Source organism: Melospiza georgiana, chromosome 7 (genome assembly GCF_028018845.1).
Source record: "Melospiza georgiana isolate bMelGeo1 chromosome 7, bMelGeo1.pri, whole genome shotgun sequence".
Classification (NCBI taxonomy): domain Eukaryota; kingdom Metazoa; phylum Chordata; class Aves; order Passeriformes; family Passerellidae; genus Melospiza; species Melospiza georgiana.
This window is the reverse complement of record NC_080436.1, coordinates 30,817,686-31,381,236: the sequence shown is the minus strand read 5'-3', so window position 1 is coordinate 31,381,236 and position 563,551 is coordinate 30,817,686. Positions and strand designations below refer to the sequence as shown.

The window sequence follows — 563,551 nt, the reverse complement described above, 5'->3', positions numbered from 1 at the left end:
GGTCACAATTAAACAGGAAAGAAACAGGGCTAAAAATAAGATCTGTACATTGCCTTGCCAAGGATGCTCTAGCTGCTGATAAAAGGCTCTTTAAATACACCAAAGCCACAAAGGCAGCTAGGAAATCAGTGGGAATGCTGACTACAAGGGTATAGAAGGGCAGATGGGGAGGATGATGATGAAGCAGAGAAAGCCAGTGATAACTTTGTGGCTGCTTTCACAGCTGAAGCTGTTGGGGAGCTCCCCATGTCTGCCAGTCTGCAGTGCTGGAGGAGCTGGAGCAACTGGAAGGAAAAGGAAAACACAGAGTAAAGAGGTAACAGGAGTAAAGGAAGGGTAAGTGAAACCACTGTCATTGAGGTAAGAGGAGGGATGAGGTCAAACAGGAAAAGTGTTTGTTAAAGTGGCTGGGACCAGGCCCTGATCCTGGGGAGCCAAAGGAGCAGCACATCCCGTGGTGCAGGTGTGGGGGCTGTGGCACCCAGCTGCATTGCCAGGCACACCCTGCAGGCTCACTGAGGTGCACAGCCATCATTAAAGAGTTTCCAAAGCCCTGACTCAGAGTGGCAGCCAAACACCCTCCAGAATCTGGGGTACACAATGCTAGAGAAGGTCAGTGTAAGGCAGACAGGAAAAAAACTACAAGCACAGTTGGTGAACCTGCTGTCACAGGATGCTGTGGGTGCTGTATCTGCAGGTTCAAAAGGAGATTAGACAAATTCAAGGATGCAAATGCATCCTTGAGAGATGCAGCCCCTAACAAAAGGATGAGAAAGTGGAGGTGCTGGAGAAAGGGTCTGCAAAAGAAGCTGGGGCCCCAAGACAGTCTGTCCTGTTGCACTTGCTGGACCAGTCTGGGATGGGATGGACATCCTGGACCAGGGGGACATTTCTCAGCTTCTGAATGCATTGAGCTGCTTTATTCAACAGCAGCATGGGCTGAAAGGTGATGCCTGTGACATTTGTACATAGTGGATTTTATATGGCCTAATTATGGCCAGGCTGTTCATAAAGAGAGGCAGGGTAAGGTGCTGAGCATGGGGCTCTGCTGGTTGTGTAAAAACGGCCTCATAAAAGAAACAAAGGGAAAATTTCACAAACAGACAACTGAAAAAATGCAAAATGCTTCTTTTGAGTCTGGAAGGTGCTGCCTTTCACACACAGGCTCCAAAGAGAAACCTCTGGAGAGCAAAGTCTGCTCCTCTCCAGGAGAAGCAAACTGAGACCAACAGCTCCCACTCTCCCTCTCCTGGTGGAAGTTAAACATCTTATAAAGGAGCTAAAGGAGCTGTGCCTCACCTGCTTCTCAGTGTTCCCAGTCCCCTGGACACTGTCTCCCAGCCCCAGGCAGTGTCCCCCAGAGCACCCACTGGTGTGGGTGACACCAAGGGGAGCAGAGAGAGAACATCTGCCCAGCTGCTGGCCCAAACATGGCAGAGACTCCTCCAGGGGAACTGGGACACTTGCAGGGTCAGACAAAGAAAAAGGAAAATAGGGTACTGAGAAAAATTAAAAATGAAAAAATGTTGCTCAGGACTCCAGAGGGGGCTGTGAAGGGATCCAACATTGCTTTAGGCAGGCATCTATGGCAGGCAAGCATTTTCTTTTTTTAGTTTGTTTGGGACGTTTTGGGTTTTTTTGGGAGGTTGGGGTTTTTTTGTTTTGTTTTGGTTTGGTTTTTTGTTTGGTTTTTGTTTGTTTGTTTGTTTGTTTGTTTGGGTTTTTTGTTTGGTTTTTTGGGGTTTTTTTTTTTTTTTTGCCTGTTCTGAAACTTTAATACCACTGGAGCCACTCTGAGGAAACCCAGCTAGTTTCCCTGTTTGGTCATTGTTTGGCAGCCAGTTTTCAAAGGTGATATTCACATCTTCCCACAGTCACATCCATCACAGCTTGGTGGGTGGGAGGGCAAGGAAGGCCCCCAGCCCTCCTGTGAGGGCTCCCCTTGACCCTCACTGGTGGCACTGCTGCCTGTTCCATACTACAAGACATGAGCCTGGGTAAGATTAGGGAATCTCTGCCTCCCCTCTAGTCCTAGGTGTCTGCATGTAGCTGGGGAAAGAAAGTCTGCTGCATAAATGAGACTTTGGGGGAAAAAAAGGCTTTCTCTCAAGTTTTTTTTTTTTTTTTTATCCACAGAGATCTTTTATAGGGTAAATCAGCCAAAAGTTAAAAGAAGAAATGTTTCATATCTGGAACAGTCAATGAATTCAAGAGGTCATTATAGTGCTAAGGTTCTTAATCCCCTCTCAAGCAGAGGAATGTTTAAATTGGTGAGAAACAGGGGTCAAGTCCAGGCAGGTATTTCAGTGCCTAACTTGTACTGACATTAATGGGAATAGGGGTCTCTGGGGAGGAATTGTGGGCCTGGGCCTGTTTATCATTCCTTTAGCTGAAGCAGGGCTGGTGCTGCACTTGTGCTACAACATGTGCATGTTATTATTCTTTTCAAAGCAAGGCCTTTCCTTGTAGGCTCTTCAGCATTTCTCGACTGTTTTGTCCTTCCAAGATTGGTGTGAACAGATTCTGCAGCAAGCTCATGCTGGGCAAAACCCACTTGCCAGAAAAATAAGCAAAAAACCGGAATCCAGTGATTGATTTCAGGTAGTGATCAAACAGCCAGGTGTCAGCTGTGATTTGAAAAGCTGCATGGGGCATTGTGAGCTCCAAACTGCACAGACCCAGGTGAATTCCTTGGAACCCCTTTTGTGCCTCCAGAGCACTGTGCTCATCAAGGTGCTTAAAACAGGAACTTTTAGTGCATTCAGTGGGAATTCTGCCAGAGATTTCAGTGGAGCCAAGCCTAGCTGGCTCTACCTGCTGACATTTTCAATCTGTTTAATGATGCTCCCCCTACATGAAATGCAGGAGAAACGGAAGGCATACAAAGAAATCTCTTTGGGCTCTCCATTTGCAGGACCCCCCTGCCAGATGCATCCAGCATCTTCTCCCGGAGTGCTAACCAAAGTGGGGCCAGTTTATGTGGGGCAGGAGGACAGAATGTTTTCCAGCTCGCCCTGCAGGGTGGTGGGGACGGACCCTGGGCTGCCCCAGCCTCCTGCCGCTCGTTCCCCTCCAACTCCGATCAGAACCCCCGGCCACAAGGTGGGGCTGGCTCTTCGCAGGATCAGGCACAGCAGAGCCAGAACCTTTCCATGAGCCGCCTTTCCTTGGGGCTAACCATTAATAGATACACACACAGCTTTCCATGGAGCTGCTAATTTTTAACCTTCTCCTGTGTCCCAGCCGAGCGCGTTCCTGCCCCTCTGATGGAGCATTACTGAACCCTGGCGATTGGGGCATATTTTTTGGGATGGCTCATGGCTGGAGATGCCCATCACCATTTTCAGTTCAGCACATCAGCGAGCCCCTCCTGCAGACAGGCAGCCAAGTGCCTCCCAGCCTGCTCCAGAGGATGTAGGCACACCAAAACTTGGCCAGGTTTGGCCAAGCTGGCTTCAAACTCCATCATCCCTGTCTCAGCTTTATGTACCACAGAGGAAAGTCTCCCCCTTGTACCTCCCTCACTTTCCAGCCCAGCAGCTTCAGGCATGGACTAGCTCAGAGATTTATTCTGAGCTCTGCCTTTTTTCATCTATTAGAGAGTCAAAATTTGGTAAAAAACCCCTTTGGGTGCTGCTCTCTGCTTCCCAGAAGTGTTGCAATGCTGCTCTTCAGCAGGTCAGGAGTTGTTTGAGAGTAGTGTTGCTCTTGAGTATCTGAGAACAGAGGTATTTTTACCATCTTTAGATGGTAAAAATATCTATTTTTATAGCAGGCAGCAGCAACATGTGCTGCATCTTTAGCCAGAGAATAGAAATAGGATTAAATTTATTATTGTAATTTTTGGCACGTGGTAGTTGCCTATTACTAACAAGCATTTTGTGTGAATTGTATTTTTTTTTACAGCTTCCTTGGAAAAAGAAAGAGACAAGCTTTTTCCATGGAAGTGAAAGCCCCAGCAGCCGGGTCTGTGCCTCACTTGTGCGAGGGGGCAACACGGGGATGGCAAAGCTGCACAGTGCCCACACCTTGTGTCTCTGTCCCCTCTTTCCCACCACGGCACAGCCAGGAGGAACAGCAAACAGCATGGTGAGGACCTGGAAAGGAAAATGAAGTGTTTTCCTAGCACAGGAACTGTTTGCAACACGGTGGGGGTTTCCAATGTTCAGGTGAGTTTGCCTTTTATTTCCCATCCCTGATCCTACACCCCAGTTTGCCCCTAGCTCTTCTAAAGCTCCTTTTCATTAAAACCATAAATCAGTCCACTTTTTTGCCATCTGAATTCCAGTTCGGCCATCCTTTGTTGCATGGAGGGTTGCTTGGACCAAAGGACTGAGGGGTGTTCAGGACCTGCTGTGCACCATGAAACCAGGCTGCTCCTGGATTCCTATCCAGCCATTTGACTCCTGGAAAGAGGCAATCTCAGATGTCTCAGCTGGTCTTTGCTGCACACTGGAGAGCTGTGCCTGGGATCCTGACCTTACTGCAGGTATGGTGGCTGAATGAGGTGTACCAATAATGGGGCTGTAAGGAGTCACATCCAGACAGGTGATGTTTCTTCCAGCTGGAGCTGCTAGGAAGCAGCAAACCTAAACTTGTGCCACAGAGTCTGGGAATGGGAGAAAGTCAGAGATGTCCCAGGATTTTGCTGCTGGAGAGTGGCTGTATTTTGTGAAACACTAAGGCAGAGATGGAGCTTCACCCTGCAGCAGGCTGTGGCTTTTGAAAGGGCCTGGGAGTGGCTCAGACTTGTGCAGAGAGAAGGAATCACCACTGAAAATCAGAACCTCTTTAGTGCCATGGCAGACATCTAGATGTGACTCAGATGCTTTCATCCACCCTTCCTGCCCCAAGGAAAATAGGACAATGAAAACCTATCTGTAGAACACTAGAAGTATCTTAGATAAAGGATTTTATATAACTGATCATAAAAGAGACAGAGAATCAACTTATAATTACATCACTTTAAAATCCATACCCAGGTCAGACACCCTGGGTTTATGTGCTGCTTTAACCACAGGTTAAAGTGTAAGTGATAAGAAAATGAACATAAAGATCAAGCCTTTCCAAATAGGGATTTTCCTCTCTCTGTTACAGAAAAACTGTGCAGTGATACTGAAAAGCCAAGTCCAAGGGCCTTGGCAAGTATTTATGGGCTGTGGCACGTAAACACTTGAAGGAGCCTGAGGGATCTCACGGACTTTGTGATCCTCAGGAATGGCATTTTGTAGACAGGATGGTCAAGAGAGAAAGGACCCAGGCTGTGGTGGTGGCTGTTCTGGAGATGAAGGGAGTCTTTGCTGTAGGTCTTCCTTTCATAATCCCCAGGAGACAGAGCCCTTTTTCTATTCTCTTCCCAAAACCTTGGTGCTGCCTCAAACTCATCTTCTACTGAGTCCATAATGATCCTGTTGAGACATGGGCACCAAAAGCTTTTTTCTCAATCCCTTATTCAGAACAAGGGAATCCCAGGAGGAAGATCAAGGGGTTATCTGGTTTCATACATGAAGGAAATCTTTTTTTGGGGCATCTACTGCCACCCCATGCTTGACTCCAGAAAAACAACCAGGGCACATTGCCACCTGCAAGCAGGAAGGTTTTATACCAAAACTTCTCTGTGGATCTCATCTCAGGCCACACATTACCCCTGCTCACGCCTCATTTCTTAGTTGGTGGCCAAGCTCAGGGACACAAGGCTGCCTTCTCTTTCTGGAACTGAGCTGCCCACCTCATGTTCACCATGAATTCCCCCTCTTGGTGTTACAGATGTTTCTTTGGCCATTTGTGCAGTTGCATCCTCTTTGCTGCTGCATGTGGGGCAGGAGCACAGCACCAGCTTCAGAGAAGGGTGTTAACATTCTTCTCATTAGGGAAGCCACAGCATTCCTCCCCTGTGGCTCCTGGGATCCTCCCTGTACACAGCACACAGTGATGCTGGTCACTGGTGCTATACTGGGATAGAATAAGCCACCTGTGACTCTGCAGGACCTTCAAAGGATCTGGCTTGAAAAACATGATGGCTGATAGCAGATGTTGAGCATCAACAATATCTTACTGCTCCAAAAGTGCACAGCAGCAGCTCCTGGCCTTCCCCCTTCTCTTGGGGTTCCTCAAGGGGGCTGTGGGACGAGGACAGCCTGGGCACAGCGAGCACCAGGTGCTTGTGCCAGCGCCTGCAGAAGGAGTGAGCCCAGCTAAAAATAACCAGGGACTGGGGAGCTCCTGTGTCTGGCCTGGCTCTGGTCCTGCTGCAGCACATTCCTTCTGAAAGTACTGCTTGCCTCCTCAAGCCCTCTTCTCTGCCCCTTGAGATGCCACAGCTGAGTCTCAGAAGGTGGTTCCCTTCCCTCCAAGGGGTTTCTTTACCCCATGGCCCTGCTTTTCCTTTCCCCCCTTGCTCATTTGCCACTTGCGCCTGGGCATCAGCTCCTCCAGCCACTGCTCCCAGGGCAGCATGGCAGGATGCAGGGATGAGGGATGAGTGTCTCCCTGCTCCTGCAGCCAGGAATAGTTTAAAGCTCTCAAACATGAGTCTATCCATGGATAGTCATAGTTGCAGTTGGGTCTTGGGGTATTTGGGCATGGCCAGAAGATCCAGGTTTGCACAAGGCTTCTCTGGGTAGTAATGCAATTACCCAGGAATTGGGTACTTTAACTCTTGCAAGTGCAGGATCTGCATTTCACTTTCTTTCCTTTTTTTTTTTTTTTTTTCCCCCACAGGAATATAAAATATTCCACAGAGGAACAGCCTGCTTCGAAGTCCTCACACACCACATCTTGCACGTCCAGGTCAGCCCCAACATGGCCAGTATTAATTTTATTATTAATAAAGGGTGACAGCACCTTATGTTTTTGGGACAACAGGGAGAGCTGATGCTGTCCCTTTCCCTAAGCACAGCCAAAAGCTTGAGGGCAGCTTGTGGGTTACTGCCTGTCCCACACACCACACTCCTGCCATGGCAGAGGTTTTGGTGAGGGAATTAGTGATATTTGTGCCCTGGTTGCAAGCAGTAGGGTTGTGACTCTCGCACAGCCAAACCAGGACTTGTTTTGATTTAGCGGCCCTGGTACAGTTAAAATGTAACAACTTTAGTAGGTGTGTATTTCCTAGAACAACAAATAGTCACTTTAAACCCAAACCTGGTTTCTCCCGGGGGTATGAGGAGGTTGAAGAAATCAGCAAGGTTTGTGAGAGGAGCTTTGGGAATCCATGCAAGTAAGGGGGAATTTTGGCAGGTGGTATTATAGTTAATCACTTCTGTCTGAGAACATGTGTTTTAAGCAAGATCTGATGGTGAGATCTAGCAGACATGAGGGTGTCATGAAGGTCTGCAGGTCATGAGTAAGTTACCTGTTACTATAAACTGCTTTTAAAACCAATGATCAGCTCTAGGGATGACTTATGATTTATTTTAAAAGCAGAAAACTACAGAAAGCTCTCCAGCAACCCAAACACGATCACAATCCGGGGCCTCCTCTCGATCCGAAGCGTTGATGTCCCAGCGCCGGGGGCGTGGACCGTGCCCAGAAGCCGCCGGACCGTGAGTGCAGCGGGTGCCGCGGCTCAGGGAGCCCTTCAGCAATGGACCCAGAAAGGGACACAGCCTGTTTGCACAGCGAAAATCCCTGCGGCGGCAAAAGCGCCACGTAAGAGCGGGCAGTGACCCGTGGGGAATGAGTGCGAGCCCGGCTGCGAGCGGAGAGGCGGGCGCGCATTCCTCGTGTGCCTGCGGGTGCATCTGCGCGGCTGCTCCCGTGTCCGTGTGTCTGCCCGTGCCCGGCCGGGCGGCTGCATGTGCATCAGCAGAGGCAGCCTGTCCGTGTCCGTGTGTCCGTGTCCCGTGTCCGTGGGCCCGGCCGTGCCCGCGGGTCCCGCTCCGGACGGGGCTACGCCTCCCTGCGCGGGGCGGGGAGGCGGCAGCGCACCCTCGCCAGCGGGACAGACACGCACAGACAGACCCACGGACAGCCGGACCGCGGCACCGCTCACCGCCCCGTGCCGTGCCGTGCCGTGCCGTGCCGTGCCGTGCCGTGCCGTGCCGTGCCGTGCCGTGCCGTGCCGTCCCGCCGCCCCCGGGCAGCTCCGCGGCGCCGCCCCCGCCTCCTCCTCCCGCCGCCGCCGCCGCGGCCGCACAAAAGGCGGCGGGGAGGGCCCGGCCGGGAAGGGCAGCCCGGCCGCCCCGGCCGCCGCACCATGCCCCGCCGAGGGGGGCTGCCGGCCCCCGCCGCCGCCCGCCGGCCCCCCCCGCTCCTCCTCCTGCGCCTCCTCCTCCTGGCCGCCCCGCTGCAGCCCGGCAGAGGTAAGGGCCGCTCGCTGCCGCCGCCCCGGGCCCCGCCAGCGCCGCTCCGGAAGGCGGCTTGGCCCCCAGACCCGCCTCGGTGCGCTCCGGTACCGTCCGTGCGCTGCGCTCCTCTCGCCCCCTTCCCGCTGCCTCCCCCGCCGTGCGCCCGCAGCCGGCGGGACGCGCTCCCCGCGCTCCCCGCTGTCCCCGCTGTCCCGCTGTCCCCGCTGTCCCCGCTGTCCCCGCTGTCCCCGCTGTCCCGCTGTCCCGCTGTCCCCGCTGTCCCCGCTGTCCCCTGCCCGCGGTGCCACTGCCGGGGCTCTCCGCGCATCCCCCCCGGCCCCGGCCCCGTCCCGCCTGGCTCCGGCAGCGCTGCGGGGCACGGACCGCATCCCCGGGGTGTTCGCCTTAAAAAGCACGGAACTGCTATTTATACCGCTCGCTCTATGTGTATTCCTAATGGGAGCGGCTGCAGCCACTTCTGTTCAGGGTGGGCACTTCCCGGGGTGTTTGCCCGGTGTGATGATCGATGGGATGAGGAGCAGCAGCAGAAAGCCGCACACGGCTGTGCCCTGCTGGACACCGGGATCCTCGCTCTCACCTTGCATCGTTCCTCCCTTGCACCCAGACAGAGGTCCCTGTCCCTCGTGGGGATGCCCTCGGTTTGCACACGCACACGTGAACTGCAGTGCAGTTTGTAACTCTGCTCCAGCACTACTGGAAATAGGGTTTCCCCCCTCTCTGAGCATTTGGGGAAATTTTTTTATAAGCAGGGACCCCACAAAATGCCTAAGTCCACCATTCCAGTACTTACTCTAAGTGCTTGATATTTTAATGAGTAATGTTAGGAAGAGGCTCATCTTGCTGAGTGCTGTGGCACATAATTGCAAAAGCTCAGGAGAAGTTTTCCTAATTTTATTTTTTTTTTTGTGTGCCTGATCCATGAAAGTGATGGTTCAGTATTGTAGCAGACCATCTCGGGTCTCTTAAAATGCTTATTGCAAGCACTGATAAAATGCTCCTTTTTAATGCTTAGCTGTATAAAGTGCATCACTTTTTTTTTTTTTTTTTTTTTTTTTTTTTAAAATCTGTCTTCCCTAAGCAAGCCAGTACATTCACCTCTGTTTGAGGAGCTGCCCAAACTAGGATTTCTTGCAGAACAGGTTTAAAATGAGGTCTGATTGCCTGGAGCATCTTTATGAGTAAATTTGATGAGTACCTTTCATCAGAGTTTCCTATCTTGCTCTGCATCTCTAGTTTGATGTATCAAAATCTCTGCTGTCTAGTGGGATACACTGTCGTCTTCTACTTTTTTGGGCTCTCCTGCAGCTCAGTCCAAGGCAAGGATGTAATTTGGAGATGTTCTTTGTGCTTGCTGGACACTACTGTGCAAAATAAGTAGGGTGCAGTGCTTAGGAATCAGTGGCATCAGTGTGAAGGACTGTATGTGGGCAGTGCAGGGAGTGGATTATTCACCTCCAGAGTAATCCCAGCTAAACCCTGGATGGAATTTTCCCCATTATGAGAAGTTCAGTTGATTTTTCAGGAGTGGTTTCATTAAATGTGCCACAGTCCAAAGAGCAGACTGAGTTCCTTCCAGTCTCAGTGGGTGACTTGCCCCAGCATCTGCAAGGGTCTGGACGGGCATGAGCATCATCAGGTCCTTCCTCTGCTGGATTTGGGAAAGACTGCACTGGACCAAGCACAGCAAAGACTTGCATCTGGAAAACCCTGCGTGTTTCTAACTCCAACTCAAAAAGCTCAGGTTTCAGTCTGAAATTGGAGGGCTTCACAAAGCTCTGTTTTCACAACAATGCTGGAAATGGTTTAGCGTTGCTGCAGAGTGGAAAGAAAAGCATACTTGGAGACTTCAAAAGCTGCCACCGGGAGGAATGTCACCCCATGGCTGGCCACAGGAGCGTGGGCTGCTTTGGTCATGGCACGCACTGCAAGGAGGAGACTTGGTTTTCATTCAGCTCTTACTGTGACTAAGTAAACTCTCAAAAACCAGCAGTCAGGAATGGAGGTAAATATTTCCATGCGGATGGGCGAGTGAAGCTGTGGGAGAGCCAGGCCTGGGTAGCCAGGGTAGGAATGCAAGTATTTGCTGTATAAAGCCCATTATTTCAGCTGGGTTACCCTGTGCACAGCTGCCAGAGCAGCAGCAGCTCTCAAGGACAGGCTTTGGGCCATGTTGTGGGGTTTGTAAATGCAAGTGTTAATTGCTGTCTAAATTTTAACTCAGCTGAACAAGTTACATTTTGCTTTATGCTACATATTTATGTTTTGAGCTCTTGTAGTGTCCAGGAGCTGGAATATCACTTCTGAATGCAAAAAAGGAATGAAATGCCTGGGGGTGTGGTAACAGCCAGAAGGAAAAAAAAAAAGCCCACACTCTTAAGAAGGCTCTTGTTTGGCATGAATGAGCCCAAGGAGCCTGTTTGAATGAGAGCCATAGGGGGAGTGCAGGGCTTGGCTCTCTGGGGTTAGAGCTAACCACCTTGTGGGCAGCAGGGACCCGCCAGTGCAGGGCTCTGGCACGGCCAGCCCTCTGCAGGGACTGACAGGACCTGCTTATCCTCTTTTTGTTTTTAGTCCAGGGCATGCCAGGTTTTCCTCCAGCTGTCCAGCTTGATTCACTGCTTCCTGTGCTCACAGCTCAGCCCCTTATGGAGCGACCCAGGCAGCCACTGCTTTCCATTTCTTGGCACAGTATTCACATGGGATGCAGCAAAAATTCTTCTTCCAAAGCTCTCGGGGCAGAAAGTTCTTGGGTCAGGAGAAAACTTCATGGGACTCTTCAGCAGCTGTTGGCAACTCTGTGGAATCTGCAGATTACACCCAGCAGCAGCGTGGTGCACTAGTTTCTGAAGATGCAACTGGCTGAAAATAGAGGCCTGACAATGCTTTTATTGACATTTGGATTGGAAAAAATAGCAGATTGGGAGTTCAAGCCTGAGGCATTTCATTTGGAGTGTGCAGCCTGTGTGCTGAAACCTCGGCTGAAGATTTCTTTAATCATTTATTGACAGTGGAAGTTAATAGCTGCACCCCGGGGAGCTGGGCCATCAGTGGCGTGGAAGGGCACATTCATAGCCACAGGCAAGCTTGAACAAGCTGCTGCATTCAGAGCCCATACCATTGATGTCTACTTTGGCTTTACTTGTGTGGTTCCACTTCATTTTTAAAGCCCAAAGTGCAAACTGTGGATTTTATAAGTGAAACCTGCTTGGACCCCTTGTGCTGCAGGACAGCAGCAACCCAGGAGCAAAGAGCATCAGCCTGGCTGGTGCTGGGATCACAGCAGGGAGAGCCCTTGGTGCCCTTCCACCCCTGCTGCCTTGGACATGTCCCAGTGCAAACACACTGCAAGGCTTAACCTGGATATCCTGTGGAAATGTCTCTTGTAGTAAAATAAAAGTAATGTACTGCAACGTGAGTCCACTGTGAGAATCAGCTGTGCGGGAAGGGGAGATGAGTATGTTGCAAGAGCGCTTTAATATGAAAATTATGGGGAGAGGTTTCCCCATATATTCAGCTAGAAAAAATGAGAAGATATGTCTAAAGATGTGTCTTTAAAAGTCAGCATCTTGGGCTTTTGGACAGCCAGCTCCACACTTCAGAGTGGTCAGACAGTTATTGAGTTCTGCCTACAGCAATGGGAGTGTTTGATTGGGCATATGAGCAGCTGGACTCTTTGATTAACCAGACACCATTGAAATGGAGTAAAGAAAAATCACCAGATTCAGTAATTTTTTTAGAGGTTCTCAGCACCCCAAAGGAAGTTTCTGTCCTTTTCATTTACCTTAGGGCGGGAAAAGAAAACAACACCTCCTTACAGGTGAAGAGAGATTTACAGCTTCTCCTGCCTTTTAGGCTCCTGGGAGATTATTTGCTCTTGTTTGGATTTACAGTGTGTTTAGCATTAAGAATGTCTCAGAACCCCCCCAAGCCCTGTTTTGGAGTGGAATAACCATTCAGCCCACACTGTTCTCTCTTGCTGCAGGTCTCAATCTGTGCACCAGTGGCAGCGCCACGTCCTGTGAAGAGTGTCTCCTCATCCATCCCAAGTGTGCCTGGTGCTCCAAGGAGGTAGGTGGGCACACCCTGTTTGACTTTCATGGTTTTTGTGGTGCTGGAAGGGAGCTCTTTTCCCACCTTGCCTATTCCTGACTTGCCACAAGGGCTGAGTGAGGCCAGAGGATGCTCCATGCCGAGTGTATTCGGGTGTGTGGGACTCCTCAGCTCTTTGACATCATAGGAAATAAGTCTCTGACCCCACTTTGACCCCCACACACCCTCACAGAGCAGCACTGTTCCCTCAGTCCTTCTGCCCCTTCAATTACCTTCTTGTTTCCAAGATGCTGGGTCCCTGCATGGGCTCTGTGTTTCAGGGAGCCTTGCTCCAAAGCTCTCTCCCCAAAAAGCCCCAAGCCCCTGGCTGGTGTCCTGCTACGTGTCCCTTGTCGTGTGGCCTGGCATGGGCTCTTTGTCCGTAACAAAGATAAATTCTCCTTTCTGAATCTATTGTGTCATTTTGGGGGGTGGCCCATACTTCTGGCATGGTGCCAAGAGTTTCACAGAGTAACTGAGCACTTCAGAGAGAGAAAATACATCCTTGTGCTGGTGCTGAAGCTGCTTATCCATAATTCAGCTGCACCTCCTGGTTTGTGAGCAATTGCAAATTCCTTCCCCTGTTCCCTAGGGGCTGCTCATGAGTTTAGGTCTATATATATATAATCCAATATATGTCTTATCAAGCAGACTTACAATTTCTAGAGAAAATGATGTGGTGAAAGCCCTAATAATGTTTGATGCATAGAAAGCAATTGTCTGTTTAGTGCCTGTCCTGGGTGTTCAGGAGAGAAGTATGGATGCTTTCAGATGCATGGAAAAATCTGAGAAACAGGCTGGCACAGCTGCTGTGTCAGGAATCAGCTTTGGGATGGGAGAATCCCAAAGAGCAGTAGGTGATCTTGAACCTCTGGATGGGCATGGCCAGTGGTGATGCTGTTCTGTTCCCTGCTGGCCCTAATTCCTCTAGTGTGGCCATCCCTGTCCCCTCCTGGGCCCTCACCTCACCTGGTGCTGCTGAGCTGAGGATGATGATGCTGAGCTCTGTCCCCTCTGCTGTTCCCCTCCCTGCCTGGGGTAAATGCCAGCTCCAGGGCGGAGGATGGGTGGGGATGGAGATGGATGTGGGGTGAAGGTGGCTTCCAGTCCCTGTGGTTTGGGTCCTGGGGGCTGCCCCAGGCACTGTGTGTGTTTCAGTGGATGTTTCACTGCCAAGCACAGATGCAGCTCTGCAGGGAAAACCCTGTAATGCTGCAAACACCAACAGTGTCACAGCTTTCCCGGGTTATTTTTTCCAGCCAGGCAATTGGTGTGCAGAAGGGAAAGGGTAAAGCAATAGATCTTGCTTCTGAGACATCTTGTAAACAGCTGTAAGAGCTCCTCTTCCAGCCAGCTAATCTGTGGTGGTGAGACTGGATCCAGGAACGCTGGCTATTAAGCTATGGGTACTCAATGGACTGTGCTTTTTTTGGGTTTTTTTCCTTTACTTGGCATCGAAAGACAACTTTCTGCAGAATGCTGCAAGTGGAAATGTTTATCTGGTGGTCACTGTGACCACTAATTGTACTAATGGGACTGGCAGCCTGACTCTTATCATGCAAACAGGATAGTTACTGATAAAAAAAGAAAATTCCTGACTGGAATGGAGGGGCCAAGGAGGAAGATGGGTGTTTACAGGGAAGTCCTGTAGTACTTCCTGACCTTTAGCCTGCAGAAGCTATTTAAAAATACACAGTTCAAGGTGTTTTGTGCCAAGAGCTATGTGATCAAAAGCTGCTGTTCCTATTACATGCTACATGCTAAAACTTAGCAAGTTCTTATCCTAATTCTGTATTTTTTGGTGTTTTTTTTTATTTTTATTTTTTTTACGAGTGTACTATTTGAAACTAATTATTTCTCTTTAGCTGAGATCATCAGGTGAGGTAATGGGATTTCCAAGATACCTGGAGTTTTTCAACTTCAGAAAGTTTTAAAGTAATATTATAAACTCTATAATATCCACCTTCGTTTCATAGTCATTTCACCACCTTATTCCCCTTCCCTCTGCTGCAGCCTAGTCAGGTTTATTAAATTTATTAGATAACTCTTAATGTGTTTTCCTTGGCTCTTTCCATTGGCTGCAGTTTGCTGTCTGTGTTTTCTGGATGCATACATGCCAGTCAAATCTTATAGTTCTGCTGCTCTTTAAATATCAGGGGTAAGATATTGGAGTGTGTTCCACAGATTGCAGCTGTGCTGTGGTAGAACCTCAGTCAGCTGATTTGTGTGTATTTTGTGCTCCCTTTGCATTTGCTTTACTGGTTTGTGAGCAAATTGAGCCAGCTTTTATCGACTTTGCAAGCAACAATTAATAATTTTGTCAGTAAATATAGATAGTAGAAGTCAATCAGTACATGTATAATTCTATATATAATGTATACAGTATGTTTAGAGATGTCTGTAATACAGTTTATATATATATAAAATTATATATAATATATAAATAATATATATTATATATATATAAATATATTATACACATTGTGTATAATAAATTTATTTCTATTTATAGCTGTATTTATAACTACATTGTATAGTTATATATAAATTGATCTTCATGTATATGTACACCTTCTTGTATTTCCTTTGGGGAAATATTTGGAAAATATCACTTGGTGGTACCATCATACCAGATTCTTTGGGAGCTCTCTCCCAATAGTTTCCCAGGAGGGATAAGGTTTCCTGAATTTACACTGCCCTGAATTGTGAGGGTAAGGGGATGTGTACAGATAGATCTTGCAGCAGAGCAGGCAAGGTGCTCTCGTTTTATGACTGCCACCTCCTAACCTCTTGGTACAGGGTGCATCTCATCCCCTGCCTTGGTGGGACTTCTTTCCACTCCTGCTTGTGCTCAGCATCCCTGTTCCCATCCAAAGGGATGATGATGGATGAGCTGAGGACAGCAGCTTCTGGTGTGCAGCAGCCCTAGAGCCTCCCGGGGCTGCTGAGCTAACCACAGGTCTCTGGGCTCTTGGAAATTTGGGAGCAGGCATCGATTCTGCCGGCTTGTGGAAGAATACCTTCAAAGGCAGGCCTCAAGGGTGGTGACTTCAGTGGCACTTAGAAGAGGAGGTGTGAATATGTGGCCCTAACCATCACCTGAGCATGCCTTGAAGCAGGGCTCTCTGAGGGAGGATGACTCCTGGTGTGATGGAGGCTGCTGCAGCCTGTCCATCCATGCTGGAACTGAGGAACTGCAGGGTCTAGGAGAGGCTGGAAATGATGAGAAATTGCTGGCATGGTGCTGGTGAAATATTCTGACTGGAAGCTGCACGCTGGCCTGTGGGGTTGCTGTATCTCTGTGGCAGCCTGGTTTCCATGTGTGGGACCAGAGGATGCTTGTGGAATTTTTTGCAGTGGCACCTGGTTCCCCAGGCTGAGCAGGATTTTTTGGGTTTGCTGGGGAGAACAGGGAGCTCAGGAAGTGGCTTCAGTGCTGTCCTCTGAGCTGCCAGGGCAGGTGTGAGAGACAGGTGGGAGTTTTAATTGTGATAAACCTTCCTGGGGTGATTGCAGGAGGTGAAGCTCTTCAAAAGAGCATTTGGGAGTACCAGTATGGGGGGGAAATGTCACCATTACATTTTCTTTTTTGCTGCTTTGGAGAGCAATGTACCAGTGTGCAGAGACTCCTCTTATTTGTTAGACAAAGTGGATGAGCTGTGTTCATCTGTCCATTACCTATGTGGATGCATTTATGTGTGTACCTGGAAACCAGAGATGCACATTAATTAAACTGAAATGTCCTTTTTGAGTAAGTGAATTGAAATTTCCCCAGTGGCACCCTCTGGTGTTTTTACCCCATCCTCTTCCATCTCAGAAATGTATGCCTAGAGAATGGGGAAAGAAAGTTAAGGATGTTCCTAAAGGGAGCATGTCAAGTTTTTGTTTGTTTGTTTTTTAATGGAGAAAGCAGGCATGTTTCAGATGGAATTAATGCAGAACTGGATTGATTAAAGTGAAAAGTGATTGAGATCTTCATCAAAAAGAACAGGATGGACTGAATGATAGGGACATGTCTAGTCAGGAATTAGGTATTAGATACAGTGAGTGCTATTCTCCATTTTTATAGCATGAACGGAGCAATTTGTCTTCAAACTGTCAAACTGATGAGCATGTAATTGTCCCACTGTTGTCTCCATTCATCCTGTCTGCCTGTGTGCATTCCCCTTTGTGAGCTTCTGAGCACCGACCAGGGGGCTGGAGCAGCCAGAGTGACTGACAGGGGCTGGGGATCCATCTTCCAGAGTGCTTCCAGAGTGGAGCTGGGTACTGGGAGAGCAGGAGAGCATCTCCTCCCTTGCTGCTTGGTGGATAGGCCCAGGGGAGCACCTGGACCCCACCAGGTCCTTGCTGATTCCAGGCAAAACCACATCTGGGAAAAACTCTTCTCCAAGGCTGCCTGAAATGTGCTGCTCTGAAAGGCTGGGCGTTGTTTTCAGTTTCATGAGAGATTCTGATTTTTATTTTGTCATGCTGGAGATGATTTAAATAGTCCCAGTCCTCCTTTTTTGGAAGTTCATCTGTTTACACGGCGCGTTCCAAGAAATTTGTGTTCGCATCCATCTGATGCGCCGTCGTCGGTTTCTTGGCTGGAGCCTGCTGCTGGATGCTGGAATGCAAACCTCTCATTTTTCAAATAGCATTGGGACCTTGCAGTGAGAAAAATGCAGCTGGAAGCCTCTGTCTGTGTCCCAGGGCCCCGTATCCAGGCTTGTCCTTGAGGGACCCCTGGAGATCACCCCATGAGCATCTGTCAGGAGCCTCTCCCTCCTTCATGTCTCTCCTGTCCTCTGCCATGCTGCAGTTTCAGCAATAAGTGAGGTTTATTCAGCCCCACACTGGTTTTGGCTGAGCAGCTGAAGGAGGGGCTGGCATGGCTGCAAGCATCTTCTCTGCATTATTTCATGTCATTTTAGTCCCTCAGCCCTGGAGCTGAAGAGTGTTGTCTCTATTGTTGTAGTGCAGAAGTAAGTAGGAATCGACTGTTGAAAACCCAGTCAATTTTGGGCATGTGACTTGTTCCCTTTGGCACTTTTGGGGGAGAAAAAAAAAAGGCATTCTAACAAACAGGCTCTTGCAAAAGGGTGCATTGTGTTCCCGGCTGTTCCTGAGCGCTGCCCTGCACAAGGCTGCTTTGTGCACCACGCACGGGGCTCGCAGCAAGGGCTGCAGCTCTGGGATGGGTGTTGGGAGGCTCCTGCCCATCCTTTGGGAGGGGGCCTCTGCCTGCACCTTGCTGCCGGTGCCTGACTCTCTGTGGTGGGCACAGTCTGCATTTTCACCAGCTCCTGGGAAGTTTCTCCCACCTCCCTTATTCCCCACACAGTGCTTGTGTAGGGATGCACCTCACCCAGGGAAGATGGAGCCACCCAGCCTGTCTTCAGCTTCACATCTTTACTTGGCCCTCTCTGGGTTGGTGGCTTGGTCCTGCTTCCCTCAGTGCCACCTCCTTGTTCTTTCTTCTGTCTTTTGCAAAGCTCCTTTGAGACGGTGCATGTGCATAAAACAATAGGGATGGCAATGGGCTGTCCCTGCAGCAAACCAAGTGCTTTGCCTTGCTCTCTTGTGGCCAGGGATGGGAACAGGTGCTGCTGCTGTGGCTGGGCTGAAAACACAGGCTCAAGTTTCTGTTTCAAAGCTCTGTGAGCAAACTCAGTGTTCAAATCCTCACAGAACTTCCTTTTTTGGTTGATCCTTTTGAAAGTCTCAAGGCTCAGTGTGGGCTCCTTCCAAGAACAGTCACCACAAAGAACACCAGCTTCTCCTTGTAATCACCTGGTTGTTAGATACCAGCATGTCAAAACAAAGCCCCTGCTGTGGGATCGATGCATTCCCCTCCAGTTCCTTTTTGTCCCTCTTCTCCCCGCAGGATTTCAGCAGCACGAAGTCCATCACGTCCCGCTGTGACTTCCTGCAGAACCTGCTTGCGAACGGCTGCGCCGGAGCCATCGAGAGCCCCAGCAGCAGCATCAGCGTGCTGAGGAACGTGCCCCTGAGCAGCAAGGGCTCTGGCCAGAGCCACCTGGATGTCACACAGATCACTCCTCAGAAAGTGGCCTTGAGTCTTCGTCCTGGTGAGTCCCCAGCGGCTCCGTGGGGTGTGAGGGGAGGGAGAGAGGGTGTGATGGTGTTCACAGGGGTTTTTGGATGAGGGAAGAGATGAGCATCTGACTCCATGTTTCAGAAGGCTTGATTTATTATTTTATGGTATATATTACATTAAAACTATACTAAAAGAATAGAAGAAAGGATTTCTTCAGAAGGCTGGCTGAGAATAGAATAAGAAGGAATGATAACAAAGGCTCAGACTCTCTGTCTGAGCCAGCTGACCATGACTGGCCATTAATTATAAACATCTAACATGGGCCAATCACAGATGCACCTGTTGCATTCCACAGATAACCATTTGTTTACATTTTGTTCCTGAGGCCTCTCAGCTTCTCAGGAGGAAAAATTCCAAGGGAAGGATTTTTCATAAAAGATGTCTGCATCAGGAAGGGTGGCCAGGGTTTGCCAAGAGCACTTGGTAGCTTGTGGCCTTGTAGCCCACTAAAGCAGGTGATTGCTGGCCCCTTCCATACCTTTGAACTTTGCTGGTGAGTCACAAACAGGTTTGGGGCTGGGGCACATGTCCTCCATGAGAGGACACTGCTGTTGGGCAAAGTCAGTCAAAGCCCACCCACAACTGCTACCAGAAATGGCTTTAACACCTGCATGTGTTTGGGAGGAACCTGCTCGGCTTCAGAATGGAATCACTGTGTGGAAGGGGTTAAAATAACTTTGGTTCCTTCTGCTAAGCTGACAGGGCATGACTCTAAACTGAGACAGATCCTTCTATAAATTGGAAACAAACCCACATATCTGTTTTCTGTCAGTATGCAAAAGAGCTTCGGGATCAAGGCAGAAGATGGAGATTTGAACTTGTGACTCAGGCCTTGGACTGTAGCCAGATCCCTGTTTCATTCTCCTGAGCCATCACTTTTCTTCAATCTCTTCCTTTTAATTAAAAATTAGAAGGGAACAGATCATCTGAGCTATGCGAGCATGCTTGTTATCAAAAGTTTTTGCATGGTGGGGGGAGGCTTTAATGTGGGTTTAGAATTCTTGAAAAAATTTGGCAGCTGACATTTCTGAAGAGGGAAAAAAGCTCTTTATTGCAAAGATAAGAAGCAAATATAAAAGCTTGATTCATTATAAGCTATTGGTGTGGGTTTCTTAGGCTTACAGTTTTGTGACAGCTCTCATGAGCATACAGAAAAGAGAAATATTGATGTTTTACTAAAGAAAAACAGAGGTTTGAGCTGGTGCTTATGCTATTAGTGCTCTCTCAGAGCCTACCAGCTGCTGCAAGAGTTTTTGTTTCAGCTGTATAAGTTAGAAATTGTCATGTTTTTCAATTAACTTCCTCAGCTGTCATTGCCAGACCCTCAAATCTAAAAAAAAAATGCTTCAAAGCCTTAAAATCAGATACCTGAGAGCAGTCACCACTGTTCATATATCTGAATGCATGGCTTCTGCCACTGAATGTTGTGTTAAAAAAGGGAGCAAAAGGGAGTTGTTGCTACTGCTGTTTCTTGAGGCAATTCCTGACAGAAAGGGCTGGCTCAGCTTCTGCATCTCATCTCCTGTGCATCCTCCACACACAGTGCACAGTGCTCAGCAAGTTCTGCCTTGCCAGTCCCCAGCAGTTTTGCCCATCCAGTGTCCACTGCTCCAGTCAGTGCCAGGGTGTGGGGATCCATCTCCTGGGGTCTGGCTTTTTGCAGCCTTGGGCTGCACAGGGCTGGTGTGCTGCTTCTGCCCACCCTTGTGGGGACCCCACTCATGGCCATGCTCAGTTCTCTGTGGTGAGAAGCCCTCCAGGTCTTGGCTGAGCTGCAGGAACCACCCTGAGGATCCCCACAGCAGTTCCCAGTCTGAGCCAGTGAACTCCTCTCCCTGTGCTGCTCTTGCTGAGCATCACAGTCATTGCAGGAGGAGGGACAAACCTTGATGTTTGTGATAGTATCTCCCATTTTTGTTCTCTTTTTGATGTTGGGCAACACTTCACCTTCAAGCTGATGACTTCCTAAACCCTTGGATTAGCAGGGCCAGTTTAAATTATCCATTAATCCTTGAGTTTGGGAGAACAGGTTTCACCCTGTGAACCCAAGACAAAAAGGAGACAACGTTGATTTAATTTTGGGCATGAGGGGTGTCCTGTTTCAGAGACAAATTCACACGGTGGCAGTCTGTGGCAATGGTGATCCTTTATTCTTAGACCACTAAGCAGAAGCAGAAGGGAGTGGATTGTCAATTGTTTGCTGTTCCCACCCAGGCAGTTTGATCTCATCATCCTGTGGCAGAAGTCACATCCCCAAATCTGTGTCCTCAGCTAAACTCCAAAGGCCTTAAATTGATGTTCTTACAGAGTAGCTTTTGGATTGAGCATTTAGTTTTTATAATATTGCTTTTTAATCTGGAGCCCAGCTATAAAGCAGCGTGTCCTAGTTAAAAGAAATAGTAATAGTGTAAACAGACTTAAAAATGAATAGATGCAGCTGTGTTGCTCATCAAGCCATAAGCCTCACCAAGCAGGAATAAGCTGGATAAGCATGATTGTTGAGTTTATGTTCTTAAATTGACCAAAATCAATTTTTCCAATTTCTGCACTGCTTCTGCATGATGGTATCCAAGAAAACTTTCTGAATTAAGCTCTAAATTTACAACTTTTCAGTAAAAGCCCTAAGGAGGGGATGGTGGCAACAGTATGTGAGGAAGGAGGGGGCTGGATTATCCCTAGAAGTAATACTGTCCATAGAGAATAGTAAATTCTTTTGCACTTACATACATTAGCAATATTTTCTCTGACATAATTGGTTTGTGCAGTTAGGAATGAAAGAAGAACCAGCCACAGGATCCTGTTGGTTTTGGTGCTTCTCAGGGACTAATAAATTCGTACTATTAAGAGAAGCACGTTTGATCACAGCATCCCAAATACCCTTTCTGGCAGGAAGAGCAGTGTTTTGGGAATGAAAACATTGCAAAATACAGAGGACACATCCTCTTTTTGAGTGGGAAAAATATGTAGGAATTAAAAATATGGGCATGGGAAATAATTTTCCCAGATTTAAACACATTTTTGCAGCACTGAATTAAAGTCAAGCTTGCAATCACAGTGTTTTACACTGCAATCAGTGCTAACAGTTTTTGTGCTACGTGAGTTGTGTTGTTCTTTGTTCCCCCACAAATGCATGCCAGGTATAATGTGAGGCCCACCTGGAGCACCTGCTGCACTCCACATCCCAGCCCTGTGCCCTGTCCTGCTCCTGCTGGACAAGAAAGATGGGAGAGGAAGGAGGAAGGAGGAACATTTAAGGCATGAGCTTCTTGCTTTCTACAGCTGGGCACTATCTACATGTGGTGTTTGCACATGGTGCCTCCTGCAGCCCTGCCTTTCCCAGGTGGGGCTGCAGCAGATTGCAGGGAAATGCTGAAGGAGAAAAGGAGAAGGAGGGTGTTGTTTGAGGAGATTTGGCTTGGTGCAGCCTGACCCCAGAGCCCCTTGTGCTGTGCACTGCCAGCATGGCAGTTTTGGGCTGCTGCTGCTGCTGTTGGGCTGGAAGTAAGTGGGAGCAGCTGTGCTGCTGTGCACAGGGAGGAGAACAATGAAGCAGTTAGGGAAATGTTTTCACAATACTAAAAAATGTGAGTTCCATTTCTGGGGTAGAAGAGGGGAAGCCACAAGTGTTTTGCAGAACCTGCCACTGCCCCAAGTTCAGCCTTGCTCTCAAAGGGCTGGGAGAGGGCAGAACTGGGAGCTTGGTTTCGAAATGATCCAATTCCCTGGGACTGAGACCCCAGTGAACTGGAAAAGGGGCTAATTTGGAAGCTGGGAGCATGGGATCTCCAAATCCTGGCTTGTGAGGTTGGGGTTTGTGGTTTTATTTAGCCCCCTCCCTCAGCAAAGTGAAAGGCAAGCTTTTGCCACCTGCTGTCTGGCTCCACCAAGGTCCACCTGTGTGAAGCTGAGTTCACTTTGGAGCCACCTCAGCCTTTCTGAGGAGTAGGTGTTGCCTGTGGTGGCCTTCCCTGGCACCCCTTCCAGAGGGTATCTCTGAAAACCAGTGTGGCAAAGGAGAAGGTCAAGGGCAAGCTTTCCTCTGCTTCTCTTCACATCTGCACACCCTGTGACTCAGCCCTGCCAGCTCCTTCCCTTGTGCTCATCACTTCAGGAGGTTTCACCTCTGCCTCAGTGCTTCCCTGGGTGACCCTAACAACTTTCTTTTCCACTTCCCTTTTGCTCTGGTTTCTCCAGCTCCATTTCTGGGGGCAGCTCCTTTTCAAAGGTGTTTCTTCTGTTTCTGCTTCACCTTGACTTCCCTGCACAGCTCAGAGTACATCTGGCATTCACTTCATGCTGGTTTTTTTTTTCTGATCCTCTTCCTTCTCCTGCTCTGCCTCCTACTCTCTTTTGTGCAGAACTTCTTGGACTGCTCCTGGTTTTCTTTGAGAATGTACTCAAGTGTGGGCAGGGTCCCTGTTGCAGTAGTCCATGAAACATCCATTTAAGGTTCACTCTGCTTTTCTTTCCTGTTTTCTAAGGAAACATCCCTGGACTGCACTCAGGGCAAAAGTGTTTTTCATGTGTCCCTCCCTTAGATGTTCTCTCAGATGAGATGGAAGGACCCTCTCTGATACCTCCAAAGAGCTAAAATAGAGACAAGCATTCCATGTCTTTTTCTTGCCAGCCAATATCCTACATAGCGGGACCCAAAGTCAATACCTGTTTTCCTGTTAGTCTCCTGAGGGATGTATTTGGAAAAGCTTATTGCCTTCACCCTCTTCTTTTGAAAAGTGATCTCTCTGCTCTGCAGGGGGAGAAATAAAAGCGTTGATCTGGATTTTTGTGTGTGCTGGGAGTTTGCTGCTCACCGTGCCCGCCGTTTGTGTGCGTGCAGGTGACCGGACCTCGTTCCGAGTGCAGGTGAGGCAGGTGGAGGATTACCCCGTGGACCTCTACTACCTGATGGACCTGTCCCTGTCCATGAACGACGACCTGGACAACATCCGCAACCTGGGCACCAAGCTGGCTGAGGAGATGAGGAAGCTCACCAGCAACTTCCGTCTGGGCTTTGGCTCCTTCGTGGACAAAAACATCTCTCCTTTCTCCTACACGGCGCCAAGATACCAAAACAATCCCTGCATTGGGTGAGTGGTGGCTGCACCTGGAGGGGCAGGGTCTGTGTTTGCACTCTTCATGTGCCTTTTTGCTGTAAATAATGAGCCACTCTTCAGCCCTGGCTTTTGGGGGTGATGATGATGAGCCTGGCTGTCACTGTGATGCTTGAGCAATTCAAGATAGGACAGCTTCTTATTTTGCTGTGGGGAGATCTCTGCATCTTGACATGTGAAACTGTTGTACCAGGGAGCCTGAAGCTATTTTTAAGTACCTGAAAAGGATGCAGACATAGCAGGCTTTTTTACAGCCTTTAAGGAAAAGGAGCCAAAGCCAGAAATTCCTGATTTCTGATCCTAGCTCTGAGTCATAGTTTGGCGTTGAGTAAATCAATTAAGCTTTTTGTCTGCATTTTACAGATAAGGAGACCAAGGCAATGTAACTTCTTCTCAACAAAAGTGTTTGGAGGAACTGAGATTTGCTATGCCTATAGTGCTGATTAATGAGTTTTTGTAGAGTGTTTTTATGGCTGCAGGAGGATTTTTTCATCTTTATTGCTGTGGAAGGAAAGCAAACTGGTAGTTACAAAAGACACAAATGACGTGGTTTACTTTGTGGTAATATCAGAGCCTTCATCCCTTTATTTCCTTTTTTCTTTTTGCTTGTGTCTTTGCAAGTGTCTTTTTGTTTGCCTTTTAACCACCAGAGCTGGGATCAAGTCCATTGAATTGACGATTATGCCAGAGTGAAATTGGGAGTGGGGAAGGGTGTCCAGGCTCAGATGGGTTTGGGTGTTGGCACTGAAGGATGGATACAGCAGCAAGTGTCCTCCTGGGAGAGTGTCACCACTGACACCTTTGTATTCCCCATCTTCACCCCATCCATCAGTGAGTGCTTCTCAGTCATGTAAGGGCAGCGAGGAGATCCTTTCATTTGAGCCATTTGTGGTTACTTACATTGTAAGATCACCTCATGCATGGATGCCAAGCTCTGTGCATGCTCTGAGAGGCAGATAAAGACAGCTTGCATCAGCTGTGAGTTTCTAGGCCAGCTTTTGGCTCTGACTAAGCATTGGCAGCTCACCGCACATTGCTTGTTGACCAGACAAAAATTGTCTGTTTTTGCTTTTCACCAGTTCTGTCCAAATTGGAAACTCAAATGGATTTTAACACTGAAAACTCTTGCTTTAATCCTGAGGCAAAAGTGACCACACTGAGCCAGGAGGGTGTCTCTGCCATGATGGCATTGCACACCACACTCTTCATACAAACCACGCTCTTCATAGTGCTTCTCCCAGAGATTTGGCATAGCCTCTGAGGGATCCTCTGTCATCTCTGTCCTCTCAGTCTCCAGCTGGAGAAATCTTGGAAACTTTGTTTGGCTGGTGTGTGATTTAATTGGTGTGACATGGCTTTTGCCAAGTGAAACAGAGTGAAACATGCAGGAGGAGATGGGTGCAGAGGATGGAACTGGACAACTCAGCAACAAAGGTGTACCTGCAACTTCCAATGACCTTTTATCAAGAACATCCAGAGCTGTCACCTCAGCTTTTCCCACCATGATCAGGCTATCTGTGTGTTCCTTTGGCTTTACTAAGGTGGTTGCTTTTCTTTCTGTGGGTTACTTTAAGCCAGCCTGGTCTTGGGAAAACATTTAGGAAGGATTGCCCACGGCAGCTCATCTGGTAGGTGCTCCCTTCCAGTTTCCATGTGTCTCCTCTTCATCCAAACCAGGGGTGCTGGCTCCTTGCTCTCTGATGGAATCTCCTTCCCCAGCCTGCTCTGTGTGGGGGCTCTGGCTGCTGCCATGTGTCCCTGGGGCAGCAGGGTGGGTTGTCAGGAGTGGTTTTGTTTGCAGCTATTCCTGGTGTCAAAACAAACCCTTCAGCATCTAAGAAAAGCTGCAAGTAAGCTCGAGCTGCAGTGGGTGTTTTTTGCCCCTGGTCCAGGCTCTCCCCACCTCTGCCTTGTGGTGGTGACTGACTTGCAGGTCTGGGTGGGGTGCAGCCCTGTTTCTCTTGTCTCCATCACCCCTGCTCCTGACTCAGCATCCTGGTGGGCTAAGGGCAGCTTGCTGAGACCCTGCAGTGAGGGGTTTCAGGCATGGCAGACTCCTTGCTTTGCCCTGGGTGCGAGCATGATGCAAGTCTGGATGTGGATCATGGATCAAAAGGGATGGCTGTAATTGCCAGCCAAGCCCAGGGCAATGAGACCTGCCCCACAGTTAGGGGTATGTGTGTGTATGTGCGTATGGAAATCCCTGCTTTGAGGTCCCTTGTGAGGAATTTGAGTTCTCAGTGATGGTAAATTTTAAATACTCCTTTGTGTAAAAAGCCTCTTGCAACTTACCCGTAGTGGGTCATGTGTCAGCAGAAGCTTTTAATTGTACTCTGCGTTATATGTTTAAAGATAAGAGTGAATTAGTGCCACGCCAACTCCTTTTTAAACACATTTCTTCTTAACCCTTCCTGTCCCTCTCTCCTGCACACACTCACTGATTTCCCATGCCACAGGAGCTGCTCTGCTGAGCTCTCCAGGTGAGCACCAAAACTGCCTTCTCATGGTTTTGTATGGGAAAAAAGGTTTCCTGGTAGCCTGCCAAGACATTTCTCTGCCTTAGGGTGCCCCTCCCACCCTTCTGCTCTGGTGGGAAGCAGAGATTGTGTTTGCTCACCAGCTTGCAGGGAGAGTGGGAGGAATCTTGAGCTGGTGTTGGTTATTACTCCATCTCATACTGGGCAATTGCCAGGTGCCTGGTGATGTGCAGTAGGTGTAGGGTGGTTCATACTGGCAAGAAAACTGGATGACACAGTGAAAATCTGTACTGCAGAAGAGGGGAGAGCTAGTTCTTGGCAGTGATGCTCCTGCCCTTTGACACAGCCCACAGGCTCTGCAGGTGTGGGACATGGCTCCCATGGCCCTCCTGGGCTGCTGGGGAGCGTGGATCTGCCAAAATGCAGCCTCCCTACCACTGGGTCTCATCCTTGGCTGCAGGTTCCCAGTGAAAACCACTTTGAGTGCAGAAAGTGCAGAGCTGCATGGCCAGGGTGGGCTGGTGCTCAGTGTCTCCATTCATATGGTATGTGGAGAGAGATGTTCAGTCCTGGTGGGATCTCTGGAAACTTCAGCTTCTGAAAGCCCTTGAGAGGAAAAAAAAATACGGGCTCTACTGCAGGGTTTTGTAGGGAAATAGCCAGAAGATGAAGTGCCCAAAATACAAAGCGCTGTGAAAGCATTCCAGCCCTCTGAACAAAACCTGGTAGAGCTGGGAGCTTCTGCAGTCCTTGGCTGCGGGTGTGGTTCCTCCCAGCTGACCACTCCTCTGTTCTTCCCGCAGTTACAAGCTGTTCCCCAGCTGTGTCCCCTCCTTTGGCTTCCGCCACCTGCTGTCCCTGACGGACAAAGTGGACCGTTTCAACGAGGAGGTGCGCAAACAGAAAGTGTCCCGCAACCGAGACGCTCCCGAGGGCGGCTTCGATGCCATTCTGCAGGCTGCTGTGTGCAAGGTGAGCTGCTCTCCTTTCTGGGGGTTTCTTCTGCTCTATTATTGAACCAATGGCAAAGTCGGCCATTTCATGGAAGGAACTACTAAATTTTTCTTGGAGAAACTGAAAATTGCTTTTAAAAGTAGAGGCTTTTGTTTTTATGTGCTTCCGTAGATAAACAGGCATGGGAAAAAAGGTTAATTCTTTTTCTAGTTTAAGGGGATAAAAATAGAGATTTTGGAAGCACAAATTTAGGGCTGAGATTTCATTACACACTTAGACCTTTGGTGCAGAGCACCTGGGGCAGAATCCTTCCAGAGTCACATACACTTGTGTGCAGCAGTACTGCACATCAGCTCAGTGTGTTTAAAAAGGGTGCATCAAACACATCTTGCAGCAGTAGACCCATGTTGAGGGTTGGAGCTGGTTCCTACTGCTCATATCTTCCCTCTTTGTGTGTGGGGGGATGATCTCACCTCTGGGTGCTGAGAGCCTTCTCTCCCTCTTTGTCAGCAGAACTGGAGCAGAGTTCATTAGCTTGGTGCCACGTTAGCCATGTCCTTAGGGTTTTTGGAGATGCTTGCTTGGAGATCTTTCTGGAACAAGTAGTTGTGTTGCTCCATATCCCTTTGTCATGAATGAAAGTGTTTGCTTCACTCTGACATGAGCCTGAGCTTCTCTGCTCATCAGGACTGGTTCTATTTGCCTTTTCCCCTATTGCTGCAATTTGCTTTGTGTTTGCTTCAGCCTTGCTTAGTCCTTTTGGTAGGGCATGTTTTCTGGGTCTGAATTATGGGAGCTGGGAGATAGGAAAAGATAGAAATGGTCTGTGGGAGTGATGGATTGCAGGCATGTGGGAAGCCAGATCTCTCCTTGCCTGGGTTGGCTTTGCTGTGCTTCATGGTCTTGGCAGGACTGAACCTGCCCCACTGGGGCATCTTCCCACAGATATTGTTGTTGGCACAGCTACAGTGCTGCTCCCAATAACTGTCTGGATATAAAGTGCTTCTCAGTTTTGGAGAGGTGGCTCCCATGGTTAGAGCAGGGATGGCTCAGGATGGTGACTCAGTTGTGCCATTCACCATGTGGGTTTTTGCACTCCCTTCCATGAAATTACTGCAAAAACAGGCAAATATTTCCCTGTGGTGCAGCAATACTTCAGTGTGCATCACAAGGGCTCATTTCTGCAGTGCTGGTGGAAGGCAGGAGACCTGAAAGATATTTTCTCTGAATTTGTGGCAGTCTCAGATTGTTGTTAAGGGCCAAAATCTTTAACTGTCCTTGTTGAATGCACAGCCTGGTCCCTTCTAAATTTAGAAGATGAATTTAGATGCTGGTACCATCTAAGTTCAGGAATGAGCGCCCTCAAGGAAGGGTGAGCAAAGGTGAGCATGTGTGCATGCGTGACTGTTGGCGTGATGTGGCAGGTCATGTCAGCAAATTTCTGCAGCCACAGCAGTTAATTAATTACTGGAGCTTGGGTGTGGGAAAGGAAGTCCATGGGCCTGGTGTGCAAGGCAGGAGAACTGGCTGTGCCATGACTCATGCTGCATTGGCAGTGCCTTGCACTGGGCAGAGCAGCTGCCTCTCATCACAGCCGTGAGCAGCAAAGATTCTGTCTGACCAGAATTAAAAAAGGCAAAATTTCAAGGCAGCTGATTGACATTAGGATGTTTGGTGCCATAGTCAAAATGGGAACTTATTGCTTAATTTCTCTTGTGGTCCCCAAGCAAAGGCCCAGACTGGTCAGTGGCTGTGGGCTGTGGTGAGACTCACCACCACTGACATGGGCGAGGGTTGCAGACATTTGGGGTGGCAGAGAAGTGCAGCTTGCTGACAGGGATGTTCTTGGCATGGAGTCTGTCATCCTGCAGTGACTAATGGAGTATCATGGGGATGAAAACCCCAGAAGCAGACAGTAATTTCTGTTAACTCAGGACCTATTCTCCCTCCCATGCAAGGAGAGCAGCAGACAGGTACCTTGGTGACTTCTGAGGTGGGTTTCCTCATCACTGCTGTGCACCCCATTGCATTTCACTGGCATGCTCCAGCTTTTTCCAGGGTGGTTATTCCCTTAGAAAGTGCCCTGCCTTGGGGACAGGCAGTGTGTTGCCCATGAAGCACTTTGTGCTGGCATCAAGGGGAGAGGGAGTCACAGCACAGCAGAGCCTCGTGGTCTCCAAGCCATGGTGTCTAAGCAAGGCCTTCTCCTCCCCTTCTGAGGTGTCAGAAACAATACCTCCTGTGTTGACTAGATGTTTTTACACTGGAATGCATAGCAGGCATTTCTTCTGCATGAGCTGCCTAAGGGCTCTGTAGCACTCAAGTAATGTTTTGGCCTGGTCTTCAACCCAAGTAATGGAGAAAGTTTGTACAGCTAACAGAGACTTAGGAGCAGGCCCAGGGTTTGGCTCCTTTCTGAAAGATGAAGATATGGTAAATGTTATTCTCAAGGCAATGAAAGAGCCAGAGACAATAAGCCTTTATTCTGATACTAAAATAGTATGCCAGGAATATTAATCAGCCTTCCATAATTACATTTTCCATTTGCAGTATTTTGGTTTTTTGCCATTCTCTAAGTGCAAGCCTCATATAGCTTGGTGGTATGGGTAAGTTTCAGATCTTATATGCTGAGATGAAGTGAGGAGATAATGATAGATTGGAAAATAAAGCATCTTTTGGAATGGTTTTGCTTGGTGCTTGCTAGACACTGGTAGGTGGAGGTAGCCAAGGCATCTGGGAGACACTGGGGTGCCTTTCAGAGCAATACCAAGTAAAGGAGGTTTTGGCTTTTGATCCCTAAGGCATACTTGCCTTGCACCTGTATCTGTTTCTTGCTTCCAAGAGGGTCTGCACCTGAAAAACTGGTGAGGTTTTAGACAAATTGATGAATCCTGGGGGTTCTCCTGGCAACTGCATCTTGACAATTGAAGGGCTTTTATTCAGTGCCCAAAGTATAAATGTAGGTATTTTTTAAGGCATGGAAATACAGGCTTTGCTGCTTTTCCAATAGTATTTGGAGAGCTGTGCTGAGGCAGCTGTGGCAGTTTTGCCAGTCACTATTGGCTGTATGGAGTGAGAAGTTGTTTTTTGGGGTACAGAAGGCACTGCAGCTGGTTGTAGCAGTAAGGGCAGGATCCATAGCACCCCAAGCCCTGTGGAAACATGTTACTCTGCTTTGGGTCCAGTCCCACCCGTGCTTTAAAAATCCTTCTTATCCCATAAGGATCAAAAACCAGATGACAGGGTAGGCATCAGTGCAGGGCTTTTTGTTCAGCAATCCCAGTCCAATAAAAATAAATGAAATTCTCCTTGGTTATTTGCTTTAAGCGGAGTGGAGTGCTGCTCTGGGTTTCTCAGTGGAAACTGCATGCTGAAGAGCTGTATTTTCCAGTGCCTTGAGGCTGCTGGCAGAGGCAGTGTGAGATGCTCCTTGGCATGCCAGCCTCCTTGGGGGGCTTTTTTTGGTGTGGGATCAGCACTGGCTCGGCCAGCCCATCCAAGGCACCCTGGTTTGTTGCTCTGAGGCATCACACACTTGCAGTGCCTGGATGTTGGGACTGAGACTGTGGGTGCTCGTTGCTTTTTGGGAGTGAGTTCCTGAGCTGAGCAGCCACAGCAGCTCTGGTATTGTTTATGTGGGAAATGGTGTCGGAGTCATGGAGAGTTTGTCTGCAGAGGAATTCTTAGCCCGTGATTTAAAGGTGGGCTTAGCAGGCAGGTGACCAGCACCAGCACCCCTGAAGTGACTTTGTGGCTGCTGCTTGAACGCAGCTCCTTTTCTTTGTGTGCAGCACAATGAAATGAAACTCAGATTAATCCTTCTAATCTCTTTGGGAGTTTCTTGGCCTTAATAGTTTAAAAAGAAATCAGCTTTGGATACTCAAAGAAAAGTGAATTGGATGAGCTTCTGTCTGGTGGCTGAGTAGACTGAAAACTGCCTCTTGCATTATTATAGCTGTAATCACTTTTGGGTTGAGTTCTTAAGAAGTTACATTTTGGCATGAGATTTTAGCCTTTTGTCCAGGGGGGTAACTTCAGAGGAATGAATCCTGCTTCCCAGAGCAAAAAGTATTCATTGCTTCCTGAGCTGGACTGTAACGTGCTGGTGCATGGTAAAGGATGTGTGTTGCCAAAAATTTCTTCCTATGGCCTTATATGCATCATGGGGGTCTTTAAAATGTCAATAAAGAAAATAAACCTTCTGTAATTGGGAGGAAAAAGGAATATACTCTAGAATAATGTCCCTGAAGCAAGAGTTATATTTATTGGAAAGATCAGCAGACTTTGGGCTATGACTCACATTTGGAGGTGAAAATTGCGCTGGCACATGTGATTCTACACCCTTTGCCTGCTCTGCCCTCCTGCCCTGCCCACGCCACTGCTTTCCATGGGAAGGGCCAGCACCTTCCTGTAAACAGGGCAGAGTTTGAGTTTTGCTAAATAAGCTGAGCAGTAACTCTGGAGGAGTTGGGTATTCCCATCCGTGACCCAGCTTTTCCCTTGTGCTTTCCCAGAGGATTTGGGTGGTGGTGCTCTGAGCCAGGCTCTGGAGGGAGGGGGGTGCTGGGAGTGTGTGGGCAGGGAAGGTGTGGGGCAGTGTCTGCTGGCAGATGGTCAGTGTGGCAGCCAAGGGGAAGCTCTGGACAGTGGGACTCTCTGCCTCCAGTCTGTGCCGTGGCAGGATCTCCCTGCTGTGGTCAGCAGCAAGACCCCTGCTCACCCAGCTTGGCAGTGACCTGGCAGCAGCAGCAGCCACTGAGGGCGTTTGCTGCAGCACAGTGCTTTGCAAAAACTTCCTTTGGGCACCAGTGTTTCCTTCCACTTCCATTTCAACAAAGTGTTTCAGTGTGCTGTTACAGGCACAGATCTGCTTCCTGGGCTGATGAAAATGTGGAAACCTGGGGAAGCTCCATGGGAGGGAAATGTTTGTCATCTGGACCTTATCCATTTACTTGAAAAAAATCTGTCCTTGCATCTCTCTTCATGCAAAGACAGTGTTAATGTCTGGTCCTTGCACAGAGGGACCGAGGAGGGGTCAGAGAACACTTCATGTACTGTGCTGGAAGCCTCAGTGCTTTTGTAGGAACCACTACAGCATGTCCTGACATTACCATGCTTTTAAATCAGCAGAAGTTTCTCAGAGCAGCACTGTGCAGAGTGGTTGTGTGGGATTAGTGGCAGCACCAATGCCGAAGGTCCCTGCTGTGCTCTGGCTGTGTGTGTAGCCCTGCTCTCCTGGGCTGTGGGGCAGGGGGACGGAGCTGCCTGGGGCGTGTGGAGAGTTGTACAATGAAACAGCAGAGGCACCATGGCTTCCAGGAGATGTGTGCAGGAGGGGATCAGGGCAGAGTGCCTGGGCATGAGTGTGGTTGCACCAAAGCCAGTCCCCTCAGGCAGGGACCTCACTTTGTCCATCACAGCTCAGAAACAGCCTTTATGAGCGGCAGCAATGAAAATGCTGAGCGGGGATATTGCAGCTCTCGCTGTTGTATTGGCCGCTCCACAGAGCTGAGGAAACAAGGTCAGATTAAATATGTGTGGAGGAAATTGGCAGGTCTCCTTTGGCTATAAAAGCAGCTGAAATTCTTACTCTTGGATCTGGGCAGAGAAGGTCTGGTGGACAGTCCACATACCTCCTCGTGCCTTTTAAATTAAGTGTGTTGGAAGGAGATGCTGGGAAATGCTGGATGGGCTCCTGACATTTTGTTTTCGTACCAGGGCTGGGTGGACAGCAGCATGGTACTCTCCTAATTAGTGCTAATGGGCCTGCTGCTGGCCAGGCACGTGGCTGGGACCATGTGTGGGGTGAAGGGCTTGGCAGGGGCTGGCTGCTGTCTCACAGGGTTTGCTTTCCCCAGGAGAAGATCGGCTGGCGTAAGGAGGCGTCTCACCTGCTGGTCTTCACCACGGATGATGTGCCCCACATAGCCCTGGATGGGAAGCTGGGGGGGCTGGTGCAGCCCCACGATGGGCAGTGCCACCTGAACGAAGCCAACGAGTACAGCGCGTCCAGCCAGCTGGTGAGTGGGGCACGGGGCCAGCCCTCAGAGACCTCAGGGGCTGGAGGAGCTCTCTGGAGATCGGCCAACCCCTGCTCCAGCAGCTTTTGGCAAATGCAGGGCCTGGTTTAACCCAGCTTCTGCAATTTGCAAATAAAATTTGCTCTTCCTTTGGGCATTCCCCCAAAGTGAATGCTTCTGTGATGGTCAAAAATGAGTTGGTGACTTAGTGAGTTCCTTCAGAGCTCATTACAAGGGATGGAAAAGTAACTTGGTGTCCTGAAGGGCATTACATTTTGCCTGCAATGTGTAGAAGGAATGTGTCATCCCTTTTCTAAAATATGTCTGAGGAGGATGGAGTCTGAGGACTGTGCAGAGGACTCCTCCTGAGGAGAGTGTATCTACCTTGATGTGACTACGCTAGCAAGTACAACAGAATGCTGCTCTTTTATTCACAGCCTTTGAGCACAACACTAACATAAGTCTTAGTAATAAACAGGCAAACTAGTCCTTTTTAAAAATTGAACTCAGTGGAGGAAACTTCTGGGATGAATGAGCACTTGCCTGCCCCTTCATTATCCCATCCTTCTGCAGAATGCTGCTTTATTCAGCAGATCACATGCACTAATTATGATTTTTGTTCCTGAATGTCACCCTGTGAGGGGAGGGGAATCTGGATGGCTGTGTTAAGGTCAGAATCTGGGCTCTACAGTGGAACCCCCTGTGCAGTCCTACCAAGTGGATGTATGTGTAAGGGAGCACAGTCCCCAAACTGGCTCCCTTATGTGGAGTAAATGCTGAGGAGATGGCATGGAGATGCTGCTTGGTGTTTCCATGTTTGAATCTCAGAGGGTTGCAATCAGTCCTCCAGTCTTCAGGTAAATGAGATGTTTTTTTCCAAGGGCAGCACTTCAGAAGCAGGCAGGAGTTTTGAACTCAAGCTGGTGTTGTGAAACTGAGCCCTGGGTCATTATTTTGTTGTTAGAGCAGCATCTCTCTGCCATCCTCTCTGCCTGGGAAATCTGCAAGAATTAAAGAGTTTATTGTAATCTCTTTATGGTCCCACTTTGCAGAAAGAACAGGCAATGGATGTTTCTGCTTTGGGAGAAAAAATTTGATACATTCCCACATTCTGTAGTCCTAGATCTCCCTGCCTCGCATCCCTTGAGGTAGCAGCCGTTTAGCACATGTGCATTTGCTGATGGCAAAATAGGAAGTGGAAAGAAATAACCCAGTGTTTTGGGTATTGCTGTGGCTAGTGGTGTTGTCAGTCAAGCATTTTAGTGAGCAGTGCTGTAGAAATATTTAACAGATTTCTACTATTTCAGTTAGAATTGTGCTCATACATCAGGGACTTCATCCCACAACAAAACGCGCCATGTGTCTGGAATGAATTTTGCTATTGGGAAGAGAAGAGCGATGAAATTACTTTGTTTCTGTGTTACTCACCAGTCATTCTGCCTGGCTTTTTCTCCCCTAGGATTATCCTTCCCTGGCACTTCTTGGGGAGAAACTTGCTGAAAACAACATCCACCTGATTTTCGCTGTTACAAAAAATCATTACATGCTCTACAAGGTAAGTGCTGCCGAGTTGCCTGGGCTGGGGGGAGAGTGAAATGCTTCTTGAGGCCCTGGGGAGTGGAGGCAGCTGCAAGCATGTGTGCAGTGGCAAACGTGTGTATGCAGTGATAAGAGTGCATGCATGTGGCCACAGGCTGCCCGGTGCAGGCAGACAAGGCTCAGCCCTGCTGGTCCTTTCAGCAGAAAGCCCTAAAGCTCCTTAGAGCGAACAGATATATGTGTGTTAGTGAGCATGTGAAGAGCTAAAATAGGCTCCATGTTAATCGGGGTGTTCGGACGGCTGCCAGCGTGCAGCGTGCCAGAGAGCAGAAACCTGCTCGGCCCATTCTGCAGTGACTTAATCCCATTACCTAATCCTGCACAGCCTTTCTGCCCAGCTGTGTTTTTCCATCACTGAGTCCAGGGCCCTGACGTGCCACACACAATTTGAACTCTCCTGCCGTTCCTGCTCTCCCCTTCAAAAGGAAAGTTGACCCAAGGCACAAAGACCAACCTGTGTCTAGAGCTGCCCTGCAGGGTTTGCTGCTCTGTGGGTGCAGGCGTGGTGTTTCAGGCGGGGTTGCTTTTGGAAACCACTGCTGAGGCCCTCGAGGCTCAAGCAGGAACAACAAGCAGCCCTGTTGCTATGGTGGGGATGCTGCTGTTCACCCATGGGGAGTGGGAGGGCTGAGTTGTTCTCCACCCCCTCTCCAGGGGATGCTCAGGGTTGGGAGGGAAGTGGGGACAGCCGCCCCTCCCTCCCTGCAGGGCCAGCTTTCCTGAGTGCACGGTGGCTGGTGTTCCCCCCGCAGCAGCAGAGCCCCAGGTATGTTTGTTGCTGACCCATGGCCATGAGCTTTGTTTAATATTTGACATGCTTCATTAGCAATGCTTTGCTTTTGAAAGCTCCCCATTAACTGGAGCCAAAATATACCATGTGCACCACTGGGTGATGGGGCAGTGTGTGTGGCCTGTGTCCCTGGCATGGGGTCAATCCCTTCTCATCCTCTGATTTCCACTCTGCACCTCAACATTTTAATTTTTCTTCTTTTTTTTTTTTTTTTTTTTTAAGAACTTTACCACTTTGATCCCTGGAACAACAGTGGAGATTTTGCACAAAGATTCCAAGAATATCATTGAGCTGATTGTCAAAGCCTACAACGTAAGTGCATTTTAATACCACAGCTGCTGAAGTGAGGAGGGCTAAGAGCTGGGCCAGCTCAGCTCACCCCAGTGAGCTCCACCCAGCTTGGCCTCCCCTGTCCTCTCCACACTGCTGGAGCTGGAATGTCCACCCTGGGGAGGGAGACAAGGTGTATGAGGAGGATGAGAAGCATGGATAGCCAAGAGAGCCCGTGGGACAGCAGAAATTTCACCTCATGTCTCTTGTGTGCAGAATTACCCACAAAACACAGCCCCATCTAAAACAGATCTCTCTCAGAGATCTTTTACCTTCCAGTAGGTAAAATAGATTATTTCTTTGTTATCTGATGTTCAGAGGCCTCTCAAGGATGGGACTATGTCCAGATAAGGTCACATTCTTGCCTTGCTCTCCGTGCAGCCCACATTGGTTTTCAACACCCTATGAGTATCACCATGCTCCCAAAGGAGCCCTGCCTGCGTGGCACTGCCAGTGCAGCCTGCCCTGGCACAGTGACAGCAAGGGACCTGGAGTCGTACTGCTGAGCTGATGGTGTCCATCTCCATGGAGATCAGGGGAGCAGATCAATTAGAAGTAGATAAATTGCATGTTCGTAGCATAGTTAGTGTCAACATTTGTGTTGACTTCTCCCTGAATTCCTATGACTCAGGTTTTCATGATCTGCAAGGATTTTGCTGGATGTTGAGCATGGAGATGTGACCCCATAAGAGGTGGACTTGTTCATGTATGGGACCTGTGGGCACAGCTTTCAATGGCTGCAGGCTCTTCTTGGTACTGTGTTCATTAGTGCAGGGAGTCAGTAAGAACTTCTTTGGAGGAGTTTACACATCCAGAATCCATGTGGGGTTGGGGTGTGCTTTGCATGATCTGTAAAATTCTTCCTTCTTGTCTCCCAGCTCCCTGCAGTTAAAGCAGCTTCTGGTTATGCCCTTGGGAAGAGTGCTTCCCAAACGTTCCCCCTCTGAGGAAGGCAGTGAACAATTAATGCTGCTAATGAGGCCCGTGAGATGCTGCTAATCAAAAGCCCAGTTGTCCCAGTTTGTCTCTTGAGGTAGGAAGGTCTTGTGGTGGAGATGCTTGGTTGGGGAGAAAGGACTTAATATTTATTCCACATTGACTTTGCATGTGGCCTCAGTGCCATCAGGTGGAAACCTCCCTTAGCCTTGTTTTTGCAGCTGTAAGATGCATCCAGGCCTCCATTTCACCACCCCTCAAGCCTTTGCAGATCAATACAATGAAAACCATTGGGAACCCTGTGGCTGCACCACTGCTCCCTCCTTCTCTTTCCTTGTGAGCTTTCCAGCACAGCTGCCTGGAAACCACTTGGGTGCTTGACCAAGGTGCCCCATGGAGTGAGCTCTGTGGGCTGGCAGAGTGCTGAGGCTGGGGTTAGTTTCTTGCCTGTTCAGCTGGTGATGGGTGTGGGTGGCACCCCCAGAGATGCAGTCAGGAGCCACAGTCAGCCCAGGGCCACCCAAACCTGGCACCTGCCCAGCCCATCTCCTCTTGGTAGCTTTGTTTTTTCCGAAGTGGTGGAGGAAATTCTCACTGAAGGAGATGGCTAAAATTCTGTTTCCCAAATGAGAGTGAACCTTTTTTTAGTCCCTGTGCAAAGGGAAGTCTGAGCCTGGAGAAATCCTTCATCTGCAAACAGGGACTGTCTTCTCCTGCGGGGTGGCAGTGGCTGATGTTCTGGGCCTGGCTCAGTCCCTCTCCCTCAGTGTTTTCTCCTTCTCTGGTCCTCTGTCATCTGCTTCCCCTCACTGATGCACACAGCAGACTTGCTCAGGGTTTATGTTACCCTCAAGATTCCTTTTCCTCATCTCTTCATCTTTCATCTGCCCAGCATGCTGTCCCCTCTCCCTCATCCCACCAGGTGTGAAGCAAAAGAGAACAGGGACTGCTTTCTTCCTGCCCTTCCCCCAAATCTTACAATGCCTGGGAGATGGAAAAGCTCATGGGAGGCTGTGCCCAGACACAGGGCTGGGCTTGGGCTGATGAGAGCAAATGGGATGCTGGTTTTAGAAGCACTTTCCTAAACCAAATCCAGGCAGGTCCTGGGAGTGTTTCTTGTTGCAGCCACCAGTTGCCCTCCGTGGTGGCTGTGGTATTGTCAGAAGACACTGGGGTGTAGCAGAGCCAAGGGGCTGATAACAATGGCACTGCATTTAGGGTAACAGCAGGACCATACAGGGCTGATAAGAGGATTTGTGTAGGAACATAGGATGAGCCTGTGCAAGGCCATACTGAGGCCTGGCCTGGTGTCCTGTTTTCTGCCGTGCTCCCAATATGATCCTCTGGGAAAGAAGAGAGAGGAGCACATCAGTGTAGCAGCTAATTTCTACAGGATGATTTGGCCACAACAGCATCCATAGATTAACTTGCAGTTGGCACACACAGCATTCAGCCCACAGGCAATGGATGCTCCATGTGGTCCCAGTTGTTACCCCATGAAAGCTTCTCTGTTACAGTAGAGAGATAGGAATTATTCCTTTCTTTCCTCAAGGACTGTTTAGATTCACCCGGCCAAAACTCATTTATTTCCTGTCCATTTCTACAAGCATTGGCTGTTTGCTGGCATGTGCACCCTGCTTTTGTCATCACATGTACTGGCAAGAGGTCTGAATTAGCACTTTTCCTTAATCTGGCCTCTTTGGTGAGGGCTGGGGACAAGGATGGAGCTGGAAGTTGGCTTTGGGTAATAAGCATATTTGTACAAAAAGCTCCATTTTGAAAAACTTTGTCGGTTTTGGACACCACTGGTATGAAAATCAGTTCCAGCCCTTGGAAGAATTAAACAAAACAATGTCATTCCGAATTAATATTTATAAACTTCATTTTGTTGTGACTTAAAAAGTCTGTGTATGCAGCAGGGCAGAGAGTTAAGAAGCAGAAGAAAGGGGTAGAAGCTCACCAAAACCTCACAGATGGAAAATGCTCTTCACTTTGAAAAGTTTTTTCAAAGAAAGAGATTTCTCATTAATTTTTTCCCATGGTAGTTTTTCCAGCTGACACTTATGAAAGGGTGCTTTTTGTTCAGCTTTTTCTTCTAAGAGGGAGAATACATTTTTCTGACCAGTTGGCTGGAATGAAGGAAGCAGGACAGAGTTAGTGCAGTTTCACATCTTCTCTGTGCTGCACAACAGACATTGTAGGACAACTGCCAGTGGAGAATCAGGCTTTGCACTTTGCTCAGGAGCTGGGTTATGGGGAGGAGAAGGTGCAGATGTGCACAGAAAGCTCTGACCTTCAATTCAGAGATATTCTGTTTCTGGTTGAGAAGGTTTTCTTCTTTGTCTTGTGCACCTGTATGTTTCCAGTGCTGGCTGCAGTGTCCATTGCACCCTGCAGGGGTGCCAGGCAGCTCCCTGTGAATCTAATTGAGATCATCAAAACTCTTCTGGGCTGGTTGAGTCAAACTCAACTCACAATGTCAATGTGTGTGCAGGGGTGATTTTTTTTTCATATAGGTGCAGAGATGTCCTACCCACCCTCTGGAAACAGCAGGAGAAGAGACTGAAGCAGAAGAAACCATTCTGTCTTTGGGAGCTTGATGGGTTTGCTTTCCCCTTGTGTTTCCAGAGTATTCGGTCCAAGGTGGAGCTCACAGTCTGGGACAGCCCTGAGGACATTGGCTTGACCTTCACGGCCACCTGCCAGGATGGATTGTCCTATCCTGGGCTCAGGAAGTGTGGGGACCTCAAAATTGGAGATACGGTGAGTCTGCCTTTTGATCTGTTCCCTGGAGAGGCTCTTTCACCTGCTTCCCTCCACTGATGAGTGGTTCTGGGCAATAAAACACAGTTTTGTTCATTTTCCTCTGCTGACCTCATGATGATACAGAAACCCACAGAGAGTGGCTCTGCTAGAATTAGTTCTGGGTGGTGCTGGTCAGTCCAAGGTGAGCGTGAGGAAAGAGGGAATACAGGCATCCTGTGTGCCATAGTGAGCTAAAGGTCCTGATCAGGCAGCAGGATGCAATAATCAAAAATGGGCCTTTTTCCCTCATTCACAGATATTCACATCACACTCTCACCTCTGAAATTCCATAGGCAGCAACCCTCCTCTCCTGTGTTCAGTTCCTAGATTGTAGGATGGCAGCACAGATTGAAATAAATATTAACGTGGCATAGTCCATCCTGTGCTTTTTAAAAAGAAGTGAAGCTAAGCTTTGCTTGTTTAAGTTGAGTGTTGATGCAGATAAATGAGTTGCTGGGCTGCAGGGCTAGGGCAGGGGGGCTCAGGCTGGTGGGGAATCTCCTCCCTTTCTTCAGACTTTTGCTGTCTGACGCCGTGGGTGTGGGTTCATTAGCAGCCTGACTGCCTTATTTGAGAAGAGTGACTCTGCCAACATACCTCAGGGCTCTCAGTGTTGTGACATATAAAAATAGTTTGAAAGAGTCAACAGTAGCTGGAGTTTTACCCCACCAAATAAGGATCATGTGAGATGTTAAACAGGGAAGTGGCCTTGCTTTTGCAACTGAATTTACTGGATCCTGGATAGGTAGGTGAAAGCAATCCCTGTAGCTCCTTGGATGGCTCCAGCTGCTGCAGCTTGTGCCATAAAGGGTCTGGCTGTGAGTGCAGCAGGGAGCTGGCACCGCTCCATTTTAGGGGCACCCTGAGTGTCATGATGTGTGCACAGGGAGAGACACCACAGGATGGTGAGGTCATGTACCTCCATCCCCTCTTTTCAGCTGCTTTCTGCCCCACTGCTTTCAGGAGATTTGACTCCTGCTAAGGAAGTTTCCCCAAAGAGGATCATGCTGGCACTGCACCCTAATCTGCCAGGGCTTAGTGCTGAGGCTGTGGGTGTCAGCGGGTGAAAGGGAGCAGGATTACCCTGATCCCCTTAGCTTGCTCTCTGATCTCCTCCTCTGTAATTTGAGCTTCTCTCCTAATTGCTTCAGGCCTTGGGAATGGGAGGGGGCCCAGGGAGATTTCTGGGGGTGCAGCTCTCCTGCCAGGGGTGGCTGCTGTGTCCTCATCTGCACATCCCCCCTTGCCCTGTGGGACAGTGAAGTCAGTGAGAGCTTGAGGTGACCCCCAAATGTCCCCAGAGGGAAAGCATTCCTTCCTGAGGCCTAGGAAGGGGTCTCATTTCCTTGGAACAAGGTTAATCCTCCTTGCTAACTGGCAGCTCTGGGCAGCGCTGACCAGCCCTAACAAAGAGCAGGATTAAATCAGGGGCTGAGCAAGCAACCAAAGTATGGTCTTGGTTTTCTCAAGGAGAAAATCCCTGACACTGGATTGTAGCAACATAAAACGAGTAGGGGTGTGATGTATAACCATTTAATGATGTGCAGAACCCTTCTGAAGCCAGGCTTGATAGAAGCATCCATTCAAAATGGCGTGTGAGCAGCATGCCAAAAGCTTGGGACTGTGGGGCTGATACACATTTCCACATGCAAATCAGGAGTCTCATAAAACCTTCTAAATCCATGGTCTTATAGGCACCTTGGGTTCTTTGCTGTGTTGGTTAGATCTTGTTTTGAGAGAGTTTTCTATTTTTAATAGCATGAAAACTGGGTTATTTGCTAGAGTTTTGCCCTGTTTGTTTAATGGGAATAGGCAGGTTCCTTCCCACTGCACAGAAACCAGTGGTCCCAATGGGGAAAATTGCTGTGAATGGCTGACAGCAGAGAGTTTTAAAATGTTTTGGATTCCCAGCCCCTCATAGGACAGACAGATATTGGTGCTCTGAGCTGCAGGTGCCCTTGCTGGATGTGCAATTGTTTGGGTTTTTTTTTTTTGCACACCTGGGAACCAAGCTCTGATGTGCTGAGTTCTGTGGAATTGCTCCATGGATTTTCCCCAGCACATTTGCTCTTCCCTGCCAGGGAACACCGCTGGCAGCTGCTTTGGTGAAAAATGTATATTTTATGATTGGCTTTTCACAAATATTAAAATTAATATTATATGTGTTGTGTTAGAAAGTAATGCTGTATTAATTCTTTTAAGTAGTGTGTTAAATATAGTTTTAGGTTATAAAGAAAGTTAAAATAGAAACTATACTATTGTGAAAAACGCCAATCGCTTGTTTTTAAAATTTTTAAAGTTTAATAGTAATAAAATGGTTATAAAAATAGTAATACAATTAGAGTAATAATAATTTGGACAATTTGAATTAGGACAATATAAGACAATAGAGACAAAGAGTTATGGATGGTCCAGGTACCTTTTTCTGGGCAGCACGAGCGTTAACAGAGGATTAATTAACCCTTAAAAACAATAACCTGTTGCATATTCATACATCTCATACATGATGCATGAATTCTATTCAAATACAGGATTCTGTCTGCTTCTTCTTCTGAATCCTAACAGCGCCTTCGAGGCGGGAAGAAGTTTGTTTCTTCTGATAAGAGGGCAAAAAATTCTGAAAGATTTAGGTGTCCTGTGGCTGCTATCTTGCTGCGAGTCCTTTCTTTAAAAAGTATCTTACATAGCACAGTTTCTATTTTAACATTTTTTATAACCTAAAACTATATTTAACACACTACTTTAGAGAATCAATACAGTATTACTTTCTAACACAACACATATATTCATTTTAATATCTGTGAAAAGCCAATCATAAAATACATGCATTTTTCACACTATGTAGGATATGTTTTTTAAAGAAAGGACTTGCAGAGAAATAGCAGCCACAGGGCACCTAAATCTTTCAGAGAAAAAGAATTTATTACTCTATTATCAGAAGAAATGAACTTCTTCCCGCCTCGCTCAGCCCTGATGACGCCGTTAGGATTAAGAGGAAGAAGTTGACACTGACCAGACAGAATCCTGTATTTGAATGGAATTTATGCATCATGTATGAGATGTATGAATATGCCACAGGCTATTGCTTTTAAGGGTTAATCCTTTGTTAACGGGTGTCCTTTTTTGGGCTCTTGCGGCCCAGAAAAAGGTACCCAGACGTCCGTAACTCTTTGTCTCTATTGTCTCATATTGTCCTAATTCAAATAATCCAAATTATTATTACTACTCTAATTGTATTACTATTTTTATAACCATTTTATTACTATTAAACTTTTAAAATTTTATAACTGATCCTGGGCTCCCAACTTCGGCCAAAGCGATCGGTGTTTTTCACAGCGCCCGTCCCCTTCCATCTCCCCTCAGGTTTCCTTCGAGGTGTCCGTGGAGGCGCGGAGCTGCCCGGCCGAGGCCGCGTCCCACAGCTTCACCATCAAGCCGGCCGGCTTCCGGGACACGCTGGAGGTGGCCGTGAGCTACCGCTGCCAGTGCGGCTGCACGGGCCGGGCCGCGCCCGCCAGCGCCAAGTGCAGCGGCAACGGCACCTACGCCTGCGGGCTGTGCGAGTGCGAGCCCGGCTACCTGGGCGCCCGCTGCGAGTGCCGTGAGGGCGCCATGGGCGAGCTGCACCACGCGCTGTGCCGCGAGGCCGACGGCAAGCCCCTGTGCAGCGGCCGCGGCGAGTGCAGCTGCAACCAGTGCCAGTGCTACGAGAGCGAGTTCGGCAACATCTACGGGCCCTTCTGCGAGTGCGACGACTTCTCCTGCGCCAGGTACAAGGGAGTCCTCTGCTCAGGTAGGAGCCTTTTCCCTCCCTTGGGCCCTTGGCGTCGTGGTCGTGAGGAAGCTGCCCCAGAATGGGGCTGGAGTGTGCAGGGAATCTGCCCTGTTTATGGAGGAGGCTGTGCTCCCTTTCTGTTCCTTATGGGAATGAAGAGAGAGAGGTTTAGAGGAATCCACAACTAAGAGCAAAAATTGCATTATTCTCTGTTGCGGTGCGATGTAATAGCCTGTTTCAGTCATCCCAGTTCGTGTGCCAATCACCTCTCCCGTCCCCTCCCTTGCCCCTGCAGAGTGCTGTCTGTCAATCTTGCCATTCCAGAAAGGGCAAAGTGATTGGCAAAGTTCAAAAGATTCCTCTCAGCCCTGGGGACATTGGGCCATCCAGATGTCATTTGTCCTCTGAGACTCCCCCACCCTTACCTGGTTGGTGGCACACCTACCCCTTCCCTCCGCCTCTCCCTGGGGTTCAAACACACAGCAACCACTTGGTTTGGGGTTCTGTTGGAGCTGTTGCTGGATTCAGAGGCCTGTGGGCCAGGCATAAAGCTCTGGATCCAAACCCTCCAGCAGAACTTGACTCCTTTCCTTCACCTTGCCTTGAAGCCTCTCCGTCAGAGGTAAACCTGAGCTTCTGCAGGCCTGGACTTGTCCCAAGCGCCCAGCTGGAATATCCAGCCAGCCAGAGGTGTCTCTGAGGTGAAACCACCACAGCTGCCACCTCTGGTCCAGCAGCAAGGGCCAGATGAACCCAAGCATGTTCCATCCAGCTATATTGGTATTAAATTCCAATACCCTCGGGCCCTCGGTGTCATGGTAGTGAGAAAGCTGCCCCGGAATGGGGCTGGAGTGTGCAGGGAATCTGCCCTGTTTATGGAGGAGTCTGTGCTCCCTTTCTGTTCCTTATGGGAATGAGGAGGGAGAGGTTTAGAGGCATCCACAGTTAAGAGCAAAAATGGCATTATCCTCATCAGAACTGGGTTTCCAGCATTGGAGTCAAAGGCTGCCTCCCTGCATGTCAGGATCTCTAGCTTGTCAGAGTGACCCCGAGAAAAGTTCGAAAGTCTCTTTTCTCAGCCTGGCACTCGAAGAAGGAGTCACAGCTCTTCATTTCTCGGTCTCAAGGTTGTTTATTGTATCTTATCTATAAAATTCTTTCTCCTGTCCTGCCGAGGTCCATCCAGCAGGACAGTTCCAGGCACTCTGCCTGCCCCTGGGACAGTGTTATGTCTTTATACTAAAAACTAGGTACACAATGTTTACAATTACTTTCCAACACCTATCACCTTTGTTAGACAGTGAGCTTCTACTCTAAACCAATCTAAAAGTGCCAACATCACAGCAGAAGATGGAGGCCAAGAAGGAGAAAGGCTGGACACACCCAGTTCCCTCTATCTTGCCTCCTGAACCCCCATACCAGCAACCCTAAAATCTACTTTTCCACCCCGTGATAACTTCACTATTATTCTACCTAAACTGTTGTGGCTTGCTGATCTTCATATATGGTTGGTAATTTGCTCCACAGGCCACAATCAAAGCCGCAGGTGTTTTGGGCTCCATGCCAGGGCTTCTGAGCCCCCTGGCAGGGGTCCTGGCCATCCTGGACAGCCAGAGGGATGTCCTGGGTTCCCACACCTGCATCCCACAGAGATGAGCAGAGTCTTGGCTTTGGTGTTGTTATTTTGATTAACCATGCATATCTCTTGCACACTGTTGTGCTTCCCCAGGAAAGAGTAAACCAGCACTGGCTTGAATCCCCCGAGGCTTTTTTGGTGTTGTCATAGGTTGGATTTTTCCTTTGTGTGCCATCCTTTCCTGCCTAGGCAGAAACAATCTTCTTTTAAAGATGAAGTATGTGGTGTAATCCCCTGGTGCGTCACAGGTGAAAGGAAAGATTGTGTTTCAGGCTGTTACTTATTAGAGAAAAGCTGTATTAAAGATTCCTAAAGCTGTTTTATGTATGGATTTTTCTCCCACTGGGAAAACAAGTCATTCACTGGGGAAGCTGTAGCCAGTCAGCTTTGCTCAAACAAAGGTAGACGAGTTATTTAGCTGTGTTTGCTAAAATGGTTTTAAAACCTCATCAGTCCAAGGTCAAATAATTTACCTTGAACATAATTGCCTGGATTAGCCCTCAGACATAATTCCCTCAGTTGGATCAGGGCAAAGGGCTGTTCTTTAAAATTTGCCTGCTTTGAAGCAAGTAAAATATTTCCGTAGCTGAAAACCTTGGACAAAAATTCCAAAGAAGTGTAAGCTTGGAAAAATTAGTTACTTTTTATGTTTTCTCCAGGGAAGTGATGTTTTTTCCACTGCTGTTTATCTTCCCCTGCATATTTCAGAGTGGGGCAATAAGCTGGTTGCAAGTTTCTGACTGTTTGAGGCGATTGTGTTGTTAGGTGGATAGAGGATGTTTGTGTTCATTTTCCTGCAGCCTGGCTAGTGGTTTTGTCAGTGCTGAAGATAAGGCAGGCAATGCTCTGGGTTTGGAATTGTTCTGGAGATTGGATCCCACTGGGATCCAGTGGGAAAGGCCAGTTCCACCCTGACAATGACTGCCCAGACTGGGGAGGTCTGTGGGGCTCTCCCTGCTGGTGCATGAGTGGAAAGATGGGTGAGCAAGCACAAAAAAAAGTGTTTGAAGGTAGAAAGGGGGAAAAGTTAAACTCAGCTGTGAAGTGGTTAGGAGCACTGCTGCCTGGGAGTTCTCCAGAAGACCACATTGTTTTGATAACTTCATCCCACCCATAAGGAGAATATTTAAAAGCAAGCAGGGCATCAGTGCTATAAAGAGAGGTTGTAATTTACTGGTGTAGCTGTTGCTGCAAAAGAAGGACTCACCTCTGCTCAAATTTCCTTTCCAGCAGGAGGGCTAGAGCTCTGCTGCTCCACAGGAAAGCAAGTTATGTACCTTCTGTTGCACCTGCTTGCCTCTGTCCCTGTGGAGGATGTCTGGTGCTGGGAAGCACATCATAGCTGGTTTGGGATTTGCTGAAGTTTTTAAAAGTAATTTAAAAGTCCTTTTTATAGCTATGAAAGAAAACAAAGGGTAGGCTGAGGCCAAGGAAGCTTTTTGCTTGAGGAGTAGGATGGAGTCTGGCATGGCTGCATGAGTTGTGATGCTAAATCTGAATTGTAGCAAGCACTGTGCCAGTGACAAAGCATTTTGAGGTGGTTTTGTCAGGCCAAGAGGTTTGGGATTTCCCAGCCCACCACAAGCTTGCATGGCAGGGCTGTGCCCAAGGCTGCCCCTAACAAACAGCCCTGTGCTGCACAAACACTGCTGGGGGCTTCCAGCACACCATGCTCTCTGCCCCCTACAAATGGGACCTTTTCAGAAGAGACCATGTGTTTAGCTCAGCACTGAACATCTGTGCTCCAGCACATGTAGACTTGGATGCCAGAAGGGTGTGGGTGATGCCTTGGGAGCAGGTTGATTCTCAGGGCAGTCTCTATGGCAGCTGGTTGCTGTTTTTGTTCCTGCTGGGGGTGAAATGACACCCTGCCCTCACTCTGTCATTTCCTGGGCACAGTGTCTGTCCCTGAAAGGCTCTGTCATCCCTGTGCCTGTCACTCTCTGGGGGGAGTGCAGGTTTTAGCTAAAGCACAAACCAAGAAAGCAGAGTGTAGGGAGATGTGATTTTCCAGCAGATTATTGTCCCTGTCCTTGCTTGGGAGTTTCTTGGCTTGGACCCATGAGGGAAACTCATCACTGCTGTCAAGAGTTTTGTTTATACTCGTTGAATCCTCTGGCTGCATAGAAGGCAGTCACTGCCTCTCAGTGCATTTCTGATGACTGCCTGTGCTTAGAACAGTGGAACCCAGCCTCACGTTTAGCACACAGGCTGTGGTGTCCCCCATCAAAGGCATTCACACCTGCCCCAGCTGTTGAACAAGGTGATGCCATGAACAGGAATGCCCATCCCACACAGAGCTGATGAGAGAACAGCCAGTCCAACCTGAGCTGAGGTTCTGGGGAGCACCAGGAGGAGAGCACAGATTTCTGAGCTCAGAGGTAAAAATGCACTCAGGCAAACTGCTTTGCACTTCCATGGCTGTGGCATGAGCCCATCACCCATCTGTGCAGGCATTTCTTCCTTTTATGAGGTGTATAAAGCTGTCCCCATTGAGTCACTGCCATGGCACAGGGATGGGTGGCATGTTATGCTCAGGCATCCTGTATTCCCAGCAGAAGCCAAGTGGGGTTGAAATACTCTGAAATGAACTTGTTTCTTGTCTCTTGGCATTTGGTCCTTTGGCTAGGAAAAAAAATTAATTCTTAAGTCCATTTATAAATATTGGAGCCTCATTTTTGTCAGCATTTGAGAGGAGAGATGCCTGCAGACAGTGCTGTCTATGCCTCCAGTCCTTTTGTAGCCCCCCTCATGAAGTGGAGAAGCAGATTTTGGGTGAGAAAGAATCTAAAGAACCAGCAAGATTTAATTCCTGTTAGTGGGAGGTTTAACATGCCTCCTGCATCTGTGAGGGAAGTGGGAAAAGGGAGTAATTTATAATGTGGAGTAAATGTTAATTCCAGTTGCATCCAACTCAGAATCAATGTCACTTAGTCACTAATAAGTGACATTTGTTCTGCTGCCCCCCAAGGCCAGGTAACCGCTCTGGAGCAGCTGTTTCAAGCCATTAATCCAGCTTCTGGAGGGGCCATAAGGGATGGGTTACACAAGTATTCTGTTCTTACAAAAGAAATTCAGCTGGGTTATCTGCATCACTGTGCTCTGACAAAGCAGGCAGAGGCTTCCCAAACCCTCAAATGCTTTACTCCCAGTTTTACTTTGGATGGAGAGGTTGCCTTTTTGCATTGAGATCTTCGACACATCCCTCTGTCCCCTCTACTCTGAAATGTGGGTGGCTGTGGGAGAGGGCAGAAAGCCCTCCTGCCTGCAGCTGGGCTGGGGAAGGGGCAGCTGGCAGCACAACCCACAGGCTTTTGAACTCCTTGGCTGCCTGCCAGGCACTTTGACAAAGGAGGAAACATCTCTGCCCTAATTGCATTCCTGAGGGTCCCATAAAACAAGGTGGCAGGAGGGAGGAGAGGCCCCAGTAAGGGCATCACACATTTGCCTCTAATGAAGAAAGACTGGCTTGTTGGAGACCAAGCTTCATTAGTTTCAGTTGCTCCAGACCTATTTTTTCTTGGATGGGGGGGACACAGAGTAATATGGCATCATATGGGTCTCTAAAGAAATTTCCCCTTACCCACCACCACTGTTCCCCAGCTCCCTGTGTGAGTGTCATTTGTGTGCTCTTCAGTGAGGACTCTGGCTGTGCACATCACTAATTACAGAGAGCACTTGTCATGCTGTAGCCCTTCCACCCCCTAAAACACAAAAGATCTCATCCCAAAAATCCATACTGCCTGAGCAACACAGCAGCTACTGATGGTGGTCCAGCTTTGGGGAATCAGGTCTTTTCTCAGGTGGTTTCTCTTCTTCTTTTTGTTTAGAATTGGACAATACATCAGATTTATGAACAGTTTTGCATCAGTAAATGAAGCTAGTCTCCCTAGCCTGTGAGCAGCTGTGAGCATCTGAGCTGGTTAAGGTGACTGAAGGTCGTGGCTGGCTGAAGCACAGCACGGTGGGGATGCCCTGGAGCACAGGAGCTGGGCTGGCCTCCCTTGCCAGCACAGGGCTTCCAGTGACACAGAAAACTCAGATCAGCAACAGAGCAGCGGGTGTCACATCTGCAATACATGCAAGTGTCAGAATCACTTCTGAGATGGGATGTGGGAAGGGACAGCTCATTGAAAATTGGGGGTTTATTTTGCAGAGAGTAGCCAAGCTGACGTGTGATGTGGCTCCAGCTGCCCTGCTGAAACCACTGCATAAACTGCTGAGCTCATTCAAGTCCTCAGTATTTACTTCTGAATGCTTCCTCTCTTGGTTTTAGTAAATAGGGAAGCTCAGGGAGGTTTCAGCCTGTACTAAGGCCCATGGAGATAAGCCTTTTTTGTTTTGTTTTGTTTTAACACGCCTCAAATTAGAAACCTCACTCATGCGTTTGCAATTTGTTTTCACTGTACCCTGTCCATAACACATTTTACAGCCAGTGGGGTGATGGCTCAGTGCCAGTGCCCTGGTTTCAGGTCCTGCATTAGAACTCCATGCTTTGAGAGTGGCACTTGGGTTTGATTCCCCTGCTGGTATCTCCACCCTGGGGATTTGGATGGGATCTGTTACTACACAAATCACTGTGCCCATGGACACATCATCTGGAAATAGACTTTGTTCCACATGTACTTTTGTAGTTACTATTCACCTACCCAGTGGTGAATAAAGCTACATCCTGGGTGGCAATAACAACTGCCTCTTGGATGGAGGATGCTGGTGTGCATCTGAAAGCTCAGATCTGAGAATAAAGGTGATCCACATCTTTCAGACACACAACAGCATTTTACTTTTGATCTTAATTACTTTCATTCCTAATACCTAAATTTTTACCTGAAGCAACTGTTAAGAAAGAAATGGGTAGTATTTGATTTGTTAACCTCTGAGGTGCAGGTGATGTTTGAGTGTGGTTTGGGGAGGAAGGAGATCTTCCTCTGTGCCCACTGCCTGTGGTTGTGCTGCAGGTGGGGTGGCTTTTGATGAATGTACCCCTGCTAGAAGGGAAGAGGGTGGCCTGTGGCAGAAAGAAGAGAGGGAACAGAGCCTAAACCACATCTGCAATGTTTCCTTTTAGTCACGTCAAGTCTTGTAATCTTGTAGGTTTTTCTGAGCACTGCTTGTAAAAGAGAACCTGAAGGGGAGAGACAAAAGGGCCATATAGATATGGAAGTTAAAAATAATCCTTTGGCTGTTGCTAAGTGCTAGTGCAGCTGTGAGCCGGGCAGCTGCAGGGGATGCAGCTCTGTCTCTGGGGCAGCTGCCCCGCAGGTCAATCCCTCTGTGCTTCCCCTGTGGGAGGAGGACGGGGAGCTCACATCTCCCAGCATATTTGAAGCTTATTTTGGTGACAGAGGATGCAGTGTCAGCTGGGGTCACTGTGCTGCAGCCTCACAGTACCAGTTGCTTTGTGAGCAGTCCCAGTCATTAGCGGCAGGTTGGGGGCTCAGGGGTCAGTGGCTGCGGGTGCTGTCGGGTGCAGGGCATGGGAGAGTGCTCGGGGGTGAGCAGAACCAAGTAAAGCCCTCTGAAACAAACCCCTGTGTCATTAGGGTGTTGTAGCACTGTGAATGCCCCTTTTCCCACCAAAGAGCAGGGTAGGAGGAGGAGTCCGGGCTGGAAGACACAGCAGTCTGTGTGTGTTGTCACACTGTGTAGGGCACAGGGTGCTCTTGGCAGCCCACAAACCTGGTTTCAGGCACCCTGAGGTCTCCTGTCTACAGTGCCCCTTGCAGAGCCCAGGGGACCTTATCCCCAGAACAGACCACAAGGAGATGGCACTGCTGTAGCATATCTCTTTTCCAATGTGGTCAAAACTCAGACTGCATGTTTATTTTCAAGCTTCCTAAAGACCTTTCTCCTTGGTCCATTCCCATTTGGCCTTTGCTTTTATCACCTGCAGGAGCTGCTCAGCCAAGGGTCCTGTCCTGAGATACCTGGGAGCCAGAGAATAAATGGATAAAACAAAATAATCCCCCTGAATAAGAAGGAAAAAGAAACCTCTGACTTGCTGTGTCCCATAGCTGTGAGGAACTGAGGCCAGAGCACCTGTGCTTGGTGTCACTCTTGGGTGGGCATCCCCTCTCCAGCTTACATCCCTCCTCCCCCTGGGAAACAGGTTGGCTCCAGTAAGAATAGACCACAAACATTTAATAAGGAAAAAATCTAATGGGGCACCTCTGCTGTCCTCTTCATTTTCTAGGGTTAAACTGCAAAGCTGTTCTGCTGACTCTCATCACATGGATTGCTGTAAAGAAATAGAAGGTTTAGGTCAGCTCCATTTATTCCAGTCCAGTGGGTCAGCTTAAAAAAAAAAAAGTAAGGACCAGGTCAGCTGGAGCAGGCAGGGCTGAGGACTGTGGTGGGGAAGAGCAGTCAACTGAATCCACCTTCATCCTGCTCACATTGATGCCACTGTTCCTGCTTACAAGCTCCCTGCAAATGCTGTTTGGCTGTGTGTCCAGCGTCATTTGGCTGCACAATGTCTAAGTCCCAAACCAAGAAAAAGGTTTGTTTTGTTTTCTTTAAATGTGTGTTTCTGTAAACCAGATCTTTTCTTAGGCCATCTGTTGAACTGTTGGTATTCCTGCTTGCCCTCCTGTAGAGTGTGGGGCTGCCATGCTGTTGCAACATTTTGGAGCAGCAGAATGTGATTGCTCAAGCAGTGATGTAGAAAACGTTTCCACAGGTGAGAAAGGAACTGTGGAGGCTCCTGCTGCTGCTGACACATGTGGGATGTTGGCTTTTAGGCCTTGTTCTGGCAACAAGAGCTGGTGTCTGAGCCCTGGGGTCATCCTGGGCTGCTTCCCGTGGGTCTGGCCATGCTCTGCCAGACAGCAGTGAGCTCTGAGAGCAGCGCTTGAACCCTCTCAGCCTTTAGTGTGGAGTGTCATTGAGAAAGTCTGCTCTTCACACAGTGTGAGGAGGAGCAGACACTGCAGGGACATGGCTGGGACACGCTCACCTGAGGCTGTGGGCAGCCTGCAGTGCTCTGTGTATCATGAGCTCCCTGTGCCAGGGTGGCGCCTTCTGTGCAGGGAAGGCTTATTTGAGGGCAGGGACACCCAGCCCTGAGCTCCCAGATGATTTGAAAGGCTGTAGAGAGATTCCACACTAGGCCTGTGTGAATGGCTGGCTGGTAGTAGCACTCCTCTGTAGAATTGTTTGATTTTAACTTGTAAGCAAAAGGTTCCTAAGCATTAGCCAGGACCAAATTCAGCAGGGTGTCCTGTGGTGGTCTGGGTGTGCTCATCTCCAGGAGCCCATGGTCCCAATGCACAGAGGGGCTGAGAGCCACGTGGGAGGTGTTTGCATTCCAGATTTCATCTTCATGAAGTCTGGCACACAGATCCTCAGTGGCCTTTTGGAGGAGCATGGGGCTGACTCAGTGCATGTGTTTACTCCCATCTCCAGTCCTTGGGCGGCTCCTGAAACCGCTTCTTCCCAGGGCATTATTTCCATCCTTCCCCAATCTCTCTCTTCTTCTTCTTCTTCCTCTCAGAATTTATTTTTTCCCCTTTAACCTGGTTTCTGTTCTCTTTTCAGTTTAATATTGAGTCATGTGCCCCTGTCCTCCGAGACTGTGTGTCTCCCCATCCTGCTCCATGCCTGTTCAAAAGGCTGAAGGTCCCAGAGTTCAAATGGCCTCTGGGACAAACAGCATGGGGTGACCCTTGTCTGCTGGCTGTGACCTGTGAAAGCATGGCCAGTGCTTGTGGCTGCAATGTAAAAATGCCTGGTCCCTTCTCTAATTGCACTGCTAAGGACCCCCGTGCTGTGCTTTGGGTCAGAGGTGGCTGCAGGTCAGTGCAGGTGGATGGTTCTTAGCTGGAATGCTTTGTGCCCCATGGATGTGCTCCTCTAGATTTCTTTCACAGCATTTAAATGCACTATTTGTTATTACACCACCAGGCATTAACATTACATTGTAACCTGGTAAATATTATTGATTATTGTGGAGTTGGACTCTCTGGTCCTAATGGGTCCCTTCCAGCTTGAGATATTTGATGATTTTTGCATGGATTTCTCACAGGAACACAAATGATGATTCCATTTGTGTTCGTGCTCAGTGCTGCGTTTATTCCTTTTGTTCCTCGGTGTTCCTGGCAGCAGGCATACCCTGCCTGCCCCACCTTGCTCACACCAGGGCTTTGTGCTGGCACTTCACTGAAACTGCAGCTAGGGTGGGCATTCTCTCCCCAGTGTATGGAGTGCTGCTCTCCCAGAGTCTCTATTCCTGGCACGATGGAGCAAAGCTGCCTTTGTTACCCCTCCTTTCTCCCTGCCCAGGCTCCTATTGCTGTCCAAGCCTTGCAGCTCTCCGCAGATCTGGCAGCAGCTCCTTGAGGGCCAACCCGCACAGAGCGCTGCTGTTCTGCCTCCTTTCACTGCACTTTCTCCTTGGCCCTGAGCAGACCTTTAGCAAGTGTGAATGCATGCTAATGAGCCATTAAATGCCCGGGCAGAATTAAAGAATACAGGAGTGATGGCTTTGACATCTTTATGGGAGCCAGAGCTCTGTCTTGGGGTCTCTGCTCTTAAAGTGGCACCACGTGTGGGCTGCAACCAAGAGGTGTCATCTGAAGATTCATGCACATACCCAAACCTCCTGTCCTGTGCAGCTGCCCTCTCCCAGGGCTAAAAACCCCATAGAAAGCTCCAAAAAAACCCCAAGATGAGCTCAGAAAATAAAGCTTAGATGGTCTTAGAACAAACTTGCTTTAAATGCTCTACTAGCCAGCATCTTGGTGAGTTTGGTGTCTGAATTTCGTGTCTCTGGTGATGGTCATTGACAGAAATGAACATTTGGAAATGAATTTTGTGTTTGGGACTTAAAGGCAGAAATCCTGAGACCAGCAGGTGAGTGGAATTCTGGGTCTCTGCATTTCTTGTTGACATGAATTTTGCTCAGTTTCATTTAAAAGATGGAGCTTACATAATTGACCTGAAAGGGAAGTGCAGCACAGCCTGTGTGTTCATTTTTTCTCCTTTTTTTTCTTTCCTTGTCTTACTTTGAGTGATATTCTGATTTTTTCCAGGTACTTTGTTGAGGGAGAAATCTATTACAAAACCACAGACCTTTGGTGACCTTGCACCATGGGAGAACAATGAACACCTGCATGTGACAGATGGAGGTTTATAGGAAGGGAAAGTGGCCCTTTTTGAGTTAGAGGTTTGGAGGGAGACCCAGTAGGGGTAAAAACCCCAGAGGATTCACACACACCAGCCCCTTCTGATCTGGCTTAAGGAATAATATGAATTATTGGCAGTTCTTGCAGTGCCTTCCATGTCAGGTACTTAAGGGGTAACAAAGCCAAGCATGAGCACGTGCTCAGAGTGGTGGGATGGTATTTGGGCCCATGGCTCTAAGGAGAACAGCACATCCATCCCAAGTACCCCCACTCAGGATAAAGCTCTGTGCCTCTGGGAGGGTCTGGCACCAGCCCTTGCCCCAAAGCTCTCCCTGCATCAGGAACAGAGTGGGCAGCAGGATCTGAAAGCTCCAGTTCCCAACTCTGGGTCTCCATCCAAAAGGCCACATGTGGCAGGCTTGGCTGAGGAGCTAATGTGAGTAGAAGTCAAGGATTTGTGGAGTGCTGAGCTTACTTGGAAAAAAAAAAAAAAAGAAGAGGAAGGCTTTATTTTAAGAAATGCAGCTTTAGATCTCTTTCAGGAAATGACTTCTCATTGCCCATTTTGGCTTTCTGGTGGATCATCAGCTGTATCTCGTGGTTGCATTTCAGCTTCACTTCTTAAGCAGAGAGAAGGAAAATGAGGAAAGGCTGGACAGGGCTGCCACAGGAAATCCTCCTGCCCCGGATAGCTTTCGGCTGCCTTCATGAAACAGCAGTTTCCAAAACCACGTCTTCCTTGTCCAGTTCTCACTGAACCCAGAAATTCCCAAGTGAGAAGAAACTGGAGTGCTGAGGGGGGTTTTGTCATGGCAGTGCTGCACTGTGGGATGCTGGCAGTAATGTCCAGCTGGTGATGGGACTTGTGGTACCCATGGCTGGATTAGCAGCTCAAGCCTGCATTTTTTCCTTCACCTTTGGTTTCATTAGTCTGCATCTCCAGTGCTGTTTTTGATGATAGGTGGGCCCAGTGCTGGGACTGAAATCTCGGTTAAACCCATATGCTTCAGGATGTGAACATCCATTGCGATGGGAAGGTGCACAGATCCATGGTGCCTGGTAAATAACATTCAGAAAAGCACTATTTACTTCTTACTAACCTCTCAGTGTTTCTTTTGCTGCTTCAGTATTGCATTGTGGATAAGTGAGTGTGGGCAAGCTGTCGCCTGGTGTGAGTGGAGGCAGTTGGATGAATTTCAGGTTACACAGAAACCTTGGACCCTTGACATTTGTCTGTCTGTGTTTATGTAGCAGCCTCCTTAGCACAAGGAGGTTGTTATGCTCAGTGGGCTCCAGGGCTTGGGGATGCTCCTGCCAACCTGCCACCCTTGTTTTCCCTGCTGGACTGGCATGACCCAGGGGTGGATCCTAAACCCATCCCCGCTGTTTAAAATTTCTGGAGCTGTCTCCAGGTCCCTGTGGGTGCTGACCATCTGGCAGTGCCCTGGGCCTGAGCTGTGCCCTGGGCAGGCTGCCTGGCCCGGCCTCTTGGTGTGCAGCACCACCTGCTTTGAGCCATGGAAAGAAATTATTGGGGAAGGTGGTGATTTATTTGCCTGGGCAGGCAGTGTTTTATCCTAGCCCTCTCCCAAATGAAAAGCCCTATGTTTCCTAAGTTTTCCAAGTCTTTTCTGCTGCCCTTCTTCTTCCCACTCAAAATGTGCTGTTCACAGAGCCTCTCCCCCAGACATGGAGCACTTTTGCTGAGAAATTGGCTGGTCTGGTACAAAACTGATGCTCAGGTGGTGCCCTGTGTCTGTAGGGTTTGACTTCTCTCATAAGCAGATGTTTTTGATCCATGGTTGTGGACCCCTTCTTCACTGGGGCTCTCTGGATGAAGAAGCAGCCAGGGCTTGTTAAAGGAATGACACTGGAGAATTTGGAAATTGCTTGCCATAACTTATTTCTCTTAGTTGTTTTTCCTGTGGGTTTTTTTCTGTTTCAGACTAGTTGTTCAAATAACCAAAAATGACAAAAGCACAGCCTTTCAGAGATTGTGACCCAAAGTCTGGATGTGAGCACAGAGGCACAAAAATAAATGGCTTGATTTAATGGGAGCAAAATACAGTATGATCTTTCTCCTCCTGAGTGCTCAGAAACCACTAAACTGGCTTAAATATCGTGACTTGTTTTTCTTGTATGCTAGGCATGTCAGTTTAATGTTCTAGAAGATGGGGAAAAAAGGAGTGTTGGAGGAGGCTTGTTTTCAAACCTTTGCCACCTCTCCATTAAAAACTAGAATAATGTTTTTTGTTTCAGAAGAAAGCTGGTAATTTTTGCATTACTTTGTCATGCCCAGAAGTAGGAGGCTTTAGGAGAGCCACCTTCCATGAAAAGCCCCAGTGACAGAGCTTTTAGTGCACTGAGTTTCAGATCTTGGTGCAGTTCCGAAAAGGCGCAGTTATCACAGAGGCCAGACGGGCTGTCCTGCCAAGCAGGGTCACAGCCTGCTGTCAGGAAGGCTGGGATGAAATCAGGGTCAGAGGCTGGAAGCTTCTGCCAGAAGCTGCTGTCCTGATTTGGGAATGACCCTGCTTGGGAACAAGGAGAACAGTGCTGCTGTGGGGGTGCCATGCTGAGGGCAGGGGGGATTTGGGCTGTAGCTGCCCATCCTGGGGGGCAGCTGGGGTGAATTGAGGATGGATGATGTCCTGGGAGAAGCTGCCTGAGTGACAGTGAGATGTGCAGCCCAGCCAGAGCACAGCAGTGGGATGGGGATGTGTTTTGGAATGGGGAGAGATGGAGGCACCAGCTGGGCTGTGAGTCTCAGCCCACTCTAGTGCTGTTCTTGGGAGCAGTGCCCCCCATGGCTCCTGCCCGGATGGATCCCAGACCAGTAAAGCTCAGTCTGGGGACTACTCTCCCCCCAAAGAAGCATTGCTTTCCTCTGCAGGTTTCTGCTGCCTCCTGACATGTGGTTTGTGTTAGCCCAGCCCTGAAGGTCAGGAGCTAACTGGAAAGAATGTTATCAAATTCAGGGGGAGCATTTAATTTCCTAGTTAGATCTGGATCTTTTAAACTTCTAAGCTTGTCTTATTTTGAATATGGGAACAGAAGAAAACATCTCTTATTATGTTTGGAGAACATAATTAATGTATTTTGGCTTCACAAACCAGCTTTAACAGAGAATGTATAAACTCAAAGGGTTCAAGGGGGTTAAAGTCCAGGGTGATGTTCTGCACCATGAGACTGCTGCTGGTGCAGAGGTGTCTTGAAACACACCCTCCTTGAGGACACATTGCTGTGGAAATGAAACTGGGAAGTGAAACTGGATGCATCATGGGCACAGTGGTGGAAGGTTTCCTGCAGGCATGATGGCACAGAGAGTGCTTAGCCACATCAGCACTGTGTGTGACCGTGGGAGAGAGAGCTGGGACTGGGAACGAGCAGCACAGGGTGCTGCAGCATGTGAGTATGGGTAACACTCTGCAAACCACAGCTCTGGGTCACTGTCACCAAAACCCTCGCTGCCACATTGCCTCGGGACTCCTCTCAGTTTGTGTCCCTAGCGAGAGGATGGAGTGTATTCTCACCTCTGGTGCTGTGGATGTTGAGATGTGGGACAACTCTTATTGTGCCCATATGAAAACCAAATGTTCCTCATTCACTGAGTTTCTCCAGTCTTCAGGCTGTGTGGGAGATGGTTGGCACCCCAAGTGTAGCTCATGGTGCTTGCAGCAGTGGCCACTCTTTCAAGGTGATGGAAGCAGTGAAGGCTGTGATGCCTTTGCCATTGAAGGTCAAGACGGAAATTCCTGCTCTTGGCACATTGACCATGATGAGCTTCAGCCAGTGACTTCTTGAACACTAAGCCAGTGTGGCCAAGGCAGGAAACACATGTCAACGTGTTTTGACATTTTAAGCTCACACCCCACACTTAGTCACCCTCATACAGAATGGCTTTTTCTTCATCCCTGTCAATAAACAAAACCACATCCTTTAAGATGCTGTTTCTTAAGTTTTCCAATCACAGTGGTTTAATAGGATGCATTATTTGCAAATGGCCATTTCCCTTCCCCAGGACAGTAATTTTAGGCTCTACCTCCAGTCTGCCAGGGGCTGGAAGGGATGTGCAGTCTTTCTAGCCTCCTGTGACCCAGCACTGATGCCTTTAAAAACAGAACCATTTAATGGTCCAGAGACAGATTTCCTCTGGACTCACATCTTGTGCTGCATTCTGTGGTGTCTTAGGAGAACTGAGGGGTGGTATGAATACCATCAGCTTGCTTCTCTTGGCTTCAAATTCAAGCCTTAGCACATTTACTAATTGCCAGCTGCTTTGGATTCCTTGAAATGTGCCATTTAACAAAACCATAGTTTATAGCTAATTTGGACACTTGCATTGCCATGCAAGTGGCACCAAACCTGCTGTGTGTGAGAGCCCAATCACCTGAATTAATTGTGACTAAAAGCCAGACACCCGATTTGGTTTGCTTGAGAAGTGATGGTCCTGGGAGTCCCCCACTCTGCAGCAGCTGTGGATGTAGCTGAGCCCATGGGCTCAAACCCAGAGCTTTCTGTCTGAGGAAAGGGCAAGGCTGTCATTGTGAAGGCAAGCAGAGCAAGGGATTTTAATCTCCATCAGATGTAGGCACAGAAGGAGGTCACCTCTAGAGATCTTGTAAACATAATCTCCTTTGTCCAGTAATGTTTGAATATGCAGGCTGGCTCCAAAGCAAACGGTGGGACTGCAGAGGAGGCTGTAGAAGGACAACCTGTGATTTGCTGGGATATATGAGATGCCTAGTAAAACAGAAGGTGCTCCTGTGACTTTTGGCAGGGGATATAGCTTGGCAATCCACAGCCTCTGATAATCTTGGCACGGTGGGAGAGGCAGGGAGATCCACGAGTTTGTGTCGATGAAAGGAGCGTGTGTATAATTTATCGTGTCTGGGGTGCTCGAGGCTCTTCCCAGTGGAAAAGCTGAGCTGTAATTAGGTTGCTGATGAGCCTTGTGTACAAACCCTTCAGCTCTATAAACTATGCCTGTAAAGGCATCCCTTCTCCTAGGGACTGGCCAGGGAAGAATTTGAGCAGTCTCCAGCAGATGGATGGCTCCCTGAAGCCAGCTGCTCAGTGGACAGCCACTCCACTTACTGTCACTGACAGCCTTGGAGCCTGTTTACTTTCTCAGCCCTTCACTAAGCCCCTTGGCTCCAAGGGGATGCTTCAGTGGAGAAGAGCCCTTGCTGGATTGGTTTCTTCATCCATTTCTGCTGTGAGCTGCCTTGAGCTGCTCCCTGGGGGGGACTCAGCTGGTCCCAGCAACCTTTGTGGCTCTGGTTGGGACACAGAGTTCTTGTTTGGACACAGGAAATAGTGCTTGTTGATATAATTTTTTTCAAGGTTTTAAGAGAACTTCTTAAGTAAGACTGTTAAGAAGAAAGAGAAGGAAATACTTTATGAGGTGGGCAACCTGCTGGGCTTTTTGCTGCTGAACTCTGAGCTCAAAACCAGCAAGGGAGCAGTATTCCATTCCCATCTTAATATCTCTTGATGTAGACAGAGAAAGATTATTTCATACAAAAGTAGGAAGGAGGAGGTGCCCATTCGTCTTAAGCAACCGTAGAGGGAAGCTGGAAGAGCAATGAGTAGGTAGTTTTTGCTGCTGAATGTTGATATTAATTTGATATTTAAGCGTTTCCCAACAGCATCTGTTTGTTGCCCTGCCAAGTAAGGTCTCTCTGGCAGCTCTTCCTGCTGGGCTGCTGGTCCCTGCCAACCACAGCACCCAGTGGTGGCCATTGGAATCCTGCTGACACCTGTCCCCACTGTCCCCCTCAGGTCACGGGGAGTGTCACTGCGGGGAGTGCAAGTGCCACGCGGGGTTCATCGGGGACAACTGCAACTGCTCCACGGAGACGGACAGCTGCGTGTCCAGCGACGGGCAGATGTGCAGCGGCCGCGGCGCCTGCGTCTGCGGGAGGTGCCAGTGCACGGAGCCCGGCGCATTCGGAGAGACCTGCGAGAAGTGTCCCACCTGCCCCGGTGTCTGCAGCACCAAAAGGTACCCACAGGAGTTCAGGAGGGACTTCTCGCTCCTGGTGGGAAGGGCAGCTCTTTGGTTCCTGGGAGACTTTTCAGCTAGGGAATTGCTTCTGCTTTGTTGAATGTGTGATCAGCCCCAAGCAAGCCTGCTGCTGCTAGGAGCCCACGCTAAGTACCCTGACAGTATTCCAGGTAGAGCAGCAACAAGTCTTCTTGCCCTAGTGCTCATGGAGTTTCATGTCCCTGCTCATTTCTGGTGCTGTCTCACTCTGCAGGAAGGGCTGGCAACCCCAGTTTTGCTGCACTCTGAGCTGCAGATGTCTGGGTGCAGAGAGCTGTGAGCTGCAGAGGAGGGGAGGACTGGAATCAGAATCACTGCCCCTGCCTCACAGCAATGAAGGTGGCCCAGGCATCAGCCTCAGACTAGCACAGAGCAGCAGGACTGCCTGCCTTGATCTCAGGCAGGATGGATTTTGCAGTAGCTGACGTGCAGCTCCTGACATCCAAAGGGCAAACAGACCCCAAACCTATAAGCTGCTCTGCACCTTCATGGAATCCTTTGCACTTTCACTGAATCCTACAAGCTGCTTTTCACTTTCATTGAATCCTAATAAATCCATCCTTGCGATGGAGATGCCTGGTCCTGAAGCTGCTCCTCCCTTGTGGTGCAGATGTGCAGCCTCCAGACCAGACCCAGGGAATCCCTTCCCAAGGGCTGAATCCCCGTGTTCATGCAATTTCTGACATGTGCTTAGTCTTCCCTCTATGTGTGTTCCTGCAGGGATTGTATTGAATGCAAGCTGTTTAACTCAGGAAGACTGGCTGATAACCAAACCTGCCAAAAGCACTGCAAGGATGAGATCATCACCACTGTGGATGTTCTTGGTAAGCTGGCAGCTGCAGGTGGTGGGACCTGGTGTCTGTGGCATTGAACTCTTCTTAATCAGGCTAAAACATATCTGTAAAGAAAGCTTCAGGGAGCACCTGGTATTTAGAAATGTGTGTATGTAGGTAGTTTGAATATGTGTATGTGTGGTATGTGTGATGCTCTCTCCAGGCTATAATCCATAGTGAAGTAAAAAACTCCTTGATTTTAAATGACATCTAACCACTACTGCCAGTGCAGGGAGCAAAGAGTGGGGTGAGGTCACATGAGACAGATGAGAGGAGTCGTGAGAGAGTGCAAAAGAACAGCCTATTACTCAAGAAAAGGCATTTTCTAATCATCTGAGGCTTCATCTTGGAAGAAGTGAACTGGTAAAAGAAAGCAAAGCTGCTTTGAAAATGAGTTCTGCTTTGGTGGAACTGACTGCTACAAGTTCCCCTGGCAATCTCCTGCCCTTTGTGTCCTCTTCTAGAGGTGACCCCACATGTGCATCCTCAGCAGATGACTTCCCCCCTCTCTTTTCAAGATCTGTTCTGGGAGTCCCTGGTTGCTGTTTAGGGGAGTAGAGGGGATCCAGGCTTGTAACAGATTTAATCACAATCCTGACCTTGGCCTTAGCAATATCTCTTGGAGGGAGGGATGGAGATCAAGCAGGGATAAGTTACTGTCTGCATCTGGCATTTCCTCCTCTTCCTTAATTTATAGAGGTGGGAGTCCCTCACGTTGCTCAGCTTTTCACTCACTTCCTCCTAAGCTGTCTGCAGGTGATGTTTTTCCCATTGACTCCTCTCACATCCAGTGCCCCACTTTTAAATTATGACCAGTGGAGTTTCCCACCCTTCCCTTTGGGACACTTGCTCTCATTCTCTCCATTCACTGTGCAGTTTAGCAGGGAGTGCACCTGCACCAGCACCCTGTGAGAGGTTTGCAAGTTCAAAACACACAAAGCTCCTTTCTAATGCCTGTCTGGCCAGCACATATTGAGAATCAAAGCTCATCCCTCCCGCCTGAAAAGCTCAGTGGAACCCTCACACCTCTCTCTGTTGACATGTTATCTCTGAAACCTAGTGAAGATAAACAGAAATCATTACTATTGAGACTTTAATCACTGTATCTTTTACTGAAATGATGGTGCAAGGATGGGAGTGAAAGCAGCTAGACCTACAGAAACTAAGATTTGCTGCCCAACTCAAAAGGACATTAGTCAAGAAGTATGGAAGTATTATCTATATTAATCTAATTAGTACTTTGCTTTTCAACAATCAGCACTTTTCCAGCCCATGCTTTGCTACCACTGTGTAGATAGAGGAGGTTTGCCTGTCCCAGGGTAGGAACAGCTGAGGTTTGTCCACACCAGGAACGTGTCAGAGGGGCAGCTGCATCTGAGCTCAGCTGTTGAAATGGAGGGTATTAATCTTTTAACTGGATGCAGGTCAAAGGCATTGAAAGGGAAAACAAACAGACAGAAGAGAGCTAAGGGGTTGGGGTAGCAGTGGCCATTAATGCAATCATTTTTCAGCATGACAGGCATGGATACAAGAACTGTGGAAAGCTATTTCCAGGTGCCTAAGACAAGGTCATGCATGTCTTTGCTAGCCGACAGCCCTGGGTCCCCAAATTCCTGTCCCATGCAACTCTCAGCCCTTGCAGGCTGGCAGAGCTGTGCTCCTGTAACAGCCAGAGATGATTCCCCACTCCCTCCAGTCACTGTCCCTGCAATGGGGGCATCAAAAGAGCTGTGGCTGTGCAGGGCAGTGGCTCTGCTGAAATCACCCCTTAAGCTAGATCTGCAGACCTCAGGTGATGGTTTTGCTCAATCTTAAATTGTTTCTTCCTCAGGCAGCACTGACAGTGACCAGGCTCTGTCTGGTGCTATGGTCCGTCAGACACCAACACACAGCGCTCGCATGGCTCTGGGAGTAAAGTCCTCTCATTTCCTTTAACTCCCACAGCTACACATCATCCTTGCAACCAACTCCTCCCTCCCTCCCTCCACCCCTTCCCATTTTCCTTTTCTATCTCTCTCTTTGAAAACAAACTTCTCGGCCGTTTCCGGAGCTGGAGCTATTCGGTACAGCTGGAGCACAAGCTGGCCATGGGCTGCTGCTGCTGCTGGCTCTGAGTCAGTGCTCCTTGTTTTCCCTTTTTCTTCCACTCTTCAAGAAATTTAGCAAATTAAGAAGAAAATGGCATTTATTACATAAGCAGACTTGCATGAAGGAAGAATGTGTGTGCGTGCGAGGTTGAGTGTGTTTGCTGTGTGATGTTTGCCAAGTGCCACATTTTCTCAAGCAGTGATTCTGGACACTGCTCAGTTACAATTTGTATGAGTTGTGATCAAACTGTGCTGCTTTCCAGGCTTACTCCCCATTCCTCTGCTCCCAGGCATCCATGGAAAGCTCTGCTTATCTTGCAGGGGAGAGCTGTGCTAATTCCTAATACTGAACCTGCCAGCTAAGTCAGCCAAGTGCTGTATTGCAGCTTTAGACACAGCCTGTTAGACAGGGTGACTAGCTCAGAATCAGGGAACCCACACCATTGCAGTTTTTAGGGGAGAATTATGTTAAAAAATAGAGGGTGTTGGAAGCATTTATTTGAAAAATTATGGTACAAAAGTTCTGCAGTGTTTAGGATTTTTTTTAATGTATAAATCTTTTACAAAATCCTGTGATTCTTGCATCTGGTTCCAGAAACAGACGACCCCAACGTGATCCTCTGTGCCTACCCAGTGAACAACTGTGTCATGAAGTTCACCTACATGGAGCTTCCCAGTGGGAAATCCAACCTCACCGTCCTCAAGGAGCCAGGTTGGCCCTCCCTTGGGTTTCTTTTCTGACAGCACTGGCAGCCTCAGGAGAGGTGATGGGCTGCTGGGGGACCTGGGGGGCTGCAGAAAGGCTGGCTGCATGTGTGAGCAGATAAACCAGGCTGATTTACACTGAAGTGTTTTACAGTGATGAAACCGAGCTCCAAATGCTCCCAACTTAGTAAAAAAGAATTGTGAGAGTAAACCTTGCACCTGAGCCATCAGCATTGCCAGCAAGGGCTGAAGAGCTTTGGGAGGCTGAGTTAACTGAAGCCTATTTAAGTAGCAAAAAGTATGCTTGATTTAGAGATAAAGCCCTTGTGAGCAAAAATATCGGAAGAGAACACCTGGTGCAGCTGCTGGTTAAGTTAGGATAATGGGAAAGCCCTGCACCACCTAAGGATTTCCACATTGCCAAGGAGTTGTGATCCAGGCAGTGTAAGGGCTGTGTGCCCCTACTCCCCTCCACAGGCTGTGCAGACAGCTGTGCTTCCCAGCAATATTTTAATCACATGCAATGCAGTTGCTCAAAGAAAACCCCTTGTGGTGTTGCAGGACAAGCTGGCGAGCATCCAGCAGTAGCTTCTTGTGATTTGTTCTGGTCCTCCAAGGCACGGGCCAATATGGGAAAGACTGAGATTCCTCATGTTTTATTTCAATTGTGCTGCAGCTTGCACTTAATTAAAAGACCAGCTGATTAGCTGACAGTTAATGTCCTTATATAAAGTCCTTAGTGATCACCTGTCTCTGTGTGGGAGCAGCTGAGCTGGCTTTTGCTAGAGGCACCTTAATGCTCTGTGTCCCACATGGGTCAGGTGGCATTAAAACCCTGCATTGCTGTTGGACAGTGGCACTGCTGCCCTACTATGTGACATCCCAGCTCTGGTGACATCCATGAGAGGTGGCCCTTTGACCTGCCTCTAGCCAGGAATTTAATTTAAAAAAAATGTAGTTCAGTTTCAGAGGGAACTGTTGCTTTTTCAGATTTAGCCACTGCTGCTGGCGCTGCCTGAGGTCACTTGCTCTGTGGCTGCAGTCCAAGTTATTACCTGACCCAGGATGCACTCACACCAGGGCTAATTAGCTTTTCTGCCTCTCTGCCAGCCTGCAGCTCAGCCCCCAGCGCTGTGACCATCGTGCTGGCAGTGATTGGCAGCGTGGTGCTGATTGGCATCATCCTGCTGGCGCTCTGGAAGCTGCTCGTCACCATCCACGACAGGCGGGAGTTCGACCGATTCCAGAGCGAGCGTTCCCGCGCCAGATACGAAATGGTGAGCCTGGGCTGGGGGTGCTACTGGGGGGGCTCTGGGGATGCACTGGCAGAAAACAGCTCAGCAGTGATGGAAAAGGGTGGCAGGAACAAGGGTGCAGGTGTCCATGCCTTGTGGTGCCTTCGGGGTCCAGCATCTTGCAGTTCCTTTGCCTAGGAGAAGGACTGTTGCCTTCTCCTAGGCAAGTTACAAGTGCTTTGCAAAACTATACCCAGCCTTTGGTCTCCTCATCTATTTCCAAGCAGAGCTGGAGGCTGAAGGAGGTAGGGGAGACTGTGGTGGCAGCTGCATTGGTCAGGTCTGTGAGGGAGCCCTTCTGGGAGGCTTTGAGGGGGGATGTTCAGCATTGGAGGGCAGTGCCTCTGCCTGCAGGCAGGATGGAAGGTGGGTCTGATGGACCAACTCTGGGTAAACAACACTGCCTCTGGATCTGAATGTTCAGTTCTCTCAAAGCCAAACACAGCACTGTCACCAAACTAATTGTTATGTTTTTACCATGGTACAGACTTTGTTCCTCATCTTTGTTCTTTCTGTCTGCTCCTCTCTCCAAAGGCATCCAATCCTCTCTACCGAAAGCCCATTTCCACGCATAACGTAGAGTTCACGTTCAACAAGCTCAACAAGTCTTACAACGGTACAGTTGACTGAAGGGGTCTCAGTGCCTGGCACTGCCATGGACAATTGCTTGAATGGCCGGGCTGCTTCCCCACTTGAAGATGGGATTCTCTTCAGGGGCGAGAATCCCTTACGATGGGACTGGTCGATGACCAAAGCCTGTTATTTGCACAGTAAGGAGAAAGGTCTGGTTCATTCTGGAGGCACAGATGTGAGGGCAGGGTCCCTGCCTGTGTTGATGGACTCTGAGCCGTGTGCATCTCCATACCCCAGCTTTCCAGATGTATTAAACCTGCCAACTAAGTGAACCAAGTGCCATATTGCAGCTTTAGACATATCCCGTTAGAAAAGGTGACTAGGTCAAAAATCAGGGGAACCCACTCCATCAAAAGTTGTTAGGGGGGGAATTAGCTTGAAAACAGGGTCTTGGAACCATATGTGTAAGAAATTAGGATAAAAAACTCTGCAGTCTTTAGGAATTTTTTTATATAAACCCCGAAATAAAACAGTTGTGCATATATGATGCTGTGAATAGAGTGGATTGTTTCTTTGCTGAGACCCCACCAAAACTGGGGCTGCTCCTCCTGCCAGCAGCAATGGTGCTGCCTGTTGGATTTATTAATAGAGCCTTATCAGTCAAAGCATGGCCATAAAACATGGAGCTGGAGCTGTAGGGGCTGCCACAGGAGTTGTGTTGATTTAATACACTGGTGTTGACCCAGGGCAGGGAGCTCCTGATCTGAGCCTATGGTGTTACATTGGAAACTGGTGGGAGCCCAAGGAAAAGGGAGTTCACTCTGAGGAAAATAATATAAACACCCATTCCTTATGGTGTGCAAGTAGGTGTCCAGCCTGGGGGGCTGCAGGAGGGCAGCTGAGAGCACTCAGCAGCTCCTCCAGACTTTTTACCAGAGGACTGTTGCTGTGGGGTCCCATGGAGTCCAGCTGGAAAATCAGGGGAGCCCTGAGCTTTTGGAAATAGAGCTGGATAAAGACCAATGTTGTTGCTTCGCGACATATATTTTGCTTTGGTTTTTTGCTTTTTTTTATTTTTTCCCCCCAAACTATTCCCCCAGCCCTGTCTGTTTTCCTCTGGAGCTGGGGTTTGGGTTACCCTGCTGACAGCTGCAGCTTTAAACCCACACAGACGGGGCTGCAGCCGCCGCAGGAGAGAGGAGCTGGAGCAATTGCTACTGCCTGGATTTTTTTTTTTCCTTCTTTTTTTAAATTTCTTTTTTTCTTGTCTCTTCACCCTCAACAGATCATGCAATAGTCAGCTGAAGGAAGCTTGCCAGGGAAAAGCAAAAACAAATGGTGTTCATTGTTTTGACTTGCTCTTCTCATTGGAAAAGAGCCATGGGCCCATCCTTCCGGATTTATTTTTTTTAATGTGTTTTTGCCTCTATAAACAGAAGCTCTTATTTGTTCAGTAAAAACAGCTCTCCTTCAAGAACTTTATGGCCCCCCCTCTGCCTACAAGCAGCACTCAAGAAATGCAGCAGACCACACTAAAAATATCTCAGAACTGGCATTTTTAGGAGGGCAGCAAGTGGCGCCTTGGCGGCATCGGGGCTGATCAGGTGGGGTAAAAAACTCAAAACCTTAAACAAATGAAATTTATGCTGTCTTCCCACTTCATTCCACTACAGCTGCCCTAGCAGGGGAGGAGGGTGCATAGATCCATCCTGAAAACAAGTGCAGGGGCAGGCTCTGGTTAAATGCTGCCTTAGTGTAACCCACCATGGGTGGGCTGGAGGCTGTGCTGCCTCCTCCCTGCAGCACCACCAGCAGCAGGACAGGCCTGAGTACTGCACAGGGGCAGCTCTTCAGAGCTCCACATCTTCTACACGATAATGAAGTCCAGGCTAAAGTTTACAGGCCAAGAAACAGCATTTTGAATAGCTGGGACTAACCCTGCCACCTAGGAAAGAGCATCCCTGGGATAAATTTGGGGTTTGTGATCATCCCACTGCCGTGTGCCAAGATGGCAAGACAGATTTCATCACTGACACAAAATAATAGAAAGTAGTCAGAAAATAATCATCACAAGGAGACAGAGCAAGTTTTAGCTTGGTTCACGTGGCTGCCTCACACAAGTCATACTGCCCCAGGCACAGAAAGGGGGAGCAGGAAGGAAAGCCCAGGGAAAGGAAGGGCAGGAATGCTTTAAACCAGCTTTGCCACCCAAAGCAGCAAACGCTCTGAATACACTTCTGCTTCAGTTAATTTGTGAGGGACCAAGCAGTTTAAAAACAAATCCACCCCTTTGCACTCTGAAAGGAGAGGCACAGGCAGTGCCCCCCTGCCACCCTTTCCCTTGCACCCTTGCAGATTACCTTTGTGCTGTGGCATTTCCCACAACACTGGGTTAGGGCTGAGAGACTGGGCAACCCAGGCAGTTGTAGGGAGCCAAGATTTGACTCATTGCTAAGGGGTTGTTTGGGCAGGGAGAGTGGAAAAAGCAGAGAAAAGGCTTGGGGACGGGACTGCAAGTGCCCTCCTTCCTCTGCCCAGGGACACAGCTCAGCTGTAAAGCAGACTGGTCTGCAGAGTAGGCAGGGAGCAATGTGGGCTCAAATAAGCAAGGGGAGGGTGCCACAAGCCAGGCTGCCAAGGCAGTGTACAAAAAGAAGTGAACAGGGTTGATGCTGTCAGTGCTGCCTGTGGTGCTGCACCGGGCAGTGCAGAGCAGCCCCCCAAATTCAGCCTTTCCACAAGGTTGCATTTTTATTAAAAGTAAGGAAGCACTGCTAAGGCTTTGTGTTACTGGGTAAGCAGATCTGCCTTTACCCTTGCAAGAGCAGTGCCAAGCACAGTCATGGGAGTGGTGTATTTCAGTCAGCAGCAGTTTATTTGTGTCTGTAAATACATGCAGCCTGACCACAGCTAGCATTCCTGAATGAAAGCTCCAGCAGAAGGCATCAACAGGTCAGACGTGATGGAAAAACGTCAGAGCTTGTCTGGCCAAGCTGGAATCCGGATGCCCTTGCAACATCATCTCCTCCTGTTTCCCCAGCCACAGCTGAGGGCTGCTGCTGCTGCAGGGTTGCTGGGGCTCACCAGTGCCTTTTCCCTGTGCTGCTGCTCTGGGGGAGGAGACAGCACCATTCCTTGGGAAAGGTCAAGGCCAATGGCAGCATGATTTGTTTTGTTAATTGTGGAGGTGCAGTGAAACTGTTCTCTGTTACCCAAGCCTGAGTGAGGCATGCCTGCCTGCATCCTCATTGCCCTTTACAGTGGAACAAGAAGGTGCTCAGCAGCTGAAGGCAAAGCCCAGGCTCTGGAAGATGAATGCTCCACACTCCTGAACTTATTTAACCTCGCGTTTCTCCAGCCAAGTGGCAAGCCAAGGAGCTCCAGTGTTGGGAAAAGGATCACTAAGCTGCCTGCAGGAAATGCCACAGTGAGGTAACTCCCTGCATCTGCAGCCCAGCAGCATATCCAGCACCATCTCCATACCTGAACACAGGAACTGGAATTGTTCTCCTCTGCACTGCCAGCCTGCAAAGGTCACAACTACACAGCAGAGACACAGGAGTTTATTTCATCCTGTCCCTTCCTGCATGCCCACTAGTTTCTGCTGGTGTCTACAGGATGCAGCCAGATCAGAAACTTGTCCATTCAGCTGCCATGACCCAGCATCACCCAGTCTGTGTGGGGGCAAAGGTTGCAACCATGGGCTTGCAGGACCCTGTGTGCACAAGGACCTGGAGGCTTTATTTCCTAATTTACTTCATTGCATTTTAATCCAAGTCACCACTATCAAGGCAAGCATACTGGTGATTAGCAAAACAAGTGTATCTATGCTATGAGTAATTACTGTAAGGCTGTGGTGGTTTAACCCCAGCTGACAACCCAGCCCCACACAGCCACTCTCTCACTCTGCCACAGTGGGATAGGGGAGAGAATCAGAAGAGTAAAAAAAGTGAGAAAACGTGGGTCAAGATAAAGACAGTTCCATAAGTAAAGCCTCAGCTGCATGCAAGCAAAGCAAAATAAGGAATTAATTCCTTCAGAGTCTGGCTGGCAGGTGTTCAGCCAGTCCCAGGAAAACTGAGCTCCTTCACGCCTGGCAGTGACTCAGGAAGACAAACACCATGACTGTGAAGGTACCTCCCTTCCTTCTTGTTCCCCCAGTTCTGTGTGCTGAGCATGATGCTCTGGGGCATCCCTGTGGTCAGTGGGGCTCACCTGTCCTGGCTGTGTCCCCTCCCAGCTCCTTGTGCACCCCCACCATCCTCACTGGGGGGGAGGAGCAGAAAAGGCCTTGAATCTGTGTAAGCTCTACTCAGCTGTAACTAAAACATCTCTGTATTATCAACACTGTTTCCAGCAAAAATCTGAATTGTGCTAGCTGCTCTGAAAAAAATTAACTCTATCCTAGCCAAAACCAGCTCAAGCAAATATATATTTCAACAGCAACAGAAATCAATATTAGCAGAAATGAATAGTAGTAGCAAGTCTATTTTCAATTTTACAAGTCACCATAAAATTACCACTAGTAAAGCAGCAAAAATACTTGTCAGTAATTATTATTTAGGACAAGAGGAAACACCTTCAAGTTGTACCAGGGGAGGCTTAGATTGGATATTAGGAATAATATCTTCACTGAAAGGGTTGACAAGCATTGTAACAGGATGCCCAGGGAAGTGGTGGAGTCAACAATCCTGGAGGTGTTTAAAAGGCAAGTAGATGCAGCACTTTGGGACATGGTTTACTGGTGGACTTGTCAGTGCTGGGGTGACACTGGGATTCAATGACCATAAGGGTTTTCTCTGACCTAAATGGTTCTATGGTTTTATGATCCTAATCTAACCCTTGCTTACTTGGAGTGAAGAGGTCATGGTTCACTTTGGAGGTATTTGAACAGCAGACAGTGTGCTCAGAAAGGCAGCAACCCTCCTTTTGTGTGTTCAGCTCCTGGGGTTACTGGATGGCAGCACAGACTAAAAATATATACTCAATGATTCTGAAGGTCTTTTCCAGCCTAAATGATTCTGTGATTATATGCATGCCTGTATATATATGTGTGTGCATATATATGTGTGTGTGTGTCTGTGCATGTGCACATACATATGTAAAATGTTATAAATACATACATACATATATGAAATGTTATATAAATTGTTGCTGGTGCCAAGTGCTTGTCAAACCCATCCCAGCAGTGGGGCCAGCTGACAATGGGCAAAGTCTCACTTGGACAGTGTATTGGGTCTGAGACTGAGATGGAGTTCATTTTCCCTTAGCAGCCCTCACAGTGCTGTGCTTTGCAGTGGAAAGGTGTTGATAACACACCAGTGCTTTGGATAATGCTGAGCAGACCTGTCCCTCCAACATCCCCCCCATCAAGGGGCTGGGAGTGGGCAAGGTCCTGGGAGGGCACACAAGCAGGCCAGCTGACCCAAATTAGCCAAAGGGATATTCCATACTGTATGATGTCAGCTCAGATATAAAAGCTAAGGGAGGGAGGAGGATGAGGGAGGCATTTGTTACTCTGCAGTGTTTGCCTTCTGGAGCCACCACCACGCGTGCTGCAGCCCTGCTTCCCGGGAAGTGCCTGAGCATCTCTTGCTGATGGGAAGTAGAGACTGACTTTTTCCTTTGCTTATGCTCATGCAAACTTTCAATTGTCTATTTTTATGCTTTAGTAAACTGCCTTATCTTAACCTACAAGCTGTTTTCCATCTTATTCCCTCCCGTGTCCTGTTGCAAAGAGGAGCAATAGAGAGGCTCAGTGGGCACCTGGGGCCTGGCCAAGGTCAGCACACTACAGTCCTTTTTGGTGCCCAGTAGTGGGGTGAGATAAAGGCAGTTTTATATATATATATATTTCTGTATTGCATGCTGTAGTAAAAAGTAAATCGTAGTTATGGAGTAGCAAGCTCTCGTGCAGGGCAAGGAGTTTGTGAGCTGCACTGCTTATCTCTTTATTTTGCTGAGTTTGGGAACATGTTAAAAAAAACAATGGCTCTGTGCTTTGCTCTTACACTGATGGCCTTGTTGTGTGTGGGGAGCTATGTTCTGTGCACGGTAATTGATGTGAATGCTTTTATAATGCAGGCTCCCATGGTCTTTGCTCATCCTTATGTAAGCCATTTAATACTCTTAATAATATTAGCTAATACTGTTGGCATTCTATGGAGTTCATGGAATCTGGCATCATCCTGGGGTAGGAAAAAACAAACTTTAGGTGAAGAGATATTGAAAGATGCCCCGAGGCATCCAGTTCCTGGGTGGCAAGGTGCATGGAAGGATTTGGGCAGGTTCCTAGGGCGGTTTTCACCTCCCATTGCCTGGGACTTTACACCTGAACAGGTAACCAAGCCTGACAAACTGACCCATGAGCTGATAGAAGGGTGCCTTGCCCACCCCACTGAACACCAGCAGCTTCTTGCCCTGTACTGGGGCCTGGCCTGTGCCTACCGAGCCACTGTTCAGTACTCTGAGAGGACTGTAGCTGAGGCAGGAACCCAGACTGCATTGGAGGACACTATGGCTGAGTCAGGGACTCAAACCACAGCAGCCACAGTAACTGCCCCAGAAGTGAAAGCAAAAAAATGGACAAGGCAAGTGACACACCCTTTCCATCGATTAGTAAGGGAGGAAGAAGAAGAGGAGGAAGAAGGGGAAGTAACAGTAGGAAAGGAGGGGTTGGATCAAGAGGCAGGTCCTTCAACAAGGAAATACAAAGGGATGAGGCAAATCAAACAGGAAACCGAAGTGACTCGGTCCCTGACCTCGTCAGAGCTCCGAGACCTGCGCAAAGATTACAGCCGGCAGCCAGGTGAGCCCATTTCTGCCTGGCTGCTTCGCTGCTGGGACAATGGGGCTGGCAGACAGCAGCTGGAAGGCCATGAAGCCCAGCAGCTGGGATCCCTTGCTAAAGATCGGGAAATTGAAAGAGGAATTGGAAAAGAAGGAGCAATTTGCAGCCTCTGGAGACGGCTCCTCTCAAGTGTGAGGGCAAGATACCCATTTAAGGAAGATCTGGTGAACTCCCCAGGGAAGTGGACCACTGCAGATGAAGGTATCCAGTACTTGAGAGAATTAGCCGTGCTGGAAATCGTCTATAGTGATCTAAAAATTGACAGAGTCCCTGAAGATCCAGAGGATGCCCCTTGCACAACGGCCATGTGGAGGAAGGTGGTTCAAAGTGCCCCTGCATCCTATTCCAGCAGCTTGGTATCCCTGTACCACCCACAAATGGATACACCAACTGTGGAGATTGCCTCCTCCTGGCTCCGAAACGTAGAAGAAACTCTGGGCACCTCCTCGTCCCTCCAAGCCAGCAGCCCAGCTTTTAGGGGCAGCCCACGGGATCGGTCCTCTCCTTCCCCGGTGCGAGGGAAGGGGAGCCCCAAGCGCCGGCCCCGTGGGGAGCTCTGGTTCTTCCTGCGGGACCAGGGGGAGGACATGAGGAAGTGGGTGGGTGAGCCCACCTTCAAGCTGGAAGCCCGTGTCCGTGAGCTGAGAGGGAAGAAGGCTGTTAAAGGGTCACCCAAGAAGAGTGCCAGTGTGGTTGCCACAGAGAGACAAGAAGGCAATCAGCGATTTCCCAGACATAAAAGAGCTAAAATCGCTTCCTTTCACCCCGATGAGGGGACTTCTGACCTGGCATCGCAAAGGTCAGACAGTGAATACTCTGACCAGGAACAGGAGTAGAGGGTCCCTGCCTCTGGCCAGGAGGAGGAAAGGGATGACCAGGCATACTGGACTGTCTGGGTTTGATGGCCTGGCACATCGCATCCACAGAAGTGCAAAGCTTTAGCAGATACATTGTACATTGATGCCATCAACACACAGGAGTGCAGAATCCATCTGGATCTTTGGAGTGACAGGGGCATGCCAGGAGTTTTCTGTGTTAGAGGCCAAGGTGAGCTTAGCAGGGAAGAAGTGGGAAGGATGCTGGCTCTGGCTGTGACTGCCTCCGAGGCCCCTTGTATCCCTGGCATCAGCTGGATACTGCAAGGATCCTAAAGGATGTCCATGGGCTTTTAGTGTAGCTACAGTGAATACAGAGAAGATCAAAGAGTTATCCACCCTGCCTGGCCTCTCAGAAGATCCCTCCATTGTAGGATTGCTGCAGGTTGAATGAAGACCAGCAAGTACCAATTACTACCAGGACTGTGCAGCAGCAGCAGTATCTTACCAACCAGGACTCTGCAACCTCCATCCATTAGTCCTTGGAGAGCCAAGGAGTGCTCAGCAGGACCTGCTTACCCTGTGTGAGTCTGGTGGGGAATGGAGGCTGACAGCAGTGGACTGTTGGGCCTGAATGATCCACCTGTGAGTGCTGCTGTGCCTGACAATGTTGGAAATTCAATATGAGCTGCAGTCAAAGGCAGCCAAGAGGTGCCACACAGGTTATACACGAATGTGAAACGTGCTGCAATCAAGTGAGCCACACAAGTGGAGTCTCCTTGGAAAAGAGGATGGTGGCTGGGGTTCCAGTAGGGTGAGGCCTAAAAAATTGGCTGTATTGGGCTGTTGCCATGAACACACCAAGGCCAGAGTTATTCTCACCATGACAGAAGCAACAGCTGGCTGGCTGGAAACATCCCCTGTAAAACATTGCCACTGCTTGAGAGACATTGAGATCCCAGGCCTTGAGGGACAGATTTTGTGGCAACATGGTACTACAGAGAGGATTGAGTCAGACAATGGGGTTCACTTTATAAATAAACTGATAAACTCTTGGGCAAAGAAACATGGCATTGAGTGGATATATCACATCCCTTATTAACCACAGGCCTCTGGGAAGATTGAAAGGTATAATGGACTGCTGAAAACCATGTAAAGAGTGTAAAGTAATGGGCCATGGAAGCACTGGGATGCAAATTTAGCAGAAGCCACTTGGCTAGTCAACCCTAGGGGATCTGGTAACCACCCTGGTCCTGCCCAAATGAAACCCCTACATACTGTGGGAGGAAATAAAGTCCCTGCCCACACAGGGAAGTGGGAAAGTCAGTGTGGATCTCTCCTCCTATGGGAAAAGGCAAGCCCATGCGTGGGATTGTCTTTGCCCAAGGACCTGTTTGTGCTTGGTGGGTGATGAAGAAGGATGGGGAGACCTGGTGTGTACCTCAAGGAGATTTAACCTTGGGGGGAAAATAATCTGTGGTGTGAGTTGTTTGTTGCAGGAAGTAGCAGAAATGACATTAACTGATGAAGAATGAATTTTGTGAGGAGCAAGAAGAATGCAACAACAACCAGAGCCAGGCTGGTGTCAATGTCCAACAATCAAGTGTGCTGCTTCTGTCCTGATCGCTTATCCTGATGGAATGAAACCCAAGTCATGGATCTGGAGGGATGAAAGAAGCCCATGAAATGGAAAAAGGATATCTATCATTGAAAGGACAGGGGATGAAATAATAGTGGTTAATGGAAATGTATATTTGATATAGAGATGGTTTAAGGATATAGTTTACGTTGTATGTATGGGCAAGAAGGAATCCCAATAATGAGAAATAAATACAGTGCAACAGTTGGAAGATATATAAATTATGTGGGATCTGAGTATGACACAAATGGTATGGAATGAGGGGTGGACAGTGCATGGAATAAGGGGTCTGAGACTGGACTGAGAGTACCTTTTCCCTTAGCAGCCCTCACAGTGCTGTGCTTTGCAGTGGGAGCTGGAAAGGTGTTGATAACACACCAGTGCTTTGGATAATGCTGAGCAGACCTGTCCCTCCAACATCCCCCCCATCAAGGGGCTGGGAGTGGGCAAGGTCCTGGGAGGGCACACAACCAGGCCAGCTGACCCAAATTAGCCAAAGGGATATTCCATACCATGTGATGTCAGCTCAGATATGAAAGCTAAGGGAGGGAGGAGGATGAGGGAGGCATTTGTTACTCTGCAGTGTTTGCCTTCTGGAGCCACCACCACGCGTGCTGCAGCCCTGCTTCCCGGGAAGTGCCTGAGCATCTCTTGCTGATGGGAAGTAGAGATTGACTTTTTCCCTTTGCTTATGCACATGCAAACTTTCAATTGTCTATTTTTATGCTTTAGTAAACTGCCTTGTCTCAACCTACAAGCTGTTTTCCATCTTATTCTCTCCATGTCCTGCTGGGAAGGGGAGAGATAGAGAGGCTCAGTGGGCACCCAGCCAAAGTCCACCAATACTGCATCACAGAACCTGGAGTCAGCCTGGCATCCCCAGTGAGGGTCTGCTCTGCCAAGGAAATACCACTGGGAACAAGGATTTGTGCACACTGGGATGCACCAGAGAAAGAGGCTCCATTTTGGGGTACAAAGTAAGTCCCTTTTATACCTCAGAGACATAACCAGGCATAGGACACCAGCACTTGGAGCAGCCAAGAGGTGCTGCTGACTTCTATTTTCATCTGGCACAGTCAATAAATGATGATGTAAATGGGACCGAACACAAGCTTGTATTGATTCTGCAAACCTCATGGACCTGTTAGTACAATGTAACCTTGATTACCTACAGGGTAATGGTTGTGTTGAAAGTGAAATGTCAGAACTTGAGATGGGAGTGCCTAAGGAGCAAGATGTGCTGTGTTACAAGTGTCTCTCCTCTGTGGTGGTAACCTCCTAGTGCCACAAAAACAGAACCATCCAGGGGTTAAAAAGTTGGCCACCAGCTTCACCCAGGGTCATTGTCATGTTTGTAGAATGAATTAGAAAAACATGGATTAGGAAAAAAATTCAATTTTGTTATAATCAGAGTGCTGAATAGAGGTTATGATCTATACAGTCTGTTGTGTTGCTTGGGTCATAGATGTCCCAATTATCATCAGTACTAAGCCAACTCTGATGACAGCAGCATGTAGAATTAGGACTGGTGAGATTGCAGTATCTTTGAGAATTCATGTTATTAACATTCCATGTAAGATGCCAGAGTCCATTAAAACCTCTTTTGTTTGCATTTGCTGATTCATTATTTCAGGTCTGTGAGGTTTCCAGAATCAATACAAGCCTGTACTCTGTCCCATTTACACCGAAACCATGCTTGGGTGTGATTGTAACACAAAGTGTAATTACAGTTGCTTGTCTTCCTCACCCAAAATGAATCTGTATCCTGGGGCATTATAATGGACTATGGGTGCTTTAAAGGTTGTTGTTATTGATAATTTGGTGTATTGGGGAGTTAAGTATGCCAAATTAGGTTGACACCAAGATGCTTCAGAGACAGGTTCTGCTGAAAATTTGGCATCTAATGATCAAGGATGGTATAAGGAATGCCAACAATCCAATTTGTTGCCTGCTTAAGAAATTATATTCATAAATTGTACAATGTGATCACTATTCCATCCTTGAAATAAGGAACATGCAATAATGTAGTGACAAAGCATAGTGTGCCTAATGTAAGTTATAAAAAAGCCAAATGCTCATGATGTTGTTTCAATTCATGCCAACTTGCCAAATCAGTATGACATCTGGAGGAGTGGAGACCTGAGAGTCGTAACTGTCTTTTAAAGGACAGGGGACAGTAGTTAATGAGAATGTACGAATTTCTGTGTTGTTATAAAGGTGATTTAACTGTGAAGTTTGAGTTGCAAGCCCTGGTAAGAAGGGATTTCAGTAATGAGGACTAAAAGCAATTGAATCATATACTGTGTAAATTGTGGGGCCCCACAATTTAAGAATGAGGCTAAGATCCTTGAAAGCATTCAGAAGACTCCAGGTTTATCTAGTTTAGAGAAAATGAGGCTGGGGAAAGACCTCATTGTGCTCAGCACCTTCCTGAGGAGGGGAAGTGGCTCCTTCCCTGCTGCAGTGTGCTGGTGCCACCCCCACCGTGCCCATCCCAGAGTCTGCAAGGTGACCGTGGGCATCTCCTGTAGCCAGCCTGCTCTTCCTTGCAGGAGATCCCCTCAATGTCTGCATCCCAGATCATGCTCCTGTTTGCAGGGGGCCACTTTGTGTCAGATCTATTGCATTTCAAGCATTTTGTCCCTTATTACTCTGAGCTCCTTTAAGCCTCTGGCTGACCCTGACCTGAGCTTCCCTTTGGGAGTTCTTCCCTGTCCTTGTTGCCTCCCCTAAGGACTGTCAATTTTCCAGCCCTTCCAGGCCACTGTGGTGTTTCAGTGCCACATTTCATGCTGTAACATTAAGGCCAGGCTTTTCTGGTCTGTCTGGATGCTGTATTTTGCAAGAATTTTAGTTTCCCTGCTGCTGTTGCTGGCACAACCATCGTGTCCCAGGGTGTTGCCTCTGTTCCTTAAGGAAATCCTGAGCATTGTCCAGCCCGAGCATCCGTCAAGACTACTGGAGGGAGGGGGAAGGAGACAGCCCCACGCTCCCAGAAAACATAACAAATATTTTCTAGAAACATTTATTATGGATAACAGGGAGAAGATTTTCACTCTGGCCTCTGCATCAGTGTTTAGGAGAAATATTCTCCCTGTCAGAAATATCTGTCCAGCTTCAGCCTGATGAAGAATCACTTCTTCAGCCCCCAGCTGGTACCACCCATCCACCCAGTCCTCAGGAGGCTTTTGGCTGTCCTGCATGAAAATTCCTAGAAGTTCTTGTGACCCTGGGTGGCAGAGGGGACCTTCCTGTCCAGCAGGAGCCAGGAGGAGCCCCCAGGGAAGTTTTAATGTCAGGGTACAAGGAGGCTGCATTATCTGGACAAAGCTTGGGCAATGAAGAGGGGGAGGAAGAGTCACTGCTGGAATCAAGGCCTCCTCCTCATTTTCCATTTTCAGTATATATCTTTTCAGTGATCTGCTCTGAGACCAGGCAGTAGGCTTCTGCTGTAGGTGCCATAGGTCCACATGGCTGAGGGTAGTTTTTAACTAATTGGTTTGCAACAAAGCCATGGGATTCAAAGGGAACTGCTGACACTTCTGCATCCTTAGCTTGCTGCAAAGCTGCCAGTTCCTGCCTAGCAGTGCTAAACAAAGCACCTACAGCTGACACCTCTGTGAGAAGCCCGATGAAGGGCCCCTTGCTATTCTCTGCTTTGCATTTGAGCGTTCTGTCACTTCTGAAACTCAGTTTGCAGCCTTTACAAATTCAACCAATTCTTAAACACTTTATCCCTGTCCCACAGAGGGGTTTTCTACAAGCATCTTGCAATTTTCACTGCTTTTCTACTGCCCTCTCCCAAGCATCACGTTTATCACAGATCCACACTTCTGACACCAATTAATGCCACAATCTGGAAGGATTACTTGGCTGGTGAGTCTGCAAAGATTGCAACTGTTTGTAGTATGCCTGACTCTGTTGTGCACAAAGACACAGAGGATTTATTACCTATTTTCTCTTAATCATTACAGTTTACTACTATCAAGGCAAGTATAGTTACAGTTGGCAAAACAAGTAGATCTACTCTACAGATGCTACAAATTACTACCAGAAAGCAAACAGGGATTTCCACAGCAGCTGCAATCAATACTAGCATCAAGTCTGTATTCCAGTTTACACAGCCTATGACACACCACCACCTCATGCACAGTTACAGCCTTGCTCAGGCTTCCCCCTGTCCTTTGTCCTGGCAGCCTCCACCTACAGCCCTGCACGTCCACAGCCAGGCTGTGGCTCACACAGCTTATGAGAGAGTGCTCAGAGGGCACATGGTCATGTAGGAACAGAGAACCAAGACTGAGGACAAAGCCAACCCAGTTTTAATTTCTTGCAGCACTCAGAGCAGTCCTTGTCACTGTGGTACAGACTGACCAAGATCCACCAGCATGGCTACAAACAAATAAACAAGCAAACAAACAAACAAACAAATCATCCAGCATGTCTAGCCCAATCACCAGTCTTCCAAAACAGACCATTCCTTGAGACAGTGACCTCCGAGAGTCGGATCTGAAAACAAACTTCCTCTGGGTGTTTCACATTCCTTTGGTGCTATTCTCTAAACGCAATGTTTGTGTCTCTTACTAAAAAAATCCACAGCAACAGGCTTTCCACATAAACTTAAAGGGAAGTGATTCAGTTATTTTTCTGGGATTAAGTTTCAAATAAATTTTCATAGACTAGGCTATGGAAACTATAATATGAGCTGTCAGTTAACCATTAATAAAGCAATGTTGATACTGTGACATATAAATAATACTTTTAAGGATGCTGCTGGTTTAACTTGACTGGTTTTAATTCAGCAGTGGGTTTATCAAGATTTTAAGTCTGAGTAAAGCACTGTATTTATACAGTTATTTATGATTATGATTTAAGTGCCCTGGCTGGGTTCTCTTGACACAGATACCCACAACCTCCAAGACACAGAGTGGACTTTGCACACAAATATCAACAGCTACGTAACAATGCCTTAGAGGTTCCAGCTTGTGCTGGTCTCACAATTCTCAGGAACTGTTGCTCATAAATAGCAGCAAGTCAGGCAGCTTTCTGCTGCAAGCACTTGGTCACAATCTTATTTCACTATGAAAAGAGTGATTTCCTTACATTCTGTTATAAACCATACACCAGAATGGGTAAGGATCACAATTTCATATAAATGCCTACTGCCAGTTAACATTAAATTGAGAAATTTAAATATAGCCTTATGCCTCTACCACAGGCTCAATCAGATCACAGAATGAACTGCAAGAGTTTCAGATTCATATATTATGATGCAAATGAGTTTTGTAAATTGTGACCTAGTTCCCATGTTAGGAACAGTTGGGACCAACAGCAGGGACTGTGTGATGAATGCAAGCAGCAGGAGCAAGCAAGGAAATTAACATTTGTTCTTAATTTGAAATGGATTTTTAATCACTTTCAGGTGCCTCAAAGGAAGTGCACACACTTGTTTACTATAATCATTCTGACAGAAGAATGCATATAGGAGGTAACACGTTTTTGTTTCACTAATTGAAATGTTTGCAGCAGTGGTGTCACACGAAGTGCCAGAACACAGCTCTTTCTGGAGGGCACAAAGAAGGGCTGTGAAATGAAGTTTCCCAATTGATCTGTTCCTCAGAACTTGCTTTGTAAAGAAAGGGAGCTGCACGTACCCTCTAAAAGTGACAGGATATTAGATCACATTCATCTTGCCAAATCCAGTTGCTATTTTTTAAGCAGGAGCCTGATAAACTCGCTCTCCAAAGAGCCTGCTCAGGGATTCAGCTCCACGGCTGTCAGCCACATGCTTAAACACGATTCAGCAGAGTTAGTGGAAAATACTGAACTCATGAAATTCTGCTTGTGCTGTAACAGTGAGCCCACAGCAACACACTGTGCTGAGCTTCAGCCTGAGGCAGCTTTCTGATAAACCATTGTTCTAAATGAGCTTTAGAACACTGCTTTAAATGTCAGAATGGCGTTTAAATGTTTTAAATACACCCAGCAGCAAGGGTGTAACTTGTTAAAAACCAGACAGATTTTCATTCTGAGGATTATCTAGAGTTGGAAATTATTGGAAGCTGTAAAAACGGCAGAACATTAACGCTCCCCAAAAATAGAGTCTCAGCTCCCTCTGGTGGAAAAAGTAATTTTCTGCAAAAAGGTCTAAGCGAGAAAGTCTTGTTCTGTTACAGGCCTCAGGGCCATGAGATAACAGCAAACAAAATCCTCTGCTCACTCTGAAGGACTGGAACTTCTTACAAGTTGATGAGAAATATCCTATCCCACTGACTGTTGCAGGGTGTCTGACCAGGATACCTCACAATCAACAAGTTCCATCTTCCACAGGGTGGCATTCTCCAGGTCTGAATTATGATACACAATCCTACTGAAGCAACTGGTAGCCCCAAGGAAAATAACACACACAATGTTCTAACATTCTCTCCACATCATAGGCCCCACAAGCAGCTGAATCATGAAAGAGCATTTAGTCACTAAAAGAGGAGGGATAAAGCAAAGCCCTCAGATGCCAACCTGTGTCCCTTGCTCTTAGACATCCTGCACAAGTTAAACCAATCAAAAAAAGCCTCCTCCAATCTCCTGTTTTCAAAGACCTGGTGAAGCACTAATGGCAAAAAACAGCACTAATGGCAAGAACCTCACTAAATAGTCGTTCCTAGTCCCAGAACAGAAGGACCCAGCTTTCTGTGTGCTCTGGAACAGCAACAGTCCAGAACTGCATCACCACAGGTTTTTGACTTCTTGCCCAAGAAAATTTTCATTGCTATTTGCACCACATACATGCTAGATATACTTTATCTAAACTTATCATATAAGGTATTTCTATTTCTTTTTATTTACCATGTACAGTGGAAAGTAAAGCCTGCAAGTATTAACAGCTACTGTCACAAGAAGTCTAATAAAGTATATTTTTATTGCATATTAATCAACAGCTCCACTGTAATTAAGCACACAACTAACTGCTCAGACAAATTCTGTAAACAGAATCATGAGCAATTCCTGCAGTCACAGACACACCAGAATGACTTTTTATTATACTTCTGCCACAGAACAAAGACATATAGAGCCAGTCAAAATGAAAATGGTAGCAAAAATATTTATTAAACAGAATTCATTTTCAATGTGGCATTAAAACCTGCACTTGCTCCTTGGAACCAGGAGAGCTGAATAAAACTGTGAAGGTGGGGCAGCACATCCAGTGTGCAGATGCAGTTTATTAAGAACATAGCAAAATATAATTTCCACAGCCAGAAAGAATTTGAGGTGGGGAAAAGAGACGAAGGCAACAACAGCCAAAAAATACCCTTGGAGTGTTTTGTGCAATGTTTTTCAAACAAGAAATCCCACTAAGGCTAAAAATTTGGCATGAAGTTCTGGGTTCTTACATTCAAATATCAAAAAACAACAATGCCAAGTACAATTTGACCTCTGCGTGTACAATTAAAACAACTCTGCAACAGATTTTTCTCCAAAAGGGCAGTTTTCTACAGGCTGAAGTGTCCACGTATTTAACTGGGCCCCTCATGAGGGCTGCAGCTCCATCAGCTTTGCTCACTGGCTAGGGCAGTGTGTGGTTTTGTGGTTTCAACCCTCTGCAGGAGCACCCAGCCTGCTCAGGTAGCTCTCCCACGCTGCCTTCCTGTACTTCTCTGCTTCCTGGACACGGTCTGAGGCTGCCAGGATGCCCCGTCCCACAATAATGACATCTGAGCCTTTCTCACCAACAACCTCCTTGGGGCTTAGGTACCTCTGTCCAAGGTTATCACCTGAAATACAGACACCATTTCTTTTTGTTTGTACAAAACTGTATGTGCTAAAATCCTTCAGGGAGGTGCTGGAACACAAAACAGGTCCCCCATCCCAGCTCTCACCCTAACAACCCACAAACAGAACCAGAAATTGCATGGCCAACCAAAAAACACAGAGCAAATTTGACCGCCAGCACTCTCCTTTCTCATGGTTTACCAGTTATTATAGATGGAACAGTTACTCAAAGAAGCACCAATCAGGATTACTAAAATAATCCTCAGCTTTCTTAAAGCAGGCAAAACCCCCAAACATTAATGTAAAAGCTTCTGATTTCAGTTTAGGTCTCATAAAAATAAAGTATTGCAGAGAAACATATCTCCTCTATCTGCTTCAATGATAACCTCTTCAGTCAGCACAAGCCTTTCCATTCACTGATACTGCATCTGTATCAACAGCAAGTGTTTCAGCTGGACTTCTCTGTTTGTTGTATGTTTTTTTACTACTACTGAATAGTTTTACATCTGATCTAACACCTATCTGAAGACATTTTACATGTTTTCAGGAATGTGCTTTACGGTATGCACAGACCTCAAAACAAGGAAAGAAGGTTGTATAGCCTGCTCACTGTCTTCCAGGAAAGGGATCAGCATATTAGAAATATGGGAGACAGCCCTTAGTGGGAAACAGACTCCTCCCAGCTGAGAACCAGCATCCAAACCCTCTTCAAAAGCTACTTTTTCACTGGAGACTAGACTGCTCCTGTACTTACAAACAGAAGTGATATTTCAGAAATAAAAATAATAATCTAAAAATATTTCAGAAAAAGTTACCTCCAGTTTGCAGCTGCACTCCTGGGGTTAAGTGGAGAAATTCTGGTTTATTACTAACTCTAGATCCACATATGAATCCAAAAACGAAATCTGAGTTGTCTTCAGCCATCTGTACCTGAAAAAGATCAGTGAACAATTAAAAATGATATACTTAAAACTCAGCTTGCCTAGCAATCTGTTTCTCATCCACCCTATGACACTTTAAGCTGTGTGAAGCAGGGGTATGAAACACCTCTTGTTTTTCCAATGTAAAGTCACTCCTTCCCTCTGGCAGAAAAGTGAATATTATGTTTCTTTCTATGTTATAAATAACACTGCAAATGGATTTAAAATAATTAGAAATGCACTGCTTAAAGAAAGAAATGAAAAAAGCTAAAGGGAGAGTGCTAATAGAAAATGCAACGTGTACTAAATTCCCAGTGTGAACTCTGACCACCTCACATCACTGACCTACAGCTGCAACCTTTAAACACCACACAATCATGTTCCCGAGTCTCCAAGGAAAAAACAAACACCTGCAATAGTTAAGAGCTGGAGGGACTTTTGGAAGTGCAAATATTAGAAACACATAAAACCTCCCTGTGACACTTTACAAGCTTTTAACCCGACACCAGACTGCCCACTTACTGCAGCTTTTATGTATTCACCCGTTGCAAGGGAGCCTTGGGAACTCATCTCTGCCACCAGGAGACAGCCACGCTGGAGAGGAAGACCCACTTCCTTCAGGCCTTTCACAACCCCAGAGCCGGGAACCACGTGGGCATTGACGATGTCTGCCCAGGACGCGATCCTGAACACGCCACCTGAGAACACAGGAAGGAACAGTCCTCAGAAATTGCTAAACAGGGAGACAAGTTAGACAGAAACAGCTGCACACCTTGTCACTGACATATTTAAAAGACAGTTTTACTGCTGAAGCTTGAGTGTTACAAGTTCAGTCTCATTAGACAGTTCTGACAGCTGCCTAACCGCCGAGTGTAATCTCGGAGTTTACTCTTCACAAACACTGGTTAGTGTCTCACCTTTAATATTTACTGAGACATTTATGGTAGCCCAGAAATCTGCTGTCACAGGTGCCATCTTTATCTTCCCTGATAGCACGCAGATCATAAGGATCAGGAAAAAGAACAGCAGTTCTACAGCTGCAGATGGAGTATCAAAAGAAAGCCATGCTGGGCACACAAGCAGTACAGTAACAGCAGGCAGCAGTTTCTCATAACTCAGAAGTACTTACTAAGCACAGTCACAGATTAATAAAAAAGTTGAGGCTGGAAGGGACCTCAGGAGGCCATGCCCTCTCAGCAGGGTTAACTTCAATGCTAGGTCAGATTGCTCAGGGTCTTATCCCCTTGAATATTTCCCAAGGTTGGAGATTCCACGCTCTCTCCTGGCAATCTGTGCTAGCACTGCAGTTACACACACCAGAGGCAAAGTTATAGTAAATCCAGCTTGATGATAATCACCTTCATACTGGTGTTTCACTGTGTTTCCAATATCTGCAAATTTCCTGTCTTCAAAAATCAAGAATTCATGTTGATCTGCGAGCGCTCTCAACTCCTTTACTACCTCCTGGGTGAAATCATTCAGGATGTCTATATGAGTCTTCAGGATGCAGATGCTGGGGCCCAGGGTGGCAGCTAGCTGCAGCAGCTCCTTGGGGCTGGTGACATCAGCAGAAAGGCACAGGTTGGTTTGCTTCCTTTCCATGAGCATGAGAAGCCTGGCTGCCATAGGATGCACCCCTGGCAGCTGGGCACGAGCACTGAAGCTCAGCTCCTTGCAGAGCCTCTTCCCAGGAGCAGCACCATTCTGAGCCTCAAACACATTTCCCTCTATGAATTTCTTCACCTTTTCAACCACCTCAGCAGCCACTTCTCCCTGCTGTTGGAGAATCTCCAGCACCCCAGACAGGGTGCACACAGAGTGCAGGCGAATTCCGTGTTCCTCTAGCCTGGCCTTCCCACCCTGCTCCCTGTCCAACAGCACCACGGCATCTGTGACTTTCAATCCTTCTTTCTGGAGAGCTTCTGCAGTTTCCAGTACACTGGATCCACTTGTTACCACATCCTCAATGATCAGACATGTCTCTCCTGGATTAATGGTGCCTTCTATCATCCTCTTAGTACCTGAAAAATAAAAACAAAACACTCCACCAAATTAGGAAAGGTTGGACAACCCAAGAAAAAACCTTAGTAGAATCAAAACTTTATTAGATGATACCACTTATCACAGTTCTTACCACAGCTCACTCACTGATCTCTAATTCAGTTCATAAAGACTGTTACTTCTCCAAGCTGATAAAATACTACTTTTATGTTTCTAGTAGTTATATTCCATTAAAAAAACTGATACACTGTTAACAGCACAAATTCCAATGTTTCAGTAAGATGACAAAAGTTTAGTATTGTCATGACTTGAAAGCTTAGACTTACAAAGTTATTCTCTTGTTATTTGAAACATCTTTAAGGCAGCCAAGTTATCGGCACTCTTCAGCATGTCCCGTTTTCCACAGGCAGCACTGAGTGTTTGATATGCCTGTTAGAACAACTAGAAGCAGTAAAGCCTCAAGTGCCTTTGTCCTAACTAACAACAGGCACGAATCCATGAAAGGCCTCCTGGGGGCAGCGACAAAGGGATGCCTGGCTTTCCCAGGAGCAGTTAATCGCTGTCACAACTGGCTTGTGCTTCACAAGAAGGAACAGCAAACGTTTCCATGGCTGTCCCACTGCCTGACACAGGAGCAGCTTTTAGCTTTGACAAGTGCACTTTCTAATTACACACTGTTGGAAGAGGATGCATAGAAATCCAGTTATATGGCAGGTCAATGCTTCAATCTGCTCTCCCACATCCTTTATCACAATCAAATAAATGGTTCATTGAGTAGAAAAGGGACTGCTGCTCACCTGGCTCACTGACTACAGGACCACAGCATAAGGAAAGAAAAAGGGGGTTGAGAAATAAATGAAGAAGAGACTAGAAAGGTTCCTTTTGGTGTCAATATGCAAAAAGCTCTGTTTGAGAGTGAAATGTGGCTCTGGCCTCAGCATGCTGGAGAATCTGAGTTATAAATCCTCATTTCTGGATGAGGCCACTAACTCAGAACCATAGCAAGGGTAACAGGGAAAAAAAAATACATTGGTACAGAAAAGAAACAAACTCTCACAAACAAAACCAAAGAATCAGAAAACACCCTTCAAGAGTCTCCAAATCTCCTACAGCAGGACTAAAGCTGCAGGCTTAACAGCAACCAGCTGGGAGAGGCTGATCAGGCTGGAATGCTGTGGGAGGTTTGCTTTAGGGGGCAAAGGGCCTGCTTAGTAAATTGCAAGGGTAACCTTAAACTGGGAGATGCTGTGCCTTACAAAAGAACCACAAATTACATAAAGTCATTTCCCAAACACGGTAAATTGAAAACTCTTGATTTGAAGGCTTTACCGTAGTCTTTTGCCTCCTTCCTCCGTATGAGCATGGGCACCTGATTTTCGGAGCAGATGATGGTGGCGAGCGGCAGCGCCGTGTACGGAACGCCGCACACACAGTCGTACTGCAGCCCCGCATCCTGGGCTGCCTGGAAAAGGAGTCCTGCAACCTGGAAAGGAAAACCAGACGCTTCTTAAGAGCCAGGCTGGAGCAAACGTGACTAAATCAATGAACACCCCTCTGCCTGACACGACCCGAGAGCCGACCGTGCGGGGGCCGCGGCAGCGCTGCCGATCCCGCTGCCCCCGGGCCGTGAGGGAGCCGCCACCCCGAGCACACGCGGGGCCCGGGCGGGTCCGGGACTCCCCGGGCCGCACCTGCCGCAGGAGCCGCGGGTGGGACACGAGGCCGCGCAGGTCGATGTACACGGGCGAGGAGCGGCCGCTCTTCAGCACGAAGTGCCCGAAGCGCAGCGCGCCCGCCCCGCTCAGCGCCGCCGCCACGGCCCCCACAGGCCCCGCCGCCATCGCCGGGCCCGGCGCACGGAGATGATGCGGAGCGGGAGGGGCGCGGGGCGGGCACACGTGTGACACACGGGAGGCGGTGTGGCCGTCCCGCGTCCCCTCCCTGAGGCGGGAACCCCAGCTCCGCCACCCCGGGGTCCGTGTGCCCCGTCCAGCGTCCCCTCCCTGCGGCGGGAACCCCAGCTGCGCCACCCCGGGGTCCCTGTGGCCGTCCCGGATCCCCTCCCTGAGGCGGCAGCCCCTGCGCCATCCCGGCCCTGCTCCCTGAGGCCCGCTGTCCCTCCACGATTCCCCGTTCTCTCGTCACCCCATTCCCCGGGAAGCAGAAGCCGCCGGTGCAGAGGGTTGGGTGTGACCCGAGGGTTTCTCGCCGTGCCGGCTCCCCGGGTGGTTCCCAAAGGCCGCTCGGTGGATGCAGCCAGGGTGACAGTCCCTTGGGCTGGGTCGCTGAGAGATCCCCCCGAAAACATGGGCTGAATAAAGCCCTCAGCCAGCCCCGAGTCTCCAAGGCCTTGCTCAGAAAAATGCCACATGTGTGAAATAAGATTGACCCGGTCTTCTCTGAATAATTTTATTTAATCAAAAAAGCCCAGAAACAGAGTCTTGAGTATACTCTGTTTATGGGAATGCAAGGACAGGAGATGTACAGGTTGAAGCTACATCTGTAGATGATCATATATACTGCAGAATAGTAACAACAACATGGGACAGCAAGTAGTCACCTCACAACAGCACACATGAGTGATTAGACTTACAAAGGAAATATTTACAAACCTGCCTTTACAAACCGACATTGTGTGCATACAAAATGAAATACGCAATAAAACTGAAGATACATTTAAGGCAGACCAGCAATACACTGAAATAATTAAGGCTGTGGAATTACTTTGCACCTTGAAAATGCTGAGCTGTTAGTAATACTGTTTCTTTTTTCCTCCTTCAGTGGATTGTTGCTAGGATTGAAAAGCATCAATACGTTCCAACTGTTTGCTCTTATCTCAGTGAATTAGTCTGAGATTGATTTTTTTTTTTTGCACTTGCTATTGCATTTGCTTTCCAAAAGTTATCAGCAAATTGACCTCAGTGGCAGAGCAGTGTTGAACAGTTTAGTAGAAAGAGAAGTAAAAGCACCAGCATCAGAAGTTGGACATGAAGGTGAAATATGGCTTGAGTAGAGAAGATGTTGGTTTTCACTAGCTCCATAATAAAGACTACAGTTACAGCAAACATTCAGCATCCTGACGCTATGGAAACACTCAGCACTACACAGATCCCAGAACGAGAGTACATCACTTGATGGCAGTGTGCAGTCAGCCTAGTAAAATGGGATTTGACTTTGTTTCTTGGGAAAGCACCATTTTGTGATGGGACATGAGTGAATGAGCTCAAAAAAAACCCCCAAGCCCTGTGTTAGAGGGGAATCCACCTCTGCTGGGAAAGGAACAAGAACAAAAAAAGGTAGTGAACCCCTGTGCATGTAAATTTTCTGCTAGATGTTTATGTGCACAGAGAAGCCTTTACATCTGTCTCTGAAGTTTATATTATCCTAGGTTACTTGACACAGTCCCCCCATGGCAAGGGCATTAAAATCGGGCTATATATAGTCAGGCTATAATGTGTGGTTCTGCATTCAGCTTTATGCACAGTATCTGTAGCACAGGCCTAAAGGCATTGTCAGAAATGCCAGTGAACTCCACTGAAGCCACAGCTTCAGGGTCAGCTGAGGGCACAGACTTTGTCTCAGCATTAACTTAGAAGATACATGTTTCTGGAAAAACCCAATCCATAGTCTTTTAAAAAGAAAAGGCAATAAGACTAAATGAAACTTGTAGGCATCACTGAGAAGAGAGAGACATATTGTAAATGTTAAAGCCTGGAGTGCTTTGAAATCCTGAAGTTACAGCCCTGGGCTGGCTGTGTGTCACCCCAGCAGTGCCATGCATGGGGGGGTTGGCAGCCTGGGGGTACCTGGGGCCTCCCCCAGGGCAGCCACACCTGAAGGGGGCTGGCAGTTTACACGGCCAGCAGAATTCCTGCCCTGGCCTGGCTGCTCCAAGTGGAGCAGAGAGAGAGGTGAGTTAACTTCTCATTAAATGAAGCCATCTTAAGTAAGAAGCCCCCCATGTCACCGTGTCCTCTGGGCTCTGTGGTGTCACCAGCCCCATTGCTGCTGCCCTTGTGTCACCCAGCACCTGGGGACACTGTGAGCCACACTTTGCTGTCAGAGCAGGGTAAGAGCACTGTGGAGGTGTCTGATGGCAGTGGCTGCGTGCACAGTGCCACTCCACACAGAGCTTGCGGTGCACTGCTGTCAGCATTCCTGCTGGTCATCCTGGATGGTTGGAAGCTGCTGGAGAAGTTAAAGGGGTGCAGCTACCACCACACTTTCAAGCCATCTTGGGAGCACCCTGAGTGGTACACAGCTGCAGGTGGAAATCTTCCCCTTGGGGTTTTATATTCTCTGGGGAGCTTCACTGAGAAACTGTGTTTGTTACAGACAGTATTTCATGCACCAAAAAACCCAGTCATTGGAGAATGCTACACAGGGGGTTGGCTGTGGGGCTCCTCACTCAGCAGGGGCACTCCAGGCCTACATACTCAGCTTCTGTAATCTCTTTGCAATGGAGTTACAGTTTTCAACAGAGTTACAGGACCTGTTGTATCTGCAGAGGCACCACAGGTTGGCTGAAAAATACTTGGAAAGAGCAAAGTCAGGATAGTTCTCTGCATTTATCAAATGGCAATACTGAATGTCAAATTGGTATTATTCAGGCAAAAGCAAGAAGGGTTGGTAATCACAAATGTTTTATGGAAGTTTTAACTGGTTCAAGTATTCCTGAATAGGCTGTAAGAAGAATGGTGTCCAGGAAGAGGTGTTCTAACATGAATATGGAAAAAGCAAAACCACAAAAGAAAGTAACTCCAGAACATTCAACATCATCAGAATTCAGCACCTCCAGCTCTCTCAACAAGGAGTCTTTTTGAATTTGAGCACCAGTACCTAAACATATATCATCTCTCTTTCAGCCTTTTGGGTTTTCTTTTCTGTTATTTGATAGCAATGAGAGGCTTAAATATTACCTTAAACAGTCCAGCTTTTTCCCTCTGTGCATTCAAAGGGTCTGCTGTTGTAGTTTGACATATGAATGCAGGATGTAGGAAAACAAAATGCTAAATAACTCCAAATTTCATGTGATACACGAGAATTTGTTTGTATTAATGCCAAGCAGAAAGCCTGTGGTTCAAACTGTACCCATGGGCCTAATAAAAACTGTGGGTTTTACAGACCACACTTCCACAAACATTTTTTTAAGGGCAGCACAATTACAGCACAAAGAGCCAGTTTTGACAAATAGGAAGAATTACAGACAGTCCTGTAGTGAGAAAGTACCTGAGGCTGGTGGTAATTAGAGACCCCCTTGACTGCTGTCTGTATTCAGTTGCTAAGAAATTGCATACTTTGCACTGTTGCTCAGGATGAGAGTCTGGTCTTTATCTAAGAGGTGCTGCTGGATTGCTTAGAAAATCAGCTGCTGCTCTAGCGAGGAACTGAGATAGGTTCTGGATGATTTTCAAAAAGCTTACCCTTCTGTGAACACTTGTCTCTTTCAAACCTTTCCACACTCCCTCCCTGCATTACATCTCTCACAGAACTGCTGCTGACTCTGCTGAGGCACCTGGGCTCACCCTTCTGCCCCTGGCTTCCCCACCTCAAGGGCTGTTCTTTGTTGCACACACTCAGCCTCGAGCACTGAGGGTTTTTGCTGTGCCTCTTCCCCACTAACAAAATACTGACCACTCTGGTGTAGTGACAGAGCAAGCACAAAGAGAAGGGCCAGGTCTCCTCCCTGCTGTGAAAGGGAGCTTGGAGGTGGATCAAAAAAGGGCTGTCAGAGCCCTGAGAATTTAACAGTACTTGCAGGGTATCTCCACCCATCACTGGCAGAGACAGCGCTTGCTCCTGCAGTCTCACAGTGCAGTTACTCAGATGGTAAATGAGTTTTGACTCTCTCCATTGCCAGAGAGTCTATATGAGCACACGTGGTCAGATCAAGCCCTTTTCCTTAGGAAAACCTTTGGTAACAACTGCCATTTCCCATTACAGACACACAAATGGTACTCAGCACCGAGACAAAGTCCCCACATGCCAGGGGAAAAAATCTCTTTGATTGTAACCCCACAAGGCTGTAGAGCTTTGTGGTGTGGCAGTAGGATGGGGAAGCCTCAGATGGTTTCCCCTTCCAGTCCCATTTCTAGAAAGGAAGAATTGGCCAACCTACAAACTGCTGATTTGTCACTGCAGACTCCCTATGTTGGTTATACTTAAGGCTGGCTCCGTCACTGTAACATCAATATGATGATGTTGCAACTTGGCTTGCAAGAGGGAAATGTTTTAATTGTGAATATTATTTTTTTATTACAAATTAGGCTTTGGACATAAAAATATCCTCATGAATGCTTTGGTTATGAGGTGCTAATGGTGGCTGAGCGATATTTACAAGTTTGGAAATGAAACAAATGACATGCTTTAAACACTGAAAACGATTTTCAAGCTGTAAGCACAAGAATGAACTCACCACTCCTACTGCACTCTGAAAGGCTTAGATGGACTTTGGGCCAAGCAATTCTGAAGCTAGAAATGGAACAGGATCCTTTATATTTATATATATTTATATCTATGATACAATATATGTATACTGAAAACCTGTGATAGAAAAAATTGTCTTCATCACCATCGTCATCTAGTTTACAGATACTGCAAAAATTGGACTCTGCCTTTTCTCAATGCACAGGTTTTGCAAAAGATTTCTGTACAATGTGTATAAAATGCTTTTAAAAAACCCACCATAGTCCCATTGTGCTTAATCAGAACCAGCTGTATGCTCCAGTGAATTCATTGCCTTAATTGTAGCTCTGAAAGGTGCTGCACGTTGACTTCACACAGCAGAAAGCCCAAGGAGGGGCTTCATGGAGGATTTTGGTCTGAGCACTATCATGCAACATGAATGTTCCTAAGCCACGCCACCATGGCAGCTGATCCAGCAGTGACTGGAGCCTGATCCTGCATGTCCTATGCAGGCAAAGTCCCCACTGAAATCATGGCAGACCTGGGCAGATGGGGCATGAGAAGTCTGACTGATAACCTGGAGCAGGCTTGCAATGATTTCAGCAAAAACTGACCGGTCCAGTTCTGCAGTACGTGCTAAGGTCAGCCTGGTCTCACTCCCCCCCACTATCCTACTTCTAGTCTTTTGTACATTTTGAATTCAGTTCAGCAAGATCAAGAGGATTTCTTGTAAGGCTGCCTCACAAAGATTAAGGCAACTGCAATTTTGGCTCTCATTCCCGGTTGGTGTTTGCTTCCTGCAGTCCTTTTTTGGCAGTGGATGCGTCCCTCACGTGCCCCGAGAGAGGGAGCGTGTCCCCGCTGCTGTCACCCCCTTGGCCTCGGTCCCATTGCCACGTCTGCAGTGATTCCCACCCTGCAGCTGGTGAAAGGCAGACACTGATATGGGATATGTACAGAGGGATCCGCGCGCTCCCGGCGGCGCTCCCGGCCCAGGCTCAGGGGCAGCAGCGGAGGGCCCGTGGATGGAGGCACTACGTGCCCGGGCTCATCCTGCTCAGCAGGAAGCTCTTGACGCTGGGCACCGGGAGCACGTCGTACTGGTGCCGGCGGCGCTCGATGAAGGACGCCAGGCGGGAGGTGTCCAGGGGGATCTTGGAATAGCTGCCATTGTGCGGCTGCAGCCACGGATGCTGTAAACAAGTGGCTGCTGTCGGCCTTCTCCTGAAGTCTTCCTGCAGGATAACGTTGATGAAATCCCTGGCGGCGTGGCTCACATCGGAGAAGTACTCGTGTGGGAAGCTGAAATCCACTCTACACACATTGATGCAAGTCTCTTCTTTGCTTTCATCCAGGAATGGAGAGACACCGCTTAACATGACGTAGGTGAGGACCCCAATGCTCCAGATATCCGTGCTCAGGGAGACAGGAAGGCCTTGGATAACCTCAGGGGCTGCAAACTCTGGGTTTCCAAGGAGGTGGTGGACATGGTAATGACCTGTGATCTGAACTGCATCTTCCAAATCAATGATCTTGACTCGAGGCACTGGGATTCTCAAATCGATGAGCAGATTTTCTGGCTGTTGAAAAGACAATAAAATAAACTTAACTGTAACTATATTTTGTCAAATAAAATGTGTAGGATTCATGTAGGCTTAATAGCTAATCAAAACTTGCATGTAATCACATGTGCAAGGGAGAGATCAGGAGAGTGAATGATAAGGAACCAGCTCAGCTGCTGCTGTTTGCTCTAAATTCAGAACAATGCTGCAGTTGCAATGACAAGATCCTCCTTTACACCAGGGCAACACACTGGGATTTTGCACTTTGTCCCAAATACTTACAGTTTATATTCCCAAACGAATCTCCGCAGATTAAGAGCACTGACGGATTTTTAAATTTTAATAAGACTTATATATATCTGATCAGTTTATTTAGATTCCATTTGTTCAGCTGACAGCTGGCTAAGTAAGTGTGCATAACTTGCAGCAGAAATGTTCTTCATGAAGTAAATGTTCAATTTTGCACCCACTACCCTGGGAGGGACTGGTGTGTGCCATTACTGCTGCTGTCAATTGACATGGAGTTCCCCTACATACACCAGGACACAGTCATGCTTTCCAAGACAGTAAAATTACATTTAATCCCAGTTGGTTTTCTCTCTGTTTTAGCAGCTCAGTATTTAAGGTCTCCCTCTCAGTGAGAGATACTAAGCATTACCTATACACACTCTTCTGGGGACTTAACATGGATTATCCTTCCTTTGTTGGCTCTGAAATGATGTCTGAATTTATTTCTTGCACCCTTCTAGATGCTTTTTTCTCTCCCTTAACCTCATGCATATTTTACTTCTGCCTTATGGCATATATATATATATATATATAAAGCAAAGTTAACTGGAACATGGCTGTTCCAGTCTCACTTGCTCATCCTGGGACAATACAATCCATGGACAGATCTGCTGTCACTACCAGTGCATCTCCTGCTTCCCACTTAGCAACAGAAGGTACTTTATTTAGCATCATCCCTCATTCAAGGGAACTGCAGAGAGGTCACAGAAAATTAGCTTCCCACCTGGTTTCTTTGTTTATGATCAAACAGAGAATTCTTTGCAGTTTCTTACCTCAGTAATACCTACTTTTTGACAGGTCATATAAATAAAGCAAAAAATACAAACAATTGCATAGAAAGAAACCAAGATGATTTAGCCTTTTGTGTCTAATTCTCATATAAGGTCCTGTACAAATGGAATTTTTTTGTAGGGGTAGAGGCAGCAGAAGAATGAAAGTATCATTTCATCTGACATGCCTGGGGCTTATAGAGATGAGAATAAATCTCCCTGAAGCTGGATTGTCCACTATATAAGAAAGTTAAATTTATCCCTCATTCCCTATTTTTAATTGTCATTTAAGTCTAGAAAGTGTTATAGATTATCTGATATCCCTGGCAACCAGAATCGATGTTGCAGATCACAAAACTTGAAACACTTGATCAAAATTTCAGTGGCTAATTCTCTGTCATCCAAGGTAACTGGGATGCTGGGGAGGACAGGAGAACAATGCCAAATCCAGGATAGTACAGTGCCTCCTGCCATGTGTGCTCACAAAAGCAGGTACAAGCTGCACTGGTCTGAGTGTGACGTTAGAGAATACCCCAATTTCTCCTCCACAGTGCAACTTGTCCTTTGTTCTTCTCTGAACACTTCCCTGGGTGTATTTCCCACCCAGTTCCCCTCTCAGGCTGTCCAGCACAATGTAGTGTGCTGCTTTCCTTTTCCTTTGCCCCTGGCAGCCTGGCACAAACCAGCTCTGCCCTGGAAGGTTGGTGGCTGAGTGTGAGCCCAAACCAAACTCCATAGAATTGTTCATAGTTTCCCTTCAGACAGGTGCTAGTGACATCTCACTCTTGTCTCTCTGACATCCTCCTTCCCCATCATTAAATCCAGAAAGCTCTTGGGGACAAACCAGGGAAAAGGTGCATTTCTTGTCTGAAGGCAGAGACCTGGTGCTGCAGGTCAGTAACTCCTTTCTCTGATCAGCAGCTTGTCCATTTAGTGATCATCTCCGTGGGGTACAGCCTGCACCTCCCTGTCTGTACAGCTGGGAACTCTCTGTTCCAGGGCACAGAACAGCATCATTCTCATTTGTTCCTACCTTTATGTCCAAGTGAGCCACTCTGCAGTTGTGGAGGTACTGCAAGGCTTCCATGGTGTCTCTTATATAGAAGGCCACCTTCTCCTCCATAAGCTCATCGTGGTTCATCAGATAATCCAAGAGACGGCCATCATCCATCCTGCAAACAAACCAAACCCCGTGCATGAAACATCACATGGCACCTCTAGGAACAGTTAATGTCTGAAAACAAAATTTTGTGACCTAAAAAAGGGAGGAAAATAAAATGCAAGATCTGATGAGTATTTAATGATATCTCAGGATACTGCAGGCCATGAAGTGGTAGAATGATTAATCCTCAATTGCTATCTCCAGTCCTTGACAAATTTAGCAACACTCTTAAAGTAAACTCATTTGCTTAAGGATGGATTCAATAGACAGAGACAATCCCTTTGGAAGCAGAACTTCTTAATTATTTGGATCCATCTATTTATTTACAGAGCTAGTTACATAATTGGAGAAAAAAATCATTGACATTTTCAGGTGGTAATATTTTCTGTGGGAAAACTAACCCAATAAAAGTTTTCCACCTAGTTTATTTATCTGTACAAAAAACCAATGAAATAGCCCAAATATACTTTGTTGGATATACCATAACAAAGCATTTTGGAGTTTGGTTGCTGTTTTTCTTACGGGACAAGCATGGCTGCTACACAGGTTTTTTCACCAAAAGGTATTAGAATGATGAAGGCTTTGACCTAGCTGAAACACTTTTACTCAAATGTAAAATGTGGACAAAACTGCCCAAGTTGGTCTGATACTTTTAAGGGGCACAAATTGCCCAAGTTCATCCAAGTAGAAAGCAGTTTTATTTGACCCTCTTAATCTTACTCCCTGTAAAGAAAAGGCAGTGCAAACTCTGCAGAAAATGGCTATTTCATTTGACATCTCAATCCATACAATCTTGTTCCTGCTGAACTCAGGGTGATCTTTATGCTTGGCTTTAATAGGATTCCTACCCAAATCTTAAATCCCAGCTCTGTGTACTTACAGCTCCAAAACTAAGATGTAAGAAGTAGGAGACTCGTAGGTATCGTGGATAGTGATGTACTGAGGATGCTGTAAGTGTTGTAACAAAGCTGCTTCATGTGCTGCCTGCTCTTTCTTTTTCATTTTTTTACTAATGAATTTTACAGCAACATCTTTCCGGGTGGCTTTGTGGACACATTTCTTTACTATGGAGAATCGACCCCTGAAATTATAAAGAAAACAAAATAATGAGGTGGCTTCATGAATAAATCATGCCTAGTTTTTAGCACAATAACACAGTGATTTTCCAAGTGTTTTTTTTTTTTTATTCATCACATTAATATTTCACAAAGCATCAGATTTAACAAGTTGTTCATAACCTTTTCCAACAAAGGCCCTCTGTCTCTTACCCTGGGTGTAGAGATTCTTTGGGGATTAGCAAACACTGAGAGCAAACGGTGTCACTTTGCTTTGTGCAGCCACACTGATCTCCTCTAACAACCTCCCCTGGGTTCAATTTGCTGCCACTTTTACAGGTTCTATCTCCTTTTATTTTAGCTGTGGGTCTCCCTTCTCCAGCTGTTTTACTAAAGAGACCAAACCTTCTCAAAAAACTAAAAGAAAAGTCATGTTAAATAATCACTGTCCTACCATTCTCTCTCATTTTTTCAGACACACAGTAAGAAATTAGGAAAAAAGCTATCAGGAAAGCATTTAGGAAACTCCTACAGACCATAGTACCATTCCTGAAAGTAAAACTACACAGTGAAACCATGAACTTGAGCTCTTAGTAATACATCCCAGTTTTTTACAGAACCAGAAGGACTCCTGCCCTTTCAGCCCCAGAATTGTCTCTGACATCTGAGCTGAAGAAATAATTGCATTAACCTGAATTATTTGCATGCCCCTTATCTGTTATCTGTGGAGAGGACAAAGGTCTGACAAAATGTGCAGCTCCTATTTAGGCTCTGTTCAACTCACCCTCCCAATCAGCAAAGGTATGTCAGTCATAGGCCCAAGTGTTTTGGCAAACTCAGTCTTCGGGGTTAAGCTTATCCAGAGCCAGTAAATCATCATGACTTCAAAACAGGACCTCAAATCAGGGATGACAGAGAAGATACCAACTGCCAGAGAGTTGGCTGCCTCATTGCTCACCAGTTTGCCAATCTGCAATTCTCAAATTAGAATTTATCTTGAAAAACATAATCTATCCAGTATTTTCATCAGTATCTGATATGCAATGCTCTTTGACAAGAGCAGCAGCTTTCAAGCTAACTACAAAAGTAACCTAAACTCCTCACCAAGGAAAAAGCTTCAAGCCATTGTTTGAGTGTTTTATTGCAGTGATAAGCAGGGTTAGCATTACCTCCCAATCTCATGCAGCTCTGCATAGGCAAGGTCAAAGTTTTCCTTCCATGAAATAGTGGCACCATCAGCAGCAGAGTCTTTGAGAGAACAAAGAACATTCAAGAAGGTATAAAGACAGTTTGCTGTGGACTATAAACAGCATATTTGAAAATTATGTGAGACTTTATTATTAAAACAGGAAACATTATCACTAAGAGTCCAGTTTCCTACTGCTCAGGCACAGCTCCTGTGTGCTGGACCACTAAATGCCAGAGCTCCCCAGGGGAAGGTATGGATAAAGGGGGCACAAAACTGTCCTTGCAGTTTTGGGCTGAAAAAGGCCTCAGAGATGGGGGTAGAGCTATGCTGTGTGAGCTCCTGCTCCTTGCAGCACCAGCTGTCCAAGCCAGTCACAGACCTAGCTCCACACCAGGGTTGCTAAAATATGGGAAAAGTGGGCTCTTCTCACAGCACTTGAGAGTGAGCTGTGCCCCAAATTCCTGCAGCACTGAGTGTTGGGCATTGCCTCCATCACAGCATTCCCATTCCAGCTGCATTGCTCAAGGGGGGATATTTACCATGTGGAACTGCAGCCCCCAGCTGGGGTGCCCACCAGAAGCTGCAGCTGTTGCTAACATTGCTGGAAAGGCAGGACAAACACCAGCCAGGACATGCAGCCCACTGGGCAGAGATAAAGACAAGAAATAGTTTGGGATAGAAAGCAGGATCCTGCTTGGAATCTGCAACAGCCTCTGTGGCAGAGACAGGCTCTGAGCCTGGATGGAGGTGAAGACATAAAAATCCTTTCTGGAGCCAAGAACTAGCTCTGAGCACCTCCCATGCTTTCTCTTACATCCTAGTTGGTCCAGGATCCCAGCTTTTATCAGGACCCATCCAAAAAGACCCCAGAGAGCCCAGGTGTGTTGCCTGTGCCTCAGTTTCCCCCGCAGCCGCACTCACCGTACTCCGGGAGCCGCACGAACTCGGAGGGCTCGCTGGGCAGGCTGATCCCCCAGGGGTTGCTGGCACTCACTCGGAACTGGTACTGGCAGCCTGGGGACAGGTCCTCGATGACCAGGTACGTGTCCAGAGTTGAGGCTACTGACTGCTGCCAGACCTGTGAGCCTGCGGGACACGGGGAGAGAGGGGGAGCTGAGGGGAGCGCTCACTGTGTGAGCTCAGGGCTGGGGCTTTCTCTGCCCAGCTTAGGCAGCACCCTGGGAGGGTAAAATCTACAGGGTTTTAAGGGTGTTACAGCAGACTGTTAAACCAGAAATGGATCACAAGAAGCTATTTTGTCTTGCAGCCACCTTCCCATCTGGCTAAATGAGAAAAGAAGGAAGTGGCCCTCAGTTGACTCAGGATAATGATGGGAAATGCTCAGCCCAGGGACAAGTTGATCTCTCCAACACTGTAGCTGTGGCTGTGAGCTACAAGTGATGTCTCAGGGCAGTGTGATAAGACAGAAGGGGAGGACTGGTTTATGACAGCTCTGTTATGAAAGAAACAGTAGCAGAAATACTGCAAAAACCCCAGGCAAGTGAGATAAAACTGAGACAGGGCATCAGTGCAGTCCAAATGCTTTTGCAGATGAAGATGTGGTGGCTACAGTGAAAGCTGCAGCTGCAGGAGGAGAACCAGCTTTATGACACTTAACACAGGAAGCTTGCAGGTGAGCAGAACTGCAGCAAAGAAATGTGTGACTCTGTCATGTGTTTCTGCTCCTGTCAAACCCAGCCACTGCCTAACCTGTGGCAACCAAAGGGCCAGTACTTACTCATCTGTACAGGATCAGAGAACAGAAAATGACCCCTGGAACACAGAGCCCTGTCACAGATGGAGATTTCTTCAAGAATACATAAAATTTTATCTTATTTTAGTAAGTTCAGGGCATTTTACCCCTATGGTATTTCACATGACCCAATTATTTTGTGTGTCCTGTGGAGAGATTCTGATTTCCAGGTTTCACAAGGTCATGGCTGGTTTTACAAGAGTCAGTTTTACCTTTGCAGTGGAAGGAATACGGAAAACACTGCTGGGTTTTTTTATTTTTTATTTTGGTGGTTGTTCTTAATAAAGAACTTTTATTCTTTTACAAAAATGCCAGTCACTGATGGCACAGTGAGGGTCAAGATAAAATATTCACTAGGAGAAGGCATTAATATGATGGAGTGATTAGGTTTGGACACTTACTAAAATGGGATAGGATTTTTTGAAGGATAAAGGGGGAAAAACAGAGGCCATATGCCTAAGGCAAGGTTTACTGCCAGGGACCCTCACACCTTTGCAGGAGGAATGCAAAAAGGGTTGTGAATCATTTCAAATGCCCTTTTCAAGAGCAAATGCCTGTGCAAATTGGGAAAACAGTGCATTTAATATCTACCTAATTCTTCAGGTGAAATGCATGGTTGGATTTAAGAAAAAATAGATTTCAGAGCTGAGCTTGAAAAGTATGCAGGGATCTGCAGCTTTATCCAGATCAAAAAAAAATGATGAGGCTGATTTGGTTTTGCATTTCTGGGAAGCATCCACCAGAAAGGATGGTGGTAAAATGCAGATGATAAAAAGATGCCTTAGTGATGGATATGTTTTAGCTTAGCACACTTTACTTGTTGTAAAGGACCAGAGGAAACAGAAAGATCTGTAATATATGAGAGGCTGGACTGGATGATGGAAGGGCTTCTTTCTGCCTTAGGCTTTGAGATCTGTAAGCTACAATTAGTGGCACACCAGTGGTGACATGAATACTTTTGGGACCTGTTGTGTCATAAAAGAAATTTACCTTGTTCTCAGTGTCACAGCCAGCAAGCCCAGCTCACACACTCACCTTCTTCTCTGTACTCCACAGTGTAGCCTGAAATGGTGCAATTGCCTGTACTGCTTGGGGGCAGCCAGCGCAGGATCACAGAGGTGCAGCTTCTCTCCTGAGCAATGGGGCGGTTTGGGGCAGCTGGCACACCTTGGGAAGAGAGAGGAAACAATACCAAATCCAGCATCACATCAGTAAGTGCTGGTGCTTTATTCTGAAGATCAGGTGTATCAGGTACAGCAGATCACTAGAGGACAGCTGCACCTTGTAGAGGGGCTTAACTAAGCAGCAGGTGAGGAGTCAGCTACCCCTGAATGCCCAAAGATGACACAAGCAAGGCATTCAGATTTTCTTCTGTGTGTAGGCTGCTTTGTGTGCTTGGGACCAGGCTGACAAATGACCAGCAATCCTTCTGTGCTTTGCTTAGGGCTCCCTTCAGCACAGGAGTAGTTAGTGCAGCCACTGACTTGCTTGGATAAATTGGGGAAATTGGATCTCCAGGGTGGTTTGTGAGACCAAATAAATCAACTTTTAAATGCTCATGACATTGCTGCATCTGTAACTCTCCAGTTAGACATTAATCTCTGGGCCATCCCCTTCAACACAGCTGGCACCTCATCTCTAGTGCTAACAAATCCCTTCTCAGAGCTGGAGGCAATGAGCATCAACTCATAATTTCATGTTCATTCCAATTAGATGGGTCACTAATTACAGTGCTGAGAATTCAGGCTTGGAGACATGTCACCAAGTTGAACCACTGAAGAACAATTTCACCCAGGCTAAATCTTACTCTCACCTCCTTTGTATCCTAAAGAGAAGGGGAGGTAGAACATCATTGTCACTGGATCCCAGTTCTTCCCACTCCAGGCAGATTCTGAAGCCCAGAGCTTCCTGCAGTCAGCTGGGGCATCATTCCCCAGGGACTCAGCTGCCCAAGGGAGCTGAGCTTCCCCTGGCTGACCTTGCTGAGCTCCTGGAAGCAGCACTAGGAGCAGGATGCAGGAGCTGAACCTGTGCCAGTGCATTTTCATTTCCCAAATGTGATGTTTAGGTCAGATGACTTAATCAAGCACAAGGAGTATGCAAAGCCTTCAGCCATCAGTGGCAGTTGTGGCTGAGGAATGGTGGTACAACTTTAACATCTCATTTCCCCTGGCACAGCTCCACATCTGGCTGCCTCTGCATGGGCTGCTCCTGTGTGCTGCCAGCCCCCAAGGGACCACACAGAGGGAAATCCCATCTGTTAAGGTCAGATGTGCTACCTTGGACTTTGATGGTTGCAGAGGTTGATGCAGTTCCGTGCTCATTGGTGGCCACACAGGTGTAGATGCCGCTGTCCTGAGGCATCAGGTTGCAGATCTTCAAGGTGAGCTCTCCTGAGTCACTGTGGATGCAGGAAGCCCAAGTTATAAAACACTGCTTTACTTGCTAATGGTTTTTATACAGTTCCTGCCCTGCCTCACTGCAAGCAGACGTGTACACAAGTCCTGTTAACTCATTTGAAGGAACATCACTCTCTCAATTTGATGTCCAAGTACAACCCCTTCATACATCAGGGTCTGGCTGTGAATGAAACCTTTCACCAAACCTTTGGTCCAAATTGCCTGCCAGGCAAATCCTCATGTCTGTTGTGGTCTAGGAGGAGATGTGAAGGATCACTGAAGCAGAAAGCAGTCCAGGAGTTAAACATTGCCTGTGCCTGTCCAGAGCTGGATGCTTAGGCTTGGTATATCTGGAAAGATTTACCCATGAAGATCTTTCCTGTCATGGAGATGGTGAGCTGCTGTGCCTCTGAAGTGAAGCCCAACACACACCACACAAACTGGGCTTCCCACAGATGCAGGGAGCAGTCACACAGCACAGGGTGACATTTCCAGGGAGCTTCAGGCCCCTGGAGCATGTGCCATTGATCTGACACTGCTGCCAGGGCCCCACTTGGAAGACTGGACATCTCATAGCAGCCAGGGATAAAGAGCACAGCACTGACTTTGTGAGACATGCTCAGTCTTTGGGCCAATCTGAGAAAATAAACAGCTCTGTGCAGCCTCATGAATTTACAGCATGTCTGTTCACAGTCACTGCTGTTTGCACACTTCAGTCTCCAATATGCAATTTGAGGGAGCTGGCCTGAATTAAAGGATTTTGCTTGTGTAACTGGAGACCCAGCTTAAAGCCAACAATGAGTTCCCTTGATGGCAAAACTAGGCTAGCTCTTGAATGCCTAATCTGTCAGGTACTGCAGAAGGACATGGTTGCTGGGATAACTGTCTGGACTCTGCAGCTTCTGCTGGCCTGACAGTGCTGGTTTAAAGCAGGACAGAAATATCCCCTCTCCCTGAAACCCACACACTCGTGCCAGCAGGATTTGTAAGAGCCACTGATCTGCTGGGCCTCTGCTTGGCAGGCAGTGTCCTCACTGGAAAGATTATTTGAGTAACAAGACAATGCAAGTGCTGATAGTGCACGGGGAGCCAACAGGAAGAGGACTGTGATGAAAACCAGAACCCTGTATGGAAATATCCCCCCATCCCAAGCCAGACAGAGGCTGAAGATAAGGCAATACTGAGCAATAGCTAAAGACTATTTTGGATGCTCTGGGGCAGCTGCACAAGCCAATGGTCTCTGAAAGAAGCTCTTGATCAGATGTAAGGGTTTTTTTTATTGACCATGTAAAATCCCTTCTCTCTTATTGTTCTTTTTTCACTTTCAGTGACTTTGTACTCCCTGGATTCATTTCAGCCTGTGCCAGAAGTGCTGAAAAGTTGAAATGAAAGATTGCCTCCTGGAGATTTCCACTGCAGCTTGGCCCAAATTTCTTATATAAGCTGCAGATGAGCATCCAGCAGCAGGCTGTTACCTGACCTGAATTCAACTCCAGATCTTTCTGAATCTTCCCAGTTGTAAAGATAGTTTTCCTCTCTGCTAGCCAAGCCAGGAACATTATGACAAGCATCTTTCTGTCCAAGCCAGATGTAGCCTTTCCAGAGCACATCTGGGCTTTTTTAGGAACAGCTGAGGAAAGGCTCAGGAAAACTGCAACCCCACCACTGCCAGTAAGATGAGAAAATGCCCAGTGATAGGGGTATTGCAAGCTAGTGAGGATATGGTCTGCTTGACTCCCACAGGAGATCAAGGCATCAAACTCAAGCAGAGAAGCCCCAGCAGAGGCAATTCTAGCCAAACTAATGGCTTGTAAACATTCTGGCTTCTGCCTTGCAGCTGGCTCGGGAAGTCAACGGGAGCAAGCCCACGTCTGCCAGCAGCACTTTGTGGATATACCCTACACCAGCTTGGGAAACAAACACTGCCACCCCAGCCCTAAAGCCTGACCCTTTCCAGCCAGTGTTTGCCACACTGATGTGCTGGCATGCCATGCCACATTTAATTAACTGCATCCTGATGAGTCTTGTGGCAGGCTGGTGCCATGTTTGAGGGTAACACAACCACCAGGACCAGCTATGCTGGGATCCACAGGCAGGACCTTACCAGGATGACACGGTGTAAGTGGCTGTGCTGTTGTCAGTGTCAAGAATGTTTTGGTCTGGTCCCTTCCAGGTTATAGTTGGTTTGGGTCGCCCACAGACTTTGCACTGCAGCATCACTGTGTCCCCAAGCAGGCAGGTGATGTCCACTAATGGCACAAGAAACTCTGGAGCCACTGTAAAAAAAAACATGGGGACACACAAACACCACTATTAATCTTCAGGTGAGGCTGTCTAGAGTCATACAAGGCTAGAGAATACATTATAGCATGAACTATGGGATCTGGGTCCCAAGCAGCTGGGAGTCCTGGGATTGTGTCCTTGAAACTGCTCTCCAGTCAAAGCCAGCTGCCTACAGCTCAGAGAAGGAGGCAGAGGGGAGCATCCATCGCCCAGCCCTGTGCTCTGGCAGGTGCACAAGGCTGTGAGAGGGCACGTTTGGGGATGTTACTGTTTGGGGGGTTCAGCAGCCAGCAGGGAGCCTGCTTTGCCTGGGGGCTGAGAGCACAGAGCTGCCTTAGCTGCAAATGCTGCTAGCTGCAGAGCATGCTGTGGCACCAAGGAAATCACAACTGCAGCACAGCTGTCCTCAACTCACCTTCTTGGATGAAATTGGGGTTGATTATCTGAAAAATACAAAGAGACACAAGCATTTATTTCCTAGACAGTGACAAAGAGGCATCTGTTTTCACAAGGTACCATGGTGACCAGAACTGCACAAGTGCTGCAGGGCTCACAAGTGGCACCTTCTAACCAGCAGCAGGTGCAGCAAGTGTAGTGATAACACACATGGGAAAGTAAATGAAGGCTCTGGCTTCTTGAACCCTGAAAAAGCATCAAAGGTAACAGGCACAGCACCAAGGCTGAGGAGGGTGGACCTGCCTCCTCTTTGCCTGTGTGATAATGATGAAGCCATTAACTCTTCCCAGAGGTGGTTTGTGCACCCCCTGTGCCTGGCTCCAGACCTGTGTCACCTGCAGTCACCACACACCTGGGGCACATCACCAGCACTCTGCCCACTAACCAGGTCTAAGGAAATGTCCTTTAACTTGCTGAGCTTCAGGAGAAAAAAGGTAAAGCACTAGACCATAAATACTTCATTTTGCCCACTGTCAAGCATCAGTCCTGCAACAGTTCTTGGTCTATTAACATGAGTGAAAATTCACTATTTCATTGGACTGCTGGAGACTTTCTAGCTTGAAACTAGGCTTGGACAGCTAGGAGTTATTTTATCTAACTAGTTAATTGACCAAGTTAGGAAAGACTTGAAAAGCTCCTGTTACCCTGTGGTCTCTATGTGCCAATGTAACTCTGGAAGCAAAGGTGGAAAAAGCAAAGACAACTCCACTGAGTTCTTACAGAACTGATCCTAACTACATTGTGGTGTACAATAGTATGGAGGTTTTAGCTGTTTAGCTCCATTAACTGTTTTAATAATCTCATAAGGCCTTGTTATTCAAATTCAATCTAATAATTTCATGTTCAAGCCATTTCATGTTCAACCAAAAACACCAATGTGGTTTATCTCGCCTTAAATATTTCTGTTGCTATTTATTTCAGAGCTATTTTGGAAGATGCCAATGAAGCAGTGACCTAATTCATGGCCTGCCAAAGCTGATAGGAGGTTTTTGCAGAGGCTCAGAAACCAGGCCACAAAACAGAAGCAATAACCCTTCAAAATAAAGTAGATACATCTTCAAGATTTATATTTACATTTTGGCTTTATATATAGTTTTCCAAGGTCGATGGCTCAGGGTGCCATTCAAGGACGCATTTGGGCACATTCAGGTTCATTTTGGATTCAGAGCCTTTCTTTGCAGCTCCAAGCAAAGCTCTGGTTCCAGCACTGAGACCTCAGGGTCTGCTTTCCCCTGGCACCACCAGAAAGCCCAAATGAACCAGGCATGACATGGAAAGCACAGAGTCCCTCTGAAGGGTGCAGCTGGGCACTGCCACAGCACATGGGGTGTGGGGAGCACTCCAGGACCCACACCCAGCCCCTGGACCCTCACACAGCCCCTGGACCCACACACAGCCCCTGGACCCTGCAGACAGGAAGAAATTGTGGCACAATGGAGTACTGGATGGAAAACATCCTCTGTCCTGTCTGTGCAGGTGAAAAAAAGAGAGATGGATCTTTGTGATTAAGTTGTATCTCTCACACAGCACAGCAAAGGAAGAAAAAGCTGTTTTGTGGGTAACCATTGCTTGCCACTTTCACTCACAGACACCATCTACTTTTCAGCTGAGTAGCCCCAGGCATTGGCTCATTTGCACATACATCTTCATTTTTGTTGTGTTTGGCTTAACTGAAATATCCTTTCTCCAAAGCTCTCCCCTTCCTTCCCTGCAGCATGCACTAAATTCCCTTATTATTCACTGATCTCCATCCCCGCAGGATTAGAGATCAGGAGAAAGAAACACTAGTTAACACTTTATATTAATTTTATTACTCTAAAGGATTCATTTGAAGATGCAACCACAATGATGAATGTAATAGATATCCCTATAAATAAATAATTCTACATTTCTAGCGACTTCCAAGGTACAATAATTTATAATAATTGCCTAACCAATTTTTTTTTTCATTGCCTCACCATGGGAATAGCAGAAAGAAAATTATCTCTGCAACGTACTATTGGAAGAGTCTGTGGGTAAAATTTACATTTTCTTTCCCAAAACTTCATCTGTTAAGTAATCAAATGGTACCTAACAACACCCCCCCAGCCACAGCACAGCTTTAGCCTGCTGTAAGCTTAGACAAAATAAAAGTCTGTCTGCATGACAGCATTTAAGTGATTTAATACAGCACCTTATTAGGGAATGGGATTTCTTCTGCTTTGAAGGAAGGTGTCAGATGCTGGGGTGAGAAGGGCAGAAATGGGAAAGCAAAGGTTCACAGATCTGCATCCAGGGGGTGGCTTGGTGGTTCACACATCTGCTCCCAGGCCCTGGGGTTCTGCTGCCTCTCCCTGCAGGCTGGCCAGGGTCCTGGGCTCTGGCTGGAGGGCAGGAGCTGGCAGCCTCCACAGAGCCCTTCCAGGTAAAGTGCAAGACCTTTGGAGACCATTCCTTCATTTTCCAAATAGGTTTGTAATCCCCGGGGGTGCAGAAGGGGAGCTCCAGAGCGTGTCCTCAGTGCCTCAGAGGATGGGAGCTCATGTGCTGCTTCTCACACAGCCTCCTGCTGCTGCCAGGGCTGGATCCCCTCATGGACACACCTGCCCACTCCTTCTGCAGCAGCCTGAATGAGGATCCCACAGCCCAGCCCTCAGCTGAGCACCTGTGGCCACGGTGGCCGTGAGCAGGGGAAGGTGGCCCAGGGCCTCATGCTGACAAGGGCAACCTGAAGGAATCCCAGCACAAACCTCTGCACCAGTGTGGCTGTGAGAGGACAAACTCTTGGGAATGGAACCACAAGAAGCTCTCACTCCAGTGTGAGTCCACACCATGCAAACAAAAACCCTAAGGAGATCAAACTCAGTTCGCACTGTATGTAAGAAACACAGATGTACTCTTTTTCCTTTTTTCCTTTTTTTTCTTTTTTTCCTCCATAATTTTAATTGAGATGAGGTAGATTTTTTTTAAATTGGATGAAATACCTGTTGCATGGCCCAGAGCAGGTTAAAATTTCTCCCCTCTGTGGCCAGCAGAGTTTGTTTCCCATACGGTGACAGCTGAAAATGGAAATCCTATGCAAGGTAACAAAAGGCAGAACATGAAATGGCCTCTGCTCAAGTAATGTGGGGTCTAACACTGACCAGGCAAAGCCAGGCAGCAGGAGGGAGGGGGCTGAGATAAAGGAATGGGAGGACAGGTTAGAGTTATTCAATAAAAAGCCAGAAATAGATGTTGCTTCTCCCTCCTCCAGCCTGCACCGTTTCAGGGCTCAGACCAAGCCAGGCACATAAGGCACACACTTGAATGCCTTTGGGGACCTGCAGGGATCTAAGTGACTTACAGCTAGGTCAATTAAGTGTAACCTAACAGTCAGGCTTTAGAAAAGTAGCATGGGGGCCTCTCCAGAAACTCAGTATTTTGCAGTATTTTTCCTGATCTGTTAAGCTTATGCTAAAAGGACAGAAAGGCATCTGCATCAGTAGCTGCAGAGCCCATTTGCAAAGTGACTCTAACTGCCCTAATTCTTAGCACAATCTTATCTTTCACTTGTGCACACATGCTTTATCTGGTGGGGAGGGAGAAGCCACCCTGCCACGCCAGTGGCCAGTCCCAAAGTGCTCTGCAAACACAGCTCAGCTGCCTGGGAGGGTGCTCACCTTGGCCAGGGTTTGGTTCTCCAGGGCAGGGGGGTCCTTGCCATGCCCACCCCACTTCCTTGGAGGGATTACACCCAGCCCACACACACCAGTGCACAGAAGGGCCCAGATTTTTCCTGTGCCATGTTTCAATCCCATTTTAAGGGAATATATCAAAACCAGGAGTGAGAATATTGCCTTTTCTCCAAAGCATAAGAATAGTCTGCAAACGAAGCCCTCTGTTAGAAGGTCGGTGCTTCACCTAAACAGCAGAGGGCATGTTTACTCCAAGACAAGGAGCTGAGCATTTTGTAAACCATTTCATGGCACTTCTTTGTCACTGAGTTAAAACACAATACTGACATATTTGCTCATAGTACTCTGTTAGATCTGCTCTGGAGGTGGACAACCTCAGGCAGGGGCTGAAGGCATAAAGCACTTGGGAATTCTTGGCCTGAGCTGAGTGGTGACTTGGAGCCAGTGCTGTATCCACCAAAACATTACTTACTCAACCACGTGGAGTGTGGGGTTGCTAACACAATATTTCTTCCACAGTGCCTGTTTCCTAGTGCTTATCTTGGTCTAGGTGTCTCTGAGTAATTCTTGACATGCTAAAATATCACAAGTGAAACAAACAGATCAGGAAGCTGAACGTACGTACCTTGGCAGCAGCCCAGCTCACTAATCTAAGGATGGCACTTCAGTGACTTGGCCTGGGCTTCATCTCTGCTCTGCACAGCAGAGACACTGGAGCAGACACCAGAGCTCAGTGACAGATGTGTGTCACCAACAGCACTTGTAACACTGCAGCTGGAGTTGTGCCAAGTGTCTGGAGCCATGTCAGAGCCCTGCACCTGAGGTCCACCCCAGAGAGGGAGGAGCTGCTGCTGGATTTAGCGGGGTTTAGCTCTTCTAACTGCTGGAAGGACAGTCCCTTACAAGAGAGGTATCTGATGGCATCTGCACAGCTGCCTTGTGACCCCTTCAGCAATACTGCAACCCCATGAGATGTTACAACACAGAACTGCAGGACAATTAGTTGTGTCATTGTCCAGGACCCCAGACTTGGGTGTGGATACTGATTCACAAGGGCATACAGTTCCCAGAAGTGGAGCTGCCTGTCCCTGTGCAGTTCCCACAGACATGTGGAAAGAGTCTCTGATGATCCTTAAGTGCAGGTTACTCCTGTCCCTCACGTGGCTACACGAGGCCCTTAAGTGCCTGCTCCTACACTCACACACTTAAAGGGTGAATTTGTGCCTTCTGTTTTATGAAACTACAGCACAAAGCAGAAAACCAGGGGGGGAAAAAAAATCAAACTTCATTTCCATCTTTATGCACTTTCATTAAATATTAATAAACAAAGAGGGAAAAAAACAGTCACCAAGAGATGCTATTTCTAGTCAAAGCTACAATGAATAGGAAATTCTCCAAGGCCTATGTGAACAAAAACCCACTTGAGGGATTTTAGCTCTTTTAAACAGTCACCCAGAATTTGTTTCCTGCTCTCACAATATATGTTTTCCACATTTCTTTCTTTGTGTTCCCTTGAAACAAAGGCAAAGTTCTTCCAGAAACCTGGAATCTACTGAATGGACACCACTGTGGTATTTCATAAATAGCAAACAAAGCCAGATCTGAAGGGCCACAGTAGCTGTGGGACTTCATGGGTACAGTGACCAGCTTACCGATCTCTCGTGCAGGAAGTGGGGTGGAGATAAATTGCACCCACATTTCCAGGTAATTAATATGTTAATATGCTGCTTTGCATGCAGAGACTGCTCTGTCTGCCCTAGCACTGGGTGCATGTTCTCGTGCACGATGGGAAGAGGAGGGATGTCAGGGGTGACAGTGCCACACCAGAAGCCAGGTCACTGGCCCTGATATTATTACCTGCCTGGAGTGATGACTCCACCTTAATGACACATGGCAGGCACCTCTGGGTGTTGCTGGCCAGGACACAGCTCTGCTGTCACCACTCCCAGCATCTGTAACACCCCTCATGAGCCACCTGTGAGGACAGCGTGTCCCCTCTCCTTGGGCTGTCACGTTGTCCCCAGCTGCCCTGGACATTCCACACAGAGCAGGGAAAGCAAAACCAGGTGAGATGCAGATGTTCACTGCATACACAGGTGGGCTGGAGGGGCAGCACAGCTGTCTAATTAATCTAAGTCCAGCACACAAGGCCTAGAAGGTCAATGAAGCCCTAAATCAGGTGTTGGATTTAGCTTGTTTTGCCTCTGATTTAATGAGAAAAGGCTTTGGCCTCCTGGGCTCTAATGCAGCCCATTTATTGTAACACGTTTGGAAAGGAGAATCAAAACGCTCATAATGAAGGGAAAGGGAGAGCAGTTGTGGTTTCCAGTGGGTGAATACCTCAGACCTTTACAGACCAGGCTTCCCCATGGCCTCTTCTAGGGTTTCACCAGCATTTTATGAGCCTGCCTTTGCTCTGCTCCCTCCAGATGATTTATTTAGTTTATACTGGGTATCAGCAATCCCTTCCCGCCAGTATTTCTTAGCCAGACCAACAAGATGACCACACTCAATCCTGGCCGCAGATGTACTAAAAGCAAGGGCTGTGCTGCTCCTTGCAGGGCAGTGTGACCTTAGAAAGTCACCCCACAATTGTTCTCTTATTTTCTCTTTCTCTGCTGTTTTAAATATTTGCTCAGCCCCAGAGAGTTTTGCCAGAAGCAAAGTTGAGCTTTCCAAGCCATGAGGAATAGTGTGGCTGCTGGGGACTGCAGTGCAGTGGCACTGCCACCTCCAGTAAGTGACCTGGGAGATGCAGGACTGGGCTTTCTGAGTGTAAACAGTCACACACAGGGCACACAGCTACTCCCCCAAGAGCAGACTGATACCACAGCTGAGACTTCACATTGCTGTCTTCTGGTTTAAGTAGAAAGGCTTTTTTTTCTCCTGAACTTCAGAACAGTAGACTGTACCATGGTAAAAACCCAAATCAAACCATCAGAAAGACTAGAAATGCTGACAAGGCAAGGATTCAGACACCTCCCACTGGAAATTCTAAACCATCTGGTTTTCCTCCTGTTGAACAAAGTCAAAACACAGAAATCCTCTGCAAAAGAACAGTGATTTTCATCCAGCTCTGCACAATCACCCTTGTTTCAGCCACCTGTTGGTCCACAGCACAATTTTCAGTGAATGAAAATTACACAGACTTCTGTGTAATAATGGGCACTGCCTTATAACAAATACACACTCTCTTTGAAAATGCAAACACACTCCTGAGAATAATGCAGCTTTTGAGGTGAGGACCATTCAATCTCCAGGATGTCAGCTGGGTCAAGAGCTTTCCTTTTGTACACAATTAATCCCAACACAATTAAAATAAAACTAATCTTTCTTAAATAAAAGCAGGTTAACTGCCTAGGTGGTGCACCTCAATAGACTTCTCTCTCTTTTTTATTTTCCCTTCAGGAGGAAGATCAGCTTTCTTTTGCAGGATGTTTATAGTGCAGCTTGGCTGACAGCATCCGGGAGATCTGCTAGGACACAGATATCTCTGTTCTCCAGTGATCAGTCCTGTCATCACCACAAAATCACCAGCTCTCTGCACCATGTCCTTGCCTGTTTCAGCAGGGATCTCTTTCAGCCTTGGAAAAATGTATAGAAATGCTTTGTGTGGTCACTTTAAACAGGATAAAAAAAACTCCAAGGATTCTGCTAGATCTTAATTGAGGAGAATCAGATCCATAGCTCTTCATGATTTAAGGTCTCTCAGGCTCTCTCAACAAGGCACTCCACTAGAACTGGTGGTTTCACAATGGAAAAATAGAGGCATAATGTAGCATAATTTGGGTCCACTGATCTGCATTGGCCTTCCCTGAGACACAGGTACATTCACACAACTGGTTTTACCACTCTCCTTCAGTACCCTGACAGAAATGCAATTCTCACTCTGCTAAGAGAAAAGGGAAACGTTGTATTTTCTGATTTTCTAGACAGAATGCTGGTTGTGGTACAACATTTGGCCTGACCGGCAGTTCAAGTGTATATTGCCAGGGCAAAGGGTGCTTTTAATATAGAAAGATGCTACATTTATCAGCAGTTGACACACTTGCTCTATTGTTGGAATGAAGTCTCAGGTGGGAAGCGGAGCCTGAGGGTGGCTGCATGAGCCTCCAGCTCAGTAGGAGCTTGTTACTGAGCTCCCTCCACTGCTCCCACTACAAAAGAAGGCCAAACTCCAGTTCAAGGCTTGGCAAAACCAGAATTGACACTTTTTGTGACTCACACTAAATTGGCACACATCTGCAAGCAATACAGACCCACCAACTCCCCTTGCAGCAGAGGCATTTCAAAACAGACACATGTTTTTGGGAAAAAATAATCACAAGGATGATTGTCTCTACCTCCATACTAGTATTGGGGTCAAGGTCATCACACTCTGATTCCTCTGAGCTGTTTGTCTCCTTGTTTGGCAGCATGAAGAGGAAGAAAGAGAACAAGAGATTAGAAAAGAGATTGGTTAGTCAGGGCAGAGCAGCACATTTGTGAGCAGCATGGAAATGGGTAACGGTAGGGAAAATGCTCCTGAAACACAAACAAAAAACAAACTGACAACAAAACAAGGGAAGCAAAGGCAAAGACATGCTTTTGCCAGAGAAGCAGCAGTGATTCTGCAATTCATTCAGGTAGTGGAAACAAGGAGGAAGCAAGAGGAGGAAGAACTGTGCCACCATGCTGGAGCAGCGCTTCCCTCGGACCCAGTGCTTCCTCATCCCGAGGGATGCAGTGCCAGGGCTCCTCCCTTTGCACATGCCAGGGCTATTGCACCAGGCTTGTTGGGCAGGAAGCCTCTGCAAAGGAAAACACTTCATCACGGACTCTCCTGGAGAGGGGTGGATCCAAAGGACATGCTCAAGTGCTTTCCTGCATCAAGGCTGGGCTTTGGTTGTGTCAAAATCACAACAAGTGTTTGCTTGCCTCTGTTGGGAGGGAAAGCCCCAGATTAGTCCTGAGCAGGCCTCATGGTCGGTTTATAGGGGTGGATCCTCTGAGTTGGAGCACAGTAGTCAGGCACCCAGAGCAGAAGATGGAGCTTAACCCCACAGTTCTCAAACTTTTCCATACTGGGAGATCTCAGAGAAAGAGAGAGAGACGCAGACACACAGACACACACAGATGCACACGCACACACACGAGACCTTCTCCTGGCAAGGCAGAGTCAGCATCTCTGCCCTGTCTGATAACATGGAAAGAAAAAGGTCATTGAGACCATCTCCCTAGACCAGAAACCTTAAGAATCCCATACTGGGAACCCCTTATCTTAACATCTGGTGAAATATTGACCTAAAGAAAACTCATCAGCAAGGCCACTGGTTCACCCAGTGGCCTTCTCACTGCTGCAGCTGCTCTGATGAAGCAGATCAGAGGTCAGTAAATCACTAGTGTCCCAATTTTAAGTTATTGAACCCTGTGTATAGTTGGGTTTCTTAATGAGGATTACTTACTTGCATGTGGGATGCCAGGAAAAAGAAAACAAAAAACAAAGACTGCATTTTATCTTGCATGCAAAAATCCTGCTAAAATGGATACTACAAAAAAGGACCAAAAAAAGATAACTGAAGTTGAAAAAAAAAAATCAAAACAAAACAACAAAAAACCAAAACCCAAACTCAAAATTGCCACCCCCTCCCTCTCTCAGGAGAGGATGCTACAGGGGGTGGAAAGGATGGGAAGCAGGAGAGCAGCACAGAGCTTTCAGATGGCCTTACTCACTTTAACAGAGACTTTGTTCCCCAGAATATCCTTGGATTTACGAGGCCCATTGGCTTCATTTTTGCCACTGCTCTCCTTTTCCGCCCGCTTTCTCATGCGCAGGGTATGCCATGAACATGACTTCCTGTTGTACCAAAAAACGCAGCAATCAAATGGCAAATCATAGCAGCAAGGAAGGTTTTGGAAAGGGGAACCAGCATCCACATTTGCAACTACTGCAATTCCCTAGAAGGTGAAAGCCACTGGCAGGCAATATGCCTGTCTCAATCTCAGCAATGAGAGCTGAAGTTAAAAACCAAACCAAAGAGTTCTGCAAAGCAGATGTTGTGCCACACTTGCTGTTTAAATGCATGGAGCAGGGAAAAAATGTCCATGATGGAAGCACAGGCAACTCAAACTTGGTCATCTGGTTTCAGGGACTTTGTCTTGCATTGCCACAAATAGAAATTTATTTTAATTTTGCTACATTTAAAAGACCAACCTGGTTCTTAGTCTCGTTGGTTGGAAGTAGTGTAACAAATATAAATATGTAAGGATGGCTTTAATAGATTAGTCAGTATAATAAACTTTAAAAATTTAAGAAATTCAAGTTGTTGCTAACTACATGTTTCTCAGAACACAATCAGCTCAATAAATAGGAACTGTATTATTAATTTTCCAAGAGATAAGTAATTTCCTAGAATGACAAGCTCTGCTGTGTCTCTCAAGACCAAGAACTTCCCATTTGACTTTGCCAATCCAGTTAAAGAGGACATCAATCGGCCATGGGTTTTGGCTAGCATTACAGCAGGCACCATTTCCAGTAAATTTTTCACCCTTTATTACTGCTCCTATGACCTTATTCTTGGAAAAAAATAAAAAAAGAACAATATCAACCATTGTAAGAGCAATGCTGTGTTGACAAGAGAATTGCATATCAAAGCAGACATAAGAAAAAATCAAACCAGTTCTTGATATGGGTTTCATTTGGTTAAAATAGTGGGAATTTGGGGAGGGGTATGTTGTCCAAAGCATAAAGCTCTCAAAACAGCAGTGTGATGAGCTGGGATCCAGGTTCAAAGCATCTGCCCACCTTTAAGTCATGCAAATTTGATTTGCATGTTTAAGCCCAATGTTTGGCACATGTCACGTCTACAGTACCTTGACACATTTTACAAAGGAAGTTGTATGAAATCCAGGGATCACCTGTGATGCCAATAAAACGCAGTATGTTAGCAAGGTAGGACCCACAGGACGCCCCACACAGCCGACGCTCCCCCATGAACACTGCGGCTGCCTCCTACGCGCCTCCTGCTCTTCCCTCAGCACCTGATGGGAGCTGTACAAGGGCTCAGGTGAAGAACAAGCAAACCCTGCCACGGCCACGAGACTCAGCTGGGGCATGACAACTGTTTCTGCAACCAGGATAGGAGTGTGCACTAACTCAGCCTGTGAGGGCAGTCGTGTACAGGGAGCACCAGAGCGCCCTGCACGGCTCAGACAGGCACTGAGTGCTGACTGGAATGTGGGTGTTTCTGGACAAGGTCCACATGTGAACTGCACAGCAGGGGAGGTTATCCAACACTTCAGGACTGGTATGTTTTCCTTTAGGATATATAAGAACATGGCAGATGGGTGTCCCTGATCTATATAATGAACATAGGTGAATAATTCATGGTGCCAACACTGCTGGATCGACCGTATATCTTGTGTACAGTATTTGTCACAGAAGAAACAGCTTTATTACTTAAACTAAGTAGTCACTGTGATCTGGCAGATAGGGTTGAAGATAGCACAGCTCCAGGTTGTTTTTCACTCATAGGATTCCTATTATTCAAGCATCTTTTTGTTTTCAGGGTTGTTTTAGCAGTTTGATTCTCAAAAACATCATTTAGGACTTTAAATCTCACTGCAGTGAGAAAGAAGTGCAATTCATGTGTCTTTCAATTTTGTTACACCTTCCTGGCCACAATTCATCTGCCTACAGAATTTGATGCAGAATTTTACTGTACAGCTGCAATGAAATCAGTCTTCACCAGGAGTCTGGTACCGTGGATGATTCTAAGGGCACGTGGTTGCAAACTGTGGCTAGAGAGGAACCCAGGAATGGCCGTGGCGGATGTGCAAGAGATGTGCCAAGCAATTCCTCTGGCTTAACATGCAATTCCAGGTAGCATTCATTACTGACTGACAGGTAAAGTCATCATTTCTCTTAACTGAAACGGCAGCAGAGATCAAGTTATTATTTTTAGTGAATCTGTCACAAAATCCTTCCTCTTGTTCAATTCTGCGCCTTGAGGTATTTGTGTGAGGTAACACAATTTGTAGCATACATCATGCATTACCATCTAGTCATTTTAGATGTTAAAAGAAATCAACAGGTATTACTGAAAAGAGGGTTGTACCTTCTGTATTTAATACCAAAAAACCACTTCCTTGCATTAGTCATTTCAGACTGACAAATTTCTAAAATCAGAAAAGAAAAATATATATCCACACATTTGTTAAATAAGCAACAAAATATTATAAACAAAATTAAAATCAAATCAAAACAAAAAAAAATCAAACAAAAAAAAGGGTCAAACTAATTCTTTTACCTCATTAAAACATGCTCATAGTGAAAATTTATTTTACATATTTAAAATAGTACATTTAAAATTAGTTACATTACAGGTACAATGATGAACATTGCGACTATTCATTATATTGCACAACCTGACTTCATCAATGTGAGTTTGTTTCTTTTTTTTTTTTAAATAGTGCAAAATACTTTTTACAGGAATGTACTTGGATGGGGGTCTTGCAAACCAAAAAATATATTACAAAAGTTACTGCAAACAGAAAAAAACCCAAAACAAATGAAAAAAAAAAAAAAAAAGAAAATACAAGCTGTACAAGGACATTGCCATAGACAACAAAATCTCTCCTTCTTGAGAAGCAAACCTCAGTCCAACACACAGCCTGGATTTTTGTGTTTGTTTTTTTGTTTTTTTTTTTTTTCCCTAGATATTATAACCAATATATAGATTAGTAACTTAATACAACATAAATATAAGTCCAGTCCAAGCAGGTCCATGTTGGTGTAAAATGGTGTCATGTAAAGCATATCTTTAACCGTCTATGGTTTTATTTCTCTCCAAAGTATAAACAAAATCCCACAAAATGAAAATAAGCAAAACCCGATCTATCCACCATGGCTGCCCGACGCTGCGGATTGACCACTCAGCTTGTTCCAATGGCACTGTAGATAAAAATCAGCAGGATTTCCCTACCATTTGGGTTTGTTTATTTTTATTCATTTATTTTATTTTCCTCAATAAATCCACATAGTGCTCCCAGCGAAGCCAACAGGGCACTTACTTGATGCTTCCATCGCTATTATCTGTAGTGGATTTAGGGAGGGGAGCCAAGATACTGCCAGGGATCCATCCTTCAGCAGCTGGAGAGTGGTCGCTTGCAGGCTGGTACACCAGGAACATGTTCTGCTGGTTGATAGCAAGGATCTGAACCACCTCTCCTTGATTCACACAGATCTCATCCTCCTTCAGTGCATAGTAATCTTTAATCACCACCATGGAAGAGGTCCCATTGCACCCTCCCAAATCAGTCTGCAAACGGACACAACACAAACCCGTGAGCGGCCGGCGCGGAGGAACCTGCCCTTTCTGGCAGCAGTCCCACTACTTCTTGTCCAGCCTAACCAGACCAGGGAAAAGGACACAAAACACTTGGAAGTTCACATTGGCAGAAAAGGATTTTAAAGATCTGAAAGGTGGCAGTAACCTAATACAAACCAGTCTCCTATTTCACATCACCCATGTGTCCCTGGGTGTTCTCATCTGCAGGGGTGTCACAGATGAATGGTCTGTGCTGAGCCAAATGGGGGGAAAGACAAATGAAGCTGAGTGAATACTCACAGATGGAAAGTGGCTTTGGTCAACCTCAGACAGCAGGAGGGTCCAGACACGGTTGGTGGCCACTGACTCTTTGGTGGTTTGTGTGCAGTGCACAGGTACCCCAATTATACCTTTAGCTGGCACCCTGCTGTTATGTGGGAAAAGGTCTAAGATCTTCCCTACCACAGACATTTTCAGGAATAGCTGGGTAATGGCTATCAGAGAAGCCTGAATATTACTTCTGCCAGTACTGGAAATGGATATCTAGTTCACAGATCTGCAAGCACAGTACCCTGAAAAACATCGAGATCAGTGCTTAAGGGTCAGGCTCTGTCTCTGTTTCCAGATGAAGTGTCATCCATGTGGATGCCAGGGCTTTTCGTGTTTAATCCCAAATCACATGTTACCCCATTGCTTCAGTATGTCAATTCCTGTTGACCTGGTTAGCTGCTAATGAAAGATAACATCATGGATCATCATCTGTGGCACAAGAAATGGGCTGTGAGATCATGTTTTATTAGATGAGCTCAGTACCTTGCTTTGTTCATACTTGTCTCCGGGCTGTGAGTGCTCATACCCTGTGCTGCCATTGGAGGTAGATATCTTCAGGGGTGGGAGAGATGGGTTACGGCTTGTAGCCTTCAGAGGCTTCTCAGAGCCTACTGGAATAGAGGAATGGGGCCTGGTGTTGGGCTGGGGGACCCTGCCGGCCTGGGGCCGCAGCACCGCCGAGCTGTTCTCCTTGCGCTGGTACTCGATGGGCGACTGCAGCGCTGCAAGAGAGGACAGGAGTCAGCCACCTGCTCCAGCAGCGCTGCCAGGGGCTGCAGAGGAGCTCCAGCAGGTGGGATGGCTCAAACACAACAGACTCATGTGCTGCAAACCAAACAGGAACAGGAGATGCCGCCCGTGGAAGCACACGGTGCATTCACGGCCAGACAGGACACAAGCACTTCACACTGTGCTGCGCATGGACTGAACACAGCACCCCATGCTGATGTGAAGAACAGCTTCTCTGACCTACACAGTGAGTAGGCTAAAATGTCTGCCATTTAAAGCATAAATGCATTCATTTTCTTTGAAATCGCACAAATTCATCACATCCTCTAGTCAAAATAAATGAAAGCCGGACTAAGAGACACACAGCACATTTGCAGTGAATTTTGCTAACATCAGAAAACACAGGTCAAGACCTCCAAGTCTCATTTGCATATTGCCAAGAAAGTGTGACTACTAAATACCCTTTGGACGTGATGCACTGCAACTTGGCTCTCAATGTGCTTTCTACATGAACTGCTCTGGTTCAAGGGAACTGCTGGAACTGGCCAGCAAGTCAGGAAGTATAGCTGGCACCAAGACATGAATCTCAGCAGTCCAAACCTCTCCAGAAAACACCCAACAGGCAACACTAAACAGCTTCATAAGCCATGAAAAATAAAGTCTGCTTGTGAGAGTAGATTTTATAGTCATGGAGAGAGCTTGCACTGGGAAGTGGTAGGACAAAAATTCCAGACCATAAAGAAATAAATAATCTGTTATGTTTGGAGGAAAAGGGATCAGGACTGGGACTCACAGTGAGCAGATTGCTGGGCTCAGGCTACCAGCCCCAGACCTATGGGCTTGGTATTTTGCATGTCATGTGGCTTTAACAGATGATTTATAGTCAGTTAATACTGTGTACATGCATCAGACTAAACCTACTGGAATGCAGAGAGACTAGTCTAGCAAGGGGCAGACAGAGGACATAATGTCACAGCATCAGCCCCACCAGGGAACCACAACAGAAGGAATGTCTTTCCCAACAAAATGAAAAGGAAAGAAAAACAGAAAAGCTCAGCACCATACAGCACACTCTCTAGCATTCCCCTTCCAGAGAAAGGCAGGACAACTCAAAAAATCACTAAAGAACAAATGACTGGAAAAAAATCAATCAAGGAGGATGCCAGATCACCATTATCTTCAAAAGGACACAGACACAGATCTGTAGCAATCTGGGAGATTACTTGTCTCTAAAACCTGACCCTTGTCACAAAAGCAGGCTGTATTTATGCCCCAGTGACTGCCAGTTTCACTTGCTTACCTCAGCTGCAGCTGAAAATGGTTTGGTCCTGCTGCAGACCAGCCACAGAGGGCAAGGAAGGCTGGGGAGAACTTTGACAATGATTTTGAGAGTGACATTTTTCTCCTGTATACAGTAAATAAGGCTGCAAGGTAGTTAGCAGCAAGATCTGAATGGATACTTCTCAATCTATCTTGAAACGACCTACTGTACTCAGTACTTTTAAAGGGTATTTAGCTGAGTGTTGATTTCTGACTGCTAATTCCACCATGAACTACCACAGGGATGCCTGGCTTCCAGCCTCCTGTTAAACAACTGTCAGTATTCTTAGAAGCTTCTGGCAAAAGTCAGGGTCCATCTACTTGCATGTTCTCTCTTTCTCTTTCAAATTTCCCCCACAAAACATGATTAAAAGAAGATACAGATGGATGGCATTTTCCTTATGAAACATGTCCAGCAGTGACAGACTTTCATTACAGCTTGCTTCTTAAAGAACAATGACAACAGCCCATCATTTGATGCACAGCCTGTTTCTCAAGTTTAGCAGCTTTTACTTTTCCATTGAAAAAAAAGAAAAACTTGAATTTAACATTTTTACTTTAATGAAGTTTGGATGCAAATCTCCTGCTTTGTACACAGCCCCTACTCTTTAGGACTTCCCTGGTGAAGAGAGAAAAATCAGAGACAGCTTGGGCAAGAACTCAAGGGGAATGTTTTGTTATTAAGTTCACACAGCATTGGCTCAGGGTGGATTTAATATGATTTTAAGGACAGAAAACATCTGCTTTAATGAAATGCAAAGCTAAAGAACATATTTAAAGATTAGTCAGCCCCAATAAGATTACATTCTAAAAGCCACTTAAAATATTCTGGACTGGACAGGCTTTACTGGATACAGTATCATTTTCTTGGATCTTATTTATAATTTTAAGGTAAATCCTTAAGCTTGTGTTTTAATAGAAATCTATTTTTACTTTTGCTTTAGAGATAGTGATGTTTATGTTCCTAACCCATCAAACTGCTTGCTGGCCTCAAAGAAGATAGGCTGAATAGGGGCTATGAAAATGTCTCAGTAGAAAAGAGGCTCATGGGGCAGTAAGTCCTGTGAAGATAAGATGGAATACTTAAAAAATAAAAAGAGCAAGCAAGAAAGAAATGGAAGGGACAGAAAAACCCTGCATTAGTGCCTGCAGAGCTCTCACAAGGCTTTTTAAAAAAAGTCTGCAGCTAACTGTTAGTGGAACTTATTTTTATTCCAGTAATTCCAAAGGAAATTGCACTGTCATAAACCCATCAAGTTTTGATACCAACTGGTCAAAATGGAGCACTTAGACTCTTCATCTCGCCAGTGTATTTAGGGAATCATTTTGCCATGGCTGTATGAGGCTGTTTCTATTCCAAGTCACAAAAACCCAGTATCAAGTTGTGGCATCATAGGTGAAATATATTTCCCTTCTCAGCTCAGCCAGAGATTCTGAACTGTCACAAACAACTTTTGCATGTAACCCCTTCCCAGTTGACTACTGAAAAGTAAAATTAAGCTGAATTAAAAATTTTAAAACCTCCACACTGAAGAAAAGGGGACCTTTGATGTGAACTGAAAGAACCTCTTTCTATTTTGCAGCAAAAAAAAATCCACAAAACCAAATAACAAACTCGCTCCCCTAAAAAAGCCACAAAACCTAACATATTGTGCCAAGCCCAAGCATCTTGATTCAAGCAAATATGTTTTATTATTGAACATGTATTAAGCTATTAAATATAGAACTCTAATATAAGCTCTATAAAATAAGCTGTTATGCAACGAATAGTGCAAAGCAATCTTGGAGGCATCCAGAGCTACTTTGTTGCTTCCAAACAAACAAAAGAGATACTATTTTTAGATTCTTGGTCTAGTCCTGTTCCCTTCTCTCACCCTTATCCACTCAGAAGCAGGAACAAGCTAAAATGTTAAAATGTTGTTAACTGAATCTGATTCCTCTGGATTTTCAAATGACACACTTTTGTTGGTTGTGTGTGCATCTCGGTTTTGAGAGTTTTTTTTTTTTTTTGAAACATAGCTTTAATTTGAAATATTGTTTCAGACCACCTCAGATCTATTTCTGCAGCAAAGCTGATACTTGATACTTTGGAAAGGCCCATTTCCATGCACAGCTCCCATGGTTCTTAGGAGAAACATGCCCTTGCCTTGTTTCCTTGCTCTTTCCTTTGTTTTTTGTTGTTTTTTTTTTTTTTTTTTTTTTTTTTTTTTGGTTTTTTTTTTTTTTTTGTTTTTGTTTTTTGTTTGTTTGTTTGGGGGTTTTTTTGTTAGGTTTTTTTTTCTTTTTTTTTTTTTTTTTCATTGAAAGCTGCAGCTGCCCTGCAGAGCTGGGACCTGTAGGGGGGTGCACGGTGGGGCAGCCTTCATCCCACCTCGCATCCTCAGCTGGCAGCACACAGGGATGGCTAACAGGAGGCTCCTGGGGATAAACCTTGCTCTGAGTAAATGAGAGATGCTGTGTAGACACAGTGGCAACCTGGCTTCAGAGTTAAAATCTCACTGTACAATGGAAAGCAACAGGTGGCAGAGCCCTGCAAACCCCAGCACAAAAGCACCACCCACGGAGGGACCTGAGGAACATGAGCCCAAGTGACACATGCAGAAGTGGCTCAATGATTTTCTCACAGAGGAAACAAGGACATGAAGATTCTAAATCCCATTAGCATTAAAGTTTGGGAAACAGAGCAAAGAGCATGTACGTACCGTTTAGGAAATCACGCTGTGTGTCCAGGACCTGGTTGATGTCCTGTACCCAAGCTTGTTTAATTTCTGGATTAGCTGCCTGCAAAATGACTCTCTCTGATGTTTCCCGGCTCATTAGAGCAAACTTGCAGGGATCATTGTCCACATTTTCTTCAATGATAAGGTAGTTCATCTGAAACAAGCCAAGGTAAGCATTTTACAGGGAGCACGAGCTAACATTACACAAGAATCAAACCTGTTGTGAAATGTTCCTGAAAATAATTAAGTGCAATAACAACCTGTTAGATCATAATAAGAAGAATTTGTCTCATCTAGATACACCCAGATAAATCTAAATCTTAAATACGGTGCTTAATAAAGTTCTGACAGATGTACCAGACATCCACCCGTCTTGTCTTGAATTACAACTTCTATTTTAAGTAACACAGAACCTGACTGATGTCCTTTAAATTTACTGAAACCCATAAATAGAACAAAAATGTTCCTATTAATATGTTAATAAAGTCTATCATTTCTTCAATTTAAAGAAGTGTTTATATTTCTTGTCCTCTGATAAGAAACTCTCAGTCATTAGAGCATTTTAAAAATGGAATAGGCTGTGCACAGGGATGTAATGAAACAAAGAGCAATTCTCCTGTGATGCTCCAACAGATCTTATTTCTAGCAGATTAGATCTGTGTGTAATCACTTCACTTGACTGTAGTCACAGATACTCTTTCTGGAAATCATATGGATGGGAATTTTGGCTGCTGTCCTGCCCTTGGGAGGCTTCTGTTTTAAGTGTAATCATAACTTTAGCTTTTCCTGAGATACTAAGAGTAGTAAACAAGAGTAAGTTGGCATAGCCTCCCAAAAAAACAAGAGAGGGAGAGTCTTCACAAGCAGACAGCTCTGAAGACTAAGGCAGTAATGTCCCCTAGAAGAAATCCATCTCTAATTGCTCTGAGTATCTGTCAAGGTATGGAAATCCACTCCACATCAGAATATTGTCCAGCATTCAAACTGGAAGATGGAATTAGCATCTTTCTTTGCTCCTGAGGGTCCCTGTGAAGTTCAGTGACAAGCAGGAACTCCCCTGACATGAGGACACGGAAAGGACAAGGACATAGACACACAGGTGGGCCTGGACAGTGCTCTTGCTCCTGATCTGAGCTGATTTTCCTCTGGTTGATAGCCAAACCAATTCTGGTATGACTCCAGGTAAAAGATGTGTAGAGTTCCTAATCCCCTCTTTGTGTCTCAGGGAGATGCATTCATCAAGGCTTCCACTTTGGTATTTTGAGAGCCTGAAAGGTATCCAACTGAGCAGCATCTGAGAAGGGATGTGCCATTTCTCAACACTAAGGACCTGATTGTGTAAAAAATAATTCTTTCTAATGCAGGACAAGATGCTGAAGCTTCTGTCACAGTTAGAGTGTGACAGAGCTCAGAGAACAATATCTGTGAGTCCCATCTCACTGACAGACCAGAACAGCTGCATTTGAAGTCAGGTGCACGCTTTGCTCTGTGGCTGTGACAGAGAAAGAAATGGGATCTGTGGTGCTGGCTCAGGTGGAGATGCTCAGAGCCCAGGGAGGCAGGGGATGCTCCTGCCCCACTGACAGCCACAGCTCTTCCCTCTGGGAAACAGATAAATGCAAAAGCACTGAGAAGCTCAAGTGGGGCTGGAAGGGAGGGTGTGAGAGCTGCTGGCACACTGACTCCATGCTGAGGTGGGGGAGACACACATGGAGCCACAGGGGATCCCACACTTGCAGGAGACACTCAACAGGAGAATGAGCTGTTTGCCAAGCAGAAGAACAGGGGCTGGAAAATTATCACACAAAAATTTTAAACTCAGGCAGTGGGACAGCATTCCTTTTGTAGGCTGTGTAACTAGAAAAGCAACTCATACCCTTGAGACAAGCTAATTTTATTAACATTAGGAGAGATTTATTTTTCTCTCTTTATCTACAATATTCAATTCAGGAATTGTTTCCTGCAGATAAAAGCCTCATTGTTATATATACAATAAACTGAAGTAAAAATGATTCATACTATTTCCATCTCCAATTTTAATAATGTTTTAAATCAGCAAAAAAGATAAAATCAAAGCTGATAATCTAAATGAAGATGATTGTTTATTTGTACACTTTGGGTTTTCCCTTTATGGCCTATTATTTGGTTAGAAACTATAAAATACACTGACTTGCAAATGGATATAGGCTTTTCAGTAAATGCTGCTGTTTCCATCAGCCAAGAAGACAACCTCATTTCAGTAAATATGCTGTTTACTGTAAATTTGTTTAGTTATATATGTTAATATGCATTATTTCAACTGATAGTGTTCTCTTCTATTTCATATTAATGCACCATTTAAGACTTAGAGCAAACACAATACGTTCCCCCATGTCTCTTAACCTGTATCTTTGAAAAGGAAATCAATGCCAGACTGGTTTCTCAGCTTTGAACGACCCAGAAATTCAAATGAATCAGTGATTTTGCTCTTTCTGCAGGCACAGCAAAGGCTGTTCTACCAGGAGATGTGCAGCACTCATTCACTTTCACTGACAGGTTAACTTTTTATTTGTTAAACAAAGAAGTATTTCCACTGGTTACTTTTAGCTTTTACTTTTAGCCCCAGCCCCATAATCTGGACAGATTATTTAAAACCAAAATTATTTTTTCAAAACTCTCTTTATAGTTTATCTGGTTTTGTAATTTCTCACAGCTGTATTTTTAGAATTATGTGTGGTTTTTTTTGTCTTTGAAACATTCTTGCAAAATCCAAATTTGTACTAAGAGCCCTCACCCAAATTAGGGAGAGTATTTCCAGAAATATTGTATTAAAGGCTTGGTACTGCCTTATAGTTTGGCCTAAAATGACTGTTTTGGATACTGTACCTTCGTTTACCTCTTATGATCATGCATAAAAGCAACTATTGTAAATGTCATTTGACTACTGTACCTACATTTACCTTTTATGATCATGCATAAGAGCAACTATTTTAAACGTCCTTTGATTACTGCAGGTTTTAGCAGTAGCAATATTTGCTAATTCAGAGCTATGAATGATAAAGGATCTGCTCTGGCTGTGTTCCTTGTAAAAATTACCCAATAAATTTAGACACCCAGTGGTCTAGAGATGGTCTTAAGCAGCTTCTGATCCACTGAAAGGTAAATGCATATGTTTTTTGCACACTGCTGTCCCCTATGACAGATTGAACCTTCCATGGCCACCAAACAGAATATGCTTCTCCCTCTGCATTTCTTACCTTTATGCTCTTCTTGAACATGTAGCCAGGAGTTAGAGATCCTTTTCTAAGGAGCTCACTGAAGATAACTATTTGCTCAAAGAGAAACACCCTGCGCTCCTTGGGCCGGGACTGCACCCCGGAATCCTGCTCCGTCACGTAGAAGGTGTCCTGCTGCAGCAGCTTGCCTTGAGCTGTCAGCTTGCCCTGGGAAGCAGACAAGGCACCAACATCACAAACCCTGACCCACTGTGATCCCACAAGGTGATATGCTCTATTTCATGCAGCCCAAGTTTTCCAGGCAGCCCTGCATTCACGAGACGCATCATATTCCCTCTGAGTTACCAAAGCAGCAATCCTGTAAATGGTGACCTCAGCTGAAGACAAACAACAGAGGTTTTCCTTGCTCTCATTGCAACTGAGTATATAAAACCAACAGCAAGCCTTTTTGTACACTTAATTCCAAATCCTGTCCCCATTAAGTTACTGTGGTGCTCCAGCCAAGAGCTCTCTGTTATGCCCTAAGCCAGCAGTCACTGACACAGCACCTCTGAATGTGCAAAGGCCAGGACCTACCTGTTTGCAGTGCATAAGACACTAAGACAAATCTTAATTAATTTTGGAGATAAGGCCTCTCCCCAAAGCCTATACTGGCTTATTTACCAGCCACAAGCTGCACCCTGTGGGGCTGTAACTCCCAAGTTCCCTCCTGGATGTTGCTGAAGCTGTTAACATGTTAATAATGCCAGGTGACCTTACTAATAGGCAGGGCAAGTTGCTTCATCACTTATTTTGCTGTAGTAATAGATATAATAAGTCTCATTAAGGCTTGCAGAAGCTTTTACAGACCTCACATTTTGAAGAAACAATATGAATTGTGACAAGTTTAGAGTGAGAGGTGTGTCAGTTCCCCACCTTTGAAACCTCACCAAAGCATGCAGCTCAGCACTGCAGAAGAACAAGCCCTAGATAAGTAGCTTGAGTAGCTTGTAGAGACAATCATATAAAGAGAAAGTGATTTTCCTTGCCTAGTTATTATTAGAAGGAGAATGCAAATGCATACCTCAAAGCCTTGCAGGCGACCCAGGTTCATCATGTCATTGCAACGTTTTGGTACAAGGCACATTAATTCCACTGCTTTCTGTTGAGGAAAAGGGATGCTGCATTATTACAAGGGAACCAGAGGGCTCCTGAAAGCACAGTGCCAAAGAATGAAGTTCAATAGCACGATTGCTGTGCTCATGGCAAGGCCCTCATAAATAGATGTCTAAAAGAGGATGGTGCAGGACGAAAATGCAGGACTGCGCCATCATCTTTTAGTTCTGATTTATCTAAGAGAAATACCACATTTAGAATACCAGCAGGATCTTCATCTATTGTTAAAGGAATACTGGGGTTTTCATTTCTCCACACAGAGTCCCGTTAGCCCTATTGTCCAGGGCATGAAAATGTACCTCTATCTCGGAGCACTCCAAACCAGCTTTTTCACTGTACCTCAGGAAGTCCTGGAGAAAGCAGAAAGGTTTGCATTAAGGCACTTCAGGAAAGAGAGAACAAAAGGCACCAGTTTGAAAAGGAAAAAAGCATATTCAGCATGTGATTTTCTGAGAAGAAACTTGCTAATATTAATAAATTCATCTTCAGAGATTGCTGAATGTCATAACCACTTTAGAAATATGGAAAAGGGGTGTGGATGGTTGTTGAGAAGATCACAGAAAAAAGGCAAAGCTGGGGTTAGACCTTGGGATTGCTTATTTGGTCCCTGTCTTAAGCCACAAGACCACACAAACACACACACATGAAGATTTTTCTTTTCCTTTTGGCATTTTGGGGAACACAATGCTGAGCCTTTGCTAGTGTGCAATTCCCAAACCTGGGCTGATGGCAGCCTGCTGGGGTACAGTCCAAAACAGAGGAGAAACCAGCTCAGAGCCCTGGTGCTGCTGGAGATTACAGGGTGGGTGCCTGATTTTAGATATTGGCCTCAGACCCCTCAGGAGGAATTTTCTAAAGTGCTGAGTAATTGCCACTATGGGTAAGTCAGCATAAATCAGAGTGGTCAGGCTCCTTGGGAAAAAATTGTGAGCTCCCCAAATTTTAAGACAACAGAATATTTTGAAAATAAGATTCTTCAGCTTATTTGAAGGCAGATATTCAGAAATGGAGGCTAGAGCATTTACTAGAAGCAGGCCATTCAGCACCTAAGACAGACTTTAGCAGTACACTTGTATCTTTGTATCTTTGTTCCAATTAAAAAAAAATTTAAGTTTGCTCTGAAACTTCAGAGGAAGAAAAGTCCTATTTGAAGTGTACTCTTCTATAAAAAAAATTCAAAAGAAAGTAAAAAAAAAAAATCTGTTTACTATTCTAAATTCTAAAAAAAATCTGTTTACTATCCATCACTCACACAGATGTGGCCTCCTGCTCTCTGGACACTTTCCACAGGCCTCTGTCACTGCATGCCCAGAGAGCAGACCTCTTTTCTCCTCGTTTGATGTATTTAGTCCCAGTTAAGTCTAAGGCTGATTTAAAATAACAGCATCTAGTGCAACATGCACACTAAAGTTAAATCCAAACTGTATTTTTTCACTCACCTTGAGAAGAAGCTGGTATTTAGTTATTCTTTGAATGGGTTTAATCAAAAAGTCACTGATGGTCAGCCGTTGGCTTATTTCCTGCTGAACCTCCTAAAAAAAGAGGATTAAAAACAGTTGCAAACAATCACAGAGTAAGACAGACAACATGATAAAACGTCTCAGCAGAGACTTATTTCTACTGCAAATTGGTTTGTTCTTAATCTTTTGTTTGCAAGAGGGAATTTCTGAGGATTTAAAAATCTGGCATACCCTATTTAGGCAAGGCCTGGGTAGAAGCTGTGACTGAGCTGGGAGGAGTTGGGAAGCTCAGGATCCCTCCTGCTCTGAGCTGGGCTGAGGGTCACCCTCCCCACTGCAGTGGGGATTAGCTCACCAGTGAGCCCTGCAGAACATCCTTCCCTTGTTAAACAAGCTGCTTTCACATTACTTTTGAAATGTGTCTAGTCCTGAAGGCCTCTTGAAACAGACAGAGTTACTGGGGATTTATGAGAGGCACCACCCAGCTCCAACAGCTTTCACCTCCCCTGTTGTTTGTACACTACTGATTTAAAAGTCTTGTTTTACTTGGAACAGAAATTAGTGCATTCCTGGTACTCTGAGGGCCACACACAGTTAGTGCTGAATTAAATATTTATTAGAAATTCACAATATGAGAATTTGAAAGCAGTTAAATAATAACACTTTCTCCGTACAGCAGAGACCTCAGCACCACGTGCAGCATCAAAATCTTCAGGAGTCTGCTTCAGGCAAACCCCACAGGTTACAGAACAGTCTCCTTGACCTGGACTCAGAGCAGTAAGTAGTAATAATGTACAATGAGCTGTGCTTACCTCAAAGTAGGTTTCATACTCAGCTACGATATACTCAGAGCGGGGCTTGTTTTGGCAATACACCACGTACATGTGCAATCGCCGCTCCTGTGAAGGCAAGAGGCACAGCACCCAGTGAGGTAATGGCTACCCTTCTGGTATTAAAAAGTGGCAGAAAGTTGCTAGGATATTCTCCTTGGTCTTCCTTATTTTTGGTTTAATCAAAGATTTAGTTTGCTAAAGCAGGAAATAAAATCGGTAACTGGTTCTGTTCTCCACATCTGCACTTAGGTAAGGGGAGCTTCCTGGATTGTGGCCAGTGGGAGATGTTATACCCACACTGACAGGTCTGAAATTTCCTCTAGAGTTAAGCTTTGGCTAACATCACAAGAACGTAAGAACATGTAAATTATAGCAGTTGGTAAGTACCTGCCATAATTGTATTTTGGCAGATGTCCTTGACCACATCAATTTTGCCCCCCAAGTAAGTTGTCTGCAAGAGACAATGATTAATGCCTTTGTGCAATCCAGATGCCCTCTGAAAATGTGTAACTATAGGGAAACTTTGTTTAAATTCAGTTTAGACACATAAAATTAGGGAGTCAACACAAACAGGTATTTTTGAAAAGAAGCCATCACACCCTAAAAGGCAATTGTAGGAGATAGAGGAAACAAAACAAAACTTACATGCTTAATAAAAAGCTGTGCTAAACGCTCAGGTTCTTGAAGACATTTTTCCAGTTCACCCAGGAAAAAGCTAAAAGAAAGGATATGAACACTTCAGAACACTTCTTCAGGTCATCCCAGCAGCAAACTAGTCATCCTTCAGATGTAACAGTGGCATTTTAACTCCAGCATTCAATAATAAATTAAAAGGTAAGCTTGGCTTCAGCCCTTAATGGTGGGATTTCTAAATCATGAGATGAGAGCTGTGAAATGTGGAGGTCTTGTTTTTCAAACTGTCTGCTCTTCTTTACTATGACAGTGGTTTCAATTTTCAGAAAGTGCTGATCACTATCTAATTCCAAGAGTTGCTTTCCTTCACTGAGAACCCCCAAAGTAAAACCCTCCCATATACCAAAATGCTTGTGAAAGCTCAGCTTATGAAAACTTCAGCTTTACCAGGAGTTCTCAGTTGCATGAGCAGATTTAGAGTACTGGTCAACATGAAAGAGATTGCTCTATGTTTCCACCTGAAAAAATGAATCAACATGATTTTCTGGTGGAGTTATGGTATGTTCTATTTCCCACCGGTTTTAATTTCATAATAAGTCACAATATCTAATTTATAATAGTCACAGTAATTTATAAACACCATCTCCATCTTGACATGCAGCTTCAGGGAGGCCACTCATTCTAGCTCAAATGCCCTTATCAAGAATATTCTGGGATTCCTCTAAGTGAGCTAAAAACTTCAGAAACACTGCTAGACTTTTCTATCTGGTAGGCAAATCCAGACAATCATCCTGTCCACGATCTTCATCATTTTCATTTCAGGATTTCAGTCTCAAATGCCTCCACAGATTTGCAACAGTAGTCAGATTTTGTGAGAGGACACGCTTTCTGATCCTAAGAAATCCCAGAACTTCAAAAAATGATGCAAATTGGACAGATGTCCCAATTAAAAATCTCCATTGCTACCATTAGATACAGCTGCTTCCATAACCCAATCCTCTATAAATGCTACATTCATCTGCATTTAAATAGACTTCTTGACCCAGATATACAGAGCTAAAAATAGGGAATCTTTCCATTTGTGTTACAGAAAACTCCTATCCTCACACTTAATCAAGGAATGGCACTGGTAAACACATTCCATTTTCTGGTATCAACATAAAGTGAAGCTTTCTCTGACATTTTTTAGTTTGTGCTCACAAGGTCATCTGTCAGAACATAAGGACAGGCCCAGGCCATGGGATGAGCACCTATGGGACACATGGCAGGAAGGACACTGTGCTTCCTGGGTGAGGGAAATGTCCAGAGCTGAAGGAAGGTCCAGCCCAATGCCCATTGTTCAAGTCTGTACATGCATGCTCAAAGTTTAGTTATTTGGAGCTGCAGAGAATTTCTGAGTGGCAGAATTGAAATGATGGCCCTACTGTCCATAAGCAAGACATGGTTCACAAAGTTACATGGGAAATGGCCCAGGGCTTGTGTTTCCATCAGCTTTTCAAAATCTACTTCTAAGGAATGTAGTTCCCAACTCAGCTAAAAGCATCAACATGGCCAAAGCCAGGGCTTTCAGGTGAGAAGGACCTAGAAGCAATTTGCATTTTATCACCTTTCTAGCCAAGCACCACTGGTATGGTCAGCCTTTGTGATCCCATCAGCTGCATGTGAAGATGTTGCTGAGACACATCTTAAAAGAGAAACTAAACCAAAAACTTACTCTTTGTGCCAGTCATAGATCTGGTGAATATTGCCAAATACAATCTTGTCTTTCCCTTTCATATCTTCAGAAACTCCTTTTTCTTCCATCCTCTTCATGAAGCCCTTTAGGATTAAGGATCACTGATTCAGTAAAGGACTCATTTGAAGGGGGAGCACAATTACATTCTTTTTCTTTTTTAAAGAAGCAAAAGTTTAATGCCAGGATTTTTTTACATTGAAAATGCTGAAAATATCTTTCATATAATTTCAAACCAGAAACCTAAGTAGATACTTTAAATTACACAGTTTGCTTAAAAGAAAACTTTAAATGATCTGTTTAGAATATCTGCAACACTTACACAAAACATTATTAGATGTAATTGAAGTGACGAGTGCAATTTTAAGATAAAAGTTAAACAAAGTAGTTTGTCAAGCTCTTGGCTTCTCTGGTAAGAGGAGGAAATCAGACTCTATAGAGTCTATAGACTGTACAGAGTTCTTCCATTCATCACCACAAGTATCTTGTGGGAGCACAAAGCCAAGCAGTAAGTTTAGAGTCACAAGAAGGATTCCTCACACCTCCTGAGAGTTTCTTTTGTAAGTCTTTGGAGCATGACAGCCCTGTCAGGTTTGCCAGTGGTGCATACATAACACAAATGTTTTCAAGTTTGGAAGCTGTTGAAAATCGCTGTTAGACAGACTGATAATTCTCTCTGGACTAGTGAGTGCCACTAGTGAATCACATGGCTCCAGTTCTGAGTTCTTGCTGGGGAAAAAACTGAACCCTGCACTGAGTTAGATGTGACAGGTGATCCCTAGGGATCAGCCAAATCTCTGCAAGTTGAAGCTTTAAAAAGAAAACTGTTTTTAATGCAAAACCCCCTCAAACTCTCTTTTATTTCAGGCTTTTTTTGCAAAACAATAATCTACAGGACACACATGCACCTCAGCACAGTTCCAGGCCCAGCTTCTGGAAAGGTACTCAGACACAGGACCTAATTCCAGGTGCAAATTCAAGGAAAGTATGTGTTACCATTACCCAATATGATGGGAAGAAAAACATGAAATAAGTGGTAGGGTCATAAGTTAATTTTCCACCAATGCCTCCAAAGCTGCATTACAGCAAAAAGAGTTTGTCACAAGTAGGGTAGCCAAGAAAAACCTTTGCACACTGGAATTGAACCTAAAATACAGCATTTGCTAGATGGAAACAAAAATAGTTTCCAAAGGCATTTCTTCTTGTTTCTGTCAACATGAGAAGGGGACCATGGAAGCAGACTGCAAAATAAAGCAGTTTGTTTCTCCTGCTGTATTTTTTGTTGTCACTTGTCAGCATGGTGCTTTTTAGTGGGAAAACATTTTGCATAGCAGGGTTTGCTTCAGCTCACCTCCACAACAATTCCCAAGTCTTTGACGTAGTCTTTTTCAGTCTGCACCAGCTCATTTAGGACAAACCTAAATTAAAACAGAACACACAAGTATTTGACCATATTCCTTGATGTTACCATTTGCTCCTTTACCACATACAGCCTCATCATAAAACCCCATCATCATCCAGATCACATAACACAAGTCACCCTTCACTCAGAGCTCAGTGGAATGTAACAGACAAAAACATCACATGCCAGCTCAGAGTAGTTTCAAATCTCTTAACCATTCTTCCCTGCTATCCCTCTTCCCCGCCATGTTCCAGGATGGAGCAAGAGCAGCAGCACAAACAGCTGCCAGTACCTTAAATTACTCCTCCCTGATCTCCTCTTCCCATCCTCTCTGCAGCTCCCCTGAGAATGATGGGCACGTGTCCTGACCCATTTTCCACCAAGTTTTGCCCAAGATTCATCAATTAAGTATCAGTTTGGAAGTTTCAAACACTTGGAAAAGAAATCCCTCTCCTGTCATAGCTAAGAGTTTAATCTTTTGGAGCAGGTAATCTATGTGTGGGTGTCAAATGTTTTAACTCTGATTTCAGAGCTAATAACCCCAGGTAGGGGAGTCATCTGATGAAGGCCTGATGCCTGCAAACAACAGCAAGCTAAAAAAAGCCCCTCCTTTGTAACTCAAATGGACTAATCACATTATGTTCTTTTGAGGATAATTAAAAAAAGTTACAGCTTGCTGCAGACAGTTTGTCTCTCAATTATGCCAATACATAGATTTGGCATATGACAAATAAACTCCATCTGTCCTCAAGTTTGGTATGGCAGTAGTAACAAGGCTAACAAGACAGAGGAGTGCTTTCATGTATGATATTGCTCTGTCCACATCAGTCACTAGACTGACCCACTTGAACTGATAGGGCTGAGGGCTAACAGTGCTAAGATAAAGTCTGGAGAGGAAAAAACCAATCAGACTGGCATTGCAAGGAGAGATTTAGTTAGGAGAGGCTACTGAGAAAATAAATCCTGCTCCTGCTACGCTTGCAACATGTCCCTTGCTCAGACAAAGCAGAGGCAACACTTTGGCCATGTGGCAGAAAAAAGTCAAACAGCTTCTTGTTGGTCTGAGAGTGAAATCCAGCCCCCTTGGCAGCAGGCAGGGCTGGCAGCAGCCACACCAGACCCTTGTGCTCTCTGGAGCACCGTGCCAAGTTGTGCCCGGGCAGCAAACACGTGTGAGGCAAGAGGCTGCTCTTTCCCAGAGCACATGGCCTGAGCAGCGTGTGCTGCACAGCCCCTCGGGCTGCCTGACCCACCGTGCCCTTGGGACAGGCTCCACAGTCCCCTCTGCCCCTGGGACAGGCTCCACAGTCCCCTCTGCCCCTGGGACAGGCTCCACAGTCCCCTCTGCCCCTGGGACAGGCTCCACAGTCCCCTCTGCCCTTGGGACAGGCTCCACAGTCCCCTCTGCCCAGAGAGGAAGGCCAGGAGGGGGCCTTCCAGCTGGCACCACCCCTGTTTGCACTGCTCCCAACAGGCACAGAGAGCTGCGGAGGGAATGGGATCCACCTACAAGGTTACTGCAAGGATCACCCTGCCAAGTTCTACTCTAAAAATGAAGCAGCAGGTACTTCTAGTATATAACACTGCAGGACATGCAGGCAGGTGTGTGTTTATTAAAAATGAGGTTTCTGGTGAACTGACAAAACCTGCCAATTATTCACACCTCTACTACCATTCAGGGTCTGCACCTCCACTGCTTACTTTAAATTCAGCACCAGGGCTCCCTCTGCTCCTCTATTCTTACCAAGCAAGAAAATCAGCCTTGACCATCTCTATTCATTCTCTGAAGCCTATCTGATGCAGCACCTTAGAGGTACTCCCAAATTTAAGGTTTCTAAGTTGCACGTAGGTAAAAATTCAAGTTCACTCATTTCCTGCTCTGATAGCAGGGGGCAAGGGCAGGGAGCTATTTGCAAAGTTCCCTGGTCACCAGCAGGCATTGAGTACACAGCTGTATTTAAACTGACATGAACAGGATTTCTGACTGAGTCTGGATAGCAGGATATCTTGGAAACTCTGTATTAGACCTATACTGAACAATGACACTCAATAAACCTATTGTCTCACAGAAATGCAGCAATCAGGCCTGGTGGAATAAGGAGCTTCCTCACACCAGGGCTAACTGCTGGCATGGATGTGCTGCCAGGAACATTGCTGCCCATCCCTGTGCAAGGGTTCAGCTGCTGTTTTGTGGGGATTGGAGGGTCACAGCTCGAGCTGGGAGATCAGCTGCCTCACATGACTATGGAATTAAACTCAGCAAGCTGCAGGGACACAGAACACAGACACAAAGGAGCTGGAGGGAGACAGATGTCTTGTGCTGAAAGCCACTAGCAGGTGCTCCTAAACATCCTGGTGGTTAGGAATTCTGGCAGCTACTAATTGCATGTAATAGGCTGCCAGTCCCCTGCCAGAAGCGTTCCTGTAGCTGAGCTTACAGTGGCAGAGGTCTCTTCACTAAAACTGCAACCCGCACTTAGCTGCCAGCCACCTCATTAATGAACTGCTACCAGAGGAACTCCAGATGATCCTGCAATACTGAGGAGCTTCTAGGGAACAGCCACGGGCAGAGGTTCCCTGCAGGAAGGTTGACAGCTGCCTTGTGGAAAACTTCTGCCATTTGAGACATATCCAGGACTGTCATGTCCTTGTCTGCTGCTGGGAGTTGCTGCAGTCCCTCACTGTATCCCTTCTCTGGCTTCCTGCAACAAACTGCAGGAGCAAATGATGGCTTTCACAGACCTGTGACACTTTGCTCCTACTTCATCTCCTACTCTTAACCACCTCCTTGCTCTCCCTGACTTGGCACCTCTCCCAAATGGGGTGCTCTTCTTCCACCTCTCACCACATTGCCATGAGAGCTGTATGGAACATCACTTTTCCCCTCAATCTACCATTTAATTAGATCATTGCAGTTACTGTTAGTGTAAGAGGTGATACAAAGAGAACAGCCACCTCAGCTTTCTTTCATATAATTGTTGATCCTGTTGCTCCAATTCTCTGTGTTCTTCAGCTGAACACACATTTAAGAAATGCTTTAATCATTATGGGCTTTGAAGGAAAAATCATTATTTTTCTTAAATTTAGGGGGTGTACAGCTAATTTTAAAAAACAACTTTCATGAGCTGTCACCACTTCTTTTTTCTCTCATTACCATGAACATGAGGGTTTCCCAAATGGAACTTTCTTTGCAGTGGCAGGTTTCTACCATAGATGCATCTGAATCCTGTCCCTTCCTTTCCTAATAAAGAGGGCAAAAATATCTCTTTCAAAAAGTCCTAGAGGGATTCTCTGTTCTTTTTCTCAAAGGTAGCTAATAAGGTCAACCTCATATCCCCCCTCTGAGAGCTGATTTCACCTCTGGCAATGCAGTAATTACCAATGCAAACATCTCAGTAATACCTGTTGAGCTCTTTGCAGACTTTTACATAAAAAGATATTTGCTATCTGGTGTAAAAGCCGTACATTTTAGAATGATGATGAACTTCCTGTGTGTGGAAGTGCTTTTATGAAGTGTTTTTACATGTTAAGAAAAACAGGAATGAAGCAGAACACGGTTTTACTCTCAGTTTCATGGTCCGTTACTGACTACAAAGTACTCCTGGAGTGCTGCTGTGTGTCCTCCTGGGGCACATATTTTGGAAAGAACCAGTAACACAACTTACATCCTGCCTCTCATAGCTTTGGCTTTTTGTTCCTCCTCAAGGTTTCGTGGGGGAGTTGAAGGCGTCATTCCTTCATTCAAGCAGCCAGTGGCATCTTTTAAGCCTCCTCGGTAAGATCCTCCTTCAAGGGTCTAAAAAAACCCCAAAGAACAATAGAATAAACATTCTCCTTGAACTTCAGCATCAGTATTCAAGTCAGTTCTGCAACCAACTCTACAAAGCATTCAGAAATAGTCTCCTGCAGAATTTCATAAAACACAACCAAACTAGTTTTAGGTTGATGTAGGACCCCACAAAAAAAAAAAAAGTGGAGTTGTCATCCTCTTGTTAGAAGGTGGAAAAAGATGTTCCAGTAGATCTGAGAAAAAAACTTCTTCCAAGTTATTTCAAATCAACCTGGAAATATCCTGATGTCTCAATCAGGACCATTGTTAGGCAACATGCGGCTAAAAGCTCCTCTGCCAAAAGCTGAATGGGAGATTCTTGTAACAAAATAAAATACGAAATAGAAATAGATGGAGACATAGTAAGGTTCTACAATAATTAATGTTTGCCCCAAATCCCTTGAAAGTAGTTGTAATAGTCTAATAGACTGCATGTGGGGGAGAGAAAATAAAATATCACAAAAAAAATATGTCTGACTGGATTAATGAAATACTTTTCAGTTTGTTAGTCTCTCAATGGAATAAAACTATTTTAAGTGAATTTTCTGGGAACAGTCTTCTTGGTTTCCCATGCCACAAAGAGCTCCTTTACCACTCACGCCTTATCAAGCACGCTGTAAACACTGACTCTTTCACGTACCAACATCTCAAACTGAGAAAATACCAAAGTCCTCTGGAATGATTCACTAGGTAAAGATTCTTGCTCAGAGCTGCAGTAATTTAATGATCACTGTGGGGATTTTTAGATTTTTTTTTACTCTCTTCATCATTCCAGTAGATGTAAGGAAATAAACCTTTGTAGGCTCATCATATCCCTGCTTGTTAATTATGTTGAACTTGTTCAGATAAAGTACTTAGCTAATTTTAGGGGTCCTGGGATATGTAGAAAAAGGTGTAGCTTTGATATTAACATTGTTGAACTGCACTGGGAAAACTTAAAAGGAGCCAAGATATGACAGAGGATTTACTCCTTGTCCACCAGACATGGGGATCAGACAGTGAGAACACGCGATATGAAATTTCTGAACAAATTAATCCCAGAGCATTTTTATTGCTTATTCCACTCCCTGCAAGAAAGAGTTGACAAGGCAGATTAAAAGTGACACATGAATCTTTGTAAAATTAAAGCACAGCTGTGATACTTCAAGCAGTTCTACTCTTTAGAGAGTCTTTTCATCGAAACCAGAACACCAAACAAATTCACATTGGGTAGTAAAACCCCTGTGCCTCAGAACACACTTAAAAACAAACAAAACATCCCACTGTGTAACATATTTGAATACTAACAAGACCCCAGAAATTGCACAGTACAGCAGCTTATGCTCTGCAAAGCCCAGTCCAGAAGTGACTTTTGACCATGCAGTGCAGAGCCTGTGTGAGATGCAGACTTCATCTCACGGGGGAATAAAATATTGGACACTACTGGGAAGCAGAGCACATAGGGTTAATAAAAGCAGAGCAGATGAAGGTAGAAAGCAAGGAAACCAGAACAAGAGGTAGCCTTTAAAGCCCTTCCTTGGAGTCACATTGGGCCTGTTGTGCACACAGTTTTCACAACACTAAACTTACCAGCTTAGTTTTGACCAACTTTTCTATTGCACTGACAAGATCCGCAGCAGTTGGGACATCAGAGGAACTCTGTCGAGCAGCTAGCAAAGAAGAGGACTGCAAGACAGCAGGTGGCAAAGGAAAAGCAAGTTAGCAGGATGAGAAGGGAGAAGGAAACCAGGTGGTCAGTGAAGAAGCTCCTGAGACAGGAGAAGGAACGTGGAAGGGGAGTGGAGGGCGAGAGGGACGCATGCAGGCCAGGTGAGCGAGTGCTGCTGTGTCAGACAAGCATGGAATTGCCATCCACTTCTGGCTGCACATCTCCCTGCAGCAGCTCCAAGGCTGGAGCCAGGGAATAGCATCAAAGAACTGAAGTTCATTTACAAACAGGTTACAATTCTCTTAAAGCTGGTTCCTCCTTCTAAGGCCATCTACGGTCTTACAGGCTCCAGAAAATTGATTTTCTTACTGCAAATATAAGAAATTACCCCCTCCCCCATACATGCATATTTGATAAAAGCAGTTAAGCACAAGATACACATGGCATTTCAGGCAGTAGGGGAGGGAGGCAGGGGGGAACAAATCATCCCCCATCCTTTCCTCACAGATCAATTGCAACTCCAAATGAACTTAAGATGACATCTCCCGCTCAAGCAACTTCAGTCATCTAAAACTTTTCTGTACCCTCTCTGCAACCACTGGAGACAAAACATCCCTACATGTCCCACCCCTCCTGGGTACCTGGCACAGGAGGGCAGAAAAACTCTGTTTTAGTTTAAGGTTTTTGCTGTATAATGCAAAATCACCCCTTTATTGCTGTCCTCAGAAACCTGTCTGAACACCCAACACTTGATAGCTACAGGAATTGGGATTTATCAGCTCACCTGCATACACATTTCTTCTGAAGGCAATGCAAGCTCTGACTAAAACTACAAGCCCTTGGACAACCTCCTTTTGTTGTCAGGCTGACACAGACTAAAGCATGGCTAAATTTTTATAAATTATGAAAAAGCTTATTCATCCCTCAGCTGCTTAATGAAAGCATTGTGGAGGGCAGCTATTTCAGTGAAGTCACTGTGCAGGTGCCAGCAAACACCCATCTGAGATTCAGCAGTGCTGGGGAGGGAGATGGGGGAATGGGATGGCAGGAATTAGGCAGCTGGCCACCCTTTTTCAGCAGCCCTTTGGGGAGGCTGCTCCTGTTGAGTGACACATGCCCAGTACAAGGAAAAAAAAAAGCAAAGGAGATTAATCCTAACCAGAAGCCTTGTGACAGAACAGAAACATGAACACACTGCTACTCATCAAGTTGTCTCACAAATGATACATCTAATCAACAGTTCTAATTGCAACAACAACAAAAACTACAGGTAATCAGGCTGGTAATTGAGGAATTAGGCTGGTAATGAAGGAATCTCATACTAATGTAAAAACTCAGCCTGCCTGTTTCACCTGCAATGCAGACAGATGTGTCTAGGGGAAAAAAAAGACTGAAAAGAAGGACTTTGAAAAGATACTGGACAAGTACATTGATGATAAGTGCCAAACAGCCATTCTAGCAGGAGGAGTCCAATATTTGGAGGCACTAAACAGCTGCTGCTGTCACTTATTTTAACTGAAATTGCTCAATATCTGAAAAGTAAATAACTACAGGATTCTGAAGGAAGCATGAAAATATTTGCTGCCTACAAGAATTCCAGGGTTAAATAAAACTTCTGTGATCGACAAGAGTCTCCTCTGAGTGGGGAAAATAGAAATACAGTATTTCTATTCTTCAGGAAGCAAATTATGAATTTCTAATATGAAAAGATCTTGCAATGTGTCTTTATGAGAGCCTCCAGGAGCAGTGAGGCACAATTGCTGCTGCCTGGCAGATGGACTCAGGGAAAAGTGTCACCTCCCATCCATGCAGATATCTCCTACCTACCACAGCCACAGCCCCACACTGCTGCTGCTGGTCCAGCCTAAGGCCATGCCTGTATGCACAGAGGGAGGACATGAGCAGGACACTGTGCTCAAATTAACACCATTAAAGAGCTTTCAGCTCCACCATGGCTCAAACTTTGTTAATATGGGCATCGTGTGCCAGGAAATTCGGGACCCTATGGGCTAAAGTTTTTTACCCCCTTGATAAAAGGTTGAATAGGGCAAGAAAAACAAGAGGGAAAAAAAGGGGTTTCAGATTCATCTTGGTCTATTTAATCTTCTGGTTTAGGAGTGGGTGAAGAAAAAGGATGCCAAAACACTCTGTAAAGCTCAGACATCTGAAGCAGAAAACAGCTTAGTTCCATGACATTTATGCTGTCAGAAACATATTGAAGAAATCCTGAAATCACATGGCATGTTGGACACCAAAAACAGTGACCCGAGCTGCAGCATTTCTGTTTTTCTTTTAAAAAAACCCACCAAAATAAAACCATCTCCCAAAAACCAAAATGCAAACGAAGCCCCAAACATTTAGCTAAACACCATGGGGAACAAGCCAGGAGCAATTGTGCTGGGCATGGATCCACCAGGGCTCTGCTCTGCCGACCTTTCCCCTCTGGCCCTCACCAGAGAGCCGTGAGCACACAGAGCGCTCCGAGGGCAGGAGTCCACAGCTCCAGCTGCTTCCTGCTGCTCCTGCTGCCACCACAGTGTCATAACATTTCCTGACAGATTAGCAGCAAGCCCCCAAATCCTTTACTCCATCACTCTGCTCCTTGAGTCCCAGAAATATTTACATCCTCCTCTCTCTGTATTTCCAAACTTCGGCTTGAACCTTCCCCAAGAACATTCTGGGTTGTTTTGGTTTTTCTTTCCTGACAATTTATTAATCTCCCCTATCCTTGCCTCTTTGCCTGCAGCAATTACAATCAGAGGACAGCAATACAGAAGTGGCAGTGCTAAAAACAGATGCCAGCAGGAAAGCAGGAAACTGAAAAACAGGAGGATGGTTTTCTACAAGGGAGATGACAGCACCAGGAAAGGGTGGGGGGACATGAACAGACAGAACTGGCTGTGAATGCAAACCACTGTCTCAGCCATATTCACAGGTTCTCACCCTGAGTCCAGCACAGGACTCTGCAAGCCACAGGGCCAGTTACCACAGCAAATCCTGACTTAATGTCAGAGAACTACCATGGTGCCACCAAACACCATTTCCAATGCTACAGGCAGACACCAGCAGCATTTTTCAAACAGACGTAGCAAACACACATTATCCCTCTGAAGGGAGTTTCTGCCCACACACAGCACAGCACACCATCCACCTGCCATGAAACCAGGGCTAAATTGCTTATCTAGCACTGTTTGTAAATTCACAAAAGGTATTAGATTATGATCTGTACACAGGAGATTCGTAACAACCACAAGTCTAGGCCCTTGATACCAGGAGACCACTAGGAAACCACTGTGATATAGCTATGCAAGAAATGCACTCAAACAGAATAATTGTATAGTAAGGGAGGCCTTACCATATCATCTTGGGTTGGATCATTGTCAAAAATCTTCATGGGAGGAGGAAGAGGAGTGTGAGACTCTTCATCTGCTTCGTCTTCTCCCCAACCTTTCTTGCTCTTCTGAAGAAAAGTTAAATGAAATTAGAAACAGGGACAGGATCCTTTGATAGTTTCAGTTCAATATCATGTTGTATGGAGGGAATTACAGGTAATGGAAGAGAGCAGTAAAGACATAAGGTTTTGCTGGTTAATCCTGGTGCATTCTAAGGCTTACAGAAATACAGTTTATAGGTCATTCATACAGCTAAGGCAACTACATCTGTCTGTGTTCTGACAGAATAGTAGTTTTTTCATTTAAATAAAAACTGTTTAATGTACATTTTTAAAAATGTGTTCCTCTTATTTAAGTTCAGTTAGTACCTTCTGAATTTTTGGCTTTTAATTCCTCATTTACCTTATCAGGAAAGAGCCATTCTGGTAGAGAACATGCCTGCAGAAAAACTGCAGGTACAGCTACACAGCAGATTTAAGAGAAACATGGCTATTTCTTGGAGTATTTTCCTTCAATAAGGAATTACACTGCCACGGTAGCATAAAGGTGATATGAACCTCAGCAAAAACTGATAACAGCAGCTCAAGAACGACTTCATTTCTGTCCACAGCAGCTTTCTAATAGGCTATTAAAAAACTTAATCAAAGGACAATAATATATGCAAACTTTGAAGCACTATTCCTTATATATTCCATTGCTCTTTGGATGATAAAGCTGTTTGCAGCAATGCAATTTTATGTATGACTTTATGTACGATTCGCTGTTCCCTGCAGACCCTAAGGGAACTGCATTTACTCCAGCATGACTCACAGCCCACGGAGGAGATGGTATTTCCCGTAACAAACACCAGCAAACACCAGCACACACCTCATCTGCGCTGTCTCCCTGAGGAGTGGTTTCGTCTCCAGGCTTTGGCGAGCCGAGGTCAAAGCTCTTCCTGCCATCCCGCACCTTCTTCTGCTTCTTGACGTGGCTCTCGGTCTTGCCGCTGTTCAGGCGGCGCACGGGGCTGGTCAACCATTTCTTCAGGGTGTTGGTCGAGCGCTTGGGGCCCGGAGAGCTCTGGATGGAGTTGAGGGATGGCTGAGGCTGTAGGTTGGCCACGGAGTCAGACTTGCCCCCGTTGTCGTTGGCAGAGACCGAGTACGCGTCTGGAAGGAGACGGCGCAGGTGAGACCTCATGCCAGCACCCCTCTGCTGCCCCAGCACCCAGCACCACAGCACTGCCTGCCTTGGGGAGAGGCTTCCTGACCTATGGACTTTATGCAAACTTTATTGCACACCAGAGAGAGGAATATGCCCTGCAATGGGCATTTCCCACAACCTCACACGCCTCTCTCATTTCCTACCACGCTATCTGTCCTTATGAAAGATCGCAGACAGCGGAAGTTTTTATATGTAGGTTTTTATTCAGGTTTTTTTATGGAAGCCTGATTTTCATGCTAAGCGCTGAATTTCTCAGCTTCTTCCCACAATTTCATTGTGAATTGCTAGGAAGAAAATAAGCACAAAAAAGGAGACCTACTACAGGAGACCTGACAGCCACCAACACATTGTCAGGTTCCATAATTGTTTCTCAGCTGTTTCCCGACCCCAATGACATGATTTAGTTAGACTACTTATTAACTTAGAAGCACCTTAAAATTATCTCCTTTGCCTTTGAAAGCAATCTGTCAGAAGAGTTCACAAATTCGCTAGAACTAAGAAACTGGAATGAACAATTACAAAAGATGACAAACTGTTCAAACCAAAGGAAACTCAATAAGGTTTAAAATTAAAAACTAGTTTCATTATACAGAAGCAGGAGGTTCTGCTGAACTGCATCCAACCTCAGTTACTGATACACATGTTCAGACTGGCACCTTAGAAGGGGCTGCAACCTTCCTTACTTCCCCCAAATGCAACAGACCAAAGATGTGCCAATGTCAGTAAGGCTTTAAAACCAAAACAAACAAGTTGCTCAAAGATTTCCCAATTGCCCTTCAGGAATAAGTGCCTTGCTTTCAACTTTCTGAAACCATGTTAAGGCAACTCCCTCCCCTCCCTATCAGGGTCTGAGATGTTTTATCCCACACAGCTTAAGATGAAGGTTTTTTTACTAAATTCAGATACTGTCACACTCCTATAAAAAACATCTCAGGCTGTACATCAGAAAAGAGCCAACAGATGTGATTAAACATTTTTACATTGTTATCTCTGAATCTTTTATCTGTCCCAGCAGAAACCAAAAACCTAAGTTACAACACATGAAGATAGACTGCTGCACCCAGATACTCTCAGTTCAGCAATAAACACCACTAGAGATGCTGGGTTGCACACATGATGAGAGAGAGCTACTCTTGCAGAGAATCACTGCCTCGACTGTTTTAGAAGCCAGTTCCTGCTACCTGCATGAGGAGATCACATCCCCTCTGGGCAGAGCTGCTGCTGGCAGCTGTCTGTGCACAGAGCAGAGATTGCATCCTGCCTTGCCTGCCATCTTGCACAATGCAGACCAGGAGAGTCAGAATGTTTTACAGCCATACACAGCATCAGTCAGAAGTTGAACCAGTAAGTTATTACATACCTGAGGTCAAAGGGTAAATTTTAGAACATATAGAAATAATTTTAACGAGCTAGAGAAAAATCAAAGTTCACTTCCCAGACAAGAAAATCTCAATCATCTGGTTTTTGACAAAAGGACTGAGTGCAAGAGGAACTGAGAGGAGGACAGGTTCCAGGTGGAGCTGGTCCCAGTTGGAGCTGCTGGGGATTTTCTGGCATTCCTCTGTAAGGGCAAAGTAGCAGTCTTATCTCCAAAAGGCCTGGGGTTTAGCCAGCTCCTGCTGATGTTATTTCATGTACACGAAGTAGCGCTAAATCAACGAGTGACAGATAATGTTTGTCAGGGGCCAGCTTATCTTCCACTCAATAGGCTCTGGATAGCTCTCCCTGCAGGCTCCACGTGATGCTCTGCGAGTTTATCAGTGCCCTTGCGTCAGCAAAATGCAGGGTTTCACCATGGTGGGTTTGATTTTCCAAGTGCCGTCGTGGCCCTCGCAGCACTGAAAGCCCCACAGGCAGTGGGGGAAGCTGGAGGGTTCTTGGCCAAGGGACTTTGCTTGGTGCCCCCAGGTGCCTGTGCTCCTACTGAAGCTTCAGGAGGATGAACTTTGGGAATTGCTGCAGCAAAGGGAGCTGGGCTGCAGCCAGAAGAAGAAACTCTGTAGGGCTGCTACTCCAGGGATGATTTGGGGGGAGCAGCTGTATCAGAGACTTGCTGCCTTTGCTGGGGACTGGGCTCAGCAGGAGGTAGAGGAAAACCAAGGATGAGCTGATCTCATCACACCTCAGCTGATGTAGAGAGGTTTTCACTACACCTTGTAAGTAACACAGTCCCACCCCCACCTCCAGTCCACAGCAACTGGACTTAAAGTTAGCTTCCCTTCTCTTACCAAAAGTTAAATTGGTAAATTTAACTTTTGGTAAGGGAAGGCTAATGAAGCCTGAGACAACCCCAAGGGTTTGTTACTGAGATGCCAATCTCAGCCCAGCGGGCTTAAGGCAGGGCCAAGTCCAGGAACCCTGATGCCTGTGAAGGGGCAGGGACCTCTCCTCCCAGAGGGAAACACTCCAGGTTTTACCAGCAGAGTCAGGCCCCAGCCTTGCTGCCTCCCTCTCCTTTGCCCAGCAGCACAGCCACAGCTGGGGCATGGACAGACACACAGCACCTCTCCTGCCATGGCACTCTGCTCAGTCCTGGGGAAGTGATGGTCAGTAATCCTGTCACTCCCAGGAAGGCAGCACGTGGGCAGAACCAGTCCCAGTCCCAAGCTGGCCCACAGCCCACCCTGCCTGCTTATAATAATTTTGACACCCAGAGCCACGAACCCTCTGCAGACTGAACATCAGAGCTTCAGAGCCACCAGCCACTACAAAAGTCAACCCACAGTTTTCCAGAGGGAGGCTGTTAACACTGTCCAATGATCCCACCTGAAAAGGCTCTGGATTTTCCTGCTCAAGGTTGCACCTTTGGTGATGAAAAAGGCTGTTTACCAAAGGGTTGCTGCATACTGGTCGTGCCATAAAACCCTGTCAGATGTGAAGTCCCCTTCTCTTTCTCCTTGTTTGCTGGACTGCCCTGGCTGAGCACAGTAAGGCATCTGGGACAGAGCCCACACTTTGCCTGGCCCATGCAACCCAAGACTGGAAACATGGCCTTATTTTGCCTGGTAAGGCAGTCTCTGCAGGCTGGGAAACAGGCAGGGAGGTGGGAGAGAAAGGCTGGCATGAATTCCCCTTCTCCCCAACCACCATGAGAGCCCTTCGATGTTGGGTGACTTATCCTTGTCCACACCCTACACTGGTACAAAGTACTTCCATCTCACCATCCCAATTCCCACTGCTACCAAACATGCCACGCCAAAAATCCACATACGATACTCATAACCTTTTTTTCCTTTTTCAAAGGAACTGCAAATTTGGGTACCTTTGTGAGCAAGTCACATTAGCAGTTTGCCAGCCCTGCTGAGAACGATCTCCTTTGCACATAAAGCAGGTCACATCAACATGGTTGCAGAGGCAGGACTGGCGCTGAAGAAAGAGCAGAGCTCACAAAATGAGAGAAAGAAAGAAGAAACACAAAAAAAAAAATCTTCCAGGAAAGACCTTGCAGACAACCTCCTGAGCCACGTGAGCTCTGCTCTGCGGCACACATGGCTACAAACACATTAATCATGACACTCGATACTGGCCCGAGACCCAGACACCAGGTGGATCGAGCGGAAGAGGAGGACACGTTACCGTGCTCCTCTTGCAAAGCACTAGCACACATGTGCTTTGCAAACTGCATTAGCAGAGCTCTTTGGAGACAGTTTGTTTAAGAAAAGCCAGAGAGCTTTTGGGAAAGATGCAGCAGCTCAGTGCATGATAGGCGAGCACCAGCGGAGCAGCGGCTGTCCCGCACTGCAGCAGGAGGAGCTGCCTCCCACCAATGTCCCAGGACACACGTCCAAAAAAAGGTATTTGGTGAAGCAAAAAGGGTGTAGGGAGGTCAGCAGACTCGTGTGGCTAGATTGATTTCCTGGCCAAACCATTCATTCAGACAGAAGAAATGATGGTTTCCAAAACACTCCAAGAAACTTCTGGCAAGAGGACTGTGAGAGATACTCAGCCAGACCAAAGGGCTTTAACATTCAGAGCTTCTGCACTGCTGCAGCCATGAGATGTTTGTTATTGTTGGTCAAATGAACAGACATCTGTAAAAGCACAGCTCTTATACTTGAAAAATAGAAGGTTCCAGTTCTGTGCAACCTCGGGTGAAAAGAAAAATAAAAATCTTGTAGACCTGGTTTTAGAGGCACGGTAATATTCTCATTTGAGTCAGTAGGAATTCCTGTTGGAACATAAATACAAGGCATTTTATTTTTACCTCCCTGTTCCCCAGAGCACACATGGGAGGGGAGGTTTGTCTGATCAGGCTCAGGCAGCACCAGACTCCTTTGCAGGACCTCAGATCTCTAACAGGGAAAGGAAAAGGCTTCTCAGAGCAACTCAGAAGAAAACATCAGTCTCCTCTATTTGATACATAATGATGACAGATCATAAAGGATAGGAAAGAAATATCCATAACCAGAAGATAATGCAGAATATAGCTATAAAAATAGGAGACTAGAGCACAGTCTTGCTTTAAGTGAGGTGAATCTTTTTCTGATTTATCTATGGCTCCATTTACATCCCAGAAAAACAGCCTGAGAGAAAAGGATTTTTCCACAAAAGTCAAAGAAAATGAGCCCGAATGGGAACTCTGAAGTCCTACTAGCATGGGCATTTAAATAAACAAATTTTATTTTACACAGTTAATGCCACTTGTGAATGAAAGCCAATAATGGCAACCTGATTGATGAACACATAAATCAGCTCTGCTGTGCTAAATAGAGCCCATTTTCTACATTCAGTTGTTCCTGTCACCACTTTTGACAAAGACAGAATTTAATCAGATGTGGGTAAAAGACTAACTCAGTCTATACTCAAGTAAATTTCCTAAAGAATGGGAATCTCTATCCCAAAATATCTTGGACAGCAGGAATCATCTAGACTCATCCTGTGCACAAAAAAAGCCTCTGTGTTAGTATTTCACACTACACAAAAAGAACCATCTAAACCATCAAAATTCACCTTCTCCTGCCCTTCCCAGGAGCACCTCCATTATCATCCAGGCTGCAGGCTCCAGTTCACAGTACTCAGCCCCCTGAAGCTTTATACTCTCCCTTGGGAAATGCTGCTTTGAGAGTGCCCTTGGATCTTCCCAAGGGATTTGGGACTAAAGCTCTACCTGATGGATGCAAAGATGGCAGAATGAGGTACGAACACTGCTCCTTTGGTCTCCTCTGTGCTTTTGTATTGAATGTCCAAAACACGCTCAGTGAAACATTTTTATTGGCACGAGTCAGGGTTACAAAACTTTGTGGCTTAGGCAGATGACAGTACGGTCCTGGTTTTAGTGTTAGAGCCCATTCTGCCTGTAAAACCTGGCATGGATTTGCAGAAGTTTGGGAGGCAACAGCATTCGGATAATATAAAGTCACTTTAGAGCTATTCCTTTCGTAAGAACACTAGGTGTTAACAGTGTAAATAATGTATCTTGCAACTTCTAATGTCAACAGATAAGTTGCCTCCTCAGACACATCCTCTGAAAAAGGCTCTAGTGAAGAATATAAGTGAACACAACCAAATTTTCAGTGGCCATGTCAGACAAAGACAGAGGACAAATGGCTTGAAAAGCCCTTTAGATTAGAAGTACATTAAACTTTCACAATGGAATTGCAAAACGTGCCCTGGAGACTTCCATCCTCTCCCAGCTCTGCTCAGCAGCTCCACATGTGTCCAACCACAGACCTGCCCTGTGCTCCAGCTCCAGCTAAAAATGAGATGGGACCATCCAGGAAAGAACTTCACACCAGAAGCTACAGACACGTTCAAACTACGCCACTGAAATCTAAATGCAGATTTTCTTCAGAGATTCAAATGCTGTCCCTAAATTCATAGCCTCCTGGAAATGAGCAAATTGAAAAGGCTCAATTGAATTTTCTGTTGATCATTTGAAGTTTCAAGCTGGAAGTAGCATCAAAAGGTACAAATCAATCTGGCAGGACTCTCACAACTCCACTTACATGGATGAAATTACTTCTGTCCAAACTCAAGAATAACGGTATGGAGTTAAATATTTTATAAAAAAAGTTTCTAGTCCAATAGAGGAAGCAGCAGACATATTGGAAAAAGTTTCTGATCACTGTAATGTAAAACCTCAAAATCTGACTTTCTGTTTCATTGCCAAACATGCAAGCATGACTAACTTCCAAAGAACAGGGGAAAAAAAGGACTAGAATGCAAATTATTCACACACACAGTTTTGCTATTGAATAGCTCTCGTTTCTTGGAAATATGTAAGAAAAGCTTTGAGATAGAGAATGACCTGCAGAATTCCCTTTAACCACACTGCAAAGCAGGGGATGCTCCAGAGGAATTTTGCATATGGGTTTTGTCTTTGGGAAACAGTCACCAACCTGTTGGCTTCAGTATTCAGCTTTCTGATCATTATTTCAGGTTGAAACCTAATGTGAGGAAAACAAGCACTCACCCAGCTGGGGTGAGTAAACACTGTCACTTGGAGCCACTCATTTCTGAGGCAGGCAGCAGCTTCATCTGCGGCTCTCGGCAGTCAAGGAGCTGTGCCGGCTGTGCCCAAGGGCGCTGCAGAGTGGGACACACCCCCCAGGAGCCTCTCTCTTTCCATTAACTACAGAGGGAGCCCGGGCAAATTATACCCTCAGCTAAATTTAGTTATTGTGAGTCCCCTTCCCACATCTGAGTACGTTTCATACCAGGCCGATCTCGCAGCAGGGAATGATTAGCTGAAGTTAAGCATCTGTCAATTCACTTTAATGAGCAATAACTCGTGGCAACCTGCCATTAGCTTCAGTTGAATAGCTTTTATTTTTAGCTGGTGTTGCTCAGATGCAGCTTCCATCCAACATGTGCTGGGAAAGCTGACATCCCAAAGTAGTCTCCAGGTCTTCGTTGTGCCAGTCGGAGTGTCAGGGCTCAAGAGCTGCAGTTCCTGGAGGTCAGAGAAAAGTCACTGCAGTTCTGGGAAAGTTTCAAAGAGTGAGATAAAACCAAAAGCCTGGAGAAACAGCACAGAGGCGCATGGTCCCCAGGGACCTTGCAAGAAAAGTTACTGAAATCCTGAGAGCGTGCTGAATGAGTGAGCTGGGTCTCCAGGGACAGAAACAGCACAAGGGGAAGGCACAGAGAGAGAGCCTGCTGAAATAAAACATGACTTCAGTACTGTCCAAGAGCGCCCAGTGAGAGGAACAAATGCACAAGTTCTCTATTGTATCTGCTGCTTCATGTGGATCTAGGCTTTTATCAGAGGTGCCCATAGGGAGGGCAAGGGAAAAGAGCAAGATGAATCCTCAGGTGAATATAGGGCAGGGTCTTGTTCTCTCTAGAAAGGAAACTCAGTTTAACTCAGGAGCTGCTGCTGAAGCAGAAGGCTAAACATGAAGGCAGAACATGTGTTTGTGCCTCCAAAGAGACCCTCAGGAAAGTGTTCAACTCAGCCCCATGGCACCAAGTGCTTGAAGAGCAGCTGGGACACCTGAGTTCCTTCCCTCTGAGCGCTCTGCTCTGGAATGGCATTCCACAGAACAGCTTAAAACTGTTATGGGCATCTACAACTTCTCTGGCTGCAGGTTTGAGCCTTTTTGTCTCCATGTACCAGCCTAATTCTTCCTGCTTCAGAGTCCCATCTGAGCCCCCACATAGGCTGCTGTGAATTCACAATAAAAATAAAAAGAGGACAAATATTCAGAGTGAATCCACCAACCTGTTGGTGAGATACTCCTAGCCAGCTCCTGTCCTAAACCATTGTGAGACATGAGGCAAGGCAGGGCAGTAACAGACCTTCAGGGGAACCTTGAAGCAACATCTTTTTAGAACACACTTTTACTGCACAAAAAGGTGTGGGAAAGCTCAGAAATAGAGCAGTTGCTCCACACAGCAGAGTTGGAGGCCAGATGCAGCATCTGCGTGCACTTGATTTCATTCACCCAATCCCCTGCCTCGAGTTTGTGCCCAGCACAGGACCCAGGCCAGCCCTGAGCACAGTGACAGCAAGTCCCACACATCTGCTGGGAGTGCACATCGGAGCAGCCTTCCTGTAATGCCTCACAGCTGGCTGAGCACATTGCTGAAGTCAAGAGGCACGCATTTCTTCAGCAAAGAGAGGAAATAAAAAGTCAAGACTAACAAGATCCAGAAAGGGCATGCTTTTTTTTTTTTTTTGAACAAATCAACATTTATTTCAATGTAGTGAAACAACTTGTTGAAGCACTTCTCTCGGTTCTATTTTACATTTTGTATTTACACTGTCCTCATTCTGTGACAAAAATAAAATCATCTCCAACCCTGAAGTTTCCAGAATAAGTGTCGCTAGCAGCAAAAATAACAAAGCCCCAAACACAAAGCAAAAATCCCCCTTGATATATTTTCATGGGAGATTTTTGCATGTTCCATAAAAAAAGTTTTAACCCTGAAACTTTACGAAAAGCTATATGGGATGACAAGGAGGAAAATGTAATGTGTTTGAAGCTGAACGAGAGCAGCATTTGCTGGCCTTTGCAAGTACACTGTTACTTTTAGCATAAGGAACTGTGAAATGCTTAGACACCCACATAGAAGCAGACTTTTAAACTTGGATCAAAGCAGTTCTGCTCTTCTGGGAGCGTAAGGGTACCAGAGTCAGCAAATGCCATCTTTTATCCTGGATGTTGGGCACAAAAACAAACTTTATTACACATGGTTTCCAAGCAGCTGTTAGTAAAACACAAGCCTTATTCTTTTGTCAAGTGTCAAGGGTCAGCTTCATTCAGCAGCTTCCAAATTGAGCTACTGTAAGAATTTTGAAGTAATTTCTCAGTTAAATGACATCATTGCTAAGGTCAACTCTGCCTTATACTTGAAGTCAGCAACCTCTGTGAAAGGTGGACCACTCTGTTAAATGGGGGGAGAGAAGACAATGATGTTTGAGTATCATATTTAGGCCTCCCTATCTCAAAGGAAGCTGTGGCTACGTACCCAAACAATTCTCCATGGAAACAACAGAAGAGTATCAGTGACAAACTTGGAATTGGAAAAAAAATTAAAAAAGCAAGAACGGAACCCAAAGCTTTTTGGGATAGGAAGAAAAACTGCATGTTGAGAAAGAAGGGATTGGTTATTAAACTTTCCAGGCACACAGAGGGCTCGGAAAGCACTGAAAACAAGCAGAACAAACAAACACAACTGTGTGCATCTTTGCATCAGCTTCTTTTGCCAAATGCAGTAGCTTCCAACATTCAGCAGCTGCCTCTTGCTTTCTAGTGCTGTGGAGTTCTCTTTGGTACTTGGAGGCTGTGAGGAGCTCCGGGCAAAGAGAAAGTCTTTGTCCATTTACCAACCAATTCCAAAGGCGCTGATCTTGAATAACTTTACTAAGCAAGAGTGACACAGATGTATAGGAAAGGGGACTTTTCTCTTAGTAAAGTTGTGGTAGGTGCAGTGGAAACCCAAGGCAATCTACAAGCTTGTCAATTTGTGCCTAGGTAAGAACAGAGTCCTCCATGAACGTCTCTCATTTGTTCACTCTTAAATTATTCAGGCTCTGACAGCCCCTGAAAAGAAAAGAAGGGAATAAGGATAAGTTGCAAGTGGCGCAGGGCAGGAGCGGACACCACGAAACCACCAAGAACAACGAGGTTGGGGTGTTTGACAACAGACACACTGCAGCTGCAGCCTCCAGGGCTGGTCCCAAAGCAGCTTCCTCCACGCCCTCGTCCTCCAGAAATGCCAGCAGGAAATACAAGCTCACAGCAAAGGTACTGATTGGGATGAATTAAAAGAAGGAATGAATGAAGTCAATGCAAACAGCGGTTTGGAAATAAAACACACAGAGAAGAACTGCTGGTGCTTGTGACACTTTGCTCTTTGAACACAGCACAGGGAGATGGCTAAGCAGCTCGGAGACTTTTAACTGCACACTCAAGACTATCAGTCAGGCTTGTGGGAAGCTTTAATTCATTCAGCTTAAGTAGCAAAACCAGAACACCACTCGCTGTCCCATATAACAGGCTCACACAATCTGCGTCTTGGTTTTGCGTTTGACAGCTCGGCAGGGAGCAGCTCTGTGAGGAAGCTTCCCTGTGATGCCAGTCAACAAGTTTATCAAATTTCAGGTGACAAAGTCACCACTACACTCTATCTGCGTCAGCAAGGAAGATGGACAGGAACTTGAAGTCTCAGAGAGCATCTGCTACATGGGAACAGGAGAGCTGGCTCCCTGCAGCACCCTGCCGAGGTCTCAGCCCTCTGAAGCTGTGCCGGTGCCTTGACCCAGACGCCAGCCTTCCCAGTGAGGCTAGTCCTAAGGAACTGATTGATTGTGACTTCTGAAGGGCCACACAGAGCCACCCACAGCTTTTATGGTGCTTACATCATTGCTCCTTACCAACAGCCTTCTTATGGAAAAAAAACAACTAATCCAGCTTTGCAGAGATGTGGAGAGGTGCCCTGCATAAAGTGCTTCATTCCCTTCTGCATCACTGAATTTCATCACAAACAGCTGTAAAAATGCTCTACCAAGCAACATGTCTAATAAACTTTCATTACAAAAGCCATCTTCGCTATTGCTGGGTGGTTACTTTCTTTTGGCTCCATCTTTCAAAGGAAGCAGGAAAAAGAAACCCTTAAACACAACAGCAAGGATTAGTAGCAGAGGCTCTTTGATTCTACAAAGGCTTTGTCGAATACAGGTGACCTGTTAGTGCATTTTAAGATGTCTGATCACAGACATTACCTGCCTGACAGTTTAGTATCTCCAGGACAAGTGACTGCAGGGAATATTCAGCAAACATCAGGCTTTCAATGTTTGCCTGGAGCTTGCCTTGCTGTAGGCTTGTCTTAGCCACACTGCCAGATCAAATTTTACAGCAACACAGCTCTGAGCAGCTACTGCCCTGCCATGAGCAGCCTGGAACGCTCAAGCCTGGGTAATTTCTCTGATACTAAGACAAAGTCAGCTAAGATGCTGCCCTCTGCTCAGCACCTGCACCCTGGCAGGAGCTGTGCTCTGCTAATGAGGAGATGAAGTTACTGCCAACATTCAAAGCATTTGACTCCTTCTTGCCTAAAGCTACAATTTTCCTTCTGCCATCCCAGAAAGAATCCCTGTCGATTAATATTTATTTCATTTCCTAAAGAAATCTATTCAGCCTCCACACGCTTCAGCTGAGAGCGATGTCTGAACATTGTGTTGATCCTCAGAGTTCAAACTGTAGAAGGTACAAAGAATACCAGACTTGAGGCACTTCAATGGTATTCACTGTGAATCATCATTTTACATTGTACCACTCAGACACATTTGGATCTAAAATACATTTGCATTTCTAATTAAAACAGATTACCATTAGTAACTAAAGAATGTCTTAAATCAGAATCCCTGGGCCATAAAAGCTAATTGCACGATGCTAAAACTGGATTTCAAAAATATACATATTATACCCCCTGCAGGATTAATTAAGCAACATCTCTTCAAAAGAGTCCTCCAAAGTGTATTTATTCAGCATGCGGTGAAATTATACCGGTTGTGCAACGCTTCCCATGGCCTGCCTTGGCTCAGGCTCCTGTGGCAGCAGAGAGCTGGAGCCTTGTTCATCAGGGGAGCTCAGCATGGACAGAGTGGGTTCAGGACTGCAGTCCCTGAGCAGAGACACACATTGCAGGAGCAGGATTGTGGCTCTGGCCACAATGAGCCAGCACCCTGGAACGAGGTGATCTGGGGTACGTGCGTGATGTGCTCCCCAGGACACGCAGGCCCACAAAGAGGCTGAAATCAACTGGTCAGTGTGAATCTGGAAGCTGTAACTGCTGATAAGCTGATGCTCAGTTCCTCACTGGTTTCCTACATGACCTCAAGGAAGGTTCTAAGTGCTGACTGAGCTGTAAAGTGCTTTCAGAGAGGCTATGGCTGTACCACATGAGGATGTGAGAAACCTCTGCTCACCAAAGCTGCATGTTCCTTCTGAAGGGATGGGGAAAACACCCAACAGAGTCTAAGAGGGTGCTACAGTCTGTAGCTGTAATTGTCAGCAAGCCTCAACTGCATGAAAAAGTGTCCTCAGAAGATTCAGCTATAACGGGATGTGCCACTCCCAGCTTTCTTCTGTGCTCTGAGCTGCTTCCTCCATGTGAAAAATGAACATGGAAAAATTCTCAGAAAATGATGGAGACACCTCCACAGTCACTAAATCCAGTCTCTTATTATCATGGTCCACCACTTTCCCAAATGTTTACTTCAATGTTTTCTTCTGCAAGTGAACACGAGACCTTTCCTCAAAGCTCACACCATAGACTGTACTTGTGCCTTCCTGTACACAGCAACTTTAAATTTCCATGTTTAACTTGCTTCCAATACAAAAGATAACAATCTCCAGAAGAAACCACCTACTGGTTCCTCAGGATGACGTTTGCTAATGGGCTCCCAGCAGCTCTGGCTCCCAGGCTTCACTCCCTTATGGAACTTCACAGCCTGGAATATCATTTTGCAGGGGATCCAAGATTTCAAAGCTGTTGAGCTGTCCCAGGACTTGCAATGGCTGTACCACATGGGACAACCAAGTGCACTGGGGGGCAATAAGGGCAACAGGATAGCAATTACTGATTCATCATGTGGCAACACACAAAACCTGAGACACACTTTTTCCATTTCCCAGAAGCAGCCACGGTTTCTGTACAGTAAACGAGCACCCACAACCATTGGGAAGTACTGGGAGGTCAGAGAAAAAAATCCAGTCAGAACCTTCTGCAACATAATCTTATGTGTGCTACATTATAAAAAAATAAATGACAAATATATAAACTGAAGTGTATATAATGGGTTTCTCCCCATCAAAGAGAAGAACCCCTATGGCTGTTCTGTTATTAACTGCTGAAATTTAGCTTGCAGGTTCTATTTTTCATCTCATTAGAACTTCACTGGAGACATTTTCATATTTTGCCCTAATTATATGAAGGGAGCCCAGGTGATGTGTGTGATTCCCAAGTTCTCAGCCTGCTCAGGAGAGCACTGTGGGGCTGGTCCAGGACAGAGGCTGAGGGAATGCAAGGCAAGTCAAACTCAGCAGGAGACCTAATAGGGTGCATTGACTACCTTTAATTCAAGGACTGGTTTGTGGTTCAGGATAAGCAGCCACATCAAACAACAGGAGCTAAGGGCAAACACATTAATTTTTGTTTTGTGGTTTTCCAATAGCAAAGAATGGTCAAGGGAGATGATTTCAAGCTTATCTCATAAGATATAATCTCACTGTTTTCTAATGATTCTGAAGTCCTACTTGTGATCTATGCATCTTTTTCAATAAAACATCCAGATGCGCTTCTACAGTTATATTAAAAAGTAACTTCACATGACACAGAATTGTGTGATGCAATATTAGCAATTGAACTCTTCTGCAATAGCAACTGATGCAGTGGCTAAACTGGCAGAAAATTGGATTTCCTTACTGAAATGAAAACCACAGGATCTGTAGATCCCTGCTGTAATCACTAACTGCCCAACCAATTCCTCTCTTTTGAAAAGAAATTGCAACTTTTGCCAAATATGAAAATGCTTTCATAAAGCCTGTTAACAGACAAGAATTAGACTGAAATGTAACAGTGCTCTGGTGTTCTTGAGAAGTATCTTGATGCTATTTTTAGAATGAAAACTTTGGAAATTTGGGAGGTTTTATGTTTGAAATGATAGATTAGTTTTCCTAATACACACACAAGTTTTAACAAGGTGTGTGCTGAAACATAACAGTTTGGGAAAAAACCCAGACAAAATCCTTCTGGGGTCATGTGAAATAACTGCCCTTTTTGTTTCACTTCAAAATGGAGAGATTTTATTCCAGCATCTGTGCATTGAATTCCTGAACAATACATCTATCCGGCACTTATTTTATAGGAAAACAGCATGTTTAATTACCCCACGTCTTCACACTGAGCAGGGAGAGTTACCCAAGCTATATTTTTCACAATTATCTGTTCTCTTTTCCTAATAATAAAGTCTCCTTTCTTCAGATTTTTGACAAGATGAATAAAGCCTTGTGGGTTCTTATATACTCCTTGGAGTAAAGGGGAAGTTTTGGAGCTTTGCCTGCATAAAAGCAAATCCCACGTTTCCTTAAAGCTGGACAAATTTATAAAAGTTGAAAACAACATAGCAATCTGAATAATAAGGATCCCCACCACGTATTCACACCCAGACCAGTAACTGGAAGCTGATGTTCACAGAAGCTCTTGCTACCTCTTTTTCACACATGAATTAATATCTGAAAGTGTATTTTCTGTACCACTTCTGTTGCATCTTGTATATAACCACAGGTAGAGAGGCTGCAAGATCAGTCACAACAGGGAGACATGCAGCCAGAGGCTGAGGAGCCACTCGTATAAGGAGTTAGAGCTGCCTAGCAATTCATGTAACTTTCAAGAGAGAAAATAACAACAAGGTTATTGCTTGAATCTTGGAAACTGAGAGAAAGTTGCTAAAGCATCCCAGCACTGGCACTGACATGATAAACATTCGATTTACAGAAAGTGGCTGGTGGCAGAGAGCAGTGAGCACAGTGCAGCAACCAGCACTTCTGAAAAGCTCGAACATTCTGTGCTCTTGGACAGTTTATTTTTGACAGTAATACAGACCCACTGAAAAGGTGACCTGCTGTATCTGTGAACAAGGTTCCTACCCTCAAGAAGCCCTCCTGCAAACAGGTAAGATTTAACAGCACTAAGTAATCCTACAAGGAACTCACTGTTACCCCAGCCTGCCAGCGGAGCAGTGGCCTTGCTTCTCCTCTGACTGTCCAAACTCAGAGGTTACTCATCAGTCCCAGAACTTCTCCTGAACTCCTCCCATGTGTCATTGCCACACAAATGCTAAGATGTTCAGAATATTTACCACAGAACACTGGCATGGGGACTGTCAGTCACGCTTTTGGGACATGCTTAACGGAGAACTGTGTGTCAGGAAGGTGTAGAGCAGGTGTGAGAAAGCAGTTTCACACCAACAAAAAGAGTGATTCTTTTTTTTTTTTTTTGCTAACAGTATTCACCTTGTCACGTTAATCCTGCTTGCTCAACTGAGCAGCATTTTCATCAACTCTTTTGTCCCTTCCAATAACTCTGTGCTGTGACCTATTCTGACTCCTGACTCAGCCTGCAGAGGTGGGAAAACACAGGATTTGGAAGAGATGTTCCTGTCATGGGCTAACCAGTTTTCTCTTAATAGAACTGGAAGGAAATAACAACAACTCTTGCAAACCTCTCCACAGCCATTTGCTCATGAATTTGCCAGGACAAAGAGCAGAGCTCAACTCTGGCATGAGAGGGAGGGAGACTGCCTACAGAGGACCAGAACACTTGATCCTCTTAACTTTGCTGAGATACAACTAATGAGCAACAGATGGACATCACCCAAGGAGTTTATTTGGGAAACCTAAGAGTTTCCTCATATTTCTCATTCAAGGAGGACCAGGAAGCTAAGCAAGCTTTGGTTGACACCCTTTATTTTACTATTGTTTTCTCCTCTGCCTCAATTTTGACAGAGCTGCTTTGGCCATGCATTCCATTATGCTTTACACAGTGCAACCAGGGCTCAGCCTGAAGCACTAAATAAAATATGTTCAAATTAGGAAATGTTATGGGCTTGAATATAATACTGCAGATCACTCTCTTGCTACCACTGAGCACAAAGGTACCAGTTCCCTTAGCAAAGCTCTGCAGCTCTCTGTAACAGTGTCAGCACCTTCTATAAAAAGCACCATCAGATCTCACTTTTTACCTAATGAAGAAATAACTTTTATTAATGTGCTGTTGACAGCCCTTGTGATGATGCTGGTTTTCTGAACTTCCAGTTAAGGCTCTGTTTCTGCCTAGCTAGGAAAGATGTACCAGGGTGGCTGGCTGAGCCCCCTTCACTGCACAGAAGTCATCACCACTCTGTCAGGACAAGCTTTCTTTGTTCATCTTACAGCAAAGATCCAGTAACAAACCAAAGATTCAGGCAAGAAGAGGAAAAGGAAGGAAGGGAAGGAAGGGAAGGAAGGGAAGGAAGGGAAGGAAGGGAAGGAAGGGAAGGAAGGGAAGGAAGGGAAGGAAGGGAAGGAAGGAAAGGAAGGAAAGGAAGGAAAGGAAGGAAAGGAAGGAAAGGAAGGAAAGGAAGACAGTAAACCAGAAAATTGCAGAAAGAAGACTGAAAGTGTAGGAGATAAGACCAGCTGGAGGGACAGGGAATTCAAAATAAGAACTTTACTAGGAGCTTAGCACAAACAGAAACCCACTCAACCCTTGAAAGGCTTAACACACTGAGATTTAAGGTTTGACTTTCTTTTGTTCTGAAATCAGCAGTTTGCATATAACCAACAGCCTGCTCAGAAGAGCAACTGATGGAGGAGGGAGAGGATGTGCTCTTTATCAAAGCCAACACTTATCAAAGCCATCCCTTTAAATCCATCCTCCCGGTTTCTGGCTACCCTCAAGTAGAAAGCTATTTGCTTACCTGAAGCCACACTGCAGCAAAATGTTACCCATCTGAACTCCAAAGTTACTCTTAAAATTGATTACTTTTAACCACAGACCCTTTTCTTTGTCTGTACCTGGTACACTCACAGCCAGCTCAAGTCCAGCAGATGGGAACTTCTGTCTCTTTGTGCTCAAAGAAAAGCATTTCCTACACCTTGTTTGTGCTTTCCACCCTCCTGGTGTCCCTTAGGGCAGTGAGATCCCAGCATGCTCCAGTTTGGGCTGGAATTGAATGAGCTGAACTACTGCAAAAAATGTCCTCTAAATAAGGCCCTGGGTTTAAGGCAGCACACAGAATTTAATTTCCAGGTTAAATCTGAGACACTGGTAATCTTTACAGCTCCCTGTGCATCAGAGCCTGGAATTTAGTCTCCAAGGCCCATGTTCCCACTCACTGATCAGCTCCAGAGTCTGTGCAGAAGGTAGGGCAGAGGAATGGCACTCACACACTGGACTTGGCTCTGTGCTTAAAGACAGCAAAGTTTTGATCTTCTCACACCCAAGGCATGCAGCTACCCATTTGCTTTGGAAAAGACATTTCACAAAGAGGGAATCCCTCCCATCTATTTTTCCCCTCTTTTCCCTTTTAAAACAATTTCTAATCTGAACCACACAGATAACTGAGGAGACAGACCTCACATAAAAAAAAAGTATATTCAATTGCAAATCCTAGGCTGATTTCTAAGCAGAGTTCAATGACTTTCTAGCTATGAGAAGACCATCAGAATTTGAACCCTCTTACCAGGGACAGTTTTGCAGCATTAAGAAGCATTCTGTTACACTAGGTCACTTTGCACTTCTGCATTTAGGAGATACAGCAAAAAGCCTTGCTTGCACACTCTTGGCTTAGTAAGGCCACTGTCCCAAAGGCTATGCAAGTGTGCTGCTCCTCACTTACCCCTTTTTATGGCTGAAAGCAAGTGACAAACTCTGGCTGGGAGGCACTCCTATATTAGGATTCATATCTCTCTATACTGCAGAACAGAGAAGTACTCCTTATTTAGTTCCTGCAGGCGACTATCAGAGTAAGAGCAAAACTGCAAATGCTATTGTCACTGGCTTGCTCTGGATGGATCCCAACAGCTCTGTAGATGGGCAAAGCCAACAACATCAGAAACTCACCAAGAGAAACAAGCAAAAACAAGCAGCAAAACAAGAAACAAGCAGCATCTCTACTGCTGCAATAGACAGTGGAATACTAATGCAAAAGAGTTTGAGTCATCTGTCAAAATCCTTCAGAGAAATGCCCAGTTACACAAAACTTACGTATTTCATGATACACAGGGGACCTTGGGCTTGGGTTTTTTTCAGCTCTGCATTATTGCTGCTATTTAGGAGCTCAAGCATCCACATCACTTCCAAGCTCCATGGAAAGCAATGATGCAGCTCATACCAACTATTTGAGCACAAAACCTGTGTTTGACACAGAATGCAGGCTCATCTTCCCTATTTCTCTCACTGGACAGTTCTTACTCACACACCAAAACCTACTGATCTGCTGCAAAAGATCAAGATACATCAGGCACTGGCACCAGGAAAAGGCAGAGTCAAATTTCCAAAGAAAAAGGTAAGGTCACCTACGGGGCAGCACTGAGAACAGCTCTGAGATGCTTCACACCCATCTTTAATACAAACTACATTCACCTATTTGCACTGCAAGACTGAGATCAGTGAGGAGCCCTCGGATGAACAGTGTGCCCCCAGGTGATCACTGACAACACAGAATACACGAAGTTAGAGCTTCAAAGCTCTGGTTGCCACATGAAAACATCTCCAAGCTCAGTGGGAGAAGCTGCCAACAAAGGCACACTGATGCTGTAATCTGGGGCACCTGAATCCCTTCTCAAATGTCAGGTTTGGTACTTGCTTAAATTCAGGGAGTATTTCCACCATCTCTGGTTTTCTATAATAAACACAGCACAACAGACAGCCTTTTAGAACTTTTTGCCTGAAGTTTACAACCAAGGATAAGAAAGAAGTAAATCAATCTGTATCACAAAACACCTTTTGTTACCAACCCAGTAAAGTAGAACTGCAAACACAGTTAACATTTCAACTGGAGAGAGAAGAGCCAGCTGTTTCCCCTTCCCCCTTCTACAGACCTCTGTAGGCAGGACAGGCAGCAGGGAGATTTTAATCCCTTAGAATCAACATTTTCAAGACCAGAGCTCTGTCAGAGAGCTTGAATACTGCTCCAGCCTGCTGCATGGGCCAACACATTAAAGCAGGGGCTGTCCAAGGGACTTGGCTTTCCCACTGGTTTAGTACCACGAGCTTTCTGCAGGCAGCCCTACCCCTAAACCAGATTGCATGTTCCTTCTTAAAGGCTGCAAAACAGCGGGGTGCTGTGCACTGACCTCAAGAATCACTTCCTTGCCGTGAGGTTGCGAGTCGTGAGTTCTCCCCGGCTAAAAGAGATCACATCTTAGAAGTAGTGGCAAACTCCATCACCAACTAGTTTGCTGCTGTCACCACACAAGTGTGACTAATTCAGTAACTGGGAAAAGAGAACTCCTGCACTGCAAATGTGTGCCTCAAGAAACCAGCAGGTCCACCCGTCCTCAATGTCATCTTTATCTGCTCTTTATTTGGGTTCCAGAGTTACCAAAAGACTGCATGTGAAAGCTTTAGTTATTAAAAAAAAAGGCACAAAACAAAAGCCAAGTTTTGTTCAAGATATTTTCCTTGGCCATTCAGAGAACAGGAAACATCGAGATACCACAAGTAGATCTTTGAAAAACCTCACATTATCCAGAACAAGTCCAAGAGCCATATCACAGCATAAAGACTGCAGGCTGAGAGACCTTCAGTCAATGCTTCTGAGCTGTGCTGCTCCACATAAAAGCCAGATTTTGATTTTATTTTTACAAGGCACTCCAGCTGCCCTGGCTTTCCCACATCTCTCTCAGCATTTCAGCTCAGCCAGCTTCCCCAGACCTTCCCCCATCACCATTCAGAGATTTGTGAACTGTGAGAAACAGATGTTCTCAAAGCATTTTGCTCGTACTGGAGCCCAAGAAAGACCAGAAAGGAAAAGGGAGGAAAAAAAAATAATTTAAGCAAATATTTCTCCCCGCCCTACTGACCCTAGAGTCGCAGAGAGTTTTCTACGAGCAATGCTAAAATGTACAACTATACTGTAAAACTATATATATATATATATATATATATAGTGTAAAACTGTATCAGTTCCTGCCCTCTCGCTCTCGGTGCCCGTTAGGCTCACCCGCCGCTGTCCCTGAGGCCAGGGCACCGCTGTCCCTCTGTGCCCGGGCCGGGGGCACCGCTGTCCCTCTGTGCCCGGGCCGGGGGCACCGCTGTCCCTCTGTGCCCGAGGCCGGGGGCACCGCTGTCCCCCGCTATCCCTCTGTGCCCGGGCCGAGGGCACCGCTGTCCCTCTCTGCCCGGGCCGGGGGCACCGCTGTCCCTCTGTGCCCGGGCCGGGGGCACCGCTGTCCCTCAGGCCGGGAGCACCGCTGTCCCTCTGTGCCCGGGCGGGGGGCACCGCTGTCCCCCGCTGTCCCTCTCTGTGCCCGGGCCGGGGGCACCGCTGTCCCTCTGTGCCCGAGGCCGGGGGCACCGCTGTCCCTCTGTGCCCGGGCGGGGGGCACCGCTGTCCCTCGCTGTCCCTGAGGCCGGGAGCACCGCTGTCCCCCGCTGTCCCTCTCTGTGCCCGGGCCCGGGGACACCGCTGTCCCCCGCTGTCCCCGGAGGGACGCTGCCCTGCCGAGGACCCCGCTGAGCCCCCGAGCCCCGCAGCCCCCCGGGCCAGGCTCGCTCCCCACACGCGGGCCCCACCGACCTGTGCAGGAGCAGCAGCAGCACTTCGCCAGGAGCAATCCTACACCGGAGCGGGCGGGATAGCCGCGCCTGCCCGCTTTCATGCTGCCTTCGGGCTGCTCATGGCAAGGAGCCACCGGCCCGCTCGCGAAAAACAACGAAACAAATAGCACTAACAATAAAAAAAAGGCTCTACAGAGCCAGAAGGCAGAGAGCTGCGTGCGGGCAGGAGCAGCGCGGCAGAGCCGCCGGCCGCGGCACCGCGCTCCCCCGGGCCGGGCGCTGCTCGGGGGCGGCGCCTGCGGCGGGGGCGGAGCGCGGCCGGGGAGGGCCGGGGGGCTGCGGCCGCACCGCGATCCGCCGCCGCTTGGAAGGGAAACAAAAAGAGTTTTGGGGAGGGAGAAATGCAGAACTGCGGTATCCGAGATGGGGAGCGAGAAATAAAAAGTGCCCCGGAGGAAGTTTGCTAAAGCTCTGATACGTTGCGGATGGGGGGTTCCACCAAAGGCTTTAAAAGGCAAAACTTGTATTGCCGTGGGGTTTTTTTAAACTTCACAATGTTCTTGGCTTCCCTCCCCGCCCCCAGTGCCATTCCTTAACTTAAGCATCTGACAGCTAAAACTCTTTACAACTGGCTGAAAATACTGCCCAGCCGGCGGTGATCCCAAGGGTTCTGCCTGCTTCCTGCAGCAGCAGAGCTGCCCGAAGCACTGCGGAGGGAATAATGCCTCCCCTTCTGACACACGGACCGAGACACCCGAGATCAGAGACACAGCTTGCTTTGGAAGGTGCCAGCCTGTTGTGTTAGGATTTCCCACCTAAAGCACAGAAAATTGGAGGTGCCAAAAACATCCCGAACCTTGCTGGAGGCAGCTGGTAGGAGAGGTCGGGCAGGATTCCAGAGCAACAGCATCATAGTTTTGCACTCTTGCATCAAAAGCTGAACAAACCCAACAAGCTCCTTCTCCCAGGCAGACACAGCTTTGAGAGGGATGAGCAGAGGGGAGATGTGCCATGCTCTGTGCCACTGTGTGCCAGGGCTTCAGCCCGAGCAGGCACAGCTCTACTGTGCTGCTGATCTGGCCTAAGGCTTTTGGCAATGGCTTTGGCGTAAGTGCCATTCCCAGGGGAGCAAAGGCCATTTCTGGACAGGAAGAGAAGGTTGGAGCCATGGCAGAGTGCTCGCAAACCCACCTCAGGGTGCTCTTATCCGGGGGCAGACCTGCACTCAGTAATTCCATGGGACCTTTGGGTGGGATCGTGCAGACCCCAAGGACTCCTGGCAGGAAGATCCCAGTACCTGGCGCCAGGAGAGCGACAGAGGAGAAACTGAGAAACTCCCTCCACCACGCTGACAAATATGAAACCTTCCTGCTTCGCTTCTGGCTGCTCTGCAGGAACTGTTCTTTGACTACAGCCACACTGGAAGGACTGACAACCTCGTCACACGCCTGAAGCATGCACATTTTCTTGCCAATGCCCTTGAGCACCAAGGTGTTTTCAGTACACGAGAACAAAGGGCTCTGTAACCGTTTCCCATTTGGTGTGTGTTGTGTCTTTCTTTGACTTGGGTCTTTGCCTATCTGGGAGCTGCAAGGGAATGTCTCGAGGGTGCACTCAGGGCTCTTGTGCCTGTAGTGGGGAGATAATATGTCACGCATGAAGCAGAAACCACAGCTGCAGCCAGAGAAGGAAAAGGTGGGCTGGGAACCAGCTGGGACACCCTCACCTTCTGCACCTCTTCTTTCTGTGTTAGTGCCTGCCATGGCTCTCCAGGCAGCAGCTCAACTCAGATCCTCTGGGTGATTCAGGAAACTTGCAGCAGGCCTCTTCTGAGCAGGCAGCTCCTCACTTCTCTGCTTTCTACTTTCAGCTGCATCTCTCTTTTCTAACCCCCCCTTGCACAACATGGGCTCTTGCCCCATGGGCTGGCTGCCCCCACCTGATCCCAGCCTGCTTGGTGCAAACAGAAGAGGGGTAAGGGCTTCACTGGCATTTCCCTGCTCATGTGGCATCTGCCCAGACCTGCAATACAGCACCTGAGGCAGGAGCAGGCCGTACACAGAGCCTGGTTTGCCAGATCCCAGCTCTTGGTTGGTTTTAAAAATGACCTTAAGAAAACCTTTAACACTCTTCACATTTAAGAAACCAAGAAACAGCCTAAGCTGTTCACCTCTAGCATTCCACCTCTAAATTCCCATAACTCCTGGAAGAGTACCCTAAGGAGCCGTGTGGATCTCTTCCAGCTCAGCGTGTTCTGTGATTCTGTGTGAGCCTGGCATGCTGGGGGGAGCTTGGGGAGCCAGGGGGGAACTGGGCTGATCAGAGCCATCAGCTGAGAGCCAGGGTGGTGGAAAAACATGGAGAGTGTGCCAGCAGAGACACCACAATAACCCTGCTAAGTTATGAACTTCACTAAACCACGGACATGGAGTCTGAGACTGTGAGAAGGGTTGGGAAGCAAGGTTGCAGCTCTTGTAATTGCAGCCAAACTTTAAAACATAATTAAGGTGCAATTTCAGGTCTTTAAAAAACCTCCTTCCCTAATTAAAACAGAATTGAAGTAATTATTGTGGGAGGAAGCAAGCTCTGCCCCTCCCCAGTCTACAGCTCCAGCAGTGTTGTGAAGATTATCTGTATAAAGTTGCTCTTTAGAAACACGAACATCCACACAAACTCACTGATGAATGATACATGGAATAAATATTTCACAAAACAAGGCTGAAAGCAATTTTCCTAATAACCACACCATATCAATTAGCTCCTATAAAGAAGAGGAGGAGACATGCTGTGGGCAGTCTAGTTCAGCTCCAGCCCTAGCTGGGAAAAACATCTGTCAGCAGCAGCAAATTGGCACTGTGCTGCCAACTGCACTGATTCTTTAGCTTCAAGTAGGGAATTCAGCCTTTGGGAAGTAGAAATATTGCAGACATCGTGTGGGGGATGGAAATCTGTACAGCCCACTTGCCTGAGGTGAAGGGCAAAGAGCTGCTTGTCTGGGACTAGAAGATTATTGGGCAGGATGAATCTATGTGTGACTGTGGTGAATGAATTATCAGTATGTCACCTGAGTAAGGAAAGATCCCTGCCCCTGCTCTAACCTATGCCTGAGTGAAAGAATAGAGTCATAGAATGGTTTGGGTTGGAAGGGACCTTAAAGGTCATCTTATTTCAACTTTGCTGCCATAGGGAGGGGCACCTTACACTTGATCAGGTTGCTCAAAGTCCCATCCAACCTGGCCTTGAACACTTGGCAGCCACAATGTCGCCAGGCAATGTTCCCATGCCTCACCACCATCACAGCAAAGAATTTCTTACCAACATCTAACTTAAATATCTCCTTTTTTACTTTATACCATTCCCCCTTGTCTTATCACTATCTGCCCGTGTAAAAAGGCACCCTCCCTCTTTGCTATAAACCCCCTTTACTGGAAGACTGAGTCACAGGAGTTCTTTAAGGAAACATCTCCTGGAAACACACTCTAAATGCTCCAATCATTACCTGCAGTGGAGTGAACAAGAGAATTTTATGGCCCTGGCTGGCTGCATCTGAAGCTAAGTCTATTAGCAGTGTGCCTGCACCGTGGGCTGTGCGTGCTGCCCTGCCCTACACCGATGATGAACGGGAAGTCATCTCAATCCAGTGTCAGGATGACAAGGAAAATGCTTCTGTCTACTCTTAAACACTCCTTTAGAAATTCCCCAGGCATATGAGTTACTTTCATATGAAATCTGAGATGGTCTGTAAAAAGTACTGTTGTTGTAGAGGGGAAATAAGTTCTAATAGTTTTACCCAGACTTCCTCAGAAAAATTTGGGGTAGAAGATGGAAAATAATTTTTTTCACTGCTCTCAGTGCTCCCTCACACCTTCAGCAGCAATTTTATTTTCTTAATTTATGAACTGAGGGACCTATCTGAAGGAAACAAAAGACAAAATAATGAGGGGATGTAAACTAGCATGGCTTCATTTTGGGTCAACACAAATGCAGAGAAACACGCCTGGCCCAGATTGCCCTGGAGGTCTGTAATGCAGAACAGCAGTGACAATATTTCTCCCATAGTAACAGGTGCTGTTTCCTTCTCCCCATCACATGCACAGGGAGATGAATAATGTAATAGCTGTCAGGAGCATCTGTTCATTACTTATGCAAGTCAATCCTACGTTGTGCTTTAGGGTGTAAAGTGATCTTTGCAGAAAATCCATCCCTATGGACATCACTATCACGGAATAAGATGTACTATGGTTGATTTATTTTTTTAATCCAATGAAGCTTAAGTATTAGCTACTCCTTTCTTAGGGAGAAATTGCAAAGCAACTATCTAACAGAAATAACTGATGGATGGCAAAAGGAAGATGGATTTGTACAGTTTTAAAAACATAATTTAAATATTTGGTGTGCCTTGCAGTGTCAAATTCAGATAGTGCAAATACATGCACGAAATTTAAGTTTTGTTAATAGGGACCTTTAGGTACCTCTACAGAGCAATTCAGAAGGTGCAGGCAGTGCATGGATATTCTGAAAACCAGTGCAAACCACCAGGATTTAGCAGAACTTGTTTTTGGATTATGGTCTTGCTTCAGTTCATGGAGAAATCAGGACTTACACTGCAGCTTCAGGAGCCCAGTAGATGCTGGTTTCATTACTCATTCTGTCACTTGCTTTCTGGGTGACTTTAGGGGAAAAAAATTACCATTTCATGCCTCAATTTTCCTATGTGAAATAAAAGGATATCAGCATTTCACATTCCCTTTCAAGTGGTCTGAAACACAGATTAGACATCCTACACTGAACAACAAGAAGAGCTGTCATTGTTAGCTGTGTCTTGAAATGAGTGTGACAAAATATGTCCCTGGCACTACTGGCCTTTGGAATCAGTATTAAAAAGCACCTTGATCAATATATCTTGCCTGCAAATGCTACTTGCAAAACCAGGTAAATCTGAACAACTGGAGGGAAACAGATTGGCAGAGTGAAGCAGTCCTTGCTCAACCAGCACATTTCAGTACATTATTCTTGGCTCTGACTCCAGCTATTTTCAACAGCACTAAACATTCATTAGATTAAATCAAATGAACCACATTCTTTAAAAATACCCAGAGCATTGTCGTGCCAGTTGGAAAAAACAACAAGTTTATTGGGTACTAAAACAGATAAAATAAATTAAAAATAAATAAATAAATGGAGTCATATTCCCTCCTGGTGCAAGAGAGCACAACTCCAAGGAGAGGTTCTTGGCTCCTCAGTTCAGCACAGTGGTAGGCAAAAAAGGAACATTCTCAACTAGCTAAACCAAACAAATTAAGAAGAAATATAGACAGTCCAGCACAACCTCCACGCTGAACTGCAATGTAGGCATATGTTCAGCAAATGTTAGGATATATCATCCTTATCTCTCTGCTGTGGATGTCAGCACGGGGTGGATTTATGGCAGCTTAGAAGAGTTGCCATGACCTAAGAGCATCCTGGCACACCAACTGTACTGTAAAGCAAAGGCCACAGCCAGACCCGTGTGCTCTGCTGTGATGGACCTCACCTTTACACACTGCTCACCCACCTCTCCCAAACATCACAAGCCCCCCACTGGCACCAGCCTTTCTTCCTTATTTACCATCCATCTTTTCTCTTGCTCTGCATTCTATGAAGAAGACAGACCTACAGAAGGAGAGAAGTTCCTTGGAGTCTTATCCATGAAAATATCTTATAAAGATCATCAAGTAAAGGTGGATGACTGTAGAGAAGACCACAGAATAAGATACACATATTTGCTTTCATGTGATTCAGTCTGTTTCAAGAGAATTTAGATTTCCCCCCCCAAATACTCAGGTAGGTACAGCCCTGGATAGTTTCACCTGCTTTTGGAGCAGAACACACCTGCAGAACACATTTGCCCCTTCAACCTCCAGCCTAACTCTGCATCTCAGAGATCTCAGAACAGATTCCTGCATTGTCCAGTTCCACAGGACCAATTCCCCTCGATATACAGCTCCTTCCTAAGCAGTAACTATTTGCTGACAGTGAGAAAACAGTTACAAGCTGGTGTAAGTACAGCCCCGTTACCGTCCTCCCTGACCTCACTGTAGGCTCACCTGCCCCTGGACTGGCTCTGTTGCTTCAGCAAGGTCTTGTGTGAGCAGAGAGGACTTCTCTGACCTGCCAGCAGCACCAGCAGATGAGTTATGCTGAGAAGAGGCTGCAGCAAAGAGCCTCACCTCACAAACCAGTCTGACCTGGGAGGCCCCATAAGCGAAACCACACACCACACTGTGTTGGTACAGTACCCATTGGCTGCTGGGGAGCTGTGCTGGATGGTGAGCACATCCTGAATGAGCTGCTGGTCAGAATAAAACCCCAGCCCTTCAGCAGAAAAGAGGGAAATAAAAATTTAAAGCAGGTTTGTGTTTGTTTCCTGAAGCACTTATCTCCATTAGAACAGAGACATATCTTTGGGAGTTACAGCAATACCCAATGACAGAAGACAAGAGGCATTAAAGTGCTGCCTTTTGGATGTTTTGGCTCCTGTTTTACTGTGCTGGGCCTCGGTGGGGAAATCAGGAGGCTATCTCAGCCCATCACAGTCTGCTTCCCAAGACAAACAGGAGCCTCGCCCACTGGGGCATGACAAAGGTGAGTTGTTCTAGCAACTACAAACTAACAGTGTAACAAAAATATTCCCAGCCTGCTTGTCCCAACTTGCATGAGGTTGTTCTGTTTGGATGGTAGAAGCCACAGCGGATTTTCCTTTAAATGCTATTTCTCTTTGTTTAGAGTAAGTTGTTACCTGTTTTGGTTTGTTTGTTTGTTTGTTTGTTTAATGGAAGGCTATTCAGACTATTTTCCTGGGATGCTCTGCAGCAAATTGCAAGTTCTGTTCATCAACTTTCCCCCACCCAGGACCCAACACAAACAGGGTTTAAATCAAGCTAAAAGAAAAATTTAAAAACTGGCACACAGTATTTGCTGCTTAGGGGGGAAATTTTCTCTGTTTGGCCCATCTGGAGGAACTGTACTCAAATTAAAATAAAATTCAATGTCACTATTGTAAAAGCTTATATTTATTTGGGCCAAATTACTGCATTTAGTGTATTTTCCACTTCCCTTTTATTCCAAGGTAAAAAGAATGCCGAGGAGTTCTTACCAGGCAATGTTTAAGATGGCAAAGCTTTCTGATTTACAACACCAGATCTAAGACAAGCATAAAAGAATCTGTAAAGCTGCTATTGAAACTTATGGTGGGTATAAATAACAAGGGCACACATAACAAGTAGCCTGCTGTGCAGAGAATTGAAAAAAAAAGTAGTTTTAAAGCTATTTTTATCATCTGGTGGAATGACTAGCTAGAAAACAACCCTTCTTTTTTCAGTGTGGAGCACCTCTGCCTGCTTTCATTCTTTGGTGTCCATTAACCAGTAGTTAGGATATTTTGAGGATGTTAGCTCTCTGACAGGATTTCTACTGATGTTCTGTTCTGAAATGTGCTCCTGGGAATGCCAGTCCAGCACTGAAAACTCTGGAAATCCCCCTTCTGCTTGGTACCATCAGACATTGCCAAAAGCTGCATTTCTACACACTGGAATTTCCAGTCACCACAAGACAGAAAACCCTCTAGGTCTTTCTGCAAGTGGGACAAGTACATGATGCCATGGAGTACTTTTTAATTCCTATATTCAGGCAATCTCTTGGTATGTAACAGTTCCACATTACATGATAGTTCCATGAGCACTTTGAGTTGTCAAGAGCCAACAGTCCTGCCAAATCCCTTTGGTGCCTTTTCTGTCTCTCCCAGGTGCCTGTTCCTTCCTGCTGCTTCCCCTGTGCCAACAGAAATGTTTGTGCAGCTTAACACCGAATCTGATCCGAAAGTGGATCCAGGTTAAAATTAACCTAGTGGGGAAAAAAGGTTTGTTTTAGCCCAGATTGTTTCCTTGAGCTGCCTTCGTTGTCCTTTCAGCATTGCTCAGATTTCACTGCAAAAGCCTCAAGCTCTGTGGCTCTTGCATTGCCTGTGCCGCTGTGCTGTCTCCTGGTCTGGGTGTTCCCACTGCTCTGCTAGATCCTGGCTGCTCAGGTAGGCACAGGACACATTCCTGATGCTCAGGGAGGTTCAGCCTCCTGCTGTGAGACAAAATGGGTTCTTCCAGCTGGCTGACAATCTTCTGCTGTGCCCCTAGCGCTGCTGAGCTCAGCCCTGTCTCTGTTGAGCCTGTGTGTCCCGTTTTATGATGGCAATCAGAAACTGATGGGAGAGGAATGAGCATTTTTGCATTTTTATGTGCAGAAAGGCACATCTTTGGAATAATGAAAGGCTGCAGCAGATTGAACATTGCAGAAGGTGTCGAGCTGCCAGGTGAAGGCTGTGTCCCAGCAGATATCCTGTGGAGCAGCACTGAGTGTGCACAGCACAACCACAATAGATCTGTCTGGACAGATGTGCAATGGCCATGAGGGTTACAGGGTGTAAAGCCTGAACTGCCTTCACCAGCCATCCATGCACAAAGCTTTTTTCAATAAGCTTTTTCACAGGTCACATTGGCACCAACAGCACCCCAGTTTCTTCACCCTGCATGAAACCTAATTTGACTTTTCTAGTCAGTGAAAGGAAGAATGTTCTTATTTCACTGAACAGGAGTCCTGCAGAGTTAATAAGTTCTTTGGGGCTTTTCTGAAGAATGCTATTTTGTTCTTAAAGCCAGAATCTGCTCCCTGGTAGCTAAATGCAATTCCCACAGATTTCCAAAGAAATTGGATGTATGTTCCTTGGCAAAATGCAGCTATTAACTTAAAATCCTGAAGATGCATGAAATCTAAAGAAAATAGTCTTCTTTGAGACTGTACCCAGCTCTTTATTTTCTCTAGAAAATAAAGAGCTGGGTACAGTCTCGAAGAAGTTAAACTGAACTGTACAAAGACCTAAAAATACCTTTTAGAAGTGTATCTTGAGTTCAAATATTTTGGTGTTCCTCCCCAGTCTAGGAAATAGAAAAATGCCCTTGAAATATGATCACTGGGTGCTACTGTTGAACTTGTAATCTTTTTGGCTTGCAAAAGCAAAGGGCAATAAAAAAACCTGTCATTTGGCATCAGGCAAATGTTATCAGTGAGAAGAATGGAACTTGAGGTTCACCTAATGAAAACGGGAATCACCAATAATCATGAGCTGCAAATTGTCTTGCTAAGGAGAAGTCAGGGCTGCTTTATCTGTGAAGTGTTGGATAGTGTATGACTACTGTTTTTCTTGGAAGGCACACATTCAGTGAGGCTGGAGGCCATCCCAATCTTTCCTGCAATATGCAAGCAATTATCTCTATGCTGTGTAAAATTTAATTTGTATCTTGCAAACTCTGCGAATAAAAAAAACAAACTTATTCAACTGCATTACAGTTCTGCAGAATCAATGAAGGTTCAATGCATATGAAGAATATATGATACAAATGTAAAGTAGCATCTTCTAATAAATGCTTAGGACATCTGAGGAAAAGAATGGTTTTCCTGGAATCTGTTTTCCTGTTCTAGATTGTGAGAGATTTATTTAAACAGATTTAAGGAAAATGCAGTCAAATATGGACTCTGCCTTCAAGAAAAGAAAAGTACAGTTCTGGACTTAAAGACAACATTTTTATAAAGAAATAATATTCTTTATGAGACCAGCTAATAGGAATTGGAAAAGATACACTGGCATTTATGTTCTAGACTTTTAGATCATCATAGTTGCAATAACATTAACTCTACTTTATAAAATTTGGGATTAATCTGAACTAAGCAAATTTGACATTGTTTCAGGCTCTTTTGCAAAATGTGTAACCTGGGAATAAGTGCTCTGGCAAAATGCTTGCATATTTGACAGGAAAATCAGGCTTCTTGTGTCAGGATCACTATATCAAACCTGTGCAGTGTGCTGAAGCAGATACACAGAAACATAATTTCTGTTACTGGAAATTCATTATTTAATACACATGTGCTTTGCATCACGGTTTTCCTGTTTCCAGCTCAGACCAGTCAGGGAAATGGGATTTTTAGCTGAACTAGTTCACTTCAAAACATGCTCATAAAATAGCTGTTTAAGATTAGCAACAGAAGGATCAGCCCAACATTACACAGGCCACATTTAGGATTAGTCCCTTTAACTGTCTGGGAGCTGAAAGAGTGGGGAGGCAACATTTTGGGGAACACAAAATCATCAGTCATTGGTATTTTTCTTACTGCAATTCTTGCAAGGACCAGTAGTTACAGGTTCAATCTTTGTGATGGTGCTGTTGAAAAGTACATCCACAGTTTGACATTAAGTAGGAGTGCCAGGCCTGAACCCAGAACCAGCAGTTTACTTTTCCTTCATGCTTAAACTTTTAAAATTTCAGGGAAAAGGATCAGGCAGTAAGTTACACAGTACTGAGCAAAGCAGAAAACCCTGAGGAACACAAGAAGTGGTGGTGCACTGAAGCTGGTTACACAGCAAAAAGCCCAGGCAAACAGCTCCCATCCTACTCTTCACCCTGCAGTCCTAGATGGATTATGGTTCAATGTCCATCTGTGAAAATGCTAAATTTAGTCTGTGCTCAGAGGAAACACAAGACGCAAGTCATGCACATGCTCCTGCTGATCTTTGAGGATGACCTTCCTGTCAGCTCCATGGGCCAAGTGCTGCACAGCCATCCCCCCCCTCACCACACTACTGTATTTTAAGACACTTGAATAAATACAGAGGAAATAGACTTTACCCAAGGAGCTGTTTTTATATCATTCCTCTGGGTGCTTGTTTTTCACTGCTGGGGCAGAGGTGTGGGGAGGCTCTGGCTGCTGCCTTTGGGTCAGAGCTGGTGTAAAACCTGGTGGTACAAACTGAACTGCTGAACTACTTGCTCTGGTGTTTCTGCACTGCACTGAGGCACTGCAGTTCCCACCAGGAGAAGAAACAGAAGGTTCCTTCGCAGTTAATAAAAAGAATATTCAGACCGTTTTCAGCAGGTGCCTCCCCTGGCTAACTGTGCAGAGCACTTTGGATAATGCCTGACCTGATCTCTTGACCCTGAGTACCACAGCAGGAGAGCTGAGTCCTTTCTCAGTACAATAACCACTGCTCAGCCTCTGTGAGCACCATTTGTGGTGCTTCACAGGCCCCTCTCTGCTGTGCTCCTGCTAACACAAGGGAAGGCTGAGCTCTGCCATTCCATGAACAGACACGTGCTGGGATCACTGAAGAGCTGGGGACTGGTTTAGAGTCAGAAGATGCCTCTGGTCTACCCCAGGCCAAATGGGATGCTGCATAGCCCACATTATTCTAGAAAACTATCTCAATTAATTACAAGTCTAATATTTACTCAGTAGAACAATCTTTGGTCTTTGTGGTTTCCCAACAGCTGGGACATCAATATGTGAGCAATAAAAATTAAAGTTTCCTTTTCCAGCATGTGTTTGAAGACAAGCTGGGGAAAAAAAAAGGATTGATGCAGTCTTGTTTGTCAGCATGTATGTTCAGCTGAAGCCCTCTCAGACGGCTGGTGGGGCCAGGAGAGGGCTGTGGCCACCCACTCACCCATCACCTGAGCAGCCAGGGGCCAGTTGGGACCTCCCCTTCATGAGCTGCAGCTGAGGAGAGAAGTTCTCACTTCTCTGCAGGGCAGCAAAAGGGATATATCTTGATTGGCTTAATCTGGCCCTGAAAAGCATTGCTGGCCCCAGCAAAAGAGATTGGGAAGGCAGGCAGGAGAACCAGGAGAGCATGGAGAATTTATGACCCTGGTCCTCCTCAGGGGCTGTGCAGGAACTGCACTCCTGAGCCCGACACAGAGTTTCTACTGAGTTTCTCTCCAGTAAAGAGAAAAAGTAAAGTAGTAAAACACTACTGAGTTTCTCTGCAGTTTCCTTGCCAGACCAAGTACTGAACCCTTTGGCACTCTTGGTGAATCCTGGTGGTCCACAGCATTTTAAATTCCCTCCATTTCTCTTTTATTCAGTGATAAAAACAGCATAGACACTGTACTGTGAAATCTGGGGTTAAGCTGACAGCGACTATGTGGATAAATTTTACCCACCCCCTGTCAGAAGGGGAAGCAAAGTAAACAAGAAAATTTGCAGGCCTTCTCTCTTTTAAACAAAGAATCCTGTGTTTAAAATAATAAAAATCCACTGTACAAGAGCAAAGCAACTTCCCCCAAAATAGCCTTTCCTGTTTTATCAAAGCATTCATCAAAATTGCCCTTTTCCATAAAAATAAAGTTCTAGGTAAAGTACTGGAGGCCTTTTGTTTTGACTAGATAACTGAAGCTGAAGGAAGTTGAAGCAATAAATACAAGTGACTTTTCTGGTACCTGGTATGTCCTCATGGCTGATTGTGTAGGTGTTACCATCTAGTGATGCCATACTGAAAATAAAAACAAATGAAACAGAAATACCACCTCAGTGAAATAGGGCTATTCACAAACCATGGAACAGCCTGCACACTATCTGCACCTTGAAAGCAGGGCTCCCACAGCCTGCACATGAGCTGTGTCTGTGACTTGTAGGAGAGGACACATATATCCCAAGGATTTGTCAGTTTGGTTTTCTTTTCTTGATGTACCTGACATGTAAAACCCCATGCAGAGCTATGGGCATTGTGATATGAATATTCATACATAGATGTGGCTCATCCTCTCAGCCTTGGCTTGGCTTACCCCTTAGACAACATGAAAATCACATCTCATCACCCATATTGCTACACATTTGCTCATTTTTTATTATTTTCAAGATAACTGTGCCCAGGAGAAGGCATAAGCATGGATAACTCCAAGGATGGACACTTTGCAGGTGCCTGAGTTCTTCTGCAGGGTGATTATGAAGCAGGAGAAGGCACAGAAGTGTGGGATCAAAGTACAGCAGTAGGGAGGGGAGTCAGCAGCTCTCCAGCACTGTGGCAGACACTGCCCACTGAGGTAGAAAGGAGCGAGATGATGGTGAGAACTGTGAAGGGCCATCAAAGTGAAGGCAGACTTTGTTTGATGACAGGAGGGAAAGCCAGCAGAGGGAAAGCCAGCAGAGAAAAAACAAGGGAAAGAGTGACGTGACCGAAATAGCAAAGTGGTTTTGAATTCTTTCATCTTTATTTTCCTGCTCCTTTTACAGCTGCATGGAGCCACACTTGGATACTGAGGCAGAGCAGCAGCCCTGAGCTGGGCTGTGGCAGAGCTTGGTGCCAGCCCAGGGAGCTGCCATGTCCCACCACACTCGTGACCAACTTACAGTGACTCTATTGTAACTGAAAAGGAGTGAAAATGAACATTTCCTGACATCATTTTTCTATGTAAGCCATGTCTTGAACTTGTAACAAGGATGCCACGAGGCACTTAATGCCAGCAGAAGGGGTCCATGTGACCTCTCTTGAAAGACAGCCTATACTATAAAATTTTGACTCTGAACACCCTTGTTGGATCAGGAACAGTATCAGGAACAGAAGTGAGGGTTTGTTTTTTTAAAAAATTTAAATATTGCATATTTATATTGACAATGGGAGCCTGAACATTGTTTGTTTAATAGGAACCCCATGACCAGCTAATATACCAGTTAAATCAACTGTGTTACCTAATGAAATGTTTCCTTTAGTTCAGAGCCTTACAAACATTTTAATCGACCACTCTTCATTAAGACTCTCAAAACCAAAAACAATTTCTCAGCCTCCACAAGGACAAATGAAGGTTTAATGCAGCACACTAAAACTTCTGAATTGTCCTCACACAGCTCCCCTGGGACATCAGCAGCCATTACCATGGAATATGTTTGCAACAGAGATTGTTTAAAACACAACCGAGAGAGTGCTTGAGCCAATGCAGATCACAATTTAAAGCTCAGCAGGAACAGGGATATAACAAAAGCAGCCTAGACTCTTTTCCTGCTCTAAAACCCAGGATGTTCTTAAAAAACAGAGATGTGGGAAGAAACAATTATGCTTTTCCCTACACAGCTGATTCTTCTGATATCAGGAACTGGAGGAAAGAGTCTTTCAAACACAAGAGCTGGATTAGCATCACCAGCTTTGCACACTAATGCATTAAATTACCTGCTCTTCCCACATGGAGAAACTACCAAAATGTGACCTCTTTCATTGACACCACTCTTCTCACCAGCCATATTAAATCCTTATTCTGCTTCCTGCTGTCCCAGCCCAGCCTGCCATGGCACCTGCCAGCCCCAGGCTCTCTCAGGCCATGGGTGACCCCCAAACATGTGAGCAGCAGTGACTGGTGCAGCACCAAAGCTCTCATCCCTCCTGCCCAAAGCCTGGTGCTCTGCCAGTGGCTCCTGGACAAAGTGACACACCTGGGAAGGACAGGCAAGATGGTCACCCTGCTAACGTGCACCTTGCAAGATCTGTGTTTCCTCTTCCTCTGGAAAAAAATATCCAAACATTTCTCAGTTTGGTCTGGTACAAGGACCAAGCACTGCCACTCTGCTGTTAAGTGGACTTCAGCCTGCACAGCAAGATGTTTGCACAGTGTCTTAAAAAAATATATTCCTCATCTCCTCCAGAGATATGCACCAGACACAAGTATCCTGTGGCCAGGATCTGCTTTGGGGTCCTGAACAGGATCTTCTTCCCATGTATCATCAATCCAAAACAAATGCCATGAAACCCTATCTATTTTTTAATGTCCTCTTTTTGTGATGGAGGTTGCTTAAAATTACTGCAAGAACTAACCTCTGTTACTCTTTGAGTTACCTAATGTGCTTGATGATACAAGAAAAACCCCGTGTGAAGGGTCATCAGACAATGGCTTCTAAGACCAAGATTTCATCTAATTCTTTTATGGGCCGAATTCAAATTTGAAATCACTCAAAGTTAACAGGTTGCCACCAGGAATATGCTTGCCTCAGTGGGCTTAATGAAGGTCATGAAATTGCTTTCTATCAAAGTGGATTTCTCTCTCAATTTGAAATTTATAGGTTAATACTTTAGAGCTCAGTTATGGGACAAAAGAGACAGAAATAAAAGTCACAGCTTTCCTGTATATATTCATGTGGGATAGTTCAAACAGAGCTTCATTTCTAGTAGCAGAGATCTTTCTTCCTTCCTAGGAATACTAGTCAGGAAAAGAACCCCATCCTGCAAATTCTGGAGCCCAGTAACAGAGACTGCAGACAAATTCCTTTTACTCAATCATCTGTATATCACTAGCAAAAGGTTAATCCCAGAAACCTGTTTGCCTTTTTACAGAGGGTAATTGCAAACACTGTCAGATCATCAGAAAGGAAGGACAGGCAGGAGGATATTGTGCTCTGAGCTGTAGTCAGGCCATGAAAAAATCAAATGTGTATCCTCCAAAGGAACACAGCCAGGAGCCAGACGGAAGGCTGGGAGACCAGTCCTGAAAGTCTTTGCACTCTTAATGATCAACAAGAGAGATCTGAGCAGATATTTCATCACAAAAGGTAGGAAGTGTTCTCTTCTGGGTGTGTTCTGATATATTCACACCATGTCTTTCCTTTTGCAATATTTTATGTTAATTCACCACCAATTTTCAAAGGAACAGTGTAAGACAGTGAGAGCCAGACAGAGCACATGTTCCTTTGTCAAGTTTGGTTTTGCATTTCCAGTGGCTTTCAGTTAGACTGTTCAGAAAGGCTTGATGAGGATTGCACTGATGTTTTACAAAATATTCTGGTGATCCCACCAAATCATTCAAGCCTTCATTTATTCAGATGTTGGCTGACATATTACTTTCTTTAATCTTTCATCTTAAGGCCAATAAGTAACTTCTATGAGCCATGAGTTACATTTATCCTCCAGCATTACTTATAATAGGACCAAACAGACTAATTTGCCATTTCTGCCTATGAAGCTGTAACTATGTTTTGAGACTTGGCAAAACTCTATATATTTCTAAAATAGATGGTAAATACTATTATTAGAAATGTTAAGTTCTGAGTACAGGTATTTTCTGTACTTAAAATTACTTGTGCTTGTAAAAGACAAGAACTATGTGCCTTGGTAATTGCAAGCAAAATTCAGCTGTTAACCTGCTTTTCTGCAACTGTGTATGTTTACATACTTGAAGCAGACCAGGAACATCATTAATGTTGATATAAAATGTGCTAGGTTTTGTTCTGGGTTGTAGAGAAAGGCAAGAAATTGTGGAAGCCTGAACCAAGGGATTCTGCACGCAACCAGTGCCTAAAGCTACTGGAAGTAGAGAAGGGCACAACTCTGAATAGTTAGAAACCATTTGTCATGCTAATCTTTCCAGCACCTCATGAGACCAGCAGGCTCTTTCAGCAGCTACTGCATTTTCCCCTTTAAGCTTACTCCTCTTTCTTTATTCCCAGCATCTGTTCTTTCAGTTTAAACAATTTCCTGTTTTCCTAATAGAGGGAGAACTGATTAGACACAGAGACTATTTGCTGTACACTGGCCAAAATTGTGGACTGAGTGGTTATTTTTATTATTTCTAGCTGCACTTCTGGAGATCCCATTAATTCTGAGGCTCCCCAATACAGCTTTGGTATGTGCAGGAAGAAAACTGAGGCCAAGGGGGACAGAGATATAAAGGAAATCAAGGCCATGAACACATGGCTGGAGCCAGCCTGCCCCAGACTCACTTGCTCAGAGCCGCTGGGCCAAGAGGCAGCTCCAGCCCCGGAACAGGGGCAGAGTGTTAGGTGAGAAATGCAGAGAAATCTGCCCACAGGCAGGCAGGGTGTGCCAGCAAAGCCCTGGTGCTCTGCTGACACAGCCTGGTGGCTCCCAGCTATCAGTGGGCACTGCTCCAGCAGCCACAGCCCAGCACTGCGCCCATCCCGCCCTACCTGTGGTGCCCTGAAGCTCACACAATCATGCCAAAAGCAGAGTCTCCATGTCCCCTGCCAGCCTTCAGCCCCTGCACCACCCTGTCTCCATCCCCAGAATTTCCTGCCTCCCTTTTCACAGCCTACTCTTGCAATGTTGAAGTTTTATTTCATTTAAGGAAAAGCTCTACAACCTGGCACTCTCAAATGAAGTTTGGCTGGTGTTTCACAGTGCCCTTGAGCACAGACACCAGCCCAGCTGCTGGACCAGGCACACAGCAGACACGTCCCAGCTTCCTGTGAGTCATGCCAGCCAGTGGCAGCTCTTATGCAGACCAGGCTGGTTTGCAGCTTTACCTTTCTGTTCATCATAGATAATTTGCATGGAAGCAACTGCAGCACTCCTCAGCTGAGGGCCAGGACAGGCTCCCGTGGCGGCAGCAGCAGCAGCAGCAGCAGCAGCAGCAGCAGGGCAGGGCCCTGGGAATGCTGCAGGGAGAAGAGGTGCCAGCGGGTCTGAGAAGTGCGTGAGGAGTTTGGAGCTCACACTGCTCACAGACAGAGCTGACAGCTGAGGGGGGTCAAATCTGAGAGAAGCTGAGCTCTTGTCCCCCAGGTTTGGATCAGATCCTCTTGCAGGGAAGGTCTGAAACTCTGGCCCTACAGCAGTGCTCTGTCCTGGGCGTGTGTCCCACTCCCAGCCTCCGCAGTGGGAGGGCAGGCAGGGAGTGAGCACAAACTACAGCTCAGTTTCAGTGCTTTTTCTCCAAACAAACAAAACCACCAAGCCTAACTTGCTCAAGCAACAATGGATCAAATTCTATTTCTCTTAATGCTGAGTGGAAAAAGAATTTAAAAAGACAGTTCAGGTTGCTGGCATCCAGTAGGGAGTGGGATGATAGGAACCTTTCCTCCCCAGACATTACTTGTGTTGTGCATGGCCAGAAGTGGGGCCATAGCCAAAGGAGAGCTGCTCTGGCCACACTGACCTGAACCAATCCTGGTCTATCAGTCTGGACCATCTCCAGAGCCTGGTTGCATGGATGCTGTATGTGGGACACACATTGCTCAGAACAGAACGTCAAGTAAAGAGGCCACAGACACCACAGAGACAAACATTATTCACCATTTGTTGTGAGTGAAGCCCAAGCTCTCAGGATAATACCAGAGATGTGTTTTGTTCCACATTGATTGTAAAGGATTCTTTCCCCATTGTACTGTGCCGTTACACACAATGTCTCCAGTTCACAAAGTAGCAGAGTGTACCAGTACTCACTGGTGGCCTCTTTGCATTTACAGACAAGGATATACTAAAAGAACATGAACTAGTGTGCACTATGGCAATCATAAAATAACATATCCACAATTTGGGGCATCCTGGGTGTATAGACAGCATGGCTTTCTCTCATTCTAGGCCTTTAGGCACTGAAAACAGTCCCTCTGTTGTTTAAAAGTCTTATTTTTATCCAGAATCTTGAGACAATGATTACTACATAGCAGAAGACGCACACGCACAAACATTGATTCACGGACATGGAGTCAGGCTGGTGCTGTGCCCGTTCACAGGGACCTGGGAGCAAAACTCACCAAGGACTGAACAGCCTTTACCCACTGACTGCAGGAGCAGCCCAAGCAGCTTTGCACTTACATGATACAAAAGGGAAAACCCAAAACAACCTTAAACCAGCGGGGCTGCTGCCTACCTTTTCCTGAAGGGAAGAAGCAATCCATCTCCACGCTGCTGCGGGAATGGGAGATGCAGAGAGCGCTGCTGGGCACCAGACCCTCCTGTGGTGGGCTCCTCTCCGTGGTCCTCACCAAGCACCAGCCTGGCCTCTCGCTGGGCCTCTCCAGCAGCTCCACTGTCTGCCCCACCTGAATGCTCAGCTCGCTGCTGTGGCCCGCTGTAAAGTCCTGGAGCACCACAGTTAGTTCACACCCTCCAGACAACTGCCCAGGTCCAACAGGAAAAACAGAAAAAAAAAAAAGAAAAGGAATAGATGTCAGCGAGGGTAGGATGAAAGCAATCATCTCTGCATCATATTTACACTGGCAAAGACAGGATTTGTGTTCCTTAGAAGCCAAGTTAATAATTTGTTCTGTCAAAGTTCAACACGTTGTGCCCCTGGTTTCCTTTACTTCTTATTGATTTTTCTGGGCTGAAGTGAGACACCACAGCTACCCACTCAGTAACCTTTTGTATGCCAGCTGTGGAGGAGTTTTTGAGTTGTGAATCTTCTAGCTGTGAGTGTCCATCAGAAACCCTGAGGGTTTTTTTGTTGCTTTAATTTCTGGGGTCACTTTCTAGCTTGGCAATAGCCCAGGATGTCTCAGGGCTGTGCTTCATGGTGTGACAAATTCCAGCTCATCCCTCTACAGCATAAGTGAGGCACATTCCCACTGGCCACCAGTGCAGTGAGGAAACAGCTTCTCTTTTCTTGGAAGACAAGAAATGCACCCTCATCTTCCCAAAGCTGCTCTAGGGACCTCTTGGGAGAGTAAAATCCTAATGGGGCAGATCAGAAAAGCTCCTCCCATGCTCTCTGATGGAACCCAGAGATGTAAATATATAAACACACAGTGATTGATTATATGCTGACTTTCAGGATTTGTACCTAGGAATAAATGTAACATTTTACTTCCGTACTGAGAGCTGGAACTGCTGCTTTCCTTCAGCCTCACACCCTGTAAGTCTCAAAGGACAACAGTGGTCTGTGTAATCACAGTCTCTGTATAGCCAGGGACTGGGAATATAAGCACCTGTGTGCACATAAATAAGTGATTGCACAGTTTTGTTTTTAACAAAGATTGGGGTTTCTTTAATGGAATCGGATCTCAGGGTTGGATCCTTGCATGTCTAAAAAGGTGTGAGAATGAATCTAAGCTTTTCTGGCCTGAGGAATCTTTCTTAATGTTCCTCTACAATCCATTGTGGAGGAGCATTAAGAAAGATTCTTAATGTGGATTTCTTGCTGCCTGCCTGTTGTTAGGGGCACTCTTTCTTTGTCCTGTGTGCTGCATGCTTCCCCGAGGTATGCAGGAATCTTTGGGGTCCTTTTTCCAGGGTCAAATTTGATGGAAATTAGTTCACTGATTCAAAAGTTATTGAGATGAGGATAGTAAACAAGCATAATACTATAAACTTTATTTTCTTAGGATATGAAGCTAAAACCAAGGATATTATACAATAATTTTAAGTGAATGACTTGTAAACCCAACTGAATTGGAAGAAACCTTGTCAGATGCAGAGTAACTGTGGAATCAGTAAAAACTGGGGTCTGCTTCTCAGCTTGAATGGGGGAGCCCTTGAGGAGAGCACACACATCTCTATAGACTTCACTCTTGAGCTGGTACAGTCTCAAACTCCCTTTTCTCAGCCCAAGCAGCCCCCAGTACACACTCCCATGGGAACAGCCTGTCTCCCCACTCAGTGGCACAGAGGTTTTTGTGTCATTGCAGGTGTGAAAGAAATCCCACTCACAGGGCTGATATTCACAATTACAGAAAGGGGTCAGTGGACAAGGACTGGTTCTCACCTGTCCTGTGTCTCTGCCGTAGACGAAATGCTAGATTTGGGGAAGAAGAAGGAAATATTTCTCTGAAAGATTATTTGTAAGTAAATAGAAACAAACAAACAAAACAAACCATGGCAGCTGTTTGAGGCTGTTCAGACAAAGTGCTGGCATTAATCCTGGCAGACAGAGCTCAGTGCACTGGTGGAAGTGCCCAGGAGGTCAGTGTAGCACCTAGCTGGGCAGCTTATCAGCAAACCCAGCACTCATCATGCTGACAATCTCCCCATAACTGGAGAACAGATATTAACAGGGATGGTAAGAATGAGATAGTGCTATAATATTTGCTGAGGTTTCTTTGCTATGGACTAATTTGAAGAGTAGAAAATCTTCTTGACCCAATATAGTACATGATTTGGCATGGTGTGGGATATTTAAGACAGGAAGAAATCAGAAAAAAACTGATTACTTCTTGCTAAATACACAGACAAATCTTACCAAAAGTGATGGATTTCTCCTAATTATTCCACCATTTCATGCTAAGTAAACTTTCTGTCCCAGAAATTATGCTATCTATGATATCTTCTCTGAAAATAATCAAATCTCTCCTTCTTTTAGGGGAAAATGTGAACAAATACTCGGCTCTACCAGCTTCTCTCCCACGGAGCTGTTTAGAGCATTCATGCCCTGTCCCGGTGCACCACTAGGTGTCCGTGTTCACCATCACACAGCAACTGAATTTGCCATAAAGAATTAACTCTTGCTTGTCTCAGAGGTGCTTATCTAAGAATGAGGTGAGGTGCAGTGCCTGGGCATGAAGGAGCTGGTTCAGACAGCATCCCCAGACTCATTGCTCTCAATGATATGGGCAGAGGATGTTCCAGAATATTAAAAAAAATTGTCTTCAGATAGTTCAGATTGGATTTTGAAAAAGAAGTCATTTTTATTGCTTAAGCAGGAAAGGTGAAACAGCCAGGGAATATTCCAGGGAAAAAGGACTGGTCAAGATGACACCTGGGAAAGTTTGGGACAAATGAGGCACTTCCCAGGGAGCATCAGCGTGGGAAGCACTGCCCTGAGCAGCTCCCTGCCCTCCTCTCTGGGGCTGAGGGGCAGCTGGCCTCACATCAGTTTATGGCAGGCCTTGTCACCCTTCCAAAAGAACTGAACATCTGGGACACAAACAGATGCTTCAATTTGGGCAACACCTGTAAATGTTGTCCCACACGACCCTCAGGTACCTTCCAGCTCCGTGTGCCTGTTTTCTTTGGTTCATTATAACAGCAATTTAATATAATTAAACAGGAAGTGATCGTCCCCTGGAGGAGCTCCTGGGCACCAGGTGTGATCAATTCTGCCTCAGCAGACAAGATTCCTGCCCCCTCCCTTCAGACCATACCTTTGATGGGTGAGGGAGGGAGCTTGCTTCCCTCAGCTCCCTGGAGGCCTGAATATCCCTGAAGGCAAATCAATTTATATCATCTGCTGCTCCAGGATCTGCTGCATGGAAATGTGGACCAGGGCTTCCACATGCTTCAGCTGACTGGCAGGAGCCAGTGCTAAAATAACACATTTCCAGGGAAAGAGCTCCCTTTGGCAGGTGGAATTAAGCAATTTCCCTTTTACAGGTAGGTGCAGGTGGTAGGTACAAGCAGTTTGCTCAGGGAGGGCCCATAGATCATGTTTAGGTGCCAGTTCCAAAGAACAGAAAAGGAACAGATCATTTTTAGGTGCCAGCTCCAAAGAACAGAACCCTTCCTGTTGCCCAAGGGCTTCCAAGTATTTCCCAGGCCTGTTCCATGTCTTACATACCACCACACCACAAAGAACATTTTCTTACTAAATTAACCCACAGCAAAGTAATCTCTCTGGAAAACTTATGATATACTAATATACATACAACTTGTAAGCCACTGAGGAATAATGCAAATACATCTGGTTCCCGATGACAGAAATTATTTCACCTACAAAGTGATCACTCAAGCTGTTAGTTACTTAATTTGTTTTTAGAGAACAATTTTCCAACTTCAGAGAAGTATATCATGCTTCCCTCTATGCTGGAGCATGGAAATAGGAATACAGATGGACTGCTGGTTTCTCACACATATTGCATTTGTTTTGGAAAGAAAATAGAGAATGCCCTTGGGGTTGAAATTCACAGGTAAATGGCTTCACATTTTAACATATAATGTTCACTTTTATTATTCCTGTGATTAAAACCACCATTAAAGCCACTGACTGGATACATTTAGAACCCAGACAGCACTCTAATCTGTATATTGCACAATGAGACACATTAAAATAAAAATAACAATGCAACACACCTTTGCAGAGCACAAGGCATAACTGAAAGATCTGACACAGGGACAGATCTAACAAATTACACAGCAAGCAACAGCCTCAAAATCAGGAAGAAAAGGAAATGGTAGAAGCAAATAGCAAAATATAATGAGGAAGCAAGAGGGCCCCAAGCTGTCTGGAGTGGCTGTATGTCCTGAGAGAAGCTGACAGGAGCCCCAGCCCATCGCCACAGTGCCTGCCATCAGCAAACCATCACCCATCCTCTGCCTCCACGAGTTCCTGGGCTAGAAAACATCACTGTGCATTCAGTGTGTAAATGTTTTCATCAGGATATTTTAACCTAGTGATCCAATCTGAGTTAGAGGGGAGCACTACCCATTCACTAGTGTGGACAGGGACCCAAGCACAGCCCTTGGGAGCTCCTCTCTGCTGCAGGACACTGCTCACAAACCTCAGAGCATCGATGTGAGCAGTTTATGGCAGACACTGACTCTGAGGAGTGAGCTCTGTCACTCACATGAGCCTTTCTGCTCCTGGGAACACCCACCCCAGTGCTGTCAGCTGCATGGTCACTGAGTGTGCACGGTCACTGTGTGGGCATGGTCACTGTGTGTGCACAGTCACTGAGTGTGCACGGTCACCGTGTGTGCATGGTCACTGAGTGTGCATGGTCACTGTGTGTGCACGGTCAGTGTGTGTGCAGGGTCACAGTGTGTGCACAGTCACCGTGTGTGCACAGTCACCGTGTGTGCATGGTCACTGTGTGTGCATGGACCATGGGATTGTCCTTCCTGAACCACAGTGTGTGTGCAGGGTCACTGAGTGTGCATGGTCACTGTGTGTGCATGGTCACCGTGTGTGCACGGTCACTGTGTGTGCACGGTCACTGTGTGTGCATGGTCACTGTGTGTGCATGGTCACTGAGTGTGCATGGTCACTGAGTGTGCACGGTCACTGTGTGTGCATGGTCACTGTGTGTGCATGGTCAGTGAGTGTGCACGGTCACTGTGTGTGCACGGTCACTGTGTGTGCATGGTCACTGAGTGTGCACGGTCACTGTGTGTGCACGGTCACTGTGTGTGCACGGTCACTGTGTGGGCATGGTCACTGTGTGTGCACGGTCACTGTGTGTGCAGGGTCACTGTGTGTGCACGGTCACCGTGTGTGCACCGTCACTGTGTGTGCACGGTCACTGTGTGTGCATGGTCAGTGAGTGTGCACCGTCACTGAGTGTGCACGGTCACTGTGTGTGCATGGTCAGTGAGTGTGCACGGTCACTGTGTGTGCACGGTCACTGAGTGTGCACGGTCACTGTGCACCTGTTTCATTTGCAGCCACAAAGCAGCAGCCAGAGGAAGCAAGGCTGAACACCAGAGGCAAATTCATCATCATAGTGCAGATGGAAAACACCTACCAGGTCACAGGCTGTCCTTCCTTCCCTCAGATAAATCCCTAAAATAGATCTTAAGTAGTACTAAATGCACTCCAGGTGAAAGTGAAGTGGGCATGGTTAGTTTCCAACAGGGGGAGCAGGTATTTGGAGGTGGGTGTCTGAAGTCTGTGTAAGTGTTTTGAAATATGCCAGCACTGCTGTGGAAACCCACACAAGCTGGTTATTTACATCTATTCAAGAGGACACAGAGCTTGGCTAGTTTAAACAAAGCATTTTGTGTGCTGCAGCACTATGGCCTAATATAAATTGCTAGTTTTCTGTTGCTTTTAGACTTTCTGCCTGTCTGCTTCTGGATGAAAGCCAGTTTTGAATAGATGCATTTAGTCACCATAAACAGCCTATTTCAAGAGGGTGAGAGAGGCAGTAGGAGCAAGAATGGGATTTGCATTCTTATCAAGAGATTAAAAAAGTGAATAAAACCACTTGGATGTTGGTTCTGTCTGCACTGAAATAAATCCAGGAGCTGTCAATTTAGCTGGGGGATGGACGTGAGAAATCTTATCCCCCGTGGAGTTCTTTGTGAAAATTTCTGTAATTTCATAGAGATTTTCTTTTTACTGGGAGGTTAGAGAGTGAGGGATCAAATTCAGAAAAAGCCTTTGAGGAATCTCAGTGCTAGAGAATTGCTTTAGTTTTTTTCCTCTGTAACAGGCTCTTTTTGGAGTGTGAACTCTGAATCACCCATGTTTGTCACTCTAAAGCCTCTCAGCTCTAAAGGATGCTGAGCTCTGGCAATGCTGGTGGATGTTTTGTTGCATCTAGCCTGATGCTAGGTGGTTCAGGGCTGTTTCTGTGGAGACAGGCTGTATTTCAGGAGCTGTGGGCTAACCAGGAATAACCTGCTGCAGTCAGTAGCATTGCTCTGACTCATCTGAGTTCTCCTCAGGCCCCACTACCCATCTTCCATGAAGATGGAGTTGGTGCTTCCCACTCTTTCTGCTTTGTCTGACTGAATAGAGAGGATCAGGGCTTCAGGGGAAGGTCTGTTTATATTTAGGCAATTCATCAGCCTTGTGGCTGGGATAATGGTTACATCCAATGGGCCAAATGTACCATCTTTGCTCCTCTCAACAAGGAGATAACAGAGGCACCTGGGTGTGCAGCATTATAAATATAAGCACAGCAAGTTGTTCCACAGCAGGAGGAAGTGGCATGTGGGACATATAAATATGCTAAAGGAAAGGCAATCTGGTGTTATGGTCTCAAGTAGCACATACCTTTCCAGCATCTCTTGCTGGAGCTCCTACTAGACGACCATATCCTGACTCTGCTGAATTTTGGACTCTGGCACATGCTGACATCTGCAGAACAGCTTGAATGGAGCTGTCTGAATTATTTCTGGAGCCTTTTTTCCAGAAAGTAAGACTAAAGTCGATCCAAATGAAACAGCATTTCTAGCTATAAAAATGCTTTTGAAGATAAAGACAACCAGATCCACTTTGTTTCATGCAACAAATTGAACCAGAGCATGCCTGTGTTTGATCTGAGGGTTTCCTCATGGCATTTGGCTCAAAGAGCTGGTACCCAAATTCCATTCTTTTCCCTTCCCTTGAGAAGCACAAAATGGAACAGATATCATCTGTGCTCCTCAGGGACACACAGCCAGCACATCTGGCTCCAAAACCCTTTGGCTTTGGAGGCTGAGCAAGGCAGATGGCTGAAACCCTCCAAGGTAAGCCCTACCTGCTGTCTTTTGCAGCCACAAGATGTTCTAAACCAACGCAGGGTTAATAAAAATGCAAGAATAGACTGAAATCAGGGAGCTGACTAGCTGTTTTCTTTCATGTTTGGCACCATTTTGCACCAGGGATCAAGAGTTCCAGTCACAGATGATTCATCAGACACCAATTCCTGGGACACTCCTAGCAAGTACACAAAACCTGATCATGTATTCTGGTCAGGAACTTTGTGAAACACCTCCAGGTTTAAGCAGCAGAGGCAAGTGTGCACAGTAAAGTCTTTTTTCACAGCTGATGAGTTTAAAATAGAAACCCAGCTGCTGGCATCACATACCTGGTACTGAGGGAAAAGGAGGATTTGAGTCTGATGGAAGCTTTAGAAACAAAAGGGATAAGAAAATGAGCCCTTGCAAAAGGGGGGTTATATGAACATCTGTCTTTATCTGATTGGGGCATTCTGCCCTGAGCAGAATTGTGAGAAGGGAGACCACAGAATCTTCCAGAAACCTCCCTCCTTCCACAGTGCTCCCAGCTAAGTATGAGCCCCATTATTTGTTTCTTTGCAAGGAACCTACAGATTCCCTGATATCAACATCAGGAAATAATTATGTCCTTAATTAACCACCTCAGCTTTTCAATTACACCAAAAGGAAACAGTTACCTAAAGAACTGTGAACAAGGGTTCACAATAACCAGAGGAGAAATCTCAGATGGCTCTCTTGGGAAGGAAACAAATGATACAACAGTAAATTAAAAAAGCACAATAAGGCCACCTAAGAATGCTTTAGAACCAAGTAAATCTCAGTTTGTACACTAGATCAGATTTGCTTAATGCACATATCCCTAGATTATATTTCCTTTATAATCTGGATGATTATTTTAAACAGATACATTGCTGTCTGCACAGTTAATGACCTTATGAAAAGTGATAGCATTTCAATCAATACACAAGAGATCTCCCTCCCCTTGTCAAGTAAAAAGTAGACATTTCCAAGACAAGAAGTTGTGGATTGCTTCAAAGCTATGTTTTTCCAGTCCTGCTATAAGAAGTGAGGGCTTGAAGGCAGAAAAGGGAAAATCTTATATTCTCTTCCTCACCTCTGCTGGTATGCAGAATAAGGATTTAGCAGCCAAGTATCTCTGTGGTTCAGACACAAATAAGACTGATCACATTAGATAGATCACCTCTCCAGTGACAGCCATGCCCAGCAGACCCTCTGCTGACCTTCACTGAGCTGCCCCAGGTGCTCTGGACTCTCCTAAAGCATCCCCCCTCCCCTGCAATGAATGCTGGATATCTGAAGGCAGCAGGGATGGGGAGCCCAGCACACAGAAACACCAAAGCCTGCCCTCCTGCCTGGTAGCATCATAGGAAACCACAGCACCCCTCCTTCAGGGATATCAACCCCCTCAAAATGGGTGGGGATCTGCACAGAGAAACCAAAACCACGATGAAGTACTTACAATATCCTCTGATGGTTTTTTTGCCTAAATTGATGCATTCACAGAACAGATGTTTGACATAAAAACTGGTTTTGTTTTTAATTGGAGGAGATTATTTAAACTATGTCTAAGCCATATGGTCCTGTAAGCCTGACTCCCCTCTGCCATTGCTGGAGAGACCAGCTTGGCATCCCTCTCTGTTTCTAAGTAATTTCCTCTTTATAGATTTAATAGCTGCTATTTTTTTTCCTTATTATTGGTCCCTAGGTCCCATTGCTATAAATCAGAGCCCCAGGCCCAACACTGATTCAAAGGTGGATTTGGACAAGCTGCTTTGCATGATTTTCAGTACTAGCTTGGTTTACTAGAACATAAATGGAAATGCAGATGTGAACACAGAAAATGCATTGGGGGGAATGGTGACAGTGAGTGGTGCTCATCTCTAAGCTACTAAAGGAAGACCTGGTTCTGGCTGGCATATTGTCCTGCCCCTTTTCCCCTTGCAAGTGTCACACTGAAGACAGTAAATTTTCAGAGAGATGTAGTACACACTAGAAAAACCACACGTTACCAAATGACTGATAGAAGATGCTGAGTGCCAGACAGGCTTCAGGCTGAAAGAATGTGTGATTGCTGAGGGCATCCTAATGATCTGCTTCAGCTCAATCTTCCCATTAATCATCACATAAAACCAGGCCATTGCTGCTGCAGATAGGCTGCAGGGCTGAACTCTGCTTGAAGCAAAGCCAGCTGTGAGTGGGAGAGTTTGCAAAACTGTTGTATACCAATACCCTCAGATGCTGTTTGGCACTGAGGAAAACAGAACTTGGGAGAGATGATCACTTGTGTTGCAGTCCTCCCTACTGCTTGCCTTGCCCACTGCACCCTCTGAGCCTTTCCAGCATTGCTGCAGGATCTTCAGCCCACGATGGGTTGCAGCTTGATTCCCAACAGTTAAACCCTGGGGTTTTCACTCCTTTTTCCATAATACTGCCATTTACTTGAGGTGACCTCATTTGCCAAGTGATGTAACAGTGTGCACCATCGAGCCTGGCACGTCGAAGCAGATGTTTCAGTGGACACAGAAACAGTATTATGAAATGAAAATATTGTCTAAAACCTGAGCAGCACCAGAGATTACAATGGCCTCTATGAAGATGAGCTTACCTAAAATAGCATTGAAAGGCCTTTGGCTGCAGTCATGTGCTTCCCTCCTAAAATGAAAGATTGTTGCTTGTACTACTGTAATGTGACTCCCAAAGGAACCAGCAGCTGCAGGTTTTGAATTTTATCATTTCTGGCCACTCTGTTTGACAGAGTTGACTGAAGCATGCTCAAAGGACACTCCTCCCATAAAATTTTCTTCTTTAACTCCAATAACAATAAATGGTTGAATACTTTTTTGTGTGTGTGTTTTGTTTTAGTTTCTAACAAGGTATTTCCTTGATATAACAAGGTATTTCAAATCCAAAGAGTTTGATAGTTGAGCTCACTTGCTTTGTTTCAACTGAATAGAAATGCTCATTGAGTCTGCCATGTCATATTATCAGGGAGGGCTAAATATGAATCAATGAAATTCAGCACAAACAAGTAGAATATTGAGAGGAGCCTGAAAGAATTTGCTAGGTTCATTTATCAAAGGTTGAGCAGAATAATAAGGTCTATTGATAAGCACATTCCCAGCCCCTGCTTAATTTCTTTCTCTGAAGACACTTCCAATAAAATTCTCTGGCTTGTGCAATCACTGTTACATGTAAATTGTTCCCGGATGAATACATTCATTTCTGTTCTTCCTACACTCAATTCAGCCAATATGGAAACCTCAATTTTCACAGAGAGAGATCTGTGCTTATCCACAACACTTATACATGTGCTCTTTTCTTCCCTAAAACCACATTTCTCTTTTTGTGCTCAATGCATGCAGAGGAAGGTGATATGACCTGAGCTTAAAACATCCTCAGGGTATTTGACAGGGTGTAATGCAAGGAGAAACAAAAGATTTTGGTAGCAGAGTGTAACATTTTCAGCCTGAGATCCAAGTACACTTAATGTTTGTCAATAGCACATCCAGGGTGTCCCAAACCATGGGGAGGACACATCCAGGGCAGCTCAGTCACAGAGCTGCTGCTGGGAAGGGACAGAGCCTGAAGTCAGTGAAATTCAATGTGAATTGGACACTGCTTCCTTTGGGTTTCTTTTGCAAATCCTCGACTAAATCTCCATCTTATCCTTACTTGGCAGATATAAAGATATGTGCTCGGAGGAACCACATTTAATTTTTTGCTAGCTACTGGGAAAAAAGATAAACTATTAGAAATTCTCTCTCGGAAAGACAGTGAATCCATTGCATTTGACAGCTCTGAGTTAGTTTATTTCAATTCCCCTACACAACTTTAATTCACTTTGAGATCAAGTTCTTGAGTTGAATACTGGGGAATCTTAAAATTAAGGATAAAAACCTATTAACCTTTGTTGCTCTTGCTTTAACTCCACTTCTTATCACTCTTACATTGACAGCCTGCCTGCCATGCTTGTACCTGTAGCAATTAACATGGCATTATCTCACCTACTTAACCTGAATATACAACAGGGCACTTCCTTGGCTGAATATTTCCTTTTTCAGTCACAGAATTACACTCCCTTAACAAATTCTGTTTTATGAATTCAGTATTACTTCATCTCTGCTAGAAGACTTTTGGCATAAACATCTGTTTCCTTTCATAAAATAAGAATGATAAATAATAAGTAAGCAATTTCCTCTATCACAGGCAATACAGTAGCAGAGCTGTGTGTTCAAACCTCATGAATCCCCACCCATTCCAAAGAAGAAACTGCTGAAATGCTCTGTTTGCCAGAATGAGTCCTACGTGGAGGGAAAACAGGCTTGAAGTAGAAGAGAATGAATTAGCCTTTACTGCATGAAATAGGAATTTATTGTTGCATTGCCACACCTAAAAATATGGTTATGAGGTGGTGGCTCTTTCAATGACAAATTTCTGCAAGAAAACAATGAAAACACAATATAAATCATCTTTCCTTCTCAGAATTCACAAGGCCTTAGTAAGCAGGGACCCTATTAAGGGCATGTGCTTATCACAGCCTGCACTGCTTCCTTCTCTTCTTTCTGGGTCCCCTTTCTGTCCCTCCAACCAAAAAGGGACCCTTTATCACACTGCTCTGTACTGTACCATAACTAATGCCTGGGTTGATCCAAGGTGCAGATAAATGAATTTGCCTCTCTCCTGTATCAAAGGCATTTTTGTCAGCAATATGCACCATTGAGGCATGGGAAAAAAAAAAACAAAGAGAGTTTGAAAAGATTCTGAAAAGGCCCTGCAGAAAACAGAGAGAAAACTCAGGGGACACAGTACTCAGAGGCAGGAGCACTCTTGGCAGGCAGTCAGAGGGTTTGGTCAGTGGCACATCAGTGCCCAGCAGCAGCAGCAATCTCCTTCCTCCCCTGCTGAGCTGAGGGGTCCTGGGCTGCCCAGGGACAGCCTTTCCCACTGCCCTGCTCCCCACACAGGGCACGGCCAGCGGGGACACCTGCAGCTGGCTGAGACATGTGCCAGTGTCTGAGAGTGGCCCCTTCCCTGGGGGTCAGGCAACCCATCAGCGGGATGAGAATTTAGGAAGATTCTTATTTCAAAATGTCTGTAATACGTTTTTCTAGCCTTCCAGTGAGAAAGTCACAAATAAAATTGAATGATACTACAGAGACTTTAGATCACACCAAATACCTTTCTGTCAGGCTGAAATCACCAGCAATGAGTGTAAAGAAAAAATATAGATGAATGTACAACATTTTCCAAACTGAAGCCAAAGAGAATTATAGTCCTTCACAGATATCTCCAGAGAATTTACACGTACCACAATGGCAACAATACTAATGTGGCTAAACCTTATTTCTTTCATATGAAGGACAATTTCATCTTCCACAGAAAGCACTGTTTATTGCCCAGTTTTAGTTTTTCTACCTCCTTGAAACTTGGCAGCCATTTGACATCATCTATCTCCATTAAGATACCATGGGTCATCAATATTGCCTATTTGGACAATTATAATCCCAGACAGTTCCTTTGCAAAAATTTCTACAACTCACTGGCACCATTATATACAGTTGGGTTCTAATTGTACAATAAATGTCATTTATATTGGATGACTGCATTTTCTTTTCTGATCACTTTATGTCATTTTATGCCACTCTTTTTCTCAGTCCTAATTCTACTTTGCAACCCGATATAATTTGACTCATCACCCCTGTAATAGATCTACTTCTCCTCTTTCAAGCTATATAATAGGAAATATTCTGTATCATCCATAGTGGTTAGCAACAACAAGGGCTCACTTTAAGGGAATTATCATGTGTTACCATAGACAAGAAATGCCACTAATGTAAATTCATGTTCTAGCCATAGTAACAAAGCCTGCATCACTGCTGACACAGTGCAACACTTTAACTGATTCAAAGTCTCCTGCAAACGAAATTTCTGTGGTTTTGTTGGTAAATGTGAATAGTGCAGAAAAGATGGACTGCTCTCCCTGTTTACATACTTTTCTCATTAAAAGAAGTAAGCTTATTTCTAAGAAATTGTTAGAGCATTTTTTGATTACTAAAACTGAGAAGGTGGTCACACAAGCAACACTGAAGGAAGCAAAAAAGTGATCTAATCTCTCTTTACAAAAGAAAAAGTAGTCAGTCAACAACACTAAACACAGAAGCAGGAGAATGGTCATTCCAAAAATGGGCTACAGTGTAATGCTATACATGTACAGCTATAGATCTGGCATAGTAAATTTGGGTTTCTCTTTTTATAGAAATGTTTCTAAAAAACTCCTTTGGTAAACACCAGCAGAGCCTTTACTCCCAAGCACAGCAAAAACACTGAAGGAATTTGGTGCTGTTCTTTTGAAGCACAAGTCTGCTCTCCTCACCCTCTAAAAGGATACCCAAAACAGAAGGGAATGAATGGCACTGCTTGAGCAAATGCCTTTTAGCAGGATTTCTCAGTGAGTGAAAGCTCCAGCACCACCTGCTCATGGTCAGAATCTGCTACAGCCCACGAAAATTGCCTTGGGACTTGAAAATAACACTTTTTAAACCTTCACCAAAGTCGTTTAGAGTCAGGGACAGAAAATGTAAGAGCCAACATACCTTCCCCTCAGCAGTTCAACAGGTGTGTGCTACATTAACTAACCCAGTCTCTGAGCACTGCCACCCTGACGTCATTGTTACTGGGTTGACAAAAGGTTTCCATGACAAACTAGAAAGCTGATCTGTTATCTCCTCTTTGGAGGAAATTGAAATGCCCTCTCTCCCATATTCTGCTAGACCCACCCATCTTGTTTTTGGCACGCAGCAGAGAGTGAGCTTCTGTGATTGATTTAGATTTCCCTCTGCTCTGAAACAGAGAAACCAACTTGTTTGTTGTTTTTCCCCTAACTTAAACTAGAGGGTGTCACCCTCATCCCATTGCAATCCCAACCACCTGACCCACAGCACAATCTTCTTTGTAGGCATGTTGACTACCATGCTCAAAAAGAGAACAGATAACACTGAAAGAGGAAAAACTTTAAAATAACGCACTAAAAACATTATTAAGACATTTGATTCTCTTCTTGGCTATAATTTATTGCCTCTACTAGCAGGCATGACCCATAATAGTTAGCAGATGTTTGAAACATCTCGTTTTGAACTTTGCCTAGGATTAAAAGAGATGTTGTAGAATTTAAACAGCAGCTGCAGAATAAAATAAGGTTGCCTTTCTTAATGTGACAGAAATGTTCATCCTAGCCTAAAACAAGGATGACTGGTTTATGTTCTGTAAATACTGAGGAAGCAAAATTTCTGTGCACAGACACCCACACATTATAAATTTTATAGGTGTCTAATTTGCAGCAGTTGACATGAAATAACCCCAGTGGAAAAGGCTGGCCCAGCTGCCTGAATGCCTCTTAGGTTTTTGCTACAAAACCTGCAGCTCTGCACAAACAGGAGAACAATGGACTATTTTGGCCACAAACATCAGGTTAGCAAATTTGGTGATACAAATTTATTTATTATCATCATTACTATTCTCACAGCATCAAGGGAGAAGCCAGCAATCCTCAAAGAGCATGTCCTGAATATGGAAATGAACCCAAACAATCTACAGGGAGCAATAAAATGCACTTCCCAACAGCTGTGCAATCCCATCAGCCTTTCTACCATGCTGGCCCAGCAGGGTTCCTACCCTGTGCAGCAATGCAAAGGCACCCTTTGTTTAAGTAGTGAGATTGATGCTAAATTCAACCTCGTGGAAATAGTCCCTGTGGATCCTCCAGGGCTACTGATTCCCCTGCCTCTTGTTCTTACATGATTAGACTTCAGGCAAAAGGTAACTAATTCACTGACACAGATGGCTAAGCTTCTGAACTGAGGAAGTTAACATACAAACAGCTAATTTAAAAACAAGTTTAGATTTCAAAATGAATTCTTGTTCCCTTTCAGACTGCATACATTTCTTCTTTGCTTGACACTTAAACATTTTTCATTAATTCCCATACTTGCAGGTTTCTCAATGTTTGCAAACAGAGATCTGGTATGGCAGACATAAGATCTGAAACAGGTTTTGAAAGACCTGCTGTAGTGAATAAAGATGTGCCTAGCCTTAATGCATCTGGTTTGAGTTAATATTTGTATCCCCTCAGAATACACAAGATTTTTCCTAAGCTAGGCTTTTCCTACTACACATGTTTTAGTAACATGAGGTTGTAATATACTGCTCTCAAACAGATGTGCTTCTGGAGGTTATCCCAAGGAGAACTGCTCACCTTTGGAGGGAGGCAAAGTCTAAACCAAGATTGTTCTATTGTTTTTGGGGAAGACAAAATGCCTTGATTCCCATTAAGATTACTTTAAATCCTGCTGCATGACAGCTGCTTACAACTAATGTGGCATGTAATATTAAAGATGTTATTGCTGAACATGAAAATAGCTAACACTTTTGCAAATCTAATTAACGTATTTAATTCATTGTCCCACTGTGGTTCACAACTCTAAAAGACCTTCAAACCAGTGCAGGACTTAAAAAAATATACTTAACCAAAATCTGTTCTTGTTGAGCAGAACTCAGCATATGCTTAACATCAAGGGCATGTGTTTAATGGGCTCATGAAACACGTCCTGGTTTATGGTTCTGCACAAGCAATTTGCAGCTCTGTTTTCATCTTCCTGACCATGGAATTACAACAGGCCAGCGGCAGGAACCAGAGCTTTGGCCTCCTCAAGGGCCCCACTGGGCTGAGGGAGCCCAGCACACAGCACCAGCCTGGGACATCCCAAACTGTGCCAGTCCCAGTGGGGAGCCCTGGTCAGGGTGTTGCATTTACAGCCAGAAAAACACCACAGCTAATTACACACCACTGCTATTTAGCATGAAGAAACTACCTGCTGGAAGAAGACCCTCAGGTGTTTTTACTGCAGATTTACTGTAACTCCACCACTCCCAGCAGGTGTCAACACTCCTGACTCGGAGAACACACCACCTGCATGTAGTTTTTATTTCATTACCATGATTTTCAGAAATATGCTCTATGGTGCTCAAAGCACAGTCATTAATCTTCAGTAATCTCTCTGAACAATTTCAACTTTTCTGAGCCTGAAGCCCTGTACAAAGCAGGGGCTGTATTGTCTGAGCATAGGATTTTATGCAAGGCAGTTGCCATGGCAATGTGACAGAAAGAGCATAACCCAAACAATATTTGAGCATCAAAGAATTCTAAGTGCAGGGAAAATTCAGAGCTAGATTCTATGTTAGAACTATAGGCTGTCCAAACTGCAGATTTTGAAGCTTAGGAAGACTGGATATTATGATAAGCTCTCTTGGGGATAGCTGTATTCCAGCAATGCATTATCACTGATCTGTTCCCATTATAATCCATCCATTTCACAGAAAACGACATGTTTTGTAGGGGAGTGGAAAAGCAATCTGAAAAGGAACAATTGCACATCTCAGCTTTGGGTAGAGAAAAGAGAAAAAGGGAAGAGGAAAAAAAAGGTTATAATCCAAGCTGTATTTCAATAGAAAGCCTGGCTGTTATAAAAATAATAATGGTCTTGGCTAGTCACTTGTTGTGAAATAATGAACCTTGTGCACCTTTATAATATTATTGCAGGCATTGTATAGAGCACCCTAATAAAAATGGATGGCTAACTAAATGAGAAAAGGCTGCTGCATTGTTTTATAAGGCAAGAATCCAATTCCAGAACACATAAATCGTAAACTCCACACCGAAGAGAGTTTATACCAAAAACACAACATAGCTTTATTGTTATTATTACCCTGTTGCTCTTGCATATGCTGCTACAAATGTGTTTTCAAAATAATTAAAATGCAAAAGCCTTAGCAACAGAGCAAACCATAATTGTGTCTCAGGAGTGCTGAGTGCCCCAAGCTGTTACAAACCTGCATCTAAGAAAGGTGCTGCTTTTATGTTCACGCGGATTGGTTTGCCACTTAAAAATGGGAACATACAGATATGGAAGGTGAAAAAACCTAGCAGAAGGCCTGGGACATAGATGATCTTTGTTCTAATTCTCTCTTTCTTGTCCAATGTTTAACTTGGATGACTCTACTCTGCTATATCTTCTGAGTCACAGAAACAGGGATAGTGCCAGTCATATTCTCATGAGACTGAGAACAAGCTTGCATTTAACTAATGGTTATTTTTTGAAAGAAGCATGCTTTTTGGATTAGCACATTTGTAGCAAGGGAAAAGCCACCTCAGTGCTGGGCTCTTCAACACCACTGCTGGCCCCTGAGCCTAAAGAGGATTGGTGTCCTTCCCTCCACGACAGTGAGATCTGCAGTTTTTAGGACTGGTCCTGTTTACCTATGGAAAGCCAGCCAAGTTATTTCTACCAGCAGCCTGTTCCTTTTGCTACTGACTGCACATCCAGCTGCAGGCATTAGTGACATACTTTTAATTTTTTTGGCTTCTCCTGCATAACTAGCAGTCCCTAAGGAGCAGACCCAGCCCAGGCCAGCTTCCCACAGAGCTGGGCTGTGTGGACAGACTCCAGCTACAGTGGAAGCTTCTCTTGAGGGTCAAGCATCCATGAGGTCTCTCAGCCATGTGTAGTGTCCAGTAATGTGTGTGTCCATAAATACATGTGTTCATACTACTGCATTTCTTCTAATCAGAGCAAATTATTGGTTGCTCTCCTGAGCCTTATGTGGATTTCCACAGCAAAGACTGTTGAGATCAGAAGCTTCTGCCAAGTTGCTTAAAATTTGTTCAACGGGTATAAAAGTTGTCAGAGGGCAGAGCACAAACAGATGTGGAAAACATGAAAGAAAATGTTGCTTTCTTATAAAACTAGGTTAAAAAATTTCTCCTATCATAAAGGTAAGGATAAGTCTCTCCAGGATTTCTCTACAAAATTGCCTGCCCTATAATAATTCTATTTTATATGTATCTGTCAACTAGCCAGGTTTCCATCGTTTAATACATCACATGTTTATTTTCTATTGTTCTCCTCAGTTAATAAAAATATCACATGGCCCAAATCAAATGCCTACAAAAGTCTATCACTATTTCCTCTATTAGCTGAATTATAAACTCATAAAAATATCAAGCTAGTTTAATTTTATTTTCTATAAACAGGTGCTAACTTGCATTACTTATACGAACAGGGTTTAATACATCATTAACTCTGCTCTTTATTTGTCATTTCACTGTTGTTCCTAGAGAAAATATACCAGGTTTGCAATTCAGTGGTATTAACTACAAATGAGGCAGCAGATTTTGAAAACTGCAATTTTTTCAGCTGACAGGTGAGGTGGAATATCTGACACGAATCCTCTCACTGTTTTTATTTTAGGTTAAATACAATTTCTGAAAGTTTCTCAGGATGTTTTGTATTATTTATATCTCATGTAGGAACACAGATAGCCATGTCACTAGAAACCATACCAGCTTTGCTGCTGTAGCTTAGACGTTCTTGTAGCATAAGAGACCCTGCTATGGAAACCTGAACAGATCTGGAAAGCAGCTCCCTAATGGACATGTTAATTAACATGAGCCCTTGTCCTGTTCCTCCTGGACAGAACCAAACTGTCCCATTTCATTTACAGCTTTAAAAGCTGTCTTGCAACAGAGATCAAGGATCACTTGTTCCTGAGAGCTGAACTGCACTTTAATGTTAGCCCTGAACCCCAGAGACTGGAAATGACTCAGGGTGGGTATAATCTGCAGTTGCTCAATGCCAGGACATTAAATCAGGTGTAGGTGTATGTCTGATTGCTTGCAGGCTGCAGTTGTGCTCCTTTTTCTGGGCCATGCTAGAAAACACCTGCAGAGCCCCAGGCTGCAGTGGTACCATCAGCATTGCTCAGCACAAACCATGTAGAGCTCTTTTCCTAGCTCCAGGATAAGCAACTTCCACTCACACACCACAGTAGTTCCTGAAGTGCCAATGAGGCAGGCCAGTCTATGGTATGATTGCTTATTTTATTGTATTAATTTCTGATTCACATTTATTTGGTTTTACTGTAACCAGTTCTCTGTGCATTTCAATGTTTAAAGCTGCTTCTTTCCCAATCCACTCCTGGCTGCCTCTGCAGTAATAACAAAGTGTGATCTTGGATAGTTTGGCATGTGATTAACAGCTGTTCAGATTGCCTTGGCAGTTTCAGAGTATACTAATTGGGTTAACAAGGTACTAAGTGCTCCAAGGTGTTATGAATATGTTGTAAAATCAAAAACTCTGCTGTCAAATGCATTCATTACTCACAGTCTGTAATTTGCTTGCAAGGAGCCTACTCCAAAAAGGCAATATTTCCAGCCATTTCTCCTACTCATCTGTGAAAGACATTAGCACACCAGCACCAAGAACACCTTTAACTGATACTGTCTCATTCCTAGAGAAGGAATCTCAGCCAACAGGCTCCTTGGTACCTTTGGAGAGTGTCAGATTCCTCCTCAGCTGCAGCCAACAACTGGGTCCCACCAGGCCCCTTGCCATGGGCTGCCCTCACCAGTCTCCTCCCAGAAAAGCAAAACCCAATAGGGCACCTGGACACAACCAGTCCCGATGGGGCATGGATCTGATCCCATCAGGTCCAAAGTCTGAAACACTGTCTGGGGCTGTTCCACATGCCTCACTTCCTGTTTTTTCCCCATCCCAGCCCCTAGGCTTTATTGCTGTTTCCATTCTCCCAGTCCCCACTATTTGCACCTGAGGCACCATGCCTCATTCCCACCTCCTGCTATCCAGGCACACTGCCTGACAGTGTTTCTGATTTTTGCAAAATAACAAGCTCAGCAATCAGAAAGGGCTTTCACAAGCACCCTGTGCTCTCCATTTCACAGGTAAGATCAGACCAATGACTCTACTGCTCAAGCCTACAGAACAGACAAGACAATCACAGTGTCATTTTTTCCCATTACCCCTTGTGCTGAAACATGCCCAATTTGTCCACTGACATAAGAGACAGGTTCATGTGATTCCTTGTCCTGCTAGTTCTTTCCTAGTAAAGGTCATACCTCCTGATTTCATTTCTTTGGAACTGAGCAACTCATTCTTTACTGTCTTCCCTTTTCCTGTTCCTTTCCCAGTCCATTAACATGAAAGCCTCACCCAGCAGTGACATTAATTTCTGCTGTATCTGAAGTCAATGTAACACGATAAAACTTCTATCTTTGCTTGTATTTCAAGTTGACATTAATTTCTGCTGTATTTGAAGTCAATGTAATAAGATAAAACTTCTGTCTTTGCCTGATACAACTGAGACATACTAACATGAATAACTGGGCCAGTTATCCAGCCAGAACACTGGCTGAAATTAAAACTAGATGGTGGGACAAAAACACCTCCTCAACTAACCAGCATCAGTGAACAAAGTTCCTAGCAACATTGAGGTTGGCTTTAGATGTATGGAAAAATGAAAGATAGGAAACCTCATTTTTTCTTTAAAAAAACTAAAGATGGAATAAACCACTGCACACTATGCAGCAGGCAGGGGAATAACACATGAATAAGAGGAACAGGTAAGGAAATTATCACCTAGTCAAGAGTTTGTTTGCAAGGAGTGAATCAGCCAAGAACGCACGTTAGCGGAAGCTGGAAAGGTGTGCACAGAGGATGGCTTGTTCCAAGGAACAGCTGACTGTAAATGGAGCAGCTCTTCATGCAGCCAGCACTCCTCAATGGAAACAGGTGTGACAGCAGGATGGAAATGTTTAATCTTTGGGTCTAAAAACATGACTCCTCCTTGCTTGACTAAAAGCATTGACTAGCGTGGGCTCAAAGCCAATAGGAGGCTCATAACATTCTCTTGTTTCAAAGCAATAATCTGCTTGAGAGAGGAGACAGATTCAGGCCCCACTAAAATCAGTTCTCATGTGCTTAAAAGAGACAGGGTTTGGCCTGGAATTGGTTACCAAAAGTGGAGGTGGGAATGCACAGGTGGGATAGGCAGCTGAATGCAGACAGCTCATATGTGCATTCTAACACAACATTTCTAACAGGAGAGAATTCTATATTTGTTATATGCGGTTGAAGAAAAGAGAAACTGTCTTTTTTCTGCACCAAAAAAATCACTGGGACCAGTCACACAATGGAAACATGCTGACCCTCAAACAGCTCCTGAAATAATCACTAGCACATTGCACCAGCTCATAATGATAGGCAAAGAAAAAAATGTAGTATAGCAATCACATCTAAGCACAAAAGGTTCAAATCTGACTGATTTCAAAGGACAGTAACTATATGCCCAGCATGGAGCTTATATTGTGCTAAATCAAGGCTGCCATTCCCTCCCTCTGCCTGCTGCTCATGAAAGAGTTTGGTCACCTACCCTGTGTGGTGAGTCAAGGCTGTGCAATCCAAGCTGCTTCCAGTGACTTCTTTCCTCCTACTCAGCCACCAGAACCCCTGTAACATATCACAAGGCTGTGCAGGGGGAATGACTGCAGCTGGGTAATCTAACACTCCTACACTCCTAACCCCTTTAGCTACAGCAATTTAAAAGGAATGCTCACAATTTATTTAATCCTAAAATCCATCTTGTCACAAGAGTTAATAGCCAGATAATGCTATGCATAACATTCTAAGCATGGCGCCAGAAATATGAAAGCATTTAAATAAAAGAGTTTGCAGCAAACCTTCAAATCCAAGGTTCACTCATTAAAAAGCAAACCAATGTATTAATCTCCATTGCTGCATATTTTAAAGACATGAAAACCAGATCTAAGATGGATACAGAATATGAGACAGACCTCCCATGCAATTGAAGTCAGTTGCTCTCTTACAGCTTGTCAGCATATTTGTTAGGACAGGATTTACCATCAAAATACAATAAACAGCAAGTGAAACCCCTTCTGTTAGTGATGATAATGTGAAAATTGCAAAAACTCCTCTTAATTCTGCCATCATTCAGGGCTCATTTAAAACTCACTGAACTGCTAATAGCTACCATGATTTTATTTCATTTTCCTCAATCATACAGATGCTGTCTTGGGAAACTCAGGAACCCTTACTGTGCCCCATTATGAGTTTATCTTTACAATTAAAGTTGTTTCTCTTTGCCAGATTTATTTTCTCCTCTAGAGCACAAAGAAATTTAGCAGGAGAGACGCAATCTGTTGTGACAAAAATGCAAAGCTAGAAAAGTGTTCTAGCTCTTGCAATGGTATTTTTTATTGTTTCCCATGAGGGGAATTATCCCCATTAATGGTGATTGCAAATCCCTGTATACTGGGACATTAGCCTCCCTTATACTTGTTACTGAAATGAAAAGAGACAACTAAAATATTACAGAGCTGTTTTATAAAGCACTTATCCTATTAAGCCACTTAGCCATAGTCTTTACATAGGGATGGGATGCCCAGAAGAGTTCTTTGGGGAATTAATCAGTTATAACATTAAGAAAAGCAGACGAATGGTCTCATTCATTAGGATCAATTTCAGCAGTTACTGTATTGCCCTTATCAGCAAAATGCCAGGTTTGTGGATGCAAGTGCCACCTTTCAGATCTGTACCTGGGGAGCACATCCTGTGTGTCCTGAAATGCAGCAGTGCTGCTCTTTGTCTCTCACAGCAAGCAAGGACTTGGGAACCAGCAGATGGAAAATAAGTTGTATATTTGTTTAAAAGACATCCGCTTCAGCCCAGCTCTTACTTAAATATCTTATTCTTTTATCTCCCCCCTGACAGGGAAAGTGATTTGTTCCAAGGCTGGAGGCAAATCCTGCTCCTACTGAAACAAAACCCTGAGCAGCTGATCCTGAAAGGCTGGATGTGATGTGGATCTATGAGAGGCCCAGAGCCAGATATTCACCTGGTGAACAGTGAGGTGCTTTCCTTGACTTGAAATTAAACTCATTTACATATCACCCTGTTTCCTTCGCATTTCTTCAAAAGACCTACCTTTTGTGCCTTGCATCTCTGACCTGAGCAGCTGCCTAACCCAGTACAACAGCACTCACCATCCCTTCTTGCCCTTTGCAGTGCCACATAACTAATTGCACTTCAGTCTCAACAATTTTTTTTTTTTTTTGTGTGGAAACGAGCAGCCAAGTGCTCATAAATAACACATGGGCATCACACAAAGAGAAGGTCATAAGGCAGGAACTCGATGAGCCTGAGAAAGTGTTGGTTTTAAAGTCCTTTCTCAGTCCTCAAATTTCTCTCCCAGAAGTCTGAAGGACAGAGGATTCATAAAGGAAAAAGGTACCAAAGGTTCAGTTCCCAGGGAGGGCAGCAGAACTTCAGAGTTGGAACGAGTTTCTGCAAAATAACTGCACCGCGGCCAGAAGCTAAAAAAGAATCTGAAACCTCTGAGATTTCAAAGGACAACCTGCAAAAACAACCCCTGGAGGCCTGGTTTACACCTCTGCTATATCTGAGAGGCAGAGGCATGGGGATGCTGCCATAGTCTGCTCAGCCATTGCAACAAAAGCCATTCAAGAACCCCAGTCCCCAGCCTGTCCCTGCAGACACAGCTGTTTAAGGCAGAACAGAGCTGGGCCAGGCTGGATCTGCTGCTGGGGAGGTTCAGGGGGCCATCAGCCTTTCAAGTGCCCCAGCTCACACTGGAAGCCTGCACAGTAGGAGACTGTCCAGGATGTGTCCAGGATGTGAAGGCAAAGACCAGTCAGCCGAATGCCATTCTGGCCATTTTATAGGTAGTGATGGATAGAGAACATGGCCCTGGCACTTCTAAGTACAAACAGTTAAATTCATACAAAAATCAGCTCTCACTGCATTATCTGCAACAAGCCAGAAGGCTGAAGTTTCTCTCTGTGCATTTCAATTTCCTTTCTTTTCTCTATATAAATGTCACACTTCTAACTGATGGTTTAATGAGTTGAGTGTTAAAGGAAAATCACGTGGCTTGGCTAAGTGCTCCTTCTGCTGGGTAGACCCCTGCTGTCCTTTCCTGTTGACTGCTCAGGATCATGCAGTAAATATCAACACTAGAGAACTTCTAGTTATAATGCCAGCTGAGGCCCAGGACCTGTGGGGCACAGCTGGCTCCCACCCTCAATTCTTCCTGCAAGCTGAGAAGGATCAGCACCTCGAGAGATGGTGCCCTAAAGACATAAAAACTGACTCTTGTGAAAATAAATAATCTGCAATCAACACACAGCTTTTCTCCATGCCAGTGGAAAACACGCATGTGTGGTCCAGCCTTGTGCTTTCAATAATTGTTTATTTGCAACCATGGTCAGGAAGTGATGTTGTAGTGTCAGGGAAAATTAACCCAGGCAGAAAAGGGCTTGTGGAGTTGTGCCATGTTTCACACTCCTCTGCTCCTTGCCTGCACACATTTTAGAAAGGAGAGTTTGATTTGGATTGTTAGTGGGTTTTAAATTATTGCAAGACACAAATAGAAAAATAAAGTTGATCTGGGCAATCACAGCACTTGAATCCTGGACACAGAGGCTTGGGGAAAGCTTTGGATTCCTCTCTCCCTTCTGTTAGCTGCCAGTAGCAAGGCATGCATGTGGTTTACAAGGTGGGGAGAATGCTGAACCCAAGGCAGGGAGGTGCCTCCTGGGGCAGCCTGCAGCAAAAATACTTGGCTGGAGAACAAATACTGCCTCAGATCACTGAAAAGGCCGTGAGTTTGCGGACAAGCAGAAGAAACCAGAATAGCCCTTCCCGTAACTCAAAGCCTTTTCCTAGCTACTTGTCCTAGAGGTGAGAAAAAAAAGAATCCCAAACTGGGATTTAAGGAGAAAGAGAAGACAAAATAATGTTTATCGAGTGGTGTGATCACTTTCTCCAGTCCTTTCACACAGAACATCCCAGTTCTCAGGAAAGCTTTCACCTCCCTCAGCTACTTTGCCAGCCCTGTGCTTCCCTGTGGCTTGCCCTCCATGTCCCATGCCTCCTTCTGTTGCCTCCCAGTCCAGCACCTGTGTGCCTCTGATACTTCATGGTCACAGCTGTGCTCAACCAGGCAACACACAAAGACTAAAGTTAAGAGTTAAAATCAGTTATCTCACTATCTGGCTGCTCCCTCTTGCCCATAATCAGGCATTCCACCTTGTACGAGGGCCATGCCACAGGAGAATGCATCAATGAATTTTATAAAGTTTTATCTACATGTTTGGATGGAGAAACATTTACCCGCAGACAGCAAGGTGAACAGAAGTATGAGCTGAGATGGTAGGCTGTGAGATTGTCTCAAGAACTGATGAGCTCTGGAGACACACAGTCTTGATGGCTCCCCAGGAAAGGATGAATTCAGCACACCAAGAGTCAGCCAAATCTGGCTAAGGCCACCAGCACACACTAACATCACTCAGAGGTGAGGCAATGTGGCAATGGGTGCTGCTGCAGATATACACTTAATGAAAGCAGAGACCCTTCAGCAGAATTTCTGAACACCCACCTAAAAGCTGCTACATGACTGAATTAAAGGTATATAAGTATTGTTTGTGAACTGTATTTTCCTGGCTTGGTTGCCTTGATATGAAGAAAAAAAGGAATTTGGAACTGTTTCCTTTAGTCCTCTACCTTCACATACAGTTTTTTTCCAATATCAAACCTCTTGCTAATATTAACTTCAAACTTGAATGATGTCCAGTGTCCTCTAATGTCCTTGATCAACGAAGTTTAGTGTTGCTCAAAGGTCAGCTCCTAACACTAAGTTCTGATCTCACTTAAACTTTTCTTCATTTCTAGACAGTTACTCTGTGTTATCCCTATGTGCCCTTTATAGCTGGAACCATCTTGTTCCAAGGTTTTCTAAGTTTCTTGAACAAACCTGGCATCTCTAGTAAGCATTAACCACACACAAACTATGAATGCTAAAATGAAAAAAAACCTATGCCAAAAAGAAAACATATTGTTCCTCCAGAGGGATATGTTTTATATTGTACATCCAAATTAAACAAACACACTGTAATCACCAGAATGAAACCCCAGAAACAACTCAAAACAACAGCACAGGAAAAATAAACATGAACTCAAGCTCTTTGATGAACAGGAGAACAATCAGATTTAGATGAGGAATAACTTCTCATTTAATGGCAACATAGAAAGTCGAACTTAAGATGAAATTAAAAAAAAAATAAAAATACCCTTTTTAAAAACAAGTTCTGAATACTGTTTGCTCCTTTCTTTTCATGCCAAGTCCTTTAGATGATATAGTGGCCCAAGAATGGATACAGAGACAACCCCAGAACACTGATTGATGATTCCTGTTCTATTTATGACCTCATTTGGAAGGGACCCCATAATCTATCCACTTTTAATTAACTATTTTTTTCCTTTAATCAACAGACTAATTTGGAACACCAGGACAAGGCTGAGGCAGGAGTGTCCATTTTTTGTCCTGAGCAGGCTGGTTCATGTTTAGTTCATGTTTATTTATTTTTGGGAAGGAGGTCTGGGCAGGTGCTGTGTACCCCTGTTAGAGGGGATGGTGCAGGTCAGTCCATGGCAGCCCAAGGTGAGGAATCACCTCAGCAGTGTCACTCCAGGACTGGCATCCTCTGCTGTGCACGAGGGGCAAGGACAAAGGTGAAAAGGAATTGCTCACGAGGAGGAAGGGAAGGAACACAGTGTTAGTTTTGATAAGCAATAATAGGAAATGGCCTTTAATGACTTACATTAGTGGATGTAGAGGAGGAAGGCACTCAATCACTTATCTCTTCAAATACATATGCTTTTGTCTAACCATTTTTGCTGGAAAAAATTCTAATTTTGACTAACATGAATCAATTTGAACTTTTCCCCAATCAAAGACCAGTTCAGAGATAGAAACTCCTCTCCCACCTGAAATCCAACTCAATTTCTAATGCAAGGTAATTGGCAACAAATCTTTGACATCTGATTCTTTGAAAATCACAGCACATTTATAAAAGTCAAACAACAGCTGGTGCCTCTGCAGAGCTGAAAAACAGAATATCCTTTAATTCTTCTGTACAAATCAATAATTTATCTTAATCCTTCTGTTTTAAAATAATTGAGATTGGCCATGCCTTTGAAATAAAACCAGGGATTTTCCTGTACTTCCTTTCTTCATAGTCTGATTGTATCAAACTCATTCACTTAAACATCCCCCTAACTTAAACATCCTCTTCCTTCACAGCAGGCATCAAAATATCTTTTTTTTGTTGTTTGCTTAGTAATATAGATTTATTGATATGGAGCTTATTTCCTGTCATGTAAGACCATAGTTTTGTCCACAGCTGAGTTTCCAACCATCTTTTAAAGGGCAGCACTCTCCACTATGTTCTGTATATTTTAAAATTACAGCCATCCTGCCTAAGCAGATTCACATGTGCTTCAGAAATGCCTTGAGATTGAGAAATATTATATTTGCAGTGGATTTAGGATACTCATCATATGAACTAAGATGATATGATTATACAAACTCTGACTGTGTGCCTTGCACCTCTCTGGGGAATGTGTCCATCAGTATAGAACCTGATTTTCACGCTGCTAGCAGGAACAGAAAGGAGAGATCAAGTGGGTGACCACAGAAATTACATTCAAATACCCTCAACAGGAATGTGTTGATGTTTATATCTACAATGTTCTCAGGAGACCTTCAGTTTGAAGGAGTTGTATACATTTGTTTTATCATAATGGGACTTATATTTTCAAGTGTTACTGATTTACTTATTTTCCACCAAAGGATGCATTAGGTCTAGAAGACCTAAGAATAAAACTGAAAGCATAATGAATGCTTATTGTTATGTCCTAAATGCAAAAGCATAACTTATTTAAGTCAATAGCAAATGTTCTTTATGAAATGGATAGCAATAGAAATGAAAATTTACAAAATTACACACTCTATAAAAGAAGTGGAGCATATTCTACCTGCCCTGGATGTAACTGCAAGTTCTGCATGGAGGAAAATGCTGAAAAGACATCTTTGAAGAACTCCTTTCTGTAGGACATCACTTTCAGGGACTTGCAGTTGAATTTGTTCTCAGCATCTGATCACCCCACTGAATTTGGATTCATATTTGCAGTTATTTATAGCCACAGAAAAACAACCAAACTTTGGAGAGGTGTTAAGAAAATATCTGCTGTTTCTTGCACAGGCCTGGAAATAAACTTGTGGGTGCTGAGCAGAGACCCTGCACTGACTATCACAGGAATTGCTTTCCTTTGGGGAAAGAATTGTGTCCAAGAATTTTGAGTGCAGAGATCCCACTAAAGTTCAATAGCACTTTGAGAAATCCCAGCTGAAATACTTAAAATACATGGCAAATTTCATGCCTGCCTTTTATGAAGCTATTTCCTGGAAATATTACCCAAAGAACAACGTGATTGCTATTTCCATGGGCACTACAGATGTTTTGGCTTTGCTGTTATTTTCACAGAGTGAAACATTCAAATCTCTGGGAAATTTCTTGGTAAAATTCAACTACTAGATAAAAAAAAAAGGCCTTGGGGAAATTCATCCATTGTCATCAACCCCTTGGTAGGTGTGTGGGAAATTGTCCAGCCATGCAGTACAAGAAAAGATGAACAAGGCTTCACTACATGATTAGGACTTTCTCTAAAGTCCCCATAATAATCACTATGAAGTTTGAAAGTGCTTCCAACAAGTGTTATATTTTAAGAGCAGCTGACCATGGTTTATTTTGTTTTCCAAAAGAACCTTTTTCAAGAAGGTTCTGTGAAACAAGACAGCCTGTGCCTGGTGCTGCCTCCACCCACAGCTGCAGCAAGAACTGGCTGGCAGCAGAAAGCAAATGTCCTTACACTCAGCAGCACCTGCACCCCTGACAGAGCTCTTTTCAGAGGTAAATCTCCTGATCACCTCCCTGGTACATTTAGAACTGGATGCCAGAAAAGACAGATAACATGTAACTCAAGCCAGGATGGAACCTGGCTGAAAATCAAGGTTGGTAAGAGTTACTTTTTGATTGTTTTGAAATCTGATTCCAATCCAGGGAAGACCAAAGTCCCTTTTTTCAAAACTCACAGGGAAAAAAAAAGTGCCAAAGGCCCCAGAATTGTCCTGAGAGATCTGTGCTGTAGGCAGAGCCAGTATTAATACCTGAGCTGGAGATTTCATGCTACATGCAGTATAAATCACTAAGAGCTGCTCTGGCTGCACATGGCAGGTGGGTAAATTCCTGTACTGCTCCAAGCCACAGTGCCTAGTGTACAGACAAATAAAGGCACTGTGAGACCTATCAGCCAAATCCCCAAAGCAGAGATAAGGTTACACCAAGGTAGAGCACAGGCCCAGCACTGAGCAAAGAGTGGTTGTAATTATTTGGGTCCCTCTGAGGTTCAGAGTTTTCTGTGAGTGCCCATAAAAGTTTGCACTTCATTGCACTTACAATTCAAAGTAGGTGCAGCACTTCAGTCCAGATTTCCTTCATTTGGAAATCTGAAAACGTACTTTATACCTTGCCTGTTTGAGTGTGTTATATTTCACTCCAAGAGCCTCAAGTTAATTTTCCAAAAGACTGAAAAGCATCAAATTTAGAGAGACGAGTAGAGCTCTGCAAATCAAAAGCTGGAACATTTCATGATGTTGGCACTGCTGCATTCCTGATAAGAAATACAGGAAGCAAAGGCAAAGTCCTTACTTATACTTAGGAAAGAGAGAAAAAAAAGAAAAGTGCCACAATAATATTACTGAACATCAACGATTAGAAAAGCAAGTTCATGCCAAATCAGGCATTGCCAGCAGAGATAAACCAGTCTCATTTTATCAACTCCAAATGTCACTTCAATGACTTCAGTTTCAGGGAACCATTCACAGTGAAAAAAGATACATACATTTGTATATTTTTCTCAGAGAAGAGCTGATTTTACAGGGGTCCTAACCAAGATTCTGAGGCAGAACTGAGAGGCAGCCTCCCAAAGCCTAAGGAAATGTTAAGAAATTATCATTAGAGAGACAGAGAGATGTCAGCTCCTGGCTGAACAATTTATTTCCTGGTAAAATAAACATTTTGCTGCTACATGACAGTATCTTCAAAAGAGTTAACCACCTATAGCTAGCGAGCCCTCAAGAAGGCTAATTAAAGTGCCAAAATGTTTTATGTCAGATTTTCCTTTGATCACTATCATGTTTTCTCTTTTCCACAGGTGAGGGCAGTAGGAACTCAGTGTGAGAAATGCTCTAATGCTAGGCAGCATCCAAGCAATAGAAATACATCCTCTGGGGCCATAATTCACTCCTCTTTATGATACCTTCACAGGAAAAATTCACTTAACAGTCAGCAGTCATTTTCTGTTACATAAATTTAGTTTTACTTGTGGTCCCATAAATCACCAGTCCCTGCAAGGAAGCAGCACTCCAGACAGTGCACTGAATTCTGGCATATTCTGCTGGGACAGTGGCACAATAACCACAACAGTGCTTACAAAAATGAGACCAAATCAATTCCTTCCTTTGCTCTTTAGAAACTCACAGTTGTTTAATCTAATCTAATTTACTGAGAGTAAAATATCTTGGTGGGAGGAAGAAACCTCTTCAGGTCAATGCCTGGCAGATAAATTGATGGCACCAATCACAGTGCTCCAGAAAACAGGAAGACTTCTAAATACTCCTGATTCTGTACTTAAGTGAGTCCCTGCTTCACCACCACTCCATATTCCCCTGATCCTGCTCTCTCTTGGCTCTGCCACAGAGTTTACACGGCACCTTCCAGCTTCCTTCCCACCAGCTGCAACTCACAGCACCCACTGACCACTGGCAGGTGTTTGCTGTTCAGGTCAGTCCCGCTGCTCAGGGACTCCAGGCCATGGTGCCACATGTTTTGGCCATACACAAGCACTGCTGGGGCCAACAGCCCCTGTCCCTTGATATTCCCCCAGCACTGCAGTAGAAATGTGTCCCCTGCACGTGATTCAACACAGAGCTCAGGGGCAGTGAGCGAGCGCTTCCCGTTTCAGCAACAACATCAAAGCTGTTCTACCTTGATTAGAAGCTTCTCAAGAAAAGAGAATTTGCCCCTAAGTGACTTGTTCTAATAAACCTTAATTCTAAAATCTCCCCTCTTGTACAAATTACCTTCAATTAGAAGAGAAGAGTGATTATTCCCAGATTTTATATAATGCCACCAATGTGGAAGAGGTCAAGATCTCAGTCTCATGGCTGCTGAAAGATGATCTGAGTATAGTATCTAATGGAAAAGATAAAAGTGTATAATGTGGATTTATTTTTAGAGAGTAAAACATTTTCAGTTCACATTTCAGAGCCTTTTTCCACATCCAAAAACAACAGAAGGAAATGAGAACTGCTCTCCTCAGTATTCTGCAAAAGCCAACAAAAAGGAGGCCATTGGAAGCTGGACCAGTATCACCAGAAACAGCTGTTTCACAAGCCAGCAGCTCAATGGGCTTAACAAATGAGAATGCCCTGCATGTAACATTTCCTTTATGCAATTCCCCACTGCTTTGAATCCAAACATAAAGACTGAAATCCTGTCTGCTGTGAATAGGGCAAGGATTTCTCTCTAAGGAGAGGATTTTAGATAGCAAGCTGAAGAGGGCTTACTGTATAGAACAAAAGCTGTCTCCTTTGCCTTTTGGAAAAGGATGAAGAAGTTTTGTGTAGTGGGTTACCTAGGACCTGACCTGCATGCTCAATGGGAATTGCAATTACTGTAATAGTATTCATTATCTATTGATTCTTTAGGACTGAGTCTGGGTCATCAACCCATTTCCCCCCTTCTGTATAAAACTTACACAATCCAAATGACAATTCAAATAATTATTTTCCTGTGTATGAGTTATTTTAGATTATAGATTGCATATAGAAGTAGTAATGGATTGCAAATGGAAAAAGAAACATATGTTCTCTCCTTCTTTCATTTTACAAAGGTGCAGAACTTACTTGAAGTCTGTGTTTCTACTACACAGTATTTAATGAAAATGAAATGTTTGAGCCTGCAGATAATTGATTTACATATTTTTGACAGAGAAAAGCCCAAGGAAAGTAAAGATATTAAATACTCATATCCAGATTTAAGAAGCTACTTAATCAGATATTTAAACAGACCAGGACATTATTATTTTTTTTTAAATCAGGAGAGTCTTTATATATAATCACCTGACCACTGCCTGCAGTCAGGAAAGTCTGAATACTTAAGGTCTTAAAGGCTTAAACATTTCTGGGGTCAGGCACATAACTGATATTTTCAAAGCAGTGTTTGCCACCATAAAGGTTACAAAAACAGGTCTGAATTCAGGCCTGCATGATGTGCTGGGAAAGTGGAGGACAATGCTGTAATTAATGTACAAATGTAATGTTTACATGAATTTTTGTCTCCCCCTGCAAATTTCTCATCCAAACAAGGGGAAAAAAGGAAAGGGTAATGTGCCATCAAATGTAACTTTGTGATGGCATCCAACATGTGAGTGACAGAGCAGAACCAGGACTCAGCCCCCAGTCAAAGTGCTCTATCCTCTGTGCCAAAGGATCCCCCGATAAATATTGTGGCCATATTCACATGTCTTGAGAGAAAACAAATCCTCACCGAATTTACAGTAAGGCTATTTCATTCCCACTTAACAACAAAAACCTTTTTTCTCTTTTTAGGAGTTTGAAATGCAAAAGTAAAGCTTAGCTCCAGGGCTGTGCCATGGTGAGAGAAAACAGAAATTACAACTCAGGAGGAGTTGACTCACAAATAAGTTGAAAGAAACACATGTGACTTGAGGCATGAGGAGTGTTGTTAAGCAGAAGTGCTACTTGAAATTGAGAATCTTTGAGAAGTTGTCATTTTCTTTGTCTAAAATGTTGTTTGACATTCTGTCTGAGCATTCAACTAATGTGTTAGGCAATTCTCAGGCATAATAGCAAGGTTTAGGGAAAGGACAAAGTGCGTCAGCTAAATCTTTGAATTCTTTTGGTTTCAGAGAGTAATATCATCTCCTACATGTTACTTGAGAATTGCTTCTGGCATGGAGTTAATACATAGATGGTCCCAAGGCAGGATGAATCTGCTGCCATCCTGGCATGCTGCTGGCAGTGCAAGGCTCTTGGCATGGGTCTGCAGATGAGGCTGCTGTGAACAGCCAGAGTTCCTAAAGGTAGGAGCTCTTTCCATTGGCTCCTCTGGATGGAAAACTCACTGGGGTACATAGAGAAGTCACCCATGGAGGCTACAGCTGCAAAAAGCTTCTAGTCTTGAATCTAAACTCATGGGAATAAGTCTGCTGGCTATGCTGGAGTTAAATAGGCAGGGAAACCCCTGATTGCCCTGATTGCTGAACTCTGAACCCACTGGAGCCCCACAGGAGTTAACTACAGCATGTATGCTACAGTGTGTGCCATGGACTGTCAGCTCTGCCAAGAAAACCTACCTGGAGAGCATGATATGGTCCTGCCTTCCAGTGCTGATAACTATGTGAGAATATAAAACCTCCCAGGCCAATCTCATTTCATTCTGACTCTTGTAGAAGAAAAGCTCAACTACACACTGAAGGAAAATATCCCATGTGTTAAGATGTCACCATTAGGAGTGCTTTCAGAGCTTTGGATCTGCTGACAGGACAGTCCCTGCACAGCAGGGGCCAGCAGGTGAGCACAATGTCTGAGTGAACATGGGTGTGACTCTGCCAGTTCAGCAGGAGGCAAGGCAGCTCAGCTTCATCTGCCACTAATCTGGGTAACACTGTGCAGAAAAAATGAGAACTATAAAGAGATGCGGGGAGTTGATTCTCCTTGGAGCAAAGACATGATAATGCAGCACTCTAGGAACTGAATTCTCCACAGTATTCTGGCATTAGCATCAGAGGCAATAAGGAAACTGTTCAGCAGGAGCTGCCTCTCTAGTTAAGGATGGTACACTCCTACCTCAGGTTCAACAAAGCACATACAAGCAACATTTAGCCTTAGCTGTACACTCCAATTGTATTCATTAAATGTACAACAGGACACAAAACCACACAGCCTTAAGTCAGCAAGTAAAAAAAAGTTAAAAGCATGACACAACCCTTTCCACAGTGGTAACAACTTTTTCCCTGTGCAATCTTTACCCAGTTTATCTCATACACATTTGCTGTTCAGTTGAAACAAGGTTCTGGATAGAAATTCCTATAAATGTTTCCAGTCTTGTATCCTTAAACCAACTCCTGCCACGCTGGGCTGTCTTTCAGAGTACACAGCCTGTGTTGGCACCATGGCCCTTGTATGCAGCTGCAGCATGCAACAGAGAGCATCTTACCTGGACGTGGCCAGAATTCATGCAACCAACACAACGGGCTGGGGAACGAGCAAAGCTTAGGTGAGGGCTTAAAATAAAGCATGGGCTCAAGTACTGCACTAAGTCAGGGCCTTTTAGCAGGAATGATAAATGTGAAAAACACAGAAAGTAAGACAGGTCCATGTGGATTGAAGACTTCTCAAACATCGGGCAAAGTATTTGCATACATTACAGTGGCCTTTGGATTGTGAGGCTTAGCACTTTTCTAAAGCACATTATTGGACAAAAAAGTTAAATCATGGGGACATGCATTCAAGATAAATAAAACAGATGGTAATTTATTTGCAATGATCATATTTCTGAGTCCAGCTTTACAAACAGTGTCTGCACTGAACCTTACCTGTGAACTTTACAACCAAAGCTTGGACTTTGATTTTGTGAAGACACCCTTCGACCTTGTCTGAGTGGCAGCATAATGAAAGCTCTGACAAATATGTATATCTATAAAGGCATGGGAGAATTCAGCTTTTTTCAAGTTACATGTGATTCCAAAACAATGTGTGAAGAGAATATTGGCATTCTCTCAGGGGATATGACAAACCCCATCAGTGTAGCTAAGGTAATTATTAACTGCCCATTTTCTCCTAAATCAACTGCTAATTCAGTAGAAGAGCACAGCTGGAGGTGTCAGGGTGACAAATTCAAGTGAGGCATCCTAGTGGAGCTGGGGATCTGGACTCAGACTGTCTGACAAGTAAAATGACAAGTATGTAAGTGCTGACAGCGTGCAGCATTCCAACAGAACCCAGCGTGTCTCAGGGCCATCCATATGCTTCAGCATATGTCTGTGAGGAGAGGGGTCCACAATCACAGTCTCTGCAAATGGGAGGTCTCCCAGGCTCTCAAGATAGCAGCCAGGATCCCAGTGTTGTTGCATTAATTGGTGGCTAAGTACCTGCATTCCCTCCAAAAAACAACTGCCTTCAGCTCAGAGGGAAATATGTAACATAAGCAGCTGTTTGCTCGTTCACAAGCTGGGTCTCACAGGACAAGATTTACTAGGCAAGAAAAGGTTGCTCTGGGCTCTTCCTTCAGAGCCAATTGAACCTCTGTGCATTACCCACAAACAGCAGCAGTAACAGAGATGTTACTGTGGAGAAGAGCAGTACTGACAAGCACACAGAAACAGACTGGGTTTTAATAACCTGGTGAAGGGGAATACCAGTTTCAGCTCACTCAGCAGAAGACAGGTTGCCTTCTTTTGCCCTCTATTCTATCTTCACTTACATTCTTCTGGGGACAATTACCTGCCAGGTATTTCCCCATTTCAGTCCTACCTTATCACTGTCCACTGTGTTCTGTGATGTCCTGGAGGCAATGGAAATGGTGTCAGGTTGACTGCTGCCATCCCCTTGGCTGTCTGCATCATCTATTCCATCTCTGCAAGGGAGGTGATTGGGAATCAATGACATTCCTTAACAGCACCAGCGAGCACAACGTGAGAGGTGGAGTTGAAAGTGCTGAGTCAGCAGGACAGAGCTGGATTGTGCTAAAATTACCCCTCTGAGGCAGCTCATGATGCTATAGAGCTCTTGCAATTCGGAATGATGTCACCCTCAGCCATGGGGTTTGGATTTACACATAATACCAACATTTGTTTAAATTTCTTCAGGAATTTAATACTAAGCCGTAAAGATGCTATCCAAATATAAATAAAGACAGTACAGAGCTCTACCTATTTACCTCACTGAGGTTGCTTAACACATTTTCTTCCCTTTGGCTGTACAGATACAATTATCTTAAATGCTTATTGGTCTTTCAAAGTAAATACTTAAATAATACAAATTCTATACTTAGGGACAAAGAAAAAAATATGTCGCCATTCTGTACAAGAAAACTTTTGTATTGGAGCATGTTCTTAGAGGAAATGTCTGGATCTCTACTTTGCTACAGGTCTCCTGGGTGACTTGCTTATTTATGCTTTGATGTGCCTGTGACACAGCCTGAAGTAAAAGAGGGATAAAATTTAATGAGGAAATGAAGATGCTCAAATTACAGGTGGCCTTTGGGAATGCCACAACAGAAAAACAATTCATTATCTATGATTTCTATTTGATCCAGGATTGAAAAAATTGACAAAAAATATTTAATATTACTTGAAAGGCTGAAACAAGTTTGTATTAGATGATGAAATGCAGATTATTCACTATGTATTCTTCAATGCATTGTTAGGATCAACTATGATTTTGATTGCCAAACAATTAAACGTACCAAACAAGGGAAAAAATCTGGTTTTACTCATATATGAAGAAGTAAAATCTACTTTAGGAAAGAACTATAACCTTGGACTCTGAAGAATTTTTACTGGTTTTCTCTATACTTTGGAGCATAAAATGAAAGCTCTTTGTACGTGTATCATAAAAAACATTTCTAGCTACTTTTGCCAAGACAACATAAAAAAAGCAGAGACCATGAAAACGGCTTTGACTACAGTAAAAACCAGTAAAAAGTCCACAGACACCACATTGCTGTGGATTGGGAACACACTCGTGATTTCATGTTGTGGGGAAGGACTGAAGTTACCTTCTGCTGTTGTTTCTCTGCTTTGCTGGTGTCTTGGGGAGCTGAATGGGCTCTTTCAGAGCTCCTTTCAGATGAATGATCCTTTCTTGAATAACTTCCCGGATATTTTTGATCCATTCCTGTTTTGTTTCAATGCTGGACGCCTAAAGTTTCACAAGGCAGAAGGACAGAGACTTTATCATGTTCTCCTGTGCAGAGGAGACATGGCCAGCTGATGAATGTCCTGATTAACTGTTTGTCCTCTCTGCTGCACTGCAGCAGCTGCTGGAGTCCCTGGTAACCCCAGGGAACTGAGAGCACTCTGACCAGACCTACTTGGCAAGCAACAGCAAAGCAGCCAAGCTCTGGATAAATCCATTTAATGCTAGCAATACAGCAGGCTCTGCAGAGGGGAAACAGGTTATCAGTGCACAGCTGGGAATTCCTTAGACAAAACAACTACAACATGGATTCTTCAGCAGAGACTCACTTGACAGAACAGGCTGTCAGCTCCGGAGGTGTGTGGAAGGGGTTGGTTGTTGATAAGCCCAGTGGCAAAGGACTAAGGGAATTACACCTCCAGCCAAACACCCTGAGACCTGCCCTGTGTCAGTGAGCAGCTGCTCAACCCAGGCTGCCAGAGGAGATGCAATTCCAGCAAGGCTGCAGGACTGTCCCAGGCGCTACTGAGGCCTTAGAGCTCAGCTGCTCCTGCTGCAGGCCTGACCCCACAGGCAGATGGGGAAGCCATGTGAATATGACCAGGGAAGAAACTGACCTTTCATTCAGAGCTCCCAAGACCTGAACTACAAGTGCTAAAGGCAAAGAAAACAAACAGAGAAGACTTACTTTCAGCACTGTTTTATTGTCTGAGGAAGGTGTTCGTCCAGACCACAAAGCAAATTTGCAGGGATCTCCTTCAACGTGTTCAGTCACTCCCAGTTCTGAGGTCTAATGTGGAGGAGAGATGATGAAAGATTTCATATAAATGAAGCTTCATGAGTCCAGAAAACTTTGGACTTGTAGGAAGAACTGGGGAGGCTGGGTTGGGTAGGGGAACAGGATCTTATCTCTGTTTGCTATACTCAGATGAAAGGAACAGAAAAGCTCTGGGGTGCCAGGGAAGGGAATGGCTGGAGTGATCCTGCTTGCATTTCCCCCCACCCTTCACATCTCACTACCTTAAACCTCTCCAGACTCACTGCAGGCTGACTTCCAGGTGGGTCCTGCAGGACTCAGGGCCAGCCCCTCAGGGGCAAAAGCATCCCCAACCCAGCAAGGGACACATGAGCCGCCAAAACACCCCTTCTACCTACAAGAAACACAACACCCAGAATATTTTCTTTGTGCCACACCTACCAGTAACTTGTTCTTGTAAACATATTTTGTGTGTCCTGAAGAATCTTTGATCTCTTTGCTAAACACCAAAGAGATTTCAAAGAGAAACAAATGCCTCTCACGGCCTTTCCGAATGAGAGACTTGGGATCCCACACTTGGAAGGAATCCTGAAGAATCAGCTCTCCCTGGACATCAAGGTTCTCATCAAACCCTAAAGCCACAGAATACAATCACTTGTATTTATTACTGAGAAAAGCAATTCACAGAAACACCAAAGTCAAGGCTTGAAATAAAAGGGTCTTTGCCCCAGTGATAATATTTTTCTATTTTTTTTCCTACTGCAGTAATGTAATTACTTCACTGGAGGTCAAATATATCATATGTGTTAAGTGAGGCTGCTGCTTTAAGTCTTGTAATAGTTACTCAAAAATAATATTATGAAGGTTTCAGTGATGGTTACTGTACACAGAACTGCATTGCAAGAAATCCTATGCACTTCATTACAAATTCAGTTTGCCCTCCTGCAATTTTAATCACCTGAGCTTATTGAACTGCCCAGCTACTGGCACTAGTTCTTTTTTTCACTTGTTTTAGTATTCTGCTTGTTTCTTGGTTTTCCTCAAGCCAGGCTGGAAATTTTATTTTCCAAGGCCAAGAAAATGTGTGAGACACAATAAAGCATCTCAGTCCAGAATAAAATTTTTACATTTCAGAAATACTGCACACAATAATAAGCCAATAAAAAGACTTCACTTTGTGCCAATCAAACTTTTTTTTCCCTGTAGTTTGAAAATATTTTTTTAATGCTTTTTAAAAAAATCGTTGGCATAACTATGCTAACATTTTTAAACACAAGCTGTTTTGTCTCAGAAAAGCAGAACTTTTGAAATGTTGAAACAGTATTATGAAATGTTTTCATCCAATAATTTTTACAGCTGTCAGCAGCTAAACTGATATTGCTTCACAATTTTTTTTGTTTAATGGAGAAGGAATGTTTTAGCTACATATATAGATACAAATACATTGCATATGTATATGCATACATACACATATGTACATATATATGTATACATATATATATATATGTACACACAAAAGATACAGATCAATACCTCCCCTCTCCCCCAAAATTCCTAGCCAGCTTTATTGTTTCAAGACTTTTGGAGAAATATCATAAAGGAGCCAGAAGGTAGCTAAAAATTATCATGAAATTACAGTATTGCTACAGTCAACCTCTATTAATTTCCACCCCAAGTTACCAACAAACTTCATTTCCCAGCAGTCCCTGCTCACCTTCCAGCATGCTGACGTGCATGGCATCGTTGGCCTTCTTTGGGACACTGAGCATCACTTCCAGACCATCCTTCAGCTCCCCTTTGCCCTCCTCACAGCAGGTCAGCAGTTCCTAAGGAGCAAAGCAGACACCATGAACAAATCTGATCCACGTGCTGCCCTCACACCCAGCTGTGCCACCTGGTCCCTGCAAGCTGCTTCAGAGGCAGGAGAAAGCTCAACTGCAGCAAACCCCACTGTGGATGCTCACAAATAGTGGGGGGTCAAATAGGAATAGCTATAAAGATAAAACAAGGTGCTCTCAAGGGAGATTGTGCCCTTGGAAGATTTCTGGGGACTTTGCTTACAGGTCATGAAGCTGCTCCCTTAAGCAGAAGGTAACTCATAGACCTGTGAGCTTGCTCTGCACGAGCTGCTCTGTGCAGCTCACTGAGGTACCTTCAGCAGGAGTTGGTATTTTGTGATCCTCTGGACAGGCTTGATTAAATAAGAAGAGATGGAGTTGGCCAGCCCATGTCTTTGCTGGATTTCCTAGAAGGGATAAAAACAGCAGTCAGCCATGGAAAACTGTTAACCCCCTGCCAGACAGAACCACCCCTGACTAAATTTAGTACTGCATCCCTGTATTCTATGTTTAGATTTTTAACCCTATTTAAGCTCACATTACATAAATGTGGTTTCAGTGAGGCAATACACAGCAGAGTCCCCCTAAGGCCACTTAAACTGCAGGGTCCCTCTGCAAGTCAAGCTAAAGCTCTGCTGAGTAAACAGGCCCTGATTTAAGTATGACTTACCTGTCATGTCATCTGGTTTCCCCTAGCTATAAAGGCTGAAAGCAGAGTCTTAACATTCAATTAAAATGAAGTGACATTAAATTAAATTGCATGAGCAGGGTGTAATTTAGCTGTCTAAACATAGGCATCGAGTCCCATTTGAGAGCCCTGCGGTAGCTGAAATACCCACATGGGAATAACAGGTCTGACACAGTGCTGACAGACCTGCTCTCCTCTGAGGTGGCACCTGGGGGCCAGGAGAGATATCCCCTCATGATACCTCCAACAGGACTGTTTCAGCACCTGAACCTCAGCCAAAATGTCTTGGCTGATCACTGTGATGTGCTCACAAATGTCTGGAGACATCACAGACCTGCTGAGGGCTGCAAAGGGCCCAGCTACCTCCCTCCAGCTCTTCCAGGGGGAGTTAGGAGCTCCTAAAAATCCTATAGGATTTTCCCTAGTGAACATATTCAGCCATCTAAAAGACTCCAAACTCATGCCCTACAGGGGCAGGTTCTCTGCTGAAATAGAAGAGATTGGAAACCCTTCTGTCTCTGCCAGGCCCTGGGCATGCCTTGCCTTGTTCCTGGCCACCAGGAAATCCTCGATTCCTAAAGAAGCAAATGGAAAAGGGGAATGGGAATTTTCTTCAGCTACTGAATTGTAAATTTGAGACTGTAAAGCGAAGAAGTTACGGAAGGTGAAGGGAGAAGAGCTTCCAAGAACAGAGATTTTACTTTTGTATACAATCTGATTTTCTGCTGAGTACTGGGGAGGTTATTGCTTCTTTTTAGCTCCAGTGTTTGTCTTAATGCTGGGATGCAAAAACATCCACTTTTCATGCAATGTGCCAACAGATTTTTGGTTTGTTGGTTTGGTTTCTTTTACTAGAAAAGTTTTTTTTTTGTTTGTTTGTTTTTTGTTTGTTTGTTTGTTTTTGTTTTTGTTTTTGTTTTTTTTTTTTTAATAGCTCTGGTGCCATGAAGAAGACTCAAAAGGGAAGGGGCTGTGTTTGGGGGTTAATGGAGTTTGCATGAAGCTGAGTCATAGCTGACTTCACAGAGGAACTGTGCCTGCAGAGCACATGGCTGAGACTCAATTCACAACTGCAGGAGCCAGCAAGACTTTGGCCGCGTCTGTGAACTTCCTGGAGCTGGCAAAGCACCCTTGTATTTGTAGGATCCAAGTAACAAAATTAGCCCTGCTCCTTCCCCCCAGCTCTCTGAACAGCAGGGCATGCTCTCAGCAAGATTCCTCCCCTTTGGGCACCCCTTGCCCTGCCAGGATGCTCCCTGGTCAGGCTGTGCAGAGACACAGCTGGTTGGGGGAGTGACATTTGACAAGTGCTGGGAAGGGACATTCTCCCTGCAGCTCCTCCCTCTGATCCCTGAAGTGTTGGAGTAAGATCCTGTTTCTGCCTCTGCTCATTTCCTAAGGGACATTCTGGCTCAGCAGAGAAACTGTCCAAGAACCCTCATCTATGCAGAAACACCATGCTCTGCAATGCTCCCAAAGTCACTGAGCTTTACCTTGTTCCATGCTGGTCATGCAAATCAAAAGTGCCCCGTGGCTTCCTGAATATAAAACCAGATATTTTCCAAGATTCAAAGCAAAAAAAGTATTCGAAACAGCAGAAGCACGTACATGTCTCAACCAAACTCTGTCCCAAAGATCAAAACTTGCTTAACTAAAGACACTAAAATCAACCTGATTACTTCAATAACATGCTGATTCTATCAATTGAAGTTGACAGCTAACATATGTTGGCAATCAAAAATATACCTTGCTAGCCTGAAGTATGTGGTATTACAAATACTAAAATTTGCTAAACATGGAAAGCATAATTTATCCTTCAAACTACTGAATAAAGAACACAGTTTTAAGTAATGATGAACAAGACAGACAGAAAAATGGAAAGAGTGAAAAATAATAAGTCTACTGTAATTAAGTCAGCATAAACACACTATTCTCATTCCCTGTGCAATTTCCAGCTAATATAACCATACCAACAACCTCTGAATTTTATAAAAAAAGCACCATCTGTAGAGAAGGAAGATGGTAACATTTATGCTTTATTAGAGCAATGCTGTAGGATAAACTGGGCACATTTCACAGTTGAGAGTTTGTGCATTGTTTTCCACCTGTCTCAACTGATTCCATAAAATACATTGCTTTTCTCTACATACATGGCTTCACTTGCATCCTGAGAACAGCCCAGCTCTCAGCATTGCTCAGAATTCTCTTCATGGTTTCAAATGAGATATGTCACCTGTCTTTGCTCCCTCTCCTAATCAGTTAACCCTTACAGTGAGCCCTGTAGATGCAGGTTTTCCATGGCCTTGAAGGGTTCAAAAAAATTACTGGGCCTGCTTGTCTTCATATCAAAGGTGGATTTCTATGAAAGCTTATTAAATTTGAAGAACACTTGTGATTTTCAAGCAGGCTTCTTACTAAGGGGTGTTATTCTAGATAATTCACTCTCATCATCAGGGTTTTGGGAAATTCCAGGTTCTGCCTGGAAAAAAAGAACCAGTTTTTTTCTCTGTATTCCTTGTGCCAGGCTGTCCTGCCCCTGAACTGCTGCCACTCCAAGATCAAGGTAAGAAGGATCCCCAGGTACTTTGCATTGCCTCAGTCACTCACACTGAGTGCCTCCTTGAGGATTTTTTGGGAGGAGAGTCAGCTATCTCTTTTTGCACAGGCATCGCTGGGGGATGGCCCAGCACCCACGGAAGGCAAACACCTCCCCTGGCAAAACAGCAGCTGCTGACACACGAATATTCACTGCTGAGCAAGGTCAGGCAGCTTTCCAGCCCGTGCAGAGAGCTGCAGTGGAAAAGCTTTTAACCTGCGCAAACAGCCGACCAGTATAAACCATTGTATATACCATTTATAAACCATTCCACAGGCTCAAGCGCCACCTCCTGGAAAACCCCTTCCAGCTCCACTCGACTTTCAGACCATTCAGTAACAAGGCAAAAGAAAAAGGCGTTCATCCCTTTTCCTGTGGCTCCTGTGAGACCTTTCATTGTCGAGTGAGACTGAAATGCTGTAACTATTGGCATGTACAAACTCCAGAGGAGCTGATTTCTGTCAGCTGCCAACTCCAGCACAGCTTGGATCCTGCTGATCTGTTGCATCTGCACTTCCAATGCTTTGGAAGGGAGGTCTTAGCACTTCTTTCTTTTATTAATTTTTTTTTTTAGCAAGATGACTAATTAAAGCTATAAGGTAGTAGAAAAGCATGGTAAAAAAGCTATAAGGTAGCAGACAAGCATGGATGGGGTTAAATAAGAGGAAGAGCTTGGTTTAAAGGTACTCAAAAACTTGATTTTTTCTCAGCCTACAAAATTGGAATTGGACCCTAAAAATATTTATCACTGGCTGCAGCACTTGTATGAGAAATAGTCTAATTGGAATCAATGGATTTCCTTATTAGCAAAATGAAATAAATGTGGAATAGGCTGGGTAGAATTTGCAGAACAGGAGGCTAGGAGCTTGTTTTAGATTTAGGGATTTCAGGTCATAATATATAATGAAATCTGAGACTTTCATTTTATCACTAACCCAGAAACAGTGATTACATCTAAACCAGATCTTTAGAAAGGATTAGGTCTGAAAAATGCCCCAAGGTTCTCATAGGAATGTGTCTCCACACCTCACCACAGCCCATCAGTTCTCACAGCATGTGATATTTGCAGTGGAATGAAAAACCCCAATGCCAAGGCACAGAAAGGAACCCATAGCTCGAGTGTAAAAAAGCACAGAACTGCACCAGGTGTGTGGAAGGAAAACAGCAATGCTGCTTACATCAAAGAAAGTCCCTGCATGTTCCAGGATGAGCTGGCTGGAGTCAGGCTTGTTTTTGCAGTAAGTGACATACATCTGAAATTTATCTGCCTGTGAAAACAAACATCAAGGGAAAAGCAAGATAAGCTATTTCTCTGCTCCCACAGGTTTTTATTGAGGCACACCAGGATAAATACAGGTGACAACTCTCTCCCACACACCCACCACCACCACCATCCCCACCCTGCCACCAAGCAGCACAGAAACTGTAAATTAAGAACAGAAGAATTTAAGGTTCATACCTTACTTGAGCAGTTCTGAGGGCTGTGGGAGGCTTTCTTTAACAAATATCACAGAGGGAAGGCCTAAACTTTTAATGCAGCTGTAAAATAATTTCTAACAGCTCTATTAATGTTACTCAAGAGTTTGAAGTCTCAAAACTCAGTCATGAAGTGTTGACTCTATCACCTACTTGAAGATAAAGGCAGTCTAGAAATGGGGCAAGTGACTCACATAGTCTAAACTGGCACAAGGCAACATTTTTTACTTGAAATTCGTGACACTTGGCCCAGACTTGCCTTTCCTACTTTGGTTCAAACTTCAGTGGCTTAAATTTTATGTTGCTTTACATTTTATTTCCTAATTTGTTTACTTGTAAGCAGAAATTAAAAGCATCTGTGCACTCCCACCTCTTAATAATGGACTCTGGTCTCAAGAAGAGGGAGGCAAATAAAAGAGGAGGATGTTTTCCTTTTATTGCTATTGTATTTTTTCCCCAGATATCTAAACAACAGGATCCTGCAATTGTGCAGGCAGCTTTGTATGTGCATCTATAACCACACACACAGCTCTGGATATGTACCTTTGTTGAGATGATGCAGTCAGTACCTTAAAGTACCAGGAAGATTTTGCAGAGAATGATACATAAATGCATTCATCTTTCCTAAACAGGTAACCTGTTCTTTGTAAACAATATTTCTGAGTCCATTTCATCAAGAGTTGTGACATGTTTTTAAATTAAAAACCCATCTGAAATCATCTAAACATGATCAGTTTTTGGGTAAGTGAAAATATTCCATCTTTACTCTTAAAATACTAATTCCTAGCTTTGATATATGAATAAAACAATCAGACAAATCACAAAGATGGCTGACTTGACTGGAAAATATTTTGAAATGAGAACAGCTTTCATACAGATGAATTACTGTAGCCAATTCCCAGAGCCTCCTACACTCACAAAGACTCTCCGCACCAAGATTTCAAAGTCCTGTTGGAAATTATCCTGGCATTGCATAATGAAATGAGTGAGCACAGTGGCTCAGAAATTTGACACTAATTTCTGGAGGAAAAAAGTCGATAAAATATTCTTTATGCCTTTGTGGAGCTCTCATGGCATGACTAAAATTCTTTAAGGAAGGTATATTAAGATTTTAAATGTCTGTCCTCCCAGGGCCTTTCACAGGGAAATGAATGTCACATAAAACCAGGTTTGGTTTGATGAAGTTGTGCTAAACAGAAGCCAGCAGAGGTAAATAAAAGCTGTATGGTCAGTACAGGACAAGGAGAGAGGCTCTGGAAAACCTTCACACTATTGCTGAGGAGAAGGGTGGAAACTTTGACCCTGGGCAGGTGAAGGACAAAGCAGTTTTAGTTCCAGACTAGCTCCTAATCTCATTTATCACTAGGGACATAACCCTTGCACCTATTCCCAGCTTGTTCCCATCTGTACTGGAGGAATTAATTTGAATAAATAATGAGAAGCAGCAGCCTCATTACCCAGGTGACAAAGCAGTGGCCCACATCCTCAGGCAGTTGTTCATATTTCTCCAGCTCCTTTAGAAAAATGCTGAAAAAAGAAAACACCAATGTAATTAGTTCCAGTCAAATACCCAGGAGATGCAGGATAACCAATAAGTTAATCAGAGCTAATGATCAATACTTGTATCTTGATTACGGGACTACCCAAGTGTCCAGCCAGCAGGAAGAGTGTCCCTTGCCAAGATGTGCTTTGTTTTCTGAGTACAGTCATGCCTAACTCCACCAGAAAGGAAAAAGAGGCAATCCCTAGCAGGGAGTCAGTGTGCTCAGGACTGTTCCATCTGAACACAGATCTTCAAAGGGTCCTTGTTTAGTGGTTCACACAAAGAGCAGCAAGGGAAGCCCAAAGCTGCCAGGTTCCCAACACCCAGCTCAGCAGACTGGACAAAGGACAACAAACTTAAATAAGCTCAGCATTTCATAGGTAAGTAGTAAACTTTCAAAATACAGATTTTTTTTTTTTAATTAGCTCTCTCTGAACAGCTTGTACAACAAGCAACACTTGTTTGCAGATAGAGCCCTGTACAATGCCTGGGCGGAAAGAATATGAAACAGTTTCTTCAGCTAGAACACGTTCTGTGTTCTCCTGGAACATGTTTTCTGGACCATTCACCAGCTTTGCTGCCCTCCCTTGCACATGGATTCTGAATCAGGCTGGAGGATGCCTTAACATCACCAGCCAAAGCAGGAGGCTGTGGAGGACCCTGGTGGAGGGGACAGGGGAAATTTATTTTAGCATTTCTAGGAAGAAGTTTTAGAGGAAAAAAGATTATGTAGAAGCAGCAGGCTGCAGGAGGAGGGGTCAGAGAAAGGATAAATGACAGCAGTGAGAAGCCGTGGGACATGACTGAGGGCTGGAGGGATGGAGCTGGAACAGTGGGAACTGAAAGAGGAGGGTGATCAGATGGCATCAGCCAGGGTCACCAGAACAAAAATATAGCACCACAGAGAAAGGGCAGGTGGGAGGGCAATCAGGCTGCTGTCCTGATGTGCTGTGAAGCTGCTGGCACAAAAGCATGCATATGGCATGCTCTGCTGGGCCTTATTTATGTGATTTATCTGACTGAATTTATGTGATTTATCTGGCTGTATTTATGTGATTTATCTGACTGGGCACATTTATCTGACTGAAGCACTTGAAATGTCCCAGAACTCAAATGAGAAAGGATTCTCTGATTTGTTTTGTAGTGTAACCTGAAGACAGATTTGGAATTCAGACTGAACTTGCTGGATTAATGTCCCCTAAATGTTAAGTTTATAACTGTTTTTGCATTCACATTATACCATGGAAACAATGCCCTCTAAGCTGATCAGGTACACAGTCTTATCATAATGAGATGGAGTACTGTTAGTTACAGACTAAATACAGAAAGTCTCCAAGAAGTGGCAGAAAGCTACTTATTAACCCAGCTCATGCCAGCAGTTCCACTTTCGCCCCTTTGTGTTTTCCAAGATCATATTTTTGACAGGCAAGTGTCCAGACTAGATCTTGTGCTATGAGATGGAAAGCATGCATCAGACTGCAAAGCATTGGTATAACATGACTTTAACATTGTTAATCAGCTGAAGTTTTGAACTATGTTCCAACTCATTTTTGTAAGAGAAACAAAACAGAAATCAAAAACTATTTTGCAAAATCAATTACTTTACACTCAGGTGTGCACTGTACTGTAGGGGCTCTCTGCAGACACCACAGAGATGCACAAGTGCCTAAACATTAACAGAAATGGTAAGAAAACCTACTTGTTATGGAAGTCATATATCTCCTGAATATTGCCAAAGATGATGTGTTCTTTATTAAGGATCCCAGCTGGTATTTCTTCTACTCCACTTGTCATTTCCCAAAGGTAAGTCTGGAAAACACCAGAAACTCTTAATTTTGTGAATAAATGCAATAGAAAAGAATAGATCTCCCTGTTTTATTGCCAAAGGCACAGGCTGACCAGGAACTATGTATTTTGAGATTAAATAAACAAGCTAAAAAATAAGATTTTCAGTATTACAGAAAGCTCTCTAGAAAAATTCAAAGTGCTGATGCATTGGTGCTTTGAAGTTGTCTGAGGAAAAAGCAGAAATGTGCCAACAACACCTGTCTTTGCTGTCCATCTGATGGTGTCCAAAAGCTTCAGGCAAAACCAGCTGGAAGATAAGCCAGATTTGCCACTTCAGTAGCATTAGATACATAAAAATCTCTGTCAGACTGAGGAATGTGAAAGCTGACAGATTTCACTGAATTACACTCTGGTTTTGTCTTGAATATCACCATCCACTTTAGGAACACCCTGCTGTACAGCAAAGCAAGGTATTGGACTGTGCAAATCCAGAAGTTTCTCTAGTATAAAATGATTCAAATGAATAGATTTGAATCTTTAAGGAAAGGCTCAATGAATCAATGTGCACAGCCTGTGCTTTAAAGTGAACATCCTCACTGCAGAGGACAACGTGTGCTTCCAGGAATACTGGAGAGCTCCTGGGCCATAACTTACCTCTAAACATTCATGTAAATCCCTGACATAAGCTTTCTCTGTCTGCAGCAGCTCAGCCATAATGAATCTGAAAAAAAAAAGAGTATTTTAGGTGGTTTGGACGTTATAAGCATTTCTACAATGAACAGAAAACAAAACATCCTCCTGTTCTCTTAAAGAATAAAGGTATTTCCACCCTAGACATTCAGCTACCTTACTTTGCACCTTTCAGGTCCATGATCAAAATAGCACTTCATACTCCAGTCCTTTGTAGAGTTATATTCTAAATATCTTTTCTGCACAAAACCCTATTAAGTTGTATTCCTGCAACCCTGTGTCCATGGGATTTACCACCTACATGCCCATCCTTAACTATCAGCTGGTTCTCAGAAATTTTTCCCTTCAGGGTTAAGGAATTGTGATTCACAATTATTTTCACCTTTGCTGACAGTCAGTGGGAAGTCACCCTAAAATTTTACCTTCAGAAGCAACACAGATGGATTTGGGAGACACCACTACTTTGAAGAGACTTCAACAGCTTGGTATCTGACCAGAAAAAATGCAGATGCTGTGAAATGCAATAATGATTTTTCTATAGCCCAAGGCTGGGCCCCTCAAAGTTGAAATTCCTGAAATTTACCATAGGCAGAGCAAGTGTAATATTTTCTCAAGTATAAGTGGTTTCTTATCAATCATGATCTATGACAATTTCAGAGGTCTGAGAAATACTTTCCCAATATTCTTACACAAAAATAAGACAGAATACTGTGAAAATAGACTGTTCATGGATTTAAGTGCAACAAGTACCTCTCAACTATTTCCTCTAGTATAAACTATTTCCAGTTCTCTCAGTCCTACATTTGCTGAAATTTAAACCTACAAGTGAACTCTTGGGTCACTGATGTTTAGATAATATTTAGACACCTAAAGATGCTCTGTATTTTTTCCTGCTCATGTTACTTTTTACATACAAGCCGAAAGAAATTAGCAACTCCACAACATCAGGGCTAATCCAAGTGCCTGACTCACTGCTTTCCCTTTCTAACTTCTGATGAAAACCGAAAGAAATTCAACCTTTATGTTCTGAAATTCTCTAACCTACAAGTAACAACTACCCTACAACTGCAGACTTATCTCAACAGCTCTGCAGCTGGAATGAGTTACAGGACTGTCAGTCAGTTCAGGTCATGCTAATATCACAGAATTATTCTTTAGCAGATAATGTGCCATGCAGACAGAGTGCTTGGGAACATACTCTTTCTTTCTGGCTGACTTCCTTTTTTCTTCATTGACTTCATGATTTGCATCTCGCAGCTTTACCTCCCGGTCTGAAAGACTTGCTGGAATGATATCTAGCTCTAGGTCTTTGTTATCCTAGGGAAAAAACAAAAGTACAGAGTTTAACTTCATTGTAATACTACTGTTGTGCAAAGTGCAGCATGTTCATGAGATCAAAGAGGTAAAAAAGGACACAAGATAATAATATCAAAAAGGAGGAAATTTAGACAGAAGCAGAAGGACTGTGAGAAGAGATAAAAACCTGAGAGAGAAATCTTAAAAACACAGAAATTATACTCAGTGTAATCTTCACCATTTCTCCTAATTAGGAACCAATACTGATAAAAAAGTCTAAATTACCTTACTCTTTCATATCTAAATTAGTTGTTTAGTATGGGACTTTCTAAAAACCAGTCTGATAAAGTAGAGCACCATGCAGAGACTACTTTCAGTGGCCATTTACCATGGAATACCTTTCCAAGCTGTAGTTAGAGCTCTGTGTAAACCAGAGGCCCTAAAAGGACCAGTGCACTTAAAGTATCATGAGAGTGTGAGGGAATTTATTCCTTATTCTTGATATTTAATTCCAAAGAGTCATTGACTGAAAGGTTCTAACTGTTTCTGCTTCTGGCACTCCCCCTTAATACTATGGCCAGGGAATAGCAGGAAATCCTAATTTTTGCTTCTTCTGATGCTCTACTTCACCTAAAAGAATTCAGACATGAGGTTGGGGATCAATTGTTTATGTTATTTAAAGGATGAGAGAATAAAAACTTAGAGTCAAAGTTTGAATTGGATGCAAAATAATGGTGTGGGAACAGGATTTATGGTTTATACCAAAATGAACATAGACTTTTATTCAATTAAAGTGTTTTCCCCTCTTTCCTCCTGAAAGCTGTATGGCCTCCTGAAAAATGGTGCAAACATTTGTTTAGAAAATCTTTCTGATCTTCATCTGCCTCTCCTCACATCACTGACCAACACAGCAAAACCCTTTAACCCTTTTTCTGCAGAAGCAGTTCTGAGCATGGCCAGGTGGGCTGGCTGAGCTTTCAGTGTTTCTAATGGGCACACAAAAACCAACAGCATTCATTCCACAGGCTTCCCCTTCCTCTGTGACTCAGCTATAAAACCCCCAACAGGACAGGGTCTAGCAGTACCTCTGGGTTGATTCCAAGGGCTTTTTCCAGGGAGTAACGGTATTTCCCCATCCTGAGAGAGAAGTCCCGGTAGCGCTTGTCTACGGTGGTGACCCACTTCCTGATTTCTGTGGCGTGTATGTGTCCTTTTTCTACAAAGCTGTCAGCCAGCTGGATGAGGAGCTTCACTTTCTCCTTTGTTTGCTGCCCAAAATATGGTCCTTGGTTATGTTTTATTATTATGATTTCCTTTGCTTTTAACTCACAAAGCAGTCAAAAGAAGTTCACAATTTTTATACATCATTAAGGAGTGTCTGCATTTCTTCTTATACAGAATCAGACACTTCAAACTTTCAGTAAAACATGAAAGGAATGACATTTTTATAAGGACACTTATGAAGCTGAAGAAGATAGAAAGTCAAGTTTTTGAAACCCTGCAGACACAAACACATAAAACATGTTGGAAGTTACACATGCCTTCTTCTCATAAGCAAAAGCTTATTTTTGGTGCACCCTGGAGTAGAAGACAAGATTTTAAAATCACACCTCATACAGTACACCAAGTTACTCTGACTCTATATCTGGTGGATCTGCAGACCTGTGTAGGAGGGTCATTAATACACATATCAGTCCAGGAAGTGATTTTGAGTCATTACTTGTCTGTTTCACAAACAAACAGAATTTAAATCCAAATTCATGACCTGCTTATTATAAAATCCTCCATTGGTATTTTAGGTCCAGTTAGGACACTACCAGCTAAAAGATGCCTGAACTCCAAAGCACACACTGAGCTCCCCAGACCTTCCAGAGGTCTTTTCTCTTCTACTTAGTGTCTAACTGCCCCATAGTCAAAACTGCACAAAGGACCTAGTTATGAACTCTAGCTCTGATTCCAAACCTATCCCAGGAAATGAGGCACTGGCAAGCATGTAGTCAAACACAGAGAGGATGTTCCCCCACACCTGAAGCAAGGCACACTGTCAGGTACTTGACATTATTATCAGTGATCTGACCACAAATGGACAAATCCATGTCAGACCAGAAAACATCCAGCAGATTTCAAACACAAAACTAAATTCAAGAAATCTCACCACTGTAATAGATTGACAACTGAATCAGACATCATTCTAACAAATTAAATGAGTAGCTAAGCAAGGCTAGGTATGAAGATGTAAAAATCTAACTTCCTGTCATATTTAAAGGGTGATTAATTCCCAAAAGCTACTGCTGATTTTGCATTTCAATCAATTGGTTTGGCCAGAAAGTTACTGGGATCAGGAAGGCTTTCAGCTACAGCTTAATTTGAGAATAACATCAGTCTGGGAATGACATGCATTTACCAGATTGCACATGGCAGTGAAAATATTCTACATCAGCAGTAGGAGCAGTAGGACAGCCTGAGGGAGCAAGACTTAGATGTGTCAGTGTAAGAAACAGACAGTAATAGCTGATAATGAACAATGTCTAAAATTCAATCCAAGGCTAAGTAAAGAGTCAAAATTGTTTGGAAACTCTGTTATGAATTTGGATTATTCTGAAAAAAATAAATTATGAACCAGAATGTAATTTCAGGTGGACTAATTATGGGTGGTTAGAATTCAGAAGTAGTTAAAAGAATTTCTTATGTGTCCTGTCTGAAGAAATTACCTTCCATCCACTGCTAGCTATCTCACATTTTCAGAAACATGCAAGCTAACCTAAAAGATGGGCACAAGAACACCACAAAGGCTGTGAATCAAACCCATACAAGCATAGGCAGACTAAGGAGGAATTTAAGGATTACAGAAGATCAATTTCAGGACACAGTGAAATGCAGCTACATAATACCAAAGCCATAGTCTTCCTGCACTCCAACTCTGCAATTTACATCCTTATCAGAGACTCCTAATACCCCTGTGGATTCACTGCCTATGAATTACCTATGGTTTGAATTAATTTGTCTGAAGCAGATCCAATCACCATTCCTGTGTAAACCTCACCAGATTTCCCAGAATTGCTCCCTATAAATTAATATATTCTTGGTAATGCGGTTTTGTATTCAAAAATGTTCACCCCAGAGTTTAAAGACTCATCTATTTAAAGTACTTTGTTGGGATCAGCAGATTATTTCTAACGAGATAAATGATCATCTGTGATCAACCAGCTGGAATTAGTGACACAAATTGTGGTTTTAAAGACAGAAGAAAGAGACCAGGAGTCCATGGTGACCTTGGATGTATTCAGATCAATTAGTCACCCTATGCCATTCTGGAATGATTGCTTGAGAATGGAATGTCTATTAGATTGCTGTGAACTCTGTATGCAAATGGACTTTTTCTCTTCCTTCTGATCAGAACAGAAATTTTCTATAACCAGTACTAACCAAAGTGGAGAAAACCTCCTTTTCGTGCCTATGTCCTGCTAAAAGTTCTCAAAAATCATTTATCTTCAGGGCTAGGATTTTTAGAGGGCAACTATAAAATCAAGGGAATATTGTTACAGAGATTTGAGGCTTTGAAACAAGACCATAAATACAGACTAAAGCAGATGGCATAATTAGATTAAAGTCACTGTTTACTTTGGCAGGTACTCTGAATTCCCCATATTCCTTCAGGAGTTCCTGAGTTTCTTCGGCTGATTCCCCTGTGGAGTTGTGAGTAGAGAGGTAATATTCTCCTGTTTCTTGGATCCAGTCTAAGGCCTGTCAATGTCAAAAACACCAAAGGAAAAAACAAAACAAACAGCTTTTGTATTTCAAGAATTAATTCTCTGACAAAAAAAAAAAAACAAAACCCTGCCAAACAAAGAATATCAAATACATTGGGATTAATACCCTGTATTCTTAAACACTTTCTAGGAACACATAAAAAGAATAAAATAATGAAAGCAGGTGGGAAAGGATACAAAAGGGTACTCTGTGTTTCCTAGGACAAAAAAGAGTGTAGGGAATTCCACCTATATATAGATGGATCTGCAGGGAAAGCAGTTTTCTCATTCAGAAATAGCTCAATAAAACTAGTTTGCTCCTATATTTATTTTCAAACAAATGAAGAAATAGAGAACTTAATCTGAGGTGACAAAAATAGTGAATCTTCTCAGGTTTTGGAATTGTCTTTAATTGTTTTAAATCTATATTTGCCATGTATTCAGAAGTTACAGTGTTTAAACACAACTTGAGATTGCAAGAGGAGCCCCACACAGAGGCACTACATGGATACAGGAGATTTTACACGCTGCCAAGACAGAGGCACAAGGAGGGGTTTTCACATTACCTGCTTGGCACTGCGCTCAAAGACAACATACTGCTGGCACTGATCTAATCTCCTCTTCTTCAGGGTCCAGAAGTGAAGGACCCGATTCTCCCTCTGCAACAACTCACTCAGAATGGCTGCAGGGCAAAGGAAAACATCTGCATGAGTAGGGATTCCTTGGGTGCACACAGAAATAAGCTATGAAATGATGAATTTAATCACTTTGCCTGGACCTTGTTCCCAAAAGCAGAGAGCCCAAAATCACACTTCCTAAAAACAGACATTGATTCAAAGGGGCTGCTAAAAAAACCCCAAAACCATGCACAAGAAACCACTACAAAGCGAGCGTAGTTGCAGAGTGATCTGGTAAAGGAAATGATGCCAGAACAGACTTTGCAGACTTTAGGAGGACCCCCCTGCATAGGGGGAGGCAAACCAGACCTTCAGTGGTGTCACTCCACCAACCTTTGACCTGCTGCTCGGGCCCTCTGGTGTGGCTGGCCACTCCAGGCATGCTGACGTTGTTCCTGTGGATGTACTTGAGGAACACCTCGGCGTTCCTCCGCGCCAGGGTGCAGGCCTAGGAAGAACAGCCCCCACCAAAAGAGTCAGCAAAGATGAGCAAAGAAAGCAAGAAGTTCTCTTTCTGGGAAGATGAGAACTTCAGCTAAGAGTCAATAAACTCAGCTAATAAACGAACAGTCTCACAGACCTATTAAAACATGAGTAATATAGTGGCTCATTTTATATATGATGGCAAATTAATGACAGTAATTAAACAACTGCTTGTTAAGAACTGGTACCTCACACATTTTCTGTCTAACACATCTCCCAAGAAAAGGAATCATTGTTTCAAAAAATGTCCAAATCTAGAGGCATAATTTCTTAAGCCTTGACTGCAACTGTACTTTTATATTGTGTATCAGTTTTAGTGGCAGGTGGGAGGCTGGCTGACAATTCACTTGTCAGCCTGGGAGATCCCTGTTTCTTCCAAAGCAGCACCTGGAAGGCCGGAAGAAATTTCTGTCTCCATCTTGGTTCTGCCTTGCAGAGACAAAATTGCTTGAGTTATTATTAGTTCTTCAGTTATTGGCTTGGAGGACAAAATCTGAAATGCTGGTTTGTGCAAGCCAACACCAAAATGATGTGTAATACCTGTCATTTATAGTACAATTTTAACTTTGAACCAGCGCAACAACTAACATCCTCCAGGTACAAACACCACCTAATTGGTCTTGATGACCTCTCTCTGAGATATGTATTGATAATAATGCTCAATACCCCTGCTACAACAAAGTAAAACTGGCCTAGGGTTTATACAGACAGCTAGTAGCTGAACTGGAATTACACATCAGAGCATCCTCTCAAACTTACCAACACTGCTCTAAATTGTCTACTTAATGGAAATTTTTCCTAATTTAATAGAGAACAAAAATTAGACCTTGAGAAAAGCCTCCTTCTGTTCCAGATGTTTGCTGATCAGAGGGATGACATGGTCTATCTCAGCTGCTGGCCCAAGTTTATCTCTGCCTCCACACCAGTCTTCATCCCGTCTGTATTCCTGCTCCAGGCTCTCTAAAACACTGCACACCTGAAACATGCCCACAGCACAGCTCAGTTATCCACAATCATAACCAGGGCAACATTCAGTAAAAATCTGTGAGCAGTGACATGTCATTTTTGTACTATGGGCCACAGCATGGGGGTAACTGGGTATAAAGCAGGCCCTAGACAGAATGATCTAGGTGTTTTTCTTACCCCTAGGGATCTTTACTGTTTGGGATGCAATTTATTTAAGGCTGATAAATCATTCTGCTCTTCTAATGAATAATGAGAGGAAGCACAAAAGGTTGAATGAAGGCAGAGGTCAGCTCAGCCCCAGTTGATCATTCAGGAAACAATCCCTATTCTAGAACGTGTTTTAATCCTATTGAAGTCAAGGGACTTAACACATACTTAAAGAAAAGCACATGCTTAAATACTTTCCTGAAAAAAAGTCTGAAGCTGGAATTAATTCTCTTCAGCTATATTTTAGTTGCTCCCTATACAGCTTTTTTAAAAGCTGATGGAAACCAATAGACTTAATCAGGGTCACAATCTAGGTGGATGCAGGTGCTCCACTGCACAGAGCTCACACACACACATATATTCTATCTTAGTAGAATAGTGGAACAGTGGAATTGAGGTAAATAAACCAACACAGCCTGGAAATTAGGCAGTTGCTCAGACAAGGCTGAGTCTTTTATGTTGCAGATCCTGAGAATATTCTCAGAGGCCTGTGCAGACACAGCAAAAGTTTTCCAGGACATTTGGAACTTTCTTTTTCTTTCCCAAAGGGCTCTTCCTACAGACTCCACTGTTGAGATGACCCAGTCAGTTATTGCTGGGATCCAGGTAGAAATGTCCATCCTTTTCTTGCTCACTCTTGCAAGCTTTAATATGAACACAGTTATAATTCAGGAGAAGCCACATTATTAAGAGCACAGTCTGGAGGAGACTCCAGAATTACCCCCTCATCACTCTCACTATCACAGGCCATTTTCATGTAAATCTGACAAAGAGCACACTGAAGTCCACTTTAAAACTGGTGAGTTAAGGTAAACTGATAACTCATCCTGCTGCCAGGCCTATGCAATATGCATTATGCAAAGGGCCTTGTGCACTTGGAAATCTAAAATTATCTTCTTGCCTGGATGCAAACCAGCAGTCACCCTCAAATATTTAGTGGAGAGCAAGTGCTTCATGTGTCATGTAGGCACAGAAAAGCATTTCCATTTCACTTCTTGAAAACCTTGACATCCTGTTGAACTTCTGTGATTTAAAGAATGAAAATAAATGGACTGATTGAGATTCACGTATCTCCAGGAAGAATTGTCCCTGCACATGCAAGGAGTGTCTTTCTGTTAAGGTGATGAGAGAAGTGAGTATAAAATGGGCTGTCAATGAAGTCAGAGAAAAACTGGGCTATCTGAAACCCAGGGCTTCACCACTAACATCAAGAACATAATATACTTGGGGAAGACAGGCATGAAAAAGTTTGGCTGCATGTGACACTCTCTGTGTTCTTTTAGCTCCTTTTTCTGGATACTCAGAGAATTCAGGATCCAGTAAATGATTCACTCCACTGTCAGGCAGTCACAGAACAGACCCTTAAGGACTGTAGATCAGCTGTGCAGCCCAAGAGAAGATGACAGGCTTGCAGCATTGAGTTCATGAGCATTCAAAGACTGAATGATCTTTGCCCTGCACATTTGCTGAATAGACACTGCCAATGAATGAACTGGTGGGCACTGCAGTGTGCTTGTCTGAGACTTGGAAATAGGAAGAGAGATTGAACTGACAAATTACTGCCAATGCATATTTTGGCCAGTACATTTAACTGTCTGAAGCTCTAATGAATCCCCTAACAGTTTTCATTTCTCACACTCCTCCATCAGCAGTAATTCATTTTGATCTTGAATGCATCAGGGACTGTAAATCTGTTTGAAACTCTTCACAGTGAAATACATTAATTATAAGGAATGTATTCCTCTTAAACAGTCTTAAAAATACATTAAACAAATGACACCAAAAAATGGCCCAAAGATCATCTCCAGCCTCCAAGTTAAGGAAAAGAACACTTTTTCCCTAATGACATATCTAGTTATGTTAAAAATCTTTCCATGTCTGGTTCTCTAATTGAGGACCTAACTGTGTGGCAATAACAATAGAAAATGTCCTGGCAATGACTGCTGCCTTTTGTGTAAAACCACAGGTTCCTGCAGTGTCCCTGCTAACAGCAACTGCCTGGCTGCAGTAAATGACACCAGGCAAGGCTGCTGGAGTAGCCACACTGTGACACTAATTCCCACTGACTACAGTGTGAAGGGCACCTGCCTGTGCAAGGGATGAATAATCCCACCATGCCAAGAGCCAACTGGAATGTGTTTTGCAATTCATGAACACCTGGAATGAAGTAGAGTTGGGATAGCACATAATGGGCTCCTGCTGTAATTATGTGTGTTGCAGGTGGATTTAAGAGAAATCCCTTCAAATCTTGGCATCTTTTTTGGCATGGTGGTATTTAAGTACTAGTAAAAACATTGGCTCACAAAACAACAATTAATTAATTGCAATCACTTCTGAAGGAAAAGCAGATTTATATTCCTCAAGTATCATAAGAACTTGAAACAAAAGTGGTGGGATTTCAAAAATCATTCCTGTTTGAAAGGGGAAAATTGAAAAAACCCCAACAAAAATAGCACCTACAAGAATTACATTGCTACACTGAAAACTTTGAGATGAAAGTTATTACAAACTGCTTGCTGCTCTTTTTTTGTCTTTTTTTTTTGAGGGCTGAGTGGGTTACATTTTTTTGTGTTGCAATACTTGTCAAAGAAAGAATTTTTACTGATCCAGACTTGGTTTACTATGGCCCAGAAATGGCCCTGTCCAGCTCACCTGCTCAGAGGTTTTATAAAAGGCCACGGAGGCATTGACGAGTTTGAGCCTGTCCTCCATCTTCAGCATCAGCTGCTGCCAGTGCAGGGCCACCTTCTCAGCACATTCTCTGATGGCATCAGCATCATAATGTCCAGCCTGCAGCAACACTTCAGCCTTCTGCTGGACCTGCAGGGCACTCTGGTGCGTCTTCTGTAAAGAAGTGGCATGAAAGAGGGACTGTGTATGAGGGGAGGAAAGAGAGGTTGTACAGATGTGCCAGATGTATGGTAGAGAGGTGAAGCGAGGCGTGATGAGAGAGTGAAATATTTTCAGAGTTATCTTCAGTTAACAGTCACTTTCTGCAAAGCATTTTAGTTTCAGTTATTCACACACACTTGCAACATGTTAACAAAGCTTGGAACATGTAAGCACTGCTAGGATGGGCTGGCTACACTGGTCAGCTGCTGCTCTTTGAGCAGTAACGTGGGGTGGGGTCCCCAGGGGTCCATTCTGACTGCCCAGTGCAGGCAGCTCTCACTGAGCTCCCACCCAGCCTCAGTGCTCACTGCATCCCACACAATCTGCAGCCCAAAAGCAAACTCTAAACAGCTGGCAAACTATGGGCCGAATCACCCCAATTTGGCTCTTGCCAGGCAGTTTACCTGGCATCAGCAGCTTTACTTGTGCAGTTGTTCAAAACATCAATCCCAGAAAATAACGTGTCTTACTAAAGGGCATGAACTTTATCACAAGTAGCAGCCCCTACAAGATGCATTTCTGGAAGTCAGCTCACTCATGCTGGAGATTAGATTTATGCTCCTACCTTTAAGGTCAGAGCTGGGGAGAGCCAAATCATTCTCTCCACCATTCCCCAGTTTACTCAGTAGCCCCTTTACAGGCAAGACTGAGTTATCTGCCCCATTCCTCAGCCAGCACCAGCTCCTCTCAGAGTTACCAAGTGGTGGCTATGTCTTCCTCTGTGGGCTGCTGAAATTGCCCCCATCCCTTCCCAGCCTCCTGAGTAACTCTTCAGACATAGTTAAGTCCAGCATTTGATTTTAATCTTCTGAACAGAAGCCCTAAAATCTCTCAGACTCCTCTGTGCTATGTCCCATTTGTAACTGCTGCTGACAAATTCTCATGTGATAGTTTTATGATCTAAGCCATGAACCTGGAAAAAAGCTTGAAATCATCTGGCAATACACTGATGAATAATGTAATGTAGAGAAAGCTATTAGGAAACAAAAAGGATTAATACTTGGCAGAAACTTAGGAAGATGTTCAAGAACAAGTGGTTAAATTTAATATCCAGCTGCTTTACTGATGTTAGAATTGTAATACTTGTTTGAAATAGACTTTGAAGGATTTCAACTGCAAATCAATTCCACCTCTAGAATGCTTTTAGAGAACATTCTGCCTTATGTGCTTTGCTGATCTATTTCCCATATTGAGCTTTAAATACTTTAAATATTTAATCTAGTGATTTTTTCTTTTTGAAAACTTATTTTCCCCTTACTACAGTGTAACCCTCTTCTCCCTCTGCAATTTGCATTCACCACCAAATGCAAGCATTTCCCCAGTGTCAGAAGCTGTGATAACTCAGCCAGTGGGTGTCTTGTTCCCCACTGCTGTCTGGTGGTGGCTACCAAGATGTGGTCAGCACAGCTTGGTACCAGCCAGCTCATACAGAATTGATAAAAAACTTCTTCCTTTTCCTTTAGGAGCTGCAACAGCTGCTCCTTCGTTACTCTGAGCAGAGCTGGATCAAAATAAGTCATTAGCTGAGATTTAAACTCTAGAATTATTAGCATCACTGTAACATATATTGACTAAATTCAAGTTTACCAGGAGACATTCCTTCCTCTTCCCCCCACCTCCCACTGCAGTCAAGCATCTCTTCAAATCTCCATACTTGCAGAGTTCAAAGTTTGGTTTAGTTTGCAAGTATTTTTCAGCTATTCTTTTCTCTGTAAAAACTTAACAATATATTCTGGGAAGCACACATCCCTTTTTAAAGCTGGAACAGAAAAAAAACAATGCTTGAAAGCAACCTCTTTCTAGCAAATGAAGTGAGCACACCCTGTGAGGGTTTGCTCACAATAACAGAGATATATCAAGCACTGAGCTTAATTAGGAATCTTTTAGTGCCCTGCTCAGGGCAGATCTTAGCCCTTCACTACCTTCTCATTCAAAGGGAAGCTGCTCAGAGCAGGGCCTCTTCCTCCTGGCCCTGTGAGTGAGGCAAATGGGGTGGCTCACAATCAGTTTCCAAGGGCCAGGTCAAAGATGTGCTGTAACTCCAGAGCAAGGGGGAAAAGCAGTTTGGGAGTAAATTCTTAAAAATTGCCCCTCTTGCCTCTTTGTCAAAGTTGTTTGAGGATGAGGGTTGGAATGAGTTTCTTTTCTGGGGTTCGTGAAAGGAAAGCTGAATGAAAGATTATTTAGTGTGAGAGCATTATCCGTTAAAAAATATTCATAAATGAATGCTGGAATGACCTCCAGACTGTGGATGGGGAAAGAAACTGACTTGAATAACTTTTCCCATTTCAGATCACTTTATGAACCTTAATTTTTTATCAAGGAAATTATCAGGAGATGCCTGAGTGACATTTTCACGAATGGCAAAGCTGATATCTGGCAGCAGAAGAATTAGCTGCAGGTGATAAATAATTTGTTTCACTATTAGCTACTGTCTACATTACCAGTTTAATGATAAGTTGATTCTCTAAAGCCTCTATTCCTCCCCTTCCTTCAGGAAAGCAATGATTGATGCCCATGAGGTAACCTTTTGTGTGATGTTCAGCTGGGAAGGAGAAGCAAAGAGGAGTAGTTGGTGTTACCTCTATGGCCAGCTGGAACTGCTCGTGCTCCCTCTGGAGCTGCTCAGCCTCCGACAGGGAGCTGGCATTGACCAGGCTGGCGTTGAGCATCGACTCCCCGTTCCTGATCCAGCCAAGCACCTGCAAACAGAGGATGTGCTCAGTGAAAGGTGCACTCAGTACCAGGGTTTATGCAGTCACCTGTCAGAAAATGCTTCAGCCTGCCTGAACAAGTGTGAGCAGAAAGAAATCTTTTCTGTGAACAGAAAGAAATCCTGGCGTAAGGTCTTAATGGCACGCAGTTTTAAGAGGCAAAGATCTTATTGAAAAAGTTATTGCTTGAAGAATTCAACTCCCTTTACATGGATATTTGGATAACTCTCATTTTCAAGGTTTGATCACAAACATGAATGGGCCCCTATGCAAATACCCCAGGGCAAAACCACAAAGCATAATGAGGGAGATTTGGATTTAAACATCTTTTCAAATTTCCAACAGGAATCACAGATTGCAACACCTTTCTGCTTCACTTGCCTGTGTGTCTTCCACACAAAAGTCTGAGCTTGGGGAGGAGGGAGAGGACACAGTTTGATTCATTTGGCATGGAGTTAAGATGCAGTTAAAGTTTCCACCTGCACACAGCTAGGAAAAAGTGTCAAATCTTGTATTTTGTGGTTAATCAAGAGGCTTTACTTCAGACATGTTAAAATTATTTGTAAGACATGCAATTCATACTGTAATGAGTGCAGAATCACATCCTAAATGTACATAATTAATCCATCAAGCTTGTACTCGCTCATTTAAGCAGCAACATTTTCTGCTATTTTAAGACACATGTTTAGGAAATTAGCACCCAGAACACACATGCAAGTTCTTTCCTGTGCTGTCTCAAAGCCTTTTTTCTACCTGTGAAGGTGTCTTATTAGTCCAGTAAAGCCAGAAAGTTGCGGAGTCCAATTCACAGATCCACAGGAAATCCTGATTGCTCAATCACTGCCCTAAATTAGCTCATGATTTCCAAAATTGACTTTGCTGCAATAGTCCACATAGCAATTTCCCTTTTGTACTATCATTTTCTACAAGTGATCCATTAATTGCCTGGAGGAAACGGGGATTTTTTTTATTGCTTTGTTTTTCATCCCTACATCATGCTTCACCCTAGTTAGTGCCATTCAGTTCCCTGTAGGGTAAAAAATGAGCTTTCCCCAGGAGAAAAAAGGGAGACATCTATACATGTAGCTGACCCTAATTTGTAGAAAATTACATTCTGCTTAGTACAACAGTGTTGAAGATTTCATTTCATTTGTTTCTCTTTCATCAGCAGGTGTAATTGTTCCTGTGGTAAATGCATCACACATTTAAAGAAAAAGCAGTTGAGTTATCATGTGGAAATTGCATTGTCTGGCATTTTCTGTAATCCATCAGACTTAAACCCTGCATTATTACCAACTACATGGTACCAAACTCCGAAGGTAACCAAAGGATCACTGTACCTGGGAAAGGCCTGAATTGAGGACATCATGAGGCAAGACATGCTTTCATGCTTTACATGCTGCAATACACCCAGCATTGAATTATTTGGAATGTAGAAAATACTGAGGGTGTATGCTAAAAATACAGCTTTTCTTTTCCTCTGTGGAACATCTTTCATTTCAGCTGAGTTTTTAAAAAACTGCCACAGACAGTTTGACACACATTCCACACAAATATCTGAGCCTCAAAATAGAGAAACATCAGAAAAAAAAATATGGAACCTCAGCCTTACAACAAAACAACTTGATTAGGAAGAGGGACCACACAACCAGTCTGCCAGGTTTCCTCTTGTGTTAACACCACATATTCATCCCTCTGTTCAAGAGTCTTGCAGACTCAGATTATCCAGGGGAAAGCAGTTCAGGTGGACTGGTGGGTTCCATGTGCCAGCCATGCTGCCAGCACCACTCCTGACCAAGGCTGCTGCCCCCTCTCCTTCCCCCAGAGTGTGGGGTTGGACATTTTGGGGTTCCTACATCCCCTTTTTCAGGCCCAAGGAGCACCCAAGCACTAGCAAATTTTGCTTGGAAGCATTTACAAAGTGACCCCTGTCTACTTTGGCAAGTCTGGCACTTCAGTGTTGGAGCCTCATCTGAGATTTGCATCGGCTGCTTTCATAGCAATGTTTCTCTCTTACTTGTGTTGTTTACATACAGTAAGGAAAAAAAAAAATTCAATTGCACGACCAAAGCTCCTTAAGTCCAAGTTCAAAGCCCCTGCAGAGATATTCCTTGTGTCCCTGGTTTAGAACTGGCTGGAAAGGGGCATTTACACATTTGTATCTGGTTTACAAGACCTGCTCACAAAGTGACTTCTACTCATATAGTGCTTAATACCTTTTCATTAAAATATATAGAAAAGCTCTTAATACAGGACCAAAGCACTTCTATGATTATTTCTTGTATTAGTAGTTTCACCATTATTTTGCAAAGTGCAGACAGGCCAACCCTAAAAGACAGTTTTAAAAAGATATTTTCTACAAATTACAGATTTTATCAGCTTTGTAGAAGCAATGACTAAATAATTCTGGAGTTAAATAAAACTTCAAAGTCTTTCTTATACATCCTAACAATGTTTTATAACAGAGAAGCAGAAACAATTTTATGGGCTCTTATATAAAAGTCTCTTGTCACTGGAAAACAGTTTTACTTCAAGGCATGGGTTAACAGGGCAACCACCACAACTCTGAAACAACTCCCACCTTTGACTCCAATTTGCTTTAGGGAGGCTATGCTCCTGTATAGGGATTTTCTGTAATTAAATAATAGTACCAAATTCTTCTAAAACCCCTAATTTCTTCCCTGGAACTCTGCCATCTTCACTGAGCACAGAGTCAGACTCTACAGGAAAAATAAAGATTGAGGCACCCCTTGTGCAGCCATCCTTAAGAAATGAGAGCTCTGTACCATGCAGTGCTTTTATCTACTGCTCAGTTTAGTCAGAATGTTTCTAGAAATGTTTCTTTATGTTTCTAAAAAAGACTTAGGCCCTTGCTATGGATAATTGTCCAGTAAGATAAGAAAAGATTTTCAGGTTTAGGAGACAAAACAATCTAAGTGAATCTTTTACACTCCAGACCCTTTGCAGCTTCCTTCAGAAGCTTTTACTAACACAGACCCAACCATCAAGGACAGCTTCTGGTAATTCTAACCATGTTTAAAACTTCATTCCTTTCCCAGGAGCTATTTGACATTAGATTAGGAAAAAACAAATTTATTCACTGTCTCTCAAATGACTACTTCCCATCATCCTTTGGGCATATATATTTTGAAGCAAATCTAAGGCCAAACACCAAAAATAGATAGATAACAAGCACATCAAAAGGATTAAATATATCTTCAAAACAACCTGGAGAGCAAGTGTAATGGGACACCTTGAGGATATCTTGGAGCAAATTAGGTCAAGTTCAAAACTTATTTTAAAAAAAAGCCAAACCATACAAAGATAAATTAAGGGGATTGGGATGCCAAACAGCTGCAGGCACAGCATTAGAGTTTGTTTTTTTAAACTGATCTCCACAAATCTATTCTGCCATTACTTTTATGTAAGCAGTCCAAGCTCTATAGTTTCTGTCAGAAATGAGTAGGATCCAAATGAGGGAAAATCAGGCTTGGGCAGAATTTTTCTTAATAACAAAGACCTTGTGAATTACTGATCTTTTCTATTTCCACTCTAAAGCAGTTCACAGAACATCTCATTTGGAATTGTTCCACTTTAATGGCCCCAAACTTCAATTCATTGTCTTGGCATTCAAACCCTTGGTGCATATGATATAAAGCAGAAACCTCTGGTAAATGAAACTTAAATAGATAGAGACAGTTTAAAGACTTTTTATTTCCATGAGCCATTATATCAAAATGCAAACACATGTACATGCAGCAGCTTTGACCAATTTTACTCTGTCAGCAGAACTTAACACAGCTACAGGAGGTGTCTTGCAACAACCACATCTCAACTCATTCACAAGAGAAAGAGCAATTTGGTAATGAGATCATCCATCATCTCAGATGCACTAAACTGAAAGTGAAGGAAACCTGGACCAGACTGGAGATGAACTACAAGCCAAAATCAATACACTTCCCAATTTCACTAAATGGTTGGGAATATGACTCATCGACAGGAAACCAAATAGATAAGACACAGAAATATTTTAACTTGCCTCTTTCTAAGGGAGATTGTAGCTGTGGTAATTTATAGGTTAACAAGCAAAGGGGTGCTTAGTATTCAGCTGAACAAATAAAATGTTTTTTCACTACTGGTTTGCTGGGAGGTCACACAATAACAAAGGCTCTGATGGTCCCAAGCTCTGTTAAGGAAATACTAATTCAAGGCAGCTGTTCTCTCACAGTAAGTATTAGCTCAGTCGTATAACCATTTCCTTTGGGTAGATTTCAGTTGTAAAATAGTTAAGCAGATATTTGATAATAAGGCAAATAACATCAGGTACCTGCAGAAAGTGCTGCAGTGCCACTGAATGGCTGCAGGAGCAGCCACAGGGCTGACTGCCCTTCACCCCAGACCAGTGGGCAACCTGCAGCTTTAGCCTTTCTGCCACACATGAAACTCCTCTCTGCTTTCTGTCATAAGTGAAAATGGCTCTGCTGTACCAGAAATCTATCGCATACACCTTCAGGCTTAGCTAAGCTAAGAAACTTCAGGAATCTATAGAAAAAAAGAGTATATGCTTCATAATCATGTTAAGATGGTGGTTATAAATATCACAGAGTGTTTCTCGGTTTTACTTGGTTTGTTTTCTTTTTTTTTTAAGAGTAAAGCCAAGCAGTCTACAGAGCTCCAGAACTTTGTGAGGAGCTGATCTTCAATAATCACAAATGCAAAATAAACATATTTTAAAAATAAAAATTAGGATAATTCTGTGCTACTTTTAGGTAGAGTTGAAAAATATTCACATCAAAGTGGACTTTGAAGGAAAATGTATACACTGCTGTTAGAGCTGCCAGTTTGCTGAGTGTAAAGGATTTTTTTTGCTGGTAATGATAAAGCAATTCAGATAAAGCATCACTCAGTTATTCTGTCCTCAGAAGTGAATATTTATGATCATATGTACTGAGCATTCAGAGAGTGTATGTATGCGTTTAAGTAAACAAATGAGCAGATATCTCTCATGAACACCTTGTAGTATTTGGACACTTGTCCCAACACCAATCCCAACCCACCTATTTGTATAGTTAAATGGAAAACTGAATATTCCAGATGTCTGGAAAAACATTCTTGGTTTTCCTGATGAAATCAAGAACATTCAATAAAAAGACACATACGAGAGTGTGAAGCCACCTATGGGCTAGGAAGCAGGAAGTGTAATGTTATCCTGTGTAGCAAAGGAAAACAAAGAAACATGAGGCATCCAAATTAAATATCAGGGAAAACCAAGGGAGGCAGAACTTGACTGCCTATGCCAGGATGAAATGTGAAAGAAAGGCAATGTAATAATACTAAGTGGTCTAAACAAGTCCTGGGATCTAGAGACCATTGACAGATTTTTTTAAATCACCAGAAGATGTTAAAGATTCCTGCAAGACAACAGATGTATAACAATAAATAAAAAGGTGAAACTACCATAATGTCATACTTAGGCCTCATAGCTCAGCTTCCTTTGCTTTGGGCCTGTTTTGCACCTCAGATTAAATCTGGGTCACAAATCAAATAATTATATTCCCAGAACACTTGGAGTCTGAGGCCGTTTCTCCAGCTGAGAAGCTACATGGTCAGTTTTGCACAGAATTTCCATAACTAAAACCAAAAACATGGGAGAGCAGAGCCCGCTCTTATTTGCAAAGGGCCATCCTGTAACCTGTCAGCAAATCAAGTACTATTAAGTAAAGGGTGATTTAGACTGCCCACCTAAAGGTTTGTCCCTTGGCAGACCCTGGCCTAGCAGTGTGAATGTATGTAATGGCTGAAAACCCCCTCGAGCCCCTCATGTGTGGTCAAAACTCTCACCTGCTTGACCTCAGCCTGGAGGTGCCGGAGCTGCAGGCACTGCTCCAACCTCTTGTGAGTTTGGTCAGCATTCAGCTCCAGCTCATGCTGCTTCTCGTGAAGGAATTCCAGCAGTTCTTGAACCTGGGTTGCAAGATCAATGTCTTTTTCACAGATCAGCTCAATGCCTGTAACATGCAGAGAGAGAGAGAGAGAGAGAGAGATTATTGCACAACATTGAAATTTCAATGTTGCATAACTGCAAACTTCAAAATTTTTTGCCATTTAACACTTTGATTTGCAAGTGTCTGAGTAATTCTTTCTCACTTAACTTTCTCATATGTAATATTTGGCTTTCACAGCTCCCTTATCTTCATCACTACATTTTTCTGCAAAGTGGTGTTTCTCTGGTGGTCATTGCTCATCTGACTCATCAGCATCTGGCCAGTCAGACTGACTTAAGCACAGTCTTGCTCAAAAACTTGCATGGACATCAAATTTTAAAAAAGACAGAAAAATCCTCAGTTTTTTAGGCTAATTAATTAACTTATACTTTAGAAATGCATGTTAAAAAAAGAAGAAAAAAGCTAGAAGAAAAAAGAGATAAGGAAGAAAATACAAAAGTCAAAGAGATCTACAGTAGTGCAGGGAGCTCCATAGAGAAAAACTTTTTCTATCTGGATGCTTGTAGAGGATCAGCAACAATGAATTAGTTTAAATGAGACTTTATTTCATTCAGAGTTATTCCACAGACTGACTTTTGTCCAATCCTCACACAGCAGACAGAAAGGGTGTCTTAGTACCACATCTCCCACCCTTGCATCCTATGTGAACTTCCTAACCTCTCAAAGGCCTGGTCTGATTTCATGGCCCTGAATTGATCAGGAGATTGAAATAGAGACTTTCTGAGGCCCTTCCTACCTCCTGAATGTTTTTTCTGACATTGTGAGCCTTGTGTGCAGTGTTTACATGAAATACAGTGCAGAGCTTCACACCTTCCTTCTGGGTGCCACTGATGTGATTGGGATGCTGGGTTCGCCACCAGTGCAACTGGAAGGTTTGGCCTGGAGGAAATATGATATCATCCCATGTTACTGCAGTCCCTGGGATTGCAAACTAATAAAGACCCTTCCCTTATGAAGGTCTACTGGAATTTTGCCATTGGCCTCAAAGCAGGAAGGATAAGGAACCTCACATAAAAATATTATGATTGCAGTAATGCTGAGAAAACACAGTACTTTCCTCCAAAGCCATTTGATTCAGCAGAATATTACAGCATTAATAAAGAAATGTGTTAATTAGAAGTTGCTGAAAAAAAGTCTTGGGCATATTTTGAAAATCATTTAGAAAGTTGTCTTTACCTCCCTCTTTATCCTCCTCAGAGACTCATGACTTTCATTCAGCAGTATCTACACAGTGCAGCACACAAAATAAATACGACCTTATTACTAACCCTATCCCTTTTCCTGGTTTCTGGTTTTATCAGAAAAAGCACATGGGAATGCAAATGATTGGCTTATTCCCTTTCCCAGCCAAAACAAAACAGTTCCTTCATTACCAAATAAAGTGGAATGGCCCCTGGCTTCCCATTTAAAACTGGAAATTTAATATATGTTTCTATTCTTGGGAGTGAAGTTCTTTTCAATTGCCAGACACCAGGCATTGTTGCTGCAATTAGCCTGCATATGGTTCTGTACCCTGAGGACATGATGGCTTTTTGTATGCTTGACTTCACCACACCTATTGGATATTAAATGCACAGCTTTGCCTCCCGCACACTCAGCTGGTGCAGCTCTGATGGCGCTAACTCATCAGCAGCAACCAGGGAACTGCCTGGGATGCTATCCAAGGGCAGTGTGTGCTCCCCATGATGAATGATCTGCCCTTTCCTGCTTGTCATATGTCACGCAGATTTATTCTGCGGTGCCAGCACATGCGGTGAGAGCGCTTTTTCTTCGCAAGTATTGGTTGGCAAAACAGAGAGCCTTGTTTCCCGAATAATTTCATACATATTATCTTTACATTGTGTTTTGACAGCTAGAAAAGCACAGCTGACTTTCTGATAAAATGAACTTGGTTGCCATTTTCTTCTTCTGCCTCAAACAGTGCAGCAGATGTCAAGTGAGTGATATTGAATTGAAAATGTTTTTAAAAAATCCTACAGGAAAGAGTACTGAGCCACACTAACTGGCATCCTACAAAACATACATTAGTGACACCTGAACTGCTTGCAATGTGAGATAGAATTCATTCTAGGGAAGGGGTATTGCTTTTTAACCTGTATAAAACTGTTCTGAAACAGCTTTAAATCTGCTTTATGCTGAAATATTAAGAGCCTGTGATAGCAGAGTTTATATTCTCTTCTTAGCAATATAAACTACAGTTATAATTAACCATAAAGGACATCACAAAGCTAATGAAATGGATTTCTGCTTCCCTTTTAAGCAATGCAACACTTGGAAAAGAGATGAACAATGTTAGCTTGATGACCAGGAAGCAAAAGGACTTTGAAATCTTACACATATCATCAGGCAGGTACTGAATAAATATCCTCAACTTCTGCTCTACAGCGTATTTTAGGTTTGACTTAAAAGCAATTTGTCTAAGATAATAAAAGGAGCTCTGTAAACCATTACAAACCCCCAGCTAGGGACTCATTATGACAATGATATTGACAATGCGAATGGACTTTATTAATCAAATAAATTTGCACAATCAATTAACCAGTGATTAGAGTGTAACTGCTTTTAATGCCTAACATCAGACTAACTAAGGTGCATATGCTAATAAATTACCTGAGCATGTCATCACCACAGCTTGGGCCCAAGTGCTGAATTACTCCTGAATAATTATCCTAAACTTTCTGTGGGAAATGGACTTCTGAGAAGTGTCCAGGTTGTCACTTTTGGAAACACCAGGCTCCTTCAATGTATTGAGTTAGGCATCCAGAAAAATCAATAACTATTTCTGAGAGTATTTACCCACATATTTAGCTTTGCTATCAGCAGTAGAGCTAAAATCAAACAGGAAAAATAGCAGATAGGTTCCTTGAAACAAAAAAGGCTGGCTCATTAGAAACTCCAGTCTTGTTGAGAATATTACTATTATATTCTCTACATACAAATATGTTTCCTGATTGACACAGATTTTAGAGACTATCTGCAAGTACTGCAAAAATTTCAGGAAATGCAACCTGACTTCCAGATCTTACATATTCCCTAACAAAACCAAACATTTCTTTAAAAATAATTATTCTGATGGAGAAAACAGTCTAATCCAGGCTCACTTGCACATGCCGGAGCCCTGGAAGGAATCACAGGAACATAGCCCTGAGCTGGATGGAACTTTGGAAATACTGGGCTTGCAGAGAAGGCTGATTGTGTGGATGCCCTCAATATCCACAGAGTCTGACCTGGTGCATCACAGAACCCCTGGATTTATTGTAACAACATAAGAATGTTCACAGGGATTGCCAGACACTCTGCAGCCTACTAAGGGTCAGTGCTTCAAGTCTGCATCAGACATGCAAAAATCATGGCTGAATGTCCAAAACCTTCTTTTTCTACTTCAAGAGTTCCAAGTGAAAAAGACATCATAAATGGCAGCACATGGATGTAATTTTATCTGACAGACTTGCTGGCTTAAAAACCTCCAAGACAAACGAGAGAGTGATCAAAACCAAGTCAGTCTTCTGTGTGGCATGTTGAAAAGAATAAAGCTCAAAGAGAGTTATAGGGAAGGGAAGAAACTTGGTCAATTAAGGGTGGCTGGTTAGGTAGAATGGCTCTGGAAAATCACATTTTTTTCTGGCTCTATCTTCTGTGGCTACAGCTGACTTTTGATTGCAGCAGTGGTGACAGTGTACAATAGGAAGCGGCAATAGCAGCTGATTTCCCAGAACCTTTGCAAGTTTTCAGCTCTGGCAGGTAAGAACAGTCATCCCCTACCCTATACCCTGAATAGCTATGATAAAGGATTCAGCAAGAGGGAGTAAAATTCAATCACTTTTTTATTAAGGATAACTGTTCTTTCTGAAGTAAGAAGCAGTAGGCTCCCAAGTACTACCTTTCTCCCTTATTTTTCCATTCTCCCAGCATTTAGCATTCCATGTATACTAGACATGGCCATTACCTTTGATTTACTGCAGTTACTCTACATCCCCATAGGACTTCTGCTTCCCTGCTTTTGAGAGCAGTGGATTTTTATTAGGTGGGCTTCATAGAAAGTGGCCTCAGAGAATCTTACAAAAACATTTTACAAGTCAATTCATTGGGTTGCTAACCTTTTGTCAGCAATCCAAAAGAAGTTGTTTCTAACTTCTTGACAAACACAGAACTTATTTTTTATTTTCTAAAACTCAGCCACTGAGGCTTCTGATTGTGCTCTGTTCTGCATCATATTCTTACCTCCCATGATTCCTTCAGAATGAAAAACACAAACAGCCAAAAGAGCACAAATATCTTAACCAATGTCTTAGGAGGAGTTTAACTCAGAAATCAGGGAGGCTGAAGCACAGGGCCAGGCATCGTGTGGGCAGATCTCAGAGAGGCTCACAGAATGCACCAGATTATCTAGTTCACAACATCCTCTTGAAGCAGTCCTCAAGCCTCTGTTGAGTGCAGCCTGCCAAATCAGGCTGGATACTGCCAGATTGTTCTGAAGGTAGGTGCCTAGAGGTAAAATGTTTGCCAAAGAATAATACCATAAAATCCTTTTTATTTCAAGCGAGGGAAAGAACAGGAACTGCTCTTGCTTTGCAATCTTTCCAAACATTGTAGAAGGTTAAGGCACTACATAAGTAACATTCACTTCTGGGCTTTATGCAGTGATTAATCTGAATTATGATACTCCTTTTCCAGATGCAAAATCCAAGGAAAAAAAAATTTTGACTCTTAGGATGTATTAGAAATTCTCTTATGCTGAGAAGCAGAGCAAAATCAGACAGACTTCCTACCAAAATGAATATAAATTTCCATTTAAGAGCACATCTCAAAGGGCATTTTTACACCTAAGTTGCTACCTTTAAATGCACTCTGTAAAGGAGGATTCCAGTATGGTTTATCACATTCCCCTTTTGCATAAAACAATTCCAAGCAGAACTGGCTGGAAACAAGAGTTCCATTTCATTACTGGTTTCAAGGCTCTCATATTTGGATTCTTTCCCAGAGGACTCTAGGATAACTAGATTCTTTCTCCCCTTACTCTCCCTCTCTTTCCCTTGGGCATGTGTGCACCCTGAAATGGGGAACAGGGAAAAGGTACTTGAGTTTGCAGAGAATGAAGCCAGCCCATCTGGTCAGTTTGACTCTCACTAAAGTCAATTTGCAGTAAGATTAACAAGCTTAGGAGTCTAGAACCACTAGACTGCATCCAGACCTGAGGTCTGACTGCCCAGCTCACAGATCTTTAGCTCTTGACTGCAGTGCTTGTTTCTGAGCTGGAGCAAGGACAAGGAGCTTGTCTTGCCCTCCCCTCTCTGTCCAATTTGGAGTCATTCACACATTCCATCCTGCAGCTGTGAAACTTTCTGAATGAAACTTGAAACTCAGCTTCACTTCCTCAATGAGTTTCAATCTCAAAGAAACAGCAGGTTTTTAAATAAAATCCTGAATCAAAATTCTCAAAACCTGTGGAACAGTTCAGAGAGTGGAGAGACAGGTATTGCTTATGTTAAAAGCTTATTTGATATGTAATGTGGTATTTTGGCTTGCTATGTGTTTTGGGGGTTGGGTTTTTTCTTTTCTTTTAGTTTTTTTTTTTTTTCATGTAAAATAGAGATCAAATTGTTTTCACCTGAAGCCTGGACCTCCATGATGTACTGGTGCAAGTCTTGCCCTTGCTGGATGACTTCAAAGGTCATGTTGTTCATGGCCAGTTTCCGCTCAGTGTGACGCTGCAATCGCTGCTCAGCCAGAGTGAGATCCTCAGTGTTGAAATCATTCATTTGCCTCAGCAGATCTTCATTCCAAGCATCCAGCTCTGCTGTAACCTTCATGGGCAGAAAACACACTCAGGATCAATGAAATAGCTTACTCTCAAACAATGTTTGGATCAGAAAATACTTTGCATTTTTACTCTGATCCAGAAACCTTCAAATTCCAGATCCTGCTCACTTAATGGTGACACTTCACATTTTTCTTAGGTGAGGATCCATGAAAAGATTATCAGTTCAAGAAAAACTGTCACCTACCTTTCCCTTACATATCCCAAATGACGCTGGAAGAGAATACCCACTATATTCTCATTGATGGTAGAACAAATGCTTCTGAATTCATTCAAATTAAATGAAAAAATAATGCTTCCAGAATTACAAAACACCCTGCAACCACACAATCCCAAAATAGACTGAATTTTTCTAAAACATTAATTTTGCAACACATTATATGTTACATATCACAGATGTAATGCACAACACAGAAACATCACACTCAAGGTTTTGATGAATCATTTACAGATTCACAAATGAAACCTGGCTGTAACCAAAGACCTGACTGGGAACTCCTGGGAACATGCAAAATCTTGTTTGCTTTCTCTGCTTCCTAATTGTGACACACAGGCTGATGATTTTAGCAGTCCGTTTATTGTATCTTCTGCATTTTACATCTTTCTCCACAGAAGCCAGCTGGTATCAAAGTCCTCCAGTTTTGCCTGTGCAATTAAAGCAAGATCTAGTGCCCACCTAAGCAGCCCAGTCTCACCTCAACTCAAGTTCTGCTGCTGCAGACAGAAAAGAAAGAATGTGCTAGTGACAATGAATGAGGGAGGGGGGACAAGGGAAATGGCAATTAACTTGTACAGTGCAGAATACAAGTCTTAGAAGGATTGAAAATTATTAAATAAATGACTTAATTCTGATTAATAGGTCAATTCCTCAGCTAAATAGCTAAATTCAGGAGAGCTAAAAGTAGATCTCTACATTCCCACTTGTACACATTATGATGCAGTGAAAATTCTCTGCTTCTCACTAAAAGTGCTCTTCAGGGCCTGTGAGCAGTGAGATGTTTAACTTCCTAAGGAACCAAGATTCAGAATTTCCCATTCAGCTTTCCTTACCAGAAAACATACATAATATGCAGCACAGGCTTAGGAAGAGGACCCAAAAGGACCAGTTCTCAGCCCTTCTCACATTAGAATGGACAAAAGCACAGAGTTTTGCACTAGAAGGAAAAAGTGCATGTTTTAGGCTCTTTTTTGAGAGAAGCAGAAAAGCAGACTTACTCAGTGAAGAACCTGGGATGCATCTGCGGAAGAGAAGGCAGAGCGTGGATATCCTGAGGGGTTTCTATTTTTCTTCAGCTTGTTCCTTTGCCCATTCCACTCAATTACCTTTAAATAATAGCTATCTCTCCACTGTCTTTGCCCCCATTCCTGATTCCAGCAGCCTCTGATTCATTCACATATCACAGCAGGAGTCCCTGGACTGTGGAGACTTATTGGCAGACTTAACAGTTAGGGAAAAATGTCCAAAGTTGATGGTGGAAAAGAGCTTTACCAGATACATTTACATTTAGGGGTAGATGCTAAGCTAACAGTAATCAGAACTGAGGTGATCTTGACCTCCTCTCAAGCTACAAACAACAGAATTAATTCAGAGTGAGCACAGGTTCCTGCAGCCATGACAGTAACACAAAGTTCAATGTAAATGTTCAGGTGTTAAATGTAAACGTTCAGTGTTAATGTTGAGTTCCTTTCTGCTCTTTCTAGGGAAAAGCACGTGACATAAGTGAATTAGAACTTTCTCTTGGTAACTTCTCCACTTGGCTGCAGAAGGGACACTGACTACTATTGCTTTTATTGCTTGTGGACAATGGAGCTAAAAGGGGTTTTGCTCCATTACCCACACTCCCCAGATCCAGCTAAGGAGGAAAGGATGGTACAGGCAGTGGGGATGCAAGCTGATAAACAATGCAGGATGCAAGGCCAGTCCATGGGGCTCCATGTCACATTCTCAGGGCCAGGAACAGAGGCTAAGCCTGCGCCTGAGCAGCTCTGGACACATCCAGCAGTGACAAAGCTGTGAGAGTGAGTGCCAGCTCTGCCAGGCCAAGAGCACAGCCACCAGGGGAGGGAAGGAGCCTTTGAGTGAGGGCTGGTGAAGGAGTGACCCTCATCCCCTGTGCTGGGTCAGGGGAAGAGAGGAAGGAATCAGGCACAGCAAGAGGTGGAACAACACCAAATTTCTCAGGCTAAGTGGGTACAGGAAGGCTGGGTACATTGCTCTGAGTAACAAACAGATGGCTAGCAGGGATTCTAAAGCACACCAAGGCAAGAAGCAATAGCAGGGCTGTGATAACAACCCAGGTTTCCTGAATCCCAATCTGGTGCCCTATTCCAGAGACCATGCTGCTTTGCATATCTCATTAGGACATTTCCTTTTCTCTCTGTACAGACAATGTCTCAAAATCCCAGCATTTTCTGTACTTCAAACAGGACCATTTGGAAATAGTGCCAGAGTCTGAATTTACTGGTTTGTACTGGAAAATGATTTCTTTTTCTTGAGGAAGATGTAATTAGGCAGCTTTGTTAACTACAGACATATACTTTTCAAATCTAAAAAATTGATGCTTTCACAGATGAGTCAGGCCTTGATATTTCTGATAAAACTTGGACTGCATTAAACAGAAATGTCCTATCCCCTAAGCTGCAGCAAGATCCAATTGCACTGGGCCTCTGTCAGGAATTCTCTCATAAATGAGGGTCACTTGGCCATGAGCTTGTTTTATTCCCTTTTGACAAAGAAGAATTACTGATTAATTTACCCTGTTCATGTGTTTAGGTGGGAAGAACTGACAGTACTTCTTATTTTATTCACTTTATTTACCAGTGTTAGTGATTCTAAATAGACCTCAGCACCACCCACATGCAGTGAGAGAAGGGAAGCCCTGCTGCAATAGAAGACTGGGGCTCTGCTCTGTTCTGCTGTAGCTTGAGAAAGCAATTTTACCAAAGCAGAAGGGTCCTGAGAGCAGCAGGAGCAGGAGTGCAAGGTCTAGACTAGCATAGGAGCAGCCTTATCTCCTGGTTCCCAGAGGATAAAAAAGCTGCATGTGACTCACTGTCAGACACACTTAGCAACTCCTTGGAAGGGGCCACCCTCCTTTTCTGTGGGTCATATGAGGTCAGTGGCCAAGAAACACCTCCTTATTACTAAAGGGAAGGTCAAACAACCCAGGAGTACTGATGGGAGAAAACCACAACAAAGTATTGATTCCAATGAGCCTAGCAAGCACATTTTGTGATGTTTCACCTGAAACAGATGCTCCTGATGCCATGAGAATGGCAGGAGAAGCAGCACTGGCAGCTTCTAGAAGCCACTCTAGTATGAAGTGAGATATCTGAGATATCCCTATCAGAGAAAGGGTGGAGCATGTGATTAAATGCTGGGTTTGTGTGAGCTCCATGAGACTGTCCCAGAGCAGTTGTGGATACACAGCCATGGCAGCCAGGTCTGTGTTCGTGCAGACACAGTGACCACAGTCTAGACCACAAAGCTCTTAGGCAGGAATCCTCCTAAAGCAGCAACTTAATATATCCAAATTCCCACTCCTGCTGCATTTGCTGCCTCCTGGATTTGTCATGTTGCAACATCAGCAGGAAACATGAGCAAATGGAGAGGGACACGTTCTTCAGTCCTGGAGAATAATGACAGCTGCAGAGAAGAGTACACAGGTGAAAAGCAGCAGCAGTAATAATGACAACAGGAGCAGCCCAGGCACCTCATGTCTACATTGCAGCTTGAATTATGCCAAGGAGCCTGCCAGAGCTGGACCAGCTGCTGCACAGGCAATTGTACATCTCCAACAATTTCTTATCTAAATCCTTAAGTATGTATTTTTTTATAGTTCTGATGATGAGATTTTCTACAAAAGGATGCTTGAATGCTGCTTGTTTGGCCTTAATTCAGTGTTCAACATCTAAAGTCATGTTTAATGGCAAGCAGAAAATTTTGTTTGCCAGTAGAAGGAAGTGGAGAGGAGAAGTGAGGAATCAAGTGAAAGAAGATAAATGCTATGTGGAGAATGAATCACAGAGATGCTGATATTCTGAAGTATGGGCTGAGGAAGGGCATATGAGGAGGAGGGAAGAAAGTTCTATCCTGGGAGCACAAGCTATCAACACAAAGTGAGTGGGCTTGAGAGGGATCTGAAAAAGAGTAAAGATGCCTGGGAAGAATAAGCAAATGTAGGAGGCAGGTTGGAACAAAAATGATGGTGCAAGTAGGAAGAGAAGCAAAGGTGAGGAGAGTGGGTAGAGCATGGGGATGAGCCAGGAGAGGAAGAACAGTCACACAGGCACAGAGCAGATCTGCATTGAAAAGACAAGATCTACCTCATTCCAAGAGAAAAAAGGTGACAGCCATACAGCTGGGATTAACAGTGGTGATGGATGGGATGAAAGGTAGGATTTGATCAAGGAAGGACAAAAAAAATTCCACATCCTGGATGCAGAGGGAATGTCTGTGAGTGCACAAAGTGAGGAATTATAATAGAGTAGGTAAGACCAGATCTCTAAGGCACTCACCAGAGATGGTGCAACAGGAATGCCAAGGGTAAGAACATTCAGAGCAGGCTGAAGGAGCAGAGGCCTGGATGTGACAGTGTAAGTGGGTCTAGGAACAGACTGAGATGGGAAAGGGTAAATGGAACTGTCATTTCTACAGATCATATCAGCAGAAAGTTTGCTGTTCCTCTTTCTCAGGCCCTGGCTTTGACTGAAGCTGTGCAAAATGACAACACTGTCACCCCAGTTTTTTGACAACAGACAGAGATGCCACACTGGCTTAGTGGGGACCTGAGCCACTGAAGTGTGAAAGGACTGTCACAGTGATGATTCTGCTCCAGTGCTTTTGACTCCCTTGAATCGAAAAAATATCTGGAGCAACAATGGGATTCAGTTCCAAAACACAGAGTGCCCAGAACAGCTTAGAGCATTCCTTCCCTTAAAATGAAGGGACATGCAGTTGGAAAACTCAGTTTAGGTGGAAAAGAGAAACAAAAATCCACTAAGCAAGAAACATTACAGGATCCCATCTTATGAACAGAAAAGGTGGAAATTTCTTTCAAATCTATCTCAAAAGCTCTGTAACACTTATTTCTAATAAAGAAGTTCACATCTGAGTGTCAGCTCTTAGTCAGTGAGGGGGCCACAAAACATCTTGTACCTTCATGCAGGCAGCTAATGCTCTTGAAAGGTACAGCTAGTATTATAAACCTGGAATAGGATGCTCAAATGAGTTGTAAATAACAGTGAAATGAGCTGCTGTGAAAGCTGGCTCCTGTTTCCTCCTAACAACTCATGCTCAGGGATTGTTGTGAACAGCCAGAAGAGGCAGCAAGAGAAATCAAGGCTGAAAAATGTAATTAGCAGGTGAAATGGAGCCAAAGAAATTGAATGGGGGAAAATTAGATATCCAGCAGGTGAAGGTTTTAGTGATCATGGTTTTTTTGAAATATAACAAACAGCTTAGAAGATCCAATTTATACTGTACAGTGGGAACCCCCTTAATCCCTCTCAGGACTGTCCTGGTGTAAAAATCACATCACTCTAAGACTACAGAAAACAGGTTCTGTCTGGCATCTCACATTGTAGGAAAAGAAACAATACATGCAAGGGAAGGAGCTGGACACCTCCACTTTCCTAGGAAAGGAAGAAGTGTCACAGCATATGTCACAGTTGAGACAGCCATGACACACAGAGTATCAGCACACAGTTTCAGAAGGCTTTAAACATTCACCCTTACCACACCAGAAGGCCACAGGCATCTGCCCTCCTTGGTCTTTAGCCCAACCTTTTATACCCCCAAGTTCATGCATTGCACCTGTGTGCCCTCTGCTCCCTTTGGTGGTTGCTCAGTTCCCCTGGGCACTCCCTGGCTCATTGCTGTCAATGCTGCTCACCTGCTGCTCACAGCTGAGCCCATTGGGGATGAGGCTTGGCCATCCTGCTCCCAATGACCACAAACTGTGCTCCTACAGGTATGGAAGGGTTTTTTTGAGGTAACCAACAAATGTTGCTGCACATGTATTGGCTGAGATCATTCCTGTTCTCATTTTACAGAGGCCTACAGGTGAACTTGGTAATCTCTCTACAAAAGCTTAAAGGGAAAAATATGCAGAAAGACTCTGCATGGCAGTAATTTTTTAGGGGTTGCCACTCAGTGCATTATACCATTTGGTTCATATACATTTACTCATTTACAGCATTTTGCTGTAAATTTGCATTCACTCAAATAACGGTTAATAAGCCTTTAAATTACTATTTCTGAAGCAAGGGACAAAGCATAGTTGACAGATCTTCCTGAGGATATAACTCAGGAGCACACCTGTGCTTTGTATGTAAAATGCACTCAGTGTGGTGCCAGCACAGCTGCTGAGGTCTGCCAGCCCTCACCCCTCCAGCTCTGCTCCTGATTCCCTCACAGCAGATCAGCTCCCACATTCACATTCCAGGAAACCTCCCAAGTTACCTGGCTGGCTGCACAAACTCAATCAGTCTGTATCATATAGAAAGACCAACCATATAATCCCAAGGATCCCATGTTGTTTTGAAATGTGCAGTGGCTTGGTAAAGGAATCAAACCTATCAGGCGTCAGAGTTAGACACATTTCCTAAATAAAGGATTGGCTGTCATTTTGTGTGCTAAAGCTTAGGGCAGAACAGCTCTCACAGGGACAGCCAGGGTCTCTCATGTTTCTGTTATGTCTCTTTTCAGGTGTTGCCATAGCTTGGATTTCATAACTTACCCCGAGAACCCAGAGTGTAAATATCAGTCAATATAATGAGATTAAGGCAAGAAAGAACAGGCAGCACATGCTATGGGGCTGTGTGTTTGTACCCAAATTCATATCTGCCAAACCTGCCATGACTCCAGGGCAATACAAAAGCTGCCTGTGAGGCTTAAAAGTCCTAAATGAACACAGCTGGTCTGCCCTGCCAAACAAATAGGCAGGTGGCTTCTCTTAAAGGAAAATATTTTTCCTGAAGAAAAAATGTAACAATAGTTGACAGATTTCACTGAAGTACAAGATCAATAATGCCTAAATAGATGGAAATAAGTGTTTATTGTACAGTAATCATTAATCCTAAAGTTTGTCTGAACTCCAAACCTCTGTCAAGATGCAAAGATTATAGAAAAGCTCAAAAACCAGGAGGGCTACAAAACAGATGGGCACAGTGTAAGTTTAGGAAGGAGAGCCAGAGGAATGGGTTATGTGTTCAATGGCACGTATTTCAATATTTGTGGAGAACAGTCAAAGCAGGGTTGGTTCCAAAGAACAAAAGACACTTCCTAAGCAAAACAGCAAATCACTCATTTGCCATTTGTTAATTTTTAAAAATCCTAATACTTTGTTTGCGTTATTAATTAGAAAGGAGAGAGAGAAAGAGATAGAGAGAAGCAGGGAAAATTAACAGAGTTGGAAATGTTCAGTATCAAAACTGGATGGAAAGAGACAACATGAGATGTTTTCTGAGGCTGGGCTCTAACTTGCAGCTTCCCTTAAGCTGTTGGAAGCAGATGGGCTCCCACAGCTGCATCCCTCCAGTTTCCACTAGAGAGATGCAAAGGGTCCTCATGTCAAGGGATTCCCTGGAGCACAAGAACCAACAGACCCAAGAACACACACCTGAGGGGGGAAATGGGAAACTGGGCACTTGACAAGGCAGAAATGGCAATGAAGAGAAAGATGTTCAAGTATGGGAGGAGGACTCAGGTTTTGCAGGCAGTTTGTGTGAGAGCAGGAAGGATTAACACAGCTGCAGCAGGTACAGGTCTTTCACTAAGGATGTGTTCAATATGGCACTGCTCTTTGGACAGATGGAAGGGGGCTTATCTAGACTAGAAAAGGAGAAATTAATTTGACAATCAATCATACTGGTACACATTATTTCACAATTCTTAATCTATACAGGATCTAGGTTATTATGGAAAATTAAAACCTAAATACATTTCCAGTCATAGCTCAAGCTACTTGTCTTTAGTAGAAAAAATAATTTCCTTTTTCAAACATCACCATCTTTTTTCCTCAATAGCTTGGAATAGTCAACCATCAGAAACATTACATGCTTTTAAATTATGGTGATGAAAAAATCTTTTTGTTTCTCAACAATGGCATGAGATAATTGTGTTAACTCTTGTAACAGTTTCCTACTGAACTGGAATCTTCATTATACAGCTGAGGCAACTGACTGCAATCTACTTTCTAAGCACCATTACTGTGTCAATTTGAGCCAATTCAGCTGTTTGAAATGCATAGCATACATGTGTTATTGAACAGTTTATTTCAAACTGCCTTTGTTTTATTATCCATCAAACTGCCTTTCTTGTTTAAGCACTAACTGTAGTTAGAGAATTTAAGATACTGACCTGGGTATATTTTTCACTGTGTTTTCAGTAAAAATTATCAAAATTATTCTAAAATAAAAAATATTTTTCTGAGAGAGGGAGTTTTCTAAATAAAATCATCTGCCCACAGACTCTCTATGAAACATGCTTTCAGATTTCCCTGTAATATTAATCTTTCAGAGGGAACTCAGATGTTTATATGATAAAATATTAGCAAATCTACAGTGATTTTCTTTAAAATCCTTTCTTGCTAATCTGATTTTAGAAGATTCTGAAGCACATTTCCAATTTTAAGTATCTTAATGTATCACAGCCACTCCATTCTGTGAACATGCAGAAGATCCATGCAGAAACAAATCAAAAGTATCCACAAAGCATTTCCATATTGGAATCCCATGTGAGGGGAATAATGTAAGTCACATCCTCTCCTGATGCCTTGGTAACCCCATCAGTAAAGTAATGCCTGGTAGTGACACTCTTTGACTGAAAGACTATTAGCAAAGAAAAAAAAATTGAGAACAGTGATTTGTTTAAATTTTGAAAAAATACTTTTACTTAAATTAGAACAATTACAGGTTCAGACTTGAATCTGCAGTGAAACAGGCTGAGACCTTAATGAGTAACTCACATGGGTTCACCACATGCTGTCTACAAACACATTTGGGTGCTCCAGAGGCACAAATTGGTTGTCTCTTTCTTCTTTTTTGAAAACACAGATGCCATTTATGGGTATGTTCCAGTACAGCATTCACACCCATTTACATCTTTGAAGTAAAACTCTCAATTATTCAGCATCTGCCATGCCACACCAACATGTATAAAAAGTATCTTTTATTTAAATATAGGAAATAACATACTCTGCTGAAAGAGTATGTTATCTCCTATATTTAAATGAAGTAGATACTTTTATAGATTTATACACAAATACAAGGAATGCTGCCTCTCAACATCAAGGAGGCTGCACATCACTGGAAAGTAAACGAAACTATTCTAATTTACATAGTTAACAAGCACTGTGGGACAGACTGCAGTGAAATACCTCACTGTGCAGTCACAGCAGAGAAGCTCAGATACTCCTCACTGATTCCTATGTCTGCCATTCAGCAATAGAACAGGACACCTTTTAGGAAACTGGACACCTGCTGCCTGCCTTTTATCCCACTGTAATTTATCATGTCATGTCTTAAACACAAAATGTAACACAGCATTCTAAACCTCTCAGCAGTTGCCAGCACCCACCTTGAGACTACCTACAGATTTACAAAAAATAAATAAGTAATGAATAAACCTACAGATTTACAAGCAATACCTCCAGGAATGTATCATCCTCAAACACTTACAGGTGCTCCCTGAACTGAACAAGCACCAGGGGGATACAGCAGGAGGAACACACCCCACAAAGGACACCAGCACTGGCATCAGTCTCACAGACTCTGTACACAAGTTAATACCCATATTGTTCCCTTTTCAGCTCCTATCAGAACTACAGAAAGTAATTACTGAGATTTGCTGGAATATCTTTAAAATTTCTCACACCATGATTACCCCAATATTTTGATGAATTTTCCATCCAGTGCTTTTGATTCCAGAACAGAAGTACAAAACAGAACTGAAAGAGCTTTTTTTGCATGAGGACATAAAAACATCCCTTTAATTTTCAAAGGGACTTTTTTTTTTCCTTTTTAAATAAATCCACTGCAGTGTCTAAAAAGTGCACCTTTTAAATACCTTTTCATTTAATGCATAACATGTTTTTTTCACTCCGTGGCCTAGAGACAGGCATGTATCTGTTTGTATCTGAAGAGACAAACCTCACTAATAAGTGATACAGAACTTCCAAATCCCTGAGTGACTCATGTCAACAGAGTTAGAACAAGCATCTCATGAAGCTTCTCTGCAAAGCAGGCAGATTCCCAGCATAGTCAGGGAGGCACCCATGCAGCTATTCCAGTGCATTCTGGCACTTTATCCTAAAGCATGCTTTAGGTCCAACAGCCTGAATTAAAGCACACTTGTAACTCTCTCCCCCTCACTGGACAGCTGAGCAGAATCCAACAGCCCAAGATGTCTCCTCACAGGGTATGTTCACATGTTCTCTCTCCCCCACAGCTCCCCCCAGCCAGGTCCTGCAGCCAGCTCTTACCTCAATGGTGTACTGCTCAAAAATGCGGAGCTGAAGGAAAATGTCTAGCTTGATCTTCCTCTCATGGAACAGCTCTTCCATCTGTACCTGGGCCTCGTCGAGCTGCTGAAGGACGGACTCGATGTGGCTGATGGAGCTGTTGTGGGGGGTCTTGTTGTTGGAAACAGCAGAGTCCCTGTGGCAAGGCAGAGGGCAGGGTTAGAGCTGGGCTTTGAGGCAGGCAGAAGAGCAAGAACTCCACATCTGTGATTCTGTGTGCTGCTGAGGAGCAAAGCCAAGCACAGGGGGCTGAGGGAAGGTGTGTGCAACAATCATCCCCTCTGCTCCCTGAAATCCTGCAGCTCCTCACAAAGTTTGAGCTTGGCACAAAGTTTGAGCAGGGGGATCATCCTTTCTTGTGTGGTGGACACTGTGACCTTACACACTTTGGGAGGAGATGCACATCAGTCTCAAGGGCTCTCTGGAGGAGACAGGCTGGCAATCACCTTTAATGCTGCAGGGTCACCTGCTCCTGCCTATACTTACATCAACAGAGATGTTATTCAGCCTCCTGGACCTTTACAAGTTAATTTTCTGCATTTGCCCTATTATTTACAGACAAATTGAATCAGAATTATGAGTGTTTTAGACCAATGGCTAGTGATGTCCTGGTATCCTCTGGATAACGTAGTACAGCAGTGGATACAGAATACAGTGCAAAAAAACCCCCAATACACCTTTCAGAAACAGCAAGAGAGATCCTGACTTGTCTTTTCACTGGGGGAAGGGAAAGGAGATGTGAATGTGACAGGGCAGATACTCCTCCAGTTACATTTTCCATTTACAGGCAGCAGATGGGAGCAAACCCTTTACTTGTGGGCCAGGACCAAGAGGGAATTTGCTGTTCTTGAAAGCTTAGCATGGGCACAGGAAAGCCCTGATGGTTCCTTTTCTATTTGTGCTTTCATGGATAATAATAGGGTCACCTATAGTCTGCTATGTCTTCAGCAATTTTTTTTCCAGTGACTGTTTTACAGATAAATACCATTTGCAGACATAAAGAACTGAAATTTATCCTCAAACATTCCACACAAGGTCCCTCAACGTTCCGAAGGGCCAGAAAGGAAACTCTGAAGCCAAAATTTAATCTTGGCTTTGACACATTGGCTAAAACAAGATTTAGATGTAAGTTCTACTGATTTCCCTTGCTTATATGGGAATATTACACTGATATTTTTCTCTCTAGGTGTTATGGTTTCTGCCCGACTCTGTCTGTCTGTTTTCACATACATGGTGATCACAGGGTCTCTGCCTCCACATTAGAGCTGCACAGAGGAAGGAGGAATTAAAATAACTAGAGATTTTCAAACTACAGCTTAATCTGAGGCTGCATCCAGTCAAGTTCTGTTTCCCTCAGCCAGCACCTGTCTTCTATAAAAGGACATGAAATAAGTCTTCACTCAGATGCAGGATTATTACTATTCATATATTATCTAAATTACTCAATGAATTATTCAAGACCGGTGTTGAATAATCTCTCAGGGGATCTAGAGACACATTTAGTTTTAGAAATTCTTTTTCATTAAACATTTCACTCTTCAAATCAAGCCACACTTGCATTTCAGTGACTGATGCAATACAACAGTTTAAGAGTTGTACTCTGGTGGGTTTTTAAAGTCTCCTTGGATAAGGCATTGACAACCCCTAGCTAGTCTGGTCTGAGAAAGATCTCTACAGAAAAAACATTTCTGAGTTTGCATGCTTCTGTCACAATTTTTCTTGTTCTGTCTGGTGATGAGAAACTCTGGGAAAGAATAAATATAAGACCTGTACTAATCTTTGAAAGGCTATGGATTAGAGTTTTAAAAGAAATTTCAAGTTGAAGTTTAATTCAAAGAAATTATTGGAAAAAGAACCCCAAAATAAACTCGGGGGAACAGAAAATTGGACTCAGTACATTGCTGCTGACTTTGTTTAAAATGAACACTGTGCTCCTAAAACCACTTTCAGTGCTTCCACTGGGAGAAAACTCAATGAGAAAAATCTATTATCTAAAGCTTATATGCTGGACTACTGCAAAAAAGCAAGATACCTAACTCTTCAATGGCTTTTTTTTTTTACATTCCTGCTTTTCACATCTCACTGGAGCAAGTCATTGTTTTGCCTTTCACAGATGACCAGAAATGTTGCCCCCAGCAGCACCCCTGGAATTGCAGTTCAAAAGGTTTGCTTTGTGTTGAGAACAACAACGACCTCAGTAAAGCACTAATAAGGAAGAGAGAGAAGTGTTTCCTATGTGAACCATGACATGCACAGAGTTTCTAGGCAGGCCTGTTTTGTTCCTGATAGGTTTGGCCTCCTGATGGAGTCACTGAGGTCCTGAAGGCCTCGTGTGAAGTGCAGTGCCAGGCATGGTATTTAGTTCAGGCAGCTGAGCTTTTCATTGCCTATCTGGAGGAAGCAGAGTGCTCTTACACAAATGATCTTCTCTCAACCAAAATCTGTTCTCTCAAAGATAAGAACAAGAAATGTAAAACTTTCCAAAGCTCCAGTAATTTTATTGCTTTTAACCTGTGTTATGACATGTTTGATAAGAGCAGTGTATTTCATTCTTTTCATTGTTGTAGCATTTGCAGTCTTCACCTATTCTTCACGGCAGGTACAAGGTGATCCACACTGAAATGCAATCCTGTGTTAAGGAAAGACTGCAGCAATTCTAGTTTTTCCTTTATCTGTGTATTCTTTACCATTGCCAGCAGTGATGAAAGCTGGTGAGAGTGGGCACACACAGAGGCAGCTTCACTGGGCTTTTTTTTCCACACTGTTCTGCTTTGAAAGACTCCAGGATCACATTACAAGCTTTGCAGTTAGTCAGAGTTCTCAAATCCAACACTTGAACCAGCTCATGTTGACAGCTCAGCACTGCAAACTTTTGTGTGCATTTAAATGTTTGGTATTAACTCCATCAGAACCAGGGGATCCATTTGCACAAATATGTTCACCTTGTTCCACCTTGCTCAGAGAACAAACTAGACCCCAAACCAAACTTTTCTTTGTTAAACACAGCTGCCACAAAACTTGGTACTTTGCAAACATTGGAGCATGACACTGATTTAAAAAAGTCTCAAAGCTGAGGCCACAGTCACTTTTCCAAGACTGAAGCTAAGAATTGACTATGTTCACATTAAGAAAAACTGGAAGTCCCACACACCACCTTGCAGTTCATCTCTTTCCCATGCTCCACTGACTTCTCAGCTCCAGGTATTACCCTGGCCACTCTGCACACTTCCCTTCTGACTCAGGCAGTACAGGCAAAAATCCTTCAGGCCGATCCCACAATCAGAACCAGGACTCCTTGAATGTCAACACTTTCTGCAACCCCAAAAAAACACTCCAACTCCACCTGATGGGCATGTACAGGGTCCCTTTCAGGCTCCACTCCATGGGTGTTCACACTGAAGTGATGCCATTCCAAGAGTTGGGAAGAATAGCAAAAAAAATTTGTAGCCCACAATTTAACTGCCATTTTTTGGATCTCATAGAAGTGCCCCAAACTTTGCAAACAATTTCTTTGCATAAAAGTACAATACCATGTAGACCTTTGACTGACCTGCTACAGCTGGCCATACATATTCTCAGCTAAAACCCCTTCCCCTCTGGCAGCTCACTTACCAAACCCAGCATGTTTTTATCCTACTGATCTCATCAGCAAAGATGAATAGAAGGATGGAATATCTACTCCTGATCCTTCCTCTCCAACTCTAAAACTGGCAAGCAATGCCACAACTCCAGTCCCTCTCCCTCCCCTGTGGTGCTGGCAAGTCACACACATAGGAAGGGTAGGAATGTCCATTAGCTCTCTGGTGTGGCTGCCCAGGGCTGAATGACAATAAGAGCCTACAGCAGTCCTTTCAAATCTCTCATGTTTTATTTTTCTGACCCAGCAGAGAAAACTGCATCCAGGATGACAGGGAAAAGCTTAGAGGAAAGCTGAGCATACGGCTGTAGGAAAATGCTTATTACTGCAGGAGGTCTCTTAAGGGCAGAGCTCCACCAGAGCCCTCATTGTCCAATTTAATCCAGAGCATCTTGGGCTTTTCCTCTCAGGTTCCTATCATGGCCCATGTTTTTCTGCACATCTCAGATGAGAAGTAAAGGCATCAGATTAGGAAAGCTCAGGGTGAGGAAGATGATGTCACTCTCTTGGACTGTCTGGAGAAATGCATAAAACCTGGGATATTTGCATATTATAATGTATACAGAACATGCACGCTATGTACATGTGGGTAAGGGCAACCTGTAACAATACAAAGATCTAAATAATAAGTGATGTATTGGACTTGGTTCAGTGCCCAGCAACATCCCTAAAAGGCAGGAAAACTTCACTGCTGTCAACAAAGCTAAAGGCAGAGAAACCACTTTAACAACAAATGAGAGAGATTTCACAATTGCAGATTCTGTATAAGCTTACACTGCAAATATTCATTTGACAATACTTGCAGATTAAGAAAGAAATGAAACAAAAACATCAAACACTGAACAAAAACCCCAACCTCCCCCCCACCTCCCCAAATTCTTGGGGCTAGTCTCTTCATGTATTTTAAATTAGGGAAAAATGAGCTGGTTTAATTCACAGTGCTAGTAGAAGAACCAGCAGTGAAAGAGCCTCTTTGACACTATGAATAAACCCCACATACACAAAGATAAATAGAAGGGTGCTGCATGCAAAGTGAAACAGTGAAGACTGTTAGACACGTGTGTATTTTATTAAGAGGAATACACTTACCCTACGTTGGGAATAACCATATAAATCACGAGGCCTCAGCTCACAACCATTTAACAATCTTCTATAAATACCAACTAAAAATATTCACTTCAAACACATTTGGTTTCATTCACTTCCCAGTGCCTATAAATAATCTCTCAGTCAAACAGGAAACCAATGCTGATCCACAGACTACTCTAATCAGTCCACACAAATCACTCCCTGTAATTTCAATAAAAGACTCAAAGGATCTGAAGAATTATTAATAAGAAAAGAATTACAAACTCTCCCAATTGATCCTAGCTTACAGTTCCCTATTTAGGCACCCCTAAAGCACAGCACGCATCAGATTTCTCAACACCTGTGCCCCAGGTGGATGCTTACCTGAGCTGCTGGATTAGATCTTCCCCTTCTTTAATAACATTGAGGGTGGCATCCAGGGTGGCTGTTTGCTGCTGCTGAAACTGCTTGATAAGCTCCTGTACCGCATCCACAGAGTCAGCACAGACATCCTCTAAGAGCTCCTTCTGCAGATCTTCCATCCATGTCCACAGCTGGGAAGAAGGGGAGGGAAATATAAATCAGAGAGGGATTGAGATTTAACCCTTTTGCTCTCTAATTCCAGATCAATAGGCATGAGCTCCAGCTGTATGTTTCACAGGAAAACTGACCTAAAATTTGTAAACCCAAAAAGACACATTTGTTATTGATTCAATTTAAAGCAAGAAAATAAGATAAATATAATATCAGGTAGTTTTAAAAAAAATTAAATTTCTGTTTATTATACAGCAATAACTACTTATTTTATTCAGATTAATTTTTTATACTAGCAACAAATTAAAATCTCCTACAACTGTGTAACCCTTTCAGGAGCTGAGCACTATCAGCTGCTATTAATTTCACATGCAGCTGAAGCCTGTTGCAGGACAGACCTACAATCTTTGGTATGTGTGTATGGTACTGACTGAAGTCTAACTGTGCCTGCTCAGCTATGGCTTCCCAGGGGTTGAGGTTTTGGGGTTTCTTTTTTTTTTTTTTTTTTTTTTTTTTTTCCAGTACTTAAACCCCCTCCTCAAAATGCACTCAGACTCTGCATTTTAACTCTGGGAAAATCCAAACATAGGAGACAGCAATATCACTAATCGACCCCATGAACATCCATTAATTTTGAATAGTTCTGACTACCAGTTTTAAAGCCACAATCGCAGCAACAAATCATTGCCAGTGCTTAGATGAGAATTTCCAGCCAGCTGTTCATCAGAGGTCTGGACAGGGGCAGGAACGCCCCAGCAGCCTCTCACTGGCTGTAAAGGCTTAAAGCGAACAGAGGATTCCCCTTTAAGCTTGTGCTGAAAAGTGAGTGTAAAATTGCACCAACCGAGCTGGCAGGCTGCCAGCACACCCTAATGACTCCACCAGAGACTTTGCTGTGCCACGCCTGCCCCATTAACCCACATTGTGCTGGTGTGTGCTGGAGGTGGCAGCAAAGTCCCAGAGTGGGAAATGCCAAAGGATGCGGTGCCAGCCCCGGCTCCTCCCGCTGCCCCAGGGACTGCAGGGCTTGGTCCCACAGGGGCCTCGGGGTGAACGTGAAGAGAGGAGGACATTGTGTGTGGGTAGCAAAGAGCTGGTGAAAATGTTTATGTTCAAAACGAGTCGTGCTGGATCCCCATCCTGCAGCATTTCCTCTGAGACTGTGAATTCTGCACGTCCACATTAAATGAGAGGAGGATGGGGATGTCTAAAGCTCCAGCTGCCAAAGCTTCTCACAGCCAGGACCCACACCTAAGGCCAGGCACTACGTGTTACACTATACACAGGGTACAGACTTCAAGGATATTGCCCTGGCCCGAATCAAAATTATCAAAACTAGAAGCTGTCCCAGCACACTCATGATACCAGAAAAGGGAGAGCCCAGTGCCTTTTGCTCTGTCCCCACCTCTGCTACTGAGTCCTTGCTTGAGAGACTTACAAAAACAAGCATTACAACATATGCCTTGCTTGTGGGTTTCTCAGAGTCGGCCATGAATATTTTGGGTAAATGCCTCTGTTTATTCATAAATATTATAATGATAATGGCTTGCCCAACTACTGGACTGAAACAGAATGTCTTTGCTTGGAATATTTACATATTTTCACATTCTTAGGAAAAGGGCGCAGTATAAAGAGAAACTATTAATCAAGGAAACAAATGTAAGGGAATAGGCATGAGAAACAAGTGAAAAAATGAAAACAAATTTAATGAGCCAAATAGAGGGCTCATTTCAGTCGTGGTTTGAGGTCCATGTGCTGAACTTTGGGGAGCTACCATAAAGGAAAACGCATTAGTGACTTTATATGTTAATTATATTGAGAATCTTCCTGGTTTTGATCCAATCCCTACACCCACTCAAAGAGTGAGTGCAGCTGGACCAAAACAGAGAAGGACCAGGTTGTTCAGGAATATTATTTCTGCTTATCAGATCTTCAAGTAATAGAGCACTTTGTAAATACAGAAAAATAGCTATGTATATAAATCATCCTTCTGTTTTGAGGTGGGAAAACCACCAGTAGTTTTTAAATTTCTTGTAATTCTTAGTTCCTTTTTCAACTTAAAAAAGCTCAGGAAATTTTCTTTATAAAAATGAAAGTGAAATCAGGAATTTTGTTCATTGTTAGGAATCTGCTATTTTCTTGAAATTATTTTGGTAGGGCAGAGGAGAAAGTTTCCAACCTTCAGAGGAAAATCTTGTGCTCTAAAGTGCCTCCAGAACTCAACTTTTTAGAAGGAGCATTGGGCATTTAAAATCTTACACCACTGTTTGAGTAGGCTTCTAAATCAGTTTCAAAATACTTAAAACATAAACTGTATTGTATTTACCTGGAACCAAAACACTCACTAATTTCAGAGAGCACTCAAATATATTAACTCATATTAGCTTCAGATGTTTCCATTAATGACCTCTGTCTATAAGGATTTGCATAGAAAATCTATCAGAATCTAGGTCATCCTTGACTCAGAGGCCTTTAATCCTTTAGACTCCACCAATCCCTGGAAAACCCTAATACAAAGAATCAGTCAATATTAATAAGATTAGGAAGATCTTTCAGGAAAAACTCACAATAGGAATCTGATTCCAAAACCTCCTAGGTTATGTGCTACAATTAAGAGCACATGGAATAGATTGCTACCATGCCCACTTGTGAATGCCACAGGAATGAAAAGACCAATTCCATGTCACTGCAACACCAGTCAGAACAGCTGTTAATCATAAAACAGGAATCACATCCTGATTGTCACTGCTCAGGAAAATCAGTCCCTCTTAGGGCCTGATGTTTCATTCCAATGCAAGTATTTGAACAATTAAAAAAATCCTGACTCTTAAAGCCCCAAGTCACTGGATACCTTGTGCATTTCCAGTCCATGCTGTGACCTACTCTAAGCTAGATAGCTTAGGCAAAGAAACTGTTCCCATTAAAATCTGACATATTGCACAACACAATTTTCATATTTGCAGAAATTGACTTATTTTATTTTTACCATGAACAAAATTTGTGAGTATTTGTCCCATTCCCATACATACTTCAAACTATTACTAAGGTACCACTTGATCCCATACAGGGGATGTATGTAGACATATGCAGATATTCTAAATATAGAGGCAGAATTTCCACATCCACCTGTGGTGACTTTCAGTCATGCATGTGTCCAGAAAAGGAGATCACCTCTGCATTATGCTACTTAACCGGTACTAAACAAAAAATACAGAATCCATGGAAACAATACAGAAGTATCACAGAAGTAAGTTTTGTTCTTCCTTCAACTGATCTATGCTTTGGTGTGATTAATTGGATATGGAGAACCCAATGCATTAGTGGTAGCACCTGAATTCAGTCTATGAGAGATCTGACTCAAATCTGACTCATGCAAACTACATGTGAAAATGTCATAGTTGTTAGCTATGAGAAGTCTCAGGTAAATACCTATCCCTAAGACATTAATGCTAAAGGTTTATAGTGGCTTCCCAATTGAAGCTTTATTTTATCAAGGCTTTACACAAGACAACTAATTCTCCTCTGATTACTAGAACAGTGGGAAAGAAGAATGACACCCCTCCTTTCTTTTGGGAGAGCATCTGGTGCCCCTCATACATGGTGCCAACAACTTTTGCATCGTTCTTTGATATGAAGCCCAGGCAGTTTCCCTCCATCTAAGAGACAATACAGCTCTTTATTCCCAGCTACTTCATCTGATGAAATACCCTTCATTTTGCTCAATTAGTAAGACCACTTAACTCGAGGTCTGAAGGACACCTGTGCTTGTTACCTTAAATTAATGCTTTTCACTTAGAAAAAGGAACCACTTTAAAGAAAATCTAAAACCTAAAGCGATCGCTAATAAAACCTTGTCTGCATGATTGGAATAACTATTAAACATCCAATGCTTCTATGCCACTGTTTGTAAATGACAGAGATGAGTTATAATCCCCTCAAAAGCAGTTTAAAAGCACTGAGTTATGGGAGCAGTGCAAAGAACCCGTTCAATCCAGGAGATTTACTGTTGTACAGCATTTTTGCTAGTCTTATAAACAAGGATGTTAATGGAAACAAGCAACTTCCCAGGGTTCTGCCCCTTTACTATGCCAGAGGTGCATCGCGTATGGCAGGGCAGGCCCCAAAAGGATGCTCATGACAATTCAGGAAGGGAACATTCATCACAGCAATGGAGACTAGAGCAGAATGCACAAGAATTCAGTGACATGCAGGGACCGTGCTGCCACTCCATGAATTGCAATGTCAATGTTCAGAAAACCAAGGGCAGGCAGAAAAAGACCCCCCCAAAACCCTCACATGAACTGCTCCAGAGAGAGATGCTCATCAACCCTATTTCCCTCTGCTACTATGCCAGGCTTTTACAAGCCAATTCTATGGAAATAATATTTAGCTTTGTCATGATATGCACTAGGAAGTCACACAGATCCCAAGTTAGGTTAATTTATGGCAGAACTTCAGCCTGCACTTGTGTTAAGGCATCTGTTCAAATGCTGTTGTCCAGCTTGAATGCACAGCCTTTAGGAAATTGTCCCCACACCAACATGGTGGCGAAAACAGAACTTTCCAGCACAATTAACCTTCATCTACTGGTATTTATTCATACTTAGTATGCATCCAGTCCCGTTTCAGTTAAAAGAACTGAGCGTTTCTCTAAATTGGAAGCATATTTCAGCAACACTGTCTGAAATCATATTCAATCTCTCAAGAAAATGTCAACAGAAACACAGAAAACAAGGTCTGTAATGATGAGCTGCAAAGTGACCTCATGCCACCAGCAAAGTGTCACATAATGGCAGCACACCTAATAAAAGGTGACAGGATTGGATGTGACCAGACACTACGTATGAAATACCACCACTTCCACGGTAAGACACAACTCATGAGACTCCCTGCTGCAAGACCTAATGTTGTCAGATACCACCAAACTGCTTGGGAAGAAATGACAAGTGGAAAGGGAACATTCTGTGAAAAAACTGATCTCTCCCAAACCTCTTTCTTGCTTTTTCCCTTTTCCTCGCCAATTTCTTGACATTTATCCTTGGTTGGGCTGCATCTGGTGCTTCTGTATGCTCAGGCTTTTTAATTAGTAACCTTGCCTATGGCAAAAGGATTTGCACTGCCTAAACATCTGATGCTTTTTCCAAGTCCTGCATGGACCAGATTGATATAGCACAAAATAATCTCCTCTCAAGGCAAACACGATTTGGGTAGCTAGGCTTACATCAGGGAGTGTGTAGATCCCCAGTCCAAGGTCATGTAATGTAATTCAGGGACTATTTGATCTAGAAGAGAAAATTGATTTTAAAATGAAGAATAAAATGTACATGTTCTGTGCTTCTACTGCCCCCATCATGAATTGTAAAAACATGTTCCTCTTCTAGTATAATTGTAATATGTTATGTGTAATTAGGAATCTTGTTGCAATTGACTTCAGTAACTGTAATAATCAAATTCTGCACTTGATCACACTGGCTTAGAAAAGTTCTTCCTACATTGGAAGATTTACTCAGTTTTACAGCAGTGTGATACAGGACAATTAGGTGCAGGGGAAGCTCCCCACACTCCAAATGCAGCAATCTACTACAATAAATGCAGGTACCCTCACATTCTCCTTATTGTGCATTGGTTCTAAACATCACTTCTCAAATGGCAGCTGCAGCACCTCTTCCTTCTGTGCTTTTTCCAGTGACTGACTGTATCTGTCACTTGCAGTTTTTCCCTGATCTGCTGCTTTGAGCCTTTTGTGTAACTTTGTGCACTATGCCCTGGGAATCACAGAAATAAATAATTTGTGACCATTCTGAATCATTCTGAATCTTGCTAAGGACTGAAAAAACTACATGACTTTTCTTTAACCAGTCAGTCTGGTTGGATCCATTTACTTGAGCCACTCCACTGTTAAATAGACACACTCCACTAGCTAAATAGACTCCAGTGCACAGATGTACTTCAGGTGAAAGACAGAATGTGTATTTTGAGTGATGAGTGAATTACAGGAGTGTACCTGTGTGGCTTTGATGAAGATTTACTCGGTACACAGATTATTGCTGGCTGCCCACTCTGTTGCCCTTGTACACAGCACTGAAGCCCACACACTGGAACTGGGAGAAGCTTATCTTCCTCAGCTTCAGGAAATCAGAATGAGCAGAAATGTGTCTAATAAAAGAATGCTTTATGAAAGTTGGCACATCTTATTTAAAGATGCTCATAAAACTTCCTTTTAGCACAAACCACTTATCTGGAGAGTGAGGCACACAGGCTCACATTTCCACAACATTCAAAACACATGCAAGGGCCTCAAAAGCCAAGAAAAATATTTGAGTGGAGCCATTGGTCTGTAACAATGGTGGTGAATGGCCTGAAAAATGTGAATAACAAGGTATGAACTTAAATGAAGTCTACAGGAATCCTTTGGCTAGCACATAGTGGAAGGATGGAAAGAACCTCTCTTCCCTGCACAGGTTTGACTTCCTGACATTTGGTTTATGTGGCTGCATTTACAAGCATTTGATTCTCATTACTTTGATTTTGTCTCCATTTGGTTTATGTGGCTGCATTTACAAGCATTTGATTCTCATTACTTTGATTCTGTCTCTTTTACCAATCTTTTGCCACCACAGATGGCAGAATTTATTCAGTAGTGGCCTGGCTGTGCTTCAAACTCCCCTGCTCAAAAGCGGGATGTGCTGCCAGAATACCACAGCTCTTTTCTTTCCCAGCTACTTAATCCTTCATGAAAAGAACTTGCTTCTGGGCAACAAATGGTCAGGAAAGAAGGGCACCCTGTACCACCCCAGCTGTCCTGGTTCCTCAGTCCCAGATCTTTGGTAGCTTTACAGACAAGATTCAGCTCTGCAAAAACCACCACCAAAGGTAATGACTGGTGAATGTTGGCATCTTGGTCCAGGCCACAGCCGACCTTCTGGAGCTGGAGGGGGATTGGCTTTTATTTTCTGCTTCATGATAACTGATTGCTGATAACCCAGAGTGTACTTTGATATAGCCCTCTCCACAGCTACAATTATCAAAATGATAATGGTGATCTGCCTTCTCCAAGGAAACTCCACACAGACAAGGGACAGCACACACATTACTGCATGGGCACCTCTGCCAGGTCACTTCTACCACATTCTCTAATTTCTGCCTGCAAATTCACCTCTGATGGGAGTAGGAGAATATTTAGGAACTGAGTAGTTCTTAAAAATACCAAGCAAACACAATTATTCTATTAGAATAATAGAACCACAAAATCATTAAAGTTGAAAAAGACCTTTAAGATGACTAAGTCCAACCTTCCATTTAGCACCACCAGCACACAGATTCAGCTCCCAACAAAAACCATGGTCATACTAATAGGAGGCATAAGTCTAAGGTTTGATGTTTCACAGCCCTGCTGTGAGAAGAGAGGCAGGTATTTTCAAAGTTGGATTTTGCATACTGTAGTGCATCTGTTTCAGTTGTTAATATAATCATAGTGAAGGGTGAAGGACAAAATTTCTAGCTTTTGAACAAAACACATAGTGCTTCATTCTAACACTGAAAATTCTGAAGTGTGAATTGGTGTGAATATGTGAATCAGTGTGAGTATGTGAATATTCACTCAGTGAATATTTTATGTGCAGTGAGCCAGTTCGGGTCATTTTAATGTTTTATGATTTTTTTTTTTTTTTTAATCTGGATATAATATGAAAAAAGGAACAAAAGCGCTGTCTGGGACAGGAGCTGTGTGTAAGACAAACACATGTTCAGAGAACAAGACCTTTTCAGAACTTCCAGAAGTTGCCAGCAAGTGGAGTTGCTAAACTGAATATCCCCTGCATCACAAATCTTTATTATCCAGTGGGCGATTGCTCTGGAAAGTCAATATTAGCAGTAAAAGTCAAACAACAAATTTTTAAGTTCAGTAACATTAACTTTGATTCCTGTGTCAATGCACAGTGAGTGACAGGATTACAGGATATATCCCAGAACCACTGTCATGTTTGCTCCATGATTAACTTAGATACATTCTGTCAGCTCTTCTGATGGGAGTCAATAGCAGCTGACCTCAGTCTCCTGAGCTTTCTGCTCCCTGTGTCCCAGCAGCTCTGCCTCAAAGTGAAGAACAAGCCCTGTCAGAATTAGTGATCTACACTGAAATAATCTCCCAATCACAATATTCAACTCAGGCAGAGAAAATTTAATTTCACAGGTCTTGGTTATCAAGCAAAATTAAGTTAGCAGTGCCTGCAATAAAACACTGTTACCATTTCTGACTGACAGGGCAGCCCCACTCCATTACCCACTGATGTCTGTGGGGTGATCAAGGTGACCTACTGACCACAAATAATACAGGTTATAATGCAGGAAGCTGTCTGACACTTAATGGTCCAGGACTTAGCTCTCACTTTCTCATGGCCTTATTAGACAAGATTTTCAGAGTGAAACTTTCCATACCAGGTGTCTGCCTAAGGCTGAACTTGATGAATTTTGAGGTGAAAGGGCCAGAATGAGAGAAAGGGATAGAAAAGGTACTTTGCCTGTGTTAGTTTTATTTCTGTTCAAATGAGATGCTCCAGACCCTCCATGCTTTGAAGCAAGGGTTTGAAATTTTGCAGGGCTCAGCCTTGATGTCAAGAATACACATTATGTCATTCATATGAACATTTTCCCAAATTTGGTCACTCAGAAGACCTCTGCCAAGTTCCAGTTTGCACATGTTCATAGTAACCTGTTAGGAATCTGGCAGTTCCTTTTTCTCAACATTAAATGTTTTCTGAGCCCATTCTGTGGGCCAGGTAGGCATGGCAGGTTCCACATGGAATGCCTGCCTTGAGCACCTTGTCCTCCTGCTCTTCTGATTCACTAAACAACAACAAAGCACAGGGCACATGATCTGAACACACAATTCTCTGCCTCTCTGTTTTTTTCCATGCTGGACTCAACACAGAACTGGTAATCTGGAGCCCACTGAGAAATGAGAAACCTAGAGGTGGTAAGACATGCTTTTCATGCCCCAAAGAACTATGAAACAAGTACAGAACTGTTTCATATTTTAGTTAAGGCCCATATACTATAAATGGATCTAAATTCAGTGAAGTTCCTTCTCATTCTTCAGTTAGCAACTGCATCCCCAGCCAGTACAAGCAACATAACCTAACTTACGCAGTAACACAAGTAACACAACCTTAGCTATGCAAGAGGACTTAAAAATTTTTAATGACATAAAAGTGGTCACAGTGCTCTTTCCTCTCTACATTTTAATACTTGGAAATGTAAAGTACACTGCAGAACCTTAAGCATAAAACTCAGACACTAAAATATTAAGATTCAGACAATGAATTGAAAGATGTTTTCTTTTGTCCTTGAGGGTTTGAATCTTCAGGGTGTGATTTTATGACATCTGCAACCTCTTCTCCAGGAAGCTCAAAAAATATTCTCTTTTAAACAAAATCAAATGCCAGCCAACAATTCTCTATCATCATTTGATCCTGAAGCCAAAAGTTCACAGAAAAACGTCAGCTATCATGAGATTTGTGATAAAAGTGCAAGATCCGACAATCCTGACAATAATTGATTCAGATTTGAAGAAAGAACCTAAATTCAATTATACTTAGTCCTGAGAGAAATTATTCAGGTACGAGTCTGTTGAATGCATTTATGCCAGTGATAATAATTTATAACTTTACCCTGCCATACAGATAATTGGATTTAATTCCCACAGTACCAGGTTTCTGCTCACACCATCAGAAATGCCTTGGTCCAAAAGGGTACAAAAATATTGACTACAAACTAGAAAAGCATAAAGAATGCTATAGGACAGTGAGACACACGAAATCTTGTTTACAGGCATGGCAATAGGACACCTACATTATTCAAGAGTGAAAAATCACTTAAAGTACTGCTTCCAATTTATGCCTCTAAGGTGTTATTACACACCAAAAAGTCCTCATTTCAGCCTATTGTATACATTGTTAAATAAGGTTAATTAAAAAACCAATCAAATATATTTTTATGCTTAATTGACTGTGGCTTTGATTACCCACATTACCCATAGGGATACCTACATTTAAATGACTCCCTAATTCAACACCACCTATTGTCCTGAAGAAAGTACAGGAAGACTGAGTACAAAAGGAAACATTTGTTTGACAGGAGAAAAAAGGTAGGAGCAGTTAAAAGTTTCTCAGGTGGTGAGAATCTGAGCAGATGCATGTGGAGATGAAGGGGTGGGCAGAGTACAGGTGAAGGAGTGGGAAGTTCACAGTCAATGAACTCATCCACACCTGGGAATTACCACATCAGAAATTCACAATTCACACAACCTGTGCTGGGAAGACTGTCAGAAGAAACATGTTCATAGCAGGAAGATCTTTAGAATATTTCCAAAAAAAGAAACAGTGTCAGTAAGACCAATTCTTTCTACTAATTTACCCTTTCACCAGCTGTGTCTCAATAGATTAATACAACATGAATCATAGAATAGTTTGGGTTGGAAGGGACTTTTATAGGAGAGAGGCACCCAGAGTCTGTCCACTCTGCTTCATCTCCTTAAAAATGACATGAATTAATTGCTGAACTTTCCAAAAACACATCACAGAACCAATCTGTCTCACAGGAAAACATTAATGAGGCAAATACTTAGCATTTACTCTTAACATCTCAAGAACAGCATAGATGCTAGCATAGAAAACTGTTTTTTAAATAATCTTTTAAAAATGTTAATTTTTAATACATCTGCATTTTTATTCACCAAAACAGAGCTCATTAAAACCAGGTCTGTAGAGCAGGCAAACTCCCTTCTTGTTGAAGAACAGGAGTATAATGCACTGCAATCCCAATTCCTTCATGCAGGGAGGCTTTATTTCTCAAAACCAAATTAGGCTACACAATACCACTAACTTTTTTTTACTAATCATCACCTGCATAGGTGAATCAAGGTTAACCACAGCAGGAAACTCTTATGAAATAATTTTTACAGAGGAAATAACCAATTAAGTTTCCCCAGTGGCAAACCAGCATAGCTGTAAGTGTTTGAGCAACTCTGGGAAGAACAGCATTATCCACAAACAGAGAGTTAACTATATTTTAGTATATTGCAGAAGCAGGATGTAAAAGAAAAACCTTCATGTACCAACAGCTATAATGTACATGCTGTAAACTCCATCTTCCATACACATATAAATAAATGTATTCATGTACCTTCCACTTCAGGGGCTCCCCAACATCCTGAAGCCTGATATATACAACTTGTTTGTAACATGTAAATCAACAAGCAGAGGCAAAACTTTCAGCTTCTCAGAATATCTTCCTGATCAAGTGTGCTTTCACAAACAGATGCTGCAGAGCGTGAAAACAACCATCCTGACTAATTCCATCTCTTTCAGCAGAAACCCTATCTTTAAAAGTCACTCACCACTGAATGGCCTTTGGACTGCAGAAAATGTGAAGTATGCTTTAATTACATCCCCAGTGGCCTCCCATTTGATGTCCTGTCCACTGTATCTCCTCTGGCAAGTCAGCTTATCTCTGGATATTTTTCAATTACACTAAACAGCATTTATTCAGGTCCTCACTGATTCACTGTATCAGTATGTGGCTGTTTTTCCTTTAACAGTTGTCTTGAAAAGTCAAGTCTGCCTCATTAAACAATGTAAGATTTCTAGTAACACATAAAGATACTGGATACATTAATTAACAGTACATTTAAATGGAATCCTCAGAGGATCATGCTGCTGGCATGTTTGTACTTAAAGTGTTCTTACAAGAGAATTCTTGCTTTCTAACAATACATTCTAGTTGTGATTAAGCACCACTGGAGATGGTGTTGCTATATTTTAGTGTACCTGTAAAATTCATACATTTCATTCACATTTTATTTCCTCTTCACAACAGTTACTCAAATGCATGAAATGAACTGGATAATATCAGCCCAGTGTGGTGAAAATGCCTTTTCTCTGTTATCTGAGTTTCCAGAGACAGCCTCTTGCAGCACTCTACAATACCCAGCAAAATTCCCTCGTGCACCTCTTACCTCTTTGGTGTGGGTATGGAAGGAGACTGACATGTCCAAGAGAAGTTTCCTCTGTTCCACCCTCCGGACAAAGTCCTGAATCCGAACTTCCAGATGCCGGGCTGCTTTATAGATCTCTTCAGGGTCACATTCCCCAGTCTGAGCCAACTGCTCTGCAGCCTCCAAGAGCTTGTCTGCATTGGTGTATGTATTCTACCAGCAAACAAAGCAAGAAACACAGTATGAGTAATACAACCATGGCAAGTAAACCCCTGAAAGAGGCTGTTTATCCTTAAGACATAAAAGAAAGTGATTACCAGAGTTTTAAAACAATCACAATATTTCTTACTGGCATTGCCATCTGTGAAAGGAGAACATATAAAGCCACACAAATGCCTGAGTACACACGAAATTATTTCTTATTTGAAACACACCACCTCAACCCAATCCTGCCAGGCACAGCAATAGGACTTCCCATTTGTTTATTTCCAAGTTCCCTGCAATTTCTCAAAGATAATGGCACGAAGCAAGTGGGACTCACCAGCTCAGAAGGCTGCAGTGCCTCACATGACCCTCAGCCACCAGCTCACTGCACTGGCCTCCCAAAAGCTCTCACATTACAGTGTGTAATCATGGTAGCCAGAGATGTCTCAGCCCCGAGAAATATTTGCCTTTCACTGGTTTTTGTGAGATAGACCATGTCTTCAAGCTCCTTCTCTGGTTTTTTCCTCTTGTCTACTGTTCTGCATCCCATTTACAGATGGACTGAGTCCATGTGATTTGCTTGCAGCTGCCAGTGTGTAATGCTCGGTTCCAGTTTGCCCAGGGCACGTACCTGCCCTGCATTACACAGGAATTTGAACACTGCACTATCCTGAATACATTTACCCCACAGCCACAGCCTTTATGATATGAGGTGTAGGACTCCTACTTCACAGAGAGGGAACAGAAGAACCCAGGAGCAAATTAATGTACCCAAGACATGCCAAGTAAGAAAGAGGAAATCTACCCAACTTGCCTGAGGTTTCAAGCTACCTGCCCATCCTTTCTCTCTTTTTTTCACATCTCTGGAAAACACCACTCAACTAATACAGCAGAGAGTCTCATGAATAACAGGAGAAATGGAAAGTGAGTGCAGCCATCTTCTCCAGAACCATGGAGCTATGCCTTAGTCAGGTTAGCAAACTAAACAGAGCCAGCCCCTGCTGTCATATAAGAGCTTTCTTCACTCAAGATGAGGCCAATAGCTCTTTGGTATTCAACACTTAACAAAAATAAGGAGAGACAAAGATATCAGCTTCAGGGTGTTTCCATTACTGGGCTAGATCTTTGGAACTGCTTGGCATCAGCTTGAGACTGCTCTCACTGGGAATTTTAACTTCTGCTTCAATGTAGAATTGGAGCACCTTCCTTGTCAAAATCCTCCTCAGCTCAAAAATGCATTAACTGATGCATACACACAAAATACCTCTAACACTATGGACACACAAGTATTTCTGAGCATTACACAAACACTGTCAAAAATAAAAGCCATGGATCAAGCCATGTTGTTCCTACTTAGATAATGTCCTGCTGCAGTCAACAGTTATTGTTTCAGAAAATGTTCAGTACAGAGATGGAGCACTGACCTCTGAGTGTTTAATGGAGGAAAATATTTCCAGTTATAAAAAAGCAAAAAGAAAACATCTCATTCACTGTTCATTTTCTGAGGGCTGACAATAAATATCTGGTATTTGCATTTCTCCTTTTGGACTGTGAAGAACATACTTGAGACAGTTTTGCTACCAATAGTAAATTTTTATTCCCTCACTTTCAGGCTACTGCTGTAATGGTTAGGCTGTTAACAGCAGCAAAATTTTATGTTTTAATAATCATTTTTTGGAAAACCTCTTTAGCTGAGAGTTTGTAAAAAATGTTCCATTTAATGTGATCTGAATTAGGGTCCAGTTGCACTTAACAGTATCCTTTCTGAATGATCCCCTTCCAATAGTATTTGGAGCAGATGCCAAAGCTAGCACAATTTTTTCAAAGTCTAGTCCACACCAGTGTTTTTCACACATTACCACTACAACAACTCACACACCAGTCCAGCTCCCTGAGCACAAGACTGTTCCTGCTTTTATATGTATTATTTTGTGTACTTGTAAGTGCCTTCCCTCTCTCCTTGTGGCACAGATTTGGGACACAAAACAGTTTTGTTGAAATACAGTATGGACACATTTGCTGCATTTGACCCTGAGACATTTAGGTCCATCTCTTCTGAAAGCCACAGAGTTTTACTGACTCCAATGCGTGCTATGTTGAATTACCTGTAGATGAGATGAGTTCACAGATACAATGACCAGATGTAAACACACTGGTGAAAAGTGTGTAGGCTGGACCCTAGACTTTGGGGGAGAAAGAATGCAGACTGGCCTCAACAGAGGCTCTGGTCTCACTGCACAGACAAAAAAAGATTTAGCAGCCCCTTTGCACTGCACAAGGTTCTCCAAAGGCAAAGGGGATTTTCTGCAGGGAAGCTAATGGGGTGTGGAAGGAGCCACTCAGTGTCTTCCCTGGGCTGTGACAGGCACTGTCAGCACACAGGGATGCTTCCCTGAAGAATGCATACCTAATTTTGGATATGTTTGCATAAATGTGTCATGCACAAAAAGCTTGGACACAGTGCATTTTGAGTATGGAGACATTTTTCTTCACCTCTTTTTCTATCTTTGTCCACTGAGGTCACAGGTAAGTGTCTGGATTTTAAAACAGGTGCAGTTTATGACAGGAGAAACAACTAATGGTTATATTCCTGCCATTCTAGAAGGAAGGCCTGGTGCTGAGAGATTTCCAGCTCGCTGTTGCAGATTTAAGAGATTTAGATACATTTTAGATAAGCAGCCACATTTGGGAGCTCTCCACCCTCGCCTTGAACTCCTGAGCTTTGTGTGCTCATGAAAGGACTGTCCTCCCCTGTCAGCTGTCGAGATGTACACACAGCACAGGCCAAATAAGCCAGAGGTTACTCATTTGTTGAGGGCTTGCTCTACTTCTCTTCTGTTTGTTTGCTTAAAGTGTACATAAATCATACCAGATGTTGTTACACATATCAAATATTTTCATGTACATCTATTGCTCCACAGGCATTGAACCAAAGTGCTGTTGAAGCTGAGAGCTTCATTCTGGTTGGTGCTATAATGCTGCACTGCTTCCCTGCTCCTACATTTTCATCCTAAGCTTGCTCTCTTGTTAATAAGCTCTTTGGGGTACAGACCCTTATTATATTTTTTTGTTTGAAGCACTTTCTACTTTTTTGGTGTGACATAACCTTGGATCAGGCAGGGTGAGAATCTAAGAGAGAATCGAGTTCTACAATGAAGAAAAGCATGAACTGCCTCCTTGTCCCACCATCCCCATCCAAAAGAGGTTAGCTCACATTCCCAGTCCTGAGATCTGGCAGGAAAAAAATTCCATGAGTTATAAAATTGTATGCTTTCTGAAGTTTTAGGGTTGTGTGGCAATTTTTCTTAATATTGTCTTAACCCATGAGGGAACTGTCATGTGCAAACCCTTGAAATTCTTGGTGAATTCTTGGCAAACTGCTGACTGGCATTCCACACTTCTGCATCATTTCATGCACAAAACCAACTTCCACCTTATATCTCTTAATAATATTTGTAGACCAATCTTTGCATAATGACCTATTTCAATAATGAAACCTGCAAACACAAGAAAATCAATCTATCTATCTATCTATCTATCTATCTATCTATCTATCTATCTATCTATCTATCTATCTATCTATCTATCTCTTTGTGAACTTCCTCACACTTTTAAGGTATCAATCAGTTTAGCACAGCATTTTGGTTTTGGCCCATGTGCATTTACAGAAAATTATTCCATGTAGTTTTTATCTACTGCTAGGAACTGCACATGTAAGTAGTTTATTGCTGCATGTTTTAAGGCTGATTACATTGAAAATAGCTGTGTCTAGTGATAGTCCAGGGTAAAGTTCATGTCCTTAATCTGGACAATTTTTTTCCAGAACAATCTGCCCCTGCACACTCTTTTACAGCTGTTTATTTTATTTGACGGATTTTCATGGTAACTGTCTCCAAGTTCTCCAAAGTGCAGTGAGCCATTCCCACCAGCCAGAGAAAGATGTTTGTTGTAAACATCAGGAGAAACAAGGAGGGTGGAACAGGGCAGGTGATCAGGTACATGATCACATTAAACACAAACTACATACCCCAGACCTCACTTCCCAAGCAGATGTTGAGATAAGGGGGATGAGGTAGCACTAGTCTGCATTGACCAAGTTCTAGGGCTGTGCAAGGCAGTTCCAGGCAAAGATTCCTTGTACTGATTCAGAGAGCTTTGTCACCTGGGTTTTACCATGAAAAAGGCATGGAAGAGAAGGCATCTCTGGAGGGCAGGAAGTACCAACTAGAGAGTGAAAGAGGACTAGCTTAGACCTGATATTCTTGACTAAAGACTAGTGATGTGAATCCCTCATTATGCCTGCAGGCTGAAGTTTAGGAGACTTATTAGGCTTTCTCTGATGTGATATCTCCCTTATGTTCTTTAGAGTCATGACTCTCCAGTACCAGCAATGAAATGTCTGTATCAGCACTCCTGCTGGGAACTTGAGACAAAGTTCAAAGCCTGATCCATCTCTTACTGAAAACAGTAAAAAGGATTTTACTGACTTCAGGGAGAACTGGGTCAGCCTTCTAACCATCTCCCCAAGATCACAGGAGAGGAAAATGGCAAAGGGCTAAAAATAGAACTCTGGAGGACTGGTACCTGTTCTGTGCATAGACAGCAAGTAGAATTCCTGCCCAACAAAACTACAGCACGATTCACTGTGGCAAAACTGTAATTACAGAGCTGATTCTGCAGTTCTTGTCAAGCCTTATAAACTATTGTTATCCTTAATTATAAAGCTCAGTTACTGCTATCAGATTCTTTGCTCAAGCTACTTCATCAAAATTAGCTCCAGTATTTGTTGAGGTTAAGTGATCTCACAGTCAGGCCTTTGTGAAGAATTATATCTTTAGTAACTTGATATTCTAAAGCTAAAATCAGTGACCACAATGAAACATTTCTTTGATAAATAAATCTGGGGTTTAACAAAGCATCCATCTTTGTCAAAATCCCTCCTCCCTTATGAAGGGCAAAGGCTAAGTGCATATGATGATCTAATGTAAGTTGTGATTTTATTCCATTTGAATTGCACATAATCAAATCAAGACTTATATTCTTACTTGTACTCCGTGGTTGTAATTCAAACCAGACTTACCAGGAATTACAGTTACAGAAGTTACAGGCAGAATATCTCTCTGAGGTAATGCAGCCACTCACTCTGTCAGTACAAGATTGCTCCCCACTATAAACTAGAATGGAAACTTCTTCAGACCTTTTAAAAAAATATCCAGGCTAATGAAATTTCCATCAGCACCTTCCTCTTCAGACTGTTCTTCCTTGAACGTGGCAATTCATCTTTAGTTTTCCTTGTCATAATTTCACCCCAGTTCTCCTTGCACTGATATCATGCTGATACTAATGACTACTTTACACCTCCAGTAATGCCATTATTTCAGTGAATTGTATAAAATATTGTGTATAATATATTGTTTACACATATGTTTAAAATATAAACATATGGCATTTTCCAGTATTTATTAGATATGAAATATTCCCAGGAATGACAAGGTGGATATAACCCAGAATCCTCACTGACCATTGTGAAGGACCAGATATTTTTCTGTATATTGTTACTTTTCTTTATTATTTTCCCTCAGGGTTTACATACAAACCAAGATGAATTTATTATTTGACTTTAAAAGGGTGACACGCATTACATCAACTGCTGAAATGCCAGACAAATTGATTAAAAGCTACCTCATACTTTCAAACTAATAAATAAGCAAGATTAGAATTAATAGCTGGGAGTACATTAGCTTAAAGAATTCCTCTTTGTGCTATTTCATAGTCAGTGCTTACTTTAGATTAAAAAAAAAATTGTTAGCTATGGTGGATTTCATCGACCAATTGTTCATCTCAATCAGTAGTGCACTCATACATTAAGTAGAAAACACTCCCATTACCACAATCATGCTAATTAACTCCAGTGTGATCACAACCATTATTTAAAGAAATGCCAGTGAAATATATAGTGAAACAATGTTTTAAATTACATTTAAAATCACACATCTCATCCAATAATAATAAGTATATAAAGACACATAGATGCACGTCTGTGTGTACATAGTACAAGTACACAAAGAATAAAAGTTTGTTTGGCAAAGATCTCCACTTCTCAACCATTTCAGTGTCCTCCTGAGACCAAAAGAGGTGGACAGCTGGGAAAGCAAATTACATGTAGGCACATTTTGTGCTTGTAAGGATATTTCAGTTTTTATTTTCTGCCACCTTACTGGTCTTCTGGTAAAAGCATATCCAAACAGAATATTCAAATGAGATTATGAAATACTGCTGTTCCAATATTTTATGGTCTTTACAAGAATCTATAAGAATTAGGGAAGATATCTGAAATTGATGATCATTGGCTATGTTTTATTCTAGTATTCTATCATTGGTAATATACATGAAATAGCTTGGTCTTTTAACTTGGGAACACTCTTGTACAGGAATAGGACTGTGAAAGTGAGCAGAAGAAAGGAAAGAAGGACAATGAAGACAACAAAACAGTAGTTGTGGTGCCAAACATGAAACCAAACTCATACTGCTTGGTGTTATCCAACAGAGTGAGTGTACCACTAAAACAGAATTATCACTGCCTAATTTCATAACTGAGTAATTTGCAGAGTGTACAACTGAGAGCTGCTCAAGTGAATGAATGGTAACTGAGCCTTTCAAATTCAGCAAAAAGGAGGAAAGCATTTTCTTTTGTGGAAATGACAAGGGAGCACAAGAAGGCAGACTGACAGGAGTGAAATGCAGCTCCTTTTGAAAACTTCTTAAATGATTAATATCATCAGAAAACCCAGGTGGTTCACAGCAAAGCTCCACAACTTCTTTATGATAGGGGCAAAAGGGAAGGCAGGTGGAGAAATAAACATGGAGCAGTTCCAAGGTGAGCAGTAATCCAGGAGGGCATGGTATTGTTTTCTGTCCCAAAAGCTCAGATCACATCTTTCCTGAACCCTACAGACATGAGTGCAACCATGACAGCTTTATCAAATCTGGTTGGTCTCTGGAATTGAAATAACTCCAGGCATTCTGGGTTTAATATCATGCTCATGGTTTGGAGATTTCAAAGACACTGCAACAACAGTAATAAAAGGCTTTGGACTGTCAGCAGCACTGGGAAACCCAGCACCAAATACAACTGGCATCATGGTTGCCTTGAAAATAAAAGCAGAAATAAACTTGTGAGAATGTGAATTCTGTGCCTATATTTTTATAAAACCTACTTTAAATAAGACAACAAAGCATTTCCTCTCCATTTCTTCCACAACCACTGCCCTGACTCAGCTATGCTCTTATTTCCATTAATGTGAAGATAGGTTATAACACCTTTCCTGAAGCCCATTTGGAGTGGCAGGGAACCTTTCACAGAATGAGATAATGTTTAAGAGAAGAAAATTTGGCAAAACTTTAACCCACATTCTCCTGATCTTTCAGCTTAATAATTCATACACAGCTGAACATTGAGCACAATGCAGTGCTGCATATAAATCACATAACAATAATTCTTTTTGTCTGGCAATATATAACAAAAATGCAACACAGGCTGCTGCAAAAGGGTAAGTGTACCACTAATGCATCACAGGACCTCCAGATTTGCAGCAATTTTTTTTTTTTATGCTATAAGTGAAAGGCCACCTCTGACAAGCAAACTGATTGCTGGCAGAAAAAATACAGAGGAAGATACACCACATAATTTAGCACGGTCAGTGCACTGCTGCTACCTGAGGAAGGATGCAGAGATTTAATTAAATTCTTGCTGCTGCTCCTTTGGTTTCCTCCCTGACAGGCTGCATTGCATCAGCTCCTGTGCACCAGCCCAGGTGGGAGTGGTGCAGGAAATGCTCTCAGTGAGAGCATCAATCTTATGGTGCCATGTCCTAGCACTGTCTATGCTCCCTTGAGATTCAGAGAGAACCCCTTGGTTCTCCTGGGTCCCTCCAATTTGTCCTGTTAAATTTAACTTCTAGCAAAGAATCACTTAAAATACATCACTTAAACAAAATCAATTTCTTTCCAGAATAAACCTCACAATTCAATACATTGCCTGCCAGAAAAAACCACACAATTAGAATAAAACACCAACACTTCTGTTCACAATTTGGGTATTTCCATTTGACAAAAGGAGGCTTCTCAACATACTCTGCCAACAAGAAACACATCACCTGCCCACCATTCAGATAACATCCATCCCCATCCCCCTCTCTCTGGACCTCATATAACTGCATGGAGAATGCCCCTCTGCTATCTACAATAATAAAACAGTCTCCCCCAGCTTCAATTAAAATTGAAGTAACTTTTTACTTCACCTCCTTGTTCTAGCTGAGCATCTTTAGGAGCAGGTCAGCAAGACAGTCCCTTTGGATTCAGAATCTCTTCCCTGTCAACATTAATTCATCTCTCTGTTATGGTTTCACATTGGAATTTGTTTCAAATGAGTAGAAACCATTCTCTGAATCCCATTAGATTTATAAACCAATTTTTCACCACCGTTACTTCCCTGACATGTGAACTGTCTGTATGGCTTGCCCATCAAATTAGCTCTTCAGAGGTGCCACCAAAGCAGGATGGACTAATGGCTTTGTCTTCCCTAAAACTTCAAAATATTAAAATCTCCTGTAACACCTAGGAAGTACTGCCTACTTATATTGAGAAAAAATGGAAGGAGGTTTCACTACCCTAGAAGTAATAGACCTTTTTATTTATGTTATACCAGACTTATTCCTATACTTCAGAAAAGTTCCAGACAGGAACTAACATTTTTCATGTTGGCCAGTAAGCACTCATATGGGGTGCACTATAAAAATGTGCTCTACTGTGTGAATGAAATTCAGTTCAGCTTATCCATAAGCAAAACAAAGATTTAGAAAGATATCATGGGTTTTTTTCTGGCTCTTATTAGGGGGCCACACATGATCTGAGATAAATATATCTTAATAATGACTTACACTGAGAGATCTGGTACAGAGGCGTTCCCACCAGAAATTTTCATGCTATAAAACATACTGGCTTCTGGCAAGTAGTAGATCTCCATGAATATTGCAGGCATATGAAATACTGCCTCTGTAGTCAACATCTGCCATATTCTTTACTATTTAAAAAATCCTGAAGCTTTCTAGTGTATTCTTTATTTAGTGTTGCTGAGTCCTTCCTTCTCCCTATCCAATCCCCTTCAAAAATCTCAAATCATCCCCCAAAGGATAAGACTGGCCATGACATGAGACAAAAACAAAGATCAGAGAAATTCTCTTTGAGTTGTCTTTTGATCTCTCTCTGCCTGCTGTGCCTTTGCCAAACCCCACCCTGGAGGCATGTCCAGCAGGTCCAAACAGCAAGTCTCATTTCTCTCAGCATTCTCCTCCCAAAATAATCTCCTTTTTCACATCCTGATGTTAGCACACAAATCGGATTCTGCTCTGTGCTCTTTTTTTTTTTTCCTGTCCCACATTTACATGTGCCTATAAAAAAACCTAAATTTGAATGGTTAAATGACCTAGTGACCCAATTCCCTACCCCAAGGGGGAGCACACTCATGACTGGCATTTCAGCGTGGCTGCACAGCCCTGGCTGTGCTCTGGGGCTGCTTCTCTCCCCTTTGGTTTCCAGTGCACGACAGAGCAGTGAAGCCTGAGCAGAGCCCAGCACTCAGTGTGCACTGAGGGGCTGTGCTGAGGCACAGATAAATCCTGTGAATCCTTTGGGAAGGAGCCTGGAGCAGGGAGGAGCAGCTCTCCCCCTTGAGTCAGAAAAGGTTATTTTTTCCCAAAGGACAAATGGTCTGAATGCATTCCTGACTAGGTAGTATTTATCTGAGCCACTTTTTTTTTGATGGGAACAAACACCTACTTCTGGCTTTTAAGAGGTTTCAATTAGGTCTATTTTAAACCTAAAACAAACCCAAGAAGGTCTATTTTATGCCTGAAACAAATTCCAAAAGACACCTTTGATTTTTAAGAAGTTTCAATAAGGTTTATTTTAAGCCTAAAACAAACCCAAGAAGACAACAGAAAATAAGACTCAGGTACCAGACCCTTCCCCACTGTGGAGCACTGCAGGTTTCCAGTCCTTCCTGCACTCAACTTTGATATGTGGGCATTGACAAATCCAAGCTCTGCTTGTCAACATAAATCTTGGCCACTGGCAAAATAACCAGGAGCCAGAAGCCAAACCCCAGTGCTCTCAGCCATCTCTCCTCCCCAAGCAGGAACACCCTTCATTGCACCCCCAGTGCACTCACTGCAGCTGACACATTCAACACCAAGGCTGCACATCCCATCCCCTGGTCCTGAGGAGTCACAGCCACCCTTTTACACTGTGCACTTCTGAACTGAGCCTTGACATTACTCCAGTGGAGGCAACAGCAGGCTCAGCTCTCTGCTTGCTGCAAAGCTGGGGATCTCAGCAATGTCACAAAGACTCACCTATGCTGCACAGAAAAAAAAAATTAGCACTGACAAAATCTCATGAATTGGAAAAAACAGCCTGATAAAAATGAGAGTTGTATATTAACGGGAGCCAGTGCTATTGTTCTGGAGCACACAGTGGTTTCCATTCTATCAGCTGCATACTAAAACAGGCAGTCATGCTAAACTAACATGTGTGCACATGCTCACTGACAAGTCAGAAACACCTCTTGTCTCAGTTCCTGACTTCTTGCAAATTCTGCAATTTCTTTCTCTCCAAACAAGATTCATTTCAAATGTAAAGGCAGGAGAAGGCTGATTCTGCCTGCTTTTCTCATGTCAATCACAGAATTTCTCCCCAGCTCAGGAAAGCAGGAGAGAGCTCCGTGTTTCTGCATGTGGTTGGTGCTCTGAACCAGACACTAAACAAAGATGCCTGAATGCCTCACACCAGAAGCCTTTTCTACAGTGACACAAAGCAGTGCTTCCTTGGGATTTGGTTATGCAAAACCAGACCTCACAGACCACAGCTATGGAGGGCAATATTAATGGCTGGGTTACAAGCACTGAATCAACAAGTGAATTATTTATATGCACATTAGGATTTTTTTGTCCCTATTCACACATGTAATTCCAAAAGTACTCTGCAAATCCACTGAGGTTGCTCTATCTTTATACAGGGGAAATTGAGACCTGAACACTGCCACAGGAAAGTAAATTTCAAAAATAGGTTTATATACAATAAAAAGATGGTTGAATACTTTCAATCTATATGTAATCAGTATAAAACCTCTGCAATAGTCTCATCAGGCAGATCTAGTTTTTAGACAATTCAAACACCTGATGAGGGACTAAGAGAACATCCTTCATCTGGACAATTATGGATCCATGATAGGGAAATAAGAGAGGCACAATCACACTGCCAAGCAGCTTCTCTGAAGTGTAGAGCCATCAGAATGGAGTCTCCACTCTTCAGAACAAGTTAATTATAAACAATATATGTGAAATTGGAAGTGTGATTGTGTTCTAAATCTGGTGCAGCAGAGTGATCAATGGAACTCAGTCTATTTCCTGAAAATTTGCACAATAATAACAAATACTTAAAATCTGTCCTTGAAAATTGTTTTGCTCTGTTACTGCATAAAAATCCCCAATATTGGATTAATCTATATCAAATTTCCTCTTTACCAGTGCCTGCAAAGCAGCATATTTGTGATTGGCAGCAATGTCATAACCACTTGTGCCATTCTCCTAAAGCCATCACTGGCTGGCCCAGAGGCAGCAGCACAGCCTGGGGCAGCTCCTTCTACTGCACTAGAACAGAATCACAAAGTAAAAGTGCTGATACAATTCACAGTGTCACTCCTGTCCCCCTGAGCCTTCCCATTATCAATAGCTACAAGAAATTGAAGAGTACCAGTCCACCATCATTACAAATGAGAGTTGGACATTGCTGCAATTAATCTTCTGGAATCGATCAGGTACAGTTTGATAACCCACTGACCTGCCAATAAGAAGAGCACAGAGAAAAATGACCAGAAAGTTTTAAAAGCCTTTAGATGATGATGGTTTTCATCAACACAGACAGGTCAGAACAGCAGTGGTTTTTTTGAGTGGGTATATTTCACCGAAATTGTCAGAGATAAATACCTTTTGTTTCAGCTCTAGGTTTATTCAGTTGATACATCAGTACCATATTGAATATATTTATAGCACTTGTTTTATATAAGTATAGTATATCAGTGCTATAATTTTCCAGTGTTCTCTTTAAGAACTTCTGAGCCTTAAAAAAACAAATCCCAGGATTTATCTTCTTTGGAAACATTGCCTGTCTTCTGATTCAAAAAGAAATTAATTCAAAAATTTCAGAATTCACCACACAATAGAAATTCGGTTTTCCAGAACCTCCAGAATTAAAAATATCTATTTCTTAAATAGCTTCATTGTCTCCCTTTCTGCCATGGGAACAGCATTATGCATTTACAGGGAATTAAGGGATGATATTTTAAAGACACAAAAATAAACCTACCCAAATAAACCAGTGATAGAAAGCTAGCTCCTGGCAATTGTAAAAAAATGCACTTTGCTGCCAAGACTTAAGATTTTATAGGGAGCATTTAGATTGTGAATCATGCTGCAGGAGGTTTAATGAAAAGATCCAGCTGTCAAGTGATTTTGGAAGAGAAGAAATAGGAAAGAAAATTGCCTTGAGCTGGAGGAGAAATACACTGAAATGCAAACTCAAAGACATGGCATAATAGGTACAGCCCATCACAGAACTGCCAGGAAGATCTCTGTGCCATTATAGAGCCTGTCTAAAAAGAGATTCCCCACTACCAATAGATCATGGAGTACCACTGGCCATCAATTCAACTCCATTTCTTCCACAAGATTTGCCAGGCTGCTGCTACCGGAGTCTCCACATGTGCTCTGAGGAGTCCTTCCTTCACACCTCCTCAGGGAAAACACATCTCACACGCCCTGCTTCTGACTTAGGTGGGGCAGTCCAGTCCCCACAGCCTCACATCTGACCCAGGCAATCTGCCCAACCCCTCCTGTGCAGACCCATTTCAGTTCTGCTCTTGCACTGCAGATCAGTCCTGAGTCACCCAGAGGCTTCATGCTCAGTGGTACCACGGCTCCCATGATAAACTATCCAGCCCCTGGGGATGCTGTTAGGAGCTTCTGGATCCAGCAGGGCCTTGGTAACCTCCACAGACAGCCCTTGTATTGGCAGTTCCACTGCTCTCTGCTCTCTGTGCCTGCCAGATGCAGCCAGGAGGAGAAACCAAGAGTTCTGGAGCTCCTGCACCACGGTACAAAGGCCTGTGTAATCTGCTGCCAGTGGGCATTTTTCCCTCTTTGTCTAGAAGTGAATACATTTACATAAATTAACAGGAAAATGCAGATAATAGCTTCAGAACTTGTTAATGGCCATATAAAGGATGATGAAAATAAGAGTAGGACTGATTTTTTGTTGCCTGTCTCATGCTTTTGTTATTTTAAAAAAGATTTGGTACTACTGAAAGTACAGTTATTATTGCCAACTTTGAGCATATTTCTCACCAGGTTTAATTGTCTGCTTCTCCCTCTTTTGGCTTAATATTTCATCCTTCATAGGATTTTAGTCACCCAGATAGGTTGTAAAATCGTAAAAATTGAAACAAAATAAAAATTAAAAAACCCACCCTAGGACAATGCTTCCGAAGTGCTCATTATCAACATGGACTCTTAATTTATTCCTAGCTGTTTTACATCAGTACTGAACTTCATGCCAAACTTTAGAACAACGACATCCAACAGAGCTGGAATTTGTATGGGAAAGCACTAGGTTTTTATCCTGAAGGCCAAACAAGTAGCTGTTTGCAATTCAGCTTTGGCCTGACTATTCCATTACCACACATAGTTTTAAAGCAGTTTAAGTAAAACTATGTGGGACTGAGAGGTCACAGAATACTATTTTTACCTGCAAAATTTCTTACTGGATCCACTGGATATTTCACATGACAAACAACGTAACTATTTTTTCAACATATTTGCACCTAAAATTCTCTTTATCTGCAAGGGCTTTTCAAAAACTTTGAACTTCCAGTATTTTAGGAAGAGCACAGTGGAGGAAGAAATATTGGAGAACAAATTGCTTGTTAGATGAAGAACATCATCAGAGCTTTGATTTCTTATAGCTGATTCAGGCCTTTGGCTTTCAAGGTCTCTGCCAAAAGCCTTCGCTTGTAGAAAATACATTTATCTCCCTGAGATGAATAAAAGGAAGAACTGAATCTTAAAGGAGCTGTGCATGTACACAAAGGTTAACCATGATGGTACAAAGCCAGTGTTCAGGTGTTTCATCATCATCTTCCAAAGCTGTCTTGGAGGAAGGCAAGCACAGACACCCAAGAACAGGAACACTGAATGGCTTCCCAAATGCCAGAGTGCAAAGTCCAGCATTTTTCTCGCATTTTGTCTGGCTCTTCTTCTTTGCAATAATTCAAGAGTTCTGCTGCACTGCATTTATGCCTTGGCAAAATGGATTCCATAAAGCTTTCAAAGTCAGGAATAGAGGATCCAGCCTTGTACCTACCTCAAATCTGTGCTAGACACAAGGCCTGAACCAAGAGCTGCTGCACTGGACAAACCCCATGAACTCTGATGGCCACACTCAGCCTCCAGTCAACCCTCTTGCTGTGTTTGATAAGAAGGGACAACCCCACACATTTTGAGCCAAGGCTGTTCAGAACATGTGCTTTGTTGTGATATTTCACCTTGTAAACATCAATGCCTTTGGATTACCATGAAAAACACACCAACTATTGCATGCAAACACACACACACAGGTACTAAATGCAAACCCAGTTGTAGCTGTGAACTTAATGTGGCCCAAGAGCCTTGAGAACAGCTCCAAAGATCTGAGAGCAGTTTATCCCACAAACACAGATGACAAGCATCACCTTGACTTAAACCATTGACCGCCCAGCTTCGCATTAAAAACAAACAAAAAAAAATATTAGGGGGGTTGTTTTTCTGGTGACCTTGAACATCGTGGGTTTTGGCAGGGGTGGGAGAACACCATGGGACGGGGAGTGAGCCAGCTTCCACTTCTGTTTCATTTCACTGCGAGACAGTGTTTGGTTAGTGTGGATGAGACACAGCGGCTCTGTTTGCCATTAGGCTCCAGGCTCTGCAGCGCATTGCGAGTGCCATCTGCAGGTGGAGATCCGCACTGGCTCCCGGCCGAAACGGGGATAAACCCGAGCCACAGGAAATCCCAGCTGCACCTCCGAGGGAAAAGCTCCTAAAGGCAGAGAGGCTACAGAAATGCTCCTTTCAGACTGTTCACAAAACCACTCAGACCTGTGGCAGCAGAAAGGCAGGGATTGTCAGAGCAGCTTCCCATGACATTTCCTAATTCTGAGCAGCACAAAGGCAGCAAGGCTCTCTGTGTGAGCAGGGGAGGATGCTCAGAAGGCACCTGAACCTCTGATTGCTGGGACTGCCAGAAGAGAGGAAAAGGATACCGGGAAGAGGATAAATGCTTCCAACACGTGCAGGTCAGCTAGATAGTGCTGAAATGTTGGGAGACTTTTCCAGCTGGAAGGCATGCTGTTCTCAGGATATAAGCACTGAATAAGGAAAAGTTATAGAGCCTAAAAGGAAATTATCTTTTGATTTGTGACTGTAACTGGCTGGACTACAGTTATCTGACTTGCAAATAATAATTCCAGCCAAGCAAGGAGGCCGTCACTGGAACACTGTAGCTACATCCAGAGCCATATTCCTTTGGTGATGTCTTGATAATGCCTGGCTACGAAACCTCAGTGCATGGCAGGCACTGTGCTGTGCCCAGGCTGGCACTTTCACAGAGGCAGCCTGCAAACAGAACCAGCACTGACTGAGAAACAGTGGCAGGTATGCACAAGATAACAACCTCCCTCCCAGGAGCTCAGGCTTTTTAATCCAAATTCCAACATTTGCCATCTGTGCATTCCATGTAGTATAAATACAGTCAGAAAAATTGCCAGAGCTTTGTCTAAACAGCAGTTATGAGAGAAAGAGACCCAAAATTACATTTCCTATTGCCCGCAACACAGTGCTGTAAAATCACTGACATTTTCTGAGCACAGCTGTATGCAGGAATGTGATCTATTTGGGCCATGCCTGATTGAATCATTACATCCAGATTTATCAATCTGCAGTTCCTAATCAGACATAGAGGGAGCATGTTCCACCTCTCAATCTAGTGCCATGGCAGGTCAGTCAATCACAGCATTTCTCAGCACTGCAACGCCAGACACAACACTCTGGTTTACACACAGTAAGGCAAAATTAGGAATGTTTTGCCCCCTGCTAAAAATGTCAAGAAGACTCCTGAAAATTGCTTCTAATCTGACCTTTGCAAATGCCCTCCTGAAACAGCAAGAGATAAGAACAAATATGTCAGAGCCAAAGAAAGTGGATTTTTAAGAATAAATTTATACTGTATGGCAGGCTAAGCACTTTTATCAGAGAACTGCCAATAGGAAATACTATTGCTTATATTGTCAAGCTCACCAAGTGTGTCAGGAGAACACGTTATATATATATATATATATATTTTTTTTTTTAAGGAAAACAATCATAACTGCTTTTCTTACTATTAAAGCTAGTAAATAACATCCTGATGAGGGGAATAGGTAAACTCAACAGCTTTTTTGGGGCGGTGGCATATCTGCTTTATTACATGGTTATATTGGGAAAAAGTCCTGCCATTGGGAAAAGATGTTTGCTAGCTTGAGAAAAATAACAAATATTTAAATTTAGAATTAATTTCCAACCAACTGTAAAGTGTTAAGCATCAAGAAGGGACTTAGGAAAAATAAAAATTGGTCATAATCCAAGTAGAGAGGAGATTTGTTCCCAGCTGTAAAATTACCCCCACTAGAAGCTTCTGCAAGAGAATTCCAGGTGTGATAAATTTATGGACTCTCCTTTTACCCTCACTATTACTCTGTCCAAAGCAAAGAGCATTATATTCTCAAGTCCTTGAGCTCAGATAAAGCCTGAGACTCCTTTCACTTCCCCTCACTGTGTGTCCCCATGTCCATTTGCCAGCACCACATTCCTGTGTCACACTGCAGACAGGCCTCATAAATTAGCAATGATATCTTCATGTGAATGCACCAGAGCAAAGTGTTTCTGTCAAAGCTGTTGGGAAGGGACCAGGTTCAACTTGTGTCAATTATTTGTAATTAGGATGCACCATAAACTTCATGTTCACAACAGTCCAGGCAGAGCAATGAGCTGCTCAGTGATTCTACCCATCAGCTGTAAATGAGTCTGATTCAGAGGAACCCAAGAGGTTCTATAACCTCAGAAATGAAACATTTTCTTTCCTTCCTTCCTTTAAAACACCCACCTTCACTTGAGCACATGTGGTCACCCAGTGAACAAGATTGATTTGCTCTGAATTTGGCCTTGGGAAGTGAAAGGAAATGTGTCTGAAATTATGCTCAGAGAGATGTGCTGAAGTGGTAGAGAAGGAGGCCTAACACGGAGGTTAGAAAACTCTTCAGCAAAGTAATTATATTCTGACTTACCCTAGCACCTACAGGTGACAATTGCACGCTGTACGGTTCCCCAGCCCTGATGAGGGGATGGATCTCCCAGTTCCATCAGCCCATGCAGCAAGCCTTAACGAGCTGCTGCTGTTTCCATGTGCAGACAGTTACATGGCTTGATTTCACCTCCATTGTCAGGACTCTGTAATTTTTCTGTCTCTTCTCACCTGTTCTTAATTTGTTTCCTACATCTTTAGTTAAGAAGTACTCAGAGAGGAGGTAGAAAAACATACTAACTATGATCCAGAAAATGTGAGATGAAATGGGAATCATGAAGATAATGTATCAGAGGAGGGGGATTTAGAAAATAGTAATGACACAAAAGACATGAAATTACCTTGTTTCAGCTCCTGTATATTATATGATCCTAATTTTCATTTTCTAGCCCAGTATAGCATCCAATAACAGCAGACTTGAGCACTCACTCTGGGAAGAACCCTAATATTGATTTTAGGATGAAAACTAACACTAATTTGTGCTTTTGGATGAGGCCTTGCAGAACCATGATTTGCAAGCTCCATCCTAAAATCCATTTTAATAAATTTGCAGAAATCTAAGTTTTTTAGAAATTCAAGCCTATTACCAGAAATCCTAATTGCACAGGTGGTTCCATGAAATTTTAGAAACACACCAGTGCAGAACTGCTGCTTTCAAGCTGTGAGATTTGTGAAAGGTATGTAAGGATTTCCCATCACATCTTAATGGTAACATTGAAATTCATTAGCAAGCCAAGAAGTGGGATGTTCCATCAAGAGCTGAACATCTAATAAAAAGAAGGATGTTGGTAATTTAAATTTCCAACAACATAGATAGGAAAAGATTTTCAAAGGATTGGTGAATAAGAATAATATTAGCAGAATTAAATATGTTGAACATGGTTGAGAGGCACATAGGAGAAAACATGACAACATTCTACAGATATTTCAGGATTGTTAATTCATCCCATTTCCTGGGATTTATCCCCTTAAGGGAGATAAATAAGACTACAGGGATAAAAACAAGGGAATAATAATAATAGAGAAAGAGATTGAGAGAAATATAATTGCAATATAAGAGAGAGGAGAAAAAAAATCTCATCAGTAGCTGCCATCAGGCAGTGAAATATTTCCCTGAGGAAACAGTGAAAGAGGTATGTCCCTGTTACTGGAAATATCTTAAACTAAACTAGGCCAGCACATGGGAAATGTTTTGCAGAAAACCAAAACTAAATTCTAGTAAATTTTTATCTTATGCCACATTGAAACATTTGAGCAATAACCTGTCCTGTGTGTATCAGGGGGACAAAGCATTTTATACATTCTGCTTTACATGGATCATCAGGAATTTATCCAGAATATCCAAAGGAGAAGTACTTTTACAGATTATCAGTTACAGGTAGTAGGTGTTTCAAATCTACCCCAAAATGGTGTAACATGATCTGACAGTCAGAGCTGAGACTGGGTAATTTCTGACCATGGATACTTAGAGGGGAAAAAAATCTACTGAATCCATGGAAGAACTTAAAAAAGGTCCTCTTTCTGTTAAATTCTATAAATAAGGACAGGATGTCATCTACTATGATTCCACTTTGAGGAATAGTTGTAAGATTTTAGCTTCATGACAAATTCCTGGAAAAATCTTGCTTACAGTGTTCTATGAGTTAGATTAAAATAATAATTTCTACCTGTAATGATTGCCTCAGTCCAAACCAAAAAATCCCTGCCACATAATGCACTGTAGGATGGGAAGGGTACTTGTCCTTACTGCAAACTCTGGTGTTTCCTCTGCTAATTGACAGCTGCTCCCCACCTTATGCTTAAGGCCATCAGTCTCCCCCTAGGAGTTAGGATTGATTTTTCCACCACTCTCACTCAAAACCATTCTCCTCTATGTCCCAACAGAAAGTGCTACTTTCCTATAAGCTGTTTGTGATTTCTCACGGCCTTTGAGACCTTTCATGACCCAGTGTGATGATTATCTGATTGTAAGTCCTGCAGTGTGCATGCTGACTTCCAGACCTTGGAGACAGGACCCTGGGCAGCTCCAAACCATTGAAGAGAGCAGCAGAAGTGTGTATCACCAAAACAGTGACAGCTTTTTCTGAATATGCAAAAGGAGCAACAAAAATCAAGCCAGCAGAGGTGTCTGGTTCAGACTCTTACCTGTGCTACCTCTTCAAAATCATCATGTCTCTTCTGCAGTGCTCGTGCTCTGTGTAGAGACTTCCCCACTCCGGTGTGTTTGCTCAGAAAAGCTTCCCCGTGGTTTTCAATCCAGTCCAGGACCTGCCAGAAAAGAAGAACATCCAGTTATCTCTCCTGCCTCAGCAGCACAGAGAAACCCTGTGAGGGAGAGGATGGAACAGCTGCAGAGGACTGTCTTGTGCTTGCTATGGGTGAGCACAAGCAGCTCTGTCAAAATCCATTCTAACTGGAGAGAAGATAAATGCTCATGGATGCTACTGCTAAATGAGGTTTATTGAATTTTTGTTATTCAATTTATTTTGAGGTCTAGCTTAGTTATTGGAGTCTGGCAGATATTAAATATTTACTTTCACATAGATGACTTTTGGGGAAAGGGAATCAGAAATCTGGAATCTTTTACAAGAAGTACCCTCTTCTGATGAGCTTGTGTAAACTGCAAGACAGCAACAGCTGATTTCACATCTCAGTGTGAAACTCATTCCTGAGTTGTCCCAGGAAATTGGCAAAAGACCAGATGTTGTTGTGAGGCTCTGATAACCTGATAGGCCTAATTAACAAAAGAATCCTCAGCATTTACTGAGATGCTAATAAAGATAATATAGGTTTTTTTTGTATATAATGCACTTGGACCTAATAAACTCACAATAATCTGCATGCATAGAGAAATATCACATTTTTGTTTCCATCATAAAAGACAAGAAAGCTGGCTCTTTAAAAAGCTGAGATATGGAATAACAGAGTGAATAAAGTAACAGCATAAATAAAAATCTGTGAGGACACAAAGCACTTAATCTGCCGTGCAAACAATGAGAAATATTAAGCAGTCAGTCTGTGGCAAACGCAGGAAGAACTCTGAAAGGTCCCAGTCAAAGCTGAAATCACCAGAATTGTATACATGTATGTGTCAGCATATTTGGAGAAACTCTCCCTTACCCTGAAGAAAGGAAAAGTCTTTAGAACTAGAATAACTGTGTAATAATTCAAGATAAACATTTAACATTTTAATTGAGAGCACAGACTGTGTAATTTACTCTACTGCCAAAAATTAACATCCTGAGATACAGGTAGACATTAAAGTTACAGTGACTTAGTTGAAATAATTTAATTATCTCTTAAGAAGCTTGAAGATGCCATTAAAACTGCAGTTAGGAGTGTTTTCTAAATTAAATCTTCAGATTTCCTAATTGTGCTTTATTGCCAAGCTGTATTTTATTCTAGCTAGGAAAGGACTGTAACTCATGAGTCCAATAACTATTCTGTTCTGTTAAAAGCTGTTTCTGTTCACTGGGGTAGCTATAACATGTTAGTATCTCCTTTTTTAAAATTATTTTTATTTCACTAGTTTAAGATCAATATTGATGGAAACATTATTTTCTATTACCATGTGCATGTCCTGTCTCCTTATCTCCTCAAGGGCACAATTACACACCCAACAAAATAAGCAGCAAACCCAGGTCATGGAGAAAATGAAATAAAACTCAGTACAGCTACAGCAGGCTGACTGTGCCAGCTATTACAGTCATTATATGGCTGGCTAAGCACAAGATTCAAAATGCTACCTGGAGGAAGAATAGCCCTAACTGTCCCTGTAGAATGATCTGTGTAACTGTTAAAATCATAATAGTGGCAATTCAGATGGGTTTCATCTGAGCAGAGCATTGGGAAGGAGGTATTTGAAGAGAGCCACTTCCAGAGCCCTTTCCACACTCTTTTTTGCTGAGGATCAAACTCTACCTAGAGCACAACTAAACTGGGAAAGCAAATCCTGCCCAGCCAAGATCAGGGAAAAACACACTTGAGAGTCCACTGGCAGGGAATGCTGATAGTTTGTATGGGATACCCTAGGAAAACATGGGAAGAAAGAGATGGAAGAATGGTTTGAGAGGGAAAAGGTTGAAGAAGCAATCAGGCAATGATTTAGCAAAGTTTTGGGATGATAATTGCTCTTTCTCTAGGCTAATTTGTATGATGGGAATCTGGCAAGATGATTACATTAGTGAAGTTAAGGTCAAGCCTTTTAAAAACTTTCAAAAAGTTAACTTAATTTTTAAATAATAAAATAAAATCATTAGGGCTCTATTTTAAAAGGGAAAACAGACATTTCAAGGCAGCACTTTGAAAATGAAGTCTCCTTCTGTAGGTATATTTCCTAATCAGAAAATGTGAAAATTAAGAAACATCTCATAACTTTATCCAAATTAAATCAAAATCTCCTTGGGAACCGATTCTTTCCCAGCAATCCTCTTGATCTGCACCCATTTTACGTGAACACAAAATGTCAAAGGAATAGTAAATCCATTACTTTAAGGAACTATATCTGTCCTTGAAGCTAGTTGAAAAACTTCTAGATTTTCACATCTTTTAAACTGTATTTCTTTTAGCAGAAATGAATGAAGATGAAATAAGGATGACTTTGGTAATAATCAAAGTATCGTTAAAGTTGGAAAAGAACTTGAAGATCCTTGACTCCAACCCAGCACTGCCAAACCCACCACTAAACCAGGTCCCTAAGATTCTGCCTGTCTTTTGAATACCTCCAGGGCTGGTGGCTCCACACTGTCCCAGGCAGCCTGAACACTGAGGGATGCCCAAACTCAGCAGTCCCTGAGCCCTGTCCTGTGCATCAGGAAGAGATGAGAAGTGTGAGCTGGTGACTGCGACACAGTGCGTGGTACCAGCGGTGACAGAACACCCCGACTTCTGCATTTGGCCCAGGCCATGTCCAACAGCCCCACTGCTCCTGAGTGGGTGACCCACTGAAGTGCCAAGGGAATCAATAATCTTTGTTACCCTGTTACCACTGTTGTTGCCATAGTGACTCTTAAAACGAGGTTATTCTGAAAACTGAAAATAAATTATACCATTTTACACTTCAAGCAGTTGAGAGTCAGATCTTGACTCAAAACAGTACAAACCTGGTATAACTCAAAGGGGTTAGTTTAACTCTTTGATAACAGAGTTGTATAAATTCCAGAGCAATTCCACCTAATTTATTCAGCTTTAAATGAGGCCCCATTTCATATAGGTGCATAAGCATTGCCTAACTTTAAACACATGGACAAAGCCTCTAAAATTGTGTGGTGAAAGAAAGCCAGGCAGTATCAAGCTGCCACTATGAGCGCTTTCTTGCTTGCTCTTGAGGCACTATGAGCTAACTAAATTCTGGTGAGATACTAGGAATTCATAAGGCACTTCAAAACTCACAAGAATGAAACCTTATCTTTACTTTCCTGCAGCTGCTGTTATGAATACTCAGTAGGTTGAAGGCCCTGCATGTCTGAAACTCCTATTCCAGAAGCTCTGCCTTTGCCAAGCCTGCTTTTTGTAACCAAGAAATGCATTTCAAAGGTTCATGTTTCAGATCATACTTTACATCCAAAGCTTATTACAAATGTTTTGTTCCACTGCGCAGCAACAAAATCCAATCTTTTCTATCAAAGCCCTTCAAAATTGTACAAGCCTAGTTAGTAATACTTTCTGGATGTACCAGATTTTGCAAATACAAGACAGAATCTCTTGATACTTCATTTTCTTCTAGTAGAACTAGAAGCTACACATCATATATGCATTTATGAGCAACACAGCTCAAAAAAAGATGTGCTCTCAGGTCACCCACAAACCACTCCTTTATTGGGAGGAAAAAGTGCCTTTAAGAGATACTTGGCACATTTGACAGGGAAACCACTGACTGTGAGGAGAGGCAGCAGCCAGTGTGGGATTGCCAACTTCTATCCACTGGAATTCCATCTAGTGGATAATCCTGTTCTGTGCAGGATGGCATGGCCAGCCCAACCCCTGGCCTGCTACCAGGCCCTCCAGGAGAACTTGGTGTCAGCAACAGCACCAGGGAAGGCAGAACAAACACTGAGAATCAGAAGAAAAACAAAATGAAAAATCCCCCCTAACTCACAACAACTCAAGGAGACTTAAGAAATACTAATCCTCTGTAATGAATAAAACGCAGACACAGTCTGATTTAAATCAGTTTCTTTTTGTGTTCCAAATCATTGCTGAAAATAGATTCCTTTTCCCTATTATCCCTGGCCCTGTCACAGCAGAGTAATGTCAAGTAAAGGTCTAGCTGAGAAAATACACTGAAATACAAAGGAACTTATCCTCTAGCTTTTCCTGCTATTAATAATAGTTTATAATAGAACCCAAAACAAAACTCAGAACTCAGCCATTCTCATCTGTGGTTTCTGTTTCCTAATAAAAACTCCCTTTTTCACTTCTTCATTATAAATTTATGTTGGTGGCACAATAAAATATTGTTACAAAACCTTTTAAAGATGGGGATCACACCTCATGTTTAAACCAGAAACATCAACTTTGGCTTCCTCAAAATTATTTTTATTCCCAGAGGCATCTATATCTGACTCTAAAACTCAGATCTTGTTCCCACCAAAAGCCACAGTGAAATTTCAACTGCCTTCAGCAAACATTGATCAAAGACCCCACATGTGTCAAGTTAAGAGGCAGGAACTAATTGTGCATCCAGCAGGATCTGAGCCTCTGGACACACATGTCAACCCCATGTTCTATTTTCCATATAGCAATGTGTGAACATGTGTAGTTCATAGGTTGCAGTGCACAGGTTGAAGCAGTCCCCATGGCCAGGTAGAGCCCTGCTGGTGCAGCTCTGGGAGGGAACAGGGCCTTTCTCTGCCCACTGCCTTTGGTCAAATATGTCAAATCATGGAAGAGTTTCAAGAAAAAAAGTAGAAAGCAACAAGGATTTCACATCAAAAGTGGACTGGAATTGGAGTGATTTGGTTCAATGCCCAGCATGGCAGTTGAGCAAATTACTCAATGTCCCTGCCTCCATTCACTTTTCTAAAATCACATTAATTACATTGGCAGTTGAAAGAAGCACGACTGACAGAGAAAGCGGAAGCTGCCTTCCACTTTAAGTTTTTGCAGCCTCTGTGTGGTTCCAAATTTGGTTGGGGATTCTAGGAACCTTTTACACTGAAGGAACATACTGAAATATTATAAATAATAAGCAATGTGGTGGCAGCTGTACAAAAGGGAACAGGCAATGCATTGAAAGGCAAGGCTTTAAAATCAGGTGCAAGCTGCTCCAAAACCACTCAGGTACAATGCCTAATTGCTGAATGTATACCTACAAATCCTGAAATACCATAGCTTGATCTGCCATGCAGCAATGACTAATTCATCTTCAGAAAATAATATAGCCAGCCTAGCAAGTTCTTCTGTATTTAATTCAGCTCAGACTCTAAGTAAAAAGAGTCACTAATTTCAAACTGTCTTAAGACATGGTGTTGTCCACTATCACCAGACAAGCAGCCTGAGGTTTCAGAAGGGTTTTTTGGGTTTCTGTTTGTTTTAAGGTGGAATTGAGTGAAAAGAGCTACACTCATTACCATAGTCTGAACTGGACAAGAAGGATGAACTTTGATACTTCTTCAATCCTTTCTCAAGAAAGAGCTCTCTTAAAACAGTACAACAGACAACGTTCCCTAAAGTCAGTTAAAAAATTTTGACCACCATTTTGCCTTTCCTTTTCAGCACAACTTTTCCATGTTGTATGTGTGGACTCAACTGTGCCTGGGTCTCTTTCAAAAGCCAGAGAACTAATACAGCTGCTATTAAGTAGGAGTTTTTAATCATTCCCTGCTTTTGCTCTCTAATTGTAGCTATTCCAAATACCACGACATAATTAAAGAGGTCTTTTGAAAAGAAAAAACATACAGTCCCATTTACCCTTGGAGGGAAAAACAACCTTACAGACCTATCAGTATTTTGCTGTATATTGCAACTAAATTAATGAGGGGAATTAAATGCAGAGCCAATTAAAACATTTTTTTAAAATTTCCTTTATTCCCTTGTCTAAATTCAACCAAAAAAAGAAGTCCCTATGAAGTCAGATTGTAGGTGTTTTTATGAGCTTCCTGGACATTATGTGAAACTTTCACCTCTGCACAATTTTTCATTTGAACAACAAAAATCTAACCTTTGTAGTTTAAAGCTCCACTAGTTTGTCAAAACAGAACATCAATGTTCTGTTCTTGGCAGTGGGGGCGGCCTCACAAAGCACAGCTGACACTGCTGGACACATCTGAGTAAACCATACAGCTACTGAGACATGTGAGTCCAGAGGACTGTCAGCAAGTCCTAGATTTGCAAAAATACATGCATATAGTCTTATTCACACTTCTCACTGCTTCCAGCACCCCCAGATATCCTACAAGCCCATCTGGAAACGGGTCTGTAGGAGTTTATCCAGAGAAGACAAGTCTCTGCAGCAGGATCCTTGCTCATCAACAGCTTCTGCAGTGGAAAACACTACAGAATAACAACTCCCCCAGCAACCCCCTTCTTAGAAGTTTCTGTTGCAAAAATATGCAAACTGGTTATGAAAGGCCTGCAGACTTAACAGGATGACTAAGTGAAGGCATCCTAAATATCTCCCATAGCAATGGACTGCACATCTATGAGATGTTCACAAGTTCTCTAGCAGAGGCTCAGAAGTTCATGGGGACTTGTTGCAGCATTTCTCTCATTCCCCATCCATCTCCAAGAACTTTCACATTACTGTAGACCTACAGACCTGGGCAACAGTCACAATTACTCATCTGAGAATTCCAATCTGATTATCTCAGATATGCCACCCTCCATGGCCAGCACGGCTGCTCCACTGATGAGATGGTGAGGGACACACTGCTCCCACAGAGCTGCTCCACCTGAACTCTTTGCCTTTCCACAGGCTTATATGGCAAAAACAACCTTGTGTCTGCTTTCTGCAGATGGCTCCTATGTACTTGTACGGTTCTTCACATCTATAAAAGCATCATGATGATTTGAAACTGATAGGAGCTTGGAGAAGAGTGAGAATACAATGTATTCAGGTCTCATCCACCTTCTTGTAAAGAAAAGAATTGGTCCCAGCTCTAGTAATTAGCAAAATGTAGGATTTAGCTATGTCTCTCTTGGAAACAGCACGTTCAGTTCTGGGCTCTGGCAGAGCTGGCTGGGTGTAGGCTGGGCATTTTGAGAGCAAGACTCATCCCTTTCCTCTGGGCATAGCCTGAGGGCACGCAGCCCTAGCCTGCCCCTTCACTAAATGCCATCATCTGGGATGTGAGCTCCCCAAAAGGGAGTGGCAATATACACCACATGCCTCTCTTACCCTGAGAAGGAACTTCCTTCAACTTCACATTGCTTTCCTTTGGTAAAGTTCACATTCATCAAACGTACCCACTTATCTTTCATTTTCTCGATTAAATATTTTACTTCATAAAATTTGGCAACTGCCTCTCTAAAAACATTCCAAGTAAGAGAACAATAGACAGACAAATGAAGAACTAATGTTTCTTCCTAAATGCCTGGATTGTTACTAATGTTCCCAGATTATTGTTTTTTTAAGGAACTCAAGAAAAGGAGAAACATATCTTCAAGTTAAAAACCTTGTTGTATTCTTTAAATGCTGAACTTCTTTTAGACAAAATTTCAAAGCTGAGTGTAGGTGGAGAAGCTATAAATAACCACATTTGTGCATGTTCCTTCTGTACAAGACACAGAAAATGTGCTCTGCATCAGCATAGAAAGATGCTGCTGTGCTCTGCATGAAGCTTCTCCAGGCTGACAGGTAAATTATTTCTCTTGCAGTTATGCTGCTGGGTTCCTATTTGTGAGTCTTTCCTGCAGCTCTCAGGAATCACACCTGGCACTTGGCTGCAGGGTAATGAATTGGCAATACAATTTATCAAGTCTGTCAGACTATGACCAATGGTAATATTCAGAAATTGAGAAATATTTTCTTATTTAAAGCATATAGACAATTTTAGTTATTGCTGTCCATAGCACTAGTTAGAATGGTGATTTTTCTCCTTCTGAGACCAAGACATTTTTTCACAACTCTCCCTTTCTTGTCCCATATTTGTCCTTCCACATCATTCTTCCAGAAGCAGCTGCTGGGTCAGACATGGCTGTGGCCAGCTCTAGTCCAGGTCTGGCTCTCCCCATCTGGGCAGTTTGCTTGGACATAATCAGAGTTTCCTGAAAGAATGTCACAGATCTCTCACAGCTCAAGGGGATGGGAAGAACATTGTCCAGGCAGAGTTGGCATTGAGGCAAAGGCAACCTGAAAAGCTCTTGATTTTTTGCTCAAGCAAACCTCCACTTCATTTTCTTCTGTTTCCACCACTTTAGCTTAAACTTTGAAGTTCCCAGAAAGAGAAACACTTGAGCTCAATGTCTGGCCCAGTTTCTTCCTCATGTGCACACATAGAGGATTTCTACAACTCTTTAGAACCAGCAGATAAAACAATATCCTAATTATTAGAAACATCTTTTACTTCAACAATGCTCAGACTTTGCTGTGATCATGTGCACTTGAAGTTTTATTAATTCCTCAAATAATTATTATTATTCAGACTTATGAAAACCCTTCTCAGCAAGAAACAACCTCGAGCTGTTCAGAGAAAAGAGGAGACACTCAAATGATTCCAGGAGTGACACTCATGAGAAGAATGAAGAGCAGAAGTGTTTGGGGACTTTCCTTGAGCATCTTTTTAAAGAAAAGCTCAATTTTCCCCAAACCAAAATTTTCTGTGAAAAACTTCCTTTCTAATTTTTCTTCTAGTTTGATGGCTACAGCATCCCCTCATCCTGAGTTTCCTTCTCTTATTGTTTCCTAACACCTTGTGGACATTGAAAACCTGAGGAGGTAAGCAAGAACAAACCATATCCAAAATACATTTTGATTGTTTAAAGTTACTTTTTGTTGGAGGAACAGGGAAAAGAATAAAAAAGTTTCATTTTGTGGTTTCCCTCCTCCCCACAATTTTCCTCCTTATTTGGGAAGGGAATCATCTGAAGGTCAGAAAGTTTTATATGTTGCTGAAGCCAAAAATAAAAGTAATTTTCTCCATCTCTCAATACATGTTCCATCTAAAAAAATACAAAAGGCAGGGAAAAAAACCAAGTCAAGAGCTTTCAAAACAAAGGGAGTGGAAAGGTGAAATTCCAATGGATAGGCCTAAAATGTGTTTGGTTTGCATATTTTCACATTTGAAAGACATTTTTGTTAAAGGGAACCACAGTGTAACATAAAAGAAGTTTATAGCTGTAAAAGTATACAGGAGTTGGAGCCAAGTAGCTCTGTCTAAATGTGCCTGAAGGGTTACCCCAGCCTAGGCAATAGCTTCCAGAGCTACAATCCAGGTTACAGCTTCTAAAAACAAGCAAGAAGCTTTCTCTAAGAGTTCCCTGTGAGGAATATGAAACAAAAGAAGTTGCCTAAAAGTCTCCTGTGAGATAAAACTCTGCATTTAGTTCAAAATAGTGCACAACCTCTCTTCCATGGAAAGAAACACCAGAACTCATCAGTCAAGCTGGTTTGGTAAGGCAGCTAGCAGAACCAGACACAGACCACAGGAGATGCTACCAGAGCAAGGAGCTGCTGCCCAGCACAGGCAGGGAAGGTATTTGTGGCATGGAGCAAGGCTGAGCTGTGAGGATGAGCAGCACAAACAGGAATTACTGGAATGGAGAGGAGCAGTGGGCAGAGACAGGTCATGGTGCCAGAGCAGATCAGCCTAAGTTGGCTCTTGCTACCCAGCAAGACAAATAATCCCAAACCAGGAGTGTAATTCATTACAGAAGGGGGAAAGTAACCAGCTGGCTGAGCAGCTGCTCCATGGAGGAAAACAGAGGGAAAAGTGTTAGAGTTATACATTAGCAAGTAGCTTTCATTATGCTCTTTGTTGTCTGGCAAGGTTTTTTTCTCACATCAATGAAAACACCTTTTGTGGGCCATCAGTCAAAAGCAATATGAAAGAGGATTGATCACTCTGATCAACAGGACCATGAAAAAGCTGGGAGGCCATATGAGGAGATAATTGAAAGAAAAGATCAAGGGAAACAAATGGAGTAGAAAAGAATGACTATTTTGGACTCCTAAACCAGTGCCTAAAATAGCATATTTATTTCTTAGCATAACATACCTTTATTTCATTTTTAGATAGTCCCAATAAATCCTATAAGACCTTTCCATAAGGGGTAAAACTGGAGTAGCAATGACTTTGTTGGTTTAGAGCAGGGATCAGACATCCTGACATGAAAAGTTCTAGTCATGAAGCTTGAAGTGACCTTTGGCAGGTTGCTCAACATCAACCTTTTATAAAACCCATAATCCTGAAATTAAATAAACCTTAATAAGCAAGAAACACTACTATTATTGTTACTTCTTAAAGTTACAGGGCAGAAAGTTTTCTGGCATTCCAGTCTACATCAACTCAAAGACCTTCTTTTTCTCCATGTCCTTATGGCAATTACTCATTCTAGCAATTGCTTTCAAAAATATACATATAGTTGGAGAAAACTCTATTTTATTTCTCTTTCTTTACCACTGCAACCCTTCTATTTTTGTAGGGCTAATCAGTAACAGACAAGCCTAATTCTCTCTCCTCCTTTGCCATGACACTAAGAGCCAACAATGCCTTTCAGAAACAATAAACTACACATGATATTTTCACGAATCCTGACATGCAAACAATCCTGGGACAGAAATAGATAATGAGGACAGGATACATAATGACTACAAATTCTGTTTAAGTGTAACATCAAATTTTAGCAGTTTGCTGAGGACTGACTTTCCTGCAGAATGCTGCAAAGCAAATCTGGAATCAGGAGGACACTCAATGCCCAGCAGAATGGCATCCCACAGGATTTGGGCTCCTGCATCCTAATAAATCCCACCCAGCATTAGGTAGTGAAATGAAGGTCTTGTCTGAAGAGCTTACATTATAATTATTTCCCTGACAGTCTGGAATAAGAGAGGGAAGTATGCAAGGAGAGTCATTCTCAGGTGATGCCAGTGTCTCTCTGTTGTTATAAAAGGAAACTGTGCATTAGGCTCCTGACTTGGATGATTCAGTTATGCTTCTAAAGACAGGCAGGATAAATACAGACCATGGATCATTACACCTGCCTACAGAGAAGGAGCTGCATCTTTATATTGCCTTCTCCATTTCTCCATGCTATGACTTGTTTCCTCTTCATCCACTGAAAGACAGACCCAAATCCTCAATGAGTCAGTATGATTTCAGAGGGTTTCCATGAGAGCTTCTTAGCCTAATAACCCAAACATTTGCCATTCAAGAAGAGCAAAACAGACCACCTGAGAGGAGCTAGGTCTTGAAGGACAGAGAGTGCTCTAAACAAGAAAAACACTTTTTGACAGACAAAGGAATTTTTTTCTGTTCCTCTTCTCACTTCAATAGGTTCAGAGATCAAGCTGGCTCGTTCAGATTTCTTCAGATCTTATCTCCCAAGACAGCTGTGAAGCTCATCAAAGTGTTGTTGCACTGCTCATACATCAGTGCTAAGAAAACTTCAGTTGGTAACTGAATCTGGCCCCTGCAGTTGGATATCCCTTGCACTACTGCTCTGTGTATAAATTAAAAAGTGATCATTATTATTTTTTCATCAGTGACTCTTTAGGAGCACGAAGAACAATGGTCTGCTTGTCTTAATAACTGTGTAAAGGAAGAATGAGACAATGGTTGTTTCCAGATAATTTCAAGTTACACTTTAAGCCAAATTATGAAGAGGACAGTGTATTGTTAATCAGCAACTTCTAAAGGATTTCCAGAATAAATATCTTTAAATAAAAATTTAAAACTATAGTTCTTTGTGAAGAATTTTGGCACAAAAATAATGCAAGATAATACTGGTCTAAGCTTAAGAGCATTGTCAGACATTAAGAACAGAGCTCCCTTTCTCTTACGTAAAGTATGTAAAGAAATTTACTTTTTAGGCTGATAGCTGCAGACATCAGAAGTGTTCTTATACCATAAGTGATGAGAGGTTAGAGGGTGCAAGTGTCCCAGGTTCTGCCTGGACAGAAACACAGAGCCTGCCTCTATACCAACAGCCACTGTCTGATCGTGCCCAAACAGCAACACGCCACATGATTGCACCCTCCCTCAGGAAACTCTGCTGTGGCCCTTCAAAGGGAGGATTCCTAAAACAGTGTCATTGATAAAGAGGAAAAATGCACATTACTTCTTTAAGTTGTGCTCTTTTTCTATGAACCCTGTCCTGTTAGTGTTGCACAACCCTGAGCACACTGCCAATAAATGCTCCATGTCTTTGTAAGCTAAAGGAGCTAGAGAAACATCCCTACAAAATCACCAGAAACTGAAGCAATACATGGGCAATATTCTCTTTCCTAGTGTGGTTCCTTGTGCAGCAAATCCAACACAATCTGGTCAAGGAGTACCAGGGGTTGTGTAGCTGTGCAGGGTGCTCTTACTCTGTACTCTGTTACCACTAGAGCTTAGAGAAACATCCACAGTAATGGATGAAACTCCTGCATATTCCCATGCCACTGTGGGTTCAAATTAAGGAATGACAGTCCTTTTTTAACAGATCAAAACAAGCAACTAAATCACTCAGCAATGCTTGTTACTTAAGTGGCTGTTTTCACAATGTTTGCAGGATACTAATCAGCACAAATAAACCACCACTTTACTTCCAGCACTGGCTACTTATAAGACCTCTTCAGAAGATGAGTGGGGCCACAGATCCCTTCAATGCCTGGGCTCACACTCACGTTGCCTGAAAACGTTCCCATTTTTTGGCAGGAACAACAGGAATAGAATGAAAATTGCTGTGAAAAAGCAATTGACAAAATGTTTAATTGCACAGTCTGTGATATGGATGGAAGCAAACAGAAAACCCTTTTACTACAATTGTACATCCTTTACTGCATAAATAATAAAGCAGAGAAGTGCTACATCAGGGGTGTTAGAGATGTGTGTGAGTTTGGAGACACGTGCACATAGTATTTAGTTGGTCCTTTACAGCTGTGTAGGTAAAAGTTGTATGGTGTTCTATTAGAATTGTCTGCTGAGATATTCATATCAGATTATAAACCAAAGGCATCACCAGCTGCTGGAAGGTCAGGGTTAGTGAGGACAAATGTATTTATCTCTTAGCCATGGATAACAAAAGGTTGTTTTCTCTCCGGTTGTATCCCATTGGGAGAAGATTGCCAAGAACTTTTACTAATTCCTTTTTCATTATTTTTGGGGGGCAATACAACCATAATTAGAACCTCTGCTCACTATCACTTATGGCCAGTAAGGCCACACATGCCTTCTAAGCTCAGAGAAAGTACAGCAGTAATACTCTGAAAATGTAAACATGTAAGTGACAAACATTAAATGCATCTCATGACCACATCAATTTACCAAAGGAGCTGTGAAAACTCTCTAGGATGCTTTGAATTGTAATGTTTTAATTAATGACTGACAGTGGGAGCTATTTACAGGCTAAATCTGTTCAGATGGCACACAGAGCATGTGATGTATTCTTGCAGGGTGATGCGGCTGAAGTCATCTGGTAGTAAATATAATCTTGACTGAATTATAATGTTCTTTTCTCTTAGCAATTGTTTATGAATAAATCTCTAGTTTTACAAGATCAAGTGAAGGTATTATTGTAAACAAAGCATAAAAGCAGATATATTCTTTTATTTCCTTTCATTTCCTTTGTCTTTGAAACAAACTATGACAAGTTGGAAAACTACAGAATGCTGGAGAACTCTTCACTGCCTTGAAGGGACCAAAACAACCATGTGTACACAGGGAAATGGGGGAGTAATACACAGACCTAATCCTCTAAAATCTTGTGTAAGTGCTAAATGAAACATAAACTCAAATATCCAAGCATTCTTCTGCAAATGGACTACATAGATCACATGTATCACATGGAGTGCTCAGCATTCTCAGATAGTGTATGGAGACAGACAGATGTTGGCAGGACATTTTTCCATACAAATGATGTCAGGATCATGCCCTGATCTGTTTTCTCTGCCAGTAAAAGCCAGACACATTACAAGTTAAAGTGCTTGGTTATGAAGAGAGACAGCCTTTTCTCTTCAATACTCTGCAGTCTCCCACAGCAATGGCAGCTGGTAAATGTAATGATATCAGAATGGCCACATGGCCTTTTTATCCATCACCAGAAGGCAGATAATCACGTAAGGAAACCAAAACTATGTCCCTTAATGTATCTGGGCATGAAGCCAACAGAAGGCAAATCCCAAATTTAGAGAAATCAGATGAACCTGACACTAGTCTAGCTTGACCTTCTCAGTAACCAAGAGGATTTGAGACATCACTGCAGCTGGAAATGCAACAGCTCCAGCTTTCTTATCACTGCCTACCCTCTTACCAGTAAATGTTTGTCAGTGTCATCTTGCTGTTCACCACTGGTCTTCATCTGCCATAAGGTTTTCATCTGCTCCATTTTGCCATGCAGAGCTACCACAGCTAACTCAACACTTTTCATAGCCAATAAACCACCAGCACACTGTACCTCTACACCCACCTATTCTTCCACTCTTCATTTACAGGCATCCCAACCAAAGTGAAACAAGAAGAAAGTAGCACCAGCAGTGTTCTTCAGAAAATCATGAGTCTGTGGAGAAACAGGCTGCCTGTGCCAGGCTGTGTTGGCATGTAGGTGTGGAAATGATAGAAAGACTGAGAATTTCTGTGAGAAGCAATGAAGGCTGCAGAATGAGAGCATCAGTGTGACTGTTCTGACATGAAAGTGTGCTAAAGTACCATGTTCAAGGTTTGCCCAGATCATTTCAATAATGCATCAAATGGGTCTCCTTTCTCCTACTTTAACAGGTATGCTTCACATGAATGAGTTTAGAGTGGAGAATTCAGGCAAAAGTCTTGCCTGTGTGAAACAAAGAGGATGCGGAGGCAATGGGGTGAAGAACAGCCTTATAAACTTACTTCAGCTATTTCTAAGGCTGTTTGATAACATTTCATGGTACAAGCTTTTTGCTGCCCTTGCTGTTTCATGGTGTTGCTGCTCATGGGGCAAAGGGAACATGTTAAAGTGCAGAGATGCACAAAGAGGCTGGGAGGATAAATCGAGACCTAACAGTGCAAAGCAGTAGGAATGTGAGAAAATATGAGAACAGTTTGAAACCTCAACAGAAATGGTGCTAATTGGATGGTAAATTATCTGCAGAAGGGGAAGACCCAGAGCAGAGAGGAGCAAAAGGGAAAAGGTACCAAAAATGGGCCAATGCATCTGCAGCCACTACAAAATAATGGCATGAAAGTCAAAGGGATTTTTCTTCTCCCTTGAGGGACAGAATCTCAGCACCTCCTCCCACAGCTGTGTTCTAAAGGGATCAAACAGTGCAGTTCTTCCCTATCTGAAACCAGAGAACTTCTAAAAAACAACTGAAGCAATGAAGTATTTTACACACTCAGCAACCCAACATTTTTATAATGATCCTAAATACTTTTGGTGTTAAAAGAGTTTCTTGTCAGTTCCTGCCTGTGTTGAACCTCATGGCAGCTCACAAATTTTCTTAACTGCTGCTGCTTTTGTGTGAATAGTGCTCTGTTTCCTGGGAAGGCTGCAAATGCAGTTTCACACCATTTATTTTCTTTCCTTCTTTAAAACACTGTATATTCATAACTCAGCATCCTCAGCACACCATTATTTATCTTGGTTCACATGTGTAAATGGATGTAATTGTATTAATACATAGATGTAGTAGCAAATAGTCTTGTAAAATGTCTGATGGTGTGAGGTAGTGATTATTTCTACTGATATTTTACAGCCTAACATTTCTTACATTAATATTGTAACTTGGCAATCCACAGTGTTTACACTGTATTTTTATACAGCACAACACATTTCAGTTATGCTGCAACTGCAGGGATTTTGTGCAGTTCATGCTGAAACCCAGCTAGAATCAGAAGCATTTCTTTGACAGTGTGAACCTCTGAGAACACAGCCCTGACGTGCCATTAGTACATACAGCAGGCAGTCTTGCCTTCAAAATGAATTTCTAGATAACTAGAAATTATATGAATGAGCCCTGTTGGACACAGCTGAACTCTCAATTCCAGTTCAAATGGCACACACTTGGCCTACACAAAGCCTTCATCCAGCTAATCAGTTCTGCAAGACTTCTCTATTGTCTCTTGATATTCCATGTCTAACTACTCAATCTCTCTGACAAGACTAACCAGAATAGTTAGATAAGCAATTACTGATCTCTCAGGATCCATAAGAGTCTCTTCTTGGAGATGTCTTTACCAAAATCTATTAATGCTGTCAGTAGCAGACTGAGAGGATGCAAAATAATCTTGCAGTCTTTATTAAGACATGCAACACAACAAAACCTGTCCCTATTAACATCCATGTGTGAGACAAGATTGATGCACAACAGGTGACACAACAAGAAAGGCATGGATGAACAAGGGAAGGAGTGCAAGCTCTGCCACACAGGTCATCTTCCACCAGAACTTTTACTGCACTGGGCAACAGCTGGAGAGGGTGAGCCACAGCATATCCTGACAGGAAAATGGCACCTGTGAGAAACTGTTTAATTCTGAGCTGTGTGAGAGGAATATCTTTCTTGGAGAACTATGCTGTATCATTATGTGTTTAGAAGACAGAGAAGTATAATAAACTCAGGGCTCTCTTGTCAGGATTTCTTCTCCCACATCTTTTCATTTTAGACTTGAACTAGGAGGAACTCAGTTGAAGGTTGTTAAATTTTGACAAGGCAAGAGATTATTAGAGATGAGTGTTGCTTCTGATCAGTGACAATATACAGGTAGACAGCTTCATCTACCAACTGATGGGCTTTTAACAAAATAAGCATAATAGGAATTGCATGACAGATATACAGGAGGTGATTAGTTTAAAAAAAAAAAGCCCTCATCAACATACTCAGATATCTTCCTCCTCCTCATGGAATCTACAATTCATATTTCTGTTTAGCTGATAATTTCATTTATGAGTTACAAAGCATTTATCTTGAATAGTACAGATGTTTAGTGAACAGAATGATTCATCTCTTCCTCTCTACTTTCTAAGTAGGACAAAGAGATGCCTCCAGTGTGTGCTAGGATGGAAGCATGTCTGTCATTAAGTTGTTGCTTCCCAGATAATAACTACCCATTAAGAGAAAAATTTGGAAAGACTGCTGCCAACAGAACTCACACAGAGTAATGCTCTCTCAAGTGATTGTGCTCCAGAGACTCTTACTGCCTGTTTCTTTTTCTCTCACCAAAAGCCACAGTACAGACAAAGACCTGCTCCTTTTGAAAACCAGTGACACAGCTTCATTGCCTTGCATGTGTGGGAAGTAAAATCATGAATGAACCTCATAAACACCTCTACTAAATTCAGAAGATATAAGAAAGAAAGTTTCAGTTTGGAAAGATTGAACAAAAGTGTAAATCACCCTAGGGAATGAAGAATACCTAAGATTCTTATTGATGTTAAATACCACAACTAGAAAAAGTATAAAACCATCAGAATTTAAAAAACACTTGATTTTTCAGATTTTAGCCCTAAAACTGTATTAACTTCATATCGTTTGCTGAAAGTATTCTAACTGAATACCAAATACATGCTCTGTTTAATATATAGCTTATGAATTTCATTACCATGCAGTATGTTTGCTGAAACATAATGAAAGAAAAGTTGCTTAAATTAAGCATCTGTTACATTCAGTCCTAGTTTTAATTATATATATCTCATGAATATTTTTGTGGTTTTAGAGGAAAACCTGAGTAGGTAGAAATACTGGCGAGTTTTTGAAGACGGCCAAAGAAATGGTCACAAATATTTACAAAGAACATCTACAGCTACAGTTCTGTCTGTGTTGGTGCACTCACTCCAGTTATGGCACTAATAGCACCACAGATTTGCACATTGAATAACAGTTGCCTGTCTCCTGTCCTTGTTGGTTCATGTCTGTTTTACATGTGACAGCTTTGTTGCTCCATCTCTGCCTCGTTTTTCACTTGGAGGAAGGCAGTGGCATAAAGAACCCCAGGGACATTAGAATGCTCCATAAACATGATTAGAGCATTCAGCCTCTTCATTTAAAGCAAGTACCATATTGCTCCCAACATCTGCTTTGGGCTATAATGGGGCCCTTAAGCAAACCACACCACCCTGAATGACCAGAGCCCTGGAACATCTGCGGATTGTGCCTGCATAGTTGGCAGCCACAAACATGGCATCTCATACTTATTGTCACTCACCCTCTTGTACTGGCACTCACATGGACTCCTCTGGGAGAGAAAAGTTATCCACCTGGAGCTGAGGTTCTCTGAGACAAACCTGTGCTGTATAAACTGCATTTATGTGAGGAGGGCTCTGAGTATTGGGGTGTGCACTTCACTGGAGCCAGCAAATTCATACTAGAGTACCTATAGCTAATTGCTCACTCGTGACAAATTAACCACTGAAAATAGTGTCACATTCTTACAGGGAATGGACTGATCAATATTCAATGGACCGATTGATTATTTCCAACATGAAACAAAGAGATACTGAAAGATGCATTACGATTTTGGCAGATTTCTAGAGCTGTGTGTGAAATCTTGCTTGTGGCACCAGCCTCTGGATGAGTCACTAACCTTTATGGCTGCAAATAAAGGGTCATTTTTTACCTTTTTAGTGGGGATATTACCTGTTGAACATCCTGCTGGAAAACACAGAGCTGCAGCCTTTGATGTAGCCGGACCTTTCTGTGTTGCCAGATGCTTTCTAGGCGCCGCTGGTGATGCAGGACCTCATGTACCACATCCAGCACCTGGTGAACAGCCTTGGAATAGTTTGCAGTAGCAGTGAGGGATTCAGAATTCCCAGGACTCAAGGGACGCTGCAGGACATCCAGCAATGCTTTTCCATCCTGGCTCACCTGAATAAAGAAACAGATCTGCTTCACTGCACTGGTACTTAAATATCTGCCAGCTGACAGAGAACAGCCTAGCTCATTCTTTTTCTGCTGTGTGTTCTCCTTATTTCAGTCAAAAAGGAAGAAAGAGCTCATAACATCTCTCTTTGACTTGTACTTACACATGCAGCACTTGCCTTTGCTTCCTAGTGGCCCTGCTGTGTCACTCAGCAGGAGCTCAGGTACAGCACTGCTGGGGCTGCACACAGAGATCCCAGGGCTTTATTCCATGGTGACACTTGGGCACTGAAAATTCCTGACACACACTGCTTGGTGACAGGTGGCATTTGCAAGAGCAGGCCTATCTTTGTGAGGAGGTGGCATTTTAAGAAAACCACAGATGGCAGAGTCATTCATATTCGGCATAATAAGGGAGAGTCCTTCTTTGTAGGATTACTAAGTACGTCTATATATTGAGAAGTGTGACATTCCATTCTGTATTTCATTCAGTGGCAGTGAAAAATAAATTAGTATATGACTGATTCTTTTCTTCCCCAGGAACAGCTCAGAGGGACCTATGGTCTCAGTTTTCAATAGACTATGAAGTTTGCTGGGAAATACAAAGCCCTCTGCACACATGTAACCTTTTTCAAGCATATTAAAAGATATTTACAGATGCAAAGGCATTTGGGCATTAAAAAAAATCAGGATGCCTGGTTTTTTAATGTCAGATTTTTTATTCTGGAACATTCCTGGACCATTTTCATATTGCAGGGGCAAAATGATAAATTTAACCATAAAAACCAGATTTCTGCTAAAAAATGTGTGCATGCACTGATTCTCAAAAAAAAAGGCTTTTTGAAATAACTTTTCCATTACAGGTTACAAAATTAAAATATTTTGTTCAACAGAAATGGTAAATGAGGACACTATTGGAATCCCTCTCCTTTACCAGCCTTCTTTTGCTTTTCCCTCTGAAACAAACTGCAGTGAAAATGACAAGTTTTCCTGAAAAATGTATTTGTAAGCAATCACAATCACCAATCCTGACAGAAAACAGGGTAATGAATGTTTTTCATCCAGTTCAAATTTGGAATATTATCAAAGTTAAAACACATCTCCAGGATTTCCAAGTCTCATTTATTCCTGTATTATAAGTTGCTTGTTCAAATGCAGAAAATATCCTTTCAATGCCCTAACTTTTGGCAAGCCATGCCACGTCCTGGTCTGTGGTAGCACTGGGTGTCTGGTGCATTTCCAGAGAAAGCAAGAGGCCTTTTGAGATGCATACTTGCAAAAATTGGAGTCAAATCTCATCATATTTATGACTATTTGGTGGCCTTAAGAAAATTCTTGGGGTTTTTTGAAGTATTCAAGGTAATTTGAAACTAGATCAGGAAATAACTGGAGAGTACAAAGGGAGTGGCTTCCCATACTCAATTTCAGTTGCTGCTGAAGATCAGCTGGAATAATTTGCACATGCTGGAGCCCTTTAGGGTCACAGAGGGAACAACAGCAGAGGATAGTGGTGATATGATGGAGGATTTTGGGAGGAAACATTGAGGCAAAGGTGATACCTTGGCAAGATTATGAAGATGGCATTAGCTGCTAGTCAGGAAGAAGCAGCTTCCAGAGGAAGAAGATAAGGCACACTACATCCTATTTTATCTGTGGGAAGACAAGCAGCAACTACTTAATTGCTGGGAACAGGAAACCAAGGCTATGGACACATGTGGGTGCAGATTACTGCACTGGCTAAATCCACTGTGTTTCTGTTACTGGGATTTGGGTTTAGAGGGGGTTTGAATCACTCCCTGGGTGGTGTTCCAAAGGTTTTAATAGAGTCCCTGCTGATTTACACTGCTACAATCACAGCAGAACTGGGATTAAAAATAAAGGTTCAAAAGTTTAGCAGTACGAGATGTGATTGCACAGAAAATACAACACACATGTTTTACTCAGGAAAACTTTCTTACAAAGTTTGTGCTGTAATACAGACCTATTAATAGCTACACTTCTGCATTGTCTCACTCCTTTCTCTTCTACGGGATTTAGTAGGTTTTTATCTGTTGCATGGCAATTTGCTTCTGTTGTCTGTCTAAAAAGCCTCAGACATTACAAGTTATGATTTTCCCTGATGGGGATAACCTCCTGGTTATTCCCTGGACAGACAAAGATAAAACACCAGATTTGAAGTCATTGTGTTGTCCTGTTAATTATCATCAATACAAATCAGACGCTATTAGAAGTGTTCTTCTGCTCTCCAATTTATACCCCTGTCCCAATCACACTGGACTAAATAAATGAAAATGAGCATGGTGACCATCAGGTAACCAGTGGCACTCAGTATTCTCAAAGACAACACAGATATTCCAGGGTTTCATATCATCTGCAGCTCTGAAATTTTTCAGCTTAAAAAGTTTGTTTTCCAAAACTGTGACTATTATTGCATTCCCAAACAATAGCTCAGAAGTTCTGCACTCTCAGAGTTCCCCAATGAGCAGATTTCTGAAAGAACCAGTCTCAAAATTGGAGAAGCCACCTATTGTGCTCTTTCATTCATTTCCATGTTCTCCTCATAACTGCAAAAATAAATCAACAAAACTCTTTTCATGAGAATCTTTTTGAATTTTTCAAGGATTGTGCAAGGAGACAAGGAAAACAACCCAGGTTGGTCCCATCCCTTCACTTACATCTTATTTACAACATATTTTTAAGTATTGCAAAAGCTTTAAGCTAAATAGACCCACACCCCATGGCTTGCAATCCCAGTAAGGTGTAGGATCCAATGTTGCATTTGTCAAAGCAAACTGCTGCTGGATTCTGTGAAAGTTTAGCTCACCACCTGACACAAAACACATGCTCCTATCACCTGTTGATATTCATTACTTTCTGGTAGGGAAAGGATGGGCAGAATGCAAATGCTTCTGAAATAAATTATCTGACCTTGGGTGAACCAAAGGATAGATTTGGTTCATCCCATGACTGCTGTATGCAAAGATAGAGAATAAGTGAAAATCTGCAAATATCCTTTATGTCCTGAGGATATATATATCCTCAGGACATAAGGAGCCTTGGAAGACCTCCAGAGCCTTGGAAGTGACAAGACTAATGGTGCCATCTGTGAAACATGTACAGTTTGCACTAGGGAAAAAAATGGGGTTTAGAGAAAATATATCATTCCTCTATGATGACCAGAGCAAGGCATGAGCAAGTGGGAGATACATATATATATATACATATATATATTATATATATTCACATAAATACTTTTTTTTTTTAAATCTGTCCTGGAGTCTTCGTTGGTAACTTACTAAGTATAGCAAACACTACCAGAGTCCTCCAGTCCAGCTTGGAAAACCCTGCAAGGAGCAAAATCCCTTCACAGCCAGAGAGACACTCCAGCACAGCACAGCACAGGGGAACTGTCTTTTTGTCAGTAGCTTTTATGCTATGCTGTAGCCTGAATGGGGAAAAAAGCAAGAACTTCATGTGGGTTTTTTTGACAAAATTCCAGAGAATTTGTCTCAGCATTCTTGGCATCCTCTTTTAAAGGAAAAAAGCACATAGCCTATTTAAGTTGGAGATATTTTACAACAATATATACAAATACATCTGAAATGGTGCTTAGGGGCAGGATTTAGTGGTAGATGATAGTTTTAGCTCAGCAGTTGGACTCCGGATTTTAAGGGTCTTTTCCAGCCTCAATGATTCTAGATTCTATCTAAAGCAGTCTTTTGAGCATTTGTTGCAATTAGGACTTTAAATTTCTCTGTACATTGAAGAAAAAGGCCTTTGGCATCCTTGGAGCCATTGGCATACCTGTGCTAGAGCCAGGACTCATCCACAGAAAGAAAGCAAAAGGAGTAAAAGTGCTGGTGGCAAAAAGGAGCTCCCAATTCAGCAGAGACAGAGAAATGCCTCTTCTTTGGGGTGCCAACACTAGATTTCACTTCTGTATGATTTCAGATTTGACCTTTGGTTCTTGCCTCACAAGCAAATTGCTGGCAAGTCATGTACTACAGCCTGGGATTGGGTCTGACTCTATCTTTGAAAGAGTTGCAGGAATGGAAAGGAAATCCTACCTCACTTAGAAAAGCTAAGCTCCCAAATGCAGCCTTGTGTCTGTTATCACTCAGCAGACACTCACATTTGCTCTGGGAGAACATACCTCCGTGTAGGCCTGGGTCACTTGCTCGTAGAGGGTCTGGTGATGGTGGATGGCCAGTTCCAGGTCTTGCATTTCTGAGGGGAGGCCTCCATCACTGCACATTTTGCACCAGGCATCCACACCTGAAAGGAACTGAAACAATTCCAGGAACAATGAGCAACAGTGACACAAAACACCTCACCAAAATTAAAGAATTTTGCATAGTGCCACACATGACTGCAGCAGTGACTGAGGAGAACACAGAGGTTACAAAGGAGTCCTTTTGGGCACCTTGGAAAGGCACATTCCTGTCACCTCCTCAGTACTCTGAAGGACGTCTAGATCTAAAGGAATGTTTTATGTTTCTTCTTTAAAAATAAATCCTTATTTAAGCAGGTTCAGCAAACACCCATTCTAAAAGCCCTTGCACACCATCAGGGAGGCTACAACACTGCAAAAGGGAGGCTGCAACATGTTTAGAGAAAAAAACACCAGTGTGAAGCACAGGGAACAGTGACAGCTCCAGCTGCATTTGGCATTGTCTCATCTGTCTGTCTGCCCTCATTTACCTGTCCTTAAAACTACTCACATGAGAAAACTCCCATTTAAAATCACTGCTGAGATTCATCTCAGTGAAAGGCAAACAGTCTGTATCCAAGGAGCTCCATCCCAGGTCCAGCCTGGTAGGGTTACTATTAGGATGCCAAGGCTTTAAGCCCCTGTGTCCCATGTGCTTCTGGCCCAGGTCAGCAGTGATCAGATGCCATTACCATCTGATGGCTGCAAGGCAGCCAGCACAAAATGAGCTGCTGGTCTCAGTCCAGTTCCTGGTGGGCAGATGTCCATGAAGAGGGAGAGAAAAAAAAACATTGCCATTGCAATTGATATGGTTTAGCACCTTGGTTGGAAGCCTTAACAGCCAGCCAGAAACTGAACACTTTGGGGTGCAAAGGGGTGGAAAAAATATTTTTTTTTAACTCTAAAGGCCTCCAGAGCAATGCTGATGCACTTTGGCAGAACAAACTGAGGAAGCTCTCCTGGGTGCTGCCTGCTCTGTAAAAGAAAAGAGGAATTTAGTCTCTAAGACTCCCACCCTGTTTTTCTTTTAAGCAGAGCTTGGTTCAATGACACAGCTCACATGTTCATATTTTGTCCATATGAGCTGCCTAATGCCACCTCATTACTTCTCATTAATGCTTTCTCTTCCTCCATCTTTCTGTTAAACCAGCCTGCCACACCTTGGGCTATTTATAAAAAAGAACAGCTAATTATATAACAGATGTAGTGCCCTGTAGGACGAATGTATAATGCCACAAAAGCACCCCAGGATCACAGCTTTGTCACCTCCTGAAGTGTTCACCTGTGGCTTGTTAGTTAAGCACTCACTCACAGCATGAAGGGCTGTGAGATTCAAAGCACAGAATTCCAATTCAACTCTGTCTCTGGCATCAGCACCCTTTTTTATTGGTAGTGTAAAGCTATTCACCATGCTGCTGTGTAATCAAGGCTCTAAAGTGTTTGCACTGTAAACACTTCTGTGCACAAAGATTTGTGACAAAAGATGAATTCCTAAGAGTTCATGTCTACAAAGTACAAATCTACCAGTGAGACTGTGCTTTCTAGAAAGCCAGAGGCAAGGATGGCAGGCTCTCCTGTACTGGTTTGACTTATGATCTGTTGAATCTATTCAGATGAAATCCCCAAACATCCCTGCATAAAGCTGAAGTCATCACATTTTTTGCCAAAGTAATGGAATTCACATGATTTCTGATACAGTTTAAGAGTACAGAGATCAGATCAATCCCTTTTGGGGCAGTTCCATGAACCTCTTGGTCAAAACAGTGAACAAAAGACCTTTACACCTCACAGATGAGTACTCCTGCAGCTGGAATCACACTGTTATGGTTCTTATCAAAACTGATGATTCTGCCCATTTCAGTAAAAGCTCTTATAGTCATGTTACTCATCTATTGTCACATTTCCAGACTGTGATTTGCACATTTCATGGGAGAAGTCTCAGGAAGATCCACTGCACACGTCCACCTTGCTGGTTTGCATCTATCTTTTGTACATAGACAATGTCACAATTACTTTGTTAATTTTGCTTCTGCCACTAGCAAGAGCAGTTGACATCTTCTGTTTTAAAAAGTTTAAAGAGATGAAGCTTGTCAGAGTTTGATATTCTGAAAGAGTACAGAGTGGTCTGTGCTGTGTGTGCAGAGTCATTCAGGAAGAGCAAATAAGGGGTTTTTTTATGGATTGTTGCAAAGTGTTAGTTTAGGCCATAGCGCTATTGATTTGGATATTTTCAAAAGAGCAGCTTTGTTAACTTTTTATTATTTGTCACACACTGTGGCAGACAAAAACATTATTTAAATGTAACTCTTCATGCTACAAGCAAATTCTTATCACAACACAAAATCACCATTTGACTGAGTTGCAAAAACTTGCATTTAAAATTGTAAATTACTAACTGTTAGTTTGGAATAGGAGTCATTGGTGTCTACTAGAACTCAATACCATTTAAATGAAATGCTTACATTTGTAATTAGTTTATTGACTAGAATATCCCCTATTGGGAACATAAAAACCCCTTAAATATGATTTGAAATGACAGGGCTAAAATAATTGTCCATGCTTTACAAGGATTTAGGAAAGATTAGGAAGAATGTCTCTCAAAAATTAAAGAAGTCCCTACAGTATCTTTGTGTGTCTGATCTAATCCAAAAGCATCTTTAAAATGATGACCTACACTTACTCCTAATCCTCAACCTGACTTGCAAAATCTGTATGCAAATTCTAACAGGTAATAAAGGATTCTCAGACTTATTAATTTTCCTCAGGGACTGCTCTGCTGTACCAGGTGGTTGCTCCAAAACACAGCTCAGACATTTTGTACTCTGCATTTCTCTAGATTTCTTGCTCACTCTTTGCCTCTGTGTGCAAGATGCCAGATAACCAGGGTGAGTTCACCAGGACCCAGAAAATCTAAAACAAAGTTCTAGTGTGCTTTCATGCCAGAATGGTTATGGGGAAAGATGGGAAGACATCTTTCCTCAGTGACTCTTAATACCTCTAGCTACCGTGAATTTTTCAATTTTTTGTATGAAGCTACTTGTATTTTTCCTGATGCTGTTTCTGGAATTTCCCTATATATCTTGGTCTTAGCCTTGCATCTTATCAATATTAACTGGCTTCCTTTCCTCTTTTCTTTTCTCTTTTCTTTTCTTTTCTTTTCTTTTCTTTTCTTTTCTTTTCTTTTCTTTTCTTTTCTTTTCTTTTCTTTTCTTTTCTTTTCTTTTCTTTTCTTTTCTTTTCTTTTCTTTTCTTTTCTTTTCCTTGGTTCATACAAGGGAGTTGAAGATGGGCTTAGAGAGATCCAGGCAGAGCTGAGAGATGATAACAGTAATCTTCCTGGTTGGGGAGTAAAGTAATATGAAACAAATGATCAGGGGTCACTTTTCTGAGAATCAGCATAAATATCTAATGTGTGCACTTAACACCTACTACCTTAAACAGTAATTCTGCTCATGCACTTCTGAGGGTAGACTCTGAGCCAGAATTAATTGGTTGAGATCTCCTGGCCAATTCCAAGCATTAATTTGTTCATTCTGACAGGAGCTATAGAGTGAACATCTTATGAGCATTTTAGCCCATTCAGAGATTACATCCAAAATGGGGAGGACACCTGTGTGGGTGCTTCCTCCATCTGGTGGTTGGCGAACTGGAATCTCATCTGGAGTAAATCAGCAAGTTCTCTTGAAATCTCAGTGAGATAAGACATGTTGTCTTACATCCTCCTGACACTTTGGAGAGCTTCAGACATATATAAACCCAGAGAAGCAGATTCTCTTTAGCTCTAGAATATCTCCATGTTAGCATGAGAAAAGGAGAGGAAATTAAAAAAGAAAAAAAGCAGGAAGAAAACACCACAGAATTGAGAGATTTGTAGCAGGTGGAATCAGAGGACATTTGGGAAACACCTCCAGTGAATCTGTTGAGTGGTACCTTGACCTGGACAAAATGGTTGTTTTGAGTGAAGTCTACAGGCCTTTGATCAGACACTTGTGTTGAAGACTGCCTAGCTGGAGGCTATGTAGTTGGCAAGGTTTGTCTTGTTTTCTTTCTTTTCTTCTATTTTTTCCTTTTCTTTGCTGTTTTCTTGATGATGGTTTCGTACGTATTAGCAGTGCTTAAAAATTTAAGAAGGACAAGTATGTGTGCACACACTAAAAAAAAAAAAAAAAAAAAAAAGGAAAATAAATAAATAAAGGATTCATTCATCCAGGAATTAATTCCGCTGAGTAGCTGAGTCCCATTCATACATGCCACATGTATCTGCAATAAAAGCCAGGAAAGCACTGTGATTCCGAGGCACATGAAGACAGATGTGAGGTTCAATTCCCAGCAGGGTTGACTTAGCCTTTCATCCTTCCAAACCAGACAAATTGCGTTCTGTGCAGTTTTCTGTGTGGGGTCTTTAGGAAGAGACCTTGAGAAAACAAGTTTCTTCCTGCTCAGGTTGCATATTATAGATATTTCATAAATCTCTGTCCCCAGCCAACAACTCCCTTGCAGGCTGGGGTGTGCCAGAGGCTGAAAGATGATGGTCCTAGAAGGCTGGCTTCCTGTTGGCATCACAGAGACCTTCAATCAGCAGGAAGGGATGAACAAAAGGACTGCAGGAGCTTATTGCACCAGAGAAGGAATGACAATCTGCGCCAGAGATCAGTGAGAGGGAAGCAGGGATACACTGGGAGAAATGGCTGCATCTGCACAAGATTACCCTTACTGAGAGAACAAAGGGAGCAAAAATAGATTTGATCTGCAACAGAGGAAATAGTGGGTTTATCTGTATCTTTGCTTCACAATAGCGCCCTATTTGACAGTAAGCCCTATTTACTGTAAAATAATGAAGCCCTGATTTGAGTTCAAAAAAAAAAAAACCCTGGTGGATGCCAACTAATAAAGAGTCACATTTGGAATTAATATTTGATAGACAACAGACTTAGTTACAGACCAAATCTCAAACACCTCACTATTTATACTGTACAGAGGTTAAATGACCAAATTATTAGCTCAAGGCATTGGTTTATGCCAGAGTTGCTAAGGCAGGGATGAAATTTTAGTCCTGGCTCATGGACACAGTGACATTCACATTTCTTTTTTGTGGCTGAGTTCACAGGTTTCACTTCAGAATTTCTCTTCCTCTGAGTTTTCTCTTACTGCAAGTGAGGAGCAACTGCTGGCACAATTAACAAATTTTCCTGTCTGTTAATAATGAGAAATTGGCTCCTGTCAGACAACATACACTTCAGTTTGTTGGGAAGAGGTGACAGGAAGGTCAATATAGTTTTCTGGTTTATTACGTTTCATGCTGCACAATACCTCAGCAGCTCCTCAGAAACAACAAACAATACTGACACTTCAGAAAAATAGAGGGTCACTCATGAAAAAAAAAAAACACAAAAAAACCCAAAACACTATGAAGTGGTAAAAACTACCCCAAACATAACCAAGCAAACAAGAACTATCTAATTCATTAATAAACCCTAAGATTTTAATTGTGACTAAAGCCTGCCTATATATCCTTCGATTTTCCTTTATGAATATATGATGATTGACCAATTACTAACATGAAGACTACACCTAATCACTACAGTACCCATTGTAAGGAGTTGAAAGGTTTTGTACTGGGCATCTTCATACATTATTAGTCCCATCAAAGGCACTGAGTGTGCTTACATGAGTAAGCGCCCAGTAGGGTGAGTAATTGCTCTATGCTATTGCCTGTTGTCAATAAGAAGCATGGAATAAAGAAAAATCCATTGTAATTTCACAGTCAGAAACAAACAATGGGCAAAATCTTTACTCTTTAAGATAACCTTTTCTACACATATATTCTGCCTTAACAGACACGGTTTCCTTCTTAGCTCTTACAATTTCTTCTTCAGATGCTTCAACTATGGGTTGAAATATAAAATAACTATGGGTTATTTTATAAATATCAAGCACACCCACTTAGTAACTTTGGTATTAACTACTTGGAAAAACAAGTACACAAACAACACTGAAGAGAGCCCCAAAGCAGTGTTTGTCACTGGAAAATGAATGTAATCAACATATCATCGATGTTGAAGCGTCATCATTAGGTGAACCTGGCTTAGATGCAAAAAAAAAAGCACAAGGTTTATTCAGTGACATTTTAAATCTTTATTCTAGCTATGAACTATGGAACTGTTCTAGTACTAGTTAAAGACACAAAATAGAGTTCAGGGGTATGGAAAATTTTCTTTGATGTTCACAGCTGTCTCTGAAATCTCTGCTCAGTGAGCTCTAACAAAGTCTGGGGCTATGGAGAGCACTGTAAGTGTTGGAATGAATTCCGTAATATTCATTAACAATAATATTCTTTAGCTCCCAGAAATTGCCTGCTGGTCTACACCTTTGTCATGTGTGCAATATTCCTCTGCACATAGAACATATACATGAGTGCAAATACTATTTTCCTGACCATAATAATCCTGATCTTATTCACAGCTCTAATGAAATATTAGAAATGAAACAGCTTGTTAGTGCACCGGTGTACTTCAGTTATGATCAGATTAATAAGGTGAAAACATGTCTTACCCACAAAGGGATATGGGCTGTTTTTAGGGTGGAAATATTACTGTTTGTTATTGGAACACTGAGCCCTCAAGAACAAAGCTCTCAGCCTCACTGCACAGAAGCCAAAACCCATCAAGCATTAACTGCAGCATCATCTTTACTGAGGTAGCAGGGAACCATCCTGCCTCTCCTCAGAGCCACTCACCTGTTCAGCTTTCTGGTGGAAGACAGCAGACATGGCTAAGATGGTGCTGCGCTCATCCAGAGCAGCAGCAAAGCTCTTCCACTCCTGATCCAGCTGGCTGGAAATTTGTTTGATTTGCTGGGAAGCATAGTGGCCTGCCTCGGAGAGCCTCGACGCCACAGACATGATTCGATTGATGTTGACATAGGCATTCTGAAAATTAAAAAGCACACATAAATAAAGAGAAGGAAGAACTGTGACCACCCTCTGCATTCATTACACATTCCAAGCACCATCAGTTGGAGTAAAGCCAAGCAGTTCAGTGAGAGCAATCAGCCACCTGCTTCAATATGCGTGGAGAGCAGGCAGAATACCTTCCACTCTAAAAACACAACCCTCTGGATTCTTTCTGTGCATCTATGCCATTATCTAACACTGTTATCTCCCCCTCTCTCCTTGAATTTATTTATGTAAAACTAATTTGCCATACTTCAGCTACTCACTCACCTGTTACTCATTGCTTCTATATTATTTCTGGTATTTTTGTTGCATTAATTCATATTTCTGGATGCTATGTCCACATATTCATAGGTAAAAGGTTTGCTTTATGCCCTTTGAGAACTGTCTGATAATCCTTTATAGACATGTAATGTCAACAAATGGAAAAGTCTTACAGAATTTAAAAGAGCTCATAAGGCTATCCTATAGAAATATAAGTGTTTCCATAGAAATGTCTATTACATTACGGTGTTCAGTTAAAATGTTATCTTTTCTGCAGGCTATTTTAAGCTGTTCTCCAGCAGAGATATTATTCAACTCTATTCTGCATTTAGAAGGATTCAAAAGTCTCTAAAAGGGTAATATTTTCTGTTCTTTCATAAGAATTTTCCATTATTGTTTTTATTCAGCCTCGAAGAAGTGGAAGAATAGTTTTTTTTTCCTCAAACTGAACCTCAGACAGCAATGTAATTGCATTACAATACCCCCATTCTGCATAGGAATGTAAGCTGAAAATAAATAGCCATCATGACAGTGTCCCACACTGATGCACCATCACAAGACAAATGACAGCTGTCCTGCAGATTCCTGGAAAGTCACTTCATGTAAGCACTTTTCCTTTCTCCTTCCTCCTCACCAGAGGAAAGGAACATCTCAAAATTTGAGATGTTTTGCTAATGATGACTTACTGCTGCTTTCTTGTCTCTCTAAAGTATTTCCAAGGGGCTTTAGAAATTTCTGGAGTAGAATCTGTAAGACCCTCAGGCATAAGGACAGACACAGCCCTGATGATTTTAGCAGCATTACTCATGGGCAAATAATAAATCAGAGATGGAAGTGTTTGTTGGAGCAGGATCTCATCAGAGTGAGTGGGAGCAAAACGTGGAAAGATATCTGCCAATCCAAACATGAAATGCAACAGAGCACTGCCAAGGTAGGCACAGGTCCAAACTAAGTTGTAAAGCAGGGCAAAGTATGTCTGCAAAGTGTGTGGGATACCTATGAAGTACATTCATCATAACTCTAGGTGCTAAATGGGAAAAAGACTGGGCCCCAGCCCTTTGAGCCACTCAATTCGCCCTGGCTGTGACAACTGTCATATAAATACTATAGATCTAAAGCAGTACCCAGCCTTCAGTCTTGTTTTTTCCTCTTATCACAAAGCCTTTTCTTAAAAATTGGATTTGGCTCAAAATTGTTTGATTAGTTTTTAAGAAATAGCCATCTTTTTTCACTACAACTAGAGAAACCAATCAAAACTGTTCCGGAGCTTAAAGTATACTAAAAAAAGACACTGTGATTTGAAATTTTGACCACCAGCCACAGTCTAACATTTCTTTGTGTCCCTCTAGGTTAGAAACTGGAAATCATACTAAATGTTTAAGTCTTTTTCCCAGAAATCCTTCATGAGTAAAACTTTAGCCAAGATAATTTTGCAACATTTCAGGTCAATCCTTTTGGTGGGAAGTAGTGCAGCATCACTACAGGTGCTAAAACTTAAATGAGCTGTGCCAAAGTCATGGAACATTGCTGTGTTTAAAGAAAAAGTTCCCAAAGAAGTTTCAATTTCCTGTAGAAAATGGTTGTTTTCATCCTGATTGTGTTTATTTATTTTTATTTTTTATTTATCTCAGCCACTGCAATGCAATGGGCATGGAGGGAACAACTGTGAATTCTGTGGTTCCCAATGGCTCCAGTGCACAGCTGTGTTAACCAACAGGAGGGTAAGGGAAAGTTTAGCTGAACTGCAGCAGATGTTCTGAGAGTCTAGTTCTTAAGTCAGATAGATTTATATATTGTTATGTCTGTTGTATTTTTATACAGGGATAAGGAGGAAAATGTCTCTTTCCTATATGAGAATTTTTCATGGAAGAGTACCAACCCACTAACTCCATAGCTTTTTCAGCAGTAAGCAAGAAGCAGTTTGGGAATCACCAGCTCATGCCTCCATTCTTTGTGCACCAGGTGGAAAAGGCTCAGAAAACAAAGACTCCTGAGCTTCTCCTGCTCATTTTTGAGCAAAAACTGCACCTAAGTGCAGTATCACCTGTGATGGGCTCTTCTGTATTGCTGTAGCAGATTGAAGTAAAATGCAGCATGGCCTCTAGGCAATCCATAATTTACTTTCAGGAAAAACCCCAACATTTAACTGACCACAATCCACAAAATGCAAGACATTTCTGAACAAACATTGTAAGCCAGGTTTTTTCTTTCATCTTTATCTGCCAATGTGTAACGTTCTGAAGTAAAATAGAAAATCTATGCTGACGAAATTCATCTGTTGACATTTCACAAAGTTAAATTTTCCTTTCTCTCTGGTGTGTTCACTTCTATAAACTGAGTGAATTGAGATTTCTTCTGTGTCAACATTATATAGATCTTTCAATCTTAACAGGAAATAAATTCAATACAGCAACTAATGTCTGTGACTTTGTTTTTCCTTTAGGCTTGGAAAATTCACAATAGTAGGTGCATGGAAAGTCTCACTTTAAATTTAACCTAACCTCATCTTTCTTTCAAACCTGAGAGGGGTCCCCAAAGAGGACTACTCAGGGATCACTCATTTATAGCTACATAAGAGCACAATAGGTCAAAAAATGAGGAAACAGTATATTGTCTATAAGTAAAAGCACCTCAGATGACATTCTGTAGTCATGACACTAGGATGCACTGAGATTTTAGCTAATAAGTACCTTTCAGCATTGAACAAAATTTATTTTACATGTACTTGCATGCTTTTCAAAGGCACTTCTCATGGAAATTTTTTATTTGCAATATTTCATCAAAATCAGGATGAAAGCAACCTTTTTTTACAGGAAATCTAAACTTCCTTGGGAAGTTTTTCTTCAAACACAGCAATGTTCCATGACTTTGACACAACTCATTATTTCAACTTTGAAACTTCAGTCGTAAAAGGGGAGTTTTTACCTTCTAAAAATCACTGGGCTGGAAAACAAAACCAAAATTTCCCTGCATGTAGATGGATATCATGATAGGTAAGAGTTTCTTTTACAGTTGACAAAAGCCTTTAGCAGTGCCTTGTAAGCTCCCATTCCCCTCTTTGTCCACCAACTCTCAGCCCAATTCTGTGGCCCAGCCAAGACCCTGATTCTGGTTCCCAGCTGTGACACATCTGTCCCACCAGCACAGCAAACACTGTGCACGTCCAGGTCCCTCCCAGATCAGAGCCCTCAGTGTCAGCAATGAGCACTGACAGAGATGGAGCTGCAACTGTGGAATGATGTCCCTCAGGGAAATACAGGCATTCATCCCTGATCACCTCCTGGGCTTGCTGGGAGACCTCCTCTCTGATGAAACCCTCCAAGCCCGGCTGGGACAACACTTTCTTGTGACACATTTTTGAAAAGAATGCCTGACGCAAAAAAATGAGCAGTGGAAAGCATTAAATCTGCATGGAATCTGGAGTGTTCATCTCATTTCCTAGAGGACTAGGTGAGATACTGTGATGGCAAGCAGCAAAGGTGAGCTACAAGAGAAGGGTTCTGCAGATTAGCTGAAAGTGAAGTTTGATTGCTGAAGGGTTTTTCTTTAAAATAAAATAAAAAAATAACCAGTTTATACTGTGCTGCCATGACTTTAGAAACTATATGTGAAATGAGCCTACCACATAAATCCAAAGCAGAATATTTCAGTGACAAAAAAAAACCCCTCATGAGACATCTTTAAGACCTTTATGTTTCTATAACAAGACCAATTACATGTAGCCTATGTAATATTGGATGGCATTTTAGCTCAGCCTACATACAGAAAAATACCATTCATTGAGGTAAGATATTGGGAATTTTCAACAGATATTATTAGTCTTTACATGATAATTGTAATGTGTTGGAAATATATTGTGATTTGGGATAAAATGGATCTCTGTGTGGTGTCAGGTAATTCCCTGACAACAAGACAAGCAGCAGTACCAACACTGAATACTCTCATTTTTGTGTGCAGAAAGCAGGAACTCATAATTTAAGGAAATTATCAGATCCAGACATAAAAAAGTCCAGGCAAGGGAAATACAAATAACTTTGGTCAGAACAAATGGCTTGTGCAGGAGGCATACAAGTGCAGAGCTACACCTAGTATGCTTTGTGCCATACTGGAACACTGAGGATTTGTTTTCTAGTGAATTTATTAGATTATTGATATTGCTTGAAAAAGGTCTGAGTTAAATATTCATCTTTGTGAGAAGTATTATTGCTTCAGAATAAACATTATACAGCTGTGATAAGGAGTAACAATTTATTTTGAAACTGAAGTGAAAACAAGCACTGCCTCGAATCACAGGGAAAAAAAAAAATAATCTATGCTCCTTATTTGAAAGAAAAATACCACACTACAGTTTATTACCTCAAATATATGATTTCCCACATCCCACATTGATCATTTAGAAGGAAGAATTATTGTAACAAACAGAGTAGAAATTGTTTTTCCAAAAGGGAGCTTTGGTCACAGCATGCCTATGGAGGTGTACGGGAAGATCACGCAACAAAAGGCATGACCCAGTAAACATTAGGGATGTGCATTTTCTAGAGGAACTGTAAAAGAAGACTGTATTTTAATTACTATTAGTTATGCCAGGCTTACAGGACAATAGGCACAGTGTAAAGAAAAACGACCCTGAAAAACAAACACAACCAAAATAAAACACCTCAGAGACCCAAGATCTGATCCAGCTTTCACTGAAGTTTGTAGGCTTTTTCCCTGCTAAACATGCAGCCATCTTTAGCTACTTTGTCCTCCTCCAGATCTCCAATAGATACTGATTTTAATGTGTTAACAAAACAAAACAAAATTCAATACCATAAAAAAGCCCAAGCCCCACAACCAAAAAAAGTGCCTCAAGATTTCATTATTTTATTACTCATACTTCTGAGTAATAAACAGCTGAGCTATTCTCAGTTCAACCGTTGCTGATGTATTGCATGTAAAAAGATTCAGATAAATTATACATCAAATTTCTACCAAAATCATTAATTTCCTGTTAACAGTAATGATCTCTTTCCAAGCCTAACTCCCAGTTATTTTAAGAAAAGAATACTAGACACCATTATTTTACATTACCATATTTTGTTGTATTATTAGCACAAAAAAGGATAAAGGGAGATCCTCAAGCCTGACTCTTCTAATGGAATTTCTGAAGAATTATGACTGAATTTGCATATTTTACAAGTCAAATGAATTTTAATGCAGTCACCTCCAGGACACATTTACTTATTGGGACTTTGAGAGCAGCAGTGTTATATGGAAGCAATGTTATCCTGGATTTTGCTAGATGGCACTGTGAGGGCAAGTTTAACTACCATGTGCCTAGAGCCTGGTTTTGAGTGCTCTGCTCTGATATAATCACAATAAACACATTAATAGGCATTACAAACATTTCTCATCTCCCACTGTTATGCAATGCCCCTGCGAGGCACAGTGCTTGAAGTGAGGAATAGCTGGCTAGGTGGAAGTGGCCTGTGGAATTCAGGTCAGAGAAGTTAATTACCTGACCTGGAATTTGGCCAGAACCCCAGGGTTAATGCCTGTAACCTGATGAAAGCAGTGTGGGGTCTTTCACTTCCTGGGGTAGTCGGGATCTCTTTTTCCCAGTTCAGTCAGCTGCTCTCCAGTGCCTTCCCCTGGGGCTCTCCAGTGCCTTACACCACCAACTTCAGCCCCCCCTGAGGTGTCAGCCCCTTGCAGCTGCAGCCTGACCCTGCACAGCAGGAGGAGGCTTCACCTGCTGGAGTGCTTCACTCAGAGCAGGCTTTGCTGGAGCTGACAGTGTTCAGAGAGGGGGCTCATCTCTGCACTGCACAGCTGCAGCAGGGGGTATACGTGCATTTTGCCATCTCACTGCAATGATCAAAACATCAATACATCCTGTCCTCATTTCTGTGCTGAAAGCAGGGCGGTTTCCAGGACAAATAACCTTATGTCTGGAAAGAATAGGAAAATGACCAAAGCACTTATAAAGGCATAATTGATGGTTTGCTTTTTTGAAAAAGAAAAGTAAATAGAGCCAGATTCAAAAGTTCTGACCAATTAACAACAGAAAAAGGCAAAATCCCACTGTGGCCACAACTGACAGATTGATTAGTGTCTCCTTTTCAAGGTTTTGAAAAGTACCTTATATTTAAGGTATATACCTCCACCCTCTGTGGAGAGAGAAGTATAAATTATTAAGGTGCATCCTACAGCTCTCATTAATTCCCAGTCAAAGAAATGTCGAAAACTTAAAAAATATTGTATTTGCTCTGAAAAATATAAACAAACTCCACAGGACTGAGCTGCTCTTAAGTCAAGGAGTTACCATACATCAGTGTCTGGCTGGACAGAGGAACACTGCTGCTGCCACAGCCACCCTGACCTTCCTTACATCACCTCTCACTGGTCCCTCACTCCCTGAGCACTGGAGATGTGGCCTCCTGTGCTGGCCCTCTCCTCCCCCCTGTGCTGCTCACAGTGCCCTCAACTCACCATGGAATTCATGGCAAAGTGGTTGTGCTGTGTCTGCAGGTCCAGGGCGTGTTGGTAGCTCACACCAATCTCTGTGTGGCTCTGCAGGAACAACTCCTTGTTGTGGCTGATCCAGTCGAACATCTAGAAGGGTTCACACAGAGAGAGGGAAAAAAAACACAGTTAGACAAGGAAGGAAACAGTAAGAGACAGTGCAAAATATAAAAATCCTCTTCTGAGATAGACGTGTATGCAACAGAGCCAAAATCATCTCACCTATGATCCTCAATAAAATAAACTGTTGTTGAGCAATGGAAGCATTGAAGTTATCACCAAATTTGACTATTAACAGAATTATAGGTCAGGAAAAATAATTTATTAAACATGTTATTCAGTAAGCTTGATCCCACAGTCTTGTCCTATAAATAATGGGAATTTCATATACAGAAAAATGTCAGCAGAGGGAACAGTAATCAGGGATTGCTTCATTGACCAAAGATCAAGCAGTTGATAAAGTACTTTTAATTCACAAGTGGGCCAAAAATTCAATAAATATTAGTGATGCAATTTTATCAAACCCCTTTCTGTTTTATCTATATATAAAGTTTCAAAATATTACATTCAAATAGCCAGCTGACTTCCTACACTTTTATTTCCTAGATCTTTCCAAGTTCAAAGTCAGAACCCAGCCTTTCTGCCACTTACTATTTTTGGGAATGAAGAAAAAAAAAAGAAAAAAAGTATTTTATTAGTATCTATAGAGAGCACACATTTGAACTTCTTCCACTTCCAAATGTATTCCCAAGCAAAATGGATTGTTCAGTACTTCAGAAACAGATAGAAATATATTGAATAAAGCTGATGAAACTCATTTCTTATTCAGAAGCACGTCAGTGTGACATTTCAATCTGCAGCCCATTCATTCATTATAAGCTGTCACAACCCAGCTAAGAGATAGTGCATTTATGTTTCAGCTTGTTCTGTGTTGTGCTGGAGACTAAATGCATTCAAAGTGAGAACTTTCCATTCTTTACTCTTGACTGCTGCTCTGCAGGCAATTGCAATCTCAGATCTTTTCTGCAAATATTTTTTTTTTTTGCAGAATCTCTTTAAAACCCTGTTTTCTTATCTCCATTCCAGTAACCTGGGGAATTGTCCACTAATAAGGACTCTTTCATAACAATAATAATAATAATAATAATAATAATAACAACAACAAAACCCCCTTAATTCATTACAAAAAAGAAAAGCTAATTACGGAGGCTGCACAGGTCAGGTCGGTGTAGTCCCTGGTCTTAGACAGTCTTAGAGAAAGTGTTTTAAGTGTAAAGAGTTTAAGTGTTTTAAGGTAGAAAGGCAGTGATGCAGCTTCTAAGTAACCACCTTAGGGTGAAATATCAGTCCAGATCTTTGTTATACATTTACATATCCTCCAATAAAAAGCTGGTTTGTTCTTAGCACTGCATAACAACTTTTGACCTGTGACAGCTGAAGAACACTCAGAGCCCACTGCTGTGTTGCTGTAGCTGCTCAGGGTCAGTTCCCCATTCCCTGTGGAGATGGGGCTCCTAGGAGGAGAGGAAAGGCCCTGCATGGGTCACCAAAGATTCCTGCAGGAAAAACAGCATTTCATGCTGAGCACTCAATCCAGCTTGGGAGTGCTCTGCTGTACCGAGGGGATTTGCAAAAATAACACTGAATATCCCTTTCAACAAAAGAAAAATAAACATTCCAAGTGTCACCAGACACACTACACTGACCTGGTCCCCAAGACACTGTCACATACGCCTGAGTTCTTAATCTTTTATTTATGAAAATACACTTGCAGCTACAGAGTCTACATCAGCCTTGTATTTTCTGTTGATAAATAGTCCTAAAAGCTGAATTTGGTTCGAGTTACAAAGATGCAAGTCTAAAGTAATATCAATGCCATGGATACTTTCTACCAATGGAGCTGATCAGGCCTATCACCATTTTTTATGGAAATATAAGTAACAAAATTTTTGCAAGGATGAGGTCAGAGCTTTCAAACTTTACTGCCAATTAAACTGAATGAAACTACCTAGTACACCTGAAGAGACATTAAAGCTTTCTCATCTGATTCCTTTTTCTCACTTTATGAAGATTTAATAAGCAACATTAGCACAACATAATTTGCTACACTTGTGAGCTTAAAGGGGAAAAAAAAGGACAGGAAAAACATAAAGGTAAAAAAGAAAGGAAAATTCCATAACAGCCAAGTTCAAGTCCTAACAACAAGATTTTATGTCTCTGAGGAAAGACCAACAGAGATTTCTTGTAAGTAGATATATGTTTGATGAGAACATTTTTTTTAATGTTTTAAACAATCTAAAGACAGTCAGGGAAACGAAAATTGGCAGCAATCCACTAAAAATAAACAGTAAATTTAATATTTTATGCTCAGCAAAGCCAAATCAGGATCTTTTTAAGACAAGTAATTCAAACAAGTAATCTATTGTTCTGTGGATAGGGAGCATTTCCTTTATCTAATCTATACACTTATTGAAGGATGAGAACTTAGCTTAAGTTAAACCATGCTTCTCCCTTTTAATGTAAAATAATAAACTATTAAGAAAAAGAAAGGAAGTTTAAAAGATTATTTGCCTTTTTTTTGTGTTGTTAAATCAGCTGAAATATAACAACAACAGTTTAAAGGATGCCCTTCAAGAGTTTTGAGCAACACTGAGCAATAGACCTCAATGATGAGATATGTAAGTATTATACAGTACCACAGGTCACAAGATTTCCTTAACAATGATGGGATTTAAATAAATACCTAAAAATGGGGTCTTATTTACTTTTGAAATACAATGGATTGTGCTTTCAAACTTTTTTCTTGGACCAAAAACTCTAAAAGGGTCTTAAACAATTTTCTGCTAATAATGTGACTCCAAGTTGAGACTCCAAAAACAGCAGATGAAATGTGAGTTGTGATGGCACCGTGAGAGTTTGCAACGCATGGTCAGGAGGTTTTGATATGAAGGTTTGTCAGCATTGTCTGGCCTGGCCCATATTACCAGCAATATTTCCTGAAAGCTTTCAAGTGAAACCTGTTTTCCACATGAGAAACTCTGATGCTTCCTGTGTTCCTGAAGCGAGTGTGCTGCTTCGTTTGTTTAATTAAAATGCACCATTACGGATGTGAACATGGCAATGACCCAACAATTGCTGTTTCTCTCAACTCTGCAAGCACTGCCCCAGCTTCAAGGGGCTAATGTGGGCTCCTGGAAAAATGTTCAAGATCCTTTGACAAGTCAGTTTCCCTGCCAAAGGAATGAGTTTTTAATACAATAAATATCAAAGAGTGGAGAATGTACCCTGTGAGATCAGTTTAAGCCAGATAGAGTGTCAGCAAACAGATTTTCTGTGTCACTCTAACATTGCTATATAGCACTGTATCAACTGATCTCATCCCCTCCATGAAAAAGACTCTCTTAACAAAGCTAGTCTAGTGATTATCACAAAATGAATGGATCTTTAATTATTCCTGTGACTTACTTCTTAGTTGGAGCCATGCTGACTGCCAGTGAAATAATTCTGCTCTCAAGCCTTCTAATCACTGCTGCAGTCACGAATTCACACTAAACAGCAGCACAGAATAACTAAGATTGGACATTACATCACTAAAAACACATGAAGCAACTGTCCTCAGTGTCTCCCAGACTGGCACTTCTCCACATTGCTGTAGATAATCTGGAGGCCAGTTAAGTACTTAGGAGTTTTCCAGTGACTGGGAAGCAGGAGGAGGGATTAAGCACATTTAAGAAAAACTTTCAGTGTGATTATCTCTTGTAGACCTGTTTCTAAAAATACATAAAGAAAATTGAATGCATGTGCTGAAGACTGTGAAGTGCTACATTTAATTAAGGAAATTAGTCTTTTATGAGAGTCAGAAGAACTAAGAATGATTCAAAGGGTCTCTTCTTTATGCATTTTAAGAATCTAGCCTCACTGTCCCTAGTGATCATGTAAGCACCAGTAATTATTATAGATGTGGTCTTGAGGCAACTTCACTTGAGATTCGGGTATCAGATCACAGCTCCAGCATCAGTCCTGCTGGCAACAACAAGTTCTTAACCTCATGTTTTGTCATCATAGTTGATGAGTTACTAGAAAATCCAGGTTAAGTGTTAGACCAAACAGCAGGACTCAAGCTGGTCATGGATAAGTCCTACAGAGAGAGAATGTGACTCCATCTTTTCCCTGGATTTGTAACATCTGGCAGGCCAGTGAGAACAGGGTGAGAACAGCTGTTTGAGAACAGACAAGAAACACAGGGATATGGAACAGCATGTATGCAGGCTGTGCACAGTCCAGCTCTACATCAGCTAAAATGAGATTTATAACATAATTTCAGATAAAAACCTCTGCTCTCTGGCTTTTGTCAGTGCTTGCTGAGGAGCATTAGCACTGGATTCTGAACACAGTGGTGCAGAGCCCCAAAGGTTGATGTGCCCAGCACATGGCTGGCAGCACACCCCATGCCAGTGGTACTGATGGGAGGATTACAGTCCTCATGGCCTTGGCAGCCAGTGAACTGAACGTATTTATTAATGAAATTGTTTATACATGCTGGAAATAATAAATCCCAAATCTATTGAACACTCTACTAGGGCTGGAACTAATTATGAACTGGCTTGTAGCAAATCATCTTCTCTCTAAGTTCTGAGCCATAAATATCAAACTCATATGGTTAATTAAGGGCAGAATGATAACCATTACAGCAATATAATCTTGAGGAACAATATAGGGTACATATAAAGAAAACAGTTCCAAAGGGACATTCAGATCAAGTCCAATCACTGCTTTTGGCAGCCAACCACAGGATAAAATTTCCTTTCATAAAGAGATGAAGCTCCACCTGAAAACTAGTGAAGTGCTACAGCCCAGCTCCTCCTGTGATAAGCAATTCCAAAAACTTTCTGCTCCTGTTACTGAGCTCTTCACATACTCTCTGATCTACACAAGGCTCATATCCAGTCTATACACATTTTCTCTTAGGTCAACATTTCCCTACAAGTTAAAAAAGTCCTCCCAGGTGTTAAACCTTTTCCAGTGTGGACCAGGTGGGGTCACTGTCTCTTCTGCTGTTTGTTTTACTGCAGCCCAGCTCTTTTGAAGCTTCTTAAGATACACAGTCTTTCTCTGCACTTGTTTTAGTTCATGGGTATTTCTCAATCCCAACTGAGATTCTAAGGACTAACCCTAAGGACTTTTTGAAATGTTGATTTTATTTCTTTTTTGGAAATACTCCAGCTGACATCATTTAGGATAACTTGTGCAGTGCTTCTGGCATCAGTTCTAGAAAAGGAGATATAAAAATGGGAGAGCAACAGCTGCTGGATCAACGTCAGTACCTTCTGCTTTGCCTCACTATCTTTTCTCTTGGTAGTTCCCTGCACAAATACTGACAAAGACCAGTAGTGTTTACGTGATTTGCTCTGACAAGCACAACTCAGATGATGTTCTGAATAAAAGCAAGTTCAAGAGCACTTAGGGAAAAGACAAGACAGGGTTTTGAAATCCAGGTAGTCATAAATGCATTCTCTCAATATGCACCCATATGCTGCTAACAAAGAGACAAAAAATGTTAATCTAAAAGAATGTCCTGCCTGTAGTTGTGGAGAAGGTAGATCAGTAATTATATGCCAGGTGAAATCCCTTTTAGATCAGTGCTTTCCAATCTCTTCCAATCTGTAGACCCCATAAGTTTTTTCAAGGCAAGCACTGTAGCCACTTAAGGTCTTCAAAGAATAAATCTGTTTTATCAAATACCTTTACCAACCACTAAGGAACTTAATATCCATGATTCACAGGTTGGGAAATGCTAGAGGTAAGCATACATTGCTTATTAAAGAGAGGTCCATTTAAGAGTCCATGTGCATTTGGTATTTTCAAAACTGCCCAGCCAGTGTTAAACTGAATAATCTACAACAGAAAGTGGAAAGTTCCACTCTCAGAGCATGTACAGCTAAGCAAGTTCATTTTTATATATTTCCACAATATAAACAATAACACACACACACAACAATGACTGCCAGAGTCCCTCTCTTGAGGTTTACAAAGTTTCCAGCTACAAGGTCTATTCCTATCTCATTAAGGGAGTTCAAGTATTCTCAACAACTCAATTAAACAAAAATCAAGGCATATTTCTCACATCTTTTACAATTGAATTTAGCCAGCATTTGAACAAAAAGAATACTGGGTAACAGATTTGTGGTACTCACAGTCTACTGACATGCAAGGGCATGATCCAGGAAAAATTTGCATGTAAGCTAACTTTATAAGAGGCATTCAAGAAACTCCCCCAATGTCTCCAGACTAGAATCAAAACTACAGTTTAATTGGAACCAGCCATATGTCTAGGTCACCAAAACGTCTGGGAAAGGCCAACAGAAGTGCAACACCTCTGTGAAGGAGCACATGGGAAATGCCAACAGTCTAAAGAATCAGGACTTCTGCCTGGAATACAGAAAAATCCCTCCAGTCAAGCCCCTGAGCTAAATTCAGCAGAAAAGAGCACTGATGTGGGCTGTCCAGGCAAGCTGGTCCCAAAGGGATAAGGAGCAAGAAATAAAGACTCAGCAGGTAGAACGGGGGGCTCATTAAGCAGAGCCTGTCCCACAGCCCCTGAGGTTTACAACTGACAGCAACAAGACTTAAGGAAGAAGACATTGTACAAGTTCTGGTGACAAGACAAGTCCAAGCTTAAGCTGTGAAGTCAACCAGCAGGCCAGGATCAGGCCCAGTGAGGGTAACCAGGCTCAGATGCAGCCCCAGGTCCACAGCAATGAGAGAGGTCCCAGGTCATCCACAAAATGAGTTGATGGATCAGTATCTGGCTCAGCAGGGCCTGTGGCCAGGCAGAGCAGGGCTGTAGCAAAGCTGGCAGTGAGGTTGCTCATTAATGTCCAGCAGTGCCCACAGGGCCCTTACAGTGGGCTGAATACCTCCACAGTCACCAGGAAAATGGCTGTGCTCAGGTAGGAGGGTACTGGCTACAGAATAAATTTTGGACTTAAAGAAAACTTTGATAGCACATCTAATTTTTTTTTCATTAATCAACAAATTTTATGAAAATTGTTTCAATAAAAAAGCCTCCAATCTGCTGTAATTCCTGCTGCCACTTTATAAATACAGCCTTAATTAAATCAAAGCACTTGTAGCTTTAAAATAGAACTCTGCATACATCTAAATGCTTTGCTCAGCCAGGGCCTAAATGCAACGTTGTGTTTGTTTTTGTGTTTGTCTCGTGTTTACAGATGGTGACGGACAAGCCAATCCTTCTGCCAGATCTTTCCCTTTCACATGTGCTCTGTGCAGTCCACGGCCAGGATAAATTGGTGTCGTTCCAACGAGGCCAATTTACACCAGCTGAAGATTCAGACCCACAGCTGTATTTGTGTAAACCTCAATGCTGCATGAACACAGTTTTTCCATTATGAATATCTGTGTATATGATTCATAGAGTACAGTAAGTAAGGCTACAGCACATTAAATTATTCCAGACAATGGGCCCAACTATCAACCCACTAGAAAATTAGTGAGATGTGTGACGTGACAAATAGCTTTGTATTTATAGCAGAGCACCAATTCCATACTCACACTGAATGTTCCCACTAAATGCCAGAGTAAGAGATGTGTATTTTTTTTCCTGACACATATCAAGCCACAGCCATGTACAAAGTAAGGCATCTGATTCCTACAATGTTGAATAGAGAAGTAGGAGTTTTATTGTTGAGGGTGGGAGAAAATTACAGATCCTGAACATATAAATAGAACTAATGACATCTGGGTGTGTTTTTATACATCTGCATCGTTTGCTTGCTTTTTAGATATTGCACCTTTCCACCACACTTAGTAACATCAAACACTCAGGCATTCCTGGAAAGGATTCTCTGTTTCTTAAAATGGAAATGGCCTTTTCTGGGCACAGATCATCTACAGAGAACTGCTTGCTGTCTAGGTGGAAATTAATTCATTGGTTGGATAGGAAATGTAATACTAAAAGATATAAACAGAAAACAGCCACATGAATGGAAAACACAGTGTAAATTATGAAAATTTCCTCCCCAGATGGAGATTGTCCTTTCAGTTTTCAGAAAAAAATTTCATTCAGTTGAAAATGCTGTAGGAGTTTGGTGACTTTGTTATAGACCCTGGTTCTATTCCTGGCTGAATGTGTAACATTCCTGTGACTCCAAACAGCTGCCACTAAGAACAAACCAGCCAGACAGATGTTTGCTGGTTTGTAGCAGAATTGTGGCATTTCCTCTACCAAACCCATGTGTGTCTGAGGTCCAGAGATGCAGCTGGGTGTAACCACAGCTTTAAACACCTGACTGCCCCCATCAGCAGTGCCCCTGGATCTCACAAGGTGGCCTTCAGGGGGTCCTGAGCTGCCATCACCCACTTCCTACCAGCTTTGGCACCAGGGGAGGCCCCATCAGGGAGAATCATCTGACCATGCTGCCAGGGACATCCACCAGACAGGGAACACCTGGAAACAAAGTGTCAGGGAAAGAAAATGAGGGGTGCTGAGGGACACTGTGCTGGAGACACACTGTGTGGTCACACCTGAGGGACGAGTGGCCCGTGTCAGAGCAGGAACTCTAAGGAACAACAGTAATAAAAAAAAAAAAAAATCAGAGAATAGCTGTAATAACAGCAAAAAGAAACTTATGTGAATATTATCCCTGACATGCCCTGCTGCCCACCAGCCCACCAAAAATCTTTTGATGGACTGGGTATAAATCAAGACATAAATAAGGGAAATTTAAGCTGGTGAAAAGTAGGTGTTTATGGCAGTGTGTCCTGCTTTTTCCTTTCAACACCCAAATCAAGATCAGAAGTTTGTGTTCATAAGCTTTAAATGGAGCAAAATTCTTCAATTCAAGACTGTTTTGTCTGTGACACCTCTTCAGCACCTGTGCAGGACATGAGGCATCCAGGACTCCGGTGCCAAATAATACAGAGGGGTCTTGCAAGACATGAGGGTTCAAGAAAATATTTCTGAATTACATTCTCTGTAATGTGCATGATTTGTAAGAAGAAAAGTCAGAGCCACCTGGTTTAAAATTACACTGATACTTCTGGAAGCTATCCACAGACCATGCTCCTGGGTTTTCCTCTTCAACCCTCACCAGCTCCAGAGAAGACAACCTCTCAGCTGTACACCCACCTTTATCTGCTCTCTATAAATAGATATAAAAGGTAATTTAAGACACACTTTTAAGACCCCAAGCTCTGCCAAGTGTGGGCCATTGAAAGCATTTTAGCCAGGCCAGGAAGACATTAATTTAGAAATAATAACATCGCTACATCTGAAAGATGCTGCACAATAAGTCTGTGAACCTCATGTACAGCTTAATTACATTATTTCCTGACAGCTAGTCTCTTGCCACCTAACCTTTTTGAGGATCAAAGCAATACGTTTAAAATAACCCAGCTTTCTCATCTTTGCCTAGATGTGTGGGCTTTGTTACCCTCTACAGCATTTGGGTCTTCTCATCTTCATTAGTTAAAGCTAAAGAAGTTTGTGGTTAAAACATGCTATAATCATCCTTAAGAATGAGTTTAAGCCTGTATTCAGGTGCCCAAACTGATTTTTGTGCCATATAGATCAGGGGAGCGTTCCTGTGCCTCCCAGTGGTGCCAAGTCGGAGACGCTAAAACAGTCTCAAAATGCTCCCTATCAAAATTGGCAAGCGGAAGAAGGAGGAAATTTCTGCAAATGCAAAAATATTCCATCAGAACATACTGCTTTCAATTATTTTTGGACCCATTCTAATGTTCGAGGAGGAAGCAGGAGGAATAGTAACTGCGTATCCAGTGTCGGCAGCAGGAAACTACAAATAGCAGAGCACACCATGTTCCAGTTCAGCCGCTGTGGCTGCGGAGCCGCTTCCTCACGGCAGCGAGGCGGCTGCTGCAGAGCCTGGAGACAGAGCAGGAACGGAGCCATGGCTCGGGCTGTGCCCCTGCACTGAGAGGCCACCAGTTGTGCTGGATGCCCCAATGTCAGTGGGACAGAGCAGCCCCAGATGCTGTAACTTGTGGGAACCCAGGACATCCCTCTGGCTGTCCAGGATGGCCAGGACCCCTGCCAGGGGGCTCAGAAGCCCTGGCATGGAGCCCAAAACACCTGTGGCTTTGATTATTTGATTGGTAATTACCAACCATATATGAAGATCAGCAAGCCACAACAATTTAGGTAGAATAATAGTGAAGTTATCACAGGGTGGAAAAGTAGATTTGGGGGTTTTTGGTATGGGGGTTCAGGAGGCAAGATAGAGGGAACTGGGTGTGTCCAGCCTTTCTCCTTCTTCTGCTTGGCCTCCATCTTCTGCTGTGATGTTGGCACTTACATATTGGTTTAGAGTAGAAGATCACTGTCTCACATAGGTGATAGGTGTTGGAAAGTAATTGTAAACATTGTGTACCTAGTTTTTAGTATAAAGACATAACACTGCCCCAGGGGCAGGCAGAGTGCCTGGAACTGTCCTGCTGGATGGACCTCGGCAGGACAGGAAAAAGAATTTTATAGATAAGATACAATAAACAACCTTGAGACCGAGAAATGAAGAGCTTTGACTCCTTCTTCAAGTGCCGGGCTGGGAAAAGAGACTTTCGAACTTTTCTCAGGGTCACCGTGACCAGCTAAAGATCCTGACAGTAACTGTGCTACAGGGCACACTCAGCATGAAGGAAACGCGCAACTCTTCCTCACCCCGAGCTGCAGCAGCTGAGGGAAGGCATTGTTAGTGATTTTACATTCCCATCAAAACGATCAGGTTCAGTTCCAAGTGCTGTGCAGGCAACATGTTTATCTGCCAATAAAAGAAAAAAAACCCACCAGATCTGGCAGCACGGGGCATAATGAATTAATAGAGAAAGAAGGAAAGCACTGAGATGTTTATTTTACACATCACATCGGGACTCCCACGGCAGGACAGGCTTCCTGTGCAACAGGAGGCAAGGCAGTTAACCCCTCAGGTTTTTAATTCCCAATTTCTAGCTTTGAACTATGCATCCTTTGCACTTAATTTTGCTGCTCAAATGCCAATCCAGCTCAACAGAAATCAGTGTCTGGAAGAAGATTGCCCTTCCTGATGGACAGCTGTCCACATCTGAAAAATTAGTACAAATGCCTTGAGAAGATTCTTGTGTTCTTTGCTTCTGAAGCCTGAACTTGGGTCATGGAAGTGTTAAGGAAGGAAGTTTGTACCCTCAGAGCTGTTGAACCAGCAGCAGACTTGTTGCAGGAGAAACAGAAATGTCAACAGGAGGCTACAAAAGCATCCTGCCCCTTTGTCACAGAGAAAGAAGTGACGGTTACAGCAATGGAAGGTGATATTCGCCACTAGAATCACAGCCACAAGGAAGAGAATTTCTGATATATATATATTTACCCTGATCTCTGCATTGCTCTGCTCAGCAGGCAAGGCAATCCCACACTTCCTCAAACCAGATGGCAAAATGGGGCTTGTAGCTGCTTTCAGTTGTAGGAGCAGCACAAAGCATTTGGTGTATACTTGTGAATTTGTCCTGTGGTTATTAGCTTTATCCCCAAGCTTTCTACTGATGGATGGAAAGACAGAAAAGCAAACATTCACAATGCTATTGGCACACAAGGGAAGACCCCCCTGGTCTTGACTGATAAATAGGAAAGTAGCAGGCCTGACACGGTGGAGAAGCTGCAAGCTCCTTTGGAGCATTGCTAATAATGAAAACTCTTTTCTTTTGCAGTCCAATTAGCAGAAATAAGCTCTGTTTGTGCTTTGAGGAAAGTTAGAAACATCCCTAATGATCTCCTGATCTTGCAAAAATCTAGTATTTTTTTTCCCTACAGGTACCAAGAACAGGATGCTATTAAGCATGACCAGCAGCGGTCAAAGTAATGAACGCTTCCCACAGAGCCCACCAGGATCACTTCCCGCTCTGACAACTCTTCACTTTACATTGGGAGCAACAAATTGGGGATGGCATTAGCAACCTGTCAGAAAGTGACTTCCGATTAAAGAGAGCAGATGTCAGCATCTTTCATTCAGAACTGCAGCCTGCAAAGACAGCGAGTGCCAGCATGCAGGTTCTGAACTGAGAGATGCAGGCTAGACAGAATTTATCCTTCTCTTAAAGATGAAGGGGTTTGCAAGTAATTTATTGTTATAGATGCTGAAGGTTTGCCCCCACAGTTCCCCAAGGATTCTTTGGTGCCCTTCGCTAGGTGATGGAAATGGCAGATTTGACACAGTTCAGCTGCCACTCTCAGAGCCTTCCAAAAGGGAAGGTGCAGATTCCACTATGAAATCTCTTTAGCACATGACATCTACGCTCACAGCATCACAACGAGCTGTCAACACACGCTCTGTGCACAACCACCCCTTGTTATAATGTTTTTTCTGCTGCTAGGCAAACTTTGTGCTTTTATTTGGTTTGTTTAAAAAAAATAAATTCTGAGACCAGGTAAACCCAAGTAATACGGATAATTCATGAACCTGTTATGCCACCACTGAGGTTTCAAAAAATATCAGTAAAGACACATTCAGAACATTGTACTGTTTATCCAGCTGCATTAGAACACCTCATAGTGGCTTACCTATGACAACGAGTACTGAGGTGCTTCAAGACAAAGCAGGAGCAGCACTCAGTAGCAAAAATTCAATTATTTTAAAATGCTACAGAAAAAAACATGATAGAGAACACATTTGAATAAACACTGAAAGTTAATTAAAACCTGCTACAATAGAGTTATTGCTACATGCTTTCAATTCTCACCTGTTTATTAGAGCCTCCTTTGTTCTAGGAAGTGTGAAGTAATTAATTGCAAGTGATTAGAGCTGGCATAGGTTCATCTGGGGAAATACACAGATTTTTAAGAATAGATGTACAGCTTCCCCCTTTGATATGCACTTCCCGTGTTGGTCTTTTGTCTGTCCTTGACTGATGCTATCAGAAGAGTTATTGCTCAAAACAGCTTAAGTGAAGCAGAATATTCCCAGTATGTGCCAAAGCAACCCAAATCCTCTGTAGGTATACATATGTGTTCCATAGGAATGTTTTCATACCTTTACATCTCCAAGGCCATTCTCAACTGAAAATATGCATTTCTTTGTTGGAAACAACAAATATCCCAGTCAGATTCAGGACCTCACTGTGCTAGATGTCATACAAACACACACTCAAGTATTTATTGTTTATACACCAGCTCAGCCTCAATTCAAGCCTCCTTTCCATATCACCTATGTAATCATTTTTCCAACAATTTATGATCTGATACTGTAAAATGGTGTCTGCCAATCCAACAATTTAGGAACCAATCTGCACTTATTTTCTGTGTTCTGCCTGTATTAGAAATGATGTGCCAGAGCAAACACTTCATGCTGAATATGGGGCCTGCCCTCTGCTGTTTTAGTTTCAGGGCTTAAGTACAAAGCATGGGATGACATGATGACCTGCTATCCACATGGCAGCTTATTTCAGCTGATAGCTGACTTTTCTTCCCAACACTGCCATCCCAAGCCTGATTTTATGAACAGTTGTCTAGTGAGAATCTGTAGAGCAAAAAAAGGCACCATATGCTAAGGGAAACTTCAGATTATAAAATAAAGCATTTGTCATTGGCAGCATGGGAGAGAAGATGCCCGATTTGGAAACAAGGTTTCAGGAGAGAACAGACACTACGTGCTCTGTTCAAGAGTCCATTGCATGAAAAAAGACAAAGTACTTTGTCTAAATTCAAAGACTCTTGAGCAATGTCTATTCCAGATCCATAAATGCAGAGATGTATATATTTATTATACAACAAAAATAAGAACCATTTGTGTCAGGAATTGGTTTCAAAGAGCGTTATTTATATATCAGGACTATTGCAAGTCATGGCAAATGTTGCAGATGTGAACTAACATAACTGGAATCCTGGGATGGGGACACCAGCATGGACAGGTGGAGACGTGGTCCCCTCACCATAAGTGGGTGGCCATGGCTGACCCTGCCACCAGCAGGGCTGGAGCCAGAGCCAGCAGCTGGGACCAGGCAATGCCACACTGCTCCAGCTCACTCAGTGGGAGCTCTGACAGAGACCTCGAGTCCCTCATAGATTTCAATAGCAGCTGAAACTCTTTCTGCTTTACAAAGCCAGGCCTCTGTCTTTTTAGCAGACAACTCAGGGAGACCTCGAGCATCAAAATGCAACTAGATCAGGGTTACAGCTAAAACTAATCTGAAACTGAATTGTTTCACCTGAAGGGAGAAGCAGTTGCTTTGGGCTGAGAGGGGAAGGTACCACCAACAACTCTGAGAACTCTTTTTCTGGAATTACAGGTAAGCGATTTCATTTTTGCTTTGCAGTAAATTCTTGGTCACTCTTCTTATAAAGCCCTCTGCAAACACGTGGATGTTCAAAAACATGACAGCCAGTATTCCCCGGCAGTATCTGTACCCCAAGGCCCTATCCTTTCTCTGCAAAGACATTTGAAATAGGCTAAGGATGACAGAAATATGCTTAAATGAGTCTCACTTAGACCCTCAGTCAAATACCTCTGCAGAAGACACTAAGCTTATTGAATCCTTTCATGGCAGAAGTCCTACGGAGCTTACCTCAGGTCTAACAACATCCCCCGTGCTCAGAATCTCCAGGAAAGCTCCTTATTGCAATGCTCACTCACTGTGCTGTTCTGATATTCATGCTCTAAGTACTTAGATGGAAAATCCAGAGCGTGCTGAGTTCTGCACACCAATTCAGTGCTCACGTAACTTAAATGAAATCTAAATCCTATACAAAAATCCATGTCTAATCCATTATTATTATGCCTGTATGATTATTACTGTTAACTGCTAAATACTATTCATTCAGTAACAAATCCCTTCATAGTCAAAGAGCACATAGGGCATATGTACTTCAGATGTGCTCTCATTATTAATCTTGACTGTGGTTCTGTCCCCTCTTAATGTGCTTCCTGCCTCCTCCCCAGCCCTAATTAACCACCTCCCCAGAACTCCTTCATTTTTTTATTCATTTCATATATGAAAGGCTCCTCTGCCACCTTCTCAGAACTCTCCTCATTGGCTTCCCATTCTCACTCCCTGGGACACATCCCTCTCACAGTAATTGTAAGCCAATAATTCACATGAAGTCTTTGAGGTGATTGTATATATGGCACATAGCACAGATCAAAGAAACTAATGCTTCCAGCAGTGAAATAAGAGAGAGGAAATGGTCCTTCACTAAATGGATTTTATCTCAGTCAGAGAAGCCTGTCCCAGGTGCTGTGCCTGGTGGAATTATGCAAGTCCTTGAGGGTTAATATGGCATGTTGCAAAAAGGAAAATTCTATACATTTGCTTTATGCATCACTTCAAGGGTCTTTTGACACTGCTAAAAGACAAAAACTTAGAGGTGATGTGGAATGTAAAAGGAAGCAAAGTTGGTTTTTAATCTTTCTTATACTGCTTTTCCAGAAAGTCAGCTAGGACCCATTTCTAGGAAATGCTTCCCTTGACTAAAAGGGCAGCTACAATTGCTCTACTTAATGGACTGTAATAAAATAAACTGCCTCCTATTAGCAAGAAGGATCATATCATCAGTTTTGTAATGCATTTTATTACAGAACATACAGCATTAGAATTTTCAAATGCAATGTGGGGAAGTAATGTACAAAACAGTTGAAGTGGATGTCATATAATCACAAATGTACTGATAGCTTCCTTTCTCTCAAACATCATGATATCAATGTTTCCTCTTTAAAGCCATCTTTTCCCACCTAAATCACATACTGCATTTCCACATTTTGCATTCTATTATCCACCAAAGCCATCTTGCATCTTTTTAGACAAAGAGTAGCTTGCAGAACATTCCTTCCTTCTGAGGAACATGAACCCTTGGCAGGTGTAACACTCCAAAACCAGTATGAGCATGGTTCAAATACTTGGATTATTTATTCTTGGATATTCCTCTCTCCCACTGACTTTACTGTTGAGCTAGAGCTTCTCTGTATTTTTCTAGACTAACTCTGCCTGGTGTCAAATGATGTTCTAAATTAGGAACTCCTAAATTTCATCTGGCACTTCAGAATGGGCACACTTTTAGTTAATGGGTATAATGTGCTTCTGCTGACAACTAATAGGAGTCTTCCCAATACTTTCATTAGGAATTGCAACTCTACACTGGACAGGAGTCGACACATCTGACACATCTGTGACTTTCTTCCTTGAGAAACCAAATGTCACATTATTTATTTCACTCAGTGGGGCCCGAGTTTAATAGCACCCTCTCAGTAGAATAACACATCAGTTCCCTTATTCAAGCAGACCTGTCTGAGGAAGGGGCCAGAGGTGGGTGTGGGAAGGGAGGAAGGCAGTGTCTGCTCAGTGCCATGGGGGCTCACTGCCCACACCTGCACAGGGAGCAGGATGCAGGAGAGCTGCTGCAGCTGTTACTGCACCCTATTCCTCTTAACCATTTGCTTATACCCCCCTCCAAACCTGTCTCCTGTCTATGAACTTTTGCAGTATTAATCACATTCCCATCACTCTCCACTCACTGAACTCTTTCTGTTGTTCCAGGGTGGTCACATCACCTGGGAAATGGGAGCTACAGCTGCTGTGGGAGCAGGAGCTGCAAGTTATCCACACTTTCTGCTCCCTCTCCCTGCACAGCAGCAGCACCAGGGCAGCCCCAGCAGCCTGCACAGCTTCCCATTGCCTGCTCCACAGGGAAAATCACTGGCAGAGCTGTGTTTTTCAAAGGGAAACCTTGGTTTACACAGGGCTGATGGTTTTAACTGTAAGCCTGCTACTTCACTGCTCCTTGAAGACTAGATGTGGCCTGTGGTTTGCCACTAGACTTTCTACAAAGCCGGCCTGATCCAAATAAAATGTTTCTTCCACCGCAAGCTTCCAATGAAATTCACTTGTGGCATTTTCTAACTCCTTCTTTTGGAGTTCTCCTTTGTGTAGTGGACTGTGTGGGAAGTCAGGAAGCAGAAGGGGAGGTGAGGACAGAGAGAACCAAGCCCCCTCTGCCCCCTGTTGGGGCTGACCCCCACAGTGTTAGAGCAGCTCCTCTCTCTGCTGTGAGCAGCTTACAGTGCAGACCCTCAGCTCAGTCCAGCTGGTGACTGTATTGTTTATACTTAACATGGACAACGCTGATTACATCATGATAGATGGTTTTCATTCACATCCATGTTGGGGTAGTAAAATTGGTGTGGAATCAACAGAAAATGATGTGGAAATTCCTACAAGAGTCAAATTGGGTGCCAGTTACAAATGATTTCCAGAAAAGCTGGAAAGTACAGAGTGTAAGTATAATTTTTTGTCTTTTTTTGGTATTTATTCAAGTGTAAAACATGTGGACTCTTGCCTGAATTCTTCTCCCTGTCCAGATTTCCACCAACCAATTATCATTTCTCAGATAGTTCCAATACTTGGATCTACGTTGATTGTGGGGTTTTTGTTTCAAACAATATTCAATTTAGACAGGGATGCATTTTTTAACGTTACTGGTGACTAAAATTATTTTCCCTGTTACCCAGTAAAAGACAGTAAAGCCTCAGTTCTAGCTTCAAAATTATATATATCTGTACATATGTATTTCTCCATTAGCTGGCGAGGAATAAATTTGTTGAACAGTGAGGGTCAGGGCTTCGCCAGCAGCTGAAATGTGTTATTTATCAGCAGATCATTACAGTCAGCGCTGCACAGCATGTGAACTTCCTCACACCCCTCTGCCAAAGCTCCCCACATGGCTGACCTGCCTGCTGACTTGAGCTTCAAGGAGCTTCCAGTCTCCATCTGGAGATTCAATCTCACTGCACTGCATGTGCCTATGTGATAGCCCCACTTTTCCTTTCCCTTGGCCCCAGCACAGGAAAGTAAAACCCTAAAGGCCTGAATGGGGACAAAGTTTCTCTACAGAAAGCCCTGCTCTCTCTCACTGATTTGAGTGGGAGAAGCCCAGGCTCTGACTGGCACCCCTTCTGTTTATTTTGGCAATAATATGAGTTATTCAGCACACAACTATACAGACTTCTGTAAGTTGTAATGCCTGTAATTTAAATATTTTGTGTGTCCAGGCAGTGTCTGCTATTTCTAAATATTCTAATACAGAGGATCTCTAGGAGGAAGAAAGTGAATTGATTTGCTTTTAAAATCTGGGGTACTGCAATACCAAAGGTTTCAAAAATTAACCTTCCTTAAAATACTGTGTGTTTTAGTCCTTGTGTCCCTTCCCCCCCCCCCCCAATCCCATTTTTAATAACTTTTCAGGCAATGAGGACACCTGAAATTTTTGAAATCAGAGATGTCCAGAAAATGAAAGTCCTTGTCCATTTTAGAACAGGTTTCCTGAAATATCATCCAATGAATATAGAGAGATATTTTAAAATACCCTGAAACCTTGTTTATGTTCAGAATTTTATCTTGGAGTTTGAGCTTTCACAGGTTATTAGAGTTATCATTTGATTAGAACTAAATTACATGTCCAGGTTATACAAAAAGAGCTGTGTCTCCCTCCAGGAGATGAAGAGTAACTGGGCTCTGCTACCATACCTGAGTAGAATGCAACTGAGAAATTGAAGGTCCCAGGAAACTCTAAAATTCAGTACACAGACACATTGGTGGCTATTTCTATAGTGGAGACAGCACTCAGGCTGGATTTAGCTCTGGACATTTTATGAAACAAGTACTTTCCAGTCTGAGATGGTGAGACTACATCAAAGAGGCCTGAGAAAGGCAGCTCCAGAGGAAAAGCACATCAATGTTTTACATCAGTCTACACATGTGAAATGTGATGTTAAAGGGTCTGAAACCCTTCCAGGAAGAATTTTAGGGACTCAAAAACTGAGATTAAAAGCACGGATTTGGGAATATAAAATAAGAAAGAAAGAAGATTCTTTAAGAAAATGTAGAAGTCAAGAAAAGGCAAGCAGAGCCTGAGCAGGGAGAAGCTGATTGTGTATTTAGTTAATGTGAGGCAAACGAAGAAGAGAAGAGCAGAATCCTGGTTTTGTCAAACTGGAATTGCTCAAGACAGCCTGTTTTACAAAGGCAGAAATCACTTTCTCACTGCTTCTTCCTTCATCTTAAAAGTTTCATGTATTTTCTGACTTGCCTAGACCTTACACATATCAATCTCAGAATAACTCATGCAAAGAGCTTTGCTGTTGCATTGCCTAGACTTACATCACACCATCCTTTCATGCCTTTGCAGGAGGTAGAAAGGAAACTCCCTGGAGACTTCCTTCAATGCCACAGAAGAGTGCTTGGAAACAAGGACTTCTCAAACTTGAACTTGAACTGATCTGAGGGCCTTTCAGCTTTTAATATTATTAATTATAATAAATACTTTCTAAATAACAATAATTCACAAATAATATTATTGAATAATAATAATAAATTATAAAATTATATTAATAAGCAGTGGTCATCTGAATAATCCCAAAGAAATTGAAAATCCAAAGTGATGCACTGACCAAAGTACAGCCACTGCTGGGAAGAACAGAAGTGAAAGTCCTCCTTATAGCATATGATGCAGAAGGAACAGGGAGAATGTTACTATTGTAGCATTTAGAATTAAAACTCTGCTCTTATGCATCACTGAGTGGTTCTGCAGTGACTCTTATTTCAGAGGGACTCATCTGAATTCAAGGTTTTCCCAACAGGAGGATTGATTGTACAATGATGGAGCTTTTTCAGTCCTAGCAAGTCTTAGAAATATTTAGTAAATGCATTCAAACCAATGTCAAGTATCTTGTTCTGCACTACTGAAGATTAAGTTTGTTTCAGCAATGTGCTTCTCAGTGATGTTTTAAAATAACACTAACTAGTAGCTGATTAAAAAAACCATCCTCATGAGATCCCCCTGCTCCTGAGTCTGCTTTTCTTCTGCAACTCCTCCTGGGTCGGTCCAGGCAGACACATTAGTGAAACAACTGGGTAATACATTAACTAGAGAAGATTCAGAGATTGGTGCTTTTGATGGATATACAGACTAGATAGACACAAATCTGAGAGCTCAGTACCTTCCACTGAGAATACCCCACCTCTGTGGCCTGGAATTTTATTTGTGCCAACAAAGACTTCTCACAAAATCACCTCACAAGGCGCCAAGCACTTCTGCATTAAGAAAGCCAAGGCTTTAGTGCTACATAGTTTTCTAAAGTAAATTTCCTGAAACTCATGCTTGAAATTGCCCACAGACTCCAAGAAGTGCAAACAATAATCATAGTGAATCAAACCACAAAAACATTCTTATTTCGGTGCTGTGACAAGTAGATAAATATATTCATAAGCTTAGTAAAAGAAGCTTGGAAAAAAAAGCCAGATTCTTGTGCTAATGTCTACCAAATATACTCATTATATGACAGAAAAGCAGATTAACTTTCACCAAAAGCAACACAGAAAAATTACTCTTGGATATTACTATGCCTGCTACATACAACAGTTTGCTGGGGGAATTTGGTTTACAAGTCACATGAAGTGTATCTGCTGGCAACATGAAATTTACACTGGTGATGAACACCTCATGTTAGCACTTACAGAAAAACCGGTCATCCTTGCAACAGAGTCTTATTTAAAGCATGAGAAAAGGAACAGATTGCTCCTTACCTTCTCTGCATCTTGCTCAAAAAGCCGGAGTTGAAAGCACTGGTCCAGTTTCAACTTGCGGACATGCCACATCTGATGCAAGTGTTGCCGGGTAGAATGCAGCTTGTCTAAAAGGCTGGTGATCTTTGGCACAAGACTTTGAAAATCTGCACTTCCAGGAATGCAGTTCCTACCAGAGAAACCATCGCTGGATCTTATGCATTGTAATAACCTCTGGCCCTCACGATCCAGTTCTTCCACAGGAGCTTTAATCACTTTTTTCTTAAGCTGTGTGTGCTCATCAATCAGCCTTCTTGAGCCCTCAACGTCAACTGGAAACTCTTTCCTAGCCAACATTTCCTGGAGATCCTCCAGCCTCGATAATAGATGGATGGCACTGTTGAAAAACTCTTCCAAGGAGACACGCAGCTCTATCCATTCATCGTGGTTGTAATCCAAGGACCCTTCAAACTCATCTGTCAGTTGAGAAGGATCCACGAGCTTTGCCAGGCCTTCCACAGACACCATACTTGTCTAAGGAAGGGAAAAGGACAGCATTTAAATCAGGGACCATCCAATCAGAATTAACAGCACAACCCATAAACAGCAGGGAGTGAGTATTTTCCTCATCAATGCATAATTGAAGGAATATTGTAAAGGATGTCAAGGACTGTGTATAATTTTGATACATTATTGGACAGAAAACTTTGCTTCTAATGGCATTTATTAAGTTAGTTAGTTACTTACTTACTTACTTACTTATTAAAAGATGTGATATATACCGGAATAATGCCTATCTTTTTCATCTGGCCTAACTATCAAAAACATGTAGTGAAAAAGTTTCTGCCACAGATTTCATCACACATTTCAGCCCAGTTGGATGTGAAGACTTCTTAGTGCAGCTTTTGGATATCTGGACGTGGTTGTTCACTAAATGGGTACATGGCATGTCAGGCACTCTGCTACTTGTGTTACACCCCAGCTAGCAGCTACACAGAAACAAAAGTTTCAGGTAGTTGAACTGAAGCAGGTATTGCAAACTGCCTTAACAAAACTGTCTTAACAGCTGAGTTTCTTATTCCAAATTATTCTAGTTGGCTTTTTGCCACTCTTTGATATTAGCAATTTCTAATGTAATTAAGCGAAAATCAATGTGAAAGTGAAATGCCATTGAAGTATTAACAACTAGAATTTATTGCCAATAGAAAGTACTGCTCACAAATCATACACAATCAATGAGAAATGGTTTTAATTCATTCAGACTCTGTAATTGGTGATAGAGAAAAGCGCTGAGTGTCTGGAAAGAAGGTTACAGTTTAAGGACACAGCAACTGATAGTTTTCCCATTTGTTTAAGACAAAATACTTCTTTCTGAAATTAGGAGCATAGGGTTTCATATGTAACTAGAGATTTTCAGTGCTCTCATGTTAACACCCAAGCTGGCAGCCCTTAAAGGCTTTTCTCTTCATCAGTGACTGCACATCTATCCCCTAAATATCAGGCCTCTAAAGAATGTCAGAGCTTGTGCTTTTCAGAAATGGAGGCACCCAATAATCACAGCACTCTTGCAGAAGTCATCTACAAAGAAAAACACCTAAAATCCTGACCATAATCCTAAATTATGTCCAAAACAGTAGGCTAGCCACTGGTTAAAGGTTAACAATAGGCTTTTTCTTCCAATTTGTATCCATCCAAAAATATCAGGCATTCTGCAATGTATTAAAATTGAGATTGTATCGAACTTAAACTCAGGAGAAAGATTATTTTAAAATGCTCTTGCAATATTCCTTGTTTTCAGGAAAAGGGAGCACAGTGGGAGGAGCAAACAAACATTGGGACGGTAAGTATGCTGCTTCAGAGCATTTTCAAATTTTTATACCTCCTGACCTGGACACTGAGACCTTGAAGATAATTCAGTTTAGAGTTTAACTACCTGTCAGGGAAATACTTCTCTTCATGGCTAACACTATGGCATCCCCCTGCAGTCTGTCAGGCTAATGGAAACATTACTGTAATCGTGCAGAGAATTTGACATTATGAGACAGTAGAAAGGCTTTTCATTTCTCAAATTCAGCAGAAATTTTCTTTATTCAGGTTTGATTTTTTATATAGTTCTTCAAACTCTAATGAAAAGAGTTTTAGTGAGGCAGGTAAGTGCTTACAGTTTCCTAGGCATTGCTCATCCTTCTTTTTGAAATCAATTTTAAAAGTGCCGTCTACTGTTTAGCCTCCTTCGTCAGGAGAAGGAAAATAGTCTTGAAGGCACCTCTGAATTAATGCTAAATAAGCTGCCTGGTCCATTCCTCAAAGTGACAGAAAACTTTGGAATCCACATACATCAAACAAACACTTTTCTTTCTCTCTCTGTGTGAAGATCTATGTACATGCTTCACTCTGGACTGTGGCACAGAAACACTGTGCCAGAATCTCACTCCCCAAAATCCAGCTCATCAGAGTCCACTAAGGGTCCCACAGTGCCCTGGTACACACATAAAACTTCTTTAGCTCAAAAGAGAAATCTGGCCTTGAAAGAATCCTTTCAATAGAAGTTCCTTGATTGTGGTGTGTATATTGCAGTGTGGACCACAGCTTGGGAAATCTTTGCTTGAGTCACGGAATTGAAGGACTCAAACCATTCTATGTTTCTGAGTGTCTGCAGGTGGTCCAATACACAGTGAAAGCACTGACTCTCCTCCTCCAGCCCAAAAATTTGTGAACCATTGGACACCCATGTGAACAACCCTGCAGACAGACTAAGGCTCAAAGGCTCTGATAACACACACAAAATGAAAATACCCTTAATGCATTCCAGCAAATGAATCCAGAGCTTTTTAAACAATACAGACTCAGAGCTGTAAACATGAAGCATAACTTGGTATAGCATAACTTTGCTATCATCACAACAACTCCATATAAAAAAAATATATATGTCAAGCCTCCACAAGGTATTTATTAATTTTAAAACCAAACAAATCTTCTAAAATACATACTTGAACTCTGTTATTTTATCTGTCCTCAAAGGTACCAAGGAGTGCAAAGACTTATTTAATCAAAGCAAAATTTATGAGTTTACTGGATTTTGTAAAACAGGGGTGAAAATTTACAAGCACTTAAAATGTGATAATAATGAAAAATTGTGTTAATGAGTAACACCAATCTAATTCCCCACAGCAATTCATGGGTCCTTGCAAGAACAGGTTGAAAATAAGGACGCACTTATATCACACTGACTTCCACAAAACTTAAATATATACTAAAATACAGTCTTCCATTGCAGTAAATGTTAAGAGCTATAGACAAATTCTCTTCTGTCTTCCAGAGATGCAAAATCTCTGTGTCTCTGAAATTAATGGATTGGTAAAACAGCCAACAATATAAGTGTTTCTCAGTGAATTATTAAAAAACAACACAATGACTAAGTCATAGTGTGGCATGATTGATATATGAGCACTTCGTGCACCTGAATTTCAGCTTCTTTTTGGGCAAGAAGCTGAAATTCACAGCAAACTGAAGTGCTACAGAGAAGACAGCTGGTTTGTCTTCATCAACAACAAAGTAAGTAAAATTCACCTTAATTATGCAGTTATATACTGGTTACTTCTCAAAGGACATACCTGAAGCACCTTATCCTTCATAAAAGTTGTTAATGCTATCCCTGAAATGTAAATCTAAATGGAATGAAAGAGGGGAAAATTTAGCAAATATTTTTTAGCAAAAAAAAAAACCACTAGTGAAAGTTGGATAGAGGTAAACTAACAAACTCATACATTTGCATCTAGAAAACTGTATCTTTAGTATTTTGATGGATTTAGTGTTGTGGTTTTTTTGGTTTTTTCCTGTGAGAAACAAAGGAAAGACTTAATGCAACATCACCAAAAATCATTACCACAAAAAAAAAACCCTCAGCAAAATGAACTATGTGAACTTCTGGGATGAAATATGCAATTCATTTCAACAGTGTGCTCAGAAAACAACCTGATGCCAGGGCATCAGCCCACTCCTGCACTCAGATGTATTTTTTGCTTTCAGTCACGGGGGGTTTTTACCTGAAGAAAAGTTCTTATCAGAAATGATGCTTTACAATTCATTTCTACGCGGCTCTCACCTCAAAGATGAACTTGGAACTGCCGAAGTTTGTTTTCTGCTTCTGCCAAAAATTATCAGGTTTTATAATCAGGGCAACATGAATCTCAGCAGGAAAGGCTTCTTGAAGGGTTTTTAGGAGAGGCTTGATCAAATCCCATTTGGATCCCCGCATATCGATAATAACAGTGAATCCTCTTTTGCAAACATCTTCACTGCAAGAATAAAAGCACATGATGATAATTAATATTGTGGGCAGCCACAGTGAGACTTGGCTTGTGTTGCTGGTGTTTGGTGCTTCAGAGCAAAGCAAGGAATGATTAACATAAAAGACAAGAGATAGTACAGTATAAAGGCTATAAGAAAGGTCATATTAAATTGACTATAATGTAATTTACATGCAATGCAAGTGTCTAGATTACAGTTTAATCTCTAATTTTCCAAACACATGTAATTCAAATATTCACTAAAAAGCATACATACTTTCACACAATTGGAAACAGAATCAAATACATCTGTATAGAAGCTCTTTATGTGTACATACAATGGATTCTGCTTTCAACATATTGAACCCAGCCAAAGTCAACAAGCAGAGTCCTGTGCCTTAGCATTACCAGCTACTTTTAAATTTGGGTGCCTTAATTTTTAGAGGCCTCTTAAAAAAGTTTAACTTCCAGAAAAGTGTCATGTCCAGAAAAATGCCTTGCAATTACTCCTGGTCAGGAAGGTCCTTGTGACTCAGCATGTGCACTGTGATCATTGGGGCCCTTTCCCCTCACAACTGATCTTCCAAATGCTGCTGCAGGACCTTTTTCAATCTGCAGTCAGGCTTTCCCCCCACCCTGTGCTCCTCCCTTCTCAGAAGTCCAAGGCAGCTATCTAGCCTGGTCACTGGCAATGCATGGAGCCCAACAACACCACAGCATTCCCTTGCAGACACATCTCTTCTTTTTCCTCACAAGGAGAGAGGAGAAAGAATAAAAGGACATGTCAAGTCAAATCTGTGCAGCTTTCAGCATAACTTTTCAAGGGATATAGTAGTATTAATCCTCAGAAAAAGAGGTTTGGGTGTAATGTAGAAATTGCAAAACTGTTAAGACTCCAAAGAAATATTCCCAGTGCACAAACACACAGGAGCATTTTCACTGCATTCTACCTATTTAACATCTTAAAACACTCTTTCTGATAATGAGATCAATCTCCTACATATTCAGTGGAAAACAGCTCTATAAAGCTTATAACTAGGTTTCTGGGCTGGAACAAGGACAGGAATATACTTCAGAGGAGGCACACTGGATGGATGTATGTTGAGAGTTTGCTAACGTGAACAGTCTCAACACAGTGCCAGACAGGAGCACTCAGAGACAACAAGCTTGGTCCTCTGCCTTAATATTACTGGCACATCCAGAGCACACTGCATACAATAGCCAGTGCAAAGGAAAACAGGAGAGACCAGGCACTTCCAAACACTGTCAGGAATACAGATATTTTTATTCTCCTTTTACCTACTGCTGAAAGGTCAGACATCTGATCCTTTCATAACTAATGCCAAAAAAAAGGCTGTAAAAGAAGCTTTGTTGGGGGTGCCACCACCTCTTGCCTTTTGGAACAAGAGTTGAGACAAGGAAGCAAATCAGAAAGCAACTAATAGAAAGAGCTTTGTGTTTTGTGTTATTTTTCCTTTTTTTCTTGCAAAGCTTTAGAGGATACTTCAGGAACTTCTGCCAAATCACTGATCCCTGTAAATCTGAACACATATTCCTAGGGATTTCTTCAAACACTTGACAAAGAGATGCAGGAGCCATACAGACACATGGAGAGCCCCAAGAGAGGACAAGTAACAGGTAAGTGCAATCTGTCTTTTCTGATATAAACAAATAAATACACCACCACCATCCATTGCAACCACAGCAAGGCATAGACAGTACCAGCTTCATTCCAACTCCCCTCACCACTGCCAACCTGCCAGCTTACCTAATTTGATGTAAAACAGTAAATTAATACTTACTGATAAAACCTGTTTCAGTAAGCAGAACAGGAATGTCCTAGAAGACTGAAGTATTTTGTTTATGAACCTGAAGTCTTAGACACAAACAGATGCAAAATCAAACTCTAGCTGTAGAGCAAAGGCAGTGTGATACCTTGTTTATATACCACCATGACTAGAAGTTCAGCCTGCATTAAAACAGATATTCCAGGGAGGGAACCAGGAGCTGTCAATACAGACGGGAGTCTGTCTGCTGAAGGTTTGCAGCCTCTCCAGCCTGTGAGGTGCAGAGAAGCAGTGCAGGGAGCAGTAATGCCACCCACAGCCATCAGCACATGATGCCTAAGTGTGTGTGTGTAAAAAAATGCTCCAAAACACCCCAAACTCCCACTGTCCTGCCTCTGGAGACTTCATAGCAGATTTTCAGTAGAAGAAAAAATGGCAATGATTCCCCAGATTTTTCTGGTGGACAAAGGAGAATGGTCACTGATCCTGAGGATCATTCCCAGCCTGGGAATGCTTTCTGATTCTTTCCCTGGAACAAGCAGTTATTCACTACAGCAGTATCCACAATCCTTGTAACCAAACCAAATTTCCTACAAACAGTACATTTTCAAGTATGAAACTGATGGGAAAGAGGGATGGAAAGGGAGGAAAGGAAGAAGAATAATCACAGAATTCTTATGTTCAAAACACATCAACAGGTAACCACTCTTACACCAATAATACAAAACTCCAAACAATGCTCTTTATTATAAAGACAATTTTCCAACTTCATTAATCACATAGGCATGTAAACTCCTGTCTGAAATATGAAAGTGCTAAAGTGGATGCCCCTTTTCAATTGTAGTGCAGGAAACATACAAATGGACAGTTTTTACCATTTTGAGAAAATCCAACTCTATTTCAAGAGTGTTGATGACATTCTTGCAGAAGTAATTCTGCTTGCAAATTTCTTTCTTTAATGTGATGAATGGTACTAACCTGCACAAGATCTGTGTCTCATCGCCACAATTTGATTCCCCCAGCACAGTGATAACTCCACATTGCTATGACTTTTTGCAGAAAATTAGCACCTGATTTCTAAACCTGCTTGTCAAAAGCTATTATTTAATGGTGTTTAAACTGTTGCAAGACAGAAAGCTGCCTGCTCATCATTTCTACTTTCAGTTGCAGAGCTTGCTGCAGAGAGGGTGCCATAGAGAGCGCTTACCCTGCACAAACAGGTAGCCAGATTCTAATCAAGTACTAATATCTCAAAGAAAGACTTGTGAGATAAGAAAACTATTTAGAGTACAATCTCTTCAGGACAGGGACCATTTGCCATGCTGTATTTGTTTAAGGAGCCTGCCTTGCTGGAGGTCTTCAGCTGAATATATTCATACTACAGTCTTCAGCTGCCTAGAATAAATTCCAATAAATTACTTTTCAGGAAACTATAAATGCAAATCCAGGGAATTAAAAATAATGAGTAATAATGGTCTGCAAAACCAAAATTGAACACGGATGTGAAAGCACAAAAGGCTAACATAATTGTGGGGCAATTTATTTAAAAAAAAAATTGCAATATCCAAATATTTCCAGCTATTGACAGCATCCTAAAAAATTGGCCTAGACATAATGAAGCTCTGATAAACTCTGGTGAGGCAATCTGGGACAATCTGTCATCTCTGACAGTCAGTCATTTTTCCTGAGTTACCTCAGCATGGATTGAGGAAATGATGTGAGGCTCCTTTTGAATGGACCAGCCATGCTTATTAACTTTATTGCTTAAAAGCAACAACTCAAACCCTTCCCAATTTAGCAATTGATCGGGAAAAGCATCAGTAGCAATCAAGCTTTCTCCACATTTCCCAAGCAAGACATGCCTTATTCCTGGCTCCCAAGATGATACATCAATACACATATCTATTACACACAAGTAACCACTTTAGGATGGCAATTAATGTTGATTGTGCTGCTTAATTTTTTCCGGTATTGATATTTGACCAGAAACTGGAAAAAACACTCAAATCAAGGTATTTGGACAATCCATCAGCCTTTTGGCTGTGCTCATCTGGACTAGATTTGCAATGGTGAGCAGAAATTGTTTGATAGTTGATAAGTAATTTCAGTTGCTCCACTGCTTTTGAGCAAAGACCATCTTCTAAGGCTAATAAAAATACCCAAGAATATTTGTCAAAATAATACTTATGATCTGGATTAAAAAAAAAAAAAGGCACACAATTGAAACTCAGAAGCAGATGTGATAATTTTGTAAAAATAAATGCCTCTATTTTGGTTTCAAGGGTACTTTCATAAGGTTATTTTCTCAAATTTCCTCTTTAATTCAGGCACGCACTAAATTGTGTTTTCTTTGGCAAGAGCTTGGTCACTGGGTACCAAATGAATTTAAGGACTTCATGCTTTCTGATTAATCTTTCAGATACCTATTGATTATGTGTATTTTTCATCCTTATGGTTTGGCCCAAGCTTCTGGCACTTGGAAGCTTCAGCACTTGATTAGCTGAAATAACATAATATCTCCATTCCCATTTTGCAGTCATGAGTTAATGATGAAGCAGCACATTTAGCATTCCTGTTGGACTACTAAAAGCCCACATCTGACATGTCCAGCATCTCATTCTAAATATGATTTGTTAACAGGGAGAGCAAGGTCTCTTTTAAAGCAGGTCAGCATAACCTTGTCAGGAGACACTGTCAGAGTAACAAGTAGCTCTTCAGGCATCAATACATAGGAGCAAAATCTGCAGGAAATTAATTACTTTTGAGATCACCCTTCCTTTGATAAATGTGGCTGTAGTCAGGCAATTGGTTCCCAAGCTGAAGGTGGAAAAGGGGAGGGAGAGGAGAAAAGCAGGTATGTAAAAGCTTCCAAGCACAAACTGTTATCCCAAAGGCCTCATTTCATACGAGAACTTACTAACTCTGCTGCCTAGCTTCCATATCAAAATGCACCAAGGATCACTTCAGTGATTTATGTGTTAATATTTTTGATTAATTGCAAATTTTTATTCATTTTGTGTGTGGTTTATTTACTCAGCTTGGAAATAAAACCAGACAGAAAGGTTTATAATCAGCATCACTTACAGACTTTCATTCTTTGGTTTCACATCACCACACTGAGCCTGAATTTCACCTTGTCAATAGAAACAGTCAGTTCCTGTATTCATAATTTACTTTTCAGTACATTTAAAAGACCAGATAAAGCAATTTTTAGTAGATCTGTGTGGCAAGCACATCTGAACCAGCATTATTTATTAAAATCCTTTGCTCTAATTGATACTTCTCAGCAAATGGTACCTTGCTTATTATCCCAGTTAAGAAATGTGTTCCTGTGCTGTCAGTCTGAGCTGTCACCCACATCCCCAGGGACAGTGGCTGCTCAGCAGCATGAGACACTGTCTTTTCAAAGATCCTGGGATACTCGTGACTCCTAATCCTCACATCTCCCTTCTGTGCTGCTATATCAGACACCAGGGGAGGAACTTAGTGGTGCATAACCCAAGAGCACCATCACTCTGGATACAATTCACAGCAAGCTCCCACCAGAGAACTTCAGCTACCTAAAAGATTGTAGGTGGACAATCATCATCCTAGATTTTCCTTCTTACATTTTTCAACTTGGTTTCACAATGCTTTTTTGCAATTAGAGGAGAAACAGCCACCCAGACTCCACTTCCAATTAATCCTTTCTTCCTTACTGTGACCTAAATTTGTTTATTCTCTTTCAGCACTGGAAAGGAATTGCTCATTGTCACTTTTCTTTTTTAAAAAGAGAGAGAAAGAAATCAAAGTAGTTTCACAGTGGCTGGAGCTGGACATAAAGCAGTGATCTAGAGAAATTTCAGTGACATGTTGTAAAAAGACTTGGAGCCAGTGAGGTGCAGGCAAAGACAAACCTCCTGTCTCTGGATTCCAGCCACTGCTCTTAGGGGACATGAGGTGTGTCTGTGAATGGCACAAGAATGCAGATGTGTGGGCTGCACAACATCCACATTCAACCCCTGCCTCTGGCCCCAAGACAACAGGAAGGGAACAGAAAGGCAGAAAAATCCCATATATTGCAGCAGGAGCTAACTGGTGCCAGATGGGTTCTCCTGATATTCTCAAGCCACTCACTCATTTTGGTATTCAATTTTTACATCTAAGAAAAATGGCTCTGAGCTCCAAGCAATTCTGTTGTAAAATGATGTAAGGTAGCACCACCTAGGTGTAAGAAAAGCTTTTTCCAATATGTAACCATGATTCCATGAGGGCCTGGGGGTCATTCTGAGAGGTGCAGCTCCCACTGGAATCTCTGTCAGGGTTCAGCAGGGCTGTTTGAGCTCTCTTCCACCCAGGTAAAAATCTTGATCTGCATTGTTACAACACAGACCAGAACTGGGACCCAAAGCTCTGCAGGCATTTGGCCTCCTATTTAATTGAGCAAATAAACACTATTTGAGAAGCTTCCTGTCTTCATTCAAATAGCAAAGATATAAAACACAGCTGTGTCCAAAAAATGCATGATCCCAGTTGTTAAAGCCAAATCTGGAGGACAAATGCTATAATTTTTCAAATTCCTGTTAAGTTTCTGCTGGTAAATGATGCCTTCATCTAAACCCATTTACCCTCTTCCCCTTTTGTTGCTGCATGTCTACTATATTTGGATCAATATCTGGCAGGTCTTCCTTGAAACAGCTGCTGAGATAAATATGAAATTAATCAGGGCTTTGTTTTTTGTTAAAGCAGAGCCACATTTAAAGATTTGTTACTACAACAAAGAAATATTTGAACAGTACCATTCAACTCTCTCTTGAGCATTTAAAGTCTTGCATTTGAGATGATTTAGCAGAAACAAAACAAAAATGCTTTACCAAATGAAAATTATATGTTATTGAAATTTGCTAGAAAAAAAGAAATATTAGGGTTGTGTTGAAATAGAAACATACCATTCTTGAAAAGGTTTGGATGAGCAGAGGCTATTGGAAGCAAGTTTGAAGATTAAAATCCATTGAATTCCAGAGGAGAAATAGATATATAAGGCTGTGCTTAGCACAGAAAATAAATGGGTCTTTCTGCCTGTACTATGAGTTTTTTCACAGTTCAAGCAAGGAGACCATGAAGGTTGTTTCACATGCAGTCACTGTGAAGTTTAGTCTATGGTCAGCACTGCCAGATTTTCACATGAGGAAAGGGATATTTCGTCTGGGCAATGAGTGCTTGGACTCTCAGACACAGCATCCTAATTTATCAGTTCTCAACATCAGTGACTTAACAAGTGAGTGAATGGTGCAGGGTGAACAGCTCCAGGAATTCCAGTCAGTGCCATAAAACAGTCACCCCAGAGTGGAAAGCCTCCAGATTGCAAATACATACATTTCCTTGAAACACGTTGTGGGAGGCAGAGAAACTCACAGGGGAAAGACCTTTACAGCACAGAGAAGCCTGCAAACATGCTCAGCTCATGCAAAGAATGATTAATGTAGGTCTAGACAGTCAACAGCAGCACCTGGTAAAATCCAATCATGTCCAAAGGCAGACACCAAGCCAAATTCCTTCCTGATGCAGGCAGGTATGACCACTCTGGGACTTGCACATTTGATCCAGAGCTTGACTGAGCTCAGAGATGACAAGAGGAGAAAAAACCTCTTCAAAGATGGTAAAATCACTTTTTCTGCATAGTACTGACATCTCCTGCAGTAAGCACTCGTCAGTTCCCATACCCTGCTCCTGGCAGTGAGGGAGAGCAACGCACACCCATTTACTGAGGAACTGTAATTAAAATAAGGAGCTAGGGAGAGAAGATGAGATTCTACACATCAATTCAAAGTAAGATATTTCATGATGAGTGCAGGTTCTCATAAAAGTATTACTGAATTTAAAACTGAAAAAAGGCTTTTATAAGAGCAAAATATTCTGGTTTACCTTTTAAGATGATTTCTTTGTCATTTTTTCACTTTTTTTGATCAGTCTACTTTGAATTTTATCAAAAAAACTTTGAATTTTATCAAAATATTTTGACTGATATAACATTTTAGAGGTATGTTTGTAGGAAATTTCTAAATATTTTAGCTTTTTCCTCACTTAAAAACTTGCACTTCAAAATAGCAGATTCTTCCACAACTCTCTTAGCTTCTGCCCATTTGCAGTGCAGAGTTTGGCAGCATGAACATTTACAATAACTACTCCTTAAGACATATAGGATTTTTTTCCAGAATCCACAGACATAAGGGCAAACATTGGATTCCAGTGCATCTGTCAGGAGGCATGGTTGAAACCCAGAAACACTCCATGGTCCATGGGTCTGTTTAGATTTCTACAAGAATTTCAGTTCTCTTTAGAATTGCAATTAAAAAGCTGATGCCTCTTTTTTTCCCTGGGCTGGACACTGAGGACTGACCGTGACTAATAAATGACTGGTACTCTTTTTTTTTTTTTTTTCTTTTTGAGCTCCACCCGTACACAAACAAAGCAGGTTTTTGTAGGCACAATGATTTACCTAAAATAGTTCATTTATCAGATAGATGCTTCCTGCCATGCCAGGCTGGCTGAAGACTGCCTGTTGTATTACATCCAGAAGGACTTGCTCTGAAGCTACAAAATCAATCTATGCTTTAAGATACACTTGCAAAATCAATTTTTGTGTATTCATTCATACAGCAGACTTTACTCATTCTTTCAAAAAACCATTATGGCATTGAGAGTGGAAAAAGTTCTTTTTACAGAGTCCTCAGGAGACAGGGGAAACTGATGAGTTATTCCCAACCCAGGTCCAAAGCCTCTAGCTCACATCCAATTTATTCTGAATCTGTCTCCTAGAAAGGCCAGGCTCTCTCACTGTGCCTAGCAAGAAGGGCAAAGCCATGCCAATGAAGCCATGGATATGAGGCATCATCCCTTTTTATGTGTGGAGACATAAATGTGGGGGAGATCAAAATCACTGAGCACAAAGAGGTTGATAATTCAGTGTTTCAAAGGCAGTAGAAGATCCAAAAGACACTGTTGACATCCAGAGTGAGAAAGATGAATCTAAAATGCTTCTGGAAAGCAAAAATGAATCCAACAGTCAAAACCCTGGCAATAAATGTGCAAACCCCAGGTGAATCACTCTCTGAGCTAACATTCTCTGAGTGTCTTCCCAAGATGACTTGGGATATTTCTCCAGCCTCAGATACTCTCATCTTTGCAGGAGACTGAGCTCCTCAGGTGCCAGTGTGGTCTCCTCAGGTTTAGCATCCCTCATGCCAGGCACTGTCCCACACTGATGGGAACTCACACATCGCTGACATGGCAATGCAGTTTTCATGTTGTTTCCCTTACAATCCTGAACTTTCAGCACGTTGCAAATAATTTCAGTTCTCCATCATTCTCTGCCTATCAGTCAGCAATAACTGGAAAAACCAGAGGAATTCTTTAATCAGCTAAAGCAGGTTCAGATAAATGCTCTGAAAAGTAATTGCCCAGTTTCAGCTGCCTGCTCCCTTTCCCTCATTAGCTCTATGGCTTCTCTATCAAAAGCACAATAAAACTTCACTGGCAAATCCATCTACAAGTGCCACATGTGAATGATCATCAACCTATTCATCTCAGGAACTACATACCCTAGGTGGTGCTTTCCCTGCTGACAGACCTGAAAATTATATTGACAAATTAACATATGCCAGGTTAGTAATGATAGGAATCTGCTAGTCAGAAAACTTACAATTTATTGTAGATGTCAGCAAGCCCACAGTAATGAAAATCAGAGAGAGCAGATTCTTGAAATACTGCACCTAAGGATATTGGCCTAATGCTGAGCCACTCATTAGGCCTGGAATAGGCACATGAAACACACATCAGGCCACATCTATTCCACCAGACTAATGGGTTTCCTACCTGTGAGTTAAACTAATGTCAGTATAACATCCTGTGTAGAAATGGGCCCAGTGTGGTGGGTTTCTGTAGCAAGTTGAACAACCACAGCTACCCCTTCCCCTCTCTGCCAGAAAAAACTGATGAGGATCAGCAGAATCCATTTCAGAGCTGCTCTGCAAACCCTTAGCCTCACACTGGACACATCCCCCAGTTTAAGAAAAGCCTGTGGCATGTGAGTCCCTGATACTGAGATAACACAAATACATGTAGCTATTTTCCTTGCAATTACAGCTTCACAAGTTATGCATTTTTTTTACACTTGGCTGGAGCACTGTAGTCCAAGGGATGAGACTGAGTCAGGTGAACCTCGTTGGGTTATTCACCCCCTTCTTGTGCATTATAACACACTTCTCTCTGTTGAAGCCACTGCATTCTTCCATTGAATATATTGTATCTACCACATCTTCAGACACAGGGAAGATCCATAATTGCAGAAAAATTACTAATAGTTGTGGCCACCTCAGAGTTAATTTTAAAAAGCTTAAGAGAGAACAGTTAATAATCTAACCATGTGCTTATTTATCCAGGCTGGGATATATTCTCTGTTACACGTGTGCTGATTTTATATAGGAATCATTTATTACTCTCAACATATGCTTATCTAATTGTACTGAATACACATGCTTTATTAAACTCACAAATGAGCCCATTTATGGGTCTATGTGAAAGTAGACCCCTTCATATTTTATTTATAAGTGTGACAATAGAATGGCATTGACATAGAACATCCATTTAATTTAGAGGATTTAGAGTTGTCCTACAGACTTTTCTATTTTTTTTGCCAGAGTCAAAGCTTTTGGGTTTTTGAATTAGATTTCCAGCCCATCTGCTTGAAAAGATAGCCCTGACAATATAGACTAATGTACATTTGTCTTGCTAAGACTGCAGCCAGTGGAAGAAACAATGAGACTAGAACATGAACTTGCATTCTCCATCTTATTGGGGTGCTAACTGAAAACCCAGTTCTGGCAGCCTAAATACCAGAATTCTTCAATATTTCACTACTGCCAATTTTGCCACCAAACCTGCAGATACAATGTTTGTCAAAGCCATGAGTTATTCACAAATGTTCTTGCCCATTTTGATGACCATGCTGCACAATTCAGGTTGCCAATTAGGACTGGGCAAGTGCCTGGCTAAAAAAACATGCCTGCAATTACAATCAAGGATTTTGCTCCCCTTGTATTGTGTGGAGTAAAACCAGTGATCACAGCATAATCAAACTAGTACTCAAAGCCTCTAGTGGAAAAGACAGCAAAAATACAGTTACTGGGGATTTGATATAGAACCTACCAGAGCATTAGCTTAATGCATAATTTTAAGTGCTTTATAAAATAAAAATAAGGAGAACAAGTTAAAACCTCTGTTGCTATAACAGGCTTGAAAAACAGCAGAGAAAACAGCTCAAATACACTCAGACTTTTTCCTACCACTTGAAAACAAAAAGAACACTGCACTGGTCTCTTATGGGGGTTATGCTATGCAAACTGCTAAAATCATCCACAAAATTATTGACTCAAAAAACAACCAAAACCCAAAACCCTCATTCCAAATGTAAATAACTGTCTCAACCTTCTTTTATATAAACTCTTTTAAAATAATTGTCAATGTGTGCTTATGTCCCTTAGGCAAGCTCAAGTTGTTGGTATCTGAAAGGGGAGGTAAGATTGAGTCTGGGTTTATGACAGTGGCTGCTGCCTGAATTTTCACATTGTGGGGAGGAAGCATGGATGCAGTTGTATCCCAACCCTGGGGTTTTTAAGGACAGCAATGTTCAATGACCATGTTTCTTTAGTCCTATGGCCCGCCGGATAAAAATATCTTCCATCTGGTTTCTGTATGGTTGTGCCTCACAATAGAAGGAGCTTGATTAAGCAATTAAGATGGTGCATGAAGCACATGTTTGCACTTGCTAGATATGGATGGACACATGATCACACTTGACTGCTTTTCTGTAGGAAGATCACAGGACTTAAACAAGAATTAGCAAAAGGACATGGTAAGTAGAAGCCTGCAGGCCAGGCAGGCCTTTTACTGCTTTGGTTGACCTCTTGCATCAGTTTCCAATCTATTGTAGTAAATTAATGTGTTAGCCTGAAAAAGTATTGATATCCTCCTTTCATTTGGGACTAAGAGCTGACATGGTGAATGCATGTTTCCACCTGGATGATTTCCTTCTAACGCCCCTGGCAACTTACACAGTGAATAAAAATCTTTATTCTGTCTTAAGATGTACGAGACTTATGGAAAAGTCTGAGAGCTTGGTAATGGCTGCCTAGAAAAATCCTCTCTGGTCTGTTGTCTTGAGATTCATTTGTTGCCTGATTCTGTTTGCAGAGCAGATACATATTTCAAGTTCATTCAGATTCTGTTGAAGTCTGCTGTAGCCTGGAAGAACCAACAGGGGAATCCTGTAATTTTCACAGGAGCCACACATCAAAGGTAGGAAGAACTAATGGTTTGATAAATCAATTGGGACTAACTCATAAAATTACCTCATATATTAATTTGCTTTCAAATACCTTAAAATCCACCCCAAAAATCCTGTTACATCATCTGGTGATAATGATTTCTTTGATCTTCTCTCTGCCCTATCTACCTAAAATAGTTTATCATTAGCTTTTAGAACTTGACCAATATTTGAACCTATGTGATGTGAAAAACAATTAAAAGTCAGTTGCCTCTAAAAGAGCAATGTGAGCAAAGTATTGACAAAATGGACTTCAGCTTCTGGAAATACTACCTTGTCACCAATTTCAAAAGCCCAGAAAGGGAGATCAAGACAGACTTGCATTGGTATTGTATCCAATACAATAATTTGATTTACGTTGCTCAAAGTTCTATACATTATTCAAACATTTCTGGTTTAATTTTCCAAGTGCTCCTGGGAATATAAAAAATATATAATGAGGACAACTAGCATCTTATTTGCTAAGATGAACATTTCTAAATCTAGTGTCCAAGTTAGAGCAGGTGAATTCTCAAATGGCCTCTTTCTCAAAGGTATTGAGTGGATTTTACCTAACTAAAATTTATGCCTTCTTTGTATAATCAGTAGTGCCCAACAAGTCATCAGGTAAGTGCTGCTGATGCTAATACACACAGATACAATTTAACAGTCCCTAAAACTACTGTGCTGAAGTGTCCTACAGAATTCATTCCCAAATGAAAATCCCAGGAAATCCTTTTAGCTGACCCTATTTCCATGTCACCTACAGTTTACGATCCAACACTGCAAAGTCATTAGGGTGGCTGTTCTGGAAAGTGAAGAGAAACTGAGATTTCCAGTAAGCCTGGTAAGTGAGGAATGATGTAACAGTTGAGGTTTGCCTTGTGAAGAGAGAAGAATAAAACCCAAAAAAACCTGCACATACTGCTTGTGTATTTGATTCCTAGTCTAACAGTTCATTAAAAAGCAGAGCTCCCAGACATTCTTCTTATGGGTAAGATTTTTCACTACTTTCCTATGTACCTGATTTTTAATTAGATTTTGGAATGGAATTGCAGCTCCTACCCACAAATCTCCAGTGGGGAGCAAAATCTTAACTAATCTGTGATCCCAGAAATGTTTGCTTCTCCAGATGCAGTTTCTGAACTAAATTACAAATGTTGTAGAAAGAGACGAATGGAGAAATAAGGGGACGTAACCGCAAAATTGGATGTCATTAATCAGTGTTGTAAGAGTTTAGTTCTGTCTTTAGAACAAAAGAAAAACAAGGTCTTAAGGAAAAAGAACGTATTGCCTACTTGTATCATTCTTAGACTAACAGTTTATTAACAAGCCATGCTTCCTACATGCATGATCACCCATTAGTTAATCAGATACCTTTGCAATTACTGTTCTCCCTTAAATTCTTCCACTCCCTTGAATTACTGCATGGTGAAATGGTACATTTCATAATGAGACAGGTTTTCCAAGTGCATTTTCTAAGGTCAGGTGGCAACACAGTACATGGCAAATTTCCTACAGCGTGCTCCCAATTCAGATTGGGAAAGGCAGCTTTAAGATCCTGCTTCCCAGAAATTAGGGGTCTAATCAGTGCACACTGTTAAAGGGATGTGTACTTCTGCCTCATGCAGTATATCTGTAAAAAAAAAAAAAACACTTAGGGTTTTCTATCTTCAAGATGTAAAATATCACTTAATATGGTTTAATAGCTATTTAATATGGTTTACCAAGCAAAAATAACTTTTAATTAGAAATTCTTTCAAACGAAACTTAAAAAGTAGTATTTATTCAATCCTCAATAACAACATCCATAGCACAAGCATCTAGACTTTCAAATAAATAAACAAACTATAAAACTTAACTTATCCTTCTAGTGAAAGTTTTCTAATAATACAGCAGTAATATTAGAGACTGTCAATTCTTCTTGTAATCCCATGTGAAACAGGAGAAAGGGATAGGAAAGGCATTTGAAAGCAGACTGATCCGGCTAGAGATGAACTGCTGCTCTGATTTTTGGAGAGAGATGCAATTATTCTACAAAGCCATTCTCTATTCCAATTTCTACTCACTAACTTTAACCAAAAGGACCATTCAGTAAAGATGTCCCTTGTAAATACAGCATCAAGCTTACAGCAGGTTCCTACTTTCTCATGTTTGCACAGTAGTGTGGGCATGTTTAAGAGGGGGAAGATTTCCCTGAAAAGAGTCGCAGGACAAGGGTAAACTGTTTTGGTGCTCTGCCTTGTTGGTGAAGTACCACAAAGGATCTTTCTAAAATATTACATCACTGGAAAATTCTCTAGAGACTAAGGTTTCTCTTTAAAGTTAGACATTAAATAAAGCCCTGTGTACACAGTCAGGGAAACCAATCCTCCCCTGTTAATAGCAGAAAAATACACTGTGGCACACGTTGCTGACCAGACAGCGTTTGCCAAGCCAAAAGCATGTCTGAATTACACTTTGCTGCCTTTTCCTATGGGGGAAGGAGAGAGTCTAGAATTATTTCTCTTATTTGTGATTTTACTTTTCATTAAAGAATTTCTTTTTCTCTTTTTTTAAATCTTAATCTAAGTAGCCCAGAAGTCGCACACCATAGAGTTACAACTACGGTTTGCTGCACGCAGTGCTGCAGGATCCACAGGGAACTCTGAAGTAGTGCCAGGATCCATAAGGAAGGCATAAAACTCCATAGACTTGGTTAGGAACACCTTATGGAAAACGAGAAGAAACCATTGATGAGATTTACAACTGTCTACCCAACTTGGATACCAATTTCCTTTGCAAACAGCAGGGAACTGAGCATCCCAACCTCTGAGACAAATCTTGCCAGTCCCAAGCCATACTTTCCATGCTATAAGAACATCAGCCTGCTTAATCCCACATGTTACCATGAACTGGTCATTGTTCTATTTCAATATGATCAAATTTTCTCATACCACAAACTAGCATGTGCTTTTATGAGCATGGGAACTGCCAAACTCTTGGTAGTGATTTGCACATTGATTCTCTAATGGTTAATAACAAATGTAGCTCTTACATGATCTAGGGATACCTGCACACCTCCAGTCTCTGAGAAGGGCTGGGTTCAGACCACCTTCTCCTCTCTGTGGACACTAATTACGCCTCTTTCCTTGATGCAGCTGTCTATTCTCATTAAATTTGTAGAAATGTAATATTCTTGAGCATTTTCTCTGACAGATTTGGTTTAACAGTGACTGACAAACAGTATGATAGCATCAGCTTTTTATTATTCATTTGGAAATATGCCTAAATTATATTCCTGAAAACATATCCCCAGTCTACCCCAGCTGTGCACTGGGGAACCCAAACTTTGGAGCATCACCCTCAGCATCTCCATGCATCCAGTGAGGATAAGGATCAGCCTGTCTAGGCTGAGACAACTCCACTCCTGTGTCTCCCATTACTTGCCTCATATTGGCACACAGTAAAGGTCTCATCCATCCTCCACGGGAGTCTAGAAGAGCTTTCCACAGACATTGAGATGCCTTGGACAATGTGCCCATTACAAAACAGACTGCAAAGCACAGCAGTTGTTTTCCTGCTTCTAATGACATCCATGAAGAGATGGCATAAGCCATTTCCAAACTGTAATAATTTCTAATAGTGAAAAGGATATAACACATACTGGAGTTACTGATGAGGAACACAAGCATCCATAGTGGAATGAGACAAAAACTATTTTACAGTCTCTGCAAAAACTGTAGGAAAGAGATCACCTAAAAGAAAATTCAGGATTGGCTGAAGTGCTGCATATTCCACTGACGGCTGCTGACAGCTTCAGGAGGGAGCTGAGCACGGCCTGTGCCAGCTCTGCTGCCAGCGAGACGCTCCCACAAAACCTCTCTGTCTGCTAATTTTAGCTGCTCTGAATTACTGCTCACATTAGCACATGCCTGCCTTCTCCAAGGAATTCTGCTGCCTGGACCTCTTGGAGCATTGTGGAGCCACAGGTCTGATGGTTAAGGGGCCCATGAGGAACATGCAAGAGCTTTACACCAGGACTAGTGTGGCCAAGGCCAGGGATGGCAGCATGGGGAGGTGTGCTGCAGAGACTCACAAAACACTTCTCAGAGAGCCACTGAGGAAGAGGATGGAGAAAATGACACTGCATAAAATTTACAGCAGGCTGTGGTGCCCGCCAGCTCCCTCACCAGTGAATGGGTGCAGGATATATCCTAGTTTACAAGTTTCTGTCTTTTCTCCATCACCTCAGCTCCTTCTTCCAGGCAGCAGATGCTGGTACAACCAACATGCAAAAGCCATTTAGGAGGAGGAACAATGCTGATCTAATCCCCAGACTGAGGGCCTGGACAGAGCTCAAAAGCAGAGTGTGCAGCACAGCTCTACGTGAGACAACTCGGGGGATGGGATCAGGCCCCAGACACTGCCAGCACCACTGGGTGGCACTAGGCCGTGGTGGACAACCAGCAGCGGTGGCACGCATGGTGACAGGGGCTGTTTTGCTGTTTGATCCTGATTTGGAGAAATCCAAGCAGAATCATTCCCAGGCAGAATTCTCTGCTGGAAATGCAGTGAGGTACTATGCACAACATTACTAACAGAAATACAGCAAAACAGGGAGTGGTTGCACAGGATGGGCACCCATCTTGTGTGAGAGAGCCAGAAACAGCATCCCACACACAGCCCCTGCAGGGAAACTGAGTAGCACCTGAGGCTCCCCTGAGAAGACAGCTGAGGTCTTCTAAGGGTCTTAGCAAAGCTCAGACCTTTGGCAAAGGCCACCAAGCCTTGAGGAACTCAGGTGATGCCACTGCATGGAATCACCACACATACAGGAGGCGGCTGCCTCCAGATCAGCCCTCCTGGCCCCCGCAGGAAGCACTGCCAGAGGCAGCTCTGACTTTGCTCAGAGGGTTTTAACAGCCCTCCAGTGGCTCTTCTCCTAGCAAGAAAGAGAGAAGCCAGGTGTGGTGGCACTGCAGAGCTGTGGCTGGGCAGCAGCACCTTTTGACTATTTTCAGGACAGAGGACATGGGCAGATGGGGGCTGTGAGGAGGAATCCACTGACTGCCATCCTTCTGGCTGCTCTGAGCTTGCAGCCTGAATGCACGGCCTGAGAGGGCAGGGCTGAACCAAAAAAGGCCAGACCAGGAAAATCAAAAGGCATTGGACCTGAACCGGGTAGAGATGCTTACTTTGCTGCCTGGGAGGAGACAAAGTAAAACAGTGACCTTTTATTCCATTGGACATGTGCCCTCTGCAAGCCCTAGCCACTGACTCCACTGAAGAAGGTACAAGTGAGCTCCCACTTGGCTGGAAAACAGCCAAGGAAACAGTCAGTGCCAGCAAAGGCAAATTCTCCTCCAGACCTGTGCACTTCCCTTCTATGCTAAACTTGGCCTGTAGGGCTACCCTCTGCAATCCTCAGTCTTCAGATTATTAACCCATTGAATTTGTGTTGGAGATGTTAGATGAACCAGAAAGAACCCAACATGACTTTGAAATCTCAGCACGAGATTGGCAGTAATAGAAAATTAAACTCCTTCCCCTACACTGTAAAATAGAACAATTGTCTTGGAAATAATTCAGACATAATAAATGGGGGATTCGTTCATATTAACTGTTTTCAATTGCAGATTTATAGCCTAAAATTAAGCAGATGTTGAGTGTTGAATACAATGCCTAAGAACACAATGACAAGTTGAAATCCCAGTTTCTCTGCATGTGGCAATCAGTAGCTTCAATTATTTATTGGAATACAATTAAAATATAATTAAATGGAGCAAGCTATACTTAAGAATAAAGAAATATTGTAGAACTTAGTGGGGAAAAAACAGTAAGAGATTTTCAGGTTTTCCAAAACAGTACAAAATGTTTGGATACAAGATAAACAACTTAAAAAATACTTTGCAAATCTCTTTGGAAGTTCTTTAGGGAATTTACTTTAAATAAGGAATTTACTCTTGTAAAAACATCAACCTTTATTTTATTTATTTCAATTCTGAAACAGGATAATGAAATCTTCATAAGCTTATTTCAATATTAAGTTAATCTCATTTCTTCTATTTCACAATAAACAGAGACTTCTATTAGACCCATATTGATGATTACTGGTAAAAGTGAGATGCAGAGCCCAGCTTACTCTGCCTTTTATTAGTCTTCAGAGGGCTACAGAAGCTGTGCAATTCACAGTACATCAACTGCCAAGCTTTCTATCATGCTCTTTGTGCTACTCATCACAAAACCAGTCTGAAAACACTTGCACTGTTATGGAGCAGGACAGCAGAACAGGGCTCAGCAGGTAACCAGGCTGGGACCAGTCAGAGAGCACTCTCAGCTCCCACAGAGGGCAGAGAAAAAGAGGACATTTGCTTCAGGTCCAGAGCTGTGCAAGATGGGACCTTACACTAGCCAGAAAAACAGTAACAGGCAATGAAAGCAGGAAATAATTCGGAAACAGATACCACAGCCCTCCCATTTTCCTTAGGTTTGGGCTGATTTAAAAACAAACATAGTAAGTTGTGTATCTGTTTAAACAGCCCACATCTTTATACAAAATAGTATCACAGAAGCTGGAGTGACGTTTGTTTTCATGCCTCTGTGGCAAGACAGGAGTGACAAGACCTTGGTCTCTCCTGACACACCTCCTAACAGGGTCTCCAAGATGGGCACGATACAGAAACCTGTTCCAGTTATTCAATCTGTGATTCTAATCACTTTCTTGTTGTCCCATTTTCCATGTACACTGAGACTAAATTGTTTACTTTAGCTCAGGCTTGCAGAGTGTATTTTAACAGATCACTTTACTTTCCAGCTCTAACATAAGCATCCCCAACACCTTCAGTCTTTTCTCATAACTCCTGCTCTCCAGGCTCTGACAGCTCCTGTCACTCTCTCTGCACTTCTAGGAAGCCCACATTTTCTAGCAGCTTCTGGTAAATGGGAGTTTCCAAGATTGCAGCTGTAGACACTTGCTGCAGAGTTTCAACATCAATTACAGCCACTGTCCACTCACCCAGGAATAAAATGCCTCAGCAGGTTATTAACACAGCTGGAAGGAGATCAGAGATCCTCTTCTGAAGTGCTGATTTTCAGCAAGCAGTGAACGTGTAACTTTGCCCTGAGGTGGTCAGTAAGGGGACACAGGAAGCAACACAGAGCAGTGAGCTCTGAAGCCTTTCAGTAGGACAAAGTAAGAGCACCAATATTTCAACAGAAGTCCCCCAGTTCCTAACAGAGTGATAAAAACATAACACACAAATACCACATATGGTAGAGGCTGGATTTGAACTGGCTACAGAGCGGCAAAACACTCTCAAAACTCACCGGCACTCATGTCAGTTATTTACTTCTAATGAACCCCTTTTTCCAAAACACCTTACCATTATTTGTTAAATTATATCTGAAGAAAATATTACATCTCCATTAGGCTCATTAGCTTCACTGCATTTTTTACTGCTGTATTTTGAAACAAGTGTATGGTGGAATAATTATCTTATCGATGGCACCAGATATTTAGTTACTAAAATTGGTATGATGTCCCTGGTGTTATTTTTTAAATAGATGGCTATTTTTGTAGATCTACAATAGCCTCCAGGAAAAAAAAAAAAAAAAGTCCTCAAAAGCTCCTTCTGTGCTAAGATCACATAACAGAAAGCAGAGCTCTAGGGTTTAATTCCTATCAATCAACAAAATGAGTTTCCCACTACTCCTGGCCAGAGGAGCTAATATACACAGTACCACAGGTCACCAGAGAAGAGCTTAAAATAAATCCAAGAGTGGGTGAGTATTGCTACATTCTGCCATCCCCTGTATTGTTCTTCTAATTCTACAAAGCCCTCGTCATTAAACTAATTATTAGGGGCACTTCAGCTGCTTTACTGCTCCTAGCACCTCATCCAGCTTGGGCAGCTCTGAGGAGCTGTTCAAACACACAGGGCTGCCCCTTGGAAACACTTTGCTGCTGTTACGCCCTGGATGTCCCCCAGAACAGGGAAACATTTGAGCAGCTTTTTGAACAGAGCACAAATAAAAAGTAGATGTCTTTAAAAACACAGGCCCCTGAGGCATCTCAGGTTTCCCCTCTGCAGAGAGCACAGAAGATTGCTTATCTTGGCTCCAGAATAGATTGATGTGCTCAGCCGGAAGGTTCACTCTAGCTGACAGAGAACATTTCCTTCATCGTATTGCTTCACCATGCGAGGAGATAACTCAGCCTAATAATATTCTGTCTCCTTTTTATCCTCCTATAGCCTACGCATAACTTAATTCCTAATTCCAAAGGGCTCGCAGAGGAGATTGGCCTGGTGCTAGTTTCATTTACACACACATAAATCAAAGCTCAGTTTACTGGAATAGATGGCACTGCACTGGTGTTAAAATATAAAATCTTCAGCAAGGCCAGAAAATTCTCCCTCAGCTCCCCCGATCATAAACACCATTTTATCCTAGATTCAGTCACGCCCTCCAAATTTCTAAACATTGCATCCATTTAAATTTGCATGTAAATAGAAGCTATCCTGAGTCACAAGAAATACAGCTTCGCCTACCCAGAAAGCATTAGTGCAAATGTAAACCAAGCAGAAAATGGCAGAGTGGTGGCAACTTGGCATCCATGGAATTTTCTTTACATGTAATGAATAGTGTCTTCGTTCCTTAGTAACTAATTACAGTGGAACTGCTTTGAGAAAAGCACCTTGTGATGTGCCTGAAAGAGCAACGTAGGACACCGAACCAGGGCCGCATTAGTTCACAGTGTCAGATACCCACTCACAACCTCCTCCTCCTACCCAAAACTGCAGGATCAGGCTTTTGAACCTTCCAGGAGCCTTAAATTACCCCAGGCAGTGTGGACTGAAAACTTACCATTTCGGGATAGGAACAAGCAGTGTTCCTAGATCTTCACCCCCAGGCAGTAATCCTCCACCACACAGGAAACCCCACTGCCTGCAGGCACCTGCCTGGCTGTGGCTCCCAGCTGCATGAAAGCCCTCACTATTCTGCTCTAACTCAAGCACACATAGCTGCTTTCAGAAAGCCCACATTATTATTCTGCTTTTGAAGAAGGAGCTGCAGAAAGCTGAATCAGAAATTTTGAAAACTGCTAGCAAGACCCAGCAAGACTGGTTTCACTTACCCTAATCTATCATCACATTTCATCACCAATCTCATACCTGCTCCAAGCTCCCAGCACTGTGCCACCTCTGCCCCCTCCATTAAGATATAAAACAAGGGTTAAGTGACAGATAGTATCAATGTGGAGAGAAATCTGTCTCACTCAGAAACCAATGTACCAGGAATAAAGAAAGAATTATTATCCTGGTGTCAATATGATAAATTACAGTCTCTTTTTCCTAAAGAATTTCTACTTTTTCAGCTAGCACAGAAAACTCTTCTCCTTTCAGCACTCAACATTCAAGCAGTTTCTTCTGACATCCTGTTCAGAATTTCTGCTAATGAAATTGTTTATTTTGGTGGATGGCCGATGTAGTTAGTAGCTACAGCACTCATCTTGAAATAAACATGAACTGAGAGCCAGTGATAGGAATTCCAACTGTTCCTTCCATATATTTGTTTCCAAAACATAAATAATTTTGAAAGCTCTGCTGCTTGCCCTTGTTAAAGTGAACAAAATGTTTAGGGAAAATGAGTTTTCAGTGTTTCCTTACACCACACAGGTTATACAATCCCACGTGCCAAACCCATGAAGTTTGTGGTCACATTTCCCCCCTAGAGCAGCAAGTTCACAGCTGTTGCACCAGACAAAACAGAACTAGGAAGAACTGGGAGAAATAACCTCCTGATCTACCATACCCTCTCCATAACATTTATATCAATGCCAGAGGCTTGTCTATACAGCAACAGAAGGATTTTAGAAAAAAACTGTATGTCTTATAGTGCTAATGGGAATCCATTAGAAAACATTTCCTCATATCTAGCCTAATCTTTACTTGCTTTGGTGTAACATATTTGTTTGTCTTTGCCCTACAAACCATTCATTTTTCAGCATGACAACGTGCTTGCACTTTTCACTCTCTAGACTGAACAACCTCTGCCCTTTTAATCTTTCCTTGACAGGCCACATTTTCAAGACCTCTGATCACTCTTGCTTTTTTCTCCATACCTCTCAATGTGCAATCATCCCAACAAGGAGACAATACTCCAGTTAATACCTCCAGGGGTCCAATCTGCAAGGACCCTTGGAAAGCCAGTGAAAGTGCTCCAGGCATAGCCAGTCTCTTACTGCTGGGTACATTTTCATGACAGGAGATTGCACAGAGGAAAGGATGTTCTCTGGTATAACTAGAGACACACTCCAAAGGCTTCACACACCAGGACAGAACAAGGCTTTGTAGTGACCACCAGGATGAGAATGGTTTTTAGTGTTTCTAGGAACACAGGCAGCCAGGTCTTGTATTGGCTCCTTCACGTATTTCTGACCCCAGGTTCTGCATCATTACAGAAAAATCACTGCTGCACTGATCCAGAGTGAGGCAACTAAAAGCACATCAAAGACTGAGCTAATTGATTCAGTTGTGTTACAGTGGGGAACACAAAGGATGCATCTTTCTATTACTGCCACCTCCATGAGGGAAGAGCAGTTAACAGAAAAGGTTGACATGTCAGAAGGTCATTTTTGCTCCACAATTGCTTGGAACCCAGAGCAATGTCATATCTTCATATTGCAACCATGCAAAAAATGATAAGATGTAGGGCACCAGTTTCATTACTGCAGCAGCTAAGGGGGAATTGCCAAGCTCTGGGACACATTCCCAGGGAGTGACCTACTGCTCCCCCAGCCCCACAGCATGTCTGTAAAGTCTCTCACAACATGGTTGAAAATGGAGCTGGCTAGAGGGTGAAATGAGAGGAAGCAGAGAAAAGCAAACAGACTCACTTATTAGTAAAACCTTGATGACCAAAAGTTCAACAGAGCAAAAAGTGCATCACCAGAGGACTTATGATGTCCAGGAAACAAGCACTGGCAGATCTGGTGCACATGGCTGCATTTGCTCCTTTGCTACTCACTCTGCATCTTAGTGACTAAGTCTCCAAACAGCCCTTAGCCCTCTTCCATACCAAACACAACTTTTGTCCTCTGCACATTGCATGTTTAAGGAACAGAGTGCATTTCCAAGACCCTTACCTCCTGACCTCCAGATGCAGCCAACCCCTCTGCCCTTCATGTCTTAACTTCACACTCTTTGCCAAAACATGAACATTGTTAATAGCTCCTGTTCCAGGGGTTTAAAAGAGAAGGAGCTCCTGGGTGGCACAGGATGTGTTCCTGCAACCCTGAGCATCCCTTCTCAGTCCCTCACCTGCCCTGGAGTAACACTCACATCAACAGCTGAGAGTTTTGGGCAAGGATATTTGACAAGCCTAAAAATAGGAAAAAGAAGCTGGATGAGGGCATATGTAGGCTCACTCTCTGAGGCTGGATCAGAAATACCTCCCTGGGCACTGAGCCCTATAAATGATCTCCCAAGGCTTGAAAAAATAAATATGCTCTGGCAACACACCTTTCCTCCAGTATCCCTGGGAAAAGGATGGGGACTTGCTTGTTGGAAGAGAGCCACAGAGACTAATGCGGGGAAAGGTGGTGGTTTACATTCAGAACAATTTGAAATGCCTTTCTTTGAGAGCTCCCTCTTTGGTCCACCCATGTTCCTTCTCCAACCTGAAGAAATCTCTGGAAAGTACTGGAACAGGAATGTCTGCCTTCTTGTTCAGGCACTCTCTCCTCCCCAGCAACTACAGCCCCCTACCCCAGCTCTCCCAAACCTCCCACAAGGTATTAAAAAGCAACAACAGACAGCAGGCTCTCTCCAGCTTGCTATATTTAACTGCAGACCTCTAAGCATTCCTGCCTTTGCACTCCTTTAAAAGAGTTGCACAGAAACATGGAGAATGAGAGCTGCTCCTCGAGGCTGTGAGGAGCCTGAAGCCCAGGTTTGCTCCCACTGCCTCCTCACTGGGGGCTCCTGCATTGCCTCGTGTGCCATAAAAACCACCGGAGCGCACACAGGAGGAGGAAGGGAACACTTCTGTTCCTCCGCCCCAAGAACTCAAGGTACTAAATGTTAATACTTGGAAATCAGCAACTGCCAAGAACAAGATCCCCACCCACCCATCCACCCTAAGCTTTGAAGTGTTTTCTTTCCAGCTTTACCTTGGCACGCTGGCCAAATAAGTCACAAGTTTACGAAGGTCTTCCTGCCTTATTCTGTCATGATTGCTGCGGGCTGGGAAGGTCAAGACCGGACCACCTCGTTTATCACGGCCACCTGTGGAAAATAAAGGATTGTTAGAAAATCAGACAGGAAGCACACATCAAAAAAACTACGTGCACTGAATTGATAAATATAAATTACAGCACATGTAAGAGTCTGCGCACCCGTTGTAGCTTTCAGACTTGCCTAATCGAGGAAGACAAGCTTGCGTTTGCTGGAGCTCCAAATGGGGGATATAAGAAAAAATTTTAAAAAGCCCACACAAGGAAAATTGCTACTAGCACTTCTTCTTTCACCTAATCCCATCAAATCTAATATATCCGCCACTCCAAGCAGGAGATGCTAGTGAAATCCTACTGTGGGGATAGTTTTAAACTGGTCAGCACCAAGAAAGCATTTTTCACTGCTGCTGAGTGTGTTGCACTGTTCATTCCAAGATAGTTTACCACATCCTGCCAGTTTGAAGCGATGTATCCCAGTAGTGTTTATGCAGCACAATGTTCTAATCTATCAGGTACTTCATTTGATTTAAAATTATGATTAGAGCTTCATGTCTTCTCAAAATATTTGGGGGGGGGGGGGGGGGTGTTCCTGTAGCTTTCCTGTCTTAAAAATCACTTATTTTAAACAGTCAATGTCTGCCCCTTTGTCTTTTACAACAATTATCTAAAGGATTAGCATTAAAGGAATAACTCTACCCTGAACTGTACAACCACAAATACATGGGCAAATATAATCTAATTCTGCAGCACCTTATTTTATTCTCTCCTGTAAACAAAGTTTAAGAAGAGTGAAACTGAAATCTAGTACTTCATTCAATGTTTAGTTGTTTCTTTACATATTATCTCAGGATTTCTTCCAGGAATTGTGTTGTTAGATACATGTTTGCACTGTTATCTAGGGAAAAGTTACAGCTAAACTACAGCTCAAAAAGCTAGTACAGAACTGCAAGGACCTCCCAAACAAGCTGCAAAAATGCACATGAGTTTGCACTTCTCAATGGAAAGTATAATCCCTTTAACCAAAATATCACTTCTGAGAAAGGAAACCCAAGTGCTTTCTGAGCTAATTTACTTGGCCAACAAGAAGAAAAAGCTACACAAGGACATGAACATCTCTGATTCACACTTGTGCTCTCTCATTAAGAACTTGGGACACCTGCAGTCTGTGCTACTGGCACATTCTTGTTACTATATATACTTTTACTTAAAATACAGATAAGTCTTAATTGCTAAATTAAAAAGAGTTTGTCTAAAGAGTTTTCTACAGCACTGCTGCCTGTACAAGACAGAGTCTCTTACACAAACTTCATCCATACAAATAGAGATGCCACTGGCACCCATGGTTTTCAGTGGATGCAATGCACCTGAAGGATTACACTGTGCAAGTTTCCATTGGAGCCAGGTTGTGTCTGATTTGTCCAGAGATACAAATGGAGAGGCAAACGACAGATGTCATCTTTATTTTGAGCCCTCACGCAGACAGGGGTACATATGGAGTACAAAAACTGTCCTGCCTAATCTCCACCAAAATCTCTGTCCTTTCTATTTGCCTTTGGCTTTACACCATGAAGATGAGGAAGGTCCACTGGAATTCAGTGTCACCTTGGCAGATCCATGCCTCTGCCACATAGCATGAAAGTGGGGACATAATGTAAAAAAGGATTCCATTTACAAGGAAATAAACTCATCTAAATGTTCCAACCTTTTTATGAAAAAAGCTTCCTCATTTTAAGTACATTTTCCCTTTGTTGAGATTGTTTCACACACCACATCAATGCCAAACCATTATATCATGCATGATACGTGTCCAACAGAAAAGCAAGCCAGCCTATAGAATGGCAAACCAATACAAGTAACTAGAGCTGGAGGGAAATTCTTTTTCAACACAAGAGGCTTTTCAAGGTTTTGAAACATTTCCCATCATATCTAGATGTAACCAAGGTTTTCAAAAGCTTCCAGATATTTGCTGAAGCAGAGACCTCAACTTGAACTGCATCCCAGAAGAACACGCTACCCGCTACTCATTCATGCTCCCTCTCCTTCGTTCACAATCATTTAAATATTTGTACAACGTGGAAAAGCACTAAGATTTGAGATCAAAAGACTCCAAGCCTACATTTATAATCCTCTCTGAGGATATGAAACACCTGGAAAGGGCCATGAGCTTCCCACAGCCCAGCAGCACTAATCAATCTGATGCTGCTCATTCACCTAGGCTTCATAAACCAAAAATTGTGTTTCTAGTCAGGGACTCCTTTAACACCTACCATTCCACCAAAGTGAGCTCCACAAAATAAATAAATATAAACCTGTGCAAATTCTGGTAGGCTGAAAACATGAAATCAGAAAATTCTTGATCCTTTCAGTAACAGAAACCCAAAGATTTCAGCTACAGAAAAGAAAATAGGATCCAGAATATTCCTCTCCTGTCTTTGCTTCAGGATAAAAACTATCCCTCAACAGTTCATCTAAACTGTCCCCAGGGGAGCAGGATAAATAAGGCTCAGGCACAGGGTCAGAAGTTGCCAGCACAGACCAGAGAAAATGGGTTAAATCTCATTGGAGGAGGAAGGTTACATGCTGACCCAGTTGGACATTTCTGGAGGATGGAAGGATAAATAAGCACCCAGACTGATTCCTTCTAGTCTTACAGCACACAGAAACAAGGAGACATGGGTAAAATATCAAAACATGCTAAATTTAGAAACAAATGTTTATCATTTGTGATAAAAGTGCAGCTCTAGTCTTTGAGCAATAGAGTGAACTTATTACAAATATATCATACATATTAGAATCCTTCAGTTGCTTCCTTCAAGTCCATGCAATCCTAGTTACTAAGAAATCACTAATTTTTAGGAATGCCTACATAATTTACAATTTTACCAAGAGCCTGTATAAAGAAACATCAGATTTCTTCTAAAACAAACTATTAAACACTAATGTATGTTTAATTCACCATTAGACTTGCAGAGTTCTGTAACTGTGGTTTACTCTCTTAAATACTGATAATATGCAGAGTTTTTGTCACATTTTGTAACTCAAAATCTCTGCTTTTCTAGAAATACTGAAGGGGATATTGCCACCATTGAACATGCCTACATAAGGATGTTCATCTCCTCTAATGGAGCTTGCTAAGAAGTAGGAACACACAATAAAATAGAAGAAAACCTGGCATTGTCTGTGCAGGGAGTCTGTCTATACCATTCCTTTTCTTTATTGTTAGCTTTTTACTGAAGGGAATATTAAAGTACTAAGAGGGGAAGAAGTTCAGCCCAGATACTACAGTGAATCACTTGAAGAACCAGGAGAAGAAATGAGGTTTTCTGACTTGATCCACTGTTTTGGAGCTTCACAGTGCTTGAGACTCTGCTTGTTACTAATCCACTCAGGGAGCCAAATCCTGCCCCAAGTCAGCCATGATCTCCACACCAATTGTACATGCACAGTCTTCAGAGAGCTACTCAGCACATTGTTTAAAAAGACAATAAAAACTAGAAGGAAGCCAGGAGTCTCAATTGCTCTAATCAATAAGTCCCATCTCCTACCTCCCCCTGGACTCGAAGAACAGTGATGAAATAATCAAACATGTCATTACGCTTGCTAATTACAGTTATTAAATGCTAAAACAAACAGCTGATAATTTCTTACTGTTTTTCAAGTTGGGTTTTCATGAGCTTTGCTCTGATTTAGAGAGGCAAACAGATGGTCTGGTTATTAGTGCTCTGGAAAAAAAGAGTTAGAAAAACACATGCTCTTCAGGGCACAGAGTACACTGAGAACAAATATTTAGCCATATATGCCTTGCATTTCTCCTACAAAATCCTTTGTTGATGGCCTTTCCTGTCAGTGGCTTCTTTGCCAGTTCTTCCCATCTCCCTTCTTCTATCCAATAAGAACCCATGGCTAAATTCAGGGTTTATTCCCAGAAGTAAGATCACATAATTCTTCCTCCACAAATCATCCAGGGGACATTGCAGTGATGGCACAAGACATTGTGATGCATACCACATTAAAAGAAAACCTTAAAGAAAGCTCAGAAACCTGCATGCAGGCAGGCAGCACAGTTAGTGGCCTTCTGATGACCACTTTGCAAGTCAAGCCAGCAACCAAGAGGAAAGAGACTCCAGTGGCAAGATCCCTGTTCTGGCAGCTGTCTGAACAACTCTTAGTGGTGGCCCCAAATATTTCTGCCTACAGTGGCCCCAACTGCCCACAGGTAAGCCAAGAAATTGGCCATCCCAAAGTGTTTGTGATGTGAACTCTGTGTATAGGCTTTACCAGTCTCAAAATCTCTGTGTCCTGAGGCACAGCCATCCCTGTTAATACACAATAAACTGAAATTCCAGCTATGTGTAGTCCTGTTGAGGACAGGAAATTATTAGTTTCCGTTAATGCAGACTTCTTGTATACAGCAGATAATGATTTTATCAAGCTTTGTTTTCAAGCTGCATCTCTCCAGCTCTATCAGCCCTTCCACCACGATCCTTATCTGCCTGCAGAGATCCACATTTAAGGGTTTCAAACCCTCTGCTTCCTTTCACATTCTCTTCATAAGCATGAATTCACAAGGATTAGCCAGAGACACAGGCAAATGTCCACACATGTAAAGGTTCCCAAGAACCTTGTCTAACATCCTGCAGCACAGCAGCAGCGGAAACAGGAGCAGCACACGGTGTCTCTGGCTCCTGTTCAGATGTCTACTGCAGTTCAAGGGAATGCACCACTTCATCTGACCCTGCAGATCATAAGCTGATCAATCTTGATGCTGAGACTCTGCTGAGACCATAAGTGAGTTTCCAGAGGAGCTGAAATAATCCTCATCAGGAATTTCAGTCCAAAATATGGTGAAAAAATGAATTATAATGAAGAGAGCCAGGAGACAGACGGAGCTCAGTTGATGTCAGGCGCTTCAATACAGTGATAAACAATACACTCTGGATTTCTAAATCTAACTGACAGACTTCCTAGGAAAGGAAAGTATCAAGGAATTGGTATCCAGAGTCTTAAAATAACATTCCTTTTTCTGTCATAGCTGAGCTCTGTGAGTCTGCTTGCTACTGGACTTACTGTGAGCAGTCTTCTGTACTAAAACTCCTGCAACTTCAAGACAGACTAATTTGTTGCAAGGGTCATACACAGGATTAGCTGTGTGACCACCCTCCAGTTCAGCTGGTTCCAATCAGGTGATTTTAGTGCAAGTGATGGAAATTTAAGCTCCCACAACAAGGCAATTAACACAGGCATAGTGCAATCACCAGGGCCTGATCATCCACAGTGCTGCTCTTTGCAGCATCCATGTCTCAGAGTCAATTCCCCAAATCAAATTTTAATGGCAAGATTTCATGACATTACATTTACAGTTAATGACTCCAAAAACAAGGCTAATTGTTCTCACCAGATCTCCTGGCAGAACAAGTCAAACACTCTAGATGGGATGCCCAGAGCAGCCACTGAGTGATTCCTTTTCCTATCAAGTAGATTTGTCCTGCAATCACCCAAAGCCACTGCATAGATTTGAAGAGACAAGCTGTTGTGTCTTGTAATTCAATTTCACTGCTTTATGCAAGTATTTTGGGGTTACTTCTTTAATTTTAAATGTATACTGGCCAATAAGCCACAGCACACGGTGATGCCAGTCACTGCTGATAGTGGAGCAGACACTCCAAACCCACACCCAGGGCACAGGGCTGGAAGCTGTACAGAATAAGGAGCAACAAAGAGAGGACAGATTCACCCTGATAACATACTCTTTCTCATCCTCATTTGAGACAAGAATGGAGAAATAGTCAAGGTATGCCATGTTTATCTAATAGCAGATTTCCCTTTTATGAACTCTGTTGGTTTCAAACTACACCAGGGAATGATATGAAAAGGAAGATATTTTTCTGTAACAAAATATAGAACTGTTGATGTTTCACTTGAAATTTCCATTCCAGAGGAAAAGGAGAATGGAAACTTTTCTTTTAAATCAAAACTTTTTGTGTAAATACAAAATGTTTACATCACTCAAAAATTAGATATTTTGGTTAATTTTATTCCCAACCCAATACAAATTCCAGTGTCCACAAACCAGCATTTGTGACCTCCTGAAACAAGGATGTGAACTCTTTCAGTTCCCAGAGGCACTGGGGGTCTCATTTCAAGCCTTTTTCTGAAGGCTGAAGTGCATCTACTGAAGAAAAAGTAAAAACATGTACCTCAACATGTGGTATCTCTGGCACTAAGTGACCTGTTGTGTCCTTGGGAAGGTCAGTGTCTTCTTCTCTGAGCTTTCCTCTTTCATTAATGCTGCTGGCCTCAATTTGGTGGAACTTAATTGTAAAGCTGTCCTTTCTTTAGATCTATTTACTTTGAAATTCCTTCTCTGAAAGACCTTTCAGGAAATCTCTGCTTTTCCTTAAGGCTCTCAGTCATGTTTAGAGGTCGCTGTGACCCAGATCATGAGGTTCCAATCGAGATGTGGGGCTGGGTACAGCGGGCTACCAAAGGATGGAGATGGCTGAGCTGTTAGTGCATCCACTTCTCCCTGCTCTGTGCCCTTTGGTGCCCAAAGCATGCAGGAAACCCTCCTGCTCTGCAGACACGAGCTGGGAGCTCTGCTTGTCACAGCTGCAGCAGCTCACCAGCTTATTACACCCTTCCTCTGCTGATTCCTCTGTGCTCAACCACGCTCTCAGAAACCTGGCCAGCCTCCTCCTTTGTACTCCTGCCTCGGCAGATGAGCAGACAGTACCTGGGTGACAGCGGGAGCCCACGCTCTGCCGAGCCCTCCAGGGAGCGGAAATACCGGGAAGGATCCTGAGAAACTCTTCTGGGTGGGATGTGGGGAAATGCTTTCAGCAAGACCCATGACATCAGTCAACTACCAAGCTTTTTATAGCCTAAGTGCATGAAAATTTCCATGCATGGGAAGGAAACATGGTAACAAATTCCCTTCTCTTTCCTGAAAGTTCATACACTTCGTTCCATACTGCCTTGATCAATAGAAAATCTACCATAAATATAATCAAGCAGCTGAACAACGCCCCAATTTACACCACTCTTCTAAAACAGAGTCTGTTTCCCAAGAAAGACTATAAGCCCAGTTTCCAAAATATTTCACCACCTCTCACTGAAAAAAAAACCACCTAAAATAATCTACAACCTGTTTTATGTCTTCTCCTCAGCATTCATCTCCCTCTTAGAATACAAAAATCAGTCTCTGGCTTGTAACTCATTCCCTTATGGCTCCCAAAACCATTCCATTGCTGGAAGCAACACACTGAACCACCCAGGCAAAGCCAAGATTTTATTAGTGTTTAGACAACAAGCAGGTGGCCAAAGCCTCCCCCCTGCCAGCCCCCTGCTTAATCTGCTTCCAGGAGGTCAGCAATGGAAGCAATCAGCCATGGCTGGGATGCGCCTCACCCACCACTGCTCAGTCCATAGCTCTGCATAGGAGCTGTGGAATGGGATTCAGGTATTCTTTAGACACACATGTGAACTTTGTTCAGGTTCAGTCTAGCTCATAGATGAGATCACTGGAAGAAACCAAGAACCAGTTCCAGGAAAAAGTCTTGATATTATCCACCACCCCTCAACTTCCCTGCGGCGCAGGGATGCAGATGCAGAGCCCTGCGCCTGCTGCTGGCTCAGCTGAGGGGAAGTGCCAGGCACAGAGCCCCAGACAGCACTCAGGCTGGATGAATCCATGCCCAGACAGATCTGTATGTCAACTCTGAAATTAAGTGCACTTGTGAGAGCCTGAGTGCTCCTGTGAGATGACACGGCTGTGCAGGCAGGTCCTGTTGTGCTTGCTGTGGAGCAGGCAGCAGCTGCTCTGCCTTGCCTGCCTGTTCTGCCCTTCTGCAGGGTCCAGGTGTGGAGCATCCGCCACACTGGAACACAAAGCAAAGCAAAGACCCTGAAGGGTCTTGTGTGTTCTCTGCAAGTTTCCTGTTGAACCACAGACAAACAAGCTGGTGAGCTACAGCTGATGAGAAAAGCAATAAACTCCGTAACTGACATGTTCAGCTTAGAGTTTTTGTGTGTGCTGATAAATTCTGCTGGTGTAAGGAGAATCCCCTTGACAACTTTACTGTACTGTTATCATTAAAATTAACTGTAGTATTAAACTATGAAGAAGATTCAATAAAACTCTCCTGTTCCTCAAGGAAGCATGATTAAAACACAATGTGCTCCCAGACTCTGTGCTAACTACAGAACTTTTTTTTGTTGTTGTTGATCTTGGAAAAATCCAGGTATTTGATTTTTCTTTTTTGTCAAAAATTTTCTTCTGTGCTCCAAGAATACTCTAGGAAATTATTCCATTTTAATTAAAAAGAACCTGAAATGTTAAAATCATTTCCTTAATCTGCTTTATTACAACAGTCATGGGGAACATTGGGCAGAACTTACACTGTGGGCTGGAAGGGGATGCATTGAACACTAGCAACTCAGATTGTTCTGCAGTAAAGGGAATTGCTGCCCATAGTCATTGCATTTGGAGCCCATGAAGAGGAGGTGTAAATCCTAGGACCTCTAGCTGTGTCAGGAACAGCACATTTTGAGCAGATCTAAGTCTGGAGGCTGGTGAGTCTATATGGAGCAAGCTGTACCCTGCCTGCAGTGGATCATGGTGTGAAAGCCTGGGGGATTGTGCTGGCACTGCTTATTTAACACCCCCCTCTGTAAGGCAGCCTTGGCACAGGAGAGTGTCTAACGAGCTGATGATTTGATGTGAGACCCTCTGGCTCAGAGCTGAGCACAGGCACCATCAGTGCAAGGGGCTACATAAACAATCCAGACAGGTTGTCATTAATAAATATTCCATGAATTACCAAATGATCCTGCAAGCATTTCCATGCAAAGCAACAGCAGGAGCCAAGAACTAAATTGCAGTACAGTCCCTGCATAAATTCCTCCCCTCCACTTCCCCAGAGCACCCAGTTCAGCTTTTGTGTCTCAAACAAGTGTGCAGGTACTGTGCTGTGTTTTTATGACTATGCTCCCTTCTTTGGGGCAGTGAAAGCCAACCATGTAAAACATTTCAGGACATTCAGAATGAGACTGCAGTGCAAGATAAAGCACTCCTGCATGTGAGTACTGTTGGGATAGTCTTGGGTTTTCACAAAAAACTTTTGGTGTTTTAGACGCTTCCCTCAAACTCATGGATTTTGATGTAACTGATGAAAGTTTAGTCAGCAGTTATAGATCCTCAAATTGTTTCCCCAAGTCACAGCTGGACTTGTGATCTGCAGGCTATTTAACTGCTAAAATATGGGAAGACATCTCACAGCAGCTATCAGTGGAGGGGAAAGGTTTTCTTGCCTGGATGACACACCCATGGCACAGCACAGTGATGAACCCCATCCTTATGGGACTGGGGGCTCAACTCCTGTGGAGAGAGCCAGGGAGGAAGAGTCCAGGCACCAAGAAGCCCTGCTGCAACCTCCCCCCTTCTGCAGTCAGCATTACTGTGGAGACAAAGGAAACAAAAAAGCAAAGACTGCAAACAAGAGGAGCTGGCTATTCTTGATGGAGGTTTTCTCACTGCAAGCAGCCTGAATGGTTTGTAATCATCAGAAATGCTGCCACTGGAAATACCCTGGGTTTATGCTGCCAATTTGAGTGACTTCATGCAAGATTCTGATTGCTTCAGACTTTCTCCCTCTCACTGACAAGTTGTAATTCACACCAGAAGCAATATCATCTAAGCTATTCTCAAAGCCTCTTCCATATTGTCTAGTCCTCACCCACCCCCAGATCCTTGAGATTTGTCTTCTGAATGAAGGCTGTAAATCTTTGTACAGAATGGTAGGAGAAGTTTGAGCATCTGAGTTATTATGTAAATGCAGCATCAATGGTACGTTTAACTGCAAGCTGATTGGGACTCTAAATGGAACACCAGTGATTTATAGGCCTGAGTGCTTCCTACATACAGAAATTGAATGATATTCATTGACCTTGAACCAAAGGTAGGATCCCTGAATTGTCCTCCATGCCTGAGACAACCCATATCTGGGCTGGAGCTAAGCAGCTGCCTTGCATCCTACCTGTGCTGCTCATTTACCCTTGCCTCAGAATAAGAAGAAAATGAACGTGGACCAGTTTCCAATGCTCTGAGTATTACTGGACAGTCCTGGTCCACATACAGCCCTTTTCTTACCAGAAGAGCTAATTTAGGTACTACCAAGTTCAAACATGAAACCAGTCCCTTGAGATTCTGCAGCATCATAAGGACCAGGATGTGGCAGACAGGGGTCACAATGGGCTGGAGGGATCAAGGAAAGGTGTGCTCACCTGACACAAAGGCCACTTTCTCCTTCAGTATGGGAAGGACATCAGCAGCTTTTAAACCATCATTTCGAAAAGAACCTGCAAAACAGAAAAACAGGAAAGTTACATTAAAAGAGAGCTCCCAGCTTCAGGGACACACCATGTTTCTCAAAATCAGACTGGAGGAAGGCTATAAATTACATAAAAGCACAACGAGACCCAAACGACTGCTAAACAAACAACATTAACATCAACAGAGATATGTTTGTTTAAAAAATTAAATACAGAGGATCAGCTCATTGCTCTATCCCTCAGAAGTTCTGAAAGGTTAACAAATTTTCTGTCACAGCACACATTGCAGTTAAAACAGCCACGATACACAGAGTATCATCACATAACCTCAGAAGGCTTTAACCCCTACAGAGTAATACCAAACAACTTCAAGCACAGGCCCTTCTTGTTCTTTAGCCCAACCTCTTATACCCCCATGTTCATGCACTGCGCCTGTGTGCCCTCTGCTCCCTGTGGTGGTTGGTCAGTGCTCCTGGGCACTCCATGGCTCATTGCTGTCAGTGCTGCTCACCTGCTGCTCACAGCTGAGCCCATTGGGGATGAGGCTTGGCCACAGTCCCGCTCCCGATGACCGCAAACTGTGCACCTACAATTTCCCACCAAGTAACCAGATTAATCCCTGCTGCCTTTTCCACAATACTATCACTTGGGAGATCCCCATCTTACAGAGCAAGCCAGGAGCCTTCTTCCTTCACTGTTCTGAACATAGCTAGGCAAAATTGCAGGGAACATGATAGCATATACACATCCATTTAGCATCAGCCTTTGAGACAGATTTACACAGGGGCCTAAAGAGAGCTTTTCCCCTTTGCCCCTTTCTGCGGCACACAGCACAGCTGGGATGCAGCGGCTCGAGGTGGGACCACACTCAGAGGGAGGACATGCTCCTTATGAGTGGTTTGAAGCCCCAGCACATTCTCAGGAAATTCATGCTGTTTGATTACACATGAAGCATATCTGCACAGGTCATTTGCTTTCCATGAAATGTCAAACTACTTCATGTATCCTAAATATTCACCCAAGAAATCACAGTCTTTTACTCTCTTGGGAACAGAACTGCTCAGTTTCAGGTTCCAGCAGCATCTGTCTGCTCTGCAAAAGACCAGCAGTAAGGGATCATCCCAGAGCAAGCCAGACACTGCCATTCCCAGAAAAGGTGGGTTTGAAGGACACCTCTGCAGTTCCCCTGAAAAATAACTCATCCATCAGTGGGTAGTGAATAATAGCCATCATCACAAGTGATCTTCCATATGCCCTTAGATTTGTTCCAGCTCACCAAAGAATATAACATATTTGAAACCCTGTATTTTCACTTTCTGCCTTTCACAGGCAGGCAGTAACCACCATTCTTCTGAGATGGTGCCAGAGTTAGAAAGTCTTGTCACTAAGCAGTTTTCTAGAATCAGGGTAACATTGCTGCAGCCATCACACCCTCCTTGCTGAACACAGCAGATGGTACCTGACCAGTTGGGTGTGAAAGTGGGACTGGAGATAAAAGCTCCCCCTTTACATTGTCATCTTTTGCTGCCAACATCCAGCCTGCAAAGGCAAAGTGGTTCAATCCATGGAGACATTTGGAACAGACAGGAAGAAGACCAAAACATCCATTTTCAGCAATCTACAAGTGTTAAGTATTATTATGGTTGAGTTACTGGTTTTTGCCAGTCTCAGACTGTGCAACAAGGCTGTCTTGTGCATGTAAATATGTCCCTCCCTGGTGACCAAAGGCTACAGCTACCTCTCTGTGTCCCCACTTGCTCTCAGGTGTCACCTCTGTGACACTCAGCCCCAGGAGATATGTAAGCTCACCAGCTAAGCCTTAAGCTAGTGAAAACTAGCGCTCAAAGGAGTGAGGTAATTCAATGCAAGGCCAAGACCAACGTAACTGAAATTTGAACAGGCACTGCAGCAGAGTCCCAGAGGATGCCTAAAGTGTGCATTGTGTCAATAAAGTGTTTTGGGACCAGGGAAATGAGTCCTGATTACTGAATTCTTTCTGCGTTCAAGTAAACAGGACTTTGTGCACTCTGTGTTAAATACATGAGACTTGGCTATTAACTTATCCTCTTAACAAGAACAACCCCTCAGATCCCAGGCTATGGCTCGTTCTCACATCAAAGGTAGGAAGTTCTCAGCCACAGGCATCATTTGGAATTTAAGAAGCTTTGTATATAAGCATCTCATCCAACCATGAAGCAAATGGGAACAGCAAATGTGCGAGACACATCACAAGGGTTTGAAGACACTCAAATGGAGTACAGGGCCAAATTTATCCAGCTGCAAGATCTGCAGTGTCAGTGTAAGTTGAGTTTTCCCCAGTATTCGTTAAATTTGTCAGGAAAATGGCAAATTCAATTCTTAGGCACCCAACTCTGCAGCAGACAGTGTACAACTGAAATCTTTGTGAACATTGCTAAAAAAAGCCAGTGGGCGTATGTAAAGCATGCCATAAGGACTTCTTAGCAAGAACCCACTATACCGAGGGCTGAAGGCCAGTTTCAGAGACTCTCCTGCAAGGAAGGACTGCATTTCACAGAGGAAATACATGGAGACCAGGAGAAAAAGGTATGACTTTAAAAAATGGCCATCTCCTGAGCTGTAGCAGAGCAGGCTGCAGGCAAGGAGCTCTCTGGTAACAGCCCCGATATCCTGACTGGGCACAGGAGAGACAAGGAAAGATTTGAGTGGGGATAGTGCTGCAGCAGGCACCTTCCCCTTTCTCTTCCCCTATCGCCCAGGACAGGTCAGACACACTCCAAAGTAAATGATGAATGAACTGAAAAACTGTGAGCCTGTCCTACAACCAGGAATAAACAATAAGTCCCAAGAGCTGCAAAACTTCCCTTGGGATGAAGAAGGAAGCTCTGAAAGACAGATCAGTGCCTAAAGCAATGCCCAGTACTTAACAAATTGCACCTCATGACCCACAGATGCAGCCATGGCCAGTGTTTCCAGAGGTTGCTCCAGGTCCTGACAAAATTCCTGCATTGGAGGCTACATCTCAGAGCATGCTGTCAGGTTTCCAGCAAGAGCTGGGGCAAGGTATGCATAAATGGGAAGCCAATGGCTCTAATAATGACTCCAAAAGCAACAGCCAATCTGTCTCCAGGAGGGGCCAGCATAGCAAAGATGCATTCCCCAGTTCGTAAGTTACTATAAGCATATCCCTAATGATGCTCATTTTCATCCTCTTCCCCAGCTGTTTCTAATACATTTGTTTTGTTTGTTTGCGTGCTGGATCCAAGGCCATGTCTGCAGGGCACCATCTCATTTTGCTGCAGAGCCCCATGCACACAAAGGCTTTGCAGCCTGCCCTACACCTCTCTGCTGCCTCTCTCAGACAGCCCTTCTGCAGCAGATGGACACAGACTGGCAGAGGGATGAAGCAAGGACAAGCTGAGCCATCCTGCCATCGGCCACACATTGTTTTGCTGGTTCACCATCCTCATAAATGTGGCACTCCACAACAGAGCCCCTCTTGCTTTCTACCTGCATGGTCTGCCAAGACAATTGAGCACTGCAATCAACCCTTTACCAAAAGAGAGGCACAGAGAGGATGGTGCTGTGACCCAGTCACCCTGCAGCCCCTCACACCTTCATCACATCCTGGCTTAGTGTGCTATCCATGGAACAGGGACACCATGACTGGCCACAAACTTTTATTCCTCCAGTGACCCAAGAAGAAAGCACACCATGCTAACCTGAGCAGCTGACAGTATTACATGTTCTTGGAAGCACTGAAGAATTCAAAGTGGATCCTCAGTATGGCTGATTCACATTTCAGGGCAGAGCAGCATTGCACGTGCACAGAACATCTCCTAGCAGGGATTCCCTGGGTGGCAGAAGCAGCTCACAGTTTTACACAAGATGCTGTAATGAGAAGCCAGATGGGTGAGCTGAGAAGCTTAAAGCATGCTTCCACGGTAAATGCAGCAATCTTGAAATTGAGAAAATTTGTTTTTCTCTTGCACAAATGCCCCAATTGGCCTGGAGAGCTCGCTGCTGAAGGACAGGGAGGTCAGCAGCTCAAGGGGCTTCCTGAACAGGTTGGAGATCAGCAAACAACAAACATCTCCAGAGAACTGTAAAGACTAATAAAATAAGCAAGAGTTTTGGAAAGAATGTAAGCCTACAGACTTTGAAGTGAAAGCCAAGCTCTAACTCTTGGAGTGAAAAATAAATTATCCCCAGAGAGAGCCCTGTGAGCTTTAGCATTTCTTTCTCAAAGCAGAGTGCAGGGTCTCTGCTGGAGACACCGTCTTGGGCTACATGGATCAATGGTCTGCTCCAGAGTGGCTTTTCCTAGAAAAGCTTCAGTTCTAATCTGAAAAATGCAGCTCTTGGCTTCAAATAAAGATCAGCTGCTGGAAATATGGAAATACTTTCTATACTTAAAAAAAGTATGCGTAGGCAAGAAGAAGGCCTCCTGTCAGAGCACTGCATGGGGCTTAATCACTTGGCTCCTGATGCCTTCTGCAAGAGTTGTTCATCCCAAGTCCCATGCAATGTTTCAGGAAAGGCAGCCCACATTCTCAGAGTTCTCAGAACAGATTTGACTATTTAAAAACTTTGGCATAAAGTTTCTTTAACCAAACAAAACTGAACTCCTTGGGCTAAACCCATCCCTCGAGGAACTCCACTGGAGTCCAGGATGCAACAGTAGGATTAATCTGGTCCACATTTCTTCTTCTCCCAGCAAAGGCCTCTCTTGCATTTCTATACCTCCACTCCCCACACCCCAGTTTTTGGGGCATTTATCTCCCAGGTTTATCATAGCCTATTGCCTTTCTACCTTTTTGTTTCCCTGCCTTCCTCCAAGTCTCAGTGGAATTTATTTGTCTTTGCAGTACTGTTGTGTCTCGGCTTTCTACAACACACAAACAGAAGGGACGTCTGATGTGAGCAGAGAGAGGCAGAACAAAGGGGACTTTAGTATTCCCATTGTAGCCTTTGCAAACTGAGACACAGAGAGATTGACTTGTCCAGTGTCAGACAGAAAGTTTGTGCAGAGCTGAACCCTCATTTCCCCAATGCTTTTCTCATACAAACATCCCTTTGTTTTCCAGCAGAATATAATCCTCCTTTTTCTTCTCTTTACACTTCTGGTTTCCTCCTCCTGCCCTTCTCTCTCCATTATTCTTTCCTTCTGCATTTATGCCTCAAATATTTACTTTGTGTGTGTGCTAAACCCCCTTTAACCCCTTCCTCCCCTTCCTGCAGGCTATTGTCTGTCCCTGCAGGGCTGTGAGCCTTCCCAGTTTGATTTCTCTGCTTTTTCACAAGCCACACCGAGGGGCTTAGCCAAGGGCCGCTGGGGCCTTTGCCTCTGGGATTTTGCTGGCTGAGGCTCATTGGTTCAAAGGCAGAGAGGCCACAGCATGGCACAAGCATTTGGTTGAATAGAAGCAACATGTGCTCTGGACTAGTATTTTAGCACCATCTGGCAGAGATAAATGAGGCTGGACACTCTGCATCTGCCAATCCCTCCTCTGTGGACAACAGCCTGATCCTTGCTGCAAAGAAAGAGCATTTTGGTGCCCTGAGCTCCCCAGGAGCCTGCAAGGCTCTCCTGCCATCCTTCCCCACTGCAGGCAGCAGAAGAGCAGGCTTTGATTTCACAGAGGAAGGAAGGAAGGATTAAATTCAATTGAATCTAAAGACAGCACCAGAGAGAAAAAAAAAAAAAAAAAAAACAAAAAAACCCACAAAATTAAGCTGTAAATATTATTACCAATTATTACTGAAGACTAACCCAGAACTACATACTTCTCCTTAATAACCAATAAAAGGTAATACCTGGTCTCACAGGAAGCTTTTAGGACTGCAGATTGGAGTGTGGCAGGGACAGGGTGAAAGGCAGGTTGGATTAGCACCACAGCCCTGGGGCAAGGACAGTGGCTGTCCCCCTCCATGCTCCCATGTTTGCTTTCCCCAGCCACCAGATCCAGTGTACAAACTGACACACAGATCCATGCCAAAGCTTCAAAAGTTGCAAGAATCTTGGATACCAAACAGATAGTCTGCACAAAAGATTAATCCCACTGCACCACATGCCACACTCTTTATCCCAGCTGAGACAAAAGTCACATGCATTACGTTGCTGCATTTATTCTAAAATTAAAAGATGAATGTTGGGTTTAAATGTAATAATTAGGCTCAGTCCAAGACTAATATTATTTTCTCTGTGTTTCTTCATACTGTCCTTCTTTTTATTAATTATACACCACTCCCGCTTGCTGAAATATCCTTCGGGTCACATCTAAGGGGTGGCAGTACAACTTCCTCTTCCAAGTTTTGCCTGTGTATGTCAGAAGTCTGGCTGTTTTTCTCCCCCTCTACACCAACAGGAGGGTCCCTCTGATTTCTCACTGCTCAAATCCCCATACAGGGACAGCCCCTGCCAGCACAGCCCCTAACAGGGAGAGAGGCAGGGTTGGGGTTTGGGGGACCTTGCTAATTGCTGAGATTGTTATTCTTTCCACGGGGTACTTGGCAGCACTGAGCCTCCCAGCACAGCCTTTGAATGTCCACACATTTAAACAGCAGCCTCAGCTTGAAACCAAGCCAAAGAATGGGCAAGGCCTCAAGGAAGATAGTGGGGCTTGCAGCAAGCATGCAAATTCATTAGCATGCAAATTCATTAGCCTGTGTGCACGTGTGGCCTCTAATAAGCTGTGTTCAGCATCTGAAGCCCAAAACATCCCACCCTGTGCATCCCACTAAAGCCATCAGCCTGGCTTTTCCTTTTCATGTGGCACAAAACCATTCAAAGCATCACAAGGATACTGAATTTATGCAAAATCTGCAGCAGAGTCTCTGCTTCAACTTCATCCATGATGGATTTTACTCATTTCATTTTAAACTTCCACTAATAGAGATGCCAAGATAATGCAATGGCTGTGAATCAGTTTTTTGCACATTTCCTTTTCATTTTCATCAGGACTTTGGAATCAGGCTGAGATCTTTCAGTTCTTACACTTAGAAAAATAATTAGACATCATAGGTAGCCCTGTGGACAGCACATCTGCTAGTCAAAAGACTTGGTTCTATTTGTGGTTCTGCTACTAAATTGCTTTATGATCCTGAACAAGATGTTTTAACTGCACCAGATCTTGGTTTCCCTCTCTACAGAACAGAAATAATGACTGCCCACATTAGTAAAGCACAGTCAGGTTCACAGACCTCAAAAGCACCTTTCAAACATGAATTAATTTTGTCTGAAAAAAAACCTGTCCAAGTTCTCTGAGGCAAGGAACTGTTGCAGTGCATTTTTATAGACAGGCAAAAATGAGGAATCGAAGTAGGAAAGACTTGCTCTGGTGATCACAGAAAGACTTTCTGGGAAGGAATGGGAGATGTTAAGAGAACTGGAAAAATTAGATCATCTGATACAAAATCCTGTGTTTTATTTCTTAAGTGTACAAGGGATAGATGTGCTGCCCTAGAGGGAAATAAGTATATTCAGCACCTTAAGATTTTAGTGGATAAGTTTCTTGCCATCTGCAGATTGCTCTGCACATCAGTGACCACCCAGATGCAAGTCTTTTATGGTGTTAATAAACAGCTACGGGCCATTTGTAATCTGAAGTCACATTTTAAACACGGCCATGGTCTCTATCCAGGCCAAGTGTGCATGAATATTTTCTTTTCATTTCACTCCCCTCTCAATTACAATTGGGTTTCTTATGGAAACATTCCTGAGAATTTTATAATCCCATAAAAAGTTTAGAACTGCTGATGGATTCCTGCATGAAGGATGCAGGCCCTCTTTGAAGCTGTAGAGGCTGGGTACCCCAGGTCCCATCCTCTATTAAATTCTGTAGATTAGAATAATATCTTTTAACTGGCACTGATTTAGTCAGCAGGCTTTTCCCAAAAAGCTGCAAAAGGGCATCTCTCAGCACCTGTCACATAGCACAGGGTTTTCCACCCATATCCCAGAAAGCCTCCTACTCACATCCTGGAGGTCCCCAGCCATCAGTAACTTCTCCAGGACAAAAAAATAAAATAAAATATCTAATTATGTACAACATTGAGGAGGCACTTTGCTGAAACGCCAGCCACACAAAGGAACCATATGCCAGTGCCCCAAGTGTGCTTTGCAAACATCTGCCTCTCAGGGGATTTCATGCCAGACACTAAGAAAGCAACTTTAATTAGAGGCCAATTGAAATCCTTGTCCCAAAGCCTGTGACTGCCCTAAAAAAGAAAAAAAAATATCCTAAAAAAACAAGGCAATTGCATTTCCCCCCAGGTTTAAAAACACTCCACATTTTCTCTTCTTAATTTTTCTGACAGAGTTTAACATGCCCCATCCAAACAGATTGACAAAGTTGCCACTGCCTTCAGAAAAATCCCTGTCCAGGAAGGATGGCTGTGTCAAATATGAATGTCAGAGTGGGTTTTAAATTAGTCATTTTTGACTGTGGTTCATTCAACATTCACAAACCAGCACCTCACAATTAATTAGGCTTACATTTCCCCTGCCTCACGTCGCCTCAAATCCCTTCTGACCGGATACATTTCTGCCTTTGCTCATCTCCTTTGGACCCTCTTTCTTTCTGCCAGGGCTTATGATTTCAGCTTGCAGCTATTGTGTCATCCTGGGAAGCTGATTTTAAAAAAAAGAAAGAAAAAAAAAAAAAAAAAAGGAATAAAAGAAAACCTAAATCTGCAATTCAAAGGGGAGTTTTCCCTTCCTGTGCATGAATTCCCTGGTTAGGGATAAGGCAAGATCCAGGCCCTAAGCTCTTGACACAGGGCAGGCAAAATTAGGAACTGTCCCTGCAGAGGGGTACAGGGAGAGCAGCCAAAGCCCTGGTGGGATCACAGAGGCTGCTCCCACCCCAGAGCAGGACACAGTTCATCCAAACAGGGCAGTTGCAGGTCTCAGGGTAATGCATCTCTGGACAAACCCAGCAAAACCCAGGCAGCAAGAGGAACAGCAGCAAGCACTCCAGCTGACCTGAGGCAGAGCTCAGGGACACATCAGGCAGCTCCATCAGGAGCCAGGGAAAGGCTCACAGTGCACTGTCATGCTGGGCTGCTCCAAGAGCTGCCTCCACGTGGGGAGCAGGACCTCCTGTCACACCCCACTCTTCTGTCTTTATTACAATTTCCCAGGGTCCGCTCCTCTGCAAACCAATCCACAAGCAATGCCAGGGCCTGTGCACAGCCCACTGGCAGCTGGCTTCACATTGCCCACACCTCTCTGACCAACCTGAACTGCCAAGCAGCAGCAGCTCCTCCGAGGCTCTGCTCTGGGTGTAACAGCAACCCCTTAACTCCCCCACCAGCATCCCACATCCAAACAAAACCAGGGCAAACATTTTACATCCATCAGCGGGAGGGGGAAGGCAAGACACTCACAGGACTAAATAATTCATCTGCCTCTCTTACGGATGCCGACATTTTTGACACACATTAAACATTAATGAAAATCATTTTATGGATGGCTGAGTCATGCCAGTCAATGGATAATCTCCTGCCTCTCCACCTGCCCCTTTCACCCTCATCTGGCTCCTATCTCAGAATGCAGCCACTTGTAACTCTGCCCTCTGAAAGAAGCCAGGCTCCCCCAGATGCCAAAGAGCAGAGCAAAATCACCGAGGGGGCTGAACAGACCCCAGTGAATGCCTGGATGAGAACCGAGCCCACGGAGCCCTAACCCCACTGCAATTAAATTCACAAACCTGCTGTTTTGTTAATTAGCTAACACGAGATGCCATGAATCATTTTGGAAAGCAAATTACCTCCCTGATTTCCAAAAGCTTCCTAGCCGCATTTCTTTTTTTAACTTACTATTTTTTCCTTCTCTCAACGTATAAATGCCAATTAAATTACTGCCTGCCTCTGTTTAATCTAATGTTAGCCTACTCATATTTTCAGCTGCTCCCTGATGCCAGTATGGCCCCTTATGCCCAAATCTCTTTAGCATGCTGGTATAAATGTTTATAGCCCTAAGACTTAGTGCTGTAAGAACCTTGACATTTTTGTGCTAAAAACCTGTGATGTTATTGTAATGATGAATTTAAAAGGATCAGCGATAGGTTGAAAATGCAGCTTTCCTTTAGTTTGTTCCAGCTAAAGATGCATATAAAGAGATGACTGGGATTAAAGTCTCATGAGTTGTCTGGATCTCTTTCTGGACAAGCAGCCCTTAAATTTGCTGAAATTATGTAACCAGAAGGTAGAGTTACAAAAATCCACTGGGCACGTTTCAAACACAGAGGGTATGCATTCAATCTCATCTATCACAGAATCATAGAACCACAGAAGCTGGAAAAGTCCTTTAAAATCATCAAGTCCAACTGTTAACCCAGCACTCCCAAATCCACCATTAAACCCATTGGACTGTGATTCTGCACACCAGAGTTACCAGGAATATGTTGTCCATCCCAAACATACCTTTCTTTATGGAACAGGCAAAAAGATTAACACCTAAATTCAGCAAATTGCCTTTTTTTCACAAAGGGGGAGCTCAGAGCTGCACAAATAACTGGCTACAGGTTAATGAGATCTGACTGATCTCCAGAGGGTACAAGCTGCTGCTCTATAGATCCTGGACAGCTGGAGTCAGATGACCATCCAACTCCTCCCTGAAACACAGGGAAATAGTCTGGAGCCTCTTTCCAGCCCACTGCCAGGTTGCACTTTTTCTTTCAATGGAGGTGACAGAAGTACAATATATTGGTGATGATATTTTAATTTCACAGATTGAATTATAAAATCCTTTTCCCACACACATTTTCCCATCTGAACGGATTTTACTGGTTGGTGGTTTCACTGAGCAGCATGCCCTGCAAAAACCAGCATTTCCAGGTTGGACGAAATAGTCAAATTCAACGTGTTAGTAACAGTCCACCAAGTTTATAAGTTTCTAAAGATAGGGAAATTATATTTTGATCTGAGATGACCTATTGCAGCCTTGATACAGGTGGCTATTGAGCCTCCCTCAAGCATAACATTGTGGAGCAGACCCCAGTATAAATCAAGCAAAGTCAACCAAAGGACATTGAATACCTTCAGTAAATAAGATATGAGGAGAAAACACAGCTTCTCCCACATCTCCTACTGCAGGTGAGTTTTCACTCCTTTGGCTGCTGCAGTTTTAATAATCAATTTTTGTATTTCTCTCCAGCCAGGAGTTCATCCTGCATAAACATCTGATGCCAGGCATCCCTGCTCTCCCACACAAACATGCAACCACACACACCTTCCTATATTTGGCTTCTAGCTTTGCTGATAGAAGAACAGATCACGTATTTCCAACCTACAACTCAGATCAGGGTTTCCATGACTTTTCCTGCAAGCTCCAGCTCTGCTGCTGGAATGGCTTGTTCATTATGTTAGTTGTTCAATAACTCTTAGGCACTTAATACTGCTTTGAATAAACAAGTCACAGTTAGAAGTCAATGAAACATTAGGAGCGATGACAAATCAGAAATAGCAAACCAACTGCACAAAGGAATAGAAAGAAATGCAGTTAAGTTTTTCTGCCTGCTCACAAAGAAAATCAGAGTGAAAGATGGACTGGAGAGAACAGATTCATCATGCTTTGGCTTCATTATTATAATAATTAATTTATATTAGCAGGTGCACATTAGGAAGATTTGTTTCCACCCCTCTGCCACCACCAGCTGGTGCAGCATGCATGTGTCAATCATGGGAAAAAGTGGCTGTGCTGATGCCCTCAGCATCTCTTACGTCTGCATCCTGCAGCTTTGTCATGGCTCCAGTCAGCAGCACTGGTAGGGATGCACAAACACATCACAGAGAGCAGTTTTACCCCAAAGGGCTTCAAGTGACCATGGTGGGACACAACCACACACATAACTTCATTTCCCATATTTCATGGGAGCTGACTGATGGCAGAGTGCAGGTGTCATGGCCAGGTATTTGATTAGCCTTTTATAAATGTGATATTTATAAAACTGCACTGGAAAAGTAGCTATGACATTCCACCCAGAGCTTTTGCTCCTGAGGAACATAGCATGAAAATGTTCATGAGTCCTCAGCTCTCTGGTTTATATCTCACCCAGTGGGTCCCACTGCAGGACTTGGCCCAATATAAGAGTTCTCAGATATTACTTGGGACTGAGAGGTCCAGAAAAATTTCCTCTTGATAATGCCTACTTACATCTTGTGATCTGATGGAAATTCAGCCTGTGGAAATACATCTACCCCCTCTCTCACTTTTCCTAGGAAGCCCTATCAAATGTTGTGATATCCATTTATAGCAACTCCAGAAAGCTGAGATACATGACACTAGCTACAAATGAAAGCTGGAGGATAAAGCAATAATGACATCTTGGGAACAAAAAATACAAACTGAAATATTATAGAAAGAAAGTTATCAGGCAGGAGATGTACAAAATTCAATTTTCTGAGTGCTATACTTGCTTAAATGATACAAACAATCTTTTCATGATCATCAAATGAAGCTTTTTGGAAAATGTTTTGTGAACTCACACACAGAGAAAAAAAACAAAGAGATAAATAAACAGTGTCATCTTCCCCTGCACTGAAGTGCTACAGTACTGAGTACACTGCCTGCTATAAGACTACTGACAATTAAGGATGTATCACCCTGAGCAGTATCTCTGTCTGCACGTATCTGATCTGCTCATTACCATCATCCTCTGCCACACAGCACAACCATGCACTTCATGGAATAAATGTCCATTGAAGCCACAGTGGCAAGTCAGCTGAGCACATAAATTGCCCAGGTTCTACCCGGGGACAAGAACAATTATCTTTCCAAATCCACTTTAAAACCCTGACTAAAGAATACTTTCTGAAGAGGTCAAGCCCTGATGATAGCTAGTACTTTCAAATGAATCTTTGTTATTGCCCAAATACAAAGGGCTGTTTTAATGCATCATGACAGCAGAATGCCTCTTCCCAGAGCGAGCTCACCCGCATTTCTGCAGATCATCACTTAAGTGTTCCATAAGTCATACAACTTTCTGGCTTTGAAAGATTGCCCTTTGATGTCCAATAGACAGATGTCAGCATAAAAAAGATAGGGAGTGGGAAAAGTCCAAGCTCTGCACAACCAGCAAGAATCAAGAGAACAGCAGTGAGCTTGTCTATGGAGACCAAGCAAGCAATAGCAGCTGAGCTATCTCCTCATTCCTTTGCTTTCGAAAACTGTTTAGCAATAGCACAGCTACAAAAATGTCAGTAAGGTGAAGTGCCCTAAGTCACCAGTACCTGTCAGTGGCTCTGCAACCACTTAACAGCACCACTAGCTCAGGAGCACCCACCATGGATAGAAATCCGGCAAAACAGTTTACTTGAAGCCATAACACAAGTCAGTCCCTTGGGTGTCAGCTGTTTGGGGAACAGTGTGATGTAACTTACACTACCACTGTCACTGCTGTTCCAGGGATAAACAGAAGGCTTCTGTCACCACTGTTTTCAATCCAGTCCTTTTCATAAGCATTGCCATTCAACTATAATGATTGTTTTGTTATGTGTGGTTCTACTCGGAAAACTGACTCCATAAAAACAGAATCATGGAGTTCATGTTTATTGCATCTCAATGATTTCCAGATCAAATGCAGTCAGTTTACAAGTAAAAAAGATGTTTGGTTTGTTTTTCCAACTACCAGGTCTACAAACTCATGCTGGGATCTAGAAGTTAAGTTGTCATCTTTTTGGCTTGTACAACTGCAAGAGGAATGAAAAAGAAATCTGCTCGCCTGCTCCTGGAGCAGCTGTGTACTTCCAGCTTCAACAGAGATAATAAGGAATAAAAATGAAGACAATATTTTCAAACCCACTTATCTAATTCTGCACTCCAGGGCTCTAGAAAGGTAACCTGATTTTAAAAGCTACTCCAAGGGCAATTCAAAGTGACAAGACTTAAGTACCACTTAAAATTTTTACTGCATATTTAGGTACATAAATAGTATGTACCTAACTTTAGACACCCATTTTTCAAAACTGTTCCCCTTAATTTAGTCAGAAAATTAATCAGATTTGCATGTGATTACACATAGATAGAAGATCATTTCTGTAGGAAGGTGTTATTTTTATATAGACACTTGTCGGAGAAGAATTGCACGTTAAACTAAGATTTATGTACACAAGCTGAGTCGACATTAACTATTTGACAGCTGTAAATTACTGCATTACAGACATGGCCAATTTGCTTACAGAGACCCATGTGCTCACATGTAACTTAACCATTGCTCAGCTGCCTGTCTGTAAACCCCAGTGTTATAAGGGTTAGCAGGTATCCCTTATAGCAACTCTGACAGGTTGCAATCAGGTTTCTGAGCCCCATTATCTTGCATATGAAAGAAACAAGATGTTCTAGGGGCCGAGGAGGAGATTAGCTTTCTACCATGCTGACTTACAGATCCTCTAACTCTTTGTCACATCTTCTATGAGTTCCCTACAGCAAAAATTTTCAGCCATGCCTTGGCTTCTCCTCATTTCATCCCCCAATGTATTCAGCTCTTTCCTCTGGGCTCCTGTGCCAAATGGCTTTGGATGCCACCAGTCAAACATATATTATACCCATAAGGCTGCTCTGTGGATCCCAGTATCACCTCGAGCCTTGTAAAGGGTTTGCAGAAGAATTAGCTTTGAGGCATTTGTGAAACACAGATTCATGGAGGGCAAACTGAGGGAACATTGGCTCTGTAATCCAGCTGTCACAAAGCTTTCCTTTGTGTACAGGTGCACTAATGCTGACCACCCCATCCAGACCTGTGCTTTGCCTCCTCCATCCTTGTGCCTCAGGGAGTTAATGACAATGTCTGATGGCAACCAAAGAGAAAATGCATAAGAGCTTACAGGAAAAGTGGGCTGAAAATAAAGGCTGGGAACATGGCCAGCTTTTACAGATGTACTGAGTTAGCGAGTTCTGAGGAACGTTCCAAAACATTAGCCAGTGTTACACACCCAGCCTTTCCATGCTGGTTTCATAAGCCAGAGGTGCCTGCTTGCAAGGGCAGTCCTGCCAAGCCATCCCTGCAGCTTTACTGTGGCTTTGCTCCCATTGCTATCTCCCTCCAACAAGGAGGAGCGAGGGTGTTTAATTAAATCCAAATGCTAACATTTTTAGCTAAGTGTAAAATTGTTGATTTGGAAAGCAGCGCGCCTGGCTTTCATCATTAAGGAGCGCTGTGATCAATGTAACATCAGGCCAATTATGGCTGTTATGGTGCTGAGAGATGTATTTCTGTTCTCTGGATCTCTTTATGCATTCAGGTGTAAGCTAAGAAAGTACAGCATCAAATGCTAATTGTGCTGCTTAGGACATACTCCCAAGGAGTCCCATCAATCACACAACCTTTTAGTGCCAGGCAATTGCCAATCCTTTCCCAGCCAGCCCCAGCCAAGTTCCTGCCCATGATGATGAAATCTGCCGGCAGATTTTAGAAGCTCACAGTCACACAAGGCAAGGCTGCTGCTCCTGCAACAAGCCACTGCTGACTTGCCTTCATAAACTGCCAAGGGGACTCTGAAACAAGCACAGTGAGAAGGAATGGGTGTACTTGTGGCTTACTCCATCCTCCAGATGATATTTTCCCAGCAGCAGTCACAGCATGTGCTATTTGAGTCATCCTCATCTGAGAATGCAAATAGTTCCCAACCGGTAGCACAGCGTTTCTGCTTGCAGGCTGAGAGCTCAGCTTCTCCCCCAGTGCTCCAAGCTGAGCCCAGTCCTGGAGAGCCACGGGCTGCGCCGTGGCAGGGGAAGGGCCTTGTACAGATGGCACGGAAGGATGGCAGACAATGAAATACTTGGGGCTGGAGGGAAAATTGAGCCCTCACGATACCAGTGGCTTTAGACTTTGGATTAAACCCTGTCCTTTGTTATGTTGACGCAGACAGGAGCAGCACTTGACAATATTCAGAGAATTGTGAATTTACCCCACTGAAACCATCCTTTGACACTTCTTTGAGACTTCATCATGGTCTCTCTGCAAATTATTTTAATTCTTTATAGGCAGAAATGGATTTGCCTTGTCATTTACAGCACAATATGTTGCACCGTTACTTGAATTTTCATGAAAAATAACATTTAATTGGAATCTAAGTTGAGTAAATTCAGATATCTGAAAGCAAAAGCAGCATTTTGTGGGAAGTTGCAATTATTCCAGACAACAAAAAAAAAGCAGAAAATTCAGAACTGAGTTAAATGTAAAAGCAAACCGCTATGGCTGAAGTACAAAAGCAGTGTTTAGGCACACAAGCAACAATGCAGAGCCTCCAGGGATATCAAGGAAGGATACACAACTATGGGTAGGGCACAGTACTACTGATAGCAGCAGATTAAATTGATATTGAAAGCCCTTTCCAGATTAAATTGATACTGAAAGCCCATTTCATTTTTTATCTTTCCCTTATTAAATTATTTTAGGATGAGGAAAAAGAGACCACATATCCGTCTGCTAAGAGTAACACAGAGGTATGCTACATTAATCTGGCAATAAAGCCATCATGGACAATCCATTGGCTAAAAGCCTCAGGTTGTATATCTTACTCAAAGTCGCTTATAAATTAATTTAGCCAAAGAAACTTTTACTGACTTATAAACATGGGATGTTTCTAGCCATTTATTTAACCGTTATCTTGCAAAAAATAGCAGATGATGGAGACACCCAGACATCAGTACAGGTCCCAACCCATTTTGGTGGCTTGTTTCAGAAAACTCTTGAAAAATTAACATTAAATCTACACTTGCATTTTACTCCTTGGAAGGAAATGGCCTTCCCTTCCATGGTGTACCCTCTCTGAAAGCCTGTGGAGAACATAACCCATGTCACAGTGAGGCAGAAAAAAGCTGCAGGTGGCCCAATATGTGAAATCTTCCCCCAGTGCCATGCGGCTCTGCCTGGGGTCTTGCTGTGCCAGCTCTCGTCTCCAGGAAGCTCTGACATTTTCCTTGGTGGTCCCAGGATGAGGAAGGCTAATGGTTCTCAGGGCTACCAGAAACATTTGGTTTTTAATCCTGGCCACTGACACAACTTGTGATCACAAGCAAATCGTTCAGTCTTCCAGCATCTTGGTGCACCCATATGCTGAGGACAGTGTGTTTCCTTGCCTCCTGAGAGCAGCCACAGAGCCTGGAAGCAGCATCTTGTCTTTCCACTGGCCAAGAAAATTTCTTACCATCAGTGCTAAGTGGGTGTTTTTTCTGTATGGTTTGCTCAGAGCGAAGTTAAAAAGGAGAAAGCAAAGATATAAAGCTGTTCTCGAAAGAAAATGCCCATCTCTAAAAAAGTGATCAAGTATTCAAGTGCCACACATTAGCACTGCTGCCAAGTGAAGTATTAAGCAATTAGTCTGCTGATGTCTTGAACTTCACTGGGTGTAATCTAATTTATCACCAGTGCAAGCCAAGTATGTTTCCAGCACATGGTGGTCAGAGAGAGCTACTCCCAGCTGCCCCACTGCCCTGTCCCGACCCAGTGAAGACCTTCAGTTGCAACCCAGCACTCAGCGCAAATATTTAGCGAAGGAAGGGACAAATCAGAGTGGCAAATACTGCATTCAGAAATTCAGAAAGAAAACCAGCTTGTCTGAGTCATCCCTGAGCTTTTAACACACACACATCTGAGCAGGGTTGCTCCTATTCTGGAACAGCCAGCATGGAGAACAGTAACGCAAATCTACTGTGTGGGCAAAGGGAGAGAGGCATGGGGAAGCCAAGTCCCTCTCTGGGGTCGTGCAGGGGGTTATCACAGACAGAGCCCTGTGCCATGCACTGCCTGGCCTCCCCTGACACAGACCAGGACCCAACCAGGCACTTGCTTATCCTCCACGCTGCAGATGTTTACGGGTGTTTTTACTAAACACTTCAAAAAGGTGCCTGTCTCAGAAGTCTGTTTACACATTCTCAATCTTATGAGCTTTCAAACATTTCATTAGATCTGAAATTCCCACCACAGCAAGTGGTGACCCTCAGAAGGTACAGAGTCTAGTTGGTAAAAGAGGCATTTAAGCACAGAGTGGGTGTTAGCCTAAATCTATTCCTCCTCATGTCTTCCTTATATCTGACCAAGATTGCACAAAATTTCTGAGTACCAAAGTCGGCAGATTTGAAAATAAAGCATGAAGCCACATATCCAATTGCCTGGATACTGAAGCATATAACTCCTCCATCTATGAGCTTAAAGGCTGCCAACACAGTTGCAGAGAGGAGCTGCTGTATGGGGCAACAAGCACAAGTCTTTTGTAAAACAGTTTTTGCAAAGCAGGAACACTTGGTCACCAAACCTACCACCTTCAACTTTTAAGGTATATGCCCCAACTTGGTGTGGCACATTCAGTGAAACAAGGATGAAAATTTGGTCCTCAATAGGAAAACCTATACACTCAAATCTGGAGTAATCAGTTGTTTGTCAAGTGAACCAGAACTGATGCCAAATTACCTCTCACTTAAAATGCTTGTCCCTTATGGTTACATGTGAGGTGCCAAGCAGGACATGGAGAGGGAGATGGCAGTCAGAAATGTTTCACGTGTGGCTAAAAGCCAGAGAGCTTCCAGAAAGACTCCCCCTGCTCCCTGTCTTTGAGCCAGAGAATCACATCTGGACCAAAAGCTGAAGAAAAGACTCATCAGAGGCACCACAGCTTCCTACTCTGGAATATTTGGTTTATGGAGTCTGTGATTTTACATTGGGTAAACTAACCAATAATGTGGCTAAAGAAATGAAAAAGAAATGCATACCAAAAATGAGGAAAAAATAGCAATGGGCAGAAATGTTATATGATGCTATGAACGACTAGGTTATCTTTTGTTGCATATAGGTAAAACCTTATAAAAGGAACACCTTGTAAAATCATGGCTTAGGCCTGTTACTTCAGAGAAGTAGAAAAGGACTATGGGAAAGCGACTCTGCTGAATTAGAGGCAGAAAAACAAGTTATGCAACGATTGTGTGTTCACATTGTGGAATATGGTAGTTGGTTGAATTATGTTTGTTCTGTTTTAAAACTAGGTAACTGATAATGAGCTAACTGCCTAAAAAAACCTGGTTTTGCAATAAAGCAGCTGTCCTTTGCACTGCCTGGGGACTCTGTATCACTGTGGACCCCCACCCACAATCTCTGTCCTTCATTCCACTGTCCTGTGAAGGAAACCAGGTCTCACACAGGACTTGTAGCTGTGGCTCAAATCTGTTCCACCAGACAGGAGATACATCCAAGGTCTCCTATGCATCTCCATTACAGTGGGTTCCAGCCACATGTTCTTCTGGCATAGAAGGCCTAATTCCAAGACATTTCCAAGGCCTTTTTTAGGCCAAGACCTGGATCTTGTTATGAGAGGACTTGTGCTGAAAGGCAGTCAAGAAGTCATAAAGAGATGTGCTCATTGCCAACCTCTCCAGGCTGGAGCCAAATGTCTTTACAGAAGCTTCCTGTTAGAGAACTGGTGTCATCTGGGAGACAATGCTTAGAGAACTGGTGTCATCTGGGAGACAATGCTTATAATTTCTTCAGGCTGAATACATATTTATTCAGGTCACAGATACATATTATTTCTTGAAAATACGGTGATCTAACTATCCTGTGATCTTCCTTTAACCCAATTGGAATTTCTAAGAACTTAATGCAATACCTAGGACTTTTCTAAAAGAAAAAGATTGTGTGATAGCTCAGAACTGCCAGGTCTTTCCAGATGAAAGTGAAATGGGGTAAGAACAGACTGATAATAAGTGAAAATGAGGACAATGAATTAAAAAAAAAAAAAAAAAAAAAAAAAAGAAAGGAAGACAGGAAGAGTCACTTTTAAATTAAAATGCTATTCTGCTAAATTGCATGATTAAAAGTCAAAAGAAGAAAATTTGAACGTGGCACAAGTTAAAAAATTACATTTTATGCATATTATTTTATCCTCTCTTCTAAATAGTCAAAGATCTGTTGCATATAAATCTGTGGGACGGTAATTGGAAACAGTCTAGTCCCATGACAGGAAATAAACTCTTATCAATGGCCTTTGCAGATCTCAGTCAAACCATTGGGAAATTGGTAGTCTTGAAAACTAATACACAAGACCATGATCTTAGAGATGGATATAGCAAATACACTTATCTGTAATGAGTTCATACTGGTTTTTTGCCATAAAGATAACCCTTGAATAAGAAATCCAGCCATTTCCTGGTTTGGACTTTGTCAGGGTTCCTGGTAACAGCATTGAGGAGAAAACCCACGTAATTTGCTTGGCAATCTGAGACAGGCTCCAGCTTCCAAGCAAGCGCAAACATGAGATTTTCTAGCATCTCCTGGGCTGAGCTAAAGACAATAACAGAGCATTATATAACATGACAGAAACCCATTTTCACCACAATCCATTAGTGCAGTTGAATCACTCAATTCTGCAAACTGCACTGATCGTTCAACATTAATTGGGGCAAATTAAGTTATAATTTATGACTGTTCTACTTCATAATTATTTATGGAAGGAAATAGTGAGGAACTAATAATTAAGATGATGAGGAAAAGCTTCAGAATAATTTGTTAAACAAGAATGTCCTTTCTTTTCTTTCTCCTTTCTACCTGCTTAGAAACAGCCTAGTAACTTACCTCTTGGTTTCCTGGGCTGTCATTTACAGCTGTGCCTCAGTACCCAACTCACAAGAAACAAAATTCACAGCACACTTTCTCTGGATGCATGGGTGGGACCTATGTCCATACTGGTATGAGAGGCAGCCAACAGCCAGGGGACATCCTTGAATGATACAACATTGGAAAGTGTTTTTATAAATAGGGAAAATAAAGAGGGAAACGAGAATAGCCAAGAGATCTGCAAACCAAGGGAGGAATCCCTGAGTTTGAGGCAGATGGGAGGGGTCCATGAGTCTGAAGCAGACAGACACATCCTTACAGACCAACAGTCCAGGCACACTGTGACTTCTGCACTGGGCCTGAGCCTCTCTTTTCCCAGAATGATTTGGACACTTAATGAAATAAAGAAATCATTTCAAACAAGATCAATAACTACTGCTTATCTTATATACACAGAAAAGGAAATTTAGCTTAGGCTCAAAGGCAAATTAAAAATAAAAAGAAAACATCTAACTATGTAACCTCATTCCTTTCACAGTCTATTATTCCTTGCATATTGTCAGTCCTCTTCAATTAAATGCCCTGTGCTTTTTTTAAAGACTATTAATCAGTGCCAGTTCAAATAGATGTTGTAAATTCATGCAGATGAGGAAGACAGACATCCAAGCCATAATTCTTTATTTCAGGCTAACTTGCTCAAGTTATAAACTGCCTTTTTGAACATAAAACAGGCCTGAATTATCCATTTTTCCATGGTGATCAGAAGACAAGGTGTGAGGTTGATAAGAACATCGTGATATTTGGCAGTAAAACCTCATCAAACCTTTCCAGACAAGATAATATTCAAATCCAGAATCCGAAATAAAAGCAGTATGCAATTTCTTTCCAAGCTGAAAATCCATGATCATTTTGTTCCCATTTTTCTCCTGTCAGACACTGTTTTCTTAAACAGAAAATATTTGTTGTAGAAAAAACCTAAAGGAGTTGACATGCATAAAAAGACTTTGGTTCCCACCCTGCTTTCCTGTTTACCAAGTAGCAAATCTTGCCTGAATTTCTCCACAGTACACAAAGATAACTAGCAGCTAAATAACACACTGCCAGCAAACAGATCATTACAAGGCAAGTCAGTTCATACTATCCATGCATGAAACACCCACTGAAAGAGATGGGAAATCTTTACACAGAATCACTGTGGATTCAGGACCAGGTGGTAGCGTGGAGTTTATAAATCTGAAAAGTTGGACCTTGATTTCTATTTTTGAAGATAATACATCTTTAAACAAAAAAACAGAGCAAGCTAGAGGCTGGTGATAGGCTCAAATGATGGCTGTTTTCCCAGGGAAGAACACAAAACCATGTTAGTGTAAAGGATGATGATGGCTTTTCACTTTGCTGGAGAGGCAGAGAAGGATTTTGAGGACAGCTCACAAGAGGATGTCTTCATGTCAAAGAGCAGTGGAATGTACAGATAATCAAGCAGTTATAAATGCACTTGATGAGCTACCACAGTAAAAAGCTTGGCAGAGCCATTACCCATCTTCTAGGCAAGAGAAATCTGTGCCCCAGCCTGCTCAAGCTGGCCCCATTTGAATCAGCCTCTTGGTCACCTTGCCACAGTAACCACAAGAACAACTTCACCATCTGGAAATTCTTCCTGAAGCCTATTCTCTGCAAGAGTTTGGATCTGAAATGAAGATACACAAGGCAGTAAAAAAAAACCAGAGCCTGAACAGCAAAAGCTGGACATGACTTCAGGGTAAATGTGCTCCTTATTCTGTTCCCATGGCCCTCCCTCACCTGTATTAGCCATGCAGGCTTGGAAAAGAGACCTGAGTGAGGTGGGATGTGGTATGTTGGCCCTGTGTACATGGATCAATTTTCTCATATTATAAAAGCAGCATCCTCCTAAGCTCAGGGATGATGAACATCCTTTCCTCTGCCAAATTTCTCATGTCAGGTGTCTCTATGAGAAAAGATGGTTCTTGTTGTTCTTGCCCACAGCAGCAACCAAAAATGACAAAAATTACAAAATCTCCAAACAAACAACAAAAATCCCTACACACACACCAACCCCCTCCAAAAAAAAAAAAAAAAAAAAAAAAACAAACCAAAACAACAGGAAAACCCTGACTACCAAAAAAAAAAAAAAAAAAAAAAAAAAACACAAACCAAAAAACCACCAAAACAAAAGATAAAACTATTCAGCATTTTTTGCCTTCTTTGAAATACCACAAATATTTCTGACAATAAACCAGGATTTTCAAAGGGTTGTCCATTTGGGGAACCTAGTTTCTTAGCAACTGCAAGACACTCTAGTCCTATTAAGGACTAGAGATTTCAAGAAGAGAAGCAATGAGCATGCTCTAAACCTTGCTTCTATTAGGAGGTTTCAGAAGGGAAATTTGAAAATATAAACCCTCAAAACATCTGCTTCCTCTGGCAGAATTTCACCTCAATGTCATATCAGACACAGTCTGCTGGATCCCCTGTGCATCCTCCTTCTGCTCCCACTAAAGTAAGGTGCTATTGTCAGTGCTGTAAGCAGGTCCTGTTTATATTAAGATCAATCTTTCAACATGCTTAGAAAGTTCAAACAAGCACTTGGCTGTAAACCTGAGAGGTTTACCCAGACAATGCTGTTAGCTGTTTCTGTAGGTAGGAAATGCTGCAGGTTGACCTAACACTTCTTCTGAATAGGAGTTTTACTACATCTCCTGTGTCAGTCACAAAAGTGATGGGTGGAAAAAAATGTTCATTGTTATTAAAAAAGAAACTCCATTCCCAAAATAAGATATATCACATTCCATCACTCCTCTGCCAAACATTCCTGTGTACTTAATGACTCCACTAGGAAAAGAGATTAAAGAGAATTGTACAGATTGGATTATCAAATGACAAACTTTTTCAACCTGCAATTCTGAAAGCAGGATGTTCTGGCATGCCACCTCACACTTCAGCAGCCAGAACGTCAGATACAACCAAGGCTTGCCTAATCTACTGCGAGTAAGAGAAGAGAGTTTCCTTTGCTGTTGGAGCAGAGATTTTCTATTAGTTTAAAACAGAAAGCAGTGCAGATGAGCAGAACACAGGGCAGTTTTGTCCTTTTCACTTGCCCTGCTGAATGGAGTGTCAGCAGTTCAGTATATGTATCATGAATGCTAAAGCACTGCTTCAGAAGGGATTCCTCAATAGAGCTGCTGTGGTACCAGGCAGCCTCCTCATTCCCACTGCTGCAAGAGCAGCACAGCAGAGCACATAGAAAAATCCTCTCCCCACAAAAAACCCAAACATTCTCCCTTCCCCCACATTTAACAACCTTTCTGTCTCCATTTCTGCATTGCTGAATATACATCTGGGATGGGATCAGTCACATTTCAGTGCTGCACACTTTACCCCAGCTCTCTGCTGGGAAACAGGAATCACTTTAGGTGCCTCTTCAGGAAAATTTCTTTAGTGGCCTCTTGTTTCCCCCCTCTACCCTGCCTCCTAGCCTTTTCTGATTTCTGAATAATTTGTTCACACAGTATTGCTTCCTTCATTATTAGAAGCCATAAATCAAAACACAAGCACTACAAGGTCTTACACCTTCAGACTCTATTTATATTTTGCTTCTTTGGAAAATAAAAATCTATGTGACAAGTACGAGGGAGTCACAATTTCTCTTTCAACACAGGCTGATGGAAATGGAATTTCATCCAAATTTCTGCCAAAACCAAACATTTTTTCCCTATTACTTTAAAAACAGAAGAGTTCCCTGAACCTTGACTCACCAGGCTTGTGTTTGCAGATGCTGCACAGAACAATGCGCTTACATGTTGGGCTCCCTCCCTCCAGGGTCCCACCCCAGCCTCTGGCATCCCTTGACCCCAGGACAGCAATTTGAGGAGAGCTCTCCCAGGGTCCCAGTATCTCCTGTCAGCTTTGCTGTCTGTCACCACAGAGCAGCATGGAGTGACACATGCATGAGGAAATCACCACTACAAGCCTGGCTCAGGGGACCTCAAATCAGGTTCATATAGCAGGACAAAATTACCACAGGACAGGGAACTGCTGAACCAGGCAGCAGAGAGATTTACTCTGCTAGCTGCTCAGCAAGAGAAATGCTTACTGTCCCCTAAATTGTTTTTCCTGGTCTTCTGGACAAAATCTCCTTTTGCCATTAAATTTGTAAGTCACGTAACTTTGAAGACGGCTGTTGTTCTGGATTGCTTTACAGATGCCAGGATTATTTACTACAGAAGTTCCTTTCATTAAGAAAAGAATTTTTATAGTTGAATTTCACTAGTTGCAAATAAGTGAGACACCATTTAAAGCACCAAAGAAGGGCTTTCACCACTTCAGAGCATTGGTTTTTGTAACCACTTTTGCAAGTCTGCAGAATTTATGGCTGAAGTGTGTTTGTATAATGTGGTCCAGGATTCCAAGAAGCAAGATTCCAAATAATTCAAAGCTAAACAAGGTCTCACACAAATTATAAACTGTGAGGTGCTGTAGTGTCTTTTTATTCAGGGAGCTTCTGAACATAAAAGAGAGTGCAGCCAGAGTCATTAACAGCTGGCTGGCTCCTCCCAGGAACTCACTGGTAGGAACCACTGAGGTCCATAGTCACTGTTGGAGGATGCCAGCACAGCTGAACGCTCCATTCATCATCTGCATGCCTTGAACAAAGATTACACACACACAAACTTCAAAAGGCCAAAGGTTTAGCCAATCTGTGAAAACCGGGCAATTAGTGCAACATCTCCTGTTAGAAGCTGGTGTCCTCAGCTAACAATCCAGGACAGATCACTGAAAACAATTAGGGCTGTTAACATACAAGACACTAATGACATTTACAGTGTGAAAAAGTCATGTGGCACCCCAGCATGATGTCAAGATTTTATACAAGAGGATACACATGCAAGCACATGTTTTAAAGCTGCTCATTAGAGACTACCAGAAATGTCACCTTAGAATCCCCACTCCTCTGAGTAAAAATGTAAAAGGAGCCACATATTTTCTGCTGGTGATGCATACTGGATCACTAAAGATACTAAAGATCACTGGAGTTGTACATTTAAATGCAAGAAAAAGAGAGAGACAGAGGTCCCTGTCCTTAGCTGCCACATTTGTAGGGACAAGAAATGGGTCTTGATAGGCTCTGAAGCTAAATGCAATGAATCAGCAGCAATAACAGGCCATGGAGATGGATTTAAAATTCTGTTCAATCCCTCTACTTGTCTCATCTTTCAGAAAGTAGTAGAGTTCCTTCTGTGCTGCCAATGATGGGATTTGATTACTGCAGCCTTTTTGAGCTCTCTCACACTTTTTAATGATGATGGAAAGATGTATTTCACCTCTAGCTTTACAAATTCTGTTCCAATGGGAAATTCAAACAAAGTTGGTTTTATTCAAGTTTTGAAAGAAAAACAATTTTGTAATGTCAAAATTTTTCATAAAACAGACTTTCAGGTGCTCACCAACTGCCATCCTGATGCTTTAGTGGACATTTAGCAGAGCAAATTTAAAACAGCTGAAATATCTGGAAAAATTAAATAGTAACTCTTGATCTAAGAAAAATATAAATTGATGGAGCAACCTGCATTGGATGCAGAATTAAAATGCACATGGGAAATAAACTGGAATAGCTCACTCAATTTTTGTTCATCACAGGTCATCAAGTTAAAATGAGAAAAGCAAACTTACAGTGTTTTACTAACCTGAATTATGGAATAGCAAGTGGTCTAGGACTGCTCCCATAGAAGTTTGGAAAAACCACGCATTTTAAAAAGACTGATTCTTCTGGCAAAGTCATAACATAGTATGGCCAAGGGCCATAAAGGACAGACCACACACACACTTTCTGGACAACCAGTGACTGGACAAAAGTCTTCCCTCTGACTTCATGATATAAACTTAATGGTTACCAATTATTTACTCTGTAAATAATGATTTAGTGATATTTCTCTGCTCTGCATATGCTTAAACAATATGAAAATCAATGCACCATAGGAGCAGAGCCACAGCATTTTTTCAAGCAAGAAGAGTTCTTTGTCACATTTTGAAAACAAAAATCCAAACACAGAGGAGCACAAATGAGAATGTCTTCTGTTGTCATCTTATTTCAAAAGTTCCATACCTTCTTGGTGATTTCTCATGGGCAGCTCCACACAGCACTGACTCCTTCTGCACAGCACAGCCAACAAACTCCAGCTCCCTCCTCACCCAGCCAACCCACTCTTTTGTAGCACTCGTCTTCTTATTGGACACAGCTGTGGCCCATTAAGGGCAGGCCTGTTCCTAATCTTTGGTGATTAGTACAGCTGCAACTCCTCAGGTGTGAGAGCACCTTCTGCACTATCTTTATTTTTTCACATTCTATCCCTCCACAGTTCAAAGCGAACTGCAGCCCAAATGCAAAACACACAGATATTTTCTGTCAAGGCTTGAAAAATGCATTTTCCCTATTGGCTAGTGGTGACTCAGTGGCTTTGGCTGGTACTAACACATCACGAAGCCATCACACATTTCTATACTTTTAGGATTCCACCTTTAAAATAACCACCAAAATTGCCAGAAGCCCAAAGCATAATTCTCCAAACTGACACATAATTTAAGGCCTTTTACCTTTTTCCCTTTATCACACTGCAAATCAGCATCCACTGATTTGCAGTGTGGCTTTGTCAGAAGCTTTATTTTATAATCACTCTAGGAAAGAAGAAGATACCTTGCAACACCCACCCCCATGCCACCCAGCCTTTTCTTTGTTCCTTTGTTCTCTTCAATGGCAATAGCAGGAAGGAATTCCATACAGCACTGAGGATGAACAATCCAGTTAATAACATTGCTGGAAATTCACACATCTGGGATAAAAGCAAGCTTCAGCCTGACAGCTGTTTGAAACATGCAGATAGTCTCATCCTGTTGAACAAGAGCTCCCCAGTACAAATTTTAGATGACTCAGACAACGTTTTATTCAGTTTTACTAACTTTGGATTTAACACCTGCTTGTGAAAAACCTGCAAGGTAATTTGCAGAGGCCTGAAGATCTGTGGAGATTAAAAGACCTTCAACTAACCTGCAGTTAGGAGAGAACACATCTGAGCAATGTGAGAGTCAGTCTGGTTTAACTGCCCCAAGTGCTCTGGGTTTGCACCACCCAGCAGAGGACAGAGCCTGGCCCGGGCACTCTCCCCTCATGCCCAGCTCCACAAGGGATCACATCCTGTTAACATCTGCTGCCTCAGAGTTCAGGAGGCAAACTGGAGGAAGACATCAGTCATTGACTACATCTGTCACACCTGTGTGAGCCACTGCTGTCCAAAGGAGGTTCTGTACCCCCAAAAATTGGGTATAAATTAGGTATATGCACTTGCAGATCCTTGTCCTCAGCACTAATAATAATAATTGTGCTGTGTACAATCTGCTGGCCAGGAAAGCCACTTTCATTTACAATATGAATAATAATAAGCCAAGAATTTCCTCTTCTCTGCTAAGCAGAACTGACTTCTGCTCACTTTTGGCTCTGTCTACCCAATGTTTTAAGCATTTCCTGCATGCTTTGAGAAGGCAAAAGCTGAACATTCCACTCACAAGCATCCCAATAAAACTTCTGGTGCTACAAACCACTCCTTTAACAACAGTCAACAAAGAGACATCTCCAAAAAGCTTTCAGTTATCCCATCAGCAAAAATGATGCTTTCAGGAGAGGTTTCCACTCCGTTTTTTAAGCAAGAAAGATGGCTCAGATCAAACCAAGTCGTTTCAGCACAGGGGAGGGAGTAGGCAGGAGGCAAAGTGAAGGCATACAGGGAAAATACACACACAACCAGTGTTTCACTGCAAGGACCTATAATCTGGCAGTTGGACACGTCCAGCTTTTTTGTAACCTTTTGTTCATTGTTTTAGTAATTTTATCTCTTGATGACAGATGAGGCGGATATTACTAGGAAACTAAATGATTTCTTTGACTCAGTGTTCTGCAGGGAGAATGAGGGAAACATGCCAAAATTGGAGAGAAATTTCCCGGGGGCAGAAAATGAAAAATTAATGAAATGCTAGGCAACATGCAAGTATGTCAAATGACCGAAAAAAAGGAATAAGAACAATTAAAATCAAACAATGCTCTGGAGGGGTCGGGAGGATCAGCAAGTCAGGAGCAAGGGCCCAAAGAACCTTTATGGAGGAAACCCTTTAACTCCCCATGAGGAGCAGATGAGAGACCAAGCAAGCTCAGGTTCAGGACAGAGACTGAGGAACATCAGGCTCCCCGAGCCTGGCCTAAGCACTGGGAAAAGTTACCGGCAGGAACTTGAATAAAAAGTGACACACATTCACAGGAGGGGTGTCAAGGTGAACAGACCTATTTTTTTTTCCTGTAGAGAGGTGACAATGAGGACAGATCCAGAATGAATAAGCCAATCATGCTGAATTAGTTTTCAGCACTCAGGTACCTTCTCTATAGTCAATAAGCAGGTGCAGAAGACAGTGTAGATATGCAGTAACTTAGGAGGTAGGAGGAAAAGTAACATGTGGGCTAATTTTCCTTATTGTACATAAAGCTGTGCACATATTATTGCATATGGAGGTGTTCTGCACCCATGACCCAGTTATTGAAAGGCTGTATCAGCATCAAGCCCAAATTTGCTGCTCCTATCTTGCAGTCACTCAGCTGCCTGTGAGCTGAGGACAGCTCTGAGTCCAAGCCTCGAACCATTCCCATTGTTAGACTGGCTCTGTGCACTGATCCTGCAGTGGCCCTGCATATGTGTCTGCAGTCCCAGCTTGGAAACTTCTCTCTCTTGGTGGAAGAAGCAGGAGAAGGCTATGGATTTAGTTTTAAACTCAAGAAGGCACTTAGGAATATGGCTATGCTACTTTGGGACAGGGCTGTTCTCCCAGATTAGTGAGTGACACCTCAGTCTGCTGATAAAAAGACTGATGCAGAAACATGAAGAAATTAGAAAATAGGTCAATCACTCACTTCTGAGAACAGAAATCTGCTGGTATCCACTAGGCTGCATTCCCCTACCACAAGCAGCCAGCATTTCTGTTTTACAGAAGCAGAGTGAGGAGAATTGTCAGATGGTGAGAAAGGTGCCAAGACTTCTTTGATGGAAGGTGATAGACAGGTCTCACACTTTCATACCAACTGTTTCAAAGCCTGATTTTTCAATCACTTTTAATAATTTCTCCTGGATCCAAAACGAATGTGGACAGATGACATGATACCCAGACAAAACTTGACTCTCCCACTGGGAGGAGGAATATTCCTGTGGTTTGTATGAACTCAACTTTTAAAGCCAAAGAAAGTAACATTTTTCCTATATGCAGCCATTACATTTCCTTTCTATGCATCTCCTTCTTCCTGTAAAAGAAAAACACTCATGAATAAGTGAGATCCAACATATATACATTTATGTATATATATAAAGTGAGATGCTGGAAGAAACCTGCTGCCAGAAACCCTGCATGCTTTGGGACTGAAGCTGTAAAGAGATCCTTCATTCACAGCTTGGTGGGCATCTTCCAAAACCCTGCACAGAGCTGTACCCCAGGGCCTCCCCTGCAGGTGTGAGGAAACTCATGGATTTTACATCACAAATGGCACAACATGAGAAACAACTCCACTCCTACCAAACTGACTGGCAGGCTTTTCTCCCAGCTGAGTGTTTCACCAGTTCAACAAGGATAAACACGTTGTAAATGGCTGTCCACCAGCAGTATGGGGGTAAAGTGATGCTCACCAAACCCAAGCCAGACAAAAGGCAAAGGGCCAGCTGACACCTGTCAAAGGAAGCAAACAGTAGGCAGAAAAACCACAAGGTGGAAAGGGGAGCGCCAGATTCTGACCTCAGGTACGTCTGTGCAGCCTTTTGAGTCCCTGGGTTTGGAAGTGGTTTTGTGCAGGTGTAGCCAGCACTTTCACTGTATTTATTGCAGCATCAGGTATAAAGCACTGGTTCAGTGGCATGATGGTGAGCAATGACATCACAGCCCAGATTTGCTTTTGGGTCTACAGCTGCTCATCTGAATTTTTGGCAGCCATCTCCATGAGCTAAGGTTTTCATTGGGCTCTTTGTTTGGTACCGGCTGGATCCTCAGCAGCTGGAGTCAGCAGCTGCAATTTCACATTGCTGCAGTGAAACCCAGGGGAGCTGCTGTGATTTGTCCCAGCTGAGGATCTGGCCCACAGAAGGAGAGAGGTCACATCATAAGGGAAGCAGCTTCGCTGAGGAGCCATCCCGTCTGCCATGTGGCTTTGCAGCACGAGGGGCTGACACTTTACCAGAAGGAGAAGAAGGAAAGATTCCACTGAGCCCCTGTCTGCATGTGCAGCCCCGCACCAAAGTTAGCAGGGGATGTAAATCCCTGCATGGGATCCTTTCCTACATGGAAGCACCAATCTTTGCCCTGGATATTGCTATGCATTTTTCTGCATGTAAATCAGCTGCATCGCCATGACTTTAATTCATTCACAGGCACAAGTGATTCCTAAATAAAACCCAGCACTTTGCAGATTTAAATTACACACACACACACACACATATGCACACACACATATAGATAAAAGAAAAGCCAGATTTTTTGCCTTCCTCCAAAATCCAACACAAAATAATGACCGGAGCAGGCTGTGAGCTACTTGGGAAGTAATGACACGGGGAGAGATGAACCTCAATGAAATGGCCATGTGGGGAGAGGAAGCATTGTGCAGGGTCTGGCTGCCAGGCTCCTGGGGAAGAAGTGTCTCCAAAATCCAGGGATGAACCCACCCATAGATGGAGCCCTGCTACTCAAGGCTCTTCAGCAAGTGCAAGAATGTGTACAACTCACAACAGTTTATCCTTGGGGCCCTTTTCTACATTTACACCTTAGATATCACATCACCTTGTGATGCACCCTGACTTTGGGGCATCCCACAGATTCTGTGTGGTCCTGACATCCTTGCTGAGTAACATTAGAGAAAAGGTTCTGAAAAACACCAGAAAGAGACTGGTCCATCAACAGACATGTCCCCAAGCAAGCCCCAACCCTCACTGTGCAGCTCACAGATCTCCTTAGCTCATTGCATAATTACAGAGAAGGCCAAAAGAATTTAATTTGGATAAGAGGTGTATTTGGCGGGCAACCACTGAAATAATATTTCAACTTGTCAGAGTGTCTCCTCATGAGAAGATCTCAATATTATGAGGTTAAGAAAATCTGAATGTGAAGCAGAGCCACAACACAAAAGCTGTGCTATCTGTCAAAGTCATCAACAGCCTTGTTGGTGGGATTTAACAGCCCAACTCCCAGCCCAGGGCCTGTCAGCTCTGTCTCCCACAGCAGATAATACATTCAGCAGCAAAACTCTTTCACACGAGACAACAAATTATTTGACCACAGAAGTGAACTTTGGATTTCAGATTCTCCTTCTCTTCATTGGTGATGAGCATGTAATAAGGAGGTGAAAAAAAGAACTGCAGAACAACAGAAAAACAGATATAAGTTTTTCTGAATTAGACAGGAAGCTTTTTCTGACACAGGATTGTACACATCTGATTTGCAGTACTTTCAGGACTGCATCCCTAAAAACTTCCTAATTTACAAGTAGGTTTGAAACTTCTACAGAGTAATAGGTAACCTTGATAATCATCGATCAGAAAGCATAGTGTGGAGTAATCCCCTTGCAATCCACGTATAAGAGGTATTGTAGAGCTCTCACCATTGCTAAAATGGTGGGGCTGGTGTGGCTAGAAGGAAACAGGACTTATGCTCAGCCTCCTCATTCCCACACAGGAAAGGACAGCAGAGTGTAAAATCAAAAATTTGAATTAGCCAAATTTTCCATCTGGGAAACCTCTAACTGGGGAATTCAGAATGTCTGCAATGGAGTGAAAAGCTGCTTCCTGAATGGCTGCACTCAGTGCCACAAGCCACAGGACAGTCCTGTCCTGAGCTGAGGGTGGTGACAGTGCTCTGAGTGCCTGAGCTGCATGGTGACATTCCCTGCTTAACTGGGAGCACATGGCCACCTCCAGCTGCAGAGAGCTGAGCCTGAATTCCTCCCCTGCCCCACTACAGTCAGTACAGAAATTCAAACTCCAAAGACACATCGTCACATGTGATTTCACAGACACACATTTGAGTTGCTACAAGAGCTGGTGTCCTGCCTCACCAGCCTGCACACTCTCACTGCTGAATGCCCCAACAACACTGCACTGAGAGCTTTTCTAGTCATTTGTTTCAAGCAAAGGAGTATCTGACCTTTCTCTCCAGAGGAACTAGCAAATTAGCCCTCTAAACCTGCATCAATTGGGCTGTGTTAAAAGGGAGAGCCTTCAATCTCTGCAGTAAATCTGTAATTCAGACAGTGTGCAGAGCAGTGGGATAAGGGGGGCATTTGACACCAAACACCTCTTTTTTCTCCTCTCTGCCTAGTCTAGACAGTGGGTCTCACGTGCTCCCACTTGGGGACACATCTGCTTGATCAGACTCCTGGAAATGAGCAGTGATCATGTGGATCATTCAGAGAATCTTCTCTGAGAGAGCCAATGCCTACATCATCGAGGGGTGACAGTGACACCCCAGCACAGGCTGCAGGCAGGGTGCCCAGGTGAGGGTGAGCTGATCTGCTCTGCCTTTCAAACCAAGCTGACAAATCCAGAGGCAACACACAGCAATGTTCAGTGGTGGAGGGCAAGTGATCACCTCCATGCCACAACACAGGCAGGGGAGTGTATCCTGCACCAGGCACCCCAACCAGCCACGGTGATCCCCTTGATAAGGACAGGGAGAAAACAAGCCACAAATCTCCCTCATCATCTCAGTCTGAGACATTTGAAAGACTGCCCTAAAATTCTTTGCTCTTCTCAATGTTTGCAGGTCACATCTTTGATAAACTAGTTTCCAGCTAAATTTTTAATGACAAGTGAGGCACTTGTCATTAGGGCACTTGTCAGTGCTCCCAGGGCAGGGGAGGCCCCTGGGCTTGTGGCACATCACAGTGTGGTGCTGGAGGGGAGGCTGCTGGGCTGGGGCCCCCAAATCTCCACCAGCACCCCCTGCTCAGCTTCCTGAGAGTACAAACATTGCACCCTCAAGCATAACAGTAGGAAAGAAATTTGAGATGTTTGAGATGTTTAAGATAAGTGGGTCAGTTAGCAAGGCTGCACAAATGGCATTTCCAGAAGGGTGTTGTTATTTATACAGCACCACAGGGGACTCTGGAGAGTCAAAGACAAATAAATCATGACAGACTCCTTCCTCAGGGACTTTGTAATCTACAGCTCCAACCCTCAGGGATGGTAAATGCTTCCTGTGAGGTGATTAGTGCTATCAACTCCCACTGACTTTATAATAGACACAAGGATGCTTAACACCTTGAAAGACAGCACTTTCAAATTACTTTCATCTTCAGCACTAAGGCCACTTACACATAAACAGAGTTTAAACATAATCAAGTAGCAAATGGTAACTATACCACAGTACAGCATTCTGCAAAGGACAGGTGGAGGACAGGACTTCCTAGATTTTCATCTCCAGCTTCTACACCACAGGGATTTGCTGATAGATGGACATCTCTGAGGGGTTGAAAAGTGACCTCACATGAGAGTGCAGCAAGACACAAGGGAAAACATCACAACCAAAGCTGACCTTCAGCACTGGCTGGGACAAGACACCTCGCTGCTCTGAAATGTTTCTGGGGTATTTCTTCATTTGGGTTTTTAAACTGGGTTTCTTTAACATTTCCATTTCAGTCGCTTCATAAATGTTAGTTGTATAATAGTAAACCATTTACAGCAGAAAAATTCCTTTCCTAAAAAATAAGTGATCCAGATGGGAGAGATGCAGGAGTGTCCTAGATCTTCAGACTATAAATCTGATTCAGCTGCTGCCTCCAAGTTCAATCTTTTAATTAAATGTTCTCCTTTTATAAGTGGTTTTGTGTTTGGGGGGGGGGGGGGGGGGGGGAGAGGGGGACTGAGCATCAAATCTTGCAGAAATGAGGTGGCTTTTTTTTCCCCCAAATCTTATACCTCCAGGTAATTTAAGCTCCTTCCCCCATGTAATGATTGGCATGCTGTAATTCCATAAAAATTTCAACAGACAGACAGGTCAATCCTTATAATGAAGCTTATCTTGCTGAAGCTGTACTATTTGAGGCAGGTAATCAATGTAATATTTATGTGCTCTATTTATTAACACCTTTGATGACTAATGGTGAAGGTTATTTGTGTTTGTAGAGGGGTTTTTAATCAAATTGCTTAAATTTCTGTATAGACAGGGAGAGATTATGATCCTGTTCTGGCAAGTGGTACAGAAAACACTGTACAGAAACCCTTCAAATCACTAAGAAAAATGAGGACATTATTTTATATTCAGGAGGGAAAATACTGTTCACCTTTATAGCACTTTTCATTTGGAGAACTCAGAGTGTTTTGAAGAGATGAAGGATGGAGAAGAGACAGTGTCCATTAGAATCAATTAAGTTACCCTTTAATCTTCAAAGTGATCTATGTTCAAGTCTTACAAGCAGAGGGACAGAGAAGTTCAGCCACTGTGGGGTTTCACATCACAAATATCCCACAAGAACCTCACTGTGAGCAAGGCATACATGTGGAGATGTGGACACAGGCCCTGTGCCTCAGAAGCAGGATCCACTTTCCTGTGCTTCCTTCTCAGCTGCAAAACTTCCCCAGCACACATACACCACTCATGTTACCCTGTTCTATAAGCAGTTGAAATGTGAAATACACTGAGGATTTAACATCCAATTAACTCTAGAAAGAGACAGGAGAACTCTAATTTTTAATGTCCACAGCTTCAAAAAGTTTCAAAAGTAAATCCTGTTAGTACAAGAACTGCTTCTAGTTCCAGAGACAGTAATATAAATACAGGTAGTGTCCTAAAAATAAACATCCCAGGTGGATAGAGACAGGAAGAGACAGAAGAGAGGTGTGAGTTTATTTACAGACCAGTGTGAAACTGCACAAGGCTTTCCAGCCTCGTCATCCTCTGCTTCCCAAAGGAGTCCTTAAACATGCTATTGTTTTCACTGGGATTTCATTCCAATGGGGGGAAACAATCAATCAAAGATATTTTCTGCTCTAAAATGCTGCTTGTCTTTATGAGGTAATAATAAACATATTCATATTAAATTTTTTTCCCTGTGAGAGATGCACAGCAGCAGCACATATACAAGCAGTTCCTCTAAGTTCCACATTTTCCCAATTCACTGAAAAAAACAGAATTCCTTTCTGTCTTGCATTTCAGACAGGGCTAGATTTCAAACGAGGAATGTCTTTTGCAGGTGTAATTTTTGCATAATTAGGGCACCCTCATTTCTGTGGCATCCTTGAGAAGAGAGACAGGCTAAATCTTTGTGTCTCCTTCTGTCTCTGTGTGGCTGCATATCAAAGACCTAGAAATATTCTGCACACTAAATTCAGTTAGAAGGCTGAAAACCTCAATAAAGGCACAGGACTTCAAAAGCAATATCTGAGTGCTCTGCATTAAGCACCACATCTTCCATTCAATAATCTCAAATTACTTTGACTACTTGGTACACAGATCAGACTCAGATTTTTGCTCGTATCTTGTTGAAGCAACCTCTCTGTCACAAGCACAGCTTCAAGACAGTAGTGAGAGCACTGCTTAGAAACTCATCCAGATAACAAGGAAAAAGTACAAAAGAACATTACTTGCGTTATATATGCCTTGCTCAGCCCACTTGCAAAAGTCAAAGAGTTGTGAAAGCCAGGGAGAGGAAACTGAGCATGTATGTGTATGTAAATGTTTATAATATCCATACCTAGACAGACAGAGTGACACACATATATAGATGTGGATGGTATAAACCTGTCAGATTAGCAGCCTGTACAAAAGAAGTGCAACAACACTAGCAGTTGAGATAGACAATTCTTGGAAATGCTTTGCCATCCATATCTATGAGATACACAACTTTCTACAAGATGTGGCCTCACTGTGTGTTGCTCTGGCTTCCTGGATGCCATATGTTGTTTGTCCAGGTCACAGTGCACGCATGGCATGACTCTTTTTGGCTGCCACGTGGTTAAGATGTTGTGAGTGACATGGCTGATTCCAGGGGATAATGCTGTGCTCTTATACAGCAGATGAAATGTGTTTTCCACTGTAACTCCTGAAAACTTCAAAGTCCCCTGTGCACTTTCACTTAACGCCTCTGCAGTGGAACTACCATCCCAATCTTACAATGGATTTGCTTCTACTTTGTACCTGAATACAAGGCTTTCCTGTACACTTGTTCCTCAGTATGTGACGAGCAGCTGAGGAGCAAGCAGCTTTTTGCCACCTACCTGCCTTTGTGTGCTTGGAGAGTGACTCCAGTGCTGTTTCACAGCATCTGAACTGGGCTGAGTGGCTGCTGCTGTGACAATAATGGAGATGACAACATTTTTATCTAATAGCACTTGATTTGTTTCTATTATATACAGTAATAAGGCGCCATAATACAGGCAGTTGTATGCATGCTGTGCCCTGCCAAATAAGCCAGTTTAAATTTCTATGAAAAGACATAATATATCCCATCTCCCTGTCCACAGAATTCTTCCTTTGTCCATAATATGCTTTTGAACAGTTTTTATTTGCAAATGAAAGTGTTTGAGAGGCATCATCTTATTTAGTTAGGCCCTGCAAACAGCAGATATGGCTTGAACACTGGCTGATAGTCATCTGTCTTCCAAATAGTAACTGCCTGCAGATCTAGGAAAGCTGTTTAAGTGGATTTGGTAAGACACACAAGGTAATATTTACACTTCTTTGTACAGAGATCTGTCCTTGATGTATTTAGGGATTTTTTTCCCAAGTCTAAGAGTTCTGTTATTGATTTGGAGATTCAAAGGTCCCCTCTGCTGTTGAGTAGGTTTAAAAGCCACTGTGCTATGGGCTCTCCAGTGTCCAAATATCACTGTCATGATGTACAAAGCAGTTGCTGGGTGCTCCAATTTAAACTGGAGAAAGAAAGAGGTGCTTGCAGAGCACCCACCTGCACAGAGAGAGGTGGAGATCCTTCTTGGCTTAAACCAGTGCAGAGGACTGAAAGGTAACAAACATCAACTCATTTTTCACACAGAAAGAAAATGCAAAGGAACCATCTATATGCTGTTTTCCTATGGTTTTGGTCAAACCTGGCAACAGGAGATGCTTCCAAGCCTCCAGCTAGCAGCTGCTCTCATTGCTGAAATTATATCATTCTATAATGGATTACGCCAAAAAAAAAGAAACAAATTAGAAAATATAAAAAGACACAAAGGTCAATAAAACCCACTTTGGAGTATCCCTCAAGTGATGTTTACTGTCATGAAAAGGTGCTATTTCTCTAAGAGCATTTCAGACTGAAGCAGTTGGTGCTGTGATGCATGGGAAGCATCACGGATGTTGCAAACAATCCACAGCCTGGAGAGCAGCCCTCCACCTCAGGCCATCCAGGGCAGGAGGACAATAAATCCTCCTTCAATCCCATTCACAAGTCCTGGCACATCAGGCTGAATCTGACTGATAGGATTGCCAGGAGTAATATATTATAAACCTCACTTGCTGCCCAGCTTCTCAACACCCTCCGCAGGAGACGCTGCACAATCACCTGGGCATCGACCAGTGACTCTCACAGTCCTAAAAGATCCTTTAAATTTTGGAGCTGAACCACAGGACAGGAAAAGGGATAAGCCTCATGAATTAAATGGTGTAACTCTGAATGGTTGGGTCACTTCTAAGACAACCTTGTGAAAAACAGAACCAGGGACCTCAAGACCTGATTTCGTCCATGCCACCCCCACAAGTGGCAAAAACCTATTTTCATTTAAAAATTCACATGGACACAGCTCTCAGTTTAGAAGAGAGCAGTTGAAAATTAGTAGCCTCCCCTCCTTGCCTTTCTCTTGTCTAGAATAAAAAAATTCCCTCAACTTCAACACAGAAAATTTACATCAAAATCACATGCATGTGGAAATGCCAGTTTTCAGTGAGTACACCTGTCCTTCTGCCTTCTTACTATCTCTTAACTTCCACAAGAATGTATCTGGGTTTGGCTTGTTCTGATCAGGGAAATTGTCATTTCTCTTTAAACTACAGCAATGGAATATTAAAGAAAAACTAAGGTACCACTTAGACCCCTAATCCTCATTGACATTCAGGGTTCCTTTGTATTGAGCTGACTTCCCTTAATTTTCCCTATTTCCAGGCTCAGAGTTGGCATTCAGCACATCACAGGAGATGCTTTTTGTTATTACTGTTGCCTCAAATTCATAACAAGATGACTATAACCTGGCTCCAAAAATATTCACAAACCCCAAATCTGGCTGTGTATCTGTAGCCACAGAAAGCAGGAGGAGCAGGCAGCAGCAACACAGCACAGAGTATAAGAGACCTGGCTGGACTCACCAAGGCATGTGCAATTCCTGGATTGGTGCAGCTACAGCCCATCCATAATAAAATTTCCAGAATCCCTGACAATTGAGCCCAAAGCATAAAAGAAAAAAATTTTCTTCTTAAATAAGGCATCAAAATGCAAAAGTACAAATCTATTCTGCCGTAATGCATGGGACCACAATAAATCTGAATAGCCAAGCATCAGTTAGAAATCAAGCACTTTTAAGCATATCAACCAGGTAGAAAATATGCCTGGATTGACTGAAAGGATGTCCAGCCTTAGTAGGGCTCATTTATTCACTTAAAGAAATACAATCTTAAAAAATTTGCTCTAGCCTTTGATCTCCAGTCATCAGTACAAAAGGCATTTGGAGTACTGCTCAGACTTAATTAGCTTGCTCCTTTTTTATACATGATCTCAGTCACACTCTAATTAATCCATTTATGGTTTAAAATCTATCAGTCAAATCCCATACTTCATTCTATAGACAAGTTCAGAAAGAGATCCACTCCTCCTCCTAATTTGTTGCACTACAAGAAACATCTACCCCTCCTCTGGACAGTCCCCCTTTCCCAGCCAAGGAGAAAGCCCAGAAAACAGACACCTCCAAGGAGCAGCTGAACTTGGATCACCCGGAAACGGGGCTCCTCGGTACACAGAACAAAAAAGGAAATATCAGCCTTATTTTGCAAAAAAGGAGAATGATGAAAAGCTGAACTCCACCTCCTGTATTGCACTGAGCCACTGCTGCACATAATGCGGAGAGCTGTCAAGAGATTTAATTAGGATACAAAATCCAGTGATTTAAGAATTCTCTCTCCTTAGAACATTCTTAGGGATTTGCTCAGAATTAGAGGATGGTTTAAACATTAAAGGGTTTTTCCCTTTAATGAGATCAGCTGCATAGTGGAAAATGAGACTTATTTATCTAAATATCACATGAAGAACTGAATAATTTAATAACCTCGCTCAACTAAATCCAACCCAATATATTTACATGTCTTTTTTCTTCTGCTTATAAAATACTTATTTTGTGTTTGATTTCCAATGTATAAACAATGCTTAGCTTTACAAACCATAAAGATAAATAATAAGGATTCTGTATTAAAAAATCATCATCTGTGTTTGGTAACAATAAAATCTCTTTCAGTTTCTACTTATATCCAACTACAAAATCACATGATTATTCATTTATGTAGATCTCAATTAATATTTCTGGACACAAAAAAAATTTCACCTCGTTTAATTGTGTTATGTAGCATTCTAAAATCAATGATTGTCCATTTTAGATCAAGAATAGGACTGAGAATCAATAACAATCAATTGTTCAATCTAGGATTGATTGAGTTATGCATTTGGTTAAATACAGTTCTACAGAAAACTTCAACATTTCAAGGTCTGGAAAATAAAATCTAGTACTTCTATTTCCTTTTTATACTGCTTTATCTACCACTGGGGCCAGGTTGGGCCACCCTTGCAAGCATTTACTGTCTCAATGAAATGATCCATTTAGCTTAGGTTTATATTTAGTTTTAGTTCAGTAAAAGCAGTGCAGTCAGTTCACCCAGCAACAAGAGAAGGACTGAGTATTAGGGGAACAAAAAAATCACAACAGGAACATTTGTTTTCCCTTGCTGTTACATCAAAAAGAAATGAGAGTGGGAAACTGGGATCTAATAATTTGGAAGGTTGCCCAAAAATAATCAGTCTACTTTATTACATAAAAATAGTATTTTAAACCTTTAAAAATACAAGTATATTTAGATTACTAAAAAACTCCAAACCTCTTCATCTAGCACAAGTAGATTTACTTAACTAATACTAAGGCAATTTCACAGTGCAGGTTCTCTGTATTTTAACTGAAATCCAATTTCCATTCTTAGCAAGTTTGGTGTAAACCATGAAGGAAAAGTAACTTGGTAAATAAGAATAAAATTGTTCACTATTTTCTAAGTGATTAAAGCCTAAAAGTTGCAAATAGGAGACAGAAATTTGAAGCTATATAATTGCTTATGTTTGAGTACAATGTATTCTCTTGCTGGCAAAACTGCCAAATTTGGTGTAAACTATGTACTTTGGCAAATCATCATACCCTAAAGTTTACTAAACCAGACCAAGTCTCACTTGTAAAAAGATCAAAAAAGTAATAATAAAAAACAAAGACACTTCTGATGTTAATTACAGAGACTGGATGGACTCCATGATGTGATGACTTCAGGGTGCATCTGCCCACTTTGGTGCATCTCCTCTCTCCGTGTAATTTTGTGGCCACGCATGAGCTCAGCAAATGGAAAAGCTTAATTTGTGCACAGCTGCCAGCGTGCACTCTGCTCACCAGACACCTTCTTAGCAGAAAGCACACACTTAAATTAATATTTATTAAGGACCCCTAATGGCACCGGCTGATTTGTGTGCTTCCACTTCAGTCCATGGCTGCCTCACAAGAGCTTGATATGAAATAAATCAGTGCCCTCTATGCAATATCTGCTTCCCTGGCTATAAGATATGGCTGGGGGGGGGGGTCAAAATGCAAGTGAGGAAGTTTCCACCTGAAGTAGCTTCCCCTTTCAGCTGCCAACAGCATGGAGAGTGGTGGAGTGTGGATTGCTGCTGCTGTCTCTCACTGCTCCCTTCCAAGTCAATGAAGACACCCTTCTCAGAAAGTAATAAAGCCCTAGAGTGCTGTGTGGGCTCAGGAATATCTTCAATTGTGGGTTTCAATCTGTTTTTTCAGGAAAGAACACTTTGGAGCATTTCTAACTCTCTGGTCCCTGCTGATCCTTCACTTTGCATAAGGTTGGGGCAGGTGCAAACTCTCCCTTTGCAGCACAGTGCTGGAAGACAACTGGAGAGGCCAACATTTGGTGGTTTTGCTCCATGGGCTGCAAATGGCTTAAAACAGAATCAAAGGAAAGAACAGAGAAATGGTGTGATATAGGGGAGAATTAATCTCATTTGAAACACATCTAAAAAGAAATGGAATGCATCACTCTCTACAAGTGTCTACATCTCAAAATTAACAACAAAGAGGTTCATGATTAGCCCAAATGAAGGTGTAAATGTTGTAAACTTCTGAAGTAGGATCTATCAATCCCACCCACAACACCTTCAGAGAGCTGAGATCCCTGGTTGCCTTTGAGTTCCCTCAGCACAGAGTTTTGCCATTAGTAGCAAACCAACATATTTAGGCTAAATAGCACCATACACTCTGCTTTAGAGGGGCAATGCTTTGGGAAAAAAGCATGAAGGAAGATTTTCAACAGTTTAGGCAAAAGCTGATGGTGTAACTACCATGAACACATTTCAAATCTCTGTGCTGACTAATGCAAGACCCCAAACTTTAGGTGCCTGACACTCAGCAGACAGCAAAGTGCACTGTGCATTGCCGGCTGTCTGGCACCAGCACAGCAAGAAGCTTTGCTCTCCAGCAGGCTCACATCTAGAGGTTTGACTGTAGCAGAAGAAAACCAGGGATGAGGGACATGCCAGCCCCTCCTTTGGCAACTTCTGCTTGCATTAGGTTGGAACCTGAGGAAGTAACACTTCCTGAGGACAAGACAATCTCTAAAGACAATACACACAGAGTAGGAGAAGGGAAGGTGCAGAATCCTATTTATGAACAAACTGCAGCATCAGAGAGAGAAAAAACTGGGAATGAAACCATCTCAATCCAGCATAGTCAAAAGTTCAAGTAAAGGGCAGTCCTTTTTCAAAATAAAAGAAAAATATGAAAATTCTAATAAATATTTGGGCTTTTTTAAAAAGAGAGTGCATGTATATAAAATTATAAGCAGTGAGAACACAGCATCAATATTGGTATATAGATATTTAGAAGGTTGATGTTCTGAGGATATAAGTAAGGAGCAGACACTTTCCCAGCACTAGCACAGTCTCGAGATGAACTGAAAATGAGACTATGCTATCAGTAGTTCACTTCTGATGCCAGGTTCTCAGAGTCTGCTTTTCATTTTCATCAAGCCTGCTTCATTACCACTGCCTTGATGCAAATTGAGATGAAGTCATCATTCTCTAGACAGATATACAATTTTTGTTAGAAAGGCGATGAACCCAGTTCCTGTTCCTGCAAACAATTATGCAGTGAGCAGCCTAATTCTCTACAGATGGCTTAATGAGGCTGCATATGCATAAAAAGTTACCCATAGGCATATTTGCAATAGAAAGGCCATGGTTATCTCTTAGCTGCAGGGTCTTCCAGAAACCCACGTGATTACCATTGTTGAGAGCAACAAAAGCAATGCTATGAATGCATCATTAGAACAAATATTTCTTAACTCGGATTTACTTTTACACCTGGTGCTAATATTCTTCATGATGGAGTAGCATTCAGGGGGGAAAGTTCCTGCACTGTGTGGGGATGGATAATGAGCACGGACACAGCCAGCACCAGCCTCTGTGATAACCAGAAGTTCACAGAGAGTTCTGATGCCAGGATGGCATTGGTGGCTGAGCTGCAGAGCTGGCACTGTACAGAGGTCAGCAGAGCACCTTAAATCCCTTCTCTGAGAACCACGGAGGGATGGACAGAACCAGGTCCCTTCATGGACCAACTAAATTCTCAGCTTCAAACACATTTCCACATTCTTGGCTGTATGAAGATTTTGGCACTGAGCTGCTAAGGAAGGATGGCCACCTCTGTGGGATCAAACACCCCAGGATGGAGGGCTGAGTCCCAGGCAAGGGCAGTGTCAATGTAGTGGGGACGCCAGACATGTTTTTGCCATGGAGATGGGAGCAGTGCTTATGGGGAAAGCTTCAGCAGCCTGGTAATAACCCCAAATGCAGGGTAATAACCCCAATTGCAGGGTAATAACCCCAGAAATGCACCAGAGGCCAGCCAGGACTTTATCCTAGCAACCACTTACAGTTTTCCCCTGACCACAGTGGAATATTTCCAGGACCAAGTCCAGCATTACCACTCCTACATTTCTTCAGTGGCTCCTCTCAGCAGGTGTTTTTAAACTCCTTGGAGGCTGAGCTCACTTTATCTGCTGTAGCCCTTTATTCTTAAAAAGACCAGCTGTGATAATTTCCACCTCTCCTGAGTAATTTTTGTCCAAATTCTGACTGCAAATTGGATATGAATGCATTTTCTCACTTTGCTCGTGTTTTACCTTGCTGCTCTTTAACGTAGAGGCACACCTCACAGGGATTGAGAAACAGGGATTTTTATCATTGACAGTCACACAGATGTCACATGCTTTCACCATGGTAGGACTGGGGTGACCAAGTTGCCACAAGTGAGAGACAAGTCAGCCCCAGGTACCCTTGGGTGAGGCTGAAAGGCTGGAAACTGTTCCCTTGCTGTCTGCACAGAGCACGGACCCTGCAGCTACCCGGGAGCTAAATAAGGAGTACAGGGCCCAGGGATCTTCAAAGAGATCTTGAAAGGAAACAGCTGGTGTTTCAAACTCCCCTGCGAGTTTCTGAAAAGCTGCATGAAGCATGTAAAAGGAAAGGAAATATTTGTCTTTAAAAAGAAAACAAAAAGTCATTAAAATCTTGGATGATGTGACACCCTACAAGAAAGTAGATAGAAGTAGTTCTTGGAAAATATATAATTCAATATTTGTTCCACAGGTTCCCACATTAGACCAGGAGCCAGGAAGACACTGCTTTGCTCAAACACTGACCAAAGACCTGGTAAGGGCTAATGGATGAAGTGGTGACTCTGAGCTGGAATACACCCATATAGGAATGGATAACAAAACCCACCCAAAATCTGGGGGAATCCCATAAAGGAAACAGTAATGATATGAGAAATGCTGCCATATTTGTATATGCAATGCAACTGTACTGAAAATACCTACAGAAACTGGAACTGGACTGATTGGATAAGTCCAGTGTTAACAAAAATAGCACTGTAAAGCACACATAAATTGGACAGTTGTTCTGTTATGTAGAACAAATAGATCTCCTGGCTCTGGACCCAGAGCTGTTGTCGAAATAATTATGAGTGAGTGAGGCAGAATCCATGGGCTGTTACACAGATGGGAAGGAACCTCTCAGGGCCCATTACCAGCCCAGGGTTAGACCTCATTAACCCTCGTTAAGCCAAGGCAGATTATATGTTGCAAACCAGATCTGAATTTGGCTTTAGATTTACTGCTTGTTTACACTAGCAGATCAAACAGCCTATTTCTGCTTCCAGATACTCTCACTGACCACTCCATGCTTCCCTGGGAAAATTCTAATAAACTAACTGTGCTAATCTGCATTGGTGCAGAAGCTCGCTCTTTCAATCCCAGTCAGACTGGTCTAACCCCAGATACTCCTTAGACAACTGTGCTCTCCCTGCCCATCTTGCAGGATCTTCTGGGGAAGTTTAGCCTCTTGGAGTCTGCATGAGCTGAGGAGCAGCTCTTCCCTGCTCCAGAAGCTGGAGTAGATGGTCATTTCTTTGAACTGTGACATCACGGGTTGCATTTGATGAGTAAACTGAATGCAGCTGGGAAGTCCATGCTCTCTGCTGGACTGGTGGTGGTGCCTGGTAGGATTTTAGCTTGGTCTGTTCCTAAACTATTTCCTAGCAGGGTAGCACAGGCCATGTACTATTATCAATGAGCAATCTGCATGTAGCCACCCTGCTCTGGAGGGTAAACCATGGTGTCAGCACAGACCTGGCTGCCCCATGCCAGATGCCCTCACTGCCAGAAAATAGTCTGAACCACATTCAACTTGTTGGTCCAGATGCACTCCCAAGTCCAAGTTCAGTGGCTTTCTCAATAAGATGGTGATTAATTAGCCTTATGCTGCAGTATGGGAATTACTTCTTGCTATATCTTATGAACACACACACAGATGCTGGCTTCTTCTCATGGCTCTCCTTCCCCATCCAAAGAACACAGCACGTAGGGTGGAGAGAGCAGCCCTGCACAGCCTCCGTGTCCAAATTAACCAAAGTTCTGCCCCCATCACCTTGCAAACACAAACCCTACGGCCCCCTGGGACAGCTGAGCCAAGGCAAAGGAGAGGAAGGGACAGGGAGCATGATGAGAACAGAAAGGCTCAGGTGCAAACCAGATCTGCACTTAAGCCCCAGGCTCCACTGCTGGGGAGCTTCAGCTCAGTGCATTTCTAGGGTGACACATATCCATCCCTCCGTGCTGTGCAAACAGCCAGTGACTCCGAGGGTAGCAGCAAGACAATCAATCTGCCACAGCTGAGAGCATCCAGGTCTGCTGCTGTCACTGGGGGATTCGAGCTGTGGTGCTTTGGGAAACAAAACAGCAGCACACTTCTGTACACACCAGCTCAGACAGCTCATCAAAATCAAACCAGATGAGCGAGGACTGCTTGACCTGGAGGATTTAATTAGAGTTTCCCCCCCTCTCCAAACCATCTGAAGGATTCAGTTTTATTCTTACTAACTTGCATATTTACTGCTCTAATTCGAAAGGAAAATTCACAATCTCAAATGTCAAGAAGTTATGTTCAATTTCCTTATGGTGTTTTGACCTTCTCAACATGAAGGAAGTAACCCTTAAAGAGCCAGTGAAGTAGGGCTGCAGAGAATACTTTATATTGAAAGGCTTCTGTAGGCCTGTCAGAACAAGGCTCCATGCTGGGGACCTCTCATCCATCTCAGATCCAGGAGATACCTCCTCATTTCAATGGACAAGGTAGAACAAATATCAACATTTTTCACAGACTTTGCAAACACAGTGAACAATCCAACCAAGTCCAGTTAAGGTTTCAAAATGGAAAATCAAAACCAGTTCTTTTCTAATTAAAATTATTATTTTAATTAGAAAAGAAAAATTATTATTTTAATTATTATTTTAATTATTATTTATATTTAAAATTATATATTATTAAGCAGGAATTGGGTTCTCATTTCTTCTGTTTTTTAGTGAATTGGCATTTCATGCAGCTGAGCAGGGCTATAACATAACTCTGTGAGAAGCATTCTGACATTCCTGGGTGAATTTTGGATAGCTAGCAATTTTTAGAAGTTAACAAATCACTTAGTTTCACTTCGAGCATTGCTGAAAATGTCTTCCAAGCTGAGAGGGAGTCCATATTCATTAAACAGTGATCCAGTTTGTGAAAAGGAGAGGGGGATTTTACCACACCACTTGTAGAAAGAAACTCAGCAAGAAAAATACAGAAAATGTAAAAATCTCATCTTGTCATGTCAATTATGAATACACTCTAAGATGAAGAGGACAGTTCAGTGTAACTGCCACTGGAAGTGCATTTGTTTGCCTGCTGGGAAGCAGCAAACAGCCAGCACAGTGCTTCTTCCACAGTGGTCTAGTTCAAATCCAACCTCAGAAAATTATCTGCATGCAACATCTGGCTTCTATGAACTTATACACCTCCATCCATCCATCCACTTTTGGAATGGAAGGCTGCCCACATGCCAAAAGCCATCATCATAACCTGCATCTCCACCTGCATCCTGAGCTGCAAGGCTGAGGAAGCAAATGTGCATGGAAGATGATTGTCTCCCTTCCCCTTTGAGCTCAACAGGCTCACTCAGGGCCTCTGTTGTGTCTCAACCCAGAGGTAACACTGGAAAATGTGCCCAAATGTCTTGTGGAAGAATGTGAAACTGCAGATATTGCATGCCAACAGCTTGCAGCCAGTGACACCTAAACTGTCTGGAGACTTCCACAGAGATAGCATAAGCCTCACTTCCCAATCTGTGCAGAGTTATTTCAATGATTGTCACCACCTTTGCATGTTCAGCCATGCCAGCTATTCAGCCTTCCTTGCAGGATGTGATACATGGACAGAGGATCTCAGTACTAAGGAAAACCTCTTCTTCCTGTTGCAGCTGTAGTACAGCAAGAGAGGAGTGAAACTCAGCTCCTGCAAGAGATCTGTGGCACAAATTTGTGTTGGTTTTCACTCACTGCAAGAAATCAATGAGGCACAAGAGCAGAAGAAAGATGGCCCTCACTGGCACGAAGCTTTACAAGCATCCTCCTGCCGTTCCAGCCAGCTCGCACATTTTATAGCATTGCAAAGTTTAAATGCCATGGGATAGATCTGTCTGGCAATAAATTCAGCCAAAGGCAATCTCTTAAAAAGTCATAATTACGTAAGGGTGTGCTTGCTCATTACAGTGAAGGATGGAAAATACAGTACGCGTCACAGAGCGTAATTCAAAATTGATTTCCTATCGTGACACATTTTACAGAGGATATTCTGCACACAGTTTTTACCATGGTCCTTATGCCAAGATTTTTCTTCCCTTTTTTCTTCTCCTGTTTGCCCGGTGCAGGAGACTATTTCAAGGCAATGCCTTCATCTTTGCTGCACATCAAAAGCAAAGATAAGGGAGGAGTGCTGCTCCTATCCTGGCAGTTCTCCATCACATTTTAAAACTCCTTGAACCAAAAAAGCACATCACTAATTTTATTTTGCTACTCGTCAAGGAAGAGCTGGTTGCTAACAGCAAAAAGAGCCACTTGTGAAGCATGCCAGCTCCTGGTCTCATCCTGCCAGGAGCTCTGTCATGTCAGCTCCCACCGACGCTCTGCTTCCTACAGGAATCTGGACCATGCAGGATTGGCCTCTCTTAGAGACTCAGATGGTGCTGCAATTATGTTTCTACGTTGAAGACTGTATAAAAACCCTGTCACAACACTTTCAGTCTTTCTTCCTGTTTATTTAGATTTTACCTTTTCAGTTGATTCAAATTTGTAATCTATGTTGTGCTGATGCTACTAAATAGGTCCTTATATCCCAAAAATCACTTTAGCAACAATGCTGCTTGGCACCCTTGTCTGCAAACTCACCAGAGATGCCAAGAGCTATGATGAAACCTGTACTTCCCACCTTTGATCTTCTGTTGGCTGCCGTCAACATTACTGTACCTGTACAACTTCACAGGTTTGTCAGGTTGTTGCACACCCAGCCATGGTCACACCTACACAAGGAATGAGTTTCAGCCAGTGTTACACACACAAGACTGCAGTCCCTGTGGAAATAAAAGCAACGAGCTGCCCATGAGGAGACACTTGGATAAGGTCACCTGGTGCAAAACCGTGCTATGCCCACGCTAAAGCAAACAGCCAATGGGCAGAGCAGCCTTGGGTGGCTCAAAGCCCTCTTTGCTCAGTCCAAATCCCAACACCTTGCTGCTGGAAAGGCCATGGGCATCACTCAGGGATGATTTCTCCGGGTCACAGCCTTTCCTTCAGTCTGCCCTATGAGGAGCTGTGGTTACACTTCAGTATGCAAAATACATAGTCACACCCTCCTTAGTAACTCCAGGTCCCTTATATGCCCTTGCCTCCTGCCTGGCACACTTCAAACCCATCCTGCAGGACCCTGGGGAAGCAGCTGGGTTCCCAGGATGGGAAAGATCTGCCCCAGCTGAGCCGAGGCACTGTCCTGCTCCTTGTAGAAGAACAGGGCTGACAGGCCAGGACTGAGCAGCTCATACAGACACTTGGGCTTCACCTGCTACAAAGAAGCTGCAATTCCTCCTCTTCAGAACTTGCATAAATCATTAAGAGATTATTAAATGCCTGGGGTCCGACGAAAATTGGAATTTCTATTATTTCTATTTTTAGAAATAATAATTGAACTATTATTACTTCTATTCTCTAAGACAGAAAGCTCACAAACTCAGCAGTTGAAGTGGAGCAGCTCAGAAAAACAAAGCAGCCTGACAGCCACACAAAGCCTGTTGGGGTGCAGCTCTTGAAATCCTGCCCTGTGCTTGAGCTACAGCACCATACTTGGTCCCTTTTGTCTTCCCAAAATAGCAGCTAGCAGGGCTGGAGAAGAATCAATTCCCAAGTAAATCTCATGCAAATCGGAGCCACACAAAGGAGGCTATTAAACTGCAATGGACATCGGCAGCGCCACTCTCAGACCTGCATGACATGTTTCAAAAGAGGCTGATATTAACTAAAAACAGGTCTCGATTCATTTATGTTTCTTTTCACTGTGCTTTGTTATTTTAATCACTGAAATACTGGCCACTCGTGACCCATTCCATTGTACAGTTTTATTCATAATTAATGCATGCACATAATCTGCATTAAGTTACATAAAAAATAATAACGGAGTCTTACCATCAATATAAAACTACAAATTAGGTTTTGTTTGTAGTTTCAATAAAAATATTTAAACATACCTGAAATTAACCAGCACAGATGTTAATCAGATAGAAGGAGGTCTGCAGTACCTTTGCATGAGTAATGCTACATGAAATAATTGAAATTTCACATTTATGCAACACTTCCCATCTCCAAGGGATCCCAGAACTGATTAACAAGTACATCAGAACAGACATATTTTGCAATATGTTGCCTTGCCGTGACAACTTCCTTCCATGGATTTCAGATCACTTAACAAACAGCAATCAAGCCTTCACACCCTGTGCAGCTGCACAGAAAAGGGGATGGGCTCTGCTGAGGGCACCCAACCCTGAGCATGGGGCAAAGGCAGCAGGTTCACAATTGACTGCCCCAAAACAGCACAGATTTCTATTGAATAAAGTATTTAATCATATATTTAAGAGAGATTTAATGGATGTAAGCATAGCCTCAAGCACCTTGCTGAATGCGAGTGTGGGGAGAAAAAGTGTGGAAAAATGAGTGGTGCAGAGTGTGAACACCAGTGGCTTGTGAAGGCAGCTCCTGCCTGCCAGCTCTTTGTCATAATTACTTCAGGTTACACGTGAATAATCCCAGTAAATTATTTTAGCTGTGTTTTACGTGTAATGAAAATAACTAAATACCCTCAGACCCATCACCATTTTTTTCATAGATCCCCACATCTTTAACAGGTCTTGCAACTCAGTTTTCTTATCCAACTGACAAATTTTCCAGCTGACACTTTCTAGCAGGGACTACATTTTAAATCAAGGATTGCTCTCCAAAGCTGGCTGCCCTGGATGTTCTTAGCAGCACTGTGTGTCATGGAGAGACACAGCTGTGTGAAGCAAGGGGAGAATGTCTCACCCAACCACTCTGATAGATTTTTCCCAATTTAAGTTTTTGCTCCACTGAGCTGAACCCACAAAGCACACCAATGTATGGACACAGCTTTGGCAGCTTGCCATGGCAGCCTCTCTTTTAGGCATGAGGAGGAACTGACTAAATGCAATTCACTTTAATGTCCTCAAACTTTCTGTATCTATAATAATGATTTTCTTTAAAAGATCATGGTTTGGGGATCATGATAAAAACAGATATTTAGAGGAAAAGATTTTCATATAAACTGTATGTTACAACACCAAAATAACTCAAAGCTTTGTTCAGAAGCCTGAAAATCATATTGATTTGTGGGCAACATAATAGTCATCGGATTTTTGTTTCTGAGGCACTAACTCAACACTGATTTTTCTCCCATCATGTTACAGAGGACACAGACAATTCTGTGCAAGGCTTTAGCTGGAACACACTTTTTTACCCCCTGTGTTAAGAGTAAAGGACCATATTAAGAGGTCTGGGAGATTGCAGCAGACTGAAAAAAATTATTATCTTTGTCCTTTAAGAAAATGAGAGCAGGGCCTGGGAAGAAATGCCTGATAAAGTCCTTAAATGTCCATCAAGTGCTAAGCTGAGGACTGTAAAACCTTCCTCCTTCTCTCTAAGTTCTGTACTGACAGCAAACCATGTCATCCATCAAGTGTAAGGATTATTTCAGGCTAAGGTTTTCTTTTTTTTTTTTTTTTTTCACTTTTTCTTAAGAAAGGATGGAAGTCTATGGTTAATTCTTCACCTGCAACCAGACTCAGCTGAACTCAGAAGAGGAACAATTACATTCTGCATTTTTCTGCCTATTATTAAGTGCTGGTTTCCAGTTTTGTTTAAATGCCAGTTATCAGGATTCAATTTACCCCCTCCGAGGGGGATGTCTGGTATCATTCTGAGAGTAGTAACTGCAATATATTATGTTAATTGAGCTCTAATAAGCCTCACAGTGCTTTTGCTTCCAAACAAGAATGGAAATGTCATTTTTTAAACAGAGTGCACTAAGCAGCTGCCTATACCTGCACCACCTTATTTCTGAATCTGAGAATATGGGGCAGCAGCACAGATTTCCTGGGCATGACAGAGAACATAAGGAAAACCCAAAAGGTCTAACCATTATTAACACTTCTTCTCTAAAGCCCAGCCCTATTTAGGAAACTAGGAAATCCCACATGAAGAGTTCTTTTCATCAAGAAGGCCTCCCCTGTCAGCAGCCTCCAATGAACTTTAAATCATGAATTTTAAGGCTGTTGTCCCACGTAGCATCAATCTTAAAGACAAGGAGTCTCCAGCAGTGAATTTCTCTTTTGTTTAACTCTCAGCAGAACTGTATTTCATGCAATTAACGTCAGATGCTGCTTGTGCATTTTGATCATTTCATTTACTTACAGCACAAGAAACGACCATGACCACAAATCCAAGGCATCTTTTGCACTCACTAAAATTTGGCAGCAAGCCTGCAGGGTTATGCAGGCTTTAGCAGACTGTCAGGGATAAATGAGGATTATACCAGTTACTCTAATTAATATTTTGTTATTAGAGAGATTAGGGACAATGACCTTTAAAGATGAGCAAGAAGAATTCCCTCTTGTTTTCTAAAAGAGATTAATATATGCAACTGCATGCATTTGTCTCAGTATAGATTTTAAGACATTGTGGCCACCATATAGTTCTCCTTTTGGCATGTCAAAAAACAAATAGGAAAGTTTTAACACTGCTTCAGTCTGAGCCTTTGCACCTGAACAACTCCCCTGCAAAATAAACCCCCAGAATCTTCATGATTTACACAGTTTCAATAAAGGCAATGAGACCTCGAGAGATCCTCCTCCTCTAGCACAGGCTGCAGCAGTCAGTCCCAAGCAGACAGCCCTGGGGGAGCTGTCCCATGTGCAGAGGGACCCCCAGCTGCAGGGCACAGCTGCTGGAGGCTGGCAGCCTCCAGCCTCGCAGCACATCTGCCCTGCTGCCCACCCTGCTGCCTCGCCAGCTGGTGAGGCTGAGCTGTGCCACAGGGTTCCACACCATCAAACCCTTTCAGTTTTGGATGTTGCATCTGCAGTGATCAGCTGCTGGCATGAGGCCAGTTTCCAGCAGCACAAGTTTTCCAAAAGCTGTCTCCCTCTATTAGGGCCTATGTGCAGGTCTAAAAAATGCTCATCCTCTAATATCCTGTCACCCCCCAAGCCAGCCCTCACCCTGCTTGTCCACAGTGAAACAACACTTTTCCAAGGGTTTTCTTATCACACCACTGGAGAAAGGTTCCAAGAAGTTTCCTGTTCTAAAATAAACTAGGTTACAGTTTTATGGTTCATTCTTAACCATTTAAAAATAATAAAAGTATGTTGTCTGGTCCTTCACTTTTCTCAGAAATCCTTCTGGGGACAATACTTTGAAACAGGTCCATTTATGGTTCACCAACCCCATTGCACATTCAGGCCAAGCAATGAAAAGGGGTTTCCCTTCCACACCTGGAAGGCATTATTTAAAAAGATATAGGTGAAAATCTCACTGGGGTAGCAGAACTTTTAGAGGAATAGAAGCATTTCATCTTTCCCCATGGAGATCCCAAACTAGAAGCTTTACTGGTACAAACTTGCCACCTGTAAAAATTTAAGAGCTTTACTCTAGTAACAGTGAAACCTGGACACATCTGAAATGTGGTAGCTCTAGTCCTGCTTCAGTGTTAGTTTGACTTTGCTCCCAATCAGAGGGGCAGCAGTGAACCCACAAACATCAAAGCATGCTCATGAACTTCCTGCTGAAGGTAAGAACATGCTCAAAAGCTTTGCTGAACTAAGTCTGTAATGATCAGCCCAATCTAAATAAGGAAGCTGCACACCTCAGCAAGGGGGACAAAGGTGTTCACTCGGAAGAAAAATGTACAAGACATCCCCCCAAAATCCTGCCTTGCTCCAGCAAAGCTCATGCAACATCTGAGCAAAGCCAGGATGTTTTCTGCTGAGCTGGAGCTGTATGGTGGCATCTCATTTGCAGGAATACACAGTTCTTCTCTTAATGAATAAATGTTACTGCTTGTTTGTTGTTGTCAAAGTTGTACTCTGGGCACTAGGAATGTTGCCTCTTCTTGTACACATCATGCTCAATTACTAACACATCTTATCTTGCAGCCAAATATTAAAGATACAAGCTATCATTAAAATAATTTAATTTATTCTATAGCACACTTATTTAGAAATGACCATTGATTTTTTTAAAACCACAGGGGGAAGTAATTAGATTTAGTAGGTAGCAAAGCTTCTCATTGATGGTGTGGAGTCCAGGTTTTCAACACTCTCTATAAAGAAAGTTGCCGAAAAATAAAAAGAACTTTTCCTTCTCACCAGGCACAAAAATAAATAAAACAGAATCAACATTTCACCAAAGGCATGAAATTAAATACGTGTTTGCTGGCACGTGCTCTGAAGGTGTCACCCAGGAGAGCATTTAAACGCACATGCTTGCATTTAATGAGTTTTATAAGTCTTAGGAGTAGGTTTAACTTCGAGCATGTGCTGCACAGGGGAGATGTGGTAAACCAGAGCCTCAGGAGCCAAAGAACCCTGGGGGAATGGGGCTCAGCAGTGAGGAAAGTCAAGCGTGCCTTGCTCCTGGAGAGCTGCTTGGCCTTTTTCATGGCTCATCCCTGGTGTTTCACATCAATGAGCTTCAGCCAGAAGCACTCACTGCAGCCATGTGGTGTTCTGGCTGTGCAAGGAACAACCCATACCTCCTTGTCTTGCAATAACTCTTACCCCTCTAAATCAAGTAGACTACGATACATAAATCTCCTTTTTTTCATGTCTGTGGACAGGTTAGCAGATGTTTTCAACATCCAGGCTCAAACCGTAAATGATGAGACAAATTTGGACCTCTGGAGCTTCGTGGGAGGCTCAGTGTGGGAGCAGATCTGTCTTCACCTGAGCCTGTACTGCTGCCCCAACCCTCATCTGCAGCTGGGGGAGAGGAAGCCTGAACCCGAGGGAGAAGGGGGGGATGCCACAAAGGATAAGACTCCAACTCCCCTGCACCCATTCTTGACTTCTGGGCTGTCTCCTTAGATGTCTGATTAGATAGAGAAAGAAAAAAAAAAAAAAACCAAAACAAAAACCCAAAACCACAAAAAAAAAAAAAAAACAAACAAAAAAAAAAAAAAACCAAGACCCAGACCACACCCCCAAAAAAATTTAAAGAACCTAAAAACAAACAAATAAAAAAACCCCACATCAATGACCTCAGTTTCAGCTTTAAAAAAAGTGAAAAATTAATTATTGCTTTTTTTTTTTTAAAGAATGATCCATGTAAGTAAAAAGAGTAAATCCCTGAGAGATTATTTAAGGCTTCTGTGTGCAGCTTCCCTTCATGATCCCAGCATATAGTAAAAACTTTACACTGGCTGATCCCTCTGTCCCAGATGATGTTTGTTACTCAGATGCACAGAACTACTTTTCCCAGAGCAGTTGCACACGGAAGCTCAGACAAAAATCAGGAGCCAGCACAGACCCTGGCATGCAAACACACAGAAAAGCCTGAGGAAGAGCTGGCAGCTGTAAATAGCCTCAGTCAGAGAAGGACAGGACTGGAGGGGCCACAGCAGCAAAGCCAATGCTGGCTGCTCAGAGATGGCAGGGGCACAGAGGGATGAGGCATTCTCCTCCTGCCTCCGGATGGAAACATCTTCATTTTTCATCTTGGTTGTTTTTTCCAAGGAGTTTTGTCCTATTAAAAGTTCTTCAGTCTGGACACAGCCAAGGAAGGCCCCGAATGGGCATCAGGGATGTGGCCTTGCTACCCCCAGCAGGGAAGCAGCAGGAGCATCTTTGCAGCTTTTATTGCAGACTGGTAATGGAGGGGGGACATTTTGTGCTCATTAAGTGGCAGAGGGAGTGGGACCACTGCTGCACCCAGCACTGGGCAGCTACTGAATGACACAATGCTCCCTCATTAGGGAAAGGGTCAACAAACGCATCTGTCATCCTTCTGTTACTATTTCCAAATGAACTCAATTAAGTAAATTAATTTTTTCAGTTCAAGAAAAATGCCAAGTAACATTAAATGAGAATAAAAATAAAAGATAGCTCCTCCTTCTCGAACCCAGATCTCAAGATTGTTTGCTTTCAAATGAAAATAATTTTCAAAACATTAACTTACTTGAAGAAAATCACCAAGTGTTTTTCTCTGTGGATGCTTAATTTGAAAAGTCACACCCACACTTCTCCCCACAACCAAGTATGATTAATGCCAAGCAACTTTCCTAAAGACGAATTACTGTCACACTTTTGTAATCTCAATCAATTATGGATACATCAAAAAATACAATGAGCTTACACTTTATCACAAGAGTTTAAAGGAAAGGTTATGTTATGCTTTAGTTATACAAGGATATGGGCCTGTAATTTTCATTGGGACAAAGCCTTCTTTTGAGGGAAACTGGTAGGTAATCTACATATAAAGAAACAATTTCATAATTTAGTATTTCATGTTTGTCTCCTGATGGGGGCTTTAAAGTCATTTAAGAGGCTAATTCATTAACAGTTTTGTCCATGTGCCTATGGACATGCCTAACATACAGCATTCTAGAATGTGGAGAAAGAAGAAAGTCTTCCCAGTTTTTGTAATCTGCCATTGAGTTCAGTCAGAAAAGAAAAAAGCAGACAAACAGTAATAAAGATTTATCATATATCTGCCTTAAGTATTATTAATTACATTATTTCCATTTCATTTCTGTTTTATCCTTTTTTCATGTTAATTATTTCATAGCATCATGGAAAACCACCAAACAAACTTGTTTTTTTCCATTTTGAAGAAATGACAGTACGAGAAAACTTCAGTGCATGAAAAATGTTCTCTAGGAAAAAAATCTATTTTTTTAATTGATGCATTAAAAAAACACAACAACAGGAGGGGCTGCCTTCTGTTTGCAAAGTGGGTTTATATCTTGCTAATAAAAACATGGATGCATCTGAAACTTCTTCAAGAAGTTCAGTCATGAGGAAACAGTTTAGCCAAGAAGCACAAGTACTACACTCCCAGTGACAACACAAGATCCCTTTCTACAGAAGAGTTTCAGTGTGCCATGCCCTGTATGAAAACCAGGCTGAAAAGATATTCAGTGCTTCAATAAACTTTTCAAGCTGGTCTGAAGTTGTGTAAGATTTCAACTCAGTACAGAAACTGAGTGACCTCAAGCAGACAAAAAGCTTTGCTGCCACTTCCTAACACACCTTTTTTGCAACCATTTCAAAATTAGTACCATCTCTATTCTGTTGCACATGTTTAAAGTCAATATCCTCATCATCTCTGATACTAATTTCACCTCATGCTTTGTTCCCTTTAACGTCTAACCACCACTCTTCTTGCTGAGAGATAGTTAACCAGAATTATCCTCCATCTGGATGCAATAGAGTCAGCCACAGTAAGACTGAAGATGCTTTTATCTTTGTTTTCAAGGTCTCTCAAAACAGTCACTGAATGAGTTCTTATAGGACTCCTACAATGCACTTAAGGAGCATTATTGGATTGTTTCAGTTTTAGAAAAAGACATGTAAAAAATTCTCCCTTTAGAAGTTGATTCTAATTTGATACTTAGAAGCTCTGGATTGCCACTGGAGACTCCAGTGAGTTCATACAGATCACCTAAGCTGGTGATTGAAGTACTCGGATCAAATGCATAAAAGTGGGATGTGAGTATTCCCTGCAGGAGATGGAGTTTCAAAGGCACTGCTCAGCATTGTAGAAGTTTATCCAGGTGACATCGTCAAATAAATCAGGAAAAGCAGACAGTGTTTACATGGGCACATCTAAACCATCATGTCTGGGAAATTTTTCCCACTCCTCTGGATGTATACTCTGGCCAAGTCCCAGAGTATACATGGGGGAAAGTGCTAAGTCCCACTGTCTCCTCTCCAGGTCCTGTGTTCAATGGAAGAAAACGAGGTAATTCAGGAAACCCAGTTATGCTTTATCACATTGAATGACTTCGACTTAGCACAGCCTTCTGTACCTTGGAGCCAATTAAATCATTTGGGACTCCTGATTCATGGAAAGTTTAAAACACTCAGCACCCAGGAAGCTTATAAAGGTCTTTAATAACCAAACTGTCTTTGCTCTGCCATTTTGCAGCCTTATCCCCTAAAAGACACATTATTATTGTTGTTGTTGTTATCTACCTGTGACCCTTATTTAAGGATCAAACTTCTGGTGTCTGGTGAGGGCTGCAGCTCCTTCCTTTTATACACAAAAGCTCACAGGAGCTCTCAGCAAGTGGCTCAGTGCTGTGCCAGCAATAGCAGCCAAGGCAGGCTCTGGTTCTCAGGCACTTTAGTTTCTCATGTGGGCAGGGGGTGAGGCGGGTGCCAAAGTGCCTGGTTCATCCAGGAAATGGTCCATAAAAAGCCCCTAACGCTGCCCTTACAAGGTCAGCTTTTTGTCTCACCATTCAATACTTTCCTGGCAATTGATGCCCCCATCCACAGCGTGGCTGGTAATAAGCACAGCATCCTGCCAGCAGCTCTTTATGCTGCCTACCTACAGGCTGATACCATTCCCAAAGCTTCCCTTGATGTAAGCTTAATGGATAAAGCAATCAATGCAAACAAAATCAGATGCTGTCCAACGTTTTTCCTTCAGTAAGTAGAATCTGAATCTTGGGCTTTTGTCTGAGCTGCTCTTGAGTTCCAGGATAACTAAACACAATATGGATATTTACAATTAGCCACAACACTTCTAACATAATTATGACATGGGGGTAATTTCCTCAACTAAGTTTATTGCCTAGTGAAAAGAATCTCACTGGTGAAAACCAGTGTGGTGCTGTAGTGCTGCAGATCATCAGAGGAACATGGCACAGCCCTTGAAACCAGCATTTCAGGTGTCAGATCTCACTTTATGCCAACCCAGTCAAGCACAGATCAAGAATTCAGAGTTCTAGTAAAACTGCCTTTTAGTATCTGTTAAGAAAGAGATTAAGATAAACATCTACATGCACTTGCTTGCTATCACGATTCTCTTTGGCTTTCATTCCACCAGTAAAAAAAAAAAAAAAACAAAACAAAACGAAAAAAAATAAACAAAACCAAAAACAAACAAACAAAAAAAACCACAGGTCTGTAAGCCAGGTTTTTGTTGGAAATTCTGGGTTGTTATGATCTACCTGTTGCAGAGAAGTAGAGTATGTTGCCAGTTATTCATGTTTTAAAGTACTGTCTCCCATGCTGTGTTTCACCAGGAACACATTCTCCACAAAGGAAAAAGGGTGAAAAGATGAGGTGAGCTTGAGAAACTCAAGAATATCAAGTCCTCAAATACCTGTAAGAGTAGCACCAAACACTGTGTGACCAAGGACTGGGTTTTTTTGTATATTTCTGTGTAGGCACCCACGATATAATGGAAATCTGGTACAAATGCTAATAAATCATTTCATATTTTTTCACTCAAAAGATTCTCACTCCAGAGTTTTCACCCTACTTTACCTTTCAACATACAAAAAGGTTACAATCACCAGGAGACATTGGGAAGTTCAGTTTTTTGTCTCATTCAAAATCATGAACATGTACGAAATCCTGCACTGAGGACAAACCTGGTGATGCCTTGCAGCCAGGCAGACCCAGTGCTCAGCTCCCCTCTGCTCCCCACTACAGTGCTGCACCTCTGTGTGCTCTTTGGGAAGTTCTGACACCCCTCTATTTCTGTCTTAACATTTCTGTTTGCTGCCTCTGTTTGGTCTGACAGTTTTTCAAGGCAGCAACTGCTTATTCCAGAATTGTGCCGCACTCTCACTACCAAAACTGACCAAGACATGTTTGCAGTATTGACATCCATTTCTCTGCAATTTAAAGCTTTTCCTTAGTAAGATTTAGATACTGACTACAAACTACATGCTGAAAAGGACTGAAACACTTAGAAAATCTGCTGGTGCAATGGGAGATTAGCCCAGTGCAGGCATTATCCTCAGCACAAATGTGTGAGCCTAGCAGGGCAACAGAGGAGGCAGGAGCTGTGTTTTGTGAAGAGTGCAAGAGTTATAATCTCACTGATTTATGGGACACTAACTGCCTTGCAAGGCAATAATGATTTTCCACAGAGGTCATCACAAATTCTGTTTGTCAGTCTGCTTTGAGCAAATCCCATTAAGAAATAGGTGGCTGCAATGTTTATTAAGAAAACCATGAGCCACATGACAGAGCTATAACATTACAATTTCAGTTCTACTGGATGGCCTGTAAATACAGAGAACTTGATGAAGCAGGTATTCCCAAGAGAGGAATACTAATTAAAATAGAGAGAGATGCACTGATGGACTGGCACATTTGTGTGCTTTGCACTGCTTGAATTACTTCCACATGAGCTCACTTTATACTTTCCTTTCCATACATCAAACTCTGAGCGTAGATTTTACCTCCTTATCTCTGGCCATCAGCACATAACAAAGATTTACAGCATGTTACACAGGGTGAACCTGTGAAAAAGTAGTTACCATGACAACCCAGTATTTCTTTTGTGTATAAACTTGAAGTACTGAAGCAAAGGAAGGGCAGAACTCCATACCAACTTCAAGTTGCTTTTTGTTTCTATTGTGTTGTTTTAAAGCGATCAAAATATTTCAATGCCATAAAGCATACAAATTGAATATGTCCTTTAAAACCTTGTACAAGAAAATAGTCAGTCTTTGCAGAGCACCACTACAGATATGACTTGCCACACATTCAACACATTGTTGTGACAGAAGTATTTCAAAGGATGCCCTGACCATGCACAGCTGTGGAGAAGCACAAGAAAGTACAATAGTCACTTCATGCCACCACAGGAATTCAGTATTACAAGTTAATTGTGCAATATTAAGATACATTATGGTCAGATTCCTACACATTCCTCTACTGGATCACAAACAAACCTTGACCCAAGAAAATGAATCACAGATATATTTTTGAAAGGTATAAACCCAGGGTGTATTTCACTGAAGTAGCGTTACACCTTTGCCCTGTCATTTATCACAGACTACTTTATCTTCAAGTCCTTAGGCTCCACCGCCCCTAACTTTATTATTTCCCAGCAAATTGCATCTTAATTCAGGGCACCCACACATTTGCATTGACATCAGAAAGCTTTGCTGCAGAAGTCATCAGCAGATAGCTTTGGGTCAGGTTGCCTGACAAACCCTCAATCCCCCTCAAGCCTCTACAATTAGCCAAGGCTCCACACAAGGAAAAGGTGAGCAGAACGGGAACAGAACTGGGGTCCTGTCTGCACCATGGAGCACAGACTCCCTGTTCTCTGTAAGAACTTTTCTGCCTCAGGTGTTCTGGATCTGAACACAGAGAGCCCAACAGAGCCCAACTGATCCAACACAAATAAACAAATGTGCACCAAGGTGGCCTAAACATCTGCTATGACCATTTATCCAGACCTTTTGATACAAAGCACTTCTTAGGAGGGAGAGAAAATATCCAAGAGGAAAAAGTGTATACTTTCAGGGAAAACCAGATAAACGGTACACCTGCATGTAGTGAAACAGTAACATCTTTTTTTCTCTACCTTTTTTCATAAGGGGAAAAAAGTTTTGGGCACAGGATATATCATTCACCTTGGAGTACAGACACCCAAATTTATAATCTTGACTGGGGAGCTTAAAAAGTCAGTGTCCTTCAGCAACGTGGTGCTGGCATCTTCATGTCTCCATGAAGCATTGCCATAGAGCCAACTGGCCTAAGTAGCCATCCCAACTGCTTCATACCCTGGGACTGCTTTCTATTTTCCCTGCTGCATTTGTGTTTGGCACACAGTCACAGCTCTTCCCAATGGCCACTGCTGCCCAGCTCCCACACCTTCACATCCCTGTGGTGGAACACTGCACACTGCACTTGTCCTGAACTCCCTTCCAATTGAAATCACTAAGTCTTTTTTTATTATTAGCAAGAGCTGAATTTCCTGCGGTGCTGCTAGTGTGGAAACACAATCTCTGATTCACAATATTAAAAACACATTTCCCAACCAGAATAGAGTAGAAAAAGAGGGAGAAGGGTAGTGGGAACACATGCATCCCATGGCAGACATGTGAGTCTCAGAAAATCACAGATAAACTCGAGACATTGCCACCTTAGAGAAAAGAACAGTGGGTTTTTCAGTTACAGATAGGATGGATATAGCACATACTTGATTTGCCCTGTAAACTGTGAGGTGAGTGATTTTTTTTTTCACCTGGTGGAGCACTCCTGCTGTGTGTTCTACAGCATTTTGTGTACAGATTGAAACCAAAGCTTGGGCATTTTCTTCTCCAGTTATTAAGGGAGTCTAATAGTGTTCCCAGTGAACCCAGCAGTAACACAGTGTTATTAGGTGGAGGCCCACTGCTGATCTCACTAAGACTGGTATCAGAGCAAAGTCATTCCTTTTTTACGGCAGAACTCCATTTTAATTTTATTTAGGGAGGCAGCATGATCTCATAGGCAAGGCATCAGGAGATCTGAGCTGTGTTCCTCACCTTACCATGTGATCACTGGCAAAACATGCAAGCGCTCTCTGCTTTCCTTGGTTTTTTCAAACATCTGCCATGTGCTGGAAAGTGATCATTATTTACTGTCACAGAGTGCTCAATGAATGATAAACCCTGAAGAAATGCTGAGTGTTACCAATGAAGTGTGTGATTTTTATATGATTAGAACAATATAAATCAGGACTAAACCCACTGTCACCTACGTAATGCAAAGTCAAGCCTCAGGTGATCTGAATGGATATAAAATTCTTGGGAACAACAACAGACCCAGGAAAGCACAGGTGAGTACTCAGCAAATGAGTGAGGTAATGGCAGAATAGGCTTTGACAGAGAAGATAAAGTGCCATAGAACAAAAAAGTGTGTTCATCATGTTTTGTTCATATTGTGTCAATTTTCCTTTCCTTTTACAACTGCATTCTCTTGCAGATATATTCTACCTCTTTCTGTGCCTGCTAAGCTTTGTCTTATGGCCTCCTCCTTTCCTCCCCTTTCTAAATTCATGCTGTGCATAAAATTGTCTCACTGATTTAGAGTAAGATTTATTCTTTCTGGCCCGGTGCTCTGTTCCATTGTAGGCCACCAGTCCTAAAGCAGGGAGATTTAGCATGTGTTTCATAAAATATTTCAACTCTTGGTTCATGTTTTATTCTTTTCCATTTCTTTCATTTTTCCTTTTTATGGAATTTCATCAACACCACAGGACTGGTACCTGGCATCTAAAACCAGCTGATTCAACAATGTGCTACCCTATCATGCTTCATGATAGCTCATACAAATGATAATTCTCTTCCAGATTTGTCTCTCATTAGTCTGAATTGTCTAAGAAAGTCAGAAACCAAATAAGCTTGTGGGCTGCACCTTGAATCTAATTTAATCCTCAGAATATAATCATTATATCTATTATTAATAACTAAATTCCCAGCATCCTATCACATTGGTGGTCTAAACACTTAAAAGACAAAAGAAACCAGAAATATTTAAGTATCAGATGTTTACACTTGCACAAATAAACCTCAGAACTCTGGTTGAAATGAGTTTTTAAAAAGAAAAAGGTCACCACCTAGAACCAATATTGTTGGTAAGACAGAAAATAAGATCATATAAGGAGCTTCAATGGACCTAGGATCACCCACTATTCTGGGTACCCACTCTAGTAACCTTCCTCTCCCAGGAGACAAGAAACTGGAAGAGAATATTAAGAATATTAAACAAGATTTGGGCAATCTGACTAGTTAGGATTTTTAAATCCCTGGAGCCATGCTGACTGCTGAAAATATATTGGAAAGTGTTATTATCAGGAGCACAGCTATGATGGAGGGACTCCAATTGAAATTCTTCCATTAAATGCAAGAGGCTTTTTGAAAGCCAAAGTTCTCTGTTAAACTTGATGGCAAGGTAGATATTGCAAAATCCCTAAGTTAGCTCAGTTCCACTCTGTATTGCCCTCTAACATCAGTGGAAACAGTGGAGCTCTGTGGAATCAAAGACAGCTTTTCCTATCTTTTTGGACAGGGAAAGATAATTGAGAGCTATAGAACAAACACATCTTCCATGGGCTATAACCTCCAACAGGATGGTGGGATGTGATGTCTGCAAGAGAACTGCCAGGTTCACAGCAGGTTTCAGCACAAGCTCTACAAGGCAGACCAGCATCAAGCACCTTAATAGACTCAGCTTAGAAAAAAAACCCAAAACAAACAGGCCTCCAACTCCTGTATGGGTATCTCACAAACTGCCAGCCTAAACACAGGAGAGACTGAAATGCCCTCTTAGTGAAAAGAAGTTTGAAATCCTCCTGGTTTTCTAGGTTGGGTAAGCAATTTCATTTGCCCAGATGGAAGAAATGAGCTCCTAGAAAGCTCAGCTTAAATGGCCAGGTAGCAATGGTAACAACAAATATAAACCACTTGAAAATACTGAAATTGATCTGCTTGGTTTTGAAAAAGACTCAAAAGCATTTCCAGCTTGCCACTGCCAAGTCAAGTTTGGCCTGTAACAAAAAATCAAACTCTTAATAAAAGCAGAAAGCACAGGCATATTCCCATAACCAAAAATGATTGAGCTATTGCAGCTCAGCAGCTGACTGCTCATCCTCTGAGTTGCACTAAGTATGTGAGCACCTGAAGCCCACTTTAGTACTGAAATAAAATACATTTGCTGAAAATGTGTGTGGGGGATATCTGCAGCTGTTTCACAGAGGTATTAACCAACAATCTAAGCACACAAACAGCAGATTAGCATGTTTTGGCTGATAAACTAGAATTTGTGAAGCCACCATTATGTGACTGCTTCCAACCATGCAAATTAACCATTACTCTGTTAGCTGAAAGACTGGGTGCTCCCAGTGACACCAAATTAAAACTGCTGCTGATTCAGAAACCCCAAAGATTGACAGTCATAGATAGACAAAAAGCCTCTGAGACAGCTGCCCTATGGGATATGTAGCATAATCAGACATTTAAGCCAGCAGAATTTCATGGATCATGTCAATCACAGTTCTTTAGGCTTCTTTTAAGCACACATATCTGAAAATTTGAAAACAAAAAATGTTTCTGCATGTATTTTTAGAAAGGAAGGATCCACTTTGTGGTGTTTCCTAATGCTCCTGTATGCAAATCTACATGTTAATCAGTCCCAAGTCACTCTCTGGCACATGATAAATATTTAATTCTTTGCACTGACATTACAGGTTGATATTCCTAGCACATTACTAAAGCCATGAGCAGTGAGGAAATGTCTGAAATAATAAATTATATTTGATCATTCTCTGCCATAGCCACTGCACGGATAAATCTGCCAAGGGAAAGGTAAATGTGACAACACAAGAAGATGACAAAGAACTGGAGAAACTTGTTAATTTGGCATTATGTGACAGTGGCAATATGCTGCCTCGTGCCTATGTAGAGAAAGAACTTCCAACAGAGTAAAGAACTTTTCCTTGGCCTCAAAGCATTTAAACTTCTCATCCAGTGTCTATGGAGAAGCATGGACACTGGATGAGACATGAATTTTTCAACACTCTCTGAGAAATAATTAAACTATCAACATTTGCCCAATCATCACTGGGCATGTGAAGCATAATTACTTTTCCAGTGCATGCATAAAGTCTGGAGCAGGCATATTCTCCAAAGGCAAGACTGAGACTTGGGTTTCTCCTCTAGCAAACATCCAGGAGATCTGACAGCAAAATTCTGCTTTTCCTAATGTGCAGAGATCCCACCCCAAGGAAAGAAGTATTTGCATAAATGTGGTCCCGTGGGAAGATGCAAATCCCCTCCCTCCCAGCCCTGCCTTGGACTGGCTGAAAAGTCCCAGACCTCAGCTTGCTCCCAAGTCTCCCATGCCCAGGGTGTCCCAGGGTCCCAGCACCCCCACTGCTCTGCCACCCACCCTCTGCTACCAGAGCAGCACCTGCCCATTTCTCTCCCAGCTCTCTTCAGTCCAGAGAGCCAGAGCTGAACTAGCAGTGATTTTTCCATCATTTTTAATTTACAGGTTATCCAGCTGCATTTGATCAAGACAGAGAGAAGAAACCAATGATATAGCAGAGCACTTAGGAACACTAATTGCAAATTACTCTTAAATAATACATCATCCCTCTCTTAATTATAGCAACTTGCACTCTCCTCAGAAAAGTGCACATCTGCTAATGTATTTTCCCAATAATATCAATATGAAGTTGCAGAGAAAGGGTAGAGTAGTAGTTGCTTTGTATCTTGACCTGCATTCAGCCTGAGTTTCCCTGAATGTCCATAAAGCTTCTCTATTTTTTCCTTTCTGACTTAAAAAAATCATTCTAAAGATACATATCTTGAGCCAAAAACTGCTTCCTAACACTCCTTTCTGGAGGAAAGGGTACACCAGGAACCTTGATTGCTTTAATAACTAACTAAATATTGTATCTCCTATTCATTTCCAGAGACATTTGAGGCTGGACCACTGTAAATTCTGGAGATTTCATGTTTCTACTTGCTTTAGTGCACCAAAATCCTTGAGGCCATTTTCTCCATTTAATTTACCATTTCCCTCAGTACTTGTATGAGATATTGAAAGATGCTGAAGCCTTGGCTGCCATTCCAGTTCTACATATGTCCATTGCCACAGTCTCCAAAAGACATCCATGACTCTGATTTCTTTAATGTCTTTTGATCAAATACGAGGATGACCATGACAAATTCCCAGCAGTGGCAACCCCTCAGCATTTGCACCAACGAGTCCCTGGCTCTGGAATTGAAAACCAAACACACAGCACATTAGCTTCTGCACCCAAAGAAAACAGACACCTTTGAAAAAAGGTAAGAAAAACTCTTTTCCTAGCACTGTCCACTGTGTAAGCAGTGGAGCTGCAATATGAGCTCTGCTCTTCTTGATTGAATCCCCTGGATGTTACTGCTTCTTGGCAGCACCACAGTCTAAGTCCTTTAATTTGAATTTCTAAATAATTCAGAATGTTGATTACTAGATCTGTTCATATTATTCTGTTGTCTAATATTTCCATCAAGTTCCAAATAAACCTATAACCTGCTGTTACTATAACCCAGTCATGCTCTGGGATCATCAGGTGGCTGCATTTAGCTGGTCAGCTGGCTCACCACACCACGGTCACCAAACTAATCATCTAAATGAGACACCCTTCTCACTCCAGCCAATTAATCACACATCTGACATGCACAGGCTTGAGATTGTTGTTCTGAGCAACCAATTTTCCTCACCACAGGGAAAACCAAGAATAAATAATAAAAGGGAAAGTAAAATACAACCTCAATCTTAGAGAAAATTGTATGGAACTTAAAAGAGATTTTTCAGCCTGAAGTACACAGGACATGTGTCCTCTTACTGACTAAAAATGTAAGATGGCATTTTAGGTTCTCAGATGTGCTGGCCTATGAATCTCCCTGCCCTGACATAACCTAGGGCTGAACAAAGGACAATTTCTTTTCTTTTGTTAGAGTTCATCATTCAACTGAAAATCCTTTTCAAATTTTACAGGAAAACCAGTATAGTCAAAATATCTGTTTCAAGGTAGAAAAGGTGAGAGGTCTGATGGAGACATTTCTCCTTCTTTTCAGAAGTAATTACAGTCTGCATTGGTTCCCAAATAATCCCTTTAGAAATCATCCCTGAGACCAGTTACCACAAAACATTTCAGCTTCAATGCACAAAGTGTGGTCTCTGCCAAATTTTTCTGACCAGCCCTAACAGAGCTGCAGCCCCAACAAGGCCACTCTTCCCAGGCACCCTTGAATTTTCCTGTCATTGGCAGAGGGAGCCTGTTCTTGTGTTTCCTCAAAGAATGAAAAATAGGAAACAGTCCTAATGGTGACACGTCCCTCATAGATAATTAAACAGAAAACCTGGCAGATTCTCAGACAGGCTGCGACCTGCCTATGAATACCAAGTAGCTTTCTTGACAGTCAGCTAATGCACCAAGCCCCCTGCCTGGGCAGGGTGAGTCTCCTGCAAGACTTTAAACAAATGTTTATCATAGATCAGCATTACACTGCTCACAGTCTCATCCAAGAGACGTGACACCCACATCAGTCTGTGATGACTCTTGTAAAAATCCCACCCCCTTCCCAGCATCACTGTGCTTGCTCCTAGTAGGTTTTCTTTCCAAGCAGTGCCCTGCCCATTTCTGGGTATTTTCACTGGCAATCCCCTACATCCAGCTATTAACAGCCAGCCTATTAACTGGTGCTGCTCAGCTGCATTTGTAGTCGGATTTCCACTTGTTCCAGACAATGATTTTAACACTGACTGTCCTAGCGTGGGGTCTATTAACCCCACAGTATCCAGGCAGGTAAAAATGAACAACTTTCCTCTCCTCCCAGCAGCCCTAACAGCTGAAGTGTTAAGAGTGTACTGAGGGCAATGCTCTTTTTAACAGCACTTGGCACAATTAAGCTTTAATTCAGAGCTGTTATTTTACAGCTTCATTTGTTTCTGCCAATTTTATGTTTGAAAGGTAGCGAAAGCATGAAGGAATAACAGTTTAAGTGCTCAGCAGATGGAGAACGAGTACCTGTTATTCTCTCCATGAGTGCTGAACACAGAAGTTTTCCACCTCGCAGGGTTCCCTTGCCAGAAGGAGAGAGTTACACTCAGCAGTTACCAGTGTTTGTACCATCACAGACAGGTATGTTTCTTTCCAATGCTGCACAGAGAATGGAGCTGGGAATAAGACAGGCACCTCAGCAGCACCACAAACAGTGGGTTGTCAGCATAGGGAATTGCATCTTCTAGAGATCCAGGCACTTTTCAGCCTGTCTTTTTTTCCCTAACACTATGGATATGATACAGAAAACAGTGTCCCTGACATGCCAAGTTGCCACCAAGTGTGTGGGCTGGTTGTGCTTCTACTTTTCTGTGCACGGCTCTTTGCACCTCTGTGTGTCTGGCAGCAATTCACCTCTGCACCAAGGAACAGGACAAAACCCACTCTCCTCCAGGTATTTCACATATGACACAAAACACACACTCAGACCTCATGACTAAACCCTGGCATGGGGAGATGGCGCTGCAATTAAAGGATCATATCAGCTCATGAGAGGGAAAAGATAAAGAACTGCTTGTAGAAGAAGTGTTACAGCTCACAGATTGCTATCCAAGCTGGAAAGGGAGTAATCCAGAGCACAAATTACACTAAAAGAAACAAGACTTTAAAGATCACTCTGAAATAGTCCAAAGCAGGGCACATGCTGTTGCTGATGGGAGATATCCTGGTTTGTAACTCAAGGGAACTATCTGGGCAGAACTGCAGTAACCCCACCACAGTTGATGTCCTTTCAGTGTGTTGGACCCAGAGGTTCCCAGTGGAAATCCCCATACAGGAAGTCCTCCAGCACATGGTGGTGGGAACCATAGCAAGCAATAGCCACCCTGGGCCAGATACAGAAGGTACAGAAAAGGAATGGCAAACTCAACAGTTTCCCCACCCCCAGCACCTCCCTGGAAAGAGACAAGCAGAATATGGTGCAGGACCCTGCTGGGGCGTTTGTATTTGACTCTACTCTTCAGCTCACTGCACAAAGTGCTCACATACCACAGTAATGAGAGCAGCAGAAATGCCTCCAGAGGTAGAATAGATTAGAGACAGACAAACAAGAATGTGGCAGCTAAAGGAATAATCAGAGCTTCCCTCCACAGGGAAAGGGCAAGTCTCCACACTTCTCTCTCTGCCAAATCACTTCTAAAAATAAACTAGGGAGACAGATCCAGGCCTAACGGTGTGACAAGAGTTAAAGTGCAGCACTGGGTGCCTGTCATGCCTCATACAGCTACAGAATTGATCCACTCAGAGGACACAAATATTTCTCTGGCATCCTCCACTATGAGCAGGGGTCAGGTCCTGGCCAAGGTACTGCATCAGCTACCACCCTACACTTTGGAACACGACTTTTACTTTTTCTAGGAAAGGTCAACTTTTTTATCTTTTCCACCCCAGTTTACAGTAGAATAAGGCACACACTGAGCACAGGCTCAATAAGTTTCACTTGTAGCTCATTACCCCATGGTTTTAAAAAAATCTGCCCTTTTTTGTGCTACCACCTTAGTATCACCTACAAAGGCAGGACCCAAACTTTCCTGTGAGCTGGGCCTAGAGGAATGCACAAACCTTACTTGATTCCCCTTCAAATGAATTATAGCAATCACATTTTTTTCCTGTCTGTGTAAGAGCACAAGAAAAATCAATGCTGCAGCTAATATACTCTTCCATGGAACCACAGTAACCAGTAGTAGATGTCTCTGCTACAAAATAATACTTGGCAAACCCACAGTGCTTTAGGGTCAACAGAGAGATGTCATTCCTTCCTGCACAAAATCATCACTGACGCCACAGATATGCTACTCGTAATGCTGAATAAATACTCCAGAAAGATTAATAATATTTTCATTGAACTCTCTTTTTGGAGGAATATAGAAGAACCATTTCATTGCTCAGCTGATAATAGGGTCCATGTGTGAAAACAATAAAATAATAAAAACGACATGAATAAGACTTCAATGGAAAAAGCTTTACCCAAGGAAAAGTTTCTACATCAAAGCACGCAGATAATCCGACAATATTTTCTTCTACAAAACTGGATAAAGTTACTTAATGATTTAAACAAGATAAAGTATTATAATTTTTATTAATCCCTAAAGAGCTACAGCTAAGCTGCAGAGGAAAATTGTCTGCCTTATCCTGATAGGAAATCTAAGGTAATCATTCTTTTTTTCTGTTTTGCATGATCATGAACAAAAATGCAAACAACTGATTTTCTAGAATTATGCCTGCAAACATTAGTGGGTTTGGTGCAGAAGTACTCAGAGTTAAAGCATTCAAGAACCTGATCAGTTTTCCAAATCAATAGGTGTAGGAGACTCCATTCTTTCTCATTCTTTGTGCAGCTGTTGTTCCTTGACCAGCAGCTCACACCAGGGGCATAGGCAAGACATGCAGGATGTCAGAGAGAACAAGATCCTTCTCAGCAGGATGTGTCTGGACTCATGAAGTAGGGAGGGACCTTTCTAAACAGAAGAATTTCAAGCTATTCTCTCTCAAAACAACTAAATACTAACTGAATTCTATTCCAAAAGGCAGAAGAGAAAACTTATCTATTTTCCCTTTTGCTTAAACAAGTGAGATATTAATGGTGTAAGGGATAAGTACCAGCAATAATAGCTGTAATAAGCATCTCAACTGATACCAAATGAGACACATTCCTTGTCTCTCTGTTGGGCCATTGGATTTTCTCCAGTGCATCTGACACTTACTGCAGCAGCAGAGATGTGAGACTGGTACAGGTGCTGCAAATTTAGGAGCAGTAAACTACACAGTAATTGGTCAGAAGTGAAGAAACCACTTGTAAAACCACAGATCTGCTACCATTTTTGTTACATTCTCAACAAGTTTTTTTCCTCTCTCATTTTTCACTTGCCCAACCCTTGCCACAGTCACTATTTTGTTCAGTGGGATATGTAGAGCATGGCATCTGATGACAGCCTGGCCTTGAAGCTTAGCCCTCCATCCTAAGTCTTCCCAAGACAATGTAACTAAAGATCCCCAGGTTAAACAGCTGCCAAGATGAGAGGTAAAACAACAGTAACTTACCAGGAGCACAAATTGGCGCATTAGGAGCATATTTGTAAAATGAACATGCTGTCACATAATTCCTACAAGATTGGAAAGATCTTGCTGGTTCTTTTAGCATGTTACAGCTCTCACTTGGCTCTCTGTGTGTATGTAATCCTGGTCATAATTACATGCATATGTTAGGTATTATTATAATTCAATGACAAGAGACAGATTTCATTGTTCTGTGGTCACTGCTGCTCTGTATGTTTGTGCTACATAAAGCACAGATTTACTTTGCCAATCAAAATCTGATGTCTGAGATCCTGTGGTGGATTGACCCTGACTGGACACAATGTGCCCAACAAAGCCACTCTATTACTCCCCTCCTCAAATACACAGGGAACAGAAAATTCCATTAACAACTCATGGGTCAAGATAAGGACAGGGAGAGGTCACTCACAAATTACCACCACAGGCAAAAAATATTTGACTTGGAGAAACGAGTGCAATCTTTATGATCAATCAGATTAGAACAGGATAATGAGAAATAACCCTAAATCTTAAAACACTTTTTCCTCACCCCTCTCTTCTTCCTGGGTTCAACTTCACCCCTAATTTCTTTCCTTCCTCCCCTCAGCAGGGCAGAGGGATGGGGAATGGGGGCTGTGGTCACATCATCATGTGTCTCTGCTGCTTCTTCCTCCTCAGTGGGAAGACTCCTCACATTCCTCCCCTGCACCAGCATGGACTCTCTCCCATGGCAGTCTCCTGTGAACTGCCCCAGTATGAGTCCCTTCCATGGGGTGCAGTCCTTCAGGAACTGACTGCTCCTGCCTGGGTTACCTGCGGGTCTACAAGTCCTGCCAGGATTCTGCTCCAGCACTGGCTTCCCATGGGGTCTCAGCCTCCTTTGGGCATCTCCCTCCTGCAGTGTGTCCCAGGGGCACAACTGCCTCACCACAGTCCACATCATGGGCTGCAGAGGAACCTCTGCTCCAACACACATCAGATGCTCAAACTGTTTTACTTTCTCTTACAGGTGGCTTGGGGACAGCTCAGTCTCTTGAAATGCTTATTTTGATAGTCTGTCTGGTCTGTTAACAATGCAAGTGTGCATTGGTTTATACCACTGATGCTGCTCATTGCACAGCCAGCCTATAAAAACAGAACCAACTTGCTGAAGAGATACTTGAGACAAAAAATATGTCCATGGATTACAGCTGGGTTTGCTTTCCTCCCCTTTTGTTACTGAGTAGCCTACTGACGATGCCTCTGCTTTTAGTTTTACTCCTTGTAAGTTCATGGTGCAGAAATCAAATATACTGAGAGATTCATAATTTCAGCTGTTCCTGGAGGAAAGATGGCAAACAAGGTATGTCCATGAGAGGATTGCTGGGTAAACAGCAGGCAAAGTACATACAACTCTGGGAAATCCAACCATGCTAGTCTAAATTATTCAACCTGACCTAGTCAATAAATATTGCATCAAAATTCAGAGCAAGAAATAGAAAGTTTGTACATGAGATTTATGTTTCACTCTACGATTCACATTTTAAGTGGTTTGATTAAATATTTATTCTAATATTCACTTGGGTTAAGAATTACACCAATCTGTCTATACAAAGCTATGCATAAGCTCATAGGAAATTTTACAAATACAGCAGAAATGCATTATTAACCTCCTAGTTTTATAATAAAAACCTTTTTTTTTTCCTTTCTTGATAAAAAAAAATCCCAATATAATTTATTCCTTTCACCAGTGGGCTGTTGATCTTCACAGCTGTTGCTCATGGGCTAAATCAAGAGAGGTTTCTGTTAAAAGAGAATTCAAGTTCTCAGACATCTCAAATACCTTCAGAAGCAGAAGTCTGGTAGAGGGAACATGAAAGAAGAACTTTCATAAAGTTCAGGTAAGCTCTGCTAAATCACTGCAATCTTTGATACATTTGAAGATTTAGATCAAATTCTTCAAAAAGCTAAACTTCTTCCCTCTGATATTTCAGATAACAACATATTCTTTCTGCTAGAGGGAATGATTATGACAGCTTGGCTTTTCTCAGCAATCAGCCTAAAAGTACATGTTATTTTCTTGAGAAGACAAAGAGATCAGCAACATTTATATGAAAACAGATCTGAATGTTTAAAACCAGCAGGTAATATTGAGAGACATTTAATAAGACTTGCTCTTAAAATTGTTTATGGCTCAGACTCTAAAAATGAGCTCCAGTTATGTATGTCACTGTCATTACTCATATCATAAACAGAAGCCACAAGTCATGATTCAAAGTGTTGATTATTGGTAGATGAGAGCTGCTTGTACGTGGAGCTGAACTTGAGGAACTTTGTTGTAGTTACATGGTACTCACCTTAATTTTCTTCCTCTGGAAGTATTGAAAAGGTTATTTAACTGTTATGTGTTCTAAAGCTGAGACATAAAAGGCACTATATTACCATTGTGTTGCAGTTTATTAATTAATGTAGTAAAAAGGTACAATTGTACATTTTTCTTTGTTTGGAAACATAATGGGCAGCCTGTGAAAGAGCTTCAAACTTCACCTCTGCTAATTTGATAGAAGGAATATCACATCTTTAAGAACAAAAATGGCAAGCACATTATTATTATGTTGGACTGTCTTTGCCAGAATCTATCAGCAGACCTGCATAGATGGTCAAAAGTTATATGTAGTGAAAAATATTCAATGTCTCTCATCTGCTTTTACTATAACTTCTGTCAAGGTTCTTTCAGCCAGCCACATAAGAGTATCTGCTAACAGTTATTTAAATTCATGAGCTAAACCCTTCTTTCAGCTTAGGAATGGGATGCAATATGAATGAAGCTTGTCTTGGTTTTTCCCCCCATTATTTTTTAGCAATGGACAGAGAACTCTAATTGTCCAGATCACCAGACCAAGTATCAGTGTAACTGAGCTCATTTAACTGAAGAGAATATACCAGTACAGATGCTATGGACTTGCCTCAGTCCTAGAAAAAGTTATATTAAAAAATCACGGTATGTTTCCAGTCTCAGTAATGTCACCAGCCTTCTGTATGCCCTTAATCAAGGAACTTTACTTCCTTGACATGCTTTTTTTTCATTAGTTAAGACATATAATAAATAAGCCTGAGACAAAAGTGTTTTGAAACTCATCCTGAGGATTCTTTAAGCCTAAAAATACAAAGTAAAAAATTGGTGTTATTCCACTGCCTTGTCAACCCCTTTAATTTCCCTGCTTAGGTATATGCAGAAATAATCAAAGCATGAGTACCTGTGTTCTGAAGCAAGAAGAGACTATCACAAACTCAGGAATTTAGATCCACCACTTCATACAAGCTGCAGATAATTCCTCAACAGTTCTTGGAAACAGAGCTACATGCTGTGGTCACATTAGATCATCTACTTCAGAAAGCTATTAAATCTTTGTTGAAATATTGCAGGTAATTAGGAACTTCCAACATCCGCTGGTAAGCTGCTGCAGATGCCATAACCCTGATGGCTGAAACTTCACCCATCTTTCCTCTTTCAATCTAGCTGACTACAGCTTCCAGAGAGAGGATCTCAGAATGCCTCTTCCTACTAATTAAACAACTGTTTAATATGCTGTGTCTTCCTTTGTTTGAATATCCAAGGGGCATTGCTGAGCTTTGTTTTCACATCAGGTCTGGAAGGTCTCTAAAACAGCACTCTCAAGGATGTGCTGTCTACAAGCAGTCAAAGCTCCTCCTTGCACATTTGTAAAGGCAAACCCATGGTTGCTTTTGCCTGGCTGACCCAAGGAAAGTACCCTGGCACAGCCCCTTGTGACAGGGCACAATCACCCTAACCTGCATCCAAGCACTGGATGGCATCCAGACCACAAAGTCCTTGTCCAAGCAAACCCTTTCACCACCAAAGCCAGCTGATACGCTGGAACCTCTGATCCCAAAGAGACAGAGCCTGTTAAGGGAGAAGTTTGAGTGGCTCTTCAGTCTGCACAGGAGTGTCTGTTAAGATCCATGTTTCAGAAGAAGAAATCTGGCTATATAATCCAGATTCTCTTTTTCCTTATTTCTCTAGTTCTGTGTTTGATCAAGCAAAGAAACTATAAAAATAATAGAAGATTATTTTACAGAAAATATATTTAGATACTTCTCTCTCACAATTAAGTCTGTCAGGCCCTCTCCCAAATTGGGCTGCTCCTGAAAGCTGGCAAGACCATCATGCAGCTGTTTCCTCAAAGCTCAGTGCCTCAGTATTCACAAGGCACAGATTCTTTACTCTGCATTGAATAAAAGGAAGGTTGAGTGAAGAATGGCACCACCAGGAGAATGCAGGTCTCAAATTCCTTCTCCTCAAGAAAGGTGTGATAGGCAGACAAACAGGACAAGCCCATGACAACCCTGCCTGTTGTCAGCTGTGGACAGGGGAACCATCACACTGAACACACATCCAGGTGAACACTGTCACCCCAATATGTGAAATCATATCAGATGTCTTCCTTTTCAGCATCATTTGATCAACTCATGCAGTACTGCCACATCAGCATTTCCTGCTCAGCAAGGAGCAGACACAACAAGCTGCCCCAAAGAACTAGGCCTGTGTAGGCTTTACCACCATTCTCCCTTGCCTGCCTTTCCTAGCTGTGAATCATGCAAGTGCCTGTGCAAGGCACCAAGGTTTCTCCATTGCTATGGGAACACAGTACTCTGCAGCTACTGAAATATTCAGCCCACCTCCATAAAATACCACAATTCACAGATATCAGCCAAGTACCTGAGCAAAGAAAAGCTTTCAAAAGCCAATGTGCTATTAGCATTTAATAAGGACAAAGGAAGGTTATTGTCTCTGAACAGCTTGAGACTACTCCAAGCAATGGAATTGCTGCTGGCCTGCTGCATTCAACAACCCTTCCTCCCCCTCACCTGAGATGTTCATAAAAAAGCAAAGTCCTGGCAGTAGAAAAAACTAGAAAGAAACACCTACACTCAGAATAACACAAACATCAGTCATCCAAATGTGACTGAATATTTGTGGTCAGTAGCCAGCTATTAGGCACCCAACAATTTGGATTGCCTCTGGCCTGAAATTACCCTCCCACAGAACCCCAGGATAGGTACACAGCCAGCATTCAGACATCTGGCCTGTACCTCCTCATGGGCTGAGGCTACATTGCATTTCTTTCCAAAGAGCTGAATTTTTCCTCTTTTCTTTTACCCACAAAATAAAAAGTTAAATATAAAAAGAAAAATAAGAGTTTGTTTCCCATCACTGGCTGGCACAACTTTTATGTATTATGGAACAATAAACAAGGACACTTGCATGGGATTTGGCTTTTTGTTAGGCAAGGATATTACTGGGATTCAGTGGGTTTATTGGGCTATCCTGCTTTAATAAGCCAGTTCTTACACAAACATATTTTGCCTGTCAAGTGGTAAGACGAGGCATAAAAACTAAGTTGCAACAGAATTGAGTTCAGCAGGAAGGGAATTAATTATTTCTCTTTGAACAAAACAAAATAAAAGACAAAAAGTCTTCTACACATATTTTCAGGATCATCCCGAATCTATCAAGTTACTGATCAGTCAGAAAACACTGGGGGAATGGAGATGATCAACACTATGACAATTAAATGCACTGTAAAGCTGCTCTCACTGGAAATTTCGTGCCTGGTTTTTTTTGTCTTCCCAGTGGCGATAGTGATATGCAGAAAGACACTATCATTCATAAAGTTGCAAAGTAGGTATGTATTTATTTGGAGTAGGAGCTGTAGGGATTGAAGCAATACAAGAGGACTTGCCACAACCACAGCCTTTGCTGAGCCACATCAGTCACACTCAGTGAAGACTGAGTTCCTGGATGCAGGGTCCAGCAGCATAGGAACAGGAAGACCAGTCCATGAGGACTGGTCAAAATCCAGAATTTGATTTTTCCCTGAGGTAATAGCTAACTATGTTTTCCAGAGTCTCCCACTTTTCTGTACAGGCTGATAGCAACAATGTTGTGAACACCATTCCATCCACGCAGTGCCATACCTGGTGCAAATGTGACCTCACAGGACCCTGCATCTTCTCCTTTTGGCTATCCATGGAAGTATTCACATGATTCTTGCAAGTCACAGGAAACCCTAAGTTACCCCAAGACATCTCATCCGGTCCACCAGACAATGGCCATGATTTGAAAGGATCTATCTGGACCTTAGAAGGAGCTCACAACAATCCCACAAATGATGACAAAGTTTAAACTTCTATTTCCTAGAAAATGCATAGAAAATTTCCAGCTACTAACCCAATCTAACTTGACTTGAAATTCTGAGATATTCTGTGTTGAACAATAACATGGAATTCAGTCTCTTTTAGTGGTGGTATACTAGATTATGTCATCCTTTATTTACAGGAAAAAAACCCTTATCTCCCCTAAGTCTCCATTATTCTAGAGAATCAAACAACCACATACTGAGTATTTTTTTTAAACACGTACTTATATATACCTTTTCTATTATTTTGATCATCCCAGTAGCCCTTATGGGCACCTTGTTTAATAGAGACATCCAGGCTTCTGTACATATTTTATTAATATCATCTTATACTGAGCTTAGAAGTACTGTGTGTTGGTAGTTGTCAGTTAGCCATTAAAGCACTGTAATTATTTCAGCTGTAGTAATGCTGTCATGTGTTTCAGTTCTTCAGTTTGCTGCCTAATGCACCACTGGAGGACAGTCAGCTCTGGATATGGTGAGCACAGTACACGTATGTCAGATAGGACAGGAGGAAACACAAGTTACTGGCCATGCTGCTACAGATCACAATAACAAAGATTAAAGTTCAAATAACAAAAAGAAAATATAATACAACAACAGAGGTCTTTATAATGAAAAAGTAGGTGTCTTCAGTTTATGCCATGCACAAGTACATTAAATGATAGAGATTTATGCTTTTTAAACAAAAGAAATAAGTATTTTGATTAGGCTTGTGGGGGAAGGAGTACAGGGCTTTGTATTTAAAGCTTCATTTTAACCAGGGAAAATTACTGACTGTTGCATGAGGCAGCATTCAGCTCCTTCCCCTTCCCCGAGCAGGGCGCCCGGCTCGCCTCGGGAACGCGGAGCCGGCAGGACGCCTTTCTGCCATCTCCCTCCTGAGCAGCCGTGGGTGTATCTGCTGGCATTAACCAGCAGGAGAGCCTCTCAAGGAAGAAAAGCCCCTATATGAAAAGGTTTCACAGCAAAAGGAGGAAAAGTCTTTAAAGGGAAAACTACACAGCATGCTGCTCCAGAAGCCAAGTTGAACTTTCATTTTAGATCTGAGCATTCTGTAAGAGCAGAATGCTCATCTACTTCCTACAGTAAATTATTCTTCCTCAGCTATATTTCTGTACACTTTAGACTTTATATAAAACTTCTATAGAAAAAGAAATCACAGCAATTATAATCCTAGCAATTATGTGAACCCTTTTTGCTAGATGCCAGAAGTTGAATTGTTACCAGGGAAAAAAGCACTGTGCCCTGAGAGAAATGGGGCAATGAATTCTCATCATGCAAAGATGATTAACTCCTCTCCAGGTAATCAAAACCTGAACACATTTCAGGCAGAATCTATGGAAAAGAAAAGCAGAACCAAAAGCAGCAAACCCCAAAGGTCTTAAATCCAGCTAAGAAGTTTGGCCTGCAAATTAAGCCAGGGAAAAATCTTTAGCAGAACAAATAATGCTGTGCCAACATTGAAAAAGTACAAGCACAGACTTAGGACAACTATAAACTATAGAGTCTAACATCAAACACAGGGAGATGAATATAAAAGTTAATACAAAATGCAATTGATAAAGATGAATATGGTCGATACCTCAGTGCATACTTCAATCACTGAAAAATCTTGTCAAACAGACCTGACTTGGTACTTTAATGAGCCAGCAAAATGTGGCTGCTTAAGTCTGGTTTTATTGGCACAGTGCACTTATCTATTTATAAAATTTTTAAATTAGTATGGTGCAACACCCATATTAAAAATTAGCATGATAGTTTACCAATGAAGTATGCATTAAATTAACTCAGACCTGCCTGAGATCTCAAACGACACATGAAAGATGGATGTTTGCAGAGGTTTTTTCAGGAATTATTATTATTATTATGCTTGAAGCCACTGAACATTTTCACCAGTGTTCAGGGGATAAAAGTAATGTTGTACTACTGTAATGCCTGATTGATACAAGGCCTGGTAAAGCAACAAACAGTGATGAAGGCAGGACATCAGCAATCCGGGTTGCTTGGGAATCCATTCCAAAACTGTGTATTTTCATAAAGCAAGGTGAAAAATGATACAAGAAACAAAGGGCACAGGAAAGTGGGACTTGTCTCTGGAAGGCAGCAAGTCCGAAGGGATTTAGGTTAATGAGCTACAGCAGCTGACCCCAAGTTCTTCATTCAGTGATGTTACAAAAGGGACCTGTAAACAGAAGACTGCTAAAGGAGAAGAACTAGAAAAACTGTAAATTATAATCACTATTGCTACAGTGAAATTGAAATTGTGAAAGTGATGCAGAAACTGCCATAAAAAAAATCCAAGTATAGAAAACAAAATCTAAAATGAGATTTTAAAAAACTTAATTTACATAGTTTACCAGGCATCTGACTGCATCACAGGGTCTAACTACTGCCAGTTTTAGAAAAAATATTCAGATGAGAAAGCCTATATAAAGAGCATGACCAACCATATGTTTGATTCTCTGAAGACCTATGTCAGTTCTCCATTTGTCACTATCTTTGTATCAAAGAAGATTTTGTTCCAGAAAAAAAAAATAACAGGAAAAAAGAAAAAAAAAAGGCCAAATTAACTCAATTGCTAAGCCTCAGATGGCTGAGTAAAATATTTTCCTTTAAAAAGTTGTGCACTCAGCATGACAGTCAACCCTGACCCACAGTTCCCTTCTTAACCCAGCACACAGCAGCAAAGCTCAGTGGTGTGACACACTCTTGGCACACAGCAGATGTCCTGATATCCTATGGGGAACTTGGTGCACTTCTGCAGTTCAGACCTGGATCCCTTACCTGGGCAGCACTCACCTGCCCTTCAGCTGGTGAAGGCTCAATGTATTTGAACCATTTAAATGAAAGACAAAAAGAGGGAAAGGAGTGAAGATTTTTCAGACACAGATATACATATGGAAAGGCTAAAAAAAGACGAAAGGAAAATGCTTCTAAATTAAGAATATTTTCCATGGTCTTTTGATGGGTAGAATTAACATCTCCACAAATAGGACAAGCAGGTCATCGAGGAGTTAGGACATGCTATTCTCTGAACACCCTGTCAGGTGCCTTAACTACCTGTCACAACTAAAATGGGTTCCAAGACCTAGAAATAAATCAGTATTTGTGGATACCAGACCACGGCGTCTCAGACAGACCATGGAGTCAGTTCATGGGTCTGTTCCATATTATGTTCAATTAATTTCATGTTTAGCTTAATAGCATTTTTGTGCAGTTATTGCATAACAACAGAGGAGAGCCCATCTGCATGTTCAGTGCTCACATACAATGTCTTGGGTGTCAGCCAGGCTGCACTCCAAGCCCAAGACCTGGAGAGGTTTTCTCTGAGTCCTGACCCAGGCAGGGCAGCACATCCCCTGTGGCTGCTGCCCCCCCTTACACCTCCAGCCCCAAGCCCAGCACAACCACCAGACAGCAGGGCAGTAAAAACCAGACCTCTGGGCTGCTCTCCTGATATTCTTACAACTGTGACACTGTGTATATATGCACAGCTGAAAAATCTGCACACATTTAAGCTGCTAAGTACTAGGTATGTTGTTACACAAAATATTCACTGACCTCTTGCTGAATGTATTTTAATTGAAGTAATTATTCACTCAGCTCCAGCTGCTAGAACTCCAACCTGATATGTCTGAAAGTAAATAGCTTTTCAGATTGGTTGCTCAGAAAGCTGGAAAGTATCTGCAAACTGATATGCAGCTGGGAAAGAAGTCTTCCCAGACCCATCTGTTTGCACAGCTTCTCTCAACAATTTATCAATAAGTTTTTAATGCTCTTATCAATGAGTTCCTATCAGGTTAACAGACTGAAGTGGGATGAGAAGCACAGCCAGGGAGAGGCTTATGCTTTGTTGATTTCCAGTTGACTCTGAACTCTTCAACATCTTCTTGTTTTCATCAAAGTGTAAACTGAGTTTGAACTTTCAAGGTAGAAAGTGTGCTTCTGGAGTTTCCTGGTGAGGATTTTTTCTCATTAATTAATAATTTTGTTAAAGGCTTAGTTTTTCCAAAGCAATTGGCAAAGCTTTCACTGATTTGACTCAGAATGATTTAATCCTAATCTTAACACTGTCTGTGCTTCCCTAGAAATAACATTGTGTCACAAATGAGCATTTTTTTGCCCCCTCAATCTCTGAAACAACCTTATGCTGATTCTAGATCAAGCTTCTTGAAGGGTGAAATAATGCATAGGTATCCAAGTTCAGTAACGGTGCCCTGCTCCTGTGGTTTAATAAAAGCTTCCAGAAATATCCCCATTAATGAGAATATCTCAGCGTAGTGAAACTGGGTCTGGGTGACACAAGGGCTGAATGCCATTTCTCTAGGTAAAGCACAGTGTTACCACTCAGAGTAGAACAGAGAGAAAAACATTTTAATTCTTTTAAAGATCATCCAAGATGGTAAAAAAAAATTACCCAAACAGTTAAAGCAAGTCAAGGTCAGAGTAAGGAAAAGAAACCCCAACCAAGTGACAGATTTACTGCTTCCCAGCCTCATGCTCTAATGAAACACAATCAACACTGCCATTAACAATGCCCATTTCTTATGGGTTTCTGTCTTGTGGAGGAGTTCCCTGGGGTTTAAGATGCCTTTTGATCCAAAGCCTTCTCTACAGTATAGCTTTCAGAACCATCCTTTACAATGGGATTTCTCTACAGTCTAATAATGATATAACTCAATTCATACTCAGTCTTTTCCCACTGGGCTCAAAAATTGCCCAGAGAACTGTCAGTATATCTCAATCACCACAATGTGGTGGTCTTTCACAAATTGGGCTAAGGAACAAACTGAATTTGTTCAGCTGCCTATCAAAATGTTTTGCAAAGCCTTTTCTACATCTTCTGTTCTGTTTAGATATCACAGTTTGCACATCTCATCCCAGGTATTTCTAAACATGCCAGAGGTTTAGCTGAGCTGATTATGCTTTGTGATTAGCTAACTAAGACTATATAAACAACTGAAAACTTAAACTTTCAGAAGATCTCTGTCTAGCAATTGATACCAGATCCATCACTAGGGATGATGATTCTTGACAGTGTTTAGTAGTCTAGTAAAAACAAAAGAATTAAAATATCTCTTTAGTTATCTAGTCAGAATTCCAGGCATTGTTTACAACACAAATGAACTTATTCATACAGTAATTACATTCAATTTTAAAAATTTAAACCCATGGTGTTGCAGGAGAGATTTATAGTAAGAATGACCAAGGCAAAAAGACTGTTTAGAGAAGGCAGAAAATTAATTACAAAGATTTACACAGTTAATAATGGCTTTGCTCATAATACTATCATATTTCTCTTTCATAAGTTAAAGCTAGAAACTGATTGTCATTATCAGAGAGACCTCAGCTTTGTTGATTTTGTTAGACCTCTGGCAATTGCACTTTTACAGGTTAATGAAGGCAGAAAATTACTCTGTTTCACATGATCAATAAAAATCTGACACTTTTAAATGCAAAGTGAACCCTTCTGGAAGTGCCTTTGTCGTGAAGAAATCTCCCCTGCTAAGAGAACACCCTGAAATTCCTCTACATGCACCGAGTACGTTGAGCCCCTCCTGGTTAGGCAACTGCTCTTTGTTAGTCTACAGAGGGATTTATTAAGACAGTGACTCCCACATGGTCCCTGTAGGAACCAGGGTTCAAGTAAGAAAGGAGAAATTTGAAGTAAGCTGTAGGAGGGACAGAACATAAAAGTTCTTTAAAGAAACATAACTGGTGCTACTTAGACACTGTAGACTGCAGGAGATGGCACAAAGCAAGGAAAGCGATAGGAGAGAGTTTATGTATCAGCCATGTAAACAACAGTCACAAAGTTATCATAGAAATAAACCACTTTCAGCTTCGTAATCTCTCCAACCCAGCATTTCTTGGTTTATAAGAGAGGGCCCCTCACCAGAAGGTGCAAGGCTTCAAATCCCCTCAGAGGACCCTGAACTACACACAAAGAACTGCCCAAGGCAGACACCCAATGCTGATCATGGCCACCCTGTCCTAGGGCTCAGCCACGGCCTCCCCCACACCCACCATCTCAAGGACACCCAAGCTTGGGCATCTCCAGAGGGTTTCCCACCAGCCCACTGTGAGCTGCCCACCCACCACCTTGGCTTTCAGTTCACGTGCATGAGAAACTGCATTTACAGGTGCCACCTCTCCTGTCCCAGTCTGCCTACCTGCCTCACGCTCTGCAGCTGCTATCTAAGAAAAACCCAACACTTCCCTCATCACCCAGACACTGGCACAGACATGTTCTCCATTTACACTGACCTCTCAAAAAACATTATTTTTTCTCCAAAATCAGAGCACACATTTCACTTTAGCATTTTGTTATGGAACTGCTCTGTCCCCTTAGGTTAGGCTGGGTGACTTCTCAGTGTCCCAACTCAGTTGCATATTTTATTTTTGTATTTTCTAAGTTGTGAAATACCGGAGGAAGGGACTACTGTTATATTTGCACCTCATACAGTCTTGAGAAAATTATGAGTGCTTAACAGATATATAGCACATCCATGAGGGAACACAAACAGAAGAACCAAGATGGAAATGTTGCTTCTAGCAAGGAAATGAGATATAGTACAGCAGAGCATTGCATTTCTCATGCTCTATCCACTGTGTATCTCCAAGCTTACTTTGGCAGAGAATTACTACTTTTTAGGGGTTCTTTGCTGGTACTAGCAGGTTTTAAATGAATATAAAATGAAGGAAAAATACTCCACATTGAAATAGTATGTGACACTGTACTCAGATGTCATTTTCTAAGAGACATCTTGTCAACAGTACTGGATATAAATCTAAAGGTATCTCATCTAAGAGACAGTACAATATTTTCACAGAGCAAGAATCAAAACACATATAAATGTATTCTAAGCATTCAGTTCACCCCTTTGATTTCAAGAGTCCAGATTTCCCAAAACAAAGAAATTCTGCAAGATCTGTTTTGTGCACACCAGTGGAAGCCACACATCTGTTATTGCCAAGAAGTTTAGTTAAGCACATTCAGAATAGATTTGCTGCACAATGTTAGTGGCACTGAACCTGAAAGCAGTCATTAAAGAAAGAATTTATTCTTGTGGTAACCCCAAGCAAGAGTCACCATTCAGCCAATTTAATATCAACAGCAGTAATTTCAACAATATGATATTTAACCACAATCCTAAAATGGCTCAGTCTGGAAGCAACACAATATCAGCATTTGAAAGAATGCATCCCCAGGAACATCTGAAGAGGGGGGAAAGATCCAAGGCCACAGTGGCTTTTGCATGGAGTTGAGTACACAGCTCTTGCTTGAACTTTTTCTTAATTGAGGTTGCAAAAGAGTAAGCTGAGGAATGAACACAAATACCGTTCTGGTTGGTAGCAGAGTGTTCAGAGAACAGCAACAAAGGACAAATTCTTTGCTTTCAGACTGTCTGAGTACAGGGCTCCACCCCAGCCTGTGCATATGCCAAGCGACATGCAGGTACCCACCAACCCTTTACAGCTTTTACAGTGCTACCTCTAAATGCATCATCAAAGGATACCACAAAGCCCATAGATAAACCCTTTCTTCTGCTGCTGTTCTATCACTTGCTTTCCTCCTCTCTTCTCCAGCAAATTCCCCTTCCCCATAGACAAATTCCCTTCCACTCCTGCTCCCCTGAAAATATCCACCAATGGATGATATTTTCACTTTGCTCTCATGACCCCTAACTAAGCAAGCCTGACTCAGTGAAGCCCAGACTCCAGTCCCTGAGCCAGACGCAGTTTTTCATGACAAATCATTTGGCCTTGAAACTTTCCTGTGGCTTTTGGGAGGGAAGATGTAAGTTCAAAAAAGTTCAAATTCTGACCCAAATTGACAATGGCTCTATGAGGCTGTCCTTATGAATCCTATCCTTGTGTCAATGCATTAATTGAGTGTCTTACCAGGCTACATGATCAGACCTTTCTGAAACACGTTACATGAAATTCTATTTCCACTAAGATCCAGTTCATTTTACAACTAATTTCAATGGAGAGCATTGCAATCATTAAGGAAAAGAAGTAGATATAAAAGCTAATAGAAATGTCCATTTCTCAATATCTGCTGCAAACAAAGCGTGCTATGAAACTGTTCCACCCAAGAGTGAAAACAAGGGAACAAAAGTAACATCCTGAAATAAAACATCACCACTGCTTTTGAAACATGTTGCACATGCACTTCCACCTCAATAAGCAGAGAGGAAATAAATAAAAAGACACTTGGAAAAAAAATACTAAAAACTTTTTTTTTTTTTAGTACAGAAATTTACTCATCTAGAGATTACTGGTCTGATCTTTATTAGTCTCCATGCTCTTACAAGTCCCTATGTTCTCCTCACTATAATACTGAAGAAACACAGTTTCATAGCTGGAATTTCTTTGTAGCATTCTTTGCCTCCTGAAGTTTATTGTACTTTGAGAAAAGATAATCTCAAGATGTCACAGACAACAGAAATGTAAGGATTCCTACTGATAGCTCCTTGACTAATTGCCATGAATGCGTCTGCCATACCAGCGGGGTTTTCTATTGGTGTCAGCATCTATTTCTCTTCCAAACCTCAGTAAAATAAGAAAGTTTTGCTGCTGAAGCATACACTTCTATCAGTTTTTCTGTACTACCTGTGGATAACTTGAAAGGCTTAAAGTATTTCAATAAATTAAACAGGATAAGTAGGCACAAGTTCTCACAAAGGATCGGATAACTTTAGGGCATTAGGAAAGAAAATAAGATTTAATCAATGTTTCTGTAGAGGGTCTCTTGTTCCCTTATCACTTATAAGGAAACAAATGTACTGGTCCTTATAAATCTTAGATTTTACAGGCTCCAGGAGCTGGTTGTGACTAAGCATTCCCATCTGTTGGCACAGTTGCCTTGACTTAGCATTATCTAACCTCTGATGACACTAATTAAATACACCCACTTCTCATTCAAACAGTGAGCAGAGCTCTTATCAGACAACTCGCTCTAAGCAAACTGATGTAGGGAAGTGCATCACCACGAACAAAGAAGTTATCCACTGGCTGGATGTTTTCTGTATCTTCAGTATCTGTCTACAATCAACTATCCTTTACCAGCCTCCAACAGTTCTGTCTGAAGCAAAAGAGTTACTGTGCTGTAACCAAAACAGCTTCTAGTTATCTCCCGTAAGACATTCTCTTAAAATTTCTTTTTTTTTCTCATGCACATACACATTGTTGAAGCTTACCATGGCTGGTTCTGAGCCAAGAACACAATCTTCGTTTTTATCACATATTACATCTGAAAGGTATTAAACAAGGATACTCCTCTGATAGATCTCTTGAGGGGAAAAAAAAAGAAAAAGCAGAAGACCCCAACCCCCAAAATTCATAACCAAGTGTTAATTTGATACATCACAAAGACATGTTTTAACTTTTAACAGTTCTTGTCATCATTTCTTTGCAGCTGTCACCAAAAAAGGACACAGAGGAATGAAAAACCCACTCCAGACAGACCACGGACTTGGCAGTCAGGAGCATCCTGGGAGTACCAGGCACTCATCCTGGGAGGTGCTGCTCCTCTGCACAGCCCGTGCAGAGCTCTATATGTGCCACAAAGCTGTCTGGTGAAAAGGATGTCTCCAAAATGTAACTTGAGCTGGGCTAAGATTACCTTATGCTGACACAGATATGCTTTTTTTAATTATTATTGTTACAGCAGGTGGAAAAAGCCACGGAGTAGATAAAAAAGCATGTCTGTATAAAATCCACTGTACTCAAATGTCCTGTAAATTCAGCTTTTCCATTAGATTCTCAAAAGAATATTGATGGATATATTGGCCAATTTGGATGGAACTCTGAGATCACTTTTGATAGAGATCTGTGAGGTCTCTGTTTAATATACGCATACAAAAGACTGGAAAGCAGCCTCACAGTTTAAGCTTTGTAGCTCTTCCATTCACCTCTGAGAGGAATGGAAAGAATGACGACAGTTGTGAAATTTGTCTCAGAAGTCCCATGAAAATTGAGTTACGGGCCCTGGAAGACACACATTTCTTTATTGAATAGTTTAAACTCTTATCTTTGCAGGAAGCAAAACCAGACCATTTCTAAAACAGAACTTCTGGTGATCTTGTTGGGAGGCCTGACTTCTCCACTGGCAGGCTCAAAACACCTTGGCTCTGTGCTTTGGATAGAGACAGAAGATGTCAGTGAGCCAAACTGAAATCCTTTTCTACCTTGCCAGGTTAAGTGCTCATAACTGAGCCCTTTCTGCTGCTGGTGAGAATGCCTTGAATATTTATGTGAGCTCCTTCTTCCAGAACAGCCACTCAATATGTATTTGGTGAGATGGAGGGTGCATTAAAGGATGGAGAGAAATTGCAAGAAATGGATGGAGGGAAAATGCAAGAAACAACCAGCATCTGGTGCAATGGATTGTCTTGTGCAGTCAACATGTTCATGTAGCCACTCATCTCTGCATCAGCACCAACTTTACCCTAATGAGTTTTTCATTAGCATGGAAAATAAGATGGACATAGGAATATCACATGAAGAGACGGGTTTTAGCTGGATAACACACTGTGTGTTTGCGTACAGGTGCCTGTGCTTCTCATCCCAGAGCAGATGTGTGTCATGGGCACTAAGGGGAGGTAAATCTGCTATTTGACAGTGATACATAAAGAAGATGTGAATTAACACCATCAGAAAAGGTTTATTTGATAAATACAAACTCATCAACCAGCTCCAAATACACTGTTCAGTAGTCTGGCATGTTGAAATACCCACATGCAGGGTGGCGTGGATCCCAGCCAACCTTGGCAAGATCTGGCTACTGAGGTTGTGTGAACTTGTGAAGTGTTTCACAGGTTTTAGAGGGAACTAAAATCCTTTCTGAGGAGCCAGCTGGCTGGTGATGCAAAGTCAGCACAGACACCATGTTTCACATGATAGTACCAATTTTTCTTTGTCTTACTCTGTACACAGCTGAGCAAGGAGGAATTGGTCCAGAGAGATTCCTGACTTTACATTTTAAATTCTGTGAAGCACTTGAACACAGGGAGTGGTGAACCAAGACAAAACTCAGAACATTCCTTTCCTTACAGCATTGGAAAGAGGTAAAAAGAGGTCATCAACAGTCCCTAAATGCAAACACATATAACTCTTCATTTTCTTAAAATCCCAGCTCACTCAGCACTCAGAGCTACAAGTCTTCTCACAATGAGGCCAACCATGACCCAGCTCTTCTCCTTTCACAGAGTCAGAAAAGGTTGCAAGGGGACAAGCTGGTAACAGCCAAATGCTCTCTCCTGCACAGACCAGCCTTGGACACAAATAGATGTGTTCTGTCATATCAGTGTCACCTCTTAGGGTCAAGATGAAAGCAGGGGTTCAGCATTTCCTCATCTTATTTCCCATTAACTCTCATGAGCAACAGCTTTGACACTTAACCCATTTTGGTTTTCCATCCTCTACTATGCCTTATTTGCATTCCCTCTGCTCACCAGCACTTGCTCTCAGCTGTCATTCAATGCTGCAGGTTTGGTCTGAAGATTGCTCAGCCAACTCCTCCCAAGTTTTAGCTTCCCACAGGCAAACAAACTTTAAAATTCTATTTATAATTTTAGGCCACTAAAGACAGAAAGAAGAGATACAGTTTTCGGATGAAGTAGAAATAACAAAAAGAACGTTATTGCTTATTTCTGTAAACAAACTGCATGAAGCACATGAGTGTGTTCTTTCTCTTTTGAAACCCTTAACCATCAAAAACAATGATCTCATGCTTCTGAAAACAAAGAGGAGTTTTGAGACATTTATTTTAAAAGGATGAAGACAGATAGGCTGCAAACAGATCCAAAAGGAAAAGCAAAAGAGGTGGAAGGTACTGGATGGCAGAACTTTAAATTACTTGAATGGAAGCTATGAATGTCCTACATGGCTCAGAGCCTGGCCCTCACTGAATGCTTACACTGAATGCTGATGTGGGGACCCTGCAGTGTTTCCATGTGGTGTTTGGCTCTCACCAACATTATCCCATACCCCTTCAACACTTCCTACATTAAAATAAAAAATAAGTTTGAGTGAATACAAAGACATATTTTCCTACTCCAAATAAACAAAATGAGTTGAGTAAGATAAAACTGATATGGGTTTATAGCATTATGAATTCAGGTCTTGTTTTGTTTGTTGCTTTATAGTGAGTTTTTTTCCACTCATCCCTAAATCAAACCATAACTGCTGCTTGGAAAAGCTGTAGTTTTCACCCTCTCTGCTCCTGGGTTTGGGGACAGAGCAGAAGCTGAGATTACTAATGGAAGAGTTGAATTCAAGTGATGGAAACTGTTGCAGAAGGCCTAAAAATCTCTCTATAATATGCTATATTATAACCCATGGCAGCATCGTTTTAGCCGGGTCCAGAGCAGAGAGGCCCACTCTTTGGAGGCAACGCTCTGCTACCCAAAGCTTTTCAAGACCATGTAAACACAGAGAAGTCAGGACGGCTCCCATCACCCAAAACCTCAAAACAGCTTCCCCAACCACACCTGCTCCCCACATTCTGGGGCCAGCAACAGGTAGACAAAGCCTTGATTTGCACCATGGATATAATCAATAAGGATTCATGTTTTCTTGAAGATCCTTCAAGAAAATGTAATGTTGTTCTGTCTAAAGTTTATATTTCTTTTGTTGTTGCCCCTCCAAACACAAGGCAATGTGGTGTTGAGTAAGAGAGAAGCATCCTCTGGCAGAAGTCCTGTTTGGCTGGAGGTAAACACTCTCCAGGGCCAGAAGGGATAACCCAACACTAATGGAAACATTGCTCACAGATAGGAATTCCAACAGCAACTTCAGTCTCAGGCTTACAAAGGACTAAGATGGACTTAACACCCTTAAAGCAATTAACCAGGAAAGATATATTGTGATGACCATTGTGCAGGGGCTTTAGCATCCAAGGGTGCTTAAGGAATTTCTCTCTTTACCATTAATGCTGAAATTGCACCACAAACAGGCAGTTAACTTTAAACTATCATGGAGTCAAATCCTACCTGTCTCTCTCACACACACATATACACACACAACTTATTCTGCTCCCTGAGAGTTCAGGGCCAGGCAGTTTATGGAATCTGACCCATCAAATCTAAAATGCTTGCAAGTGGCCCCTGCTGGTGTCCCCCCAAACCACCACTGACAACGCTGCTCTGGGCAAGAGAAGTGGCTCCTTCCCGTGCTCGAGGCAGGCCGGCTCCAGTTCAAACGTTCAAGCTCTGCTGGGCTGGCTCAGGCGATGTTTATAGTTCAGTGGTACGGATGAAAACTTACACAATGCTTTATGCTGTCAAAGCAAAATGTGATCGTTCCAGACTGTGCACTGACATTATTAAAAATATCAATTAAGGCCAAAAATGCACTTTTACACTGAGCTGCTTGGATTAGATTGTAACCAGCTCAAGGATAAGAAACACTGCTTGTTTATCTTAATCACATTTAAAAATCCAGGCCTTTATATTATCTCCCCCCACAACAGTCATTTCAAGTGACAGTAGGAATTCTCCAGTGGCTTCAAATGGATTTTTTCTGCCAACACATTCCCTCTTCACTTTCAAAGTTTTGTCTCTCCTATTTTTATAACTTTTAGGAAAATACCACCAACTGGTGATTCCCCAAAAACAAAGACACAAAGCGGAAAGGATAAAAAAAGTCAATGTACATCAAGAAACACACAGGACAATTTGCAACACAGTGCCAAATAAATGCTCATTTGCCTCCATTGGAGGTCAGTGAGGCAAATCGGTGGGAACTACTTGTAATTACAGGTTGATGAGATACAATTGTGGCAGTTGTGTGGCCTTTTAATGATGCCTTTTGCTCTAATTTAGCTTTGGAGATCTTACAAGAAATGGAAAACACACACAGATCTGCAGGTTCCCAGAGTGTCTATTTAAATGGGTTCAAATAAGCCAGACTAATTTGTTTCCAGACTCCAAAATTTTATCTCTGTAAAATCTGTGAAATGTTACTGCATATGATCAGTGCATTGTGTTGGATGAATATCAACAAGTCCCATTTGTGTCACATCTGGAAGTACATATATTACACGTACGAGAATACGATCTAAAACTTCAGTTCTCCACAACTATTCCTAACAGACTTAACATACTGTAAAACAGAGCTTGGATTGCTCCTGATTTTACCACAAACCTCCTGAAACTTCCCTTGAAACTTGCTTATCAATGTAACTTTAAAAATAATAGATCCTTGAAGCCTAAAGTCCAGGATACATATATAAAAAATTAGCAAATATATACTTCTTGCAAATCTCATTTTTAAGGCATTGGTGAACTCAATCCACAATTTTTGAAAGCCTGAGTTCACAACATTGCCTAAGGCTCCCAGCTGACCATGTTGATCCAAGGATCCCTATCACATGCCAGAAAGGAAGGAGAAACCTTGTACCCCAAAACAACCTTGTGCCTGGTGATAACTTTTGCTGACAGGAAGATGAGAAGATACATTCACAACTATTAAGTACAGAGCACTTCAGATTATTTTGAAGTTTTCCATTATTGGGCTTCTTATTCTGTTACCATACTGTTTTTACTGGGGCACTATTGATGTTTATAAGTTTATGCTTAACCTGAAGCCCACTTGCAACATTTCTCTGGGAATAAACTTCCTATGGGTTGCTTCTTCCTACATATCACCAAGGAACCCTTGCTGTTTTCCTATTTCTGAGAGATTCGGTTTTTGGCCTGCTTCGGACTATTTTTAACAACAATTAACAAAAGCAGGCCAGAAGGATGGCCACACTTGAAGAATGCATCTCCCAGTGACAGGATATCTGGTCTTAGTCCTGTGTTATCAAGGCACATATTTAATGCAAAAAATTACCTTCTAACATGGAGAAAACAGAACTCTTGTGCTGTAATCAACCACTAGCCCCAAGCAGGGCACTCATGTATAGAAAAGAAAATGGAAACTCTTTCCTCACTGCACCTCTGACTTCTCACCCAACTTCTGCAACGGGCACTGGGAGGGCATTTTCCAGGTGGGATGGAAAAACCAGAAAACTTCTGTGCCTTTTTAATAACACCTCTGTCCACAGCAACAGTCTCTATGTACATGTAGACTGCAGAACAGTCAGTTGGACTCTTGGCAGACATAACCTGGTGGAGCAGCCACACATGAAGCTGTTACCACTAAGAGCAGCTCTGTGGCTGCAACTACACCAAGATCTAATATTATTTTTACTGCACACTTGCTGTTTAGTATTATTAATTATGCAAATTTCTGAGGTTTCCTTTCCGCATAAAAAAAAAAACCATAACAAGGCAAACACTTAGGATCCTGCAGCTTGAAATATCAGAACACAGATTGTAAGGGCTTTTACAGCACCCTGGTGAGATTCATTGTGTAACACTGAGATTCTGTTAGAAAGTGAAGGATACTCCTCTCCTGCAGGCATGGTGATACTATCAGATACAAGGATGTAAAACAGAAGGGACATTAAAATAAAATTCCCTCTTTTACATTATCTATGATTCTTTCCCCCATTTTGCTGACAGCCTGACACTTCATGAATGCAGACATCCCTTGACTCTACACCTTCAAGAACTTAGCTAATGAGCCTGTGCTTTAACCTTTAATGAGAAAAATAGGGGAAGCTTTCTGACATATTCACATTCATTTAAATCTGTACAACTGCACCTAGATCCACGCCATGCTGGTATAGTTCCCTCCCTCCTCACACCAATATTTCTCCTGAACAAGAATCTTTGCCCATAATATATGCCAAAACATTCTTAAATTACAGACATAAATTAAAATAGAAGAAACATGAATTCAAGAAAAATCTATTACAGTCTTAAAAACTGAACAAACTTTGTCATCTACTGAGCTTTAAGTCAGGACTCCCACAATGGGGAGGAGAAGAGAATTGTACAAGTCATCAGCTTTTCCCCACAATGGTGTCATCCCAGTGCCTCCAAAAAGCTCATTCTTGGAGGCTTAATCCTGACTTGTAGCAACTGACTCTATTTGTCCTAAATATTCATCTGAAAATATGTTCTACATTACAGTACTACACAGAGAGCCTTTTAAAAGTCTTGCAATCATTGAAGTTAAAAGTCTGATGAGTAATGTTGTTCTGTCTAAAGTATATGTCATTCCCTTTGCCTCCCTGCTTTATTTTGAGACAGATATACTTAAAATAGTTTTAAATAAATATGGAGATTATTATCCAATCTAAAAGATTTAATTTAGCATTTATATGGGTTTTAAATGCATGCCAACACTTTCCTTCATTTCAACCTTTGGCAACTGTTCACTATTCATAATTCCAAGGGCTGCAGACTCATGTCTGATCATTTTAGGATATGCAGTTGTAGCCAATAAAGACAGTGCTGATTTTAATTAAAGTTTTAATTGCTTTCTGAGACAACAACAAGAAATCCTGATCATGTGAAATTGTGACTGGCTCCTTTAAGAGCTGGTGGGTGAGGATTGCCAGAAACAGCATTGTCCATCACTTTCTATTGGATGAGTACAAATAAATCCTAAATCATCACTCCTGATAGCATCAGTGGCAGTTTGGTAATCCAGCCTGATTGTAAACATCTTTTTTTCCAGAGAACCAGAATAGGGACTGGACAAAGAGAAAAAGCAATCCATAAATTAACTCTTCTGTCAGTCTGTCCCTGCCTTAGGAAATTCTTTGCTGAGGAAACTGGAACAGCTATGACAAATGAAATATATATTACAGCAATTCCTGAGGTGGAGTGGACAAATCCGGGCATAGGAACCCATGCTCAGTCACTTCCATGTCACCAGTTCAAGTCTATCCAATGTCTCCTGGAAGCAAAATCCCTGCGCTGCCATAAGGTTGTACTACAGCATCCATGCTTCCCAGACTTTGCCAAGCCTTACTTTTTGCTCTCATTTGGAAGACACCTCCCATGCCATTCACTTACATGCCCTCTGCAGCCATTATTGATATAGAAATCTCCTGCATTTTGGAAGCCACCGTTTCAGGTGCTTGGGCAGCTGGAAACATGGCTGTGGCTCGGTCACCCACAGGAGGGACCACCAGCAAGAGTCCTCCCAGTATGACCCAGGCACCACAGGTGGGTGGAAGGAGCCTTAGTGGCCTTTGGACAATTTCCCCAGGCACACATCCATGTCAGAAGCTGCTGGGATGCCCAGGACAGCTGGTCACATGCAGGCAGCCATGGGTGCTTCCCCACGCAGGGCCAGGCTGTGCTGCTGTGTGCAGGACACTGCGTGCATAAATAAATGACTTCAGCCTCGGGGCTCTCTCCAGCACTGAACTGCTGTTCAGGAACATCCATCACGCCCTCAGCCATGCTGAGACTGGACAGACACTCCAGAGCCATCAGCTGCCATGGTCCCCAGCTCAGAGAAATGGAGATTATGCACCAGCTCTGCACCTATGCACCAGCCAGGGCTGTCCCACAGGCCCTGGTGACCACCCCGAGCACACTTTGCTACATGGAAAGCAAAGGTAATGTTCAGTTACTTTTTATAGGCTTCCTTCAAGTCATTTGGAGAACCACTTAGAAAGTTTACATATTTAAACATATTACATCATTCTGCTGAAGATTTTATTTCTTGTTCATTATTACCACAGTATTCTGGAAAACAACAGCAACTTGGATATATCATTAGTATTTTGTGACAATTAGACAAAACATTGCAAGGTCTCTCTGTACAAAACATTTTCAGGTTCATCAAACATAACTGTGTGGGCCATGCCAAGAAACAAGCTTTTTATGTGGTTCTTGATGGGAGCTGTTAGCCTGTCTATAAATGCTTACCAAACCATCCCCATATAATTTTTCTCTGTGCTGAAATGTAAATACATTTTGTCTCTTCTGGGCAACATAAGATATAAGCTCCTAACCACCAGCCAATAACAATGCTGAGTTTTTGGGAGGGCAAATATGCTTACACAGTTAAGACCAACAGCTGTTTTGTGAAATGACCTGCCAGACATTAGCACCGATGGGATGGTTTAGGTGTGATTATACAGCGACTTCAGGCAAGCAAAGCCTTGCCCAAGGGCTGCAGGAAGGAGCTTTTATGGTCAGCAGTGACTGGTGAAGACAGTCCCACCCACATCTCCCAGTGATTAAAACTTCCCAACCCTTTCAATTGCTGACAACCTCCCTAGTTCCCCTAAAGCACCTTAAAGCTGTTTGGCTGCATTTCCCACAGACTATTAAGTTATTCAACACTGACTCCTTGTTCAGGATCTCTTGTTGCATGTAAATCACTCAAAATTCCACACTAAGCCTTTTCTGACTTGCTACAGTCCACTTCAAGCACTCCTATGCACACTGCAAGGCAGCAGGAAACACTGCCTGCAAAGACCTACAGGTTTCCAAACCCCTTATCCATTAATGGAAATACTGAAAATCCACTCTTTTGGTCACAACAGCTCATGATGGAACAGAAGAAGCTCTTTTGTAACTACAGGCAACTGCATTTCCTTAGTGATACCTGAGAGCATTTAAATGCAAGAGAAGGATCTGTACGTGAGTTATAATGATTATCTGGTTGGAGCCAGTCCTATAACACAGATACATTTTTCACTATTCAAATGCACTGGCATCTGAACATTACCCGTGTGAGGGAGCATCCCTGGTACAAACACTTCAGCAAAGTATTGTCCAATCCAGTTGAGGAAAGAATTATTTTGTGACCAAAAAAAAAAATTCTCAAGTAATGATAACCAATATAAAGGAGAAAAAGAGGACAGATATTTATCAGCAAATTATCCATCAAATACTGACAAGGCTCGATCAGTTATTCCCAAGACCAAAACTTGTTATTTCTTATATAATTTTCACTTTTTTGCCAAGCTCTGCCTGCAGTTAAATCCCCTATGTAGTTAAATCCCTTTTAACCTGACTGATGTCAATTGGTTTACATGTGTTTAACTGGGAATGGGATTTTTTTCCCCCCATGTTAATGCCAGCAGAATGGAGTACTGACCTCCTGAAAGTCAGGAAGACCCTTGGGATGCAGCACCATGGACCCCATACTCGTTCTGTCCATGACACTGTTGATTTCAATGACTGCTTCATGGCTGGGGCCACGTATTGGCTGCAGGAATCCAGGAGAAGACCAAAGGCTAATGTTGCTCTCTGTTTTCAAATTGAATAGGATATACATCAAATCAATACTGTATTCTTCATTTGCAGAGCATTTAAATTAGTATTCTTCAGAAGCTGTTGAGCTGCACAGGGCATGTAATAAAATCCAGGCTAAGCGATTGATAACATACCACGCAGACCTCAAACTCTGGTGCATTAAATTCAAAGTCCTTTAATTACACCTTACCTACTATTATCTCCAAACTCACAGGACTGTAACACAACATAGAATCTGTGGAGAATCCCCTTAATTAACCTGCTCATCCCCTTTTCAGACTATTGGCTGTATTTTCATGTGCTGCTTTGACAATTATTCATATTTTATGCTTCTGAAATACTGGCATATACTTGCAGTCAAAAGCAAGCCCTAGGTAATGCAAAGAGAATCATTCCATCAACTTCAAGAGACTTTCAGACAAAGCCTGAAGACCTACAATTTCAAGCTGTATTTACCAGGCACATAGTTTATTCCTATATTTTTTGGGAATATTATTATGCAACTTTTTACTTCCTCAGCTTCTTCTGGAGATATCATTAAGCTGGTTTTGTATTTGAATGAATTTACAAAAGAGGAGACTGCACGTCCAGATTAATATACAGGTATAAATGCCAGAGACTAATTTTTCCAGTTCTAGCTGCAAATCACACTTGAAGTTCTGCATCAGTGAGAACTGCTGGCCACAAAACTACAGCCCCAGTATTGCAACCCTTGGAAATGGCTATTCATGAATTAGTAAAGAAAAAAAATCTCTTGTGATTCACTGGCATCCAAGAGTTTTAGTGGTGCCTTATGCATTATGCAATGGTTTTTTGGTGTTTATTCCCAGGGCTGAATGTATATTCATGACCTGGTAGCACTGGGATCATCTACAGGTTGGCTGGATAAGAAGAAAAGGAACCATTCAGAGCTCTTTGTTGGTCAGGCTTTCCTTCAGATATCACACTTGTACAGCTTCAACAGCAAAAAAGGCTGAGGTAGGCTGACAATAAGGATATTTGGAAATTCCTTTTCTGTACCTTAGCAATATTTAAGGCTGAAAAGTGGTGCAAGATTTAGAACACATTTTGTCTCTTTTGATAAAGAGACTTCTGGAACAGTTCCAGGATAATTTGCAAGGACTCAAACAAAAAAAGTCCACCTCTTGCAGCTTCTGACTATGACTGATGGGTGGCTGTAATTTTACACATATTAGGAACATTTTTTTCTCCACCTTAAATAATCTTATATTAAATTCCTTCTGGTTCTTTTCATTTAACCTTAGTAACGCCATGTATCTGTGTCAAAAATGCAAAAATCTTTGGCAGATCATAAAATGTCATCTCACTCCACCACAAAGAACTACTGATAGTATAGAGATTAAAACACAGACTTCTACTGCAGCTCAAATAATGGATTAATTCTACCCAGTGAGTAAATATTTCCATACTTCCTGATTGATTTGGAAGTTACATCACACTGAAGCTGAAATGCTGAGTGATAAAGATGAACTTTAAACACTACATCATGCACAACAGTATTATGACAGCACCAACATCAAGCAAACAAATATAATTTTATAATTATATAAAAAAAATAAAATTATTACAAGATGGCTTTCATTTAACCATTTCCTTTGAACTTACTCTGTGGTGCTTCTAAGGTTTGCTTGGGATTATTACTTTCATAGGCTAGGTCTTCTTCAAACCAAATTAAATAAAATGGAGATGGGCAATCTCACAAATGACAAGGGCCTATTTTTCTTTACATTTCAAGGTAAGACCTAACAACAGTACATTGGTTCAATCCTGCTACACAGGGACCAGGGAAGAAGATATGCAAATCAGATGTCCTACAGGACTATACAGTTTTAGCACACTGGGTCCTACATCTGGTTAATACATGTAGGTGCTTCTAAAACAAAAAAATCATCCTGCAATTTACAATAATCATAAAATGGTATGAACTACAATGTTCCGTCATTTTTATTTGTTTGGAGAAAAAAAATTACTCTGCTGGCTTCATTCCTTTTGTGCTAATGTTGTCCCACAAGAAGTGATCCTGTTTCCCTAAGGGGTGATGAAGTTCTCCCAGCTCCTGCTGGTACCACTCTGATGACCTGCACTGCTCAGGGCTGCAGGGTTGGACACAGTGCTCCATGCCTTTACCTCACCAAGGGCCTCATCAAGATCACCACTCAAACTCTGCATGCTCCTTCACAGGATTTAAGTGTGATCAATATGCCCTTTGGTCTTGTTCAAAATGCTTTTAAGCATGAAATGTCATTATTATTTGAAGTGAATATTACATGGTAAAAGTAATTAGTATCATGTGTGGAGTTGTAAAACAGATGATTTTTCTTTTGTGCATGCATTGGGCAACATCTTTACATTTCTAAAAGTTCTGCCCTTAGGGAAGATTTGTTTGCAGGTCTCATGGTTATCCATTGCCATGGTTCTTTATATCTAAAATAAGCTCGTTTAGATGGAAAATATGTGTTTAGATCTTGGGATATGGAAATATCAGCAGCAGTATTAAAACTTTTGCAGCTTTTTTACATTGGACTCTGTTCTGGAAAGCCCAAACTCTGGATATGCAACCAATGGGTAAATGAAACACGAAGCAGAAAACAGAGATCTGAGGCCCACAAAACTTTACAGAGATTTGCCCACGGTCCAACAGGACATTTATAGCAAGGACAAGAACTGAACACAGACTTTCTGTCACGTACTATAAACACATTACCACTCTTCCTCCATCATCTTATGCCTCTACTTCAGCTGAAAAATTGACTGTAAGTTTAAGCCAAGTTACAACAGCTGGAGAGACATACTAGTCCCCAATTACTACAAAGCCTTGTGCCACAAATTTGACAGACATCAGTGACTTTTTCTTTAATATGCCAATAGCTTTCTTGTTTATTCCCTCTTCTTCCAGATTTTCAACATCTCCTAAGTTGCACACATGGGCTAGTTCAGTTCTTTAATATTATCTGCATTCAATACTGCTTATGCAAACAGTATTTTTAGTTAACATGCAATTTGGATAGGACTAACATTCCAAATCTAACATTTATCTTGATTACTTTAAGCTAACTGTACCCACAGGTTCTAAAATGCCAGTTTGGAAACTGCTCTGGGCACAAGATAATATGAGATCACTAATTAACTAGGAAGTTTTAAAAGAAGATCTGATTTAGGCCCTGATTCAGCAAACAAATAACATTAAGTGTGAGTAACCCCATGGAAAACATGTGAAGTCATTGCATAAATCACACAACATTAAGAGCAAGCTGAAAGCACCTTGTTGAAATAGAGCCGAATTTAAAAGTCTCGTATTCTCTTTAATGGAGTGTACTCCAACCAAGTGCCTGGTGTGTTGTGGTTTTCTCTTCTCAGTTAGGGCAAATGGTCTGAACACAGGGCCAAGAGCCAGGAATTCCTGCTCTCTTAATCTCCTTCTGAAACCATCTGCGTTTTGGACGAGTGCACTAACATGACTGCATCCCCGACTCTCACTTGAAAAATGGCGAAAAAAAGTTTATACTCAGCAACTTCCTCTACAAAAATTATGGTTAAGATCAATTACTTATTTAAAGGTCTGTGTGATTCACTTTTAAGGTCTTCTAATATAACACATTTTCTACTGTCTCTAATCAACTTTCTAAAGTTACATACCCCCTGTATCTCTTCATCTATTGGATTTTGTGGTTTTTATTTACTAAATATCATGATTTAAGCACTGACATCCAGAGGAACAGTAACTGAGAAGCTGCTTTCCCACTGCAAAAATCCAGCACAAAAGGTTGATGAGTCCCTGAACTGGACAGCCTGGCCAGGAGCCCTTTCAGGCAGACCTTGGCACACAGCTGGTACCAACCCCATCACATCAGCTCCTTGTTCTGCTGCTAGACACCACAAATACAGTACTCACATTTGCCTGGTAGTGTCACCTCCTCACTTAATCTCCCTTATATCACCAACTTTCATTAAGCCTTACAAAAATAAGAAAGTGGAAATGAAGCCAATAGGCACCTAAGGAGACCTGACTTGCAATTCCAGTGTCATGCTTTAGTTCTTCCTCAAGTGAGTAGTTCTCGCTGACACTGCTCATCCCTCTGATTCTAATGGAAATTCACAGGTAATGACTTAACTGGCCATTACTGGATTCATGGCACAGCAGGAACTACCAAGAAAGGAAAATAAGGGAAGCTATTGATCACAATGGGGCTTTCTCTGGTTTCACCTATCCTGGTGCTCCCTGTTACTGAGAGCTGTAACTTCATGGAACTGTCAGAAAAGGAGAGGCAGTGGGAACAGAGGAGGAAGAGCAGTTTCTGAAGGAGGCTCTGATGTAAGGGATGAAGTTTAGAAAAATAAGAGAATCCCATTGCTTTTCCCTTTAGCAAATGAAGAACAGACACTTTGCTGTTCATATGAGCTCACGGCATGGATTGTGCAGCAGAGGGAAGGGACTCTGAGAAAATAGGGGCCAATGGGGGAAAAGCCAGTGTGGTATGTACTAAAGTATCTCTCTCACTTAACTCCTTTCCTGGTGTCTCATATTCTTTAGGCAATGACACACTGAAAACTTTCAGCAAGTCCCCATTCGTTCTCACAGCAGATATAATGATATCTGACCACTGCACTGTTACCTGGTAATAAACATGTTAAGAAAATGGAAGAATATCATCCCAGGCTTTGTGACAAGACAATGTCTTCTTAGCCATGACTTAGACATTTTCAAACAGCACTTCCTATACCATTCAGCTGATGCATTCTTTTTCTTACAGATTTTACCTTGACTAATATTTCAGGGTCTCTGAACAGTGTAAGAACAGTAATTGCTGGTACTATAATTACCAGAAAATCCATTCCCACCACTTAAGGTGGAGGCAAGATATTTTCTTGAGTTCCTGGGATAATATTTTTCAAAAGCACAAAAATGTTCACAAAATTACAACCTGCAAATTATGTTTTAATTTGGACCTTTACCAAGACCTAAGACACAAGTGAAGAGGGACAGAGAGAGTGAGACAGGCTTCCTTCCCATCCCTGCCTTTAAGGCTGACTTGAATTTATTTTGAATTCAGAAATCTGTCAGCTCGTTGTCTCACCCTGAGCCACTGGGAGCACAGGCGTGTGTGAGCTCCTCTGTGTGAAGGCAGTCGGGTGAAAATATTTTGCCTGATCTCCATATTTAGGGCTCTGTCATATTCCCTGAACAAGCTACAATTTCACTCATGACTGAAGAAAACCGGTAGAGCCACACAAATGTAAGCAGCTACATAATGGCTGCATCTGTTTTAATTTTTAGTGGCTTTTCAAATAATGATTGTTATTAAAACAAAGTGTATTTTGTCACAGATGCTCCCAACAAAGACTAATTGGCTGCACAATTACCAAGCTTTGACTGAATGGGCACTGGTGCAGAAAACTGGGTCTGCCCAGGGTCAGTGCCCTAGTGCCCTGCCTGGGTTGAGGAAAACCCAAGGGCCATGATGAGTTCCTGGTTTGATCCCAAAAACATAGGGTCAGAAATCCACCCTGTGTAGCCAGGAACCACCAAGGAAAAGATAGTTTGATTTGGTTCATTTCTGGGTTAAGATCTGAAGCCTTATGGGTGTGATAGAAGACACTCTCCAGGTTCTGGAAGCTTTGGGAAGTGTGATGCCAAGGGAGTTGGCCTTGTGAACCCCACGTTACACAGTCCTGTACAGCAACAAAACCCAGGAGCTGCCACAGGTCACTTTGCCTTGATCCCAAGGAGAGGAGTGAATGAAGCTGTGACCCTACAAGCCATTCTTCAGTCCCACATCTCCTCTGTCCAGAGCTTAGGATAAAAGGTTTTTTCATACAAAGCTTTCTTTTCCTGTTTAGCTCTTAAATAATGATACCAAAACTTTTTCTCCCCTGAAAGATCTGGCTGCATATGTTGCCATCTTATTGTGAAAGTTCTGTACCTTCTTGGTGATTTCTCATGGGCAGCTCCTCAGAGCACTGACTCCTTCTGCACAGCACAGCCAACAAACTCCAACTCTCTCCTCACCCAGCCAACCCACTCTTTTGTAGCACTCGTCTTCTTATTGGACACAGCTGTGGCCCATTAAGGGCAGGCCTGTTCCTAATCTTTGGTGATTAGTACAGCTGCAACTCCTCAGGTGTGAGAGCACCTTCTGCACTATCTTTATTTTTTTACATTCTATCCCTCCACATGCATATGGTCCGGTCCACGTAACTGGAAGCCAATATTTTTTGCACAAGCATTGATCTTTGGAAGCTCTCATTACTTCAATGAATCAGACTAAAATCCAACATGGTTCAGAAAAGTGATGTTTAAAAAGGAATTTTCCTTATTTTTAATGCAGTATTATTTTTTTCCTCTTTAAAAGCAATTTTAATTATCTTTCAGCTTTGAATTCATTTCCACAAGATGCATAAGTTATTATTCTTCATTTATACGGTGTCCCTGGAAGCATTTCATTACATGATAAAAAACCCCACAAGCCTGTCTGGCCTCAGGGTAGAAATGACTGGAATGACATCTCTGTATTTTTAGTTCAAGAATCAAATGTGTATGGGCTGCAGCTCCAGTCCCTTGTGGCAGGCATCCTCCAGGAGGAGATGGCACAGCAGGCATCATGACAAAGGAGAGCAAAGTTGGTGATGGAAGGCAGCAAGAGACTAATGACAGCCAAACTCCTCTGAATTTTACACATACGTGGAAAAGCCCATGGAAAACTACACTGAGTCTAAACAGAAAAGGAGGAGCAACCACCTGGTACATCTGATGGAACTGCAATAATCCATAGGAATATATAGTGTCAGATGATTACTAAGCATTTCTGCAACTGCACTAAATGGACTTGGATGGTGGGTGCACAGATCTGACAAGCTTTAGCTACCAGAGTTGCAGGGCTGTATTCTCTGCTCAAAGATCTACATGTTCAGGTACAGAAAACACTTCCCTCATTCAGTACTGATACTACTTTGAGTACAGATTATTCAGCATCCAAATTATATGCTCAGCAAGATCACCTCCATTTTTATAATTGCCTTATGAATGCATAACACAGCAGTGTGGGGATTTGTATTCCCAGGAATGTCTGCTATCAGGCATCAATCATTAGTCTGCCAGGGATGTGGCTCACCAGTTGATAAAGAAGAGGCACAGAGCACTCTTGGAAAATTATCAGCAAGAATCTTATTTAGGCACAACCCTGTGTTCTATGTGATACAACAAATTTCAGTGGGGCTATGCAGGAAAAGGTCAGGTCTCTGAACAATTTCTGCAGGTCTGGTAGAGAGCAAATCCCTGCACTCTTCTCATAGAGGATGCAGTGTGCAACACTCTCTGCCCTTGCTGATACCTCCAATCAATGCAAAGGGACATTTTAGAGACACTGCTAGTATTGTTGAGGTAAAAAAAAAAATACTCCATCTTTTACTGAAGGCTTACAAATTACTTCTCTCCATTGGGTGCACAAGAAGACAGGATCTGGCATCCCTGAAGTGAAAAAGACCTCAATTACTCATCACTCCCTTAACCTCAGATACCCCAGTAATTGCTGTGAGTCAGTGAGGCACTTCCAGTAAGTGCTCCATACAGGGGCTGATATCCTCTCTGCTCTTTTCCAAAATAGCAACCACTTGAGTGGGAGCAGTGCTGATGTGTGCACACAACTCCCTGGGAGAGAGGGAGGTGGAGGAGGCCAGGCAGGGAAGCTGGGTGCCTGCTCTTTGCCTGGCTGAGGGGCACAGCACAGCCCTCAGGGACAGCAGGAGGGGCTTTACTGCCCTGCTTTATAGGAGCTTTACAGATGCTGCCAGAGAACAAATGTGTCACATGGAGGAGGGAGAATGTAAAGGAGATTTTTGCATGGGAATTCATCCTTCAGAGCCACAGCAGTGATTATCACTGATCAGAGGAAAAGGAGTGAAAAGCTGGCCCCTCACCTCCCAAGGGGGAGAGCAGGTACAGCTACCTCAGCACCACAGCACAGGTCCAGAACACACTTCTGAAGCAATCTCCCAGCACCTTTGATTTGTGCTGCCAAGGGGGCTCGTGGACAGCCAAACATCTTTGGATGATGCTCAAATTACTGACACACACACCCCACAAATGGATGCTCTGGGCATGCACGGGATATGGCCAGTCCAAAGTGCAACAGACAATGTGCAAACATCAAATCCTTCACACCAACCATGTCTCAGGTGCAGATTTATTCCCTCTTACATATTATTTACTAGTGAATATGTAGCAGCATGTACCAGCTGGGGATTCTGCAGCATTTCTGAGTGTCCTGAACTCCAAATGCAGGAAGAGCATTCAATCCCCTCCACAAGATGTATTTTTCAAGACTGAAGGTCCAAGCTAACTATTCTCTGTCACTTAGTTACATGACTATGGATTGGAAAGTGCTAAGCACAGCTAGTAAGTCAACAAAAAGATTGGTCAGAGAGATGGTTTCCTTCAGCTATAAAAAGAGGACATTCAGATCTTAATGTACTTGAGGCATGCAAAAATATTCTTCTCTAAGAATGATAGGCCCAGCCAGGAAATGCCTGTTGTCACCACGCTGCACCATGTGGCTACTACACTTGCAAAAGAGGGGACAGTCATGCACACATCTCCATCACCCATTTCATCATCCCAACACACACTGCTCTGAGTTTGGGAAAGTTCAGGGCTCTTTATTCTTTCTTTTTTTCCTGCACACAAATATTAAAGAAATTTATTTCACAGTATTAATGACAATTTCTCTCACATTTTGCTACAAAACCAATAATACCTGAAAAAGACATGCAGCCATCACAGGAGGTTCTTTCACTCAGAGGCTTGAACAACTGCTGTGGTTGCTGCCTCCCTCCTAAAGGGCTGTGCTTTTTGAGATGGTTTTATTCATCATCTTGTTGCCAGCTTAGGTAAAAGCTGTTCCTCCAAGCCATCTCAGCACGACTGCAACTCGAGCATTTTCACTGCACAACCCCAACTTTTGGCTTCCACAGGACTCCATCCTGTTTGGCTGCTTCCCCTGACAGAAAAGAGTCTTCATTCCATATTCCTGCAAATATTAAGTCTATACATGTGGCCCTGATTTGCAACCTCTCTGCAACTCCAGTGCTGAATCTGGGCCATTTGTTCAGTGGAAAGGGCCAAAGTTATTACTGCAGGTAACCACAACCCAGAGCTGCAAATCAGCACAGGAATGATAAGTCAGTAGAGGCACTAACAGTCAAGAACCCTGATACAGATGCCATAAAACCAGCACTTTGCCAAACTGCTTAGGCCAAAAATCCTTCAGCAGATGCCTTATGAGTAACTTTTTAGAAATCATAATTTGAAAACCATTGGAAGGATCAGCAACCAAAAGATAATATCACTGAAAGTCCAAACTATGTGAGTTTTCTTCTTTTTTCTATAAAGAAGCAGGACCATATTCTGTTCTCATTTACAGTCATGAGGATGGCTGGGGTCAGCAAACAGCCAGTCAAGATTTACATTCACAAAACACAAAAAAAAAATAGGTTCAGGTTATTTCTGTGGCAGAATTTTTTGGTTTATAACACAAAGAAAAAGCTAAGATAGAATTTCAACAGTCTTAGGATAGCAAGGAAACTCAAGAGAAATTTTCTTATGACCCAGACTACTGCAACAACAGCAAAGAGGTCTGAATCAGAGTTAGAAAGTAGAGAGGGTAGCTGGCTTGCAGATGAAGAAAGAGATAAATCAGTGTGTGGCTGGGATGGAATAGAGCAGTCAGTAAATTTCCACTGCCTTGTGCTGGATCTCTTCGTTCTCAGTTACCCAAAAATTCCACCTGAAAACTAGCAGCAAGAAGGAAGCAGAAGAGAATAAAGAGAAAATATTATGTGAATTGTAACATTTGGGAAATTAAACCATCCCAATCACTTGCATCAGAATTACAAGAAATTCATTAAATTGGCATTGGGCCACCTGGAACAAGCTGAATTAGTTGAACAACGAAATGTTAATTCTTTAGTTTTGCCTTCTATTTTACTCAATTAACTGTTTGAAAGCACACTGTAACTTTGATGCTAGACAAAAAAAAAAACAGGAAAAAAAACCCCTCCCCAGAGATACAAATGTGCAGAGGTCCAGAGCACACAAACTCCTGGGAAAGACTGAAAGAGCACAAAGGGTTTTCAAAAAAAGTCATAAAAGGATAACTTTAAACATTTACAAACATTGCATTAATGAAGTGCTGGAACAGATGCCACTGCAAGGGTGCCAAGCTGCCAGGTAAAATGCAAGAGCCACTGTCTCCACCATGACGTAGGGAATAAACTGGGCAAGGGCAACCTCTTGAGGTCCTTATTTTCCATGATTTGTTTTGCACACAACATGCTCCCAACTTTGGCAAGCAGCATTTCAAAAGGTGATCTGTTGATGATGAGCAATGAGCCACACCAGTGTTGCCTGTCTGAAGCACTGGGCTCTCGTGTGCCTCTGGTGAGATAAAACATGGGGGTGTCTCTAGTCAGCATCCAGCTGTGAAACATCAGACACTTGAGAGCATCATCCTTGTGACAATTCTGAACCACAACTAAAGGATCCCAGGAGTGTCTTCATCAATATGTGTTTCCTTTAAATTTCCTTTAAAATCTCCTTATAATTCATTTTGCAGTGGTGAGAGCAAATGGTTTAAACATGCAAAGGGTCATTTTAGGTAACTCTCCAAAGTGTACCCTCCATTACCTGCAAGTTTGAGAAATATCTATTACAGATATCCTTTAAACTTGATAATGAGCTATGTTTAATAGGTTGTGGGATTTTTATGTAAGTAAATTTGAAACAGATTCTCCAAGTAATGAAACAAAGTTGGCGAGCTAGAATTTCACCATGTGGCTGAGCGCTGGCATCACAAGTACGTGGGGCTGCTCAGGGCCCTGCGTCTGTCCCAGGCATTTGGCAAAGAGCCTCTATTCTGTTTCTACTGCCACATGAGGCATTTATGTTCAAAGAATTTCAATGCTTCCTGTTCCTGCCCATCCATTTATCATTTTTCTCAATGAAAACCTATTGAAGATTTTAACAAGCACGTAGTTATTTCAGGTATCTCAGATTTAGGCACCAGCTAGAAACAAAAGCTACAAGAACCTGAAATATACATTATTCATTCTGGCACTTGAATCTCAAATTAAATCTGACTAACCAAAGGGCAAGTTTAACTGCATACTTGAATGAAAACATTGTGAATAATTCTGGACAGGACTGTATAGCACTGTCTCTGCCATGATGTATCTATAATCTGCTTTTCCCCTAGGTATCCCCTGGGCACAGTTAGAACTAACTAGTATTTTACTGAATTTTGCAGCTCTGATTATTCTGTGCTTTATCAACCTTTGCTCTCCTAGATTTCCCAGTCTGCAAAATTAATTATAATGAATTGGCCAGCATGTGTGAGCACTGCTGCCCTTCACTGTCCCAAAAAGGGCTGCCCAAACATGTACTACGGGTCAGCTATAAGCTAATAACCCCAGACAAATGTGAACAGATGCTGCAAGCAGAGGGCTTGTGCTCTTGGAACTGGAGATCAATTCTCCATCCTCGCTGCCCTTTTAGAAATTGACTTATCTCTTATTGCAGATAAGAGATCTTCTATTTAGACAAATAGAAAGGTAGAAAGATAGAATGATAGATATCTAAGGACTGATTTTTTTCTATTATTACTATTACCATCACTAATCATAGTTGATCTGCTGTATTCATTCCCATTATTGTTGGGGGAATACCACAGACATCCCCCAATGTAATAAATTAATGTCTCCCACCATCCAAATGGTAGGGAGCAACAAACTACACCAAGTTTTAAAGCAGATGTGCACAGACTTTTCAAGGGAAAATCTATGGTGCAAAATTGCACTGCTACAGTAAAGCATTCGAGTGAAAAAGACTTACATTCAGCCTTGCAGCAACACTTAACATTTTTACTCTACAGAGCCAGATATCTGTCCTCGAGTATTTTTGCCTCTCTCATCTAGATTATAACTCCCGCAGAATAAAAACTGTCACCATCAACATAAAAAGATCCCTTGACTGTTGACCTGATTTTTTTTGTCCCCTAGAAAACAGCCATTTGAAACTCTGATTAAACAGGACATGCAAGAACCTACTCTCATCTCCCCAGCGGTGACAAAAATAGCTTTTCTGAGCAAGCACATCAAGAGTAAACACAAGCTGCTACAATAAAAGAGAAAGTTTGATTTCATAATTCTTCCTTTTGCAAGGAAGCCTTTTAAAGAGAATATGAGGCAGGACCCTAGACAAAGCAGGGGAAGTCCCATGGCAGGCACACAATGAGTGGCAGCACCATTAACATTAGGTCATAACCTCGGTGTCGCTGAGCCTTTGTGTGGCTGAGCCCGCTGCGCTCGGAGCTGCCGACAGCTGTTCCAGGGCAGCACATGGCCAAGGAGAAAGCAGCAGCCAGCAAGGGGTTAAAACCTCACTTTGGGGTTTTTGCTGTAAGCAGCACCCCTTGAACTTGGTATTATCTTCCTGCCAGCACCTCCAGACCTGTCCAAAAACATGGGTGGATGATGTAGGTCTCTGAATTCAATGTAACCATGCCAGGTGCTTTCCTTTCCAGTATAAAATAGATTTTCCTTTCCTGTGTTGCTTTTAAAATGGTCACTAGTTTCTAGCATTTGTGTCAGAAATGAATCATCCAGACTTATTCAAGGAAACCATGAGTTTTGCACTGAGATTATCTGCTCTTGTGTTCTGACTTACTGAGATTCTCTTCTTTAAATTAAGAAAAAAATGCACTTATAAATCCAAAACCTTGAATTTCTCCATTCAAAACAGCAAACAACAGACCAGCATGCTGCTTCACAGCCCAATAACAAGTTTATCTCAAACATCAGATATATCATAGACATTACCTTTAAAATCTTTTTTTTAAGTAACAAGAATAAGCATTCTTTAGTCTCATGGCTTTTCTCAAGGTGCTGGTAACACATTATTTCTGAATAGAATATATTCCTAAAGTCTGAGCATTGCACATAATAAAAAGATGCAGCTTTTTTTTCACCATCTTGTGGCTACTGCCAAAAAACATAAAACTATCTTCCTGTTAGGAGTTCATATTTATTCCTGAGAAACAACATGCACTGGACAGAGCTGATAAATAATTCAACAGGGAAATACTCTTTTCCTACAACTAGGAGAGCATGCTCTCAGAACAGGAAGTACAGGGGGAAAAAACAGGAGAAAGGACAAAGTTGTGCTGGAAACTAATTCTCCAGGATGTCATAATGGCATTGACAGGGTAAAACACCCTCCTTCCTAATACAATTCTACATCCTCATGGACTGCAGGGAAGCTTACATCAAGGGGCTTTGGTAAACTGGAGTGACATAAAATGAAAATTAAAACTGCATGGATGTCTCTAATTACCAAAGCCAGGCCTGTACCCAGTTTTCCTCCACGAGCAACTGCTGGTCAGGGATGGGATTTTATACCAATACATCTATAAATGCAGCCTCCCAGAGTAAGCTCTGCTATGGCATCACAGGATGATCACAGTGCTCACCCCTGTCCATGCAGACAGAATTTCCCCTGAGCATCAACCTTTTCAGGGAAAAGCACCTTTAACTATCCAATCTGCAGCTACATTAGGGAGTGATGGATCGCTTTAGTAGCACTGGTGGTGTACAAGTGATAGAGCTCCCCAAGAGAGAAGGCCTTAGAAAACCACGGTGGGTGTCTGATGAACTCAGGCGATGTGTCCTGCACCAGGAAGGAGCTGTAATCAGAGATTGCTGCTGAAATGCCCAGACTGAGGTTACTGCTGCTCTGCAGAGCATAATGTCAGCAACAAACAGCCAGCAAACATTGCTGTGGGCTCGAGACTAAACAGAAACTTTTTTAAAATTAAAAAAAGGCAAGAAAAAAAGCAACTCCCATCAACCTTGCGTTCATGAGACATAAAAACTGTTTGGTTTTCTATCAAGATCTAGCCTTAATCGGGTAAAATCAGGTCTCTTGCTTCATGAAACAGGCCTGGCACAAGCCTCCCTGCCCTGTTCCATAGACAGGACAAGGTTCAAGTCTTCACAGCTCTTTAGTCATTCACTGCTTTCCAAATAAGCTTGCCATTAATTCCCCCATTCTCTCCCCGGAGTCCTACATACAAGATGCACAGCCATTAGTAACTATTAACTGGGTCTAATCAAATACTTCAGCTAAGTTTGAATGTTGCTATTCAGTTTGGGATGTTTAAACATAATTACAGGCAGCAAGACTTTTTGACATGACAAATATTTTTTAATAACATTACCAGAATAGTTAGTTCTGCTTTCACTGTGAAAGCAAACAGAGCAATTCCAGCTGGAAAGTTAACATTTATACTTGCAGTAGGGTAAAAAAGACAGACTCTGGCAGCCATACAGCCAAGGGAACTGCTTCCACTAACCAGGGAGAGACGGTGCTTCCAGGGACACTCTCCTACCGCCAACTTTTCTGCAGTTTAGAGTCGCAAACTGTTTAGAACTTCATGTACTAACAGTTCATTCCTACTATCCTTTTCCCCCCCAATTCCCTCATAATATCCAGCTTCTCCCACACCCTTTGACATGCATCAGGTTGAGTTTTGATGAACTTTATTATTATTTCTTCAGAAAGGGAAACACTGTTAGTCAACATGGCAAATCTTCCAACACTAAGACTCAGCCTAATGCTCAGCACAGAAGGTTCAGAAGGAGGAAGGTGCACACTAAAACCCTTTGCAATCAGAACCAACAACAATAGAAGTTTTTTCACTTGGGCTCATTGTTTAAATTATATTCTACTGCAAAGAGTCTAGGCGCCTTTCAAATGTAAATATTTTACAAGAGAATACCATATGGGAGACCCAGCTGTTTGTTTTTATTAGGAAAAAAATTTAAATCCTTTCATTTTGCAACAATTTTTTTAAAGCCCAACTCATAGTTACATGCCAACATTTGAATTATCTTCATTCAAATGAATCCCTAAGTAGTTGCAGGAAGTGTTTGGAGTTGGGGTTTTGCAGTTGTAAAGCGCTTAAAGAAGTTGTAAAAGAAATCAAAATTGCAATGTTTATGTGTCAGTATTTTCCCATGTTTGATTAAAAAAATAAAACACATTGACTCTGTACACATTACTACAGGTGACACATTTAGAGTTCAATAAGGCACAATGACACTTAAATAGGTACATGAGCAATATCAACTACAAAAATAAACCTAGTCCAAAATCAGAGACCAGCAAAAGTTTCAGAGAAACAAATTCACCTGCCAAATTAAGTGTCTAATTTTCTTCACAGATAACTCTAACAGATATTCTCAAATGTGTTGCTGCTTAGAATAATTTGCCAAGAAATACTCATACAGCGAGTCAAGGCAGAAAGAAATTGCTTCTATACCATCTTTAAAGCTCAGTTTGCACCAGCCACACCAAGAGCCATGAGTGGGAACACAACATCCACATCCCAAGCATTTGTGCTCATGGGTCCCAGGACGTTACTTGTTTTTTGAGAAAGAATTTGCTGTGCTGATCTTTTAGAGACCAGAGAGGATATACATGCATGACTCACCTTTTTTTATCCTACTAACTCTTTGATTTTTAGCCTCATACTTACCACAAGAAAAGAAATAATTAAGTCATGAAGGAAGCATCATCCTGTGAACATCCATGCTGGAGCACTATGCTTATTCAGCCCAAGGCTGACTGTAGGAAAGACTGATATAACCAGAGGAACCTGACAGAAGGGGTTATAAGACCCAGGCACCTGACAAGTGATGACTCCCCAGGATGCTCTTCCAGCAAACAGTTTTCAGTCTTTGCTGAAAAAAATTCTAATGAAATTGTTTCGGAAAATTTTTTTGCTGGAGTTCTTTTAATTCCCCTGTGAATCCATTTATAATTTTGAGCCCTACAACTTCCTGTGGCAATGAATTCTCTAGTTTAATTATGTGTTGGGCAGGAAAACTCTTTCCTTCACTTCAATGCTTCCTTGTCATGCAACAAGCCCTCAGACTTGGGAAATGTGCTGCACCTCACATAGCCAAGAGCAAAGGTTTTAATGTGAGGTCCAAAAGTGCAGAAGCTGAAAAGTGATGGGAGATTCATCTCCAAGGCTCAGGGAATCAATTGCTGCCTGGAGCTGCGCACTAGAGAGAGGTGGAGGGTGGAAAGGGAAAGAAAACATGGTTTTTGAGGAAGCATGCTTACATCCAAGTAAGCATCAAGTTTTTTGTCAGCTAGCACAGCCAGGTAAGCAGAGATAAAAATCAGCAAACAGCCACTGAATCATCATTGAACTCCCCAGCTCCTCAGCACCCAAAGCCCTTGGCTTTGCAGCAGCTGCTCCACTGTAGCCGAACTCACGAGGTGGTGATGGCAGAGTAAAACCCTTCTTCCTTCCCCATATTCCAACCACAAGGCAATGACTGGGGTGTGTCTACATGAGACAAATCTCACTGATGCTCACTTATCTCTCCACTTTCTCTCTGGGATTGTATTTTCTTCCTGATGCAGGCAAATTGTTCCTACAGTACCAACACAGCACACTCTTCTATGAAGTAAAATCTCTTCCTGGGGGAAAGCTGAAACCCAAGTCACTTGGGCAGTACCCTTCCACCTCCTCACACCTGCAATGCTATAACCCACTGCTATAGCCCACCCTGCATGCTCTTATCACAACACCCTCCCAAAGAGCATCTGGAGGCTTTTCCTGAAGCAAGTGACAGTGGCAAAGCCTTTTGCTGACAAGCTGGTAAGACCTAGTCACCCTACAAACACTGCATGCTAACACTGATTTACACTAACACGAAGAAATCCACATGTTACAGCTTGTTCAGTAATGCCACTGAAAAGCCAGTCCACATGAGAGCCTTTGCCTTTTCAGAGGGTTTGTGTTTGAAATTCAGTGGTAATATTCAGCAGAGAAAAAGTTTTACAATATAAGGGAGAGGGATTTCTCTGGACACTTGGCAATGGAGGGGTTACTGACATTCTAATGTGTGCTCCAGGCAAGAGCTGACTTTCTGACACTGTGCCCCAAACCATGTTGTTCTTATAATAAAATCATTCAGGCATCAGTCGTGAGGTGGAAGATTACACTGAAATAGTACTCCCCACACTGTATCTTTTTCATTTGCATCATTTACTGCTGGGCATCTGAAAAGAAAGGACGGCTTATGTAAGAGACTTACCCATGTCTGGGAATGTTTTTCATTTCTCCTCCAACACAAAATCTTTCTTCTTATAAAGGGAAAGCCAATGTTTTTTCAAAACTGGACTATACAAATTCAGACATTTCCTCTTTCTGGTTGAAGTATTTTGCAAGCATAAGAGCAGTTATCAGTTTAGCCCCATGTTCAGGTTGAGAAGCACAAAGAATCTTTTAGATATTAATGAAAAAAATCAATATCTGTGGAAAGGAGAGGTCTCCAGAATTATCTCCTTTGCCTACAAATAACAAATCTATTCATAATGACACAGGAACTCTCTATATTTAGTGCACACAGGAGTGATGCAGGACAAATCTGTTTCTCCTGCCAACACAACTGGGCTGCACATTTGAGGCTGTGCTTGAAGAGGCTGCCCCAGGTGTCCCTGACTGGTGTGGCTAGCACTGCCCTGCTGTGATGGCACCAGAACTACCACCAGGCTTTGAGAGGCACCTGATGGCAGCACAGGAACCTACCTGAAAGATACTGTGGGTTAATTTACACTTCAGACACAGAAGAGATTGAGTATGGAACTGAACTGCCTTCCTTAAGCACTGAACTGACTGCATTTGGGTATCAGCCTACTTCACTGAGCACACTTAGTTATTATTTCCCTTCAAAGGTGTCAGGCTGTATGCTAGCTCCATCTCAGTGCCTCCCATCAGCACTCTGAAAAATTTTATTCAAGTGTTTATTAGGACTGAAAAACATCAATAGAGATTTGGCAAGGTTTCTTAATTTCATTTGCAGCTCAGGCCTGCTTGTCAATATTAAACATCAGTTTTGTGTGCAGACCACATCTCCACTCCCAGCTCAGGGTGGATGCAGGCTGAAATTTCCATGAAAGCCAGGGGAAGGCAAACCAGCATTAAGTTTCTAATGTAACAGCTTCAAAGTAATCACAGAAAAAATTGTTATCACGGGTTCCAAGTTTCTACATAGGCCATTGCCCCCATATCCACCAGCATGCAATGAGCAATCAGAAAAGTTACTCCAAAAATAGAAAAATACATTTTGCATTAATGATAAATTCACTACAAAATATTTTTAGTAAATTATTATTAATAGCATGTTCCCCACTTAGGACTCAAGTACCATCAAATAAAAATAGGCTGCTGTTGCCAATTGGAAAAGTAGCTCCATATGTGTTTATTGGAGCTGTAACAGCATTAGTGTCCAGGTGTAGGGGTTATGATTTTGGCAAGAAAAGCCCTAAAACTTCTGGAAGTACCTGATAAACATAAGCACAACTTGGTGTGCTGTCCCCCTGATGCCAGGCCACTGTACACCTCAGCAGCAGCAATTAATGCAGTAAAGCACAGACTTCAGATGGCATTTTGACATGTGACTCATTAATTTAAGGGTTTACTCATGGACAGTTATAAAAATACTTACAAAGCTACAGCACTCACTCAATAACCTGAATACAGACAATGTATTCATGTTCACTGCCTGGCTTAGTAAGCCTTTATTTATCCGATTCTGGCTACTGAAATTAGTGGAAAATAGATTCTAATTTTCTGATGCATCTAGGCCCTTAATTCTTGCCCATTTCTGTAGGAGATTCTAATTTTCTGATGCATCTAGACCCTTAATTCTTGCTCATTTCTGTAGGGAGCTAAGAGTATTAAAAAAAAAAAAGTTTGGCATTAAATACATTCACAAATTTGGATGCCAGGCAGCAAGAACCTTTACAGGACCTGGGAAAGACCTCAGACCCTCTTTAAGGCTTTTGGTGTCACCAAATGATGAATAAAATTACCAGAATTATTACTTTACCTGTTGTCATTAGCTTATCTGGATTGATCTGAAACACCAGGAATGCAACAGCACTGAAATTATAAAGGAAGGAAAAAAAAAAACCTCAAGTTGATGCTTCAAAATAAGGCAAGGACCTGGGAAGTATATTATGCTAACACGTGACACAGCATTATTCATTCAAATGACAGAAAGAAGTGAGGCTGGAGAGAGCAATTCCCCAGTGTGCAATGCTTTTTCTGTTAGTTCAAATTATACATGATATAGGTAACAGTTATTACTTCAGGAAGAGAGATGCCAGGAGGCCAGACTCTCATGAGCTGGTGTAGTACCAAGTCTTCCCCAATTGATTAAAGAGATGATAAAAGCTTTCTCCCAAACCCTAATGACTTTTTTTTAAATAAAATTTTTAAAAAACCTTAAATCATATTTACAGATCTTCTCTATTTAATCAGTGTAAATGTCACTGAAATATCAGACAAGATATCTGTATGACAAGAGGGAATCAATTTCACCTCTTTCCCCAGAGTGTCTTTGGTTTTCAGTTTAAATTGTCAAACTGGTATCAATCCTCTCCTGGCCAGATGATGTTATAATTAAACACCCTGTGATTCTCAAGCCGCACAATGCCAAACTGTCTCTCCTTTCCATGCAGCATCTCAATGACAGAACTGGCACAGAGCAGGACACACAGCTGATGCTGGGAGCCCTGCACAGGCACTAGGAATGTGCTTTTGCTGCCATGTGACCAGAGGGGTGCTTGGCTCCCCCCAAAATCACCTCTTCATCAGAACACATTCACAAAGGTAACAACTAGGACACAGTCTGGCTCAGTGTTTAATAACTCCATCATTATAATGTGAATTTGGTAGTTTGCATCTGAGTGGGAGCACGACTTGGGCACTGCAGTTATAATGATTCCAATCTGCAACATTCTCCTGATGTTGATAGTTGATGGTAAAGTTGTGGGGAAAAGTTTCATTACTACATGATAGAGTTATTCTTCTGCCATTAATATAACACCCTTTGACAGTTATGGGTTACTGACAATAGCTTCAGAGTCGACATTTTGACTGATCCTTCGTCATGTTTTTATCTTCACAAGGTGCAAGCACTCGTGTAATACAGGTCTGGCAGCTACAGGTAATCAGTCAGCAAATCATACTGCTAGCCAAGAACAAACAAGGAATATTGTGCCAGTAAATCTCATCCATTACAAGGGAAAGCATGGATGTGTTATACTGCCTAGTTTTTGCAGTAAATTTGCAGCAGTGAAAGCGAGGAATTTGACCCCCATTGAGAGAGGCTCTTAAAAAAAAAGAAGTGAAACATCCAAAATATCATCATGCCTTGTGCACACAGTTCCAACAAAATCATACAGATCCTTGATCATAAGTGCAAATTGGGAATACAACCTGGAAAGCCTGTGCAGTGAGACATGCCACAAAATTAATTGTTAAATGAGCAATTGCTGGACTTGTTAATTTCTAAAAGAGATGAAAGGAATCTCATCGTCTTTATGCACAACTTAACACAGAAAACAAACCTCTGAGCATTACAATACTAGGTGTAATCAACCCACCAGACAGCATTAAGCTAAAACAATAGCTCAGATATCACTAAGCCTCTTACAGGAGTTCAGTCAAATCCAGACTTATTTGGATTACATGGTAGTTTGGGAAATACTGTAGTGAGGATCATTTAACTTCAAACCAAATCCAAAGAATATGAATTTTTTCTTCCCTTACAAGGAAAAAAAAAGAAAGAATTGCATCAGCCTTCTATAAAATTGCTCAACTGAACAAACTCATAGCTAGCCTGGAAGCTTAGTGACTGCATCTCTGTGCCAAGACATGTTTGAATAATGGTTCTTGTCTGCTGTTCCTGAGGCTGAGGGCACTCAAGAGGCAAGAGAAGCTACTTATTTCAGAAAAAGGTGCATCTCATCCTGTTCAGCAATAGCTCACATTGGCCCTGATCTTGGGGTCTGGAAGATAGAACCTAGATGATAAGAAAAAGCCCTGCTGAGACTTGAAGAAAGTCTTGTCATAGTCTTCTGTGCTTTCAAGATGGTTTATTTGCTCACAAATTTTGAGAGCTGGTACAGGAAGTCCATCAAAAAGAGAGAGAATGGCAAGCCCATCCATCCCAGAGAGCTGGGAGCTCAACATCTGGCTCTAAGTCCTGGATGATCCAGCGCTGGGCATGCACATGTGCAAAGCAGACCCAAAGCTTGCCACGAGCATTAGGAACAAACATCTCGATTTCCATTTATGCCAACAAGGACTGCAGAGATTCAGCATGTCAGAAAGTAGGCATGTGTTAAAGATATGTCCATATATGGATTTAAATGTCCAAGTTTTTTAGAATGCTGTGCAGAAAATATTGGCCCTTTCTCCTTGTAACTGTTAGCACCCGATAACTCTTAAGATTGAAGTGAGAGATTTCCCTTTTACTTCATTCTTATGACAATGTGGCATTGCTGGCTTCAAATGAACTACAACAGAGTAAATCCAAGTGTTAACAGTGAAAATTTAGGCCCTCAAATTATATTTAGTAACTAAACACTGCTGAAGTAAATAAACCAGAAGACTTGCCTAGGAGAACAACTTAACCAGCACTGTCTGTGCTTTTGCTGGGCTGTAAAGGCCAACTTGTGGAAGCTGTGACAAAACTCAGCTTGAAGCTATTAATTTTCCACCATGACATACTATGATGTTGATCTAAAAGTTGTGAATTAGGAGATGGAAAGAATTCCTGACTTTCAGATTCCATCACATATTTTCATGGTGGGGTGAAAAAGAAAAAAGTTTTGTTCTCCTCATCAGAGGACTGTGGTGTTTTTAGAGAGAGCTTTGCTGTTGTTCAGGATTGCAATCTTCCCTGTGCAGTATCAGTCAGCCTTGCACTGTGACTCTGTACAACAGGACTACACAGCTTGTACAGCTGCTAAGAACCATTACCAAATGACACTGAGGTTAAAAGCAAAACAGCACCACTGCAAACTTCAACTCAAGTTGAAAGTCAAATTCTTTTTGTTTTCTGGCTCATGTATCATCAGTAACAGTACAAATCCTTTCAGGTCCAGTGCTGTGTAAATCCATTACTCATGTCTCCCGTGTCATCTGGCCAACACTATTTCCTTTCTGGGGTTGTATATGTATCACTGGGAGCATAATTTGAAGACAATAAGTTTATACAGGTGGCTTTGCAAGATAAATGCAGGTACCAGTAGTTCCAATAAAGCAGAAATAAGGGAAACTTTCAGAATTTTTGGCTGGACTTGTAGAGCAAAGTAACAAACTCCCAAAACCTGACTTTCACTATGTGCAGTGAGCAATCTCCAGGGCAAGAATAGTCGATGTCATTTTTTACGAAGAACTATATCTTAATCACTGGGAAAGTCATGGCCTGAAGGAAAGGAAACAAGGAAGGCTTAGAGCAGCACAAAGGAAGAGTCAAAATACCCACATAATTTTGCCACTGTGTCTGCCAGGGATGTGCTAAGGTCATTCATCCAGTTCACAGAGCTGTGCCAGTTGCAAGGGCTTCACATCAATGCAATTAAACCAGGACAACTGTGCTGATGAGGCTGTGGATGCAGAATTTTTAAGTAAGAAAGGTAAAACTGTTGACAAATTTATGCTAGTCTTTTCCAGGGCAGGGTGAGCACAGCTGCTCTGGTAGAGGTACATCTGTGCAAGGGGTTTTGGTCAGAAGAGCTTTGATGGATACAGGAGATCAGCAGTGACAACCACATGGCACAGAGGCTCTAAATAGTCCAGGAAGTGACTGAAAACCTCACATCAAAAAATTCACATTTCTCCCCGCTGGCTTTCTGAGTGATGAACCATCACCTCCAAGACCAGTTTATCCTCAGGCCCTGCTAAGTGGGAGTGCTGGCATGACAAGTACACGTGAACAGCTCAGAGCTGCACCCAAGGAAGTCAGTGACAAAGTTCCCAGTGATCTTGATGGAAACAGAAGCTGGCAAAAAAGGCTGCAAGTCATTGCATGATCTCACTGTGACAAGACTCTGAACAAATCAATATTTGGGTTGAATTTCATTTTGAAAATTGAATAAAGGATTCAATTACTCTGTCTTGCAGGAATTGTCCTTACCTTACAAGATACCAGAAGAAGAAGAAGAAGAAATAACTCAAATGTGCCTCATAATCATTTGCATGTATTCTAGGATCACAACCACTAAAATTCCTTAACCACACATTTAACATTATTGCAGGACATTAGTATGAAGACTGATTAATTGTGCATTTCATATTATATCACAGTATATTTTAAATCTCTCTTAAACTTCAACCTCACTGTGATTACAGTGCTCAGATTTGGGGAAGTTATGATAAAATACTCCCTGCCCTCCCCCAGCCCCCACTGGGAGGAAGACCTGTCTGGGATTCTATAAATTCAAATGGGACTCTGGGTGTTTACTTCAGCAATTTGGCCCAGAGCATATAGTAAAGCTCAGGGTGGGAAAAAGGAACAGCATGTTCCAGCCTGGAAAGCAGGTCTGAAGGACAGCGAACCACTCCTTACTTGTACTTAGATTAAAACAGCTGATATTGGGAGTGTCCTGAGCACTTTTACTCACTCTACCCCTGCTAGAAAATCCTATGATGTGCTGGGAAGGAATGTGAATTTTAAATCACAGTACAAGCAAACATTTTTAGAAAGAGAGCAGTTTTAGTGGGTTGGACACAGAGCTGCTGAAAGCCATTAACTCAGTGATGGAGGTGTCACCCCAGCACTGCACCCAGCACCCGTTTGTAAGGTGTTTATCTGCTCTCATTCCTCATGTTCCAAAGGGGAATGAGATTTACTGAATTTAATGGTCAAAAAGAATTAATTACTGACCAGGTTCTTCCCTTAGTTAACTTGCAACTCTGATCTCAGCATCGGTCTTGACTGCAAACATGAACATTTGTCTCACTGTTCAATTACCAAACCTCAGGAAACCAAAATACTTTCCCTAACATTAGAAGAATCAGAGACATAATATTAAAAATAACCAGGACCATATTTACTGCTATCTGATTTAGAGCTAGCTCTACCCACCTGCTTCCTTCCTGCTCCTAGCTTCAATAAAACACTTCATTCATCTTTGTTTCCTCGAGGTCCCCATACATCATAGGTTACATTCCAGTCCTTGTTTCCTTGGTTTGATTTTTATAATTACTTATCAGCTATATTTTCAGATGATTCAGTGAACTTCCCTGTTCTATCTTTTTAGAAATTGATGAGAGCTAAAACAACTTTTGCTATTAAAAGCACAGCCAAAAAAAAAAAAAAAAAAAAAAAAAAGAACATTTTACTTTGGAGAGAATCCATTTGGATGCAGTCACTCCCTTCTAGAAGCTCTAAACAGCTTGATCCAGGAGACCTGCTAAAAAGAAACGTAATTTCTACTTATAGCAAGCTGAAGAAACTTTTCCCTTGGAGATTACATTACTTTGATTGGATGTTATGTTTTCCATCCTGATCTCTCTAATAAAATGAAACTGTAGGAGAAACATATTGCTCACTGAAAAGCTGCATCCAGAACTACTGCAAAATAGGGAGAAAAGGAAATAGAAATCACTTGAGCAAAATTCTTTTCTGATTCACCCCTACATGGCCAGACACAGTTGGAAAGAGCTGACTTCAGTACAGGAAAGTCAAATTCTGAAACCTTTTACTTTGGCTATTAACTGTTTAAAATGTACAAAAACAAACTCAAAAGACAAAATAACTCCTGCATGAAGTCACGAACAAATAACCAGATGAAATCCACGACTAACATTACAAAACATTTATTTGTTGTTTATACCATGTGCATATAAATAGAACACAGTGCAAATACCACTCCAAGGCAATGAGAAGGTTGCACAAAATAGCATTCAAAAATCAGGAAATTCCAGAATTAAGGTTACCCAGGCAACCTTAATTTTACCCCCTGTGCATATGCATTTTTACAACATAGCCCTTCAATGCACCATAGCATTCCATTTCTCAAATAGTATCACATAAAAAAGAAAGCTCCTAACAGCAAATGCCAATTTGTCATGTTGTACATGTTGGTGGCTTTTCCTACAGGGAGGGAGCAGATTTGGTTGTGGTATTTCTTATTGCAACAGTGAATTAATTTCACTCAAAATTTAGCACAAAAAATGTACCTTGGAACACAGAACACGATTTTTATCCTGGTATAAAGTTTGGTACAAACATATTTTAAATAAATATACCTGTGTGGCAAAGTAGCCTTTTTTCACAGGTAAATTAATGTTCTTCTGTGCTAAACAAATACCATGTTTTCCCTGTAGTCAAAAAAAGAATGGCATATTGCCCAGAAGAGACTAGATGAATTGGTTGGGATAAATCCAGAACTTGTGAAGGACTGTTCCAAGGAATAAACCAGCCCATGTGAAACAATAGAAATCTCCTTTTCTGAAGATGAATGGCTTTAAAGGGAGAGTAGGTTTAGATTAGATATTAGGAGGAAATTCTTCACTGTAAGGGAGGTGAGGCATGGGAACAGGTAGCCCAGAGAAGTTGTGGATGCCCCATCCCAGACAGTGTTCAAGGCAGGGCTGGATGGGGCTTTGGGATAGTGGAAGGTGTCCCAGCCCATGGCAGGGGGCTGGAATGAGATGGGCTTTAAGGTCCCTTCCAACTCAAACCATCCTGTGATTCCATGACATGGAAACCATAGAGCTGTAGAGAGAATAAAAACAACTACAGGAATTAAATTAATAATGTCACAGTAATAATGAACCAAATAAAAATAAATATTTCCTGCTCTCCAACAGAAGCTGATGAATAAAGAAATGCAAATGAGAACACCTAAGACTGACTATAAGGGTGCATTTTTGTTCCACAAAACCTACTTCACTCCAGTTTTAACAAGGATCTCTGGCATTTCTGAAACACCAACAGGAAAAACATCAATTAATTGTGTTTCCCTTATTAGCACACTTAATCACTCAGCATCAGGACAACTTTCCTGAGAAGACAAACAGTTATTCATGGCAGCAGATAAGCCAAAGAGAAATGCTGTGTGTGGCTGCTATTCCCCATGATAACAGGCACTTCAATTCCCCAATACACAAAAATCTGTCCCTTCTCCTTCTGCCCTTCAACATCAAGGGGCAGATAGTGCTCCAGCTGAAATCAATTTGAAAATTCCTTCAATACCATCAGAGCAGATCCAAAATTAGTCCAGCACAGAACAGAATAGTGTGCTTGGGAGCACTGAACCTGGACCAAAAAGGCTTGGCTGCACTCCTCATCCTTGCCTGCCACTCCAAGCAAGCTGTGTCCCCCTGCACAGATCTCTTTCTTTGCCTGCCAGCTTTCCCTTATCTTCCTATTTACATTACAAGCTCTTTGGGGCAAGCTTTCTCTCCTGCTTGACAGTGCACAGCATACTTAAGTTCAGTCAAATAATAATGAAAATATGTTATATAAATAATAATGAAAACCATAGCAATGAGGAAAAAAACCAAAACCACAACAAAACAAAAACCTAAGACCTTGATTTGTGCAAAATAATCAGCTCAGATAGGCACAGCTTGTGACAGATTCTTTCCTACTCCTATGAAGTTGATGGCAAAGCTCCCATTAGCCTTAGTAAGAGCAGGATCAGACCCAGGCTGTGTATGCTGAAAACTTTCAGAAGGCAAAAGTTGTGTAGCTTGAATGACATACTGTATTTAAGTTTCTATGGAAATGTGAAATTCCTACAGAGTGTGGGATGCAGTCAGTCCTGAACCACAAGATATATCCACTTCCAAGCATGCAGGCTCCTCAGGGACAGAGGCACCTCAGAAGCACTGAGTCTTTTATAAGAAACTTCAGTCATCCAGCCAATAATGCTTACAACAAAAATAATATTTTCCATTCTCACATATTGCTAAGTTGTAAACTGTTCCTTAGATACCTGCACATGGAGTTTATGAGAAACACATGTAAAATCCTGACAAGCAAACCCTGTTTATACCTTTATCCAAAATAACTACTGAAAGGACCAATTTTCAAAAGATGTCTATTGGGACCTGTCAATTATGCAGTGTGCCAAAGTCATCATCAGGCAATGCACTTCAGATGCTGCTCTGCCTTCCCTGAGATGGCAGCACCTGTAACATCCCTTGCTTTCTTTCAGTGCAGGTAGCACTCTGAGGGTTGCCTTCAAATGTCACTGAGACTCAATATTAGTCACTAAGACTCAATAAGAGCTAGTTGAGCTTTCCCAGTAAAACAGGGAAATTCTCAGGTTTAGAGAATTCCTCATACGATCCACTGTCTGGTTTAAATCACCCCTGGGTGAACACCACATCTTTGTGATGTTCACTGGCACGTGACAAACTTTCCTACTCAGAAGATGCAAGACCTGATAAACAGCTCCACATTCACAAATCAGCCAGAGAACTCTGCCACATCCTTCTTGGCCTACATCTCTGTTTTCAATTATAACACCAAAATAAGGAAAAGTCAGCACAAAAAGGACTTTCTGTTGCTAAAGCCTGTAATTTCCAAACACAATACAAATTAATCTGATTGAACTGGTTAAAAAGTTGGTGAGAGAGGAGGTTGTGTTGTTTTAGTTTGGTTTTTAACCCATGTGCTTCAACACAACACTATGAACAGACCTCAAGCACAGCAACTTTGACTGTGTATTAATGACATTACTCCATCCCTCTCTCACCACTTATGAAGTGAATGGGAAAAAGTTTTCAATTCTTTTCTCCTACTGTATCTTTTCTGTATCACCTCATGACCTCCTTCAGTTTACCTGACCTTTGTACCTCCCAACATAGCACAGATGTGCATTCAAATGGGGTTTGGATTTCTGGTAGTGATGCCTCAATGTGACTAAGCTGGTTTGTATCAATTCTAGGATGACAGAAAGCTTCTTTTCCCTACTTAGATACACATATCCATTGAAAGCACACTCCTTTCAGCTTTGTGCTGTTGTGGGATTTTAATCCCCAGAGCAGTAAATGTGGCTCTAATATATCAGTCACTACTTTACTGATAAAAGTGGGTTCACTGTAGATGAGCAATGCTGAAACAGAATAAAATGTGGTGCTGAAGAGCCTGGGTTTACTCAGCAAGAAATCTCAATTTTCTAAATTCATCAAAATGTGTGTCCACATCTAAAATTATACCAAAATACTGGAATTTCACTTCTAGTCTTCATCTCTTCTTTTAGCTACCAGCTTCCAAGCACCAAGAAAGTGCTGCAAAACTTATTCTCTGGGTAACACGCTCTCTCCAAAATTATGATCAGAAGAGGGGCTTTGTTTTATGCCATTTTTATGATCTTGTACATTACCATTTAGACCTCTACATCACCTGGTATCACCATCTAGTACACACACAGGCTGGCCTGGCATTCCCTGCATTTTTAGAGAAATTCAATTTCTCAGCCCATTTTACAAGTTGTTTGTTTGTTTAATTATTAGTTTGCAGGTAGGAAATATCCTGAGAAAACAACTGTGCTCTACAAGAACTGACAGATGTGCAAATAGAAGTGTCTCTTGTTGCATACAAATAATATTTTTAGCATGAAACTAGCAGTGCAATGTCCCTACTGAATTTATGATACAATTAGAAGAACTGTGTTGTCTTGGACCTTCAGTAAATTCTCTTTGAAGATTTCTGAGGCCTTTTGTAAGCTGAATCTGTTTAAATCATCAGTTATAAAAACCTAATGAGGATGCTGAACAAACTGTACTTTGACTAATTCCAAATTATAAAATTGAAGTTGGGAGCTGAAAACCAGGGGTATTAAGTTTATCACACACATAGAAAAACAACAAACTGGGTATCCCTCTTGCCTTCTTTTTCAAATTATGCACAGTGCAATGGTGAATCAGAAATCAAGCACTACCTAAAAGAGAAATCTGGAACTGCAAATTGGAGAATTTCAGACCTTTCAAAAAATTTTGAAGTGCTCTCAATTCACGAGCTGTTTAGACATGTAGATAATCTTCAGCGGTTAAAAAAATCATCCTCTGAAACTGTCAGTGTTAGAAAGGATGCCCAGAATTCAGAGAAACTCACTACACGACAAAAAATAAAAATAAAGAAAAGTTAGGGGAGTCCAGGGGAGATTAAGGGATCACAACAATCAATTACCCCAGATAACTGAGGGAAGGATGAAAACAATGGCTTTAAATTGAATTTCAGAACCTCAGTCATACCCTCCAAATGCAGGAGAAAATTGGATCCATTTCTGTTCTCTCAACCACTGTCAAATGCTACCATTGCATCCAACTCTCCATACTTTGGTGCCATCTGTAAAACAGAGATGCTAATAATCCCCCACATCTCACAGCTGTTCTGTGAATTAACTCGCCAGGGCTCCGTGGTGTTTCCATCCTGCTGATGGGCACTCACAGGACACTCACAGCATCACCTCTTTTCTTTGTCAACTTATTAATTACTGCAGTATTCTCCAGGTCTTGCAACCGAGTATCTTTGAATTGCTGAAAAAAATAAACAATTGAGAGCCAATAACCTTTCCCTGACTACAAATCAGCCATCTGTCACATTCCTGGGTATGACAAAACTTTTAATCAATATATAATTTTCACCCAGTTTTAATGAGTGTTCCTGTATCACTACCTTCTCCTGATTGCAGTTCTGGCTCCTGTTGGGCTGGTATTAAACTTTCTGCAATGGGAGGCAATGCCAGCCCAAAGCCTCTCTCTTTCAGCTGTACCTGATAAGCCTGCACACATAAAGTGCATATTTATATTACATATTCCAGTCACTTTCCTAAATGGGAGACAGCAACAGTTTAATAACCATAGCAGACCCTAAAAATTGAAAAACCAGTCTTGATAATTTTTGCAGAAATATTTCAGGGACTAACCAATGAAGTTTTCACTGAGTTTATTTCAGACTAAACGAACTTCTCTCATGCTGTCTGGGCTGTATCTCCTTCTGTCAGGATCTGAGGACCACATTTAAAAATACTTAAAAGGGACACATCCAAGGAATAGTTAACTGTTGAGAGAGGGGGATTTGTGATGGTTCTCTTCCTTCTGGGTCAGGAACAACAAGAGCTGGGAAGAAAAAGACTATTGCCTAATGCAGCACTTTAGTATTTAAAAACCTGGTTTTCTTCCAAAAGAAAAATGGGGCCCTAGTGGCTTGGCAGGCTGCTCCTGAGCCACAGATCCCGTGGTGCCAGGATCCTCGGCCCCACAGCGGTTTGCATGCCCTGGCACCACATCCCTCCCACGAGGGCACTGCCAACCTCACGGTGCCTGGCAGAGCTGGCAGGCTGCACAACTGGGACTCTGGGAAAGGTCCAGCTTCTCTCACAGTTTCAGTAATGGCAAACCATGTAAGCAAAATATGCAGTTCCTTTCAAAGCAGGAAATCCAGTGAAATAAATTTTTCTTATCAGCTTTAATGTAAATCTTGCAGTTCAGGATGGTGTGGGGTAAAGTGAGATCTCATGACCTCGAGATGAGGTTTGGGACCACATGTGGTCTCCTTGCAGCTTGTGCAAGAATAGCCTTTGCAGCCCAGTCTGGGTCACACTCTGCTTCAAAGAAAGCATGACTGGAGATTAAAGAATTTGAAAAAAAAACAGAACTGGGTTTTATTGGTAAGAAGAAAAAACAAAAACAACAACCAAAAAAACCCCAACCAAACCCAACAGAAACAATCCACAAAAAAAAAACATTAAAAGGCCATAGTCAACAAAGAACAACCACCAAATAAATATCATTTCCATATTTCCATATCATCACTTTGTAGGAATGTGATTTAAAATTTAAATTCTAGCTTCCCTTCTGTAGCCTCCCAGTCCAGCACGGAGCAGCAGGGAGAGAAAGCACTGCAGAGCAAGAACAGACTTTTTCAGCCCTGGCACTCTGGAGGATGAGCAACACTGCAGACCTGATGAGAGGGACAGAGCAGCAGCCCCTTGTTTCATACACAGAAAATGGCCTCCTGTAACATTCTGCTTTATTTTTTGGTCCTCAATTCATTTGAAAAGCAGTGTGTGACTTGGTATGAAGACAAAATTAGAGACAGGAGCAATTAGTCAGCCCAAGAAAACTGTCACAGGCTGTTTTGTAGGGGTACAACTGTGAATAAAGTGCAGGGGATGGAACGGGATGAAGGGCAGAGTAGATGTAGGAGCACAAAACACGAAGAGCTCAAACATTTCAGCTGCCTTCCCAACAGCAGCCACACTGTTTGGGAGGATTCAGGGCTGGTGTTGACCCTGGATGGAGCAGAGCCGCACTGAGCTGTCCCTTTCCTGGCAAAAGCTGCAGAGCTGAGGGGCTGTGGCTCACAGCACCAACCCAGGCCATGCGTGACTGAGCTCAGGCCACATGCACCAGGAGCAGGCAGCAACAGGGAGGCCACATAAAACCCCCCACTTCACACACAGACACAGAGCCCAGATGGCACTGGGGAGAGGCAGAGGGAAGCCTCTCTGTGTGTGCACACTTTATAATTTGGGGAAAACTTGCAGATAGCAGGGCACAGAGCTTTGCTACGTCAGCAGACAGATGTGAATTTAAGCGAGCCTCAATATTGCTGCTACACTAGTGCTTTTAATGTCTGCAAGAAAAGCAATGAAAGAAAGGATCAGAGACTAGAGAAAAGGGGAATTTTTGGTGGTTAGAGCAGACCTGCTTTTTCAGTAAATCACTGAATCTCTGTTCCTCTCTGCTGCAGAATCACCTAAGCTTCCCAAAGGCAATGGTAAAGCTCTCCTTGACTTTACTGAAAGGAGGATTACTGAAAATAGCTAACTAGAGGTGTCAGGAACCTGAATTCTAACTAACATTTTAAAAACCTACAAAGGTTGCTTCTGGCTTCTTTAAAGTGTGAAAACGTCTTACACCACTGACAATTTACTGTTTGTGAATTCACCACCACCCCAAAAAGAGCAAAGTGGGGGGAAAAAGGGGGTCTGAGACACATCATGCCAGAGCTGCATTTAGCATTCTAAGTTCCTACTTACACTGTTTAGAGAAAACATATTTTTCCTTCTCAGATTTTCTCTGCTCTGTGACATTAAGTGAACTGCTCTATCACAGCACCTGATCACCAAAATAAACAATAAAAGCAACCATGGACAGCAAGTCACAGAAAAAATGACCTTTTGTTGCTGCCACAACCTTATTTGGTATGGAAGCTCCAACAAACCATTTTTAATGAATCAGAACAGAAGTATTTCTATCTCTTGGCTTGTTCTGAACAGACAAAACAACCTCGTTGTTTGTGCTGCATGAGCACCACCACAGACTGCTCTTGCAGCCCCCACCATGGGTGTAAGGATGCTCCAGGTAAACACCAGTATGAGCAGAGCTGTAACCCAGAGACTCTGAAAGCTACGGCCAACACCTTGGATACAGTCTTGACCAAGTGCTCAAAAGAGCTGTGTAATTGCTCTTTTCCAAAATGCACTCTCAATTCATATCCAAGTGCAAAATGTACTTATATGTCTAATATTAGGGGCTGCAGTTGGAACTTTTAGCATAAGCATCCCCCAAAGCTCTCCTATCAAAACTCATTTTCACAATGATGGAGAAGACAAGACCTTTTTGTGTTGCTTACAAATTGCATATTTGATACATCTAACAACTGAGCTGCTTTGGGTACCCAACAGGGCTGGTGGGGATTTTTGCTTGCTTGTTTGTAGTTTTGTTTAATGAACTAGTGATACTTGGAATATTAGTTACTAAAGACTCAGCAATACTGTGATTTTTTTTTCAGCATTTGTACATTTCACCAGCTTAGTGAACGAGGCAACAAGGTTTCATAGTTTACTTAGAGGTGTTCAGATGTTAACAACTCCAGCTGGTCTAAAGGATAAAAGATAGATAACCATAAGTGACAGACACCAGGTAAAGCACATGTTAACTTTCAGAAAACTAAGAACAAAATACTTTACCCAAGGCATAATATAAGCTGATGCTGGATTGAACCAAAGGCACCAGAAGATATTCAACACATTTTCACATTAGGTTTTAAACAAAAGAGCTTGATAAATACAGAGGTAAAAAGGAAGAAAAACCATCTCAAGCTTATTTTCCCAATACTAATATTTCTTTGTGAAGTACCAAAACTATACAAATAATGAAAAGAAGCAAGTATTGCAGTCATTCAATTTCTGGTTTCTCTGTGGGCAAAGCAATTAAGAAATCCATTCACTAAAAAATGGAGCGAATGTCAAGATTTTCTAAGCAATAATGAAGGTTATATTTTTTCCTTTTTTGGACATCTATCTTGGACCAAGACAATGAGTTTCTTTTTCAGATGACTATCAGAAAAGCAGTATTATTTTATATCTGTACACAGAGCAGCTTAGTTGTTGGGACACTGAGAGATATATAAGGGAAAAAAACCCCCAAACATCTGGCAGCAGTTCTCCAGAATGAAGTTCAGTGTTTCAAAAGACAGCTCACAGCAATACATGGTGCCAACCTGGCAACCTGGTAAATGCAGGACCTGCATAAAGCCAAGGTGCTCCAATGTGCCCATGTAAGTCATGCCCAGGGTAGACATGGCTGCATCTATTGCCAGCTCTTCTAAGCAATCCCAAAGGAATCACCCCAGCCTGAAGGATACACATTTTCTGGTGCTTTAAGTCACAACCAGGTCAATGTTCTCTCTGTGGTCATGGCCATGTGACAAGTCAAAACTAGGCACAGAGCAAATAAACCCAGTTTTCCTAGATTCATTTATTTTTCTAAAGAACTGGACAATAAATTAGACAGAAGTGTGACGAGGATGTAGGAAGAAAAAAAAAAAAAAAGACATTTGCCAAGAAGTCTCTAGAAACTTATTTTCCACTAAGGAAGTAGTAAGTATTTGGAATCACCTGCAAAATTTTTAAAACAAATCCACTGGAACATCCAAGTGTCGCAGGGATTACATTTTTCAAAGGAAATACAGTAAGTGGGGGAGGAAATTACATAATGAATGAATTTTTTTCCTTTTAATTCTTCACATTTTACTTCAGAGACAGAAATACACTCATATATACAGGAAAATATCCTTTTCCTCTTAGACATCCTAAATCACATTCAGTGGACAGGTTATGGGCATGCAGACCTACTGTGAAGGCACAGAGAATGAAACCCCCTGACCTTTATTTCACTACTTGGCTTGCTTAAGGCAACAGTTTCTGACACAAATAGTCACCTATGTGGTCTCAAAACATAAATACTAACAAAAAAAAAAAAAATACAAACCAAAAAACCAAAACCAAACACTACAAAATACATATGGACTAGCCCCAGTTCCTAGACTCCTTTTCAAGAACTACCAGCAGGGGCTGGAAAATTTAAGAAGCTGGTAATAACTATTCAAAATCTTGGCTTAAAACCTAGTTTCCAGGTTTTTCCCTAATTGCTTCATTTCCATGTGGTGTAGCACATCTTCCCATGTGAGCAGCCGTGTGCAACAACCTCTCAGGGGGCCCAGGCTTGAGTGGCCTCCTGCATCAGGATCAGACTGCTCTGAGGAGTTACCCAAGGGAGGGTTTTGACAGCTGCTGGAGGGAAGACAACAGTTCACACATGACAACATTTTCAATAAAATTGTGATAACCCATTGCAGGTGAGCACCGCTCACATTGTCACAAGTGAGGGTTGGGACTCTATCCCCAGAATGCTGGAGCTTGTGCTTGTCCCTTGTCCCTGCCTTATACCTTGTCCTCTTCCTCTGAATCACTTAGCTGAGATGATTTTTTAAATCATCTCTAATCAGTAGAGAAATTCCACATTTACACCAATAGGAAAATTAGGCTCCCTTTACTGTTAAATATCCCAATATCCCTTATTTCCACTCAAGTTTTGCACTCTGTGACAAAATAAAATAAATAAAAAACAGCTTTATCTCACCTAAAGTGCTATGAGACATGACAGCAAATCTGTCAGTCTCATAACCCAACACCACATGTATCTGTCTTTCCTTGCCATAAATTTCTGCTCGAGCAGCAGGACTATGACAGCTGTACCATGCACTGGCATATTCACAACACTAAACCTCTCCAGAGTAGCTTGATGAAGGGATGAAAGCTCCATACCCCTTAGTGAAACAAAGCCAGCCTGGGAGATAAATCCCCAAGAGCCTTGGTGGCTAACAGCCCTCTGCACAGCTTGGTGGATAAATGCTGCACGAGAGCAGAGCTTGCAAACTGCAGCCTCTGCTGTCCTTCTGGAACTGTGATACTGTTTGACTTCCAAATAGCATGAAAATTTACTGCAGCTACAATGCAAATTGCTGCTTTCCCACACATACACTATATATTCACACCATATTCTGCAATATTTGTCAACAGAAACAGGGAATTTTCTTTCATTCCAAGACTTATCCTTGAAGCAAATGGAAGCAAGAGGGTATTTGCAATCTTGAACCCTAAAGATTTATTGATTTCCAAGCATCCTACACAGGACAGCAGTCCTGGGACCACTTTGAACCCACCAGACTCCCAAAATAAATTTTTTTTACAGTTGTAAAATTATGAGGGGAACTGTGTTGTGTTAGTGAGAATCTTGCCTTTCCTACTTCTCATATACCCTCCTCACATACTGGAATCACACAGCAGTAGTTGATTCAAATATCTTAAGGTCTTTTGCAGTGTTTGAATAATTCCATATACACTGGTGGCAGACGTCCCTGAAACCCCTTTCCTTCCATACTCTTAGATCTCTAGTCTTGGCCCATGCTATTCAGAGTATCAATTGACTTTTCCTGCTTAAATTGCTACACCAAACCCAGGATCTCTAAATTGCCCTTGTCTTTTAAAACATTTATTCTTACTAACAATGTAACCAAGGGCTTGTAAATTTAATAACCTGCTGAGCTGGTCCTACTGTAAATGCCCATATTAGAGACAGGAATATCAAGTAGGACAAACAGGAGGTGCATTGCAGCAAGGAGCCTGTCTGCCTCGTCCCACAGAGAAGCGAATAAAGAGTGATCTGGACCATCTTTGTGACAAGAAAGAGATCTGAGCTCCTGAAATCCTAAAATCATAGAGTTATTTAAATTGAGAAAGAGCCCGAAGATTGAGCTCAATCATTAACCCAGCACTGCCAAGGCCACCACAAAACCATGTCCCCAAGTGCCAAATCCACACATCTTAAACACTTCTAAGGATAACTCCACAACTTCCCTGGGTGGCCTGTCCCAATGCTTGACAACCCTTTCATTGACAAAATTTTCCCTAATATCCAATCTAAACATCCCCTTCCTTCCTTCTTGTACTATCACTTGTTACTCAGGAGAAGAGACTGATCCCTATGTTGCTAGAACCTTCTTCTATGAAGCTGTAGAGAATTAGAGTTGTTCTGGGGGAAGGCAGGGGAGAGGTGGGGGGGATTGATTGTTTCAGCTTTGTTAACTGTTTTCCAAACTATCAACAGAAACACTCAAAGATTTAAAATTCATTGAGACCTATTGGATATAAAGCTTTCTACAAAATACTGGCAATCTCTATCTTTGAGATAAATGGTTCATGGGTAAAAATAAATCACCCTTATGGATAACTTTCCACAAGGAATCATGTTCACACAGTGAAACATTGCTTCTGATGGTTAACATGAGCTTCAGATGCCCGTACATAAAGTGTAAAGTCAAGTGAATCCATCATGTAAGGTATAACTCAACCAGCACATCCCAAGGGAACCACATACAGCTGCCCTGGTTGTGTCCACACTGGTCATCATGAGTTGGCTTAGGAGACAATAGAACAAGAGGGGCACAGATCTCTCTGTCTGCACTCCACTTTCAGGAGTGTCCCCACAAGCAGCCTGGTGAAAGTCCTGCAAGAAGCTCACCAACATCCAGTTGTGTGCCCCTCCTGCCCCCAAACACACACCTCTGAAAACACCAGGCATACCCATGCAATCCAAGACAAGGACCTCATCTACCCCTGGCACCAAGTCTGCAGGTTCACTGAAACATCACATGGCTCTGTTTTACTGGTTGGTGCTCCCATAAAACAAGGACATTCTCATCTCCAGGTAAAATTCCTCCTGGCCAGAAGCATGACAGGTGCTTCAGAGAAACATAGACATAACCCTGGCCCTGCCAGAGCTCAGAAACAAAAATAAGACAAATCTGTATTAAAGTGATTCATTATTCAGTGAGTGGAGACATTAACATGCAGACAAGACAGAAAGAGAGGGAAGAGGCCACTCCATCAGAGCACCCATCAATCACCATGGCACGAGCACAGCTGACAGCTCCATTAACTCTGGCACATGCAGCTCACGGGCTTGCCTGCTTGTTTGTTTGTTAAGAAGTTACTGGACCTCATTTTGAACAAAAGCATTTAAACATGGTAGTTTATTGGGGATGCAAACAATGGGTTTTTAGGAGGTGCTTAAGGAAATAGCTGAAGGAGCAGGGCTAAACAAGCTTTCAGCAAAATTTTCTTTTCATTATGAAACATGTCTTTGAGTCAGAAAATTAATCGAAGTGCCCCATGCTCTTTAAGATAATGCAATGTTTTTGTTGGAAAATCTACAGTACTTACTGGCTAATAATTTCTATTTTAATATTCTAGGTAGTTTTCAAACAAATTTTTTCAGTTACTAGTGTTTTTGTCCCAACACATCAAATTATCTGATTTTTTTTTTTTTTTCAAAAAAAGCTGAAAAGATTTCTCCTCAAATCCTCAACAAACATTTCTTTTGTTACCACCAAAATTTTCAGGATGAGATTATGTGGAGACCATTGCACTGAGAGGCAGAGATGGCATGGAAAAAGCATGGGAAATGGTAAGTGAAACAGCCTGCATACCATGAAATTGGACTGAAATTCTACAAATAAAAGACAGTTGTTGCAGAAGAGTAGTGTTTAAGGCTGAAGGTAGCCAATTCCAGCTCAAGCCATGAGCTCACAGGGTCCTAGCCTCCAGGCAGGTATATGATTTGAAGGAGACCAGACAGTGCTATAAATGCCAAGTATTCACAGAAAACACTACCAAATCATAGCAAAAGCATCTGGGATGCAGCTTTTCCTGTGTTTTTGTGTCAATCAAGCTCATTTCCAGATGTACAGATAAATCATTCATGCAAAGAGGTTTCCAAAATGCTGGAGACAGCCTGTAGGCTGCGTGTAGATTTGTTTCTGCACATAGCACTGCAAACAGGAGACTGGAGAGCTGGGAGCACATGCTCATAACACAGGAGAAATTGCAGATTTGCTAGATGCAACCACCTGAGGTCGGACTGTTTTGGGACAGCTCAGCCCCACCGGTATGCAAGTACTGCTGTAGATTTTGTACCCACCCCCTGAAGAGATTGCACAGCACAGGAGCTGGCCCTCTGGGTTGGAGTCATGGCTGTTGCCTCATGCTAGAGCCCTGTGGGAGTGTGTGCATGAGGAAGTGTGCTTCCAGCGTGAATCAATTCATTTCTCCCATGTGAATAATGCCTATTGAGAGCACCACAGAATAAGCTGAGATGGGATAGATCCATAAGGATCATCAAGGCCATCCCCCAGCCCTGCACAGCACCATCCTCAAGAGTCACACCATGTGCCTGAGAATATTGTCCAAACACCTCAAACAGCTTCCCCTCGAGGCCCCAAAATGACTGAGTTTAAAAGACTAAAACAAGCTAATGGGCTGAGATGAAAGATGTTGTGTTTATTCTTTGAAGGACAAGAATACAATGCTTTCAATGACCCAGAAAAACATTCTGCAGCATCTAGGCCTGTTTGTTATGAGTAAATGTCACAGGAGGTGAAAAAAGGAGAGGTCAAGTCTTCGCCTCAGACAGCTGGAGGAAGCACTGCATTGTGCTGTGAATGCATTTGGAAATAATCACCGACAAGGGAAAGTCTTTTCTTTCTGGTTATCCTGAGCCTGAGGGCTACAGGACATGAAGCTGTCACAAGTCATCACCAACACACCTGCAACATGCACCAGATGGGACTACTGAAGTCACTCACATGGGCCTTGGTGTTTGGGGAGCATCCCATCCAATGGCCCAGCCATCTCTCTTCACAACCATGCACCACACACCTCACTGCATCAGGGTTCCCTGTTTGCTTATATGGATGCTCAACTCTCCTGAAGGAGTCTACACACAAAACCAGGAGTCTCCTATTGTTGCCTCCACCAGAAACTGAAAGAGAACAAGTCACATGATGGCAAAAACACAATGTCCTGGTGAGGAGCTGGACCACAGCATCCAGTGTGTGTGCTATGGGAACAAGGGGACTGTATCTCCTGGGGAGGGAAGACAGGGTGAGAAAATTATTTTTCATAGCTGAAGGTATCTGAAATATCTAAAGCCAAGTAATAGAGTGGTGGCTTGTTGTGCAGACAGGTCATACCACGTGGACATGACCTGCATAACCACTGCCAAAAGATTCCCCAAGAGGAAAGAAAGAGCATCCATACTTTCAGCAGGCCTAACTCTACTCTCAAATGCACTGATGTTAAACCAAAGTAATTGAGTCTGAGCCCAGCAGAAATCAATGGGATCACTGTCAAGTCCAATGTCAAACACACACACACTTATAAACTTGCCCAAGAGATTTTCATACTATCCTCTGTGAACTAAAATCTCAGATGTTTTCATTCAGTTTCTGCAGAAAGTGTTGCTGTATCTGCCTTTTATCAGCATGCTTAGAATGCTGTGAAAACCCACAGAGCATCTCTTGTGTCAAGATTACATGTGTGTCACTCATGTGCATAAATATCTGAAAATTACTGATTTATACAGAAAATACTGCCTGGGTAGCAGCTTCCTTACAGCCCAGGAAAGCAAGCACCTGGGGAAGCAAGTTAACAGAACCTTCAAGTTGCTCTAAACTGCCTATAGGGAAAACCTAGCCATTACCAGGCCCTTTGGTAGGAACATACATCTACAATAGATGGCATCAGGCAGCAAACTGGCCATCAGAGGCTAAAACTGGGAAACACCAGCTGCATTTCTCTCCTTTAACCTATTTCATGATTTCCTACAAACAAGACTATTGCACAGGACAAAAGTCAGGGCAGCTTCCTGAGCTCTCACAGAGCAGTGTTGCTTGGCCTGTGGTCCCAGTCAGGGTTCAGCTGCAGCAGAGCTGGGTTCTTCCCCTCCAATCTGTCACTATATCTGCACACAGTCGCTCCCTAACCCGGTTGTGTCAAAATGATCCAGGTTGGCTTTCTATTTAAAAGCATGGAGGGTTTTCTTTAACCCAGATCATTTTGACTGATTTAGGTTAGAGAAGGACTATGTTTGCAGCTATGTTGCACACACCAACCCCCAGAAGTGGGGACAGTGCCCAGGCACTTTAAGCCTGGCTTGGGTTCAATGTCTTTGAACCCAGCTCAGCTGCAAGCCAAGTAGCACATCTGGCCACAGCTGTAGATGCTGCAGTTCAGGAGAAAAAATGGCAAATGAGGCTACATTCAGTGTCCCAGATAAACTATAGAGTGTAAAAAGTTAGCATATGATTCACAGGAAACTCAGAAACTCAGCTTCAGATTCCATTATCACAATTTAACCTCCCCTCCTTTGCCCACCCCCCCCCCCCCCCCCCAAATTCTGGTACTAAGGCTCCTCATCTTTCAACTAAATTCTTCAATTTTGGATAAACTTGTTAATACTGCAGAGCCACACACCAAGACAGGCATCCCACAGTAACTCAATCACCTCTCAGACTAGAGCTATGTGGTTATTTCTTTCAGCCACTCAACTCCAGGAAAGTGAATTTTAAAATGGAACCACACTAGAAGAGCTGAGAAGTTTCTCTCCCACAAGAAAAACTCTGTGTGTTGTCTGTATGGTAGCAAGGCAGTTCAGATCTTTCTCTTCCTCTATGCTGGCTGTGGTTACACACACCAGAGCCCTTGTCTGGCTTCCCAGGCATGGGCAGAATGCATAAAGGATTCATATGCAAACATAATCTGCAATCAAGAGTGGGAGACAAACAGTTTGCACCCTTCTTTTGCTCACCCACAAGAGGCACCAGATTTGTGACCACGATCACATTTGAGCCAATGTCAAACATAGCAAGACTCCAAGAATCTGTTACCCAAGTTTCTCACCTATGCAATCCCATATCATCTTCCAGCAATCTCTGCTACCAGCCTGACTTGAGAGTCAGATCATGTCCTGCTGCTGGCTAACATAGCTCTAAAATGGGAAATTACATTTTCTTGTTTCACATAAATTTGGTTAAACTGAAAATTTCTGGCTTTGTAAAGTACACGAAGATGAAAGATGTTCCTTAGGTGCAAAATACTAAATATTTGTCTTCAGTTAAGAACACAAGGTCTAGTAATCCAAAATATTTTTGGGGATATTCTGAAGGATTAGACTCTTCAGAATCATTAAAAAAAAGGAGAAAAACTGGTTGCACATATGCTTCATCATAAAAGTATTTATCTGACCTACAGCCAAAACCATTTTATCTCTGTAAGCAATCCTTAAACACTGCAGAATGCATTCACTCCTTTCATTACCAAATTACTTTTTAAGAGTTCAGCAGGTAATTGAAGTTCCAAATGTCTTAAAATGGTTTGGCAATGCTGAGATTTCCTAGTGGACTTGCTATCCAAGAACTTTAGAGGGAAAAAATCAGCTGGATACTAAATATATACCCTAAAGTAAGATGGATTCAAATTACACTAAGACGCAGGCTTTTAAAGTGGGAGAATGTTTTATATGAAGAGTAAAGCTCTGCTCAGAGGAGGTTCCATGATGTTGAAGCTTCAAACTCATATTCAAAAAGTCCTGTGAATTTTTCAAAGACACTATATTGGCCTAAATCTTTTCCTACTGAACTCCAGGGCTGTTAATTTTTGACAGAAAACTAATTAGGACAGTGCTGTCCCATATACTTTGTACTATTTAGCAGATGACTGTTAAAAACAGAGGGCTCTCAAACCTTTTTCCTAGATAAAAACCATTTCATTACTTTTCCAATTCACTCAGCAGAAACAGTGAAAGGAATGGGCCTAAATCTGTTGCCCACACTGAAGTCCTGTGCACTCCCCCAAGGCTGCAGTGCTTGGTGGCAGGGGCAGGAAGGCCACGAGCAGCACGAATCCTGCAGGCTGGGCAGGCAGCCCCCAGCTCCAGAGGTCTAATGAGTACTCTGGCCCCAGCAACATCAATAGCTTTTGGCAAACCATTTTCTGCCTCAGTTCCTCACATTTATGGAGTGGAGATGATGACAGTATTCTGTGTTTGTAACTTCTATATACACTGCTTTAAGTGTTATTATTTTACAGAGCTTTTTGTTCACAGCCAATTACCCAACTCTCAGAGGGAAACTGAGGCACAAAGCAACACTAATTGCCTAGTGTCATCCAGCAGGCCATACCAGAAGTAGGGTCTTTATCTACAGAATTTTACATTATCCTCTAAACTTATCTGCAACCTTGGTGCTACACAGCAAAAATAAACTTGCTGTTTGTCCAGCACTGTCAGATGGCACAATACTCGCTTACTTCTGCTAACACTGCTGTTTAGCTGGCTTGTTGTTGCTCTTGTTCCTGCAGAGAAACATAATATTAGATTTGTAAAATCACACTGTATGTGAAGACACTGTGATGGTAAATGCAGGATTACTGTCTCACTGCAGGCTCCAGCAGCAGGGAAAGCCGGGGATGATGTGGGCTGCTCACGGTCTAACACAAGAAGCTTTAATGATGACAAGAGGAACACAGAACAAGAACACCAAGAGCTTTACTTTTCACAGCAGTAATCCTTTCTCTTAGGATTACTCTAAGGCAAAAAAAAAAAAAAAATCCTTGTTCTGCAATGGATCTGTTTTCACAGCAAGGGGATAACTGATATTTAAGATGAACATGAATAACTGAGGAACCTTCTGGTCTGGCATAGATCAGAAGAAGTGAGATGAATAAAATTAGAAGTCTGGATTTCCCTCTCCGGATTATGGCTCTCATCCAAAAAGGTGCAACAGTTTCACCTTACAGGGATGCTGCACTCCTTACCATTTTATGCTCACTTATTGCCTTAGTGCTGAGGCATTTCTATTGCAAATGCAATAGAATTCTTTTAAATGGAACTTGGGATACTCACACCTTTAGGGTGAATGTTTCTGGCTGCACCTAGATGCACTGATACCAGGTAAGTAAACCTTTAGAAGTATCAATTGAGCTGTCTGTCAGATAAAGCATGACAGACTTTTCCTTGGGGAGCCTCAGGAAAGTTACAGATGCAGAAGCTCAAGAGCTCTTGTCAGAAGAGCTTGCAACTTGGCTGCTGCATCCTAATTTAACCCTATAAGAACATGACACACAAAACAGCAGGGGAGAGCTGAGATATTGGAAACTCAATTCCAGTCAGCACCAGAAAAAGCACCCATTGATTTGGGATGCTGGACACAATCAGTGCCTGCCTTTCCCCTTCTTTCCATAGCAGGTTTTGTCTCACAAGCCTCTTCTCAACCTACATAACTAGGGAAGCTCTGCCTGACCAACACATGGTGCTTATTGTAATTTGTAAATTGTAAATAACCATTTATTGAGCTCTTCAATAACAATAACATGACAATAAAATTACATTTTCCAGCTCCTCTCGTGCTGCAGAGCACAGCACACTTTGAGATCTGAAACAATGAGCTGTGACGTGCTGGAGCCACGTGCAGCTGGACAGGAAGAGCTGAAGATCCAAGGAGGTTTCCTTTAGGCACAGAGGCAGGGCTGTGACGCAGGGGAAGCCCGTGTGTTCCCGGACAGCTCTGGTAGCAGCCGGGAAGGAGGGAGTGCCTGGACACGGTGTCTGCATGTGCTGTTCCTGACATAACTGCCAGACACTGTGTTTATTTTATCTTGACTCAAGCAAGGGACATTGGGCAAAGACGAGCAGAGGTGCTAAAAATATGATCTTGACACTGAAGCCCTATGGAAGAGTCACTCATACAAATCACACATCTCAAAATGAAATGCAGCAATTCATGCAGTCAAATTCAGCAACTATTCATGCACACCAACACTGCAAAGTATAACCAGAGTAGAAATGTGGAAAAGAAAGGGAAGAATATAGCTATCTCAAGAGGAATTTGGACAAGACACAGAAATGCAGCCTTCCTTTCCAGAAATTGCTCAGAATTGCCTTATTTGCACCAACAGCTTCAAAACTGTCAACCTCGAGCCTTAACTTCAGAAAGAGTGCACTTCTAATATCTAAGTGCCACTTAGGGGCTCAAATGGATGGGTGCCAACAACATAGCCATTAGCACCTACTCATCCATGCAGGCTTTCTGTCTTAAAATCCCATTTGTCAGCAGAGTCTCAGCAGGACTTCGGTAGGATAAAAACCTCCATGACAAGTTCTAAACTTACAAATCAACATATTCATTTACTTATCCATGTGTAAAAGTGTGTCACTTAGCTTTCTTGAGCATCAATACCTAATCCAAGGCCATCCATCACAGCTTTCCATTTGTTCCCGGATTGAGAATCAACTCAAGTTACTTGAGCACAATTGAAATATTGTGTAGAATTATACAACAGAAATACTGACACAGTTTCAAGAGACTGAATACAAGGTTTATATTCACTCCTACATGCTGAATGCCTCCTACAAGGAAGTACAAGCCCAGGCTGGTGCCCGCCAAAATCCCACTGTAAAGCTCCTGTGCCACTGATATTAAGAGGAGCTTTGCAAGGACCTGTGCAGACAAGGCATCAGGGACTGATGCTGCAAGAGCCCCTGGCTTTCTGGATCAAGGTTGTTAAAATTTCATTGACTGAGTTGAGATGTCTGGATGTTTGGTGTTTTAAGGCACAAGTACTATACAGGTATTATACAGGTACTGTACAGGTACTATCTGTATCAAAATCAAGGATCTTATGTAAACTCTTGCATAAAATCTTCGGTCATAGAGGATTTTGAAATAATGTTTTAAAGAGAGTCAAAATAGGCATAATAATGTTTCATAGAAGATGACAGACCCAACCCCCAACTTGCCAGTGCTTCAAGGGAAAGAAGATAGCCAAGAAACTGCAAGGTAACAAGCTTTATTTTCCTCAGCAAAAGATCTGCAACTTTCCACTACTGGCACACAGGAAAAGTAGGACTGAGAATGGAAAGAATAATTTGGTACTGCCCAACAGCAAGCAAATAGGATTGCAGTGGCAGGATAGCACACATGGACACTCCAGGCTGCAACAACATAACATGTGGTTGCCCAACACCAGTTCAGATCAGGTCATAAAATCCAATTCATCAAAATAACCTTTTAAAAATAGATTGCTACAGTTGGTTTCCTCTGGAATCTAACTGCTTCAGGTTCCTGCCTGAGCCACTGTTTGCAAGGTGTCCTCACATCAAAAGGAAAAGTAATGTCTAGGGAGATTTAAATGCAGTTCCTGGAACACTTCTCAGCGAAGTATTTTTACAAACTCCCATTACCACATGGATCAGTTTCAATTGATTTAAGCTCATCCAATCAACAGGGTTTCCCCTCCAGTTTTAGCATCAGAGGTGTTCTAAACCAAGACACTTAAAAACTTTCTCCTGTCTCAAATAGTTCAAGACAGTCTCGTTAGGGATTTGACAAATAAACTGAAGCAGCAGATTACAGACTAGCAGGAATATGTAAGAGATAGCTGACCTATTTAACAGTCCAGCACACTTTGGAGCAGGACTGAGTTGAATGGAGCAAGCTGTTAACAGGAGATTCACACACCTTAGATCTAAGTCCTTCAAGCTCAGAAGATCATTACTATTTACCCGGTAGGCCTGAGTTTCTACTTCGGACTAAATTTATCTGAATGCTTCAGACTGACTCAATTAGCATCACTCCTGAACTCTCTGCCTCGGCACAGAAAAGCAGAGCAGGAAAGTTAAATTGCTGCAAACAGAGTGGCAGTCAGATCCTAGGAGGTCGGCTCTCCATGACATGTTTCTGTGAACAAGAGGCATTAAACATGAAGCAGAACACGCAAGGATTTTGGCTCTGTATCTTCACTTCATATGGAAATGCCTTCTCTTCACAGCTTCAAAGCAAGGCAGGCATCTGGTGCACCACTATTAAAAGACTGCAGTGTGATAATAACAGTCTTCAGTGGTGAGGGACACCTAGAAGAGAAAACCTTGCTACTTTTCCTGTGCTTTGTCATCGTTCTTATGGCTGCCTGACCCAGTCTGAGCATGGAACATGCACAGGCTTTGCCTGTTCCTTCCTTTCACTGTGTACGCAGGCAATCTTGCAGTTTTATTCTCTAGTGTGTCAGAAAATCTACCTTTGGCTTTCTATATCCCAAAAGCTACAACTCCAATCAAACCTCTTATTGTCTCATTCCTGTGATTTCCTCTGGCTTCTGACCTTCCCCACACTGACAACATCTGCTTCCCTTCCACAGAGGATGCAGGCTGTGATCCCTTTCTCAGCCAAGTGCCCTCCAGTTCTGAAGGGCTCTCTTAGGTAACTTTATGGCATTCTTCCATGCTTTCCCTACAGTTTTCTCATTTCTTCCTTATCTTTCTGCTTGTACCTTATTCACATCCATTTCATCTGCTCAGCACCCAGTGCATGACTCTGTAACTCCTCAGACTTATCCTTCAGACACGTTTAAAAACAAAAGCAAAGCATGAATCTTTGGTTAAATGAAATCGCAGTCTATTTGACAGCTTTTGTCATAAGCACTCAATGGCAAGGATCATCTTTTTGTTCAGTGTTCATGCAGGATCTGCTTCAGAAGGAACTGATCCGTGGCTGAGACAGCAATACAAATAATAAACCCTGGTAGAGAACCATCACATTATGGCAATATTGTAGGTCCTACAGGAGGACAACCCAACTGGAAGTTTTATTGCATTCACTCACAATCTTTTGAATATTCTCAAGCACCTACAGCTTCAAAAGCTGTGCAGACTGACAGGTACAGCACTTGAATGGCCTGCTAAAAACCAGAGGCAACTCACTGAAAGTTTTCATCTGGAGTCTCCACTAAACTTGTCCCATGGGAAAAGACAGTAGTAAACAGTTGAAAAGAAACACAGTCCAGATATTTCCATAGCAAGTAAATCTGCTTCCACAGAGAACTGCATATTTCTTGCTAGCTATTATTTTTAACCTCTCACAGATTTATTTTTACTACAATTTAAATGTATCTGTTATATGCCATAACATTATTATTATCGGAGACACTAAAATAGCAAAGTATTCTAGGCACTTGATACCGTTTTACAGAACAGGGAATTACAGCCAGCAGTGACTTGACTGCTGCTCACTGCAGCAGCCACCAAACACTCGTGACCTCCCCTTTCAGCCTTACTGCCTTTAGCTCCTCTGTGGAGTTACTCCCAAAGTTGTTGAAGTGGTTGGGGAGAAGGAGGGGGCAGCAAGAGGAACAAAAGAACTAAAATTAATCTAATTATTAGGATGTACTTCAGATTTCTGCTGCCAGGCTGTGGACACAGCTTTGGGCTCACAGCCCACAGGCTGAAGCCGCTGAAACCATCAGCTACGCCTACACATCTCATACCAAAAATTACCTGGGATACTTCAGAATCAGAGAACAGTTTGGATTGAAAGGGCCCTTTAAAGGTCATCTAGTCCAACACCTCTGCCACAAGCAGGGACATCTTCCACTGCCTCAAGTAACTCAGAGTCCCATCTAGGCTTACAGGGAGGGAGCATCCGCTGCTTCTCTGGGCAAACAATTTGAGAGTTTTATCATCCTCATAAAAAAATTCTTCCTTATCTCTACTCTAAACTGACTCTCTTTCACTTTAAAAATGATGCTTCCTGTCTTATTGCAACTGATCCTTTTCTGAGCCTTCTCCAGCTCTCTCAGCCTTTCCTCATAGGACGGGTGTCCAACTCTTTGGAATCAAATTGTAACCAAGGCTTTAGTTCTGATTTTCACTAAACTCATTTAAATAAGCAAAAGTTTGCAAGGGTCTCAGGCTTTGCCTTTGTAGTGCATACTCTAATAAGATCAGGAAAATATATTTAAATAAATAAATTCCATCTTTGATAACCAGCTTAGCTTTTCAGTGCTCCAGCACTGAGGAACATCTCTTCTTATTAAGTCAAGCTATGGTAGATCACAACTTTCCACTCCCAACACACACAGCTGGTAAAGCTCTTTGTGTTCAGCTTGGATGCTGTTTGGCACAACAGTCTGACATTGACTTACAAGACCAATGAAAAATATGCACTGCTAATTTTCCTAAGTGCCGTGCCAGTGCCTTTGGGGGCCATGCATTCACCTACCTTCCCATACAGTAACAGGATTTGCTCCCAGCTAATAAAGCAGGCTGCACTTCAGCCGAGGAAATACTTTAGTTAGGATGTCCTCCTTCTTCATTACTGAATGATATATTCATGGCAAAGCACTAAAGTTGATGACATCTTTAAAATACATTTTTCCCGTAGTGTGGGGGATACAAGCCGCTAATCTGTGCAGATCTCCTTTTTCTCCCCCATTGCCCCCGTGGTTTATCATGTCCAATTAGCCATCTGCCATGCCCGCACTGCCACACAAAGGAAGCCCCCTCTCCTGCACCGCAGCCCGTCAGCGGGGCCATTGTCCCTGCTGACAAACAAGAATCAGACACCATTGTTTCCAGCCGACGATGCTGCTCCCAAAGTAGGCTGCCAGTTGCCACTAAAGCAGCGGGAGCACCAGGGTCCGCTCCAGGAGCCAGGAACCATGCCAGCAGCGCCGGTATTACCGGGGAACCACAAAGCACGTTTTGAGATATATACATATATATACAGAGAGAGATAGATATTTTCTGATTTCAGGTACAAACCAACCCGGGCCAACTACTGCCCTTTTGTTGCACTGGAGCATGCCTGACCTGCTGCCTTTTCAGCTTCACCAAGCAGTCACCTGGCAAAGAAAGGGTCACAATCCCCAGAAGAGAGCAACATCTTAGAGTCAAATCTTTCCTTGTTATGTTATTATTATTATTATTATTATTATCATTTTAAAGATAAGGCATATCTTCTACCACTTCAGCACAGCTAATTCCACACACCAAAGCTACCCTCCCCCCACCCAAAAAATGTATTTTAAAAACCTGAAAGCTCCACCGTGTCTACATGGGTACTAATTATGTAACAAGGTTAATTTAATTTCTCTCACAAACAACATACATTCACCCTTCTTCTCAAGGCCACTTCACTAAAAGAAATGACCAGAGCAGCTGGTCTGCCAGTCACCAAGATGTTAAATTGAAGATCATTTCCTCTTATTATTCTCAGCAAAGCATGATGTGACCTTACACTAAAAACTACAGTCTGCCTAATTATGGTAGTTTTGTTCCATCAGTGAAACTGAAATGCTGGTTCATATAATTAGGGTTATTAAAAAAGGAATTTCATTTTTAGTTTTAAAGGTAATTTGTTGCCTTGAAGTTAAAATGTAACAAATTAGACCTATGTACCTGAATGTTTTCATTTTGTGCAATTTGAAAGAAACAAAAAACACTCCTAGATTTTAGTAAGAAAGCCACACGTTGATAAGAGACAAAAAACCCCAATAAGCCACAATTTATTCCAGGCATTTGTTAATGTAGATGAGCAAACAAAATGAATATTTATATTTAAAAGCAGAAACAGAATTATCTTCTGTATCTAAGCCCTTGATTAAGTAACAGAAATTACTTAAACTTCAACAAATGTTTTAAATTATATTTAACACTTTAGCAGTGAACGTACACAGTTTCAAAATATCACTTTGAATGTTCTCTGAATAGTTCAAAATAAAATAAATTAAAACCAGCTGAAACTAATGTGAATCCATGGTAATCAGATAGGTTAATGACTTTCACAATGACTTACAAACAGAGGAAAGTCTTTGCCCTGGATTCAAACACGGGGATCATTCTGAATCAAATATGAAATATAACATGAAAACTTAGATATTTTGCTGAAATGTTACTCCATTCCTAGCACAAAATGCTCTAAATCCCATTTCAACACACTGCAGGCCACATATCACACAGGTGACTGACTTAAACCTAGATTTACAATTGCCATTGCAGTGCCTGGGCCAAGTTCTGTTTTCAGTTACATCTGTGAAAACTCCCAAGCAATTCCTCTGAAGTTCTCTGGATCTGTACAGCAGTAACACAATCCATTCTAGAAGCAAGTGGGAAAGAAATAATTCAAAATATTATGACTTCTCTTTTTTACAGTCCTTTACACTTTAAGGCTCTCCATTCAGACAATCATATTTGACTTCTCTTTTCATATCCAGCTCTCTTTTGTAAAACATGTATTGGAATATTCCTTGTTATTCTTGCCAGATTCTCTAGGCAAAATTCCCCAAGTGGCAAAATCCCTTCAGTTAAACACAGGGTGTGTGAGCCATGCAAGGCTGTAAAACGGGAGTTGTTTATCCAAAGAAATATTAAAAGCAGGACACCAGTCCAAATCAAACAAAAGCACAAATACCTCTAAGTTGTTTCATGACTTTAAGTTCCAGCTGTAAAAGGCACAGCACTATGGGTTTATAAGGCCTAATACTCCCTAAGTATTTTCTTTGATGTTACTATGAAGTACTTAAAATACCACTGGGTACTGTGTGGTACATGTCACCGTGGAGCAATAAAGCTGCTCTACATCCATAATCAGCCTTTCCAGAGACCATAAGGTCACAGCAGCTGAAACAACAGAATACTTCATTCCCAACCTTCAAGAGGCCCAGAGCACCTGTGCAGCCAGAGGACTCCCTAAAAGGCTCTTAATGTGGGGGTGTGCCTGGAAATTACAGCAAAGAAAACCCACCAAACCCATCAAAGCTGCTCCCATTTTTCAAACCTCATGTTTCCCCAGCAGGTTATTATTATGAGACTTGATAAAATCCAGTATGGGAGGCAGGTGGTAGGAAAGAGTGATAGTTACATTTGCCTGGCCAGCTTGGATGGTCACTTGCATCCAAGCCACTCATCATTCTAACACTCACATGGCCATCTAAGTCCACATGTAAAAGGGTCTACACAAGCACCAGGAGGGTTCCTCTTTTGTGTGACTACAGGATTATACTTTTCTTCTTTCACAGTTTCAACCCAAAAACACAGTGTAGGCAACTCTGGAAGTAATCATGTTCAACATTAATTGAATTAATATCAAATAGAATAAATATCTTCCTACTGGCCTACACCACAATGCAATCTCATCCAGAATAAACACATTGTAAATAGCTATCAGATATCATCCCTATTGCCCTGTACATACCTCTGTGTGAGAAGGAAGGAAGCAGTATGGGAAAGAAATGCTCCTCTGAACATAAATCATTCATTTAAATTGCTACCTTCCAGCATCAGACAAAAAGAAGTCTGTCTTCTTTGACACAAGACCCCACAATCCAGCAGTTTCTGCCCCATTTCTTGGCAGCATCTGCATGGCAAGAGAGGGAAGAGGACAGTCATTCCCACCAAGACCTCTTGAGTCACCTGTGTCCTTTCCCATGTCTACATGAAGATTCCTGAAATAGCAGATCTGTCTGAGTTTGAGGGGGAGGAGATGAGACAAACACAGGGCAGAGCCACACAGCCTCCCCCATGCACTGGGGAGGTTTGGGGGGACCTGGGTTCCCTGGGTCTGTAGTAAAACAGCAACTCCTCCCCTAATCAATCACATGAAAAAATAGAAACCACCTACATTAGATAATAAAGAAAGAAAACAACAAAACTCATATTCCTGACAGGGTCAGAGGTCAAAGCCTCCAGAACATAGTACAGATTTTGATTAAAAGCAATGCCTCAAAGAACACAAGAGCTTTCCAAATGGTAGGACAGACCTGACAGTCTTCTCTGCAACGGAGCCTTCTTTAACAGCACACATTACCAGACCAGGCCTTATGAATTAGAAAGTCTCAAGGTAAGGAAGCCAGGCATCACACAAACACCTCACCCCAGTGACAACTCAATTGAATCAATTTACCTGCACTACAAGGAGACACTTGAGTCCATCAACCTCAAGGAGCACTTCTCTGCTGACATCATTTCAAGCACATCTTTTGATCAAACAGCCTGGCCAATGCCAATCATTTTAAAGTTATTTAACAGCAGAACTGCCAGTCACTTGTGCACAAATGAACAACACTAGAAGTATAGCTGGCTGAAAAGCAGAGAGCAAACAGAATAATTCATTGTATCCAAAGGAGATGGAATAACGTCAATTTTCACCTCACTCACAGCAAGTATCAATGACAAAGTTGGCATCTTCATATCAGATATAATCAATGTTATACTTAAGTGGCAGAAAAATAAATTAGAAAATAAAACAGTACCTGCTAGCGCAAGAGAAATATTGATGACTACTTCTGTTGGTAATTGGTAGTTTACTAAATTGTTCTGTCACTGACCTCTATAAATATTTAAGATTTGGTCACCCCTGTATCCAAAACACACCGCAGAAATTACTGCACCTTAAGCAGGAAGTTAAAGTTTTCTCTGTGTCTGTATTCAAGGGATATCTCTTATTTGTAGGCTTTAAAAGTGACTTTGTTTATGTTTGAAACTGTAAGTATTTAGATTCTGTTCCACACAATAAAAAAATTTCAGTACACATTTAATACAAACTATTAACAATTCCAGAGAACCTGGTCATATTTTACCTGTCAAAAAAAAAAACCAAAGCAGAACTTAAGAAACTTGGTAAAGCATACCTAGCCATAGATTTGGGTTTTTACTCAAACAGAAGTGATGGACATCATGCAGAAATTGCTGCTACAATTCAGCAGATGGTGTTATCCTAGAAATCAGAGCTGGAGATGGCAATAGTAATTTCTGCCCTTCGTGTCTCTCTGCCTCTCTGCCTGCTAATTTTTATCCCAATTACATGGGATTGATTCTCTAAAAAGACTATTCCTGAATTTCTTACTGCAAATATCAGATGGTGAAAATTAGAATAGTCCCCTTCCTGCCTGACTCCAGGGAGGTTTTACTGACTGACTACACAGTTGTTAAATCCACCCTTTTCTTAAAAGTTATTCCTAGTTCTCATCAGTGTAAGCACCAGAACAGACCTTTCTTTATTACTTCATGTTAATTTCTTCAGTTTCCCTTCAGGTACAGCTCAGAAACCTGCTATCTCAGGTGTCCCCGCTGATAAGGGACGGGGACCTCGCGTGTTTGGGGGCTGCTGCGGGAGCTGCTCTGTGAGCGGCGCCACTGCCAGCATCAGCCTCCTCTGCCGGTAGCAGGGAGCAGCCGATCGATCCTCCCGGCTCAGTGCAAAGCCCAGCTCGTTGCTAAAAGCCTCGGAGAGAGCTTTAGTTGTTTCGACTATTTTTTTTTAACAAATGATGAGTTCATGCTTTTCCACGTGGTAATTGTGTATTTGGGAAGAGTTTAGGCTGTTTAGTATAAGCTTGGGTTATCAGGGCAGCTAATCTCTAAACCATATACACTCATTTGTTATTTGATGTGAGCATGTAAGACAATGGTTATGCTTTACAAATCCAGAACACAAATCAGGACAAGGTGTAGAAACAAAAAAATCTAGTATCAAGGGATAACAAATACTAAGTCAATGCAGGTCTCTGTAGCTATTACACATCAGACCCCATCTGACAGTCCTTGCTCAGACAGGATGGCTATTGTCAGCCTGAGAGATGTGGGAGTCACTTGTATCCTGGCTATGATTGTTCTCCCAAGCCCCACATCAGCTGTTCTCTCCAGCATCCATTGAACCCAACTTCACACAGCACAACAGCAGTGCACAAACCCACACATAAAGGGGCCCCAAACAACTCAGAGAACCAACACTGTCATTTCACAAAAGTCATACCTGTGCTCATGCCTTCCCCATTTTTCAGGAAGGTTGCCAGCACAGAGCCAAAATTAATTACTAATAGTCTGGGTTTTTTTCCCCACAGCATCATTTTGGACACAAGATGCTACACAATGGCACAGAAGCAAGATCTCCTTGTTGAAGCTTAAGGTGAAGCAGACAACCATCAAGGATGGCCTATGCACACATGGTTCAGTGCAAGGATAGGACCTGGGCATCTCTCCCAAGCCCAGGTTCCAGTCTTTTTGTTTCCTCAAGAAGCAGAAGTGTTAGGAGACTCTCTGAAATCTCTGGGCTAAATGTATAATGCAGGTTACAAGTGTGTTCACAGATCTACAGGTGACATTTAAGGTGAAGGAGGCAGCTTGGGAGAAATGTCTCGCCACATGGCTCCCTGTGCTTTCCCCTCATTTAGGAATACTTTTTTATATAAGCTAGACAGATTTGACTCTCTCCAAATTCAATTCTGGTAACGTGCTTACGTTGAGAAGGCAGTGTCACAGAGAAATGATTCAGCTTTGGGTGAAGGAGGAGAGAGAGTGAAAAAGCAGGGAGGAACCTTAATTAACACATTCCTTTTAAAACGAAAATTGGTGGGTTGTTTTTCTTTTCTTTTTCCTAACAAATATGTCATTGTTGAGACTTTGGAAATTATCTTGTAACCAGGTAGGCTATCAACAGGCAAATATCCTACGGCTTAATGATTTGTGGATCATAAGATACACACAGCCAGACCTTATTATACTTATCCTCTAGATCAAAGGGTTTTCACATAAATGGGGTGCAGTCTACCATAGCAGGGAGCTGCTGCAGGCCTTCAGGATTTTACTTCTTTAAAGTTTTGGTGATTACATAATCGCTTTTTTGTAACTGGAGCTCAAAGCATTGTGTGTAGCTAATGAGCAGGTAGAAGAAGGAAAACAGCTGAAAAGCAGTCTTGACAAACAGCTGTGGCAGTGTCAGTCCTAGCCCAAAAGGGTCAATCCCCTTATGAAACAAGTACTTAATCCTTTACAATTTTTAATTAAAAATCTGCCAAGACTATAAAACTTTCTTAAGATTTTGATGGGGGAGGGAGCAAGGGAGAAGAGGGGGGTGTGTCACACAGACCACAAGTTGCTTCAGATGAGATGCTCATCCTGTGCAAATCCATGTTTCAGAGCTGGGGGCCCCCACACAAACACCACCTCACAAACGAACGCTGCAGCGGGGACCCCAGCACGTACCTATTGCCCTCAAAATTTAATTAACCACTGCTTCATTAGCAAAGGCTCCCTGCGCTCTGTTGTAGTCCAGCTACACTTTGGCTGCACTTCAGCATCCTCTGAATCGGGAGAGTGAAGCACAGGGCTCTCACCCAGCCCTGAGGCACTTAGCGAGCCGTCTCCGCGCGGGCAGCATCCCCGGCCGGCTGCGGGCGAGCGCTGCCCAGGGCGCCTCTGCGCTCCCTCACTGCCCACCCGAGGGCGGCAGGGGTAGCGCCCGGCGCTTCGCCCGGCTGGAGCGGGGCAGGCAGCCAGCTCCGCTTCCAAATAGCAACCGGTACCCGGGTGGCCGCCGCCGCCCGGGGCGGGGGCCCGGCGGGGCCCAGCCGGCGCCGCTTCCCGCGGGGGTGACAACGCGACAGCTCTCTCCGAGCATCCCCGCGGGGCTTTTGTGCCTGCTTGGGGCGGGGGCCTGGCCGGTCCTCTCCCGAGGCGGTGGGAGCGCAGCCCTGCGGTAGCATCCTCCCAGGGGCGGGAGGGGCGACGGGGCCACGGGCGCACCGAGGGGCTGCGGCGGACAAAGCGAGGAGGCAGGCGGGGACCCCCTCCACCCCCTCTTCTCCCTTCCCCGCGGCTCCGCCACCGGCGGTGCCCGCGCCGCAGGCGGCAGCCCCGCATCCCGCGGCGGAGGCAGGGCCCGGCGCTGCCCTGGCCCCTTCCCCGCGGCTCCCCTACCTGTTCGGAAGAAAGCATCCACCTCGGAGTCAGGGACAGCGCCTTCCTCCGCCGCCCCTTCGGTGGGATTCATGGCTGGGGGAGAGGCGGCGGCGAGCCCGGCGGCTGGTAATATCCAGTGAGTTAGGGAGGAGGAGAGCCGAGAGAGAGAGAGAAAAAAAGAGGGAGGGAGAAGAGGAGGGAGGGAGGGATGGAGGCGCGTTCAGCTGCGAGCCCAAGCGAGCGCCGTTCGGATCATCCCTTCCGCGGTGCCTGCGGGGCGGCTGCCCCGGGGCTGGGCTGCGCTGCCCCCGGGCTGCGCTGGGCGGTGCGGCCGGGGCGGGGTGCCGGTGCCGAGCCCCGCCGCCGCCGGCCCCCTCCCCTCCACCCGCTATTGTTCCGACCTGCTCCGCTCCGCTCCGCTCCCCCCGCCGCCGCCGCTGCCCCTCGCCGCGCTGACAGCCCGGCCCGGCCCCCGGCGGCCGCCCCCGCCGCTTCCCTGCCGGCACTTCCTGACCAAGGCCGGGCGCCGGCCGGGGAGGCTGCGGCGCCCCCCGCCGCCGGGGCAGCCCCGCTGCGGGGCGCGGCCGCTCCGGGCGGGGCGCGCCGGGCACAGGTGCGGGCACGGACGCCCCGCGGGGCCCCGGAGGGAATTTTTGTTTTATTCCCTACCCCGGTAAGCTCCGCAGGGGTATCGCTGTGCATCCCCGGGCTGCACCGCTGCCATGCCTCCCCTCTGATGAACAGCCGCGGGGGCACGGCGCGGCGCTCGGCTGTTAGACGGGCAGGTACTCGGGGGGCGAAAGTGAACGCTGATGTGGTTATACGGACGCAAAAAATTGCTCTTTGTTTTGGGGTTGGGTGGAGGGGTTAGGGTTTCGTTTTATGTTCAGGAGTTGTTGGGCACGATTGCTTTGGAAACGATCAGCAAAACTGCACGTTGTTGCAGGTACGCCTTCATATTTTATTCTTTACATCCTCGGTGACTAGAGAGCCAAAAAGGACTTTGGAAAGCCAAGATCCTGGTCCCAGCTCAGACATTGATTCTGCTTGCTGAATGATTTTGAATTCTCTATTGTAGCTCCAATATTTGTGATTTGGGACAATAATTGTCTCAAAAGGAGTGCTGTGAGGAATACTTGTTTGTACTTTGTTAGCCGCTGAGTTAAATGTTCTTCCCTGAGCCCAGCTATCAAGATTTCAAGCACAGACAGGCAGATATAGACGAAGACAGATGTTTGCCATTTCGGCACTTTCTTTTCCTGTTCACCTATTTGAAGTTTCCCCAGCTCCTCATTCTTCTATGATCACATAACAGCTCTAAAATGAGCTTAAGGAAAAATGTTGCTTTTTCACCTAACCACCATTGTAAAACAGGAATGTTACTCTCACATCTCACAGTTGTTCATCTTTGCTTCCTCTACCATTAGACAGAAAAAGCAACTGTTGGTGTGATGACCCCTCTGGCTGTATTACCCTTGGATAACCCATTCTTGCTGCAAAATCCCATCCATCACTCTCAAGAACAGCAGTCTTTTAGCCAGGACATCTCTGTGGCCTCACTGCCTTTATCCTTTAGGGGCAATGCCTAATCATCACTCATTTGCCACTGAAAATCTCTGATGTTTAAGGGACTTGAGGACAAAACCTCTGCAAACCTTCAGCATGGAGGGATGCACTGCAGCACGTCAAAAGAGGTATCAGTCAGTCTAGTGCATCTTAAGGAAAAAAAATAATTTGTCTAGCAGAAGTGTCAGAGCCAACTGGTTCTAAGTGACACTGGATCAGTTCTCAATCCACAGGTAGTTTAGCAATTGAGGTTAGCAGAACATTTTCTGTTCCAGCCCAGATTATTTTAGATGCCAGAGGAGCCTGGATTTCCTCCAGCTGATCTCTTCTCAATAGAACATGAGGGAAGGCTGGATTTGGATGTATATTGCACTTGATAAAAATACTGAAAATTTCCCTGCAGAAATTTAACTGTCAAAATGGAACTGACCAGGCAGGATGAGCACAGAGATCCCAGTCACATCTCCTTGACCTTACTGTTTACTACTCCAATTGAAACAGAATATGTCATGCCCAGGGACTCAGATATAAGAGCAAATATCCTACAGAGATCCACCTAGCATTTCATTTCTTCATTCCCTCCTTTCTGATATCTCATGTAGTGCCATTTCCCATGCCTACCTCCAGCTGGTTTTAACTGAAGCCATTTATCTTTTCATGTTTATGGATTAAAAAGTTCATTTCACAACTATCTGCAGGAAGTAGCAAAACAAAGTCTACATCCAGGCTGCCAAAGTTCATTACAGACCCATGTGCAGCCTCTGACTCCTCTCCTTAGGACCTCCAGGATGCCAGAAGCACCTCCCTATCAGGTGTGCCAGCAGTAGGGCACTACCACAGTACAAGGACATGAGGAAAATCAGTCTTTCAAGCACCAGACTTTCTTCAGTGACCATTTACCCCTTCTACATCACAGCACAGTGTAGACAAGCCTTCCCTCTTCCAGGCTTAAACAAGCTGCACCATTTTTGATCCCATCTCAAGATATCATTTCTGAATATTCATGAACACAGAGCAAATTTGCTCTCCAGGGATCTTACATACAGATACTTTCAGGAGTGTGAGCTTGGCAGCTGGGAAGATTGTGTTTTCCTCATGAAGCTTCAGAGCCACTCAGGATTTGGTACAACCTGGTTGATTTTAGAGTTAAAGCATTGAAGCAGCAGTCCTGCTGTCACATTTTGCACACACTTTTCATATGCACACACCATGGCACTGCAGGATGGGCAGCACTACAGTCCAGTATCAGTAAACTTTAGTGGAAACCCAGACACTGAGCTACTGTTTTTCTTAACACTGCAAGCAGAACAGGGCTGTCACTGTAAAATATCATTAACAACTAGGAACCACCATGACTTCAGTTCAAGTCCCAGCAATGAGTTTACAGTTTTTGTTGTTCAAAGAAAAGTTGTTAAATATAGAATGAAATACTATCTGCAATGTATAATTCCCTTTTTAGATATAATGCTGAAGGCACCTACAGTTTCCTTGAAAAGCAAAACACGGGGAAAAAGCCCTGTAGAATTAGGTAAGCCAAAATACAGTAGTTTCACTGACAGACATTGCTTTAATCTTTTGCATGGCTCTACTTGACAAATACCTCAATCCTTACCAAACAACTTCATTTAACTAGCTATGACTGGTTTTCTTTCTGACAGCCCCTAAAGCTGCTCAAAGATCAGAAAGTGTCACACAGGCTTTTGATTTAAGGCCTTTGCTACAGTCAAGTTTTCCAATGGGATGGCAATAGGTGGTATGTCAGATGAAACATTTTTTAGCTAAATCTCATGAGTTTGCATGCTACAGGATGGGAGGAGGGAGAAGAATGTGAACAAGAAATAAGTAAAATTCATCTTTCCAAGACAGCAGATCCAAGACAGGAGAAATATATTTGATGGCTCCAGGACAGCTGCACTGCTGGAATCAGAGCAGGACTCTGAGAAGGTACATGCAAAGGTGGGTCCTACACAAAGGCTCAAGAGTCCAGTGCTACAAAAGACAGTACATGGGTCAAGAGGTGTCATTCAAAACAGACAGGGAGAAAAACCAATCTTCCAGACTCAGCAGATAAGCTGCACTTTGTAAGGTGCTGCAGAGACTGTTGGTTGTGTAGAAGTCCCTCCCATTCAGTAACACAGCAATGTCTAAACAGAGAGTGTTTTAGGAGGTGGAATCAAGAGAAAACCTGAATAGTAGAGCAGGAAAATCTAAGTCTCAAAAGCACCTAAGGCTGCCTTGTTAATAAGTTATTTACAGCTACATTCTGGGTATGTGAGAAGAATTTCTCACACCTGTTTAGGCCTATGTCTAGGTATTAGACTTGAAATTGCTATGCTCTTATATGGGACCAGTGGGGTGGAAATTTCCATCTGTATTCTAGACTATCAGGGATCCTGCAAGGGAAAATCTGCAAGTCCCTGGGGACAGGGTGTTCAGAGAAGCCTCCAGGGCAGGATGGAGGAGGCAGAAGACATGCTTCATGTGCTTAAACTCAAATGCCCATATATATGCCAAAGATTATTTCTGGCTCAACAGACAGCACGCACACATCAAGGCTGGCTTTGCAGCACCCACATTCACACTCACACATGTGGCTTAGCTCTGCTGTTTGCCCAGATGTGGAACAGCTGTATGGGCTCTAATACCATGCCAAAGTCCCTGTCCCAGTATCATCCTTACTCTTTTTATAATCCCCCTGTGGATCACAGCTGAAATGGGAATTTCAGTTACCATCTAGTCTCCTGCTTTCAGAGCTGAAACAAATTCCAATTTCCCCAAACTTGGACAGAAAGCTGAGCAATAATCACTTCTCTACAGAAACATCACTCAGAAGAAAGCAATATCAATTAGCAAAACAATTTACAAAATATAGGATATTTTTATCATGGTGGCAGTGCAAAGGTTTACTAGTATCATTACTCAGACAAATGTGTCTCCTCTATAAGTTCCAGAACTGCATTTGCCACTCTGGTCACAGAAGCAGGACAGCTGATGCATCCAAGAAGACACAAGTCTTAGCTAAGCTTACAGACACGAATCTGGAAGAGCCAACAGTGACTGCAAATTCTTTTCTCCTTGGTAACTTATTTGGATTAATTTGTTAAACAAGTTGCTAATAAATGCTAGTGCATCACAGATTCTGTTAACTAATGAAATAAATAAACCTGAACACAAAAGTGGTATTCCTCAGCCAGGTTCCAGTTGCTACATCAGGCTTGAAAAGTGAACCTTGTGCTGGCCAAGTGTACACTGTACTTTTATGTACATAAAGAACATCAGTCTTAAGCTCTACTAAGCTGGAACATTTTATTCTGAGTTTCCTGCAAACTTTTAATCCTGATTCTGAAGTTCTGCCAGATTGTTAGTGATATTGAGTAGTACTTATTTCCCAGTAGCTCCTAAATTCCAAACAATCTCCCAGGCAGGTTTTGACCAGTGCAGAAAGAGTTACAGAACCAGATCAGAAAAAGGAGGTATTAAATATTGAAGTGTTTTTGGGAAGAATGTAAATGTACATAGTAGTTATTCAGAAAACCAATTTTAAAGTGAAGCATGCATTAAAATTAAACAGTGACTACTACTTTATTACCACAAGCATTCATTTCAATGCACTTGTAGGATACTAATTTCACACATGGTTGGACATAAATACTAACCTGTTTTCCATTTCACCAGTATAAATTAGTGTGAGAAAGAAATTCTTGCTGTGATAAAACTAGTAGTGGTGTATGCAAAAACAAAAACAATGTGAGCCTGGCTTGGTTTTGTTTGGGTTTCTTTTCCACAAAGTTAGAAAACTAAAGTTTGGCTCTGTAAACGTGCCATAATGTTTAATCTTTGGATTCTCCTCAAAAGCCCTAGTAAACTTAAAATTAATCAGCTAACACATCAAATGAGTCATGCATTCCTATTGAATCAGGTGACAACCTTTCAAAATCCCCTAGAACTCCATACTGCAAAGTACAGTCCTTGAAACTCCTGCCAGCAGCCCCTGTAACTGGCAGCTGTTTATCCAGCCTACTGCTTTGCAAAGCTGTAACACTGAAAATGTACATTGTGATGTTCATACCAGACCCCACCCACTAAGGGGAAGGTTTTTTCCATTATTTATCCAAATTAATAAATTTAATCAAATAAACTTTATTTTGCTATTAAGCAAACGTCCCAGTCTTGCTCGTGTAACAAGTCTTATCTACAAACCTTACCCAAGGAACTGTAAGAAGATAGCCCCCAGTGGTATTTTTTGAGGCAGTATAGTTTTGGTTTGTTGCTTTGGTGGGGTTTTGGGCCTTTTTTTCAATGGGGGAAGAGGGGGAGAGAGGAGTTAAAAAAAAAAATTTGTGTTTTTGAAGGCAGCAATTAGTAATAGGTAATAATAAGCAATAATTTCTGAGACCAAATGTGATGCATTGGAGTTGTTCAGTGACTTTGAGTTTTCCCCCACACTCCTCCAGACACACAGCAGTTCTTGCAGCCACATCTCAGAGGCAGCCATCCCTCCTCCTGACACCAGGAGCAGGGCTCAGTCACTCAGTGTCCCCCTGCTTTCAAGTCACCACTTCTCTGCAGAGGGCTTTAAGAGCCTTGCTGAGCACACTTCTACTTCTGTCACTTTCCCCAGGTATATTTTCAGCCTCATTTGCAGCTACAGCTGGAAAGGTTCTAGATGTTCTCCTTCATTTATTATCTTTTTGTTTTTTTCTTTTCCACTAATAGCAAGTCTCCTTTCCCTGCTGCCTTTAAATAGAGATTCACAAGGATGGAGAGTAGCTCCAGCTTCCTCCCAGTATTGCTTGCATCCGGCAAGGGTGATGGAGGGGAGGTGCTGGGATGCTGGGCATACAGGAAAACACATTTTACTGCAACCAGAAACTTGTAAGTAGACAAGGAGGAAGCTGTGGGGCCCACACAGCCCCATCCTTGTGCTTCCCAGAGCTCCTGGGGGGTGAGGGGCTGAGGACAAGCCTTCCTTCCCTCTCCACAGAGACTCCAGACCTGGTACTTACCTACCTGCAGTGGTGCTTCAGATCTCAGTTCAAACCCCAGCTTAGCTCTGAACTTTAAATGTAGGTCTCTACTGCCACCATATCTAGCTCAGATTATCTTATATTTCTCATGCATTAAAAGGTCAGAGATGGATTCCTGTGGCTCCCAAGGAGATCTAGAGAGTCAGGGATAATAATGTACATATGGTATACTGAAGATTCCTGATGAGGTTTGTGCCCATTCCAACAACTGCAAGAATTAATGTTTTTCACCCTAGAAGAGTGCTTCAGTGGCAGAACATTCAAGAAAGAACCTCTGTATAATTTGAGTTTTCAATATATATTGCCACTTTGATATCTGTATTTTTAGTTCCAGTGCTGATGGGGCCAAGATTCATACAGAAGTGTGAGGATCTGGTGTACTGACAGCTTAGAAGGAGACAAAATTAGGAACCAGATGGGAAATCACAGATGATACTGTTCTGCAGAAGGGGCTAGACAGTATCTGCAGATACTATTTTCAAAACAATATGTTCCAAACCACTGTGACACTTGCTCTGAGAGGGAGGTCATTTATATAACAGCAGGTAAGACTGACATACTTTCAGCAGAAGAGCTGCCTTCAAGGTAGGTGTTTCTACAGCCCCATCTGTCAATCTGAGAGAGGCTGGTATCAAAATTGACCTCCAGGAAAGCTGTGCTATAAATTCTTTAGGACCACACATGATTCTGAGTATCTTTGAAAACATAATGCCTCCCAGCTGCTGGAGCTGAAGTGCTGCCTTCCTTCAAAGGGTAAGCCCTCTGTGGTCATCTGGATCTGTTTAGAAACACTGATATCTGCTAAAAAGAAGCGCTCTGTATCACTGACTGATATAATGAATCTAGAAATTGTACACAACAATCAACCATCTTCCTTTCCTTGACTGTGTCATGTCAGCTCTTCCCTGAGCTCTGCTGAACATCTGGAAGAGACCAATTCCATGCTATGCTATGCTAGCATGCCTTATTGCATAGCCAGCATGAGACAGCTCATGCTCCAGAGCTGCCAGAAGTCTGAGCTATAGGCCACAGACCATCTGGCTACCAAGATCCAACAAAAAATATATATTAGAAACAAAGATTAGGAGTAAGGATTCTTAGATTCAAATACAAGATTTCCTTATGCTGTGAACTGTGATGTTCCAGAGAATAATTACCCTCCTAAATAATAATTAACCTATTTGCAACAGGGCTGTAGTATATTTCTGCCTTCAGGTAAAGGCTAAATTCATTATGGTTCAGTGAAATACTCTTAGATCTACAGCTGAACAACACAAAACTTTGGGCTGAATTTTACTCCTGCAAGAAGCCCTAGTGGATTTTATGCATAGAGGTGGCTTTCATATTCCCATTTGTGACAGATGGTAGGAGAGCTTTAGCAGGACACTTCAGTGCCCAAGAACACACATTCCCCTTGCAGCTTCTGTCTTCTCCTCCATGCCAGCACACTCTGAGCAACAGCCACATTGGTTCCTTTGCTCATAGGAATGACACCCAAAATTCAGGCACCTCTGCTCAAAGTCTGATGTTCTGCAAGTGCAAAAGAATAACTGATTGTAAGCTCTGCCAGGAGGAGCTTTTATTTCAAAGATGCATCTATTCATCAGTTATAAAATCGAGCAGCACAACATGAATTTAAGATTCAAATGTCAATATTGCAAACATATGCGGTTTTCCTAGGCAACAGAAATAAACACTATAGTCATTATTATCATTCACACAATCAAATATAATTTGGAATTCATGAATTCATATTTGTTTATCTATAATGGCATTTCAATCCTTTTATTTTAATCTCTTCCAAGGCCATCCCTCCTGTTACTTTCATATATGTATGGGTACACATGTATACTTGTGGTGATTCTCTCACCATCAATGGAAAGTTTCACACACACTTCTTTTTTTAATATATATATTTTTCTAAAATACGGGAAAACAAAACTAGTTTTGGCAATGAAGATTAATGTTCTATACTAATTACTTTTCTTTATTTACCAATGACTATCATCTTGTCTAACTTATTAGACGGAATACTTTTTCTATACCCTGTATCTGCAACATTGGCCCAACAGCAGCATTTAGTTTTCATCAGTAGTGTACATGAGTGTCCTATGCCTACTACTGGCTAATTGTGGGACTGAAGTAATGTCCCTGGTCCGGTGAAATTAAAAGCCAAGCATCAAAAAGATCATGTTTCATCCAAATACCTTTCAGTTTAATCAGTATAAGATATTTTTATTGCTGAAAATCTCAGGTTCAAATACTATCAGCACAACTCATCATACATTTAGATTACGTAACCAGAATGAATCCTAGGAAGTTTAATTGGGAGCAATTTCTTACTTGAATTAAAAATCAACATGTTTGCATTCTACATGCTTTCAGTAAAGTGGGTTGTTCAGAAAATTATTCTTCCACCTTGTATTAATGTGGCCCAGGATGTCCCTTAGTATTCTTTCTGCATCAGTTCTTGGACTTTGCACTACCCTCAATAACACCAAGTTCTTACACTTGAGAAGTTGCAGTTAATTCTGAATACATCAGTGCACAGGAGCAGCTTCAATTATTTCCTCCAATGCATTGTTGTGTGTTTATCTTCTGTGAATTTCATTTGCCATCATACTGCCCAATCATCCAATTTATTAAATCTTTCGAGACATTCTCCCAGTCCTCCATATTTTCTTGCTTGGTTTCACCACCTCATTATTCAATTAATCTTCTAGATCTTTATGGTGTATATTGAAAGGTATACTCTCCAAACTACAAAGTGATTATTCTTAAGATTGAATTGGATTTTGCTGTGATACATTCAGTGGTGCAACAAACACAATCATGAAAGCATCAGACAAAGAAAAATACTCCAACATACATCCTCAAAGAAAACAAAAGCTTGATGGGCTTCCATGCCCACCAGGGACACAGTGCTTTGTAGTTCCAGGCCAAATAACACTTTCTGTGGTTTATGGTATGCTAACAAAACAGCAGGCACTTAAAACAGAGCCCAAAGCTTTCAACCCCTCCAGTGCAAGGGAGCTGAACATCCTCACTACACCAGCAATGGCTGTGTTTGCTTTAATCCTCCTTGTTCCCAGGAAGAGCACCACAAACTGCTGGCTGACACATCCACATTCCTTCTAGGAGCTCTTCCATCTCCTGCAAACCCAGGTGGGGAGAGGGAGATGAGTGAAATGGAAAAGAGGAGAGAAGGAAAGCATCACCATGCTGGGATTCTGCCAAGAGCCTGGTAGACTTAGGCACTCCATTCCCACTACAGTTTTGTAGATGTTTGGTGCCAAAGACCATGAAAATAATTCAAAAATCCCTAAAGAAATGACTACATCTACCCCAGTTTGCCAAAGCATGGAGCTGCCTCCCTGCTGTGCTATGGGTTTGTCCATAACAGTGTAGGTGGACATTTTTAGACACTAACATCAGGCAGAGGAGCTACTGACTCAGAATCTGCTCTGAACTTTCAACCTAACAGGAATCTCCCTCTGCAAAACTTTGTCAGTCTTGAAGAAACCAATCCATGAAAAGGTCACAGAAACCTCCCTCTGAGCCTACCCAACAGATGTTGCTTTTAGTTCACCCCACAAGCAAAGATACTCTTCTTTAGAGTCCAGTATAATTGTCAGAGAAGTCAGAGGAAAGACAGTTCAAGTTCCAGGGCTGTCACTTCCTTATTCATTTTGGGAATACTCTCAGATGAAGAAAAAATGTCATTAGGCTTGTTTCAAAATTTCAAACAGGGAACAACAACAGAGTTTGACTCTTATTTGTAGTTTATGATTCTTTAGGGCAGTGCCTTCTATTTCCTTGCAATTGGCAATTTTCTACGCATGGTTTTAGAAATCTTATTTTCCCAACTTTTGCTGTATAATCTTAGTGAAAGACAAAGTATCTGAATAAAAAAATAGAGTTGGAACTTGATCAGTAAAACTCAAGAATTCTGTGACATTTGTCAGCAGAGAGTAGAAGGACTTGATGGCTCTGGGTGGTTTTCCCACTCAGTGTGTGTGTGTGCATGCACACACCTTCTCAATACACACAGGAATCTCTGGATCTTCTAGCAATTCTGCTATGGGTCTGCAAAGCAACCTCAAGCAATCCACATTTCAGTGCCTCTCTTTTATACTTCTGTAAAATGGGTATAGTGATACTATTTTCTTCACAAGAGTGGCAAGGAACCCTTGTTCTAGTTTACAGTGTTCTGACATGCTCAAGGAGTGCTATTGAAAAGTGGAGAGTTAATTGGTTCATAAATTGTCAACCTTGTGGTTAAAAATAGCTTTAATACGTCAATTCTTTCTGAGTTAACACAGAAAAAGGCAATTACTTATGACAAGGTAGGAAGATTGGGGTTTTTTTGCTTAAATGTATCCAAATGCTAATTATTGTGTAAACAGTTATAACAAACTACCACTCTTTGGAGGCCTCTAAAACAAACTTCAGTACAAACCAAACACAGGCTGCTATGCACTCATCACATACACTTTGTAACATATTATTATAATACTAATTGCTTCAAGACACTGTGATGTAATTATAACACCGTTATGGAGACAAAACATTGTTTCCATGGTTCTGTCACGATACCCAAACCATTCTGTGAGTCTCTATCAGAATGAAACTCTCAGTGTGCACACATGGAGGAAACACTGGGCTGCCAAAGGAAAATGAAAGGGTGATGCTGTGAATCGTTGAGCAACCTTAAAAGAGAAAATGGAAGTGACACTAACATGATTCTGCAGAGATGGCATGATGTCCAAATTAAACTGAACTAAATCAGAGGCATTCAATTTAAATCATGTTATGAACAAGAGCCATTTGTGCATTAGTGATTCAGCTTTTTAAATGAGTCAGTGACAATAAATGACAATGTTTTGACAGTTCATCTTGAATGGCAAGAGCATCATCTGAGCCACAAGCCTTGTTTTTCCACCCTTCCTCTGATCACCTTCCAAAGAGACTGTAAGTACATTTCTGGTAAGCGGAATGGTTCCATAAAGACCACACTCTTGATATCTATGTTTACTCATTGTCAGTGACCACAAGAAGAAAGCTCCATTCCTACTTTTTTTCCCCTAAAAAGTCTTATTTTTACTATAATGTCTGGAGAATATGCTAAGACCAGATCTTATCTTTCCTCATACTATCTAGATTGTGTTTGCAGACAGTGCCTTGTTTGGAAGAGTTTGTAGCCTGAACACCAGAACTCACTAGGGAGTTTCAACCAAAGTATTACATTTTAAGAAAAAGTGTTCCAAATTTCAGAATTTCTCAACAGGAATATTCCTGATTTGCTGACTTCCTTTTTTTCTTCCATTTTATGATAGAAAAAACAAACTTTCTTTTTTTCCTTTTCTTTCAGCTCAAATTCCTTACCCTTCCACTGTCACCTAAGATTAATCCTCCAGCCTGAACCACTT

General features: G+C 42.9%; 3 protein-coding genes across 11 annotated transcripts; 1 reads left to right on the top strand and 2 right to left on the bottom strand.

The window, feature by feature from the left end:
* Positions 1-8,194: 8,194 nt before the first annotated feature.
* Positions 8,195-66,139, top strand: ITGB5 (integrin subunit beta 5). The gene is made up of 15 exons (XM_058028582.1): positions 8,195-8,300; positions 12,289-12,374; positions 18,265-18,469; positions 23,336-23,585; positions 26,890-27,058; positions 32,899-33,060; positions 34,520-34,615; positions 35,672-35,761; positions 39,344-39,478; positions 42,884-43,313; positions 59,838-60,060; positions 60,823-60,926; positions 63,618-63,734; positions 64,838-65,004; positions 65,557-66,139. Exons 1-15 carry the CDS (start codon positions 8,195-8,197, stop codon positions 65,650-65,652), a joined length of 2,436 nt encoding a protein of 811 aa, XP_057884565.1. The 3' UTR covers positions 65,653-66,139.
* Positions 66,140-81,796: 15,657 nt separating this feature from the next.
* On the bottom strand, positions 81,797-87,433 carry UMPS (uridine monophosphate synthetase). Its single transcript, XM_058028583.1, has 6 exons — positions 87,279-87,433; positions 86,917-87,070; positions 84,945-85,607; positions 84,109-84,284; positions 83,482-83,596; positions 81,797-82,668 (listed from the first exon to the last, which is right to left on the bottom strand). Exons 1-6 carry the CDS (start codon positions 87,426-87,428, stop codon positions 82,487-82,489), a joined length of 1,440 nt encoding a protein of 479 aa, XP_057884566.1. The 5' UTR covers positions 87,429-87,433; the 3' UTR covers positions 81,797-82,486.
* Positions 87,434-89,517: 2,084 nt separating this feature from the next.
* Positions 89,518-551,829, bottom strand: KALRN (kalirin RhoGEF kinase). Of its 9 annotated transcripts, none has more exons than XM_058028572.1 (61): positions 551,548-551,829; positions 399,116-399,190; positions 388,772-388,886; positions 364,305-364,497; positions 360,221-360,733; positions 339,614-339,736; positions 332,663-332,854; positions 325,870-326,001; positions 321,492-321,722; positions 302,948-303,070; positions 283,136-283,327; positions 270,973-271,142; positions 265,845-266,019; positions 255,151-255,346; positions 249,379-249,545; positions 243,406-243,525; positions 240,584-240,802; positions 237,585-237,734; positions 236,609-236,723; positions 236,165-236,280; positions 235,471-235,593; positions 232,935-233,117; positions 231,752-231,870; positions 230,518-230,584; positions 229,775-229,884; positions 227,990-228,059; positions 226,235-226,324; positions 222,087-222,179; positions 221,649-221,760; positions 220,376-220,566; positions 219,866-219,967; positions 219,038-219,180; positions 217,792-217,894; positions 183,974-184,003; positions 182,141-182,387; positions 143,136-143,419; positions 142,232-142,336; positions 138,798-138,893; positions 137,065-137,195; positions 133,349-133,415; positions 131,980-132,083; positions 130,278-130,347; positions 129,612-129,698; positions 128,779-128,871; positions 127,639-127,689; positions 127,248-127,325; positions 126,206-126,391; positions 122,952-123,123; positions 118,684-118,922; positions 117,614-117,861; positions 114,275-114,398; positions 112,906-112,965; positions 104,869-104,896; positions 104,275-104,446; positions 102,051-102,172; positions 100,807-100,938; positions 98,940-99,104; positions 97,999-98,077; positions 96,655-96,855; positions 95,646-95,784; positions 89,518-93,572 (listed from the first exon to the last, which is right to left on the bottom strand). In XM_058028572.1, the coding sequence occupies exons 1-61, from the start codon at positions 551,618-551,620 to the stop codon at positions 93,027-93,029; spliced, it is 8,952 nt and encodes a 2,983-aa protein (XP_057884555.1). In that variant the 5' UTR covers positions 551,621-551,829; the 3' UTR covers positions 89,518-93,026. The 9 variants fall into 9 exon arrangements, with proteins under 9 accessions (XP_057884555.1, XP_057884556.1, XP_057884558.1 ...); XM_058028573.1 differs by having other exon boundaries at positions 142,232-142,333; XM_058028575.1 differs by having other exon boundaries at positions 240,584-240,775.
* Between the last annotated feature and the right edge of the window lie 11,722 nt (positions 551,830-563,551).

Excerpts from the sequence above, each read along its gene's own strand:
- KALRN (XM_058028572.1), bottom strand. The coding sequence starts at position 551,620 with ATGAATCCCACCGAAGGGGCGGCGGAGGAAGGCGCTGTCCCTGACTCC. Across the intron at positions 364,498-388,771 it reads TATTTGGCCAGCGTGCCAAG|TGAAGATGTTTGCAAAAGAG; the intron begins GTAAAGCTGGAA and ends TTATTCTTGCAG. Across the intron at positions 118,923-122,951 it reads ACAGCGTGATTTCCTAAACG|CGCTGCAGTCGCCCATCGAG; the intron begins GTACGTACATGC and ends CCTCTCTTGCAG.
- ITGB5 (XM_058028582.1), top strand. The coding sequence starts at position 8,195 with ATGCCCCGCCGAGGGGGGCTGCCGGCCCCCGCCGCCGCCCGCCGGCCC. Across the intron at positions 18,470-23,335 it reads GGCCTTGAGTCTTCGTCCTG|GTGACCGGACCTCGTTCCGA; the intron begins GTGAGTCCCCAG and ends GTGTGCGTGCAG. Across the intron at positions 33,061-34,519 it reads ACAGCGCGTCCAGCCAGCTG|GATTATCCTTCCCTGGCACT; the intron begins GTGAGTGGGGCA and ends TTTCTCCCCTAG.
- UMPS (XM_058028583.1), bottom strand. The coding sequence starts at position 87,428 with ATGGCGGCGGGGCCTGTGGGGGCCGTGGCGGCGGCGCTGAGCGGGGCG. Across the intron at positions 87,071-87,278 it reads ACCCGCGGCTCCTGCGGCAG|GTTGCAGGACTCCTTTTCCA; the intron begins GTGCGGCCCGGG and ends TTTCCTTTCCAG. Across the intron at positions 82,669-83,481 it reads AGTGCAGCTGCAAACTGGAG|GTGATAACCTTGGACAGAGG; the intron begins GTAACTTTTTCT and ends TCTGTATTTCAG.